We start from the raw sequence: 576,716 nt of genomic DNA on the forward strand, positions 1-576,716 counted from the left end.
CCATGGTAAATTGCCCTTAGTGTCCAAAATTGCCCTTAATGTTGGGTGGGGTTTACTGGGTTATGGGGATAGGGTGGAGGTGTTGACCTTGGGTAGGGTGCTCTTTCCAAGAGCCAGTGCACTCGATGGGCCGAATGGCCTCCTTCTGCACTGTAAATTCTATGTAAATTCTATGAAAATATTAACATCAGCATGATTTGCAGAAAAACAGTGAACAACTCAATTCCATGTGTGTATAATATTTAACAAATAGTTATAAGAACCAACCTTGTAAAATCCCTCAGCGGCCATCTTGTGTGCTTGCTTACTTATCCTAGTGATCCTACAGAATTGTTCCCCAGTGGTTGCTGCTTGAAAGGTCGAAGGCTACTGAACTTCCTTTGATGGCTGTGGAGGACAATTTGCTGCCGATCTGGGTCTTACAGTTCTGACTGCAGACTGCAGCATTTTAGTTTGGGCTGAGGTAGCCTAGCCCAGTTAGCCATGCGGCACTAGCACCAGGAAAGTGGGTGGCAGGGGACAGGCATGCTATTGTCCTGGGACAGAACAGCAGGAGCTTCACCCATGGAATCAAGGCCATTGCACAAGTGAAATTTTCAAAGTGCTACAGCTCTGCACAAAAACAGAGTGCAGGAATGATGTGACACTCAGGAAACAGCACGGCTCCCTGGAGCTATGGTGACAGCTAATGAAGCTTCCAGGATGGCAGTGAGAATTGCCAGATTTGTTGATGGCGGCATCGTTAATGTGTTAATGAGTCATTCAATGTTGGACTGAATGGTCTCCATGCTTTGTGTGAAGCCCAAACAACATTTGGAGATGATCCATTGCACACAAGCTCACAAACAGGGTCGATAAGAGGAGAGAACCTCTAAAATTTTGACAACCTTATTCCAGATCACAATGGATTGTAAAACTACCCGTAACTCAATTCCAGTTGACCAATCCTGCTTCGACTGACCATATGGAAAGCTTGTGTAGAAAATGGAAATGTGGCACTGGGGCTGCTGGAGGTGGTTTTGTGGAGTTGAAGTTCAAGCAAGATTGCTGATGCAATGTCGACAGAGCTTTCATCCCATGTAACCAAGCAATGTCTGATGTGACCATGTGTGATGCCACATCCCTTCCCAACACTGACACCGATCTCTTGGTGAACAAAAATCATTTTGAACATTAGTGTAGCAATAGTCTTTTTAAAGCTTGTAGGAAAGACGATTGAGTACTTTGGTAATTAACTGTGATGGAAAAAGAACCTTAGTTACACTTAGATGATAGCTAAACACCTACATGCATTTATTTTAAGGACTGAAAACTATTATTGATCTGAATTTGACACTCATGAAACATGAACACTGGATTAATATTTGTCAAATTTAAGCTGCAAATGCATTTCAGAATGTATGCATATACATCTTTTACATTTGACTAGCTTTCATCATAACTTGAAAAATTGATTTTTTTCAAAATTAGATCCTTGCAAATGTGCAGTTCACATGATAGAACATATAAATTACTGTGAGCGATCTTGTGTCTCCAGTATCTATTGCTCTCTTATTTGACATGCCACACTGCATTGGTGATGACCATACCTATGTTTGCAACTTTGCAAAGAAAATGTTTTAAATATTTCTTGGGTACAGTGGTATTCTGCAAATGTAGGATTTTAGGGGCTGTGTGTGTGGATAATTTAATTAAGGAGGTGACTGAGTATCTATGGGATTGAGACCATCAAGGGGCTAAGTGTGAAAAACAGACATTTGAAGTGAATAGGGCCAAGTTGGATGTTCTACAAGTAAACACAACAGGCAGAGAAATTTGCATTTGGAGAAAAGTGAGGATTTGGATTTTTAGCTGTTGAGTTTCAAAGGGAGATAAGCAGGAACTTACAATTTAACAAAGGTTATATTAAATAAGGCAAAGTTATTCAATTTTACTTTACCTGAAAGTAGTCGCCGTAACGAGACGTACAAGGTTTTTATAGTCTAGCAAAGATATATTTTAAAGAGGGATACGGACAATTGGAAAAGAGGAAAAAATATAGTTAAAGGGAGGTTGGGAGCTATGCTAAAGGGTGCGGTCGTGTAAGAGCCTGAACTGACTGCTGTGCTGAGACAGCGGTAAAGTGAGCAACCTTCAGCCACCCCAGAGAAGTGTCTGTCTGTTCCAGAAAGAAGAGTTTGGCTAAAAGCTTTAGGTTTCTATTGTCGAATGATAGAGAGAGAGAAGCCCTATGACATATCTTCCCTGCAGCAACAGTGGGCTGTGGTAATATTACTGGGGTGTGTTTTATAGATTAAGGGCTGGATTCTCTGTCGGCCGACACCGGAATCAGAAAACACGATTGGGCGGAGAATTTAGCATCAGCCAAAAATTGAGGTTGATGCCGAATGGCGAACAGAATTACATGCTCCAGTCCTTCGACAGTGGCATGAATGTGTTCTACGCCGCACGGCAGAGTGGACATGCAAATTGCATAATAAAGGCCATTGGCCTATCATTAACGGGCCCAACTCAACATTTCCAGGCCTTCTATGATGATCCGCATCTGCTGGGAAGAATTACTGACAGCGAGGTTCACTTGTGGTGTTTCAATTAGAGACACAGGCACCGTGGCTGCTGAGGTTGCGGGAGGGGGTACAGTATCTAACATCACTATAGTATGCTGGAGTTGTGCCACTGGCCAGGGGGGCATCTTCAAGAGCTTGGGAGAGTAGCGGGGGGGTGACCAGGAGGTTGGTTGTGGGGTCAGGGTAGCCGACCTTGGACCACCATTGCCGCAGCCTGCAAGGCAGCCATGCGGCTGCACATGCTGCTGACTGCCAATTGGGAACCTAGCACCATGGGTCATATGGGTGCCTGCCCCCCTCGGCCATCCCAGTAGGTACCCTCTGGCCATAGCTGACTCATCAACGGGATAGGCATGCTCCAGCACAACCAATGCCATCATTTTGGCTGGGTTGAGGGTCAGCAAGCATTGGAATTGCTCGAGTTCTACTTGGCACCTATGCTGGTCCATTAACGGGACCTGAATCGCTCTGGGACTGGCATCGGTTTTGTCCACGTAGAACTCTCGCGATTCGGTCCCGTCGTCAGCACTTAGTCTCTCAAATGGAGAATTTGCCCCTAAGTTTGTATAGGAATTGTCGCCGAATTGGCTGTTTATTTTTGAGTTTAACCAAGTAAGAATCTGTTGGGGAAGTGTTCTGTAAGACAAATTCTAACTGAGTAAGTGTAATCTTGTGTATTTAATTTTTATTTTGTTTTGCTAATACATTTTTTAATTTACTATTTAAAATCTCCAAAAGTGGAATTTGTGACTCCTGACTTCAATCAATTTTCTCATAATATTCCAATGGAAAATCATTGTTATTGCTTGCCAAGTTTCCCTTTGGTGTTTGGTTAGTACAACAATAACCACCTGCCATATCATAACATATGATGCAACACCAGTTACTTTTAATGGTGGAATGAATTCTAATAATAATAATTAGAATTAAGTCGGCTTATATTAACACTGCAGTGAAGTTACTGTGAAAAGCCCCTAGTCACCACATTCCGGCACCTGTTCGGGGACACTTAGGGAGAATTCAGAATGTCCAAATCACCTAACAAGCACATCTTTCAGGACTTGTGGGAGGAAACCCAAGCAGAGACGGGGAGAACGTGCAGACTCCGCACAGACAGTGACCCAAGCCTGGAATTGAAACTGGGACACTGGCGCTGTGAAGCACCAGTGCTAACCACTGTGCTACCGTGATTATTTGCTGCTCTAAGTATAAATCATGCGATATCTTCAGAAATACATATTGACCTTAAATGTTAATGGTTACTTCACCAGCTGTGAAAGAATGGCAGAGTAAGATTCCCAGGTACCTGAATCAAAAGTGTTAACCCCATGCTAACTTCCAGGGGCTAGTTGAAATTAAATGAAATGAAAATCGCTTATTGTCACAAGTAGGCTTGAAATGAAGTTACTGTGAAAAGCCCCTAGTCGCCACATTCCGGCGCCTGTTCGGGGAGGCTGGTACGGGAATAGTTCATTGAATAGTTGGGGCAATAGTTCATTGAATAGTTGCGGCATCTGTAGAAATGCATCAAGGCTGCCTGCTCTGAAGAAATGATGGAATATTAGAGCAACATCCTGCTCCTCTAGTTGGGGACTGGGAGCTAGAGATGGGAATTCACTGACAAAAATACCTTCCCTCCAAAATCCAGTTTGGGGTCAAGTTTGACTCCTCGGCCATTTGGAATCTTGGGCAGACCTCTAAATGAACTTACATCAGGGGCAAGATTTCCCCACGGACTTCGAGATCCTGAATTTCAGAACAAATAAGACCATAAGACATAGGAGCGGAAGTAAGGCCATTCGGCCCATCGAGTCCACTCCAACATTCAATCATGGCTGATTTCAACTCCATTTACCCGCTCTCTCTCCATAGCCCTTAATTCCTTGAGAAATCAAGAATTTATCAACTTCTGTCTTAAAGACACTCAACGTCCCAACCTCCACTGCCCTCTGTGGCAATGAATTCCACAGACCCACCACTCTCTGGCTGAAGAAATTTCTCCTCATCTCTGTTCTAAAGTGACTCCCTTTTATTCTAAGGCTGTGCCCCCGGGTCCTAGTCTCCCCTGCTAATGGAAACAACTTCCCTACATCCACCCTATCTAAGCCATTCATTATCTTGTAAGTTTCTATTAGATCTCCGCTCAACCTCCTAAACTCCAATGAATATAATCCCAGGATCCTCAGACGTTCATCATATGTTAGGCCTACCATTCCTGGGATCACCCGTGTGAATCTCCGCTGGACCCGCTCCAGTGCCAGTATGTCCTTCCTGAGGTGTGGGGCCCAAAATTGCTCACAGTATTCTAAATGGGGCCTAACTCATGCTTTATAAAGCTTCAGAAGTACATCCCTGCTTTTATATTCCAAGCCTCTTGAGATAAATGACAACATTGCATTTGCTTTCTTAATTACGGACTCAACCTGCAAGTTTACCTTTAGAGAATCCTGGACTAGGACTCCCAAGTCCCTTTGCACTTCAGCATTATGAATTTTGTCACCGTTTAGAAAATAGTCCATGCCTCTATTCTTTTTTCCAAAGTGCAAGTCCTCGCACTTGCCCACGTTGAATTTCATCAGCCATTTCTTGGACCACTCTCCTAAACTGTCTAAATCTCCCCACCTCCTCCATACTACCTGCCCCTCCACCTATCTTTGTATCATCGGCAAACTTAGCCAGAATGCCCCCAGTCCTGTCATCTAGATCGTTAATATATAAAGATAACAGCTGTGGCCCCAACACTGAACCCTGCGGGACACCACTCGTCACCGGTTGCCATTCCGAAAAAGAACCTTTTATCCCAACTCTCTGCCTTCTGCCTGACAGCCAATCGTCAATCCATATTAGTACCTTGCCTCGAATACCATGGGCCCTTATTTTACTCAGCAGTCTCCCGTGAGGCACCTTATCAAAGGCCTTTTGGAAGTCAAGATAGATAACATCCATTGGCTCTCCTTGGCCTAACCTATTTGTTATCTCTTCAAAGAACTCTAACAGGTTTGTCAGGCATGACCTCCCCTTACTAAATCCATGCTGACTTGTCCTAATCCGACCCTGCACTTCCAAGAATTTAGAAATCTCATCCTTAACAATGGATTCTAGAATCTTGCCAACAACCGAGGTTAGGCTAATTGGCCTATAATTTTCCATCTTTTTCCTTGTTCCCTTCTTGAACAGGGGGGTTACAACAGCGATTTTCCAATCCTCTGGGATTTTCCCTGACTCCAGTGACTTTTGAAAGATCATAACTAACGCCTCCACTATTTCTTCAGCTATCTCCTTTAGAACTCTAGGATGTAGCCCATCTGGGCCCGGAGATTTATCAATTTTTAGACCTCTTAGTTTCTCTAGCACTTTCTCCTTTGTGATGGCTACCATATTCAACTCTGCCACCTGACTCTCCTGAATTGTTGGGATATTACTCATGTCTTCTACTGTGAAGACTGACGCAAAGTACTTATTTAGTTCCTCAGCTATTTCCTTGTCTCCCATCACTAGATTACCAGCGTCATTTTGGAGCGGCCCAATGTCTACTTTTGCCTCCCGTTTGTTTTTAATGTATTTAAAGAAATAGAGGTCCCTGAACCCACACTCGCCAGACCAATGGCACTGTTTTCAGAGAGGGTCTCATAATTGGCTGCTCCCTGTTCACTGTCCTATTAAGGACAACGAGTGGGCTTCCAGTGTAGCTGGCCTAGTCACAGGGCTGGCAGTTCTGGAACTTCAGCAGCCCCACCAGGAGATCTAGGAACTTCTGAGGCCAATCTGAGAACATGAGTGCGCCTGGAAATGGAAGAACCATCTGGGCATGAATTTATTCTGTAAATTCAGAAGGGCCAAGCCAGTCGGTTCCTTGTATTGTGGCCTTTACTGTTGATGTTGGGGTTGGAACCTTTGATTCTGATGGAATGCCACCCCACCCCCTACCACCACCTTGCTGCATGGAGGTTGCTTCCATTGAGGTGCTGCTCTCTCTATACAGTGGGGTAACTGCTCTGCTACTGGACTGCCCGCTAAATCACCTCTAATTGTGGACTTCATCATTTAAGTTGACATCTCTTCAGTGAGAAGCTGATACGCATTCTGGCCTGTCTCTGGGCAACTTCTCTGGTGATCTATCCCAACACAGCCCCCTGCTATTTTGCCGATTCCTCCATGCCCTCAAAGCTCACCGTCTGGCTGGGAAAACAATTTCCAGGGTCTCAGACGACATCTTTCCATTGTTCTTAAGCAGGGTGCACTGGGCAGAATTCATATCGTAGCCTGAGATTGATTTGGGTACGTTGCCGGAATTTTCAATAAATTTAGGGAGAGTGGGTGGAATTCCCCGGAAATGAATTTTGACAGCAGGATGTACAGTATGGATACCCAACCAGGTTAGCAGTTTACCAAAGTCAGGCAGTGCACCCTCGTGTGTGCTCTCATCTCACAACCTCCCCACCCCCTCCCCCCCCCCCATCAAAACTTCAAACTGAAGGTCAAATGTTTCCGAATTTATCTTTTTAAAAATAATTTGGTGAAGTTAATAACCAAGATTGAAAATGTGACTGTTTCAAGGCCCTAATCTATCAAATTAATTGGACGTAAGTGCAATAGCTGGCACAGTTATGACACTCAGGCTGAGAATGACTATCTTCCCCTTCCCATGCGGCGTACGATCTCCCCCACTAGGGGCCGGGGAGGGGATCTCTATTCACCTCTGTATAAAAAGTCGACCAATAAAGCACCGACCAAAAAGGAACCCAATAGGGATCTACCAGGCTGTGTACATATTGTGCCATAAATAAAAACTTTGCTTCTTGTATTTTACTCGGTGTGGACTCCCCATGTCCTTATTAAAATATGAAATATGGATAATGGGTTAGGATCCCAGACATGAAACCCAACGATCTGCAATTTGTAAAACTGTAAGGAAAGGCTACTTCTCTCCAGGAGTGATAACAATGGCCAATATGTACCTTTTATGTGAAAACAAACTTTAATTTAAACATAGAATCAATCATATTAGCAACAAAGTAAGAGCTTTACAGTTCAAACAGTCCTCAAAAAAAAGGAAAAAAACTTTAACTTACTCCCTACACCTGCACCTGCAAACATATATATACTTTTTATAAGGATACAAAGGAGTCCATACCGAGTAGTTCAAAGACATTTAGCTTATTTACAATAACTATTTTATACATCACATGGTAGATCCCAACTGGGTCTGCCTGCTGGTGCCTAACTGGCCAGCCTTATATACCCTACAGCGATACATGGTTTAGAGGTCACCCGCCCTTTATACGGGGGGAGCTCATATTCTGCAAGGTTCACGGGGAAGTTAATTGTTCCATCCCTTAAGGTACTTGCGAGCTATAACAATATTCCATTTAAGCAAACCAATATAGTTCAAAACCCACTTATAAACAAAGTTAGCAATCAGGTTTACTTGCTTTTCTCTGTGCAAAAACCTCAGGGAGAACCTTCCAGGAGCCAGCTGAAACCCTGTCTTGTCAAACTAAAATCCTATGGCAAACTGCAAAATTACAGCCAGACCAGGCTCCACCCTTTAATTACATCATAAGGCATTCTTCAGTCTCCTCCCACTAAGATGTCCCATGACCTGTTTATCCAAGACATAAATTATCTACACCCCAGGGATCCTCCAAAATCAAAACAATGTTCTATTAGCCATCTATCTGTAAAGATGTAAATGGTTAAAATCAATGATTAACTCACTTTTATGACCCCTTAATCACAGCTTTAGCAGACATACTGCCTGTATGTATCTTAAGGGACTGGTTTAGCTCAGTTGACTGGACAGCTGGTTTGTGATGCAGAGCAAGGCCAACAGCGCAGGTTCAATCCCTGTACCGGTTAAGGTTGTTCATTAAAGCTTCCTTCTCGACCTTGCCTCTCGCCTGGCCCCTCGCCTGACGTGTGGTGATACCTCAGTTAAACATCCCCACCACCTCAGAGGGGAAAGCAGCCTATTGTCATCTGGGACCACAGTGACTATACTATTTATCTTCAACCAGGGTTTTTAATAACATTACTGCAACAAATATAATATATAACAATTTCCAAAAATTCATCACAAATGTCCAATTCAAGAAGTTTGACACTTAAGCGAAGTATAAATAGGTCTATGTACACATGTGAGGCCGCAAATCAAAGTCCTCTTCTCAGGTAATTATTCATAATTATTTTAAATTATTCACTGTTTCAGGCAGATTTTTACTTTCAGCCATGGAGTGAAACAAGCGGTAGCAGAATGGGTATGCCTTTTTCTTGAAGCTATTGAATTAATTGTGAAGGTTGCTGGTCTTCAGTGGCTGGAACCATTATCGTACAACTAAATGTTATTTTGGAGCAGGGAACATCTTCAATGGTCTGGCATGAGAATTCAATGGAAAGGAACCTCAGGCAAGGTGCACAGTGACCAGTTGATTTATTGAAGCCGGGTTTACACCATGAGCACAAGGGAAAATCTACCCTTCTGAACGAGGGTGAATGGTAATAATTAAAACACATTGTGCAATGCTTATGGAACCATTTGAGGGTATATCTGGAAATCTGTATCAAGAATGACAGGAGCTTCAGCAGGGGTATGTTTGAGTCTTTGCCACTATAAATTTTGAGGATTTATTTTGATTCTTTTCCACCCAATTAACTTTTTTCTCTTCACCTTTACACCACTATTCATTAGATAGGTCAGAAGAAAGCATCGTATATGAGTGCACTAGGCTTCAAATCTTCTTTTCCAATCTAGCTGAAACTTTAGGTATTTTGGATTGATCAAGAAGCAGGCATGTGTCCTATACGGTTGTGAAGCAAGAATCTTGATGGCAATGATAACATTTCTTTCTATTTACCCTTGCTTTCAATTAAAAAAATAAGAAATTGAGTTGTACGTTTTCACCATATCTAATTTTATTGTTCCTATTCATCATTGCCTCAGTCTAATATATAAAGATTCTCTCTACCTGTGATAAATGATACAAAAGTGTAGAATTTAATCTTTAGATTCATCAACTAAATTACCATGAGCAGCTCATTGATATTTTGCATATAATGCAGAACAATACTTGGCCATTTTTATGCAGAACACATCCTAGGTTCATATAGAGTCACTGACCATGACTAATTGAACTCCAGCATCTGATTTCCTGTGTATCAAGCCTAATAGAGTTAAGTTGTGTGCAATTAAGTATCTTGGCAAGAAATATTCAGTTAAAAGCTGGATTTCTGCATACTACAGAAAGAATAAGTGCTTTGCAAATCTTTGTATTCCAACTCATTTCCTATTTTTTTTTAAAAATCAATTGCCATACATTTTGTGTATTGTATCGAGATTGTGCTGCTGCCTCTCAATGGAATTTGCCTCTTGATTTATTGTATTGAATGCAGTGAAGTTGAAGGTGAACATTGGACATGGCATGTGTCTAATTGCACTTAACTGCTATAACAGTGCAGTTTGAGAATCTGTGTGGCAGGTACCTGATGCACTGAAGTGGGTTCCCATTTCCTTGCAATCTTTGCAACGTCTGAGGGTCCAGTGCAGTTTAATGTAGTTGGCTCGATAGAAATGTTGCCAACTGGGTCCTGCTGTATATGCAGGATGTAATCAACACCAGTGGAGCTTAACAGGGGTTGAGCTGACCCAGGATGACAATCTCTTCGAAGTTCATGAGTGCGGTTAGAAATTTGGTGCCTTGGAATTTGAAGATTCGAGACTGTTCTCCACCATCATCACGCTGTGTTGTGGACTGGGGCACTATCTCACATCATGGACTCTAATTTTACAATGATAACGTAAAATTTTCTAAAACTTTTAAAATGTCGTTTAATAGCAATAACATTTTATTTTGTCACAAAGGCCTTTACCAGTAAGTGGCTTCTGCGCTTCGATTCAATAGTCTAGCCTCCAGCTTCAATGTTTAATCAACCCAGGAGTCATTTCCTGCTTCATAAAATCCTGATGAGCACATCAAGTTTCTATTTGTCCTTTTCTTTTGAAAATAAATTGAAATTGGATCAATATCCTGATTCAAACCACAAGTGATAGAAATATCACCCTGAGTAATTATTTGAATGTTATTAGAACAAGGTATTGACACCCTTCAAATTAAAGGGTAGCAGAAGCATGGATATAAATCAGTTAAGGGACAGAAATCAGACTAGTGGTGGGTAGTTGTGTTCCAGTCTGGAAGGAAGTGTGCAGTGTTGGCACCAAGGCTTGGTTTAAGAACCACTGTTCTTTTTGATTTATCTTAATGACCTGGATTTGGATATACAGGGCATGATTTCAAAGTTTGCAAATGAGTCAAAACTCAAAAACGTGGTTTGTTGGCAGTGAAGAGGATGGTCACAGACTTTGGGGACAAAGGCAACATTCAAAATTAACAGTGTGCATAGCATAAATACATAATTGGTTTGAAATAGAGAACAGGTTAGTGGTGCAAGTTTAATTTTTACTGGAAACTGCTTAGAGTTTTGTTTCATTAGAAGGAAATCTCAAGGAATGATTATTCCTAAGTAATGGTAGTTAGCCAAAAAAAAAGGGACCATAGTTGGGTAAATGCACAAATTGATAACCATAATACAAAGCTCTTTTAGGCTTTTCATGTAACCTTGCTTAATCGAAATGTCTGCCAGAATATGAAAGTATGTAGGAATAGAATAGGAGTTACATTAGTGACTCACCATGGTGCAATTAAAGAACAGCTGGGTGGAATAACTATTTTAAATAGCTCATTAACGCACCTTACAGACATCATTGGGTATAAACAATTGATAACGAAAATAATGGAGCCTCTGAAAGTGAGTTGAAGGCTGGAGACGGAGGGCGGGATTCTCTGATCCTGAGGCTAAGTGTTGACGCCGTCGTAAACGCCGTCGCGTTTTACAAGGGCGTCAACAGGCCCCCAGGAGCAGCGATTCTGAGCCCTTCAATAGACCAGCACGGCATTGGAGCGACCCATGCCACTCCAGCTGCCGATACCGGCATCAAATGGGCGCCGCGGGTCTGCGCCTGCACGCTGCGACCGGTGCAAATACGTGCATGCGCACTGCGACCGGCGCAGTTGCACGCATGCGCGTTGGCTTCCCTGTCCATGCCATGGCGTAGGGCTACAGGGGCCGGCGCGGAGCAAAGGAGACCCCAGCCCAAGAGGCCGGCCCACCGATCGGTAGGCCCCAATCGCGGGCCAGACCACAGTGGTGGCCCCCCCCCGGGGTCGGACCCCCCTCCTCCATCCACCAGGCCACCCCTGAAAGGATGCACACCGAGGTCCCCCCGGGTAAGACCACACGCGGACGCTGCCGGCGGGACTCGGATTTTCTTTGCTCCCACTGGGCCCATCCCAGGCGGAGAATCACCGGGGGGGGGGGGCCAGTGCCAATGCCAATGGCACCGATTCTCCGCTCACCGGAGAATCGATAGACCAGAGTCGGGGTGGCGACTCGCACCCGGCCTGGCGATTCTCCGGCCCGGCGTGGGCTGAGAGAATCCTGCCCCCAATATTTCTTGGGAGGATAAAACTGATCAGAGGGAATAGCATGAAATGAGTTAAGAAAATATCATGTAAATGCCTCGTGATCAAGGGAGTGGCTATGTGCAAAGGCTCTCGGAGCTGTCGGCAGGTGGATAACAAAAGAGGAGGCTTTCATCCCATGGTTTAGACAAAGAACTTACTATACTGTTGGTCATTTTATACTAAATATTTATAGGACAATAAGCTCCTATCAATATAACAACTAGGTCTACCCCTGAAGCAAGTATTAAGTAAGAAACTTTGGAAAGCTTCAGTGTAGTTAGGCAGCGGAGATGCATTCTCAAGGATGAAAATTAAATGAAAATGAAAATCACTTATTGTCACAAGTAGGCTTCAAATGAAGTTACTGTGAAAAGCCCCTAGTCGCCATATTCCGGCGCCTGTTCGGGGAGGCTGGTACGGAAATTGAACCGTGCTGCTGGCCTGCCTTGGTCTGCTTTCCAAGCCAGCGATTTAGCCCTGTGCTAAACAGCCCCCCAGTCCAACACGTTAGGTCAGTTTGAGACATTGAGAAGACATGAGGCACAAACAATACTGGCCATTAAGTCTGTTTCTGTCTCCACAGATGTGGCCTGACCTGTTAAATATTTCCAACATTTTCTCCGAACAGCCACAATACTTTGCTTTTGTATTTTTTTCTAAATAACCTATTTGAGTCCAGGTGGTGCAGTAATGCTTCTCTGGGCTTCACATAATCACCCCGTATCCCTGCCGTCCCAGATCCACCCCTCCTGAAGATCGACCGCTCCCTTCCAACTCAGAACAATCGACCTAATTCTCAGAGTTTGACCTGAACTAAGCCTGGCCCCCTGTACATAAGATGTAGAAGCATGGCAGCACAGTGATTAGCACTGTTGCTTCACGCTCCAGGGTTCCAGGTTCGATTCCCAGCTTGGGTCACTGTATGGAGTCTGCACGTTCTCCCTGTGTCGGCTTGGGTTTCCTCCGGGTGCTCCGGTTTCCTCTCACAAGTCCAAAGATGTGCAGGTTAGGTGGATTGGCCTGCTAACTTGCCCTTAGTGTCCAAAGAAAGGTTAGGTAGGGTTACTGGGTAATGAGGATAGGGTGGAGGTGTGGGTTTTATTAGGGTGCTCTTTCCAAGGGCCGGTGCAGACTCAATGGGCCGAATGGCCTCCTTCTGCACTGTAAATCAGTAAATTTAGAGCAGGAGTAGGCAATTTGTTTCAATGAGCCTGCCCTATTATTTGATAAAACCATGGCTGTTCGTACTGTGGCTTTAACTTCACTTTCTTGTCGTTCTCCCATAAGCCTTGATTCCCATGTCTATCACAATTCTGTCCTATTCACCCTTGAACAGATTCAATAACCCAGCCTCCACACATCTCCATGGAAGAGAATTTCAAACACAATGACCCTTTGAAGAAGGAATTCCTCCTCATGTCCATCTGAAATGGGAGATCCGTTATTTTTAAACTCTGCCCCCCCCCCCCACCCCCCCGAGGTATAGATTCCCACTTAATTGGAAAGATCCCCCCCCCAGCACCTAACCTGTCTAGTTCCCTCAGAATCTTATGTTTCAATAAGATCACTCTTACTCTTAAAAACTCCAATAAGTATAGGCCCAACTTGCTCAACGTTTCTCTAGTGTCTTGGAGCTAGCAGGCTCCTGTGGACACGCGGTTTAACCCACAGCCTACCAATCGATGCCGCTGAGGGCCGGTGGCCAATTTGGCCTGGTCCCTCTGATTGGCACTATTTGGCTGCCAGTCACTGAACTTTGCTGGCGGAACCTGTTGAAATCTCCCCACTGTTTTTATTTATCAAACCTGCAGGCAGATCACCGGATTATGCTAGGTCATTTCTGATTAGTAATACGTGCAAGCAGATATACTGTTGCAAGGTACCACACTATTGAATGACTTCTGCCATGTTTCAAGGAATAATGGCTTACAAATTAAACAGTCATCTGTTTTGGGTTGGCTAAACAGCAACTCGTCTGTCCGTGTGTCACGGCCTTGACCAGCTTGGTTACTTTGTGTTGCCTCACTTTACAAGGTTGGTGCTGTAATTTGTCACATTATGCAAATTCCAGAATGAAGTAAAAGAGACAAGGTCAATATAGCACCGGACGTAGGGGCCAATAATTCCAGCACAACAACACTGCTTATGAGGCACTGTTTCCAGATTGGGAGGTAAAACTGCTTATTGCCCCATAATGTAAATCAGCTCATTTACATGTTTAACAGATGTTCTCCGCAAATAGCTCATCATATGTCAACAGCAAGGGGAGAGATATCCAATACCAATTATGCTTAACATTCTGTTGGCGACCCTCCAAGATGTCTCTCTTTTTCTGTTTGCAATTGCGAACAGAATGGTCTCATTCAGCAGGACGATGGGACAAAGAGTCACAAAACAGAGAAATAACAGCAACTTGCCTTTAAATGACACCCTTAAGGTTGTAAAAGACCCCGCTGTCCTTCCTGGGAGCTTTGGCAGATATAATTTAATATAAGCCAAAGAAGAGAAATTATGACCAGTGACCAAAGTCAAAGCACCTTAAAGGAGCAGAAAGAGCTGGAGAGCAGAAGTAATCTGGCAAAGGGATTTAAGGAGCTAAAGGCTCTGCAAGGTGAAGACGTAGCTGCCAATGGTGGGGCAAAGGGAGTTGGAGATGCACAGGTGACCTTGTTGAGAGGAACACTGAAATCTCACAAGTTTGTTGCTCTAAAGTAGGTCCCAGAGATGGGAAAGGTGAGGCCATGAAGAGATTTAATCACGGTGTTGTGGATTTTAAAATTAAGAAAGCAGAGAATGTAATAAATACAAAAGCAGGGGTGACAATGTAAGTTTTGAGAAGCATATAAAAACAAATTGGACATTAGAGGATGTTTCCACTAGTAGGAAAAACTAGAACCCGAGGGCACAGCCTCAGACTGAGGGGATGATTAATGTTCGAAGCTATGAAAAAATTGATTTGAAGTTGACAGATGTTTTCTCAAAAGGTAAGGCAGCCCCAGAATTTTCATGGACTATTTATCCCATGCAGAGAAGTTAATTGGAGAGTCCATTAAAGGGTGCTGAACCTGACTCACTGCTCCAGTGCTAAATGCCGTGTTGCAGGACTTGGGTCTACCTTTAGAGTGCAAGCCCAAGTCAGCCCATTTCATGGTGTTGGAACTGTTTCAATATTTTGGGTGCCCACTCGTGTATTCATGGTGTTGTTGGGGTGCCCCCCACCTCAGGTAGAAAAGAGGAAGTTCGCTGACAGCCTTTCTGTTGGTGACCTAGGCCTATCTATTGAAGCTTTCTTTTTAAGAAAATACAGCCAGGTTTTCAATTTGGCAGCATAGCTTTTGGAATTGATCCCTCTGACATCGATTGCAGTAAAGAAAACCAGACATTAAAAATTGAACGTTCTCCCAGCTCTTTAAAACACCACTCATCAGAGGTGCACGTGATTCTCTTGCATCAATTGTTGCCAACGCACGCGGGATGAGAAATATGTGAGAATAAGCTCGTTCTCGTTTTCAATATTAACAGACTAAGAGACAAGGAGGTGGAAGAATCAAATTCTGCTACAAATTGCACCCCACGTGGAAAATCCTACTTCTTCACTGTTAAGCCCTCAGAATTTCTATACTTCCCACTAGGGAACAGAAAATCCTGTGGCAGGGAATTGAATTTTCCATTTAATTATTGTATACTATGAGGAGAGAAACCCTTGCTAGAATACCGCAAATTTATAATAATATTGTCACTTCAATGATATTTACAGTTAAATGCTGTTTCAATTTGTGCATTGAGAAAACAAGATAATAACATTTTTATACATAAGACTCCTCTGCCCCAGTTGACTGCTCTCTCTGCTATTCAGCTTGTAAAAGGCCTACAATGGCTTGTCACAAATTGAGCAATGAGTATATTCCCCTGAAAGAGAAACAAGTTGTACCAGGCAGTTGTTTTAGCATTGCTGGTGCAGTGCTCTCTGAAGACCACATCCTATCCATGACAATCAACAGGAAGTGAGCTTCACATAAATGTCAGAACTCATACAAGTTTGTGTGCATTGCTGTACTTTCGATGCTCTTTCTTCGTTAAAAGTTGAAGTTAAATAGTTTTTCAGAAATAATTCTGACACAGCAATTAAATGCATTTCTGCATTAATTTAAACCTAGAGACAAATCAAGTTGACAATGGTCAAATGATATCACTGGAATCGCAATGATGGTGTATGCATGGTCAGGTGGCCTTCCGGTTGCGGCTATGCGGAGCTAAGTCGCACATTCGGTGGCTCCCGAAAAAACTGACTTTTGGGCTCTTTTCAGGGCCCCCAACGGAACTTTTTCGACGTTTCCCGGTGTGGGAAGGAGATTATATCAATTCCCCGATAGTATATGGCTTCTACTAGGAGCGGGGCGACTAAAAAAGTGGTGGTGGACCCGAAGAAGGTGCGAGGGAAGAAGGACAAAATGGCGGCGGGCGGAGACCAGGCAGCGTGGATGCAGTGGGCGGAGGAGCAGCAGGAGAGTATCCAGCGCTGCTTCAGAAAGATTAAAGCGGACCTGCTAGAGCCGATGAAGGCTTCTATTGATAAGCTGCTGGAGTCATAGACGGCCCAGGGGGTGGCGATCTGCGAGGCCCGACAAAAGATCTCTGACAACGAGGACGAGATCTTAGGCCTGGCGGTAAAGGTGGAGGCGCATGAGGCGCTCCACAAGAAATGGCAGGAGCGGTTTGAGGAGATGGAGAGTCGGTCGAGGCGGACGAATCTGCGGATTCTGGGCCTCCCGGAGGGGCTGGAGGGGCCGGACGTGGGGGGCCTATGTGGTCACCATGTTGAACTTGCTGATGGGAGCGGGGTCCTTCCAGGGGCCCCTGGAGCTGGAAGGGGCCCATAGGCTGATGGCGAGGAGGCCCAAGGCTAACGAGCCTCCACGGGCGGTGCTGGTGCGGTTTCATCAGTTCGCTGATCAGGAGTGCTCAGGTGGGCCAAAAAGGAGAGCAGCAGCAGGTGGGAGAACGCGGAGGTTCGAATATACCAGGACTGGAGTACGGAGGTGGCGAAGAGGAGGGCCGGGTACAATCGAGCGAAGGCGGTGCTGCACAGGAAGGGGGTGAAGTTTGGCATGCTGCAGCCGGTGCGACTGTGGGTCACCTGCAAGGACCGGCACCATTATTTTGAGTCTCCGGAGGAGGCGTGGGCCTTTTTTCAGGCCGAGAAGTTGGACACAGATTGAGGGTCGGGATGGGCGTTTGGGGACTGCGGTTGATATGTTACTTTTTAAGGGGGGGCCTTTGCTCTTGGTTTCTTTTTCTTTGTGTTTTTCTCTTTCTGGTCGGTGAGGGTGGTTAGGGCGGGTTGGGCACTGTTTGGGTTGGGTTGGTCGGGGGGCTCTTGTAGGGGGGTAAGCAAACGGAACAGAGGTGGATGGCTGGCGGTGAGATGGGGCCCCGCGGGGGAGGGGGAGGCCCGAGTCGGGGGTGAGGGGACTTGGTCTGTAAAAGGAGCTGCGTCAGAGGTGGCGGGGACGGGTAGGTGGAAAGCGCGGGCTTTTTCCCGCGCTGAAGACTGGAGGGGGCAGGGCCGGGGCGGGGAAGCGAGGGTTGTTTCCCGCGCTTAGGATGGAAGGGGGAGGCGGAGAGCCTGTGGATGAGGAACGGAAGAGGAGGGTGTGTCACACAATGGGAGGAGTCAAAGGAGAGGCGGGAGTGGCCGGGGTCAGCAGGAGTCAGCTGACTTGCGGAAGTGCAATGGGGGGAGTAAATCAGCTAGGATGGGTCCTAGCCGGGGGCGGGGGGGGGAGGAAATCAAGTTGCTGCTGCTATGGTCAAGGGGGAGCTGGAGCGAGTGGGGGGGGGTCGAAACGGGGGTCTGCCGCCGTGGGGAACGGGCCGGGCGTGGGGTGCAGGCGCCTGGCTGGCTGAGGAGGGGTTGTGGCTAGTCGGCGGGGGAGGGGGGCGGGTAGCCCCCTGATCCGGCTGATAACCTGGAATGTAAGGGGACTGAATGGGCCGGTTAAGCGGGCCCGCGTGTTCGCGCACCTGAAGGGGCTGAAGGCGGATGTGGTTATGCTCCAGGAGACACACCTGAAGGTGGCAGACCAGGTAAGATTGAGGAAATGGTGGGTAGGTCAGGTGTTTCATTCGGGGCTGGATGCCAAAAATCGAGGGGTGGCGATCTTGGTGGGAAAGAAGGTGTCATTCGAGGCGTCGAGCATTGTGGCAGACAACGGCGGTAGGTACATAATGGTAAGTGGCAAGTTGCAGGGAGAGAGGGTGGTACTGGTCAATGTGCATGCCCCGAATTGGGATGATGCGGGTTTTATGCGGCGTATGGTGGGTCGGATCCCAGACTTGGAAGTGGGGGGCCTGATAATGGGGGGAGACTTTAACACGGTGTTGGATCCGGCTCTGGATCGCTCCAGGTCTAGGATGGGTAGGAAGCCGGCGGCGGCTAGAGTGCTGAGGGGGTTTATGGACCAAATGGGAGGGGTGGACCCTTGGAGATTTGCAAGGCCGGGGGCTAGGGAATTTTAATTCTTCTCACATGTCCATAAGGCTTATTCCCGAATCAACTTTTTTATTTTGAGCAGGGCGCTGATAGCGAGAGTAGAGGATACCGAGTATTCGGCGATAGCCATTTCGGACCACGCCCCGCATTGGGTGGACTTAGAGCTGGGAGAGGAGAGGGACCAGCGCCCGCTGTGGCGCTTGGAGGTGGGGCTGTTGGCGGACGAGGAGGTGAGCGAGCGGGTCCGAGGAAGTATAGAGAGGTACCTGGAGGCCAACGATAACGGGGAGGTCCGGGTGGGGATGGTATGGGAGGCGCTGAAGGCGGTGGTTAGGGGAGAGCTGATCTCCATTAGGGCCCACAAGGAGAGGAGGGAGCGGGGGGAGAGGGAGAGGCTGGTGGGGGAGGTGGTGAGGGTAGACAGTAGGTACGCGGAGGTGCCCGAGGAAGGATTGTTGAGGAAGAGGCGCAGCCTCCAGGCCGAATTCGACCTGGTGACCACCAGGAAGGCGGAGGTGCAGTGGAGGAAGGCCCAGGGGCGATCTACGAGTATGGGGAAAAGGCAAGCTGGATGCTGGCACATCAACTTCGGAAGCGGGACGCAGCTAGGGTGATCGGGAGAGTTAAGGACAGGGGAGGGAATGTGGTGCGGAGTGGGGTTGGCATCAATGGGGTCTTCAGGGACTTTTACGAGGAATTGTACCGATCCGAGCCCCCACGGGAGGAGGGAGGGATGGGCCGCTTCCTGGACCAATTGAGGTTTCCAAAGGTGGAGGAGGGACTGGTGGCGGGAATGGGGGCCCCGCTTGGGCTCGAGGAGCTGACCAAAGGGATAGGAAGCATGCAGGCGGGGAAGACGCCGGGGCCGGACGGTTTCCCGGTCGAGTTCTATAAAAAATATATGGACCTGTTGGGCCCGTTGCTAGTCAGGACCTTCAATGAGGCAAGGGAGGGGGGGGCTTTGCCCCCGACGATGTCCCGGGCACTGATCTCTTTAATCCTGAAGCGGGACAAGGATCCCATGCAATGTGGGTCTTACAGACCGATTTCCTTCCTAAATGTAGATGCCAAGGTGCTGGCGAAGGTCTTAGCCATGAGGATTGAGGACTGTGTGCCGCAGATCATCCATAAAGACCAGACGGGGTTTGTGAAGGGGAGACAGTTGAACGCGGATGTGCGGAGGCTTTTGAACGTTATCATGATGCCGGCGAGGGAGGGGGAGGCGGAGATAGTGGTGGCGATGGACGCTGAGAAAGCCTTCGATAGGGTAGAGTGGGGGTACCTGTGGGAGGTGCTGAAAAGGTTTGGGTTTGGGGAGGGGTTAGTCAGGTGGGTGAGGCTGTTGTATGAGGTCCCGATGGCGAGAGTGGCCACAAACAGGAGGAGGTCAGAGTACTTTCGGTTGCACCGAGGGACGAGGCAGGGGTGTCCCTTGTCCCCCCTGCTCTTCGCACTGGCGATTGAACCCCTGGCTATGGCACTGAGAGAGTCGAGCAACTGGAGGGGGTTGGTGTGGGGTGGGGAGGGTCATAGGGTGTCGCTCTATGCGGACGATTTGCTGCTATATGTGGCGGACCCGGTGGGGGGAATGCCGGAGGTAATGAGGATCCTTAGGGAATTCGGGGATTTCTCGGGGTACAAGCTCAACATGGGAAAGAGCGAGCTGTTTGTGGTTCACCCAGGGGACCAGGAGAGGGGGATTGGCGAGGTCCCACTAAAAAGGGCGGAGAGAAGCTTCAGGTATTTGGGGGTCCAGCTGGCCAGGAGCTGGGGGCCCTTGCATAGGCTTAATTTCACAAGGCTGGTGGAGCAAATGGAGGAGGAGTTCAAGAGGTGGGACACGTTGCCGCTGTCCTTGGCGGGTAGGGTGCAGTCAGTCAAAATGACGGCGCTCCCAAGGTTTTTGTTCCTGTTCCAGTGCCTCCCCGTGTTTATCCCGAAGGCCTTTTTTAGGCGGGTCAACAGGAGTATAATGGGGTTTGTGTGGGCGCGAGGGACTCCGAGGGTGAGAAGGGTGTTCCTGGAGCGGAGTAGAGATAGGGGAGGGCTGGCGCTGCCCAACCTTTATGGGTACTACTAGGCCGCCAATGCGACGATGGTGCGCAAGTGGGTGATGGAGGGGGAGGGGGCTGCATGGAAGAGGCTGGAGACGGTGTCTTGTGTGGGTACGAGTCTGGGGGCGCTGGCAGCGGCGCCACTGCCGTTCCCTCCAAGGAGGTATACCACAAGCCCGGTGGTGGCGGCTGCCCTCAAAATCTGGAGGGGGCACAGGGGGGAAGTTGGGGCCTCGGTGTGGACCCCAATACGGGGGAACCACCGGTTCGTCCCAGGGAGAACAGATTTTCGGGGTGGCACAGGGCAGGGATACGAAGGTTGGGGACCTGTTTGTGGACGGGAAGTTCGTGAGCCTGGGTGAGCTGGAGGAGAAGTACGGGCTCCCTGTACAAGGGGAACACCTTCAGGTACTTACAGGTAAGGGCGTTTGCCAGGCGGCAGGTGGTGGAATTCCTGCCGCTGCTGCCACACACAGTACAGGACAGGCTGCTCTTGGGGGAGTGGGTGGGAGGGGGGAAGATCTCGGAAACTTACCAGGTGATGCAGGAGGAGGAGGAGGCCTCGGTGGTGGAGGTGAAAGGTAAGTGGGAGGAGGAGTTGGGAGAGGAGATTGAGGAAGGGACGTGGGCAGATGCCCTAGGGAGGGTGATCTCTTCCTCTCCGTGTGCGAGGCTCAGCCTCATACAGTTTAAGGTGCTGCACAGGGCACACATGACCGGGGCAAGGATGAGCAGGTTCTTTGGGGGTGAGGATAGGTGTGTTAGGTGCTTAGGGAGCCCAGCAAATCACACCCATATGTTCTGGGCATGCCCAGCGCTGGAGGAATTTTGGAAGGGCGTAGCGAGGACAGTGTCGAGGGTGGTAGGATCCAGGGTCAAACCGGGCTGGGGGCTCACAATATTTGGCGTGGCAGAGGAGCCAGGAGTGCAGGAGGTGAAAGAGGCCGGAATTCTGGCTTTTGCGTCCCTGGTAGCCCGGCGGAGGATTCTTCTTCAGTGGAGGCTCCCAAGCGTGGAATCCTGGATCAACGATATGGCGGGGTTTATTAAGTTGGAGAGGGTGAAATTCGCCTTGAGAGGGTCGGTACAAGGGTTCTTTAGGCGGTTGCAACCGTTCTTAGACTTCCTGGCAGAACGGTAGACATTGGTCAATGGCAGCAGTAACTCGGGGGGTGGGGGGGTTACTTTATTTTTGTTTTTGTTTATTTAGACTAGGGGGTCTGAGGGGATGTATATATTTGCTATGTTTACTTTGTGTAAAGTCGGGGTGTTAATTTATTATTTATGTACAGGGGGAGGGGGGGTATGGAGGGTTGCCTTTCTAGACTGTGTTGGGTTCCTTTTTCATTTTGTTATTGATATTCTATGAAAACCTTAATAAATTTTTTTTTTAAAATGTACGGTCAGGTGAAATTTAATGCCCTTCCCCGAGGGGATGGGGGGTTGGGGTTGGGGGGGGTGGGGGGGGGGGGGTGGGGGGGGGGGGGAGGTTGGGGGGGGGGGGAGGTGGGGGGGGGGGGGTTCGTAATTAACAGGCACTCAGTGCCTGATTGAGGAACCTGGCATTGGAAAGAGGGTGGCCTGCTGAGAGTGGACCCTCACCCGATCCATCTGCACGTCCTAGCCAGCAGCCCACTCCCAATATCCCATTCTGCTCCCACCTGTGGCCTCCATGTTGATCCTGAGACTCTGGAGGGTGCATTGCTGGCCCCCTTCTGGTGGTGTAAGGGAAATGGAAAGCATCTTTGGGGAAGGGTGGGGGAAGGTGGAGGTAATATCCACCCCGAAGGTCCGTGAACTATTTTAAAGTTCAACCAATTGAACTAAAGCAAACAAACTGAGGGACAAATTAGAAGGGGCCGCTCCTGAAAGGGGTACTGCCCTAAACAAAACAAAGGGCAAATAAAACTTTCAAAACTTAAATCAAAGGGTGACTAAAAGGGCCAATAAGGCACCCCAGCCCCTGCGTTGCCGACCAGGCATGGAAGGCCTCGATGGTGCCCGTGGATACTGCATGCTCCCTTTCCAGGGACACCCGGCCGCGAATGGAGCCACGGAAGAGCGGCAGTTGGTCAGATTGTATGACCCCCTCGGTTGCCTGCTGCCTGGACCTGTTGATGGCACGTTTTGCCAGGCCCAGGAGCAGGTTCCGCAGGTCCTTGATGTTTGTGTGTTCTTTTTCATTATTTCATGAGATGTGGCTGTTGCCGGCCTGGCTGAGGTTTATCGCCCTGCTCTTCCGGCGGCATTTGAGAGTTGACCACTTTGTTGTGGATCTGGAGCACATGTAGGCCAGACCAGGTAAGGATCACAAATCTCCTTCTGTAAAAGTAGTGAATCACATGGGTTTTTACAACAATCAGCAATGGTTTCATTAGACTTTTAATTCCAGATTTTTATTCAATTCAAATTTCACCATCTACCACGGTGAGGGATTTGATGTGTTGGGTAGGCTGGTTCGATGTGGACTGCACTCGATGCAGCGTAGCGAGAGACAGACCTCCAACACTTGATAAGATGCAATACGATTTTATTTAACATCTAAACTATTATACATGTTCAACTGTGGGTTGACACTATGCTGACTTGACTGGAGACCTGATACTAGCCTAACCAGACTTACTAGCTACCACATGGTGTTTGCACTGGCCAGCTCACTAACTCTGACTGTCTCGAGAGAGCGGGAAAACTGGTGCCCTCTGGCTTTATAGTGGCCGTGTCCTGTCTGGCGATTGGCTGCTCTGTTCGGTGTGCTTACTGGTCATCCTGTGTGTCAATCACTGCGTGTCTGCGCTCCATTGTATACATAGATGTATATTATGACAGGATGCTGGGTCTCCAGAGCACTATCCTGAGTCTCTGGAATACTAGACCAGTGACAATACCGCCACGTCACTGCCCTCAGTGTGTGGTTGAGTGTGTCTTTATGTGTGTGGCTGCTTGCGTCTATGGGTGTGATTTGGATGTGTGTATGTGTGTGTCTGTCTGTGTGTGCGTGGTTTGGATGCACGGGCGTGCTCCTCCAGCCACGCTGTGCAGGAACAGCAGCTCACCGCGGCATAGCATGGCTAGTGAAAGCCAGGAGACCCCGCTCCCGGGATCTACCTCGCTCGCAACGCCTTGCGAGATTCAACGCAATCTCGCGAGATGTTGCAAGAGGAATCCCACACACAATGGGCAGGATCACTTTTTTGGCAAATCTGCTAATGTGTCCAGGTGGCATTTCTTAAACGTGCGCGATCGGCCCGGGGTTGCTCTGTGTGGGTGCTGGATGGGGGAGGGGCGACCCTCCTATATTGGATTTGGGCTGGGGGAGGAATGCCGGGGATTCTTTGGGGGGCCACGGAGATTGGGACGCCATTCATAAATGGTGCCCTGATCTCTTGCTACATCGGGGAGTTCTGGCGAGCAGAGCTCCCCATTGTAAAATCAGGGCTATGTACATCCTCGGCCCTTTATTCAGCGCAAGTCGTGTTGAATAGTCATGTGTTTCTCGGCTGGCTTGGGGTCTTTGTGATTGTGCCCTTTGTGTCTGTGTGTATCGTTTGGCGTTTGCATGTGTGTGTCTGTGTGCGCGTGTTTGGATGTGTGCGTGGTTATATGTGTGGTTGTGGGTGTCTTTGTGAACGTGTGTGTGTGCGCGTGTCTGTTTGTATTCGTGCTTTGGATGTGTACCCGAATGGTTGTGGATGTGTGTGGTTATGGATGTGTGTGGGTGTGTATGTGTGAGTGTGTGTGGGTGGGTGGTTGTGGGTGTGTTTATATATCTGTGTGTCTCTCTGTGTCCGTGGTTTGGATATGTTTGTTCCTGTGGTTTGATGTGTGTGTGTGCGCATGGCTTGGTTGTGTGGGTGTGAGTGTAGGCATGTGCTTCCTTTGGTTAACCAAATAAACTATATCAACAAACTGAGAGATAAAATAAAATGCAGCTGCTTAAAGGGATATTGTATCAAAGTTAATGAAATCTCAAAGGAAATTTAAAACATCAAGACAAAAATGTGATTGAAAGGGTACGTGTGTGGATGTGTACAGTGGATGTTGGCATGGATCGTCTCAGTAATTGTACCAATGGGCAAATGTTGAGACACAACTCTGTTCTGGTTCTGTTGTACCCCTTAGCATTCATGCATTCACACAAATTTAGCATCAAAATTATAAGGGACATAGATAGGATGGATAGGAAGGAACTTTTCCCCTTAGTGGAGGGGTCAATGACCAGGGGGCACAAATTTCAGGTAAGGGTCAGGAGATTTAGAGGGGATTTGAGGAAAAACTGCCAGGTTGGCACTGCCAAGGGGTGGGGCCTGACGGGGGCCATGAGAGGGGGAGTGAAGGGCTGGTATGAGGAGGGGCGGGGAGGGGTTATGAAGAGTAGGGAGGGTGAACAGAAACCTGAAAGTGGGGCCCTGAAAAGGGGGGGACTGAAAGGGGGAGCCTTAAATGTGGGGACCCTCAGTGATCCCATAGTGGAGTATGCTCATTTGGAGGGAGGGGGGGTGGGGGTGATGCCCCGATGCCGACGAGGATGGATCGGTGTTTTCAGAGAAGCTGCTTGTCTGTTCACATCCCAATCTGAAAACTCAACGCCTGACTGCATCAGCCCCTGGCTCTTCTCGTTAATGACATCATATTATTAAGCTAAACACAATGGGCGAGATTCTCTGTTTGGGAAAGGCTGGATTCTCTGATTCTGCAGCTAAGTCCGCAGGCTCAGCCTGGTCTTATGACCAAAAAGTCGGCGGCGCCTCCGCACTGGGGGGGCGGGTAGCAGCTGCACCGCATATGCACATTATCGGGACGGCATCAGGACGGAATGGGCGGGGCTGCATGTGCATAGCGACGGTCTGTGGCGTCCGCCCCGTACAATATGGCTTCGGTCACGCTCGGGCCTGGCCTGCCGAAAACTGCCATCCTGTAAACCCCCCCCCTCGCCACCCCCGGACCACCCCCACCAGTCCCCCCCCCCGTCCCCCCGACCCCGGCCAGCAGAACAGCTCCCCCCCGCGCCCCCCCCCCCCCCCCCCCCCCCCGGACTGTGGCGGTGCTGGACACAGTCCGCAGCTGCCACGCGAAGTCCTCGGAAACTGTGAGCACACGCGCCCCACGCCATCGGAGACTCGGCCCATCGGGGGCGGAGCATCGGGGGAGGCCTCAGCTGACATCATGAGGCCGTCCCGACTCCTTCAGTACGCTGTTTTTGAGGGGGCGGAGCATCAGAAAAATGGCACCGCCCCCGATTCCAGCATAAAAATGTATTCTCCGGCCAATCGCCGAACGCCATTTCGGCATTGCCGATCGGAGAATCCAACCCCAGGTTCTCCAGCCGGAAAAGAATGCTCCCCCCCTCCCCGCTTTTTAAAAATAAATTTAGAATACCCAATTCATTTTTTTCCAATTAAGGGGCAATTTAGCGTGGCCAATCCACCTACCCTGCACACCTTTGGGTTGTGGGGGTGAAACCCACGCAGACACGGGGAGAATGTGCAAACTCCACACGGACAGTGACCCAGAGCCGGGATCGAACCTGGGACCTCGTTGCCTTGATGCAGCAGTGCTAACCACTGCGCCATGGTGCTTCCCTTGCTACCCCTAACTAAAGAGATTCCCCACAGGGACCCCCGAACTAAAGGGACCCCCCCACAGACCAGCCCCCAAGAAAAGAGAGCCCTGCCTGGAAGCCAGAGAGCAGTCCAGAAAGGGGAATGCAAACAATTACAGTTGTATCCCTCACCTGCACCTTTGTCTCCAAAACATCTGCTGCCTTTCAAACCAGGATTTAAAAATGTATGCCTGCAGCAGTCATACACACACTAACCCAGGCATTTAACCCTTACTGCACCAACTATCATAAAATATATCTGAAATTCCTCCATTCAGAAGGTGTGTAGAAGGGTCACATACACTCAAAACATTAACTGTGTCTCTCTCTCCACAGATGCTGCCAGACCTGCTGAGTTTATCCAGCAATTTTTGTTTTGATTTCAGATTTCCAGCATCCACAGCGTTTTATGTTTATTTGTACTAATCAATTATTTGGTTAACATAAAAGAAAATTACTGCGGATGCTGGAATCTGAAACAAAAACAGACAACACTCGACAATCTCAGCAGGTCTGACAGCCTCTGTGGAGAGAGAAGGGAGCTAACATTTTGAGTCTGGATGACTCTGTCAAAGCAAATTATTTGATTAACATTTCCGGACACTTGCTCTCTCAGAGCATGTCTTATCATTGTGAAAATGGATATCTCTATCTGCCTCTGCAATCTTTGGGTGTCACAATATTGATCTTTAGCGGCTGAGAGATGTGATGCTGGCAGACCTGAGTTATACTGCCAGCTGCACATCACCCTCTATTTAGATAATTACACTTTGGTATCATTGGAAAGATTAACATTTCCCTGGAACAATAATTATTTTATTTTGCAATTTATCAGAGCCGCTGTAAAACTGCACAACCTGAGATTACCTACCTGGTCGATCCCTATTGTTAAAGGTGATCCAGGTGACTTCACAGAAAAATCACACTTCACGATTTGCAAAGCCATTTTTTAATGCAAACTGTGCAGGTAAACTGGACTATTTGCGAGCATGCTAACAATTCATAAATGTTTCTCACACCTCTGAATAGAATTGCAGCTTTAAAGAACTCCAGATGTTTTTCCTCCTGTCTTAGTACATTTCAGTAACTGTTAGTTCAATGCTTTAAAAAAGTTCTAAAGCAGCCTAATGTTTAATTTATAAAACTGGCACAAATGTGGTGTGAGAACAACCGCAGCAACTACGCTGAGACAGCAGCCAATAATTATTCAATAATTATACAAAAATATGTATGTGGTCAGGTGACCCATGACCGCCAGGATTGTTACTGAAAGATTGATATGTGTTTCATGAATATGGTTAAAACCTCAAAATGTGGAAGGTAAATTTAAATCTAGCTGGGCTCTGCAGCTTGCAAAGCTGGAGCAGACTCCTTGATACCAGACAGGAACTGCCTTGCCAGGTGCTAATGGCTACATGACTTCAGGTATGAACCATTGTTGCACCTCCAGTGAACCTGTTTTGTTAGAAGAATGCTACGTAGACTTGGTGGCACCCAGTTCAGTGGGAGGCCAGAGGCAGAGTGCGACAAGGGTAACACTTGTCAGGTGAAGGTTCAAAACCAAATTCTGCGACCTCCAAGTATGGGAAGTAGTCACCTCTTTGGATCTTCCTAATCCCGCCCGATGCTAGTATTGGACACAGGCCACAGAATCTTCGCAAAGGGGCAACCTGGAGCCCCAGTGCTCTTTGCTTTTTGCACCTTCAATGGCATCTGAGAGAACCACCATTGACTTCCAGCTGCGCAGTGCAGCATGTCCAGCTCCTTGTACCTTGTGGTGAGCATCACCGGGCTGACCTAAAGACCAGAACCAGCCCTGGACGAGAAGGGAAGCCCAAATCGACGGCTGCAGATCCTGAAACATCAGCCAACCCTCAAAGACCGAGGAACCGCCTGCTCCAGCCTTATTTTTTTAAAAATATATTTTATTGAAGTTTTTCAAACAAAGCTTTTCCGTTTTTGCAACTTAATAAAGGAATATACATTAAACGTTATTTAAATAATATATTAAACTAACAACAGATAGAAAAAGAGATAAACAAAAAGCAAATATCAACAACTAACTAAGAAAAAACAAGAACACGGATTAATCCTCCCCCCCCCCCCCTCCCCCTCCCCCCTGGGTTGCTGCTGCTGTCTTTTCTGTTTTTCCATTATCGTTCCGCGAGATAGTCAAGGAACAGTTGCCACCGCCTGGTGAACCCCTGAGCCGATCCTCTTAACGCATATTTTATTCGTTCCAGTCTTATGAACCCTGCCATGTCGTATATCCAGGCCTCCACGCCCGGGGGCTTCGCTTCTTTCCACAGAAGTAGAATCCTTCGCCGGGCTACAGGGACGCAAAGGCCAAGACGTCGGCCTCTTTCGCCTCCTGCACTCCCGGTTCTTCTGCAACCCCAAACACAGCCAACCCCCAGCTTGGTTTGACCCGGACCCCCACCACCTTTGAGATCACTCTTGCCACACCCTCCCAGAACTCATGCAGTGCCGGACACGACCAGAACATGTGGGTGTGGTTCGCCGAGCTTCCCGAGCACTCCCACACCTGTCCTCCACCCCAAAAAACCTGCTCAGTCTTGCTCCCGTCATATGCGCTCTGTGTAGAACCTTAAATTGAATCAGGCTAAGCCTGGCACACGAGGACAAGGAATTTACCCTACTTAGGGCATCTGCCCACAGCCCCTCCTCAATCGCTTCCCCCAGCTCCTCTTCCCATTTTCTCTTCAGCTCCTCTATCATCGTCTCCCCCTCGTCTCTCATCTCCCTGTATATTTCGGACACTTTACCTTCTCCAACCCATGCCCCCGAAATCACTCTATCCTGGACCCCTTGCGTCGGGAGCCGCGGAAATTCCCTCACCTGTTGCCTCGTAAATGCCCTCACTTGCATGTATCGGAAAGCATTCCCTGGTGGCAGCTTATATTTTTCTTCCAATGCTCCCAAACTCGCAAACGTCCCGTCCACAAACAGGTCCTTCAGCTTCCTAATTCCTGCTCGCTGGCAACATTGAAATCCCCCATCTATCCTCCCCGGGACGAACCTGTGGTTATTCCTTATCGGGGACCACACCGAGGCACTCGTCACTCCCCTGTGTCGTCTCCACTGCCCCCAGATCTTCAAGGTCGCTACCACCACTGTATTTGTACCTTTTCGGAGAGAACGGTAGTGGCACCGTCGTCAGCGCTTTCAGGCTTGTTCCCTTACAGGACGCCGTCTGCAACCTTTTCCACGCCGCACCTTCTTCTTTCCTCATCTACTGACTGACCGTCGACACATTGGCGGCCCAATAGTAGTCACTCAGACTCGGCAGTGCCAATCCCCCCCTGTCCCTACTGCGCTGCAGGAACCCCCTCTTTACCCTCGGGGTCTTTCCCGCCCACACAAGGAACCTCGGGAGGACCACCATTTTAACCGCCTGTACTCTGCCCGCCAATGACAGGGGCACCATATCCCACCTCTTAAAGTCCTCCTCCGTCTGCTCTACCAATCGCATCAGGTTAAGTTTATGTAGGGTTCCCCAGTTCCTGGCCACCTGAATCCCCAGGTATTGAAAATTCCTTGCTACTCTCCTCAGCGGCAGAGCATCTATCCCCCTGTCCTGTTCCCCGGGGTGCATCACAAAAAGTTAGCTCTTTCCCATATTTAATTTGTATCCCGAGAACTCCCCAAACTCCCTGAGTATCTGCATTACCTCTGGCATCCCCTCTACCGGGTCCGCCACATATAGCAGCAAATCGTCTGCATATAGTGACACTCGATGTTCCTCTCCCCCTCTAAGCACCCCCCTCCACTTCTTAGAGTCCCTCAGCGCTGTGGCCAATGGTTCAATTGCCAACGCGAACAGTAACGGGGACAGGGGGCACCCTTGTCTTGTACCCCTATGTAATCGAAAGTATCCCGATCTTTGCCTATTTGTAACGACACTTGCCACCGGGGCCGCTTACAAGAGTCTAACCCATCTAATGAACCCCTTCCCGAACCCAAATCTCTTCAGCACCTCCCACAAATAGTCCCACTCCACCCTATCAAATGCCTTCTCTGCATCCATCGCCACCACTATCTCTGCCTCCCCCTCCAGTGGGGGCATCATCATCACTCCCTCTTGTTTACCCTCTTGTTTCCCCTTGTGGGCTCTGATGGAAATCAGCTCTCCTCTAACCACCGCCTTCAGCGCTTCCCATACTACTCCCACCTGGACCTCCCCATCGTCATTGACCTCCAGGTATCTTTCGATACATCCCCTCACCCTTCCGCATACCCCCTCGTCTGCCAGTAGTCCCATGTCTAATCGCCAGAGTGGCCGCTGGTCCCTTTCCTCTCCTAGTTCCAGCTCCACCCAATGCGGGGAGTGATCTGAAACGGCTATGGCCGAGTACTCCGTTCCTGCCACTTTCGGGATCAGTGCCCTTCCCAAAACAAAAAAGTCTATCCGGGAATATACCTTGTGGACGTGGGAGAAAAGGAAAACTCTTTACCAATCGGTCTGGCGAATCTCCACGGATCTAACGGGCAGCACGGTAGCATTGTGGGTAGCACAATTGCTTCACAGCTCCAGGGTCCCAGGTTCGACTCCGGCTTGGGTCACTGTCTGTGCGGAGTCTGTACATCCTCCCCGTGTGTGCGTGGGTTTCCTCCGGGTGCTCCGGTTTCCTCCCACAGTCCAAAGATGTGCAGGTTAGGTGGATTGGCCATTCTAAATTGCCCTTAGTGTTGGGTGGGGTTACTGGGTTATGGGGATAGGATGGAAGTGTTGACCTTGGGTAAGGTGCTCTTTCCAAGAGCCGGTGCAGACTCAATGGGCCGAATGGCCTCCTTCTGCACTGTAAATTCTATGATAATCTACTCCCCCCATTTGCTCCATGAATCCCTTAAGCACCTTAGCCGCTGCCGGCCTTCTCGCGGTCCTGGATCTGGACCGGTCCAGCCCTGGGTCAAGCACTGTGTTAAAGTCCCCCCCTCATTAACAAGTTTCCCACCTCCAGGTCCGGGATACGTCCCAGCATTCGCTTCATGAATCCCGCGTCATCCGAGTTCGGGGCATATACGTTCACCAGCACAACCGCCTCACCCTGCAATCTGCCATCACCATCACATACCTGCCCCCACTATCCACCACTATGGTCTTAGCCTCGAACGATACACGTTTCCCCACCAGTATTGCCACCCCTCTGTTTTTCGCGTCCAACCCTGAGTGGAATACCTGTCCCACCCATCCTTCCCTTAGTCTAACCTGATCCGCCAACTTCAGGTGCGTCTCCTGGAGCATAACTACGTCCGCCTTCAGTCTCTTTAAGTGCGCAAACACCCTTGCCCTCTTAATCGGCCCATTTAAACCTCTCACATTCCAAGTGATCAGCCGGGTTGGGGGGCCATTTACCCCCCCCCACCCATCTCCTCACCCAGGTCTCACGCACCCGTCTGTCCCCCAGACGGCGCCCTCCCATCCCGACCACCTCTTCTCGTATCAGCTCCCCCTTACTCTCAGCAGCAGCAACCCAGTTAATCCCCCCCCCCCTTCCCCCCCTCCCCCCCCCCCCCCTAGATCCCCCTCTGGCTTGATTACTCCCCCCATATTGCTTCCGGAAGTCAGCTAACTCTGGCTGACCTCGGCTTCCCCCGTTCATCCTTTGACCTCCCTACGTGTGAGGTTCCCTTCCTTCCTGCGCCCTTTTTCCCGCCATAGTTTCCATAGCGCGGGAAAATACCCGCGCCTTCTTCTCGGCCCCGCCCCTAGTGGCGAAGTTCCCTCATTCCCCTTCCCTGTCCCCTTTTCCACCGCCGCCCACATTTCTTCATGTCCCCCACACCGGGGGGGGGGGGGGGGGGGGGGGGGAGAGAGAGAAATTCCCCATCCAACATTGTTATACATTAGCCCTCCCCTCTCCCCACTTTACATTTCTGTGCTACCACCTCGCTACCCCTCTCCGGGCATCAATTTCTCAAGTCTAGTCCAATTTCTCTTCCTGAATAAATGTCCATGCCTCCTCCGCCGTCTCGAAGTAGTGGTGTTTGCCCTGATGTGTGACCCACAATCTCGCCGGCTGCAGCATCCCAAATTTGACTTTCTTCCTATGGAGCACCGCCTTGGCCCGGTTGAAACTCGCCCTCCTTCTCGCCACCTCCACAGTCCAGTCTTGATACACGCGTATCACCGCGTTCTCCCACTTGCTGCTCCGTGTCTTCTTAGCCCAGCTCAGGACCATCTCCCTGTCCCTGTAGCGATGGAACTTCACCACTATTGCTCTTGGTGTTTCCCCTGCCTTTGGCCTTCTCACGAGGACCCGGTACGCTCCCTCCACTTCCAGGGGGCCCGTTGGGGCCTCAGCTCCCATTAGAGTATGGAGCATCGTACTCACATACGCCCCAGCATCAGCTCCCTCTGTTCCTTCAGGGAGACCTAAAATCCATAGGTTCTTCCTCCTCGAGCTGTTCTCCAGGGCTTCCAGCCTTTCTATGCACCTCTTGTGTAGTGCCTCGTGTGTCTCTATTTTTACCACCAGGCCCTGTATCTCGTCTTCGTTCTCGGCTGCCTTTGCCTTCACTCCACGGAGCTCCATCGCCTGGACCTTTTGTGTTTCCTTTAGTCCCTCGATTGCCAGTAACATCGGCGCCAGCACCTCTTTCTTGAGCTCCTCCACACATCGTCGGAGGAACTCCTGCTGTTCCGGGCCCCATACCATCTGGGCTCCCTCGGCCGCCATCTTGCTTCTCCCTTCTCTTCTCTGCCGCTGCTCCAAAGGATCCTCCGCAATCTGGCCACTACTGTCGCTCCTTTCCATCCACACCTGGGGGCACTCCTTCCTTTGTCACCTCACACTGGGTTTGGCCGCAAAAAATTTCGTTGAAATGGGAGGTGCCGAAACGTGCAGCTTAGCTGGTCATCGCCGCAACCGGAAGTCTTCTGCCCCAGCCTTATTGAATGGTAGCTCGCGCCCATAATGTTTTAAACAAGTATCTTGATGTGAATTTATATAACCAAATATGAATGTACTTAAAAAAAGAAATAGCTGCGACCACATTCCCCACACACAAGCTCTGATCTGTTTATTACCTACCTTGTAAAGCCCTGGCTGGTTAAAGTTATGCTATCCAATGCCATTTTCAGTCAAATTATTCAAATAAATTGCCTCAATGACTCACTCAACTGATGCCAAAGATAAGACTTATTACAACAATGATGATTCCTTAATGAATGGCAGGGTAGACGAGACAGATCATCATGCGCACCTGTTTTTTATTAGTTGTTCAGTACAGAAAAATGACAATTAATCCTTTGGACCATTTGTGTTATTGACAACATCGGAACAGCAAAGGGCATGGTCTCCATCCATTTATATAAAGTTTATTATACAGTCCACCTGTGTATCATATTTGGATGTATGCAAATTTCTGCATTGCCATCTTCATAAATAAGAATAAATTATATATCAAGACTTGGGGTGCATACCAATGAGCGAGTGCCAAGTGAAAAGAGAAATGTGCCAACATAACATTCCTGAGACACATTATCCAATGACATGGTATTATGGTCAACCCTCAGAAAACAAAGGCGCTTACTGAGTTTCCTCAACCAACCTGTTTCACCAGTGTGCTTCCTTGGGATGGCACTGGCATAGTGGTATATAGTGGACCCAGCTTCGATTCCGACCTTGTGGAATTTACACATTCTCCCCGTGTGTGCGTGGGCTTCCTCTGGGTACTCTCATTTTCTCCCACGGTCCAACGATGTGCAGGTTAGGTGGATTGGCCATTCTAAATTTCCCCTAAGTGTACAAAGGTTAGATGGGGTTATGGGGGTGGTGACCCACAGGTTAAATCATCACCACTCAGCTCTCTCTCTTAAAGATTGATTGATATTTAAGGGGAAAGCAGCCTATTGATCTCTGGGACTGCGGCAACTTTCATTTCTTTTCAGGGGGTAAAATCACAGCCGGGTGCCATCCCCACACAGTGCATGTGCCTGACCCCCATTTAGACATAGACATAGAATTTACAGTGCAGAAGGAGGCCATTTGGCCCATCAAGTCTGCACCGGCCCTTGGAAAGAGCACCCCACTTACACCCACACCTCTGCCCCATACCTGTAACCCAGCAACTCCACCCACCCCCTTTGGACACTAAGGGCAATTTAGCTTGGCCAATCCACCTAACCTGCGCATCTTTTGGGACTTGTGAGAGGAAACCGGAGCTCCCGGAGGAAACCCAAGCAGACACAGGGAGAACATGCGGACTCCGGGCACAGACAGTGACCCGAGCCAGGAATCGAACCTGGGACCCTGGAGCTGTGAAGCGATGGTGCTAACCACTGTGCTACCATGTCGAACAATGACCCCGACTACGGTGTTCAGAAGCCAGTGGGGAAAATCCTGCCCAACAAAACTACAAAAATGGTCACCATTTTGCTTCCTTAATATTTTCTCATTAAGCTGAGGAAATAGCCCTAGATGAAGTTTAACTTAATCAGCACTAAAGTTACAAAATTCAGAAGAAAATTGCGACACCTGCTGAAACAGCTGCTTGATGTGTTATTCGAATTCTAAAGACACAAAATCTAGGCTGACTCTCCAGCGCACTACTGAGGAGATGCCATCATTTGATAAGACAAACCTGTCATAATATCCACTCATGTATATAATGAAATGCAGACAGGCAGTGATTGACACACAGGATAACCAATGAACACACACGACACAGAACAACCAATCACCAGACAGGACACCACCACGATAAAGCCCACAGGGCATTAAGACTCTCTCTCTCTCTCACAGGACACAACTACTGAGATAGTTAGAGTGCACAAGCCAGTGAGCACCATCTCCATGTGGTAGAGAGTTAGTCTGGCCAAGCCAGACAGAGGTTATCAGTTAGATTAATAGAGTGTCAACCCACAGCAGATTATGTACAGCAATCAGGAAGTTCAATAAAACAGTGTTGGACCATCTCCTGTGTCAGAAGCCTGTTTCTAGTTTCACTGCATCCAGTTGCAGTCAACGTTGAACCAACTCACTTAACACATCATGGTACCAGGGAGCTATTAATTCTAACGAACCTACCTCAAGTGAATCTGCAACGACCAGCAAGCAGCCATCCAGCGGCATGGAAAAGATCCAGCCCCCTCCGCAACTCCGGATCTCCGGCAACCTCGGCGCCAACTGAAAAATCTTCAAACAGAAGTTCCTCCTGTACATCGAGGCCTCCGACCTCGAGGCACCATCGGATGCCAGAAAGGTCGCGCTGTTCTTGTCGACTACGGGGGATCAAGCCATCCACATTTATAACTCGCTCACATTTGCAGATGGTGAAGACAAGACGAAGTTCAAGACAGTTCTGCTGAAATTCGACAGCCACTGCGACATTGAGGTGAATGAGAGTTTTGAACGGTACATCTTCCAACAGAGGCTTCAGGGTAAGGATGAACCTTTTCAGTCCTTCTTGACCCATCTCCGCATCCTAGCGCAGTCATGTAATTATGACTCGACGACTGATTCCATGATCCGGGATCAGATCATTTTCGGGGTCCAGTCCGACTCCCTGCGGGAGCAGCTCCTCAAAATCAAACAGTTGACTCTCCCCGTCGCCATCGAATCGTGCGTTGTCCATGAGCATGCCAGAAATCGCTACTCCCGCATCAGTGCGGCAGAAACTGCAAAACAGGCCTCTCACGAGGCAGAAAGGATGCAGGCCATCGCAAAAATGCAAGGCCTGAGCATCGAGGAGAGTGGCCGTTTTGCGCGCTTTTCCCGGGTCCCTACGCATGCGCGCCACGACCGGATGGACGATGAGGCCGAAGACCCTAATGTGTATGAGCGAACGTCAGCCGACCGCACTGCGCATGCGCGATGGCGCACAGAACGTGCTGACATCAGCGTCATGACGTGTCCAAATTGTGGCTCTGCCCATTTAAAGCGGCAATGTCCAGCCAAAGGAAGGCGATGTCTACAGTGTGGAAAGCCTGGCCACTACGCGGCCTTCTGCAGGTCCGCTCCACCGAGCAACAGCCAGCGATCCCAGCTGCAGCGCAGACGTGTCCGCTGCGTCCAACAAGGCATGCAGGATTCTGATCCAGACAGCCCAATGGACCCCGATGCTGACTGCCTCGAGTCTCCATATCGGGTGGGCATCATCACCACACGCGAGCTGGTCTCCACCGCGCCTGCCAACCGCCTTTCAATCCTGAGTGTGGATCCTGACGACGAGTGGTGTGCTGTCATCACGGTCAACCAGTCTCGCATCCGATTTAAATTGGACACTGGCGCGTCTGTAAACCTCATATCACAGTCGGACCTCGACAGCATCCAAGACCAACCTAACATTCTTCCACCAGCCTGCCAGCTCCTTGACTACAATAGAAATGCCATAGCTGCCAGTGGATCGTTCAGCTAGGTGTCTCTCACAAGGCAATTAAGGCGACGTTAAGATTAGAAATCGTCCGGCCTGACAAGGCATCCCTGCTCGGTGCTCGCGCATGCAAACTCCTAAATCTGGTCAAGCGAGTCCATGCCATGTCCTCGACACCGGCGCCGGCCTCGCCCAATGTGAATCTCCAGGCTGAGATAGACAACATTCTCACACAATACCACAGTGTGTTTGATGGGATGGGCACGCTCCCATATCGCTACAAGATATTGCTCAAGCCGAATGCCATCCCAGTGATCCATGCACCACGCCGGGTGCCGGTTCCCCTCAAGGATGGTCTGAAAACGCAGCTACGAGAGCTCCAAGACCAGGGCATCATCTCAAAGGTCACGGAACCAACAGACTGGGTCAGCTCCATGGTCTGCGTCAAGAAACCCTCTGGTGAACTCCGCATTTGCATTGATTCCAAAGACCTGAATCGCAATATAATGCGAGAGCATTACCCGATCCCGAAGCGAGAAGAATTAACCTGTGAGATGGCTCATGCCAAATTCTTTACCAAGATGGACGCCTCCCGTGGTTTCTAGCAGATACAGCTGGACGAGTCCAGTCGGAAGCTGTGCACGTTTAACACTCCGTTCGGCAGGTATTGCTACAAGCGCATGCCTTTTGGTATCATCTCAGCTTCTGAAGTATTTCATCGCATAATGGAGCAAATGATGGAGGGCATCGAGGGGGTGCGAGTATATGTGGACGACGTGATCATCTGGTCCACGACGCCCGAGGATCACATTGCTCGCCTCAAACAGGTGTTCCAGAGGATTCATGAAAATGGCCTCCAGCTCAACAGGGCCAAATGCCCATTTGGGCGGTCCGCTATCAATTCTGGGTGACCATATTTCGCTGCAGGGTGTGCAACCTGACGCCGACAAGGTGCTGGCAATCAATGCCATGAAGACACCAGAGGACAAAAAGGTGGTCCTCCGCTTCCTCGGGATGGTAAATTTTCTCAGAAAATACATTCCCAACATGGCATCCCACACCACAGCCCGCCCGGCATCTCGTTAAAAAGTCAACAGTGTTCCAGTGGCTTCCCGCACATCAAGCGGAGTGGCTTGAGCTGAAGGCAAAGCTCACCACATCCCCAGTACTGGCGTTCTTTGACCCAACCAAGGATACCAAGATATCCACAGACGCAAGCCAGGACGGCATTGGGGCGGTGCTCCTCCAGCAAGACGACTCCTCGTCCTGGGCTCCAGTGGCATATGCATCCAGGGCCATGACTCCGACCGAACAACGGTATGCCCAGATCGAAAAGGAATGCTTGGGTCTCCTGACAGGAATAGTCAAATTTCATGACTACATATACGGTCTGCCAAAGTTCACGGTGGAAACAGACCACAGGCCTTTCGTCCACATAATCCAGAAGGATTTAAATGACATGACACATCGGCTGCAGCGAATTCTTCTTCGTCTCCGCCGATATGACTTTGAACTTGTCTACACACCGGGTAAGGAGCTGATCATCGCGGATGCCCTATCCCGATCCATGACCATGCCGTGTGAACCGGGCGACTTCATTCGCCACATCGAGGCACATGTGAAGTTGTGTGCCAGCAACCTCCCAGCCACTGGTGAACGAGTTGTCCAAATACGCGACGAAACTGCCAAAGATCCTCTACTGCAGCGCGTGATGCAATACCTTGCCCATGGCTGGCAAAAGGGGCAGTGCCCCCAGTTCTGCAACGTTAAGGGCGAGTTAACAGTTGTTGAGGGGATCCTTCTTAAACTAGATAGAATCGTCATTCCCCAAAGCATGCAAGCCATGGTGCTCAGACAGGTCCATGAGGGTCACCTTGGGGTCGAGAAATGTCGCTGCAGAGCTCGGCAGGCAGTTTGTTAGCCTGGCATCAGCCAGGACATTGCCAACACAGTCCTCACCTGCACAACATGCCAGAAGTTTCAACCAGCTCAGCCCAAAGGAAACACTGCAACAGCACGAGATCGTGACTTCTCCGTGGTCCAAGGTGGAGATAGACCTCTTTCACGCAAATGGGCATGATTACGTGCTCTTGGGCGACTACTTCCCCAGCTACCCGGAAGTGGTGAAACTGTCGGACCTCACGTCCAAGTCAGTCATCAAAGCCTGCAAAGAGACGTTTGCCAGGTACGGGATACCACTCACAGCAATGAGTGACAACGGTCCATGTTTCTACAACCAAGAATGGTCTTACTTTGCACGATCCTACCACTTCAGACATAACACATCCAGTCCCCATTACCCGCAATCAAACGGGAAGGCCGAAAAAGGGGTCCATATTGTCAAGCGGTTGCTGTGCAAGGCTGCAGACTCAGCCTCGGACTTCAACCTGGCGCTGTTGGCATACAGGGCAACCCCTCTGTCGACTGGTTTGTCTCCGGCGCAGCTGTTCATGAACCGCAACCTACGGGCAGCACGGTAGCATTGTGGATAGCACAATTGCTTCACAGCTCCAGGGTCCCAGGTTTGATTCCGGCTTGGGTCACTGTCTGTGTGGAGTCTGCACATCCTCCCCGTGTGTGCGTGGGTTTCCTCCGGGTGCTCCGGTTTCCTCCCGCAGTCCAAAGATGTGCAGGTTAGGTGGATTGGCCATGGTAAGTTGCCCTTAGTGTCCAAAATTGCCCTTAGTGTTGGGTGGGGTTACTGGGTTATGGGGATAGGGTGGAGGTGTTAACCTTGGGTAGGGTGCTCTTTCCAAGAGCTGGTGCAGACTCGATGGGCCGAATGGCCTCCTTCTGCACTGTAAATTCTACGATGACTGTTCCAGCCATCTCTGTTCCAGACCTTGACCACCTCACGGTGCTGCAGAAAGTGCAGCGATCCAGGGACCAGCAGAAGATCACATATGATGCTCATGCCACGGATCTGCCTGCGCTGGCTCCAGAAGATGTTGTTTGCGTCCAGTTGCCTGAGGGAGGCTGGTCAGCCCAGCTGTTGTCGTCAGACAGGCTGCCCCCAGATCTTTCATTGTTCAAATGGCTGATGGCTACATTCTACAGCGCAACAGGAGGGGGCTGCGCAACGTTCTCTGCCCACCACCTGACCGCACTTCTCCACATGTCATCATGCCTCCTCCAGACATCTCGCAACACGAGGCCACCGATCTGGCAGCGATCCCGCCTGTCCACGAGGCCACCAAAATGGCAGCAATACCGCCTGTCCAGGTGCCGACGTCCCCCCCCTCCACCTCTGAGGTGATCGACAAGAATTCGTCGCCCGCCACAAAGACTGAATTTATAGACTTAAATCTTGTAAATTTTGTTCAGTTTGCTCTGTATCTGCATGATACACACCTTCCCTTGTACATATGTTCATTCATTCACCACTTGTGCATAGTCATGCATGTATATACCGCCTCGTTCTAAAATTTATTTTAGAAAGGGAAGATGTCATAATATCCACTCATGTATATAATGAGATGCAGACAGGCAGTGATTGACACACAGGATAACCAATGAACACACACGACACAGAACAACCGATCAACAGACAGGACACCACCACAGGGCAGCAAGACTCTCTCTCTCACACAGGACACAGCTACTGAGATAGTCAGAGTGCACAAGTCAGTGAGCACCATCTCCGTGTGGTAGAGAGCTAGTCTGGTCAAGTCAGTAGGAGGTTATCAGTTCGATTAATAGAGTGTCAACCCACAGCAGACTATGTACAGCAATCAGCAAGTTCAATAAAACAGTGTTGGACCATCTCCTGTGTCGGAAGCCTGTTTCTAGTTTCACTGCATTCTGTTGCAGTCAAAGTTGAACCAACTCACTTAACACAGCAAAACCCAGACCCTGTGACCCTGTCTGCCCATGGTAAAGAATCCAATGACACCATCTGAGGGAGATCGGGGTCAGTCTCTCTGGTGTCTGGGCCAATATTTACCACTTAAGCATCATAACTAAAAACAATTATCTGGTCATTATCACTTCTGTTTACGGGAGCCTGTTACGCACAAATTGATTGCCGCAATTGCTAAATTACAGCAATGACTGCACTTCAGAGAAATGAGGTCCTAAAAAGTATTATGTAAATGATTTTAACCTGCGTAACATCAAACAGGTTTCCTGCGATGTTAGTAAAGTTACAATGGAGTTCTAGAAGATTGCAAAAAGGCTCAATGGCCTCAAAGTTAGTGATTACTAAAGCATCACACAAATAAAACACAAAACTATCTGCAGAGGGAAACAACAGGGTACTTCTGAATATCCTCTGTGATCAGCGATGGTGAAAATTCAAGTCTTGTTCCTCCAGGGCTAGAATGGAGGCTCCTTAGTGACAAACTCTAAGACAGAGTCTGGGTGATACAATAATGTTTGCTGTCTGATTTAACCATAAATAAATATCATTACATCAATGCCCATAAGCTCTTCCATAATGTACATGTGACTAAATATCAGTGACAGCTTGTAAATCTTCATAATAACACACTGTGTCCATATTATTTCACCTAAATAAATTATTTAATGGTGTTTCCTCTTCTGGAGCATTCTAATGGTGTAAAAAGGAGTTCACACACAGTTCAATGTTCAATATTGAACGGTGTCTCTAACATCTCTACATACAAATCTAGTTCCAACCATTTTCTCCGAAGCTTCAAGGCATTTTACCAGTGCCACATGGGATCCAATTTCCCTAGAGTTGAACATTTTTGACACCAACTCAGTTGCAAATGGAACACGGCCATTTTTTTATTAGAAGCTGCATACTTTTGGCAGTGAGTAAAATATATCTGAATTGCATTTAATCCATAATATCAAAGCATGGCTCCTGTACAAATCAGTCCAACATCAATTTTAAAATGTGAACAGTATGTGTAACTCATTTTAAGGCAGTTAAAAAATAAGGTCCTGGAATACCTCAAGGGTTCTGAGTGTTTCTCGGAGATTCTTATGTGTCCTGTAAGACTAAAAATCTCCACCCGTCCCTTACAAGCATCTGCATATCGTGTTAAATGGTGTCGTGGATCTGGAAGTAAGGCAATCCATTCAAATGCAGATCAGGCTTAGCAATACTGCAAGAGAAAGCTGCCTAAACTGATAATAGTAAGAAGTTTTACAACACCAGGTTAAAGTCCAACAGGTCTGTTTCAAATCACTAGCTTTCGGAGCACTGCTCCTTCCTCAGGTGAATGAAGAGGTAGGTTCCAGAAACATACATATAGACAAAGTCAAAGATGCAAGATGTCTATATATAGGTTTGTCCTACTTTTTGTGTATACGACATACCTAGGCAATTTTCGACATTGCCTGCTGGATGCCATTACACTGGAACAGCTCGATTGGGGCGCAGCAAGTTCTGGAGTACAAGTCTTCAGTCAGGGCCCATAGTCTTTGCGGTATCCAGTACCTCCAGCCATTTCATGATATCACATGGAGTGATCTGAATTGGCTAAAGACTAGCATCAGTAATGCTGGGGACTTCTGGAGGAGGCTGAGGTGGATCATCCACTCGGCAGTTCTGGCTGAAGATTATTGTGAGTGCTTCAGCTGTGCTTTTTGCACTGAAGTGCTGGGTTCCTCCGTCATTGAGGATAGAGATATTTGTGGAGTCCCCCTTTCCAGTGAGTTGTTTAATTGTTCACCGCCATTCACCGCTGTATGTAGCAGGACTGCAGAACGTAGATCTGATCTGTTGACTGTGGAATCACTGACCTCAGTCAAGCATTTGCTTTTTGTAGTCTTTCTGTTATAGCTGCTCCAGGTCGCAACCTCATTTTTTGGTATACCTGGTGCTGCTCCGGGCATGCCCTCCCGCACTCTTCATTGAACCAAGGTTAATCCTCTGGCTTGCTGGTAATGGTAGACTGGGGGATATGCTGGATCATGAAGTTATAGATGATTGGTTGCTGCTGATGGCCCACAGTGTCTCACAATTGCTCAAGCTTTAGTTGCTAAATCTTTCCGACGTCTATCCCATGCAGTACGGTGGTCGTGCCACACAACTTGCGGTATCTTCAATGTGAAGGCGCATCTTCATTGGCACACAGACTGTGCGATGGTCACTCCTACCGATGCTCTCATGGACAGATGCATCTGCAGCAGGCAGGTTGGTGAGGATGAGGTCAAGTATATTTTCCCCTCTTATTGCTTCCCTCAATACCAGCCACAGACCCAGCCTAGCAGCTGTATCCTTTAGGACTGTGGTGGTGCTACTGAGACATTGGAGTCTCCCACCCAGAGTGCATTCGGTTTCCTTGCCACCTTGCGTCCTTCCTCCGAGTGGTGTTCGACATGGAGGACTGAGCGGGATTACCTCGACCGTGTTTGACCTGATGCCATGAGAGTTGATGAGGTCTGGAGTCCATGTTGAGGACTCCCAGCGCAAATCCCTCCCAGATGCATACCACTGTGCCACCACCTTTCCTGGGGCTGTCCTGTTGGTGGGACAGGCCGTAGCCAGGGATGGTGATGGTGGTGTCTGGGATATTGTTTGTAAAGAATGGTTCCGTCGGTATGACGATGTCAGGCTTGACCGGTCTGTGGGACAGCTTTCCCAATTTTGGCACAAGCCCCAGATGTTAGCAAGGAGGGCTTTGCAGGGTTGACAGGGCTGGGTTTATCTTTGTCATTTCCGTTGCCTGGGTCGATGCCAGGTGGTCCTTTGGGCCTCATTTCTTTTTGTGGACTTTGCAATGGATTGATACAGCTGAGCAGCTTGCTAGGCTATTTCAGAGGCCCAGGAAAGGTGGTGGCACTTTGCTGTGGGCTGGAGTCACATGTAGGCCAGACCAGGTGAGGGGGGGGGGGCAGATTTTCTTCCCTAAAGGATATGAGTGAATTTATAGAGGAACCTTACAGCTTTAAGACAGGAAACTTTCTTCCCATTAATTGCAGTGGATTTTGAATCAAGCCCCTGAGGTAATAAAAAAGGCAGTTTGCTAACTCAATACACATCTCGTCATCATCAGTGGTCCCTCAAAAATCAAGGATCCGTCAGGCTTACTGAGTCCTCAGAGGACTAAGGAGCCCTAACGGTGGGGGCATGTTGTTATGTGGGGGAGTGGAGTTCGCTGCATCGGGTTGGTGTCCCTTTCTTCTTCTGCCACTTCTGCCGTTCTGCCTCGCTGACAGGTCACTAGGCCTCGAAGCGGCCTGCGCCTTGGTGGACCAGATGGAGCCATGCCGAGCAGTCCAGAGCGTTCTTCTCCCAGTCAGTGGTGTGGTGTTAATGCCTCTGTGCTATAGGACAGCCTTGAACATATCCTCACACCTTTTCCTTTGACTGCCCTTAGGAGTGTTGGTGATTGGTCACTGTACCCCGCCCTGCCCTTGTTACCAACACAATACCACCTGAGTCAACTGCAGTGTCAGATCAAATAGTGAAAATTGTGAATGACGACAAGTCAAGTTCTTTGAAACACACTTGTTTACTACTTTTGTGGGAAGAGACGGGAGCCCAACACGAGGGTTTACCTACGCAAACAGAATTGCAATAGCTGTCTTGGGGAAAGGTCCACGTTTATGAGCTCTGTGACACGCTGAAAAAGATTTCAGCTCTTGCTTGAATTGCCACACAAAGATTTAATATGTGATGATGCTTGTGTGCTAAGTTTGTATATCTTTCAGATAAACTCAGCCATTTGAATGAGCTGAATGTTGAAATTGCAGGGGAAAAGCAAAAACATTCGGGCTGCCAGAGACAAACTTCAAGGCTTCAGATCAAATTTGGGCCGTTGGCAGGAAAACGTGGCAAGTGGGTTGATTGGGATGTTCAAGCTGCCATCAGCAAATCCTGCTGGGCAAAAACCATACTTAATCCCACACATTTTAAAACACTAAAGAAAAGTTTGAATGTTACTTCCCCTCCATGGCTATGGCAGACTTTGACTGGGTACTTGGTCTATTCAGTTCACTCCCTTCTAAATCATAATTAATTGTCATTAAATGAACAAGGTGAATTCACAGAGCTCAGGATGGATATTACACTGAAACTGAAGTTTGCAGAAATGCCTCTGGACACATTTATGTTGCCAACGGGACAGGAATATCCATCTATTTCAGATTGCGCTGTAGCAGCACTACCGTTACCCACAACCCAGCTGACTTGGGTGTAAAAAAGGAAGGGACTCCTATCAGTGGAACAAGACCTGTGAGTTGCTCTGTCAGTAGTTCCACCCTAGATCAAGAGTGTCTGCTCACTGAGCCAGGCAGGTGTCACATTAACATTGTCAGGAAGATACTTCCTCTATTTATTAACTTTCAAAATTGGAAATGCAGACTTTAAAAACATGAAAACTAAATCTTTAAAGGGAGACACTTTTGATTTGTGTACATTTTCATTAAAAATATCATATTTGACATTTAACTGGTGATAATCTTTTCATTCCAAATTTCTTAGGGCACGATCTATTGGCCTCGTCGTGCCCGACCCAGGCCGCCACAAGGCCAGTAAATCTAGCGGGAGGCCTCTCGTGAGATTTACGACGCTCGTTACGCCTCGTGAGATCAAATGGCCCTCAATGGGCGGGATCCAGATATGCATATTCAAGTGAGTAGTTAGTCTCACTTGAATATGTCTGCGGCGGAGTTACCCAAGGCCTGGGACCTAAGGGCCTCGGGGACCACAGCTAGGCACCATTTAGCATGTTTTTCACAAAAAAAACATGCTCAACATGATCGGGGCTCCCCAGGTGGTCAGGCTCTGGGCAGGGTAGTACCCTGGCACTCCTGATGCCACCTGGGCATCCTGGCACAGCCTGCTAAATGCCTGATTAAAAATGGCATCCCGATCTCTTCCCGCACTGGCATTCCTCGCCGAGGCCAGCAAAAAAAAGAACAGAGCCCTGTTTAATAGCCGGGATGTCCTCGGCGTGGAAAGCGCCGGGAAACACCCCACTAAACACTCCCAAAACAGGACTTCTTTTCTATTAAATTGTGCCCTTAAACTAATAAACACTGTATTAGGAGGTGATTTGACATGGTTTTCGGAGCTTTTAGCGATAAAACACTTTTGCCAGACAGCAGAGGAAATAGATGTGCCTCAAAATTTGTTCCAGTACAAAGGTGACAGATAAAAGGTTGGGCCATTGCATTGACGTACCATTTGATTCGGCAGCAACTACAACATTATTCACAGAGACAACCCACGATGGGCCATCATCAACATTAACAGCTTCGACACTGACCTGACAAGGCAATGACATCTCTTCCGAGGCACAGGTCCCTCACCATTGATGACCTACCTCCCAAATGGGCCTTGCTGAAAATCCACATTTTATCTGCGCCCGAGTCGCCTCCAACTCCTAATTACTTCTTGGGTTACCCACCCAGCTCCTATTCTAGCCTACCCACTGAACCAAACGTCCGAGCAGACATTTTTAAAGAATGTGTTCATGGGGCGAGGAAATCTCCCACCCCTTCACTCCCAACCCAGGGACAAATCTGGGCCTTGCTGTTTCTTGCCTTTTTTTTTTCTAAGTCCAGAAATGTGGGCATAGACTGTCACCTGGTGGTCAAATTGTGTATTACACAGTATTGTGACCTCAAAAGAAAAGATTTGTTCGGTCTGCATTTGTAGCGAGCCTTTTCCAACCACCAGATGCCCCAAAGTTCTTTGCATGCAGTGAAGCCTTTTCAGATGTGAGTACAGTTCCAATTTCGGACACCCTGCTTCTAATTTGTGTCAACAGCAATTAGATAATCTTTTAATGCTGGAAAAGCTGAGACAATCAGGAAAATTTCTAAGTGTCATTTTGGGTGAGTTTAGTGGGTGCTTCTTACAGGCTTTTTTGGGGAGATCCACACTGGTATTTACCCACACTTAGGGCATGATTTACCAGCTGCGTCAACCAGAATCGGGACAGGATGCGGCTGGTAGGTCCCAGGAGGAACGTTCACGGGATTCTAACCAGGATGTTGCGAGACGTCGCAATCTGGATCTCACCACAATGGGCGGGACCCAGACTCGCATAGCAAGAAGAGCTTAAAAGCTCACTTAGCCATGCTGCTGCCAGATCAAATGGCCACCTGGCATCTTACCAGCCTTGCCAAGGAGACCCCAGCCGGGCCCCGTTTAGCACTGATCACCACAAACTGGGACCTGGCAGAGCAGCATTACAGGGGGTATCCCAAGCGATCAGAGGCCCCCGGATGGTCAGTCTCTGAGCAGGCTGGCACTGCTGTTGCCATCTGGATACCTTGGCAGTGCCACCCTGGAAGTGCCACCTGGGTGCTGTCCTGGCAGGGGAACTGGCAGTGCCGAGGTGCCAAGCTGGCGTTTTGCCCATGCCAGGGATCAGGCCCGGGGGTGCCCTGTCAGTATGTGGTGGAGTGCGGGGAGCTCAAGGACCCCCCCCCCCAAGCAGGTGAAAGTGTCCCCGATCTCTAAGTTAGCTTGAAGGTCCCCCATCAATGGGCAATGCCACCACCCGCACACATGCACATTACTCTACCTCCCTCTCCAAGTGAGGACATCCCATTATGTGGTCACTGAGGACCCCCCCCCCCACCGTTTCAGGCCTCCCTCCCCCGTTTTGGGCTCCCCCTTTATTGGATTGGATTGGATTTGTTTATTGTCACGTGTACCGAGGTACAGTGAAAAGTATTTTTCTGCGAGCAGCTCAACAGATCATTAAATACATGGGAAGAAAAGGGAATAAAAGAAAATGCATAATAGGGCAACACAACATATACAATGTAACTACATAAGCACCGGCATCGGATGATGCATACAGGGTGTAGTGTTAATGAGGTCAGTCCATAAGAGGGTCATTTAGGAGTCTGGTGACAGTGGGGAAGAAGCTGTTTTTGAGTCTGTTCGTGCGTGTTCTCAGACTTCTGTATCTCCTGCCCGATGGAAGAAGTTGGAAGAGTGAGTAAGTCGGGTGGGAGGGGTCTTTGATTATGCTGCCCGCTTTCCCCAGGCAGCGGGAGGTGTAGATGGAGTCAATGGATGGGAGGCAGGTTTGTGTGATGGACTGGGCGGTGTTCACGACTCTCTGAAGTTTCTTGCGGTCCTGGCCCGAGCAGTTGCCATGCCAGGCTGTGATGCAGCCCGATAGGATGCTTTCTATGGTGCATCTGTAAAAGTTGGTAAGGGTTAATGTGGACATGCCGAATTTCCTTAGTTTCCTGAGGAAGTATAGACGCTGTTGTGCTTTCTTGGTGGCAGCGTTGACGTGGGTGGACCAGGACAAATTTTTGGAGATGTGCACCCCTAGGAATTTGAAACTGCTAACCATCTCCACCTCGGCCCCGTTGATGCTGACAGGGGTGTGTACAATACTTTGCTTCCTGAAGTCAATTACCAGCTCTTTAGTTTTGCTGGCATTGAGGGGGGGATTGTTGTCGCTGCACCACTCCACTAGGTTCTCTATCTCCCTCCTGTATTCGGACTCGTCGTTATTCAAGATCCGGCCCATTATCGTCGTATCATCAGCAAACTTGTAGATGGAGTTGGAACCAAGTTTTGCCACGCAGTCGTGTGTGTACAGGGAGTAGAGTAGGGGGACAACACTTTTAGGGTTTAGGACCCCAACCCTTCACCCGCCAACCTTCAGGAGGTGCCTTCATATCCACCTGATCCCTTTCCCTTGCCCTGAGAAACCTGCTTCACGCCCCCCCCCCCCTCCCCCCTGTGCCCGATCCCACCTGATTGCCTTCCCTCCCTCGTGATTGCTCGCTGTCTATCCCAAACCTACCTGGCCGCCACTGCTGTCAATGCATTCTCCCAAAATTAAAATCCTCTTGGGGCAGGAGGGAGGGGGAGTTGAAATGGACCCCAAAGAGATGAATAATTCCCGTCAATTCTCCTTTCATAAACCTCGAACAGTAAATTACTTGTCACCACTGGAAACATACAGGTGACCGATAATGCAATGTGAATAAAGTGCAGCCTCTGATAACACTGTCTCTCTGACGCCACCCACTCACCCACCCCACCAAAACAAAAACTGCCCGGAACATAAAATATGGGTTTCACCAGGTTGGAGGGGGTAAAATTAGGCCTGATATTCACTTATTTAGCAATTCTTCACCAGTCAATTCTCGTTCGAAACCTCATGCAGTTTGCAGATTGACAATATCCAATAAAGTGCCAATAAAGATCATGTTCATGGTAATATTCTTGGTACCTCCTGCTGGAGATTTAAATGGCTCAGACGTTGGATGGAAATTTCTCTCGGGACGCAAAGATTTACTGAGCCAGGGACACGATCAAGTGTAATTGTCTGGACGATAATATTCTGCTGCAGAGATGTTGGCTGACTGATGTAGAAGGGGAAACTCTTATTGATTAAAGCGGAAGGCAGCATGGACAACATTTGGAACAATTCGGATTCCAGAGATTAATTTAGTTATGGCTCTTTGGTTGTCTTGACAGAGGGGAGATGCTCCATATCAGAACTGCAGTCTGCTAAGTCACTGGCATTGAGGGACCATAGTTGCACATTCTGTCCCACCGGTGTGGTATTAACATATCTGTAAGAACTGCAAGAGTTAATGAAGTGTTGAGAGTAGCCACCAGAGGGATGCTAAGCCTTGCGGGAGAGTGTGTGCAGGAGTTTGCTGGAGAGGTTCAGAAGTACAAATAGTGTGAGTGAGAGCAGCTCATAGTTTATATCAGTATTAAGATTGACTGTAGATGAGTGTAGTTTAAATGTTAATAATCAACTGCGTATTCTTTAGGAGTACGTGTCGAATCCAAATTAGTAGTGTTAATAAATTTGAGCTTTTTGTAACTTCAAGCTATCTTGTGGCCTTTGTGAACACTACGCCAACCATCCTGAAATAAACAACACAAAGAGCACCACAACAGGCACACCAATTCAGGTTTGCTGTACCTATAAAAGTGGCTCCAGTAATTCTCTCCGATTGTACTCGGAGTGTTTCAATTGCACAACCACATTCTTCACTCGTTCTATTCATCATTACTGTACAACACAAAGTGGCAAGAGTATATTCCCTTATCATGTGCCAATATGCAGCTGTACTCTTCATTATATTCAGTTCTACACTTTCCTCTTTCTTGCACTGAATCCTTCAGCAGACAGCTTCAGGGTTATACCCGTCCATTCAATAAAGGGCAAACATATCTGCATGAATTGCATCAAATTCACAATGTGATGAATATTTTCACACTGCTGTAATTCTTGAAGAGTTTTAGAAATTCTGTTGGATTGTTGCGAGGATATTGTTAAACGGGATTTAACAGAAGTCTGTTCTGTGGCTGTTCATTCATCGCCTGCTGCTCTACTTAATTCTCAAGCTAGGCATCATTCCATTAACTTTTTATATTCATTGTATCGACGACAAAATATTCCTTGTCAGGAAGCCTTGAAAATACCCTGCGTGGTTTACAGCTGATGGTACAAGTTGCAGGTGTGAGCGATGTATCTGAATTGAGAGGTCCCTCTGAATATTTGCATTCCCCCAGTCTGCGAACAATACTCAAAACTGATGCGCAAAAATGTCATAATTTCAAGATGCTTTAATAAAGACACGGGAGTCCACACCGAGTAAAAGTAAGAACAAAGTTATTTACAAACAGTATATTTACACTTCCCGGTAAACCCCTACCTGGGTACTTCTCTCCACCGGCTCTGACTGGCCAATGGGACGGGATACTCCGGTCCTCGATGCCAAAATCACGTTTGCCGATAGGCCGGAGAATACCCATTTACAACCACACTGGAGGCGATGCTCCGCCCCCTCCAAAGCAGTGTACTCACAGGGTACGTCACGCGCCCTATCGATGGCCCTCCTGAGGCCCATCTACCGATGCTCCATCCCCCTCCAAAGCGGTGTACTCACAGGGTACGCCGCACGCCGTATCGATGGCCCTCCTGAGGCCCACCTCCCGATGCTCCGCCCCTGACCGGCCAAGTTTCCGACGCCGTCGCTCGCGTGTGGTCTCATCTGTCGGGAACTCAGCGTGGCGTCTGCGGACTCAGTCCAGCGCCGCCACAGTCGGGGGGGGAGGGCCGATCCGCGGACAGCGGGGACTCTGTCAGGGACTGGGGGCACTATTGGGGGGTGGTCCAGGGCACGCAAGCCGGCCAAAGGGGGTCACTATTTTGCAGGCTGGGTCCGCAAGCAGCTGCCGCCATGTTGCACGGTTTGACTGCTGCAGGTCGCTGCCGTCCGCATGCGTGGCCATGGACCCAGCAATTCTCCGGGCCGTATCGCCAGCGAGAGCTGGGTGCTCTGCACTGCCTTACTGCTGGCCCCCAGCTACACGGAGGATCAGTGGCCGTTTTACACCATGTTTTCTGTCGTAAAACGCCACCGTTCCCACCCGGGCGTGGGGCCATAGCCTCAAAATAGGAAAATCCAGCCCCTTATATACACTGGGTAATTGAGATACCCCCCTCCCACTGGGGAGCTCCTCCTCCCCAAGGAGCACAGGGAACACAGACATTCACAGCTGGCTGGTTCGGCAATGTGCGCCTAGATTGGTGTACACATTACCACACGGGCCAGAATCATCTTCAGCTGAGCCCGGGGATGTTGCAGATTTTGGCAGCTGGCTCTTCACCCGAAAGCCAGAGTCACAGCCATTGGGCTGTGAGGGGTGATGCCCCAAAACGTTCACCTCCATACCTTGTACCTCTTGAAGCAGGAACATCTGCAGTGCCTGCTGAACAGTTAGGGAGACTTTGCCCAAAAGCTTTTTCTGGGTTTCCATATCGTTAATACCGCAGACTAAAGGGTCACGGAGCACATCAGACAAAACAGTTCCACACCCACAAAACCCGGCTATCTCCGGTGGCTGAGATACAAACTCGGTGACGGACTCACCGGTGGACGTCTCTGCCGTATTAAGCCGATATCTTTGAATGATTATCGACAGGATTGGGTTAAAGTGTTGCGCCACAAGCAGCCACAAACTGGCTGTTTGCATATCCGTCGTCACCGGGTACGTGAGACTCTGAATCACTCCGAACATATGCCGTCAACAGTACGACTGTCTGGCATTCATTCTCTGTGATATTGTTGGCCCTGAAGAAATATTGCATTCGTCCAGTCTTCAACAGCGGCATCAAATGCATCTAACGAGCCAAACAGAGGTATGGAAAATCGGGGAGGTGGCTCAGCTGAGTAGGTCACAGTGTCAACAGCAAATCAGTTTACTCCTTGTTGCCAGTTTAATAAGGACACGGGGAGTCCAAACCGAGTAAAAGTAATAACAAAGGTTTATTTACAAACAGTATATTTAAATGCCCCAGTAGACCCCGTACTGGGTACTTCTCTCCTCGGTGCCTTACTGGCCAACCTTATGAACTTTTCATCAATATTTAAGATTCCCCACTCCTAACGGGGAGCTCGTACTCCGTAAGGAGCACGGGGAAAACAAGCATTCCCACATTGTAGACCCCGTACGGGATACTACGGAAGATAAAGTTACTGCGGATGCTGGGATCTGAAACAAAAACAGAAAATACTGGACAATCTCAGCAGGTCTGACACACCTGTGGAGAGAGAAGTGAGCTAATGTTTCAAATCTGGATGACTCTTTGTCAAAGCCGTTCATTTTTATGGACTGAGTTCTACTAGCTACGGAAAGAGGCAAACTATCCAAGTGCTGCCAATCCACTTTAACTTTGGTGACCTGGCTCATAAGATTTGTTCTATGAAGAGTTGCAAGAGAGTGCGTTATAAGAACATAAGAACATAAGAACTAGGAGCAGGAGTAGGCCATCTGGCCCCTCAAGCCTGCTCCGCCATTCAATGAGATCATGGCTGATCTTTTGTGGACTCAGCTCCACTTTCCGGCTCGAACACCATAACCCTTAATCCCTTTATTCTTCAAAAAACTATCTATCTTTATCTTAAAAACATTTAATGAAGGAGCTTCAACTGCTTCACTGGGCAAGGAATTCCATAGATTCACAACCATTTGGGTGAAGAAGTTCCTCCTAAACTCAGTCCTAAATCTAGTTCCCCTTATTTTGAGGCTATGCCCCCCAGTTCTGCTTTCACCCTCCAGTGGAAACAACCTGCCCGCATCTATCCTATCTATTCCCTTCATAATTTTATATGCTTCTATAAGATCCCCCCTCATCCTTCTAAATTCCAACGAGTACAGTCCCAGTCTACTCAACCTCTCCTCGTAATCCAACCCCTTCAACTCTGGGAATAACCTAGTGAATCTCCTCTGCACACCCTCCAGCGTCAGTACGTCCTTTCTCAGGTAAGGAGACCAAAACTGAACACAATACTCCAGGTGTGGCCTCACTAACACCTTATACAGTTGTAGCATAACCTCCCTAGCCTTAAACTCCATCCCTCTAGCAATGAAGGACAAAATTCCATTCGCCTTCTTAATCACCTGTTGCACCCGTAAGCCAACTTTTTGCGACTCATGAACGAGCACACCCAGGTCTCTCTGCACAGCAGCATGTTTTAATATTTTATCATTTAAATAATAATCCCTTTTGCTGTTATTCCTACCAAAATGGATAACCTCACATTTGTCAACATTGTATTCCATTTGCCAGACCCTAGACCATTCACTTAGCCTATCCAAATCCCTCTGCCGACTTCCGGTATCCTCTGCACTTTTTGTTGTGTTCACACCTAAGTAGCAAAAAACCAGCACAAGATATACAAAATGGCAAAGCTCTTTGGGGGGTTTGTTCGGCACTAGAGTTAATTGGGAAACACTTGAGCTCTGTTCAGTGTAAAGTCATGCCAAAAGGGCAGGCAATATCTGAGAACGGGCCCAACTGTGTTCCTGATTTATCAATTTGTCCTCCAATTGGAACCGTACGGCAGCTGTATAAATGCTGCATGCTTCCCACCTTAAAACATATTTACATTTATATCGGGCCTGAGAAATATCTCAAAGCATTTTAATTACAAGAGTTACCTTGAAGCACAGTGGTTTCTAAAGCGCATACACGTGGCAGCCATTTTAAACTTCCAACTGGCAATGAAATGAATGCCTATTTAATGTGCTTATCATTTTATTCTTTGAAGGAGTGATATTGCCCAAGAGATGAAGAGATTCCCGATTCAGCTTCAACTCATCTTCAAGAGGAACAGCCCGAATCTCTCACACCATCAGATCCCACCCCCATACAAACCCTAACACCCCCATGCTGGGACTGGATCACGGGGTTCCCACTTGAGATCAGACTTCCCTTTGGAATCAGGTACCCTCTTCTCTGGGGTTGGATTCCCAACGTCTCTCCCCTCATCGCTGTCAAGAGTTTGGACACCCCTTAGAGAAGGGCTTGGGCAACTCCACTCTCTCTCCCAACTTGGAAAGTGGACCACCCTGAATCAGCCCCACCCCGGGGTTCTGAATCAGACCTTTCAGCTCCAGCAGCCTCTTCATCAGCGCTCCCCATCCGACCTGAAGACAGGCTTGTTACTCAGTCTGGCATCCAGCAGCTGGGAACCTGTCTGTGGCATCATGCACATTGTGGAATTTAAACTCCAAAACATAGAAGGAGGCCTAAACTTCCAGGATTCCTGCACAATAGTGAGAAAAGCCAACCCCATCCCATTTACTGTGATTACCCACAAATTAACAAGTGCTCATTTATCTTCATTACATTGTATTCAAATCAATTACAAAATAAGCATTCAAGAAATCTAACTAAATTCACAAGCCTAAATTGTTAGACGTGTATTGATTTTGAAGTTTCAAAACACCGGCCTGACGTTTTTGGATGGTGGGGTCTACCTCCTGGTCATCCAAAGACTCGGTAAGGAACAATGTCCTGGCTGACTCTTTTGTTTTTGATAGTTAGTCTCTTTGTTGAGCCAGGCTGGTTAATTTATACCACTAATCTTAGTATTAAACCCAAAGACAAGTCATAATCTTCATCTAGAAATTGTATTCCAAAGTTACTAGTACAGGTTTTGAAAAATATGAAAAGACATTTCCACTTCACAGATGTTTGGTTTAACTCTCCAATGTGCAGCTGACCACAGTGTCCAAACTATTGTTTGAGTTAATAATCAGCCATGGTTTAGCCGGATAGCTTGACTGGGACCGCGCAGCAGGAGAATTTATCGTTGATTGGCTGCAGGCGAGACTCCTGCCCCTCACTCGGGAGGAAGGCCTGCTTTAGAGAGCTACCAGCCAATCTGATTGGCTAGCAACTCTCTAGTCCCTGCAGCGACAGCGCTGCAGTGGACAGAAGAGGAACTACACGAAGCTGGAGGACAAGGCAAGTATAAGGGGTCCCAGGACGATTAGAGTGGGGTTTGGTGGCTCGAGAAATACTCTGGATTCTCAGCTGCCTTTGCTCAGGAACATTCACAGGAGTGTCGATAAGACCAATGGGACTCGTTAGATTTCTCTGGGAGGCCTGTCATGCCTCCACCCTGCCGACCAAGTTAGGAAACAGTAAACCCAAACACGCCCTGAAGTGACAGCCCGTCAGCGGCTCGGCAGGTGTGACCCCTGTGGTGGTATGGGGGGCGGGGGGGGGGGGGTCGAATTCTATCCCAAAAAATTGACAGACCTTTGGTGTGGTGGTTCGTCAGACTGTCTACGCATTGCATTCTCAATGGTCAGAACGGCCCTCTCAGCCAATCCATTAGGGCATTAGGGTGGTACAGGGCAGTCCTATGCTGTTAGCTCGATGAAAATCTGGAAGTCGTCCCATGTAAAAGGGGTGCCGTTATCTGATACAATAAACTCTGGCAGTCCATGAATAGTGAACACTTGGCTTCAGGCATCCAGTGACCATCAAAATCATGATCCACATTTGTGTATAGACAGCCACTTGGAGTGGGCATCCACCAAAATGAAAAACATCCCACCCAAGAAACGGCCCGTGTGGTCAACATGGACCCGGGTCCATGGCAACCGGGCCTTTCTCAATGGTGGAGAGTGGGCGATGGGGGCAGCGTCTGACAGAGGTGACATTGCTGTACCATTTCTTCAATGTCTTTATCAATGCCTGGCCACCATGTATAGCTGTGTGCCAGCATCTTTATCTTTGCTTGCCCTGGTGGGCACTAAGCAGCTCCTGTAAGAGAGGTTCCTTCGCTGGTGGCAGAACGAAGACTCATGGGCCTCGCAAGATCACACCATCCTCGCAGGTCAGTTCATCTTGATGGGTTAAATAGGGTCTCAAGTGCTCGGATTTCACATAGTGCCAGCCAGACTGTACCATCCTCTTTACTTTTGACAATATGGGATCCCGCTGGGTCGTTACGAATGTGGCCAGCCATCACTGGCAAAGTGTCTCAGAAATTCAAGGTCAATATGATCTCCCAGGGTACTGGCGGAGGTGGTACATCTTTCAGTAAGGGAGTGGACTCAATACATCTGCATTGGTAATCTGCGTGCCGGTGCTGGAAGGCATAGTTGTAGGCTCAGCACTGCACTCTAGCTGATGCTATTGGTGTATTGGTTTGTCCTCTCTCAAAAGGACTAGTAGCGGTTTCTGGTCATTGACAATATCAAATCAATGTTTGTACACTTATTGGTGGAATTGGCTGGCCGAAAGAAGACAGCGAGTGGTAGTGGATGGAAAATATTCCGCCTGGAGTTCGGTGACAAGCGGGGTCCTGCAGGGATCTGTTCTGGCACCTCTGCTCTTTGTCGTTTTTATAAATAACTTGGATCAGGAAGTGGAAAGGTCAGTAAGTTTGCCGATGACACGAAGATTGGTGGAGTTGCAGATAGTGTTGAGGGTTATTGCAGGTTACAACAGGACATTGCTAGGATGCAGGGCTGGACTGAGAAATGGCAGATGGAGTTCAACCTAGTAATTCATTTTGGAAGTTCGAATTTGAATGTTGAATACAGAGTAAAAGGCAGGATTCTTGGAGTGGATAAACAGAGGGATCGTGGAGTCCACATATATGGATCCCTCAAAGTTGACACCCAGGTTGATAGGGTTGTTAAGAAGGCGTATGGTGTGTTGGCTTTCATTAACAGGGGGATTGAGTTTAAGAGTCGCAAGGTTTTGCTGCAGCTTTATAAAACCCTGGCTAGACCACACTTCGAATATTCTGTCCAGTTCTGGTTGCCTCATTATAGGAAGGATGTGGATGCTTTGGAGAGGGTACAAAGGAGATTTACCAGGATGCTGCCTGGACTGGAGGGCATGTCTTATGAAGAAAGGTTGAGGGAGCTAGGGTTTTTCTCACTGGAGCGAAGAAGGAAGAGAGGTGACTTGATAGAGGTGTACAAGGTGATGAGGGGCATGGATAGAGTGGATAACCAGAGACTTTTCCCCAGGGCGGAAATGGCTGTCATGAGGGGACATCATTTTAAGGTGATTGGAGGAAGGTACAGGGGAGATGTCAGAGATAGGTTCTTTACAGAGAGTGGTGGGTGCGTGGAATGCACTGCCAGCAGAGGTGGTGGAGTCTGAGGACATTTAAGCAACTATTGGACAGGCAAATAGACAGCAGTAAATTGAAGAGGTGTAGGTTAGGTTGATCTTAGATTAGGATAAGTGGTCGACAACATCATGGGCCGAAGGGCCTGTACTGTACTATACTGTTTCTATGCTTCTATGTTATGCACATGTTTGGCATTTGAGGCAGACTACCCCCAGCCCCGAAACCTTCTTCACACCTCCTCCAGGCTAAACAGGTGCTGTTCAGGGGTAGTGCCAGTGACTAAAACGTCGTTGAGGTAGACCATTACCTTGGAAATTCCTTGGAGAAGGTTTTTAATTGTACACTGGAAAATAGAGCTGGCTGACGTGAAACCAAATGGCGATTTTGTGTACTGACAAAGACCCTTATGGGTGTTTATGGTAGCAAATTTCTGAGACTCTTCATCCAATTATAATTGAAGGTATGCATGACTAAAATGTAAATTAGAGCAGGTGAGGCCTCCCGCCAGCTTGGCGTAGAGGTCCTCGATCTGAGTGATCGGCAACCTATCCACCTGGCCCGCCTGATTCATGGTTAATTTGTAGTCCCCACAGATTTTTGTGAAAACAATTCAGCTTGAGAACGGGGACAATATGGGCCTCCCACTCGGAGAACGGAACAATTCTAATTATACCCAGTGCTTCTAATCTGTTAAACTCAGATTTGATTTTTGATACAGGACATAGCGTATTGCTCTGACTCTAAAGAACTTGGGTGTCGAATCAGGATTGACATAGATTTTGGGTTTGAAACCCTTAATCTGTCCTTAAACCTTCTTAGGATATCTTGGAGGACACCATTGGAAATTTAAAACATTTCCAGCCAATTGAGTTTGATTTGCTGTAACCAGTCCCTTCCCATGAGTCTGAGTCTGTGCCCTTCCATGACAACCAGGGGCAGTTGGGCCTCTTGTTCTTTATAAGCCACTGGTGTGTTGGTGGCCCCAAGTATTTTCAAGGTTTCCCCTGTGTAAGTGGAAAGCTTGGCAGTGATGCTGATCAAATTTAAAATTTGAGCTCCATCACGGATATACTCGAAGGTCTGTTCCCCCACAATGGTCAGCGAGGCCTGGGTGTCGAATTCGATTTTCAAACATTTGCCATTCACCTTTAGAATAATTTCAGTTGGGGCCTTCTTGTTCAACTGGTCTGCATTCAAACGGTACATTATATGCTCATCTTCAGAGCTCATCTCCACCATGTTCAGCAGTGCTGTGGACTGCTCCTACTGTTCATTTTTTTTGCATTGGCGCGACACCTACGATTACATTGGAAACACACAAACTCTCGACAATGGCAGGTCTCTTGGGGATGGTCTCCCCCCCCCCCCCCCCCCACCGATCACTGTCCACTTCTGACTTAGGTTGTCGTCCTGCTCCTTTCCTAGTGCTTTGACTCCAGTCCGCTCCCGAGGGCCGTGTCTGATTTTCTGCTGTGCCTGTTGATCCTGCCGTGTATCTCGCAGCCATGCTGCCCTATACTTGATTGATGTCCCCTTCAGTCACACTCTGGAGATCAGTGGGGCTTTTCTCGGCACACTCCATCACCACCTGAACTTTTCTCAATCACTATTTCCAACGTTATGGCAGCATCAGCGAGGAGTATCTTCTGCATGTTGAGATTATGGATCCCACATACCAACCAGTCACGTAGCACATCACTAAGCTCAGGCCCGAACGTGCAGTGCTGATGAAGCTTGACTATGAAGGCTGAGATGGACTCTTCAGGGTCCCTGACCATGGAGTTAAATTCATAACATTGAAGCATAGTCGAGGGCCTCAGGTTAAAATGTTCTTTCGCCAACTTTACTATCTGCTCAAAGGACTTTGAGTCGGGTGCCTCCAGGATGTGAGGTTCCGAATTAGATTGTACGTTTGCCATCCAGAAACGGCCAGACGTATCACCGTCTCCTTGTCTTCCCTTGTGATCCCGTTCGTGGAGCAGAAATAACGGAACCGTTCGATGTACTGACTCCAATCTTCAGCCCCTGGGTCAAGCAGGTCTAGTTTACCAATAATAGACATTTTCACTCATTTTTGATAGCTTTCGAGTCCTTTTGTTCCTTCTTTCTTTTTCAAATGCTCCTTCCTTCCTCCCTCGAATCATGAAGTACTGCAGCCTGTGATCAAACCTTTTAACTCAACGCCGATGTGGTGGCTCGAGAAACACTCTGGAGGTACCCAAGGGTAACAAATGGTTTTATTAATGCAAGGAAAATGCTGGTGCATAACCAGGCACAGAACACAATAGGATGGATCTTAGTTCTCTGGCTCTGGGCTGCACACTGCCTGAGCCCCTGCTCTCAGGGCCCCGCGCAAAGTTGCTATTGGCTGGAATTTGCGTGCCCCTGCGTGATTGGCCGCGAGCTGGTCATGTGCTCTGCCAAACCCACCCCTTTAAAGGGACAGTGCTACCACAGGGGAAATAGCCCCTACGTAGCCATTATTGATCTTTTCTCAACTGGGGCAAGTGCAGGCTTCACATCCACAGTCTTGCCCGCCCCAGCGTTAAATCAGTGTGTAGTCAGGGCAGGTGAGAAGCGAAAGGGAATCCCATTCCTGCAATTTCACACTCTTCTCCTCCCCCCCTCCTCCCCCACCCAGCCTAAAAACCCGCTGGTGGGGAGGTGTAACATTCAGGCCATTAATGTTTGTTGTATGAAGCTATTACTAGAAAGTCCATGATAACTTCGCCCAAATACAAAGACCAGCTCGTACGGGTAACATCGCATCAGCTGCCCGCCCTGAAATTGTTGGCACAAGTTCCAGAGCTTTATCTCACTTGCGTCTCCACTGTTGGGATCTAATCATGTCAATTCCCAAGCAGGTCACTAGATGGAGCACAAGTCATGGTGGAATGGAGGAAATCAACTTTGAAATGTGCTGTATTCGGATTTGTTTTCTAATCAGTGAGTCATATTATCATCAATCTCGACACACTCGTGCTTCTGAGCCCTCTCATCCAGTGATCTCGGGGAAGACCGAGGGAGTGGGAGGTGGGATGGGGAGGTGCCAATAAATAAAAGGAATCGCTTGGAACCAAATGATGCACTGGCAAATTCTCAATATTGCATTTATCGATGCAAGTATAGGCTCATTTGCAATTTGTAGAGATAATTGAGGTTGAACAATGAGAATTCAGAATCTTCATTGTCATGTGAGAGTACTTTAAGAAATGGGTGTTTAAGAAATGTACCTTTAAGAAATGGGTGTTTATTAGTGATGTCAGAGTGTGGGTGGAGCTGGGCTGTCTGTCAGCTTTTTACTTTCATTTTAGGCTGTTTGCGGCAGGGTGTGTTTTAGTTTTGTTTTCCGTGTTGGAGCTGAAGCCAGACAGAGCAGGTGTACTGTTGATCTCTCTGCCATGAAAATACTTTCTCTTGATCATTTGGTGAATTCAGAGTTATAAATGTTTTCAGTAGTGAATGTAAATCTGATGTGCTTCTGTTAAAAGGTGTTTCTTCTGTCTCCTGGAAGTTGTTTGGGAAGTTATTAAGGATTACTTAGTGTTGTATTCTTTGGGGGTTGTATTTGAATTAATGGTTGCTATGATGTTCACTGTATGTTTTAAAAGATTAACTTGAGTTCATAAAATAAACATTGTTTTGCTTTAAAAAATACTTTTCCATTTCTGCTGTACCACACCCGTAGAGTGGGCCGTGTGCTCCTCATACCACAATCTATTAAAAGTTGTGGGTCACGTGAATTTCATGATACACTTTGGGGTTCTCTAAACCCCGGCCCATAAAGAATTGGGGGCTCGAGGGGGATAAAAGTCTATCTATTGGATTAGCTTAGTGAACTTAAAGACAGTGAGGGGTGAGCATATTGTGGTTGCTTTTCAGGTGTGATATTCTAGTTTAAGTGGGGAGTGTGTTGTGGACAATGGCTCTTTCACAGGCTCTGAAGTTTTTGGGGGTGGAGACAATCACACACAGTATCTTACGGACAGTGACTAAAAACAGATGTTAGATTTGGCAAAAACATTGCAGTTAACATTACCTGACAAAATGCGAAAATATGAGGTAATTATGGCAGTGGCTAAGCATTTGAAGTTGCCTGAGATACAGTTTGACTCATTGGAAATGGCAAAAATTCAGTTACAACTTAAACAAATGGAACATGAAAAGAATTAAAGCGGCTTGAATACGAAAGAGAGAGAGAGGAAAAAGAAAGAGAGAGAGAAGAAAGAAGAAAAGAAAGAATAGCCCTAGCAGAACAAAAAGATAGAGAAAGGGAGATACTGATCAGGGGAAAAGATAAAGAGAGAGAGTTTGATCTTCAGAAAATGGCCATGAAACATTAATAATCAGTTAAAATTGGCAGATGTAAAGGAAAACGTACAGTTGGATGATAGTGATGAGGATAGTGAGAAAGAGCATCATAGTCGAAGGCTTGGTGGAAATCTATTTAAATATGTCCAAGCATTGCCAAGGTTTGACGAGAAGGAGGTGGAAGCCTTTTTCATTTCATTTGAGAAGATAACTAAACAAATGAAATGGCCACAGGACATGTGGGTGTTACTGATTCAAACAATGCTGGTAGGTAGGGCTAGTGAAGTGTTTGCATCACTACCGGAGGAGGTATCTGGGACGTATGAGGAGGTGAAAAAATCCATCTTAACTGCATATGAACTAGTGCCTGAAGCCTACAGACAAAGGTTTAGAAATTTAAGGAAAGAATTTGGTTAAACTTGCATGGAGTTTGAAAGGATCAAACAGAGTAATTTTAATAGGTGGATAAGGGCTTTGAAAATAGATCAAACGTATGAAGCTCTCAGAGAAATTATACTTTTGGAGGAGTTTAAAAATTCAATTCCTGATGTTGTGAGAACTCATGTGGAAGAGCAGAGTGTTAAACTGCGAGATTAGCAGCAGAAATGGCAGATAATTATGAATGAATTCATAAATCAAAGCTTGGTTTCCGACATCAGTTTCAGCCTCTGAGGGATAGAAACTGGGGAAATGAGAAATACACAAGTGGTAAAGGTAAAGGTGATCTGATTGGAGACAATAAGGGGAGTGTACCTCAGACTAAAAAATAAATCCAGGAGGGTGGAAGAGACATGAAAAGTTTCAAATGCTTTCACTGTAATAAACTAGGCCATGTAAAGTCACGATGTTGGTGGTTGAAGAAATGCACTGGGAAGGCTGATGTGGTAAAACAGGATAAGACAGTGGGGTTTGTTAAAGTGGAAAAGGAAAGCCCAAGTGCTGCGAAGGAGGTGCAAAAGATTGTACAGCCTGATCAAGAGGTGATTGATAAGAAGGTGCCTGATCTCTTTAAATAATTTATTTGTGTGGGTAAAGTTTACTCATGTGTATCAGGAGGAGCAGGTAAAGAAGCCGCAATTTTAAGAGATAGGGGAGCTGGTCAATCTTTAATGGAAAGAGATGAGGAGTTATGTAGTTTGGGAAGAATGTTGCCAGAAAAGGTGGTAATATGTGGAATTCAGGGTGAGAGGAGTAGTGTTCAATTATATCAGGTAAGGTTGGAAAGTCCAGTGAAGAGTGGTGAAGTATGTGGGAGGGGAGCTAGGTTTCTTGCACTATAACGATTGTTTTTTGCACACTGTTTTATATTATAGTTGTTTATTGTGCCAAAATGTCTTAATAAAATTGTTTATCAAAAAAAAAAAGAGTGGTGAAGTGGTAGTAGGAGTAATAGAGAAACTATCTTGTACAGGAATACAGTTTATCTTTGGTAACGATATAGCTGGATTGCAGGTGGGAGTCATGCCTACTGTGGTTGATAAACCAGTGGAAAATCAGACAACTGAACTGTTGAAGGACGAATATCCTGAGATTTTTCCGGATTGTGCAGTAACAAGGTCGCAAAGTCACAGGTTAAGACAAGAGGAGAAATCAAAGAGTGAAAATGAAGTTGAAGTGCAATTATCAGAAACGAGTTTTAATCAGATGGTTGAAAAAGAACAAGAACAGGTGGAGGATGAGGCGGATATTTTTAGTTCAGGAAAATTGGCGGAGTTACAACAGAAAGATGTAGAAATAAAACGGATGTATCAGAAAGCATACACGGAACTACGCTAGTGGGGGATCTAGTGGGGGGGGGTGGGAGGGGGATTTACTGGGTTGCTGCTGCTGGGGAGAGGGGGGAGCTGGTATGGGGTGGGGTGGGCGGGGGGGCACGGCCTGGGGGGGACACAGCTGCGTGGGAACCGGGTGAGGAGCTGGATAAAAGGGGACGGCTAATCGACAAGGGGAGAGGGGGGGGGGGGGGTAAAGAGCCCCCCAACCCGGCTGATCACGTGGAATGTGAGAGGGCTGAACAGGCCGATAAAGAGGGCACGGGTACTCGCACACCTTAAGAAACTTAAGGCAGATGTGGTTATGTTACAGGAGACACATTTGAAACTAGACCAGGTTAGACTACGCAAAGGATGGGTGGGGCAGGTGTTTCATTCGGGGCTAGATGCGAAAAACAGGGGGGTGGCTATAGTAGTGGGGAAGCGGGTAATGTTTGAGGCAAAGACCATAGTGGCGGATAGTGGGGGCAGATACGTGATGGTGAGTGGCAAATTACAGGGGGAGGCGGTGGTTTTGGTGAACGTATATGCCCCGAACTGGGATGATGCCAATTTTATGAGGCGCATGTTAGGACGTATCCCGGACCTAGAGGTGGGGAACTTGGTAATGGGTGGAGATTTTAACACGGTGCTGGAACCAGGGCTGGACAGATCGAGGTCCAGGACTGGAAGGAGGCCGGCAGCAGCCAAGGTGCTTAAAGACTTTATGGAGCAGATGGGAGGAGTAGACCCATGGAGATTTAGCAGCCCTAGGAGTAAAGAGTTTTCGTTTTTCTCCTATGTCCACAAAGTTTATTCGCGAATAGACTTTTTTGTATTGGGAAGGGCGTTGATCCCGAAGGTGAGGGGGACGGAGTATACGGCTATAGCCATTTCGGATCACGCTCCACATTGGGTGGACTTGGAGATAGGGGAGGAAAAAGAACGGCGTCCACCCTGGAGAATGGACATGGGACTAATGGCGGATGAGGGTGTGTGTCTAAGGGTGAGGGGGTGCATTGAAAAGTACTTGGAACTCAATGATAATGAGGAGGTCCAGGTGGGAGTGGTCTGGGAGGCGCTGAAGGCAGTGGTTACAGGGGAGCTGATATCAATAAGGGCACATAAAGGAAAGCAGGAGAGTAGGGAACGGGAGCGGCTGCTGCAAGAACTTCTGAGGGTGGACAGGCAATATGCGGAGGCACCGGAGGATGGACTGTACAGGGAAAGGCAAAGGCTACACGTAGAATTTGATTTGCTGACAACGGGTACTGCAGAGGCACAGTGGAGGAAGGCACAGGGTGTACAGTACGAATATGGGGAGAAGGCGAGCAGGTTGCTGGCCCACCAATTGAGGAAAAGGGGAGCAGCGAGGGAAACAGGGGGAGTGAGGGATGAGGAGGGGGAGATGGAGCGGGGAGCGGAGAAAGTGAATGGAGTATTCAAGGCATTTTATGAAAGATTATATGAAGCTCAGCCCCCGGATGGGAAGGAGAGAATGATGTGTTTTCTGGACCAGCTGGAATTTCCTAAGGTGGAGGGGCAGGAGAGGGTGGGACTGGGAGCACAGATCGAAATGGGGGAAGTAGTGAAAGGAATTAGGAGCATGCAGACGGGGAAGGCTCCGGGACCGGATGGATTCCCAGTTGAATTTTACAGGAAATATGTGGACTTGCTCGCCCCGCTACTGATGAGAACCTTTAATGAGGCGAGGGAAAGGGGACAGCTGCCCCCGACTATGTCAGAGGCAACGATATCACTTCTCCTAAAGAAGGAAAAAGACCCGCTGCAATGCGGGTCCTATAGACCTTTTTCCCTCCTGAACGTAGACGCTAAGGTTCTGGCCAAGGTAATGGCAATGAGGATAGAGGATTGTGTCCCGGGGGTGGTCCATGAGGACCAAACTGGGTTTGTGAAGGGGAGACAGCTGAATACGAATATACGGAGGCTGCTAGGGGTAATGATGATGCCCCCACCAGAGGGGGAAGCGGAGATAGTGGTGGCGATGGATGCCGAGAAAGCATTTGATAGAGTGGAGTGGGATTATTTGTGGGAGGTGTTGAGGAGATTTGGTTTTGGAGATGAGTATATTAGAAGGGTACAGCTGCTGTATAGGGCCCCGATGGCGAGCGTGGTCACGAATGGACGGGGGTCTGCGTACCTTCGGCTCCATAGAGGGACGAGGCAGGGATGTCCTCTGTCCCCGTTATTGTTTGCACTGGCGATTGAGCCCCTGGCAATAGCATTGAGGGGTTCCAGGAAGTGGAAGGGAGTACTCAGGGGAGGAGAAGAACACCGGGTATCTCTGTATGCGGACAATCTGTTGTTGTATGTGGCGGACCCGGCGGAGGGGATGCCAGAGATAATGCGGATACTTCGGGAGTTTGGAGAATTTTCAGGATATAAACTGAACATGGGGAAAAGTGAGTTGTTTGTGGTGCATCCAGGGGAGCAGAGCAGAGAAATAGAGGACTTACCGCTGAGGAAGGTAACAAGGGACTTTCGCTACTTGGGGATCCAGATAGCCAAGAGTTGGGGTACATTGCATAGATTAAATTTAACGCGGTTGGTGGAACAGATGGAGGAGGACTTCAAGAGATGGGACATGGTATCCCTGTCACTGGCAGGGAGGGTGCAGGCGGTTAAAATGGTGGTCCTCCCGAGATTCCTCTTTGTGTTTCAGTGCCTCCCGGTGGTGATCACGAAGGCGTTTTTCAAAAGGATAGAGAAGAGTATCATGAGTTTTGTGTGGGCCGGGAAGACCCCGAGAGTGAGGAAGGGATTTTTGCAGCGTGGTAGGGAAAGGGGGGGGCTGGCACTACCGAGCCTAAGTGAGTACTACTGGGCCGCCAATATCTCAATGGTATGTAAGTGGATGGGAGAAGAGGAGGGTGCGGCGTGGAAGAGATTGGAGAGGGCGTCCTGCAGGGGGACTAGCCTACAAGCTATGGTGACGGCGCCGTTGCCGTTCTCACCAAAGAAATACACCACAAGCCCGGTGGTGGTGGCTACTCTGAAAATTTGGGGGCAGTGGAGACGGCATAGGGGAAAGACGGGAGCCTCGGTGTGGTCCCCGATAAGAAATAACCATAGGTTTGCTCCGGGGAGAATGGATGGGGGATTTGGAACATGGCAAAGAGCAGGAGTAACACAATTGAGAGATCTGTTTGTAGATGGGACGTTTGCAAGTCTGGGAGCGCTGACCGAAAAATATGGGTTGCCCCAAGGGAATGCATTCCGGTATATGCAACTGAGGGCTTTTGCGAGGCAACAGGTGAGGGAATTCCCACAGCTCCCGACGCAGGAGGTGCAGGACAGAGTGATCTCAAAGACATGGGTGGGGGACGGTAAGGTATCAGACATATATAGGGAAATGAGGGACGAGGGGGAGATCCTGGTAGATGAGCTGAAAGGGAAATGGGAAGAAGAGCTGGGGGAGGAGATTGAGGAAGGGCTGTGGGCTGATGCCCTAAGTAGGGTAAACTCATCGTCCTCGTGTGCCAGGCTAAGCCTGATACAATTTAAGGTGTTACACAGGGCGCATATGACTGGAGCACGGCTCAGCAAATTTTTTGGAGTAGAGGATAGGTGTGCGAGATGCTTGAGAAGCCCAGCGAATCACACCCACATGTTCTGGTCATGTCCGGCACTACAGGGGTTTTGGGTGGGAGTGACAAAGGTGCTTTCGAAGGTAGTGGGGGTCCAGGTCGAACCAAGCTGGGGGTTGGCTCTATTTGGGGTTGCAGAAGAGCCGGGAGTGCAGGAGGCGAGAGAGGCTGATGTTTTGGCCTTTGCGTCCCTAGTAGCCCGGCGCAGGATACTGTTGATGTGGAAGGAAGCCAAGCCCCCGGGTGTGGAGACCTGGATAAATGACATGGCAGGGTTTATAAAGCTGGAACGGATTAAGTTCGTCCTGAGGGGATCGGCTCAAGGGTTCACCAGGCGGTGGCAACCGTTCGTCGAATACCTCACAGAAATTTAGAGGGAATGGAAAAGAAGAAGACAGCAGCAGCAACCCAGGGCCAGGGGGGAGGGGCGGTGGGGGGTTGGGGGGGGGGGGGGTGGAGGAACCAGAAGGACTCTCAGGGAGGTTAGTGTATAAGTATAATATGTATAGGTTGTTGTTATAGGTAATTGTATATTGGACTGTTGAATTGTATTTTTGGAGAGTATTTATTTGGGACAAGGCAGTTGCCATTTAGTTTTGTTTTTTAATTTTGATGTTGTTTATATATTATTTATTTCTTGTTTAAAAAACTGGCCATTGTTATTTATATTGTTATATTACTGTGTAAAGGATACACAATGTACTGTTATGGTTGGCCAAAAATTTTGAATAAAATATATTTTTTTTAAAAAGAAAGCATACACGGAAGAGGAATCTGAGTGTATACCAGAGTGTTGTTACCGTAAAAGTGATGTGTTGATGAGAAAATGGAGACCTTTACATATGCAGGCGCATGAAAAGTGGGCAGAAGTTCATCAAGTAGTATTGCCGGTAGGGTATAGAAAGGAGGTGTTGCGAGTTGCACATGAGGTACCAGTGGGAGGTCATTTGGGAATAAGGAAACCTCAAGCTAAAATCCAGAAACATTTTTATTGACCCAGACTACATAAAGATATAGTTAAATTTTGTCGATCATGTCACACATGTCAAGTGACAGGGAAACCTCAAGCAGTGATAAAACCAGCACCCTTCACACCCATTCCAGCATTTGTGGAACCTTTGACAAGGGTCTTAAAAGGTACTTTGAAAGGGGAGGAGAGAAAAAGGAGGAGGTTTTAATGATTCTAACTGAAAGCGATGAACCAAATCCAGATGACTGTGAATTTGACATACCTCAAATTAAATTGGAAAATGAAGATGTTCTTATAAATTGGGATAAATTGTTGAGTTACCTTCCAGAGGAAAAATGGACTGACCTGAAAGAGTTATTGATATCACATGGAAAGTTTGTGGAGATAAATTTGGAAGTACTAAAATGACTATACATGATGTAGATGTGGGAAAGGCTGTTCCAATCAAACAACATCCATATAGATTTAACCCTTTAAAATTGGCACAGGTTAACAAAGAGATTGAGAGTATGCTTAAAAATGGCATAATTGGAGTGGGATGCAGCCAATGGAGCTCACCCATAGTGATGGTACCAAAACCAGATGGTATCCAATGGTTGTGTGGGCTATGGAAAGGTTAATGCAGTTACAAGTACGGAGTCATATCCTATCCCACATTTGGAGGATTGCATTGAGAAAGTGGAACAATCAACTTTTATTTCCAAACTGGATTTACTTAAAGGTTACTGGCAGGTACCTTTATCCGAAAGGACGAAGGAGGTTTTAGCTTTTGTGACTCCAGGTGGTATATACCAATTCAAAGTTATGCCATTTGGCATGAAAAGCACCCCAGCCACATTTTAACGGTTAACTAACAAAGTTGTTTCAGGATTATCCAATTGTGCGGTATACATCGACCATCTGGTAATTTTCAGCCAGACATGGAAAGAACATTTAAAACATCTGATGGAGTTATTCGATCGACTACAGGAGGCGGGTTTGGTGATAAACCTAGCCAAAAATAATTTGGAAAAGCCCAAGTCACTTTCCTTGGCCATACAATCGGACAGGGTCGAATGGTCACACGGGATGTGAAACCAACAGTTGTTGTGGAGTTTTCGATACCCTCAAGACGAAGGGAAATAATGCGATTTCTTGGCATGAGTGGATATGATCGAACATTTGTGCAAAGGTTTTGTTGCATGATTGCTCCACTGATGGACTCGCTGAAGAAGCGCAACAAATTCCATTGGACAGCGGAGTGTCAACAGGCATTTGACTGCCTGAAAGCTGTGATAACCAATGCTCCTGTGTTGGAGTGTTGCAAGGGACTCTGTGATCAGATTGAACTAAAGTATCTGATTTTAAAGAGATATGCCGAAGCGTAGAGAAATGGACGGATCGTCCAGAGACCTTCTTGTTCAAAGAACTATCAATTGAGACGGATTTCAGTTGGAGGAAGAAGAACAAAAAAAAATGGACTATATTATTATACCTGTTTGCCTGTGTTGTTTTTTGAAACGAAAAAGTATATTTACTGTGTGCATTTCTTAAAGGATAGCGAAAAGGTGAAAAATGAAACCATCTTATAGTTGATGTTTTCTTTTTTTTGGGAGGGGAGGTGTCATGTGAGAGTACCTTGAAGAAATGGGTGTTTACGAAATGTACCTTTAAGAAATGGGTGTTTATTAGTGATGTCAGAGTGTGGGTGGAGCTGGGCTGTCTGTCAGCTTTTTACCTTTGTTTTAGGCTGTTTGCTGCAGGATGTATTTTAGTTTCGTTTTCAGTGTTGGAGCTGAAGCCAGACAGAGCAGGTGTACTGTTGATCTCTCTGCCAGGAAAATACTTTCTCTTGATCATTTGGTGAATTCAGAATTATAAATGTTTTCAGTAATGAATGTAAACCTGATGTGCTTCTGTTAAAAGGTGTTTCTTCTGTCTTCTGGATGTTATTTGGGAAGTTATTAAGGATTACTTAGTGTTGTATTCTTTGGGGGTTGTATTTGAATTAATGGTTGCTAAGATGTTCACTGTATGTTTTAAAAGATTAACTTGAGTTCATAGAATAAACATTGTTTTGCTTTAAAAAATACTTTTCCATTTCTGCTGTACCACACCCATAGAGTGGGCCGTGTGCTCCTCATACCACAATCTATTAAAAGTTGTGGGTCAGGTGAATTCCATGATACATAGAACATAGAACATAGAACGATACAGCGCAGTACAGGCCCTTCGGCCCACGATGTTGCACCGACATGGGAAGTCAAAAAACAAAAGCCATCTAACGTCCACTATGCCATTAGCATCCATATGCTTATCCAATAAACTTTTAAATGCCCTCAATGTTGGCGAGTTCACTACTGTTGCAGGTAGGGCATTCCACGGCCTCACCACTCTTTGCGTAAAGAACCTACCTCTGACCTCTGTCCTATATCTATTATCCCTCAGTTTAAGGCTCTGTCCCCTCGTGCTAGCCATTTCCATCCGCGGGAGAAGGCTCTCACTGTCCACCCTATCTAACCCCCTGATCATTTTGTATGCCTCTATTAAGTCTCCTCTTAACCTTCTTCTCTCCAACGAAAACAACCTCAAGTCCATCAGCCTTTCCTCATAAGATTTTCCCTCCATACCAGGCAACATCCTGGTAAATCTTCTCTGCACCCGCTCCAAAGCTTCCACGTCTACACTTTGGGGTTCTCTAAACCCTGGCCCATAACATCATGTAGATATAAAGATGAACTTTAGGGTTATTTAAACTCAACTGACTCGTAAATATTATTCTCCATTTGGCAAACCACTTGTGAAGTAGGATAAGTTTTACATATTGGTAAAGGTCTTTGGAACGTCCTGGGCAGGATACTCCTTCGGTCATCCTGCCAGAATCGCGAAACATGATTGGGTGGAGAATCGGGTGGCGGGCACCTGGTTCACGCCAAATTGCAATTCCCCTGTGCCTACACATTGGCATCAATATGTTCCACTCCGCACGTACAGTAAACGCCATTGGGTATATAATTAGCGGGCCTGACCTGGTATTCTCCGGGGTCTCGGCAATTCTCCACCTCTGCCCGGGGAATTCCCGACGGCGCTGTTCACTTGCGCTTTTTAAAAATTGTGAAACAGACACTATGGCTGATGAAGGGGAGACAGAGGGGGTACGGAAAGTGTCCAACATCGCCATAGTGTGCTGACAGTTGTGCCGCTGGCCGGGAGGGGCTTCTGCTAGGGCCAGGGGAGAGTAGCAATGGGTGGCCAGGAGGGGAGCTGTGGGGTCATGGTGGGCGGGCACGCAACACCATTGCCGCAGCCGGACTGCCCACTGTGAACATTGCGTCATGGCTCGTGTGGGTGCCCCCCAGAAGACCCCCCTAGATACCCTCTGGTCTGAACCATTCATCAACGGGATTGGCTTGCTCGGCGCAAACAATGCCATCTCGTTGGCTGAGATGAATGTGTGTGGCGAGTGGAGTGCTAATGTGTGGCTGCTGCTTGTCAGCCTCTCGAGTGCCAATCCCCATCCCGGTGAATCAGACACCATTTTCCATTGGAATCGATCGTGATCCAAGTGGTGCCGATGCTAGCCCCTCAATGGTTGGTGAATTGGTCCAGGTGCAGCGCTAGTTTTGCTGCCGTTGAACTCCACTAATCTTGACCCGACGTGAATAGAGTCTCAGGAACGGAGAATCCGGACGCACATTGAAACTCTCTGTGATGATATACCTGTGAATAATATTGTATACACTTAGCAATGCGAGCTCCAACCAGCAGGTGGCGTCAGACATCAGTCATGTGACATCTGTCTTTTGTCAGATGGTTGTAAGACGTACACAAAGACAGTCGCCCATCGTCGTGGTTCCAGGAGAGTCTATGTAACTCAAATAGTAACTTAGTAGGTATAGCATTCTGATTGTTACCTTATTATGTGTAAATCAATAAATCATCATTCTAGTCCCTAGCAGTTCTGTATGAATCATTGCAAAGACAAGGGGTGGTATTCTCCGATCCTCCGCTCAAAATTGCGCTCGGCGCGGGGAGGAGAATTACTCAAAATAGGCTCCCACGCCGGCACGCGATTCTCCGGCGACCGGAGAAACGTCACCAGTCGCGCTTGCACGACCGCGCGGCGCTGGTGGGGGGGGGGGGGGCAGTTGAAAGCGGAAGTTCCACAGCATGGCCTGTTAAATAAAAGTTCTGCAGTAAAACCCGATGCTGACTTTGTAAATGGCCGCCTCCTGCGGACACATTATTCCATGTGCAATGTTTTATTTCACAAGCGAAGTCTTTGCAGATGACACTGACTCCGATGACGAACACTACGATGACCATGAATACGATGAAGAAAGTAAAGACTCGGAGGGTGAGCCAGATGAAGACGACTATGAAACACCAGTGAGGTTGTTTCGTGGGAGTGATGGAAGACTAGATGAAGAAGCCTGTGCAGCGCCGCGCGGGTGGTTTGGCGGGAATGACGAGGTGGTCACAAGGGTCGGACAGTCTGTGCAGGACACCGAGAAGCGTGAAAGCCCTGAGATGGCTCACGCCAAGATGGAAAGTGAGATTACAGTAGCTAACACCTCGGAGGAACAGGACTTGACTGCGAATAAACTAATAAAGGAAGATATAATACCAATCCTGGAGAAACTCGCTCCAGACGCAGATGGTGAATCATCTCAGGCCTCTGAAATGGTTCCGGTCGTCAACTCCACAATGCTCGCAGCCACTTCACCGAAAGATGAGTTAGAGAAGCTAATGGCTGTATCACTATGTAGTTCTGAGATAATGTGGCAAGACCAGGATGAGCCACCACCTGGTTCATCAGGACCAGAGAACATATGCATTGTGATTTTGAGTGCTGAGGAGCCATCACTCGGGGCTCAAACACACGATGTGGGGACAACACCCAACGTTATAGATGTGGCTCCAACCCAGGCACCAGAGTGCGAGTTTCTGCAGCCACTAATTGAAGGCACAGACTTGGTCATGACCACACAGTCCCTCGGAAGCACGCCAACACGAGAAGTCCCAACTGACGATCCAAACACTGCTGCTTCCATGGCGCAGCCCAGCGGCAATATGGAGGTTACCAAACCCAAACGGAACTAGTGGAGCAGTCACAAAAATCAGTCACAGAATTGTTATCAAAGCGAAAATGAGGACGAGACGGAGAGTTGGAGATAGCGTGTGTCTCACTAATGACACCAAGCGAGAAGACATCGATGGTGTGGCCGATAGGCCAGAGAATATACAACGACGCAGCATCAGCAAACAGCATCGCATAAGGATAGGGAAAAAGCTGGTGACGCAGGCGTGGCCAACAAGGACATCTGCCTTCAAGAAGCATCACCTCAAAAATAAGGCACAAAAGACCGGCACTGACACTAGTCTTCAAAAAAGCTGACAAGACCCCAGACGTTCAGCGGGGTGATCCCGTGAGGGAGGGTCAATGAGCTGTGCACAAGGGGGACACACTGAGCAGGTGTATCACGTCAATGGACGCATTAGTTAAACCTGTTTATACATAAGTCACATGTGTAAAATAATGATACCAATCATGTTTGGTAAATAAAGATCAACATCGCCAAAGGAAGGGGGATGTGGTGATATGCCTGTGAATAGTATTGTACACACACTGCAATGCAACCTCAACCAGCAGGTGGCATTAGACATCGATCATGTGACGTCCGGCTTTCGTCAGATGATTGTCAGGCAGACACCAGGACAGTCGCACATAGGAGTGGTTCCAGGAGAGTAACTTAGTCTGCATAGCATTCTGACGAGAATGCCTTACCACGTGTAAATCAATAAACCATCATTCTAGTTAATATGTCACCAGCAGTTCTGTATGAATCATTGCAAAGTGAAGGTCACAGAACACAACACTCTCCTCTCAATTAATAAATACTGGGAAATTTTATTGAATCTGCAGTGAAAATTGTTACTTCTACCTAAAGAACCACCTTTATTCAGAGTTGTCTGCAAGCCATTGTACAGTGAATAGGAAACTCTGAATGAGTGAAGAACATGCTCACATTGGGCGGGTTTGGCGGCATGAGCGGAAAATATCACGAGATGTTTAGACAAGTTTCCCAGCGACATAAATGCAGGACCCGAACAACCCCTCCCATCAGTGGCGGACCACCTTTCACACCATTCAACATCAAGAATCTCATTATAATACATGAGCATATCACTATTGGGGCCATACCCCCCATATCAGAGAAACGGTCCACGGCAACGTGATATCAGAATGGTGCGATGTGCGCCTGGTTTCAAAACCTGCCGAGCAGAACTCCAAGGGCAGCTTGGAGGCGAGTGCACTGAAGCTTGCATAGTGCCCGGTGCAGTGGCTCCGTGCCTTCACGGGGAGAGAGGAAAAGTGGAAGATGGGGGGGATTTGTGGAGGAGAGAGGGGAGTGCGGGAGAATGAGTGTGGTCACAGGCAGGTCTGTAAAGCAGCAAGTGTGGGGCCATGGTGTGGGGCCATGGGCTTTTTTGGAGGGCTGCATAGAGGGAAGGGAAGTTTGGGACATGGGTTTCAGTGTCGTGGGTAGGGGGGGCATGGTTGTGATTTGGGGAGTCAGCACGGGCTGAAACTTCCACCCAATCACAGGGGTTGGGGGGGGGGGGGTTGCTTGTGAAGGTGGGACATGGAAAAGGGTAAGTCGAAAGCAAAACCATGTCCATGATCAGTCTATTCCATTGCAGCTAAGATCATTTAACTTGAGCTCAATTGACTTGCATGGAGTCAGATGTGTCACGCAGTTGTGGTCACTAAAGCAGCATTTATGGGTGAGAATGCCAATGATTGATGCTCAGAATTTAACCCTTTGTGTATTGGCTTCCAAATTCAATGACTGCCATGCTGTGGCTGTATCATTGCCAAATGGGTAAGCTACAATATTCCCTTGCAAGGTGACCATGGAACACCGAGGATAGCGCTGTTAATCCTTGGCTTTGTACTGAAGTGCCTCTTGATTAGTGTCCCCCCATGCCCCCCCCCCCATGGTACAAGCTGAGTGCAAGGCCCTGGCGTGAAGGTGTGAACAATGTCTACACCTGAGATGAAAGGTCAGGATGTAACAGAGTGACCGAAGGTATCGCCACTCAGTCATGTGGTGTGAAGCGGGGGTGCTCTGGGGTCTTGCTCAACCAACTTGCGAACTAGGACTGGGCACCAATATTGTGGCTAGGACAAGTGTCAGTGGGCTTTGAGAGGCAGCTGCAAGTGATGAATAGGCAAAGAGTGGTCCTTTGGAGACAAATGCTAACCGTCAATTCTCTCTCTTTGATGCTGCAGTGAGGATACTGTCGGGAACATACAGTCTGGTGACGTTACTGTCATTCATAGGCAGGAGAGAAGAAAAAGACAACCTCAATGGCAGCACTAGACTCTGCAAAGGCAGGAGCAGAGCTGTCATAAGGCAGGGAGTGGCAGAGACTGCTCCACATGCAGAGGATGTACTCCAGAGAGCTGTCATGTAGGTACCTCGCTAACCCACTGAAGACAATGCTTGACATAACTGCAGATGTCTGAGAACCAGTGTTGCTGATGACTACATATGCCCAGGGAACTGGTTGGTAACATCTGCCATCTGCTGCAAGATTTGGTGGGTACCTGGAGGGCATCCAGTGCCAGTGTCACTGAAAATTACAGCAATGCCCAATTTTTACCCCAGTCTAAACAGTTGACCTCTGCAGGATTTTGCAATCCTCTGCACACAAGTGCACCCAGGAGGCATGGACGCAATGCTCACAAGGCACTCGGCTTCATGAATTTAGACTGGGATCAGGCAAGCCAGGAAGCAAGAACAATAGGATTTGTGCAGCTCTATAGTTTCCCCACAAATGCAGGGTACCATCGACTGTACTCATGTGGCATCAAGCTGCCAACTATGGGAACCACAGAGCTTCCACTCACAGAGTGTTCAGCTGCTCTGTGACCAGACGAAATGCATCCTGTGTACTCAAGTCTTAGGGAGTGTGCATGATTCCTCCATCCTCAGTCACTCTCAGATCCCTGGCATCTTTCAGGGTCCACAGAGGATGTAGAGTTTGCCCCCAAGGGCGACCCACTGAAGATGTGGCTGATGATGCTGTTAGATTCACGAAGGGTGATGAGGACATCCAGCGAGGACACTTCATTATCTTCACATGGTTTCTGTGAGCATTGCTCTTCTATCTGACTGCTGGCAGCCCACGCTCTCTGTGATAAGGCTCCCGCCAATGGGGATGCAGCGGTTGCCTAAAGTCCCTACATTCCAGGAGGATGATGGCAACTTGCAGGGAGGACAGTGCATAGATCCTCGCAGAGCCTTTGTGAATGTCGGACTCCTGTCTGGCTGATGGCAGCTAGCTTGCTCTCAGTGACAAGGGCCCTATCATGGTGAAGCAGCGGCGAATGTTTCACCTCTCCTGTTTTTCCGCCATCTTTGAGGACCACAATGTCACCGGAGACAGTGGCTGATGGTTTTGGGGAGGGGGTGGATGCAGTCACACCTCAAAGGTGCATAAAGCACACAAGGAGAATGATTGAATTCTATAACGCCAGCCCACTACATTCAGGCAGACATTAGAATTCCTTGCGAGGTACAGGCATGACTGCCTTGTTCAGTCATTGTGAAGGGGTGAACCCAATTTGCTGGGAAGGTTGAATGCAGAGCAGGCAGAAAGCCCTGGACTGAGAACCCTGCCTTTATCTTGATTGATAGGAGCACAGCTCATCATAACAAGAAGCCATAGAAAGGGTGAATTTAGTGGGAGTTTATTTACAGAATTGAACAATATGGAGAAGTGATTAAAATCTGTGCCCACGCTGTGCAAATATAACTTCTGAAACTTCCTTACCCTGCTCCTGCATCTTGGTGCTTCCCCAACATCCACAGCAGAGGTGGAGGCAGCCTGTTCTTTGCCACACTCTGTTGTTTGTGATGACCTTGGCGGAAAGATCGATAAATACATAACTCTAATATTAATGATAGTAGCAACCAAAGCTAATGAAGGAACGCCTGAATTTTACAATTATAATAATGTTGTGATTGCTCCTCTGAAGCTGACAGTAACTTCTGAAATCTGCAACTGTGTCGAAAACACAGAAATCCAGCAGTTGCTCTCAGTGCTTCTAAGCTACACTGTATTACCAATCAATCAAATATTCCGGGTATTACCATTGAGCAGAAACTAAACTGGACCAGACATAAGATACTGCGGCTACATGAGCAGATCAAAGGCGTGGCATGTTTTGGCAAGTAACTCACCTCCTGACTCCCCAAAGCCTGTCCAACACGTACACGGCACAAATCAGGAGTGTAATGGAATACTGTCCACTTGCTTGGATGAGTGCAACTCCAATAACACCCAGGGAGCTCAATATCATCCAGGACAAAGAAAACTGCTTGATTGGCACCCCTATCCAACACTTCAAACATCCACTCCCTCCACTACCAGTGCACAGTGGCAGCAGTTTGTACCATCCACAAAATGCACTGCAGCAACTCACCAAGGCTCCTTTGACAGTGTATTCCAAACCTGTCACCTCGACCACCGAGAAGGACAAGGATTACAGATGCATGGAAACACCACCAAGTTTCCATCCAAGTCACACACCATTCTGACACCTAACCTGCACATCTTTGGACTGTGGGACGAAACCAGAGCACCCGGAGGAGACCCACGCAGACACTGTTTGTGCAGACTCCGCACACACAGTGACCCAAGCTGGGAATCGAACCTGGGACCCTGGAGCTGTGAAGCAACAGTGCTAGCCACTGTGCTACTGTACCACCCATATGTTTGCAAGAATGCTTGCCGGTCTTGTGCACATATTTTACAGTGGCTCTTTGCCATTGATCATTGAAATATCTTTGACCAATACTTACTTAGTTGTTCTAAAAGGAGCTTAAAATGTTGTTTGTCATAAATACTCAAATATGAGATGGGGCGTTGGCCATTGGGGGCGGGGCCAAGGGAGAAGCGCGGGCTTGGTTCCCGCGCTATGATAATCATGGCGGGAATAGAGAAGCAGGAAAGAGGGGGCGTCGCACGGTGCGAACCGAGGTCACGGGGGGAAGCCGAGGTCGGCCAGAGTTTGCTGACTTCTGGGAGCAACATGGGGGGAGTAATTACGCTAGCAGGGGATCTAGCGGGGGCGGTGGGAGGGGGGAATTACTGGGTTGCTGCTGCTGGGGAGAGGGGGGAGCTGGTATGGGAGGGGATGGGCGGGGGGGCACCGCCTGGGGGAGATACAGCTGCGTGGGAACCGGGTGAGGAGCTGGAAAAAGGGGATGGCTAATCGACAAGGGGGGTGGGGGGGGGGGGGGTAGGAAGCCCCCCAACCCGGCTGATCACGTGGAACGTGAGAGGGCTGAACGGGCCGATAAAGAGGGCACGGGTACTCGCACACCGGAAGAAACTTAAGGCAGATGTGGTTATGTTACAGGAAACGCACCTGAAACTGATAGACCAGGTTAGGCTACGCAAAGGATGGTTGGGGCAGGTGTTCCATTCGGGGCTAGATGCGAAAAACAGGGGGGTGGCTATATTAGTGGGGAAGCGGGTAATGTTCGAGGCAAAGACTATAGTGGCGGATAACGGGGGCAGATACGTGATGGTGAGTGGCAAACTACAGGGGGAGACGGTGGTTTTGGTAAACGTATATGCCCCGAACTGGGATGATGCCAATTTTATGAGGCGGATGCTAGGACGCATTCCGGACCTAGAGATGGGAAAGCTGATAATGGGGGGAGATTTTAATACGGTGTTGGAACCAGGGCTGGATAGGTCGAAGTCCAGGACTGGAAGGAGGCCGGCAGCAGCCAAGGTACTTAAAGATTTTATGGAGCAGATGGGAGGTGTAGACCCGTGGAGATTTAGCAGACCTAGGAGTAAGGAGTTCTCGTTTTTCTCCTATGTCCATAAAGTCTACTCGCGAATAGACTTTTTTGTGCTGGGAAGGGCGTTGATCCCGAAGGTGAGGGGAACGGAGTATACGGCTATAGCCATTTCGGATCACGCTCCACACTGGGTAGACTTGGAGATAGGGGAGGAAACAGGAGGGCGCCCACAGGAGAATGGACATGGGACTAATGGCAGATGAGGGGGTGTGTCTAAGGGTGAGGGGGTGCATTGAAAAGTACTTGGAACTCAATGATAATGGGGAGGTCCAGGTGGGAGTGGTCTGGGAGGCGTTGAAGGCGGTGGTTAGAGGGGAGCTGATATCAATAAGGGCACATAAAGGGAAGCAGGAGAGTAAGGAACGGGAGCGGTTGCTGCAAGAACTTTTGAGGGTGGACAGACAATATGCGGAAGCACCGGAGGAGGGACTGTACAGGGAAAGGCAAAGGCTAAATGTAGAATTTGACTTGCTGACTACGGGCACTGCAGAGGCACAATGGAGGAAGGCACAGGGTGTACAGTATGAATATGGGGAGAAGGCGAGCAGGTTGCTGGCACACCAATTAAGGAAAAGGGGAGCAGCGAGGGAAATAGGGGGAGTGAGGGATGAGGAAGGAGAGATGGAGCGGGGAGCGGAGAGAGTGAATGGAGTGTTCAAGACGTTTTATAAAAAATTATATGAAGCTCAACCCCCGGATGGGAGGGAGAGAATGATGGGCTTCTTGGATCGGCTGGAATTTCCCAAGGTGGAAGAGCAGGAAAGGGTGGGACTGGGAGCACAGATCGAGGTAGAAGAAGTGGTGAAAGGAATTAGGAGCATGCAGGCGGGAAAGGCCCCGGGACCGGATGGATTCCCAGTCGAATTCTATAGAAAATATGTGGACTTGCTCGCCCCGGTATTGACGAGGACCTTTAATGAGGCAAAGGAAAGGGGACAACTGCCCCCGACTATGTCTGAAGCAACGATATCACTTCTCTTAAAGAAGGAAAAGGACCCGCTACAATGCGGGTCCTATAGACCTATTTCCCTCCTAAATGTAGATGCCAAGATCCTGGCCAAGGTAATGGCAATGAGAATAGAGGAATGTGTCCCGGGGGTGGTCCACGAGGACCAAACTGGGTTTGTGAAAGGGAGACAGCTGAACACGAATATACGGAGGCTGTTAGGCGTAATGATGATGGCCCCACCAGAGGGGGAAACGGAGATAGTAGTGGCGATGGATGCCGAGAAAGCATTTGATAGAGTGGAGTGGGATTATTTGTGGGAGGTGTTGAGGAGATTTGGTTTTGGAGAGGGGTATGTTAGATGGGTGCAGCTGTTGTATAGGGGCCCGATGGCGAGCGTGGTCACGAATGGACGGGGATCTGCATATTTTCGGCTCCATAGAGGGACAAGGCAGGGATGCCCTCTGTCCCCATTATTGTTTGCACTGGCGATTGAGCCCCTGGTGATAGCGTTGAGGGGTTCCAAGAAGTGGAGGGGAGTACTTAGAGGAGGAGAAGAACACCGGGTATCTTTGTATGCGGACGATTTGCTACTATACGTGGCAGACCCGGCGGAGGGGATGCCAGAAATAATGCGGATACTTGGGGAGTTTGGGGATTTTTCAGGGTATAAATTGAACATGGGGAAAAGTGAGTTGTTTGTGGTGCATCCAGGGGAGCAGAGTAGAGAAATAGAGGACCTACCGTTGAGGAAGGTAACAAGGGACTTTCGTTACCTAGGGATCCAGATAGCCAAGAATTGGGGCACATTGCATAAGTTAAATTTAACGCGGTTGGTGGAACAAATGGAGGAGGATTTCAAGAGATGGGATATGGTATCCCTGTCACTGGCAGGGAGGGTGCAGGCGGTTAAGATGGTGGTCCTCCCGAGATTCCCCTTTGTGTTTCAGTGCCTCCCGGTGGTGATCACGAAGGCTTTTTTAAAAAGGATTGAAAAGAGCATCATGGGTTTTGTGTGGGCCGGGAAGACCCCGAGAGTGAGGAAGGGATTCTTACAGCGTAGCAGGGATAGGGGGGGGCTGGCACTACCGAGCCTAAGTGAGTATTATTGGGCCGCTAATATTTCAATGGTGAGTAAGTGGATGGGAGAGGAGGAGGGAGCGGCGTGGAAGAGATTAGAGAGGGCGTCCTGTAGGGGGACTAGCCTACAGGCTATGGTGACAGCCCCATTGCCGTTCTCACCGAGGAACTACACCACAAGCCCGGTGGTGGTGGCTACACTGAAGATTTGGGGACAGTGGAGACGGCATAGGGGAAAGACTGGAGCCTTGGGGGGGTCCCCGATAAGAAACAACCATAGGTTTGCCCCGGGGGGAATGGATGGGGGATATGGAATGTGGCAAAGAGAAGGAATAACGCAACTGAAAGATCTGTTTGTGGATGGGAAGTTCGCGAGTCTGGGAGCGCTGACCGAGAAATATGGGTTGCCCCAAGGGAATGCATTCAGGTATATGCAACTGAGGGCTTTTGCGAGGCAACAGGTGAGGGAATTCCCGCAGCTCCCGACACAAGAGGTGCAGGACAGAGTGATCTCAAAGACATGGGTGGGGGATGGTAAGGTGTCAGATATATATAGGGAAATGAGGGATGAAGGGAAGACTATGGTAGATGAACTAAAAGGGAAATGGGAAGAAGAGCTGGGGGAGGAGATCGAGGAGGGGCTGTGGGCAGATGCCCTAAGCAGGGTAAACTCGTCGTCCTCGTGTGCCAGGCTAAGCCTGATTTAGTTTAAGGTATTACACAGGGCACATATGACTGGAGCACGGCTCAGTAAATTTTTTGGGGTGGAGGATAGGTGTGCGAGGTGCTCGAGAAGCCCAGCGAATCATACCCATATGTTTTGGTCATGCCCGGCACTACAGGGGTTTTGGATGGGGGTGACAAAGGTGCTTTCAAAAGTAGTGGGGGTCCGGGTCGAACCAAGCTGGGGGTTGGCTATATTTGGTGTTGCACAAGAGCCGGGAGTGCAGGAGGCGAGAGAGGCCGATGTTTTGGCCTTTGCGTCCTTAGTAGCCCGGCGCAGGATATTGTTAATGTGGAAAGAAGCCAAGCCCCCGGGGGTGGAGACCTGGATAAATGACATGGCAGGGTTTATAAAGCTAGAGCGGATTAAGTTCGTTCTAAGGGGGTCGGCTCAAGGGTTCACCAGGCGGTGGCAACCGTTCGTCGAATACCTCGCAGAAAGATAGATGGAATGGAAAAAAGAAGGCAGCAGCAGCAGCCCAGGATCGGGGGGGGGGGGGGGGGGGGGGAGGGGAGCGGTGGGGGTGGGGGGGGGGGGGGAACCAGAAGGACTCTCAGGGTTGTTAATATATACTGTATAATATGTATAGGTCGTTGCTACAGATAATTATATATTGGACTGTTAAATTATATTTTTGGAGAGTGTTACTTGTGATAAGGCAGTTGCCAATTAGGGTTAGTTTTCATTTTTGTTATTTATTATTTATTCATTTTTTTTGTTTGTTTATAAAATAGGTCATTGTTATTTGTGTTGTTATAATACTGTGTCAAGGACGCACAATGTACTGTGTTGGTTGACCAAAAATTTTCAATAAAATATTTATTAAAAAAAAAATACTCAAATATAAAGTAAAACAACCTTTAGAATTCTGAGCAACAGTCTCTCTCGTCAATGATCAAACTCACCAGCACAGGTTAAGGTGTGCGTCAATGCTCAAAACCACATGATTGCTTTAGGTGTGGATTCTCTGCTGCCTGCTGTTGGTAGGGGTGTTCCTGATGCAGTGGCGAATCGCACATCGTGCAAAATGCAGCAGTGATCCCGTTCCGATGCTTCAGTCCCCTGCCGGTGGGGGCAACGAGCTACATGGCCTGAGCTAGTGGGAGGGTGCAAATAAGTCATACGAACCCATTTACATCCGACTAACGGGCTGGACACCATTTCTCCATGCCTACTTGATGCTCTGGCCCTCCCAGCCGATATTCACGTGGGCATGGACTGGCTCAAGAATGTTTAAACGTGGCCCTGACGCAGTGGACCTCGCAGTGGGTCAAGGGGGTAAGTATCTAATGTAGGTGCCCCAAAGTCCATTGGAGGGACCTCCCCCCATGATGCAAATCCTACTTACCCATCCCACAGCCCACCATCAGACCCCTGCCAGACCACCCATCAAAACCCCCATCAGAGGCCCTTATCAAAAATCCCTTATCAGAGACCCCATAATCAGAGACTCCCATATCAGAGAACCCTCATATCAGAGGCCCCTATTGGACCACCCCATCAAAGGCACCCATCACCCCCCACATCAGATCCTATATCAGAGACCCCCATCAGACCCTCTTAACCCCCCCATCAGATCCCCCCATCAGAGACCCCCCTTCCAGACCTCTCATCAGATAGCCCCGATATCAGTGACACCCTCATATAATAGACGCCCCCATATCAGAGACCCCCCCCAATATCAGAGACCCCCCCCCCATATCAGAGACCCCTCATATCAGAGACCCCCCATCAGTAACCCCTGCTGGAAGTTAAATAGACCAGGCAGAACAGGTGAAAAGCAGCAGCTGTTACTTCATAGAAAACCTTCAGACCCCCATCAGACCTCACCCCCTCACCTAGCTATGACTGACAGGTTATCACCACATCAAAAGCACCCTCACGCGTGCTTACTGCTGAGAAAAAGAGAAAGTGAAAGCTCTTACCTGCTAGCTGTGTATAAACCTTGTGGTTAGCTTCACAGCAGGTACCCGAGATACATTCCAGCCCGAAGGAAGATCAAAATAAACAATCCAGGCGCCTGGCCGTCACAGAGCTATTACCCCTGTCAATTACAGCCTACTAGAAGCTACTACTGTTAGAAAGCGAATAGAAGCTTCACAGATCAAAGGATCTGAGGGGGTTTAAGTCTTCTGTTGTGTTTTGGTTTTCTATGAAGTAACAGCTGTTGCTTTCTACACTGAGGCAGCAGGTGTAAGGATCAGGTAAGTGAAAAAGCAGTGATTTTTCACAATTTCTGCATGGACTGCTCTATATACTTCCGATAAAATTCCTCCGGGAACCCATCTGGTCCCAGGGCCTTCCCTGCTTGCATGTTCCCAATTCCTTTGATCACCTCATCCACCTCAATCTGCGCCCCCAGATCTGCCACCTCCTGCCCCTCCACCCTCGGGAACTCTAGCTGGTCCAAAAAGTGTATCATTCCCTCTTTCCCCTCCGGGGGTTGGGACTTGTACAGCCTCTCATAGAATGTCTTGAACACCTCGTTCACTTTCCCTGCTCTCTGCTCCATCTTTCCCGTTTCGTCCCTAACTCCTCCAATCTCTCTCGCCGCCCCCCTCTTCCGAAGTTGTTGGGCCAGCAGCCGGCTCACCTTTTCCCCATGTTCATATTGTATCCCCTGTGCCTTCCTCCACTGTGTCTCTGCCTTTCCAGTGGTCAGTAGGTCAAACTCCGTCTGTAATCTTCATCTTTCGCTGTATAGCCCTTCGTCTGGGGCCTCCGCATACTTCCTATCCACCCTCAAAATTTCCCCTACTAATCTCTCTCTTTCTTTACCCTCTTGTTTCCCCTTGTGGGCCCTGATGGAAATCAGCTCTCCTCTAACCACCGCCTTCAGCGCTTCCCATACTACTCCCACTTGGACCTCCCCATCGTCATTGACCTCCAGGTATCTTTCGATACATCCCCTCACCCTTCCGCATACCCCCTCGTCCGCCAGTAGTCCCATGTCTAATCGCCAGAGTGGGCGCTGCTCCCTTTCCTCTCCCAGTTCCAGATCCACCCAATGCGGGGCGTGATCTGACACGGCTATAGCCGAGTACTCCGTTCCTGCCACCCTCGGGATCAGTGCCCTTCCACCCTCGGGATCAGTGCCCTTCCCAAAACAAAAAAGTCTATCCGGGAATATACCTTGTGGATGTGGGAGAAAAAGGAAAACTCTTTACCCATCGGTCTGGCGAATCTCCACGGATCTACTCCCCCCATTTGCTCCATGAACCCCTTAAGCATCTTGGCCGCTGCCGGCCTTCTCCCGGTCCTGGATCTGGACCGGTCCAGCCCTGGGTCAAGCACTGTGTTAAAGTCCCCCCCTCATTAACAAGTTTCCCACCTCCAGGTCCGGGATACGTCCCAGCATTCGCTTCATGAAACCCACGTCATCCCAGTTCGGGGCATATACGTTCACCAGCACAACCGCCTCACCCTGCAATCTGCCACTCACCATCACATACCTGCCCCCACTATCCACCACTATGGTCTTAGCCTCGAACGATACACGTTTCCCCACCAGTATTGCCACCCCTCTGTTTTCCGTGTCCAACCCTGAGTGGAATACCTGTCCCACCCATCCTTTCCTTCGTCTAACCTGATCCGCCAACTTCAGGTGCGTCTCCTGGAGCATAACTACGTTCGCCTTCAGTCTCTTTAAGTGCGCAAACACCCTTGCCCTCTTAATCGGCCCATTTAAACCTCTCACATTCCCGTGATCAGCCGGGTTGGGGGGCCATTTACCCCCCCCCCCTCGTCGACTAGCCATCCCCTTTTTTAAATCATCTCCTCACCCAGGTCTCACGCACCCGTCTGCCCCCCAGATGGCGCCCTCCCGTCCCGACCACCTCGCCTCGTATCAGCTCCCCCTTACTCTCAGCAGCAGCAACCCAGTTAGCCCCCCCCGCCCCCCCCCCCCCTCCCCCCCCAGATCCCCCTCTGGCTTGATTACTCCCCCCATATTGCTTCCGGAAGTCAGCTAACTTTGGCTGACCTCGGCTTCCCCCGTTCATCATTTGTCCTCCCTGCGTGTGAGGCTCCCTTCCTTCCTGCGCCCTTTATTCCCGCCATAGTTTCAATAGCGCGGGAAAATACCCGCGCCTTCCTCTCGGCTCCGCCCCTAATGGCGCAGTTCCTCATTCCCCTTCCCTGTCCCCTTTTCCACCGGCGCCCACATTTCTTCATGTCCCCCACATCGGGGGGAGAAAAAAAAATTCCCCGTCCAACATTATTACACATTAGCCCTCCCCTCTCCCCACTTTATATTTCTGTGCCACCACCTCGCTACCCCTCTCCGGGCATCAATTTCTCAAGTCTAGTCCAATTTCTCTTCCTGAATGAATGTCCATGCCTCCTCCGCCGTCTCGAAGTAGTGGTGTTTGCCCTGATGTGTGTCCCACAATCTCGCCGGCTGCAGCATCCCAAACTTGACTTTCTTCCTATGGAGCACCGCCTTGGCCCGGTTGAAACTCGCCCTCCTTCTCGCCACCTCCGCACTCCAGTCTTGATACACGCGTATCACCGCGTTCTCCCACTTGCTACTCCGTGTCTCCTTAGCCCAGTTCAGGACTGTCTCCCTGTCCCTGTAGCGATGGAACTTCACCACTATTGGTCTTGGTGTTTCCCCTGCCTTTGGTCTTCTCACGAGGACCCAGTACGCTCCCTCCACTTCCAGGGGGCCCGTTGGGGCCTCAGCTCCCATTAGAGTATGGAGCATCGTACTCACATACGCCCCAGCATCCGCTCCCTCTGTTCCTTCGGGGAGACCTAAAATCCGTAGGTTCTTCCTCCTCGAGCTGTTCTCCAGGGCTTCCAGCCTTTCTATGCACCTCTTGTGTAGTGCCTCGTGCGTCTCCGTTTTTACCACCAGGCCCTGTATCTCGTCTTCGTTCTCGGCTGCCTTTGCCTTCACGCCACAGAGCTCCATCGCCTGGACCTTTTGTGTTTCCTTTAGTCCCTCGATTGCCAATAACATCGGCGCCAGCACCTCTTTCTTGAGCTCCTCCACACATCGTCGGAGGAACTCCTGCTGTTCCGGGCCCCATACCATCTGGGCTCCCTCGGTCGCCATCTTGCTTCTCCCTTCTCTTCTCTGCCGCTGCTCCAAAGGATCCTCCGCAATCCGGCCACTACTGTCGCTCCTTTCCATCCACACCCGGGGGGACTCCTTCCTTTGTCACCTCACACTGGGTTTGGCCACAAAAAATTTCCGTTGGGGCTCCCGATAAGAGCCCAAAAGTCCGTTGAAACGGGAGGTGCCGAAACGTGCGGCTTAGCTGGTCATCGCCGCAACCGGAAGTCCTCTCTATCTATCTCTGTCTTAAAGACACTCAGTGATTTGGCCTCCACAGCCTTCTGCGGCAAAAATTTCCACAGATTCACCACCCTCTGGCTGAAGAAATTCCTCCTCATCTCTGTTTTAAAGGATTGTCCCTTTTGTCTGAGATGGTGTCCTCTGGTTCTAGTTTTTCCTACAAGTGGAAACATCCTCTCCACGTCCACTCTATCCAGGCCTCGCAGTATCCTCTAAGTTTTAATAAGATCCCCACTCATCCTTCTAAACTCTAATAAGTACAGATCCAGAGTCCTCAACCGTTCCTCATACGACAAGTTCATCATTCTAGGGATCATTGTTGTGACCCTACTCTTGACCCTTTCCAAGGCCAGCACATCCTTCCTTAGATACGGGGCCCAAAACTGCTCACAATACTCCAAATGGGGTCTGACCAGAGCCTTATAAAGCCTCAGAAGTACTTCCTTGGTCATGTATTATAGCTCTCTCGACATGAATGCTAACATTGCATTTGCCTTCCTAACTGCCGACTGAACTTGCATGTTAATCTTAAGAGAATCGCGAACAAGGACTCCCAAGTCCCTTTATGCTTCTGAGTTCCTAAGCATTTCCCCATTTAGAAATTAGTCTATGCCTCCATTTCTCCTTCCAAAGTGTATAATCTTACACTTTTCCACATTGTATTCCAACTGCCATTTATTTTCCCATTCTCCAGGCTTGTCCAAGTCCTTCTGCAGCCCCCCCTGCTTCCTCAATACTAGCTGTCCCTCTACAGATCTTTGCATCATCTGCAATTTAGCAACAGTGCCTTCAGTTCCGTCTCCCAGATCTTCTAATATGGTGGTGGCGCTGATACATGGGGTCCCTGATGGGGGGTTCTCTGATATGGGGAGGTCTCTAATGTGGGCGGTCTCTGATATGGGGAATGATGGGGGGGCCTGATGGAGGGGGGCTCTGATAGGGGGTCTCCGATGGGGATCTGGTGGGGTTTGTGTGGGAAGGGTTCGGGTCACCCTCATGCGTGCACGTTGTGGGTATGATTTGACTCACTAATTCCTGTGATTGGGGGGAGGGAGGACAGTCCGCCGGACCTCGGTATTGGGCCCCCGTTCAAAATGGCGGCCAGATAGCAGGATTCAGAACAAAATCCCAGGAGCTCCCTCCCATGCGCAGAGCAGGAGCAATTCTACTCTGGCGAGAGAACACAGTCTCCCAAACAAAGAATCTTGCCCTTAAAATTTAAATGAGAACATGTCGGGCGGCATGGTGGGGGACCCGAAAAGAAACCACCCATCCTAGCCTTGTTAGGCGGGTCCTATCTACCATCTTAAGCTGAATTAAGCTGAGCCGTGCACAGAACGTGGAGTATACCCAGTGAAGGGCCTCACACCACACATACTCATCTAAAGTAGGTCCCAGATCCCCCTCTGATTTTACTCACACCTCATAAAGTGGGACTACCTCTGTTGAAATGCTCCCCCAACAGACGCTGCTAGCGATAGGATCCTCTTCAACAAGGAGGGTTGTGGAGCCAAGGAAAAGTCTTTCGGACAAAATCATGTATTTGGGTGTAACAGAACAAGTACGCCCCTGAAAGTTGAAACTTTGTCGATAGCTCCTCCAAACAGGCAAACTGTCCACCCATAAACAAATCCCCCAAACCCCCAATGCCCTTTCCCTCCCAAGACCTGAATGTCGCATCTGGACTCGACGGTAGAAATAGGTGGTTGCCACAGACAGGGGCCAGCAATGAGATGGAGCCCAATTTATAATGTTACCTAAATTGCCTCCATATCCTTAGAGCGGACACCAGCAACGAGTTGAAAAATGCTTCACTGGAGAGAAGGGGAGCGAGGCCGTTGGCAAAGTCCTTGAACACGAGCTCCTACAAGAGCTTGCCTCCATCTGCCCCCATATGGAGCTCTGCTTCCCAATCCACCCCAGCACCTTCTCAATGTTGGCCGTCTAATAGTAAAAGAGCACGTTTGGTAACACTAGACCCCCCCCCCTGTTGACTGCTGGTCCCGCTGAAGGATCTTACCTGGCCAAATGAAGGAGGCCACTAATTTATTAAACCGAGTTAAAAAAAAGTTTTAGGGAGCAAAATAGGAAGACACTGAACAAGAAATAAAAACCTTGGAAGGATATTCATTTTTTTAGTCTGGATCCTGCCCACCAAGGAGAGGGGGGGAGGTTATCCCACTTCTGCAGCCAGATCTCTCACTGCTCACCAGACTAGAGTAATGCAATTATGGAGCAAGGGTCAGTCATGAGCCACCCAGATACCCACATAACAAAAGCTACCTCTGGCAAGACAATAAGGTAATACCGCAGATTGGCTCCCATCCCAGGGAATTGACCGGAAAATATTACCTCTTCTCCAGGTTCAGTTTGTACCCTGAAAATGAGCCAAAGCTCATGAGTTGCTTTATCATTCCATCCATAGAGGAGGCTGGGTCTATAATATTCAGAAGGTCTGGTTTAGCACACTGGGCTAAATCGCTGGCTTTTAAAGCAGACCAAGGCAGGCCAGCAGCATGGTTTAATTCCCGTACCAGCCTCCCCGAACAGGCGCCAGAATGTGGCGACTAGGGGCTTTTCACAGTAACTTCATTGAAGCATACTTGTGACAATAAACAATTTTCATTTCATTTCATTTCAAGTAGGTCATCAGCATATAAGGGTTCCCTACATTCCCATCCCCCTGCCTTATCCCTCTCCATTTACACAAAGATCTCAGCAGTATGGCCAATCTATGATAATGGTTCAATTGGCAACTAAAACAGGAGTGGAGACAGTGGACACCCCTGCCTTGTACCTTAATAAGAAATACCCGAAGCTCGAAGCGTTAGTGCGTACACTGGCCATACCCAAACGCACAAAATGAAAGGTACTTCCACTCTACCCTATCGAATGCCTTCTCAGCATCCATGGTCACAATCACTTCTGGAGAAGGGAAAAGTACAATATTCAACAGCTGCCATATGTTAGCTGATAGTTGCCAAATCTCAACGAAGCCTGTCTGGTCATCTGCAATCACCTCCAGGATAAAGGGTTCCAACACCTTGGCTAGTAGTTTGACATTAATGATCAAATGAGATATGGGTCTATATGATCCACAATCCATGGGGTTCTTGTTCTTCTTCAGAATGAGAGAGATAGAGGCCTGTGAAAGTGTGGCGGATAAGGAACCCCATAACAAGGAATCATTAAACGTGTCCACTATGAATGGTGTCAACTGGCCCGCGAACTTCTTAAACATTCAATGGGAAACCCATCAGGGCTGGGGCTTTACCTGTCTGCACCAATCCAATGCCCATCAGTACTTCCGCAGGACTCTAACTCCTCCCGTCTCTCTCTCTTCACCACTGGGACGGACAACCTATCGAGGAACAACGACATATCCAAACCATTCTCTGGGGGTTCTGACCTAGAGAGAGAGAACTCTGTAAAATGTGGAGCATGATCTCATGATACATGAGACAACATTTTTCATAGCAGTTAGCCCCCACCAATAAACTTACCACAAGTGAAGCAAAAATCCCCCATCATCCCGAAAAACAGAAAAAACATGTTTACCATCACATATCGACAACCATATACAGGATACCCCAACACTCTTCCCAACCCACAGAAGGCAAAGGCCTCACATATCACAGTCAACTAGAACCAAGTCCATTACTTGCTAATGAAGGCGTCCACCTCGTCCGGTGCATCAAAGTAATAATCGCCGGATATACCACCCTAAACCAAACTCCTTTCTTGTATAAGGCGGCCTTAACCTTGTTAAAGGCCACCCGCTTCCTCGCCCATTCAGCTCCAACACCCTGGTTGATCCTAACAAGATTACCCTCCCATTTCCAGTCTCGATGTTCCTTGGCCCACTTCAGGACCCGCTCCTTCTCCTGAAAGCTATGAAAGCAAACAATGACTGCAGCTGGCAGTTCGCTCGGTCGAGGCTTCTGACAAAGTTTCCGACGGGCCCTGTCCAACTCCGGGAGGATGCGAGACCACCCTCCTCCATCATTTTCCCAAACATCTGCAAAAGATATGCAGTGGGATTGGGGCCCTCCATCCCCTCCGGCAACCCCACGACTCTGAGGTTCTGCCGCCTCGAACGATTCTCAAGATCGTCGACTTTGGCCTTCAACCTCTTGTTCTCGTCAGCCACCACCGCCATCTCAGCTTCCAGCGAAGCAAGCTGTTCACTATGCCTCGACAGTGCTTTCTCCACACCCTCTAGCACCTCACCATGCTGCTTCACCGTCTCGGCAGTCTTTTCCAGCCTCAACCGAATGGGACCCAGGTCCTCCTCGATCGACCTTTGCAGACTCTCAGGCATCAATTTCCACTGTTTATCAAAGTGCAAGTTTAATTCCTTTGCCAGCACACTGGAGAGCACATGTGCCATTATCGGGGAGGCTGCCGCAACCAGTGCAGTCTCCGCCATTTTCTCCATGGAGGAACGGCCCGATCCCTGAGAATCGGTCGACAAATTACCTTCTGCTTACCTCCTTTTTTCGGCATTGGTTCAGCACAGGCATCCTGTATCATCAAGAATGACCCCGAAAATCAGGGAAAAAAGACTCAAATCAAGGATCCTGGTGGGAGCCGCTGAGTGAGATTCACCTGCCGCCATTAGAATTCTCAAGATCTATTTTACTGTTGATTCCTTTTGACTAATATAGATATCAGATAGGCATTTGTTTCTCAGATGAAGATTGTGATGATTTTATAACACATTGAAATGCTTCAAATAATGCTCCCTGGTAATATTGTTTATAATATCAAAATGCTATACCTTTGCTCCTGGCATGAATGAATAATTTACTTAGACTATTTAATTTAAAAATTGAACATGAGTTCATTGTATTTAGTCGCAAAAAGGCATTGGAATATTTATAATTTTCATAAGTATACACCATGGTCATTCTTCCCATTAATTCTGATTTGTTTTATGTTACGGGGGCAAGGAAAAGGAAGTAGGACTGGTCCTGGGGATCATTTCCTTTGCCTAAGTGGCCCATGGATGGAAAAGGTTGGAGAATCACTGTCCTGGAGAGATGGGTGGAGAGGGAAAAATGGAGCGAAGGAGCATTTAGGAAGTGTTACATTTCAGCTTCCACATTGTATTCACTTCAGGAATAAACTAAACCCTTTGGATGATTGCGTCTAGTGTTTTCAGAGCAGAAATGTTTTGTAACATATTTTCTTTGTTTGCTCATACTGCAAATTGTTTTCTTCATCATTTTCGCTGTGAATGATACACGGGGCTAATAATAATGACACATCTTTAAAATGTTTGTTCTCGCTCCGCAGGATTTAAACACCTCTTCCCCACACCATGAAGTGACTAACGATTGTTCATTGTCTCCTAACAAATGGTAAATGAAATTAAAAATATTGTTATTTTAAAACTGGATTTGTGTTATAGACAGTGCTGGCAGTTAACAGAAGGCATTCTAATGCTTAATGTGGGGAATTGATTGCTGCTGGATTGAGATGTACTAACATCCCCACCATGTTGTTTTGGAAAAACATTTCTGCCCTTTTCAACACCACAATAGGACCGTTCTTTGCACATAACCTCTTAAAGCAGTGACATTAGTTTTCATAATGCTTCTCCACTGATGCAATTCACTTTTGACAGCATAAATGTTTACACTAAATGACATGATTTCATTTCTAAGTTGCAGTGGGTAACAGCTGGATTCAACCCAACATGCTATTCATTTCCCATGTAATAGACTTCCCTGCAGCATTTTAAAATGATTTCTGAAGTGTCAGATGCATAATGGTGGGAGTGATTTTAGTGTTTTGTTTTGAAGCGTTTTATTCCCATTCATGCCCTACCATCACAATCTTCCAAATGGCCATTAAAAAGATGTTATTCTGGGTTTTATAATGCCAGCGACATAACTTATGTTGCTATTCATGTGGCACTTGATGGTGTCAAGTTTGTCACAGACTTGCTACTTTACAATGGGTACATGTGTCAGATAATGGCTTGTATCTCTGAAGATTAATGTTAGAGGTTGTAACCAAAGTAATTTTCTGGATGAAAATTGTTTGCTTTAGCTGCTACTGCTAATCACCAGCTGATGTCATTGTGTGTCAGTTTGATAAACGAATATTTAATGGCTGACTTCAAGTGTTTGAAAACAATAGATGATAGCTGTAATTCTTCTTCTTGGAAAATGGTGCATTTTATTCACAAAATCTTTTCACATGGATTTAAGTTTGAAACTGATTATTTGAATCAAAATAGAACCTAATTGTGCTCTGTCCTCCTTTGTTAGCTAGCTAATTATTAACAATGCTTTCAAAAGTCAGTCCAGTAGTTAGAGCACTGACTCTGTAAACCAGGGAGTGAGCTGGATCCTTGCTAGGGCCCGGCTTGGCTCAGTTGGGAGCAATTTGCCTCTGACTAGAAAGTCGTGGGTTCATGTCCCACTCCAGGGCCTCAGCACAAAATCTAAGTTGCTACTTCACTCCAGTGCAGTAGTTATCCCACAATCGCTATCAGAAAACTGGTCATTGTCACATTGCTGTTTATGGGAGTTTGATGTGCTCAACCTGTGCACTGTGTTTATTACATTACAACAATTTTTTTTTTCCACTTAAGAGTACCCATTTCATTTTTTCCAATTAAGGGGCAATTTAGCGTGGCCAATCCACCTAACCTGTACATCTTTGGGTTGGGAGGGTGAAACCCACTCAGACACGGGGAGAATGTGTAAACTCCACACGGACAGTGACCCAGGGCCGGGATTCGAACCCGGGTCCTCAGTGCCGCAGTCCCAGTGCCATCCACTACGCCACATGCCACCCCTACATTACATCAATGACTATATTTCAAAAAGTACTTCAATGAGATACCATAAAATAAATGCATATAGTAATAAATCCTTTTCCAATGTTAGAGATGGTGTTTAGATATGTAGGAAATAATAGGATTGAGATTGGTAAAATTTGCAGTCTTGTGGTTTATCATAAACTACTGCCTGAGAATGTTTGATGAGGTTCCACATAAGAGGTCATTGTGCAAAGTTAAAGTGCATGAGATTGGAAGCAATATATTGGCATGGACTGAGAATTGGTTAGCAGGTAGGAAACAAAGAGTAGGAATAAATGTGTCTTTTTCGAATTGGCAGGCAGTGACTAGTGGGGTCCCACAGGGGTCGGTGCTTAGGCCACAGCTTTTCACATTGTGCATCAGTGATTTGGGGATCAGGGAATCAAAAGTAAAATTTCCAAGTTTGCCGATGACACAAAAAATGTGAGTGGTGAGGAGGATGTTAAGTGGCTTCAAGGTGAGCAAGTGGGAAAATATGTGGCAGATGCAGTGTAACGTGAATAAATGTGAAGTTATCCACTTCAGACGGAGAAACAGAATAGCAAAGTATTATTTAGATGGTGATAAATTGGGAAATGTTGACATACAAAGGTGTCCTAGTACTCCAGTTATATAAAGCAAGCATAAATCACACCCCTTCACTCGTTATTTACTATTATATACATATTCAAACCTTTGCATTGTGTTGGAATTTCTCCATCGTCCAGATCTCTGTTGCTCAATTATGGTGGTACTACATCATCGAATCAAAGAATTTCTACAGTGCAGAAGGAGGCCATTCGGTCCATCCAAGAGTCCGCACCTACCCTCTGAAAGAGCACCTTACCTAGGCCCACAACCCACCCTATCCCCGTAACCCAACCTAACCTTTTGGATATTAATGGTAATTTAGCACGGTCAATCCACTTAACCTCACATCTTTTGGACTGTGGGGGGAAACTGGTGCACCCGGAGGAAACCCACGCAGACACGGGGAGCATTGGGGTTTCACCACTCAGGCCATTGAAGCATGATAGGATATGAATGGATCAAAGCTGCAGATAGGTTTTACAGGCTGTCAATCACAGACTGTTACTTAAAAGCTATGAATGGCTTGCAGATAATGGATCTGTGGGAACCAGATGCAGGCACAGCTGCTCTCCTTTGAGGAATGGACACAAGGTTAAGTATTCCAGCTATAATGCTTCCCATTGCCCCCTCTGCACAGCTCTCTAGCTTCCAGATAGGGGTCCCTTTTCTGGGGAAGGCGATTTGTGTGTGGGGTGTCTGTGGAGGGGATTCCTCTAGGCAGAGGGTCCCTGGGAGTGTCTCCCTTTTACAGGGGACCCTCGGGAATTCCTCTTTTACAAAAACTTCTGTTGGGGGTTCCCCTATTACAGGGTCCCTGTGGAGGGGGACATGGTGTGTTCTACTAGAGGAGGCATGGGCAGACAGTGCATTGTTGAGGGGTGGCCCTCGGCTGGGCTTCAATGGCCTCTACCAGCGTGGCCCTGGCGTGGTGGCCCTCGCCATGGGCCAGGGGGCTGACCCATCATGAGGTCCATCACATCAGATTCACGATTGATCCACGACCACGGGATTGCCGGCCACAGGGACCAGAGAGTCGCTGGAGGGCAGAGCATAGGGCGCTTGGCCTGCTAAATAGTTGCAATTGGCTCTTTAAGACCTATTTACATTTATTTACATTCCCCTTGGCGCGCATTGTAGACCTCATTCATGCCGCCAGCAAGGGGGGGGGGGGTCGAAGCACTGCGTTCGGATTGGCACCCGGCGCCAAATCTGATTTTCCCCCAACGCCCGATTCTCCGTCCCATTGGGGAACGCATTGCGGGCATCCCAGGATGGAGAATTCCTCCTGGGAAGTTTAGGCTTGAGACCTGCAGTCACTTGGATATTGCAAAGGAGTAGCAAGGAATGATAACTTTAGAAGCTATCATTGCACAGGTGAGTGACCCTCGCATTGATGCCCACGAATGAGGGAACTTTCTGCCAGGGATAGGTACTGCTGCAAATGCAAGAGAAATAGAACCACAATCAATCCTTCACAGACAGCAACTTCACTGAGATCGGTGCCATCCAAGTCTTTAAAGGTTCTAAAGTTCCACTTACCTTTCTGATAAACATGTGACAATCAGGGAGCACTATGTAAGAGTAAGAGGTCCAGTTGTCGAGTCAGCAGGACGAAGACTCCAAGTAGAAATCGGAAAGAATTATGTGGCAAGCGGTAGCATTTGATATTTTGTTTCTACATTGGTGTTCTTGTACATTTTCATGTTAATCTCATCAGGTCGCTCTTAATTTAATGACGCAGGTTTGAACAAACTTTACCCCAGATATGTTTTTTGACTCATTGATTATTTGTTAGCAGCGGGCTTTACAAAGGGTCACTCATTGCTGGCCATGCCTTCAACTGCCTGGTTTCAGAGCTGTAGAAATCCCTGTAAATCTCTCTGTAAATCCCTTTGCATCATTCTCATCCTTTAAAACCCTCTTTAAAACATACCAAGCTTTGCTCCTCTGATGATTTTTCTTTGGCTTGGTGTCAACTTTTATCTGATTATGCTTCTGTGAAGTACATTGGGAAGTTTTCCCATGTTAAAGATGCTAGATAAATGGCGGCTGCTTTGTAGTCATTGATCAGTGCTTCTGCATCAATCAAACTATGACTAAGATCACTTGTGGCTGTTTGGATTAGTCCTATTGTTTGAAAAAAGAGTTGTGTTGGCATGAGAGGCCCTGACAACTCATTGTTGACAGTATTTGAAGGTTATCACGGAATGGGTACGGTGTAGAAGGAGGACATTTGGCCCATCGTGTCTGCACCGGCTCTCCAAATGAGCATCATGACTTGGTGCCTTTCCCCTGCCTTTTTCCCCCGTACCCCTGTACATTGTTTCTATTTGGCTAATGCCCTCATGAGTGCCTCGACTGAACCGGTCTCCACCACAATTCCAGGCAGTGCATTCCAAACCTGAACCACTCACCCAAGCATAAAATATAGAATCACAAAACAAATTTAAAAGGGAAATAAGGTAGATAAGCATCACCTCCTGGAACATGTTAGGAAGATATTATGGAACAAACAGCATCAGCCTTCTTCTTTCTTTTCATATTGGTGAATATTGAAAGTTGACTTAAAACTTTGACCATGGACGAACCACAAATATTTGATCTCATTAGATATCTTGGACTCAGTTTGGATGACAATCATCAGTAAAGGACATTTTAAATGAATGCATAGGTAATGTTGACTACAGAATTTTGAGTTTTTTATTATTATTGTTGGAAGCTTTCTATTCTTCAGGAAATTCTCTAAACCTTCCACATGGTGGTGCTGTTGAACTTCTTAGAAAGAAAAGGACCAACTTGCTCAATACATTTCAAGATGTATGCAACAGCTGAATAATGATCGTGCAATTTGTTGCTAAACACTAACAAATATTAGCAGTTGAAAGGAATTACTACCATGCCTTGAATGCTGATGTCGACAAGTTACAATCGACCCCGATTTTGTATTTCGCGGAGGTTCTGGAAGGTAATTACAACCGTAACGGGTAAATGCTATTTGATGGAGGAATAAAATTAACAGGCATGTCAAGAATGCTTTAATTCATTGTTTCCATTAGGAAGGTGTGTTGTGAAATTCAACAATTCATGCTAACATTAATTATTCATTCCCCCTTCAGACGAAACAACAAACCACTCGCCAAATCAAACCAATATCGGAAAGAATATCATTCAAAGAAGAAAATCTCTGGGTAAATGGAACAACTTTTAATGTTGGAGGATACATGTGATTATACACGAAACATAAGTCTGCAGTTCAAGATATGGCATTCACCATTTGATTTCATTCCAGCTCACTGTTGTTGCAATAAATTTAACAATCAAATATTTCACATTTATATTTTTAATACTTGAAATAAAAGTATGTACAATACTTTAAATATTGTATATACAAAAATAAAAATAACTACTGGTTTGATTATTTAAAGGAAAATTCCTTAACATTCCAAGTTTTGTCCATTTTAGTTATCAACAAAGAAAGTGTAATATTAAATTACTGCATGACCACATCAGTGCCCAATTTCAGCACGGTTAGCATTCAGAAATTAAGTATTAGCAAGCAGGCTGTGATTATATAGTAGCATTCTCCAGGTAGCTTCATTGAAACAAGAGAAAATTCTTAGTTTACATTCAGGAAATATAGGTACTTATCCACATATTTGCATACATGTGGCATTTAAGGTAATATTCCTTGGCATTCCAGTAGTGTAGTGAAATGATTGGTATTGCTAGGCTCTCCTCTGACTTACAGTAAACTTCCAATCTGAACTATAATATGACTTTCAGTTTTAGACATAATCAATAATTCTGAATGAGGGCACGAGGACTTTTGGATGACTGGTGACATCTTAGTAATTGAGGAAATCAATGCCAGCTTTGACACATTTGGAAGTGGCAATATCAACAGCCATTGCTTTTATCTCAGTATCTCCAAACTGCATTAGTGTTTGAATCTCTCTTCGTGCCGGCAGTGATGGACTATCAGTTCCCGTTAGATCAAGACGAAGAGTGCCACACTTCTTCACACTAGCATCAGTGATGAAGTTAACATTATCATTTTCTGAGCAGTATATATTGATCACTATAACCATTTGTGATGGCTTTGCAGGAGTGTAACTGCGTTTGACAGTCTCTCCGAGAGCCACAGACTGGTCAGCTGTGATGAACTTGTCAAACACATCAGTACACCAGCGCGTGCCATCTTTAACCAGTAGCTTTTCAGTGGGGTGCCTCCCTTCCACAAATCGATTCAACACCCCAACTCCATAGGTCAGTGGCGAACGCCGAACTTTAATGATAGTGGGGTCCAGTCCAAACAACACTGCCCCTTTTAGAATAGTAAGTCCCACGTCATGAGGAATTATGACACGGCACCTGTCAGCAAGATTTGATTGAATAGCCTGCTGAAGTAAAGGTGACTCAGCGAATCCACCCACCAAGAACAGAAACTTCAAACCTGAAACTTCGGGTTTCTGGAAAAGATTAACTGGAGAAAAACACAGCACATCAGAAATATTTTCTTAATAAACACAGATGAGTTCCTCATATCATAAGTACTTCTGCCAATGATGCAGGTGTTGCAAAATGGGGAGATTTCTGCATTCCATTTCAATTTGGCCTTAGGAAGGATGTGCAAACCTAATTTATAAACTAATTTAAGCCAGCCCTGTCTGTGAGAGGATCCTTTTGTCTCTGTCATGGGGATGGTGGGAGTCAAGGGTGATTGACCAGCGTGACACATTTATGTTCAATAAGGATTTGTCAGTTTTGTGTTGCCGTCATTGCCTGGATAATCATTAGGACAAAGATTGCCTTTTGAGGAAAGAATTTTCCCTTTTAAATGTTCATGTATGTGAGGCAACAGAACCAGGAGAACAGACAAATGCATGATCCCTCATGGTTCAACCTGCAAAGGAATGTTTTTGAGGAAGATTTTAAATATTTCAATGTTAAAGCCTCTAAAGTGAAATACTTTCTTTGGCATGAATGACTACTCTGGAGCCTCATTTTAAGTTAAGTTGTGAATTGATATCTGGATATGACATAGTTAACTAAAAGTCCTGTTACCAATGTGTGTGTAGCACTGCATCATGAAAGCAGAGATAGGGTGCTCCCTTCCACAAATCGATTCAACACCCCGACTGCATAGGTCAGTGGTGAGTCCATAACCGATTGGGTCTGTTTGTTGAAATTGTTTATTTTGCTCTGAATACAAGTTATAAGTGTTGAGAGAAGATTGAAACCATCACATCAGATTTTTTTTTTTAATTACCTAGAAATCTGGATAAATACTTGAGAAATCCCAGAATTATACAGTGCAGTAAAGGCCCTTCAGCCCACCGAGTCTACACCGCCACGTAACAGGCACCTGATCTGCCAGTCTTCATCCCATTTGCCAGCACTTGGCCCACAGCATCGAATGTTAAGACGTGCCAAGTGCCCATTCAGGTACTTTTTAAAATATGAGGCAATCCACCTCTACCACTCTCCCAGGCAGTGCATTCCAGACCGTCACTACCTTCTGGGTAAAAACGTTTTTCCTCAATTCCCCCCTGAACCTCCCGCCCCCACCTTGAACTTGTGTCCCCTCATAACCGACCCTTCAACTAAAGGGAGCAGCTGTTCCCTACCCACCCTGTCCATGTCCCTCATAATCTTGTACATCTCGATCAGGTTGCCCCTCGGTCTTCTCTGCTCCAGCAAAAACAACCCACGCCTATCCAACCTCTTTTCATAACTTAAATGTTCCATCCCAGGCAACATCCTGGTGAAACGCCTCTGCACCCCCTCCAGTGCAATCACATCCTTCCTATAACATGGCGACCAGAACTGCACATAATACTCCAGCTGTGGCCTCACCAATGTTCTATAAAACTCCAACACTACTTCCTTGCTTTTGAAATCTACGCCACGATTGATAAAGGCAAGTCCTATATGCCCTTTTTCATCATCCTATTAACCTGCCCTACTGTCTTCAGAATATTTAATGTAATGTCATATTTTGGAATGTCCCACTGGAATGAACAGTGCTTGTTACGTTTTATAGAAATAGGGAATGCTAAAGTGATACATATCTGAAAGTGAAAAACAGGTTAACATTTGGATGGGGCCTTAGAGACATTAGCCTCTTTTTCTTTATAGATGCATATCCAGCATTTGTATACTTTTTAAAAAGCTTTCCTAATAGCAAGAATTTATTACTGTGCATTTTTCCATTTGCATTTCTCACACTGGACCTCTTGGCTTTACGTTGTGTCGTGATGGCCAATGTAGGGCAAGAACCCATCAAACATGCTCAAGGGGTATATAATTAAGTACAATCGTGTTGATTTTTGCAGATTTGTCTCCAAAATTAAGATGCTTTGTGTCTGAGATTTCAATTACAAATGTGATAAAGGAGCTTGAAACACAGACACTTTTACCATGAGATGTTTCCAAAAGCCCAGGACACAAGTCAATCGTTTAGTCGTAAGTTGTGATATTTGCGATGCATTTTCATTGTACTAAATTGGATTATAGGACTTAGTTTACTCTGTAATATTTATAAATAACATGCATTTGTACATTAATTTCTCTTTAAATAAATCAAGTCAATCTTTAATTGCATCTAACAACGTTGCTTTTCCATCTCAACAATGTACTTACGTAGATGTTGGATGATATGGTCAACAGTGGGTTTAAATAGAGCATTCATCGCATCTGGGTTCATTCTTAGCATACCTTGCGATGACCACTTTACAAAATTCACACTGCAGGAAAAATAGGATAACTGTTGAGCTGATGCACAGGCTAAGAACAAGAGCTTCTAAATCCAGCTAACATTTGCAGTGTGTTAATAATTGCTAACTGGAAGAATAACTCTCAAACAAAATGGGTCAGGATTACAGCAGGGTCAGAAGGGGGAGTAGAAATCTCACTGTATTGCTACCCTGACAGGAAGAGGGAAATCCTTCTCTGTGCATCAAATAGTTCTGCCCAGCCTTCACTGTCATGTTAATGTTTTCTCACTTACAAGAGAGAGTGACCCACAACTGTCAGGAATCTCAGGTCGCGGACTATCGCCTTTCCTGAGAAATTTGGCTCGGACCCTTCATGAGGACAAGGCCTTGAAATCCTTGAGCACATCTGGCTAAAACTATTGGAGACAGGGATGCAGACAGGCTAAGTTTTCACAAGTTTATCTGCAGCTCACTTGAATAATCGTTCGAAAATTCGAACGCAATTACACGATACACAATTGGGCAAACGTGGAGCATCTTTTCATTCCTTTTGTCTAGCTATCCCAACACAAAGTGCCAGAGAAGGGGCAGAAAGAAAAAGGTGAGCAGAATGTCATCGCTGCCCAACCAGCAGGATTCTTAGCCATCACCAGCTCAGGAAAGTCCGTTCTAAAAAGATGGAGATCGTGCCAGTGAGAATTCTCTGGATACTGTCTGGGCATGACCGTCTTCCTCCCGGGGGGGCTGTACTTGCCTGCGGGCCCCCAGCGAGTTCCATTCATCAGATCCCCCCCATCTGTCAAAATCGTTCGAAAATTCGAACGCAATTACACGATACACAATTGGGCAAACGTGGAGCATCTTTTCATTCCTTTTGTCTAGCTATCCCAAAACAAAGCACCAGAGAAGGGGCAGAAAGGTGTACATGAGATGTGACAACAGGAAGCATAGAAACATCAAAGTTTATCCCACAGCAGGAGGCCCATGTCTGTGCAAGCTCACTGCTAGAGAAATCCAAAACTGAGTCCACTGTTCCACTTTTGTTTGCTGCTTCAAATACCAAGTGTATTTTATTGGGAACCCCATTGCCACATAGTTAAATGTCATTAGCAGGCCTCCCTGCTGTTTCTCCCCCCCCGCCCCCCCCCCCCCCCCCCCCCCGATGGAAGAAATTCCACAACTGCACAAGTTTTACAACAGCTTTTGACAGATGGGGATCTGATGAGTGGAACTCGCTGGGGGCCCGCAGGCAAGTACAGCCCCCCCCCACCCCCCCCCCCCCCCCCCCCCCCCCCCCCGGAGGAAGACGGTCATGCCCAGACAGTTTCCTGGCACTATCATTGGGGAGATACGGATATGTGTGTGTGAGGAGTGGGGATGTTCCCTTGGGGGGGGGGGGGGGGGGGGGGGTGAGGGGGGGGCAGAGGGGTGATTCTGTGGGGTATTTGTGTTTGTGTTTTTATTGTTGGGGCATCCTTTTTCTGTCAGGGATCGAGGCTGCTGACGAGGGAGGTGGGGGGGGGGGGGCACATTCAGAGCCTGCTCTGCCAACATGAAGACATGGGACCCACCCCTTACATTTTGAGAATGTGGTGTGAAAAGCTAGCGAGGCAGGCTAGACCAGCCATCCGACGAGGCAACACTTTCAAACGCAAAATTCCACCTGGAGACATGAGGACAAATCCCACTGCAGCAGCTGAAAATTCATATTTAGTTTTTATTCCAGTTATTTTAAATAAAATTAATATCAGTAATGGTGACCATGAAACTACTGGATTGTTGTAAAAACCCACCTGTTACAATAATGTTCTTTTGGGAAGATAATCAGATAACTGTATAATAATAATAATCATTTATTGTCACAAGTAGGCTTCAATTAAGTTACTGTGAAAAGCCCCTAGTCGCCACATTCCGGCGCCTGTTTGGGGAGGCCGGTACAGAACAGCTGCTGCCTTGTTCTGCATTACAAGCCAGCTATTTAGCCCCTGTGTGCTAAACCAGTCCCTGTGTGCTAAACCAGTCCCTGTGTGCTAAACAACTCCTGTGTGCTAAACCAGCTCCTGTGTGCTAAACCAGCTCCTGTGTGCTAAACCAGCCCCTGTGTGCTAGACCAGCCCCTGTGTGCTAGACCAGCCCCTGTGTGCTAGACCAGCCCCTGTGTGCTAGACCAGCCCCTGTGTGCTAAACCAGCCCCTGTGTGCTAAACCAGCCCGTGTGCTAAACCAGCCCCTGTGTGCTAAACCAGCCCCTGTGTGCTAAACCAGCCCGTGTTCTAAACCAGCTCCTGTGTGCTAAACCAGCCCCTGTGTGCTAAACCAGCCCGTGTGTGCTAAACCAGCCCCTGTGTGCTAAACCAGCCCCTGTGTGCTAAACCAGCCCCTGTGTGCTAAACCAGCCCCTGTGTGGTAAACCAGCCCCTAAACCAGCCCCTGTGTGCTAAACCAGCCATTGTGTGCTAAACCAGCCCCTGTGTGCTAAACCAGCCCCTGTGTGCTAAACCAGCCCCTGTGTGCTAAACCAGCCCGTGTGCTAAACCAGCCCCTGTGTGTTAAACCAGCCCCTGTGTGCTAAACCAGCCCCTGTGTGCTAAACCAGCCCCTGTGTGCTAAACCAGCCCCTGTGTGCTAAACCAGCTCCTGTGTGCTAAACCAGCCCGTGTGCTAAACCAGCCCCTGTGTGCTAAACCAGCCCCTGTGTGCTAAACCAGCCCCTGTGTGCTAAACCAGCCCCTGTGTGCTAAACCAGCCCGTGTGCTAAACCAGCCCCTGTGTGCTAAACCAGCCCCTGTGTGCTAAACCAGCTCCTGTGTGCTAGACCAGCCCGTGTGCTAAACCAGCCCCTGTGTGCTAAACCAGCTCCTGTGTGCTAAACAACTCCTGTGTGCTAAACCAGCTCCTGTGTGCTAAACCAGCTCCTGTGTGCTAAACCAGCCCCTGTGTGCTAGACCAGCCCCTGTGTGCTAGACCAGCCCCTGTGTGCTAGACCAGCCCCTGTGTGCTAGACCAGCCCCTGTGTGCTAAACCAGCCCCTGTGTGCTAAACCAGCCCGTGTGCTAAACCAGCCCCTGTGTGCTAAACCAGCCCCTGTGTGCTAAACCAGCCCGTGTTCTAAACCAGCTCCTGTGTGCTAAACCAGCCCCTGTGTGCTAAACCAGCCCGTGTGTGCTAAACCAGCCCCTGTGTGCTAAACCAGCCCCTGTGTGCTAAACCAGCCCCTGTGTGCTAAACCAGCCCCTGTGTGGTAAACCAGCCCCTAAACCAGCCCCTGTGTGCTAAACCAGCCATTGTGTGCTAAACCAGCCCCTGTGTGCTAAACCAGCCCCTGTGTGCTAAACCAGCCCCTGTGTGCTAAACCAGCCCGTGTGCTAAACCAGCCCCTGTGTGTTAAACCAGCCCCTGTGTGCTAAACCAGCCCCTGTGTGCTAAACCAGCCCCTGTGTGCTAAACCAGCCCCTGTGTGCTAAACCAGCTCCTGTGTGCTAAACCAGCCCGTGTGCTAAACCAGCCCCTGTGTGCTAAACCAGCCCCTGTGTGCTAAACCAGCCCCTGTGTGCTAAACCAGCCCCTGTGTGCTAAACCAGCCCGTGTGCTAAACCAGCCCCTGTGTGCTAAACCAGCCCCTGTGTGCTAAACCAGCTCCTGTGTGCTAGACCAGCCCGTGTGCTAAACCAGCCCCTGTGTGCTAAACCAGCTCCTGTGTGCTAGACCAGCCCCTGTGTGCTAAACCAGCCCGTGTGCTAAACCAGCCCCTGTGTGCTAAACCAGCCCCTAAACCGGCCCCTGTGTGCTAAACCAGCCCCTGTGTGCTAAACCAGCCCCTGTGTGCTAAACCAGCCCGTGTGCTAAACCAGCCCCTGTGTGCTAAACCAGCCCCTGTGTGCTAAACCAGCCCGTGTGCTAAACCAGCCCCTGTGTGTTAAACCAGCCCCTAAACCAGCCCCTGTGTGCTAAACCAGCCCCTGTGTGCTAAACCAGCCCCTGTGTGCTAGACCAGCCCCTGTGTGCTAAACCAGCCCGTGTGCTAAACCAGCCCCTGTGTGTTAAACCAGCCCCTGTGTGCTAAACCAGCCCCTAAACCAGCCCCTGTGTGCTAAACCAGCCCCTGTGTGCTAAACCAGCCCGTGTGCTAAACCAGCCCCTGTGTGCTAAACCAGCCCGTGTGCTAAACCAGCCCCTGTGTGCTAAACCAGCTCCTGTGTGCTAAACCAGCCCCTGTGTGCTAAACCAGCCCCTGTGTGCTAGACCAGCTCCTGTGTGCTAAACCAGCCCCTGTGTGTTAAACCAGCCCGTGTGTGCTAAACCAGCCCCTGTGTGCTCAACCAGCCCCTGTGTGTTAAACCAGCCCGTGTGCTAAACCAGCCCCTGTGTGCTAAACCAGCCCCTGTGTGCTAAACCAGCCCCTGTGTGTTAAACCAGCCCCTGTGTGCTAAACCAGCCCCTGTGTGCTCAACCAGCCCCTGTGTGTTAAACCAGCCCGTGTGCTAAACCAGCCCCTGTGTGCTAAACCAGCCCCTGTGTGCTAAACCAGCCCCTGTGTGTTAAACCAGCCCCTGTGTGCTAAACCAGCCCCTGTGTGCTAAACCAGCCCCTGTGTGTTAAACCAGCCCCTGTGTGCTAAACCAGCCCCTGTGTTCTAAATCAGCCCCTGTGTGCTAAACCAGCCCCTGTGTGTTAAACCAGCCCCTGTGTGCTAAACCAGCCCCTGTGTGCTAAACCAGCCCCTGTGTGCTAAACCAGCCCCTGTGTGCTAAACCAGCCCCTGTGTGCTAAACCAGCCCCTGTGTGCTAAACCAGCCCCTGTGTGCTAAACCAGCTCCTGTGTGCTAAACCAGCCCCTGTGTGCTAAACCAGCCCCTGTGTGCTAAACCAGCCCCTGTGTGCTAGACCAGCCCCTGTGTGCTAAACCAGCCCCTGTGTGCTAAACCAGCTCCTGTGTGCTAAACCAGCCCCTGTGTGCTAAACCAGCCCCTGTGTGCTAAACCAGCCCCTGTGTGCTAAACCAGCCGCTGTGTGCTAAACCAGCCCCTGTGTGCTAAACCAGCCCATGTGCTAAACCAGCCCCTGTGTGTTAAACCAGCCCCTGTGTGCTAAACCAGCCCCTGTGTGCTAAACCAGCCCCTGTGTGCTAAACCAGCCCCTGTGTGCTAAACCAGCTCCTGTGTGCTAAACCAGCCCCTGTGTGCTAAACCAGCCCCTGTGTGCTAAACCAGCCCCTGTGTGCTAAACCAGCCCCTGTGTGCTAAACCAGCCCCTGTGTGCTAAACCAGCTCCTGTGTGCTAAACCAGCCCCTGTGTGCTAAACCAGCCCCTGTGTGCTAAACCAGCCCGTGTGCTAAGCCAGCCCCTGTGTGCTAAACCAGCCCCTGTGTGCTAAACCAGCCCCTGTGTGCTAAACCAGCCCCTGTGTGCTAAACCAGCTCCTGTGTGCTAAACCAGCCCCTGTGTGCTAAACCAGCCCCTGTGTGCTAAACCAGCCCGTGTGCTAAACCAGCTCCTGTGTGCTAAACCAGCCCCTGTGTGTTAAACCAGCCCCTGTGTGCTAAACCAGCCCGTGTGCTAAACCAGCCCCTGTGTGCTAAACCAGCCCCTGTGTGCTAAACCAGCCCCTGTGTGTTAAACCAGCCCCTGTGTGCTAAACCAGCTCCTGTGTGCTAAACCAGCCCCTGTGTGCTAAACCAGCTCCTGTGTGCTAAACCAGCCCCTGTGTGCTAAACCAGCTCCTGTGTGCTAAACCAGCCCCTGTGTGCTAAACCAGCCCCTGTGTGCTAAACCAGCCCCTGTGTGCTAAACCAGCCCCTGTGTGCTAAACCAGCTCCTGTGTGCTAAACCAGCCCCTGTGTGCTAAACCAGCCCCTGTGTGCTAAACCAGCCCCTGTGTGCTAAACCAGCCGCTGTGTGCTAAACCAGCCCCTGTGTGCTAAACCAGCCCGTGTGCTAAACCAGCCCCTGTGTGTTAAACCAGCCCCTGTGTGCTAAACCAGCCCCTGTGTGCTAAACCAGCCCCTGTGTGCTAAACCAGCCCCTGTGTGCTAAACCAGCCCCTGTGTGCTAAACCAGCTCCTGTGTGCTAAACCAGCCCCTGTGTGCTAAACCAGCCCCTGTGTGCTAAACCAGCCCCTGTGTGCTAAACCAGCCCCTGTGTGCTAAACCAGCCCCTGTGTGCTAAACCAGCTCCTGTGTGCTAAACCAGCCCCTGTGTGCTAAACCAGCCCCTGTGTGCTAAACCAGCCCGTGTACTAAGCCAGCCCCTGTGTGCTAAACCAGCCCCTGTGTGCCAAACCAGCCCCTGTGTGCTAAACCAGCCCCTGTGTGCTAAACCAGCTCCTGTGTGCTAAACCAGCCCCTGTGTGCTAAACCAGCCCGTGTGCTAAACCAGCTCCTGTGTGCTAAACCAGCCCCTGTGTGCTAAACCAGCCCCTGTGTGCTAAACCAGCCCGTGTGCTAAACCAGCCCCTGTGTGCTAAACCAGCCCCTGTGTGCTAAACCAGCCCCTGTGTGTTAAACCAGCCCCTGTGTGCTAAACCAGCTCCTGTGTGCTAAACCAGCCCCTGTGTGCTAAACCAGCTCCTGTGTGCTAAACCAGCCCGTGTGCTAAACCAGCCCCTGTGTGCTAAACCAGCCCCTGTGTGCTAAACCAGCCCCTGTGTGCTAAACCAGCCGCTGTGTGCTAAACCAGCTCCTGTGTGCTAAACCAGCCCCTGTGTGCTAAACCAGCCCCTGGTTATACGATCTGTCCTCTATGGGACTTTGGATACGGAGCAATATGGTTGACTCTTAGCTGCCCTCTGAAATCACTCAGTGTCCACAGAGCAATAAATGCCGACGTTGCCAGCGATGCTCACATTCTAAGTATGAATTATAAACACAATCTCCGCTTCATTTTCTCTGCCCCAATGAGGATAGTCCCAGTACCTCAATTGTCTCTCATCGTGTGAGGTCGAAGAAGAGGCATCATTTACCCATGCCTGAAAGAGGTGGTAAACATTGTATATGCAAATAAGGGGTCCAACACCTGCCTGAGGTGCCCTGCTCCAAGAATGGTGCTTGGACCCAGATAGTTCTTTCACGGGAAGCTTTCAGGAAAACCAGCTGAGAGCAGCAAACTAATCTCAGAGCTCAGGAATCATGGCATCATTAGCTTTCGGAGAACCCTCACGTATCCATTAATTTGCATTTGTCATCTTGCATCACTCTCCAATATTCCTAATAGGGACGACTCAGGTAGCTGGGACGCTCGTATTAACCAACAAACCTGTGCTATACAAATTAAAGCAGAAAGTACTTGTGCTCAGACTACGCACCTGCTTTTTCTGAGGGCGTGCTCCACACTGTGGCCTCTGAACTTTTTATAGTAATCGATGAATGAGAAAGGCAAATTGATATTGAGTGGATTGATTCTCCCAGGAGCAGCAGCCCTTTTACGCGACTCAAATGCTATCATCAAATCTACCCAAGCTGCCGGGCGTTTGATTTTAAACTGTTCAATGAAATCCTCCCCAAATATTTTACAGAGGAGTTTTTCAAATTCAAAGTCCACTCCTATAGAGCCATAGGGACCACCTGGAATTTAAAAAGATGGAAATTAGTTAAAACAATAACAGCTTGCATTATTTCCACTCCTTTAACATAGTAAAATGTCCCAAAGTGATTCATTGCGACATTACCAAACAAAATTGGACACCGTCACATGAGGAGATATTGGGACAAGTGATCAAACATATGAACCAAGAATTTCCATGGAGACGAAAGGGCTCCACCTTAGCCAAAATGGTGCAGGAGCAAAGTCATGGAGGAATTTGAAAATAAAGAGTGAGAATTTTAAAATCAAGACTTTGCTGAACTGGGCGTCATTATAGATCAGCAAGAATAAGGATGCTGAGTAAACAGGACAGTTGATGATTTATTTGTTACGGAGATAAGAATGTCAAGGGCGAGCCCACCATTTATTACCCATCCCTAAGTGTCCTCGAAAAGGTGTTAGGGAGCCATCATCTTGAAATGCTGCAGTCAATCTGGTGCAGCATACCCACTGTGTTGTTAAAAAGGGAGTTCCAGGATTTTGACCCAGTGATAGTGAAGTACTTACTGGCGATATAAATTCATGTCAGGATGATCTGTGACTTGGAGGAGCCAATGTTCCCTTGAATGTTCGGCACTAGTCCTTCATACAGGTTGTGGGTTTGGAAGAAGCTTCAAAGGAGACTGGGTGAGTTGCTGTAGGGCACTTTGTTGATGATACATCAGCTGCCACAGTGCACCAGTGATAGAAGGAGTGATTGTTTAAAGTAGTGGATGAAGTGCTGATCAATCAGGCTGCTTTATCCGAGATGATATTGAGCCCTAGAGTGTTGTTGGAACTGTCCTCATCCTGACAAGTGGAGGGTTTTTCGTCACACTCATGATTTGTGCCTTTGAGGACAGGCTTTGAGGAGGAGAGGCAATGCTGAGTGATGATGTGGTGAACCGTGTCAAATCTTGGGCAGCATAGTCGCACAGTGGTTAGCACTGCTGCTTCACAGCACTAGGAGCCTGGGTTCAATTCTCACCTTGGGTGTCTGTGTGGAGTTTGCATGTTCTCCCCGTGTCTGTGTGGGATTCCTCCGGGTGCTCCGGTTTCCTCCCACAGTCCAAAGATGTACAAGTTAGGTGGATTGGCCATGCTAAATTGCCCCTTAGTGTGCAGGTTAGGAGTGATTACAGGATTGCGAGGACACGGCAGGGGAGAGGGCCTGGGTGGGAGGGTGCACTTTCAGAGGGTTGGTGCGGACCTGATAGACTGAATGGCCTCCTTCTGCACTGTAGGGATTCTATGGATTTTAAAGATTATAGAGAAACCATGAAGGGTGAGTAGGTACAGTTAACGTGGTCATAGTGACATAGGAGGTCATTTCTGACTTTGAAAAATGCCGTTTGGCAAGAATGAAAACCTGGGTTGGAGGGGTTCAAAAATGCTTAATATGACCTAATGATATTGCGCAAGCGTTTAATGTAATGTAATGTAGTTTTATTTATTTTTTATCTGTCGCTTTTATATCTTTCCAGTGTGTGATATAAATGTGCTAAGCACCTGTATGATAACCACCCACCCCTTCAGTCATTTTAAGGTTTTTGATAATAGATAACTCTATTGTTACTATTTTCTAGAAATATGAGGGTCGATTCTCTGACCCGTCGGGGGGTGGTCAGAGAATCCCGCCCCTGGTTAATTTTCATTGTTGGGAAGCATTAACATGAATATATGGGGCTGAATTCTCCATTTGGGAGACTAGGTCCCCACGCCAGCGTGAAAATGGTGGTCTTTTACGCCAGGAAAACTGGCGCAAAACGGCCACCGATTCCCCTTTTTGCTGGGGCTAGCAGGGAGGCAGCATAGAGCTCGCAGCTTTAGCAGCTGATATGGCCCTCAGCATTTCTGGTTCCGTGGCTGCGCATGTGCACAGCAGCGGCTGCGCCATGTTTCATGGCGGACTCAGCCCGCGGACCCGGATCGCAAAAGTAGTGCCCCCCTTCAGCCACTCGCGCACACCGAACCGCCCGCCCATAGTGCCCCCAGCCCTGAATGAAGCCCCCCCTGCCCACGAATCGGCCCTCCCCCCGACTGTGGCGACGCTGGACTGAGACCGAAGCCACCATGCAAGGTTCCTGAACGGTGTGAGCACACGCAACCCACGCCGTTGGGAACTCGGCCGGTCGGGGATGGAGCATCGCGGGGAAGGCCTGATAAGTGGCGCGGCATACTCCTAGAACACGCCGTTTTTCAAAGGGGCAGAGAATCAGAAAACCGACGCCCCTCCCGATTTCGGTGTCAAAACGGATTCTCTGCCCCATCGCCAAACGCGATTTCGGCATCGGGTGGTAGAGAATCCAACCCATGAACTAGGAGCAGGAATAGGCCACCCAGCCCCTCAAGTCCGCTCTGCCATTCAATAAGATCATGACTGCTCTGATTGTAACTGTCTTCTCTCGATATCCTTGCACTCCCTTGTTATTCAAGAATCTATCTAGCTCTACCTTAAAAATATTCAATGACCCTGCTTCCATTGCTTTTTGAGGAAGAGTTTCATAGTCTCACAATTTCAAAAAAAACTTCTCATCTCTTTTTTAAAACAATTTCCAATTAAGGGACAATTTAGCGTGGCCAATTCACCTACCCTGCACATCTTTGGGCTGTGGGGGTGAGACCCACGCAGTCATGGGGAGAATGTGCAAACTCCACTTGGACAGTGGCCCGGGTCCTCGGCACCATGAGGCAGCAGTGCATATTTCCTTAAATAAGGAAATTCCTTATATACTGTACATAGTATTCCAGATATGGTCTCACCAATGTCCAGTACAACTGAAGCATAACCTCCTTACTTTTGTAATAAATTCCCCTCACAATGAACATTCAATGAGCATTCTATTAACTTTCCTAATTACTTTCTGTACTAGCCTTTTGGGATTCATGCAGCCACACACCAGATCCTTCTGAATCTCAGAGCTCTGCAATCTTGCCATTTAGATAATATGCTTTCTTTTTATTCTTCTTGCCAAAATGGACAATTTCATATTGCCCACATTACACTCCATTTGCCAGATGTTTGCCCACTCCCTCAACCTCTCTTTGTCATGTTGTAGTCTCCTTACGTCCTCTTTACAACTTACTTTTCTGCCTATCTTTGTGTTGCCAACAAATATAGCAACCCGTATCATCTGTCCCTTAACACTTCTGAATGAGAGAACTTTATTTTCCAATTTTATCCCCAAAATAGACATCCTGGACTGACTGCATATTCAGCAGATAGCTCGCCAATCAGAAGTGTTTTCTCTATGACACTAATCTGCCTGAGTTCCATTAAAACCAGGAAGGCAGGGCAGGGTGGAGGGGGGTCCAGAATAGGGTGGTGATGCAGTGAATAGAAGCAGCTGGGCCAATTTTTAAAAGTTTCTACTAACTCATCAAAAATAACTTTTTAATAAACATACTCTTATCCATTTTTGGACTGGTTACCAATAGGTCCTGTAAAGACCTCTGGCTAAGATAGTCTATGGGCGGTGTCATTGGACAGGGCTTGCGCAACATGTATTTCTGCCCAGTGGAATTCCAAAGTTGCATCTGATTCTACATGAATACATATTGTGAAGCACATTTAAATGTTGGTTGTTTGGATCCTGGCAAGAATGGTGCAGTAAAAGCAATGCCAGCAAATGTCCAACTGCGCTAGTCCCTTATATAGGCCTGACAGAAGGGATGAAAATTGCCTCTCACAACTGCCTTTGAATGAACAAAATATTTGACAGCTGAATGCAATTTATTTTTGAATTTTTATGAATGAGAACTTTATTTTCCAATTTCATCCCCAAAATTCTTTGTCCTTTCCTGAAGGTGCTGATTCATCCTGAGTGTCAGCAGGCATCCAGTACATTATTCAGCAGGACACCCTTCAGGTGTGAACCTGGCGAGAGTCTAAAAAAGTTTTTTTTCCATGTGTTCCTTACCGTTAAACCTGACACTCTTCTCTAATTCACATAGATCATTTCCTAATAGGGTGACACTATTGAGAACAGTTCAGAGAAAACCCCCCAGTGAAATGTTCTCCTATCTAGTCCAGATACATTGTTGTCAAAAATAGCCTTCTCCACACCATTTAGTATAAGGTCAGAAAACCTAATAAAAACAATGGAGGTAATTTCTACAAGGCATCTTGTGATTGGCTGCCATAACTGTGGCAAAATATCCACAGAAGCCCCGGAGTAACATATGGCCAGGATTTTCCTTAATGATGGGGCCCGCCACAGGAGAATCAGTGACCAGCCATGACTTTTGACAGGACCAGGCATTCCAGACGGTGCAAGGGGCTGGAAAATCCCACACATAGGGCTGGATTCTCTATTTTGGGGACTATGTCCCCATGCCGTCGTAAAAACTGTGGCCTATCTGGCCAGAAAAACGGCCGTGAAAAGGCCCCATATTCATAGCCCTGCAGGGGGCTAGCAGGGGCCCGGTGTGAAACTAGCAGCTTTAGTTGCAGATACGGGCCCCCGCACCTCCGGGTCAGAGGCCGCGCACGCGCATGGCGGCGGCCTCCAGCGGCCGGGGAGCTGGACCTCCCAAATAGTGTACCCGAATGGCCATGCGCCCGACCCGGACCACCCGCCCAAAAATTGCCCCCCTGCCCTCCGATAGGCCCCCCTACCATGGCGGCCACAGACTGAATCCGCAGACACTACGTGAGTATCTCGAACGGCTGGGACCATGTTAGATCCACGCTGTCAGGACTTCAGCCGGTCGGGGACGGAGCAGGTCTCCAGCGATGGCCGCAGTTAGGGGATATGTAGCGCAGCGTACACTCCGGTTACGCTTTTCGGGGCCTGGAGAATCGGAACCGCCACCGGTCCCGATTCCATCCACGGAAATACATAGATACATAGGAGCAGGAGGAGGCCTTTCAGCCCTTCGAGCCTGCTCCGCCATTTATCATGATCATGGCTGATCATCCAACTCTATAGCCTAATCCTGCTTTTTCCCCATAGCCTTTGAGTGCTATATCTCCACCCCGGTGCTGGACGTGATTTTGGCGTCGGGGTGAGGAGAATCCAGCCCATAGTTTTCTGCAGAACCTCCACCAATGCTATGACATCAAATTGGGAGAATTCTCATGGGAATTTAACTTCAAGGACCCAATCTAATATCTTTTAGACCTGTTGATGTCAGCCGCACATGAGCTGCTTTATTCATCCATTAAGCTATCAGAAGATAAAAGGATCAAAAGTACTTCTGTTATTTTACCTGTGTTGTGGTTAGTCAAAGTTTGTCAGCTATTAACATTTCAATACAATATGTGGCATATTACATATTGGCATTTAATACAAAAAGCCTACTTTTACCTGAAGCTTTATAGAGTTCTTTCAGGTGTCCTTCAGGTAGTTTAACTTCATGAACAGTGAGATCTACAGTACCGCCTCCGCAGTCAACCACAATATAACGGTCACCTAATGAAAAAAAGTGCACTTCTAAATGCATTCATAAAGAACGTCCCTGAAACTGCAAATCATATTATCCATATGGATTGTACTAACATTGCTAAGCACAGCTTTCAAAAATAGTCACCTAATGATGCTTATGTTCAGTCCAAACTGAAGTTCAATGTTGAACAGTTAATTGTAATAAAGATTTTTTAACAATCATTGCTCAGAAAGACCACAAACACTCATCATTATGCTCCAAAATCTTTCATAAATTAAATAGTCATATGCCTCAAAAAATCACCGAAAATCATCTGAGTACATATCCTCATACCTCTGAGCCACCTTTATGCATTTGTGAATGATGTCATGACAAATTCCTGCTTAAATTAAGTTTATTTGCAAACTTCCTAAACTAGTAAACGTATTAACACACATACACATATACAGACAAATTTAAATTTCATAGCATTACAATTCAAAATATGTTAGATGTGTGAAGTAATTAAAATAAGCATATTGTCATACTGTATTGAATAATCAAAATTGTGTTTTTGCATTTCCTTCCGTACATACTTTTGCAGAGGCTCTAATACGTTATAAAGTGCAGTTACAGAAAATTCCTTAGCTATCTAAAAAACTGTGAAGCTAATGGAAAAATCTGTGCAAAACGTATATGGATGTATAGTACAGATATTATTAAGAGTATGTTGTATGGTGAACATTTGAAACTCATTTATGCAAGGTTATTGCTGGAAATGTGAACGTGTCCTTTATAAAGCTATTATTGTTAAAGATAAACAACAGAGATGCACTGAGGTAAGGTGCAAAGGTAGCACAGCCATGGCACAGATTGCAGTGAAGTGTTAGCAGCCCTTTGATCGCCTTTTCCTCTCCGATATGTATGCCAACGTCACACACAAACAAAATAGACAGTGTTAACAGGAAATGGAACCATTGCCAGCAACATGAAAATCAGCAAGAGCCAAGAACACCAGGAAAGAAGACACTACCTTGCTCCAATTCTGACCAGATTTCGCCTATGACATTTTCCACCAAAAAGGTGCGACTCTGCCGATTACGTCGTGTGCATTCTTTAGCTAGTTGTTGATAGAGAGAAAATAACTGAGCATAATATAGAAAGAATCAGAAATGATGTCAACTTGCAACAATTCAGTTACTTAAGAAGGGTTTGTTCAGAATTTAAGAGCATTTAATTAATGGAAGAAAGAAACCTGGCTTTGCATAGAATTTTGATTTTAATTCAAGATGCTTCACCATCAGAGAAAAATTTTGAATTGGTGGTAAGTATGATGGAAGGGATGGAATGTGAAAACTGATATTCATAATAAGGCTTTCCAAATACTAATATACAAACACTTAAAGTTTATACAAAATTCCTTTGCCGCTATTTCAATCCAATTTTATCATTTATTTTAAATAGATCAGTACCTCTGTTTTATTAGCGGACTGAGGAATAATGTATAAAATTAATAAAAGTTAGTATCCTAATACTTCAAACATTACTTTCTGGGCTCATACTTTAGTCCACATTTAAGGAAAAAAAATAAAGTTGATGTAAAATTCTAGCAGAAAAATCTGAGATGACAAATTAATTTGTTTTTACTTTATTCCTTGTGTCCTTAATAATTTGGACCACTGCACTCTCGCCTCTGCAAACATAATTTCTAAATATATTAGGTAGAATTTTATTGGAAATTCCACCATCTGAAAACTCCTGGTCATTGTTATGACTTTCTTGTTTCACATATGACCTCATTTTTTTCAAAGGATGAAAAACAAACCCTTTAAATGTTATGGGACGTGCCTTCCGAGAGGTTTTATTTGGTCCAGATCTTTTAGCTGACCGCAAGCTAAATATGTGCAGGTACTCTGGAATCTCCCTGGTTGCAAGAAACAGAAATAACACGAGCAAAGTGTAGCATGCATATATAAAGATGATGATGAAGAAATGTAACTGTGATAGTATGGTTGATACTATCTTCAAGTTAGTCATCTTAAAATGCATTCATTATTTTAACTATTTATCACCAAAAATATCAGGAAATACACTACTTTTATAAAGTGCTTTGGGACACCCTGAAGTACAAGCTGCTTTATTTTTCCATCTTTTTTACTCCAATTGTCACCAGATGAATGCTAACTTATCTTGGGGAAAGATCTTACCTGTACTGGAAACTAGCAGCCCTCTCTATTCCAATCTTTATGATTGAACCTGGACAGATTGTTGGTAGGTTATTTAAGAATTGGGAGGGGAGCATCTCTGTGCATCTAGTCCCATTTTCAACCAATGTCTGCACATCAGCATCCGCACTTTACAACAAGGGTCACTGAATAATAATCAAGAGCTGATAGTAGCTTACCCCTGTCCCTGTGTCAATAACAAGATGATTAACTACAATTGCTCCACTGACCGTACACAATAGGCAACCATGCACAAAGGCATTTCTTCATAAAAAGAAAAACAAGCACATTGCACGCATTATTATTTGGGCTGCGGTTGCTGCCAATGCCGTGCATGTACTGCTGTTAGCATGGATGCCATCTTCATAGGGGCAATGTGCAGCATGGTGCATTCGCAGTCATCACAACCTGGAATTCCAAATATTACAGGACAGTAGCATCAAGTTAGCACCGTTTACTGAAGGAAAGCAGCCTCTTTATAATGTTTGCAATTGCGGCCTCCCTGCAGATTCTGAATCTCCTGCTCTGGAGTCTCTTTTGTCAGAGACAGAGGTCAGGAAACAAGAGCCGTTTTAAATAATCTATATGTGTGGTATAGCTTTGAGTAAGTTTATTTTTGTGTTTCTATGTAGGGAACGGTTGAAACTTTAGTTAGCTCCATGTTAAACAAAGGTGCCTGCATATCTGTGGGTTTTGGTTTCATTTCAAACTGTGCCTGCATTGTAATTACAACATGAAAATGAACAGGGTTAAAGACTAGGCTGTTGCTTAGCAATCAGGGATCCACATTGAAAATCAGAAGAACTTGTGATTCAGTTCTGCAACTGAGAAGCAGTTCTCGCAGAAATTGCCAGCAGAGGCAGGGCAATGGGGGACATGATAAAACTCAAGTCCCAGAAGCTAAAGAACAGATAGTTTTAGAAAGCAGAGAATGAAAGAGATATCCCAGGAAGACTGAAGTCAAAGGGACAGATAACTGGAATCAGCACAAGGTACTGTTCACTGAAGTTAAAGGAAGGTGCAGAGAGAGATTCCCAGTTACAGGCAAAGCTGAAAGATGCAGACATGGTGAAGGTGGCTAGCAAGAAGCCAGATATCTGAAGTAATCCTGACGTTGGTATCAATATAGCCTGTGGAGCAGTTGTGCTATACTGGCATGGCTGGGCACCTGACTGATTGTGGGGACACTTGAATGCATATAGCAATCCGAAGCACAGGAATGCTGAAAGGAGAGATTGAAATCCTGGAAGTGAATCCTTGGTGAAAGCATCCGAGAGAAAGTGCTGTTTGTGGGAAGATTCGAAAGTGTATTTTCCCGGAATGGAGTTTGGAAACACTCTGGTGGAAATCAGCATTGCAGTGAAACCAGTTGACTCACAATGTGATAATCATCTGGGGGGGGGGGGGGCGGGATTTGAAGAGAAATTCACAGTTCTATTGGGTGGCGTCTACCACTTGGTTTCAGAGTGTTGCGTGTCTAACCCCAGTTGACTTGTTGGTTTACATAGACAGTGTACATACTGAGAGCATTAAAAAACCTGGGGCGTCATTCTCCGACCCCCCGCCGGGTCGGAGAATGGCCGTTGGCCGCCGTGAATCCCGCCCCCGCCCCGCCGAAGTCTCCGAAGGGAGAAAAGTCGGCGGGGCGTTAATGGCGCCGCTGCCGCGGAGAATGTCACGGGTCTGCGCAAGGCAGCCGATTTTCGGCCTGCCGATATTCTCCCTTCCGGATGGGCCGAAGTCCCGTCGACGTGATGACCGTTCACGTCGACGTGAATCAAACCTCCTTTTCATCGGCGTGACCCGGTGCTCCAGGCTCACGCCGACAAGCGAGGAGGTGAGTGACGGCCTGGGGGGTTGGCTCTGGGCAGGAAATGGCGTGGCCGCAGACTGATTGCGTGAGGAGAGGTGTGTCTCGGCTTGTGTGTGTGTGTGTGCGGCGGGGGGGGGGGGTGGTTAGAGTAGGCTGGGCTCCGGGGGAGTGCCGGGAGGGGGTCCGTGCCGGGGTGGAGGTTGGGGGTTGGGGGGGTCCGTGCCGGGGTGGAGGTTGGGGGGGGGGTCCGTGCCGGGGTGGAGGTTGGGAGGGGGGGTCCGTGCTGGGGTGGAGGTTGGGGGTTGGGGGGGGTCCGTGCTGGGGTGGAGGTTGGGGAGGGGGTCCGTGCCGGGGTGGAGGTTGGGGGGGGGTCCGTGCTGGGGTGGAGGTTGGGAGTTGGGGAGGGGGTCTGTGCCGGGGTGGAGGTTGGGGGGGGGGTCCGTGCTGGGGTGGAGGTTGGGGAGGGGGTCCGTGCCGGGGTGGAGGTTGGGGGGGGTCCGTACTGGGGTGGGGGTTGGGGGGGGTCCGTGCTGGGGTGGAGGTTGGGGAGGGGGTCCGTGCCAGGGTGGAGGTTGGGGGGGGGGGTCCGTGCTGGGGTGGAGGTTGGGGAGGGGGTCCGTGCCGGAGTAGAGGTTGGGGGGGGTCCGTGCTGGGGTGGAGGTTGGGGGGGGTCCGTGCTGGGGTGGAGGTTGGGGAGGGGGTCCGTGCCAGGGTGGAGGTTGGGGGGGGGGGTCCGTGCTGGGGTGGAGGTTGGGGGTTGGGGAGGGTCCGTGCTGGGGTGGAGGTTGGGGAGGGGGTCCGTGCCGGGGTGGAGGTTGGGGAGGGGGTCCGTGCCGGGGTGGAGGTTGGGGGTTGAGGAGGGGGTCCGTGCCGGGGTGGGTGATGGGAGGGCAAATGAGTTGGTCCACCTGGCCAGGTGCCAGCCTCCAACAGTTGGACCCATGCGGTCCATGCCACCTGGCTGGGGGGAGGACGGGATATGGGCAATGATGACATGTCGTCGTTCCCCTCCCCCCCACCAGGCCGTCATGTTTTCAGACCATCCAGCGATGTTGGCCGCCGTGGTGGCAGCCGCTCATGTCTATGTTGCCCTGGATGAGGAGGAGGAGGAGGAGGAGGAGCGTGCCAGAGAGGCGGCGCAGGCTGCCGCAGAGGGGCAGGCGGCAGCCGCCCAGGCTGGAGGGACACCTGACCGACAGGACGAGGAGGGGGAGGAGGACGTCGCGGCCCCACGGCAACGGAGGCACCCGAGGGCGCCCCGTGTGTACCGGCCCCGGCAGTCATACTAGGACCTCACGGACCGGGAATGCAGGAGGAGACTCCGGATGAGCCGGGAAACCGTGGCACACATCTGCGACCTGCTGGCACACCTGTCACCGCGTGGCACTGGCGGGGGACACCCTCTCCCTGTGTCCGTCAAGGTTACGGTGGCCCTGAACTTTTATGCAACGGGGTCATTCCAGGCACCGAGTGGGGACCTGTCCGGCATATCGCAGACATCGGTGCATCGGTGCATCCGGGCAGTGACAGATGCCCTTTATGCCATGGCGCACCGCTACATCCGCTTACCCGTGGACCGGGCCAGCCAAGATGCCCGGGCCGTGGGCTTCTCTGCCGTTGCCGGGTTCCCCATGGTCCAGGGCGCGATCGATGGGATGCACGTCGCCATGCGGCCACCTGCAGAGAACAGGGCCGTGTTCACTAATAGGAAGGGGACCTATTCAATGAACGTACAGGTGGTCTGCGACCACCGCATGATGATCCTGCACGTCTGTGCCCGTCACCCAGGCAGTGTACACGACTCATTCGTGTTGTCGCGGTCATCCATCCCCGGCATGTACGAGGGACGCCATCCCCGGCTGAGGGGCTGGTTGCTGGGCGACAGGGGCTACCCATTGCGATCGTGGCTGATGACGCCTATACGGAGGCCACGCAATGAGGCGGAGAACCGCTACAATGATGCCCATGTAGCGACAAGGGGTGTGATCGAGAGGTGCTTTGGCGTGCTGAAGATGCGTTTCAGGTGCCTGGACCTCTCTGGGGGCGCCCACCAGTATCGGCCAGATAGGGTCGGCCGCATCATTGTGGTGTGCTGCGTCCTGCACAACATAGCCTAGCAGAGGGGCGATGTGCCGCAGGCAGAGGAGGGCAGAGTGGAGGAGCAGCAGGAAGAGGCCCAGTCCTCCCCAGATGAGGGGGATGGGGGCAATGGTCAGGGCAGACGGGGTAGACACAGGCGGGTGGCTGTCCACCGTTACCGGCTGGCCCAGCGGGCACGGGACAGACTGATAGACGCCCGCTTCACTGACTAGATGGGCGTGGGAATCGGGTAGTATGGCCACAGACCGCACACCATGACAACAGCCGACCACCCACACCCCCCACCCATCCACCCACCCAGCACCCTCACCCCCCTCCCCAACCCCACACACCCCACCCGCATGCACACCACCCCCCCCCCAATTGCCGATCCACCGGCGACACAACGGGCCGGGCTCACCCAGTTGCGGGTGGACGCGTGTCTATCGCAGGCCATGGAGGATGATGACAACCCGCCTCCGATGAGCTCCTGGCTCTACATCGTTGGACTATGTCTGACCCATGGCCACAGTACCACCATCCACCCGGACCATCCCTGCATGCGGCTGTGACACTGCAGCGCACGGTCCCGTCCTCTGCCCGGGGGATGTTGATGGCGGCCCAGGGGGAAGGGGGCAGACTCACCTGGGGCTGAGGTAAGACCACCCGTCACACACACACTTGCGCTCAACGTACATGACACGCCCGCACACTTTGGACAGAGCACAAAGGCAGCTTCGGTAGGTGTAACATTGACTTTAATAACCAAAGGAGTTCATGCACGTGCCCTAGCCCCTAAAACTCATCTGTGCCCTGCACCCGTGCCAACTTACTCAGTGTCTAATTGTTTGGCCTTACGGGCCCTTTGACTACGTCTACGTGGTTCCCCAGATGGTACAGCAGAACTGGAGGTGGACTCCTGTGATTCCTGCCCTCTGACACTGGATCCCTTTGGCGGCCGTTTCCTGGGGCGTCCTGGCCTAGATGGGCCAGGCTGCGGCCCGGGCGACTGGGATGGCGAGCTGCCAGCCTGTCCTGCCCGTTGCCCACCCGATGCACCTGGGACGGAAGGGGGGAGTCCGAGGTGTCGCGGTGTACCGGGACCTCCCCTACAGAGGGAGCCGGGACGGACCACACCACCTCCTCCTCCCTCGGGGTGCCCGATGGACACCAGGCCTCTACATGGGTGGGGGATGCGAACGGACTGGCCATCCGACGCGCCCCCGACATCTGGCGCTGCCAGTCCTGGAGGCCCGTGCTGGTATCGACAGGGGTCTGCAGGTTTGCAGCCATGGAGCCCAGGGGGTTGTCGAACCCTGTCTGTGACAGTGCGACGCCGGCTCGCACATGGCCACTGGCGCCGATGCCCTCAGCGATGGCCTGCTGAGACTGGGCCATGGCCTGCAGAGACTGGGCCATGGCCTGCAGAGACTGGGCTATGGCCTGCTGAGACTGGGCCATGGCCTGCTGAGACTGGGCTATGGCGTTGAGCGCCTCTGCCATCTGGCGCTGGCACTGGCTCATGGCCTCCTGTGAGTGGGCAGCCATTTCCTGGGCCACAGACGCCGCCTGCACGGAAGGCCCCAGGCCTCGCAAACCGTTCCCCATGTCTGACACCGTCGCACCCATTGCCTCCACCGCGGACGCCACCCGTGCGGTGTCAGCCTGGGTGGCACGCATGACCGGGACCACTCCCAGCTCCTGGACGCGGGTGGACTCCTCCACCTGCGACCGCAGCCGCCGCAAGCCACCCGTCACCCTATTCGCTCGTCTCCGTGTCGGTGGTTGCATCAGATCTATGTGTGGGTGTGGTAACTGCAGGAACCCGGGATCCATCTGGGCGGCAGATGTTCGCTTGGCCTGGGCTGCCCTCCGACAGCCCGGTCCCTCTGCTGCTCCTACCTCCACCTGCTGTACCGGGACGGCTGTGTTGTGCGCACCAGTGAGTGTACCAGACGCCTCATCACTAAAGTGCCCAACCGTGGTGAGTGTTTCTGCGATGGTGGAGGGTGTTGGTGACAGCAGTGGCGTTGTGTCGTGCTCTTCGTCCCACTCTGAGTCCATGGCACTTTGGGGTGGGGGTTCGTCTCCACCCATCCACTCTGAGTCACTGTCCGGTATTTCGTCTTCCCGGGTAGGGGTGTCCTGGGTAGTGCTGTCCCGGGTAGTGCTGTCCCGGGTAGTGCTGTCCCGGGTAGGGGTGTCCTGGGTAGTGGTGTCCCGGGTAGGGGTGTCCTGGGTAGTGGTGTCCCGGGTAGGGGTGTCCTGTATAGTGGTGTCCTGGGTAGTGGTGTCCTGGCTCGGATGTGACGGGGGCCTGTGGCTGCCCCCCTCATCGCTGGGTGGTCGCTCCCGCACGTGACGGGGGTGTCGTCTCCCTGTTGCTCCAGGTCTCTCCGTCTCCCGTGGTGTGCGAGGGGCATCCTGCAGGCGTCGCATGCTGGAGGGTGCGGGTCTCTCCGTCTCCTGTGGTCTCCGAGGGGCATCCTGCGGGCGGTGTGCATCTGCGGGGATGGGTGCCTGGACGTTTGGTCCTGCGATACACAATGAAGCATGCATGGTTAGACATCAGGTAGTGATCAGGTGATACGGGGGAGGGGGATATAGGGGAGGGGGGATATGGGGACGGGCTGTTGGTGGCTCACTTGCTCGTGGGGCCCCGACCTCTGCATCAGCAACCTCCCGGTCCTCAGGTCCGCCAGCCAGTTCCAGGGCCCTTTCCTCGTGTACGGTCAGTGGCCTCTCATCAGCTGGCCCTCCTCCAGTCCTCACATGCTCCCTATTGTTGTGTGCGCGCTTCTCCTGTGGGGGGGGGGGGTGGTGGCAGGGGTAAAAGGCAACAGTGTTAGGCAGGTATATGAATGCACGCCATCGGTTGCGCGTGCATTGCAGAGGTTAAGGTTAGGGCTGGATTCACTTGGGGATATGGGGGAGGGGGGATATGGGGGAGGGGGGATATGGGGGAGGGGGATATGGGGGAGGGGGGTATGGGGGATATGGGGGAGGGGGGGATATGGGGGAGGGGGGGATATGGGGGAGGGGGGATATGGGGAGGGGGGATATGGGGGAGGGGGGATATGGGGGAGGGGGGATATGGGGGAGGGGGGATATGGGGGAGGGGGGGTATGGGGGATATGGGGGAGGGGGGATATGGGGAGGGGGGATATGGGGGAGGGGGGATATGGGGGAGGGGGATATGGGGGATGGGGGATATGGGGGAGGGGGGATATGGGGGAGGGGGGATATGGGGGAGGGGGGATATGGGGGAGGGGGGATATGGGGGAGGGGGGATATGGGGGAGGGGGGATATGGGGAGGGGGGATATGGGGGAGGGGGGATATGGGGGAGGGGGATATGGGGGAGGGGGGATATGGGGGAGGGGGGATATGGGGGAGGGGGGATATGGGGAGGGGGGAATATGGGGGAGGGGGATATGGGGGATATGGGGGAGGGGGGATATGGGGAGGGGGGATATGGGTGAGGGGGAATGTGGGGGATATGGGGGAGGGGGATATGGGGGAGGGGGGATATGGGGGAGGGGGGGATATGGGGGAGGGGGGATATGGGGAGGGGGGATATGGGGGAGGGGGGATATGGGGGAGGGGGGATATGGGGGAGGGGGGATATGGGGGAGGCTCACCCTGCCTGCTCGGACGAGGTCGTTCACCTTCTTGTGGCACTGGGTGCCTGTCCGTGGTGTTAGGGCCACAGCGGTGACGGCCTCTGCCACTTCCCTCCACAGACGCCGGCTGTGGCGTGGGGCAACTCTGCGGCCGTGCCCGGGATACAGGGCGTCCCTCCTCTGCTCCACCGCGTCCAGGAGCGCCTCTACATCGCGTGACTCGAACCTCGGGGCTGAGCGACGGCTAGCCATCCAGTCGGGTGTTGCGGTCGGGTGTTCCGGTCGGGTGGGGGGGAGCTGCGCGGCCTTATGAGCCGTCACGCCGTGCAGCGCGTATGACGCTGCACGGCGTGAACCATTGCGCAAGCGCGGATCCCGTCACGTCGCTGCTAGCCCATTTCGGGCCGGAGACTATCGGCCCATTTTTATGACGTGACGCAAGTGGGATTTGCGCCGTTTTTTGCGCCGATCGGCGGACTTTCCGCCGATAACGGAGAATTTCGCCCCTGGGCGGGATTCTCAATTGCCCGACGGCAAAATTATGTTCAGCGATCAGGCGGAGAATGGATTTTCACACCGAAATTGGGGCTGGCACCGGTTTGACGACGGTCCGCCATGCTTCGCTCCCCCCAAACAGGCGTCATCGTGATGCACGCTGCGCGCCTTTTCAATGATGTGGCGCATCATCGGCCGGCCCACCTGCTATGCTCCATAGCTGATGGGCCGAGTTCCCGACGTCACGGGACCCGTGTGGTTCCACTGGTCGGGAACCCGGCATGCCGGTTGCGGACTGTGTCTAGCGCTGCCACACTTGGCTGGCATCTGTGCCGCTGGCCTGGGGGGCTTCTGCTAGGGCTGGGGGGACTGGTGGAGGTGGCCAGGGGGTGGGCTGTGGGATCGCGGATTGGGTTCGTGCACGGCTGGCGCCATGTTGTATGGCATGACCGCTGCAGGTCGCCAGCCGTGTGCCTGCGGGCCTGGGACCCGGCCATTCTCCGGCCGTTTTCGGCGTGGGAGTTTCCGTCGGCATCGGTGCTAGCCCTTCACCGGTGCCGGAATCGGTGAGGGTTTCACGCCGACTTTTCGGTCGTAAAAGACCATACATGCTCCGCTAGCACCGGCACTTAGCCGCTGAAACAGAGAATTCAGCTTCATATATTTTGTAACTTATGTTATCCTTAAAAATCTGTGTACATCTGTGATATAGGTGGGGTGAAGAAATATTGTATTGTAGTCAATCTTTTCATGTTTAATAAATGTTTTGTTAAAAGTTAATTGGCAGTCTTGAGTCTCCGTTCATCCACATCTCGCAGTCGGGGTGCGATGGGAGCATCTATTGAGCCAAGGGTCCATTCTGGGGCCTGACTGTCCATGTGTAACATTAGCTGGGATCATAACACTTCCCCTTAATCCAGGTCTGTCAGTGGCCACATCAGTTGACTTTGCCTCTTCGGGGAATGCCGTTGCGTTGGTGAGTGTTTCTGCTACTCTGTTGCATTTGTTGGGGAGCCATCTGGGTTTGTTCCTTTCCTTGTTCAGTTGGTGAAAGCAGCTCTTTGTGGTCAGCTGTCTGCGGTGAAGGAGCAGCTTCTCTAGTTGCATCGATCTGTCTGTGGTTGTGGCGATAAAAGTTTTTCATTTTCATTGCATCGAGGTGACAACTGCTTTGCACAGGTTACAAGTTGCCAACTGGACTGACTTGTGTTTCATAGGAGGATAGAACCCCTACAGTGCAGGAGGCCACTACTGAGTGTGTTGAGTGTGTGAATGCTTGCACTCTCAACACTGACATGTTGCTGATCCAGTCTGTAGGAGTTGTCACTTGCATTATTACTCCCACATTTACAAGCTCTTCTATTTTGTCTTTCAGGCTGGACTTGAGCTCAGCTGGAACTCTCTGCGGAAGATGCCAAGTTGGTTTCACACTCTTATCTACTTCAAGATGATATTTATTAGCAAAATATCCAAGGCCTGTGAAAACATTGTTGTAGTTTGTCAGGATCTGTTCACCAATTGTCTGCTCCCTAGGCCTGTAGGTCTTCTTTCTTTCCATTGTATTGTGCTCTCACCTGAGCTTTCCCTCTTGGAGTGAGCAACAATCCATCAGATAACCTCAACTTTACCTTTGATTTTCGGGTCACAGTCTTGAGCAGCCTCACACAGGCCTGCGAAACTCATGATGTTGACATGTTTACCGGGAACTTCACAGTAACTTGATGCTCTCCTTCTGCAGTCATCATTCCAATAGTCACAAACCATGGGCGCAATTTAGCCACGCGTTGTGGCTAGCTTCGATCGGGGCACGCTGAGTGAATAGCGGGAAAGGCCAATTCGCTCGACTTGCTCCCAATGGTAAGATTCAGATCTCGTCCTAGGATGGTGAGAATATCGTTAACTCACATTTGCATTCATTTCAATCTCATTAGTTTGGGGATTGCTTCAGATGCCTGGCCTGATGGCTTCTGAGTGCAAGAGAGGAGGTGAGTAGCCATTTCCATTTTCCGGCATGCAACTCAGGGCACTGAAGCTGCTGCCCAAGTACTCGGGGGGGTGGGGGGTTGAGGGGTTGGTGGTGCGGGGGACCCCTCAGGTGGGGCTGAAGCATTCTCGGTCGGGGGTCGCCCCTGGGATGAGAGGATGAGGGGCTTTCCGTTTCTGATGTCTTCAAGCCATCTTTAACTATTGTGGAGACCCATAACAGGGGCAACTACAGCTGCAGCCTGTCTGTCCAACCAAACTCTCCCAGGACAGAGCCTTGCTGCAGCTTCTATCCTGAAATTCAATTTCACTCCCTTTGACTGTGAACAGCCTCTAACTTCACAGCTGAAGGCTATTTAAAATAAGGAATTAGCCTTGTTAGTTGTGATAGCATCTCACCCCCTCAACTCGAGAGTGCCTCCTCAAGGGCACACATGCGATATATTAGAGGATGATTTGTGCATAGCATGTCAAACAAACTTTGCCTAAACAGTGTGCCTGAACTCTAGGAGCGTCAGTGCCATAGAGGCAGCTGCCAACAATCAAACATGAAAGAGCTGGATTTCAGCACCGGGGATCTTCTCACGACCAAAGGATATGTGTATGATCAGGGGAGGGCACCTGAGCAGGGTCTCCCTAATGTTCTCAGCAGAGGTCTGGATCTAGGGGCTCCTGATATGGTCAGGAGTGAGTGTACAGAGCTAGGTTTGCCAGCACAAGTGGCTCATTGGATGACACTATGAGAGAATGCACAACACGCAAGGGTGGGGGAGACTTGGGGGATTTGAGGGTCCCGGGATGTAGGCCCTACCAGATTGTCGGTCTCTCTCCTTCTCCAATTCTTTACAAATGTAACAATATTTGTTGGTCTGAGTCCCGCGGAAGATGAACTTGGCATTGCTAGTGATTGCTGGAGAAGGCAGGAATAACAATGCAGGGGGCTGCTGCATACCCTGAACACCCGGCTACCCTTCAGGCCGAGGAGGAACCCAGAAGGGAGGCCTGGGGCACTCGGAGATCCCTGGTGTCTTCGGAGACCACCCCAGAATGACAGGTTAACTGATGGAGGACAAGGGATTCCCGCAGAGGCCGTGGCTGGTGATGCCGGAGTGGAGGCCTGAGACCGAGGCGGAGACCCATTATAATGAGGCCCATGTTGCCTCCCATGCTGACATTGAGCAGTGCATCAGGCTGCTGAAAATATGCTTCCAATGCTGGACGTTCTGGTGGTGCCTTGCAATACACCCCCCCCAGAGGTCCGCACACTTTTTGGTGGACTGTTGTGCCCTTTGCAACCTGGCACAGCAGCTCAGCAACATGCTGGAGGAGGAGGGACATACGGCCTCATCCGAGGACCAGGAGAAGCTGGAGGACGGGCCCGATGAGGAGCTGGGGTATGGAGGACAGGTGACGGCAAGGATCCAGCATGCCAGGAGGAAAAGGAAGACCTTCATCATCTCCAGATTCTCATAGGACAAAGCTGTGTCCGTCAGCGCAACCCTCCCACAATTCCCCCCCCACCAGCTGACTTACCAGCCTCGCAGGCATCGCCATGCCACCCTGGTCTGCCCGCTGCCCTCGAGATGCACCGGTATCTGGAGGGGGGATTCGGAAGGACTGGAGAACGCCGTCCTCTCCTTGGTGGCAGGCCCCAGGTTGGCCTTTAGCATTTTCTCCTCCATGACGGTGCCCAGAGGGCCCTGAGGACTCTGTGGGATGAAGGGGCAGCTGGAGTGAACTCCGAAGGCAGCGGCATCTGGTGCTGCCTGTCCTAAAGGCTCATCATTGACTACACCAGGTTGTTGACACCCTCAGCGACGCTCCTCAGTGACTGGGCCATGCTCTTGAGTAACACAGTAATGTCCACCTGCATCTGGGACATGTCCCTCATTGACTGGGATATGATGTTGAGGCCCTCAGCCATGGTCCTCACAGACTGAGCCATGCCTAGGACACCATCACACAAGACGCAGACATTGAATTGGATTGGATTTGTTTATTGTCACGTGTACAGAGGTACAGTGAAAAGTATTTTTCTGCGAGCAGCTCAACAGATCATAAAGTACATGGGAAGGAAAGGGAATAAAAGAAAATACATAATAGGGCAACACAAGGTACACAATGTAACTGCATAAACACCGACATTGGATGATGCATACAGGGTGCAGTGTTAATGAGGTCAGTCCATAAGAGGGTCATTTAGGAGTCTGGTAACAGCGGGGAAGAAGCTGTTTTTGAGTCTGTTCGTGCGTGTTCTCAGACTTTTGTATCTCCTGCCCGATGGAAGAAGTTGGAAGAGTGAATAAGCCGGGTGGGAGGGGTATTTGATTATGCTGCCTGCTTTCCCCAGGCAGCGGGAGGTGTACATGGAGTCAATGGATGGATTGTGCTCCAGGCACCATCTCCTGTGCCCAGTCTTTGGGACTCCTCCAATCGGCATTGCAGTTGCTGCAATGTCACTGACACCCCTCCTGAATGTCACGACTCTGGCCTATCATCTGCATCAGCTGTGGAAGAACCTTGTCCAGAGGCTCGGCATCTGACTGGGACCCAGCTGAGTCCTGGCATCCAGCAAACCTCCAACTGCTGTTTCCCTTGGATGTTCCTGCTTCCACCTGATGTCCATCATCAACTGTGTGGTGCTCAATAGATTGTTTTGCAGAACCCTGTCAACTAATGTTGCCCACCGAGTTGTGTGGCTCTGCGCTGATTGAAGATGGGGGTGATTGAAGATGGGATGCCTCGATGGTGGTCTCCTCGGAGCTTTCCTCTGAGGTGGTCTCTTGGGTGGCAGGGGGTAAGTGACTCCCTTGGATGGCCTGCCCTCATCAGATGGAGATCCTGCGAGACAATGGACATGTGGTGAGAGGGAAAGATCATTTGATCTGACATGAACAACTCACTTGAGACAGGTCATCTGGATGAAGGGCAGTGGATCCTCATCTGTGTGGCTCAGCCAACCTCGCTGTAGGGACCTGCTCTCTCTTCAGCCAACTCTGTCATTTCTAGAGCCTGTTCCTCATAGGGAGTGAGGAATGGGATCTCCGGGACCCCCCCCGCCCCCCATTGGCCTTTTACGGCTTATTATGCTATATCTTCTCCTGCAAAGAGGGCATTGCGAGCCGCACATGATTGGGGGGGGGGGGGGGTCAAAGGGATCTATAGCAGGTGGCATGTGAGGGCGTTGCATCTGGTCATGAAGGGGTTAAGAGGTTGTGCTGCTAGGTGCCAGGGTGTGCTGAGGAACAAGCACGTGGATTGGGTGTGGGAGGGTATGAGGTGTCAGCAGCTCGGTGAGGTCATTAGTCTTCTTCCGACATTATACATCGGTCCTCTTTTGCTTGCTGCCTGATCGGACAGCCGCTGCCATGGCATCCCAGGAGGCATTGCTGACGCCGGTGCTGGTCCTCTGACACCCTTGGGGGGGAACAGGGTGGCCCGTTTCTCATCCACAGCAGTGAGATACCTGGCCAAGTCGGCATCAGCAAAGCAAGGAGCAGGTCTGCGTGTTGCCATCCTTCTGTGGTGACTGGGAGTGAGTGGTGAGGGAGTGCTTAAAAGCAGTTCCTGCTTGTTAGCGGCAGAAGCTGAGGCACAAGTCAGGTGAATCAGATGACGAGGGAGCCACTAATAGTGAGAATCGCGTGGTGGCTCGTTTTTGGCATTTAGTGCAGTTGAATACACGCCACAATCTCGCCAATGCGGCCATCGAGAAACTCTCCGCCAATCACGCCCAAAATGACACTTTGACATTTTTACGTTAAATCGCGTATTTTATAGTGCCAACCTAGTCCAGGCTTTTGAGTGCTTTATCAGAATCAATGTCTGACATCTCTCCAGCAACCATTTTAATTCGGCTTGCTTTTCCTTTTCCAACAAGACTCCTGTGTGCAAAGTCATTCAGTTAGAGCACAGCTTTCCCCACACCAGGCATGTTTCCTTTTCATTTGAATGGCGCCCTCTGCATCAATTACATCCAATACTCTGGCTGTGATATTTCTGCTGGCATTTCCACAAATAGTTCTTCCTGTTTTCCATTGCCTTGTGCTTGAAAGGCCTGAAATGCCTCTACGCATAGAGCAAAGCTTCATCAGTCCTTCCACTAATATCCTTTAGCTGATAAATAAGCATTTCAGTGCTTCTGTACATGTCAATAGCTTTCTCATCTTTCAGCAGACATGCTCTTATGGCAGGAACTTGTGTTCCTAAGACAATCCTATTTCTGATCAGATCAGCACGGGCACCATGGTAGCATAAGTGGTTAGCACAGTTGCTTCACAGCTCCAGGGTCCCAGGTTCGATTCCCAACTTGGGTCACTGTCTGTGCGGAGTCTGCATGTTCTCCCCGTGTCTGCGTGGGTTTCCTCCGGGTGCTGTGGTTTCCTCCCACAGTCCAAAGATGTGCAAGTTAGGTGGATTGGCCATGCTAAATTGCCCTTAGGTTAGGTGGGGTTATTGGTTTACGGGGATAGGGTGGAGGTGAGGGCTTAAGTGGGATGCTCTTTCCAAGAACCAGTGCAGACCCAATGGCCTCCTTCTGCACTGTAAATTCGATGAGCTATGATCTATGATCCTTCAGTTGATCAAATTCTCAAGATTCAGCTAGATGTCTCAGTGCCGTTACATACCGATCAAAATTCTCATCTTCTTCCTGAACTTTGGTGTTGAACACATAGTATTCATAAATAACATTAGCAAAGGGTTCACAGTGGGTCATCACGGTCTCCAAAACTTCAAAAGGCTGCTTTTCCTGCTTCTCCGTGAGATGCAGGGTGCAATACAACTAGTAGCACTCCTTCCTCAGCACTGATAACAGAGTTGCTACTCTTATTTTTTTATAGATTTCTAGTACAACTCTGGCAATTTCATAGTTCTGTCATTGAGACTGAAAGAATTTCCAATTCATTCTCAAATCTTCCTTCATCTCTATAGGATCTGTACCAGAATATTCAAACTATACAATGCACCCAGCAGTCAATGCCCTGTTCAAAGTTGCTGAAGTTTTAATTATTATCTGCTGTATCTTGCAGTGGCTGACTCTCTTACAGCTGTCAAAGCCATTGAAATTCTGCTGAACACTCCTGCCACCATCATCCGTGTAGTGGGCACCAGAACTTCTGCCTCAATCCCTTACTCACTGACGAATTATATCAGAGGTCACATGAGTCATAGATCACATGACTATGGCAAGTCACAGTACACAACAGACAACCATGCACCAAAGCATTTCTCCAAATACTCTTGCTTAGACAGGGATAATGAAATGAAAATAATAGAGTGAGTACTTGCTGTTCTGAAGAAAGTACTGTGATGTCACGAGAACATGAGTTTACAATTGACCAACGTTTGACCTCACTTTCAGGTGGAATGAATAAAGCAAAAAATACGAAAATCACAAGTAAGGCAAAATTAAGGAATTGTTAGTCAGTGGGGCTGAATTTAAAAGTGTCCAATACAAAGGTTCATTCATTGACTTTACTCTTTCTGGGGTGTCTTACCCACCTGGACACAGAGTGGAAATTCAGCCACATGCACACAAATCTTTCCAGCTATTGATATGAGCTGTCAGAAAATCATGCTCATTTGTCACTTAATTTTCAACACGTCCCCAGTGGCTAAGGCTATCCCTCTGGAGCATGATGTCTGAAAACTATCTTTGTAACTTTGTTTTAAAATATTATTTTCAAACAAAATCCACAAGCTAACGTGTATACAGTACTCATCACTAAGAATGTTCTAACTCATGGACTTCGTCTTTGAAGTAGGAAACTTTCATTCTGTGTGAACTCCAAAGAAAGAAATTCATGAGCATGAGATTAAAATTTAGCTACCAGGGCAAAATCAGTTGCATCCCTGCAGTCTTCCCCCATAGCTAATTGCAGTGTGACTGACAGTGATGCACGGTCAGCCGTATAACTATAGTCTGCTGACTGCACATTGCACTCCAGAGATACTGGTACGAGAATTCAGGAGCAGATTAACTGCTGTCTTGCTGAAGGGTCAAACACTGAGAATAAGACTGCTCCATTGACTTGCTTCAGTAAATGAACAAGTTAAATTGTTCCTCACATATAATTTGAGTAAATAAATATCTTGAACTAGAGCAATTGTAAAATTGTAATTGTTTTCATGTATTCTTACTCTTCTTCACCAGAACAGTCATCCAAATTGTGTCAGATTTATTGATTACCATTAACATTTCTCGGGCCCTTTATAACACTTTTTCCTGTCTTCTAAAAACAAACTAAAAGCACTGAAAAGGCCTGCTTTTGGTCAGATAACACCCATAGACTATTACATAGAAATTACAACATAGGAACAGCCATTTAGTTCCACCAGTTTAAGTCTCCATTTATCCGCCACATAAACAGTACAAGTTCAATTCTCATTTCCCTTAATACTCCTTCAAACTTTTCTTAAATGTTGATATGGGTTCTGGCTTCAACCACTCGATCTGATAGTATGTTACAAACTGTTTACCTGATCTGATAGTGTGTTAGAAACTTTATACCTTTGTATAAACCTTGTACAAAAACAAAATCATCTCTCAGTGCTAAATCTCTTTAATTATTCTTATACTTATGATGCAAAAGGAAGCAGCGCGTAAACTAGTTCTGGTGAATGAAGCGGGGTAGATACAGTGTGTTGCAGTGGGAGAACAGCAGGTTGTTAGTGATCATTGTATAAGTAGGTTTAAAATATTTATGAAAAGGGCCACAAAAAATACCCAAAGGTAAAAATACCCAACTAGAAGAGAGCTGATTCCAGTGATTTGAGAAGAGATACAACACAGGTAGACCAGAAACAAATATTTGCCAGATAAACAGTAAATGAGCAATGGAAGGCCTTCAGGATGGAAGTAGTATGGATGCAACCCAAGCATATTCCTATGAGGAGGAAAGTTAGGGAATCATAGGTAGAGTTGGCTGAATGACAATGTGATTAACATAAAACAGAAAAAGGTAGATTTACGACAAATGTCCGATATGGAATACAGTCAAATATCAGGCAGAATACTGAGAGAGCAGGGGATATTGCAAAAGGATGTAAGATGGGCAAAGAGGGAATACGAGAAAAGATGTGAGTAACATAGAAAATACCCAAAAATCCTTCAGGAGAATGAGAGGTTATCTTATTGAAACATCGGGCGGCACTCCCCCACAAATAGGCACTGGCGCAGCAGTGTGAAAAGTGGCGAGGAAGCCGCCAGCCCCCAAAGGCAGCTTTTCCTGTTGTATCGTTCCGCTCAAAGCCGAAGAAAATGAAGGGGCGGGTCCCATGACATCACACTGACATCCAGTGGCAGGGAAGTGCAGGAGGGGGAATTATCAGCTGTAGAGGCCTAATAATTACATTTAAGTGTATCTAAATGGGGCTCCTTGTGTTCAACATTGGGGGCGCGATTCTCCACTCCCGCGACTAAGTGCCCAAGCCGCCGTGAACGCCGTCGAGGTTCACGACGGTGCGAAACGGCCCCGATCTCGACCGATTCAGGGCCCGAAAATGGGCTAGGATCGGGGCCGCGGGAAACTCGGGGGGCATGTCGCTAAAGCAGCGTTGTCCGCGTGCGCCGGGCATTGGTGCCGCATAAAAGCAGCAGCACATCATCCGCCGCCTAACTGGCGTCACCCGCACATGCGCGGGGTGGCCGGCGCCAACCCGCGCATGCGTGGTTGCCGTCCTCCCCGAGGCCGCCCCGCAAGAAGATGTTGGATGGATTTTACGGGGCGGCGGAGGAAAGGGCGTCCTCCTTCAGAGAGGCTGGCCCGCCGATCGGTGGGCACCGATCGCGGGCCAGACCCCTTTTGAGTGCAACCCCGGTGAAAGAAACCCCCTCATCCCCCCACAGGCCGCCCCTCCAGCTTTCCCGCGCTGTTCCCGTCGGCAGCGACCAGCTGTGAATGGCGTCGGCGGGAAGCTGTCGTTTTGGGCCAGCCGCTCGGGCCGGAGAATAGCGGGTGTAGCGGAGAATCGCCATTTTGGGTGTACCAGGCGATTCTCCGGCCTGCGCCGCGCAGATCTCGACGGGGCCGTTCCCGCCGCTTGGGTGCATCGCGGGAGGGCGTCGGACCAGCGTCGTGGGGAAAAATGGCGCGCCAGCCAATTCTCCCAACCGGCGCGGGAGCAGAGATTCGCGCCCTGGGTTCCTGTTATGTCATGGACTTTGGGGGGGGGGGGGCAAGAGGAGGGGGTTAGGGGACAATCACTACAGGAAACCCTGATGCCAAAACCGCGTTATGGAATGCCTGCCAGATTTCCCACTTTTGCCGCCGGTCCCGCCCCCCAAAAAAAGGAGAGTAAGATCCTCCCCATAAGATTCTGAGGGGGCTTGCAGGGTAGATGCCGTTATGGGAGAAGTTAGAACTAGGGGGCACCGTTTTGAGAAGGTGTCTCCCATTTGAAACACCCATATTACATGGGTAAAGAAAAGTAAATTAAATAAATATTAAACTGATTAGTTGATTGCTTATTTCCATTGTGAACTGGAAAATGGACGATGCATAACACCAGTTCCCTCAGAAATCACTTCTGTTTCGTTTTTCCTTCTTTCCTACTGGAATTTTGTTGAAACCTATGCTGGTCTTAATCCTTGTGCTGATTCGAGGTGCATGTCCATAGAACGCTACAAAGTGAACAAGGGCTACGGGATCGGGTCAATCCACAAATTGTCAATTTTCTATTGCTGCTTTTGGCTTGTAATAAATGCAAATAATATCTGTACATTAGTGTAAACTCCAGCTTGGTGTCCCATCATTCTCTTGCCTCAGAAAAACACAAACAAGACAAATCTCTAGCATGCAAAATGGGGATGTACAGACCCAGTAGCAGGTTTCATTACATCGCCAGTAAGTGATTCAAATCAATGGCATGCAAAATCTAACATAGTTTTGTAAATACAATATCTGACTTACAAAGAAAGCGTATTAAAAACCTTTTCTTCTATTAACATGGAAGGTCCTGCAGTTGATAGATTTTTAAATTAATTTGATTAATGCAGAACCGCTTGTATCATTGTTTTATATGTGATTAATTTTCAGTGTAAATGTTCAACGCATTGTCAGTGTTTTTTTTTTTAAACAAAATTGACTTCTCAGGCTTTTAATATTGGGCAAAGAAGGCTCTTGAAAATAACCAAAAGAAGTGAAAAGCAATTAATGAAGCATTTTCAGAACACTTTGGCAAACATGACAAAAAAATAGCAAAACATGCAGGGTAACAAAAGCACTTCTCTGCCCAAATTAAAAATACAACAGGATTACTTCTATCAAGGCTGAAAAGAACTGAGTGACATTCCATTGTTCCAACTATTGCAGAAGAATATTAGAAAATTATGCACAAAAGTGAACAAAAAATACTTTTACCAACTTAATATCAAAGAAGAATTGAAACCTTCAAAGGCAGGATTTGAAAATCTATGGGCCAGTGATGCCGGACATTATCTCAGGCTTGTGTCAGTCCCAGGTGGACATTTCAGATTTAGGGGATTCAAGTGCACTTCACACTAGAGGTATAAATTCAAAACAAGTTAGCTTCCCAAATCTTCAGATGCCTAGGCTGCATCATAGCCTAAACTCCACAATTGTTGGTTTTGGTGATCTACCTCCACCAATCACAATTTGCATTCCACTGACAGATGCAGGATCTTCTGCTTCTTGGAGCACCTACCCCTGGCCATGGTTCACACAACCCTTTATGTAAAATCAAGATCTACCATATCTGGTCCCTCACAATTTTCCAGTCATTCCAATGGGAAAAGAGGGGAGGGGTGCATATTGGATTTTTGGGAACATCGCCTTGATGTAAAAGTGTTTTCACATTAGTTGTTAAACATACAATACAATAGCATAAATTACATCAATGACTCGAATGCCACTTGCACGTAACTTCATTGTGATAAAAATCATAGTGGACTATTTTGGATTGTCCCAAAGAGAAAATGTTTTGTTAAACAATTCTTTTGAGAAGGCAATGCTGTTTTAATGACTGAAAATGTTAATAAGCATTCAAGAGGAAATAATGCTTGGAAAATACCTCACAAGATATGTAAACAAATAAATAAATTTACAATAATCCGTAAAAAGATGACATTGCACAGAGCTTCAACCCAAAATATATCTAATATTGCACATTAGAAAATCTCACAGCCCAGCAACATCTTCTGCAAAGTCAATTTTCACCATAGCAACTATGAAACACTTTTATTGGCCTGTTCATACTTTATGTTGTTCAGGTGGTTAGCCAGAGAACTCCTCCTCATTACAATAATTCAAAGTTCAAAAAATGAAACACAACAGTTTGGAAATTCTTGCACTAATTTTGATTATTAAATTTTTGGAGATGATTTCTCATGCTACTTCCATGATATTCCTATTTTCAGGCAGCTAACTAAAATTTGGGCTGGAAGTCCTGCATAGTGGCTCAACTGTAGACCACAGAGCAACAGCTGCAGATTCCCTGAAGTAACTGGGAGCTCCAAATATAAACAGTTCAACAATTAAAATGGCATTGGGAAAACAAAGAGAGTTGTTCACTCACCCATCTGCTGTAAATAACTATTGACTGAATAAAAGCCTTTTTAATTCACCAAGAGCGGCAAACAATCTGCAAAGACTTAGTAGAAAAGGCACATGCTTAAAGAAACTGATAGCTATTTCCTCAGAAACTCCTGCAGCAGCAGGAGTGGGAAGAGATAGCTTAAACATGTGACCCCCCCCCCCCGCCCCCAGTCTCAGATATATCTAACTTACATAAAAATTCCTCACAATGCACAGCACAGAGATGTCTAGCATAATCAGCATCAGAAATAAGTATCGGTTAAATCCTGTTGCATGCCAACTTACTTTGGCTTGATGAAAAGAAGAACTCGATTAAATGTCAGACACATGAAAACATGCACAAGAACCAAGGGGCGAGTACCATTTTAACTCCAGTACCCTACATGCACAGTTTGTAAAAAAGGAAATAAATGTTATGCACTTGACTTTGGCAGGGACACAAATTGACTGGAAAAGGGTGTATTTGAGAAAAAAAGGATTAAACTACAAGACAAAAGTCATTAGGGTGTCATTATTTGTCAGGCGTGGTTTCCCCTTTAAGAAATATTGATCATGACACGCATGAGCTAATCATGATGTATGCAATGGAGCTCATGCCGCAACCAGACCAATCAAATATGCCACTGGCATTTCCATTGGTACTTTGAAACAGTGGTGTACTTACATGGATGGATCTGGGGCAACCTTAAAGCCCACCCCTTCCCACCCCCCAGGTTTTTGAGGATAATTATTCTCTGCTGAATGCCCCACAGCATCTATCCGTAAAGAATGTCTAGCATGTATCTCAATAATTAGGATGGCAAAGCCATCGCAGAGTGTAGCCAAAGAGGATATAGCAAAGGTGCCCGCTATGCAGCCAGGCAATAATTCTACACACCTTCCAAGAAGTGCCATAGGTGCATCATTTCTTAAAGTGGAAAACCATGTTTGCTGAGTAGTGATGCCCAAATCGCCTTGGTTTGCACTTTCATACTCAATTAAACCAATGAAAATGAAACAGGAACTGCTGGCAGCAGTCAGCAGAACAGGCAGCATCAAAGCCATGACAAACAAATCATCAACCCAAAACATTGTTCTGTTTTTCTCTCCAGAGATGTTGCTTGACCTGCTTTCAGAATGTTCTTTTTTTATTTCAATCTTACAGCCTTCAGTGTTTTGCTTTCTCTAAAAGTTAATGTACAAATCTCATGAATAATAAGCATAATTTGGGCATTCATAGTACTGCAGCTAAAATGAATACTGCCCTATCACTGGAATATGGGCCCATGGAGTCACAGTAGTCAGCGATGTATTTCAGACATTGAAGTGCAGACTGCATTATGATTTTCCAATGTGCATTTGGTTGGTGAGATTACCTGCTGCCAGAGCAACCTTTTAAAATTGTCTCCACATGGTTAAATATTGAAACATTGAACTCTGTTGTTTGATATTAAATTTCAAAAGGCTATCTATTGTAATGATACAGGTTTTACCGCAATTAATTGGAATTATTATCATTTTGAAAAACTTTTAGGAACTGAGGAATTTGAAGATGTTTTTTTGCCTTCTCTCCTGAACCAAAATGGGATGCAATTCCATTGGCCTTTATTTTATTTCAATAACTCACTCATTCCTCTTCTATGAGGCCGGATGGTGATTGAAAGCAAGCTATTTAACAGTGGGAGTCTCATCCTGTGCCCACTCTACAGACACACATGCATAGGCATAAGGCACAAACAGACAAGTACACATGTGCACAAAAGTGCATTCGTTCTCAGGCACATATAGATACACACGTGGATTCCAGCAATGGCTAGTGGAGCATGAACTGATGCTCCTTCAGAAGCACAGGAGTGGTGTGGCTCTCATTGTTCAGATTGGCTCAAATAGGATCAGTTAGTTCAGCGGTGTCAAAGGGAATTTGAGGGAACTCTCATTTCTGGAATATTACAATTTTGATTATTTCCATGGATCAGAGACTTTTGTCTTCTATCACAGCCATATAAGATAGAGAAGAAGTGTTCAGTGCATCAGTAATTTATCACAGATACCATGCAGATTGTGTCAAATACACATTGATATAACCTGCATGCCAGATTTGGTGTAATACTAAATATAAAAATAGTTTTAAGTATCAGAAAAATAATTCAAACCTAGACTTTTAGGTGCTGATTGAAAGGTTTTAGTCAGAACTTTTAAAATGGCCCTCAAAAGATTGAGTTGAGTCTTCTTCTACCTGCATTTTAAAACAAGCACCACTTTATTTGGCCTAAAATTGTATGAATTCACAACTTTGGCAAACACCTTCAAGGCATCCAAAGTCAATTCAATGGGGTCCTGCCATCTTCACCATGGAAATAATTTAACAACTTTATCAATTAAAGTTACCGGCTGTTTCCAACCAAAATTGGTATCGAACATTTCAGGACTTAGTGAAATGTCACTAAAGTTTTAATAAAGTCCAATACTCAGAATAATAATTTTCATTGAAGCAGCGTTCAGGGAATTCTTTTGGGTAAGCCAATGCCACAGCACTGATGTGAATACTGCAGCATGCACATGTTAAAAAAAGAGTCATTTGAATATGTAAAAAGGATTCAACATATTTCAGGCTGAAGTCTTAGATTTATGGGCGGTTTTGAAAAGTAGAAAAAATATTTTGCTGGGTGTAAGGAGAATGCTATTTATTATTATCTGGTGTGATATTGCACCATTTCTGATCAAGAAATTGTTTGGTATTTGCTGACTGCAAGTGACAAACAAGCAAAGATACCATGTGTTATTCCAGATGAAAGTGTTTCAGTGGCGCTATAACCATTGGCAGCATCCTTGGCGCTGAGATCAATCATCTGATGGAGGCGGAGTTTCCGACAGTAGATGGAGGCAGCTTCAGGTTCAAGTGCAATTATCAGCTGTTCTGGACAATCAGGAGATGCCAGACCTGCCTGTGTTGTGAATCAAAGAGGAAAATTAGTCCTAAATAAGATGAACCTAGGAACAAGAGCCAGCTATTCGGCCCATCAATCCAGCTCTTCTATTTCATTAGCCACGGTAATTCTACATTTTCAATTCTCCAATGGCCATTACACAACCCTGAGATGGACAGCCTGTGCATGCTTCTCCCTGTCTGAAGCAATGGATTATAAATCACCCTCCATCTCTCTTAATACCTTTATTTCCCAAGCATCAGTCTCACTTTTAAATACATTCATTGACTTTGGATCTCTGCAGTGCCTCTATATTCACACATTGCTTTGCACAAAGAGGTTTTTCCTGGCTTTTACTTGAATTTTAACTGGTTTACCTTGAATTTTGTCATTTTGTCCCTTTGTTCTGGACTCTCCTACTATAGGAGAGAGTTGTCAATTCCCTTCATGCTTTTAACCTTAATCAGATCACCTAATGCCAAAGGAATATTGTTTAGTCTTTGTTACAATCCCCACGAGATCCACTGGGATGATGCAATAAATCTCCCCAAGAGCTTCGTGGAGTACGAGCTCTCCTGCTGGGGGGTGGTGGCCCATCAGCGAGCTAGTTCATTCAGTTCCTTAGAAGCCGGCCCAGGTCGGAGCCGTGCCACAGTGGAGACCCGGCTGGGGCTGTTATTGTAAATACTTTACTTTTGGTAATAAACTATTCTTTTGACTCTCCTTTCTGGACTTCTCCTTGACTACTAAATTGGTGACTAGGATAAAGCAGAACTACTGTCAGCACAGCTGACTATTTGGAGCACAGCCACCTCTCTTCACAAACAAATGAAGTTTGCACCATTTTGAAGCTGCCGCTCTTTGGCAGACTCGATGCAGGTGTTGAGGGTTAGACTCTATACGCGGAGCATATGCGCTTTTCATTTTAAGGTAAACACTATCATTAGGTATGATCGCCAGGCGGTAATTATTCTGACCACCTGTGGGGCACCCACTTTCAGCATCATAAAGAACCTGATGTACCCCGTGCCCCCAGACTCCAAGACATTCGAAGAGATAGTGGTGCTTGTAGCAACCTCTACAATGCCAAGTCATCATTTATCGTACAGCGGTACTGATTTAATATGGCTAGAGTGTCCTCCAGGGGTGTCTTTACCAAGCTTTCGGCATAGTTGTGTAAAAAGGTAGTTTTGTGAAAATAGTCCATCCCTACCTGAGAGCAACAGGATTGCCTTGTATGCGGGGTAAATAATATGCCGACCCAGCGGAAATTGCTGACCGAGCCATTGCTTGACCTATAAAAGGCCATTGTGATCTCCCTCTCACGGGAGAGTGTGGAGAAGGGAGCCCAGGAGCTCCAAGCGATTTCAGGGATGGAGGTAAACAGCGTAGGATGTTGGCCATTCCAATGAACAGTACCCCCGAGGACTGGGACCCTGGAATCCCATCCTGGCCTGAACACCACTGCGACCAGGCCCGTTGGCCAAGGGCGTTACTGCCAGGCGGGAAACCTCCCTGGAATCAATGGAGGATGACCCAAGACAGTACGGCACTTGTGGCCGGCAAAGTCGCAGGGGTAGGAAACCACAGGTTAGTCAGCAAACTTGCCACCCTACCCCGAGGGAGACTCCAGTCCAGCGCCCGGACCCACCACTCAGAACAACCCGTTGACGAGGAGTATATGAAATTGAATTGCATTGCCGCGCCATGAGTTGCCCCCATCAGGATTCCGTCCAGGTGAACAGCCACCCATTAGAGATGGGGTTGGACACAGCGGCTGCAGATTCGGTAAAAGGAATCAGGATTGGAATTTAACAGTTGGGTTTGCGGGACACTGAGGCTAGCAACATATACAAGAGAACACTAGCCATAGTGGGCACAGCGATGACCCCAATTACATACGGGCAGCAGTCCGTTAAGCTCCCATTAATAATAAAGAAGGGCCCTGCACCGGGTCTTGGGGGCCATGTCTAGCTACAACGCCTCCAGTTGGACTGACAACAGATCATCTGGATGGGTACCAGAGGGCTTTACGAAGTATTGAAGAAGTACCCAGAAATCTTTCAGGAAGGCCTGGGCAAAATTACGAGGCCGTAGCCAAAATATATGTGGACCCTGAGACGGAGCCCAAGCACGTTTGGGCCCGCCCAGTCTCCTATGCAGTGCTGGCGAAAATTGAGTATGTACTCAGCTGACTGGAAGGTGTCGGTATCATTTGGCCGGTACAGTTTGCTGATTGGGCAGCGCCGTTAGTGCCAGTGCTAAAGCCTGACAAAACTGTATGCCTGTGCAGAGATTATAAGTTGATTGTCAACAAGCTCTCCCGCCTGGACAGGTACCCAATTCCACGGATAGCAGACCTCTATGCAAAGTTAGCAGGGGGTCTTTCCTTTTCCAAGCTTGACATGACCCACGCTTAGCTACAGCTGGAACTGGATGCCAATTCCAGGCATTACATAACCATTAAAACCCACAGGGACCTCTACAAATACAGGAAATGAAAATGAAAATGAAATGAAAATGAAAATCGCTTATTGTCACAAGTAGGCTTCAAATGAAGTTACTGTGAAAAGCCCCTAGCCGCCACATTCCGGCACCTGTTCGGGGAGGCTGGTACGGGAATTGAACCATGCTGCTGGCCTGCCTTGGTCTGCTTTCAAAGCCAGCGATTTAGCCCTGTGCTAAACCAACCCCTGTGCTAAACCAGGAGACTGCTGTTTGGAGTGTCATCGGTTTGCACAATTTTTCAGCACCTTATGGAGAGTATCCTAAGAGGGCTACTGTATGTGGTGGTCTACTTGGATGACGTCCTGGTCACCGGAGTCATGGAATGGGAGCACCTGAACAACCTGGAGGAAGTCCTCCGTCGGTTTTCCAAGACGGGCATCTGCCTCAAGAGGGAAAAGTGTGCTTTCTATGGAAGTTATGTGGATGGAGTATCATGTGGATTGGATTGGATTTGATTTACTATCACGTGTACCAAGGTACAGTGAAACATTTTGCTCTGCGTGCGGTGCAGATAGATCGTCCCATACATGAAAAAACATAGGACATACATAAATACACAATGTAAATACATAGGCACAGGCATCATGGGAGCAAATGGAGTGTAGTACTACTCTGTGGAGAAGGTGTGTGGAGAGATCAGTTCAGTCCACTCAGGAACCTGGTAACAGCAGGGAAGAAGCTGTTTTTGAACCTGTTAGTCTGTGTTCTCAGACTTTTGTATCTCCTGCCAGATGGAAGAAGTTGGAAGAGAGAATAACCCGGCTGGGAGGGGTCTTTGATTAAGCTGCCTGTTTTCTCAAGGCAGCGGGAGGTGTACACAGAGTCAATGGTTGGAAGGCATTTCGTGTGATGGAGTGGGCTGTGTTCAGTTATAGTTTCTTACGGTCTTGGGCCGAGCAGTTGCCATACCAGGCTGTGATGCAACCAGATAGGATGCTTTCTATGTAGCATCTGTAATAATTGTCAAGCGTCGATGTGAACATGGCAAATTTCCTTAGTTTCCTGAGGAAGTATAGGCGCTGTTGGGCTTTCTTGGTCGTAATGGCAATGTGGGTGGACCAGGACAGATTTTTGGTGATGTGCACACCTAGGAATTTTAAGCTGTCAACCAAATTCGGCATGTCCACATTAACTCTTACCAACTTTTAGAGATGAAAGCATGCTATCCTATCTGGCTGCATCGCTTTAAGGAATTTGGCCGCTGCAGAGCGCAATTATTCCCAGATAGAAAAAGAAGGGCTGGCTGTCATACCCATGGTGAAGAAATTTGATCAGGACATGAATGGGCGTCGATTCACCATTGTGATGGACCACGTGCCATTGGTAGGACTCTATAAAGAGGACAAGGCAATCCTGCCAATAGGGTCCGCCTGGATTCAGTGATGGACCCTGTTGCTAGCAGCGTATAAGTACACCTTTGAGCATCACCCAGGCATGCAGATTGTGAACGTGGACACGTCGAACAGGCTCCCGCAGTCGACACGCCTCTCATCCCCACTGAGTCACCGCCATCCAGATACACGACTGGATGCGAAAAGACTCCGCATTGGTGAAAGTACGGCACATCATCTTACAAGGGGCCAGTAAGGGAAACTGCCCGAAAAACTACTAGCCTTTGATGCCAAAATTCAGGTGCTCAGTGTGGAAGATGCCATCCTTTTTGAGGAGTTCAGGTCGTCGTCCCAAGCCAGGGCAGAGACGCTATGCTTCAGGATCTGCGTAATCTACACCCAGGGATGTCAAAAAATGAAAATGTTGGCCCGCAGCTATGTATGGTGGCCAGGTCTGGATGGTGCGATCGAACGACTGGCCCAATAATGTGCCACATGCCAAGAACAGCAGAAACTCCCGCCAGTCGCCCCACTGCATCCGTGGGAATAGCCAGGTCAGCCTGGGGTGTGCCTACAGGTCGATTTTGCCGGTTCTTTCCAAGGGTCCATGTTTTTACTCGTGGTGGACGCCCATTTCAAGTGGCTGGAATACTATTGGATGTCGACCACCACATCGAAGGCTGCAGTTGAGAAGCTACACCTCTCTTTCAGCACCCATGGCATTCTGGAGATACTGGTCAAAGACAATGGCACCCCCTTCACCAGCGACATGTTCAAGCGGTTTATGAAGACAAACGGGGTGCAGCACATCCACAAGGCCCCGTATCACCCTTCTTTGAACGATTTGGCTGAGCGAGCGGTGCAGACCTTCAAGAGAAGAATGAGGATACAGACCATGGCCTCTGGAGATGTGACCAGCAATATTTTTGTTTAGTTATTGGACCACACTGCATGGCGTGACTGGTGTAGCACCGGCAGAACTGTTGATGGGCAGAAGGCTCAGGACCCGCCTCAGCTTCATATTCCCTGATATTAGTAGGAAAGTACGACGTAGCCAGGACCTGCAGAGGCAAAGTCATGGCTGGTGGACGCAGCCCAGGAGTTTCAAACCAGGGGACACAGTGTACGTCCAAAATTTCGGGGACGGTGGTACACCAGACCTGACCAGTTTCTTATCAGGTGTAGACATGTAAACGAATGATGCGGAAGCACCTTGACCACTTCAGAAGAAAGGGGCCAGTGTTAGGCCACACCCTGCCAGACGATACGTCTTTCAGCCACGTAATCCCGAAACATGTGGGACTGTGGACATCGCCCCATGGGAGCCCCCGGCACCGAGATGTGAGAGGTGACAGACTCCAACTCGGAGATGGAGGCACAGGCATCTGAGGCTTCTGACGGCGACTAGTATTACCACCCTGATGGTCATCGAAGAAACGGCGTTCCACGACACGCTATACACCCCCCGACCCAGCCCCGCAGCCACTGGAAGTGCAGCCACGGGCGAAAAGCTGCAGAGGGTTGCAGATGCCCTCCTGCTTCACCTTCTTCAGAGGGATTTATGGACTTCGGGAGGGAGGGATGTTATAACCCCCATGAGACCCACAGGGACGACCCACTTAATCTTCCCATGAGCATTGTGGAGTTCGAGCTCACCACTGAGAGACGGAATCCCATCAGCAGGCTAATTAACTCACTTCCTTAAAGGTCAGCCCAGGTAGGAGCTGTGCTGCAGAGTAGTCCCGGCTGGGAGGTCCTTTCCCGACTCCTGCCTGACTACTAGGCCGGGATTCTCCCGCAATCGGCGGGGCAGCCCGTACTGGCACCAAAGAGTGGCATGAACCACTGCGGTGTCGGGCCGCCCGGAAGGTGCAGAAGCCTCCGCACTTCCGGGGGCTAGGCCGGCGCTGGAAAGGTTGGCGCCGCGCCAACCGGCGTCGAAGGGCCTCCGCCGGCTGCCGCGAGTTGGCGCATGCGCAGGACTGCCAGCGTGTTCTGGCGCATGTGCACAACCGCTGGCGTGTTTTCTGCACATGCAAAGGGGGTTTCTTCTCCGCGCCGGCCATGGCGGAGCCTTACAGAGGCCGACACGGAGGGAAAGAGTGCCCCCATGGCACAGGCCCGCCTGCAGATCAGTGGGCCCCGATCGCGGGCCAGGCCACCGTGGGGGGCCCCCCCATGGCCGGATCTCCCCGCTCCCCCCCTGAGGACCCTGCTAACCGCCCTCCAAGCCAGGTCCTGCCGGTATGGACCTTGTCTATTTCACACCGGCGGGACTGGCCGAAAACGGGTGGCCGCTCGGCCCATCGGGGCCCGGAGAATTGCCGGGGGGAGCCGCTGCCAACGGCCCCCGACTGGCGCGGCGTGATCCCCGCCCCCGCCCGAAAACTGGTGCCGGAGAATTTGGCTCCAACTACTGGAGAGTTTACCACCTGATCCCCAGTAATTACAGTTTTGCCAGGGATCCTTGACATCACACTTGGTCCATAGAATCCTCACAGTGCAGAAGGAGGGCATTCAATCCATGGAGTCTGCCCTCCTAAAGAGCCCTACCTAGGCCCACTCCCCTGCCATATCCCAACGAATCTCCACATTTTTGGACTGTGGAAGGAAACCGGAGCACCCAGAAGAAACCCATGCAGACACTGGGAGAACGTGCAAACTCCACACAGTCACCCAAAGCCAGAATTGAACTCGGGTCCCTGGCGTTGTCAAGCAACAGTGCTACCCACTGTGCCACCGTGCCGTCGTCCCTTATCAGGAGCAGTCACTTTCATCTCACCTCTTTTTTAAAAAATACGTTTATTGAGACATTTAGAAATAAGCATCAAACAAAACCACAACCAGGATGAAAAAGATAATCAACAGATAACAAACAGGAAAGCACAGCATAATTCAATAAATAGTCAACAACCGTGCCCTGCCCTCCCTACCAACCCCCCCCCCCCCCCCCCCCCCGCCCACCATCTCTGCCTCCACCGTTTCTAGTTAACCCTAATCACCCCCTCCCCCCTTCCCCCTGCTAACTTAACTGTCCATAGAACATAGAACATTACAGCGCAGTACAGGCCCTTCGGACCTCGATGTTGCGCCGACCTGTGAAACCACTCTAAAGCCCATCTACACTATTCCCTTATTCCATATGTTTATCCAATGACCATTTAAATGCCCTTAGTGTTGGCGAGTCCACTACTGTTGCAGGCAGGGCATTCCATGCCCTTACTACTCTCTGAGTAAAGAACCTACCTCTGACATCTGTCCTATATCTATCACCCCTCAATTTAAAGCTATGTCCCCTCGTGCTAGACAACACCATCCAAGGAAAAAGGCTCTCACTGTCCACCCTATCCAATCCTCTGATCATCTTGTATGCCTCAATTAAGTCACCTCTTAACCTTCTTCTCTCTAACGAAAACAGCCTCAAGTCTCTCAGCCTTCCCTCATAAGATCTTCCCTCCAGACCAGGCAACATCCTGGTAAATCTCCTCTGCACCCATCCGTGTTGGATTTGTCCTATTTGAGGACAGGACATACATGGGCAGATTTCCACATTGCTGTGTAGATGCCAGAGTTGTAGCTATACTGGAACAACTTGGCTAAAGGAGCAGCTAGTTCTGGAACACAAGACATCACAAGACTATTGCGGGAATGTTGTCAGGGCTCACAGCTTTTGCACTGTCCAGTGGCTTGCCAATATCATGTGGCGTGAATCGAATTGGCTGAACACTGGCACCTGTGATGCTGGAGACCTTAGGAGGAGGCCAAGATGGATCATCCGCCCGACATTTTTAGCTGAAGATTTTTGTAAATGCTTTAGTCTTGTGTTTTGCACTGAAGTGCTGGGCTTCCCTATTATTGAGGATGGGGATATTTGTGGAGCCTCCTCCTCCTGTTAGTTGTTTAATTGTCCATCACCATTCATGGATGTGGCAGAAATGCAGGACTTAGACCTGATACATTAGTTATGGGATGTTTAGCTATCTATCGCATGTTACTTCCATTGTTTGGCATGCAATTAGTCCTTTGTTCATACCCCATTTTAAGGTATGTCTGGTGGTGCTCCAGGCATGACCTCCTGCACTCTTCATTGAACTAAGGTTGATTCCCCAGCCTGATGGTAACAGTAGAGTGGGCGATTTGCTGGATAATAAAGTCAAAGATTATAATTGTGTACAGTTCTGCTGCTGCTAATGGCCCAAAAAGTGCCTAATGGATGCCCAGTTTTGAGTTAATAGATCTGTTCAAAATCTATCCCATCTAGCATGGTGGTAGTGCCACACTAGACAATGTATGGTATCCTCAATGTGAAAACAGGGGTTCATCTCCACAAGGACTGTGCGGTGGTCACACCTATCAATAATGTCATGGACGGATGAATCTGAGACAGATAACTTGGTGAAGACCGTGGTCAAATATGTTTTTCCCTCTTGCACATTCCCTCACCACCTGCTGCAGATCCAATCTTGCAGCTATGTCCTTTAGGAGTCGGCCTGTTTGATCAGTAGTGGTGTTATGGAGCCACTCATGGTGGACATTAAAGTCCCACACCCAGAGTAGATTCTGTGCCCTAGCCACCCTCCAAGTGCTTCCTTCAAGTGGTATCCAACATGCAGGAGTACTGTTCATCATCTGAGGAGGGAGTGATAGGTGTGTCAATCAGCAGGAGGTTTCCTTGCCCAGGTTTGATCTGATGCGCCATGAAACTTTGTGGGATCCAGAATTGATTTTGAGAACTTCCAAGGCAACTTCCTCCTGACTGTATACCACTGTGCCACTAACCTTGGTGGGGCTTTTCGGTCGGTGGGATATGACATACCCAGGGATGGTGATGTCTGGGGGCATTGTCTGTAAAATATGATTCAGTGAGTATAACTATGTCTGGCCGTTGCTTGACTAGACTATGAAACAGCTCTCCCAATTTCAGCATAAGCCCTGAGTTGTTAACAAGGAGGACTTCTCCAGGCTTGACAGGGCTGTGCTTGCCATTATAGTTTCCGGTGCCTAGGTCGATGCAGGGTTATCCATACAGATTCATTTTTTTTTAGAGTTTGTCGCTGTTTAATACAGCCGGAATGCTTGCTAGGCCACTTCAGAAGGCATTTAAGAGTCAGCCACATTGCCGTGGGTCTGGAGTCATATGTAGGCCAGACCAGGTCAGGACGGCGAATCTCCTTCCTGAAATCTACCATCATATCTGGATTGTCATGTGACAAATCTACCCTTTAAGAAATGGGTGTTTATTACTGCGGTGATGTCAGAGAGTGGGTGGAGCTGGGCTGTCTGTCAGCTTTTTACTTTCATTTTTGAGCAGGCTGCAGGGTGTGTTTTAGTTTTGTTTTCAGTGTTGGAGCTGAAGCCAGACCAAGCAGGTGTACTGTTGATCTCTCTGCCATCAAAAGACTATCTCTTGATCATTTGGTGAATTCAGAATTATAAATGTTCTCAGTAGTGAATGTAAACCTAATGTGCTTCTGTTAAAAGGTGTTTTAACTCTTATGGATGTTCAAAGGAAAGCTTTAAGAATTACTTAGTGTTGTAGTCTTTGGGGGTTGTATTTGAATTAATGGTTGCTAAGATGTCAACTGTATGTTTTAAAAAGGTTAACTTGAGTTCATAGAATAAACATTGTTTTGCTTTAAAAAATACTTTTCCATTGCTGCTGTACCACAACTGTAGAGTGGACCGTGTGCTCCCCATACCACAATCTAGTAAAAGTTGTGGGTCAGGTGAACTCCATGATATACTTTGGGGTTCTCTAAACCCTGGCCCATAACGGATAGGTATAATCTTCGTGCTAAATTTCTCCTATTCATCATTTCACAATGAACAGAAATAATGATTAGTGGTTTAAGCAGGTGTTGATTAAAGTATATACAAATGGAGAAATTAAAAAAACGTATCTGTTCCTTAGATTGTGTAAAATCTGCTCTATCTAATTTAATCTATCTCTGGAGAAAAAGGTCGGCCAAGTTTCATGCCACCTTCTCTCAAAGGTAAATCTGGGAAACCTCACCTCACCTATCTAATATTATACCTTGCATTACTCATTCTGATCAGCTGCCTTCCACACTGTAACATTTGCAATTATACCAGCATGTTGGCACTATTATGGTCTGCGCATCATGCAATCTTTAAGTTCAACCAGTGAAAATACTGGGCATGATTTAGCGGCCTCGTCATGTCCGATTTGGTGTTGGGACGAAGTCGTTGAATCTCACGAGAGGCCATTAGCAAGATTTGTGACACTCTAAACATCTTGTGAGATTCAACTGAGTCTTGCAAGGTGTTGCAGTCTGGCTCCCGCTCTTGCCGGGCAAGATCCAGATCAGCACATTTAAAGGAACCACATGGCTCATTTAAATATACGTTTGCCAGATTTGCCCGGCATCTGGGACCTAACAGCTGCACCTGGGAGGCTACGCCAGGGCGCCATGTAGTATTGGTCTACACAAACGTGGACCAGGCGTTACAGCACCTGGGGGAGTCACCACGCCATTGGAGACCCCCCCCCCGGGTGGTCGAGGACAGGGCAGGATGGCACCCTAGCTCTCCCTCTGGCAGCCATGCACCTTGGCAGTGCCATCCTAGTGCCTGGATGGCATTGCCAGGCTGGCAGGGGCACTGCCAGGATGCCAGGTTACATGAATGCCAGGTTGGCATTGCCAGGGATCGGGTCCAGAGGGATCCGGTTTCCTCCCACAGTCCAAAGGTTTGCAGGTTATGTGGGGTTACGGGATTACGTGGATAGGGTGGAGGATAGGGTGGGCCTAGATACGGTGCTCTATCAGAGGGTTGGGGCAGACTCAATAGGCCAAATGGCCTTTTGCTGCATTGTAGGGATCCTATGCATTTTCTTCAATGAAATGAATTGTAAAAATGCAAGATTTCTGAATGTTCCATCAAGTCTCCGTTGCAAAGAGCACTCTACCTAGGCAGCACGGTAGCATTGTGGATAGCACAATTGCTTCACAGCTCCAGGTTCCCAGGTTCGATTCCGGCTTGGGTCACTGTCTGTGCAGAGTCTGCACATCCTCCCCGTGTGCGTGGGTTTCCTCCGGGTGCTCCGGTTTCCTCCCACAGTCCAAAGATGTGCATGTTAGGTGGATTGGCCATGATAAATTGCCCTTAGTGTCCAAAATTGCCCTTAGTGCTGGGTGGGGTTACTGGGTTATGGGGATAGGGTGGAGGTGTGGACCTTGGGTAGGGTGCTCTTTCCACGAGCCGGTGCAGACTCGATGGGCCAAATGGCCTCCTTCTGCACTGTAAATTCTATGATCTATGAAATAGTTATTACAAAACAAGAGGCAGAATTAGCAGACCTTCAACATTTTAAACAGAAATAACCACAATGACTTTAAAATCCAATAATTTCAAAATGTGTTAATCCTTGAGATAAATCAATATATTATAATATTCGCTTAGCTCTTTATTACGACTTTATAGAATCCCTGCAGTGCAGGAGGCCATTCGGCCCATGAAGTCTCCATTGCAAAGAGCACTCTACCGAGGTAGAGCCCTACCTACGCCCATGCCCCTAACCTATCCCGTAACCCAGTAACCCCACCTAACCTTTGGAACTCTACGGGACAATTTTTTCGTGGCCAATCCACATAACCTGCATAATTTTGGACAGTGGGAGGTAACCGGAGCACCCGGAGGAAACCCATCCAGTCTCGGGGAGAATGCGCAGACTCGACCCAGACAGTCACCCAAGGCTGGAATTGAACCTTGGTCTCTGGCGCTGTGAGGCAGCAGTGCGAACCACTGTGCCACCATACCATTCATGTTGGATAGATACTCACCCTGAATGATCAATAATCACACTCAGATCCATCTTTCTTCCTACTGTGGATAAAGATTTCCATTCATTATTTGCCTATTTTTTCCAATTCACTGCTCTAATGGATTGTCATGAAATAACAAGTTGAATACTTTGTCACTCCGAAATGAACAAGTGCCTGATTTCAAGGTTTGTATTTGAGTGTCTTCCAGCGTATTTTTAAATCCCCTGTTATGTTCTTGGATCGAATGTGGATGAGGGCTGAAGCCAAAATTGAGATTATGGCTCCAGTTTGTCAAACTTCAAGTTGAGGTAACATTTTGTTGTTATCCAACTTATATTGGGGATCAAATTCAATTTGGAATAAATTGAATTAAATGGAGTTCGATCTCTCAAGTATGTACTTTGACCCTTCCTCTTGGAATGTGCAGGTGTGGCACATAATATCAGATTCCATTCCAATGTGGGAGTTCAGGGACGCGGCCGATGCCCCTGACTCCTTCATGTGCGGGAAGTGTGTCCAGCTGCAGCTCCTGTTAGACTGCATGACGGCTCTGGAGCTGCGGATGGACTCACTTTGGAGCATCCGTGATACTGAGGAGGTCGTGGATAGCACGTTCAGTGAGTTGGTCACACCGCAGATTAGGATTGGTGAGGGAGACAGGGAATGGGTGACCAAAAGGCAGAGGAAGAGCAGGAAGGCAGTGCAGGTGTCCCCTGCGGTCATCTCCCTCCAAAACAGGTGTACCGATTTGGATACTGTTGGGGGAGATGACTCACCAGGGGAAGGCAGTAGTAGACAGACTCATGACACCGTGGCTGGCTCTGCTGCACAGAAGGGTGGGAAAAAGACTGGCAGGGCGATAGTCATAGGGGATTCAATCGTAAGGGGAGTAGACAAGCGTTTCTGTGGTCGAAAACGAGACTCCGGAATGGTATGTTGCCTCCCGGGTGCACGGGTCAGGGATGTCTCAGATCGGCTGCAGGACATACTGAAGGGGGAGGGTGAACAGCCAGTTGTCATGGTGCATATAGGCACCAACGACATAGGTAAAAAACGGGATGAGGTCCTACAATCAGAATTTAGCGAGTTAGGGGATAAGTTAAAAAGTAGGACCTCAAAGGTAGTAATCTCAGGATTACTACCAGTGCCACGAGACAGTCAGAGTAGAAATTCAAGAATAGTCAGAATGAATACGTGGCTTGAGAGATGGTGCAGGAGGGAGGGGTTCAGATTTTTGGGACATTGGAACCGGTTCTGGGGGCGGTGGGACCATTACAAATTGGATGGTCTACACCTGGGCAGGACTGGAACCAATGTCCTAGGGGGTGCTTTTGCTAACACTGTTGGGGAGGTTTTAAACTAATGTGGCAGGGGGATGGGAACCAGATTAGGAAGTTAGAGGTCAGTAAAGAGGCAGCAACGAAAGCCAGTAAGGTACTCGATAATAAACTCAATGTGACTAAGGGGAAGAGTAGACAGGGAAGAGATGATGAACGCAAAGGGACAGGTGTTCTGAGGTGCATTTGTTTCAATGCGAGAAGTGTAGCAGGTAAGGCAGATTAATTTAGGGCTTGGATTAGTACCTGGGAATATGATGTTATTGGTATTACTGAGACTTGGTTGAGGGAAGGGCAAGACTGGCAACTAAATATCCCAGGGTATAGATGCTTCAGGAGGGATAGAGAGGGACGTAAATGGAGTGGAGGAGTTGCATTACTGGTCAGAGATGATATCACAGCTGTAATTAAGGAGGGCACAATGGAGGATTCCAGCATTGAGGCAATATGGGTAGAGCTAAGAAATAGGAAGGGCAGTAACATTGTTGGGACTTTACTACAGGCCTCCCAAAAGCGAGCGTGAAGTAGAGGTACAAATATGTAGACAGATTATAGAAAAATGTAGGAGCAATAGGGTGGTCGTGATGGGAGATTTTAACTTCCCCAACATTGAATGGGACTCATGTAGTGTTAGAGGCGTAGATGGTGCAGTATTTCTAAGGAGCATCCAGGAGAGTTTTTTAGAGCAGTATGTAAATAGTCCAACTCGGGAAGGGGCCATACTGGACCTGGTATTGGGGAGTGATCCCGGCCAGGTGGTTGAAGTTTCAATCGGTGATTACTTTGGGAATAGCGATCACAATTCCGTAACTTTTAGAATACTCATGCACAAAGACGAGAGTGGTCCTAAAGGAAGAGTGCTATATTGGGGAAAGGCCAAGTATAACAAAATTCGGCAGTAGCTAGGGAATGTGGATTGGGAGCAGCTGTTTAAGGGTAAATCCACATTTGAAATGTGGGAGTCTTTTAAGGAAAGGTTGATTAGAGTGCAGGACAGACATGTCCCTATGAAAATGAGGGATAGAAATGGCAAGATTAGGGAACTTTGGCTGACGGGTGGAATTGTGAGACTAGCTAAGATGAAAAAGGAAGCATACATAAGACTTAAAACTGATGAAGTGTTGGAGGAATATCGGGATAGTAGGACAAATCTCAAACGCGCAATAAAGAGGGCTAAAAGGGGTCATGAAATATCTTTGGCTAACAGAGTTAAGGAAAATCCCAAAGCCTTTCATTCGTATATAAGGAGCAAGAGGGTAACTAGAGAAAGGATTGGCCCACTCAAAGACAAAAGAGGGAATTTATGAGTGGAGTCAGAGGAAATGGGTGAGATTCTTAATGAGTACTTTGCATCGGTATTCACCAAGGAGAGGGACATGACGGATGTTGAGGCTAGGGATGGATGTTTAAATACGCTAGGTCAAGTCGGCATAAGGAAGGGGGAAGTTTTGGGTATTCTAAAAGGCTATAAGGTGGACAAGTCCCCAGGTCCGGATGGGATCTATCCCAGGTTACCGAGGGAAGCGAGGGATGAAATAGCTGGGGCCTTAACAGATATCTTTGCAGCATCCTTGAGTACGGGTGAGGTCCAGGAGGACTGGAGAATTGCTAATGTTGTCCCTTTGTTTAAGAAGGGTAGCAGGGATAATCCAGGGAATTATAGACCTGTGAGCTTGATGTCAGTGGTAGGCAAACTGTTGGAGAAGATACTGAGGGATAGGATCTATTCACATTTGGAAGAAAATAGACTTATCAGTGATAGGCAGCAAGGTTTTGTGCAGGGAAGGTCATGTCTTACAAACCTAATACAATTCTTTGAGAAAGTGACAAAGTGAATTGATGAGGGAAGGGCTGTAGATGTCATATGCATGGACTTCAGTAAGGCGTTTGATAAAGTTTCCCATGGCAGGTTGATGGAAAAAGTGAAGTCGTATGGGGTTCAGGGGTACTAGCTCGATGGATAAAGAACTGGCTGGGCAACAGGAGACAGAGAGTAGTGGTGGAAGGGAGTGTCTCAAAATGGAGAAAGGTGACTAGTGGTGTTCCACAGGGGTCCGTGCTCAGACCACTGTTTGTGATATACATAAATGATCTGGACGAAGGTACAGGTGGTCTGATTAGCAAGTTTGCAGATGATACTAAGATTGGTGGAGTTACAGATAGCGAGGAGGACTGTCAGAGAATACAGCAAAATATAGATAGATTGGAGAGTTGGGCAGAGAAATGGCAGATGGAGTTCAATCCAGGCAAATGCGAGGTGATGCATTTTGGAAGATCTAATTCAAGAGCGGACTATACAGTCAATGGAAGAGTCCTGGGGAAAATTGATGTACAGAGCGATCTGGGAGTTCAGGTCCAATGTGCCCTGAAGGTGTCAACGCAGGTCGATAGAGTGGTCAAGAAGGCATACAGCATGCTTGCCTTCATCGGACGGGGTATTGAGTACAAGAGTCGGCAGGTCATGTTACAGTTGTATAGGACTTTGGTTAGGCCACATTTGGAATACTGCGTGCAGTTCTGGTCGCCACATTACCAGAAGGATGTGGATGCTTTAGAGAGGGTGCAGAGGAGGTTCACCAGGATGTTGCCTGGTATGGAGGGTGCTAGCTATGAGGAAAGGTTGAGTAGATTAGGATTGTTTTCGTTGGAAAGACGGAGGTTGAGGGGGGACCTGATTGACGTCTACAAAATTATGAGAAGTATGGACAGGGTGGATAGCAACAAGCTTTTTCCAAGAGTGGGGGTGTCAATTACAAAGGGTCACGATTTCAAGGTGAGAGGGGAAAAGTTTAAGGGAGATGTGCGTGGAAAGTTTTTTACGCAGAGGGTGGTGGGTGCCTGGAACGCTTTGCCAGCGGAGGTGGTAGAGGCGGGCACAATAGCATCATTTAAGATGCATCTAGACAGATATATGAACGGGCGGGTAACAGAGGGAAGTAGATCCTTGGAAAATAGAAGACAGGTTTAGATAAAGGATCTGGATCGGCCAGGCTGAGAGGGCCGAAGGGCCTGTTCCTGTGCTGTAATTTTCTTTGTTCTTATCCCAATGAGCGTGCTGTGTTTTTCAGGGGGGTAGAAACCAAGAATAGGCTTGAAGTAGGCATTCTCTTAAAATCAATTGACTGAATTGCTGCTTTAGATTTAGCCTTAGGAAGACGTTTTTTTAAAAACTCAACAAGAGCATTTTAATTCAGAGCAGCACAAAAACAGAAAAAAAAACTTAACCATGCTAAATACTGAATATGTGTAACATGAAACAAACTGCGCAAAAAGGCAATGAGATCCCAATGTGTCAGCAAATCCCTGAAGAGAGATTTTGCTGAATATAAAGATCTCGGAAGTAATGTGCATTATGTTTCCCAGAAACGTGGGACCATACAGCCCGATACGCCACATTGTTCTTTTTTGGTTCTATACTTTGTTACCCACCTATGCTGGTTATGAAACTATTTCTGTAATAAGCCTGAGGTGATATATTTTAATAGCTTAATAAGTCTTATCTCTGCCACATAAATGGTCTGTGAAAAATGAACCCTCCAGGAGTTCTGAATGTTTAACACTCCTTGCGGTTAAAGAAATTGTTTTCCTTGCCAGTTTATTCCACATTATATATATTTAAGGATTAGTCTGATTTAACCGTTGAGAATTGTTCGCATTGATTTTTGCTATCCACTTTCCTGCATGCCTCAGATGCCTGGACAATAAACAAAGATCTGTGGAAGAAAATAGACATTTGAAATGGGGATGCTGAGATGTATACTTAAAATTCCATATACAGACCCATAAAGACACATGATGAGATGCTTGAAATTGCCAAGAGGTAAAAGAACTCTAAAATGTGACACCTGGAAAAGAAAATTTCATCATTTCAGCCATTTGATCAGAGCCGAAAGACTGCAGAGATCTCCTCCAGAGGGAAAAGAAAGAGGTTTCAACTAGGTGTAGTTGGGTGACGGGCATCACAGAGTGGTGCAGATGAGCTACTGTGGATGTGTGAGGATGGTGCAAGATTGTCGGATGTGTAATTGAAAATATGGAAAGATGTGTCATTTGAAACATGGTAGTCTGGCAATATCTGGTCTGAGAGAAACATGAGAGGATACAGGGAAAGATCCCACAAAGGGTTAACAGCAACTGCAAAGAGCAGGATTGTAAAATGCAGATAGCCTTGGTCAAACAGGCTTAGCAAACAAACAAACAGGATTTTTGTATGAAGCTAAAATCAATGGCTCACACCTTCATTGAAATTAACCATCTTAGTAAGCAGCTGGAAAAGTATGGATGAGGGTTTCAATTGAGTTAGGTGATAAATGTAAACCTTTCAAGTTATAACCAAGTGAATTTTTTGCATTACGCTAAAAGCAATGCGTCACACCTTCATTGGAGTAAAATCAGCAGATAGAAAAGAATGAATTTGGTGACAATTCTAGGTGTGAAGCTCTGCCAACATCAGGTAAATTAAAGAAAACTGGAGACTATCAGTCTACGAGAAACATAATTTAAAGCCAAAATCAAAGTCAAAATTATGAGCTGGGGACACAATTGGAAAATAAAACTAGAGAAATGACAGGAATCAAAAGTACACCCCTATTGAAATCAAAGCATTTTGAACATCACAAAGGAAGAATGTAATCAGATCTATGAGCTGAGGTCATACTCAAAATGAATACTTAGTCATGTTATAAAAATTTAGATTAAAGGTACCTTTTACAATCCAAGTGAAATAAAAGTTACTTTACAATAAAATCATAAAAACTTAATAACTGTTAGAAAAATATATAAACCCTGAGAAAGGGGCAGAGAAGCGGAGAAGCAGAGGGGGAAGAAGCAGAGAAGGAACAAGCAGCTCAGAGTCAGCTTACAGTCAGCTCGGTCATGGGACAAAGCAAAGTAGCCGAGGTAAAACAGCTAATACATCTAAGGAAGACCAGAATTTAAAGAGGAGGCAGAGTCAGCTCAGAGATGGCCAGCAGAGCCAGCTCAGTACATGGGAAAGATAGGACATAGCAACCAAGCTCACCAGCGAATACATCTAAAGAAGACCAGATTTTAAAAAGAAGATTGATTGTCAAGTTGGGCCTGAAGGTCCCTTCAACCAACCAGGAGGGTCCAGAAGCAAGATTGTTTTACCTTTCTGTAAAGACAGTGATTGCAGCTTTTAAAAGAAAAAATATAATAATAAAATAACTTTAAATTTTAACCTGAAACAGTGGTTATTCCCAAGTCTACTTTACTTACTTAGCAATGCGGGACCCAGGATCGATACTATTAGTGGTAAGTAGATGAAATCTTCTGTGAAGGTATGGGTTATACCGGGGGATAACTTGAAAACATAGTTTGACCTGAATAGCACCCACCAAAGCCTGCATAGGAGTCAGGGAGTGAGAATCCCTGATCACCATTTAGAATGTTGGCCCTTTTTTGGTATAGGGGGACTTCTAAGAATAGTGGTGAGTTTTCAACAACAGATGCGACAGAAGATGGCCTGGCGGCAGTAGCTACAAGCAGGACAGGGCATCAAACATTTCCCAGGGCTGGCTGACATCCGCAACATCATCTCAGACTTTTCAAATTACACCAATTCTAAATTCTCTCAGTGAATTCACTTCAACAAACTATGATACGCTCTCCACGCTCCCCCATAAAATTAATTACTCCGTTATTGGGGGGTCTTGCCAGTCCATGGCAATCTGTGGAATTTGCAGCTGGGATATCTTGATTAAGAGATGCTTTCTTTTAATGTTATAGCTTGTGTTACAAGCCTTTGTTAATTACATTCAAGATGTGTGAAACATGGAAAGTATTTAAATTATGGGGATAGATTACTTTTCTCTTGGCATTGCTCTTGAGTTTTCCAGTAAAACATTCACAGCGAACAATAACAGGACTCTCATGTTCCTCTTTGAATAATGGCTGAGTGGGCAGTGGGGTTCAATACCCCATCCAAAAACATTAGATGCAGCAAATATAACAGCTGCCTTGGAACAATTCACCCTTTCCTGATATTGCGAATGTATAATTATTAGGCTATCCCACTACATAATGTTAACAATGGCTTGCATTGGACACGCTCATATATCCATTCACATAAAAATGACTTTTTCTCAGTAACTAACTGACCTCTAATATTATTACTAAAGCACAATATTTCTTACAGTACCACAGTTACTTTTATTTTTAGAGTTAAGAAAAGGTTTATAAATCATGCCTATTTTTAATCAAATAAGAGCAGTTATACCCCAGCAACATATTCCCTTCAGAATGTGCTTTGGAGAATCGATTTAGTTTAAACAAAGGGCAGGATTTTGCGTTTGGGAGGCCATGGCGGGATTCTCCGTAGCCCGATGCCAATCGTGTTCGGCGATCAGGCGGAGAATCGCTGAAATCGGGACTGGCACCGGTGTGATGCCAGTCCGCCATGCTCCGCCCCCTCTAAAATGGAGTCATCAGGATGCGCTGCGTGCAATCGCAATGCCATTGGCGACTCATCGGCCGGCCCACCCGCGATGCTCCGCCCCCGATGGACCGAGTTCCCGATGGTGTGGGACATGTGTGGTCCCACAAATCGTGAACCCGGCGTGCCGGCTGCGGACTGTCCAGCGCAACCACATTCGGCTGGGATCGGTGCCGCTGGCCGGGGGGGGGGGCTTCTGCAAGGGCTGGGGGGACTGGTAGGGGGTGGCCAGGGGGTGGGCTGTGAGGTAGCAGATGGCGGGTTGGGTCCGCACAGGGCCGGCGCCATGTTATACAGCGCGACCGCTGCAAGTCGTCAGCCGTGCGCATGCGCGGCTCGGGACCCGGCCATTCTCTGGATGTTTCCGGCGCGGGAGGCGGGGGTTTCACTCAGTGCCGGTGCTAGCCCCTCACCGGTGCCGGAATTGGTGAGGGGTTCACGCCGATTTTACAGTCGTAAAAGACCACACATGCTCCGCTGGCACCGGCACTTAGCCGCTGAAACGGAGAATTCAGCCCCATGTCTTCCCACTGGAGCTGAATTGCCGCTGGTTTGCGCTCATGCTGGGAGCAGCACCCAAGGGTGATTCACTGGCCCTTGCTATGCAGATTTGCGCATGGCGGGAATTGCGTGGGATTCCGTTGTGAATCCCGCTATCAGGCCACCATTTTGAATGGGCAGCCCGATAGCGAGGTCTGGCGGCTGGGTTCCCTTCCCCAATGTAATTCTTGACCCCCACACAATGGGAATTGCTGGGTCACCCCCCCCCCCATCCACAGAATGCACGCATGAGAGTGAGCCAACGCGCCTGCATCAGAGATCGCCCCCCACCAGATACCCCCCATTTCAGAGACCCCGCATATCAGAGACCCCATATAACAGAGAACCCCCCATATCAGGATAATTTTTTAAAAACGCTCCTATCAATCACCCCCGCCTGGAAGCTAAAGAACAGTCCAGACAGAAACAGTAAATAAATTACTGCTTTAAAACTCACCTGTCCCCTACAGCTGCTGCCTCAGGCGGAGAAAGCAGCTGCTGTAACTTCATAGAAAGTGAAAATCACATCCCCAGGTTTTAAACCCCTCAGATCATTTGATCTACAAGGCTTCTATATACGAGATTTAGCGGCCAGAACGGGATTTGTGCCCACGACTAATGGGGCCGCTAGATCGTGGTCATTGTTTGGCGCAACATTAAACATCAAAAGTAAAGCTGAGGTATGAAAAGAAACAACTTGCTAAGCAAACAAATGACGTCAAAGCAGTGAATTGAACATTTTTAAAAATCAGTAATAAGTAAAGATGACCATTAGAGTATGAAAGGGAGAGTATGTGTCCCAACTCACCCCCTGTCTCAGAGTGCTCACTCATTCACCCTCACCCACATTGGGAGTGGGTGAGAGTACATTTTGCTGAGTGGGGGTGAGTGAGAACCCTGAGACTGCGTGTTGGCCGACCTGTGTACTTGCACATGCACCCATACCCTCCCCGCACCCTCACTCTCACCAACACCCCTGTCCCTCACTCTCACCCAGTCTCTTTCCCTCTCACTCTGACCCATCCTCTCTCTCTCACTTTCACCAACACACAGCCCTCTCTCACTCACCCTCCCCGCTCTCTCAATTATCTCCCTTCCTCCAACCCCCACCTCATTTTTCCTCTACTCCTCCCTCTCCCAGTCTCCACTCACTCAGGTGGACCCCATTCAACTTTCCTGGTCCCCTGTTTCGGTTCCCAAGGCCTTCTTCTCACCTGCCTCGAACCCTGCTCCCCACTTTCGCCTACCCTGCTCTCGCTCGCCTCCACCGGGCCTGAACCCTACCTTCCCACTTTTTTCTGTATACCCAATTACAGGGTGGATTCACTGCATTTTCTGCTGATAGGCTCAGAAATGACTGTATCTGCAGCAAATATAGAGAGGAACCTGCCAGTGATTGGATAAACAGCTTTACAGCCTTTTTCAATTATTTAGTTACTTATTTAGATTTTTCCAATTGGCAATTTAGCGTGGCCAATCCACCTACCCTGCCCATCTTTGGGTTGTGGGGGTGAGACACACGAAGACACAGGGAAAATCCTCACAAACTCCATAAGGACAGTGACCGGGATCAACCCCAGGTCCTTGAGGCAGCAAAGCCTTTTTCAATTATAAGTCAGCCGAGTGTCAACAAGTTTACTGGGCCCAGGACTTCCGGTGGCGGCCATGGTGTACGTGGTCGCACATTTGGCAACTGTTTTTTCAGACCTTTTCCCCGTTGTAGGGTGGATGTTTGGTGGAAAAAAGGTGTAGGGGTGGCTGGAGGGAAGTTTGACTCCACTGGTGGGGCTGGTGGATGGAGCCACGGACCAGACATGGGTTGAGAAGAAGGGAGCAGATGTAGCAGGAGAATCTTTGTGCAACACATGTTAAGATGGCGGAGGGTAAAGAGTCTGTCTTGCCTGTCCAATGGTCGACGGACCAATTGGTGGAATTTTTAAATGAAATGTTTAGCCAGCAGAGAGAGGCCCAGGAGGAACTAGCCAAGGCAGTGGAACCGTTGAAAGCGGGAATTGATCATGTGGAGGGTCGGGTTATTCGGAAAGTGGAGGAGGCAGTGGGGGAGCACGAGGAGCAGCTGGCCTCGCTGGCGGCCAAAATAGGTGTGATGCGGGAGATCGAGAAGTGGTTAAAGGAGAAGATGGAGGACTTGGAGTACCTCTCCCGGAAGCAGCATCTAAGAATGAGCAGGTTTTTTGAGGGGGTGGAGGGTAGGTGTGGGTGGTGCGCGTGTCCACGTGTTTTGAGCCTGTCCAAACCTAGAGGGATTTTGGCGGAGGTTTGCTGACAAGATATCGGAGGTGCTGAGCATGAATGTGGTCCCGAGTCCAGAATTGGCAATTTTTGGATTGTCGGAGGACCCGGCAGACCAAGGGGTGAGAGAGGCCGACGTTCTGACCTTTGCCTCCCTGGTCGCCCGGAGACAGATCCTGCTGGGATGGAGGGGCTTGGAGCCGCCAAAACCGTGGGTGACCTCGTGGAATTCGGGGGGGGGGGGGATTTGGGGGGTTAAAAAAAAAAGAGGAGGCAGAGAGTGGGGCGGGGGGGGGGGGGTGCACGGCAGGGAGGGCGGGTGTTGGTTATATATTTGTTACGAGATTTCCTGTTTGTTCTCTTTCTGGCTTTGGTTGTGTTTGCTGTATGTATATAAATACCTGAATAAAAACATTTTTAAAGAAACAAATTTACTGGGCCGCGTTCAGAATGCTCAGGGGCTGCCCCGTGCGCTGGACAAGCCTGGTTTAGATTCATTTCAAAATGGCATTCAAGATGGTTGTGCAAGTTGTTTTTAATGCTCCTTCAATATCAAGAAATACATGATGGCTTTTCAATAGTTTCGATATGTGTTAAATCTTTGGAGATAAAATCATTTCACTGGTAATTTAGCTGCCTTCTTACTGTATGTTGGTATTTAGAGTTCCATCAGTATCCTTGAATATAACTGAAAACATATTTCATAAAATTGAATACACAAATTTATTTCATTATTGGTTGGATTTTGAGCTGGTGAGATCAGAAAGAAATGATTTTTACCATATTTGTTATTGGTACAAAATTAAACAGGGAGAAAATTAGAAGAGCATTAGTATTTTACAGTAATAGCTTACTCTTTGCTCTTTAAAGTGTCTTCTGTTTAGTGTTTACTGTCAATATGAATACATTAAATTGTGCATTTATAGAATCTTGTTCCAAAATTTGAACTAATGTGCAAATAAAAAACATGACCACAATAAAGATCTTCACTTTGTTAATTTTGGAAATATATGCGGAACCCACCTGTACCTGTCAATACACAAGTGCACTGCAACTTCAAATACAAATGCAATATTTCAGTCACCACAAAATTACTGTAGTAGCAATCATTTCTGTAGTAGATTTGTAATAAAAATGTCACTTTTAATTGTAAATTTTAACTTGCTATGGAATCACAGTAATATTCCTTTTGATAGGCATGTAGTCTCTGTAACAATTGCATCTTAAACAGAATCTGTGGGTTATGTGAGCGCCTAATTTCTTACATTTGGTACAGTTGATAAAATTTATTCCACCTATAGTTCAATTCACAGCCGAAATAAGAGTAGTCAAATCTGACAGTGCATATAACTTACCTTGTAGGCTGCCTGCCTCATAAATTGCTTTGCAGGTTGCTTCCATATAGCTGGCACAGTAATGACCCATCTAACATCCGGGTTCCCAAATTGTGAACCAGCCTGGTCACTCAGCTCCTAAAAATAGAACTATGTCAGTGACCGGTTTATTGTTTTATCATTTGAAATTTTACCCAACATCCTAGCTACTTTATGTTATAACATGGGCATATGCATTTCCAGTGTGCTCACACCAAGTCTAATTGAAAAAATATCTCCCATCTGTGAAGGATCATAGAATGTTGAAACTATTACTAATGAGCATTTAGTAACCTCTTCCTGGTTGCATCTGTTTATTGACAGACATGAAACTTTAGAAATTTGAAACCCAGTTATTGCTGTATATTTTTGGATCCATTTCCTTTGGCAAGTGACTGACTCTGCGGAGGATGAACACAGAGACATAGAATTATGAAGATGAAAGAGTAAAAGAATAGGTTTTTGTGATGGTCAATGTGGCTGCTCTGAACTACGCCCTAACAGTAATTGACTTGCCAAAGGGAGCCCCAAAGTCTTTTTAGAACTGAAGATTACTGCAGAAGTTTTTCTTTTGACAAGAGCTATCAAATTTCTTAAAAGTCCAAAGCAGTTTTAAGTGCGACTGGATTCTTTTAGTCTGTAATTATCCTCTGCACTGTTGCTCGCCAAAGGAAATGGATCCCCGCATAGACCACAATAACTGTGTTTCAAGTTTCTTAAGTTGCTTGAATATTAATACACAGGTAGATCCAGAAACACCACTGATTATTATGGTCTGCAGCATCAAGCATTAAAACTATTGTGATCAATTGCAGTACCAAACGATGTCATTACACAGAACAGTCCAGTCACGATGCTTTACAAAGTAGAATACATAGCAGCATAAACTTCAAAATAAAACATGCCCAATGTTCCATCAAGACTGCCTGATGAACATAATATTTTAAAAATGGTGTATAAATTCTTTTCTAACACACCTGTAACGCGTGGTCTTTAAAGAACATTAGAGCACAGGCAAAGATTTCGATAGCCTTGACCTTTTTTCCATTGGCAGCCTCCAGATCTGTTTCAATTGTGAGATTCTAGGTGACAGTGAAAGAAATAAATGCATCACACGATGATAGTTCCATAAAAAGACAATTGCTCAAGCTTTCAGAGTTATACCTCTATCCAGGCACAAACAGTCTACTTCACTTAAAAGCAATTCCTTCTCAAAGTGATCTATTGTCTGTACAATCAAACAGCCACACTGAAATCTTTTTGAGTGCATTTCTTTTTCTGAATAACATCTCACTATAGTTCTCAAGAGAAATTAGGTCCCTGTGGCCTTGCATAAAATGTACCAACCAGTATACCAAGGGTTACATTCAATAATAACTGCACACACAATTGAAAAGGTCCAATGGCATCTTTTTGTCTTGATCAGTTGGAAAGTAACTTACTTGGACACACATGATATAAACCCTTCGCTATTTTAATTCCTTCAAGTTCGTGCTAAGAGAAAAGTGCAAGACCAGTCCTAAAGTATTCTTTAAATAAAGCCAACTGTCAAAAACGGCCAATAGGTAAGCACATATGAATATAAGAAATAAGAGTAGAATTAGGCCTTTTGGTCTTTCGAGTTCGCTGTGACATTCAATAAACTCATGGCTTATCTTCTACCTCAACATTATTTTCCTGTCATATCTGCATCTCAGTTCCCTTTATATCCAGGAAATTGGGATATTGTGTCAGTTCCCATCACATTAAGAAGGACTTGAGGGTCTTTGAATGGGTGCAGAGGAAATATATTCGAATGGTTCCAGGAATGGAATGTACTTAGCTACAAGGTTAGGTTGGAGAAGTTCTCCTTCGAGCACAGGAGATTAGGGAATATTTGATACAGGTACACAAGATTTTCACAAGTTTAGATAAGGTAGACAAAATCTACAGCATTGGATAAGGTGAAAAAGGGAGACTTAGGGTAAATAGCATGGGCTCAGAACAGCAGAAGCCCGAGAGGAGAATTGAATGTCCAAGACGGGAATTTAAAAAGGAAATTAGGAGAGCAAAAAGGAGGCTGGAAAGGTAAAATAAAGGACAATCCTAAGTTGTTTTATATTATCATTATTATAATAATTATGGGTAAAAGGATAACTAAGGAAATAGTAGGGCCCATTAAGGACCACAGTTGTAATTTGTGTGTGGAGCTGGAGGATGTAGGTATTATAATAATAATAATCTTTATTGTCACAAATAGGCTTACATTAACACCGCAATGAAGGTTCTAAATGAATACTTTGTGTTGGTGTTTATGAGTGAGACGGTTGACATGAGTATAGAAGTCAGGGAGATGTACTGTGGTAAAATGAAAGAGATTAACATAGACAGAAAAAGGTTCTGAGTAATCTGGCAGGTTTAAATGTAGATTAATCTCCAGAGCCGGATGAAATATATCCCAGGCTGTTGAGTGAGGCAAGGGAAGAAATAGCAGGGACCACACAAAAGGTGCCGGAGGACTGGAGGATAGCCCATGTGGTACCATTATTCAACAAGGGAGGAAGACATAAACCAGGAAACTACAGGCCAGTCAATCTAACTTCAGTGGTGGGGAAACAATTGGAAGCAATTCTGAGACAGAATGAATCTGCATTTGGAGAGACAGGGATTAATCAAGGATGGTCAGCTCCTTGCCTGCTCCAAAAACCAATTCATAGAACATAGAACATAGAACAATACAGCGCAGTACAGGCCCTTCGGCCCACGATGTTGCACCGAAACAAAAGCCATCCAACCTACACTATGCCATTATCATCCATATGTTTATCCAATAAACTTTTAAATGCCCTCAATGTTGGCGAGTTCACCACTGTAGCAGGTAGGGCATTCCACGGCCTCACTACTCTTTGCGTAAAGAACCTACCTCTGACCTCTGTCCTATATCTATTACCCCTCAGTTTAAAGTTATGTCCCCTCGTGCCAGCCATATCCATCCGCGGGAGAAGGCTCTCACTGTCCACCCTATCCAACCCCCTGATCATTTTGTATGCCTCTATTAAGTCTCCTCTTAACCTTCTTCTCTCCAACGAAAACAACCTCAAGTCCATCAGCCTTTCGTCATAAGATTTTCCCTCCATACCAGGCAACATCCTGGTAAATCTCCTCTGCACCCGCTCCAAAGCCTCCACGTCCTTCCTATAATGCGGTGACCAGAACTGTACGCAATACTCCAAATGCGGCCGTATCAGAGTTCTGTACAGCTGCAACATGACCTCCCGACTCCGGAACTCAATCCCTCTACCAATAAAGGCCAACACTCCATAGGCCTTCTTCACAACCCTATCAACCTGGGTGGCAACTTTCAGGGATCTATGTACATGGACACCTAGATCCCTCTGCTCATCCACACTTTCAAGAACTTTACCATTAGCCAAATATTCCGCATTCCTGTTATTCCTTCCAAAGTGAATCACCTCACACTTCTCTACATTAAACTCCATTTGCCACCTCTCGGCCCAGCTCTGCAGCTTATCTATATCCCTCTGTAATCTGCTACATCCTTCCACACTATCGACAACACCACCGACTTTAGTATCGTCTGCAAATTTACTCACCCACCCTTCTGCGCCTTCCTCTAGGTCATTGATAAAAATGACAAACAGCAACGGCCCCAGAACAGATCCTTGTGGTACTCCACTTGTGACTGTACTCCATTCTGAACATTTCCCATCAACCACCACCCTCTGTCTTCTTTCAGCTAGCCAATTTCTGATCCACATCTCTAAATTACCCTCAATCCCCAGCCTCCGTATTTTTTGCAATAGCCTACCGTGGGGAACCTTATCAAACGCTTTGCTGAAATCCATATACACCACATCAACTGCTCTACCCTCGTCTACCTGTTCAGTCACCTTCTCAAAGAACTCAATAAGGTTTGTGAGGCATGACCTACCCTTCACAAAGCCATGCTGACTATCCCTGATCATATTATTCCTATCTAGATGATTATAAATCTTGTCTCTTATAATCCCCTCCAAGACTTTACCCACTACAGACGTGAGGCTCACCGGCCTATAGTTGCCGGGGTTGTCTCTGCTCCCCTTTTTGAACAAAGGGACCACATTTGCTGTCCTCCAGTCCTCTGGCACTATTCCTGTAGCCAATGATGACATAAAAATCAAAGCCAAAGGTCCAGCAATCTCTTCCATGGCCTCCCATAGAATCCTAGGATAAATCCCATCAGGTCCCGGGGACTTATCTATTTTCAGCCTGTCCAGAATTGCCAACACCTCTTCCCTACGTATCTCAATGCCATCTATTCTATTAGCCTGGGGCTCAGCATTCTCCTCCACAACATTATCTTTTTCCTGAGTGAATACTGACGAAAAATATTCATTTAGTATCTCGCCTATCTCTTCAGACTCCACACACAATTTCCCATCCCTGTCCTTGACTGGTCCTACTCTTTCCCTAGTCATTCGCTTATTCCTGACATACCTATAGAAAGCTTTTGGGTTTTCCTTGATCCTTCCTGCCAAATACTTCTCATGTCCCCTCCTTGCTCGTCTTAGCTCTCTCTTTAGATCCTTCCTCGCTACCTTGTAACTATCCATCGCCCCAACCGAAACTTCACACTTCATCTTCACATAGGCCTCCTTCTTCCTCTTAACAAGAGATTCCACTTCCTTGGTAAACCACGGTTCCCTCGCTCGACGCCTTCCTCCCTGTCTGACCGGTACATACTTATCAAGAACACGCAGTAGCTGATCCTTGAACAAGCCCCACTTATCCAGTGTGCCCAACACTTGCAGCCTACTTCTCCACCTTATCCCCCCCAAGTCACGTCTAATGGCATCATAATTGCCCTTCCCCCAGCTATAACTCTTGCCCTGCGGTGTATACTTATCCCTTTCCATCATTAACGTAAACGTCACCGAATTGTGGTCACTGTCCCCAAAGTGCTCTCCTACCTCCAAATCCAACACCTGGCCTGGTTCATTACCCAAAACCAAATCCAACGTGGCCTCGCCTCTTGTTGGCCTGTCAACATATTGTTTCAGGAAACCCTCCTGCACACACTGTACAAAAAACGACCCATCTATTGTACTCGAACTATATCTTTTCCAGTCAATATTTGGAAAGTTAAAATCTCCCATAATAACTACCCTGTTACTTTCGCTCATATCCAGAATCATCTTCGCCATCCTTTCCTCTACATCCCTAGAACTATTAGGAGGCCTATAAAAAACTCCCAACAGGGTGACCTCTCCTTTCCTGTTTCTAACTTCAGCCCATACTACCTCGGCAGAAGAGTCCCCATCTAGCATCCTCTCCGCCACCGTAATACTGCTCTTGACTAGCAGCGCCACACCTCCCCCTCTTTTGCCTCCTTCTCTGAGCTTACTAAAACACCTAAACCCCGGAACCTGCAACATCCATTCCTGTCCCTGCTCTATCCATGTCTCCGAAATGGCCACAACATCGAAGTCCCAGGTACCAACCCACGCTGCCAGTTCCCCTACCTTGTTTCGTATACTCCTGGCATTGAAGTAGACACACTTCAAACACCTACCTGAACACTGGCCCCCTCCTGCGATGTCAAATCTGTGCTCCTGACCTCTATACTCTCATTCTCCCTTACCCTAAAACTACAATCCAGGTTCCCATGCCCCTGCTGCATTAGTTTAAACCCCCCCAAAGAGCACTAACAAATCTCCCCCCAGGATATTTGTGCCCCTCAGGTTCAGATGTAGACCATCCTGTCTGTAGAGGTCCCACCTTCCCCAGAAAGAGCCCCAGTTATCCAAAAATCTGAATCCCTCCCGCCTGCACCATCCCTGTAGCCACGTGTTTAAATGCTCTCTCTCCTTATTCCTCATCTCACTATCACGTGGCACGGGCAACAACCCAGAGATAACAACTCTGTTTGTTCTAGTTCTGAGCTTCCATCCTAGCTCCCTGAAAGCCTGCCTGACATCCTTGTCCCCTTTCCTACCTATGTCGTTGGTGCCAATGTGGACAACGACTTGGAGCTGCTCCCCCTCCCCCCTAAGGACCCGGAAAACACGATCCGAGACATCACGTGCCCTTGCACCTGGGAGGCAACATACCAAACGTGAGTCTCTCACGCTCCCACAAAATCTCCTATCTGTGCCCCTGACTATAGAGTCCCCAATTACTAATGCTCTGCTCCTCTCCCCCCTTCCCTTCTGAGCAACAGGGACAGACTCCGTGCCAGAGGCCCGTACCCCATGGCTTACCCCTGGTAAGTCCCCCCCCCCACAAGTATCCAAAGCGGTATACTTGTTTCTCAGGGGTACGACCGCAGGGGATCCCTGCACTGACTGTTTTTTCCCAGTCCCTCTTACAGTTACCCACCTATCTCCAATCTTTGGTGTAACTAATTCCCTGAAGCTGCTATCTATGACCCCTTCTGCCTCCCGAATGATCCGAAGTTCTTCCAACTCCAGCTCCAGTTCCCTAACTCGGTCTTGGAGGAGCTGGAGATGGCAGCACTTCCTGCAGGTAAAATCAGCAGGGACACTAACTGCATCCCTCACCTCAAACATCCTGCAGGAGGAACATTGCACTCCCTTCCCTGCCATTCCTCCAACTTTCTACCAAGATCTGGCTAAAAAATAATAATAATATAATAAAATATGGCACTTACCTCAGACCAATGGGTTTTATTATTAGGTTAGAGGAGGAGGGTGGGTGGGAGACACTACACGTGTAGTGTCTCGGGTTTCCTCTCCACCAGAATTTATTGGGGAGGGTCTTCCCAGACGTCCGCGGGTCGACTTCCTGTTCCCGCCTAAAAAACTAATTTAAAATAAAAAAAAGAAAAATTCTCAGCTCCTGCTGAAATTGACTAACCAGCCAGCTGTTCTCACGCCGCCGAAATCGACTGGCCTGCCCCTGCAAAGACAAGTGCTTTTAAAGGTTGACTTACCTCCCAGCAACCTCCTTCCGCAATGCTCCCGCTGAATTGGATTCAATTCAAATTGAATCCAATTCATGGTTCCCACAAGAGAGACATACCAGATCCAGGCATTGCACCTGATCTCACGCTCATCTTAGCTAAAAGGCTGAGAAGTGATATGTCTGACCAACTTGATGGAATTTTTCGAAAAGGTGACCAGGTGTGTAGATGGGGGCCAATGCATTTGACATAGTCTACTTGGACATCAGCCAAGCTTTTGATTAAGTCCCACATGGGAGACCGATAGCAAAGCTAAGAGCCCATGGTATCCAAGAAAATTTGGCAAATTGGATTCAGAATTGGCCGAATGGTGGGAAGCAGAGGGTGATGTTGGAGGGGTGTTTTTCTGACCAGAATCTGTGTCCAGTGGGGCCCCACAGGGATCAGTGTTGGAGCTCTTGCTGTTTGTGGTATATAGGACGGTTGATCAGTAAGTTTGCAGATGATACAATAATTGGTGGGGCGGTAAATAGTGAGGAGGATAGCCTCAGATTACAGAAGAATACAGACAGGCTGGTCGGATGGGCTGAACGGTGGCAAATGGAATTCAGTCCAGTTAAATGTGAGGTGATGCACTTGGGTAGGACAAACAAGGCAAGGGAATACATGATGAACGGCAGGACCCTGGGAAGTGATGAGGATCAGAAGGACCTTGGTGCGTGTGTATACCGGTCCCTGAAGGTAGCAGGCATAAGAAAGCATATGGTGTACTTGCTTTTATTAACCCAGGCATAGAGGGCTGGATTCCCCGTTTGCCGACGACAAAATCGCAAAACGCACTTGGGCGGAGAATAGCTTCCGCCGCCGAAATCAGGGTAGGCGCCTGTTTCATGCCAAATTGGGATGCTCCGGCACACTGAAAATGGCGTAAATGTGTTGCACGCCGCGCGGGGTAAAAGTACAGTAGGCATATCATTAGCGGACCTGACATCCTATGATCCAGGGCCTCCGCGATTCACCGCCTCCGATGGGCCGATTTCCCGACAGCGTCATCAAATTGTGGTTATAAAAATCGTGAACCTGACCCGAACACCCCCCCCAACCGGCAGCCACCCACTGGGGCAACCACCCAGGGCCAAGGCAGCCCCCAGTGAGGTAAGTGCCAGCTAATGATGCCCCTGGCAGCAGGGACGGGCACCAGGACCGGGGGCACCGACAGGGCAGGACACCGGTGGGGCAGGGGTGTGGCAGTGGGGAAGGGGGGAGACATGCGTGGACGGGGCCCACAGTGCCAACCGGGGGCCACTGTGTCGCCCATGGTACCTGGATGGGCACGGGAGTATGCGCCATGATAAATCACCCCCTGCAGACAATGGCATTTGGACAGCAACCCGTGATGCTGCCCGCTGAGGTGATGGTCGCAGTCCTGCGAGATGCCCTGCGGCCCCGTGAGCGGGGGCCTCTCAGAGAGGAGGGGGAAGCTGCAGCAGCAGAGCGGGCTGCAGAGGGGCTGGTGGCGGCTACACAGGCTGGAGGGCCAGCCGCCCAACAGGCCGAGCAGGAGGTGCCAAGGAGGCGTCGCATGACGCCCCGCGTGTACCGGAACTGCATGTCATTCGAGGTCCTGCCGGACCGGGCATGCAGACGCGGAGACTGCGGATGAGCAGAGGGACTGTGAGACACATCTGCCAGATGATGGCACATCTGGCACTGTGCGGTATGGGGGAGTACACCTGTCCGTGATCTCGCAGGCCTCAGTGCACAGGTGCACCCGCGCCATCATGGATGCCCTAAATGCACACGCGGACCAGTACATACAGTTCCATGTGTACCACGCCCACCAAGATGTCCGGGGCAGCGGGGTTCGCTGCCATCTCCGGGATGTCCCCGGTCCAAGGGGTGATCGACGGGATGCATGTCGCCTCACGGGCACCTGTGGATAACAGGCAGGTCTACACCAACAGAAATGGGTTTCACTCCATGAACATACAGCTGGTCTGCGATCATTAGATGCGCTTCATGCACGTCTGCGCCCGATGCCCAGACAGTGTGCACGACTCATTTATCTTGGCACACTTGGTGATCCCCGACATGTTCGAAGGGCACCACCTCCCCGGCTGCGGGATTGGCTGCTGGGCGACAAGGGTTACCCGTTGCAGTCATAGCTGATGACGTCTATCCGGAGGCCACAGACCGACGCGGAGACCCGGTACAATGACGCCCTTACAGCGACCAGGGGTGTGGTTGAACGGTGCTTCGGGCTCCTCAAGATGCGCTTCAGGTGCCTGGACTGTTCTGGAAGGGCCTTCAGTACAAGGCTGAGAGGGTTGCCCGCATCGTGACAGTCTGCTGCATCCTCCACAATATAGCACAGCAGTAGGGCGATGTGCTGGAGGAGGAGAATAAGGAGCAAGGGCATGCCTCTCCGATGAAGAGGATGCGGAGGGAGGGGAACCCTGGACCTGAGGATATGCTGCTCTGACTAACAATAGTTGGAACCTCAAAAAAGTCTAATAGATTTGTCAAAGACGATTTGCCTCTCACAGAAATCCATGCTGGCTATGATCGATCAAACACGTTTGGTGGAATGACAACACTTTGAAGAAAGAGGAAGTCTGGATTAAGCTTGAACAGTACCAAACAGTGCTCAACAGTAAGATTCAATGCGCCAAGCCAAAATACAAAATGGAATTGGCTAGGACAAAAAACTCAGCAAACGTTAGCTGTGTAATAAATAAAAAAGAAAGGATAAACTGGAATACCAATTCTGCAAGTGGGGGATAAGTTACTACTGAATGACAAGGAAAATGCTGAAGCTCTAAGCTCGCAGTTCCAAAGCTTCAAGGAAGGAATCAGGACACCTGAGCTCGAATCTGTAGTACGAGTGCAGCCTTACAAGCCTGATTTTATACATACAACAAAATGTGTTGAGAAATTCTTCCATAACGTTGATACCTTTAAAGATTGTGGGCCTGATGATATCCTTAAACCATACACTTAAAACTGCAGCAAATGAGCTTGCACAAATGTAACACCACCTCTTCCAACAAGCCTGGGCGAGTGCACCCTTGTTGGACGGGGGATGGGGGTGTCCCTGGGGAGTTCATTTGTTTTCACCTTGGGGAGGTGATGCCATTGCTGGGTGGAGCTAAGACATTCAGACATTTTGAAAAAGCTTTGAGTTGAGCTCTGATCTGGCTAACATTGAGTCCACAAGTAAGGTCTTTTGCTCTCACAGTAGGACGGTTAAAACAGATTAATGGTATTTACAGCCATGCACACTTGTCAGAGTTTAAGGGGAAGCTGAAACACACCAGTTTGAAACAGCTTTTTGAAGACACCAAGCCAGAGTCTGCAGGCGTTCTAACAGGAGCCACATCTGTTCTGGAAAGCAAGTATTATTCTGTGCCATTGGAATGTAGAATGGATTTCCTTTCTTGTTGTTTAATTGGAAATAGAGATAGTAATTAAGGGTATTGTACGTACGATATTTAGCACTATTGTTTAAGGGGTAATTGTAAACTATTTTTGGGTGTGATAAAGATTTTAATAGTGTGTTAACAATAAAGTTTTATTTTTAAAATATCAAATCCCTATTTCTTTGTGCAATCACTCCTGGAGCAAAGTATTCTTTCCGCACAATCTTACAAAATAAATTAAAATGTTGGGATTTTGGTCCGGTATCCTAGCCATTGTTGGGGTCTGGTCTGGGATCGTAATACGTCCGAAGAAGTAATGGTTGGGAAGTGGCGTGCCTGAGGCACTGTCCTGAGCCCACATCCATTTCTTCTCTTTATAAATGACATCAAGGATGGAACATCAAACTAGAATAGACTTTTTGCAGATGACTGCCTAATCTACAAGACCATTACTGGCACAGCTGCTGAGGTTAGCTTTCAAGAGGATCTAAATATCTCATGAAATGGGCCTATATACAGGGAATTAAACCCAATGGAGAGAAATGCAACACCCTGCGAATCAGCAATACTCAATCTCCATCAGTAACCAATTACACAATACAGCCCCCCCTTAAAGTTACTAAATAATGACATTACTTACAAATCCACATCTAAAATAATTCAAAGCAGCATCCAAGGAAACTGAGTGTTCAAGTTTGTGAAGTGGAACTACCATCATTCTTCAACTACAGTAAAGGAAGTGCTCGACCAAATACGAGTCATACCACACCTTGCATACAGCATAGCACTTGGGACCCAAATACGGTTGAAATCATTACCCTCATTCAGAAAGTTCAGTGTCAGGCAGCTTGTTTTATTAAAAACAATTGAGATACAATAGTGAGACACCAGTGTCTCCAAGTTGCTCACGTTACTGGGCTGGCACAGGCTCCAGGACTGAAGAAAGGCCCTTAGGTTGACATGCCTCTGTAAAGGTTGAAATGAAATGAAAATCATTTCACAAGTAGGCTTCAAATGAAGTTACTGTGAAAAGCACCTAGTCGCCACATTCCGGCGCCTGTTCGGGGAGGCTGATACGGGAATTGAACCATGCTGCTGGCCTGCCTTGGTCTGCTTTCAAAGCCAGCGATTTAGCCGGTTTGAATGAATAATTAAATATTTCTAAGCAGTACATCAAGCCCAAAAGTAACTGAACTCAAAAGAGTTCACAGCCAACAGCTCCAACTGTACACACTCCAATATACTTCTTTTGCTAACGCTCTACCCCCGCACCCCCCCCCCCCCCCCCCCCGATCGAAGAATAATTAAGGACTAAAACAACCACCCACAGACCTTAATCCTATGCTTTATAAGGACTCATTTAAGAAAAATCTGTTGCATTTTTTAAATTACTGTGACGATTGACTGCACTCATTGTACCTCTCTTGTGAAAATGCTCTAGTGGCAGACTATGGAGTGAAACCTTACCAGTTAGGTGCTGCCTGGAAGGTTTTCTGCTCATCATCTTAACGAAGGCATCCAGTGCCACATCAGAGAACCTGGTTGGCCTTTCTGAACCTCTTGCAGACATTTATGTGGTTACCCTGCTACTTGCAGCCAGAGTGTACCTTCCCTACAAGAGGTGCTGATGACATCATGACATCAGTAAAGCTCGAATTCTGGAGAGCACCAACCCTCAAACAAGTGTAAAGTCCTTCCTGTGTATTCCATTCTTTTCCTTTCCTTTAATTTTGCTGTTATCATTTTTCATCCATGGATGACTAATCTTCCGGTCAAGCAGCAGAGAGGAGTGAAGAATTCAGAAGTTGCAGGAGAGAACACTCTGTTAAGCCCTGCGAGTTTGAAGAGGAGCTTCAGAAATTTTGGCACCAGAGAGAATGATGGGGTGGGCCTCGGTTTGATTGAATGGCTGGTGGCCCACGAATTGGCCAAAAGGCCGTACACTGCCCAGTAATAGGTGGTGATTGGATCCTGCCGGGGCAGAATGATTTTCAGAGACCGCAGGAGCTTAGTTTGAGTCCGAGACACATGAAGACCAGGACCTACTCTCTCTCCTCTGTGATTTTTTTTCCAGAAAGGCTGTGAGTGCTGTATTTCTGAAACTACAGAGACCAGAATGAATCTACAATAAAAACCGTGAACTGAAAGCAAAGCTTGATGATGAGTAAGGTGCTAAAAATCACCATCTGACACAAAAAAATGTTCATTTTACTTATGATTTTGTACTCCTTTCCTCCCCTCTGTGTTTGTCTGTCTTGTGTGTGTGTGTGTGTAATATATATATATATATAGAGAGAGAGAGAGAGAGTGGAGTAAGTTAAAGTGGGGAATTAGGAATTAGATAATAATTAACCAGTTGTATTTGCTGCCTATTTTGTTACAGGTCTTGTTAATTGAGATTACATTTACAAACCTGGTGATTGTAATTATTAAGCAGCAGCCAAGGCCCAACGGCTTCGGGTATTTTCTGAGAATTATTTGTTAAATCTCTTGTGTGTGACTCTGGTCAAGTGGAGCTGGAATTAATCACTCACTAGCGCAGAGTGTCGTAACACAAGCATGCAGGTAATGAATGGAGCAGCCTGCAGTAATCACAAACCAGAATCATGTTAATGAGCTGCCAACACCAATTTCACAGGGTCCCTGCAATGGTCAGTAAACTTCCTGCCCCGACTCATGCTCATTAGGCTCATCTTTGGAACAGAGTGTCATTTGAAATAGATGTTCCTCCCTAATGCTCGTGCCACCCGTTTTGGATGATAGTTCACTGAGGTCGTTGGCTGAAAATTATTACAATTGCCCATGAATGGAGCAGGAAGTGGATGTAGTCATCAGTATAATTAAAGAAGTATGAGATGACTGCACTGTTGCTATGACATCTGAATTATGCAATCTCAATAAAATAAGCAAAACTATACAGCTGTTTCCTGAAATCTTCTGAAGAATATCAAATAAAATGACAAAACATATGTCCATGCCCTGGAAATATCATACTTGGCTTGATCAGTTTTCTCATGTGATCTAAATAAGTGAATAAAAACATTTGAGACTGTAATGCTTTTAACACTGTTTTTGTACAGGGCTGATGTACACTAACCGTTATTTCAAAAGGCTAATGTAGCCTGTTTCTTGTAATGCAAAGCAAAAAATTATACCCCTGATACTTGAATGGATAGCTTTCAATTTCAGTTTGCAGTAATTTGGGAAAATCAGCCAAATAATTGGAACGCCATCTTTGATCTGAAAGGTCATCTCCACCCTAATTATAACTGTGGAAAAGATGAAAGGTCAGCTACCATTATTGAAAGACTTCAGCATAGAACTGGGAGGCTTTCTGTGATGGTAAAAGGTCATTCTTAAATTAGCCAAGAACTCAAGTTTTCCATCGAGTCCAGTTTGCTTCAGAATAACCTAGTGAGAAGGCTTGAATAAAGAGTCCAATTAATCATCATCAAAACATACGCTTTTCTATTTAACTTGAAGCTATTTCACTGAAGATGATTGACTGTGTAGGTGTGTGCATAACATACTGCAGGCTTAATATACATGTAACAACTCCCATAACACAAGTTGCAGGATGTTATTTAGATTTAAAGGGCTATTTGTTGTAAAGCCGAAATTCCAATTGCCACTCTGCATAGGGTCATAAAGCTAGTTATTAATTTGAAATGTTAATGGGTACTTTTGAGTGTGGATCGGGGAATATACTCGGCCCTGGCTAACAGAGATCAGGAAAAATATTCTGTCTGCTTTCCCTGTGGACTGCGGGTGTTACACCTCTAATAATGTGTATGGGGATGATCCTACAACATTTTTGCTTTTTTCCTTGCAGAGGGCAGCACGGTAGCACAGTGGTTAGCATAATTGCTTCACAGCTCCAGGGTCCCAGGTTCGATTCCCCGCTGGGTCACTGTCTGTGCGGAGTCTGCACGTTCTCCCTGTGTGTGCGTGGGTTTCCTCTGGGTGCTCCGGTTTCCTCCCACAGTCCAAAGATGTGTAGGTTAGGTGGATTGGCTATGTTAAATTGCTCTTAGTGTCGTGGGGTTATGGGTGTGGGCTTAAGTGGGGTGCTAATTCCAAGGGCGGCTGCAGACTCGATGGGCTGAATGGCCTCCCTCTGTACTGTAAATTCTATGATACAGCAGCAGAGAAGCATCAAAGTAACTGCAGGAGTGTACATTCATGAAGATTTTTAGTGGGGGATTTTACAGGCACAGAGAGCTCTGATATGAAGCAAGTGAAAGCCTTATTAACATATGTAAAGAGAAGGTGCCATGCTATTTCCAGGCTCCTGAAACACCAAGCCTCCAGCATGCCGAAGGAAATCTGATATGAAGGCATTTCAGACAGACCTGCAGACCACAGACTACTTAAAAGGTTCACATATTTCATAGAATTTACAGTGCAGAAGGAGGCCATTCGGCCCATCGAGTCTGCACCGGCTCTTGGAACGAGCACCCAACCCAAGGTCAATACCTCCACCCTATCCCCATAACCCAGTAACCCCACCCAACACTAAGGACAATTTTGGACACTAAGGGCAATTTATCATGGCCAATCCACCTAACCTGCACATCTTTGGACTGTGGGAGGAAACCGGAGCACCCGGAGGAAACTCACGCACACACGGGGAGGATGTGCAGACTCCGCACAGACAGTGACCCAAGACGGAATCGAACCTGGGACCCTGGAGCTGTGAAGCAATTGTGCTATCCACAATGCTACCGTGCTGCCCCCACTGTATGTGCTTCAGGACTTTTAAAGCTCCTTATTTTATTATTTTATTTCTGCTGTTACTCAGGCTTTCAATTGCATTTGCATTTCTCTTTATTGACTTCAGTGGAATGTCCAATAGGGATTTTCTGAGTTGTGCACACCATTCTCTTTCAATGACTCCCTTCCTCTTGGACCTGTTTTGGAGATGCTCGACAGGTGGGGCTCCTCTTCCAAGGCAGCGGTGCCAGCAGAGTCCCCTGTGGCACCACTATGAAAAGTGAGACCGGAATAGGAGTTCTACCAGGATGTTCTTCCAATGCACCTCAATCGGAACATTCCCTGTTTGACGTGCTGCTGCATGTCAATGGGGCATGACAGCTTGCAAGTAGCATTGTCTGTTTGACCATACCAGCCAAGATGACAGTCCAACCTAACTTACCCAGGAGTGGCCATGTGAACCAGCTTCCAGAATTGGAATATATATAAGCGGCTGGGGGAGCAGGGAGACGAACGAGTGGTGAAGATCAAGGACAAATGGGAAGCGGAGTTGGGAATGGAGATCAATTGGGGAGTCTGGAGTGAGGCACTGCGAAGGGTAAACGGGACCTCCTCTTGTGCAAGGATGAGCCTGATACAGTTTAAGGTGGTGCACAGGTTGCATATGAATGGGTTCTTCCAGGGGGTAGCAGATGAGTGTGAGAGGTGTGGGCGGGGGTCAGCATGTTTTGGGGTTGTGAAAAATTGGGAAGATTCTGGACGGGAGTGTTCGTGGTCTTAGCCAGGATAGTGGAGGAGGGAGTGGACCCGGACCCTTTGGTGGCGATATCTGGGGTTTCAGAGAAGCCGGAGCTCATGGAGAGGAGGAAGGCCGATGTCTTGGCCTTCGCCTCTCTGATTGCACGGCGACAAATTTTGCTGGAGTGGTGGTCAGCATCGCCACCGTGGGTAGCAGCATGTTGGGTGACCTGTACGACTTCCTGCGGTTAGAGAAGTATGAGTTAAGGGGCTGAGCAGGGGAGTTTGAGAAAAGATGGGGGATGTTTGTGACCATTTTGAGGAGCTGTTCGTCGCAGGGGGGTGGGGGTGTGGGTGATGGGGATGGGGGGGGGGGGGGGGGGGAGTGAAAAAGGAGAAACATCTGTACAAACTGTATAGTTGCTTGTTGGGAAGAATGTTTCCCGGGGTGTTTATTTGCTGTAACCTACTTTGATACAAGTTTGAATAAAATGCGTTTTTTTTTTTTAAATGCGAACCAGCTTCCACAGGTCTGGGCCAGCAGCTTGGAGGGTGACACACCAATGCTAGCTGCTAAATGGAGAGCTGCAGCTATAGTGCACAATAAAACACAGTAGCACAGTAATTAGCACTGTTGCTTCATTGCACCACGAACCCAGGTTCAATTCCCAGCTTGCGTCACTGTCTGTGAGGAGTCTGCATGTTCACCTCGTATCTGCGTGGGTTTCCTCCGGGTGCTCCTGTTTCCTCCCACAAGTCAGGAAAGACGTGAAAGACATGCTATTCGGTGAATTGGACATTCTGAATTCTCCCTCAGTGTACCAGAACAGGTGCCGGAATGTGGCGACTAGGGAATTTTCACAATAATTTCATTGCAGTGTTAATGTAAGACTTGTGACACTAATAAAGATTATTATTAAAACTTGCATATGCTCAGGAATAATAAGTCAGGTGTGTGAAGCTTAGTTGCAGATATGCTACCTTGTTGCATGGTGCTTTGGTGCGGCACAAATAGCAACTATCCTTGTGAGCATCTCAGGCAGAATCACCTTGACGTGAAGACTTGAAGAAAAGGCTGGGTGCAGGGTTACACTGTCACATATCGCAAACTCACTTTAGCACCCAAAAGTCCTTTCACTTCATTTTGGCCAGCCAATTCTTAATCCCCGCTCCTTCAGACTTGGGAAATCATAGAATCATAGAATTTACAGTGCAGAAGGAGGCCATTCGGCCCATCGAGTCTGCACCGGCTCTTGGAAAGAGCACCCTACCCAAGGTCAACACCGCCACCCTCTCCCCATAACCCAGTAATCCCATAACCCAGTAAACCCATACCCAGTAACCCCACCCAACACTAAGGGCAATTTTGGACACTAAGGGCAATTTATCATGGCCAATCCACCTAACCTGCACATCTTTGGACTGTGGGAGGAAACCGGAGCACCCGGAGGAAACCCAAGCACACACGGGGAGGATGTGCAGACTCCGCACAGACAGTGACCCAAGCTGGAATCGAACCTGGGACCCTGGAGCTGTGAAGCAATTGTGCTATCCACAAGGCTACCATGCTGCCCCACGAAATGATGTGTGAGAGTGCCTTTAAGGTTTTGCAGAAGCTTTCTGAATCTTTGCCCAACTTCTTTTAATCCATTTTAACTATTCTCATCCCCTTACATTTGTTTTGCACATGAACCTGCCCTCCTAGCAATGGTGCTGAACTTCTAAGTTTGCACCTTCAGCTGTGAAGGACTAACAAAATAAGCTAAAGTATATACTATTTATAAAGGATATTCATATCAGTCTGAGCTAATGGAAACCAAACTGATGCTGACTTGCACATGAAGATGAACATGGGTTTGCAATATTTTGCAATATCTTCTGCTGTCAACTAATCTAATAGCTTCACAGTTTCACTTGATGCATTTTGTATGTTAAATAGGAAGTATCAGTAATATTGTCTCTTTCAATAATATCTGCCAATTTCTAGCAACTGAAGGCAGAGGATGCAGCTGATAATGGGCTGGATATAATGTTGGTGATGGGACTCTCACCCGGTTGGCGAATCATTGGGAGACCCACATTGTTTCCACTGGAGAGGCACAACTAAATTAAGTGCCTATCAAGAGTAGAATGGGGGTCACAAAGAGGGGATTTCCAGACAGGGGGTGAAGGGGAGTTGAAGGTGAGGTCAGAAATCCTCTATTCATGATAGCGGGTCCCTCGATAGGACACTGAGTGCCTGACAAGGGGGACGCAAGCCTTGTCCACTTGATATGCACAAATGAAGGAACAATTTCATGAACAAAGGGGCCATTTAAAGTAATTGTTAGTTTCATTTCTGTGTCATAGAGGCATTTATCATCCAGTAAGAAAGTGTTTGCCTTCAAATGTTTTTTTAATGGGTGGAATTTTCCAATCTGTAAACTAGTGGTAGGTATGATTCCTGCTGGGCAGATTAATCGGCTTGATTTTCTGATTTTAAACTCATTAATTATGCATCAATGAGGAGCGTGTCGGATCTCGTGGTAGGGTGGGCAGGAAGTCACCAATCCCATCATTATCCCATGGGGTTGAAGGCCCTGGTGCTATATTTAAATGTCATCTGCACACATATTCATTCACTGCAGGCCAGATGCGATATTAGTCTGCTTCACCAAGGCCAAAGAATAAAGCCCTCCGCTCCAAGGTTCAGCGAGGTCTCCCTGAGGGTTCTCTTCCAGACCCTCCAGGAAAGGTGACAAGTCCTCTTTCTGCAGAATGGGAGAAGGAGGTCCTCTCACCTGACCAGGCAGCCTGGTCACCATGGAGGTCACCCTGTCTCACCAGGGAGGTCAGCACCCATGGCACACAAAATAGAAGGACTGTCCTCCTGTACAGAATAAGAATGATCTTCTCCACTCTACCAGTGAGTGAAACTTCCACTCATTCGGAACTGCTCTCATCAATAAAGCTCAGAGACAATCCATCCGTCTATATGCAAGACAAGTGGTGTGATTCTCTGCGCTGGGAGACCCGATGTTACCCAATGGGACGGAGAATCGAGCGTTGGGGTAAAATCTGGATTGGCGCCCCAATTGCAAAGCTCCACCCTCTGCGGTGACGGCGGGAACGAGGCCCACGCCATACACCCGTGGGAGCATGTAAATAAATGTAAATGGATCTTAATGACCTATACATCTATTTAGCGGGCACAGCACCGAATGCTCCACCTTCCCGTTATTCTCTGGTCTCCACGGCCAGGCATCATGTGGCCGCGGATCACAGTTGGCCCCTTGGCCCACCGCGAGGCCACCATGCCAGGGCCACGCTGGTAAAGACCATCCGAGGGCCACTCCCTCTCAACAATGCATTGCCTGCTCACACCTCCTCTACTGGATACCCTCCACCCCCCCTCCCCAGAGCCTGGTAATAGGAGTGCCACCTCAGGAATCCCTGTAATAGGAAGGCACCCCCCAGGGTCCCCTGCAAGAGAGGGACTCCCCCCTCCCCCAGGAACCTCTGTAATTGGGGGACCCCCCCATAGAGATCCCTGAATAGGGGATCCCCAGTGACCCGTGTAATAGAGGGTTTCCCCACAGGAACCAACTGCCCAAATGGACACCCCCACAGACTAATCCTCCCCTCCTCCACACAGACACCCCTCAGAAATGAGATCCCTGGGGATTGTAGTAGTGGGACCCCCCCCCCCAGGGATCCCTGTAATAGGGGGGCTCCCACAGGAACCAGTGCCTAAAGGGACACCCCCACAGACCAACCTTCACCCCCCCACCCCCCACATACACACAGACATCATTCCAGAAATGAGACACCCGGGAATTGTAGTAGTGGGACTCCCCCCCGGGGACCCCTGTAATAGGGGGGCCCCCACAGGAATCCCCTACCTAAAGGGACACCCTTCCCGCACAGACCAACCCTCCCCCATACAGACCCCACTCCAGAAATTAGACAGCTGTATGGAAGCTGGAGAGCAGTCCAGGCAGGGGCAGTGAGAGAAATTACAGCTGTAACACATGCCTTTAGGCACCACGTGCCCATTCCTGGAAAGATAGCAGCTGTGACCTGCCTCTGGTTCCCCCACATCCATTATCTACAAGCCATTCATAACTTTCCCACAGACCCACCAGAGTGTGGTCTGTGTTGACAGCTTCTACAAACCATCTGCAGCCTTGATTCATTCATCTCCATTCACAGTTCAGTGGTGTAAGTGGTGAAACCCCAATGTTTGTGAACATTGACTACATCAAAGAGAGGTAAGTGCATTTCAAGCACTAAGTGCATTCCAATCACTCAAGTGTGAGATTTTACTGCACTTGCAGGGGAGTCTCCCTGTCACAGTGATCTCTGTGGGGTCTCCCTATACAGGTGTCCCTGTGTGGGGTCTCCCTATACAGGTGTCCCTGTGTGGGTTCTCCCTATTATAGGGGGCCCTGTGGGGGGGTCTCCTTGTTACTGGGGGCCCAGGAGATCGGGTCGACTCAACCTCGTATTTGGGGATGGGAGGGGCACTCAGGCAATCTGGGGGTGGGGAGCTATCGTGCGATGCAGGGGATGGTGATTTGAGGCTGATTTGAGGTGTGGGGGTGGGGCGAGGCGGCCGGCTGCGGGATCCCGCTATTGGGTCGCCCGCTCAAAATAGTGGAACTCCCCGCTGTGCATAAATTTGGATGGCTTGAATTACTGAATTGCTTACCGGTCTGCGCTCCCAGGGGTTTATAAACCGGTTGCAGTTCAGCTCCGGTGGGAGACCACAGTCTCCCAAATAGAGAATCCAGCCAGGATGTCCCACAACAGAAGGCAGAGAGCCAGGAACAGAGGTTGGACCCCAGAGCCGAGGACACTCTCCTTCCATGAAGAACAGGCGGCTGAGCTCACTGGAGAGGTGAGGGATCATTTGTTTCAGAAAGAAAGAACAGCCTCCCCAACAAGCCAGTCAGGGTCTATCTAGTTTAGATTGGTCACATGTGCACAATAACTGTGAGTGACGTATAATGATGGAGCCTGCCTAGTCAATCAATTACCTCTTCCCTCTAATTCCAGTTACCAGCAAAAAAGGTGGAAGAAGAACTCCAGCAACCGCCTCAACCCCAGCCCCTGAGCACATCAGATGTGTAGGCAGGGCAACAATCAGATGAAGATCTGTCGCTGCGTTCACTTGCACCCTCCACCAGTGCAGATACGCACAGCTTGGTGGGTCATGGGTCTATGATAGGCTCGGGTTCACTATCTGGCAATCACCTCACCGGTACTTGCTCACAGCAGGTGGGGGCAGCGACAGCCAAGATCTCTGGCATTTGAAGGACTATTGGAAACCAGGCCATTGCTGAATTTGGGTCCGATGACAAGCCTCGGGAATGTTGGAGGTGCAGAGACAGGCAGGGGCATTTCAAGCAGAACAATCAGAGACCATCACCAGGGTAGACTGAAGGATTTAGGAGTCCATCCATCTTTTCTCTGGTGTTGTGGCTCCAGCATGGGAGCACATCGATGCCTCCCTGTGAAGACAGCTGCCTCTGAGACCCATGTCCAACAGTTTCTCATAGATTTGCACTCAGACTTACACACCATCACTCTAGCCATGGGTGCGTTTGAGCAGGGGTTAGGTGAGAGGGGTACGGGACAACTCGACCTCCCTCTAGGTGCGCTTGCTCTTCAAGGAGTCAAGGTGGGGCCCTCAGGTATGCATAAGGTGGAGCAGTGCCAGCCAACCCCCCTGGGGACATCTACCCAGGACACTTCAAGGGCGTCCTGCCACTCCAAATGCCCTCTGCCTGTGACACCATTAACTCCAGCAGACTAGGCTGAGGAAGGTGCATCTAGCCCGGAGCAGAGGACCCTTAGAAGGCCGGGACCCCTAACAGGCCTATGGGTCACCAGAGGATACCTGTCAAAGTCATCACAAACAAGGGATAGCAGTTAACAGGCTGCCTCCACCTCTACTGCGGATTTCAGGACAGTACCCAGATGCAGTGGTACAGTTAGAAAAACTAAGATATTTGAATACACAATGGTGGCATAGATGTTCATTTATATATAACCAGCATTATCGCAAATATAGTTTGCATTTATCCCTCTCCAACTCTCAGGTATTCAATGACTAATCGATGTGATGCAAGGTCTCGATTTCATTCAAGCATCCAAAATGAAATCCCTCCCCACACCTGCCAATTAAGTGCCATTTCGTTCCTCAGTTCCATCAACTCTCACTCAATCTCATCGCAGTGAATTGCGTCCAGTTCCACATATACAACATGAATAAAAGCACTTCATATGTGAATTAAAAAACATTTTTTTTTTTTAATTTAGCATACCCAATTCATTTTTTCCCAATTAAGGGGCAATTTAGCGTGGCCAATCCACCTAGCCTGCACATCTTTGGGTTGTGGGGCGAAACCCAATTCTATGATAATTCTACAAACATGCAAACTCCACACAGACAGTGACCCAGAGCCGGGATCGAACCTGGGACCTCGGTGCCGTGAGGCAACAGGGCTAACCCACTGCGCCACCGTGCTGCCCTTCATATGTGAAAATGATGGCTGGACAATACACGTGACCCTTGTGATTAGGCAGACATTATTTGGCCGCATGAGAACTGGTCTTCAAGGTTAGTGATTACCTTGATGCTGTCCCACTGAAGTCTGTAGTTTATGGATGTAACAAGTATTTGTCACGACCAATGTAGACTTTTCTCCCAGATGTACATTCCAATTTAAGTCTTTGGGAAAAGCAGTATTCATTGTTGAGCCATGATAGTCTTTCATGCCTTCCTGCAGCATGTTTCTTTCTCTGCAGTTAAAGCTGAACATTATTTATTTCCAGGTTCCCACTCTTGCCAGGCACGACTGAATGTTTGAAGTAGATTCTACCCGGTGATATTCTAAATGTCTGCTAAAGGGGAATAAGTGTGTGAAGTCAGAGGTGCTCGTCCTCATGAAGCCATCTACTTACCTGTGATGATCTTACTTTGCTCCTGAACGGCTACCTAGTAGAGTTTTATGGAATCCTTTTGCAATGGCACAGTACAAAAATCGATATGGAATTCATTGCATGACTGTGCACTCATTGAATTAAGGTAAATAGAAAGGATTGGCGTTTGTAAGATGGACAGTGTTGAGGACTGTAATGTTATGAAATCAATGCTCTGGCACATCTCCAGAGTGCTCAGCAGAATCTAAGTCATTGACTGCAGTTTCAATACTGACTGGGTCACATCCCTCCTAAATGCAAAGGCAATGCTGGGTGTAGTCTTTCTTAGTAGGCTTCTGATGAATACAGGGTCATGAGTGTTTGTAAATAATCAAACTACAGTCCTACTGAGCCATTGTCTGCGAGGACAATGCCAACATAAATTGCATAATTTGGGTGCAAGCTGTAGGGTAACAGGTCGCTGCATTCTGATGTCCGATGACATGTTGGGATTCAATAGCAAGATGAGACCTCTGCATTTTTCATGCATGAGAGATTTCATTAGGAGAGATGGTGTTGGCCGGATGTAGCTCCCTTTTGAGACGGTCAGGTGCTAACCATTCACCTTGCTAAGCTTCTGTCATGTTGGCATAAGTGCATCCATATGTTTTTTAAATTCATTGACGGGATGTGCGCATCACTGGTTAGACCAATATTTATTGCCCACCATCATCAGAAGGTGGTGGTCAGTTGCCTTCTTGAACCGCTGCAGTCCTTCAGGTGTAGATACACCCACTGTGCTGTTAGGGAGGGAGTTCCAGGATGTTGCCGCAGTGACAGTGAACGAACTGTGATATATTTCCAAGTTGGGTGGTAAGTGACTTGGAGGGGAACCTCCAGGTAGTGGGGTTCCCAGGTATCTGAAGCTCTTGTCCTTCTTGATGGTTGTGGTTGTGGGTTTGGAAGGTGCTGTCTAAGTAAGTGTCCAAGGGCAGCACGGTAGCATTGTGGATAGCACAATTGCTTCACAGCTCCAGGGTCCCAGGTTCGATTCCGGCTTGGGTCACTGTCTGTGCGGAGTCTGCACATCCTCCCCGTGTGTGCGTGGGTTTCCTCCGGTTTCCTCCCACAGTCCAAAGATGTGCAGGTTAGGTGGATTGGCCATGATAAATTGCCCTTAGTGTCCAAAATTGCCCTTAGTGTTGGGTCGGGTTACTGGGTTATGGGGAGAGGGTGGAGGTGTGGGCTTGGGTAGTGTGCTCTTTCCAAGAGCCGGTGCAGACTCGATGGGCCGAATGGCCTCCTTCTGCACTATAAATTCTATGATTCTAACCTTGGTGAGTTACTGCAGTGCATCTTGTAGATGGTCCGTGGTGGAGGGTTTGAATGTTTGTGGAAGGGGCAGCAATCAAGTGGGCCGCTTTGTCCTGGATGCTGTCAAGCTTCTTGAGTGTTGTTGGAGCTGCACTCATCCTGGAAAGTGGAGAGTATTCCATTATACTCCTGGCTTGTGCGTTGTAGATGGTGAGCAGGCTCTGGGGAGGGTAAGGAGGTTGAGTTACTCACCGTAGGATTCCTAGCCTTTGACCTGCCTTGGTAGCCACAGTATTAATGTGGCTAGTCCAGTCCAGTTCTGATCAATGGTAACCCCCAGGATACTGATTGTGGGGGATTCAGCGATGGTAACGCCATTGAAAGTCAAGGGGTGGTGGTTAGATCCTCTCTTGTCGGAGGTGGTCATTGCCTGGCATTTGTGTGGTGCAAATGGAACTTGCCACTTGTCAGCGCAAGCCTGGATATCGTACAGGTCTAGCTGCATTTGAACATGGACTGCTTCATTATCTGAGGAGTTACATATGGTGCTGAACATTGCGCAGTCATCTGCAAATATCCCCACTTCTGACCTTATGGTGGAAGGCAGGTCCTTGATGAAGCAGCTGAAGATGGTTGGGCCTAGGCAATGGTTGGGTCTAGTACAATGGCGTTTCAAGATTTGCAGTCTGCCATTCCCACTGACCTATTGATGCCATGGTTGAAAGAACTGAACTGTGCTTAAGTAGTTGCATTAGTGAAGTGCTGTTCACATCCCACAGTGGCCATATGTTCCCTTGGCTACTGCACGTTCCAATGATGATTCTATCATTAGGCATGAAAGTGAATTTTGCTGCCTCAATGATCATTGTGAGATTGGTGACCTTTCTTAATATGTTGACACTCACAGTGAAGGTTTTTTGTGACCCCTGCATCAAAGTCTGAAGAGAACATTCATCCTGAAAACTTGTCCTCAGATACAACCTCTTCCACGTCCTGCTCATTCGAGTTGAAATCTAGCTCCTTCATATCTTCCTCTGGCAACACATATCCTCTTTGCAGTGCTCAGTTGTCCAGTGTGCATCAAACAATGGTAATGTGGACAGTCTCTGTGGTGAGCATTGGAGAGCCCCACCTGACCGTTCCAAACATTGGAAATGTATATTTAAGAGGCCAGTAGTGCAACATCATATCTCTCCTCAGATGCACCCCGTAGCAGACAAACGGGCATCCTCAGCCATGTCTTCTGTAGGTACTCCCTCATCACCGAGGAGTTAATCCTCTTAAGTACCGAGATCCGCCAAATAGCTCTGACACATGTGACTGACTCAAAGTCTACAAGTCGTGTGACCTCCATGGGTACACAGTACATACATGAATGATCTGCTTTCTGTGACCACAAAGTAGCTGAACATCCCAAAAGTGAAATCCTTTTCCTGAAATGAATCTCGCAGGCTGCTAGAAGGGAGCTATCAAGGCCACATGTTTGCAGTCGGTGGCACTCAGCATTTGCAGGAAGTCTGAGATTACAGCTTCATCCATAATCATGAACTTTACTGAAAAAGGCATCTGTCACTCTCCTTATGCATGTGTGCCGGCCATTGTGAGATTCCATGCGGAGTCCTGAAAGGATCTGCTTGCAAACAAAGTTCAGTGCAGCAGTAACCTTCAAAGTAACTGGCATGAGATCCTCATGGAGAATATGGCAAATATGAGCTACCATACCCCTGACGAGCAAAGACATTTATGAGTTGTGCCTTCTGTAGACCCCTGAATATGTCAAATGTCTTGATGGAATTTGCCTCTCCATGTTAGAATCTGGGACTTCCTGAAGCTCTGCTTCCTCTTGTTCGCCGGCTGATAGTCTTCCCTTAGATTTGCCAATCAGTGATGGGCCCTTCTTCTCCTCATTCTAATCAAAGCAATCAAGACAGCATTGCCTACAGCCTGCATTCTCCTCTCCTGGTGGGATCAGTGAACTGATAGTCCCCCTCCATATTTAAGGCAGGAATGCAGTCTCTTGCCCTCAACTTGCCCTCAGTCTGTACATGACATTCCAAGGTCGCCCCTTGCAAGATGCTATCATCCTGTAGGAAGAAGATGGCTGAGCTTTTCCCTCAGACTTGACTGCACATTCACAATGAGGGTTTTAAATAGGGTCAGAAGACACAAGTTCTAAGATCATCTGACAGGCTTCTTGAGCTTATCTGATAGTTATTGGGATAGACAATAACTATTGATACCAATCCTTGCCCTTATGTCATGACTGCAAGCACAGTGCCTTGAATGCCATGAGCAGTGCACTGGGTACATGGAGGCTTGGAGGGTCCATGCTGCCTCTGCACAGCAGATGTGGTCCTTGATTGTTCGACCCGACATCCATTCTCCCTGGAAGGATCAGGTATTAGTTCAGACCATATGCACACCAGTACATTGTTTCATGGATTCTTGCCCAAATGCCTACCATTAGGAAAAGAGCCAAGATCATTCATTGTGCATTAGGCTCTCAAGTGCAACACTCAGCTGAGCCATGCTCCCCATGGTTTGAGCAAGACATTTATAGGGTGACCCTTCAATCGGCCAAAACTCATATACCACAAAAATGATATTTTTTTAAATACTAAAATAGTAAAATGAGAACTTACACTGGTTGTATGGAGATTCATTTTGAACTTCTCAAAGTAGAGCCATTGTTTAGAATCATTTGGATCCAGATCATGATAAAAGTCCCTGGCAGCATAACCAAAGCTGTGGTACTTTCCGTCTGGTGTCAGCAGGATAGTAGTAGGAGTCTTCTGATTGGATACACCGGGGTCGCCACCTTCCCATCGTCTAATAATGAAAATAGCTCAATGAGATTACAGCTTTAGTTAGAATTACATACAGTATACTTATAGACCATCTCCTGGTATAGCTCCCTGCCAACAGAAGGGTCCTTGTCAGCAAAAAGGTAAATGGTTATCCACAGATTTCAATGAGATTTAACATTCCTGCACTACATGGCCTCCAAATGAAGTTAGGAAAGGTGTGCAGCCAGGATGGCAATCTCATATATCAGGCTATGTAATAACAGCATATTTGCAACAAATGCTGCAAGTGTGCCAGTTTGTTAAATCCATCCTCTCCCCTATAAATGAGATGAATGCATCTTAATATGAACCAATTTGTAATGTGGAAACGATGGGCGGGATTCTCCGATAATCGGTGCAATGGCCAGAACCCGGCGTCAAAAACGGCGCGAATCACTCCGGCGTCGGGCCCCCCGAATTGGCGCAAATTCTCCGGCCCAGAATGGGCTAGCAGCGGCGCGTCGCCATTCGTGATGTCACCCGTCACGGACGCGCTGCGTCATTGACGTCGCACGGCGTGAGTGACGGCGCGCGGCGTTGCAGCACAAAAGACGCCCCCTCCCCCCGCATCGCAGCACAAAAGACGCCCTCTCCCTCCGGAGACCCGTCAAAATGGCCGCCCACCACACAGCGCCGAGGTTCCAGGGGCAGGGCATCGAGGCGCTCCTGGACGCAGTGGAGCAGAGGAGGGAGGCCCTGTACCCCGGACACAGCCGCAGGGTCGCTCAACGCCTCAGCCGGCGCCTGTGGAGGGAGGTGGTGGCAGAGGCCGTCAGCGCGTGGCTGGAACAGCAAGGACAGGCGCCCAGTGCCACAAGGTCAATGACCTTGTTAGGGCAGCCAGGGTGAGTACCCCCCCGACCCCCCCCCCCCCCCCCCCCCCCCACACCCACCTCCGATGTGCAGCACAGCCTGAGGTGCAATTGACAAGGCTGCACTCACCCATGCAGGCTGCAGTGGCAGGATGGGTTGTGAACCTCTGCCAACATACACACAACCGCTGGTCCGCATGTGTATGTCTATCTAACACTGTTGCACATTATCCCTGCCACCCACCCGACCCCCACAGGAGAAGCGCGCACACAACAACCGGGAGCATGAGAGGACCGGAGGTGGTCCACCTGAATTGCGACCACTCACCGTTCATGAAGAGAGGGCCCTGGAACTTGCAGGCGGACCCAAGGTCTGGGAGGTTGCCGATGCAGTGGTCGGGGGCGCACCACCAAGTGAGACCCCTCACAGCCTGTCCCACTTTTCCCCTTCCCCCATATCCCCCTTGCCCCATATCTCCCATACTCCTTTGCCCCATACCCCCCTTCCCCCATATCCCCCTGGTCCCATTTCCCCCTTCCCCCATATCCCCCTGGCCCCATTTCCCCATATCCCCCTTCCCACATATCCCCATCCCCCATAACCCCCTTGCCCCATATCCCCCTTGCCCCATATCTCCCATACTCCTTTGCCCCATATCCCCCTTCCCCCATATCCCCCTGGCCCCATTTCCCCATATCCCCCTTCCCCCATATCCCCCTGGCCCCATTTCCCCATATCCCCCTTCCCACATATCCCCATCCCCAATAACCCCCTTACCCCATATCCCCTTGCCCCATATCCCCCTTGCCCTATATCCCCCTTCCCACATATTCCCCTTCACCCATATCCCCTTGCCCCCATGTCCCCATGTCCCCCTTGCCCCATATCCCCCAGCCCCCATATCCCCCAGCCCCCATATCCCCCTTGACCCATATCCCCCAGCCCCCATATCCCCCTTGCCCCATATCCCCATCCCCAATATCCCCCTTGCCCCATATCGCCCATATCCCCAGCCCCCATATCCCCATCCCCCAGCCCCCATATCCCCCTTGCCCCATATCGCCCATATCCCCCAGCCCCCATATCCCCCTTGCCCATATCCCCCATATCTCCCATACCCCATATCACCCCATCCCCCATAACCCCTTCACCCATATCCCCCATCCCCCTTCCTCCATATCCGCCATCCCCCATATCCCCCTTCCCCCATATCCCCCTTCCCCCATATCCCCCTTCCCCGATATCCCCCTTCCCCATATCCCCCCTTCCCCCATGCCCCATATCCCCCATCCCCCATATCCACCTTGCCCCCGATCCCCGTCTGCGTGTCTAACCATGCATGCTGTATTGTGTATTGCAGGACCAAAGGTCGACCCACCCGTCCCCGCGGATGCTAACCCCCACCAGGACGATCCAGGGCAGCCACGAGCCAGGGACAGACCCAGCCCATCAGGCGTACGACGCCCCCAGGATGATCCAGGGCGGCCACGAGCCAGGGACAGACACGGAGTACCAGGGAGACAACGCCCCAATCTCGTGCGAGTGCGGCGACGCCGGCGGGTCAGACCCAGTGACGAGGGGGGAAGCCACAGGAACAGGCCCCTGTCACAGCCGACCCAGGACACACCTACCAGGACACCCCTACCCAGGACACACCTACCCAGGACACACCTACCCAGGACACACCTACCCAGGACACTGACGCACAGGGGACGAGTGGACAAGAACCTCCACTCCAGGGGACCAGGGACTTTCGGGCAGATGAGGAGCACGACCCTACACCACTGCTGTCTCCTACACCCCCCACCATCGCAGACACTCACCTCGGTTGGGCACTTTAGCGATGAGGCATCTGGGACACTAACTGGTGCGCACAACACAGCCGTCCCGGTACAGCAGGTGGAGGCAGGAGCAACCGAGGCACCGGGCGGTCGGAGGGCATCCCGGCGCGAGCAACCATCCGCCGCCCAGATGGGTCCTGGGTTCCTGGAGTTACCACACCCACCCATAGACCCGATGCAGTCACGGACCAAGGGACGACCGAAAAGGGTGACAGCCGGCTTGCGACAGCTGCAGACGAAGGTGGAGGAGTCCACCCGCGTCCAGGAGCAGGGAGTGGTGCCGGTCATACGTGCCACCCAGGCCAAAACCGCATGGGTGGCGTCCACGGTGGAGGCAATGGGTGCGACGGTGTCAGACATGGGTCGCAGTATGCAAGGCCTGGGGCGTTCCGTGCAGGCGGCGTCCGTGGCCCAGGACATGGCTGCCCTCTCACAGGAAGCCATGAGCCAGAGCCTGCAGCAGATCGCAGAGGCGCTCAATACCGTGGCCCAGTCTCTGCAGGCCATCGCTGAGGGCATCGGCGCCATTGCCCAGCTGGTGGCCGCCATTGCCCAGACAAAGACAGGGATGGCCAACACCCTGAGCTCCATGGCTGGAAACTTGCAGACCCTTTTCGATACCATGGCGGGCCTCCAGGACTGGCAGCGCCAGGTGTCGGAGGGGCGTCGGATGGTCAGTCCGTTCGCATCCCCAACCCGGGGGCCATCGGGCACGCCGAGGGAGGAGGAGGTGCTGAGGCCCGTTCCGGGTCCCCCTGTAGGGGAGGTCCCGGAACATCGCAACACATCGGACTCCCCCCCCACTTCCGTCCCAGGTGTATCTGGTGGGCAAAGGGCAGGACTGGCTGGCAGCTCACCATCCCAGCCGCCCGAGCCGCAGCCTGGCCCATCTAGGGCGGGCCGCCCTAGGTAACGGCCAAAGGGATTCCGAGTCACAGGGCAGGAATCACAGGAGTCCACCTCCAGTTCTGCTGTACCGTCTGGGGAACCACCTAGACGTAGTCAAAGGGCCCGTAAGGCCAAACAATTAGTCACTGAGCAAGTTGGCACGGGTGCAGGGCACAGATTAGTTAGAGGGGCCAGGGCACGTGTATGAACTGTTATTAAAATCACTTACACACCTACAGAAGCTGCCTTTGTGCTCTGTCCGATGCGTGCGGGGGTGTGGTGTGAGGTGAGCACCAGTGGGTGTGTGAGGGGTGATAGAATGTCGGCCTCAGGTGAGTGTGCCCCCCCTCACCCCGGGTCGCCCTCGCCATCCCCCGGGCAGACGACGGGACCGTGCTCTGCAGTGTCACAGCCACATGCAGGGATGGTCCGGGTGGAGGGTGGTACTGTGGCCATGGGTCAGGCATTGTCCAAAGATGTAGAGGCCAGAGCTCTTCGCAGAGCGGGTTGTCATCCATGGCCTGCAATAGACATGCTTCCACCGACGACCGTGTGAGTGTGCCGCAGGTGGATGTGCAATGGAGGGGTGGTATGCATGTGGGTGGTTGGTGGTGGGTGGGTGGGTGGGGGGATGAGGGTGGTTGGTGGTGGGTGGGTGGGTGGGGGGGTTGAGGGTGGTTGGTGGTGGGGGGGTGAGGGTGGTTGGTGGTGGGGGGGTTGAGGGTGGTTGGTGGTGGGTGGGAGGGGGGTGTGGGTGGTTGGTGGTGGGTGGGGGGGGTGAGGGTGGTGAGGGTGGTTGCTGGTGGGTGGGTGGGGGGGTGAGGGTGGTTGGTGGTGGGTGGGTGGGTGGGGTGAGGTGGTAGGCTGGTGCCGTAGTGTGCAGTCTGTGCCCATACTCGGCGATTCCCACGCCCCCCTAGTCAGTGAACCGGGCGGCTATCAGCCTTCCCGTGCCCGCTGGCCCAGCCGGTAACGGTGGCCAGCCACCCAACCATGTCCACCCCGTCTGTGCTGACCATTGCCCCCATCCTCCTCATCTGGGGAGGTCTGCGCCTCGTCTTGCTGTTCCTCCCCTTCCCCCTCCTCTGCCTGCAGCACATCGCCCCTCTGCTGGGCTATGTTGTGCAAGACGCAGCAGACCACAACGATGCGGCCGACCCTATCTGACGGGTACTGGAGGGCCCCTCCAGAGCGGTCCAGGCATCTGAAACGCAAATTTAGAAGCCCAAAGCACCTGTCTATCACACCCCTGGTGGCTGCATGGGCATCGTTGTAGCGGTTCTCCGCGTCAGTGTGTGGCCTCCGTATAGGCGTCATCAGCCACGACCGCAACGGGTAACCCCTGTCGCCAGCAACCAGCCCCTCAGCCAGTCCCTCGAACATGGTGGGGATGAACGATTGTGCCAATAGGAATGAGTCATGTACACTGCCCGGGTGCCAGGCGCAGACGTGCAGGATCATCATGCGGCGGTCGCAGACCACCTGAATGTTCATGGAATAGGTCCCCTTCCTATTCGTGAACACGGCCCTGTTATCCGCAAGTGGCCGCACGGCGACATGAATCCCATCGATCGCGCCCTGTACCAATGGGCATCCCGGCCGCCGCAGCGAAGCCCGCTGCCCAGGCATCCTGGCTGGCCCGGTCCACAGGGGACTGGATGTAGCAGTCCACAATGGCATATAGGGCGTCTGTCACTGTACGGATGCACCGATGCCTGCGAGATGCAGGACAGGTCCCCACTCGGCACCTGGAATGACCCCGTGTCATAAAAGTTCAGGGCCACCGTAACCTTGACGGACACGGGGAGAGGGTGTCCTCCCCCAGTTCCACGCGGTGCCAGGTGTGCCATCAGGTGGCAGATATGGGCGATGGCTTCCTGGCTCATCCAAAGTCTCCTCCTGCATGCCCGGTCCGTGCGGTCCTGGTATGACTAGCGGGGCCGGTACCCAGGGGGCCTCATCGGGCGTCTCTGTCGCCGTGGCACCACCACCTCCTCGTCTTCCTCCTCGTGCTCCTCCTCCTCGTCCAGTCGTTCGGGCGGCCCTCCAGCCTGGGCACCTGCCACCCTGCAGCACACTCCTCGCGGCAGCCTCCGCCGCCTCCCTAACACGCTCCTGCTCACCCAGGGCAACATTTAGAAGTCGGCTCCCGCGACGGCGGCCAAAATCGTTGGGTGATCACCAAACATAACGGTCTGCGGGGGGTGGGGGTGGGGAGGATAGACGACATGTCATCATTGCCCGTATCCCCCCGGCCCGCATCCAGGTGCCATGGGCTGCATGGTCGCGACGGTTGGAAGCTGGCACCTGGCCAGGCGGACAACCTCCCCAACCACCGACCCCCCCACCCCCACCCCCACCCCCCCCGCCCCACCACCATCCCCGGCACTCGCCCCCTCCTCCCCGGCACTCGCCCCCGTCTCCGGCACTCGCCCCCTCCTCCCCAGCACTCGCCTACCCCCCTCCCCGGCACTCGCCTCCTCCTCCCCGGCACTTGTCCCGTTCCGGCACTCGCCCCCTCCTCCCCGGCACTTGCCCCCTCCTCCCCGGCACACCCCCACCCCCCTCCCTGGCACTCGCCCACCCCCCTCCCCGGCACTCGCCCTCTCCTCCCGGGCACCCGCCCCCCTCCTCCCCGACACTCATCCACCCCTCTCACTGGCACTCGTCCACCCCTCTCCCTGGCACTCGCCCCCTCCTCCCCGGCACTCGCCCCCGTCCCCGGCACTCGCCCCCTCCTCCCCGGCACTCGCCCCCGTCCCCGGCACTCGCCCCCTCCTCCCCAGCACTCGCCTACCCCCCTCCCCGGCACTCGCCCCCTCCTCCCGGGCACTCGCCCCCCTCCCCGGCACTCGCCCCCCTCCTCCCCGACACTCATCCACCCCTCTCACTGGCACTCGTCCACCCCTCTCCCTGGCACTCGCCCCCTCCTCCCCGGCACTCGCCCCCGTCCCCGGCACTCGCCCCCTCCTCCCCGGCACTCGCCCCCTCCTCCCCGGCACTCGCCCCCCTCCCCGGCACTCGCCCCCTCCTCCCCGGCACTCGCCCACCCCCCTCCCCGGCACTCGCCCAGCCGCCTCCCCGGCACTCGCTCACCCCCCTCCCCGGCACTCACCCACCCCCCTCCCCGGCACTCACCCCCTCCTCCCCGGCACTCACCCACCCCCCTCCCCGGCACTCGCCCACCCCCCTCCCCGGCACTCACCCCTCCTCCCCAGCACTCGCCCACCCCGCTCCCCGGCACTCGCCCACCCCCCTCCCCGGCACTCGCCCACCCCCCTCCCCGGCACTCGCCCACCCCCCTCCCCGGCACTCGCCCACCCCCCTCCCCGGCACTCGCCCTCTCCTCCACAGCACTCCCCCACCCCTCTCCCCGGCACTACCCCCACCCCCCTCCCCGGCACTACCCCACCCCCCCCTCCCCGGCACTCGCCCCCTCCTCCCCTGCACTCGCCCACCCTCCTCCCCGGCACTCGCCCACCCTCCTCCCGGCACTCCCCCGCCCCCGCCATTCGCCCACCCCCTCCCCGGCTCTCACCCACCCCCCTCCCCGGCACTCGCCCCCTCCTCCCCGGCACTCGTCCCCTCCTCCCCGGCACTCGTCTCCTCCTCCCCGGCACTCGTCCCCTCCTTCCCGGCACTAGCCCACCCCTCTACCTGGCACTCGCCGCCTCCTCCCCAGCACTCATCCACCCCTCTCCCTGGCACTCACCCCCTCCTCCCCGGCTCTCACCCACCCACCTCCCCGGCACTACCCCACCCCCCCCTCCCCGGCACTCGCCCACCCTCCTCCCCGGCACTCGCCCACGCTCCTCCCGGCACTCCCCCCCCCCCCCCCGCCACTCGCCCACCCCCTCCCCGGCTCTCACGCACCCCCCCTCCCCGGCACTCGCCCCCCTCCCCGGCACTCGTCCCCTCCTCCCCGGCACTCGTCCCCTCCTCCCCGGCACTCACCCCCTCCACCCCGGCACTCACCCCCTCCACCCCGGCACTAGCCCACCCCCCTCCCCGGCACTCGCCCTCTCCTCCCGGGCACTCGCCCCCCCTCCACCCCGACACTCATCCACCCCTCTCCCTGGCACTCGCCCCCTCCTCCCCGGCACTCATCCACCCCTCTCCCTGGCACTCGCCCCCTCCTCCCTGGCACTCATCCACCCCTCTTCCTGGCACTCACCCCCTCCTCCCCGGCTCTCACCCACCCCCCTCCCCGGCACTCGCACTCTCCTCCCCGGCACTCGCCCCCTCCTCCCCGGTACTCGCCCACCCCCCTCCCCGGCACTCGCCCACCCCCCTCCCCGGCACTCGCCCAGCCGCCTCCCCGGCACTCGCCCACCCCCCTCCCCGGCACTCACCCACCCCCCTCCCCGGCACTCACCCCCTCCTCCCCGGCACTCACCCACCCCCCTCCCCGGCACTCGCCCACCCCCCTCCCCGGCACTCACCCCTCCTCCCCAGCACTCGCCCACCCCGCTCCCCGGCACTCGCCCACCCCCCTCCACGGCACTCGCCCACCCCCCCTCCCTGGCACTCGCCCACCCCCCTCCCCGGCACTCGCCCAACCCCCTCCCCGGCACTCGCCCACCCCCCTCCCCGGCACTCGCCCTCTCCTCCACAGCACTCCCCCACCCCTCTCCCCGGCACTACCCCCACCCCCCTCCCCGGCACTACCCCACCCCCCCCTCCCCGGCACTCGCCCCCTCCTCCCCGGCACTCGCCCACCCTCCTCCCCGGCACTCGCCCACCCTCCTCCCGGCACTCCCCCCCCCCCCCCCGCCATTCGCCCACCCCCTCCCCGGCTCTCACCCACCCCCCCTCCCCGGCACTCGCCACCTCCTCCCCGGCACTCGTCCCCTCCACCCCGGCACTCGTCTCCTCCTCCCCGGCACTCGTCCCCTCCTTCCCGGCACTAGCCCACCCCTCTACCTGGCACTCGCCGCCTCCTCCCCGGCACTCATCCACCCCTCTCCCTGGCACTCACCCCCTCCTCCCCGGCTCTCACCCACCCACCTCCCCGGCACTACCCCACCCCCCCCCTCCCCGGCACTCGCCCAACCTCCTCCCCGGCACTCGCCCACCCTCCTCCCGGCACTCCCCCCCACCCACCGCCACTCGCCCACCCCCTCCCCGGCTCTCACCCACCCCCCCTCCCCGGCACTCGCCCTCTCCTCTCCAGCACTCGCCCCCCTCCCCGGCACTCGCCCCCTCGTCCCCGGCACTCGTCCCCTCCTCCCCGGCACTCGTCCCCTCCTCCCCGGCACTCGTCCCCTCCTCCCCGGCACTCACCCCCTCCACCCCGGCACTAGCCCACCCCCCTCCCCGGCACTCGCCCTCTCCTCCCGGGCACTCTCCCCCCTCCACCCCGACACTCATCCACCCCTCTCCCTGGCACTCGCCCCCTCCTCCCCGGCACTCATCCACCCCTCTCCCTGGCACTCGCCCCCTCCTCCCTGGCACTCATCCACCCCTCTTCCTGGCACTCACCCCCTCCTCCCCGGCTCTCACCCACCCCCCCTCCCCGGCACTCGCACTCTCCTCCCGGGCACTCGCCCCCCTCCCCGGCACTCGTCCCCTCCTCCCCGGCACTCGTCCCCTCCTCCCCGACACTCATCCACCCGGCTCCCTGGCACTCGCCCCCTCCTCCCCGGCACTCGCCCCCCGTCCCCGGCACTCGCCCCCTCCTCCCCAACACTCGCCTACCCCCCTTCCCGGCACTCGCCTCCTCCTCCCCGGCACTCGCCCCGTCCCGGCACTCCCCCCTCCTCCCCGGCACTCTCCCCCTCCTCCCCGGCACTCCCCCACCCCCCTCCCTGGCACTCGCCCACCCCCCTCCCCGGCACTCGCCTCCTCCTCCCCGGCACTCGCCCTGTCCCGGCACTCGCCCCCTCCTCCCCGGCACTCGCCCACCCCCCTCCCCGGCACTCGCCCACCCCCCTCCCCGGCACTCGCCCACCCCCCTCCCCGGCACTAACCCTCCCCCCTCCCCGGCACTCGTCCCCTCCTCCCCGGCACTCGCCCTCTCCTCCCCAGCACTCGCGCACCCCCCTCCCTGGCACTCGCCCACCCCCTCCCCGGCTCTCACCCACCCCCCCTCCCCGGCACTCGCCCACCCCCCTCCCCGCCACTCGCCCACCCCCTCCCCGCCACTCGCCCACCCCCCTCCCCGCCACTCGCCCACCCCCTCCCCGCCACTCGCCCACCCCCTCCCCGCCACTCGCCCACCCCCTCCCCGCCACTCGCCCACCCCCTCCCTGCCACTCGCCCCCACCCCCTCCCCGGCTCTCACCCACCCCCCTCCCCGGCACTCGCCCTCTCCTCTCCAGCACTCGCCCCCCTTCCCGGCACTCGTCCCCTCCTCCCCGGCACTCGTGCCCTCCTCCCGGGCACTCGCCCTCTCCTCCCGAGCACTCGCCCCCCTCCTCCCCGACACTCATCCACCCCTCTCACTGGCACTCGTCCCCTCTTCCCTGGCACTCGTCCCCTCTTCCCTGGCACTCACCCACTCCTCCCTGGCACTCCCCCCTCCTTCCCGGCACTAGCCCACCCCCCTCCCCGGCACTCGCCCTCTCCTCCCGGGCACTCGCCCCCCTCCTCCCCGACACTCATCCACCCTCTCCCTGGCACTCGCCCCCTCCTCCCCGGCACTCCACCACCCCTCTCCCTGGCACTCGCCCCCTACTCCCCGGCACTCGCCCCCCGTCCCCGGCACTCGCCCCCTCCTCCCCAACACTCGCGTACCCCCCTCCCCGGCACTCGCCTCCTCCTCCCCGGCACTCGCCCCGTCCCGGCACTCCCCCCCCTCCTCCCCGGCACTCTCCCCCTCCTCCCCGGCACTCCCCCACCCCCCTCCCTGGCACTCCCCCACCCCCCTCCCCGGCGCTCGCCCTCTCCTCCCGGGCACTCGCCCCCCCTCCTCCCCGACACTCATCCACCCCTCTCACTGGCACTCGTCCACCCCTCTCCCTGGCACTCGCCCCCTCCTCCCCGGCACTCGCACCCGTCCCCGGCACTCATCCCCTCCTCCCCAGCACTTGCCTTCCACCCTCCCCGGCACTCGCCTCCTCCTCCCCGGCACTCGCCCTGTCCCGGCACTCGCCCCCCTCCTCCCCGGCACTCGCCCCCCTCCTCCCCGGCACTCGCCCACCCCACTCCCCGGAACTCGCCCCCTCCTCCCCGGCACTCGCCCACCCCCCTCCCCGGCACTCGCCCACCCCCCTCCCCGGCACTCGCCCACCCCCCTCCCCGGCACTCACCCTCCCCCCTCCCCGGCACTCGTCCCCTCCTCCCCGGCACTCGCCCTCTCCTCCCCCAGCACTCGCCCACCCCCCCTCCCTGGCACTCGCCCACCCCCCTCCCCGGCACTCCCCCCCACCCCCCTCCCAGGCACTACCCCCACACCCCTCCCCCGGCAATACACCACCCCCCCTCCTCCGGCACTCGCACAACCTCCTCCCCAGCACTCCCCCCCCCGTCACTCGCCCACCCCCCTCCCCGGCTCTCACCCACCCCCCTCCCCGGCACTCGCCCACCCTCCTCCCGGCACTCCCCCCCTCGCCGGCACTCGCCCACCCCCCTCCCCGGCACTCACCCACCCCCCTCCCTGGCACTCACCCACCCCCCTCCCCGGCACTCACCCCCCTCCTCCCCGGCACTCACCCCCTCCTCCCCAGCACTCGCCCACCCCCCTCCCCGGCACCTCGCCCACCCCCCCTCCCTGGCACTCGCCCACCCCCCCTCCCCGGCACTCGCCCACCCCCCTCCCCGGCACTCGCCCTCTCCTCCACAGCACTCCCCCCACCCCTCTCCCCGGCACTACGCCCACCCCCCTCCCCGGCACTACCCCACCCCCCCCCCTCCCCGGCACTCGCCCACCCTCCTCCCTGGCACTCGCCCACCCTCCTCCCGGCACTCCCCCCCCCCGCCACTCGCCCACCCCCTCCCCGGCTCTCACCCACCCCCCTCCCCGCCACTCGCCCACCCCCTCCCCGTCACTCGCCCACCCCCTCCCCGCCACTCGCCCACCCCCTCCCCGCCACTCGCCCACCCCCTCCCCGCCACTCGCCCACCCCCTCCCCGCCACTCGCCCACCATCTCCCCGCCACTCGCCCACCCCCTCTCCGCCACTCGCCCACCCCCTCCGCGGCTCTCACCCCACCCCCCTCCCCGGCACTCGCCCCCCTCCTCCCCGACACTCATCCACCCCTCTCCCTGGCACTCATCCCCTCTTCCCTGGCACTCGTCCCCTCTTCCCTGGCACTCACCCCCTCCTCCCCGGCACTCCCCCCCTCCTTCCCGGCTCTAGCCCACCCCCCCTCCCCGGCACTCGCCCCCTCCTCCCCGCACTCAACCACCCCTCTCCCTGGCACTCGCCCCCCTACTCCCCCGGCACTCGCCCCCGTCCCCGGCACTCGCCCCCTCCTCCCCAACACTCGCCTACCTCCCTCCCCGGCACTCGCCTCCTCCTCCCCGGCACTCGCCCCGTCCTGGCACTCCCCCCCTCCTCCCCGGCACTCTCCCCCCTCCTCCCCGGCACTCCCCCACCCCCCTCCCTGGCACTCGCCCACCCCCCTCCCCGGCACTCGCCCTCTCCTCCCGGGCACTCGCCCCCCTCCTCCCCGACACTCATCCACCCCTCTCACTGGCACTCGTCCACACCCCTCTCCCTGGCACTCGCCCCCTCCTCCCCGGCACTCGCCTACCACCCTCCCCGGCACTCGCCTCCTCCTCCCCGGCACTCGCCCTGTCCCGGCACTCGCCCCTCCTCCCCGGCACTTGCCCCCTCCTCCCCGGCATTCGCCCATCCCACTCCCCGGAACTCGCCCCCTCCTCCCCGGGACTCGCCCACCCCCCTCCCCGGCACTCGCCCACCCCCCTCCCCGGCACTCGCCCACCCCCCTCCCCGGCACTCACCCTCCCCCCTCCCCGGCACTCGTCCCCTCCTCCCCGGCACTCGCCCTCTCCTCCCCAGCACTCGCCCACCCCCCTCCCTGGCACTCGCCCACCCCCTCCCCAGCACTCCCCCACCCCCCTCCCAGGCACTACCCCCACACCCCTCCACGGCACTACACCACCCCCCCCTCCCCGGCACTCGCCCACCTCCTCCCCGGCACTCGCACACCCTCCTCCCCAGCACTCCCCCCCCGTCACTCGCCCAACCCCTCCCCGGCTCTCACCCACCCCCCTCCCCGGCTCTCACCCACCCCCCTCCCCGGCTCTCACTCACCCCCCCTCCCCGGCACTCGCCCACCCTCCTCCCGGCACTCCCCCCTCCCCGGCACTCGCCAAGCCCCCTCCCCGGCACTCATCCACCCCTCTCACTGGCACTCGTCCACCCCTCTCCCCGGCACTCGCCCCCTCCTCCCCAGCACTCGCCTACCACCCTCCCCGCCACTCGCCTCCTCCTCCCCGGCACTCGCCCTGTCCCGGCACTCGCCCCCTCCTCCCCGGCACTCGCCCCCTCCTCCCCGGCATTCGCCCACCCCACTCCCCGGAACTCGCCCCCTCCTCCCCGGCACTCGCCCACCCCCCTCCCCGGCACTCGCCCACCCCCCTCCCCGGCACTCGCCCACCCCCCTCCCCGGCACTCACCCTCCCCCTCCCCGGCACTCGTCCCCTCCTCCCCGGCACTCGCCCCTCTCCTCCCCAGCACTCGCCCACCCCCCTCCCTGGCACTCGCCCACCCCCTCCCCAGCACTCCCCCCACCCCCCTCCCAGGCACTACCCCCACACCCCTCCACGGCACTACACCACCCCCCCTCCCCGGCACTCGCCCACCCTCCTCCCCGGCACTCGCACACCCTCCTCCCCAGCACTCCCCCCCCGTCACTCGCCCACCCCCTCCCCGGCTCTCACCCACCCCCCTCCCCGGCTCTCACCCACCCCCCTCCCCGGCTCTCACCCACCCCCCCTCCCCGGCACTCGCCCACCCTCCTCCCGGCACTCCCCCCTCCCCGGCACTCGCCCAGCCCCCTCCCCGGCACTCACCCACCCCCCCTCCCTGGCACTCACCCACCCCCCTCCCCGGCACTCACCCCCTCCTCCCCGGCACTCACCCCCTCCTCCCCAGCACTCGCCCACCCCCCTCCCCGGCACTCGCCCACCCCCCTCCCTGGCACTCGCCCACCCCCCTCCCCGGCACTCGCCCTCTCCTCCCGGGCACTCGCCCCCCTCCACCCCGACACTCATCCACCCCTCTCCCTGGCACTCGCCCCCTCCTCCCCGGCACTCATCCACCCCTCTTCCTGGCACTCACCCCCTCCTCCCCGGCTCTCACCCACCCCCCTCCCCGGCACTCGCACTCTCCTCCCGGGCACTCGCCCCCCTCCCCGGCACTCGTCCCCTCCTCCCCGGCACTCGTCCCCTCCTCCCCGACACTCATCCACCCGGCTCCCTGGCACTCGCCCCCTCCTCCCCGGCACTCGCCCCCGTCCCCGGCACTCGCCCCCTCCTCCCCAACACTCGCCTACCCCCCCTCCCCGGCACTCGCCTCCTCCTCCCCGGCACTCGCCCAGTCCCGGCACTCCCCCCCTCCTCCCCGGCACTCTCCCCCTCCTCCCCGGCACTCCCCCACCCCCCTCCCTGGCACTCGCCCACCCCCCTCCCCGGCACTCGCCTCCTCCTCCCCGGCACTCGCCCTGTCCCGGCACTCGCCCCCTCCTCCCCGGCACTCGCCCACCCCCCTCCCCGGCACTCGCCCACCCCCCTCCCCGGCACTCGCCCACCCCCCTCCCCGGCACTAACCCTCCCCCCTCCCCGGCACTCGTCCCCTCCTCCCCGGCACTCGCCCTCTCCTCTCCAGCACTCGCCCCCCTCCCCGGCACTCGCCCCCTCCTCCCCGGCACTCGCCCCCTCCTCCCCGGCACTCGCCCACCCCCCTCCCCGGCTCTCACCCACCCACCTCCCCGGCACTACCCCACCCACCCCTCCCCGGCACTCGCCCACCCTCCTCCCGGCACTCCCCCCCCCCCCCCCGCCACTCGCCCACCCCCTCCCCGGCTCTCACCCACCCCCCTCCCCGCCACTCGCCCACCCCCTCCCCGCCACTCGCCCACCCCCTCCCCGCCACTCGCCCACCCCCTCCCCGCCACTCGCCCACCCCCTCCCCGCCACTCGCCCACCCCCCTCCCCGCCACTCGCCCACCCCCTCCCCGCCACTCGCCCACCCCCTCCCCGGCTCTCACCCACCCCCCTCCCCGGCACTCGCCCTCTCCTCTCCAGCACTCGCCCCCCTTCCCGGCACTCGTCCCCTCCTCTACGGCACTCGTGCCCTCCTCCCGGGCACTCGCCCTCTCCTCCCGGGCACTCGCCCCCCTCCTCCCCGACACTCATCCACCCCTCTCACTGGCACTCGTCCCCTCTTCCCTGGCACTCGTCCCCTCTTCCCTGGCACTCACCCCCTCCTCCCCGGCACTCCCCCCTCCTTCCCGGCACTAGCCCACCCCCCTCCCCGGCACTCGCCCTCTCCTCCCGGGCACTCGCCCCCCTCCTCCCCGACACTCATCCACCCCTCTCCCTGGCACTCGCCCCCTCCTCCCCGGCAGTCCACCACCCCTCGCCCTGGCACTCGCCCCCTACTCCCCGGCACTCGCCCCCGTCCCCGGCACTCGCCCCCTCCTCCCCAACACTCGCCTACCCCCCTCCCCGGCACTCGCCTCCTCCTCCCCGGCACTCGCCCGTCCCGGCACTCCCCCCCTCCTCCCCGGCACTCTCCCCCTCCTCCCCGGCACTCCCCCACCCCCCTCCCTGGCACTCGCCCACCCCCCTCCCCGGCGCTCGCCCTCTCCTCCCGGGCACTCGCCCCCCTCCTCCCCGACACTCATCCACCCCTCTCACTGGCACTCGTCCACCCCTCTCCCTGGCACTCGCCCCCTCCTCCCCGGCACTCGCACCCGTCCCCGGCACTCGCCCCCTCCTCCCCAGCACTTGCCTTCCACCCTCCCCGGCACTCGCCTCTTCCTCCCCGGCACTCGCCCTGTCCCGGCACTCGCCCCCTCCTCCCCGGCACTCGCCCCCTCCTCCCCGGCACTCGCCCACCCCACTCCCTGGAACTCGCCCCCTCCTCCCCGGCACTCGCCCACCCCCCTCCCCGGCACTCGCCCACCCCCCTCCACGGCACTACACCACCCCCCCTCCCCGGCACTCGCCCACCCTCCTCCCCGGCACTCGCACACCCTCCTCCCCAGCACTCCCCCCCCGTCACTCGCCCACCCCCTCCCCGGCTCTCACCCACCCCCCTCCCCGGCTCTCACCCACCCCCCTCCCCGGCTCTCACTCACCCCCCTCCCCGGCACTCGCCCACCCTCCTCCCGGCACTCCCCCCTCCCCGGCACTCGCCAAGCCCCCTCCCCGGCACTCATCCACCCCTCTCACTGGCACTCGTCCACCCCTCTCCCCGGCACTCGCCCCCTCCTCCCCAGCACTCGCCTACCACCCTCCCCGCCACTCGCCTCCTCCTCCCCGGCACTCGCCCTGTCCCGGCACTCGCCCCCCTCCTCCCCGGCACTCGCCCCCTCCTCCCCGGCATTCGCCCACCCCACTCCCCGGAACTCGCCCCCTCCTCCCCGGCACTCGCCCACCCCCCTCCCCGGCACTCGCCCACCCCCCTCCCCGGCACTCGCCCACCCCCCTCCCCGGCACTCACCCTCCCCCTCCCCGGCACTCGTCCCCTCCTCCCCGGCACTCGCCCTCTCCTCCCCAGCACTCGCCCACCCCCCTCCCTGGCACTCGCCCACCCCCTCCCCAGCACTCCCCCACCCCCCTCCCAGGCACTACCCCCACACCCCTCCACGGCACTACACCACCCCCCCTCCCCGGCACTCGCCCACCCTCCTCCCCGGCACTCGCACACCCTCCTCCCCAGCACTCCCCCCCCGTCACTCGCCCACCCCCTCCCCGGCTCTCACCCACCCCCCTCCCCGGCTCTCACCCACCCCCCTCCCCGGCTCTCACCCACCCCCCTCCCCGGCACTCGCCCACCCTCCTCCCGGCACTCCCCCCTCCCCGGCACTCGCCCAGCCCCCTCCCCGGCACTCACCCACCCCCCTCCCTGGCACTCACCCACCCCCCTCCCCGGCACTCACCCCCTCCTCCCCGGCACTCACCCCCTCCTCCCCAGCACTCGCCCACCCCCCTCCCCGGCACTCGCCCACCCCCCTCCCTGGCACTCGCCCACCCCCCTCCCCGGCACTCGCCCTCTCCTCCCTGGCACTCGCCCCCCTCCACCCCAGCACTCCCCCACCCCCCTCCCAGGCACTACCCCCACACCCCTCCACGGCACTACACCACCCCCCCTCCCCGGCACTCGCCCACCCTCCTCCCCGGCACTCGCACACCCTCCTCCCCAGCACTCCCCCCCCGTCACTCGCCCACCCCCTCCCCGGCTCTCACCCACCCCCCCTCCCCGGCTCTCACCCACCCCCCTCCCCGGCTCTCACCCACCCCCCTCCCCGGCACTCGCCCACCCTCCTCCCGGCACTCCCCCCTCCCCGGCACTCGCCCAGCCCCCTCCCCGGCACTCACCCACCCCCCTCCCTGGCACTCACCCACCCCCCTCCCCGGCACTCACCCCCTCCTCCCCGGCACTCACCCCCTCCTCCCCAGCACTCGCCCACCCCCCTCCCCGGCACTCGCCCACCCCCCTCCCTGGCACTCGCCCACCCCCCTCCCCGGCACTCGCCCTCTCCTCCCGGGCACTCGCCCCCCTCCACCCCGACACTCATCCACCCCTCTCCCTGGCACTCGCCCCCTCCTCCCCGGCACTCATCCACCCCTCTTCCTGGCACTCACCCCCTCCTCCCCGGCTCTCACCCACCCCCCTCCCCGGCACTCGCACTCTCCTCCCGGGCACTCGCCCCCCTCCCCGGCACTCGTCCCCTCCTCCCCGGCACTCGTCCCCTCCTCCCCGACACTCATCCACCCGGCTCCCTGGCACTCGCCCCCTCCTCCCCGGCACTCGCCCCCGTCCCCGGCACTCGCCCCCTCCTCCCCAACACTCGCCTACCCCCCTCCCCGGCACTCGCCTCCTCCTCCCCGGCACTCGCCCAGTCCCGGCACTCCCCCCCTCCTCCCCGGCACTCTCCCCCTCCTCCCCGGCACTCCCCCACCCCCCTCCCTGGCACTCGCCCACCCCCCTCCCCGGCACTCGCCTCCTCCTCCCCGGCACTCGCCCTGTCCCGGCACTCGCCCCCTCCTCCCCGGCACTCGCCCACCCCCCTCCCCGGCACTCGCCCACCCCCCTCCCCGGCACTCGCCCACCCCCCTCCCCGGCACTAACCCTCCCCCCTCCCCGGCACTCGTCCCCTCCTCCCCGGCACTCGCCCTCTCCTCCCCAGCACTCGCCCACCCCCCTCCCTGGCACTCGCCCACCCCCTCCCCGGCTCTCACCCACCCCCCTCCCCGGCACTCGCCCTCTCCTCTCCAGCACTCGCCCCCCTCCCCGGCACTCGCCCCCTCCTCCCCGGCACTCGCCCCCTCCTCCCCGGCACTCGCCCACCCCCCACCCCGGCTCTCACCCACCCACCTCCCCGGCACTACCCCACCCCCCCCTCCCCGGCACTCGCCCACCCTCCTCCCGGCACTCCCCCCCCCCCCCGCCACTCGCCCACCCCCTCCCCGGCTCTCACCCACCCCCCTCCCCGCCACTCGCCCACCCCCTCCCCGCCACTCGCCCACCCCCTCCCCGCCACTCGCCCACCCCCTCCCCGCCACTCGCCCACCCCCTCCCCGCCACTCGCCCACCCCCCTCCCCGCCACTCGCCCACCCCCTCCCCGCCACTCGCCCACCCCCTCCCCGGCTCTCACCCACCCCCCTCCCCGGCACTCGCCCTCTCCTCTCCAGCACTCGCCCCCCTTCCCGGCACTCGTCCCCTCCTCTACGGCACTCGTGCCCTCCTCCCGGGCACTCGCCCTCTCCTCCCGGGCACTCGCCCCCCTCCTCCCCGACACTCATCCACCCCTCTCACTGGCACTCGTCCCCTCTTCCCTGGCACTCGTCCCCTCTTCCCTGGCACTCACCCCCTCCTCCCCGGCACTCCCCCCTCCTTCCCGGCACTAGCCCACCCCCCTCCCCGGCACTCGCCCTCTCCTCCCGGGCACTCGCCCCCCTCCTCCCCGACACTCATCCACCCCTCTCCCTGGCACTCGCCCCCTCCTCCCCGGCAGTCCACCACCCCTCGCCCTGGCACTCGCCCCCTACTCCCCGGCACTCGCCCCCATCCCCGGCACTCGCCCCCTCCTCCCCAACACTCGCCTACCCCCCTCCCCGGCACTCGCCTCCTCCTCCCCGGCACTCGCCCGTCCCGGCACTCCCCCCCTCCTCCCCGGCACTCTCCCCCTCCTCCCCGGCACTCCCCCACCCCCCTCCCTGGCACTCGCCCACCCCCCTCCCCGGCGCTCGCCCTCTCCTCCCGGGCACTCACCCCCCTCCTCCCCGACACTCATCCACCCCTCTCACTGGCACTCGTCCACCCCTCTCCCTGGCACTCGCCCCCTCCTCCCCGGCACTCGCACCCGTCCCCGGCACTCGCCCCCTCCTCCCCAGCACTTGCCTTCCACCCTCCCCGGCACTCGCCTCCTCCTCCCCGGCACTCGCCCTGTCCCGGCACTCGCCCCCTCCTCCCCGGCACTCGCCCCCTCCTCCCCGGCACTCGCCCACCCCACTCCCTGGAACTCGCCCCCTCCTCCCCGGCACTCGCCCACCCCCCTCCCCGGCACTCGCCCACCCCCCTCCCCGGCACTCGCCCACCCCCCTCCCCGGCACTCACCCTCCCCCTCCCCGGCACTCGTCCCCTCCTCCCCGGCACTCGCCCTCTCCTCCCCAGCACTCGCCCACCCCCCTCCCTGGCACTCGCCCACCCCCTCCCCGGCACTCCCCCACCCCCCTCCCAGGCACTACCCCCACACCCCTCCCCGGCAATACACCACCCCCCCTCCCCGGCACACGCCCACCCTCCTCCCCGGCACTCGCACAACCTCCTCCCCAGCACTCCCCCCCCGTCACTCGCCCACCCCCTCCCCGGCTCTCACCCACCCCCCTCCCCGGCACTCGCCCACCCTCCTCCCGGCACTCCCCCCTCGCCGGCACTCGCCCACCCCCCTCCCCGGCACTCACCCACCCCCCTCCCTGGCACTCACCCACCCCCCTCCCCGGCACTCACCCCCTCCTCCCCGGCACTCACCCCCTCCTCCCCAGCACTCGCCCACCCCCCTCCCCGGCACTCGCCCACCCCCCTCCCTGGCACTCGCCCACCCCCCTCCCCGGCACTCGCCCACCCCCCTCCCCGGCACTCGCCCTCTCCTCCACAGCACTCCCCCACCCCTCTCCCCGGCACTACGACCACCCCCCTCCCCGGCACTACCCCACCCCCCCCCTCCCCGGCACTCGCCCACCCTTCTCCCTGGCACTCGCCCACCCTCCTCCCGGCACTCCCCCCCCCCCGCCACTCGCCCACCCCCTCCCCGGCTCTCACCCACCCCCCTCCCCGCCACTCGCCCACCCCCTCCCCGCCACTCGCCCACCCCCTCCCCGCCACTCGCCCACCCCCTCCCCGCCACTCACCCACCCCCTCCCCGCCACTCGCCCACCCCCTCCCCGCCACTCGCCCACCCCCTCCCCGCCACTCGCCCACCCCCTCCCCGGCTCTCACCCACCCCCCTCCCCGGCACTCGCCCTCTCCTCTCCAGCACTCGCCCCCCTTCCCGGCACTCGCCCACCCCCTCCCCGGCTCTCACCCACCCCCCTCCCCGCCACTCGCCCACCCCCTCCCCGCCACTCGCCCACCCCCTCCCCGCCACTCACCCACCCCCTCCCCGCCACTCGCCCACCCCCTCCCCGCCACTCGCCCACCCCCTCCCCGCCACTCGCCCACCCCCTCCCCGGCTCTCACCCACCCCCCTCCCCGGCACTCGCCCTCTCCTCTCCAGCACTCGCCCCCCTTCCCGGCACTCGCCCCCCTCCTCCCCGACACTCATCCACCCCTCTCCCTGGCACTCATCCCCTCTTCCCTGGCACTCGTCCCCTCTTCCCTGGCACTCACCCCCTCCTCCCCGGCACTCCCCCCTCCTTCCCGGCTCTAGCCCACCCCCCTCCCCGGCACTCGCCCCCTCCTCCCCGGCACTCAACCACCCCTCTCCCTGGCACTCGCCCCCTACTCCCCGGCACTCGCCCCCGTCCCCGGCACTCGCCCCCTCCTCCCCAACACTCGCCTACCCCCCTCCCCGGCACTCGCCTCCTCCTCCCCGGCACTCGCCCCGTCCTGGCACTCCCCCCCTCCTCCCCGGCACTCTCCCCCTCCTCCCCGGCACTCCCCCACCCCCCTCCCTGGCACTCGCCCACCCTCCTCCCCGGCACTCGCACACCCTCCTCCCCAGCACTCCCCCCCCCGTCACTCGCCCACCCCCTCCCCGGCTCTCACCCACCCCCCTCCCCGGCTCTCACCCACCCCCCTCCCCGGCTCTCACCCACCCCCCTCCCCGGCACTCGCCCACCCTCCTCCCGGCACTCCCCCCTCCCCGGCACTCGCCCAGCCCCCTCCCCGGCACTCACCCACCCCCCTCCCTGGCACTCACCCACCCCCCTCCCCGGCACTCACCCCCTCCTCCCCGGCACTCACCCCCTCCTCCCCAGCACTCGCCCACCCCCCTCCCCGGCACTCGCCCACCCCCCTCCCTGGCACTCGCCCACCCCCCTCCCCGGCACTCGCCCTCTCTTCCCGGGCACTCGCCCCCCTCCTCCCCGACACTCATCCACCCCTCTCACTGGCACTCGTCCACCCCTCTCCCTGGCACTCGCCCCCTCCTCCCCGGCACTCGCCCCCGTCCCCGGCACTCGCCCCCTCCTCCCCGGCACTCGCCCCCTCCTCCCCGGCATTCGCCCACCCCACTCCCCGGAACTCGCCCCCTCCTCCCCGGCACTCGCCCACCCCCTCCCCGGCTCTCACCCACCCCCCTCCCCGGCTCTCACCCACCCCCCTCCCCGGCTCTCACCCACCCCCCTCCCCGGCACTCGCCCACCCTCCTCCCGGCACTCCCCCCTCCCCGGCACTCGCCCAGCCCCCTCCCCGGCACTCACCCACCCCCCTCCCTGGCACTCACCCACCCCCCTCCCCGGCACTCACCCCCTCCTCCCCGGCACTCACCCCCTCCTCCCCAGCACTCGCCCACCCCCCTCCCCGGCACTCGCCCACCCACCTCCCTGGCACTCGCCCACCCCCCTCCCCGGCACTCGCCCTCTCCTCCCGGGCACTCGCCCCCCTCCTCCCCGACACTCAACCACCCCTCTCCCCGGCACTACCCCCACCCCCCTCCCCGGCACTACCCCACCCCCCCCCCCTCCCCGGCACTCGCCCACCCTCCTCCCTGGCACTCGCCCACCCTCCTCCCCGGCACTCGCCCACCCTCCTCAAGGCACTCCCCCCCCCCCCGCCACTCGCCCACCCCCTCCCCGGCTCTCACCCACCCCCCTCCCCGGCACTCGCCCTCTCCTCTCCAGCACTCGCCCCCCTCCCCGGCACTCGTCCCCTCCTCCCCGGCACTCGTCTCCTCCTCCCCGGCACTCGTCCCCTCCTTCCCGGCACTAGCCCACCCCCCTCCCCGGCACTCACCCCCTCCTCCCCGGCACTCACCCCCTCCTCCCCAGCACTCGCCCACCCCCCTCCCCGGCACTCGCCCACCCCCCTCCCTGGCACTCGCCCACCCCCCTCCCCGGCATTCGCCCACCCCCCTCCCCGGCACTCGCCGTCTCCTCCACAGCACTCCCCCACCCCTCTCCCCGGCACTACCCCCACCCCCCTCCCTGGCACTACCCCACCCCCCCCCCCTCCCCGGCACTCGCCCACCCTCCTCCCCGGCACTCGCCCACCCTCCTCCCGGCACTCCCCCCCCCCCCCGCCACTCGCCCACCCCCTCCCCGGCTCTCACCCACCCCCCTCCCCGGCACTCGCCCTCTCCTCTCCAGCACTCGCCCCCCTCCCCGGCACTCGTCTCCTCCTCCCCGGCACTCGTCCCCTCCTTCCCGGCACTAGCCCACCCCCCTCCCCGGCACTCGCCCTCTCCTCCCGGGCACTCGCCCCCTCCTCCTCGACACTCATCCACCCCCCTCCCCGGCACTCGCCCTCTCCTCCCGGGCACTCGCCCCCCTCCTCCCCGACACTCATCCACCCCTCTAACTGGCACTCGCCGCCTCCTCCCCGGCACTCATCCACCCCTCTCCCTGGCACTCAACCCCTCCTCCCCGGCTCTCACCCACCCACCTCCCCGGCACTACCCCACCCCCCCCCTCCCCGGCACTCGCCCACCCTCCTCCCCGGCACTCGCCCACCCTCCTCCCGGCACTCCCCCCCCCCCGCCACTCGCCCACCCCCTCCCCGGCTCTCACCCACCCACCCTCCCCGGCACTCGCCCTCTCCTCTCCAGCACTCGCCCCCCTCCCCGGCAATCGCCCCCTCCTCCCCGGCACTCGTCCCCTCCTCCCCGGCACTCACCCCCTCCACCCGGGCACTCACCCCCTCCTTCACCGGCACTAGCCCACCCCCCTCCCCGGCACTCGCCCTCTCCTCCCGGGCACTCGCCCCCCACCACCCCGACACTCATCCACCCCTCTCCCTGGCACTCGCCCCCTCCTCCCCTGCACTCGCCCCCTCCTCCCCGGCACTCGTCCCCTCCTCCCCGGCACTCACCCCCTCCACCCGGGCACTCACCCCCTCCTTCCCGGCACTAGCCCACCCCCCTCCCCGGCACTCGCCCTCTCCTCCCGGGCACTCGCCCCTCTCCACCCCGACACTCATCCACCCCTCTTCCTGGCACTCACCCCCTCCTCCCCGGCTCTCACCCACCCCCCTCCCCGGCACTCGCCCTCTCCTCCCGGGCACTCGCCCCCCTCCTCCCCGACACTCATCCACCCCTCTCCCTGGCACTCGCCCCCGTCCCCGGCACTCGCCCCCTCCTCCCCAACACTCGCCTACCCCCCTCCCCGGCACTCGCCTCCTCCTCCCCGGCACTCGCCCCGTCCCGGCACTCCCCCCCTCCTCCCCGGCACTCTCCCCCTCCTCCCCGGCACTCGCCCCCTCCTCCCCGGCACTCCCCCACCCCTCTCCCCGGCACTACGACCACCCCCCTCCCCGGCACTACCCCACCCCCCCCCCTCCCCGGCACTCGCCCACCCTTCTCCCTGGCACTCGCCCACCCTCCTCCCGGCACTCCCCCCCCCCCGCCACTCGCCCACCCCCTCCCCGGCTCTCACCCACCCCCCTCCCCGCCACTCGCCCACCCCCTCCCCGCCACTCGCCCACCCCCTCCCCGCCACTCGCCCACCCCCTCCCCGCCACTCACCCACCCCCTCCCCGCCACTCGCCCACCCCCTCCCCGCCACTCGCCCACCCCCTCCCCGCCACTCGCCCACCCCCTCCCCGGCTCTCACCCACCCCCCTCCCCGGCACTCGCCCTCTCCTCTCCAGCACTCGCCCCCCTTCCCGGCACTCGCCCCCCTCCTCCCCGACACTCATCCACCCCTCTCCCTGGCACTCATCCCCTCTTCCCTGGCACTCGTCCCCTCTTCCCTGGCACTCACCCCCTCCTCCCCGGCACTCCCCCCTCCTTCCCGGCTCTAGCCCACCCCCCTCCCCGGCACTCGCCCCCTCCTCCCCGGCACTCAACCACCCCTCTCCCTGGCACTCGCCCCCTACTCCCCGGCACTCGCCCCCGTCCCCGGCACTCGCCCCCTCCTCCCCAACACTCGCCTACCCCCCTCCCCGGCACTCGCCTCCTCCTCCCCGGCACTCGCCCCGTCCTGGCACTCCCCCCCTCCTCCCCGGCACTCTCCCCCTCCTCCCCGGCACTCCCCCACCCCCCTCCCTGGCACTCGCCCACCCTCCTCCCCGGCACTCGCACACCCTCCTCCCCAGCACTCCCCCCCCCGTCACTCGCCCACCCCCTCCCCGGCTCTCACCCACCCCCCTCCCCGGCTCTCACCCACCCCCCTCCCCGGCTCTCACCCACCCCCCTCCCCGGCACTCGCCCACCCTCCTCCCGGCACTCCCCCCTCCCCGGCACTCGCCCAGCCCCCTCCCCGGCACTCACCCACCCCCCTCCCTGGCACTCACCCACCCCCCTCCCCGGCACTCACCCCCTCCTCCCCGGCACTCACCCCCTCCTCCCCAGCACTCGCCCACCCCCCTCCCCGGCACTCGCCCACCCACCTCCCTGGCACTCGCCCACCCCCCTCCCCGGCACTCGCCCTCTCCTCCCGGGCACTCGCCCCCCTCCTCCCCGACACTCAACCACCCCTCTCCCCGGCACTACCCCCACCCCCCTCCCCGGCACTACCCCACCCCCCCCCCCTCCCCGGCACTCGCCCACCCTCCTCCCTGGCACTCGCCCACCCTCCTCCCCGGCACTCGCCCACCCTCCTCAAGGCACTCCCCCCCCCCCGCCACTCGCCCACCCCCTCCCCGGCTCTCACCCACCCCCCTCCCCGGCACTCGCCCTCTCCTCTCCAGCACTCGCCCCCCTCCCCGGCACTCGTCCCCTCCTCCCCGGCACTCGTCTCCTCCTCCCCGGCACTCGTCCCCTCCTTCCCGGCACTAGCCCACCCCCCTCCCCGGCACTCACCCCCTCCTCCCCGGCACTCACCCCCTCCTCCCCAGCACTCGCCCACCCCCCTCCCCGGCACTCGCCCACCCCCCTCCCTGGCACTCGCCCACCCCCCTCCCCGGCATTCGCCCACCCCCCTCCCCGGCACTCGCCGTCTCCTCCACAGCACTCCCCCACCCCTCTCCCCGGCACTACCCCCACCCCCCTCCCTGGCACTACCCCACCCCCCCCCCCTCCCCGGCACTCGCCCACCCTCCTCCCCGGCACTCGCCCACCCTCCTCCCGGCACTCCCCCCCCCCCCCGCCACTCGCCCACCCCCTCCCCGGCTCTCACCCACCCCCCTCCCCGGCACTCGCCCTCTCCTCTCCAGCACTCGCCCCCCTCCCCGGCACTCGTCTCCTCCTCCCCGGCACTCGTCCCCTCCTTCCCGGCACTAGCCCACCCCCCTCCCCGGCACTCGCCCTCTCCTCCCGGGCACTCGCCCCCTCCTCCTCGACACTCATCCACCCCCCTCCCCGGCACTCGCCCTCTCCTCCCGGGCACTCGCCCCCCTCCTCCCCGACACTCATCCACCCCTCTAACTGGCACTCGCCGCCTCCTCCCCGGCACTCATCCACCCCTCTCCCTGGCACTCAACCCCTCCTCCCCGGCTCTCACCCACCCACCTCCCCGGCACTACCCCACCCCCCCCCTCCCCGGCACTCGCCCACCCTCCTCCCCGGCACTCGCCCACCCTCCTCCCGGCACTCCCCCCCCCCCCGCCACTCGCCCACCCCCTCCCCGGCTCTCACCCACCCACCCTCCCCGGCACTCGCCCTCTCCTCTCCAGCACTCGCCCCCCTCCCCGGCAATCGCCCCCTCCTCCCCGGCACTCGTCCCCTCCTCCCCGGCACTCACCCCCTCCACCCGGGCACTCACCCCCTCCTTCACCGGCACTAGCCCACCCCCCTCCCCGGCACTCGCCCTCTCCTCCCGGGCACTCGCCCCCCACCACCCCGACACTCATCCACCCCTCTCCCTGGCACTCGCCCCCTCCTCCCCTGCACTCGCCCCCTCCTCCCCGGCACTCGTCCCCTCCTCCCCGGCACTCACCCCCTCCACCCGGGCACTCACCCCCTCCTTCCCGGCACTAGCCCACCCCCCTCCCCGGCACTCGCCCTCTCCTCCCGGGCACTCGCCCCTCTCCACCCCGACACTCATCCACCCCTCTTCCTGGCACTCACCCCCTCCTCCCCGGCTCTCACCCACCCCCCTCCCCGGCACTCGCCCTCTCCTCCCGGGCACTCGCCCCCCTCCTCCCCGACACTCATCCACCCCTCTCCCTGGCACTCGCCCCCGTCCCCGGCACTCGCCCCCTCCTCCCCAACACTCGCCTACCCCCCTCCCCGGCACTCGCCTCCTCCTCCCCGGCACTCGCCCCGTCCCGGCACTCCCCCCCTCCTCCCCGGCACTCTCCCCCTCCTCCCCGGCACTCGCCCCCTCCTCCCCGGCACTCGCCCACCCCCCTCCCCGGAACTCGCCCCCTACTCCCCGGCACTCGCCCACCCCCCTCCCCGGCACTCGCCCACCCCACTCCCCGGCACTCGCCCACCCCCCTCCCCGGCACTCACCCTCCCCCCTCCCCGGCACTCGTCCCCTCCTCCCCGGCACTCGCCCTCTCCTCCCCAGCACTCGCCCACCCCCCTCCCTGGCACTCGCCCACCCCCTCCCCGGCTCTCACCCACACCCCTCCCCGGCACTCGCCCACCCCCTCCCCGGCTCTCACCCACACCCCTCCCCGGCACTCGCCCTCTCCTCTCCAGCACTCGCCCCCCTCCCCGGCACTCGCCCCCTCCTCCCCGGCACTCGTCTCCTCCTCCCCGGCACTCGTCCCCTCCTTCCCGGCACTAGCCCACCCCCCTCCCCGGCACTCGCCCTCTCCTCCCGGGCACTCGCCCCCCTCCTCCCCGACACTCATCCACCCCTCTACCTGGCACTCGCCCCCTCCTCCCCGGCACTCATCCACCCCTCTCCCTGGCACTCACCCCCTCCTCCCCGGCTCTCACCCACCCACCTCCCCGGCACTACCACAACCCCCCTCCCCGGCACTCGCCCACCCTCCTCCCCGGCACTCGCCCACCCTCCTCCCGGCACTCCCCCCCCCCCCCCCGCCACTCGCCCACCCCCTCCCCGGCTCTCACCCACCCCCCTCCCCGGCACTCGCCCTCTCCTCTCCAGCACTCGCCCCCCTTCCCGGCACTCGCCCCCTCCTCCCCGGCACTCGTCCCCTCCTCCCCGGCACTCGTCCCCTCCTCCCCGGCACTCGTCCCCTCCTCCCCGGCACTCGTCCCCTCCTCCCCGGTACTCGTCCCCTCCACACCGGCACTCACCCCCTCCTTCCGGGCACTAGCCCACCCCCCTCCCCGGCACTCGCCCTCTCCTCCCGGGCACTCGCCCCCCTCCACCCCGACACTCATCCACCCCTCTCCCTGGCACTCGCCCCCTCCTCCCCGGCACTCATCCACCCCTCTTCCTGACACTCACCCCCTCCTCCCCGGCTCTCACCCACCCCCCTCCCCGGCACTCGCCCTCTCCTCCCGGGCATTCGCCCCCCTCCTCCCCGACACTCATCCACCCCTCTCCCTGGCACTCGTCCCCTCTTCCCTGGCACTCACCCCCTCCTCCCCGGCACTCGCCCCCTCCTTCCCGGCACTAGCCCACCCCCCTCCCTGGCACTCGCCCTCTCCTCCCGGGCACTCGCCCCCCTCCTCCCCGACACTCATCCACCCCTCTCCCTGGCACTCAACCACCCCTCTCCCTGGCACTCGCCCCCTACTCCCCGGCACTCGCCCCCGTCCCCGGCACTCGCCCCCTCCTCCCCAACACTCGCCTACCCCCCTCCCCGGCACTCGCCTCCTCCTCCCCGGCACTCGCCCCGTCCCGGCACTCCCCCCCTCCTCCCTGGCACTCGCCCACCCCCCTCCCCGGCACTCGCCCTCTCCTCCCGGGCACTCGCCCCCCTCCTCCCCGACACTCATCCACCCCTCTCACCGGCACTCGCCCTGTCCCGGCACTCACCCCCTCCTCCCGGGCACTCGCCCCCCTCCTCCCCGACACTCATCCACCCCTCTCCCTGGCACTCACCCCCTCCTCCCCGGCACTCGCCCCCTCCTCCCCGGCACTCGCCCCCTCCTCCCCGGCACTCGCCCACGCCCCTCCCCGGCACTCGCCCACCCCCCTCCCCGGCACTCGCCCACCCCCCTCCCCGGCACTCGCCCACCCCCCTCCCCGGCACTCGCCCACCCCCCTCCCCGGCACTCGCCCACCCCCCTCCCCGGCACTCACCCTCCCCCCTCCCCGGCACTCGTCCCCTCCTCCCCGGCACTCGCCCTCTCCTCCCCAGCACTCGCCCACCCCCCTCCCTGGCACTCGCCCACCCCCTCCCCAGCACTCCCCCACCCCCCTCCCAGGCACTACCCCCACACCCCTCCCCGGCACTACACCACCCCCCCTCCCCGGCACTCGCCCACCCTCCTCCCCGGCACTCGCACACCCTCCTCCCCAGCACTCCCCCCCCGTCACTCGCCCACCCCCTCCCCGGCTCTCACCCACCCCCCTCCCCGGCACTCGACCATCCCCCTCCCCGGCACTCGCCCTCTCCTCCCCAGCACTCGCCCCCTCCTGCCCGGCACTCGCCCCCTCCTCCCCGGCATTCGCCCCCTCCTCCCCGGCACTCGCCCACCCCCCTCCCTGGCACTCGCCCACCCCCCTCTCCGGCACTCACCCCCTCTTCCCCGGCACTCGCCCCCTCCTTCCCGGCACTCGCCCCCTCCTTCCCGGCACTCGCCCCCTCCTTCCCGGCACTCACCCACCCCCCACCCCGGCACTCGCCTCCTCCTCCCCGGCACTCGCCCACCCCCCTCCCCGGCACTCGCCCACCCTCCTCCCTGGCACTCGCCCCCTCCTCCCCGGCACTCGCCCTCTCCTCCCCGGCACCCGCCCACCACCCTCCCCGGCACTCGCCCCCTCCTCCGTGGCTCTCGTCCCCCCCCCCTTCCCGTCACTCGCCCACCCCCTCCCCGGCACTCGCCCACCCCCCTCCCGGCACTCGCTCCCCCCTCTACAACACCACCTCCCCCTCCACACCCCCTCTCTCCAACATTCCACCACCACCCCCTCCACGCCCCCTCCACACACACCCCCCTCCACACACCCACTCCACCCCCCCACTCCACACACACCCCACTCCACCCCCCCCCATTCCACCCCCCCACTCTACACCCCCCCCACTCCACACCCCCTCCACTCCACACACACCCCCACTCCACACCCCCCCCCCCCCGCTCCACACGCACACACCCCCTCCCCACCAACTGCGGCCGCGCCGTCACTTCTCCTGCGGCCACCCCACGCCGAGACCTACCTCCGCATTGACGCCGTTAAATAGGTGGTTTAAATTACGCCGACGGGTCTTCGGCCCATCCGGCCGGGAGAATTCGGGCGGCCCCGGGGCCCATAGCACCGCGCTGGCCCTCGCCAATCTCCGAGGCGGGCGGCGCGATTCGCGTCAGCGTGATTTTTTGGGGGCCGGAGAATTCGGCAGCCGGCGGTGGCAGGATTCACGCCGACCCCCGGCGATTCTCCGGCCCAGCGGGGGGTCGGACAATCCCGCCCGAGATGTCCACATTGGCTCGCAGCTGGGACAGGATAAAGATTACAAATTGATGTACCACTTATGGGACCGTGGTAGAATTCTGGAACAGGAAACAAGAGGTTTTTATGCAATTCACCTAAATGAGCAAAAGCATCTCAGCAGTCAATTACCATAATTAATTTTAAAGCAGGTAATGAGGTAAATTATTTGTACATTTTAGTTGCCAGTTTCAAAAATGTTCTCTGTGGATTAGTTATTTTATTGGATCATTAATTCTGAGTTTGCATTTGCAAAACAATAGAAGTGCATCTGGGTTAAACGTTTTCATCCATATTTTTGTTTAGGCAGTCAAACGGAGGAATATTTCCCAACACATTTTGAATGAATCCACTGAACCATGTGATTTTACTCTCACGTCAAGGCTGTGTTCTCTGGGCAGAAATAGAAATGTAAAGAGCAGCTTTGGAAACTGCTCATTCTGCTCAATAGGAATAAAAGTAGTAAAGAAGAAGACAGAAAGCCAGAAAAGCTGCATTTATGTAGCACCCTCCGTGTCCCCAAGGTGTCTCAAAGGCCTCTTAGACAAATAAGCACTCTTGAAATTTGGCCACTGTCACGATTTAGGGAAATTTGCACAATTTGACAGTCAATGTGCAGAAATGCAGGTTTAATGGGAAATCTGGAGAAAAATGGATTGATGGTGACGGCAGTTGTGGAATAAATACAAATTACAGATTAGTTTCTGTCCCATCTTTTTTAAATGCTGCCTTCATGTTACTGTAATGACAAATGTTGCACTAAAATCAAGAATAGCCGAGTTGCCACAATAACATCCAATCTCAAAGAGAAAGAAAATGAATTTTTCTTCTTGTGACTCATTTCCCCAAGGTTCCATTCCCACCCTTTCCTGCTTGAACTCTCAATGACCTGATCTTACTCCTTCTTATTGCTGTAGCTCTTTGCTGACCGGTTTGTTTAATATGGGATATGTTTTTAGTGTCTAGCTTACTTCCAATATATCAATGACACAGCTTAAAGTCTCACATGCAGCAGAAATGTGACATGAAAGAGATGGCTGCAGTATACCCAGATGTTTCTAACAGCTGCATCATACTGTCACATTTTGGTTATAGGTTACTTAAATGTAATCTGGATTTTTCTGTCATCTTATTGGCTAACATGCCAAATTTATTGTATGTACCATATTCTTCATTAACCTTCTCCCCTGTATAAAAGGAACACAGATCACAGACGATGATTTAACTTTGTCACTGTGACTCATTCAAGCAACATTTTAGATTATCAAGCACACCCATTTTATCTGCACATGTCTGAATTAAATCTCAGTAGGACCAAATATTAGATGTGAAAAAATGAAACTTCTGGCCAATTGTTTCTAAATAAATGCCCGATTTTGGAAACTAACATCTGGCCCTCACATCTAAACTTACATAAGTATGGAAACAACTGGCTTTTAACATTACAATATCATATAATGGCTCTGAAATTATAAACACTTGATTAATATTTAATGTTGCATTATGAGTTCATGCAAATTGATAGCTGCAGATATACGTAAACATTAAGAAGTAGATTTGAACTTCAGCCGCCAGACAGCAAATATGTGGTAGCGTAATTGGTCACCTTAAAGTTAAGGGGTGTTGGTTGGCAGAATGGGCAAGCAGACAGCCTAGCTTCATTGAAGTGAAACTGGCAAGCTGCCTGACTGACATTCAGAGGCAGTGTTTGTCACTGTGTTTGTGCCATAGAAATTTGCATTCAAATGGCACCTTTAACATAGTAAAGTGCCACAAGGTACTTCACAAGTGGGTTACTAAAACAAAATTTAACACAAAGTCACACAGGAGATAGTAAGACAGGTGGCCAAAAGCGTGAAGAAACTGGAAGGTTTAAAAGGTGCGTTAAAAAAAAATAGGTGGGAGATGGACACATCGGGCTCCATTTAGTGCTTTGCCAGCGGGTGTGAAGGCAAGGGCGGACTCGTTAAATCCAGCAAGCAACTTGCCCACCATCCTCTCGCCAGCCCCTGTCCCACAGTTATACCAGTGGGTTAATTGAGGCCCTTAAATGGACAATTAAGTCCTGGGATGTGATTGCTCAAATCTGCCAGCTTCTCTTGTCTGAGCTGCAGTGAGAATGGGACTGGCAGAGTAATACGGTGCTCCTGGCGTGTATTGAGTGAATGTCTGTCCGGGTGCCGTTTAAATATGGTGCCAGAACGTTTGACTCCACGAATAACGGTGGAGTGGGCAACTTCCTGCCCACCTACCACAAGATGTCTATGTGCTGAGCACCTCGATAATACATAATTAAAGAGCTAAAAAGTGGAAGGTTGTGTGTATTCACCCATTCCGCCGCCCAGCGGGAATCACACCAAACTTCTCACCCACCACCGGACTTAGTCTCCAGAATGGAAAATTCCGCCCCATGTCCACTGTGCAGAGGAAAATTATGACATTTATAGCATAAAGACTACCATTAAAAGATGTCCATGTTGGGAACTATATTGCAGTTGAACCTCTTTTAAGGCAAAAATTAAAGCTACGAAAAAGCTGCAATGAAAATAAACTTGTCACAATAAATCAAACTCACTGTTTTATTACCTTTGATACTGAGTATCTTAGCCTGTGTTTTGGGGGTCATTCTGCAGTTTGGTCAGTTTATAAGTCGAACGACCGCTTCATGATATAAAAACAGAAAATGCGGGGGAAAAACTCAACAGCTCTGTCAGCATCTGTCTTCTCCACCATTTTCTGTTTCCATTTCAGATTCCCAGCACCTGCAGTATTTTGCTTTTACTTTACTGGTTCATGGTGATGGAAGAGGACAAATTCTGATTTTATTACATTAAAATCCAGGAAACATTCCAGAATTTTTACAAGTGATTTGGGTGTAAGATTCAGCAATTTGTGCAGATCATCCTTGCAAAAAGGTCACAATAACCCCAACAAAAGGAGCAAGGACAAAACATCCTGCAGTAAATACCTCAGGAATGCCTCCCAGAAAAATACAATTCTTTTCAGAGTTCTTAACTAGTACATCGTGCACTCCTTATAGACATTACTGAACATCTGAATGCAGTAGAACACAAAGAACTACCCACTTTCTAATGGGAAATAAAGGTCAAACTCATCTCAGGTATAAAGCCAACATCATGATATTTGAAGCCAGCACTAAGAATTAGTCTCATTCCAGCTTGGAAGACAATTTTTGATGTTCCTTCCTACTGTCTGTCTCTGAGTTGACGAAGGTGGGGTCTTGAGCTGAAATATCCGTTTTGCTCACGTTTTGTTCAAGATGTCACATAGGTAAAAAAAGAGTTGAAACTTGGGCCAGAAACAGGTGCCAAAAGAATCATTAATGGGGCTCATTGCCAATTAAAGTGCCCGCTAGTGCTCATTAACAAAGCTGCACTGAGCTTTGGTGGATAGTGCTTTATCAATATCAACACATGTTCTTAAAGCCAACCTGCTGATAAAGAGTACACAAGTTAGCGCTGAGGTTTTCAAGCGCTACTCAAATGTGAAAACACTTTCTTTCGAAATGCATCGGAAGAATTTCTGGGACATTTTATCAAGACTTCACCAACACTATCAATATTTATTTTGAAATTCTCAAAGGATTCCACCTAAAAATAGAGAGTAGTCTACCTGATAGGAGCCACTAGCAGAAAGGGAGTGTTTGATCACCAACTACTCCAGGAGAGAGGGACAGGAGGAGCAGGTTAGATTCCATCCCCTTGCAGGTACAGAACATCCTTCCTCTTCCACGAGGGTCTCTTGTTCCATATCTGAAAACCTGAGAGACCCTCGAATCAGCCCCCGAACCATTCCGAAACAAGTTGACATGTGACACCCCACCCCACACCTTCAGTGAAGTTGGCATGTGGAGCCTATATCTGATACTCCACGAAAATTACATCTAATCTGTGTTGAATCCATTGGGGTATGTTTTAGCACTTCCATAAATTTAAATTCTGGTAATCGGCAACTGGAACCAAATGTGTGCACTAACTCCAAACTTTTAAACCACATGTTCATTTTCATTGCACTCATTTAGCACCTGTTCACCCTTCAAAATAACCTCCATGTGTTGTGCATCATTATTTTATTCACCAACCAAATAAAATCAAACCAAATTAGGGAATCAGTAATGCCGGATCTTCCACTCAGCGTTGTGAACCGCGGGTCATGCTATTTCCTGGCTTTTTGATTCAAGCTCGCCATGTCCTGGCACTCCTGTAGTATTTTCATCTCTCTGAAATGTGGGCAAGCAAGGCTCAGGTCTTCCGCCTCCCTAGGCAGGCCCAAGGCGGTGATGGAAGCATACAAGTGTTGAGACGGGCTGGTGAGAAGGCCCACTTTGGTTCTCTGGGACATCAGCCCAGTCCTCTTCATAGTCCTCACATCATCATCCATCCCCTAAGCCCCCTCATATCCCCGATGTCCTTTCTATGCTCCCACATACTGCACATGCCCCTTCCAAATAAACAAATATGCCTTGAAAAAGTACATTAAGGTAAGAAAAACTTACTACAAATCATAAAAGTGTAAATCAAACAAATCTGACACTCTCCTTCAAGCTGTCTCAACTTTGCCTATAGCACTGAGTCTATTGGTCAGTCTTCAAGCTCAGCCAAGCATTCATAAAGAGGATATCTGGAACTGTAGCCACAGAAGTATTTAGAAAAGAGGGCCAGGCTTCTATTTTTCCAGATTGCCTCATCATCATTGCTTGGCTGAGTTCCAAAAAGGCTAATAGATTCAGCTTAGCAAGGGTCTGTTTCCACAGCTTGAAGGAGAGTGCTAGATTTGTTTGACTGATATTAATAAGATTTTGTTTCTTTAATGCAAATTTTTCAATGCCTCTTTATTTCCCAAGGTTATGAAGCGTTAAGAGGATTTCATCTTTATTCACTGATACTCCGAATGGCTGTGGTTGATTGAGATGTTTATGAGGCTGTAAGATCAGCAGCATTTTACAAATGGGATTTTCAAAATCTCTTTACTTATTGTGTTAGTTTCAGGCGCATTTCAAAGACTTGCCAATGGCCCATTGATTCTATATATAGTGGATACTGGGACAGTAGATATTGAGGACGCATGGAGGCATTTCCTTCTTAAGATGTTAAGCTGCCAAAAGGACATCGAGGGTGGAATCTTACTATATTTTTTCAAAGTGTCGGTTCAAGTCTGGAATTCCTGTGGGGGTGGCACAGTGGCACAGTAGTTAGTACTGCTGCCTCACTGCGCCAGGACCCTGAGTTTGATTCCAACCTTGGGTGACTGTGTGGAGTTTGCACATTCTCTCTGTATCTGTGTGAGTTTTCTCCGGGTGCTCTGGTTTCCTCCCACAGTCCATGAAATGTGCAGGTTAGGTGGATTGGCCATGCAAAATTTCCCCTCAGTGTCCAAAGGAATTACGGGGAAAGGATGGAGTATTGCATGTAGGTAGGGTGCTCTTTCAGAGGGTTGGTGCAAACCCGATGGCCTTCTGCACAGTAGGAATTCTGTGAAAACTGGTGAGAATCCTGCCAACAACAGGAAAACTCACTGAATATTGAGCCTCTTTAACAAAATTAGCTTTTCCCACGTGATTCACACTGCGCTCGTGGTGGCTTTCCTCTCATTCATTCCCTGGGATAACGTAACCTCAGCAATCAGCTCCTTTTAAATGCGTCCACAGCACTAGGGACAAGTCCAGTTGGGGATTTGGCTGCCAGGAAGGCACCACCAAGATTTTCAGAGGAACCTTTCACAAAGCCCCTGAATGGTGCGGAGCAGAGGAGTGACATCCTCGACCCGCGTTCCTGCAGACATCCATCAACCAATGTCACTCATTCTCTTATTTAATGACTCATTCTTTCCCTTAGAGCAGGGGTGGGCAACCTGTGGCCCGGGAGCCATACCCGGCCCATCAGGATTTTGAGTGCGGCTCACGAGACATCTTGTTGACGGTTTCTCACACGAAGATTCATTACGTTCCACTGGTTTCCATTCGCATAGCTTGTTTCCGACTGGTATGGCTGAAGTGATACGCACATAAAGCAGAGGCACCTGAAGTGAAGTGAATGCTGATGGCACACAACATTGACTGTGAGAGCTGTACACTCCCTCTGCGTCAAATCAAGCACAAATATTTATTTTGTTTTTACTATTTGAAGTTGATGATAGTTTCATTAATATAGGAAATATTAAGCACTTTTATTAAACTTACAAAATATTTGGCATATATTAAATTTATTCAATCTTATTCAGGAGTCACAGTTAGTGAACAAGCCCGATTTCAATCTTGTGGCCCACTGAGATGAAGGAGGGCCACTCATGTAGCCCACTTACTAGCCTTAGATGCCCATCGCTGCCTCAGATCATGTTACAGCATTTCTGAGTTAGACATTGTAAAGAAAAGTGATTTGCATATTACAGTTTTCATTTCAAAGATATTGTTTCTAAATATAAAAGAGGAAAGGGCATGTGGCTTAAAAAAAATGTTTCTGTGGCTCTGCGGTGTCTGGTATGTGCAAACACCCATCAACATGCTTGAGGATCCATTTCAGTCAGATGTAATTGCCTTTTTGGAGTGCAGAAACATTGCACGAATATCTTGCTCAATATTTAAATGAGTGGAGTTCCTACTCCTCCTGGAAGTCTTCCATTATCTACCACACTCCTCATTCTCTGAGGTTTAACAGCTATCGTCTAAGAAACAGCTGGAATATCAGCAGTGCCTCTGCATTGCAGTACTTACCTCATTATGTGAATGCACTCAGGGTCCCTGGCGAAGCTGTAAGCATATCCACTAGAAGTAGTGCCAAAATCAATAGCTACCACCACAACAAACGACTGGTGCAAGGATGCAGTTTGTTCAGAGTCTTTCTGTAAGAAGAAACATCTTTGTGAGAAAATCACTTCAAATCAGATGATTTAATCTTTTGTATTGTCAGATGCCGGTCAAGCTTTACTAAAATGTTTTCCCATTATACTAATTACCTTCAAAATAGAATCATTTTATTTTTGGTTATTACTGTAGTTAATGAAGCCCTGAGTCAAAGATTATTCAGCTATCTTTCTATCGCCTGATTTATGAATGTTGGAAGTTAGAGGCAAATTAGAAGCTCCATAAAGGAATAGAGAGAAACCACTCTTCAGGGATTATGGCAGTAATAGAATACTGCCTTTCACAATCATTCAAAGACATTTCCAAACAGGTTCCCTGAATTAGTTTGATGTACTAATGGGTTATCAAAATATTTGTGTGTTAAACAGGAAAGTTAGGCAGGCAATATTTAGGGAGACTGGTACCTATAGACTGCAGCCTGGGAATCGGCACAGCTAGTTATATTGTCAGTTCTTGCTTGCTGTTAACTTGCAGCAATGGGGCTTGTGCATGTGTCCTTGCATTCACATGCAGGGCTCTGATTGATAGTTTCCAAATGCATGTTGAATGCTAACATTAGGTGGCAGCTGATGGGAGTGCCACTTTTCTCTGCACCCTGGAGGGGTTTAAAATTGATCTTAACCATTTCCTGTGAGATCCTCTTGCATTATATTCCAGAAAGCCAGTTGGTAAAGTATAGAACTGGGATGAATCTTTATGCACTCCAATAAGCGTTTATAAACAAAGTTACACATTGCAAGCATGGACAATCCAACAACCATTTTTTCAGTCAGTGTCTCTGTTTTTTGTGTCTCTTTTCGGGGTACAAGTGAATCCATAGTTAATGCCCATTATCTGCAACAATTGAACACCATTAGTATACCATTAAAATCCTGGAGATGGTCTCACACCCCCCCATGGTCACATCAGGTGCAGAACCAGGGGCAGGATTCTCCCCTACCCGGCGGAGCGGAGTGGCGGGAACCTAAAGGAATTCTCCGCACCTTTAGGGGCCAAGCCCTCACCTTGAGGGGCTAGGCCCGCGTCGGAGTGGTTTCCGCTCTGCTGGCTGGCGGGAAAGGCCTTTGGCGCCACGCCAGTCGGCGCCGAAAGGTCTTCGCCGTGAGAACGCATGCGCGGGAGCATCAGCGGCCGCTCACGGCATCCACGAGCATGCACAGGGGAGGGGGTCTCTTCCGCCTCCGCCATAGTGAAGACCATGGCGAAGGCGGAAGGAAAAGAGTGCCCCCACGGCACAGGCCCGCCTGCGGATCGGTGGGCCCCGATCGCGGGCCAGGCCACCGTGGGGGCAGCCCCCGGGGCCAGATCGCCCCGCGCCCCCCCCCAGGACCCCGTAGCCTGCCCGCGCCGCCTTGTCCCACCGTTCAAAAGGAGGTTTAATCCACGCCGGTGGGCGAGGGTTGGCAACGGCGTGTCTTCGGCCCATCGCGGCCCGGAGAATCGCCGGGGATGGGGCTGCCGACCGGCGCGGCGCGATTCCCGCCCCCGCCGAATCTCTGGTGGCGGAGAATTCGGGACACGGCGGGGGCGGGATTCACGCCAGCCCCCGGCGATTCTCCGACCCGGTGGGGGGTCGGAGAATCGCGCCCCAGATCACTAACCTGACTCTTGAGCTACACTGCCAATTTTACAATCCAGTTTGCATTGTCACAAAAGTGCCAACATAACTCAAAATTAATAGTCTCTCTTTTCCAGACTAGAATTTCACACAAGTGGAAGATGGAGCTTTTACTAGGAATGTTATGAGTGAAGCACTGAAGACCAGTTTCATAAGTTTTATAGTGTATAGTAACAATGAGCAGAAACATGATGAACAACTTGTATTTATCTGTGTCTATAACTCAGTAAAGCATCAAAAGGTGCTTCGTAGGAGTATTAACCACATAATATGGCACGGCCACATATGGAGATATTAGGGGAGATGACTATGAGATCGATTGAAGGTAGGTTTTAAAGTGTATCTCAAAGGATGGGAGAGAAGTAGAGAGGTGGGGAGCTTCAGGAAAGGAATTCCAGAGCTTAGGGCCGAGACAACTGGAAGCACCGTTGCCAATGGAGAAATGTTTAAAATCAGGGCTGGTCAAGAGATGAGAATTGAAAGTTTTCTGCTATCTCAGATTGGAGGAGATTACAGAATGAGGCAGGAGGCAAGGCCAATAGAAATTTAAAAATTCATTTTTAAATGAAGCCCGATCTCTCGGCCCCTCCCCCGATGCCACCCTCGGACCCTGTGGCACCAGCAGTGCCAGGGTGCCAGCCTGACCAGAGGCCGACCGCCCAGGGGCGTCCGATAATCTGGGAGATCCCCCAAGTGCCATTCCACCTGGGCCCCATTTGTAGCAGCCGGCTGGAGTCTCCTCGGCGAGGCCGGTAGATGACGGGTGGCCGTTCGATCTGGCATACTCACAGTTAAGTGGGCTTTCCAGCCCTTTTAACGAGATCACGTGAGGCATAGCGACTGTCGGGAATCCCAGGAGAGGTCTCTCCCGGGATCTACCGGCCGCGTTTAGTCCCGATTCCGACAGGATGCAGCTGGTAAATTGCATCCCATATCTCTCTCATTGTAAGCAGAAGGATTAAATGTAGATCAGAATAGACCTATGGAGGAGAACACTATTATTATTATTCACAGGGGAGATCACTTGAAGTTGTGGCTATCGCCCCTTCCCCCTCCCCTCCCAAAACCCACAACCTGCTAAAAATGACGACACTTCAAGTATTTGGCTGTAAAGATTTTTGGTATATTCTGAGAATATGAAGAGTGCTATACAAATGACGTTGTTCCTGTTCCCTCGCAGTGAACCATTTTCTATGGACAAGGTAGAGCTGGATGGCGGGAATCTCCATTCCAGAGACTAAGGGCCGCATTCTCCACTTCAGCGGCTAAGGGCCGGCTGAAACAGGGAATTTGTGGACTTTTTACAACGACAAGATCGGCGCTGAACCCTCGCTGATTCCAGGACCAGTGAGGGGCCAACTCGAAGTTGGCGCTGGGTGAAACCCCCGACTCCCACGGCGGAAACCACCGGAGAATGGCCAGGTCCCTGGTCGCGCATGCGCAGCCCGGTGACAACCTGCAGCGGTCGCGCCGTTCAACATGCCGCCGGCTGTATGCGGACCCGACCCACCAAATAAGGCACCACAGGCCACACCCTGGTCACCCCCCAACCCTGGCGGAAGCAACCCCCCCCCCCCCCCGGCATGGCTCCTGGGCGAGTGTGGCGGCACTGGACACAGTCCTCAGCCACCATGCTGGATTTCCGACCACTCATCAAAGGCGTAGAACAAGGCTTATCCGGGGTGGAGCATCGCGGGAGGACCTTCCGATGACGCCATTTTGGAGGGGGCGGAGACTCAAAAACCGGCGTCAAACCGGCGCCGCTCCTGATTTGGGTGTCGGAAGGGATTCTATGGCACAGATGCTGGCACCAGTCCTGGAGCCATTCAGGATATGCTAATGGGCCAAAACCAGCGCCACATGGAACTAGTGTGATTCCAATACACACCGGTGTGTGAATCGCCAGGGTCGAGATTGGCACTCGGGAGCCTGACAAGCTGCAGCTGCATATAAACATCCTACTCCCCACACGAAGATGCCACCACGAAGAGCGGCCGAGGTTCGCAGATGCAGAGCAGGAGACACAGCTGAATGCCGTGGAGGAGAGGAGAGACATCCTGTTCCCCGAGCTGGGAAGGAGACTGCACCCACAATGTCAACTGGGCCTGTGCGTCGGTGGCAGAGGCCGAGAGCACCATGGGTCCCACCGCCAGGACCCATCAGCAGTGCAGGAAGAAGCTGCACGGCCTCCTCAGGGCGGCCAGGGTCAGTCACCACGACCACCGGGCCCCTGGCACTAATCCTCATCCCACAATCCCCATGCCCTTCACCATCTCCTCCCACCATATGCCCCCACCAGGTGGACTGATAGGCAGCGCCGACAGGCCAACCAGGGTGAGTTGCCACCACCACCATGCCCCTGGCACTAACCGCTGTCCCACACACTCATTGCACCCCTCCTCCTAGAGTGCGATCAGAACGCCACCTGCCAGCAGTCTGCACGCACCCCATCCTGCACTACATGCCAACACCCATACTACCCACTATGCCCGGGTACACTGCACACAAAGGTTACGGACCCTCTGCGTTGCCCACGTCCAAGTGTCTCACACTATCCCACCAAAAGAAGGCAGCAAGGAGAGAGGTCTGCCAGAGCTGCAGCGTCTCACCATCGCAGAGCAGAGGGCATTGGGCCTGGTTGGCAGGGCTGTAGAGCGGGCAGTCGCCGAGGCGGAAGTTGACATTGGAGATGCAAGTCAGCCCCCACTGAATTGTGGCACGTGTGTCACCTCTACCCCCACAACAGTCCTACCTGCAATCTAACCATGCGTTTTGTCTTGCCTGGCGATGAGGCGGGTCCGTCTGGGGTCCCCCGCCTCCAGCCGTATCCCCGCAGCTCAGCTTGGCGGCAAGGTGGGACCTATTGGTGAACCGCGCCCCTCCGCCCCAACCCCGTAACGCCACATGACCAGAGACGTTACCGACTTTTCATCATTGTTGTCACAGGCATCCTCCACCATCCCACAGACACTCACCTCGGTTGGGCATTATAGTGAAGAGGCTGCTGGGACACTATCTGGTGCGCACCACACACATGCAGTGATGCATCAGGTGAGGTAGGCACCACCGACGGGGGGGGTGGGGTGGGTGGGGAAGGGGGGGAGGGACAGTTGAGCGGTCCAGACATAGGGAGTAGGGCAGATTTCTTGCCTTAATGAAGTGGTACAACCGAGTGACTCCTGGGTGACAGACGCTGTCGTGCAGGGCCCGGAGTCGGTCTACCTGTGCGTTGGCATATGTACCTCATGATAGGGTATCTGGAGGTTCGTTGAGTTTGCCGGGGCGATACATAATCTCGTAATTATAGGTGGAGAGCTCGATTCTCCACTGCAAGATTTTATGATTTTTGATCTTGCCCCGCTGTGTGTTGTTGAACATGAAGGCTACCGACCGTTGGTCAGTGAGGAGTGAATCTCCTGCCAGCCAGGTAATGCCTCCAATGCCGCACAGCTTCAATGATAGCTTGGACCTCGTTTTCGACGGATGAGTGCCGAATTTCAGAGGCATGGAGGGTGAGGAAAAAGAATGCCACAGGCCTGCCTGCCTGATTGAGGGTGGCAGCAAGGGCGACGCCTGACGCGTCGCTTTCTACTTGGAAGGGCAGTGTCTCATATACAGCGTGCATTGTGGTCTTGGCAATATCAGCTCTGATCCGGGCAAAGGCCTGTTGGGCCTCGGCCGTCAGGGGAAACTGGGTGGACTGTATGAGTGGGCGGGCCTTGTCCGCATAGTTTGGTACCCACTGAGCGTAGTATGAAAAGAACTCTAGGCAGCGTTTGAGGGCCATGGGGCAGTGGGGGAGTGGGAAATCCATGCGGGGGCGCATGCAGTCAGGATCGGGCCCCAGAACTCCGTTCTGGACCACATAGCCGAGGATGGCTAAGCGGTTCTTGCTGAACACGCACTTCTCCTTGATGTAAGTGAGGTTAGGAGAGTAGCGGTGTGGAGAAATTTAGCAAGGTTGGCATCGTGGTCCTGCTGATCATGACCGCAGGTGGTGACGTTGTCTAGGTACGGAAAGGTGACGTGCAACCCGTACCGGTCAACCATTCGGTCCATCTCCCTTTGGAAGACTGAGACCCCATTTGTGATGCCGAAGGGGATCCTAAGGAAGTGGTAAAGGCGGCCGTCTGCACCGAAGGCGGTGTATGGACGGTCCGATTTACGGATGGGGAGCTGGTGGTAGGCGGATTTCAGGTCTACCGTTGAGAAGACCCGGTACTGCACAATCTGGTCAACCATGTCAGATATGCGTGGGGGGGGTACGCGTTGAGCTGTGAGTACCGGTTGATGATCTGGCTGTAGTCCACGACCATTCGGTGTTTCTCCCCAGTTTTAACTACTACCACTTGAACTCTCCAGGGGCTGTTGCTGGCCTCGATGATGCCTTCCCGAAGCAGCCGCTGGACTTCGGACCTGATGAAGGTCTTGTCCTGGGTGCTGTACCGTCTGCTCCTGGTGGCGACGGGTTTGCAATCTGGAGTTAGATTGGCAAAGAGGGAAGGTGGGTCGACCTTTAGGGTCGCGAGGCCGCACACAGTAAGGAGTGGTAAGGGCCCGCCGAATTTCAGAGTTAGGCTCTGGAGGTTGCACTGGAAGTCCAGGCTGAGGATTAGTGCAGCGCAGAGGTTAGGGAGAACATAGAGGCGGAAGCCGCAGAATTCTACGCCTTGGACCATGAGCGTGACCGTACAGTACCCCCGGATCGCTACGCAATGGGATCCGGAGGCCAGGGAGACTTTTTGGTTGGCGGGGAGTATCGTGAGGGAGCAGCGCCTTACCGTATCCGGGTGTAGGAAGCTTTTGGCGCTCCCGGAGTCCAGCAGGCAGGAGGTTACATGTCCGTCGACTTTCACGCTGGTGGATGCGTTGGTCAGGTTATGTGGATGAGACTGGTCGATTGACATGGAGGAGAATCTTGGTTGGCCATCGGGTAATAGGGCGGCTGGTGAGCCCGGGTCCTAGAACGCTGGTGGTGCCCATGAGCTGAGGGGTAGAGAAGATGGCGGCGCCCAAAGATCTTGAGGGTTACAAAATGGCGGCGCACGTTGCGGGGGTGGAACAAGATGGTGGCGCCCATGGAACGCACGTGTTGCGCGGAGGGGGAGGATGACGGTGCCCACTGGCCGCACGTGGTCTGCCGGGGGGGGGGGGATGACGGCATCCATTGTCCACGACCGAGGGGGGTGGGGGCGTTAGCAGCTACTGAGCGGGCCTGGCACACCGTGGCGAAGTGGCCCTTCTTCCCGCAGGCTTTACAAAGGGCATCGCGGGCCGGGCAGCATTGGCGGGGGTGCTTCTGTTGGGCGCAAAAATAGCAGCGGGGGTGCTTCTGTTGGCCGCAAAAATAGCTTCCGGGGCCTCCAGGGTTCGCTGGCTGGCGTGCAGCGCATGCGTATTGGGTGGGAGCGCCCCCGCTGGGGCGGCTGTCTGTGGGGTCCACGAAGCGTAGGAAGGGGGGCCACGTGGCTGGGGGTGTAGGACTGGACGTTGCGCAGGACGACCATCATGGAGAGTGCTAGCGTTTTAGTCTCTGCGAGGTCACGCGCGGCCCCTTCTAGGAGTCGCTGGCGTATGAGATCTGACCCAATTCCAGTCACAAAAGCGTCCCGCATAAGGAGGTTTGAGTGTTCCGTGGCTGTAACGGCCTGACAGTCACAGTCCCGGACTCGTGGGATTAGGACTTGCCAGAAGTCTTCTATGGACTCACCAGGGAGTTGAGAGCGAGTGGCGAGTGCGTGTCTGGCGAAGAGCGCGTTCGTCTTCTGTGCGTAGTTGTCCTTGAGTAGAGTCATGGCTTCGGCGTAGTTCGGCGCGTCCTGGATTAACGGAAAGACTTTGGAGCTCAACCTGGAATATAAAATCTGAATCTTCTGAGCCTCAGGAACAGGGGTTGGTGCCGCGTATACGCTTCGAAGCAAGCTAGCCAGTGCTGGAAGTCCTTTCTGGGGTCGCTTGAGTGAGGATCCAGCTGCAGGTGATCCGGTTTGATATGGAGGTCCATCCTTAGAAACTGATAGCAATAAATTGAGGCACAATCAATTGGACAAAGACAATAGTTGAATCCAACTGAGGCTTTATTGCTATTAGATGTGTGGCCTCCCAAAGCAGCTGGCGAAATGGCTGCTGGCTGGAGGACACGCATATTTATACCCCGCCTCCTGGGCGGAGCCAGCAGGCAGGGACAACCGGCGAACCTGTAGTACAGGTCCTACCGTACATCACCTAATACAGGTGCAACAGTGGTTTACCACAGTACTAAAGCCTCAATTGTATTCAACTCTTGTCTCTGTGCAATTGATAGTGCATCACAGGGATCACCCAGGCAGACTGTGGGAAGTGCTACCGAGGGCAGGAATCAGACCTAGTCAAACTATGCAGAGCACCAGAGCTCATCGCGGAGCGGCTTGTCATCATCCTCCATCCTATGGACCAGACCCGCTGATACTGCCATCCCAGGGCCAGCACACTGTAGTGAAGCAGGTGGGAAGCACAAAGTGGGGTGCAGCTGCAGGGAGGGGTGGGGGGGAACCTGTGAGCTACCAGTGGCCAGGCCCCCTAGTCGGTGAACCTGGAGGCAATTAGAGCCCCGTGCGGCCTCCTGTGGCTGCCCGAGCCCCACGCTCCGCCCATCCTGGCCCTCCTTTGCATTCTCCTTGTTGGATGCGGCCTGGCATTCAATATCCTCTTGCAACATGTTGTCTCTCCCCTGCACAATGTTGTGGAGGATGCAGCAGGCCACCACGATGTGGAAAGCCCTCCGAGGGCTGTAGTGGAGGTTCCCACCAGAGCGGTCCAGGCACCTGAACCGTATACCAATGCACCGCTCGATTATGCTCCCGGTCGCTGCATGGGCATCTTTTTAATGGTTCTCTATCATCAGTCTGAGACCTCCAGGCGTCATCAGCCACAACTTCAGTGGATAACCCCAATTGCCCAGGAGCCAACCCCTCACCCGGGAAGCGCCTCAAAGGTGTTCGGAACCGTCGAATGTGCCATGATAAAGACATTGTGCACGTTGCCTGGGTATGGGGCGCAGATGTGCATGATGTGCAGCTGGTGGTCACATACCAACTACACATTGAGGGAGTGTAATCCCTTTTGGTCTGTAAAGGGCACCCCCTTATGCGGCGGTGCCCATCGGGGGACATGCGTCCCATCAATCACCCACTGGACCTGGGGCATCCCGACGATGGCAGCGGATCCTGCTGTCTGGGCAGCTTGATGAGCTCGGTCCATATTCAGGCGAATGTGTTGTTCTGCCCAGGCATACATGGCCTCCATTGTGGCATGGATGTACTTGTGCACGGAGGTCTGGGAGATCCCAGACAGGTCGCCACTCGGCGCCTAGAAGGATCCTGGGGCAAAAATGTTCAGGGCGACCGTCACCTTCAAGACAACTGAAAGCGGGTTTGATCCCCCATTGCCCCATGGCTCTCGACGAGCCATGATCTGGCAGATACGCCGTACGGTCTCCCTGGTCAGCTGGAATCTTTGGCAACACACTCGGTGCCGCAGGTCCTGCCGATATACATGAGGCCTAATGCGATGCACTCTTCCCACCTCCTCCTCGGCCTGTTTTGCAGCTGGCTCTTCAGCATCACCGGCTGGCCCCTGCTCCTCTGGGTCGGGTTTGGTTGACAGGGTCCTTCCCGAGCAGCTCCTGCTCATGCAGCATTCATTGCAACCCCTAGGGCTGTGCCGGCCAGGCAGACGGCGACGACTTCTGGTTCGATACCGACATCCATTGTCTGCAGGTGGTAAAGGGCAGAAATGTTAGCATGGTGAGTGCTCCCATGCCCACCCAAGTCCAACCGGCAGCTTGGTGGCCCTGGCCTGCATTGCAGCTCCTGCCCGCGCATGGCTGTGTGGAAATGGTGCCAGGTTGTGGGGGGGTGGGCGCAGTGCCCCACTGACCTGCGCCATGTTTGGTGGCATGCATGTGGGCAGGGCATGGGTGGGAATCGGCCTGGGTGGGGGGGGCACCTGTTGGAACCGTAGCTGCGGTGTTCTGTGGGTCCTTTGTATGGTGCATCGGTTATGCCTACTTGTCTTGGGCCACGAAGGATGGGGGCAGGGGCGCAGTGGGCAGGCAGAGATTGGTGACAGCCGGTGGTCCTGCGGGGTGCGATGGCTGATAATGTCACTGGCGGGATGTCTGCCTGCGAGAGGGGGTGCCAGGGTGGGTGCTGATAACGATTGTGCAGGGGAGCTCCACAGCACCTCTGCTGCCCCAGCAGTGGCACACTGCCTTGGATGGGTGCACTGGGGTGTGCTGATACCTGATGTATCACTGTGCTGGTCCACGTTCATCCTGTTAATGGGTCGGCTGGGTCTGTGGGCTCCTGGGGGGGGGTGATCTGAGTGGTGGAGAGCACCCATACAGCCGGTGGCACTCTGCGCATCTACGGGGGGTCACTGAGGGCACTCAGATGGCTGCCATGCAGGCCGTGGCAATGGTGGTCCGTGTCCGGCCATCCTGGTACCGGGTGGGGGTACCCTGACCCCACGGCCCCTCTCCCAGTCACCCTCCCCCGCTACTCCCCCAGCCCTGGTAGAAGCTGCCCCCAGCCAGTGGCAACAACTGGCAGCCTACGGTTGCATCTTTGGAAATTTAGTTTACCTCCTCTCTCACCCGCATCTGCCACCCTGCCTGTTTCCCGATTTTAAATACCATAATTAGGGCATTATGATCGGCACGGGCTTGGAAGGCCAAAGGGCCTGTTCCTGTGCTGTACTTTTCTTTGCTCTTTGTTCATAAGTGAATCACGTGTCATCACTTCCACCTGGCGGAGGCGGATCATCAAGGTAGGCCGGAGACTACCTTGTCGGTCCCATTAATGATATGCTAACGGCCTTTACAGTACAATTTGCATGCCCACGTCGGCGCTCTATCGAGGCACCGGAGCATAGTATTCCATTGGCTGCCCGTCGATTTTCAGCTGGCGTGTGATTCTCCACCCAATCGTGATTCGTGATTCCAGCGTCGCTGGATGGAGATTCCCATCCGGGGTCTTTGTCCAACATGCTGGAGTCTGCAAAGTCTCTTGTTTTCATAAATACCTGATTTAAATCAAGTCAGTTCACTGCTATAGTACATTCTGATCCAGACTCCCGGAAATCTACCCAGAATTGGATGTGCCATGTTTGTCTGAGATGGGAGCTGAGTCTAAGTTCCAACTTGCTGGCAAATAAACTCCATATCATTGACAAAAGCTTCAAAAATTCAGAATCAGGTTTCAGTATTGTCCAGTTGAATCAAACAGGTCGTCACCACTATAATAAGTTACCAGCTTTAACAATTGATTACATTCTGAATAATAACAATAAAAAGAAATGAATAATAAACATAACAGCTATAAATATACCCAAACTTGGAACAGTTCTACATCATTACATCAAGGCAAACTACCATATAAATGTTCCGATTGTTATTAACTTCATTAACAGCAGCATTATTGACAACTAGTAATTCTGCTCAGATCGAAACCCCAAACAGCAATAACATATCAAAATAAATGTGAACAGTTCGAAGAGAAAGGAAGCATGCTCTTACTGGAGAAATTGAAGGACTAAGTGGGGTGATACCAGGCTCTCCCAGGCTTTTAGCTGGTGATGGATAAGTTGAAGAGACATTTTCTGTAGAGAGGTAAGCATCATTAAATCAAGATTCAATCTTTAAAAATAAATTGCAAAGAAAATACAGGATTACAAAACAAGATTGATGTAAATGACTTTGACCAGTTGAAATTTGAGAAGTAAGCTGTTTTATTCGATTTCATAGAATCCCTACAATGCAGAAAGAGACCATTTGGCCCATCGAGTCCACACCCACTCTTTGAAAGAGCACTCTAACGAGGCCCACGTCCCTCTGTAACCCCATAACCCCCAACTAACTTTTGGACACTAAGGGGCAATTTTGCACGGCCAATCTACCTAACCTGCACATCTTTGGACTGTGGGAGAAAACCGGAGCACCCAGAAGAAACCCACACAGACACGGGAAGAATGTGAAAACTCGGCACCATCACCAAGGTTGGAATTGAACCCGGGTTCCTGGCGCTGTGAATCAGAGGTACTAACCCATGCTGCCCATAAGTTTTATTTATAAGTTAATCTTTTTAAGGTAAATAAATGGAAATGTTTTTTGGCTAAAGGCTCTACAGCTAATTACAAACATATTTATTTTTATGGATATTGATGGGTCTGCTGTAGATTTCCATCATGTTATTATTTGATTTTGTTTTGTACACTATTAGAACAATGTTCTCATTCTTCTGAATTTGAACTCTGATTCAAATTGGGTCCTGGTCTGAATTACATCGAGTAGTTATTAAGAAATATATTCTTTGAAGAAGAAAAAGCAGGTTCACGAAATGACTGTCGCATCAGTGTCACTCTGCTTACCTGGAAGAAGTAGAAAAATGACTTCAAAGTAGAAACATTCAAATTGGACAATTGTAGAAATTAAAATTGGGAGAGATATTGTCATGTGAGAGTACCTTTAAGAAATGGGTGTTTAAGAAATTAACCTTTAAGAAATGGTGATGTCAGAGTGTGGGTGGAGCTCGGCTGTCTGTCAGCTTTTTACTTTTGTTTAAGGCTGTTTGCTGCAGGGTGTGTTTTAGTTTTGTTTTCAGTGTTGGAGCTGAAGCCAGACAGAGCAGGTGTACTATTGTCCTCTCTGGCATGAAAAGACTATCTCTTGATCATTTGGTTAATTCAGAATTATAAATGTTCTCAGTAATGAATGTAAACCCAATGTGCTTCTGTTAAAAGGTGTCCCTTTTGTCTTCTGGATGGTGTTTGGGAAGTTATTAAGGATTACTTAGTGTTGTAGTCTTTGGGGGTTGTATTTGAATTAATAGTTGCTAAGATGTTCACTGTATGTTTTAAAAAGGTTAACTTGAGTTCATAGAATAAACATTGTTTTGCTTTAAAAAATACTTTTCCATTTCTGCTGTGTCACACCTGTAGAGTGGGCCGTGTGCTTCCCACACCACAATCTATTAAAAGCTGTGGATCAGGTGAACTCCATGATACACTTTGGGGTTCTCTAAACCCTAGCCCATAACAATGTATAATGAGTGGCTAAATTGAAATTATTTTACGTTCTTACACAGTCAAAATTACCCCCTGGGTATTGAAAAAGGTATCTGATCCAGAACTACTAGTTATAAAGCAACAATGAGCTCACGATCACTAATTTCCAATAGGTTTTACAACATTTAATGTCATTGCTAGGATCCCAGGAGGCCAGTCCCCAAGTGGATAGTCATAAAATGAAATAAAATGCCACTCTCCTGGTTTTCTGTTATGAGCTGTTATTGCAGCCATAGGCCCAATGTAAATGGAAGCCCATGTTTTGCACTGCATTCAGCTATAGCTGTCCGGAACATTTGAGCTGAGTGCATTGTCGGGGTCAAGGAGTTTGTATCATTTCTATTGACAACTGCTGACAGCAATGGCACAGCACTGCATGGATAGTGCTGACAATATATTATGGAGGTAAAATCACCTTTGCACATCCTTTTCTACGGCGTGAATTTAGCAACAATAAAAGTAAATTGCCAAAAGTAAAAAATAAATCTATTCTTCAACCGTAGAGTTGTTAACCTAGTGAAAGGCTTAAAACTGTGACTAATGGATTAACAACCACAAATGCTTTCTCCATGTGGATATGGTGGGTTCATTTTGATGTCTTTGAAGCTAGAGAAATATAATAGTGGACGTCCTGGCAATTTCCACTTGACTGAGGCCTTCCCAATTAGTACTGTGCTTTGGAATGAAAAGCAGTGTTTTTTTGACGAGCTTTTTGAACATTCCAAGATGCTGTATACATTTACAGCTGTCTCACTGAAAGATATTTTCCTGTTCGTAACAAAGGAACCATTTGTAACTGCAAGTTTTCAAAGGAGGAGAAACTACAATTGTTTACTTCCCAAATGAAAATTGATAGCCGTTTAGTCTAGGTAGGGCATTCGCTCACTCCAAACCCTGCCCCCATGTCTCTTCGTACTTGTGAAAATGTTTCATGCTGATTTTAGGTTTTTTTATGTTTACCGGTAAGCAATATTAAAATTTCAAGTTTAGGCTTTGACTGTAATCAGAAATCTTACATAAAAAAGAATAATCCCTCTCAGATGATCCTGCTGTAAAATGTGCATGTGTAAATGTTGGCCTGTCCTTAGCTGTGAAGTTTTCCCTAGTCAAATAGTTCACTGCCAATGACAGTGCCGGTAAAGGAACACACCTGAAGGAGGACAACTTCGGGGCCATAGTGGATGCTGGCGGCCTCGGCACCAAAGCAAGGAGCCACTGGCTTAGGAGATTGACAAGGGGGGAATCAAAGAAAGGAAAGACCTTTTGAAAAAGTCGAAGCCCTCTGCTGTTGGTTGTTACATGAGATTAAAGATCAGACTGCTTGCTAACAAAGAGTTGGCAACATAAGGCACAGTACTTCACTGCTCGCATAAATGAGAATATTTTGACTTAAATGTCATTTGGATGTATGGCCTGGAATCATCTTTATATGGTATAAATTACATACCATGAATGTTTCACATGTCAACACGTTGAATGCAAAAAACAATCTCAGTAAAAAACATATTTTTTAAATCATACATGAATATAGAAATATCAATTTTAGTGATCCTTACTTAAGAGATCTAAAATAATGAAATGTAATTGTAAAACCAAACTTTTAGATAAACAGTTTATGAACATTCAGAAGTACTAGCACTACAGTAAAAGGGGAAGTACTTTCATTGTAAACTAGACATCCACTGATCTAAAAGAAAACTCATACCAAAGGAACCTGGACATAAGCCTCAACAAGAGCAGTCTGTTCTGATCAAAACTGTTTTAATATTCATCAATGTAGTAACATAACTAGAAAGGGATGCTGACAAAGCTTTGACAAGAGTCACCCATTATCTCTCCGTTATCTCTCCACAGATGTTGTCAGACCGGCTGAGATGTTTCAGCATTTTCTGTTTTGTTGGATTCCAGCATCCGCAGGAATTTGCTTTTATGGAAGGGATGCTGGTGGTAATAAAGCAAGATAGGAAATGGGAGCAAGAAGGTGGCAGCATCTATTCCTTGGGCTGAATTTTGGGAGGGTGTTGGGACCCCGCGTTAGGGTAAAATGTAGGTTTGGAGCCCAGCATTTTTACCACAGGTAGCCTCCTAATTGGTTGCCTGTGGGCTCACTGTCCAATTAAGTGTAGCAGATGGGCTCCTGGTGCTGCTGATCCAATCAGAGATGGTGGCTCTGCAAACACAGCAGCGCCACCAGGAGTGAGGTCACTACTGCAGGTTATGCAGGGTAACCTAGGGAGGTAAGCCGGGTAGGTAAAAAAAAAATGTTAAATCATCGTGCCAAGTGGTGGAGGGCAAACTGCTCCCGGGAGATTATTGGGACTGTGAGTGCTGCCTTCCCTGGTCACAGCCCATTCTTTGGCCTGTGAAACATTGCTTCCTGGCCTGGCACTGGGAGGCTGCCTCCATTTAGCCTCTGCATGGCAGGGGTGGGGACTGGGTTCCTTTCCATTTGTCGTGTTGGGTGTTCCGATACACAAACGAACCAACACGGTTGTAGATGGTACAACTCTGTTTTATTATTCTGTACAATAATAACTATTAACTTCTGGCTGTGGTTCGTACTTCACCAGCTAACCTGTGGACCCAGCCCTAGCACTATCTTAGTGAGGCACACAGCACATGGTGTATGCCTGAGTGGCACGCTGTGAGCTCTGTGCTCTGAGCTATCTCCTGGTGGAATGAGCAGGAACTGTGGTGTTTCCTGTTTTATAGTGCGTGTGCTCTCACTGGTGATTGGCTGTGATGTTGTGTGTGTGTTGGTTGGTCCATCTACCTGTCCATCAGTGTGTGTGTGTGTGATTGCACCATGATATGTTAATGTGGATATCATGATACCATTAACACGTGAAATGGTTCCTAATTGGGCTTTTACATATGGAAATTGTGTTGGGGCATGCAGCTTCTCTGCATCTGGTCCCAGTATGGTAAAATGCCTCATGGTGTGAGGGAGCCGATTTGACACCCTCCTAACCCACCCACCCCAATCATCATGAGTTCACCAGATCGGTGCTTCCCACCCCACATCAGAGTCCAGTAAAATTCTGGCCTTTCAGCCAATTGCTTATCAGATTGCTATCTGCAGTCTGCTTTAGTGAGCAGAGGTACATCTTCCAATTTTGTGCCTTAGCTCATTCAAGCTGCAGACTTGCTTCATAATGCAGCATAATGGCCTGGCACATATAAGGTTAATGTGGGACTGAGTACACTACCACCCACACAATTATGTAAGAGACCACATGCCTCATACCTAGGGTCAGTCTAGAATTACGTAGAGCTGGTGGCAGCTCCGGCTTGAACATTTTACTATATATGTATACATAATTCGAGGGCAGCATGGTGGTGCAGTGAGTAGCACTGCTGTCTCACCGCGCTGAGGTCCCAAATTCGATCCCGGCTCTGCGTAACTGGCTGTGTGGAGTTTGCACACTCTCCCTGTGTTTGCATGGGTTTCGCCCCCACAACTCAAAGATGTGCATGCTAGATGAATTGGCCATGCTAAATTGCCCCTTAATTGGAAAAAATTAATTGGGTACTCTAAATTTATGCTCGGTAGCATTGTGGATAGCACAATTGCTTCACAGCTCCAGGGTCCCAGGTTCGATTCCGGCTTGGGTCACTGTCTGTGCGGAGTCTGCACATCCTCCACGTGTGTGCGTGGGTTTCCTCCGGGTGTTCCGATTTCCTCCCACAGTCCAAAGATGTGCAGGTTAGGTGGGTTGGCCATGATAAATTGCCCTTAGTGTCCAAAATTGCCCTTCGTGTTGGGTGGGGTTACTGGGATAGGGTGGAGGTGTTGACCTTGGGTAGGGTGCTCTTTCGAAGAGCCGGTGCAGACTTGATGGGCCGAATGGCCTCCTTCTGCACTGTAAATTCTATGATAATCTATGAAAATGTATACATAATTCTTATGGTTAATAAATAACTACAGTTAACCTACTTACGACTACGAGGACTTCATTAAGACCTACCAAACATTATTCAACACTCTACAGCATGGCAGCAGCGAATGGAAAAACAAAAAACCTCGCAGAAAATGCAGAGAAAAACTGAAATAGAAAAGCCTGCAGCTGGTTGAGCCTACCAAAGTGAGAAAACCCTTTGTCTTCAAATGAACAGTGGCGCCATCTTGAATTTCAGCAACTTCTTAAAAGCTGCACCTACACTTTAAATGTTTTAACCATGGATCAAAACACCAACTGACGCTTTAGTCTGGACAGATCAGTCTGGATCAACTTTCATGTGTGAAGATGCATTTGATACGAAAAAAACAAAATCGAACGAGAACTCTGGAATGTTGTTCACAGAATGTAAAATACTTGGAATGCTTCAATTCTGAACTTGCAGAAACAAATTCAGCAAAAAAATTGGATCTTCAATTAAAACTTGAACACCTTGGCACAGTGGTTAGCACTGCTGCTTCACAGCTCCAGGGACCTGGGTTCAATTCCAGCCTCGGGTGACTGTGTGGAGTTTGCACTTTCTCTCTGTGTCTACGTGGGTTTCCTCCGGGTGCTCCGGTTTCCTCCCACAGTCCATAGATGTGCAGGTTAGGTGGATTGGCCATACTAAATTGCCCCTTAGTGTCTAAAAGGTTAGGTAGGGTTACTGGGTTACCGGGATAGGGTGGAGGCGTGGGATTAAGCAGGATGCTCTTTCCAAGGGCTGGTGAAGTCTTGATAGGCCGAATGGCCTCCTTTTGTACTGTAAATTCTATGATTCTAAGCATCAGAGGTCTCCAGTAAGCATTGTGCACAATGGCAAGCCTAGGGGACGAGATTGCTGATGAATCAGAACAGTTGCTTGAAAGCAGAATTAGCAACCAAAACTGATGAACTTTGAACAAATCAGAACAACATGAAGAGACACACAATGTGGAAGAGCAAATCCAGAGTTTGAAAACAAAAAAGGTGAATTATACGCGAAGACCTAACAAATTAATTGAGTCTATCATGCCCTAAGGAGTAGTCAGTGACCATGGGTGAAAGATTCCGAAAAGAACTGAATGCCCAGGTAAAGTTGTTAAATTTATATAAGAGTTCCTCACATAACTCTGAAGCTAAAACTTTTTTAAAAATAAATTTAGAGTACCCAATTCATTTTTTCCAATTAAGGGGCAATTCAGCGTGGCCAATCCACCTACCCTGCACATCTTTGGGTTGTGGGGGCGAAACCCACGCAAACACGGGGAGAATGTGCAAACTCCACACGGACAGTGACCCAGAGCCGGAATCGAACCTGGGACCTTGGTGCCGTGAGGCAGCAGGGCTAACCCACTGCGCCACCGTGCCGCCCCTAACTCTGAAACAAAAACAACTCAATCACCAGGGTTACTGTTGAAAGAATCACAGAATCAGAGCTGAATGAAAAGATTGATAAGTTCGATAAACAACTGGAGACGGTGAAAGTGATCAAACATTTGGCTACAATTGTGAAACAAGTAGGATCGAATGTTCCATTGTTGAAATGTGAGCTTCCATATGTGTCGCACTGAGCTACATGAAGAAAGAAGAGGGGAAAATGCTCTGGGGAGTGTTATGTACTAAAGAATGCATTCCTGTTAGTGCAAAGTCACGTGATCTGTAGTGACATCAGCAGAGTGTTTTGCACGGGCTTCAGTTCTCCATCTTGGATTGTATGAGCAACATCTCCTAATAAAACCTCTCATCATGTTTGTAAGAAATCCAGGTGTGTGACACTTCCATACCTTTTATCTTTGCAGCACTGAGGAGGAGCAGTGTTCATTCACTCTGGAAAAGCGGGAGAAATCAACAACTACCTAACACCACAACTGCCGAATCGACAAAAGGCGATTCAGTCCCAAGGAATGGAAACAGAGGATGGAAAGACACCCAGATGCCAGAACCGCCAAGTCAACAGAATTCACCCATAACGACAGCGCCCACCACTACTCCGACAAGTAGTTCAAACAAGATACGGAAAGGTTATAAAGCCTCCAGACCACCGGAACCTATGAACTCAAGAGACTTGAAGAGGAGATGGGATAGTAATAACAATGTAAATACATGGGGTAAACCAAAATAACTTGAAATACATTGGATAATGTCTTGTGGGTTGGTGTGGTGTAAGGGTCTGGCACATATAGGGTTAATGTAGGACTGAGTACAGTACCATACACATAGTCGTGGAAGAAAACACATGACCTGCACCTCGGGTCAGTCCAATGATGGACAGAGCTGTGTACACAAACAAGCATAGAGACAGTTCTCGCTTCAACCCTTTAATGCATGGATGTACATAGTTCCTGTAGGTAATAGATACCTGTGGTTAACCTACTGAACACTACGAGAGCTTCATTAAGACCTACTGAATGATATCCAAGACCCTACAACACAATTATTTAAGCAAATGGCTGGCTCAATCAGGTGGCTTTTCCCCACCTGTTGGTTTGCTTTTTACCTTGTGCATCTATTTGGAATGACAGTGAGGAAAACCTCATGTGCAAAATAGTTTATGCATCTCTGTTTTTGAAAGATTACTAACATAACCCATTGGTCTGAGGTAAGTACCATATTTTATTATATTATTATTATTTTTTATAAAAAATTTAATTTAGTTGTTAGCCAGATCTTGGTAGAAAGTTAGAGGAATGGCAGGGAAGGGAGTGCAATGTTCCTCCTGCAGGATGTTTGAGGTGAGGGATGCAGTTAGTGTCCCTGCTGATTTTACCTGCAGGAAGTGCTGCCATCTCCAGCTCCTCCAAGACCGAGTTAGGGAACTGGAGCTGGAGTTGGAAGAACTTCGGATCATTCGGGAGGCAGAAGGGGTCATAGATAGCAGCTTCAGGGAATTAGTTACACCAAAGATTGGAGATAGGTGGGTAACTGTAAGAGGGACTGGGAAAAAGCAGTCAGTGCAGGGATCCCCTGCGGTCGTTCCCCTGAGAAACAAGTATACCGCTTTGGATACTTGTGGGGGGGGGGGACTTACCAGGGGTAAGCCATGGGGTACGGGCCTCTGGCACGGAGTCTGTCCCTGTTGCTCAGAAGGGAAGGGGGGAGAGGAGCAGAGCATTAGTAATTGGGGACTCTATAGTCAGGGGCACAGATAGGAGATTTTGTGGGAGCGTGAGAGATTCACGTTTGGTATGTTGCCTCCCAGGTGCAAGGGTACGTGATGTCTCGGATCGTGTTTTCCGGGTCCTTAGGGGGAGGGGGAGCAGCCCCAAGTCGTGGTCCACATTGGCACTAACGACATAGGTAGGAAAGGGGACAAGGATGTCAGGCAGGCTTTCAGGGAGCTAGGATGGAAGCTCAGAACTAGAACAAACAGAGTTGTTATCTCTGGGTTGTTGCCCGTGCCACGTGATAGTGAGATGAGGAATAGGGAGAGAGAGCATTTAAACACGTGGCTACAGGGATGGTGCAGGCGGGAGGGATTCAGATTTCTGGATAACTGGGGCTCTTTCTGGGGAAGGTGGGACCTCTACAGACAGGATGGTCTACATCTGAACCTGAGGGGCACAAATATCCTGGGGGGGAGATTTGTTAGTGCTCTTTGGGGGGGTTTAAACTAATGCAGCAGGGGCATGGGAACCTGGATTGTAGTTTTAGGGTAAGGGAGAATGAGAGGATAGAGGTCAGGAGCACAGATTTGACGTCGCAGGAGGGGGCCAGTGTTCAGGTAGGTGGTTTGAAGTGTGTCTACTTCACTGCCAGGAGTATACGAAACAAGGTAGGGGAACTGGCAGCATGGGTTGGTACCTGGGACTTCGATGTTGTGGCCATTTCGGAGACATGGATAGAGCAGGGACAGGAATGGATGTTGCAGGTTCCGGGGTTTAGGTGTTTTAGTAAGCTCAGAGAAGGAGGCAAAAGAGGGGGAGGTGTGGCGCTGCTAGTCAAGAGCAGTATTACGGTGGCGGAGAGGATGCTAGATGGGGACTCTTCTTCCGAGGTAGTATGGGCTGAAGTTAGAAACAGGAAAGGAGAGGTCACCCTGTTGGGAGTTTTTTATAGGCCTCCTAATAGTTCTAGGGATGTAGAGGAAAGGATGGCGAAGATGATTCTGGATAAGAGCGAAAGTAACAGGGTAGTTATTATGGGAGACTTTAACTTTCCAAATATTGACTGGAAAAGATATAGTTCAAGTACAATAGATGGGTCGTTTTTTTGTACAGTGTGTGCAGGAGGGTTTCCTGAAACAATATGTTGTCAGGCCAACAAGAGGCGAGGCCACGTTGGATTTGGTTTTGGGTAATGAACCAGGCCAGGTGTTGGATTTGGAGGTAGGAGAGCACTTTGGGGACAGTGACCACAATTCGGTGACGTTTACGTTAATGATGGAAAGGGATAAATATACACCGCAGGGCAAGAGTTATAGCTGGGGGAAGGGCAATTATGATGCCATTAGACGTGACTTGGGGGGGATAAGGTGGAGAAGTAGGCTGCAAGTGTTGGGCATACTGGATAAGTGGGGCTTGTTCAAGGATCAGCTACTGCGTGTTCTTGATAAGTATGTACCGGTCAGGCAGGGAGGAAGGCGTCGAGTGAGGGAACCGTGGTTTACCAAGGAAGTGGAATCTCTTGTTAAGAGGAAGAAGGAGGCCTATGTGAAGATGAAGTGTGAAGTTTCAGTTGGGGCGCTTGATAGTTACAAGGTAGCGAGGAAGGATCTAAAGAGAGAGCTAAGACGAGCAAGGAGGGGACATGAGAAGTATTTGGCAGGAAGGATCAAGGAAAACCCAAAAGCTTTCTATAGGTATGTCAGGAATAAGCGAATGACTAGGGAAAGAGTAGGACCAGTCAAGGACAGGGATGGGAAATTGTGTGTGGAGTCTGAAGAGATAGGCGAGATACTAAATGAATATTTTTCGTCAGTATTCACTCAGGAAAAAGATAATGTTGTGGAGGAGAATGCTGAGCCCCAGGCTAATAGAATAGATGGCATTGAGGTACGTAGGGAAGAGGTGTTGGCAATTCTGGACAGGCTGAAAATAGATAAGTCCCCGGGACCTGATGGGATTTATCCTAGGATTCTCTGGGAGGCCAGGGAAGAGATTGCTGGACCTTTGGCTTTGATTTTTATGTCATCATTGGCTACAGGAATAGTGCCAGAGGACTGGAGGACAGCAAATGTGGTCCCTTTGTTCAAAAAGGGAAGCAGAGACAACCCCGGCAACTATAGACCGGTGAGCCTCACGTCTGTAGTGGGTAAAGTCTTGGAGGGGATTATAAGAGACAAGATTTATAATCATCTAGATAGGAATAATATGATAAGGGATAGTCAGCATGGCTTTGTGAAGGGTAGGTCATGCCTCACAAACCTTATTGAGTTCTTTGAGAAGGTGACTGAACAGGTAGACGAGGGTAGAGCAGTTGATGTGGTGTATATGGATTTCAGCAAAGCGTTTGATAAGGTTCCCCACGGTAGGCTATTGCAGAAAATACGGAGGCTGGGGATTGAGGGTGATTTAGAGATGTGGATCAGAAATTGGCTAGCTGAAAGAAGACAGAGGGTGGTGGTTGATGGGAAATGTTCAGAATGGAGTACAGTCACAAGTGGAGTACCACAAGGATCTGTTCTGGGGCCGTTGCTGTTTGTCATTTTTATCAATGACCTAGAGGAAGGCGCAGAAGGGTGGGTGAGTAAATTTGCAGACGATACTAAAGTCGGTGGTGTTGTCGATAGTGTGGAAGGATGTAGCAGGTTACAGAGGGATATAGATAAGCTGCAGAGCTGGGCTGAGAGGTGGCAAATGGAGTTTAATGTAGAGAAGTGTGAGGTGATTCACTTTGGAAGGAATAACAGGAATGCGGAATATTTGGCTAATGGTAAAGTTCTTGAAAGTGTGGATGAGCAGAGGGATCTAGGTGTCCATGTACATAGATCCCTGAAAGTTGCCACCCAGGTTGATAGGGTTGTGAAGAAGGCCTATGGAGTGTTGGCCTTTATTGGTAGAGGGATTGAGTTCCGGAGTCGGGAGGTCATGTTGCAGCTGTACAGAACTCTGGTACGGCCGCATTTGGAGTATTGCGTACAGTTCTGGTCACCGCATTATAGGAAGGACGTGGAGGCTTTGGAGCGGGTGCAGAGGAGATTTACCAGGATGTTGCCTGGTATGGAGGGAAAATTCTATGACGAAAGGCTGATGGACTTGAGGTTGTTTTCGTTGGAGAGAAGAAGGTTAAGAGGAGACTTAATAGAGGCATACAAAATGATCAGGGGGTTGGATAGGGTGGACAGTGAGAGCCTTCTCCCGCGGATGGAAATGGCTGGCACGAGGGGACATAGCTTTAAACTGAGGGGTAATAGATATAGGACAGAGGTCAGAGGTAGGTTCTTTACGCAAAGAGTAGTGAGGCTGTGGAATGCCCTACCTGCTACAGTAGTGAACTCGCCAACATTGAGGGCATTTAAAAGTTTATTGGATAAACATATGGATGATAATGGCATAGTGTAGGTTAGATGGCTTTTGTTTCGGTGCAACATCGTGGGCCGAAGGGCCTGTACTGCGCTGTATTGTTCTATGTTCTATGTTCTATATTTCTGCTATTTTTGTTGCTAATGTCCCTTGCAACAAGTTTCTGGAGTTATTTTTTAAACGTTGTCCCAAGTTTGTTGTTAAGGTCCCTGTACCTCACAACAGAAGTGGTATAGGATTAAAGAGGGTATTCCAAAGCGATCAATAGGCACCAGACTATAGCGTGGCACACCCATATGCCAATGACCTAGGAGAAATGCCACATCTTTCAGCAGGGAGCCATTGCTTTGCCATGGATGGCCTTAAGGGTATCTTTCACAATTGTCACTGCCCTCAATTGATATGTCTCTGGCTCATTCCCAACAGCACAGCCATATCAGCTAATTTGTTGTCTATATGACATCAAACGGATGACTGATATCTTAATCAGCATCACCAATACTTGCATCTTCTTTCACACATATTGGAATGACATGACTGCCCAATATTTCACTCTACTGAATTTCCCATTGTACATGATGCCATTGATGACGGTTTTGTGCCAACTTGCATGTTCATAGATATATTTAATTGTTTGACATTGTCATGTGAAAGTACCTTTAAGACATGGATGTTTAAGCAATGTACCTTTAAGAAAACAGTGATGTCAGAGAGTGGGTGGAGCTGAGCTCAGGTCAGCCATTTTGAAGTTTCCGTTTGGAGGAAAATAGCTGGGTGTGTGTCTGTGTTTTGCAGTGAGCTGGATTTGCTGTGATCTCTGTCATGAAAGACTATCTCTGGACCATTTGGGTGATTTAAACTCATAATCGTAAAGCCTTTAACCTGATGTGATTCTATTTAAAGGTGTTAAGTCTCTTGGAAGTTTGAAGGAACATTTTGAGGAATTATTTACTATTGTAATATTTTTGGAGTTATCTTTGAAGTAAGGGGTGTTAAGAGATCCAATGTTTATTTAAGATGTTAAGTTGAGTTCATGGAATAAACATTGTTTTGTGTTTAAAAACTCACGTGTCCATAATTGTAATCGCACACCTAGGGAACAAGCCGTGTGCTAGGAAAAGCAACAAATTCATTAAAGGGGGAGGTTGGTTGAACTCCATGATACATTTTGGGGTTGTGAAAACGCCTCGCCCATAACAACATGCAAAGCGACTGTTTGGCTATATATCATGCAGAGGTATAGATAAACAGGATGCAATGAAAGAGCACTAGGGCTGTACAATAGCTAGGCAGGGCAAGCAACAAAGGTTGATGAGTAATACTTCTGTGTCATGGAATGTGACCTTAGAGTTCCTTCCTCAAAGTCACAAATAATCCAGATTGGACATGTATCACCTTTGTTGTCGCTGAATTAAAATTGTGGAGCGAACAGCATTGTGGGGATACCTCCAGAAAAAGAACAAATATAAAAACAGATCATAAGAGTTTCTACAGGTAGTTAAAAAGGAAACAAGTAAAGGGAACAGCATTGGTTCTCTAGAATGCGAGTCTGGGGAATTAATAATGGAAAATAAGGAATGGCGGGTCCATTGAACAGTTACTTTTCCTGGACTTTTGACCTCGCTCCAGGGGAAGGGAACCAGGAGAATTCGTAGATCTCCAAACTCGACTTCTTTAAATATGGCCGATGGGGTCGGGCGATAATAGGACTTGGGGCTGACGGACCCAGATGGAAGGTGGAATCTTCTACTCTGAAGTCTACGTTCGGTGGCAGGTGCAGAATTTAAATGATTCCCATTGTGCGGCAGTGCAATCTTGCACTGTTCAGCTCATTATGTTTGCATCCATTCTGAACATGACATGCCTCATGTTGGGGCATGCAGGAAGTCGCCCACCCTGTTGTTACCTCATGATATTGAAGGTCCTGTTATCATATTTAAAGGGCACTCATGCATGGCATGATGAGCCCTCTAACATGCCCCAGGCAGTCTGCCTTCCTATCCCAGAGTGTCATAATCGTATCCTGGACAATCACCCACCCGAGCATGGACTAGCTTCCACCTTTCTATGCTCGTGTTTCCCATCCCCTGAGTCCCATCCCTGTCCCACACTTTCCCTCTGGTCCTGCCTCCATGCCCAGCTTTAGTGCACCTTGTGCTACGGTCACTCAATATGAGACTCTGAACAATATGAGACTCTGCTAAGAGTACAGGCACTGGCATGCATGGAATACATGAGGAGCTGCAAATCCTGAACAGTCACACTGTTAATACAGCAGTTGCTGGAATGCACTACTGCTGTGCACAAGCAGCCAACCACATCAATCCTACCTGAAGGCCAACTCAGGACTGTGGAGGATGATGAGGAGGGTGATGGTACTGAGGGTTTCTCAGCACCTCATCTTCTTCCATCTCCCCAGTCATCTGCCACAGCCCTCACCTGCTTTCCAGGTGCCAGTGACCACTGTTGTCATGCAGAGATTCAGGGCCACAGTCTGAAGGAGGTCCCAAGTCTGAAGGGGTGCCAGTACGATAAAGCCTGCCACCGTGGTCTTCATGCTATATAGACTGAGAAGGGAACAGGGAGTGCGTGAGAGCAAAGAGTGGCGTCTCATCTATAATACTAATGGGTTCCCTGTCGTTACATTTTTCACAATGTGAATAGCACATCTGTGCACTTTTATAATATATGTACTTGTGGATGACTCGGCATGCGGCATTGTGGGATCCGGGTTTGAATCCCGCCATGGCAGATGGTGGAATTAAAAAGGCTAATGATGACCATGGAACCTTGCCAATTGACGTAAAATCCCATCTGATTCACTAATGTCCTTTAGGAAAGGAAATCCGCCGTCCTTACCTGATCTGCCTTATATGTGACCCCCAGATCCACAGCAATGTGGTTGACTCTAAAATGACCTCTCAAGGGAAATTAAGGATGACCAATAAATGCTGGCCCTGCCGCAATGCACACATTCCATGAAAGAATTTTAAAAGTGTTTGTACACTACAAACACAAAAAGAATGTGAACATTATTAAGTGTGTTCTGACTTTTGATAATGAAGGTGTCATACTGAGGTCCATCACAAGGTGAAGTCATCAGGAGCAAGGGTGTGGCCAGATTTGTGAGGCATTGGAGGGCTTCTTCCTTCTCTGGTATATCACATAGGCGCTGGGTGCAAGTCATTCATTAACACACAGAGTAATGCATGGGCCTGGATGCAAGTGTCGGATAGATCCTCCAGTGAATATTCCTCTTCTGCACAATGGCAGCATTCCAGGTGGCAGAAGATGTGCTTTATCAGGGAAGCAGACGCTTATGGAAGTGTGGAATGTCGTATGGTGCCCACCTAGAAGCTGGACGATTCAAAGAGCTGTTGCTGCATAGTTGTAACTTACCCAGCACAATATGCCCTAGCTGCATGTATACCGACACCGACGATCATATCAGCATTTATTGGAGGTGATGTTTTAAGTCATAATGGCACTTTCAGCATTGTGGGCATGTTTTTGAATATGCACAAGGTGGCAGCTTTGGTGGCTCATTTACCTGTTCTGGTTTTTATGTGAGGAGGCCAGGTTGTGAAGGAATTATTACCATGTGTGTTTGCAATATGATTTTGATGGTTGCAGCCATTTTAATTTGACTGAGCCAAACTCGTGAATATTGCTTCTCTCCTTTCTCTGCTATGAGCATTGCCCTGGGGAATTATGGCATCAAAGTAAAAGCTCTTTATTTAGAAGCTGTTCTTCAGGGACTGGCTGAGATCAGAGGACCCGATATTAATCAATTTTGCAAAATGTCTGGCAATGAGCCCCTCCCATACAGAGTCAGCCTCAGCTACGTGGCCATGCCTCCCAGCTGCTCTACCGCTAACGATCTCCTCATCCTCCTCTGGTTCAGAATCGTCAGAACAGACAGAGGCTGCCTCCTCATCATCTTCCTCAACATCCTCCTCGGAGTGTGGAGCTCTGCGCATGGCATTATGAAATGAAATGAACATAGCTTATTGTCACAAGTAGGCTTCAATGGAGTTACTGTCGTCACATTCCGCCGCCTGTTCGGCGAGGCTGGTATGGGAATTGAACCGTGCTGCTGGCCTGCCTTGGTCTGCTTTAAAAGTCAGCTATTTAGCCCGTGTGCTAAACCAGCCCCTTCAATACCATCACACAGCACTACTATTCTTGATACCTTGCTAGGGTGCATTACAGGGCTCCATCTGAACAATCAAAAAACCTGAAAGCCAATGCCCCCTCAATTGTACTCCTTGTGATAACATGGCTGCTGAGGTAGTTGTGCTATGCCTCAGTTGCGGGCTCCTAAAGGAAGTAATTAGCCAAGTTCCCATCTCCTAGTAGCCAACCATTGATCTGCAATGGTGGCTGAAATAGTTGAGAGAGTTGGAAACTACTCAGAATGAAGGATGTTTGGCAGCTATCAGGGAGCCTCGCACACGTGAAAAAAACCTTGTTGCAGTTGCAAATTACCTGGACACTGAATGAGTGAAAGGGCTTCCAGTTGATGAATGTGTCCGAATGCAGAGGTGTTGGAGCCTTTCTGGTTACAGGGTGCAATCAATAACACCCTGCACCTGAGGGGGTAGCATGCTGATTGGGCAAGAAACCGTGGCTCACAGTGTCTGAGATGCCAAATTAATATGCTCCTCCACACAAGCAAAACAGGGCATTAGTTATTGTCTAAATGCAGCTTTTGCTATTGACTTGGCATTATGTATTGTAACCAGTGCCCTGCTGTATAGTAGGTCACATGATTATGAGGTGACATCATCAGAGGCACTTGTAAGATTTCCCCCTCTTCCATCATAGACTGTGAGCAAGCAACACCTCTGCAATAAACTCTGGTTAAGTAACCTATGGTGTGGCAACCTGGTTATCCTTTGTCTATACTGTAAGTAAAAGTAAACCCCCACAAACATAACATTTTTATATACCAGACAGGTTATCTGCTGTCCCCTGGAAAGAGCCTGAGATATAAACTTTGAGAGTGCTGGTTACCACTACAGCCACCAGCAGGCATGGGGTTGGCAGAATGTAGTTCTAGTTTTTCTGGACAATGAGATATACATTGGTGACCACTTCATGGCTTAACCTCAGTTGTGTTTGGCACCGATTCTCCATCAAGTTCAACATTCTTCCCGGCACCTGAGTGTAAGAATCAGGAGACGCAAAAAATATTGTCCTACAAGTTCAGCAGCCTCACCTCCTATTCCCTTGGGTTAAAGCCAAACAGTTGGAATTGAGATTTTGCCAAATCTGGGGCAGTTAATGCAAATTTAAAGCAAATTCCAAACGGATCCCTGAACCTCTTCAAAAGGGTATCCTGACTATCCAAACAAGTCCACAAAGTGCAGGTCTGATTTGTGCACCTTGTGCTTCACACACATGTGACACCAAATTGCGCATGGGTGGAGGCAGCTACCTCTGCAAAATCCACAAGCGGGAAACTCGACCAGCTCCCACTCCTATCCCACAAAAATGGTAGGTTCCATGTTCGGGGAGGTTGCAAAAATCCAGAGAATCCCAGAATTGTCAGTCCATCACGTTTGCTCCAGCTCTCCAAATGAATTATGGCTTTGTGCCACTCTCCTGCCTGTTCCTCATAGCCCTGCATATAAATAACCCATCTAACGCCCTCTTGAATGTCTCAATTGAACCTGCCTCCACCACATTTCAGACAGTGCATTCCACACCTGAACCACTCGCTATGTGAAAATGTTTCTCTCACATCGTATTTGCTCCTTTTGCAAATCACCTTAAATCTGTGCCCTCTCCTGCTTAAAAGTTTTACGAACAGTATCGACTCCCTATCGACTCTGGCCTGCCCCCTCATGATTTTGAACATTTCCATCAAATCTCCTATTAACCTTTTCCTCTCCAAGGAAAATAGTCCAACCTCTACAATCTATCCTCATAACAGAAGTTTCTCATCCCTGGAACCATTCTTGTAAACCTCTCCTTCCCTCTCTCCAATGTATGTACATCATTCCAATAATGTGGTGCCGAGAATTATAAATAACATTCCAGCTGAAGTCTAACTAATGTCTTGTACAAGTTCAGCATAACCTCGTTGCGCTTGTATTCTATGCCACTATGGGCATGCATGTTAGCACAGGGCATGCACGGTAGCACAAGTGGATAACACTGTAGCTTCACAGCACCAGGGTCCCAGGTTCGAATCCCCGCTGGGTCACTGTTTGTGCGGAGTCTGCACGTGTCTGCGTGGGTTTCCTCCGGGTGCTCCGGTTTCCTCCCACAGTCCAAAGACGGGCAGGTTAGGTGGATTGGCCATGCTAAATTGCCCTTAGTGTCCAAAAAGATTAGGAGGAACTTCCGGGTGCGGCGATGACCAGCTAAGTCGCACGTTTCGGCAGCTCCCGGTGGAACGGACTTTTGGGCTCTTAATAGGAGCCCCTTAATAGGGGCCCCAACGGCAATTTTAACGGCAAAAAACACTGTGCTGTAATCCAGAAGGGAATCCCCCCTGGACACGGATGGAAAAAAGAGAGGAAGGTGGCCGGATTGCGGTGGATCCTCTAGAGCAGCGGCCAGGAAGGCAGGCACAAAGCAAGATGGCGTCGGAAGGAGGCAGTTTAATATGGGGCCCTGACCAACAAGAGTTCCTGCGGCGCTGCATGGAAGAACTCAAAAAGGAGATGAAGAAGGAGCTGTTGGCCCCGATATTACAAGCGATTGAGGGGCTAAAGGAGGAGCAAAAGACCCAGGGACAGGAGCTTCGGGTCGTGAAGGCAAAGGCTGCTGAGAATGAGGACGACATACAGGGCCTGGTGGTGAAAACGGAGATGCACGAGGCACAACACAAAAGGTGTGTGGAAAGGCTGGAGGTGCTGGAGAATAATGCGAGGAGGAAGAATTTAAGGATTCTTGGTCTTCCCGAAGGTGTAGAAGGGGCGGACGTCGGGGCATATGTGAGCACGATGCTGCACTCGTTAATGGGATCGGAGGCCCCGACGGGTCCGCTGGAGGTGGAGGGAGCCTATCGAGTTATGGCGCGAAGACCGAGGGCTGGAGAAATTCCTCGAGCCATAGTGGTGAGATTTCTCCGATATAAGGACAGAGAGATGGTCCTCAGATGGGCAAAGAAAACTCGGAGCAGTAGGTGGGAGAACACGGTGATCCGCGTATATCAAGATTGGAGTGCGGAGGTGGCGAGAAGGAGGGCAAGCTTTAATCGGGCCAAGGCGGTGCTGCACAAACGGAAGATTAAATTTGGAATGCTGCAACCGGCAAGACTGTGGGTCACACATCAAGGGAAACACCACTACTTCGAAACGGCAGATGAGGCGTGGACATTTATTGTCGAGGAGAAACTGGAGTGAGCGGGCCATAAAAAGAACGTTTGGGACAAAGTGGGGGGGTGAATATGTGGGATGAAGGGGGGGGAAAAGAGAGAAGAGATGACTTCCCAAGTTGTTAATCCTGCGACCCTGTAACTTTTCTCTCTTCCCCATGTCGTGGGGGAGGGAGGATGAGGAGCTGAGGGCGCCGGCCATTGGGGGCGGGGCCAAAAGGGAAGCGCGGGCTTTGTTCCCGCGCTATGGTAATCACGGCGGGAACAGGGAAGCAGGAAGGAGGGGGCCTTGCACAGTGTGAGCCGAGGTCACGGGGGGAGCCGAGGTCGGCCAGAGTTTGCTGACTTCTGGGAGCAACATGGGGGGTGCAATTACGCTAGTTTGGGATCTAGCGGGGGGGGGGGGGGGTTTAACTGGGTTGCTGCTGCTGGGGAGAAGGGGGAGCTGGTATGGGGGGGGGGGGCGGGGCGGGGGGGCACCGCTTGGGGGAGATACGGCTACGTGGGAACCGGGTGAGGAGCTGGATTGGAAAAGGCTAGTCGTCAAGGGGGGAGGGTAAAGAGCCCCCCAACCCGGTTGATCACGTGGAATGTGAGAGGGCTGAATGGGCCGATTAAGAGGGCACGGGTACTCGCACACCTAAAGAAACTTAAGGCAGATATGGTTATGCTTCAGGAGACGCATCTGAAGCTGATAGACCAGGTCAGACTACGCAAAGGGTGGGTGGGGCAGGTGTTTCATTCGGTGCTAGACGCAGAAAACAGGGGGGTGGCCATACTAGTGGGGAAGCGGGTAATGTTTGAGGCAAAGACTATAGTGGCAGATAGTGGGGGCAGATACGTGATGGTGAGTGGCAAATTGCAAGGGGAGGCGGTGGTATTAGTGAACGTGTATGCCCCGAACTGGGATGATGCCAATTTAGGACGAATCCCGGACCTAGAAGTAGGGAAGTTGATAATGGGTGGAGATTTTAATACGGTGCTGGACAGATCGAAGTCCAGGACCGGAAGGAGGCCGGCTGCAGCTAGGGTGCTTAAGGACTTTATGGAGCAGATGGGAGGAGTAGACCCCTGGAGATTTAGTAGACCTAGGAGTAAGGAGTTTTCGTTTTTCTCCTACTGTCCACAAAGTTTATTCACGGATAGACTTTTTTGTTCTGGGAAGGGCACTGATCCCAAAGGTGACGGGGACGGAGTACACGGCTATAGCCATTTTGGATCATGCTCCACATTGGGTGGACCTGGAGATAGGGGAAGAAAAACAACAGCGTCCACCCTGGAGAATGGACATGGGATTATTGGCAGATGAGGGTGTGTGCTTAAGGGTGAGGGGGTGTATTGAAAGGTACTTGGAACTCAACGATAATGGGGAGGTACAGGTGGGAGTGGTCTGGGAGGCGCTGAAGGCAGTGGTTAGAGGGGAGCTGATATCTATTAGGGCACATAAAGGAAAGCAGGTGGGTAGGGAAAGGGAGCGGTTGTTGAAAGAACTTCTGAGGGTGGACAGACAATATGCGGAGGCACTGGAGGAGGGACTGTACAGGGAAAGGCAAAGGTTACATGTAGAATTTGACTTGATGACTACGGGTAAGGCAGAGGCACAATGGAGGAAGGCACAGGGTGTACAGTACAAATACGGGGAGAAGGCGAGCAGGTTGCTGGCCCACCAACTGAGGAAAAGGGGAGCAGCGAGGGAGATAGGGGGGGGGTGAGAGATGAGGAGGGAGAGATGGAGCGGGGAGCGGAGAGAGTAAATGGAGTGTTCAAGGCATTTTATGAAAGATTATATGAAGCTCAGCCCCCGGATGGGAAGGAGAGAATGATGTGCTTTCTGGATCAGCTGGAATTTCCCAAGGTGGAGGAGCAGGAGAGGGTGGGACTGGGAGCACAGATTGAGACGGAGGAAGTGGTGAAAGGGATTGGGAGTATGCAGGCGGGGAAGGCCCCGGGACCAGACGGATTCCCAGTTGAATTCTATAGGAAATTTATGGATTTGCTGGCCCCGCTACTGATGAGAACCTTTAATGAGGCGAGGGAAAGGGGGCAGCTGCCCCCGACTACGTCAGAGGCAACGATATCGCTCCTCCTAAAGAAGGAAAAAGACCCGCTGCAATGCGGGTCCTACAGGCCAATTTCCCTCCTGAATGTGGATGCTAAGATTCTGGCCAAAGTACTGGCAATGAGGATAGAGGATTGTGTTCCGGGGGTGGTTCATGAGGACCAAACTGGGTTTGTGAAGGGGAGACAGCTGAATACAAATATACGGAGGCTGCTAGGGGTAATGATGATGCCCCCACCAGAGGGGGAAGCGGAGATAGTGGTGGCGATGGATGCCGAGAAAGCATTTGATAGAGTGGAGTGGGATTATTTGTGGGAGGTGCTGAGGAGATGTGGTTTTGGGGATGGGTATATCAGGTGGGTACAGTTGCTGTATAGGGCCCCGATGGCGAGCGTGGTCACGAATGGACGGGGGTCTGACTATTTTCGGCTCCATAGAGGGATGAGGCAGGGATGTCCTCTGTCCCCGTTATTGTTTGCACTGGCGATTGAACCCCTGGCCATAGCATTGAGGGGTTCCAGGAAGTGGAGGGGAGTACTCAGGGGGGGAGAAGAACACCGGGTATCTCTGTATGCGGATGATTTGTTGCTATACGTGGCGGACCCGGCGGAGGGGATGCCAGAGATAATGCGGATACTTGGGGAGTTTGGGGATTTTTCAGGGTACAAACTGAACATGGGGAAAAGTGAGGTGTTTGTGGTGCATCCAGGGGAGCAGAGCGGAGAGATAGAGGATTTACCGTTGAGGAAGGTAACAAGGGACTTCCGGTACTTGGGGATCCAGATAGCCAAGAATTGGGGTACATTACACAGGCTTAATTTAACGCGGTTGATGGAACAGATGGAGGAGGACTTTAAGAGATGGGACACGGTGTCCCTGTCACTGGCAGGTAGGGTGCAGGCGGTTAAAATGGTGGTCCTCCCGAGATTCCTTTTTGTGTTTCAGTGCCTCCCGGTGGTGATCACGAAGGCTTTTTTCAAAAGAATCGAGAAGAGTATTATGAGTTGTGTGTGGGCTGGGAAGACCCCGAGAGTGAGGAGGGGATTCTTGCAGCGTAGTAGGGACAGGGGGGGGGCTGGCACTACCGAGCCTAAGTGAGTACTACTGGGCCGCCAATGTTTCAATGGTGTGTAAGTGGATGGGAGAAGGGGAGGGAGCAGCGTGGAAGAGATTGGAGAGGGCGACCTGCAGGGGGACTAGCCTACAAGCAATGGTGACGGCACCGTTGCCGTTCTCACCAATGAAATACACCACAAGCCCGGTGGTGGTGGCTACATTGAAAATTTGGGGGCAGTGGAGACGGCATGGGGGAAGGACGGGAGCTTTGGTGCGGTCCCCGATAAGAAACAATCATAGGTTCGTCCCGGGGAGAATGGATGGGGGATTTGGAGCATGGCAAAGAGCTGGGGTAGTACAACTGAGAGATCTGTTTGTAGATGGGACGTTTGCGAGTCTGGGAGCGCTGACGGAAAAATATGGGTTGCCCCAAGGGAATGCATTTCGGTACATGCAATTGAGGGCTTTCGCGAGGAAACAGGTGAGGGAATTCCCGCAGCTCCCGACGCAGGAGGTGCAGGATAGAGTGATCTCAGAGACATGGGTGGGGGATGGTAGGGTGTCGGACATATACAGGGAAATGAGGGACGAGGGGGAGATCATGGTGGATGAGCTGAAAGGGAAGTGGGAAGGGGAGCTGGGGGAGGAGATTGAGGAGGGGCTGTGGGCTGATGCCCTACGTAGGGTAAACTCATCATCCTCGTGTCCCAGGTTAAGCCTGATACAATTTAAGGTGTTACACAGGGCGCATATGACAGGAGCACGGCTCAGTAAATTTTTTGGGGTAGAGGATAGGTGTGCGAGATGCTCGAGAGGCCCAGCGAACCACACCCACATGTTCTGGTCATGTCCAGCACTACAGGGGTTCTGGGTGGGGGTGGCAAGGGTGCTTTCGAAGGGGGTGGGGGTCCGGGTCGAACCAAGCTGGGGGTTGGCTATATTTGGGGTTGCAGAAGAGCCGGGAGTGCAGGAGGCGAGAGAGGCTGACGTGTTGGCCTTTGCGTCCTTGTAGCCCGGCGCAGGATATTGTTAATGTGGAAGGAAGCCAAACCCCCGGGTGTGGAGACCTGGATAAACGACATGGCAGGGTTTATAAAGTTAGAACGGATTAGGTTTGTGTTAAGGGGTTCGGCTCAGGGGTTCACCAGGCGGTGGCAACCGTTCGTCGATTACCTCACAGAAAGTTAGAGGGAATGGAAAAGAAGTAGACAACAGCAGCAACCCAGGGGGGAGGGGGGGGGGGGAGGAATCGAACGGACTCTCAGAGATGTTATTGTATATGTATAATATGTATAGGTAGTTGTTATAGGTAATTGTATATTGGATTGCTGGATTGTATTTTTGGAGAGTATTTATTTTGGACAAGGCAGTTGCCATTCAGTTTTGTTTTTGTTTTTGTCTGTATATTATTTATCTATTTGTTTAAAACTGGCCACTGTTATTTATATTGCTTTACTGTTTTGTAAAAGAAACACTACGTACTGTTATGTTTGGCCAAAAATCTTGAATAAAGTATTTTTTTTTTAAAAAAGGTTAGGAGTTATTGGGTTACGGGGATAGGGTGGAAGTGAGGGCTTAAGTGGGTTGGTGCAGACTCGATGTGCCGAAATGACTTCCTTCTGTACTGTATGTTCTATGTTCTATTAATAGAGCCTAGGATATTATATGCTTTATTAACTGCTCTCTCCACCAGTCCTGCCACCTTTAATGATTTATGCATATATACACCCAGGTCCCTCTGCTTCTGCACACCGTTTAGAGTTGTATCTCTTATTTTATATTATTTCTCCATATTCCTTATACCAAAATTAATCACATTTCTCTGCATTGAACTTCATCCACCATTTATCTGCCCATTCCAACTTGTTTATGTCCCTTTGAAGTTCGACACGGCCCTCTTCCCACTATACAATGCTTACAAGTTTTGCATCATCTACAAACTTTGAAACCCCTGCACGCCAAGATCATTAACATGTTGTTAGCCCTTCTTCACACACTTCTCTTTGGGAATAGTGGCGGAAGTGGTGGCAGGAATCCCGTGCTGATTATCAGACCGTAGAACCGTGTTATGAACACACCTTCCGCGGTTAACAAGTCCTGCCGTTGGACTTAAGCCCAGAGCTTCTGGTCCAGGTGTAGGGGTGCTACCACTGTACCATAAAACCTGCTATGAAAGAGAGCGAGGAACATAAAACAATTGCAATCAGCATGGAAAGTGTACTGAGAAAAATGATTGGAACTAAAGGCTGGCAAACGCCCATGTCCTGATGGATTTCATCCTAGGGGCAGTAAATGAGTGGCTGCTGAGATAGTGGAAGAATTTTTTATATTTTTTCAAGATTCCCTAGAATCTGAAAATGTCCCAGTAGATTGGAATTTAGCAAATCCAAGTTCTCTATTCAAGAAAGCAGGAGACCGAAAGCAAGTAACTACAGGCCAGTTAGCCCAACATCCGTCATAGGGAAAAATGTCAGATTCGATTTATTCAGGAAGTTATGGCAGGGCACATGAGGTCAACATGGTTTTATGGAAGGGTAATAATGTTTGACTAATTTATTAATGTGCTTTGAGGGAGTTAATAACCAAGGTAGATAAAGAGGAACTTGTAGATGTGGTGTATTTGGATTTTCAGAAGGCATTTGATAAGGTGCCACATCAGAGATTACTACACAAAATATGAGCTCAGGTGACATATTAACATGGATAGAGAATTGGTTAGCTGACAGAGATTAGGGATAAGTAGGTCATTTTCAGATTGGAAAGATGCAACAAGTGGAGTGCCACGGGGATGAGTGCTGGGTCTTCAAATGTTGACAATGGGCACAATTCTCCCAAAAAACTTTCTAAGTGAGGGTGGATTATGATCTGGACCACCTCATCCCACCCACTAGGAATCGCATTGTGTTTCCCGTCGGGTGGGTTGGCGTGATCCAAATCACAATCCACCCACATTTAGAAAGTTGTTTGGAGGGGGGCGAGTTTTGCACGCACTGAGAGGAACAAGGCCTAAACACGCCGGCAAGCCCTACTTCACAGAGATCGGGGCGCCACTTTTAAAGGGCACCCTGATCTCAAAGTGTCAGTAAAGATCACACGCCCCCTCCCAACCACTGACATTGGGGATTCAGTGCCCCTCCACCACCACCACCACCATTGCCAGCATCAGGGCCCCTCCCCATCACCATCCTCACCGGTATCAGTCCTCTCCCCAGTGAAACATATATGATCCTGTAGGAACCTGACAGGCTGAATGTTAAAAGGATGCTTTCCCCCTTGTGTGAGAGACTTGAACCAGGGAGCATAGTGTAAAAAACATGGGGGTGAGAACTTAATTTTTCTCAGAGGATCTTTAGCCTGTGGAATTTTCTTCTCTTCTCTTGACTGTCAAGGGAGTCAAAGGATATAGGTAGTGTCAGGAAAGTAGAGGCCACAATCTGATTAACCATTATCTTATAAATGGAGGAACAGATTTGAGGTATGTAACTGCCTACTCATAGTCCTAATTTGTATGTTTGTATGTAGGCACCGCCGCCACCTAGGGATGAACTTAATGTCGTTCAGTAATGTCCATGCCCAAGGTGGAATTAAAAATAGCTTGTGTCTTGGGGAGAGAAATCAGATTATCATGGATTGACTTCTTTTAAGCCTTTTTGACATCTGTAGTGTGGCAATGCTTAGAATTCACACTCTCTAGAAATTTATACACATTCGGATATACCTTCTCTTTTAATAGTAGATTAAACCAACTTGGTTCATTTAAAGCCTGTTGAGGCCAATTAAAAGAGGCTGACTGGAATTTTCTCATTGGCCTCCAAGTGCCGGCAGGCAGTAGGAGTCAGTTGAACTGCTTGCAGGTGACTTTCCAGTGGCAGACCAGGAGAGTTATTGTTCCAGGTAGGCATGTAGAGGCCTTCCCTGCTAGCCAGGATGCAGCAGCACAAACATTTCACCATATTCATATAAGTTGGAATGAGTCCGAAATAGATCGAGATATACAAGTTAAAAATTCCATTGGAATACATTCCATTATAATTGTGCCAATTCTTATAGAACAGTACAGAATGTGACTTGTCCTTGATCCAAGAACGTAAAATACTTTTCTGTGCTGCAAATGTTGGAATAATATACAACCTTTTCTCATTGATGTCAATTATACGTTTATCTAGAAGCCCCTGAATTAAAAATTCAGGGTCCATCATCAAGGTCTTATCAAATATCTTTGCAGCTCGTTAAGTATACCTGACCAACAGTGTTTTTTATTTTGATACGGGACGAGATACAGTGAGTATAGTCTCCTATTACAAATTTACATTTCTGGCACAGTGGAGATATGGCAGGATCCATATTGTGACTTAAGCTTGGTGTGTTCTCCTTATTTGAACAGCATGCCTTTCCCAAGGCGTCTGGAAAAATTGGGGCTGGTGACCATTTCCGTTCGGGGACAGTTTCGAGGCCAAATTCCTGTCCCGCATCACATGCATTGCTGAAGAATAGCACAAAGGTGTAAATGTAGAAACCTATAAATGAACAGGTAGGTAGATTTGTAACATAAAATGTATAAATATCGCGACGCTATACAGTATACAGCATGCTACTCTGCTGCTCTCATCAACATATGCTTCTGGAGCCACTTGTACTATCAACAAAAATCCCAGAACATCTGCACTATCAATGTCAATCCCAGAAACACCTGAGTTTGTAGTCACAATCGCATGGGGTTAGCACTGTTGCAGCACAGCGCCAAGTTCCTGGTTTCGATTCCCGGTTTGGGTCACCGTCTGTGCGGAGTCTGCACGCTCTCCCCGTGTCTGCGAGGGTTTCCTCCAGGGTGATCCGGTTTCCTCCCACAATCCCAAAAGACGTGCTTGTTAGGTGAATTGGACATTCTGAATTCTCAGTGTGCCCGAACAAGCCCTGGGGTGTGGCAACTGGAGGATTTTCATAGTAACGCCATTGCAGTTTTAATGTCAGCCAACTTGTGACACTAATAAAGATTATAATTATTAGAAACACCTGTGCTATCAGCGTCATTCCCAGAAACACCTGTGCTATCAGCATCAATCCCAGAAACGCCTGTGCTATCAGTGTCAATCCCAGAAACACCTGTGCTATCAGCGTCAATCCCAGAAACACCTGTGCTATCACCGTCAATCCCAGAAACACCTGTGCTATCAGCGTCAATCCCAGATGAACCAGTGCTATCAGCATCAATCCCAGATACACCTGTGCTATCAGCGTCATTCCCAGAAACACCTGTGCTATCAGCATCAATCCCAGAAACGCCTGTGCTATCAGTGTCAATCCCAGAAACACCTGTGCTATCAGCGTCAATCCCAGAAACACCTGTGCTATCACCGTCAATCCCAGAAACACCTGTGCTATCAGCGTCAATCCCAGATGAACCAGTGCTATCAGCATCAATCCCAGATACACCTGTGCTATCAGCGTCAATCCCAGAAACACCTGTGCTATCAGCGTCAATCCCAGAAAACGGAGTTATCAACCTTAATTCCAGAAACACCTGCACTATCAGTGCCAGCCCCACAAACACCTGTGCTATCAGCATCAATCCCAGAAACACAAGTGCTGTCAGCGTCAGCCCTAGATGCACCTGCTAACATCAATCCTAGAAACCTCTGTGCATACAACATCAATCTCAGTAGCACTTGTGCTATCACATCAATCCCCAAAACACCTGTGCTACCACATCAATCCCAGAAACACCTGTGCTATCACATAAATCCCAGAAACACTTGTGCTACCACATCAATCCCAGAACCAGCTGTGCTACCACATCAATCCCAGAACCAGCTGTGCTATCAAAATCAATCCCAGAAACACCTGTGCTATCAACATCAATACCAGAAACACCTGTGCTACTACATCAATCCCAGAAACACCTGTCTATAAACTTCAATCCCAGAAGCATCTGTGCTACCACATCAATCCCAGAAACAGCTGTGCTACTACATCAATCTCAGAAACACCTGTGCTATCACATAAATCCCAGAAACACTTGTGCTATCAACATCAATCCCAGAGACACCTGTGCTATCAACATCAATCCCAGAGAGACATGTGCTACCACATCAATTCCAGAAGCACCTGTGCTATCAATATCAATCCCAGAAACACCTGTGCTATCAGCATCAATCCCAGAAACACCTGTGCTATCAGCGTCAATCCCAGAAACACCTGTGCTATCAGCATCAATCCCATAAAACGGAGCTACCAACCTTAATTCCAGAAACACCTGCGCTATCAGTGCCAGCCCCACAAACACCTGTGCTATCACATCAATCCCAGAAACACAAGTGCTGTCAGTGCCAGCCCTAGGTGCAACTTCTAACAACATCAATCCTAGAAACCCCTGTGCAAACAACAATCTCAGTAGCACTTGTGCTACCACATAAAACCCAGAAACACCTGTGCTATCAACATCAATCCCAGAAACACCTGTGCTACTACATCAATCCCAGAAACACCTGTTCTATCAACATCAATCCCAGAGACACATGCGCTACCACATCAATCCCAGAAGCACCTGTCTATAAACTTCAATCCCGGAAGCATCTGTGCTACCACATCAATCCCAGAAACAGCTGTGCTATCAACATCAATCCCAGAAACACCTGTGCTATCAACATCAATCCCAGAGAGACATGTGCTACCACATCAATCCCAGAAACACCTGTCTATCAACATCAATCCCAGAAACACCTGTGCTATCAACATCAATCCCAGAAACATCTGTGCTACTACATCAATCCCAGAAACACCTGTGCTATCAACATCTATCCCAGAGAGACATGTGCTACCACATCAATCCAGAAGCACCTGTCTATCAACATCAATCCCAGAGACACATGTGCTATCAGTGCCAGCCCTGGAAACACCTGCGCTATTAGCCTCAATTCCAGAAACAACTGTGCTAACATCAATCCCAGAAACACCTGTGCAATCAACATCAATTCCAGAGACACATGTGCTACCACATCAATCCCAGAAACACCTGTGCTATCAGCATCAATCCCAGAAACACCTGTGCTATCAGCGTCAATCCCAGAAACACCTGTGCTATCAGCGTCAATCCCATAAAACGGAGCTACCAACCTTAATTCCAGAAACACCTGCGCTATCAGTGCCAGCCCCACAAACACCTGTGCTATCACATCAATCCCAGAAACACAAGTGCTGTCAGTGCCAGCCCTAGGTGCAACTTCTAACAACATCAATCCTAGAAACCCCTGTGCAAACAACAATCTCAGTAGCACTTGTGCAACCACATAAATCCCAGAAACACCTGTGCTATCAACATCAATCCCAGAAACACCTGTGCTACTACATCAATCCCAGAAACACCTGTTCTATCAACATCAATCCCAGAGACACATGCGCTACCACATCAATCCCAGAAGCACCTGTCTATAAACTTCAATCCCAGAAGCATCTGTGCTACATCAATCCCAGAAACAGCTGTGCTGTCAACATCAATCCCAGAAACACCTGTGCTATCAACATCTATCCCAGAGAGACATGTGCTACCACATCAATCCAGAAGCACCTGTCTATCAACATCAATCCCAGAGACACATGTGCTATCAGTGCCAGCCCTGGAAACACCTGCGCTATTAGCCTCAATTCCAGAAACAACTGTGCTAACATCAATCCCAGAAACACCTGTGCAATCAACATCAATTCCAGAGACACATGTGCTACCACATCAATCTCAAAAGCACCTGTGCTATCAGTACCAGCCCTAGAAACACCTGTGCTTTTAGCCTCAATTCCAGAAACACCTGTGCTAACATTAATCCCAGAAACACCTGTGCAATCAACGCCAATCCCAGAAACACCTGTGCTATCAACATCAATCCCAGAAACAGCGTTCTATCAACAACAACCCCAGAAACACCTGTGCTATCAGCCTCAATCCCAGAAGCACCTCTGCTAACAACATCAATCCCAGAAGCAGCTCTGCTAACAACATCAATCCCAGAAGCACCTCTGCTAACAACATCAATCCCAGAAGCACCTCTACTAACAACATCAATCCCAGAAGCACCTCTGCTAACAACATCAATCCCAGAAACTCCTGTACCATCAACATCAATCCCAGAAACACCTGTGCTATCAACATCAATCCCAGAGAGACATGTGCTAATATCAACCCCAGAAACACCTGCGTTATCAACACCAATCCCAGAAATACCTGTCTATCAACATCTATCCTTGAAACACCTGTTCTATCAACATCAACCCCAGAAATACCTGTGTTATCAGCCTCAATCACAGAAACACCTGAGCTATCAGCGTCATTCCCAGTGCCACGAACCATGCTGATGTTAAATACGAGGGTATCCCAAAACCCAGAAGGATAACTTGGAACCCCAGGTCGCAGTGGTGTATGTGTTCTTTTTCTGGTATAATGTGAGGAACAGTCCTGTTGTTGTGTAAACAATTAATAAAGAATATTTATTAACCTGAAACAAAAACACACACGACAAGAAGGACTATAATACACCATGACACATAAGTATATTGATGACTATACATATAACCGGTCCCCAAATCTACATTACCTGAACTCTGAGACACCCCTTTTCCTAAACAACATCCAATATTAAGTAACTTTATGAGCTAAATCGAGCAGGTTAAGGTGGCCAGTCTGGGATATATTCTTGACGTTTAGCAAAGGAGGAGAATGGCCAATTCTTTCAGGTGGTATGGCCGGAATTCTCTGGCCATTGGGATTCTATTTTGTTGCTGGCAGCGTACCACTGCCCACAAGTTTCTCAGCGGTATGGGGTAGCATTATTCTCGCTGTCAGCGAACAGCACGCCCCTGGAAAACACGCATCTAGGGGAAATCGAAGAATCCCACCCTATATCTGAAACTTGCTGCTGTTCTGATGTTAGCTGCCTCTCTCTCTTTTTTTAGTTAGTTACACCGTTTCTTTCCCTTTGATGTTATTCACCCTGTAGAGCTGGTTTTTGGTAAGTACATGTCCATTTCCTGATATCTCCACTTTGAAGTTACCACACCTAAAGCCCCATTAGCATACAATCACAGAATCATAGAATCTACAGTGCAGAAGGAGGCCATTCGGCCCATTGAGTCTGCACCGGCCCTTGGAAAGAGCATCCTACTTAAGCCCACACCTCCACCCTATCCCCGTAACCACACCTAATGTTTTTGGGCACTAACATGGCCAATCCACCTAACCTGCAATCTCTGGACTGTGAGAGGAAACCGGAGCACCGGAGTAAACCCATGCAGACACGGGGAGAACATGCAGACTCCGCACGGATAGTGACCCAAGCCGGGAATCGAACCTGGGACCCCAGAGCTGTGGAGCAACAGTGTTAACCACTGTGCTACCATGCCGCCCATTGTTTTCTTGAATCATATATGTGAAATATTTGTTTTCTACTGTTAGACAAATTCAAGTCATTTCTCCAAACGTCTGTTTCTAATCAACTCCGCTTTATTTTGTCTCTTCTTAATTTTTCTTTAAAAATGAAACATCTTAATTTGAAAGACAATTTAATTTCTCAACCATTACAAAGATATCAGTCACATGCATTAATATAGTTCACCCTAGACTATTTACACCAAATATTCCCAAAGCATCTTCTATGTTGTTATCTCTCCCAGTCACACAAATGATATTTAATTTGAACAGTTCCAGTAACAAACTCCATCAAAATAACCGGGGGTTTCAACCTCAAACTTTCTCTAGGATATTTAGGAGATTTACTTTAGGGGAATAAATATAAATATCTCTGCTGGATTAATGGCAACGTAAATCTCAAAATGAGGGCAGCATGGTGGCATAGTGGGTTAACCCTGCTGCCTCACGGCGCCGAGGTCCCAGGTTCAATCCCGGCTCTGGGTCGCTGTCCATGTGGAGTTTGCACATTCCCCCATGTTTGCGTGGGCTTCGCCCTCACAACCCAAAGATATGCAAGCTAGGTGGAGTGGCCACACTAAATTGCCCCTTAATTGGAAAAAATGAATTTGGTACTCTAAATTTTAAAGAAAGGACAAAAAAAGTAAATCTCAAAATGTTGCAATGCCAATACCAAACTTAAATTCTCTTTTTCAGTTGTAGAATGCTTCTGTTGGTGAGGATTTAATTTCCTTGAGAAATACCCACAGGCTTCTCAAGTCCAAATTCATCTTCCTGTAGCAACCCAGCTCCTACACCAATGTCACTTGTACTCACAGCAAGTTTAAACTGTTTGTCATGATTTGGTGCATCTAACATTGGCACTTTTGTCAACACTGTTCTCAAATGTTGTAATGCAGTTTGACAATCCTCCGCCCAGTTACAGTTCTCATTCTTCTTCAAAAGTTCTGGTGTTGGTTCTACTACACTGCTAAAGTTCGGCACAAACTTGTGACAAAATCCACTAATTCCCAGAAAACATAAAATCTTGTTGTAGTTTCTGGAAAATCCCAAATGGCCTATATTTTCATATCTCGTGCGGCCCGTGTCCTAAATATTAAATTGGAGCTTTAGCAAATTTATGTTTTGCTAAATCCAAGATGCGATTAGCCTCTTTTAAGCGTTTAAGCGGTATTTGCAGAAATTCTTCCCAACTTCGATAAAATACCACTAAATCGTCAATGTACACTGCACAGTGACTTCGACCTTGAATATGGTTAGTCATTAGTCTCTGAAATGTTGTGTATGTGTTCTTCATCCCGAACTGCATAACGTTAAATTGATAAAAGTCCATTTGGTGTCATGAATGCTGATGTTTCCTTTGCCCACTCGACAACTGTACTTGCCAATAGCCCTTTAGCAAGTCTATTTTTGTGATGAATGTACACCGTTCAACTCTTTCAACCATGGTATAGGATGACAAAATTCACTTTCCTATCGTGCACAAAAAGTCATTGTATTCCATCTGGCTTCGGCACCACTACAATAGGGGAGCTCCAATCACTAAACCTCAATTCAATAATGTCATTTTGGAACATAAATTCGATTTCCTTCTGTACTTGTGATAACTTTGCTTTCACAAATGCCGAAGTATTTCTCAAGGAAATTAAATCATCACCAACAGAAGTATTCTACAACTGAAAAAGAGAATTTAAGTTTGGTATTGGCATTGCAAAATATAGGATTTAACCAATATGGATAAACTATTTCCCCCACATCTACATCTTGCATCGCTATCTCCGCTCTACTTAATTTATTTCCAGAAAAATTGCAGTAACTCATCCAATTCGCCTTGCCTCTTATCTGGAAGATAACTTAAACCAGTTTTGTAAATTTTTCAGTACTCCTTCATTACAGAAATGAATTAGAGGGAAGTCACTGTCAGAATTTAACCATCCTTCTTCCCCCTGCTTAATTACTATCAAGATCTCATGCTATTCCTGATCTTCTCTAACCCAATACCTGTTAAGGATGTTAATGTGACATATTCTGTGAGGGAGCGCCACCGATTTTTTTCCACGGAAAACGCCACAGATCCTCCGCACCTTGCCTCAGAAACGGAGAATCTGGCCCGAAGTGTTGGTGCCAAAGCAGAATCCATGCACTTTTATGACAGAAAAACCGGTGCCGCACCTGGATCGATTCCACTCCACTGAGTGGCTTGCACCGGTGCCGCGTGGAACACAATCTATTGCAATGAAAAATGGTGCGGGATTCGCCAGGTTCATGATCGATACTTGAGAGGCTGACAAGCTGCAGCCGCACATACACGTTACAATCCCCACACACCATCACAGCCAACAATATGGCACCAGTTGTGCTGGAGCGTGCCCATACAGCTGATGGTTCAACTGGGGCCAGAGGGCACCCAGGGGTCTGCCCTGGGGGGATATCTATACAACACATGGCACTAGGTTCAAAGTGGGCTATTAGCGCTGAACGCAGCTGCATGACTGTCTTTCCCGCTGCGTCAAAGGTGTTCCATGACCATTCAACCCGACGCCACAGCCCACCGTCTGGCCACCCTCGATTACTCCCCCGGCAGCGGCACAACTGTCAGCAAACAGTTGGACACCTTCCATACGCCCTCTTTCCCTCAACAGCCGCCACGCCGGTTTCACAATTTTTAAAAGCACAAGTGAACCACGCCGCTGGGAACGCGGCCCATCGGAGGCGGAGTATTGCGGAGGCCCCGGAGAATACCGGGTTGGGCCCACTAATAATATGCAAATAGTGTCCACTGTACGTGCATTCCAGAACGCATTGACACCGCTGTTGAGGTACTGGGGCATTGCGATTTGGCGTCAAATTGGCACCTGCCGCGATTTTGGCGTCGGAACCGATTCTCCGCCCAATCGCCTTTCCCAATTTCGCCGTCGGCTAACGGAGAATCCCACTCTCGCTCTCTCTCCTTTTTCCTTCCTGCCATTGCTGACTTCTGCATTTCCAAATCTCTTTTAAAACATCTCTTTTTTTCTCTTTCTTCCTTTGTTTTCCTTGTCCCGCATTTCAAGTTCAAGTTTTCTATTTATTTCTCCTTTTCCTTTTCTTTCTCCTGCATTTCTAATTTCTTTGTTTCTAGCTGTAATTGAATTTTATCTAATTCAATTTCCTCACTTTTCAAAATACTTGGTCTGTCTGACAATTCTTGCACATTTAAATGCGTTGCTATTTCTTCAATTACCTCAGCTTTCATAGTCCCTGTCGGCAATCCAAATTGTAACGTTTTTGACTATTCCATCAATTTAGTTTTAGATGCACTTTTCAAACTTTCCAAGGTTAAGGGCGTGATTTAACTAAAGGGAAACAAAGTCCCATAGTGAGTGCGTTTAGCTATGTGATTCCTGGCGCTCACAGCCCGGAGAAACACACAGCTATAAAACGCCACTCACGTCAGATAAGGGGCCTCAGTGGGGAATGCCGAGGTCACACATAGCCCGTTTTCTGAACTTAGGGCTCCGCTCACCGGCATCCCGCTCTCCAAGACCCCCAATGTGACCCCCAAAACCCCAACACACTACGGGAGGGTCCACAGCCCCCCTGCACGCCCCAAACAACTGTGCAGGGCACACCTGGCTCAATTGCCAGCGCAAAGAAAATGCCAGCTTGGTGCCATGACCATGCCAACCTGGCACCCTGGCAGTGCCACCTGTGCACATAGGCAGTGCCAGGTTGTTGCCAGGCTGGCAGTGCCATGGTGCCAGGCTGGTCATGCCAGGGTGTCTGGGGGCACCAGCAGTGTCAGGGTACCACGCTGCCTAAAGGGCATGCACCTGGAGCCCATCGTGGGGAGACCCCCACAAATGCCATTCCATCTGGTCCCCATTTCTGGAGGCCAGTACTGAACAACGCTCGCCCGAGGTCTCCGAGGCAAAGGAGATAGATCCCAACAACTCAGATAATTCAGGAATCTGCACATTAAAGTGAGACTAGCTGTCTCGCTTTAATCACAAACCTTCTCACTTGGTTCCATGTTTTCCTCACTCTCGTTATGTTTAAAAAGTCACAAATTCCCTTAACCTAAGGAATTATGCTTTTTAAAATCCCAGCCAAGAACCCCCAATTTCTGTTACGAACCACGCTGGTGAGGGTACAACCCAGTGAGGAACATTCCAGTCATTGTGTAAACAATTATTAAAGAGTATTGTTATATTTCAGCAAAGGAGGAGGCTGCTTTTTTCAAGAGAATATATCTGCAATTGCTGCAGTTCTGATTTTAGCTGTTCCTCTCTTTCCTTAGTTAATGTTCTACAGTTAGGCTGTTTCTTTCCCTCAGTTGCTATTCACCTTGTGGAGTTGACTATAGGCAGGGTGTGTCCATTTCCTTATTTCTCCACTTTGAAGATATCCCTTCTATAGCCCCGTTATTTTCTCCAGCCACATATGCTAAATACTTGTTTTCCACTGATAGGTGAATTTGCACCTCATAATTTCTCCAGACGTCTACCTCTAACCAGCTCCCTGTTTTACTTTGGTTTTTTAAATATTAATTTTCCCCAATTCTTAACACCAGAAACATCTGTGCTACCAGTGCCAATCCCAGAAATACCTGAGCTATCAGCGCCAATCCCAGAAACACCAGAGCTATCAGTGCCAATCCCATAAATACCTACGCTATCAGTGCCAATCCCAGAAACACCTGTGCTATTAGTGCCAATCCCAGAAATACCTGAGCTATCAGTGCCAATCACAGAAACACTGTGCTATCAGTGCCAATCCCAGAAATACCTGAGCTATCAGCGCCAATCCCAGAAACACCTAAGCTATCAGCGCCAATCCAGAAACACCTGAGCTATCAATGCCAATCCCAGAAATACCTGAGCTATCAGTGCCAATCCCAGAAATACCTGAGCTATCAGCGCCAATCCCAGAAATACCTGAGCTATCAGCGCCAATCCCAGAAACACCTGAGCTATCAGTGCCAATCCCAGAAATACCTGAGCTATCAGCGCCAATCCCAGAAACACCTAAGCTATCAGCGCCAATCCAGAAACACCTGAGCTATCAATGCCAATCCCAGAAATACCTGAGCTATCAGTGCCAATCCCAGAAATACCTGAGCTATCAGCGCCAATCCCAGAAATACCTGAGCTATCAGCGCCAATCCCAGAAACACCTAAGCTATCAGCACCTATCCCAGAAATACCTGAGCTATCAATGCCAATCCCAGAAATACCTGAGCTATCAGTGCCAATCCCAGAAATACCTGAGCTATCAGCGCCAATCCCAGAAACACCTGAGCTATCAGTGCCAATCCCAGAAACACCTGAGCTATCAGCGCCAGTCCCAGAAATACCTGAGCTATCAGTGCCAATCCCAGAAACACCTGAGCTATCAGCGCCAATCCCAGAAATACCTGAGCTATCAGTGCCAATCCCAGAAACACCTGAGCTATCAGCGCCAATCCCAGAAATACCTGAGCTACCAGTGCCAATCCCAGAAATACCTGAGCTATCAGTGCCAATCCCAGAAACACCTGAGCTATCAGTGCCAATCCCAGAAATACCTGAGCTATCAGCGCCAATCCCAGAAACACCTGGGCTATCAGCACCAATCCCAGAAACATCTGAGCTATCAGCGCCAGTCCCAGAAATACCTGAGCTACCAGTGCCAATCCCAGAAATACCTGAGCTATCAGTGCCAATCCCAGAAACACCTGAGCTATCCGTGCCAATCCCAGAAATACCTGAGCTATCAGCGCCAATCCCAGAAACACCTGAGCTATCAGTGCCAATCCCAGAAATACCTGAGCTATCAGTGCCAATCCCAGAAACACCTGAGCTATCAGCGCCAATCCCAGAAATACCTGAGCTACCAGTGCCAATCCCAGAAATACCTGAGCTATCAGTGCCAATCCCAGAAACACCTGAGCTATCAGTGCCAATCCCAGAAATACCTGAGCTATCAGCGCTAATCCCAGAAACACCTGGGCTATCAGCACCAATCCCAGAAACACCTACGCTATCAGTGCCAATCCCAGAAACACCTGTGCTCTCAGTGATAATCCCCAGAAATGCCTGTGTTTTTAGTTTCAATGCCTTCATATTACTTGAGCATCAACATTGCCGTTCTAAATTACCAGATGATAGGAATCAGCCCACACCATTCCTGTTTGGAACAGAGTGCATCTGAGTTTAGGTGAGTGGCTGAGTTTGGGTGAGTGGCGAGAGAGGGCTGTGTTCGGGTTTATCCTTGAGGTTCTATATTTTTTAAAAATTATTTAAATTAATTAACTAATTGATTATGGCTGGACAGGTGATGTGCTGTTGCTGTATGATGATGGAACTGGTGGATCCCATTGAGACCGTCAGTGACCACATCTGCAGCAAGTGTTGGATGCTCGAGGAACTTCAGCTCAGAATTGATGAGCTGGAGACTGAGCTGCGCACACTGCGGCACATCAGGGAGGGGGAAAATTACCTGGATGCTTTGTTTCAGGAGGCAGTCACACCCGGTAGAATAAGTACTGTTAATTCGGACAGTGGTCAGGTTCAGAGTGGTGTGACTGCAAGGGAGGCAGGTAGGGGGATCCTGAGTTTAGGAGTTGAGGAGCCTCAGCCCTTGACCTTGTCCAACAGGTATGAGGTACTTGCTCCCTGTGTGGATGAGGAAGAGGGCTGTAGGGTGGATGTGTTGACTGACCACTGCACCGTGGTACAGGAAGCCATTCAAGAGGGGGGAGCAAAAAGACAAGTGGTAGTTGTAGGGGATTCTATAATTAGGGGGATTGATGGCATCCTTTGTAAGCCAGATCGAGAGTCCCGCATGGTATGTTGCCTGCCCGGTGCCAGGGTGAGGGACATCTCTGATCGGCTTGAAAGGATTTTGGAGAGGGAGGGGAAGGATCCAGTTGTGGTGGTCCACGTTGGGACTAACAACATAGGTAAGACTAGGAAAGAGGACCTGTTTGGGGATTATCAAACACTAGGGACTAAATTAAAGAACAGGTCCTCCAGGGTTATAATCTCTGGATTACTACCCGAGCCAAGTGCCAATTGGCATAGGGTTGAGAAAATTAGAGAAGTTAACACGTGGCTAAAGGAGTGGTGCGGGAAAGAGGGATTCCATTTCATGGGGCATTGGCATCAGTACTGGGGCAGGAGGAACCTGTACCGTTGGGACGGTCTTCACCTGAACCATTCTGGGACCAGTGTTCTAGCGAATAGGATAAATAGGTTGGTCACACGGACTTTAAATTAGCAAGTTGGGGGGAAGGGAAGTGTAAAGTTATGGACAGTATAATAGTTAATGGAGATCAAGGCAGCAGGTTACGTGACAGGTTATTATGTAGAGATATGGGTTCAAAGACAAGGAAAATTAGGAGAAAGGGTAAGAGGAAAAATAAATTGCGAAAAGTTACTGATCAAGGTGTTAGGATTCATAACAAAGACATAAAAAACAGCATAAATATGTACTTTACCTGAATGCTCGTAGTATACGAAATCAGGTAAATGAGTTGATGGCGCAAATCATCGTGAATGACTATGATTTAGTGGCCATTACTGAAACATGGTTAAAAGATGGTCACGACTGGGAGTTAAATATCCAAGGGTATCAGACTATACGAAAGGATAGAATGGACGGTAAGGGCGATGGTGTAGCTTTGTTGTTTAAGGATGGCATCCGGGCAATAGTAAGGGATGATATTGGTGCTATGGAGGACAAGGTTGAATCAATTTGGGTGGAAATCAGGAATAGTAAGGCGAAAAGGTCACTGATAGGAGTAGTCTATAGGCCACCAAATAGTAACAGGATGGTAGGGCAGGCAATAAGCAAAGAAATAACGGATGCATGTAGAAATGGTACAGCGGTTATCATGGGAGATTTTAATCTGCATATCGATTGGTTTAACCAGGTTTGTAAAGGCAGCCTTGAGGAGGAGTTTATAGAATGTGCCCGGGATATTTTCCTGGAACAGTATGTAATGGAACCTACAAGGGAACAAGCGGTCCTAGATCTGGTCCTGTGTAATGAGGCAGGATTGATTAATGATCTCATAGTTTGGTATCCTCTTGGAAGGAGCGACCACAATATGGTGGAATTTAAAATACAGTTGGAGGATGACAAGGTAAAATCAAACATTAGTGTTTTGTGCTTAAACAAAGGCGATTACAATGGGATGAGAGAAGAACTAGCTAAGGTAGACTGGGAGCAAAGACTTCATGGTGAAGCAGTTGAGGAACAGTGGAGAACCTTCCGAGCGATCTTTCACAGTGTTCAGGAAAGGTTCATACCGGCAAAAAAGAAAGACGGTAGAAAGGGGAAAAATTGACCGTGGATATCTAAGGAGGTGAGGGAGAGTATCAAATTGAAGGAAAAAACATACAAAGTGGCAAAAATTAGTGGGAGACTAGAGGACTGGGAAGTCTTTAGGGGACAACAGAAAGCTACTAAAAAAGCCATAAAGAAGAGTAAGGTAGACTATGAAAGTAAACAGGCTCAGAACATAAAAGCAGATAGTAAAAGCTTCTACAAATATATAAGACAAAAAAGAGTGACTATTGGTCCTTTGGAAGATGAGAAGGGAGATTTAATAATAGGAGACGGGGAAATGGCTGAGGAGCTAAACAGGTTTTTTGGGTCAGTCTTCACAGTGGAGGACACAAATAACATGCCAGTGACTGATGGAAATAAAGGTATGATAGGTGAGGACCTTGAGATGATTGTAATCACTAAGTAGGCAGTATTGGGCAAGCTAATGGGGCTAAAGGTAGACAAGTCTCCTGGCCCTGATGGGATGCATCCCAGAGTGTTAAAAGAGATGGCTAGGGAAATTGTAAACGCACTAGTGATAATTTATCAAAATTCACTAGACTTTGGGGTGGTCCCAGAGGATTGGAAAGTAGCAAACGTGACACCACTGTTTAAAAAAGGAGGTCGGCAGAAAGCGGGTAATTATAGGCCGGTAAGCTTAACTTCGGTTGTAGGGAAAATGCTGGAATCTATCATTAAGGAGGAAATAGCGGGGCACCTGGAGGGAAATTGTCCCATTGGGCAGACGCAGCATGGGTTCACAAAGGGTAGGTCGTGTCTGACTAATTTGGTAGAATCTTTTGAGGACGTTACCAGTGCAGTAGATAACGGGGAGCCAATGGATGTGGGAAATCTGGATTTCCAGAAAGCTTTTGACAAGGTGCCACACAAAAGGTTGCTGCATAAACTAAAGATGCATGGCATTGAGGGTAAAGTGGTAGCATGGGTCTAAGTTTGCAGACGACACTAAGATGAGTGTTAAAGCAAAAAGTGCAGAGGATACCGGAAGTCTGCAGAAGGATTTGGATAGGTTAGGTGAATGGGCTAGGGTCTGGCAGATGGAATTCAATGTTGCCAAGTGTGAGGCAAGACATTTTGGGAAGAATAACAGCAGAATGGATCATTATTTAAACAGTAAGATGTTAAAACATGCTGCTGTGCAGAGGGACCTGGGTATGCTGGTGCACGAGTCGCAAAAGGTTGGTGTGCAGGTGCAACAGGTGATTAAGAAGGCTAATCGAGTTTTGTCTTTCATTGCTAGAGGGATGGAGTTCAAGACTAGGGAGGTTATGCTGCAATTGTATAGGGTGTTGGTGAGGCTGCATCTGGAGTATTGTGTTCAGTTTTGGTCTCCTTACCTGAGAAAGGACATATTGGCACTGGAGGGAGTGCAGAGGCGATTCACTAGGTTGATCCCAGAGTTGAGGGGATTAGATTATGACGAGAGGTTGAGTAGACTGGGACTGTACTCATTGGCATTTAGAAGGATGCGGGGGGGATCTTATTGAAACATATAAAATTATGAAGGGAATAGATAGGATAGATGCGGGCAGGTTGTTTCCACTGGTCGCGGAAAGCAGAACTAGGGGGCATAGCCTCAAAATAAGGGGAAGTAGATTTAGGACGGAGTGTAGGAGGAACTTCTTCACCCAAAGGGTTGTGAATCTCTGGAATTCCTTTCCCAGTGAAGCAGTTGAGGCTCCTTCTTTCAACGTTTTTAAGAAAAAGATAGATACCTTTCTAAAGAATAAAGGGATTCGGGGGTATGGTGTACAGGCCGGAGAGTGGAGCTGAGTCCACAAAGATCAGCCATGATCTCATTAAATGGCGGAGCAGGCTCGAGGGGCCAGATGGCCTACTCCTGTTCCTAGTTCTTATGTTCTTAGGTTTCCACTTGGACTTTGTTCCCACCTGCAGCTCCCATTTCACCTAAGTGTTCCATTCTTGGCCTTATGATTCCTATTGCAGAACTTTCTAGAAATAGCACAATATTACAATATTAGTTGTAATTAGTGACAATTCACATCGAAGCAATAACAACATTCTGTTTTGGACTGATCTAAGGTAAAAAGCTCTTGCTTGACATTCAGTTTCGAGGATGTGCTGACATTGACATTTGAGGCCTCTGTAGATCAAAAGCTTCCAGACTAAAAGTCAATTAACTGAATTAAGACTGTAGTCATATTTTTATGGGTTTCCAATTAACCACATTTAAAAAATCACAAAAGGACAGAATATTGCATAGAAAGCTTAGCTTTTCTAAAATGCATTCTGTTTTGTCTTCTGAACAGTTCCACAAATTTCAGTTATTTTTCCAAAAAGGTGTTTTGTTAATTTATTTCTTTGAGATTCTGTTGCACTTTAATGACTATCACACTTCATACATCAATCATGAATAGGAAATTAAAAACTAATTACTTGAAATACAAGCAATCAGTTAATACTTTTTTGTTTTTTAAAAGAATGTTAACTAACTGGCCAAAATAAAAAATCTATTTCAACATTATCCTTTTGATCACAAATAGCAATTATTTTTATTTCAATGCAATCAATGAAGATTGCTTTTTAGTAGCACGAGCAAGCTGTGAAATTACTTTCTATTCATTGGGTGTATTTTTAATTAACTAAATAAAATCCTGTAAAATTGTTATGAATAATTTGATTAAAAAGCTCTTGTAGATTCTAAAAACATCGCTTATAATTGATGAGAAAATAAACCCACAGACTTTTTTCTGTCACAGCAAGGACAAATGCTCAAGATGAAATTATTCCGGAAAACATATTAAGGAATATTAAATCAAGGAATTTCATTCGCATAATAGTTTTAAGGTAGTGCATACTATATGGCTCAAGTTCTCTTATTGTACACATCCTTTCATTCCGGTATGATTGTGTCCAGTTAGCACTGCATGAGACTGGAGATCAATTAACAAATTTGGGCTTGTGAAGATGTCAACTGAGAACAAAGTTTCTTTGCAGCTGCTCATGCTCCATTGCTATAACTTTTCAAGACATGACTCTCATTTACACATATAAATGGGGTCTCCCCTATTCTTTACATATGGCACCAGCGGGGGCCAGCTTGGAGGAAATTCTGGACCCAGCTCATGTGAATTGATAGAATTTGCTTTTGAGAAGGTTAGTGCGCTATCTGCTGGGTCAATTGTCCGTTACAAACAACGGTGATGACATTTCCAAGTAATTACTTGGCTGAGAAATGTTGTAGGATGTCCTGAGGAACATGAAAACAGTTGGATAAAATGCAAATTCACTTCTTAGTTAGTTAGGAGGGAAAATCATATCGCGAAGGCTGAAAGCATAGCCTCACCCTATTATGAAGCAACGTGTGGTATTGCTAACTTTGTAGAATGATACAGGTATCTGCATATTGCCAGTACAAGCATTACTCTGCTGACTATATCAATGAAAAACAGAAGTACTCTGTACGGACCAACTGGCTTGCAAATATGGGTGAGTTTGAATTCTCCCTATGTCCACTATAACTACTGTGGAAAATTCACATAAACCATGGAGAAATGGTGAAAATGTAATCGAGAACGTTACTTACAAAGAACAAATAAAGAACAATACAGCACAGGAACAGGCCCTTCGGCCCTCCAAGCCTGTGCCGATCACGTTTCCTATCTAGACCAACCGCCTGTCTCCTTCTATACCCCGTCTGTTCATGTGACTATCCAGATAAGTCTTAAAGGTCGCTAATGTATCTGCCTCAACCACCTCACTTGGCAGTGCATGCCAAGCCACCACCACCCTCTGTGTAAAAATCTTCTCCCACTCATCTCCAATGAACCTTTTCCCCCCTCACCTTGAACTTGTGCACCCTTGTAATTGTCATTTCCGCCCTGGGAGAAAGCCTCCAACTGTTCACCCCATCTATACCCCTAATAATTTTATAAACTTCTATCAGGTCGCCCCCTCAGCCTCCATCTAGGGAGAACAATCCCAGTTTATTCAATCTCTCCCGCTAGCTAATACCCTCCATACCAGGCCACATCCTGGTAAACCTTTTCTGTACTCACTCCAAAGCCTCCACGTCCTTCTGGTAGTGCGGTGACCAGAATTGGACACAGTATTCCAAATGTGGCCTAACCAACATTCTATATAATTGTAACATAATTTTTGAGCTTTTATACTCAATACCCCGTCCTATGAAGGCAAGCATCCCATATGCTTTCTTTACCACCATTTCCACCTGTGCGCCACTTTTAAGGATCTGTGGACGCCCAGATCTCTGTGTGTCTCTATGCTCCTGATGGTTCTGCCATTTATTTTATAGCTCCCACCTGAACTGGATCTACCAAAATGCATCACCTTACATTTGTCCAGGTTAAATTTCATCTGCCGACTTCCGGGTGCGGCGATGACCAGCTGAGTCGCACGTTTCGGTAGCTCCCGGTGAAACGGACTTTTGGGCTCTTGATAGGAGCCCCAACGGCAATTTTGACGGCTAAAAACACTGTGCGGTAAACCAGAAGGGAATCCCCCCTGGATACGGATGAAAAAAGGAGGAGAAAGTGGCCGGATTGCAGTGGATCCTTTAGAACAGCGCCAAGGAAGGCAAGCAAAAACCAAGATGGCGTCGGAAGGTGGCAGTTTAACATGGGGCCCTGAACAACAAGAGTTCTTGAAATGCTGTGTGGAAGAGATCAAAAAGGAAATGAAGAAAGAGCTGTTGGCCCCGATACTACAGGCGATCGAAGGGCTAAAGGAGGAGCAAAAGACCCAGGAGCGGGAGCTTCGGGTCGTGAAGGCAAAGGCAGCCGAGAATGAGGACGACATACAGGGCCTGGTGGTGAAGACGGAGACGCATGAGGCACATCAGAAACGATGTGTGGAAAGGTTGGATGCACTGGAGAACAACGCAAGGAGGAACAACCTGAGGATTCTTGGTCTTCCTGAAGGTGCGGAGGGAGCGGACGTCGGGCATATGTGAGCACGATGCTGCACTCGTTAATGGGAGCGGAGGCCCCGGCGGGTCCGTTGGAGGTGGAGGGAGCATACCGAGTGATGGCGCGAGGACCGAGAGCAGGAGAAATTCCCAGAGCCATAGTGGTGAGATTCCTCCGTTTTAAGGATAGAGAAATGGTCCTTAGATGGGCAAAGAAAACTCTGAGCAGTAAATGGGAGAACGCGGTGATCCGCGTTTATCAAGACTGGAGTGCGGAGGTGGCGAGAAGGAGGGCGAGCTTTAATCGGGCCAAGGCGGTGCTTCATAAAAAGAAGATAAAATTTGGAATGCTGCAACCGGCAAGACTGTGGGTCACATATCGAGGGAGGCACCACTACTTTGAGACGGCGGATGAAGCGTGGACTTTTATTATGGAAGAAAAATTGGAATGAGCGGGTTATTAAAAAGAACGTTTGAACAAAGTGGTGGGGCGAATGTGGGGGGCGAAGAGGGGGGTTAAAAAGGGGGGAAAGAGGAGTTTTATGTACTAATCCTGCGATGTGGTAACTTTTCTCTCTTCCACAGGTGGTGATGGGGGGAGGAGGGGTGGTGGGGGAGATGGGGCGTTGGCCATTGGGGGCGGGGCCAAGGGAGAAGCGCGGGCTTGGTTCCCGCGCTATGATAATCATGGCGGGAATAGAGAAGCAGGAAGGAGGGGGCGTCGCACGGTGCGAGCCGAGGTCACGGGGGGAAGCCGAGGTCGGCCAGAGTTTGCTGACTTCTGGGAGCAACATGGGGGGAGTAATTACGCTAGCGGGGGATCTAGCGGGGGGGGGGGGTGGGAGGGGGGAATTACTGGGCTGCTGCTGCTGGGGAGAGGGGGGAGCTGGTATGGGAGGGGATGGGCGGGGGGGGGGGGGCACCGCCTGGGGGAGATACAGCTGCGTGGGAACCGGGTGAGGAGCTGGAAAAAGGGGATGGCTAATCGACAAGGGGGGGGTGGTAGGAAGCCCCCCAACCCGGCTGATCACGTGGAACGTGAGAGGGCTGAACGGGACGATAAAGAGGGCACGGGTACTTGCACACCTTAAGAAACTTAAGGCAGATGTGGTTATGTTACAGGAAACGCACCTGAAACTGATAGACCAGGTTAGGCTACGCAAAGGATGGGTGGGGCAGGTGTTCCATTCGGGGCTAGATGCGAAAAACAGGGGGGTGGCTATATTAGTGGGGAAGCGGGTAATGTTCGAGGCAAAGACTATAGTGGCGGATAACGGGGGCAGATACGTGATGGTGAGTGGCAAACTACAGGGGGAAGACGGTGGTTTTGGTAAACGTATATGCCCCGAACTGGGATGATGCCAATTTTATGAGGCGGATGCTAGGACGCATTCCGGACCTAGAGATGGGAAAGCTGATAATGGGGGGAGATTTTAATACGGTGTTGGAACCAGGGCTGGATAGGTCGAAGTCCAGGACTGGAAGGAGGCCGGCAGCAGCCAAGATACTTAAAGATTTTATGGAGCAGATGGGAGGTGTAGACCCGTGGAGATTTAGCAGACCTAGGAGTAAGGAGTTCTCGTTTTTCTCCTATGTCCATAAAGTCTACTCGCGAATAGACTTTTTTGTGCTGGGAAGGGCGTTGATCCCGAAGGTGAGGGGAACGGAGTATACGGCTATAGCCATTTCGGATCACGCTCCACACTGGGTAGACTTGGAGATAGGGGAGGAAACAGGAGGGCGCCCACCCTGGAGAATGGACATGGGACTAATGGCAGATGAGGGGGTGTGTCTAAGGGTGAGGGGGTGCATTGAAAAGTACTTGGAACTCAATGATAATGGGGAGGTCCAGGTGGGAGTGGTCTGGGAGGCGTTGAAGGCGGTGGTTAGAGGGGAGCTGATATCAATAAGGGCACATAAAGGGAAGCAGGAGAGTAAGGAACGGGAGCGGTTGCTGCAAGAACTTTTGAGGGTGGACAGACAATATGCGGAAGCACCGGAGGAGGGACTGTACAGGGAAAGGCAAAGGCTACATGTAGAATTTGACTTGCTGACTACGGGCACTGCAGAGGCACAATGGAGGAAGGCACAGGGTGTACAGTACGAATATGGGGAGAAGGCGAGCAGGTTGCTGGCACACCAATTGAGGAAAAGGGGAGCAGCGAGGGAAATAGGGGGAGTGAGGGATGAGGAAGGAGAGATGGAGCGGGGAGCGGAGAGAGTGAATGGAGTGTTCAAGACATTTTATAAAAAATATGAAGCGCAACCCCCGGATGGGAGGGAGAGAATGATGGGCTTTTTGGATCGGCTGGAATTTCCCAAGGTGGAAGAGCAGGAAAGGGTGGGACTGGGAGCACAGATCGAGGTAGAAGAAGTGGTGAAAGGAATTAGGAGCATGCAGGCGGGAAAGGCCCCGGGACCGGATGGATTCCCAGTCGAATTCTATAGAAAATATGTGGACTTGCTCGCCCCGGTATTGACGAGGACCTTTAATGAGGCAAAGGAAAGGGGACAACTGCCCCCGACTATGTCTGAAGCAACGATATCGCTTCTCTTAAAATAGGAAAAGGACCCGCTACAATGCGGGTCCTATAGACCTATTTCCCTCCTAAATGTAGATGCCAAGATCCTGGCCAAGGTAATGGCAATGAGAATAGAGGAATGTGTCCCGGGGTGGTCCACGAGGACCAAACTGGGTTTGTGAAGGGGAGACAGCTGAACACGAATATACGGAGGTTGTTAGGGGTAATGATGATGGCCCCACCAGAGGGGGAAACGGAGATAGTAGTGGCGATGGATGCCGAGAAAGCATTTGATAGAGTGGAGTGGGATTATTTGTGGGAGGTGTTGAGGAGATTTGGTTTTGGAGAGGGGTATGTTAGATGGGTGCAGCTGTTGTATAGGGCCCCGATGGCGAGCGTGGTCACGAATGGACGGGGATCTGCATATTTTCGGCTCCATAGAGGGACAAGGCAAGGATGTCCCCATTATTGTTTGCGCTGGCGATTGAGCCCCTGGCGATAGCGTTGAGGGGTTCCAAGAAGTGGAGGGGAGTACTTAGAGGAGGAGAAGAACACCGGGTATCTTTGTATGCGGACGATTTGCTACTATACGTGGCAGACCCGGCGGAGGGGATGCCAGAAATAATGTGGATACTTGGGGAGTTTGGGGATTTTTCAGGGTATAAATTGAACATGGGGAAAAGTGAGTTGTTTGTGGTGCATCCAGGGGAGCAGAGTAGAGAAATAGAGGACCTACCGTTGAGGAAGGTAACAAGGGACTTTCGTTACCTGGGGATCCAGATAGCCAAGAATTGGGGCACATTGCATAGGTTAAATTTAACGCGGTTGGTGGAACAAATGGAGGAGGATTTCAAGAGATGGGATATGGTATCCCTGTCACTGGCAGGGAGGGTGCAGGCGGTTAAGATGGTGGTCCTCCCGAGATTCCTCTTTGTGTTTCAGTGCCTCCCGGTGGTGATCACGAAGGCTTTTTTTTAAAAAAGGATTGAAAAGAGCATCATGGGTTTTGTGTGGGCCGGGAAGACCCCGAGAGTGAGGAAGGGATTCTTACAGCGTAGCAGGGATAGGGGGGGGCTGGCACTACCGAGCCTAAGTGAGTATTATTGGGCCGCTAATATTTCAATGGTGAGTAAGTGGATGGGAGAGGAGGAGGGAGCGGCGTGGAAAAGATTAGAGAGGGCGTCCTGTAGGGGGACTAGCCTACAGGCTATGGTGACAGCCCCATTGCCGTTCTCACCGAGGAACTACACCACAAGCCCGGTGGTGGTGGCTACACTGAAGATTTGGGGACAGTGGAGACGGCATAGGGGAAAGACTGGAGCCTTGGGGGGTCCCCGATAAGAAACACCCATAGGTTTGCCCCGGGGGGAATGGATGGGGGATATGGAATGTGGCAAAGAGCAGGAATAACGCAACTGAAAGATCTGTTTGTGGATGGGAAGTTCGCGAGTCTGGGAGCGCTGACCGAGAAATATGGGTTGCCCCAAGGGAATGCATTCAAGTATATGCAACTGAGGGCTTTTGCGAGGCAACAGGTGAGGGAATTCCCGCAGCTCCCGACACAAGAGGTGCAGGACAGAGTGATCTCAAAGACATGGGTGGGGGATGGTAAGGTGTCAGATATATATAGGGAAATGAGGGACGAAGGGGAGACTATGGTAGAAGAACTAAAAGGGAAATGGGAAGAAGAGCTGGGGGAGGAGATCGAGGAGGGGCTGTGGGCAGATGCCCTAAGCAGGGTAAACTCGTCGTCCTCGTGTGCCAGGCTAAGCCTGATTCAGTTTAAGGTATTACACAGGGCGCATATGACTGGAGCACGGCTCAGTACATTTTTTGGGGTGGAGGATAGGTGTGCGAGGTGCTCGAGAAGCCCAGCGAATCATACCCATATGTTTTGGTCATCCCCGGCACTACAGGGGTTTTGGATGGGGGTGACAAAGGTGCTTTCAAAAGTAGTGGGGGTCCGGGTCGAACCAAGCTGGGGGTTGGCTATATTTGGTGTTGCACAAGAGCCGGGAGTGCAGGAGGCGAGAGAGGCCGATGTTTTGGCCTTTGCGTCCCTAGTAGCCCGGCGCAGGATATTGTTAATGTGGAAAGAAGCCAAGCCCCCGGGGGTGGAGACCTGGATAAATGACATGGCAGGGTTTATAAAGCTAGAGCGGATTAAGTTCGTTCTAAGGGGGTCGGCTCAAGGGTTCACCAGGCGGTGGCAACCGTTCGTCGATAACCTCGCAGAAAGATAGATGGAATGGAAAAAAGAAGGCAGCAGCAGCAGCCCAGGATCGGGGGGGGGGGGGGGGAGGAACCAGAAGGACTCTCAGGGTTGTTAATATATACTGTATAATATGTATAGGTCGTTGCTACAGATAATTATATATTGGACTGTTAAATTATATTTTTGGAGAGTGTTACTTGTGATAAGGCAGTTGCCAATTAGGGTTAGTTTTCATTTTTGTTATTTATTATTTAATCATTTTTTTGTTTTTTTTTTGCTTATAAAATAGGTCATTGTTATTTGTGTTGTTATAATATTGTGTAAAGGATGCACAATGTACTGTGTTGGTTGACCAAAAATTTTAAATAAAATATTTGTAAAAAAAAAAAATTTCATCTGCCATTTCTCTGCCCAATTTTACAGCCTATCTACATCCTGTTGTATTCTCTGACAATCTTCATCACTGTCTGCAACTCCTGCAATCTTAGCATCATTCGCAAACTTGCTAATCAGACCCGCTACGTTTTCTTCCAAGTCGTTTATATATATATCACAAAGAGCAGAGGTCCCAGAACTGGTCCCTGCGGAACACCACTAGTTACAGACCTCTATTCGGAAAAACACCCTTCCACTGCTATCCTCTATCTTCTATGGCCAAGCCAGTTCTAAATCCATCCAGCTAGTTCACCCCGACCCCATTTGATCTAATCTTTTGCACCAGCCTGCCATGAGGGACCTTATCAAACGCTTTACTAAAGTCCATGTAGACAACATCCACAGCCCTTCCCTCGTCAATCATTTTTGTCACCTCATCAAAAAATTCAATCAAATTAGTCAGACATAACCTCCCTTGTACAAAACCATGCTAACTGTCGCTAATAAGACCATTCACTTCCAAATGTGCATAGATCCTATCTCTGAGAATTTTTTCCAACAATTTCATTATCACTGACGTCAAGCTCACTGGCTAAAATTACCCGGATTATACTTGCAACCCTTCTTAAATAACAGTACAATATCCTCCAATCCTTTGGGATCTCACCTGTGGCCAATGAGGACACAAATATTTCTGTCAGAAGCCCAGCGATTTCATCTCTTGCCTCCCTCAGTAATCTGGGATAAATGCCATTTGGCCCTGGGGTTTTGTCTACCTTAATTCTTTTTAACACACCTAACACTTCCTCCTTCATAATAAAGTTTACATTAGTTTTAGTTCACCTCTTTAGAATTAGTTTACATTTCTTAGCATTCAAGTGTCCCCATATGACAGAAACGTTAATATTTTATTTTAAAAGCTCAAGCAAAGTAATCAGAGTTTGACACTGTGGCACAAGTTGGCATTATGAATTGAACTGAATTTAGGAATATTAAGGACTTGACAAGAGACAGGACTTAGTAATACTAATGCAAGTCACTATTTCAATACATTCATGATATAGCATACAATAGTTATAATTTTTTCCAACGTCAAGAAACTAATAGTCACAATCATCCTCATGTTCATTTAATTCGATGACAGTGCTCATGAAAAAGATAGCTTTAAAAAAAAACACACCTCTATTTTGTTTGAGAGGTTAAAGAGAGCTATTTACTGACTGATACAGTCCACAATAAAAGTCATGGTCATTGGTACTTCACTTTATAGACTATGATCTGACTTTATCATGACTGTAGAAAAAAATGCAGCTTTCGATATTCACACATTCACTCCCTCCAAAAGATTTCAATGCTGCACTTTCATTCATTAATGTGTTAGAAAACATAAACGGCACTTACTTTTGCAAGTAAGCGACTTGGTGGCATGTAATCGCAGGCGCAGGGCAGGAGACTTGTGTTTTGTAAATATTGCCAAAATAATTTTTCAAAGACTATCTTTGTCCCCTTTCATTCATTGCCTTTTAACAGTGCCAGCGTATTACACTTTCAATTGGTCCAGTTCAAGGTTCCACTTTCTGCTTGGTATGCTGCTGGTATCAGATTTCTGTCTTCCATTGCAATTGATGTAGAACATTGACTCAAATGCAAGAAAGACTAGCCAGCATCGTTAGCAAAAGGTCACTTAATTAAAAATATACCTGCGATAATGGCAGACAGAAACACCAGGTCACAATTATGTTAGATGAAAATTTTCAGTCATTTCATTGGGAAAGCTAAATTTAGCAGTTTGATTTGGTTCCACATCCAATGAAAGTTTACTTATTTGAATTTAGCAGATCTCTGAATGAGGACTGGTTTACTCTCCCATCAGGATATAATTACATTCCAACTGTTGTGCCTGCTATACCATAGGTGCAGCTTGAAACCAGTGAAGCACAAGCTGACACCACAGCACAGTAGGATTCCCTAGAGGCAGGAAACACACTAAGCTGTGACTCAGAGTATGATTGGGCCTATGCACTCAATTTAAAAACCACTTAGCACTAACACTTCACTTGTATTGTGAGTGCACCACAGAGATGTAGTTGCATCTCCAGAAGGGGAACTGGAAACTTGATCAGAACTTGGTTCTACTGGAATTCCAGACACGAGGCTTCAAAACGCTTGGATGAAGAGGGGTGGGAAAGGGGGGGGGGGGGGGGGGAGGTGAATATTCCACCCACCCACTCCCAGCACCAGGGAGGTTTGCTTAGGAATCGCCCAAGCAATTCACACAGGATTGCACCTCATCGGCCCTATCAACTCACCGCAAATGGGAACAACTCTGTTACGAGCCATCCTTAAAGTCTAAGATGCCTCAAGAAAATAATATTTGACCCTGGGGATATCACTTACCTTAAAGAGCCAGTGGTGTGTGTGGTGATATGCCTGCAAGCAATACTGTAGATGGATGGTGGTTCGACCTCCAACCAGCAGGTGGCAGTACAGATCCACCGTGCAGTCTCCAGATAGGGGTCATGTGACAAGGCACTCAGATATAAGTGCGTGCAAATCCGGTGATTGGCAGTCATGCCTAGGTGTAGTTCCAGGGGAGTACAAAAAATCTCCACGATAACTTGCTGTGTAACAGATCGGTATCTTACCATGTGTGATTCAATAAAGATCCTGGTTTGGACAAATCACAAGTCATTTGGTAGATTCCTTGCTAGACATCGAACACCAAACACAATAGCGCGATTCTCCGGAAAGATTTCTAAGTGTGGTAGAGAATCAGAACTACCGCGAGCTTCCCGGTGCTCAGCCCAACGAGTCCGACAATGCTATTCAACGTTAAATGGTCCACTTAAAGAGGCCCCATGGACTTCTCATTGCAAATGAAGGCTCGACAGCTAATTCGCCAGAACCGCACTCACCAACCCCCCACTAACAAGGTCGAGCAGCACTTAAACAGCTTTTGTACAGCCAATCCCAGTCAGCTTGCAACCATGGCGCCGAGAAGACCGGCCCCAAGATTCGGCGATTCGGACCGAGCCAGGCGGTGAAGGGCAGGAAGGATGTCCTGTTCCCCCGAGAGTCCCGGAGAGTGAGCTCCAGGGCAGCCAGTGCTGCCTGGGATGAGGTGGCGGTGGCTATTAGCTCTGGGAGCGTGACCAGGAGGACTGGCCTCCAGTGCCATAAAAAGGTCAACAACCTACACCAGGCAGCACGGGTGAATAGACACCAATGCCCCCCAACCACCCCAAAACCTTTACTCCCCCACATGAGCACCCCCCCCCCACAACTCTCCATGCAGTCCACAAACCTCCATTCACCACCCCCTCCTCTCCCTTCAAACCCCCACCACCCTCCCCCCCACCACCGTGAAGCACGAGTGTGGCTAATGATGCCCTCTCTGTGTCTCCGCAGGAGAAGCTCTCGCACAACCATCAGGAGAGGATCCGGACTGGCAGGAGGGTGCCGGACTTGAGAATCCTCGCCACCTTCAGGGAATGGGCACTGGAGTTGACTGGGGTGGCCGAGGACAGAGCAGTCACCAATGCGGAGGTTGGCGGAAGCCGCACAGATGTGGAACCACCAGGCCCCACCCAGAGGAGTTACTGCCTTACTGACTGATCCAACCCACCCACTGACCACATGGTCCACTCTCCCACAGGTCCTCCAGCCGGCGGCACCTGCCCATCCTGGTGGTCCCCTCTCCAACCTCCTATGAGAACACCTCGGAGGAGAGCTCGGAGGACGGCGCGATTGATGCGCCACAGCTGTCATCCCCACCCTCCATCAGTGCAGATACACACACCTCGGAGGGAGACGTTTGTCAGGCTTCTGGGGCAAAATCTGATGAGCACCTCACAGCTGCTGATGCACATTAGGTGGAGGCAGGAACCCCCAGGCGAGACAGCAGTCAGAGGGCTGCTGAAATCCAGGACCCAGTTGGATCCCAGCCTGATGCTGAGCCTCTGGTGCAGGTTTACCAAAGCTGATGGAGATGTTAGGGTGCAGTCAGGACACTCAGAGGGAGACGTCAGCAGGTCCATAGCCATTTGGAAGAGTCCCGGAGGCTACGGGCGTAGGAGATGTCACTGGCAATGAGTGGCACCAAGGCCAACACTGCCAGGGTGGAGAGCCTGGTGCACGACATCAGCACCATGAGTGAAGGTGTTCAAGGTGTCGCCCAGTCGGTGGCGGCCATGACTGGGATTCTCAGCAAAATGTCAGACTCGCTGGGGGATGTCACCCAGTACCAGGTTGACCTTGATGAGGTTCTGCAGGGCATGTTCTGCTCTCAGATGGGAATGGTCGAGGAGCTGAGGAGCTGGCCCCAGTCACAGGTGGGCATTGCTGAGTCACTGCAGAGCACGGTCCAATTACTGAGGAGCATCACTGAGGGCGTCGACACCATGGTGCAGACACTGGGGAGTCGCCAGGGCTGGCAGTGCCAGATGATGCAGCGGCAGGTGGGCTCAATCCAGGTGAACCCCAGGGCCCTATGGGCACCCACCGGGAGGCGGGGGCACTGCGTGCCAGCCCGGACCCATCCCATGGAGTGGCGACGGTGGCCATCCGCTCCCCCGAGTTCCACCCATCTGATGAGGCCGTGTCTCGAGGTCAACACGTGGGACAGGGTGGCACGGCTTTGCATGTGCCGTCGACAAGTGCACCGGGGCCCTCCGGTCCCAAAGCCCCCAGAGGACACCCGCTAGGTAAGGGGCTGACTGCCTCCACCTCAGATGTGCATCCTGGGGAGACACCTAGACGTAGCGGTAGAGCTAGGAAGGCCAAGCACCTTGAGGATCACTGGCGGAGGGGTGAGGGGGTGTTGGGGAGAGTGGGGCGGCACCATCGGGAGTGGGGAATTGTATGACACCTGTGACACATTAAAAATACTTGAGCACAACAGTATGACGCCTCTGTCACTTTCTTCCACAATGGGGGCTGACCTCCGAACCCTTGGCCCATCTCTATGGTGGCATGGTAACATAGTGGTTAGCACTGTTGCTTCACAGCTCCAGGGTCCCAAGTTCAATTCCCGGCTTGCTTCACAGCTCCAGGGTCCCAAGTTCAATTCCCGGCTTGGGTCACTGTCTGTGCGCAGTCTGCACGTTCTCCCCGTGTCTGTGTGGGTTTCCGCGGGTGCTCCGGTTTCCTCCCAAAGTCCAAAGATGTGCAGGTTAGGTGGATTGGCCATGATAAATTGCCCTCAGTGTCCAAACCGGTTGGGTGGGGTTACTGGGTTATGGGGATAGGGTGGAGGTGTGGCCTTAGGTAGGGTGCTGTTTCCAGGGACCGGTGCAGACTCAATGGGCCGAATGGCTTCCTTCTTCACTGTAAATTATATGTTTCCCCAGGCATCTCCTTCTCCCGTACCACCCACCCACCCTCCAGCTTTGAACATGTCCCCGAAGCTTTGTCCCATCCCTTGGGTGTTCGTATGTTGGCTGCTGCATGTGTGGTGTTGCCTCCCACAGTGTTCAAGCACAGTGTCTATGCATCAAGATGGGATTGGGATGCTAGGCAATGACTCCCACAAGTTACATAGCCTGCCCACCCACGGGAATCCACTTTGGTTGTGTGAAGTTCTCACTTAACGACAATTGCAATTCCCTATTAGCAATAGCCTTCAGTCATATGGCCAGAGGCCTTGGCTGTCTGTGGGGGTTATGGGTAGTTGGTGGGGCAGACGGACAGAGGCTAGGGTTGTACATGACCTTGAATGTCCCCAGCTCCAAAAGGTCCCACCCCCCCAGTGCCTCCTCAAAGATTCTCAATCTGTTTAGTCCTCCGTGCTCTAAAGCTACATCTAGGTGTGTCCCTAAGATGCCCATCAGCAGAGGGGCAGCCTGCCGCTTACCGCGTTGAGCCCAATTTAATTCAAGGTGTTACACAGGTTGCATTTGACTGGGGCAAGGATGAGAATGTTTTGCCCAAATTTTGAGGACAGATGTGATCCCTGTGCTCTTGTCCTGTAGGTCACAAGCATCCATTCCTCAGCCAAATTGATTTCCTTGCCAGCTACCTTTCAAAATCAGTCAATGAAGAAAATCACATTAGCTGCAGATTGGACATATTGGGCGGGATTCTCTAATAATGGGGCAATGTTCCCACTCCAGTGTCAAAATGCGGGCGATTCACTCTGGACTTTCTTCAAGAAAGTCCAGAGTGATTCTCCTACCTGAAGGGCCCTAGCAGGGCCCCGGAGTACTCCTCGCAACTCTGGCTGCCGATACAGGGCCCTGTACTTCCGGTCGGGAGTCCGCGCATGCCCCTCCGAGATCGCGCACGCCCACGGATCGGTGGCCCCTGATCGCTAGCCTGGTCGCAGACTGAGTCCGCAGCCGCCGCCGACCGTTCCTGACAGGCAAAACGTGGTTAGAACCACGCCGTCGGGAACTCGGTCAGTTTTCTTCGGTGAATCGCGGGGGGGGGGGGGGGGGGCTCTGTCAATGGCCCCCTGCCCGTGCAGGTTAATCTCTTTGTTAACCTGTGCCAATTTTAAAGGGTTAAGTCTATATGGATGTTGTTTGATTGGAACAGCCTTTCCCACATCTACATCATGTATAGTCATTTTAGTACTTCCCAATTTATCTCCACAAACTTGCCCATGTGATATCAATAACTCTTTCAGGTCATTTCGTTTTTCCTCTGGAAGGTAACTCAACAATTTATCCCAATTTTTAAGAACATCCTCGTTTTCCAATTTAATTTGAGGTATGTCAAATTCAGTCATCTGGATTTGGTTCGTCACTTTGGGTTAGAATCATTAAAACCTCCTCCTTTTTCTCTCCTTCCCTTTCAAAGTACCTTTTAAACATATTCACATGACACACTCGGTGAGTCTTCCTTCTACCTGGTGTTTTTACCACATAATTCACCTCACTTAATTTCCTTTCAATCTGATAAGGTCCACAAAACCTTGCTTTCAAAGGTTCACCTACCATTAATCACAACACTAAAACTTTATCTCCACTGGCAAAACTACGAACTTTGGATTTCTTATGGGCTACCCATTTCATCACATTTTGTGCAACTTTTAAATGTTGTCTAGCCAATTCACCTGCTCTATTTAATCGGTCCCTGAAATTTGACATGTAATCCAATAATGTAATTTCCAATTTCTCACTCACCAATTTTTCCTTAATCAATTTAAGTGGTCCTCTTACCTCATGACCAAAAATTAGTTCAAAAGGACTGAATTTGATTGACTCATTAGGTGCATCCCTAATTGCAAACAGTACGAATGGAATTCCTTTCTCCCAATCCTCTGGATTATCATGACAATAAGCGCTCAACATTGTCTTTAATGTCTGATGCCACCTTTCTAATGCTCCCTGCGATTCTGGATGGTACGCAGTTGATATAAATTGTTTTATTCCTAAGCCACCCATAACTTCTTTGAATAACCTGGAGGTAAAATCTGATCCTTGATCTGATTGTATTTCTGTGGGTAGTCCGTATCTAGTAAAGAATTTAAGTAACTCCTTCACAATCTTTTTAGCTGTATTATTACGTACTGGAATGGCCTCTGGAAACCTAGTAGACACATCCATTATCGTCAAAAGGTATTGATTCCGAGACTTCCGGTGGCGGCTATGGAGGAGTAAGTCGCACATTTGGTGGCTCCCGCTCTGCTCGGACCTTTGGACCTTTCCCCCGTTTTTCTACCGGACTTGAATTGTAAAACGGATGTTAGTGGCAATTGTTTACTGAATTCCCACTTCGGTGCATGGAGAGAAGGACTAGAAGTGTTCGTAAGGGCAGAAACAAAAAGACAGAGAAGGCTTGGGCTGTAGCTGCAACATAATACAGCATGGCGGAGGTTCGGACCTCGGGCTTGTCGACCCAGCAGTCTATGGAGCAGCTGATGCAAGTCATTCAGGAAGGCTTTGCTACGCAGAAACGGGACTGCTTGGACCCAATAAAAGAGTCGATTGAGTGGTTGGAGCATAGATTGGACGCCCAAGATCGGGCGATCCAGAAGGTGGAGAAGGCGCTGGCTGAGTAGGAGGAACATCAGACTGCGGTGGAGCTGGAGGTGGGGATGCTGATGAACCAGCAGAAGAAGCTCCTGGAGAAGGTGGAGGACCTTGAAAATAGGTCCCGCCGGTAGAATCTAAGAATCGTCGGGCTCCCAGAGGGTCCGAAGGAACGGACGCTGGGGCATATATTGCAGACATGTTTGTGAAGCTGCTGGGGGATGGGGCATTCTCCTGGCCCTTGTTGGTGGATACCAGGACCTGAGTGTAGAGGTGGACAGGAGGAGAGCAGGCTTCAACCAGATTAGGTTGATCCTTTTTAAGAAAAAGGTGAAGTTTGGACTTTTATACCCAGCCCGTCTCTGGGTCACGCATGAGGATCAGCACTTCTACTTCGAGTCGCCTGAGGACGCGTTGGACTTTGCGAAAAAGAAAGGGCTGGTGAAGGACTGAGAACTTTTGAACTTGGCTGCAACGTTCATGGTTTTTTTTTCTTTTTTCTTTTTGTTTCTCTGTTTTTGTAAAAGGTTACTCATTTTGCATTTTATGGAAGATGTTTGTGATGCCGTTTGCATTGATTTAGAACTAGCTGTAGAGCTGAGTGAGTTAAGGTTTTCATTTGCACTGCTGGGGGATGGAGGTGTGCTTGTTTTTGGTCTTGGTGTTTTTTCTGTTGGGCAATCGTGTGGGGATTGTTTGATGCTGGAATTTGTTTGTATGAGCGGGGGGGGGGGGTGAGGGAACAATAGGTGGGAGACTATCTGGCGCTGGGGATGGGGGCCACCAAGCTAGCTGGGCAAGCTAGCTCTCGGAAGCGCAGTGGGGGGGGTGCATATGTTTGGTTTAGTAAAGGGGTTGGGTTACAGAGTGTTGTTATTAGGGAGGAGAGGGGGAAGAATGTTCTGCTGACGAGGGAGGGACTTGAGCTGAGGGACAGAGAGGAGGTTAGGGGCGGGGTCTGCCTGGGGATGGACCAGTGGAGGTGTGGAGCATGGGCTGGAGGCGGGCCTAAAAAAGGGGATGGCTGATCGGCAGAGGGGGGCGGCAATGAGCCTGGAATGTTCGGGGGTTAAATGGGCCGGTCAAAAGGGCACGTGTGTTCACGCATCTTAGGGGATTGAAGGCGGACGTGGTAATGTTGCAGGAGACGCACCTTAGAGTAACGGCCCAGGTTAGACTGAGGACAGGCTGGGTCAGTCAGGTCTTTCACTTGGGATTAGATTCAAAGACTAGAGGGGTCGCGATCCTGATCAATAAGCGGGTGCTGTTTGAGGCGGGTAGAATAGTCTCGGACGTGGAAGGTCCGTACATTATGGTCAGTGGGAAGCTACAGAGGGAGCAGGCAGCCAAATTGGGACGATGTGGAGTTTATAAAGAGGATGCTGGGGAAGATACCGGACCTGGACTCGCACAGGTTGGTCATGGGAGGGGACTTCAACACAGTTATGGACCCTGGTTTAGACCGGTCAAGCTCGAAAACGGGCAGGGTGCCAGCAATGGCAAAGGAACTAAGATGGTTCATGGAGCTGATTGGGGGCGGGGGGGGGGGGGGTGAATCCGAGGGCGAAGGAGTTCTCCTTCTACTCACACGTGCACAAAGTGTACTCTCTAATTGATTTCTTTATTTTGAGCAGGGCCTTACTGGCAGGGCTGGTGGACATGGGGTATTCGGTGATCACAATCTCAGACCTGCTCTGTACTGGGTTGACCTGCAAATTAGTGAAGATAATAATCAGCGCCCGCACTGGAGGTTGGATGTGGGACTTTTGGCGGATGAAGGGGTGTGCGAGCGGCTGAGGAAATGTATTCAGAGCTACCTGCAGGTCAATGACATGGGGGAAATTTCAGCAGCGGTGGTCTGGGAAGCACTGAAGGCGGTGGTCAGGGGGGAGCTGATTTTGATCCAGGCCCACAGGGAGAAGGTGGACAGGGCAGAGACGGACCGACTGGTAAAGGAGATACTACAGATTGATAGGAGGCATGCAGAGACCCCAGAGGCAGGGCTTCTAAGGTTACAGGCAGAGTTTAGCTTGCTGACCACAGGGAGGGTGGTGGAGCAGCTGAGAAAAGCAATGGGGGCGATCTACGAACATGGAGAGAAGGCCAGCAGAATGCTTGCACAGCAGCTTAGGAAGAGGGAGGCAGCTAGGAAGATAGGGAAAGTAAAGGACGGAGATGGGTAACTGGTTGGTGATTCAGTAGGGGTAAATAAGGCGTTTAGGGATTTCTATAGCAGGCTGTGCAGGTCGGAACCCCCTGCGGGGTCGGAAGGGATGAGGCACTTCTTGGAGGGGCTGAATTTCCCAAAGGTGGACGGGGAGCGGGTAGAATGAAATGAAAAATGAAAATGAAAATCGCTTATTGTCACAAGTAGGCTTCAAATGAAGTTACTGTGAAAAGCCCCTAGTCGCCACATTCCGGCGCCTGTTCGGGGAGGCTGGTACGGGAATTGAACCATGCTGCTGGCCTGCCTTGGTCTGCTTTCAAAGCCAGCGATTTAGCCCTGTGCTAAACCAGCCCTGTGCTTAACCAGAAAGGCTGGGGGCTCCGATCGGGTTGGAAGAGATAGTCGAAGGTCTGAAGGCCATGCAGTCGGGTAAAGCCCCGGGGCCGGACGGGTATCCAGTGCAGTTCTATAAAAGGTTCTCTTGGATATTGGGGCCGGTGTTGATGAGGATGTTCAATGAGGCAAGGGAAAGAGGGGTGCTGCCTCCGACAATGTCACAGGCAATGATTTTGCTGATTCTTAAGCGGGACATGAACCCGGAGCTGTGTGGGTCGTACAGGCCGATATCACTGTTTGCCAAGTTGCTGGCCAAAATCTTGTCCTCCAGGATTGAGGATTATGTTCCGGACGTTATAGGGGAGGACCAGGCCGTTGGTGGCCAATGTAAGAAGGCTGTTAAATGTGATCATGATGCCCCCGGAAGGTAGGGAGGTGGAGGTAGTGATCGCAAGTGATGTAGAAAAGGCTTTTGATCGGATTCGGGCGGGGCTTTATCGACTGGGTCAGGTTGCTGTATAAGGCTCCTGTGGCAAGTGTACGGACGAATAGGACTACATCGGACTATTTTAGACTGCACTGGGGGACGACAGGGATGCCCCCTCTCCCCACTGTTGTTTGCGCTGGCTATAGAGCCGTTGCCAATTGCTCAGAGAGCCTCGAGAGGCTGGAGAGGACTGGTCCGGGGAAACTAATTAACATGTGGAGCACAGGGTTTTGCTCTATGCGGATGGCCTGCTTCTGTACATTTTGGACCCAATAGAGGGGATGGAAGAAATCTGAGGGCTTTAGGGGAATTTGGCCAGTTTTCGGGGTATAAGCGTAATATGGGAAAGAGTGAGATGTTTGTGGTCCAGGCGAGGGGGCAGGAGAGGCGACTGGGAGAGCTGCCGTCTAGGTTAGTGAAGGGAAGCTTTAGGTACCTAGGTATCCAAGTAGTGCGAGAATGGGACCAGCTGCATAAATTGAATCTGGCCCGGCTGGTGGACCAAATGAAGGACGATTTTCGGAGATGGGATGCGCTTCCGTTGTCTCTGGCTCGGAGGGTGCAAACGGTGAAGAGCGGTCCTCCCGAGATTCCTATTTGTATTTCGGTGTCTCCCCATTTTTATTCCGCGGTCCTTTTTAAGCGGGTCAACAAAGTGATCATGGGCTTTGTCTGGGCGGGCAAGACCCCGCAGGTAAGGAAGGTAATGGTTGAGCGGAGTCAGGGAAAGGGCGGGCTGGCGCTGCCAAATTTTAGCAACTATTACTGGGCGGCTAAAATAGCCATGATCAGGAAGTGGGTGGTGGGGGAGGGGGCTGCATGGGAGCGCATGGAGGCGGCTTCTTGGAATGGCACCAGTTTGAGGGCGTTGGTAACTGCGCCTCTGCCGCTCCCGCCAGCACAGTACTCTACCAGTCCAGTGGTGTTGGCGGCCCTGAGAGTTTGGGGCCAGTTTGGGGCATGTGGGAGCAGTGGGAGCATCGGTCTGGGCCCCAATCTGTGATAATCCCCGGGGAGCATGGACAGTGGGTTCCGGTTATGGCGGAGAGCGGGGATTGAGAGGATGGGGGACATGTTCATCGAGGGGAGCTTTCCGAGTATGAGGGTGTTGAGAGGAAAAGTTTGGGTTGGCGAGGGGAAACAAATTCAGGTATCTGCAGGTGTGGGACTTCCTACGTAAACAGGTGTCAACCTTCCTGCTCCTACCACTAAGGAGGTTTCAGCACAGGGTAGTTTCCAGAGGGTGGGTAGGAGAAGGGAGCGTCTCGGACATTTACAAGGAACCTATGGGGTCAGAGGAGACGCAGACCGAGGAGCTGAAGCGCAAGTGGGAGGAGGAGCTGGGAGGTGAGATAGAGGATGGTTTATGGGCAGACGCGTTGAGTAGAGTCAACGCGTCCGCAATATGTGCCAGGCTCAGCCTGATACAATTTAAGGTTGTTCACCGGGCTCACATGACAGTGGCCCGGATGAGCAGATTCTTTGGGGTGGAGGACAGGTGCGCAAAATGTGCGGGAGGACCGGCGAAAGATGTCCACATGTTTTGCACATGTCCAAAGCATACGGGATTTTGGCAGGGGTTTGTGGACGTCATGTCCACGGTGTTAAAAACAAGGGTGGCGCTGAGTCCAGAGGTGGCGATTTTTGGGGTGTCGGAAGACCCGGGAATCCAGGAGAAAGAGGCAGACGTTCTGGCCTTTGCTTCCCTGGCCCAGAGACGGATACTATTAGCTTGGAGGGACTCAAAGCCCCCGAAGTTGGAGACCTAGCTATCGGACATGGTTAGCTTTCTCTGTTTGGAGAAAATCAAGTTCGCCTTGAGAGGGTCACTGTTAGGATTCGCCCGGAGGTGGCAACCGTTCGTCGACTTCTTTGCGGGCGATTAATCGTCAGCAGACGGGGGGGGGGGGGGGGGGGGAGTAGATTAGATTAGAGTAGGGGGTCAATAAGGGTGGGACCTGCATGAGAGGTAAGTGGCTTTTGTACTATGTTTATGGTTTCATGTATATTGTTTATTTTGTTGTTGTTACTATACCGAAAATACCTCAATAAAATGTTTATTAAAAAAAAAGATATGCAATCAATTAGGACCCTTGTAAAAGGTTCCTCAAATGCTGGAATGGGTATAAGGGCGCTGGTTTTATTACTGCTTGAGGTTTCCCTATCACTTGACATGTGTGACATGATTCACAAAATGTAACTACATTTTTATGGCCAATAAAAATGATTCTGGATTTTAGCTTGAATTTTCCTTATTCCCAAATGATCTCCCAGTGGTACCTCATGTGCAATTCGCAACACCTCCTTTCTATACCCTACCAGCAATACTACTTGATGAACTTCTGCCCACTTTTCATCCACCTGCATGTGTAAAGGTCTCCATTTTCTCATCAAGACATTACTTTTACGGTAATAACATTCTGGTATACACACAGATTCCTCTTCAGTGTATGCTTTCTGATATATCTGTTTTATTTCTGCATCTTTTTGTGGTAACTCTGCCAATTTTCCTGAACTAAAAATATCCGCCTCATCCTCCACCTGTTCTTGTTCTTTTTCAACCATCTGATCAAAAATCGTTTCTGATAATTGCACTTTAACGTTATCTTCACTCTTTGATTTCTTCTCGTGTCTTAACCTGTGACTTTGAGACCTTGTTACTACACAATCCGGAAAAATACCTGGATATTTGTCCTTCAACACTTCAGTTGTCTGATTTTCCACTGGCTTATCAACCACCATAGGCATCACTCCCACCTGCGATGCAGCTATATCATTACACAAGATAAACTGTATTCCTGGACAAGATAGTTTCTCTATTACTCCTACTACCACTTTACCACTCTTCACTGAACTTTCCAACCTTACCTTATATAATTGAACACTACTCCTCTCACCCTAAATTCCACAAATTACCACCTTTTCTGGCAACCTTCTTCCCAAACTTCATAACTCCTCATTTCTTACCATTAAAGATTGACCACTCCCGTATCTCTTAAAATTGTGACTTCTTTACCTGCTCCTCCTGATACACGAGTAAACTTTACCCACACAAGTAAATTCTTTAAAGACATCTGGCACCTTCGTATCCATCACCTCTTGATCAGGCTGTACTATCTTTTGCACCTCCTTCGCTTCACTTGGACTTTCCTTTACCACTTTAACAAACACCACTGTCTCATCCTGTTTTACCACATCAGCCTTCCCAGTGCTTTTCTTCAACCACCAACACTGTGACTTTACATGGCCTAGTTTATTAGTGAAAACATTTGAAACTTTTCATTTCTTTTCAACCCTCCTGGATTTCTTTTTTAATCTGAGGTGCACTTTCCTTATTATCTCCCATCAGATCACCTTTGCCGCTACCACGTGAGTATTTCTCATGTCCCCAGTTTCTATCCCTCACAGGCTGAAACTGATGTTGGAAACCAAACTTTAATTTATGAACTAATTCATAATCATCTGCCATTTCTGCTGCTAGTCTCGCAGTTTTAACCCTCTGTTCTTCCACATGAGTTCTCACTACATCAGGAATTGTATTTTTGAACTCCTCCAAAAGTATAATTTCTCTGAGAGCTTCAAAGGTTTGGTCTATTTTCAAAGCCCTTATCCACCTATCAAAATTACTCTGAGCCTTTCAAACTCCATGTATGTTTGACCAAATTCTTTCCTTAAATTTCTAAACCTTTGTCTGTAGACTTCAGGCACCAGTTCATATGCACCTAAGATAGATTTTTTTCACCTCCTCATACGTCCCAGATACCTCCTCCGGTAGTGATGCGAACACTTCACTAGCCCTACCTACCATCTTTGTTTGAATCAGTAAAACCCACATGTCCTGTGGCCATTTCATTAGTTTAGCCACCTTCTCAAATGAAATGAAAAAGGCTTCTACATCCTTCTCATCAAACCTTGGCAATGCTTGGACATATTTAAATAGATTCCCACCAAGCCTTCGACTTTGATGATCTTTCTCACTATCCTCATCACTATCATCCAACTGTACATTTCCCTTTACGTCTGCCAATTTTAACTGACTGTCATGTTTCATGGCCATTTTCTGAAGTTCAAACTCTCTCTCTTTATCTTTTTCCCTGATCTGTATCTCCCTTTCTCTTTTTGTTCTGCTACGGCTACTCTTTCTTTTCTCCTTTCTTCTCTCTCCTTTTCTTTTTCCTCTCTCTCTCTTTCTTTTTCCTCTTTATCTCTTTCTCTCTCCTCTCTATCTCTTTCTCTCTCTCTTTCTTTTTCCTCTCTATCTCTTTCGTATTCAAGCTGCTTTAATTCTTTCTCATGTTCCATTTGTTTAAGTTGTAACTGAATTTTTGCCGTTTCCAATGAGTCAAACCGTATCTCAGGCAACTTTAAATGCTTAGCCACCACCATAATTACCTCAACTTTTCGAATTTTGTCAGGTAATGTTAACTGCAATGTTTTTGCCAAATCTATCGGTCTGCTTTTCGTCTCTGTCCGTAAGGTACTGCGTGTGACCGTCTCCACCCCCAAAAACTTCAGAGCCACTGAAAGAGCCATTGTCCACAACACTCCCCACTTAAACTAAAATACCACACCTGAAAAGCAACCACAATATGCACACCCCTCGCTGTCTTTAAGTTTACTAAGCCAATCCAATAGATAAGACTTTTATCCCGGACGAGCCTGCAATTTGTTATGGGCCAGGTTTTAGAGAACCCCAAAGTGTATCATGGAGTTCCCCTGACACACAACTTTTAATAGATTGTGATATGGGGAGCACACGGCCCACTCTGCAGGTGGGGTAAACAAAATGGAATTTATTTTTATTTTTAAAGCAAAACAATGTTTATTCTATGAACTCAAGTTAAATTTTTTTAAACATACAGTGAACACCTTAGCAACCATTAATTCAAATACAACCCCCCAAAGAATACAGCACTAAGTAATGCTTAATAACTTTCCAAACAACATCCAGAAGACAGAAGAAACACCTTTCAACAGAAGCACATTAGGTTTACATTCACTGCTGAGAACATTTAGAATTCTGAATTCACCAAATGATCAAGAGATAGTCTTTTGATAGCAGAGAGATCAACAGTACACCTGCTCTGTCTGGCTTCAGCTCCAACACTGAAAACGAAACTAAAGCACACCCTGCAGCCTGCTCAAAAACTAAAGTAAAAATCTGACAGACAGCCCAGCTCCACCTACTCTCTGACATCAGTGCAGTAATAAACACCCATTTCTTAAAGGTACTCTCACTACAGATATTTATATACATACCCATTGATGAACACTCATTTCTTAAAGGTACTCTCACATGGCACAAAGAATTTAGTAATTGTTTTGTTCAATCTGCATATCAGCAGCCAATTTTGATTGAGATTATAAAAATGTTGTCGGTGCTGAAACTGGGAATAGATCTATTCTTGATTCTTCATCAATTTTGCCACATCTGCCGAGGGGAAAATTTTTCATTTCTGAAGCAAAGAGTAGGTTTCATGGCACATTTCTTGCTGGTTGGACTGGCATGAAATTTCCACCAATTCCATTCTCTGAAACTCACTAGCTGTGCACAGATGATTTTCACTGAATCACATGACAGGTTGGGAACTAATTCGTCCTCCCACCATTACCTAACGTGGTTGAAGATGCCACATTTCAACGTCACCCAAGCACACACATTTCACTCTCTCCGACCCAGATGCCTTCTGGATATGCCTGTCATCAAAAAGAAGAAAGCTGTACCCTTTTTCTGCCCTGGAACGCCCTCCACCCAAGGTCATTATAAGATAAAACAGGGATGACCTTTACCCCCAAGGATGGCTTGAAGAAGCATACTAGCCTCATCTCTCAAGCCATGGAAACCATCGCAAGCCAGGTCAGTGCAACAGCAGCCAGCAAACTGTTGAATGCAGGGCGAAGGTGAATAATTTCTTCCATTCTGCTAGGGGAAGACAACCTTTAACTCCCTCCCTCACACTCTCATCATGTACTCAAAGGACAACACTCCTCAGGGATCTCTCATAACATTAGCGGGGAACAAATATAAGCACTGGCTGTCTTCAAAGATTTGTTCACATCACCACCATCTCATCAATCTGCTGCTTACACTCCATCCTCAGCCCTTGCTGGGGAGAACTCCCGACACAGAAGAGCCTGTATATTTCCCAACCTCTGCTCCATCCCTTCTTATAGAATCATAGCATATACAGTGCAGAAGGAGGCCATTTGGCCCATCGAGTCTGCACCGGCCTTTGGAAAGAAAGTTAACATTTTCTGGGAAAATAGGAAATTTTGGAACTTCACACTGGGTTACAGTTAATTGCTACCAGAGCAGACTTGAAGCAATATGCAAATTATGTTTGCTCTTCAGTCTTCCCACAGGGGTTATAACAGCCTGAATGGTGGCGAGTTGGTAAAATTAGTTGACCAGTTCCCTGTTCCCAAGCCACTAGTCTAGAAGGTATCATTAGGCTGAGCTAATTGAGCATAATCCCTTCTTTGAAGGTTAGTCCCAAAAAAATGCTCTGTCCATTTCAACTCTGATAAACATACATTATTATGAATATGTTCAATGGCTCGAAGTGGAAGATATTGACTTAGTGCAAAATAAGTTGCATGTGGTGAAAAGATACTACTGTTGACTAAATAATTAAAACAGACTTGTGGCTTTTTCTTTAGATTACAAGGGAAACTTGAGATCGAGAGGATTGAGCTCTTTTCCATGACCATCGTATCAGGACTGGGCACTGCCCTAATAAGACTAGTTAAACCTGACCTCAAAACATTTAGATTCCGCAGTGCTGTGGTTTCTAATACCCTTAGTCATTCTTAGTTGTAGCTCTTCTCCTGAGAACAAGGCAGACATCAGAATTCAATTTAATTTGTTCCTGTTGACTTGCTAATCTTGTTATCTGTCAATAATGTGTTAAAGGAACCAGAAAGGCAAACATTCTGACCGTTTCAGCAAACACTGCAAATATTGAAGGTTAGAAGCTAATTGCCTGTTTTCCTTTTCCAAATTCAATTGTTTGAAGATAGCCTTCATGACAGCTATTAATTTCCTTATAGGCTCGAATGTAAACATACCATGGGTCTGTTATTTAGAAGGCCAATCATGAACTTGCCTTTGGCACACAGATTCTATACAACTAGTAGATAACATTACTAAACTCAAGCTGAAGCTACTGCAAAACAGATCAGGGGAAGTCAGTGGCATATTGTAATGTCACTGTATTGAAATCCAGAAGCCCGGGCTAATGCTGCAGAGACAAAAGTTCAACCCAGTCATGATACCTTGTGGAATTTAAATTCAATTAATGAAATCTGGAATTGAATAATGAGATTGTCATTGATTGTCGTAAAAACCCGTCTGATTCACTAATGTCCTTGAGGAAAGGAGATCTCTCATCCTTGCCTGGTCTGACCAATATGTGACTCTGGATCCACAGCAATGCGGCTGACTCTTAACAACCCTCTGAAATGGCTGAACAAGCCACTCAGTTCAAGGGCAATCAGGAATGGGCAATAAATGCTGGCCTTGGCTGGAATCTTGTGACAAATGAAGACTTTGTTCAAGTTCTTTTTTAAGAAAGAAAGTTAGGCAGAAATTAGACAGAAAAAAATTGCTGTCTCCAATAATTGGGTGCCTAACTAATGTTGCCAACTCTGGCTGGACATATTCTGGGAGATGTTGTTACATAATGTTAAGGGCCAGGGTTTAGAGAACCCCAAAGTGTATCATGGAGTACACCTGATCCACAACTTTTAATAGATTGTGGTATGGGGATCACTACTACAAGTGTGGTACTTCAGTAATGGACAAGTAATTTTTTAAACAGCAAAACAATGTTTATTCTATGAACTCAAGTTAACCTTTCTAAAACAAACAGTGAACATCTTAGCAACCAGTAAATCAAATACACCCCCCAAAGAATACAACACTAAGTAATCTGTAAACTGTCCTTTTAACACCCAGAAGACTTAACAAATCTTTAAACAGAAGCACATCAAGGTTTACATTCACTACTGAGAACATTTATAATTCTGAATTCACCAAATGGTCCAAAGAAAAAAGAACAAAGAAAAGTACAGCACAGGAACAGGCCCTTCGGCCCTCCAAGCCTGTGCCGACCATGCTGCCCATCTAGAGTCTTCTACACTTCCTGGGTCCATATCCCTCTATTCCCATCCTATTCATGTATTTGTCAAGATGCCCCTTAAATGTCACTATCGTCCCTGCTTCCACCAGTTCCTCCGGCGGCGGGTTCCAGGCACCCACTACCCTCTGTGTAAAAAACTAGCCTTGTACATCTACTCTAAACCTAGCCCCCAGCACCTTAAACCTATGCCCCCTAGTAATTGACCCCTCTACCCTGGGGAAAAGCCTCTGACTATCCATTCTGTCTATGCCCCTCATAATGTTGTAGACCTCTATCAGGTCGCCCCTCAACCTGTCGTTCCAGTGAGAACAAACCGAGTTTATTCAACCGCTCCTCATAGCTAATGCCCTCCATACCAGGCAACATCCTGGTAAATCTCTTCTGCACCCTCTCTAAAGCCTCCACATCCTTCTGGTAGTGTGGCGACCAGAATTGTACACTATACTGCAAGTGTGGCCTAACTAAGGTTCTATACAGCTGCAACATGACTTGCCAATTCTTATACTCAATGCCCCGGCCAATGAAGGCAAGCATGCTGTCTGCCTTCTTGACTACCTTCTCCACCTGTGTTGCCCCTTTCAGTGACCTGTGGACCTGTACACCTAGATCTTTCTGACTTTCAATACTCTTGAGCGTTCACTGTATATGGGGCTGTTTAGCACAGGGTTAAATTGCTGGCTTTGAAAGCAGACTGAGGCAGGCCAGCAGCCCGGTTCAATTCCCGTAACAGCCTCCCCGAACAGGCGCCGGAATGTGGCAACTAGGGGCTTTTCACAGTAACTTCGTTTGAAGCCTATTTGTGACAATAAGCGAATTTCATTTTCATTTCATTATATTCCCTACCAGCATTAGACCTTCCAAAATGCATTACCTCACATTTGTCTGGATTAAACTCCATCTGCCATCTCTCCGCCCAAGTCTCCAAACGATCTAAATCCTGCTGTATCCTCTGACAGTCCTCATCGCTATCCGCAATTCCACCAACCTTTGTGTCGTCTGCAAACTTACTAATCAGACCAGTTACATTTTCCTCCAAATCATTTATATATACTACGAACAGCAAAGGGCCAAGCACTGATCCCTGCGGAACACCACGAATCACAGCCCTCCAATTAGAAAAGCACCCTTCCATTACTACTCTCTGCCTTCTATGACCTAGCCCGTTCTGTATCCATCTTGCCAGCTCACCCCTGATCCCGTGTGACTTCACCTTTTGTACCAGTCTACCATGAGGGATTTTGTCAAAGGCCTTACTGAAGTCCATATAGACAACATTCACTATCCAGAGATAGTCTTTCATGGCAGAGAGCTCAACGGTACAGCTGCTTTGTCTGACTTCAGCTGTAACACACTGAAAAACGAAACCAAAAAGACAGACACACCCAAGCTTTTCTCAAAGTGAAACTAAAAAGCAGAATCAGAGCTCAGCTCCACCCACACTCTGACATCACTACAGTAACATGAGCAGCCAAACATTTCTTAAAGCGACATTCTCATGACAATAACTTCCTACTTTCAATGCCCCCTCCCCAAACTCCTATTCGTTGCTCAAGATGTCAGTCATCATGGAGTCTTCCTTTTACATGAGTAGGAATGTTATGGAGGTGATGAGGGTCTTGGCTGGTAGCTGCAGAACCGGCGAGAGACCTACATTGCCTTCTCCTGGGAAGGCTCACCAATATTGCGTGGCATTTGAGAGATCATTGGGATCAGTGAGGAAGTCCCGCCCAACGGGAGCTGCCAATCTGAGGCCAGCATCTCTTTTGTTCAGCAGGGCAAATTGGGAGGCAGTGGCTGCTGCAGGAATGACGACTACCCAAAGCCTGGATCTTCGTTGGAGCCCTGGATTCAGGTGAGTGATGGCAGGCGAGTTGCGGCTGTGAGAGGAGCAGCAGGAGAGTGTGGTGGTGGTGGTTGGGGGGGGGGGGGGGGGGGGGTGGCTCCCAGCACACCCACCCCCCAACCTTCCAAATGCTGGATTCCTCGTTCAGACACTGAGTGGCTTTGAACAAGGAACACCCATAGAAGCCCACAAGCAGCCTGCACATGTTGACTCATTTTGTTTCCAGTGTCATAATAGGCCAGCTGCTGCTGGTTTAATATCAGCATTGGCAGGATGAGTCTCTTATTTGAGCGTTAATTACCTATTTAAGTATGTGGGACGGGAAGGCCGTCCACAGGCTTAGATCTGATCCATTGATCACCGAGCTTTATCTTAACATGCTGCTTCCACTGGATGGCACAATAATAATAATCTTTATTATTGTCACAAGTAGGCTTACATTAATACTGCAATGAAGTTACTCTGTAAATCCCCAAGTTGCCACACTCCGGCGCCTGTTCGGGTACACGGAGGGAGAATTCAGAATGTCCAATTCACCTAACAAGCACTTCTTTCCGGACTTGTGGGAGGAAACCGGAGCGCACGGAGGAAACCCATGCAGACACGGGGAGAACGTACAGACTCCGCACAGACAGTGACCCAAGCAGGAATTGAACCCGGGATCCTGGCGCTGTGAAGCAACAGTACTAACCACTGTGCTATAGCTTCACCAGGTTGAAACTCATTTTTAAGCATGCTTGGTTCTCCTCTTGGCATGTCCACATGCATGCACTCTTCATTGGGCCAGGGCTAATCCCGTGATTTGACGGTAATGGTGGAGTGGCGGATAAGCCAGGCCATGAAGTTACAGATTATGGTGGTATACAATTGCCTTATAGTTGCCCAGTTTTTGATCTGCTAGATGTTTGAAATATATTCAATTTTGCACAGTGGTGATGCTGCAAAACATGGAGGATATCATCAATGTTCAGCCAGGGTTTCGTCTCCAAAAGGACTCTGCGGTGGCCACTCCTACCAGTACTCTCATAGAGAGATGCATCTGCAACAGGTAGATTGGTGAGGGAGAGGCCAAGTACCTCGCCACCTGCCACAGAATCCAGTCTGGCAGCTATTTGTCCTTTAGGACTCAGTCAACTCAATCAGTGGTGCCACTCTTGATGGTGGACATTGAAGTCCCATACCCAGAGTACATACTGTGCCCTAGCCACTTACAGTGCTTCCTCCATATGATGTTTAACATAGATACTGATTCATCAGCTTGGGAGGGTGGTAGGTGGTAACCAGCAGGAGGTTTCCTTGCCCACATTTGACCTGATGCCATAAGAATTCTCTCTCGACTGTATGGCACTGTTCCACCACCTCTGGTGGATCTATCCTGCCGGTGGGTCAGGACATACCCAAGGATGATGATGGTTGTATCTGAGACATTACCTGTAAGGTATGATCCCATGAGTATGACTACGACAGGCTGTTGCTCGATTGGTCTGTGGGACAGCTCTCCTAATTTTGACACAAACCCCCAGATGTTGGTGTTGGAGGAAGGCGTTTGTTGTTGTAATTTCTGGTGCCGAGGTCATAATTTCTGGTTGAGGGGCAGCACGATGGCGCATTGGGTTAGCCCTGCTGCCTCACGGCATCGAGGTTCCAGGTTCGATCCCGGCACAATCTCCCCGTATTTGCGTGGGTTTTGCCTCCACAACCCAAAGATGTGCAGGGTAGGTGGATTGGCCACGCTAAATTGCACCTTATTTGGAAAAGATGAATTGGGTACTCTAAATTTATATTAAATAAAACATTTCTGATTGATACAACTGATGGCTTGCTCGGCCATTTCAGAGGAAATTTAAGAGTCAACCACACTGCTGTTGGTCAGGAGTCACATGTAGGCCACACCATGCAAGAACAGCAGATTTCATAGAATCATAGAATTCACAGTGCAGAAGGAGGCCATTTGGCCCATCGGGTCTGCACCGGCTCTCGGAAAGAGCACCCTACCCAAGCCCACATCTTCACCCTATCCCCATAACCCAGTAACCCACCCAACACTAAGGGCAATTTTGGACACTAAGTGCAATTTATCATGGCCAATCCACCTAAACTGCACATCTTTGGACTGTGGAAGGAAACCAGAGCACCTGGAGGAAACCCACGCACACACGGGGTGGACGTGCAGACTCCGCACAGACAGTGACCCAAGTCGGGAATTGAACCGGAGACCCTGGAGCTGTGAAGCAGTTGTGCTAACCACTATGCTACCGTGCTTCCCTCAAGTACATTAGTGAACCAGATTTGTTTTTACAACAATTGACAATTGTTTCATGATCACTATCACGGCGATCAGCTATTAATTCCAGATTTACTCGCCGATTTTAAATTCTACTTGCTGCCAAGGTGGGCGGCACTGTGGCACAGTGGTTAGCACTACTGCCTCACAGCTGCAGGAAGCCGGGTTCAATTCCAGCCTTGGGTGACCACCTGTGTGGAGTTTGCACTTTCTCCCCGTGTTTGCGTGGGTGTCCTCCAGGTGCTCCAGTTTCCTCCCAAAGTCCAAAGATGTGCCGGTTAGGTGGATTGACAATGCTAAATTGCCCTTAGTGTCCAAAAAAAAAGGTTAGGTGGGGTTTCTGTGTTACGGGGATAGGGTGAAGGTATGTACTTAAATAGGATAGGGCCGAGTGGCCTCCTTCTGCACTGTAAATTCTATGATTATATGATTCGCACCCGTCCCCAGAGCAATAGCCTGAGTTTATGGATTGCTAGTCCAGTGACTATATCATTACCCTACCATCTCCCATAATAATCCGACAACTGCCTGCCGACTCCTCCACCATCATCTTTGCTCACTTCAAAGCATTCAATAGCTGTGACCGTGCCCTGAAATGCCATTTTAACTCAAAGGCTGCATGGAACCAATTCTGATAGATAGACTTGGCAGCAGCTAATTGGCCCAAAAAGGCCATTAAATGTCGCTTTAATAGACTTTTCTCAAGACACGTTGTGGGTCAGGAGCAACATGGGTATTCTTGCTCATTCCTGGTTTTTGTGGCTCCATTACATCAACCATAAAAGATTATCAAATGTTTCGCTGTGTCCCTTTGCCAACAACAGCAGCAGCAACTTGCATGTTAGTGTGAGGCCAGCTGTCTAATATGCAGGTGTGCAAAATAGTGGTGGTATTCAGATCATGACTTCCTGCGGGATAGTATTACATCTCATGAGGTGTGGTGAGCTGGGAGATCCCGCCTTGCGGGCGCAATGCGGCCTCTAGATCTCGCCCAATATCTCCTTCTGTGGATGTGTCAGATTTTGTTTGCTGATGCTCCTGCATAGCATCTGGCAATGTATTACTACATTAAAGACACTATTTTATTGCAAGTTGTTGGGATCCATCCTATTTGCCTCAGCGACCTTGGGAGAGCACCATTCAGTGCTGGTCTCCACAAATGGGGACCAGACAGAACGGCACTCGTGGAGGTTTTTTTAATAGACAGTTCAATTGACAAATTGGGGCTAGGACGAAACAGTGTGCTCTTGCAAAGGAGAAACTTAGAGAGGAGTGAGAATTTCCACAACAATTATTCCATAGTTCTGACGAAAGATCAGTAGAAATCAGGCAAAATGGTGGAACGGCCATTATTAGCCACTTACACACATTTTGCAAGCGTTCAGCTGATCAGGAAAACTCCGGTGGAAATTACAGACAATGGTATTTTAAAGTTGCTCACAAGCTGCACGGAGGATGAAGAATAATACAGTAGTAGAGAAAATGCACACATACTTTTCTGTGGGGGGGATTTTCACTGGCTCCATCACATGGAAATTGGGAAGAGCCTCCATCCCCATTTCCACTTCTGACCTGGCTAATACCGCCCTGGAGTAGTGTCCCACAGGCTGGCCGCAAAGCCTGCCTGTTTCATATAGCTCTCCTTTTTCAAACGCAGATATAGAGTTCCCTGATGTACATTCTGGGAGACAAGTCGACGGACGATATGCTGTGCACACTCTGTGTCAAAGGATTAGGAGCTAAAAAACGCTAAGTTTAAAGTGAATTGCCTCCGGGCTCCACAGGAAAAACATGGGCCATTGGCCCCTAATGTTTCCTCTTCTCCATGATCAGCTTCCTGGACCTATTTGCTATTGTCAGATTGGCCTCTGAGCCATCTGATATTGTCTGTTGAGGGGTTCCTCTGTAACACCCAGATTGCAGGCTATAATGTGGTTAAAACACTTATGGGAGATATGCCAGCTAGAAGAGTAAAGAACTCACTCCTAAAGTTTGGAAAATACCCAAGTAATCTGGAAAGTTACTTGAAAGTCTTCTCCCTCATGAGGCCAAATTTACCCAGAGAAGAACAGGCCGACTGATCAGGAAAACAAGTTGACAATAATTCATGATCCCAAAGCCCCACAAAGGCACAATCCCAAAAGCCCAATACTGCTTCCCAGCCAAAACCCAGAGATCATTACCAGTTGACCATACACTGCCAAATTTGCTCTGTGTTCAGCCTGTGCATACCTGTGCTAATCCTCGTGTGCCGATATCTGTTTCAAATGTGCCAAAATGCTTTGCAAACTACATTTTAAAGATTCTCTGTTCATTAGTGCAGTAATAATAATACAGCTGCAATGCTGGTCAGATATCTTACTTATAAATCATGAACAATTATCAAAGCAGTTCTCAAGTATAACAGCAGCATTTCTTTTGTATTCAAATGCACATTGAATGAATCTATGCCCGAGGGAAAATTCATATGTCGTGAAATGTTCAAAACAAAGTTTATATTCATTACTTTGATCTACTTGAGACTGGTCATGATAAAAGCATTCACTCGGATGCCAAATTCTGCCCGTTCCTCGTAACTTTTCCAAGGCAGCATTTTATTAATATGATCTCCTACAACACATTTCCAAATTGCTATAATTTTTTGTTGTTTCATAATAACTGTAATGCCAACTAAAGTGGTTTATACTGACAGGAGAAGAAGTATTTTAATTAATTTGTACATAACCTTGATTTGACAAGCTTTTTGCTGCTCTCCCAGACCTGAATCTAATTAATTTGCATTTTTCCTACGACTCTTATATCGAATTCCATTTGTGTCAACCTTCCTCCCCTGCATTCCTTTTTGCATTAACATGAGCAAATTAGTTAAATCATGCTGCCACTCAACATTCCACGATGTTTACTGTTGTTTTCGAATTTCATTCCACAATTCCTTTGGCTTACAATAAGGATCAAAATGCTGCGGGCTGAGAAGTATGAGAAGAATGGCTGCGGCCAGTGGGAGGAGGCTTGTATGGCGGATAACCGCTATGATAGGCCAGCTACTCCAAATGGTCTGTTTTTGTGCCGTAGACTCAACACAAATCAAATTCTGGTTTTATTACATGGCATTCTGCTATTTGCTTGGATTTTTACTGTTATTTTGGAATCATTTTACATTCCAGAAAAAATCCAAACTTGTGGTACTGGTTACTGTTGTGCACCATTTCCGCCCCATTCATCATTTTGCTACAGACATTGATAAACAGAAGCTTATAATCCCTATAATACATTTTCAAAGGAAAACAAATGTTCTGAAAGATAGAGTCAAGATTTTCTAATTCCTGTAATGTACAAGCTTAAAAATATCATAATTGAAGTTGCAAAGTTTCAGTCGCGTTGCATCCCCTGTCTTAGTGTTGCTAAAAAAGACTTTGCTTCTCTTTGGCAACTTATCATTGCTTACTGAGAATCTAAACAAAGCTGAGTACATCACAAGTAACAACAAATTGCATTTATATAACATACTTAACTGAGTAAAACATCGCAGCATGCTTCATAGGAGCATTATCAGATAACAAATTGACACAAGAACATGACAAAAAGTTGGTCAAAGTTATAAGCTTTAAGGAGCATCTTAGAGGAGGAGGAGAGAGATTGACATCTGAGCAATTTAGGGAGGGAATTCCAGAATTTAGGGCCCAGGCAGCTGAAGGCATGACTTTCAATGCGATGTGATGAGGTAGAAGACATCATTGGAGGACATGACAAGCTCTGGAGATAAAAATAGTGAACGAAAATGTAAACAGCTTTGCACGCAATCATTTTAAGAAGGGAGTGGTATAATCCAGTAATGATGTACTCAAGTCTCGTCAAACCCAGATCTGCAGATTTATAATCCTTTGCAACCTTTGTGCATAACAGGAGCCCATTGTACATGTGATAAAGGATGTGCTACACCAACAGGCAATTAAAATTGCAGGGTAAAAGGTTTTTGTCTGCTTCTTTCAGGAATGATCAAATAAGCAGGAGGAGGTAGTATTTGCAAGGCAGCAGTAACAAGCACTTTCCCAACAAGTTAATGAGCCAACAATGGCTGCATGGTGGCAAAATGAGTTATTCAATCACCATTCAAAGGTAGCCATTTTAGTGAAGAATTGTTTCGCTGATCCCAAGAAGACAAATTACCAAAAGAGCTGATTCCATTCTGCTAATTAATACTGGGCCAAAAAATTTGTAACCTTAAGAGAAAATAGAGTTAAAGAATCTTATTTTCTCTGAGAAATGTATTCACTTTCATAAAACTGAATGACCCTCCCATCTTACCCTGATGTGAGTACAAACCCTTGTGGTTGAAAAAATTTAAATGTAGTGAATGGGTTTTTATCAATGAGTGTTTTTCTTCAATGGTGAATTCATTAATAGACAATTAGCACTTTATTTTATTTCTTCTCAGCACGGATTCTGAGGTCTGCCAGGGTGGATACTGGATGAGCTGGCATGGAGGATGTAAGGGCAAAGGATGGTTGGTGGAGGCAAGGGTTAGCATGAACTGGCACTAAGTTAACATAGGGGCTACAAGGTGTAATAGGAGTGTTGGTAGAGGGGATTGGCTTTGCGGATATGAGAAGCCATGGGGGTGGGCGGGCTGCAAATGTTAGCATGAGGAGTGAGTGGATGTGAGGGCTAGAGGCTGTCTGTTGTGTTATTGTTTCTTTTTGCAGCTAGGACAAAGTGCCAGATCGCTGAGGCCAGCTGAGACCAGTCTGTACCCAGCAGCCCCTTTGTTGCCCTTGAATTGTTTCCAGGGGCAGTGCATACAATTCCTGTTCCAGCCCATTTGTGTATTATAGCTGAAAAGTCTTGGACAGCAAACTTTCCCCATTAGGCCTCAGAGGTGCCTGTCCCAAGCTATAGTGTGTCCCTCATCATGTAGTCCTGTATCTTTGAATGTGCCAGTCTGCAACTTAGTTGAGGACAACTCTTTGTACTGAAGACAAGCAAGGTTTGAGCAGAAAAAACACCATCTTTCCGGTTGACTGTCCTCCAGCAATAATTGATGTTTCTCTCGGTGTGCGTCCCTGGGAACAGCCATATGCATCACAGAGCTTCTCAGGATGAACCTCAACAAAGAAACACCATCTTTCTCCAGACCTTCTGTAGCGCACAATGACTTACGAGAGAGACGAGAAGTGATGAAGTCGATTCAGGCTGTATTAAGCGAGACTTGTCCCCAGCAGTTCAGCAACAGAATGAAGCGGCGGGGAGAAGCTCGGGTTCTTATACTCCGCCTTCAGGGCGGAGCCAGGAGTCAGCAGCCAACCAGGACCCGGGATCTGTCAGCCAATAGCATCACGGCTTCACAGTCCCACATGACCCCTAATACATACCACCACATTCACCCCTTGTTAAAAAGGAACCCGGCGGGGTGGTGGTTCGCATGGTGGTAGGGGTTTACAAGGCTGGCCCTGGAAGGAAATTTTCAGACATGTTACTACAGTTTTAGCCCTACACTGGGCTATGTACAAGTTTGTGAAAACTATTTACAATATTAGCAAGAAAAAAAATGTTTTTGTTACAATACAACAACATTCTTGGTGTCACGCGGATGCCACGAGTCGAGCGGGCGGTCTGGTCTTCCTCGTCGATCGCCTCAGCCCGGTGGTGGTGCAGGTGCTTGTTCAGGCGTTGTCGTCTCCGGGAGCGTTTCGGTGTTTGTTCCTGTTTCACTCCTGGGCGGGCACGGGGGGGGAGGACTGATCCCCCTAGGAAGGGGGCGGTCGCGGGGTGCGCCAGTGGCAGGGAGGGGATGATCGGTGTCGGGGGGTGTGTGTGTCGCCGGCGGGCGCCAGGTCCCGCAGGGAGACCGTGTCCTGTCGGCCGTCGGGGTACGCCACGTAGGCATACTGCGGGTTCGCGTGGAGAAGGTGAACCCTCTCGACCAACGGGTCCGATTTGTGCGCCCGCACATGTTTCCGGAGCAAGATGGGTCCTGGGGCCGCCAGCCAGGTCGGCAGCGACGTTCCGGAGGAGGACTTCCTGGGGAAGACAAGGAGGTGCTCATGAGGCGTTTGGTTAGTGGTGGTACACAGCAGCGACCGGATGGAGTGGAGAGCATTCGGGAGGACCTCCTGCCACCGGGAAACTGGGAGATTCCTGGACCGTAGGGCCAGCAAGACAGTCTTCCAGACCGTGCCGTTCTCCCTCTCTACTTGCCCGTTCCCCCGGGGGTTGTAGCTGGTCGTCCTGCTCGAGGCTATGCCCTTGCTGAGCAGGAACTGGTGCAGCTCGTCACTCATGAATATGGATATACGCGGGGCAACCGAACAGTGTGAATATGGTGCCAAGGGCTTTAATGACTGTGGCCACTGTCATGTCGGGGCAGGGGATGGCAAAGGGGAAACGAGAGTACTCGTCCACCACGTTCAGGAAGTATGCGTTGCGGTCAGTGGTGGGGAGGGGCCCTTTGAAATCCAAACTGAGGCATTCAAAGGGGCGGGAAGCCTTGATCAGGTGCGCGCTATCCGGCCTGAAAAAGTGCGGTTTGCACTCTGCGCAGATGTGGCAGTTCCTGGTGACTGTACGGACCTCCTCCACAGAGTAGGGGAGGTTGCGGGACTTTATGAAATGGTAGAATCGAGTGACCCCCGGGTGGCAGAGGTCCTCGTGGAGGGTTTGGAGGCGGTCTACCTGTTGGCACATGGGCCGCGGGACAGGGCATCGGACGGCTCGTTCAGCTTTCCGGGACGGTACAAGATCTCATAGTTGAAGGTGGAGAGCTCGATCCTCCAAGATCTCATAGTTGAAGGTGGAGAGCTCGATCCTCCACCTTAAGATCTTGTCATTTTTAATTTTGCCCCGCTGTGCATTATCGAACATGAAGGCTACCGACCGTTGGTCGGTGAGGAGAGTGAATCTCCTGCCGGCCAGGTAATGCCTCCAATGTCGCACAGCTTCCACTATGGCTTGGACTTCCTTTTCCACTGAGGAGTGGCGGATTTCTGAGGCGTGGAGGGTCCGGGAGAAAAAGGCCACGGGTCTGCCCGCTTGGTTAAGGGTGGCCGCCAGAGCTACGTCGGATGCGTCGCTCTCGACCTGGAAGGGGAGGGACTCGTCGATGGCGCGCATCGTGGCCTTTGCGATATCCGCTTTGATGCGGCTGAAGGCCTGGTGAGCCTCTGTCGACAGGGGGAAGGTAGTGGACTGTATTAGTGGGCGGGCCTTGTCTGCATACTGGGGGACCCACTGGGCGTAATATGAAAAGAAACCCAGGCAACGTTTCAGGGCTTTGGAGCAGTGGGGGAGGGGAAATTCCATAAGGGGGCGCGTGCGTTCGGGGTCGGGGCCTATTATCCCATTGCGCACTACGTATCCCAGGATGGCCAACCGGTTTGTGCTAAAAACGCACTTTTCCTCGTTGTATGTGAGGTTCAGGGCGTTAGCGATCTGGAGGAATTTTTGGAGGTTGGCGTCGTGGTCCTGCTGATCGTGGCCGCAGATGGTTACGTTGTTGAGATACGGGAACGTGGCCTGCAACCCGTGCTGGTCAACCATTCGGTCCATCTCCCGTTGGAAGACCGAGACCCCATTTGTGACACCAAATGGGACCCTTAGGAAGTGGTATAGACGCCCGTCTGCCTCGAAGGCTGTGTACTTGCGGTCACCTGGGCGGATGGGGAGCTGGTGGTAGGCGGACTTGAGGTCCACGGTGGAGAAAACCTTATTCTGGGCAATCCGATTTACCATGTCGGATATGCGGGGGAGAGGGTACGCATCTAGCTGTGTGTACCTGTTGATGGTCTGACTATAGTCTACGACCATCCATTGCTTCTCCCCGGTCTTTAGTACTACCACCTGGGCTCCCCAGGGACTATTGCTGGCCTGGATTATGCCTTCCTTCAGCAACCGCTGGACTTCAGACCGAATAAATATCCGGTCCTGGGCGTTGTACCGTCTGCTCCTAGTGGCGACGGGTTTGCAATCCGGGGTGAGGTTTGCAAACAAGGACGGCGGTTCAAACTTGAGAGTTGCGAGGCAGCAGATAGTGAGTGGGGGTATTGGGCCGCCGAATTGAAATGTTAGACTCTGCAGGTTACACTGGAAATCTAATCCCAGTAATGTGGGCGCGCAGAGTTGGGGAAGGACGTAGAGCCTGTAGTTCTTAAACTCCCTCCCTTGCACCGTTAGGTTCGCGACGCAGAACCCTTTGATCTCTACCGAGTGGGATCCTGCAGCTAGGGAAATCTTTTGCGTGCTTGGATGGATGGTCAGAAAACAGCGTCTTACCGTGTCTGGGTGAATAAAACTTTCAGTGCTCCCGGAGTCGATCAGGCATGGTGTCTCGTGTCCGTTGATCAGCACCGTTGTTGTCGTCGTCTGGAGCGTCCGGGGCCGTGATTGATCCAGTGTCACCGAAGCCAGTCGTGGTAGTAGTGTCGCGGCGTCTTCTTTGGACCCCGTGGAGCCGTCGATGCTGGGGTCCTTTGTTGTCAACCAAGATGGCGGCATCCATGGATCGCACGCGGCCGGGGGTGGACAAAATGGCCGCCCCCATGGATCGCACGTGGTCGGGGGTGGACAAAATGGCCGCCCCCCTGAATCGCACGTGGCTGGGGGGTCACACGATGGCGGCGCCAATCCTCCCCTCGTGGTGCCCGGGACCCAAAATGGCGGCCCCCGTAGGTCGCACATGGGGCGCTGGGGGGGGGGGGGGGGGGTTGGGGAGCGTTTGGGATATGTTGGGCTCGTTCTTCTCTGGGGATTGCGGCGACCCCCCGGGACCGGCACACTGCCGCGTAATGGCCCTTCTTGCCGCAGCTTTTACAAATAGCTGCGCGGGCCGGGCAGCGCTGCCGGGGGTGTTTCGCTTGCCTGCAGAAATAGCAGCGGGCCCCCCCGGGATGGTCTGGCGTTTTAACCGCGCAAGCCTGCGAGGGGGGGTTTGTCACGACGGGGGTCCACGGAGCCCAAGGGGCTGCCGCGCGGTCGGGACCGTAGGCGCGGGCGTTTTGCGAGGCCACATCTAGGGAAGCTGCAAGGGCCCGTGCCTCTGAGAGTCCTAGCGACTCTCTTTCTAAAAGTCTTTGGCGGATTTGGGGAGAGTTCATACCTGCCACAAAAGCATCGCGAATTAGCATGTCCGTGTGTTCGATCGCGTTCACCGGCGGGCAGCTGCAGCCCCGTCCCAAAATTAGCAGTGCGGCGTAGAATTCTTCTAGCGATTCTCCGGGACTTTGCCGTCTCGTTGCGAGTTGGTGGCGCGCGTAGACCTGGTTAACGGGCCGAACGTAGATGCCCTTCAGTAATGCGAGCGCCGTCGGGAAATCCTGTGCGTCTTCTATGAGAGGGTAAATTTCCGGGCTTACCCTCAAATGCAGGACCTGCATTTTCTGGTCTTCTGTGATCCGGCCGGGGGCCGTTCGGAGGTAGCCTTCAAAACATGCTTGCCAGTTTTTAAATACTGCTGCCGAGTTCGCTGCGTGGGGGCTGAGCCGCAGGCATTCCGGGGCGATCCGGAGCTCCATAGTCTTTTAAGCTCGTTTAATAAATTGTAGCGCACAATGACTTACGAGAGAGACGAGAAGTGATGAAGTCGATTCAGGCTGTATTAAGCGAGACTTGTCCCCAGCAGTTCAGCAACAGAATGAAGCGGCGGGGAGAAGCTCGGGTTCTTAAACTCCGCCTTCAGGGCGCAGCCAGGAGTCAGCAGCCAACCAGGACCCGGGATCTGTCAGCCAATAGCATCACGGCTTCACAGTCCCACATGACCCCTAATACATACCACCACACCTTCTTTGCAAAATCAAATCACAGGAAGTAAATAATGGTCTCTACCCCATCACAACCTTGTTGAGGGCATTGCGTGAAGGACGAGACTCCGGGCTTGTAAGAAGTATCTGACGGGGAGGGCCTTTCTCAACAGCAGGCAAACTAGGTTTTGATGCTTGTTTGAAAGTTTTGGTGGAGGCATTCCATCAAATGACTTTGAAAGTATGCTCAGGGATCTGGATGATAGGACCTACCATCTTCTTTTCCCACAGGGCATCGAGGATGTTACCTGCAGACCACTGCCTGCTGGACTTGTGGTCAGAAGTGTTTTTCTGGGTAAACTTTTCAAAGTGTTATAAGACCCCCGATGTTGGCACGTCCAGAACCGGGGGTTACAGCCCCAGAATAAGGGGTAAACCATTCTGGACTGAGATGAGAAAGAACTTCTTCTTTTGAACTTGTGGAATTCTCTACCACAGAAAGCTGTTGGGGCCAGTTAATTGGATATATGCAAGAGGGAGCTGGACGTGGCCCTTGCGGCTAAAGGAATCAAGGGATATGGAGAGAAAGCGGGAGTGGGACACTGGATTTGCATGATCAGCCATGATAATATTGAATGGTGGTTCAGGCTCAAAAGGCCGAATGGCCTACTCTTACATCTATTTTCTATGTCAGTGAAATGCCACAGTCCAACCACTTTGAGCATTTCATAGTAGCATCACCAGACTCATCATTTGCAACACCGAGGACAGGTGGAAACCTCAGCATGTAGTGACACTTGTGTTTGTTTCTTGAGGATATACGCAGTTTGATGCAGCTGCACACAAAAGGTGGCCATCAGAATGTGGGTGATAGTGGGCTAATTTGTTCTGCTTTATCTAGGGAATTGTGCATCATGGGCGTCATTCTCCGACCCCCCGCCGGGTCGGAGAATGGCCGTTGGCCGCCGTGAATCCCGCCCCCGCCCCCGCCGAAGTCTCCGCTCCCGGAGATTGGGCGGGGGCGGGAATCCGGCCGCGCCGGTTGGCGGGACCCCCCGCTGGATTCTCCGGCCCGGTTGGGCCGAAGTCCCGCCCAGGAATTGCCTGTCCCGCCGACGTAAATCAAACCTGGTATTTACCGGCGGGACCAGGCGGCGTGGGCGGGCTCCGGGGTCCTGGGGGGGGGGGGCACGGGGCGATCTGACCCCGGGGGTGCCCCCACGGTGGCCTGGCCCGCGATCGGGGCCCACCGATCCGCGGGCGGGCCTGTGCCGTGGGGGCACTCTTTCCCTTCCGCCTCCGCTACGGCCTCCACCATGGCGGAGGCGGAAGAGACTCTCCCCACTGCGCATGCGCGGGAAACTGACAGCGGCCGCTGACGCTCCCGCGCATGCGCTGGGAAACTGACAGCGGCCGCTGACGCTCCCGCGCATGCGCCGCATTTCCGCGCCAGCTGGCGGGGCAACAAACGCCATTTCCGCCAGCTGGCGGGGCGGAAATCCCTCCGGCGTCGGCCTAGCCCCTCAATGTTGGGGCTAGGCCGCCAAAGATGCGGAGACTTCCGCACCTTTGGGCTGGCGCGATGCCCGTCTGATTGGCGCCGGCTTTGGCGCCAGTCGGCGGGCATCCCGCCGTTGGGGGAGAATTTCGCCCCATGTCTCTGCTAACATGGTCCATTTGTAATGTGCTGATAAAGCAGAAGATGGCTTAGGTGATCACCACAGCTCAAAATTGAGGAATGGACCAGACCTGCATCAAGTACAGCAACAGCAAGAGTGCTTCACACCTGATGACCAGGTTCGTACCCAGAATGGAAAGGCTCCCACATGCTCACTTTTTGTTTAACCATAGCTATTCACTCCATCCAGTTTCTTTGTTTTAAATTCATTTATGGGATGGGAGCATCGCTGGCTAGGCCAGTATTTATTGCTCATCCCTAATTACTCTTTAGAAGGTGGTGGTGAACATCCTTCTTGAACTATTGCAGTCCCTGTGGTGTAGGTTGTTAGGAAAATAAAGATAGTTTTAAGGGATTTATACTTCTATTAGTAAACATCAGAAATAATGTATAGTTTTAAGTGGGTTTAATGTAATGTTTTAGTGTCTGGAAGTGTAAAACCTATATCTAGATTCATTCTGGACAAAGGTGTTTGTATGTGCGGGGATGAGTGGGGTTTGGTTAACTTCCAACTGCATTTCACTTGTGCTTAGAGAGGAAAGTGTGAAGCGTAAAGAATAAATAAAAGACATAAGCACATGGAGGTTATTAGCAACTGGAGATCATTGTGAGGATAAAAAGGACTTTTAAGTTTTAGCTTAATTTGTTGGCAGTTGGAGACAGGATCTCGGGGAGTGAATATCTCTCAATTCTGCCAGAAGAAAGGTTGGACAGGACGGTAGCTGCAAAGAGGCAGTCTTCCTAAAGTACAAGTTACAGTCCAGCCAACCAGGGAATTGGGACAGAAAGAGTGTTTAAGATGACTGGAATTAAGTGAACAGAGCCTACGGTATTGTTCAGAAGAATTAAAGGAAGACTAAACAAAGTGGTCTAGATTAAAGAGACAATCACAGAAATAAGATTTAAAATGGCACGGCAGACTTCACAGGGAGATAATAATAATAACAACCTTTTATGGTCACAAGTATGAAGTTACTGTGAAAAGCCCGTAATGTTTGATGTCATTTTAATACAGCCTGGGAATCGAGAGTTAAAGCAATTGTGAGCAGTTTGCACAGCAGTCAAGACAAAGAAGGCCTAAAGAGGTTGGTATAAAATCCTGGACTGGATTCACTGTTAAAAGTGGAGCAGAAACCTTGTTTAAAATAGTCATTTGTAAGACCTGGACTGGCTTTCATAATGTAAACCGCTAAGGGAAAGCATTATTACGAGAGAAGACTTTAAAGCATGTTTCTGGGAGTTTGGAAACTCTCACAATGATCATCATCTGGTGGGATTGTGAGGAGAAATCCACAGACACCAACTTGGGTTCAGAGCGGAGTGCGTGTATTTGACCACAATCATCTTGTGTGCTTAAAAGGGACTTTTTGTGTTAATGAGGCTATTGTAGGTTAAGATGTACTTTGTAATGCATGGTAATCTTTAAATCTCTGTGAATTTGTTAAGATAAGGGGAGAGTAAAGGAGCATTGTATTATAATGCACACAATTTTTTCAAGTATATTAAATGTTTTTCCTTGTCGTTAAAACTCATCAGCAGTTCTGTGACTCTGTTCTCCACTTTATTAAAAGTAAAATATCTTTTAAGCCAGGGTTTCATTCTGGGATTGTCCCGCCTGGTTATAACATCAACTGGGATTGTATAAAGGTGCACCCTCAGTGCATGCCTTGCAGCACCTTCAGGCAGTTTGACCTGATAATGAAGGGGTTAAAAGATAAGGCAGTCCTGTTCCCAAACTACATGACTTCACTGTTGCAGTGATTTACCTTGGCTCCTGAGGTAATTCTGAACTGGTCTTAGATGTTCATTAGTTTGTACACAGACAGCAGATCGGAGCAGAAAACAGGGACGGGATCTATGTACAAAGAAGCTTTAACCTGTGTGCCTCCACTGTCTGCGATTGTCACTCCTCTCATGTCTCAATCCTTCCTGATGGATTCAACAAAAGGCTCTATGAAACACATCAGCAGGACAGGGGAGAGAGAGTAACCCTGCCTGACTCCAGATTTAATTAGAAAGGTTTCAGATTCCCACCCATCGATTGAATCTGTGCTACTGATGTTTGTGGAGAGCACCTGCATCCAATTGTGGATTCCCCAAACCCCATTTTGGAGAGCACATCAATCATATAGGTGTGTGATATAAAGGCATTCTCCTGATCTTAGCTGATGAGGCAGGTGTCCATACCCCTCTCCAACACATAAGCAATTATATTACTGAGTAATGCAAGGCTATTAGAGATCTTTCTGCTGGGTACTGCGCAGATCTGGTCAGGGTGGATCAGCAACTCCAGTTGCCTCTGGGCAGGCAGGATCAACAGGTCTTGTCCATGGGATGGAGGATGATGACAACTCGCTGTGAGATGAGCTCTGATGCTCCTCATCGTTTGACAACGTCGGATTCCTGCCTTCACGATCACATTGCACTGTCTGACCGGATGATCCCTGCATGTGTGATGGCCATTCAATCTCACAGGTCCATATATTCTTTGGGAAGGAATGGGGGGGGGGGGGATTATGGAGGTGGTGAGCAGTGCTGTGTAAGTTGTCCTGCAAGGCAGCCTCACACTTTTGACCTTGTTCCCTGCAGCCTCTGAGGATCCAATTGTCCTGGGGGCCCTGCTCTGTGCCATCATCCAACACCCATACCACCAACCTCCCACACCTCTTCCACTCAGCATATCTTCTACACCCAGCCCAACCCGTCCTTCACACCTTTCAGACAGAGGATTGAGGCAGGTCTGAATATTAGTGAAAAGGTGTTTAATATAATGTATTAAATTCTGATCGTCACACTAACAGAAGGATGTGGAGGCTTTGGAGAGGGTGCAGAGGACGTGTACCATGATGTTGCCTGGTTCGGAGGGTTAGCAATGTGAAGAGGTTGAATAGACTCGGACTGTTTTCATTAGAAAGACAGAGGTTGTGGGGTTACCTGATAGAGGTCTACAAGATTATGAGGGGCATGGATAGAGTGGACGGGCAGGCATTCTTTCCCACGGTGGAGGGGTCAATCACCAGGGGCATAGATTTAAGGTCCATAGGGCAAAGTTTAGAGCCAGGTTTTTTAGGCAGAGCGTGGTTAGTGCCTGGAACGCGTTGCCAGCGAAGGTTGTGGAAGCATTTGCATGAACAGCGTTCAAAAGGCATCTTGACAAATACATGGATAGGATGGGTATAGAGGGAAATGGCATAAGGAACTGCTGAGGGTTTTGGCAAAGGTTGGTATCATGACCGGTACAGGCTTGGAGGGCCGAAAGGCCTGGTCCTGTGCTGTATTGTTCTAATGTTCTAATGACTATATATATTATTGTGAGCTGACCTCCTACCTCTAACCTATGTGCTGCACCCATGCCAACTTAATTGGTGCCTAACTTCCTCATTTTACGTGGCCTACCATTCCTTCTAGTTGTGACCCCAGACGGCACATCAGATATGGAGGCAGATTGCTATGTATCTCGCCCTCTGGCCTGAGGTGTCTTTGGCGGCCATCCTCTCAAGGGCCTGTAGCTGGATGGACCACCCTGCCCATGTCCATGAGATGTGCCAGGGTCAAGTGGGGGAGTGGGGATTCAAAGGCCTGAGGTGTTTCAGCACCTCTCCCATGGGATGCATGAGCACGGGCTCCATCACCTCCTCCTTCATTGGAGTGATCGATGGCCCCCGGGCTACTCCATGGAGACTGGAGTGAGCTCTGGAGGCTCCACCGTCACCTGGCACTGCTGGTCCTGGAGGCCCGCTCTCGTCACAACCAGGGTCTTAATGTTCAGCCATGGAGCACAGAAACTGGGCCATGTCACTCAGCAAGTGAGTCATGTTCCTTTGTGCCTGGCCCCGGTCAGTCAGCACCTGGCCAATAATCTCAACGCACTCAGCCATGACCCTTTGTGACTGGGCCAAGCTCTGGGGCGCCACAGCAATGTCCATGTGGGCCTATGACAGGGCTCCCCTGTCCTGAGCCTCAACAATCAACGGCAGATTGCCTCAAGCCTTGGCCGTCTTGACCAAGGCTTCCACCGCAGATGCCACCCGTTCAGTGTTGGCCTTGGTACCACGCATTGCCGGTACTGACTCCAGTGCCTGAAAGCAGTTTGACTCTTCCAACTGCAGCTGTAGGCGCTGGAAAGTTGCTGACAGTTCAGGCTCTGTGCCTGAATCTCCATTGATAGGATCATTCCAGAAGCGCAAGCCTTGTCCGTATTACAGCTGGGCAGCTGGTTCCTGGGATCAGGCAGCCCCGCAACTGTCCGATCCCTCGGGTGTTACTTCCATCTGATGTGGTGCAGGAAATATGACATGTGCATCAGAAAGTGACCCAGGAGCCTCTCCACTAAAATACCGACTGAGGTGATAGTATCTGCGTTGATGGAGGGTGAAGGTGAAATCAATGATGAGAAGTTGGGGTTATCCCCAGACTGGTCCTCCAGGGTATGCTGGGATTGTGTCTGGGGGAGAGATATCCCAACTGGGCCGGCGTGGATTGTTAATGATCCTAGAAGACAAAAGATAAGACACATGGTGAGATCTTGGAAGAGGGGTGACGCACTTGCTATAAAGGACATAATTTTACATTAGGGTCTCACTTGGTCGTCGCATGCTGACCTCTGATTCGGAGATGGCCCTTTCCTGAACCTGCCATCGCCTTCTGGTTGGTGGGGGTGAGAGCCTGGAGGTCCAGGATTTCCCTCCGGTCTTCTCCTGCCCCCATTAGTTATGGGCCGTCTTTTCCTAGGAGACACATAAAAGGACATGGTTAGATGCATGGATGTAAGTTGCATGGGAGGTCTGTAGTTGGTGGCATGTGTGTGGAAGGCACCTAGCCAAAGAGGGCAATAAAGGCATTGGGGTTTGGTGCAGGGGGAGAAGTAAGGGAGATGCAGAAAGGTCGGTTTTGATTGGCCTCTAGAGTGGTGGGGGATGATATGAAGAGCGAGGAATGGAAGTGATGAGAGGGGAACAGAAGTGGTGATTCACATAAGCTGCCCTAAAGAGTTCATCTTCTTGCGACACTGCGTGCCAGTCCACCTGGTGAGGCTCACAGCACTGACCATCTTGGCTACCTCCACCTAGGCCCGGTTAACGTTGGCAGGCGGTAGCCTCCTGCCCACCCTGGGGAACAGGAAACTGGATTCTCCGCCGGCGGGATGCTCCGTTTTGCCGGAAGCCCGGGGGTTTCGGACGGCGTGGGGCAACCCCACAATGGGAAACCCCATTGACTGGCTGGCGTAACGGAGCATCCCACCGGCAGAATGAAACAGAAATGTGGTGCAGCAGAGCGGAGAATCTATCCCAGGGTGTCCCATCTCTCCTCCACTGCATCCAACACCCATGTTCCCAAATCGGGGGGGGGGGGCTGCTCTTCTCTGGGCCATCGTCTTGTCTGGAATGAGAGTGCGTGGGAGTGGAGTGCTTATAAGCAGCTCCAGCTTGTTAAGCTCTCCAGCGTGAATTCCAGCCCCTTGTTCCGCACTGTAACTAATCACTGTTTGTCGATGTACCATTTGTCAATGTACTCTGTTGATTATTCTTTTTGTCTCCGCCGCAGAAAAATACTTTTCACTGTACTTCGGTACATACGACAATAAATCAAATCAAATCAGTGAATCTGATGTCGGCGGGAATGAGAATTGCTCTAGATTCACATGGGTAGTGTGCTGCCCCATTAGCATGTCCTGAATTGCTCCAGAAATAGCGCCTCCAACAGGAATGGGAACGTGAACTGCATGCAATTCAGTCCCGGCATCAACTCTTTATCTCCAAAATGGAAAATTTCACCCACAGTCTATTGGCCAGGTATGAACAATGATAATGAAGTCATTAGCAAGATGTACGAGGCATGTCAAGAGCATATGCCATGCCAGGTCAACACAAAGAACCAATGATTCTACATTAGATTCATGCCCATACTTCATCCAAAATCGCAACCAACCTTTTTCATGCCCATGGCACTGACTTCATCTCCATCATTGACTACTTTACCAAGTTCCCCATTATTCAACAAAATTGCACAATATGTCAAGCACAACTGTCGTACACACTCCAAGTACTATTTTTATTTGGTGTGTCTAGAGAGATTATTACGGATAACCATCCACAATTTATTGGCAAGTAATTTCAGGGTATATGTATGAGAAATGGAATATTGAGCACACTGCTTCTTCTCCTCATTACCCTAGATCTAACAGCCTAGCTGAACGAATAATTTGAACGGTGCAATCCCTAATTTCCAAATGTAGACAGATCAAGCAGATTTACACGTTGCAATGTTACACCTTTAAGTGCAACTATTCCATCACCAGCAGAGTCCATGTTTGTCAGCACACCAATTTACCTATTCTAATCCATTCTACTCTCAGAAACTAGAGAGCAACTTTTAAAACTACAATTCAAGATGACCAATGTACAGAATAAAAATACAGCAACAGAATTGTCAGGTTTACAGTTGCGACAATAAGTTCACATCCAGGATCCCACAGAAGGTACATAGCAACCAAAGAATTTGTTCAGAATCAAAAGGTCTCAAGAAGTTATTACGCATAAAGGCACAGCAGTGAAACATAACCAAGGACACATCAGATCCATTCCAGATCCTGAATACCATGAAATTCTATTGCATCCAGGATGCGATCCATAATGCAACCAGGAACAAGAGACAAGAATGACATTCCCACAGATCCAATAAGTAATTAAATAAACTGGATGTATTAGTACCCCTATGTTTTAGAGATTCACATTCACCAGTCTTATACATAAAATATAATAGTAACTAAACAAACATACATTGTAAACGGTTAAACTTCATTGGAAGGCAGGAAAATATTGTTAAAAAGGGAAATTTTATAAAATACCTTTACAGGATTGCAGCCTGCCATCATTTTAAGGGAAATGTGTCATGTGATCCAGTCTCAGTTTCACCTCTGCCTGGAGCAGAATACAAACACACAGCTCTGGGGTTCTGATGTCTTGAAGTTTTTTTTTTAATTCATTTGCTGGATGTGGGTGTTGCAGGCTAAGTCAGCATTTATTGCCCATCATTAATTGCCCTTGAGAAGCTGGTGGTGAGTTGGCTTCTTGGACTGCTGCAGTCCATGTGGTGTAGGTACCCCATAATGTTGTTAACAAGGGAGTTCCAGGATTTTGACCCAGCAACAGTGTAGGAACGGTAATATATTTCCCAAGTCTGGATGGTGGAGGGACTTGGAGGGAAACTTCCAGGCAGTGATGTTCCTATGTATCTGATGACCTTGTCCTTCTAGTTGGTAATGATTATGAGTTTGGAAGGTGCTATCTAAAGAGCCTTGGTGAGTTTCTACAGTGCATCTTGTCCTTGCCCCTCTCACCTTAAACCTATGCCCCCTAGTAATTGACCCCTCTACCCTGGGGAAAAGCCTCTGACTATCCACTCTGTCTACACCCCTCATAATTTTGTAGACCTCTATCAGGTCGCCCCTCAACCTCCGTCGTTCCAGTGAGAACAAACCGAGTTTATTCAACCGCTCCTCATAGCTAATGCCCTCCATACCAGGCAACATTCTGGTAAATCTCTTCTGCACCCTCTCTAAAGCCTCCACATCCTTCTGGTAGTGTGGCGACCAGAATTGAACACTATACTCCAAGTGTGGCCTAACTAAGGTTCTCTACAGCTGCAACATGACTTATCAATTCTTATACTCAATGCCCCGGCCAACGAAGGCAAGCATGCCGTATGCCTTCTTGACTACCTTCTCCACCTGTGTTGCCCACACGGCGAGACCTGAGAGGTGTGTCTGCGGGGGCCGTCCTGGAGGGGAGGTGCGGGATCCGAACCCGGGGGGGGGGGGCCTCCACGGTGGCCTGGCCCGCAATCGGGGCCTACCGATCGGCGGGCGGGCTCCTGTAGGGCTCTGCCATATTGCCCGGGGGCTGGCGCAGAGACGGGAAACCATGCACATGCGCGGAATCACTCGGCCATTCCACACATGCGCGCAAACACGACGGCTGGTCCGCGAATGGCAGAAACACGCCGGCTGTAGCGTGCATGCGCAAACTCACGCCGGCCGTTTCATGCCGGGTGGAGCTGCGGGGACCACTCCGGCGCCGACCTAGCCCCCTATGAAGAGGAGCATTCCTGATTATCCGGGACCATTGACGCAAGAATGCTTGGCGCCACTTTTCACGCCGGCGTCAGAACTTGGCCGCGGGATTGGAGAATCCCAGTCATTGACTCCCGGTCTCAAGGAGATAAATTAAGCATTCTCTATCCGACAATTTATATGAATGTTGTCCACCGCTCCACATATCAACCGCGTGTCTGCCTTTTTTGCAGTTCAAGATTCACTTCTGGGAACTTCCACAGATTAAACTGACTGCAGAGAGAAAGGTTATTTTCAGCTCCCTAGCCTTAAATCTGAGATGTAAACCTTCAGAGGCCTGATATGGAGAGAGTTCCTTAACCAGCTCCTGGCTGTTCTTGAGGTCTGAATGGAAATGAAAGACAAAATGGAGCTTGCCTTCTCACCAGCCTTTCTTCCAGAAGGTTCTGAATGGCTCCACCAATCGCAGATGAGAACAGGATATGTCCTACAACTGCAGAGGCATCGATTGGCTGCTTGCCAAGTCCATCAAAATAACATCACAGGCTACAGAGCATCAAGGGGAGTCCTGAGTCAGTACATTAGACCAGGGGTGTTTTCAGTTTGACCAAAGTCGGCAGTTTAAAGCAAAACCTGCAATGTTGCTGGATAGGGATTAAAAAGAAAAACACTAAACAGACAAGGGTTCAGCCAGTTCCTTACATTGTAGACCGATTTCAGTTCAGTTTCTGGTCAATATTAACCCCCAGGATGTTGATATACATTAGGCGTGATCTAACGGCCTCGTCGGGCCCGACTTGGGACACGATGAGGTTGGTAAATCTCGCGAGAGGCCTCTCGTGAGATTCACAGTGCCCGTTTCACCTCACGAGATCTCACAATGGGCCGGATCCAGATTTACATATTTAAGTAAGCTTAACTGCACATTTAAATATGTTTGCACGGAACCCAATGGTCTCGCCTCGGAGTAGTTGACGTTTAGCACTGGTTTCCACAAATGAGGACCAGGCATATCAGCATTTGTGGGAGGTCTGCCAGGCAAACCGGGGCCCCCAGGTAGTTGGGCTCTGGGCAGGGTGGTACACTGGCACACTCGATGCCACCTGGGTACAATGGAACTGCCAGCCTGGCAGGGTCACCAAGGTACCCTGGCAGTGCCACTCTGGCAATGCCAGGGTGCCCATGTGGCACAGCCAACCTGGCAGGAGCCCCGATCTCTTCCTGCATTGCGAGCTCAGCCTAAGTGTGTTCCTCGCCGAGGCCTGAAAATGAAGCAGAGTCCCGTTTAAAAGCGGGATTGTTCTTAGAACATAGAACATTACTGCACAGTATAGGCCCTTCGGCCCTCGATGTTGCACCGACCTGTGAAACCACTCTAAAGCCCATCTACACTATTCCCTTGTCGTCCATATGTCTATCCAATGACCATTTGAATGCCCTTAGTGTTGGCGAGTCCACTACTGTTGCAGGCAGGGCATTCCACGCCCTTACTACTCTCTGAGTAAAGAACCTACCTCTGACATCTGTCTTATATCTATCTCCCCTCAATTTAAAGCTATGTCCCCTCGTGCTAGACATCACCATCCGAGGAAAAAGGCTCTCACTGTCCACCCTATCCAATCCTCTGATCATCTTGTATGCCTCAATTAAGTCACCTCTTAACCTTCTTCTCTCTAACGAAAACAGCCTCAAGTCCCTCAGCCTTTCCTCATAAGATCTTCCCTCCATACCAGGCAACATTCTGGTAAATCTCCTCTGCACCCTTTCCAATGCTTCCACATCCTTCCTATAATGCGGCGACCAGAATTGCATGCAATACTCCAAATACTCATCCACATGGCCAAGAATCTCACCATTAGCCCAGTACTCTGTCTTCCTGTTATTCCTTCCAAAATTAATCACCTCACACTTTTCTGCATTAAACTCCATTTGCCACACCTCAGCCCAGCACTGCAGCTTATCTATGTCCCTCTGTAACTTGTAACATCCTTCCGCACTGTCCACAACTCAACCAACTTTAGTGTCATCTGCAAATTTACTCACCCATCCTTCTACGCCCTCCTCCAGGTCATTTATAAAAATGACAAACAGCAGTGGCCCCAAAGCAGATCCTTGTGGTACACCACTAGTAACTGGACTCCAGTCTGAACATTTCCCATCAAACACCACCCTTTGTCTTCTTCCAGCTAGCCAATTTCTGATCCAAACTGCTAAATCACCCTGAATCCCATGCCTCCGTATTTTCTGCAGTAGCCTACCGTGGGGAACCTTATCAAACGCTTTACTGAAATCTATATACACATCAACTGCTTTACCCTCATCCAACTGTTTGGTCACCATCTCAAAGGTTTGTGAGGCACGATCTACCCTTCACAAAACCGTGTTGACTATCTCTAATCAAATTATTCCTTTCCAGATGATTATACATCCTATCTTTTATAAACCCTTTCCAAGATTTTGCCCACAATAGAAGTAAGGCTCACTGATCTATAGTTACCGGGGTTGTCTCTACTCCCCTTCTTGAACAAGAGGACAACATTTGCTATCCTCCAGTCTTCTGGCACGATTCCTGTAGACAAAGATGACTTAAAGGCCAAAGCCAAAGGCTCAGCAATTTCCTCCCTAGCTTCCCAGAGGATCCTAGGATAAATCCCATCCGCCCCAGGGGACTTATCTATTTTCACACTTTCCAGAATTGCTAACACCTCCTCCTTATGAACCTCAAGCCCTTCTAGTCTAGTAGCCTGAATCTCAGTATTCTCCTCGACAACATTGTCTTTTTCCTGTGTGAATACTGACGAAAAATATTCATTTAGCACCTCTCCTATCTCCTCGGACTCCACGCACAACTTCCCACTACTGTCCTTGACTGGCTCTACTCTTACCCTAGTCATTAGTTTATTCCTGACATATCTATAGACAGCTTTAGGGTTATCCTTCATCCTACCTGTCAAAGACTTCTCATGTCCCCTCCTGGCTCTTCTTAGCTCTCTCTTTAGGTCCTTCCTAGCTAACTTGTAACTCTCAAGCGCCCTAACTGAACCTTCATGTCTTATCTTTACATAAGCCTCCTTCTTCCTCTTGACAAGTGTTTCGACTACTTTAGTAAACCACGGTTCCCTTGCTCGACCACTTACTCCCTGCCAGACAGGTACATACTTATCAAGGACACGCAGTAGCTGTTCCTTGAACAAGCTCCACATTTCCATTGTGCCCATTCCCTGCAGTTTTCCTCTCCATCCGATGCATCCTAAGTCTTGCCTCACCGCATCATAATTGCCTTTCCCCCAGATATAACTCTTGCCATGCGGTATATACCTATCCCTTTCCATCACTAAAGTAAATGTAATGGAATTGTGGTCACTATCACCAAAGTGCTCACCTACCTCCAAATCTAACACCTGTCCTGGTTCATTACCCAGTACCAAATCCAATATGGCCTCGCCTCACGTTGGCCTATCTACATACTGTGTCAGGAAACCCTCCTGCACACATTGGACAAAAACAGACCCATCTAAAGTACTCGAACTATAGCTTTTCCAGTCAATATTTGGAAAGTTAAAGTCCCCCATAACAACTACCCTGTTGCTTTCACTCCTATCCAGAATCATCTTTGCAATCCTTTCCTCTGCATCTCAAAACTTTTCAGAGGCCTATAGAAAACCCCTAACAGGGTGACCTCTCCTTTCCTGTTTCTAACCTCAGCCCATACTACCTCAGTAGACGAGTCCTCATCAAACGTCCTTTCTGCCACCGTAATACTGTCCTTGACTAACAATGCCACCCCTCCCCCTCTTTTACCACCTTCCCTGAGCATCCTGAAATATCTAAACCCCGGCACCTGCAACAACCATTCCTGTCCCTGCTCTATCCATGTCTCCGAAATGGCCACAACATCGAAGTCCCAGGTACCAACCCATGCTGCAAGTTCACCAACCTTATTCCGTATGCTCCTGGCATTGAAGAAGACACACTTTAAACCACCTTCCTGCCTGCCGGTACACTCCTGCAACTTTAAAACCTTACTCATAACCTCACTACTCTCAACCTCCTGTATACTGGAGCTACAATTCAGGTTCCCAAGCCCCTGCTGAACAAGTTTAAACCCTCCCGAAGAGCATTAACAAATTTCCCCCCCAGGATATTGGTACCCCTCTGGTCCAGGTGTAGACAATCCTGTTTGTAGAGGTCCCACCGACCCCAGAATGAGCCCCAATTATCCAGAAATCTGAAACCCTCCCTCCTGCACCATCCCTGTAGCCACGTGTTCAACTCCTCACTCTCCCTATTCCTCATCTCGCTATCACGTGACACGGGTAACAACCCAGAGATAATAACTCTGTTTGTCCTAGATCTAAGTTTCCACCCTAGCTCCCTGAATTCCTGCCTTACATCCCTATTCCTTTTCCTACCTATGTCGTTGGTACCTATGTGGACCACGACTTGGGGCTGCTCCCCCTCCCCCTTAAGGATCCCGAAAACACGATCCGAGACATAACGCACCCTGGCACCTGGGAGGCAATACACCAATCGCGAGTCTCTCTCGTTCCCGCAGAATCTCCTATCTATCCCCCAAACTATGGAGTCTCCAATGACTAATGCTCTACTCCTCTCCCCCTTCCCTTCTGAGCAACAGGGACAGACTCCGTGCCAGAAACCTGTACCCCATGGCTTACCCCTGGTACGTCCCCCCCCCCCGTCCCCCCAACAGTATCCAAAGCGGTATCCTTGTTACTAAGGGGAACAACCACAGGGGATCCCTGTACTGACAGCTTCCTCCAGCCCCTCTCACCATCACCCATCTATCTTTATTCTTCAGAGTAACTACATCCCTGAAGCTTCTATCTATAACCACCTCTGTCTCCCGAATGATCCGAAGTTCATCCAGCTCCAGCTCCAGTTCCCTAACGTTGTTTCTGAGGAGCTGGAGATGGGTGGACTTCCCACAGATGAAATCAGCAGGGACACTGACGGCGTCCCTCACCTCAAACATTCTGCAGGAGGAACATTGCACTACCTTCCCTGCCATCCCCTCTAGATAAAAAAAAAGACAACGAAAGATAGAGCTTGCCTGTTATTCACTCCCCTTCTCAGCAAGCACTCACTCAGCAACCTCTGCGCCCTGCACAAAAACACCAGCTAATGAACTTATTGTTTTGCTGTAATGTCACTCCTGAATTGTTTTTTAATTTCAGCCTGCTGCCCAGAAGTGTCCCTCTCAGCTCCCGCTCTTTTCAAATCTCCGCTCTGACTCTCAGCTCCCGCTCTTTTCAAATCTCCGCTCTGACTCTCAGCTCCCGCTCTTTTTAAATCTCCGCTCCGACTCTCAGCTCCCGCGCTTTTATATCATTAAGACACATGACCGACCCCACCCTTTGACCATCCCTCCACCTTTGCCTATCAGTGAAAGTTCAGAAAATAATTTGATTTCCCTGTTATCCCACTGTATGAGCACTGACCAACTGTCAGATTATAAAACGATTGGTCGGTAAAGTGCACAATCAAATGATGAAAGTGGCGGTTGGAAATCTGGGTACTGGTTATCACCCCTAGATCAGGTGTGCAGAGGAGAGAATTCCCAGCTCTGTAAACTCAACCTTTAAAATGGCCACCTAGGAGGTCTCATTTTCAGTTAGATGGGGGTGTGAGCTGAAAACAGGCAGAGCTGAAATAAGTCCACAGAGGCAGAAGTCTCTTCACCACTTTCTTTTTATTAACAAAACCAACAGCAGTACAAACATGTCCATTCAGCCTGCTGACTACACCGGGAATGCAGAGGATATACAAAGAAGAGGTCTCCTGATTGGGCGTCTAAGCAGGGAACTCGTATTCCAATTGGCCAATCTCAAAGTCATTACAGGGCGGACAAGCGTCAAAGGGATGAGGTGTTGGAAGTTGGTGCCATCCGGGGATGGCTAACTTGGGCGCATATATAAAGTGCCCCAATGGAGTTGTTGCTCCAAGTGTAACTTACTGAATGCTAGGACAGCACAGCGCAGTGGCTGGCACTGCTGCCTCACGGCACCGAGGTCCCAGGTTCGATCCCGGCTCTGGGTCACTGTCCGCGTGGAGTTTGCACATTTTCCCCGTGTTGCGTGGGTTTCGCCCCCATAACCCAAAGATGTGCAGGGTAGGTGGATTGGCCACCCTAAATTGTCCCTTAATTGGAAAAAATGAATTGGGTAGTCTAGATTTTTTTCTTTAAACTTAATGAGTGCAGCGCACCAGCGCCTTGTAAGAGGGTGAGTTGTCAGGTGAATGTCAAAACTGTAAATGTTGTCCAACTGTTAGATTATCCTATAATGGATGGCCCATCAAGGGCTTTTCCTATGGGTGAATTATCATTGATACTTCCTAACCAAAAAGTGCTGAACTGAGAGTCATGGAAATGTTGTTTTGCCATCACTACTTGATACAGAGAATATGGGCGGGATTCACCCCTACCCGGCGGGGCGGGGGGGTCCCGGTGGGACGGAGTGGCGTGAACCACTCCGGCGTCGGGCCGCCCCAAAGGTGCGGAATCCTCCGCACCTTCAGGGGCTAGGCCCGCCCCGGAGTGGTTTGCGCCCCGCCGGCCGGCGGGAAAGGGGCTTTTGCGGCACTGGATCCATAATCTCTGATGGTTTCTGGTGGTGCTCACCGTTGACACGATCTGAACCCATGCCTTGTTGGTCATAATAGGCGCCGAACGGCCTCCGCCGGCTGGCGCGAATTGGCGCAAGCGCGGGAGCGCCAGTGCGTGCTGACATCATCCCCGTGCATGCGCAGAGGGCTTCGCTTCCGCACCGGGAATGGCGGACCGGCACAGCCTCCGGTGCGGAAGGATAGAATGTCCCCACGGCACAGGCCCGCCCGTGGATCGGTGGGCCCTGATCGCCAGCCAGGCCACCGTGGGGGCACCTCCCGGGGCCAGATCCTCCCGCGCGCCCCCAAGAACCACGGAGCACGCCCGCACCGCCAGGTCCCGCCGGTAAGGGACCTACTCCAATTTAAGCCGGCGGGACTGGCAACAGACGGGCGGGACTTCGGCCCATCGCGGGACGGAGAATTCGGGCAGCCCCGGCAGCCATTGAGTCGCGCCGGACCCTGCCATTCTCCAAGGCGGGTGGCGCGACTCACGCCGGGCCAATTTTTGGGGGGCCGGAGAATTAGGAGGACGGCGGGGGCGGGATTCACGCCGACCCCCGGCGATTTTCCGACCCAGCTGGGGGTCGGAGAATCCCGCCCTATGTATTTATTTAATAAGCTGGCTAGGCTCAGTAGATGAATGAACAACACGGTCATGCTCATTAGCCCATCCACTTGTCCTATTGCCACTGACCTCGTCCCTCACAACTGCACAGTGTCATGGTACAACAGTCTGAAATAAGACAGGCAGTAGAGTTGTCAGTTGTCACTAAGCACAGCCTGTCATCTTGGAGTTACAGTCGTAGCACAGCACCAAGCGAATGTGCGGAGTCCTTCTCTCAACCACACCATTAAGAGTTTTCATAGATGAGATTATGCATATAAATTGCAAGCGAATTGAAGCGATATATTCTATGGGGTTCATGAGCCTTCTCAACTTACATTTTCATTAATTAATTCATCCATTTTCTTTCTAGAACCTGGTAGCAGAGGTACAAAGGGGAAAAGACATCATCTACCGCCTATTATGACCAACAAGGCATGGGTTCAGATCTTGTCAACGGTGAGCACCACCAGAGACCAGAGATTATGGATCCAGTGCTGCAAAAGATTCAGTGATCTGTTGTGCTCTGGCAAGGCTGAGTAGGTTGGCTCACATCTGCATGCTGCAGATAAAATATGAGATCTGGCACATACAAGCCTCAATGCTGAAGCAGAGGAATGCTGAAGCAGAGGAATGCGTAAGCAGCTTATATGACCACACACAAAACAGATGTGAATAGGCAGTATGATGCACAGACTTCCAGCATCCTCACTATTTTGCTTTCTTTTATACTGCCAATTTCATTTTATTAACCAAAACAATTTAGTTTAAAGTCCTTTCTACAGCCTTAGTCATACAACATGACAAGACACTGATCCCAGTGCAGTTCAGGTGTCGACTATCCCAACAGTACAGATCCCTCTTTTCCCAATTCTGGTGCTAGTGCCCACAAATTGAAACCCATTTCTCCCACATCAATCTTTGAGAAAACATTCAACTCTCTGATATTATTTACCCTATGCCAATTTGCACGTGGCTCAGGTAATAATCCAGAGATTATCCCCTTTGTGTTTCTGCTTATACTCCCTCAATGAACCTCTTTCTTAGTCCTGCCTGTCATTGGTACCCACGTGCATCATGCCAACTGGACCTTCTCCTCGCATTGCAAGTTTCTCTCTCACCCAGAGATGCTATCCTTAAATCTGGCACCGCGCAGGCAACACAGCCTTCAGGACTCACGTTCTTAGCTGCAAAGAACAAGTACTCATCTAATTATACTGTCCCCTACTACAATTACATTCCTTTTTATTCCCACAACTTGGATGGCTCCCTGAACTATCAGTCACTCTACCTCCCTGTAGCCCTTGCTCTCATCCACATAAACTGCAAGAACCTCGGATACGTTGGGCAATTGCAGCGGCTGGGGCTCCTCTAATGCTACCTTCTAGGCCCACATAACTGCCTCACTCACAGTCACACCCTCCTGTCCCTGACCACAGAACAAAATCAGAAATACCTAGCCTTCGAGGTGTGAATGTTTCCTGGAGCAGGTAAATTTCCCCCTCCCTGATGCATTACAGTGTTTGAAACTTGGACTCCAGCTCATTAACTCTGAGCCGAAGTTCCTCAAGCAGCAGACACTGCAGATATGGTTGTCATGGGTCACACTGGTGCTCACCAGCTTCCATGCAATAGAATGAATTGGTGGACAGAGGAAATGGTAAAGTGATTTGGGGACAGGGAGGTAAATGTGATGAAGCCTAGTTACTCATTTTCATAGTAAATGTTAACGTGGATTGGTTGGGCCAAATGTTGTGTGTATGTTGTGCATATATCTGTGTTTCTCCAAATATATGCCGTGTTCACCGTTCATGGTACATGCCTATTAAAAAGAATCAAGAAGATGCATCTTCCTTCTGAACATCTGTCAGAAGAAAATATTACTCCACCTTTAAATTATTTCCTCCTTTTTATTACATTCCTCTTTTAATGGCTTGAATACCAAGTAGGAAGCTACTCCTATGGTCAAGTCCATTTATTGATTTTCAGTATAGTTTCAAACTCACAAAGATATCTGAATTCAGCTGCATTCACTAAATGCCATTGATTTTTAATAATTGAGAAATGCTTTTAAGCAAATTCATGTCCTAAAATGTGAGCAGATGACAAATACATTAGTTAGGATTGATGCCAGCATCTGTTACATTCCTCTAATTGAACATTTGGATTAAATGGATTGTGATTGATTTTTTTTACCATTAGAAAATGGACCATAACATTCTGTGATGGATTTGATTGCTCCAAGAGTCAAAGAGATATGTACAGCAGAGTATAATTAATCACCGTCTCCTGCCAGCCTTACCAGTGCTTTGTGATAGCTTTTTCCTTCACTGAAAAGGGTGGTGTAATAGAATGCTGACTTCGTCACAGCTGCACACAGCAGCACTCCACAGTCTGCTCTCTCCTGGCCATCACATGCAAGATGCCGGATGCAAGAATTGGCGAACATCATTAGCTGAAGGTCATCAACCTCAATGGGAGTCAAGGTTGGGGTTTAAACTTGTGTTTGAATGAGATGCGAATACCAGCTGCTACCTCTGACACCACATTTTCTTAAAATATTATAAGCAGGAAATGACTTTCTACAATATTTACTGCGACAACATAAATGGACGGACACCTCTGTGAAAATGATCAGAGAGGTGAATTTGATAGAAATATGTTTAGCATTCATGCAATCATATCGGCAAACGTAAGTTTTAAAGCTCCATTCCATACACCCACCTTGCCTCACCCACCATTTCTGAACGTGAACACATATACTACCTACAATTTTCCAGCTGTTAGTGATCATTAAATCCTGGCTAGCGCATGTCTGAATTTCTGGTATGTCCGGTTGGCAGGCAAGGACTCACACCAATAGCATGGACTGATAAAATCACTAGTACAATGTATGTGTGTTACAAATGTGTACATTTCAGAAAAATGTTGAATTCTGATTATCTTAAATCAATAACTCAAACCCAGGCTGTTAACCACAAAATACTGCAAGCCAAAGCCTACTGCTTGAATACTTTGAATTATTCTGAACACTGATTTCTCTTGAGGAGTTATTTCCATTGCATACAGCTCCTTCAGTTTGTTTTCATGCTTTTTTTCATCTGAAGTTATTTGGTTGTTCCATTGATTCTGATTTGTGAACAGGTAAAAATTCTTCTGGCAATCAATTGAAAACAAAAAACAAATGCATTTAAATATAATAATGTTTGTCAGCCGGCCTCAAAGTGTTACAGTTTTTCATGATTAATTTTAATAGGCCGATGTTTTCCCTGGTGTTTATAGCACTGGATAATAGAATGTTCTTTCTGCATTGGATCTGCAATAGGTGATATTTCCATTCTCAACACATTCAAAACAAGTGCTTTGAGTTAGTGCTGAGATTGCTGAATTAGCTCTGTATCAGGGGAATACAATGATCTCAGAACTGTGATGTTCATGACTGACGACCCCCATTAACCACTAGTAGAAGGTGACCTTTGTAGCAAATCTGCATTTGAATTCTGCTGACAATTATCAGTAGCTTTCTGAAAGTACCGACTACTCTTTATGGTACAGTTTCATGGACCTCAGGGACTCTCCTCGTACCTCAATCAATTGACCATTCTTCATGAGTGAAGTCACATAATGAGCGCCAACAGTCTATTTGTCTGGCAGGGGCATCACAGCTGAGCCGGATCCAATCTTTACCTGATGGCCATTCATGGCTTAGGAGAAAAAACCTGTCTGATTTTTTTTCTCCTCATAATGAAGTCTTCTAAGGTCAAAATATTGGTGTGTTTCTAAGTGCAGGGTGAGCAAAATGTGCTGTTGCGGACTAATTACACCAATGAATAGACATGAAAGCCCATTAAGTTCAGCATCAATGTTCCTTCTATTTTGTTTTTGGTTGTGTGTGACTATTCAATTAGGTGTATGGGCCATTTAAATCTTTTCGCAAGGTAACCTAAAGAGGCCAATTTGGGCTCAACTGCACAGGAACTTCAGTACGGCTGCGCTGCTGTACAGCTTAGAGGGATCCTTGTTCAGAGTACTAGTCTTAATGTAAATGAGCATTATATTTAGCATAAGCTGCACTAAAAATGCACCCATCAAAAGCCAAGTATATTTTTAGCTTAACTTTAAACTGGGCGAAATTTTACACAAAAAAAGAATCCTGTTTTGGACGCGTATAGTGGGGTGTTTCAAGGCGCCTGTTGTGCCGAAAATGACCCTTCTATCAAACAAGACCTTTTTTTTTTAAATTAAGGGGCAATTTAGCCTGGTCAATCCACCTACCCGACACATTTTTGGATTGTTGTGGGCGAGACCCACCCAGACAAGGGGAGAATGTGCAGAATTCCACGTGGACAGTGACCCGGGGCCAAGATCGAACCCGGATCCGTGGTGCCATGAGGCAGCAATACTAATTAATATGCCACCATGCCACCCCTGGGACTTTTGGGGGGGTCTTGGTGAGGAATGCTCCACTGAGACGGCACTTACTTCACTGACAAACTGAGCTGTCCTGATCTTTCGATCCCCCTTGAACGCCACACCATGGCCTCCGGAGCCCCAACATACCTGTTAGGGGGTCCTCAAGCCCTCCCTCACCTTATCTCATAAGGACAAGGCCTGATCCCTGGCATGGGCAACCTGGTACCTGGGCACCTTGGTATTGCCATCCTGGCATGCTGGCAGTGCTCGTCAGCCTGGCAGCGCCACTCAGAAACCCTGGCACTGCCTCGTGGTGCATTAATTAGTATTGCTGCCAAGGTGCCCAGGTGGAAAGAGTGCCAGGGTACTACCCTGCCCAGAACCAGACCACCCGGGGCCTCTAATAGCCAAGAAGACCCCCCCAGGTGTCGTTATGCCTTGTCCACGTTTGTGTGGCCCTGTGCTAAACGCCACTATGGTGAGGTCTCCCAGGCACGGCCGTTCGTTCCCAGGCCTCAGGAGAATCGGGCGCTCACAGTATGTTCACCTGGGTCTCGTTAGATCTCACGAGGCATTCCGAGCGTCACAAATCACGAGGGAATTAACCGCCTTGTCGTGTCACCAAGTCGGCCATTCGATCGCGCCCACAGTGTGCTGTCACTTGCAAGGTTATGCCAACCAATAGATGACTGAGCCATTCTCTGCCATAATGTGTTCATTATTTAAAATTGCCTCCATTCAGGCTGAACCAGAGTGCAATACTCTGGGATTGCAATATACTGACTTGGAATTTCTTGGAATCTTTTTGGCTTTAGAGTGACATTGCTCCATTTTCTTGGAGAAAATTTGCATAAGTGACTAAAGCAAGTTTTATGCCGAAACTAATTTTTTTGTTCAGTTGCAGTGTTCCGAGTTACATTTGACAAAATCCTACTCAGCTGATTAGCATAGCTCCACTCTCACGTCAAAGACCAGAGAACTCATGAATGCCTAAAATGCCAAGGCGGGCTAGTTAAAAGGCTCATTCCAGTTATATGGAACTTCATCCCAGTTGTATTCTTAAATACTAGGCCCTCTCACCCTCACGCCCCCTCATTCCCCAACCATTTGTCACACCCTATCCATTCCAACTCATGCCAACCCATGCCTCTCCACTGATGTCCATGGCCTCTTATAGTCCTGTGCAAAATTTGTGCAAACCCATGCTACCCACCCACCTTTTCTCTTACACCCTCCATGCCAACTCATGCAGTATCCACCATGAGCAAACTTCAAGAGCCATACTGACATAAAATAAAGTCCTAAGTATTACATACTTTACCATATAAAATGTACAAATTTATAATTACCCATTCAATATATCTAAATCCCCTCAAGTGCTTGATCCACCTCAAAAACAAACATTTGTATTCATAATCCAACATCAAACATTTTAATAACCTCTTGGAGCTATCAACCAAACTGTGAAGTAACATCTCTCCACTGTGAGAATGACCAGTTCTGGATGCAGTCAAGCAGTAATAATGATATAATGAGAGCACTTAGAGTCAATAAATATCTATTGAAACTACAAGCACAGATTTATTTCAACTCTTAAAGACAAACTGGCTATTTTTTAAAAAATATAGCTTAAAGGGTTAACCATTTCAATCACTTGACAGTACCACAGACCTCGGGCGGGATTTAATGAGCAAAAAACAAAGCCCTGGTTTGGGCGCAAATAGTGGGGTCTTTCTCGGCTTCGGCAGCCCCAAAAACTTCCCCGCTATCAAACAGGTGGGGGGTTTTCAGGCCTCGGTCGGTAAGGCTCTGGGAAGGCCATACCTACCTCATTTCCTGCACGGAGCCGTCAGTGCAGGAAAAGATCAAGATACCATTTTTAAATGCCGCCACAATCTCTCAATCCCCCTCGGACAACACACTGTGGCCTATGGACTCCCCTCACTGCCTCAACATATGTCTTGGGGCTCTTAGAGCCCCTCCCTCAGCCTACCTGTTAAGGGCAGGGCACCCCCAGACCCGATTCCTGGCACCGGGGCACCTTGGCACTGCCAGAGTGCATGGATAGCAATGCCTGGGTGGCAGCAACCAGGTGCCTGACTGCCAGAGTGCCTTGCTGGCAGTGCCAAGGTGCCTGGGTGGCAGCAACAAGGTGCCCAGGTGACAATGGGAATGCCAGGGTACTACCCTAACCAGAGCCCAACCTTTGTGTGGACCAGTGCTTTATGGTGCCAGTGCAACGTCTCCCAAGTACAGACGTTCATTCCCAGGCCTTGGGAGAATCGGGCGGCAACATATTTAAATGGTCCTAATGGTTTCCTGAAGTATGTTAATCTCATTAGATCTCACGAGGTGTTCCAAACGCTGCAAATCTCGTGAGATTTAAAGGCCTCGTCACGTCACCAAGTCGGGTGCGACAGGCCACTAGATTGCACCCCATATCTGATCGTGACCAGTATTTACATCTACCCATAAAAAGTCATAACTCAAACATAGCAGGATAATGCCCTCTCTCCAATAAAAATGGAGTCTGCTTGAACTCGGCAATGGTGCCGAACTCATGTTTCCCCATTTGCGAGTCACACCCTGCTCCCATTCCCCTACTGGACAAATAGATCTGTTGGAAATGTGACAAATCTTCTAGATCAGTGTTCCCTGGGACATTTTTAGATAAGTCATGGAGTTTCCACGACACCGTGAAAATCTAGGCCTCAGATTTCTGCAGAAGCATTATTACTGTACTGACACTATAGTATTGTGAAATCTTACTCACACAGTAACAGAATAGATAGTGTCAGCTGCATTTTGTCCATTCATTGTGTTACAAATCCACAAAGCTAGTCAGATAACAAAACCACTGCAATATCAACTAATATATAATTCAAAGTAAGCAATTGGCCTTCTTAATACTTTAAAATGAAGTGTAAAATTAACTAAAAGAGACTATTACTATATAGTACTATAATTATGTAGCTATTTTTTCCAAAGGAAGAACTTACTTTGAAGTTTTACAGGAAAAGCAAATTAAAAAGTACAAAGTTATTTTTGCTCATTGTCCACTCTATTTTATCTTTCTGAATATCTGTTATGATTTCATCTTCCTTTACCAATAGTCAACATGATGCATTGTTTTGTGATCTCTGGGGTGCAAGCCAGGCCATCAAAGTCAGTGAACAGCTCCTCCTTGAGTGCAGCTACATTCTTTTGAGAGGCCCGGAGGTGGAAGGCAAGCTGTCTAGACATTGATGTAAAACAGCATCAAGTATCTCTGGAGTCTGAACATGTTTGAGAAAGCCTTCTTATAGGCACAATCTAATGTGGATGCGCATTAATGATATCACAACTGCAAAGGTGCTTTACAGGCCCTGGGTAACTAAGAAGCCAAAGTTTAAAATATTCACTTGGGACTTCCTGAACATATTTTCAAGTGATTAGTGATGAATTTCCTTCTGACATTGAACCACTTCATATTCCGCAGCAGCTTTAATCGTGTAATTCAGGATACCAACATCATTTAGCATCAACAGTTAAAAATATGCCCACAAGAAATCTCATCGCATGTGGTTTCCTAAATTTCAGTCAGTTTTATTTAACTCATTTTATAGTAACCTTGATTGCAATCATTATCACCGCTATCACTTGCATTAATTGAGAGGTCAGCAATTCTGAAATCATAAGGCAGCTACAGATAAAAAATTTCCAAAGGGAAAGAAATTTCCAACTCTGATTATTGAGATTAAAGTCTGTCGTAGCAAAATTGATTTGTTCTCAACTGGGACTGAGAATTAGAAGTACACAGTAAGTCGCTCAGGGAAGAACAAGTGAAACAGATTATGCTAGGTTTCTTCACCTGGAACAAATCAGTTTGTTGTAATTTTATGCTGCATTGAGTCCCACAAGTCCCCACGTGACGATTACAATGGCTGAGCTCTGCAGTGAAGCCAGAGAGACTTAACAGGATATTGCATCCAGTCAGGAATCCTACAGATAGAACAATCTAGCAGTGAATGAAAAAGACAGCGAGCACTGTTCTGATCCTGACAGGGTTACCAGCCACTGCAGCATGGATTTACACTGACAACAGTAAAATCTCGCCTACCTGCAGTCTGGCATTCAGTCACAGACTCCTTCTCAGACATTGTAGTGAATCCAGTCAAAATCTGCAGTGTTTAAAATCTTTTAACCATTAGGCGAGCAGGATCTTTAGCTCACTGTGCAGCCTCTGCCATTGAATAACTGCAATCTGACTGAATTGCAGCGTGTCTTTGAACTACTAAAACAAGCTTCTCCTTTCTCCCCCTCTCTGTTCAAATGTCTTCTATACTGATGGTTCAGTAAAGCCCCAATCTTTGACCCCCACGCCCACTATGCTAAAAAGACTTTTCTAGTTGAAATTAGCCCAAACATAGGGGAAGAAATGAGCTGCTTGCACTCTTACTCCTCATGCTTCTGCAGAACTCCGCCTCCCTAATGCGCTCATACAGTGTCAGCACGAGCAGGAAAGGGCTTCCCATGCTGCAGTCTGACAGGATGGACCACAGTGAGGGAAACAATTAACATCCCTCAGTAAATGTGGACGATAGACTAGATTATTTTGTAATCTTTTGGATTTCATTATTTAGCATTCTACTTATCAATCTTAATTCACTTACCCCTTGAAATGTGTATAGCAACAGTTTTAAGCATCAGATGATTTTAATTGCAGGAATATCTTGTCGCAAGACCTAGTTATAATGGTTTAACTTTTTTTTTAAATTTCCAATTAAGGGACAATTTAGCATAGCTAATCCACCTACCCTGTACATCTTTGGGTTGTTGGGGTGAGACCCAAGCAGAGAGGTGAAGAATGTGCAAACACCACACGGACAGTGTCCCGGTGCCGGAATTAAACCCAGGTCCTCGGCGCCATGAGGCAGCAGTGCTAATCATCGCACCACCGTGCTGCCCTTAATAATGACCTTAACTTAATTAATTGAATCATGCCTTTAGTCTTTTTTAATAAATTTAGAGTACCGAATTATTTTTTTCCAATTAAGGGGCAATTTAGTGTGACCAATCCACCTACCCTGCACACCTTTGGGTTGTGGGGACGAAACCCATGCAGACACGGGGATAATGTGCAAACTCCACACGGACAGTGACCCGGGGCCGGGATCGAACCCGGGTCCTTGGTGCCATGAGGCAGCAGTGCTAACGACTGCGCCACCATGCCACCTCTATCCAGAAGTTCCGAAAGACGTGCTTGTTAGGTAAATTGGACATTTTGAATTCTCCCTCAGTGTACCCAAACAGTGCCGGAGTGTGGTCACCAGGGGATTTTCACAGTAACTTCACTGCAGTGTTAATGTAAGCCTACTTGTGCCACTAATAAAGATTATTATCATTATGCCTTTAGCTTTGCATATACTGTGCAGGAACAATTATTTCATATATTTAAAAAGAGCAGAAACATTTCAAATCCAGAGACGAGGTAAAACAACACTATTGTATACACAGCTGTATCAAGTCTGGTTGGCCTTTTGTTAATACCCCTACCCCTTCCTGCACTACAACTTATTCAGTTAACACTCATTTTATTTTCCAGCAAGTTCTATTTGTAATTCATTCCACAAGGTTCATGAAAATAGCAAGAAGCTGCTTTTACTCTGCTCTGGGTGTAACCACTAAAAGTCAGATTATATTGAAAGTTCAAACACTGATCCAGAATAACGTCAATGGACTCAATATTTAAAAGTCTAAACTCATCTGAATTTGGATGCTTCATGCTTCTCATAGCTCAGGTGGCAGGTACACTGCTCAGTGTTACACACAGAGCCCAGTCCAGCAATGCCTATGGTTGAAAATACTTCCCAAAACTCTCTAAGCCTTCACCCCTCCCTTTCTCTGCAACCTCATCCAGCTCTATAACCATCTCAATTTTCTACGTTCCTCCAATTCTGATCTCTTGTGCATCCCCAGTTGTTACCACTCCACCAACAGGCAGCCCTGCCTTCAGTTTCCGAGGTCATAAACTCCATAATTCCCTTCCTGAACTTTGCTGCCTCTTTAACTTACTCGCATCCTTTAAGATGCTCCGTAAAACCTAACTGTCTCAATCAGCTGGATCTTTTGAGAGTCAGGCGACATTTAAAATGAGAAGATGGAACCCCATTCCCTGTATCCTCAATTTTCACTGGCATAGGGGAAGGGTGCAGGTAGTGAGCCCATACCCGGTATTCCTGACCTGGCTGGCTCTAATGCGGAAGTAGGCATATCCCCCAGCATTCCCTCCTCCCTACAAACACCCACCTTAATTCCCAAGGAATTTAGTCAGACGCTCAAGGACTTGTGGTTCACATTCCCTCAGGAATCATGATCCGTGGATGTGAAAAAGTTTTAAAGATAACTTCAAAAGATCTTACCCATACCCCCCAATGGCAACTCATTCCCCCATCTAACCCCAATGACCTGTCATACCCTCCATATCAAATCACATCACTTCCATGCCCATTCACCCAGTATAAACTCTGTACAGAACCAATTAATACAACGGTAACAATGGAATGAGTGGAAATGCTAAAAAAGCAGCCATTCATGAATTTCTTAAAATGAATGCTGCTGTAACTACCCTGTCAAAGTGTAAAGTATAATTGACAGAAATTATAAGCACCTGATCCTCTTTAAACATTCACCCATTGATAAAACAGAACTAAGAAAAAAAATGCTTGAGCTGTCAAACAAGCAATATTTTCTCTTCTGTGCACCAGTTTCAACAAAGTAATGGAAACCTGGGCTCTCAGCCAAACTTCATTACCTCAGGGCAATGAGAGACCCACTCTCCATCAGCGCAACTGCACACACCTCGGTGGGAAATCTTAGTGGCCAGGCTTCTGGGGCACAAACTGGTGAGCACCACACTGCTGATTATGTACATCAGGTGGTGGCAGGAAGCCCCAGGCAAGATACCAGTTGGAGGTCTGCTGGGTCCCAGCCTGATGCTGAGCTTGTGGTAGTGGTCATCCCGAAGCAGATGAAGATGTTAGGGTATGGCCTGGGCATTCAGAGGGAGATGTCAGCGTCACTCCAGCAGATCCATAGCCGCTTGGAGAAGTCCCAGAGGCTATGGGCGCAGGAGATGTCACCAGCAATGCATCCCCCCCCCCCCCGCCTGCCCTGGACAGTGCCAACACAGTCCCAGAACTCTGGAGTGATGTGGCACAGACCATGGGAGGATGGGAAATGGGGGGGGGGGGGAGGAGCGGGCGGCGGGGGGCGGTGATGACGGATCACGTCTCATGTGAAGTGGGCATGTATGAGGGCCTCCCTGGCCCTCCGGGCTTGCTGGACCCTCACCTCTGCCTCCTGTCCTACAGCCTCCAGCTGGTCCGCAGATTCCTCCCTGACCTCGTAGCCTCGTCCTCTAGCCCCTGCTGGTCCGGCGCCATCTCATCATCCTTGTCCTCACCCTCGACCTCCTCTCGGAGGTGGCCACACGTTCCTCACCAGCAACCTTCAGCTCTTTGCCCTGCTGCTGTGTGAGGTGGGGAGGCACAGCAGACCACCACAAAGCGGGTGACCCTCTGGGCGGTGTATTGGAATGCACCACCGGAGCGGTCGAGGCATCGGAACGGCATCTTGAGGAGTGCGATGCATCGCTCAATCACAGCCGTGTGGTCACATGGGCCTTGTTGCACCGGGTTTCCGCTTCAGCCTCCGGCCTCTGTAATGGCATCATTATCCATGTCCCCAGCAGGTACCCCATATCCCCCAAGAGCCAGCCGCCCATCCTGGGGTGCACCTTGAAGAGACTGGGAATAACCGACTGTGCCAGGATGTAGCTATCGTGGACATTATCTTCATTCTGGCAGTCGCTCACAAGCTGTATGCCGTCAGGGAGTGGAACCCCTTTCTGTTAACATAGGGCAACCCCAGGTGGCCCATTGAGTGCAGGGTTAGTGCGTGGCATCTATTACCCCCTGGACCTGGAGCACCCCGCGATGGGGGAGAAACCTGCTGTACGGGGATCTTCCTGGGCTTGGTCCATTTCAAAGATGATGTTGTTCTCCGCCCAGCTATACAGGGCATCTGTGACCTGTCGGATGAACCTGGGTTCTGTGACCAGTGAGATGCCACACAGGTTCCCGCTGGAGCCCTGGAATGACCCTGAGGTGTAGAAATTCAGGGCTGCGGTGACCTTGACGGCCACCGGGAGCAGGTGTCGCCCTCTTCCATGTGATTCCAAGTCCACGAGGACATGGCACAGGTGCCACATCGTCTCATTGTTCAGGCAGAGCCTCCTGTAGCATACGCTGTCCGTCATCTGTCCAAATGACCAGTGAAGCCTGTATACCCTGGTCACGGGACACCCCCTCTCGGTTCCTCCCTGGCCTCATGGTTGGCCGGGTCCTCAGGGTGTGGAGCAGGAACCGGCACATGAGCCCCTGCCTCGAGCATCTGCAGACGCTGCTGCTGCTGTCTACGGCGTCTGGCCGCCCGGACTACCTGCAACACCACTAGGGCAGGTTCTGGGTCCAAAATTCCTGCCATAACATTCAATATCTGTAAGGCATTGGGAGGGGGTGTTAGACTGACAAACAGCGGTTGCCACCATTCTGCCTCACAGACCACCCGAACCCTCATTTCCCCCATTGATCCCCCTGCCACACGCCAACCCCACCCCCACCCTGAACTCCCTGCCATGCATCCCGGCTGCAACGCGCCCCACTCACCGGGCCACAGACACTGTACCACCCGCACCCGCTCATAACGTCACCTGGACCGGGCTCCAATCCCCTCCCGGTGGCACACCCACCCTACGGCCATGGATATGTCCCCGGCACTGTGTCCCATCCTCTGGGTGTTCGAATGTTGGCTGCTGCGTGTGTAGTGTTGCCTCCTGCAGTGTTCCGGCACAGTGTCCAGGCATCATGGTTTGATTGGGATTCTAGGCAATCTCAATCATGCTACATGGCCTGCCCACTGATGGATATCCACTTGGGTTGTGTGAGGTGCTTACTTAACCACGATTGCCAAGGGCGGCACGGTGGCCTAGTGGTTAGCATTGCTGCCTACGGCGCTGAGGACCCGGGTTCAATACCGGCCCCGGGTCACTGTCTGTGTGGAGTTTGCACATTCTCCCCGTGTGTGCATGGGTTTCACCCTCACAACCCAAAGGTGTGCAGATTAGGTGGATTGGCCACGCTAAATTGCCCGTTGATTTGAAAAAAATTATTAAATACCCTAGAAAAAAACTTTATAACCTCGATTGCCAATTCCCTATTAGCAATAGCCTCAGGCGCATGGCCAGAAGCTTCGGCAGTCGGTGGGGGTTATGGGTGGTCTGTGGAGCAGACAGGCAGGGACAAGGGTTGCCCTCGGAATGGGTATACACAATCCAGGGGTTGGCATGGTGGTGCCGTGAGTGGTTGCCCCCCCCTCCCCCGGCACCTTCCTCCCACTTTCCCATGGCGGTCCACCCCAGCCAAGGGTCCTCCATCCCCCTGCCAAGAACTGGGGTGGCAAGCCCAGCGCTCCCAGCGCCTGTGAGCAAAGATGGCTACTCACCTCCTCAGCTCCCCACAGAAGCCCTTCCACCAGGTTCATGATTTTCAGGAGTACTAATCGGCGCCAGCGTGACCGCTTACTGGGGAGGTCGATGAATGATGGGAGTGACGTCAATTACGACGAGACAAGAGTAGAATGTAATTGAGGCTTTATTACACAGAGATGTGTGGCCTCCTACAGCAGCTTACGAAATGGCTGCTGTTCGGAGAGCACACACATTTATACTCCGCCTCGGGTGGAGCCAGCAGGCAGGGATCTACCCCCGTACCTGTAGTACAGGGGCCTTACCGTAATACCCATATATACAATATAATACAACAGTGGTGACTACCACATTCACCCCCTGTTAAAAATGAGTCCAGCGGGGGGGGGGGGGGGGGGTGGAAAACTATATACATACAGATTGGTTTTAAAATTACAGAGAAGGTTACAAATTTAGACGATCGGGCGCCTTGATCTGTCGTTGAGAGTGCCGCAGTGCTGGTAGCGGCTCAGGCGTCGGCTTAGGCTTCGGTGACTCCGGGAGCATGTCGAGATCCTCTTCCTCCCCGGGTGGGAGCAAGAGGAGGACGGATTGTCCTGGAGCGGGGGCTGCGGTGGGGTGCGCCGGGGGAGGGGAGGGTGGTGCCAGGGCAGGGGGGTGGGGGGGGGACCCAGCTGGTGTCAGAACCCTGAGGGAGACTGTGTCTTGGCGGCCGTCGAGGTAGGATACGTAGGCGTACTGCGGGTTCACATGGAGTAGCTGTACTCTCTCAACCAACGGGTCCGCCTTATGGATCCGCACGTGCTTGCGGAGGAGAATGGGTCCTGGAGCTGCCAGCCACGTTGGGAGTGAAACCCCGGAGGTGAACTTCCTGGGGAAGGCAAAGAGACGTTCATGGGGGGTTTCGTTGGTCGCGGTGCACAGGAGCGACCGAATGGAGTGAAGTGATTCGGGGAGGACCTCCTGCCAGCGGGAGGCCGGGAGATTTCTGGACCATAGGGCCAGCTGGACGGCCCTCCAGACCGTCCCATTCTCCCGCTCCACCTGCCCGTTTCCCCGGGGGTTGTTGCTCGAGGCAATGCCCCTGTTGAGCAGGTACTTGGGCAGCTCCTCGCTCATAAATGAGGATTCCCGGTCGCTGTGGACGTAGGCGGGGAAACCAAACAGAGCAAACATGGTGTTGAGGGCTTTGATGACGGTGGCAGAGGTCATATCGGGGCATGTGACGGTGAAGGAGAATCGGGAATACTCGTCGACCACATTAAGAAATTACGTGTTGCGGTTGGTGGAGGGGGGGGCCCTTTGAAGTCCACGCTGAGGCATGCAAAGGGGCGGGAGGCCTTCACCAGGTGCGCTCGGTCTGGCCGGTAGAAGTGCGGTTTACACTCCGTGCAGACCTGGCAGTCTCTGGTGATAGTCCTGACTTCCTCGATGGAGTAGGGCAGGTTGTGGGCCTTAATGAAGTGGTAAAAGCGGGTGACCCCCGGGTGACAGAGATTGTCGTGCAGGGTCCGGAGTCGGTCCGCTTGTGCGCTGGCACATGTACCTCGGGACAGGACATCGGGGGGCTCGTTGAGCTTCCCGGGGCGATGCAAAATCTCGTGATTGTAGGTGGAGAGCTCGATCCTCCACCTCAAGATTTTATCATTTTTGATCTTACCCCGCTGTGTGTTAAACATGAAGGCGACCGCCCGTTGGTCAGTGAGAAGAATGAATCTCCTGCCGGCCAGGTAATACCTCCAATGTCGCACAGCTTCAACGGTCGCTTGGGCCTCCTTTTCGACGGAGGAGTGCCAAATTTCAGAGGCATGGAGGGTGCGGGAAAAGAATGCCACGGGCCTGCCTGCCTGTTTGAGGGTGGCGGCCAGAGTGAAGTCTGATGCATCGCTCTCTACTTGGAAGGGGAGCGTCTCTTAGACCGCGTGCATCGTGGCCTTGATACGGTTGAAGGCCTGGTGAGCCTCGGCCGTCAGTAGGAAAGTGGTGGATTGAATGATTGGGCGGGCCTTGTCCGCATAGTTTGGGACCCACTGGTCGTAATACGAAAAGAAGCCCAGGCATCGTTTGAGGGCCTTGGGGCAGTGGGGGAAGGGGAGTTCCATGAGGGGGCGCATGCGATCGGGGTCGGGCCCCAGCACTCCGTTCTGGACCACATAGCCGAGGATGGCTAATCGGTTCATGCTGAACACATACTTCTCCTTGTTGTAAGTTAGGTTGAGGAGTGTGGCGGTGTGGAGAAATTTGGAAAGGTTAGCGCCGTGGTCCTGCTGGTCATGGCCGCAGATGGTTACGTTGTCCAGTACGGGAAAGTGGCCCGCAGCCCGTACCGGTCAACCATTCGGTCCATCTCCCGTTGGAAGACCGAGACCCCGTTGGTGACGCCGAAGGGAACCCTAAGGAAATGGTAAAGGAGGCCGTCTGCTTCAAACACTGTGTTTGGGCGGTCCGCCTTATGGATGGGGAGCTGCTGGTAGGCAGATTTCAGGTCCACTGTCGAGAAGACCCGATACTGTGCAATCTGATTGACCATATCAGATATGCATGGGAGAGGGTACGCGTCGAGCTGCGTGTACCGATTGATGATCTGACTGTAGTCAACGACCATCCTGTTTTTCTCCCCGGTTTTCACCACGACACTTGGACTCTCAAGGGGCTGCTGCTGGCCTCGATGATACCTTCCCGCAGCAGCCGCTGGACCTCAGACCTGATGAAGGTCCTGTCCTGGGCACTGTACCGTCTGCTCCTGGTGGCGACGGGTTTGCAATCCAGGGTGAGGTTTGCAAACAGGGAAGGCGGGTCGACCTTAAGGGTCGCGAGGCCGCAAACAGTAAGGGGTGGTAGGGGCCCACCAAATTTCAGGGTTAGGCTCTGGAGGTTGCACTGGAAGTCCAGGCTGAGTAGCAAGGCAGCGCAGAGGTTAGAGCCGGAAGCCGCTGAACTCTACGCCCTGGACTGTGAGGGTGGCGATGCAGTAACCCCGGACCGCCACGGAGTGGGATCCGGAGGCCAGGGAGATTCCTTGGTTAGCGGGGTGTACCGCGAGGGAGCAGCGCCTTACCGTATCAGGGTGGATGAAGCTCTCAGTACTCCCGGAGTCCAGAAGGCAGGATATCTCGTGCCCGTCGACCTTCACCTTTGTCGAAGCGGTCGCGAGGTTGTGCGGTCGTGACTGGTCGATCGTGACTGAGGCGAGACGCAGCTGGTCGTCGGCGGTTGCTGGCGATGAGCGGCCCGATGAGGTGCCCGACGGGCAGGGGTCCTGAGGCGGGCAAGATGGCGGCGCCCACGGGCCGCACATGTCCTGGGGCAGGCAAGATGGCGGCGCCCTCGGGCTGCATGTGTTGTAAGTGGAGCAAGATGGCGGTGCCCATGGGCCGCACGTGGTCTGAGGAGAGGAAGATGGCGGCGCCCACTGGCCGCACGTGGGGGGTTCCGGGACAATAGCGGTGATTGAGCGGGTCTGGCACACTGCAGCAAAATGTCCCTTCTTGCCACAGGCCTTGCAGCGCGCGCTCCGCGCCGGGCAGCGCTGCCGGGGCTGTTTTGTCTGTCTGCAGAAGTAGCACTTGGGTCCCCCAGGGTTGGTTGGCTGCCGCGCGGCGCAGGCGTGGGGTTGGCTGAGGGCAGTTGCTGATGGGGTCCACGATGGGGTGGCTGCTGGCGGGGTCCATGATGCACAGGGGGGGTGGGCCGTGCGGCCGGAGGCATAAGCCTATATGTTGCGTGAGGCGACCGTGAGAGCTAGTTTTTTGGTCGCCGCAAGGTCAAGCATGGCCCCTTCTAAGAGGCGCTGACGGATGTAGTCAGATCCTATGCCCGTAACGAACGCGTCTCTCATTAGCAGGTTCGAATGTTCAGTGGCCGAAACAGCCTGGCATTCACAGTCTCTCACCAGGGCGAGCAGGACACGCCAGAAATCTTCCACAGACTCACCGGGAATTGGTGCTGCGTGAATAGGAGGTGCCTGGCGTAGATCTTGTTGATCTGCTGAGCGTAATTCTCCTTCAGTAGCACGCCATGGCCTCTGCGTAGGTAGGCGCGTCCTGGACGAGGGGAAAAACATTGGAGCTCAGCCGCGTGTACAGAATCTGGAGCTTCTGAGATTGGGTCTGGCGCAGACCCGATGTATGCTTCAAAGCAAGCTAGCCAATGTTGGAAGTCTTTTTTGGCATTGCCTGCTTGAGGATGCAGCTGCAGGCGATCCGGCTTGATGCTGAGGTCCATCTCTGAAAAATCTCTGTGTAATAAATTGATGCACTATCAATTACGACGAGACGAGAGTAGAATGTAATCGAGGCTTTATTACACAGAGATGTGTGGCCTCCTACAGCAGCTTACGAAATGGCTGCTGTTTGGAGTGCACACACATTTATACTCCGCCTCCTGGGCAGAGCCAGCAGGCGGGGATCTACCCCCTTACCTGTAGTACAGGGGCCTTACCGTAATACCCATATCTACAATATAACACAACAGTGGTGACTACCACAGGTATGGTGTTGGATATGGGGTGGCTCTCGTTAATTGCATGGAAATGGGGCTTAAGTGGCGGTGATTGGTTTCTTGCTCGCTACGGCTAGATACTGATTTTGCCTATGGGAGCGGGACAGTTGATTTGCAAACTGTTTGGTGCCTGGTGCAAATCCCGTTTTCTGCCTCTCCCGCTATTCACCAGCCTCGTTTCGCTCGAGCGAGAGCGCAAGTTGGCCAGAGAATCGCACCCAATGTTCCTTTTGCCTGCAGAAAACAGCACTCTGCATATGAATATATGTGGTTCTGAAGTATAAGGTAGGTAATTGTGAGCTTGTTCACTTGGACAGGAAGAATAGAAAAACAGTATCCTATTTAAAAGGAGAGGGATAAAAATTATTTGAAAACAGGTGGGTGACAGAGGCAGGAAGGGATCTGTAAAATCACAGGAGACAGCACAAGATCAGGTCCTAATGTTAGGATGTCAGGACACAATTTCACTTGTGGTGGATTGTAAGTCAAGTGAGGACCCCAATTGTTGTTTCGAAATGAACTATTAAGATAACCGAGCAGTTATTTAACAGCAATTTTATGAGCCTCTCAGAATTTTGAAAGTATCGCACAGGCAACATGGAGGTCAGACCCTAAACAGCATTTAAAGGGAGGCAATATGGTGGGAGCTGTTGGTGTTGCTGCACCCAGCAGCCATACACTGATATATTTTCATTAAATTGAAAGAAGGAGAAGGCAACTGTGGCGATATGCCTGTACACATTAAGGCACATAGTTATCCATTAATGTATATAGTTATTGATACGACCTCCAACCAGCTGGTGGCAATAGAGATCTACTATGTGACTCGAGCCATCCAACAGTTGGTAGTAAGTAATTCAAGAGGATAGTCGCACTAGAAGTAGCTCCAGGAGAATTCACTGAATTCATTTAATTTGTTAACGTTTGTATCATAGTTCGTTAGTTATCTTTCCACCTGTTCATTCTGTTAATAAAGTAGCTTTCTAGTCAAGGAACTAGATATTCTGTGTGCATGTGTACTACGGCCACAACACAGAACCTAACATGGTACCAAGAGTGTAGAACAATTGAAGATTACAACGGAGAAGACGGGATGAAACAGGCTGAAGAAAGGAAAGAGAATTCTTCCACCTATCGGGCAACTGGAACTCAATGCACGGAAAGACTCTGAAGTTAGAGATGGAACTCTGAAGGCACCCCACCAGCTTCACGTCACCGGTAATGTAGATGAGAATTGGCGTGGTTTTATGCAACAATTCAGACTCTATGTTGTAGCTCTTGGCCTGCAGGCACAGCCTGACGAGAGGCATATTGCGTTGCTGCTCACGGTAGCAGGTTCTCAAGCACTAGAAGTTTATCATTCTTTCGCGTTCGACAGCAAAGAGGAAAGCAAGAGCTTCGATGAAGTAATAAGGTACTTTAATCGGCATTGCTCTCCGAAGAAAAATGAAACGTTTCAACGTTACCCAGAAGGCAGGTGAATCTTTTTCTAGTTTTTAACCGACTTGCGGTTGAAGGCACAGTCGTGCAATTTTAGTATGTTAAAGTTGTCGATGATCCGCTATCAGATAGTGTTCGGGATATCGAATGATAAAGTACGTGAGAGGCTATTGAGGGAAGAAGAGCTTCAATTAGAAAATGCTATCAAGATTTGTCATGCAAGCGAACTAGCTGCACAGCAGATTTGTACGCTCAACCTCAAATATTTTGGCGCCAATCTGGAAGAATGCACAGCATTATGAGCACTGTGATGCAGTTGAATAAGCAATGTGATCTCAGTGCGGGCAGCCATTTCAAGTGGTCGACCAGATCTGTCATTTATGCCAGCAATGTGGCAATCGACATGGGCCATGGCAATGTCCAGAATTTGGGAAGGTGTGTTCTAAGTGTGGCAGAACTTTGCGAAGCAATCCTTTTGCACGTTCAGCAGTGGACCAAACAGGATCAGTCAATGCGATTATGAGATGCCCAATGAAGACCTGTTTTTCATTGATCTGATTTTGACTAAGGACACAATGAGTCTAAATATACAGAGTGAAGAAGTCTTACTGACCAGTTGCACAATAGTGATGGTGATGCTGATACCATCGAAGGCAGATGGGCAATTCCAGTGATGCTGAATGCCGCATTGATCAAATGCAAGCTCGACACGAGAGCGAGGGCCAACCTTCGCAGTTTGTCCATTTTGAACGGGCTGCGAGTTAAATCGAAAGTCGTCAATCAAATGAGACTACTGAAAGACTACAATGGGAATGAGATTGCGACACTGGGAGAATGTGAACTCAAAGCATGGGTACAGAACAGAAGTCACATCATACCAATTTGCATTATAGACACGGAACTTGAGTCCATCATAGGTGCAGCCACATGTGAGGCCCTAAACCTAATTGAGCGGCTGTACATTCCAGACAGCGCAGCAACGGAGGATCATTGCGACTGCCAACGAGATATAATGGCGCAGTTATCCGATGAGATACAAGGGAAAGTCAAATTGGAGGAAGATAAACCAGGTGAAGAGATGGAGGAGCCAAAGGGAATTCCAGAATTCTGGTTAACAGTCTTCAAAAATGTGGATTTGGCCAGTGACATGATACAGGAGCATGATGAGCCTACCTTAAAGCATCTACAATATGTAAACGTAAAATTTTCAAAGCCGGGACAGCCAATGAGCTTTACTCTGGAGTTTAGGTTTGGGCCAAATGAGTATTTTGCAAATGAGGGAGTGACAACAACATACCAGATGGAGTCGCAGCCTGACGAGTTAGGCTTTGTCTTCTTTGCTGAACCAGAAATCACGGGGTGCACAGGGTGCCAGGTCAACTGTAAGAAAGGAAAAAAAGGTTACATAGAAAACCATTAAAGTGAAGCAGAGGCATAGGGTCGGGGCACTGGTAGATCAGTTACGTAAACTGTACCAAATGACTCTTTCTTCCATTTCTTTAGTCCTCCTGAAGTTCCAGAGCATGGAGAGCGGGATGAAGGTTCTGCAGCAAGACTCGCTACTGACTTTGAAATTGGTCACTGCTTGCATGAACACGTCATTCCACGAGCAATGTCATACTTCACAGGAGAAGCCATTGCAGACGATGATGATGATTACGAGGATTATAATTATGACGACAACAATTACAATGAAGAAAGTAAAGAATCAAATGATGAGCCAGAAGAGGAAGAATATGAAAAGCTATTCAGTTGGTTTGATAGTAGTGACGGGGTGGTCACAAGGAGCACCCATTCTGCGTAGGACAACCATAAGTGTGAAAGCTCTGAGATGGCGTGTGCTGAAAGTGAGATTGATTGATTTATTGTCACATGTACCGAAGTACAGTGAAAAGTATTTTATGCGGCCAAGGGAATTTACACAGTACGGACATAGAAGACAAAAAGAAGACAAAAAGAATAATCAACAGAGTACATTGACAAATGGTACATCAACAAATAGTAATTGGTTATAGTGCGGAACAAGGGCCAGACAAAGCAAATACATGAGCAAGAGCAGCATTGGACATCGTGAATATTGTTCTTACAGGGAACAGATCAGTCCGAGGAGTCTCATAGCTGTGGGGAAGAAGCTATTCCTATGTCTGGATCTTCCGACTTCTGTATCTTCTGCCTGATGGAAGGGTCTGCAAGAGGGCAAAGCCTGGGTGGGAGGGGTCTTTGACAATGCTGGCTACCTTCCTGAGGCAGCGGGAGGTGTAGACAGAATCAATGGGAGGGTGGAAAACTTGTGAGATTGCAACAGCAGATCAATCAGATGAGAACTAATCAACTGTGAACAGACTGGTAACTGAAGAAATACATTTTGGAGAAATTGGCTCCAGAGACAATGAATCATCCCATGCCACGGAATGGTTCCGGCAGTGGGTTGCCCAATACTCGAGGCCAGTCCACCAAATGACTTGCAGGAAGAACAGAGGGGTACACCTTCATCCAGTTCTCCAATGAAATACGAAGCATGTATCGTTACATCAGATGAGGATGAGCCACTAATTGAGGCTAAAACATAAAGTGAAGAAGTAAAGCCTAATGATTAGGACATTGATCCAGCTAAGATACCGGAATGTGAGGATTTGCAGATAATTCCTGAAGTCGCAGGCTTGCCTGCAACTGCGAAAGCACTCAAAAGTATGCCGACAGTGAATGCCTCACTGGTTGAGGGGCATGCAGCTCAGTGTTTGAGCGCAAGCACCATGGGCCAACCAAAACACCTCAATCCAGCAAAGGCACCAGAATCAACTATTGTAGCAGAAGAGGGGGGGGTGGGGCTTAGATGTGATAGTTTTTCAGTCACAACATTAGATACAATAAGCATTATGAAAGAGGAAGTACTGGAGGGACTGACATCTTTGAAAGTGAATAAATCACCAGGACCGAATGGATTGTATTCCAGGCTGTTAAATGAAGCCAGGAAGGAAATAATAGATGCTCTCAGGATCTTTTTCCAATCCTCACTAGATACAGGCTAGATACTAGAGGATTGGGGGTCATGTTATTCTCTAAGTCTGAATAAAGATTGTAGACTTCCAGTTAACACAAATACTTTATTCAGTAGGTTCGTTCCGTTTCCAGAGCTTAACTAGATATAATACAGTCAAGAGGTATGACCAGTGAAGCTAAGGTAAAACTGTCTCTGTCTGCTGCTGCTCACTAGCCTTGTGCTTCTGAAAGAGACGGATCCTGCTTTGGGCTGGACCCTTTATACCCGTCTCTGATGCCCTCTAGTGATGCTGTGGCTGTTACATCTGTCTGCAGTCCCTGGTGTATGTGCAGATGTATGTACAGATGTACAGATCACTACATCCCCCCTTTTATTGGACATGTTTTCTAGACTGGCCTCAAGAAAATTGTACATAACAAGTGGTGAGAATAGGCAATTCTGCACACTGTGAAAATGATATAAGTAATACAGAAACAATTAACTGTGTTGTGAGTCCATCGTGTGAAATGTCCATATTCGTCTTGTGCGTGTGTTGAAGTGTTGTCACAAATCTCACCGGTTGGGTGCCTTAAGGCTTCTGCTGGAGAGTCTTAACGGTGGTAGTAGATGATGGTTTGATGTCATCAAGAGTAGTATTTGCCGTTGTGTGGCAAGGAACGTCCTGTGGACAAATGGGCTCGGTCAAGTCCAGTGTGGGAAACACTGGCACTGTAGGTCGAATCCCGAATAGATCCCGGTGGTTACGGCAAAAAAGTACTCCCGCAGACGATTTGACAATGTAGGACCTATTGTCAGTGGATTGAGTGGGATTGCATGTTGATCGTAGTATAGTTTTTGTTTGGAGCACAGTGCCCGCATGTCGTCGAGAACCGGTGCGTTGCCAGGGTCTTGGAATTGCTTTGCCGGTAGGGTTGTCCGGATGTCTCTACCGAAGAGCATTTGCGCTGCCGACAGTCCTCAGCTCAATGGGGTTGCTCGGTACGATAACAGAGCTAGGTTGATGTCGGAACGTGACTCGGCTGATGAGCCGTTTAACGATGTGGACACCTTTTTCCCCTGTTCCATTTGATTGCGGGTAGCGATTCTGTGTCGCACCATTGTCTGACCTCGACGTTTTCTTGTGTTTGTGGTATTGATTCTGTATGTCATCGTTCGTGAAAGCTGTTTTGCTTGTTTGTTCTGGAGCAGATGTGAATTTGTGAGATTCTTTATCATGCCATGGCATGTTTGTACTCTTGTCATTGTTTCGCAGTGTGCTGTGGCATTGTCCTTCACGTGCAGAGTTGTATCATGTTGTACAGGTCGTTGTTTCATTGTCGTTGTTTCTGTCGTTTCTGTCTTTGTTATTTTCGTTGCCGTTCTTGATGTTGTCATTCTTGTTGTTCTTTTTGCCGGGCTTTTTGATTCAGTTTTCGTTGTTTTTGTTGTTGCTGTTGTTGTTCTTGTTTCTGCTGTGCTTCTTGCGGTTTTTGGTGTTCTTGTTGCGCTCAATGAGTGTGCCATGTGGATGATTTGAGTCTTTGTCACAGTTATTGGTGTCAGTGTCCTTTGTGGTCTCTGCTACATTGAGCGTATCTTCTTGAGAATTGTGAGAATGATCTGATGTTGCATTGATGTTGGTGACATCAGTCATTTGTGGTGGATTTGATTCCTATTCTTTGCTTACTTGGTACTCCTCTTCTAGAGTCATTTCTGGTTTACTTGAATCATCATTGATTTCTAGGAGCTCCTCTTTTGGAGTCATTTCAGGTTCACTTGAATTATCAAGAACAAACAAAGAACAAAGAAATGTACAGCACAGGAACAGGCCCTTCGGCCCTCCAAGCCCATGCCGACCATGCTGCCCGACTAAACTACAATCTTCTACACTTCCTGGGTCCGTATCCCTCTATTCCCATCCTATTCATGTATTTGTCAAGATGCCCCTTAAATGTCACTATCATCCCTGCTTCCACCACCTCCTCCGGTAGCGAGTTCCAGGCACCCACTACCCTCTGTGTAAAAAACGTGCCTCGTACATCTACTCTAAACCTTGCCCCTCTCACCTTAAAACTATGCCCCCTAGTAATTGACCCCTCTACCCTGGGGAAAAGCCTCTGACTATTCACTCTGTCTATACCCCTCATAATTTTGTAGACCTCTATCAGGTCGCCCCTCAACCTCCGTCGTTCCAGTGAGAACAAACTGAGTTTATTCAACCGCTCCTCATAGCTAATGCCCTCCATACCAGGCAACATATCATTGAGTTCTTGGTGCTCCTCTATTGGAGTCATTTCAGGGTCACTTGAATTATCATTGATTTCTTGGTACTCCTCTTTTGGAGTCATTTCAGGTTCATTTGAATCATCTGTGATCTCTTTGTGCTCCTTTTCTGGAGTCAAAATCTTCACGATTTCATTTTGTTGTGGGTTGTGGTGCTCCTTTTCTGGAATCAAAATCTTCAGGATTTCTATTGACGTGGTCTCCCTGGACTCTTGGTGCTCCTCTTCTGGAGTCAAAATCTTTAAGATTTCAATTGACGTGGTCTCTCTGGACTCATGGGTGGCCGTCCTCTGATTATTGAGTGCTTCTGTGCAGACGAGCTGAGATATGTCAGTCTCGCTGTGATCCCGCACATCCTGTATGGGAATTGTGATTTCTTCATCACTTGTCTCACATACAGTAGGTAGACATTCAGTGTCTTCTTCTGGTGGCTCAAATAAGCTTGATAGATCTTCATGGTCTTGCACATGCATGGCGTTCACTATGGAGTATTTACTTGCTTCCATTTTTGAGTCTGTCACCGAGATGTCTATGGAGGCTTGCATCACTCTCTTTGTGGAGGCTTGCGTCGCTCTCTTTGTGAAGTCCTTCATCGCTCTCTCTGTGGACTCCTTCATCGCTCTCTCTGTGTCCTTAGAGAGAGGGAGAGTCTTAATGCCTTATTGTGGTGTTGTCCTGCCTGGTGATTGGTTGTTATGTGTTGTGTGTGTTCATTGGTTATCCTGTGTGTCAATCACTGCCTGTCTGCATCTCATTATAAACATGAGTGGATATTATGACATCTCCCCTTTTTGAAGAAAATTTTGGAACGTTTATATACATGCATGATTATATACAAGTGGTGAGTGAATGAACATATGTACATGGGAAAGTGCCTATCGTGCAGATACAGAGCAAACTGAACAAAATTTACAAGATTTAAGTCTATATATTCAGTCTTTGTGGCGGACAAATTCTTGTCGATCGCCTCAGAGGTGGAGGGGGGGGGGCGCCGGCACTTGGACAGGCGGGATTGCTGCCATGTCGGTGGCCTCATGGAGAGGCGGGATCGCTGCCAGATCGGTGGCCTCGTGTTGCGAGATGTCCGGAGGAGGCATGGTGACATGCGGAGAAGTGCGGCCAGGCCGTGGGCAGGGAACGTTTGGTAGCACCCTCCTGTTGCACCGTAGAATGGAGCCATCAGCCATTTGGACAACGAAGGACCTGGGGCACCCTGCCTGACGACAATAGCTGGGGCTGACCAACCTCCCTCAGGCAACTGGACACGAACATCATCGTCTGGAGCCAGCGCAGGTAGACCCTTGGCATGAGCATCATACGGAATCTTCTGCTGGTCCCTGGATCACTGCACTTTCTGCAGCACCATGAGGCGGTCAAGGTCTGGAACATGGATGGCTGGCACAGTCGTCCTCAGGTTGCGGTTCATGAGCAGCTACGCCGGAGACAAACCACTCGATAGACGGGTTGCCCTGTATGCCAACAGTGCCAGGTTGAAGTCCGAGGCTGAGTCTGCAGCCTTGCTTAGCAACCATTGACAATATGGACCCATTTTTCGGCCTTCCCGTTTGATTGTGGGTAATGGCGACTGGATGTGATGTGACTGAAGTGGTAGGATCGTGCAAAGTCAGACCACTCTTGGCTGTAGAAACATGGGCCGTTGTCACTCATTACTGAGTGGTATCCCATGCCTGGAAAACGTCTCTTTGCAGGCTTTAATCACTGACTTGGACGTGAGGTCCGACAGTTTCACCACTTCCGGGTAGCTGGAGAAGTAGTCGACCAAGAGCACGTAATCATGCCCTTGGACCACGGAGAAGTCACGATCTCGTGCTGTTGCAGTGTTTCCTCTGGGCTGAGCTGGTTGAAACTTCTGGCATGTTGTGCAGGTGAGGACTGTGTTGGCAATGTCCTGGCTGATGCCAGGCCAGTAGTCTGCCTGCCGAGCTCTGCGTCGACATTTTCCGACACCGAGGTGACCCTCATGGATCTGTCTGAGCACCATGGCTTGCATGCTTTGGGGAATGACGATTCTATCTAGTTTAAGAAGGATCCCCTCAACAACCGTTAACTCGTCTTTAACGTTGAAAAACTGGGGGCACTGCCCCTTTTACCAGCCATGGGCAAGGTGTTGCATCACGCGCTGCAGTAGACGATCTTTGGCAGTTTCTTCGCGTATCTGGACAACTCGTTCATCAGTGGCTGGGAGGTTGCTGGCATACAACTGCACCTGTGCCTCAATGTGGCGAATGAAGTCGCCCAGTTCACACGGCATGGTCATGGATCGGGATAGGGCATCCGCGACGATCAGCTCCTTGCCCGGTGTATAGACGAATTCAAAGTCATATCAGTGGAGACGAAGAAGAATTCGCTGCAGCCGAGGTGTCATGTCATTTAAATCCTTCTGGATTATGTGGACTAAAGGCCTGTGGTCTGTTTCCACCGTGAACTTCGGCAGACCGTATACGTAGTCATGAAACTTGACTATTCCTGACAGGAGACCGAGACACTCCTTTTCTGGGCATACTGTTGTTCCGTCGGAGTCATGGCGCTGGATGCATATGCCACTGGAGCCCAGGACGAGGAGTCGTCTCTCTGGAGGAGCACCGCCCCAATGCCGTCCTGGCTTGCGTCTGTGGATATCTTGGTATCCTTGGTTGGGTCAAAGAATGCCAGTACTGGGGCTGTGGTGAGCTTTGCCTTCAGCTCAAGCCACTCCGTTTGATGTGCGGGAAGCCACTGGAACACTGTTGACTTTTTAACGAGATGCCGGAGGGCCGTGGTGTGGGATGCCATGTTGGGAATGAATTTTCCGAGAAAATGTACCATCCCGAGGAAGCGGAGGACCACCTTTTTGTCCTCTGGTGTCTTCATGGCATTGATTGCCAGCACCTTGTCGGCGTCAGGTTACACACCTTGCTGTCAAATGTGGTCACCTAAAAACTTGATAGCGGACCGCCCAAACGAGCATTTGGCCCTGTTGAGCTGGAGACCATTTTCTTGAATCCTCTGGAAAACCTGTTTGAGGTGAGCAATGTGATCCTCGGGCATCGTGGGTCAGATGATCACGTCATCCACATGGACTCGCCCTCCCTCGATGCCCTCCATCATTTGCTCCATTATGCGATGAAATACTTCGGAAGCTGAGATGATACCAAAAGGCATGCGCTTGTAGCAATACCTGCCGAACGGAGTGTGAAAAGTGCACAGCTTCCGACTGGACCCATCCAGCTGAATTTGCCAGAAGCCATGGGAGCCATCCAGCTTGGTAAAGAATTTGGCGTGAGCCATCTCACAGGTCAATTCTTCACGTTTCAGGATCGGGTAATGCTCTCGCATGATGTTGCAATTTAGGTCTTTGGGATTAATGCAAATGCAGAGTTTGCCAGAGGGTTTCTTGACGCAGACCATGGAGCTGACCCAGTCTGTTTATTCAGTGACCTTTGAGATGATGCCCTGGTCTTGGAGCTCTCGGAGCTGCGTTGAGAGGAGCCGTAACCCGGCGTGGTGCATGGATGACTGGGGTGGCATTCGGCTTGAGCAATATCTTGTAGCGATATGGGAGTGTGCCCATCCCATCAAACACACTGTGGTATTGTGTGAGAATGTTGTCTATCTCAGCCTGGAGATTCGCGTTGGGCGAGGCCATCGCCGTTGTCGAGGACATGGCATGAACTCGCTGTACCAGATTTAGGAGTTTGCAGGCACGAGCACCGAGCAGGGATGCCTTGTCAAACCGGACGATCTTGAATCTCAACGTCGCCTTGACTTCCTTGTGAGAGACACCTAGCTGACATGACCCACTGGCAGCTAGGGCAATACCATGTAGTCAAGGAGCTGGCAGGCTGGTGGAAGAATGCTAGGTTGGTGTCGGATGCCGTCGAGGTCCGACTGTGATATGAGGTTCGCAGACGCGCCAGTGTCCAATTTAAATCGGATGCGAGATTGGTTGACCGTGATGACGGCACACCACTCGCCGTCAGGATCCACACTGAGGATCGAAAGGTGGTTGGCAGGCATGGTAGAGGCCCACTCGCGTGTGGTGATGATGTCCATCCGATATGGAGACTCGAAACAGTCAGCATCGGGGTCCGTTGGGCTGTCTGGATCAGAATCCTGCATGCCTTGTTGTACGCAGCGGACACGTCTGCGCTGCAGCTGGGATTGGTGGCTGTTGTTCGGTGGAGCGGACCTGCAGAAAGGCGCATAGTGGCCAGGCTTTCCACAATGTAGACATTGCCTGCCTTTGGCTGGACATTGCCGCTTTAAATGGGCGGAGCCACAATTCAGAAACGTCATGACACTGACGTCAGCACGTTCTGTGCGCCACCGCGCATGCGCAGTGCGGTCGGCCGACGTTCGCGCATGCGCAGTGCGGTCGGCTGACGTTCGCGCATGCGCCTCAGGGTCTTCAGCCTCATCGTCCACCCGGTCGTGGCGTGCATGCGTGGGGACCCGAGAAAAGCGCGCGAAGTGGCCACTCTCCTCGATGCTCAGGCCTTGCATTTTCGCTATGGCCTGCACCCTTTCTGCTTTGTGGGAGGCCTGTTTTTCCGTTTCTGCCGCCCTGATGCGGGAGTAGCGATTTCTGCCATGCTCATGGACAACGCACGTTTCAATGGCGACGGAGAGGGTCAACTGTTTGATTTTGAGGAGCTGCTCCCGCAGGGAGTCGGACTGGACCCCGAAAACGATCTGATCCCGGATCATAGCGTCAGTCGTCAAGTCATAATTACATGACTGCGCTAGTATGCGGAGATGGGTCAAGAAGGACTGAAAAGGTTCATCCTTACCCTAAAGCCTCTGTTGGAAGATGTACCGTTCAAAGCTCTCATTCACCTCAATGTCGCAGTGGCTGTCGAATTTCAGCAGAACTGTCTTGAACTTTGCCTTGTCTTCGCCATCGGCAAACATAAGTGAGTTATAGATGTGGATGGCGTGATCCCCCGCAGTCGACAGGAGCAGTGCAACCTTTCTGGCATCCGATGCTGCCTCAAGGTCAGAGGCCTCAATGTACAGGAGGAACCTTTGTTTAAAAGACTTTCCAGTTGGCGCCGAGTTTTCCAGAGATCCGGAATTGCGAAGGAGGCTGGATTCTTTCCATGCCGCTGGATGGCTGCTTGCTGGTCGTTGCAGATGCACTCGAGGTAGGTTTGTTAGGGTTAATAGCACTCTGGTACCATGATGTGTTAAGTAAGTTGGTTCAACGTTGGCTGCAACTGGATGCTGTGAAACTAGAAACAGGCTTCTGACACAGGAGATGGTCCAACACTGTTTTATTGAACTTGCTGATTGCTGTACATAGTCTGCTGTGGGTTGACACTCTATTAATCTAACTGATAACCTCCTACTGGCTTGACCAGACTAACTCTCTACCACATGGAGATGGTGCTCACTGACTTGTGCACTCTAACTATCTCAGTAGTTGTGTCCTGTGAGAGAGAGAGAGTCTTAATGCCCTGCGGGCTTTATCGTGGTGGTGTCCTGTTTGTTGATTGGTTGTTATGTGTCGTGTGTGTTCATTGGTTATCCTGTGTGTCAATCACTGCCTGTCTGCATCTCATTATATACATGAGTGGATATTATGACACCTCCCACAAGGGATGCCTGCGTAAGAGATGGCTGCTGATCCAAGATGAAACTCTCAGACTGAGGCAGAGGAACACTATAACATAAATCACACTGCGACTAGAATGACCTTTGAGCAATCCATTGGTTTCGTCAGGATGAGATTCAGGTTCCTGGACCAATCCGGTAGCGCTCAGCCCTAGCAAGGGTCTACTGATTTTGCTGCACTTTATACAACATGGCATTGGAGTGGGAGGGGCTCTGTTTTTTTTTAATGGGTTCATTGGATGTGGGTGTCATTGGCTGGGCCAGCATTTATTGCCCACCTCTGAGAGAATTTAAGAGTCAACCACAGTGCTGTGGATCTGGAATCACATGTTGGTGTTGCTCTCTTTAGTTGGCTCTGAATATGGCGGTCAATATGGTCGCCTTCCTTAGTTCTAATTACATTATTTATTTACACACACAGTTAATATCTACTCATGCACAAATACTACAGACTAAACTATCAATACTACTCAAACCTATACTTAGCTTCGGGCGCCCACTCAGTCAGAGGAACAATGGGCGTTGTTCGGATCTGAGGCTGCTGGGGTCGAAGTGGTGAAGGGGAAACAACTACGGTCGTCCGTCTGGTAGCGAGCGTTGACCTTGGGCTTACTTGCTTCTGGTGCAGCTGGTGGACGTGTCTCTCCGCTGTGAGAGACAAGTCAGAGGGAGCGAACTCTCTCTTGGGGGCTCCTTCTTTTACCCAAAGGGGCTTCGCGCTCTTTTGAGCGGGCCTTGAACTTGACCCCAATCAATTGGGCAATTTCTCGATCATTCCTATTGATTTCATCCAATAAAGGGGTGGGTGCCCTGATGGCTGGGCGTGTCTTAGGTGGCCGTTGGCCTGCTTTGTTTTGGTCTCCTCTGGTGCCGGGGTGTCTGCCTTAGTATCTGTTACTCAAATGTTACTCTTTTGTTCCCTGAGATGGGCCATTAATTTTGGTCTTGTCTGGGAGCTGCGGCTCCAATATACAGACAAGCTCTGAACCTGCTTGTTTTCTCAGCATTGTCCATTTTCCCTGCAATCTTTGCAAAGTGTCCATTTTGTAATTGGGAAGTGGTCATCCCAGATGGCTACACTCCCTCCTTGTGATCCTCAGTGTGAAGCGTGAAGGATCACATTACCACGTCATCTTTGTTCTCTGACCTATTTGGGCACCCATAAGCACTTCACAGGCTTTTCACTGCTCTGTCCTATGAATTGCAACTGTATCTAAGTTATTTTATATACATACATCATTATAAAACTCTACGGGGCTCTATGACATTCAGGCATGGATTACAAAATAAAAAACTGGACCTCTAACTATCCTAAATAAATTATCTTCACTTAAACAATCAAAAATAATCTGCAACATTTTAAACTGTACAAATAGCAGCAACACAGGTCTCTCTGGCTTGGCAGTCAAGCACATAGTTTTACATTTCTTTATTTAATGAACAAAACACACAAAAAAAACGGATGCACTTTAATTCACTTAAAGGGGTTGGGGGGTTTGTTCGAGTCCGAAGATAGGGGATCTAAATGTGTATACCGGAGTGCGGTTGCGGGAGGCTCTCCTCCACCATTTTCTGAGTCTAAGTGTCTGCACGACACTGCAAAGTATCGCCAGTACTAAGAGTGCTTCTATGATGTAAGATAGTGAATACCAGGTGATAAACATGTCACACCAGGTCGGTGTATCGGTAACTGTCTCAGGAATCATTCACGGCCTGTGTGGTAGGGGTCAGGGGGGTAGCGTCCGCGCACAACTGAAGGGATCCCGCTAAGATCCAGATGAACATGAAGGTTGGCTTCATCTTTCCGTCTTTCTGTCTTCTTCTTTTTCTTCCTCTGTGGTTCCTGAGGTTCCGGAGTTCTATGGACACAAGCATAATATCTGTTATTATCTTGCTTAAGATCGCGTGTGTCTGTCTGTCTGTCCTTTGTTGCCAATTACCCATTATAATTGGCCACCATCTGTGCCTCCCTCATTTTTTTTAAAAACCGAATATTTGGACAAGACATCCTTGAAAAATGCTGACACAGTGCAAGCCGTCACGCAGCCTGTGCGATCTACCATCCTAGTGTTTGAGGATGTAAATAGCATACGGAAGCAACCTAAGGGTCGCCAGAAACAAACAAAAGAGTTTTGAACTAAAAATGCCAAAATGGGGTGCGTATGGGCCGCGGCGGGTAAGAATGGGTGGAATCCCCGGGTAGGACGGTGATCAGTGCTGTTTGTGCTCTACCCAAGCGTAGCTGACCAGAGGGGGATCCTCAGGCAGGGCGGGGACCAGTGCCGTTTCTCCACTGCCTGAGCGACCGGCAAGAACGGGTAAGAATGTGGTCATCGTGGGGGCTGCCTCTCGTGATCACCTTCAAATCAGGAGAGTAGTTATGATTGGTTGTCTGCCGACAAACTAGTTCCTCTGAACGGTTGTCTGTCGACAAACTTGTTCCATTAACTGCCAGTGGGCGTTAAAAGAGTGGTGGCTTGGGGCCATGAAAACTTTTAAATTCACAAACAATATTTAACATGTACATTAAACGAACAAACATACGACAAATATGATGCAGGTTCCATCAGAAAGGACACCGTATCTCTCCATCGGTTCCTTTTTACCATCATGTGGACACCTCATTGCTCAGTAGCGAACAGGGTCGCAAAGGGATTCGTTTGGTGGGAGTCAGACTCGAGAACATAGAACATAGAACATTACAGCGCAGTACAGGCCCTTCAGCTCTCGATGTTGCGCCGACCTGTGAAACCACTCTAAAGCCCATCTACAGTATTGCCTTATCGTCCATATGTCTATCCAATGACCATTTGAATGCCCTTAGTGTTGGCGAGTCCACTACTGTTGCAGGCAGGGCATTCCACGCCCTTACTATTCTCTGAGTAAAGAACCTACCTCTGACATCTGTCTTATATCTATCTCCCCTCAATTTAAAGCTATGTCCCCTCGTGCTAGACATCACCATCCGAGGAAAAAAGCTCTCACTGTCCACCCTATGCAATCCTCTGATCATCTTGTATGCCTCAATTAAGTCACCTCTTAACCTTCTTCTCTCTAACGAAAACAGCCTCAAGTCCCTCAGCCTTTCCTCATAAAATCTTCCCTCCATACCAGGCAACATCCTGGTAAATCTCCTCTGCACCCTTTCCAATGCTTCCACATCCTTCCTATAATGCGGCGACCAGAATTGCACGCCAATACTCCAAATGCGGCCGCACCAGAGTTTTGTACAGCTGCAACATGACCTCATGGCTCCGAAACTCAATCCCTCTACCAATAAAAGCTAACACACCGTACGCCTTCTTAACAAACCTCTCAACCTGGGTGGCAACTTTCAGGGATCTATGTACATGGACACCGAGATCTCTCTGCTCATCCACACTGCCAAGAATCTTACCATTAGCCCAGTACTCTGTCTTCCTGTTATTCCTTCCAAAATGAAATACCTCACACTTTTCTGCATTAAACTCCATTTGCCACCTCCCAGCCCAGCTCTGCAGCTTATCTATGTCCCTCTGTAACTTGTAAGATCCTTCGGCACTGTCCACAACTCAACCAACTTTAGTGTCATCTGCAAATTTACTCACCCATCCTTCTACGCCCTCCTCCAGGTCATTTATAAAAATGACAAACAGCAGTGGCCCCAAAACAGATCCTTGTGGTACACCACTAGTAACTGGACTCCAGTCTGAACATTTCCCATCAACCACCACCCTTTGTCTTCTTCCAGCTAGCCAATTTCTGATCCAAACTGCTAAATCACCCTGAATCCCATGCCTCCGTATTTTCTGCAGTAGCCTACCGTGGAGAACCTTATCAAACGCTTTACTGAAATCCATATACACCACATCAACTGCTTTACCCTCATCCACCTGTTTGGTCACCTTCTCAAAGAACTCTATGTCATCTTCTTCTCCCGGCTGCCATACTCTTGACTGGAGTAGTTAGGCTAAAGCTGCTTGGGGCGAATTGGGGTCCATCTCATCATTCCGGATGGCCTGAACGAATTGTCTCGGTGCCAGAATCGTGTGTCGAGGTTGGAGCTACTAGGTTTTAATCCGTAATCGTCGGGCGGTGGGTCTGGGTCAGGGGCGTTGATGTACGTGATTTCGAAGGGGTCGCTGGAATCATGCTCAGATTCGCTGGGATTGGGGCTTGGTGCAGGGATATAATCATAACGTGGTGTGCTGTGACTGTCGTCATTGCTATCGCTATCACTGTCGCTGTTGCTGCTGGTTGAAGGAAGGGAGAGGCGGAGTCGTGCCTCTGGGGGTGGAGTTGAAGATGTGTCTGAGGAAGGGCTAGACTGGCTGGGGGAGGGTAGGAATGCGTCATCTGTGGCCAGTGCGTGCTCGTTTGCTGCTGCGAGAGAGATGTGGTGTGCATGGTTGTTCTGCGAGCCATAAGCCTCAAGCTGGTTTCTGTGAAACCATGCAGAATTGCCATTGGGATATGTGATCTTGTATACAGAGGGGCTGACTTTGTCAGAGGTGGAGTACGGTCCGGGAAATTTGGGGGAAAGGAATGAACTGGGGTTGTATAGGGAAAGCATCACTTGCTGCCCTACTACAAACTCGGTGGCGTGTATCATTTTATCGAAACAAGCCTTGCTTTGTTTCCTCCTTGTCCCAAGTCTCACAGCTGCTGCAAGCTGGACTGCCTTTGTATCCTCAATAAGCTGCTGTACAGCATTTTCATACGTGAGGGCGGTGACTACGGGGCTGGCCAAATCCAGTCCTAATAAATACTCTGTCCCTTTCATGGGGCATCCAGTCATGAGGGTGTGGGGGGTGTATCCTGTGGACGTGGATACCGTGTTTCATAAGAATATTAAAGCAAATGGGAGAACTGAATCCCAGGTGCTGTTGTTCTGTTGCACCATTTTCCTGAGAGTGGCTTTTAGAGTTCTGTTCATCCTCTCTACAATGCCGCTTGACTGGGGATGGTATGCTATGTGAAACTTCTGCCTAATTCCGAAAATTGTGAGGACATTCTTCATTACTCGTCCTGTAAAATGGGAGCCTTGATCGGACTCTGTACTGCGTGGGAGGCCCCATCTTGTGAAGATGTGCAGTGTTAGGATTTTAGCTGTTGTTCTGGCCATATTCGTTCTGGATGGAAAAGCTTCCACCCATTTTTGGAAGGTGTCGATGACCATCAACACATACTTAAACCATTTCTGCAGGGGGGTATGGGTCCTGTATAATCTATCGACAAATTCGTCCAGGGGCCATTAACGGGGCGGGTGCTGGCATATCTGTCCGGATTGTTCTGGGCACAGATCAAGCAATTTTCAATGTAATGGGTTACATCGGCTTTTAAATCAGGCCACCAGCAGAGAGGTCTGAGGTGGGTTAGGGTGGGTTCAATGCCTTGGTGTCCATGATTGTCATGGAACTGACAAATAATCTGGTTCCTGTCCTGATTGGGAACTACATAAATCACACCGTCATGTGTGGTTATTGCGTTCTTAAACTTATCGTACGGGGCTGGAAAGGATCCTTTTAAAACTTCCCTGAGCTTTTCATCTTCCTTTTGGGCTTTCGCTATATCCTGAATGTTGGTCTGTGAGACCTGAACCACATGTACTGGGGTGCTCTCGGGGGGGTTGCAAAAGTAACCATGTCTGGAACCTGCCTTCGCTAGGGCGTCTGCTTTAACGTTACCGGGGGGGAATAACGGTGATGACTGCGAACCTTAATGATACCATATTTCCTATCTTTAGCTGTCTCTAGGATATGCCGGAGTAATGGGGCTGAGGGTAGGGGCTTTCCGTCTGCGGAAATGAATCCTCTAGTTTCCCACAGCGGTAGGAATTCTGTTAAACTATTGCAGACATATAAACTGTCCGAATATATGTCTGCTGGGGTCAGAAACGAGTCAGGGTGATCAACAATGTAAGCTATGGCTGCCAGTTCTGCTGCCTGCGAGCCTAGATGTCCTGGCAACTTTAATGAAATCTCTTCAAGGGCGCGTCCCTGCGCGTCATCTACATAAATGCCGCAACCGGTGATTCTCTTTCCATTCAAAACTGTGGAGGAGCCATCCACATAAATATTCAGGGGTGCGCTCGTGTCTGTGGGCTGAGGTCTCTGGGGTGTATTACCTGCTTTCCTAGGAACTGACTTAGGTATAAATGGGCCTGAATTATGGTTTGTGATGATGATCTCACACTCATGTGGGGTACCTGCATATTGCAAATTGTCGGCTAGGAAAGTGTAGGTCTTGATTCTTTTAACTGCAATGTCCCGTCCCTGTAAAAGAAGGGCCCAACGGGCTGCGCAGATTTGGCTGACTGTGCCATCTTTAAGTCGACCGTCTAATAATAGCTGTTTTGGGGTGTGTTCAGTGAGAATGATGATAGGGTTGAGTCCTGTAATGTAAGCAAAGTACTGTACTGCCAAAAAAACTGCGAGCAGGTGCCTTTCACAGGCAGAAAGTCCTTGCTCGACAGGATCTAACACGCGTGAGGCGTATGCCACGGGGCCTAATCGGTCATGGCGTTCCTGGAGGAGCACAGGTCGGTGCTTGCTACTTCGATTACTTACGGGGAAAGTGGATCTGGAACCTGTAATGCGGGGGCTCTCTTTAAAGCATCCATGGCATCCGTGTGCTGTGGAAGCCATTCCCAAGGTGCCTGTTTCTTGAGAAGGTTGGATGGGGCGCTGCTTTTGTGGCGAAACCACCAATGTGGTCTCTGCAGTAGCCAACCAGTCCTAGAAATGACCGGAGGGCTGAGACATTATGGGGAAGGGGTAATTTGACGATGGAGTCAATTCTCTTTTGCTCAATCTCGCATTTACCATGAGTGATTACTGTACCCAAGTAAATCACTTTTTCCTGCAAAATCTGGGCCTTCTTGGGGTTGACTTTACATCTGTTTTAGGAGTCCTAGGAGTTCCGCGAGAAGCGAAATGTGCTTTCCCTTTGTGTCTGTCTGTAGTAGCAAGTCATCTACATACTGGACCAGACAATCGGGTCAGGAACATTTTGCTAATCCATTTGCCAGCTGTCGGTGGAAAATGGAGGGGGAGTTGTGGAAGCCTTGTGGAAGGCACGTCCACGTGTATTGTTGTCCCTGGAATGTAAAGGCAAATTTGTATTGGCACACTTTATCCAATGGAATGGACCAAAAGCCGTTGCTAATGTCCAAAACCGAAAAACATTTTGACTGGAGTCCCTGTTTGAGCATTGTCTCGGGACTTGTGGCTACGGTGGGGGCTGCTACTGGGGTTACTTTGTTCAGTTCCCGGTAATCAATGGTCAGTCGCCATGATCCATCGGGTTTCCTGACGGGCCAAATTGGTGCATTATTCGTGGAGGCTACTGATCGGAGTACGCCTTGAGATTACTCTGGAGATCTCTCCCTCTGCTTCTTGGGGAAAACCGTACTGCTTTTGGGGTCTGGGGTCGGGACTTGTAATGTTCACTAAGCCAGCTATCTTGCCACAGCCATGCTTGTGCTGTGCAAATGCTGCTTTGTGTTGCTGCAGGACTTCCCTAACCTGTTTGTCCTGACTAATGGCTCGAGGGTCGAACCCGAAGTCTCCTACTGCGCTGATTCTGTTTGCATATTCTCCAACTGTGAGCATGGCTTGGGCTCGTGCTGCCTTTGCCATTCTCCACACACATTTATTTACCGGATCAAATGAGAGGTTGTGGGAGTTCATAAAGTCGATTCCTAGGATGTGTTCAGCTGTCTGGGGTAGATCGACCAAAACTACGGGGTGTTTAGTCGTAATGTTCCCTATTTGTATCGCTACAGGGGCTGTGATGTGTCCTTGTTGTAAATGACCTGTAAAGTCGCTGAGTGGGTTGGTGTCTGTTGTGGGCCACGTGTCTTGTTGAAACATCGTGGAGGAATTGAGCATGGTGTGGACCCTCCTGTGTCCCAAATAAATTATACGGGGTGACCCCGGACTTTGCCTGCTACTACCGGTCTACCGGACTTGTCCCAAAGGGTGTCACAGACCCAAGTTGGGGAGCCCGAACAACGTCAGTCGGTGCCGTACATGTCTGCGTTCTCTGAAGGGGTGCTAACACTAGGGATTGGCTTTGCCCTATTCTTATTTAGGGTGCCTGTCTGTTAGTTTCTCTGCTGCCTTTGGGGCGCGTTGCACTCTCGTGCATAGTGTCCTAATTGTCCACAATTGTAGCATTCCTGGGATTTAGGCTGCGGTGGGCTGTTCCTGCCCTCATTTACCCATGCGGGGTTCTGGTGCGTCCTAACTGGATGCATGTCGGCCTGCTCTTTCTCTGGTTTTACAAATGAGGGTTTGCCTTGGACGGATTGTTCCCAAAAGCGGGACAATCTTTTCAAAACCCATTTCTCGTTGTGGGCCTCGTCTGAGGGGTCGTAATTTGCACAAGTTCTCTGTCCTGCCTCTGTCGCATGAGAGACTAGGATTCAAGTCCATTTGGCCATATTATCCGCGGGCAAATGGGCGCGGGCTAACTCTCCAAATACTGCTGTGAAATGTATCCACAAGCTTCCAGCAAACGCTGTGGGGTGCACTGATTTCTTTTGCCTACACTTGTTTAGGCCTTCTACGGGGTCTCCTCTGTTATAGCCGATCGCATCCAGGATCGCTGTGTGCATTTCTTGGAGTGTGCCTCCTCCTACATTCTGTGGGTCGGGAAGGGCTGCACGACTGAAGGGTCAAAGCTTAAAACTGTGAGCTTCACTTGCTCCTTTTCGTCCAGGCCGTACATGGTAGCCTGCTGTTTAACTCTAGGGAAAAACTGGTGGGGGTCTGATGTGGGAAGGAACGGTGTAATATTTCCACATGCGTCCCGTAATTGGGTCATGGTTAACGGGGGTTGGATATAGGAAATCTGCGTTTCCTTCTGCTGCGGCTCTGCGGTGTGTGGTTACAGGGTTCATAGGGGTGTGTTCTGCCTGTTCAGTCGGGGGGTGGGGTGCTTTCCTTTTCTGGTGTTTTTCTTACGTACATGTCCCATGTACGTATCTGTGGGCAGTTTCATTTAACTCTTGCCAATCGGGGCCGTTTTCCTGGTCTAATTGGGGTCCAAACGTACTTTGAAACCCATTCTGGGCAGAAAACAGAGATTTCAATTCTGCAATTTGCTTCCGGCACTTTGCGTGATCTACGGCGCTCTGCCTTTGTTCCGTCGTGGAAGTGTGGAGTGCTCGTAGGGCTGCTTTTAATCATTGCACTGTTTCTGCAATTGCTCTACCTGTTGCTCGGTTTCTTGTCTTACCAAGACCGCGCGTTGCGTGTCCTGGTAGGCCTTATCGTACTGGGTCTGAAAACTACTCAAATGGGAGAAACAAGACCGATGTGCCCACTTGGCATCATCCACCTCTCTGTCCCTCGCTGCTAACTGTTCTCTTAACTCCTTATTCTCCTTCTCAAATTCGCTCACATCTACCCTCACTATTTCTGTCTCTCTCCTCAATCTCTCTATGGAGCGTCCTAACGACCTCCTACTTGCCTCTCAATTGTGCCAAGCAGGATACGATTGCCATCGGCTTGTGAGCTTTCCCTAAGCTCTTCTTATGAATCTCTGACAGGTTCTCCCACCAAGTATGTCCTATACTCCCGGGACCTGTTTCATCATTGGCGCAGAATTCACTCCTCCATCCTTTCCCTTTGAGATATTTTCTGATCTCTTCTTCCCATACGGGGCACTGACCTACTCTACTGGTCGCTGCGACCTCAAATTCCTGGGGGTTCATAAGGCGTTCCATTGCCTTCATTGCCATTTTCTCTATCTCTGGGTTCTCTACTGAATTTGGAACAGGGAGTGATAAAGTGGTGATGTAAACATGGGTACGGCTTACGCTATTTTCCGGCCTACAAAACTTCCGACAGTTTTACGCAACAAAATCTCTCAGGTTTACCTTATACATTAACACACTTCCGAATCTCAGAGGTTTGATCAGTATCATTCTCACACTTGTGGTTTTTCTGTTTCCAGTTGGATTCCAATTCATATTTGGGTTCTCTCGGAGTGACTAGGCCACTTCTAGGTTGAGTCCCACCAGAGTCGCCAGTAAATGTTGCTCTTTTTAGTTGGCTCTGAATATGGCGGTCAATATGGTCGCCTTCCTTAATTCTAATTACGTTTTGCTCTAGAATCGCCAGGTATCTTTCAATACAGCCACAAGGTTCAAAACCGAATACTGATCAAAGACTCGGTACACCAGTTAGTTAGTTCAAAGTCAATGCTTATTTATTTACACACACAGTTAATATCTACTCATGCACAAATACTACAGACTAAACTATCACTACTGCTCAAACCTATACTTAGCTTCGGGCGCCCACTCAGTCAGAGGAACAATGGCTGTTGTTCGGATCTGAGGCTGCTGGGGTCGAAGTGGTGAAGGGGAAACAGCTGCGGTCGTCCATCTGGTAGCGAGCGTTGACCTTGGGCTTACTTGCTTCTGGTGCAGCTGGTGGACGGGTCTCTCCGCTGTGAGAGCCAAGTCCAAGGGAACGATTCTCTCTTGGGGGCTCCTTCTTATACCCAAAGGGGCTTCGCGCTCTTTTGGGCAGGCCTTGAACTTGACCCCAATCATTTCTCGATCATTCCTATTGATTTCATCCAATAAAGGGGTGGGTTCCCTGATGGCTGGGCGTGTCCTAGGTGGCCATTGGCCTGCTTTGTTTCGGTCTCCTCTGGCGCCGGGGTGTCTGCCTTAGTATCTGTTACTCAAATGTTACTCTTTTGTTCCCGGAGATGGGCCATTAGTATGCTAATGGGCCTACAGTTTTGGTCTTGGCTGGGAGCTGCGGCTCCAATATACAGACAAGCTCTGAACCTGCTTGTTTTCTCAGCATTGTCCATTTTCCCTGCAATCCATTTTGTAATCGGGAAATGGCCATCCCAGATGGCTACATAGGCCAAACCAGACAGGGATGACAGGTTTCCTTCTCTAAAGGACATTGTGAACCAGACGGGTTTTTATGACAATCGAAAATGGTTTTGTGATTATCATTTGACTTTTAATTCCAGATTTTTATTAAATTCAAGTTTTAACATCTGCTCTGACAGGAGTCAACCCCAGTCCCCCAGAGCAGGATCCCTGTATCACTAGTCCAGTGACAATACCACAAAGCCACTGCCTTCTCTTATGTTTGCTGAAGACATAGTGGAGCATGAGACATCTTCAGATGAGGAAGACAAAAAAGAAAGCCAAAGAAGAACAAAACCATTCAGACAGACATGGGAGGCTGCTTGGAGTGCACTAAGATCTGGGTGCAAGGAAACACTTATATTCATGTGTTCCTCCTGATCCTTGCCACTTCAACCCTACAGCCAAACAAAGATTCACACTCCAAACACACAAAAGCCCATATCCCCTCATCTACTAGCGTCTGTTGTTTCTGCAATGCGTAAATGATGAGCACACATGCAATGCTTGCCCCCAGCCCATGGATCAATACATGGTACTGTTGAAATGATGGACAGCTACCATCATTGCATGGAGATGTTCAGAAACCAAATTAAACATTTATTCCAGTTATTGTCACACACTGGCAGATAATCATTACTTATTGAGCATCTGTGAGGCTTTCAAATATATCTAAAGGAATCTATTAAATCTCTTATGTGTTCTCCTATGTGGGGCTTCCTCTTCACTATCAGCTGTGAAGGAGATGTTGACCTTGCTACCGCATGGCTTGCAATGACTGTGGCTGCCATCTTCAAGCTGAGTACTACCGAGAAGATATTGGACCTTCCTCTGCCGTTGGGGCTATTTGATACATTGGTGTCACTGGCAGAGAGGCTGAGGAATGAATGTTCATAACACCGAGAGAGGAGAATTTTGTGGTGTCATCTCTTCAGCTATTAACTAGAAGTTCTAATTCCTTTTGAAAAGTTATTAGTCTCTCGGGAGATTGTAACACGGGCTTGTGGTATTGGACCACTTTGGACCTCCCTTTCACAGTTCGGCATTGCCAGGCTCGAATCTCCTGACAGCGATGCATCCATTCCTTTCCCAGGAGATGCTCTCTGCCCATAGGCACCAACCCTTCCATTGGAAAAATGGTAATGTAACGCCCTTATTCAAAAAGGGTAGAATGTAGGAAATTACAGACAAGTTAGTTTAACATCTGTTGTTGGGATATTGTTAGAATCCATTATTAAGGAAGTATTATCAGGACATTTGAAAAGTCAAAACTCAATCCATTAGGGTCAGCATGGTTTTATGAAAGGGAAATCATGTTTGACAAAATTGATAAAGTTCTTTGCAGATGTAACAAGCTAAGTGGATAATGGGGATCTTGTACATGTAGTATATCTGGATTTCCGGAAGGCGTTTGAGAAGGTGCTGCACAAAGGATTAATACACAAGGTTAGATCACATGAGGTTAGGGACAACTTATTAGCTTGGATAGAAGACTGGCTGACACTCAGAAGACAAAGAGTTGGGTTAAATTGGTCTTTTTCTGGATGGTAAGATGTAACTAGAGGGATGCCACAGGATTAGGTCCTTGGGTCCCAACTATTTACAATCTATATTAATGACTTGGATAAAGGGATAGAAGTTTCTATAGTCAAATTTTCAGATGACACTCTAATAGGTGGGATAGTAAGTGGCAATGAGGAAATAAGAACCTTACAAATGGATATAGATAGATTACGTGAGTGGGCCAAAATGTGGCAGATGGAGTTTAAAGTAGATAAGTCATCCATTGTGGTTAGAAAAATGGAAAGGCAACTTATTATCTAAATGGGGAGAGACTTCAGGATGCTGCGGTGCAGAGGGGTCTGGGTGACCTTGTGCATGAGTCGCAGGAAATGATCATGCAGGTACAGCAGGTAATAAAGAAAGCAAATGGAATGTTGGCATTTATAGCTAAAGGAATAGAGTATAAAAGGAAGTGTTGTTGGAACTGTACACGGACGGCATTGGTGATACCGCACCTGGTGTATTGTGCACAGTTTTGGTCCCCATATTTGAGGAAAGATGTAGTGGCATTGGCGGAAGTTCAGAGGAGGTTCACTAGATTGATTCCAGAGATGAGGGGTTTGTCTTATGAAGGGAGATTGAACAGTTTAGGCCTATACTCTTCAGAGTTTAGAAGATCAAATTGAGGTATATAAGATGATAAGATGTATGGATAAAGTAGACATGGAGCAGATGATTCCTCTTGTGGGGCATACTAGAATGAGAGGTCACAGTCTCAGGATAAGGGGTAGCAAATAAATTTAAAACAGAGCGGAGGAGAAACTACTTGGCGAGTGGCACGGTAGCACAGTGGTTAGCACTGTTGCTTCACAGCACCAGGGACCCGGGATCGAATCTCGGCTTGGGTCACTGTCTGTGTTGAGTCTGCTCGTTCTCCCCGTGCCTGCGTGGGTTTCCTCTGGGTGCTCCGGTTTCCTCCCACAAGTCCCAAAGACGTGCTGTTAGGTGAATTGGGCATTCTGAATTCTCCCTCCGTGTACCCAAACAGGCACCGGAGTGTGGCTACTAGAGGCTTTTCACAGTAACTTTATTGCAGTGTTAATGTAAGCCTACTTGTGACACTAATAAAGATTATTATTATTACTTCTCCCAAAGGGTCGTGAATTTATGGAATTCGCTACCACAGAGTGCGAGGGATACTGGGACAATGGGTAAATTTAAGGAGGAGTTAGACAGATTTCTAATTAGTAATGGGTTGAAGGTTGTGGAGAACGGGCAGGACGGTGGAGTTGAGGCCATGATGATCATCCATGATCATATTGAACGGTGGAGCAGGCTCGAGAAATTGCCTACTCCTGTTCCCAGTTCTTATATTGTAAGAAACAACTATTCTGTCTAATTCCACATTCCAGCTCTTGATCTGTAGCCCTGTAGGTAACAATACCTCAAGCACAAATCTGGTGTTCTTGATTTATAAGGGGGTTTCTTGATTAATAAGAGGATCAGGGGTTATGGGGAGAAGGCATGAGAATGGGGATGAGGAACATATCAGCCATGATCGAATGTTGGGCTGACTCGATGGGCCGAATGGCCTAATTCTGCTCCTATATCTCATGGTCTTAACCTCCAACAGGATCAGTTCACAAGAGAAGCAAAATACTATAAAAGAAGGTATTACCAACATGGTTTAGGATTTCCTTCTGCACCTGGACTAGGGAAAAATATAGTTGATTGAAAAGTGTGAGCATCCACACAAGAAAATAAGGTATTTTTTCACCTTCATGCAGATGAACGTCACTGGAATGAGAAAACTGGGGTATGCTAAGAAATTGAATAAGTACAGCTGATCCCTGACTAGACAGATGAATTATTTATGATCTCTGCAGCAAAAGTAAAGCAATCATTTTTTGCAGCAAGTCAGGCAGTGGTCAGTAAAATACCAGTTTAGAGCTCATGCTTCATGTTTTAGAGATTCATTTTGCTGACCAAAGCACGGTCATATATTTTTAAAACTAAATTAATTGAATTGATAGATACAAACATATCCTGATATTCCTGCTCAGGAGATTTGAAATATGCATTCATTGTCTTTATTGGTAGAGCTCAATTTCCCCTTGAAACTTATCTGAGCTGACACATACAATGTACTTGCATAAAATAAATTGTCCTGCAACCTTGAAGCATAAAATGAATTAAATGAGCAAAAAGGTCCTGGTTGGATTTGTACCAGCCCTTTAGTTTTTCAGTATTGCTTAGCTTCATAATGGATTTCCTTTTCATAAAACTGCATGAGGTGTTGAAATTAGTGTGAGTTACACAAGGAGTCTTGAAAGCACTGCAGGTTACAGTCAGTATAAATGGAAATAGACTTGGCTCTGCAATTTATGTGTTATGATGCAGCAAAAACTGTGACATTGACATGTGTAGGTGGAGGTCGCATGTTGGGTGGCTCTTGCCAGAGTTCTCGTTTTTTGGCCCGGGGGAACTTTTATATAAGCTGCCTTCAGTAAAGTGGGAATTAGAAGATGTTGAAATCCCAAAAAGACAATACGGCACAAAGAGGGACGAGCACTAGTCCTCCTCCGGGCCTGAGTTCAGTCGGAGCTCTGTGTGAGCAAGCTGGCCCGGTGGGGCTGCGGCCATTACGGTGGACACGCTGGCCAAGGTGATGGTGGTGGAATTCGATGGCAGTTTGCCAAGCATTTTGAGCAGCATGGGAAGGAGATGATGGGAACGCTCAAACAGCTAGTGGAGGATAGGCTGGCCTTGATGAAGGAGGCTCTTGGGAAGATGTCACAGATGGTACGGGAACATGGTGAGGTGTTTGTCATGATATCCAGATCAGCATGTCATGGTGCAATCACACACACACTGATGGACAGGCATTTGGACCAACCAGCACACACACATCGCAGCCAATCACTAGTAAGAGCACACGCACTATAAAAGGGGGAACACGAGAGTTCCCGCTCATTCTGGTAGGAGACAGCTCGGGGCACAGAGCTTGCAGCGTGACACTCAGACATAGACCATGTGCTGAGTGCCTCACCAACATTAGTGATCGGGCTAGGTCCATAGGTTAGCTGGTAGCGAACATACCAAAGTCTATAGTTAGTTGCATCTGTTAGTTAACATAATAAAATCAAGTTGTACCATCTACAGCCGTGTTGGCTCATTTGTGTATCAGGCCACCCAACACGACAGTGTTAAAGGTGGTGGAGGAGGCATTGCCGAGGCAAAGTGATCAGCTCGCCTCGACGGGAGAGGAGCTGCAGAAGGTGAGGAAAGTAATAAAGGGATGAGCGCCAAAGTGGAGGACCTGGAGAACAGATCACGGCAGCAGAATCTTCGGATTGTGGGACTGCCTGAGGGGCTGGAGGGCCCGAGGCCAACAGAATACCTTTTGGGGATGTTGACCAAGTTGTTGGGAGAGGAGGTGAACACCTCCCTCTTTAAGCTAGATAGGGCCCAAGAGTTGTGATAGTCTGTTTTCACAGCTATCAGATGAAATATAGAAAATAGGAGCAGGAGGAGGCCATCGGGCCCTACGAGCCTGCTCCACCATTTATTATGATCATGGCTGATCATCCAAATAAATATCCTAATCCCGCAATCTCCTCATATCCTTTGATTCGCTTTGCTCTAAGTGCTATATCTAACTGCTTCTTGAAAACAGAAAAAGGTCTTGAGATGGGTCAAGCAGAATCGGGAGGGGAGGTGGGAAGGCAGTGGCATTTGTATATACCAGTACGTCATGGTAGAGCTGGCAAGTAGGGAGAGGACCTTTAACAGGGCAAAGGCAGCACTTTACAGGAGTCATGTGCGGTTTGGGGGTGGGCTACGTAGCAAAGCTGAGAGTTACGTATTACTCCAAGGACGTTTTCTTGAAGACGACAGAGGAGGAGGGCACATTCGTGAGGACTGAAGGACTGGGACTGAACTGAGTTTGGACTGTGATTTCTTATGCTGTGGTTGGGAAGGGATGGTGGAATAATGGGTTGGTTTTCCCCCTATGTTTGTGTGATGAACGGATACTGTATTACTGTACCCTTATCATCATGTAAGGTGATGCCCCCTTTAAGACCGGGCTTGGAACCCTGGGGGACTCCGCCTCCGCCCCTGGGGGTCGTATATAAGGGGCTGCCTTGTGGGCGGCACCCAGTTAGCACCCGTCTCGGCACCAGGCTAGTTCTTAGCTTATTTACCGTTTTACTCTCTAAGCATCGTTATTGAGGGTACAACAATTTAATAAGCTAAACTACATCAGGATGGACGCAGGCCTAAAACCAGAGAAGCTCAACCTGGAAGCACGGTCAACGGAGGCAAAAGAAATCTTTAAATACTGGCTCCGATGTTTCAAAGCCTACCTGGACTCCTCAGAGACCCCCATCCTGGGGCCACGCAAGCTGCGCCTACTCCACGCCCGGGTGAGTCACAGAATCTCCGCCACGCTCGAAAAGGCGACTGCTAATGAAGAGGTGGTCGAGTTACTCCGCAAGCGGTTCGTCAAACCCATCAACAAGGTACACGCCAGGCACCTGCTCTCTACCTGCCGGCAGCGCTCGGGGGAATTGCTAGACGAAAAAACTCACCGTGCTTGCCAGGGACTGTGACCATCAGGATGTGACAGGGGAAACCCATAAGAACCTGCACATCAGAGACGCGTTCGTGTCCAGCATCCGCTCGACCTACATCCGGCAGCGGCTACTCAAAAACGGGGCAAAAGACCTCCAGGACACGCTAACGCTCGCCTCCTCGCTGGAGGTGGCCCGACATAATTTGGGCACGTACCCCGCGGACTCTGCGAGCCCCCCTCGGACTTCCTCAGACTCAGCCACATTACGGGCCTGCGCCGCGACCCGCTCATCCTGGGGGCACACCGTGCTACTTCTGCGGGCAGGGCCAGCACCCACGCCCACGCTGCCCAGCCCGCTCCGCGATCTGCAGCGACTGCGGGAAGGGGTATTTTGCGAGGAGCTGCCTGGCCAGGCCCAGGAGCCAGAAAAACAAAGAACAGCCGGCCCGAAAATCAAGCTCTCAGGCCCGCAGGCCTCGCAATGCGGCTGCGCACCGACCCGACACGCCCCTTTCTGACGCATCATCTGCCTCGTGCGAATCATGGGAGCAGGTATCTTGTCGGCGGCCATCTTCTCGACTCGACACGTGTGACTGACGGTGGCGGCCATTTTACGAGTCCGACTCGGCTGAGGACTCGGACTACCCGCGAGTGGGAGCGATCACCCTCGACCAAACTCGGCCAAAACATCTGCAAAACTCGATAATGAAGGTCCAAGTCAACGGGCACGACACTTCATGCCTCTTCGACTCCGGGAGCACAGAGTGCTTTATTCGTCCAGAAATGGTAAGGCGCTGCTCCTTGCGCACCCATCCCGTGTTCCAAACCATAGCCCTCGCATCCGGGTCCCACTCGGTACAAATCAAGGGGGAATGTATTGCGGATCTCTCGATCCAGGGCGCCGAATACACCCGTTTCAAACTTTATATCCTCCCCCACCTCTGCATCCCCCTACTGCTCGGACTGGATATCCAGTGCAGCCACCGAAGCCTGACACTGAAGTTCGGCGGACCTTTGCCCCCCCCCTTCACGGTATGCAGCCTTGCGACACTGAAAGTTGCACCCCCCTCGCTATTCCCGGTCCTCAAATGGTGCTTGGGGCTCTTCTCCTATTACGCCCAGTGGGTCCCCAAATATGCGGACAAAGCCCGCCCACTCATAAAGACCACAATATTTCCCCCGTCGGCTGAGGCTCGATTGGCCGTCAACCGCATCAAGGCCGATATCACCAAGGCTGCTATGCGCGCGGTGGACAAAACTATCCCCTTCCAGGTAGAGAGCGATGCGTCAGACTGCTACCCTCAACCAGGCAGGCAGACCAGTAGCGTTCTTCTCCCGGACCCTCATCGCCTCCGAGATTCGACACTCCGCAGTCGAGAAGGAGGCACAAGCCATTGTGGAGGCTGTACGGCACTGGAGGCACTACCTAGCCGGTAGGAGGTTCACCCTCATCACCGATCGCCTTTATGTTCGATAACGCACAACGGGACAAAATAAAAACGATAAAATTTTGAGGTGGAGGATCGAACTCTCCACCTACACGTACGATATCAAGTATCTTCTAGGGGAGCTCAACGAGCCCCCAGATGCCCTGTCCCGCGGCACGTGCGCCAACGTGCAGGAGGGCCTGCAAGCCATCCACAATTACCTCTGCCACCCAGGGGTTACCCGGCTCGTCTACTTTATCAAGTCCTGCAACCTACCTTACTCAGCCAAGGAATTCAAGGCCATGACCAGGGCCTGCCAGATCTGTGCGGAGTGCAAACCGCACTTCTACCGGCCAGACAAGGCTCGGCTCGTGAAGGCCTCGGGGCCCTTTGAGCGACTAAGCGTGGACTTCAAGGGGCCCCTCCCGTCCACCAACCGCAATGCCTAGTTCCTCACCATTATCGATGAGTTCTCCCGCTTCCCATTCGCCATTCCCTACCCCGACATGACCTCTGCCACCGTGATAAAGGCACTGCACAGCATCTTCACCCTGTTCGGTTTCCCCGCTTATATCCACAGCGACCGGGGTACATCATTCATGAGCGATGAACTGCGTCAGTATCTGCTCAGCAAAGGCATCGCCTCGAGCAGAACGACCAGTTATAACCCGCGCGGAAAGGGGCAGGTGGAGAGGGAGAACACAACAGTTTGGAAGGCTGTCCTTCTGGCCCTACGGTCGAGGCGTCACCCAACTACCCGCTGGCAGGATGTCCTACCCGACACCCTACACTCCATTAAGTCGCTCCTCTGCACGGCCACGAATGAGTCCTCACAACCGATTGTTTGTCTTCCCCAGGAAGTCCACCTCCGGGGTCTTGCTTCCACCTTGGCTGACGGCTCCGGGACCTGTTCTTCTTCGGAGGCACACGAGGAGCCATAAAACAGACCCACTGGTCGGGAAGGTCCGATTACTACACACAAACCCCAGTTACGTCTACGTTGTGTACCCCGACGGCAGGCAAGATACGGTTTCCCTCCGGGATCTGGCACCCGCTGGTTTCCCCACTACAGACGCCCCCTCCCTTGCAGCTCCCCTGCAGGACCCGGCACCCACTACAACACCCACCTCCCGGCCCCACTCCCCGTTGGTGGGCACCTACCGCGCGCGCCCCCTAGCGGCCCCCCTCTACACACCCTGCCGGCGCCGGCACTGCTACCCCCAGCCCCAACTATTCCCCCTGTGCCCCGATCCCCTACCCCGAACCGGACCAGGGCTCTGACCACCATGCTCCCGGACGTACCCTCAACTAAGACGTCCGTGTCCGCCGCACCACCGCCTGAGCTGAGGAGGTCGGTAAGGACGATCAGGCCACCGAGACGAATGGACTTATGATGGCACTTCACCCCCGCCGGACTTTTTTAAAACAGGGGGTGAATGTGATGAACGGTTACTGTATTACTGTACCCTTATCATCATGTAAGGTGATGCCCCCTTTCAGACCGGGCTTGGAAGACTGGGGGACTCCGCCTCTGGCTCCGCCCCTAGGTGTCGTATATAAGGGGCCGCCTTGTGGGCGGCACCCAGTTAGCACCCGGCTCGGCACCAGGCTAATTCTTAGCTTATTAAAGCCTTCTTTACCGTTTTACTCTCCAAGCGTCGTTATTGAGGGTACAACAGTTTGGTTGTTTAGAAAGGCTGGATGTGGGGGGGGAGGTGGGATTCTCTGCTGGTTTTTGCGTTAGGTATGTGGGGCGAAGGACTCTGGTAGGGGACAACTCGCTAGCAAACTTAGGTTGGCTAGTGAACGGGAGGAGGTGGGGGGCGGGGAGCTGCGGCCAGCCAAAGCTGTGTGGACAGGTTTTGACGGGCCTAGGAGGTGAATGGTGGGGGGCAGGGGAGTATGCAGAGAGGAGAAGTTTTGAGACAACATGGTGGGGGGGTTTCTGGGATGGGGAGGGGGAGGTGTAGTTTGTTGACGGTGACTAAGGGCGGGGCTTTGTCTCATCTATGGGATGGGGCTGGAGGCCTTTTTGGGAGGGTGGTTGATGCACGATCAATTGCACAAAGACTAAAGTTGGGTATAACTGTGGCTTTATTACAGTCAGATGCGTGGCCTCCTGCTGCAGCTGGCGAAATGGCAGGGCACTGGAGGTCATGCATATTTATACTGTTCTCCGTGGGCGGAGCCAGACGGCAGGAGCTATCGGCGAACCTGTAGTGCAGGTCCTACCTTACATCTCCTATTACAGTGGTTCACCACATTCACCCCCTGTTAAAAATGAGTCCAGCGGGGATGACGTGAAACTATATACAATTAGTGCAATTATGTACAGTGGTAGGGAAAGAAAAGTCCATATTGACGGTCCGGAGTCCGTCAAAGGTTCAGCCGGTCCAGTGCTTTGGTGCTTCGTTGGGAGCGGCGTAACGGTGGTGGCGAAGTCGGTGCTGGCGGTGGTGGAGGTGGCACCGATGGCGGTGGTGGCGGTGCTGATGCTGGCCAGTCATCGGGGAACTCCGGGAGTGTGCAGAAGTCCTCTTCGTCCTCTTGTGCGGAAAAGGGGAGGGGTGGTCTGGTGGGGTCAATATTGGTGGCGCGGTGGGACGTTGGGGCATTGGTGGGGGGTGTGGGGGGGTGTTGGGGTGGAACCTGATGGTGCCAGGTCCCTGAGTGAGACAGTATCTTGGCGGCCATCAGGGAACTCAACGTAGGCATATTGAGGGTTGGCGTGGAGCAGGTGAACCCTGTCCACCAAGGGGTCCGCCTTGTGGAGTCGGACATGCCTATGGAGAAGGACCGGTCCTGGAGCAGCGAGCCAAGTCGGGAGTGACACCCCGAATGTGGACTTCCTGGGGAAGGTAAAAACACGTTCATGGGGTGTATTATTAGTGGCGGTGCATAATAGTGACCGGATGGAGTGCAGAGCGTCAGGGAGGATCTCCTGTCAGCGAGAGGCTGGGAGGTTCCTGGACCATAGGGCCAGCTGGATGGCCCTCCAAACCGTCCCATTCTCCCGTTCTACTTGCCCGTTTCCCCGGGGGTTGTAGCTGGTCGTCCTGCTGGAGGCTATCCCCCTGCTGAGCAGGAACTGACACAGCTCATTGCTCATGAATGAGGATCCCCTGTCACTGTGGATATAGGTGGGGAAACCAAACAGAGCGAAGATGGTGCTGAGGGCCTTGATGGTGCTGAGGGCCTGGTGGCAGACGTCATATCGGGGCATGGGATGGCGAAGGGGAATCTGGAGTACTCATCGACCACACTGAGAATGTACGTGTTACGGTCGGTGGAGGGGAGGGGCCCTTTGAAATCCACGCTGAGGCGTTCAAAGGGGTGGGAAGCCTTCACCAGGCACACACGGCCCAGCCAGTAGACGTGCGGCTTGCACTCCGCACAGACCTAGCAGTCCCTGGTGACTGTTCTTACTTCCTCGACGGAGTAGGGCAGATTGCGAGCTTCGACCAGATGGTACAATCGAGTGACCCCCGGGTGACAAAGGCTGTCGTGTCGGGCCCGGAATTGGTCCACTTGTGCGCTGGCACATGTACCTCGGGAGAGGGCGTCTGGGTTTACCGGGGTGATACAAGATCTCGTAATTATAGGTGGAGAACTCGATTCTCCACCGCAAGATTTTATCATTTTTGATCTTGCCCCGCTGTGTGTTATCGAACATGAAGGCTACCGACCGTTGGTCCGTAAGCAGAGTGAATCTCTTACCGGCCAGGTAATGCCTCCAATGCCGCACAGCTTCAACGATAACGGAGAAGTCCGTTTTGGAATAAATAGCCAAGAATGGCTAACCGGGTCGTGCTGAACACACACTTCTCTTTATTGTAGGTCAGGGTGAGAAGAGTGGCAGTGCAGAGGAATTTATCGAGGTTGGCAACATGGTCTTGCTGGTCATGGCCGCAGATGGTGACATTATCTAAGTACGGAAAGGTGGCCCGCAAACCGTACTGGTCGACCATTCGGTCCATTTCTCTTTGGAAGACCGAGACCCCATTTGTGACACCGAAAGGGACCCTAAGGAAGTGGTAAGGCGACTGTCCGCCTCAAAGGCAGTGTATGGCCGGTCCGACTTTCGGATTGGGAGCTGGTGGTAGGCGGATTTCAGGTCAATTGTTGAGAATACCCGGTACGGCGCAATCTGATTGACCATATCAGATATGCGTGGGAGGGGGTACGCGACGAGCTGCGTGTACCGATTGATGGTCTGGCTGTAGTCCACGACCATCCTGTGTTTCTCCCCAGTTTTAACCACTACCACTTGAGCTCTCCAGGGGCTGTTGCTGGCCTCGATAATACTCTCCTTCAGCAGCCGCTGGACTTCAGACCTGATGAAGGTCTTGTCCTGGGTGCTGTACCGTCTGCTCCTAGTGGCAATGGGCTTGCAATCCCCAGTTAGATTGGCAAAAAGGGAGGGAGGGATCGACCTTGAGGGTCGCGAGGCCGCAAACGGTAAGGCGGGGGTAACGGCCCGCCGAATTTGAGGGTGAGGCTCTGGAAGTTGCACTGGAAGTCCAGGCCCAACAGGAGTGCAGCGCAGAGATTAGGAAAGACATAGAGGCGGAAGTTACTAAATTCTACGCCCTGGACCGTGAGGGTGACTGTGCAAAAGCCTCGGATCAGGACGGAGTGGGATCCGGAGGCTAGGGAGATCCTTTGATTGGTCGGGTGGACCATGAGGGAGCAGCGCCTTACCGTATCTGGGTGAACGAAGCTTTCGGTGCTCCCGGAGTCCAGCAGGCACGAGGTCGTGTGGCCATTGATTTTAACTGTCGTCGATGCGGTGGCCAGATTGTGTGGGCGAGATTGGCCCAGCATCATCGAAGCGAGCTGCGGGTATCCATCAGATGCTTCGGGTGACGAGCGTATGCGGTTCCGATGTCGTGATGTCCGGAGACCCTGTGGGGGACAAGATGGCGGCGTCCATGGTGCGCACATTGCGGGGTCGGGACAAGATGGCCCATGTGGCCAAAGGGGGACAGGATGGCGGCGCCCATTGGTCGCACATGGACCCGGGAGGAGAAGATGGTGACTCCCATTGTGCGCCTGGCATGGGGAAGGGAGCAATAGCGGGCACGATCGCAGCGACTGCGCGAGCCTGGCACACCGCCGCGAAGTGGCCCTTTTTACTGCAGGCTTTACTAACTGCAGTGCGGGCCGGGCAGTGTTGGCGGGGGTGCTTCTGCTGACCGCAGAAGTAGCAGCGGGGATCAGCGTGCGGCGCAGGCGTATTGGGAAGGCAGGGCCCCGGCTGAGGAGGTTGTCGGCGTGGTCCAGGAGGGGTAGGAAAGAGTAGAAGGGTGGGCAGCGCGGCAGGAGAGATACGATTGTACGTTACGGGATGCGACCCTCATTGAGAGCGCCAAGGGTTTTGTCTCCGCCAGTTCGAGCGTGGCCCCTTCCAGTAATCTTTCTCGGATGTGGTCCGACGCAATCCCCATCACGAAAGCATCGCGCATGAGGAGATTCACGTGTTCAGCGGCCATAACAGCCTGACAGTCCCGGAAATGTGGATTAGGGTCCTCCAGAAGTTTTCGATGGACTCACCAGGTAGTTGCGAGTGGGTGGCGAGTACATGCCTGGCGAAGAGCGTGTTCGACTTCTGTGCGTAGTGTTCCTTAAGGAGTTCCATTGCTTTTGTGTAATTCGTGGCGTCTTGGATCAATGGGAACACGCTGGAGCTCAGTCTGGAGTACAGGACGTTTATCTTCTGAGCCTCCGTTGGCGCGGGGTCCGCCGCGTTGATGTCAGCCTCAAAACATGCTAGCCAGTGAGTAAAGTCTTTTCTGGCGTCGGGCGAGTGCGGATCCAGCTGCAGGCGATCGGGCTTAATTCTGATATCCATTCTGTGGAAAATCTGACTGTAATAAATTGATGCACGATCAATTGCACAAAGACTAAAATTGGGTACAACTGTGGCTTTATTACAGTCAGATGCGAGGCCTCCTGCTGCAGCTGGCGAAATGGCAGGGCACTGGAGTTCATGCATATTTATACAGTTCACCGGCGAACCTGTAATGCCGGTCCTACCTTACATCTCCTATTACAGAGGTTCACCACAGTGGTCAACCCAGGAAGTTGGCGGGGGGGGGTATGGCGGTTAAGAGATGGAGGGGGCAGTGAGAGACCCCCAGTCCAAATGGTAATGTGAAACTTATGGGGGTTGGGTGGACCGGTGAAGAGGGCGAGAGTCTTTTCACATTTAAAGAGCTTGAGAGCTGATGTGGTGCAGCTGCAGGGGACCCATGAGGGTGAAGTACCAGGTTAGGCTTCTGAAGGGTTGGGTGAGTCAAATGTTTCACTAAACCTTTGATAGCAGGGCCCAGGCGTAGTGGTACTGGTGGGTAAGAGAGTTAGGTTTCCAATGGAGAGGTTGGTGGGGGAATCAGGAGGGGCAGATACATTATATTAACAGACATTCTGGAGGGGAGTTTGGTGGTGTTGGTTAGCGTGTATGCCCTGAATTTGGGTGATGTAGGGTTTATAAAGAGGATGTGGTGGTTGTGGTAGTACCAGGTATTGCGTACCTAAGAGGCTGATGACCATTAGTTGGACCCAGGAGTCTACCATTGGCTGTTGTACGTAGCTCCGCCCTGACAGGCGGAGTATAAGAAACGGTGCCATCCCAGCAGCCTTCACTTTCTGTATCGAAGCTGCTGGGGAAAGAGTTCTAGTAGATTAAAGCCTTCAGTTATGAAATCACTTCGCCTTCAGTGTAATTGATTGCGCATCAGTGGTCATCTTGAGCCTGTACACACATCAGATAATTTTAGATGGGGATTCGAACACAGTGTTGATGGATTGATCCTAGCCGTGCTTGCTGAGGGAGTAGGTGTTGTTGGCAGCATTTATGAAGGTGATGGGGGGGAGCGGATCTGTGGCATTTCTTGCATCCAAGGGTATAGAGAATTCCTTTTTCTTGCCAGTGCATATGGTACATTCGAGGATTGATTCTTTATTGTGGGGAAATAGGGGGTGAGGAAAGCGGAATACTCGACGATCGTTATTTCAGATCATGCTCTGTTCTTGGTAGGTGTGGTCGTGGAGAAGGGGTCTGCACGGAGACTGCCGTGCAGGCTGGATGTCGGGATGTGGTAGGTGTGGTCATGGAGAAGGGGTCTGCACGGAGACTGCCGTGCAGGCTGGATGTCGGGTTGTGGTAGGTGTGGCCGTGGAGAAGGGATCTGCACGGAGACTGCCGTGCAGGCTGGATGTCGGGTTGTGGTAGGTGTGGCCGTGGAGAAGGGATCTGCACGGAGACTGCCGTGCAGGCTGGATGTCGGGTTGTGGTAGGTGTGGCCGTGGAGAAGGGGTTTGCACGGAGACTGCCGTGCAGGCTGGATGTCGGGTTGTGGTAGGTGTGGTCATGGAGAAGGGGTCTGCACGGAGATTGCCGTGCAGACTGGATGTCGGGTTGTGGTGGGTGTGGTCATGGAGAAGGGGTCTGCACGGAGACTGCCGTGCAGGCTGGATGTCGGGTTGTGGTAGGTGTGGTCGTGGAGAAGGGGTCTGCACGGAGACTGCCGTGCAGGCTGGATGTCGGGTTGTGGTAGGTGTGGTCATGGAGAAGGGGTCTGCACGGAGACTGCCGTGCAGGCTGGATGTCGGGTTGTGGTAGGTGTGGTCATGGAGAAGGGGTCTGCACGGAGACTGCCGTGCAGGCTGGATGTCGGGTTGTGGTAGGTGTGGTCGTGGAGAAGGGGTCTGCACGGAGACTGCCGTGCAGGCTGGATGTCGGGTTGTGGTGGGTGTGGTCATGGAGAAGGGGTCTGCACGGAGACTGCCGTGCAGACTGGATGTCGGGTTGTGGTGGGTGTGGTCATGGAGAAGGGGTCTGCACGGAGACTGCCGTGCAGGCTGGATGTCGGGTTGTGGTAGGTGTGGTCGTGGAGAAGGGAACTGCACGGAGACTGCCGTGCAGGCTGGATGTCGGGTTGTGGTAGGTGTGGTCGTGGAGAAGGGAACTGCACGGAGACTGCTGTGCAGGCTGGATGTCTGCACGGAGACTGCTGTGCAGGCTGGATGTCGGGTTGCTTGCGGAAATTAGTTTTCGTGTGAGGATGGCAAAAAGTGATTGATGATTCAGTGGGTTAAATAAAAATGGGGAGGTCTCACTATTGGTGGTTTGGGAGGAGCTGAAGGCGATGGTAAGGGGCCAGATCATCTCATTTAAGGTGCAGGTGGATCGGGATGCAAGAGAGGAGCGGTTGCTAGACAAAATTTTGGATGTGGATGGAAAGTATACAGAAGATTCTATTCCGGAACATTTGACCAGTAGAAAGGAACTGCAGATGCAGTTTGACTGTTTGTCTACAGGGAAAGCGATACGTCTGGTGAGGCAGGTGAAGAGTGTGGTATACGAGTATGGGGAAAAGGTCAGTTGCTAGCTGCCGGGACAGCTCCGCTGGAAGGCGACCTCCGGGGAGATTGTTCAGGTTCAGTATGGCGTGAGGGGGCTGGTGTCTGCACCAGTGCAGCTGACTAGGGCATTTAAGGAGTTTTCTAAGAGGTTGTATAGGTAGGTTCACCCGAGGGATGAGTCGGTAATGAGGGAGTTTCTGGAGGGCCTGGAGTGTCCTGCAGTGTGAGAGGAAGATAGGGCAGAGTTGGAGGAGCCTGTGGGATTGAGGAGGTTCAGATGGTGGTAGGCAAGATGCAAGTGGGTAAAGCACCGGGGCCAGATGAGTTCCTGTGGAGTTTTATAAGATGTTTTTAAATAAGCGGACGCCACTGGTGGGGGAGATATTTGAGGATGCAGTGGAGGGGCACTTCCAGAGATGATGGAATAGGCATTTATTTAGCTGTTGTTAAATAGGATAAGGACCCAGTGGAGTGTGGGTCATATGTTGAATACAGATGCCAAGATTCTTGCCAAAGTGTTCATGCTTATGTTAGAGGTGCCTTCTGCAGGTGGTTGGGCTGGATCAGACAGGACTTCTCAAGGGGAGGCAGTTCTCCTCATATGTGCACCGCTTGTTAAATATGGTGCTCTCCCTATCATAAGGGAGGAAGCAGGAGGTGGTGGCGGCCCTGGATGCGGAGAATGCGTTTGATCGAGTACAGTGGAGTTCTTTGTTTGCGGTGTTGGAGCGGTTTGGGATTGGGACGCGTTTGTGGCATGGGTCTCAAATTGTTGTTTCAGAAACCGAGTGTATGTACAAATGAGGTGAACTCAGGATATTTTCAGCTGCACAGGGGAACGAGGCAGGGCTGTCCTGTGTCCCCCCTTTTGTTTGTGCTGCCGAACAAGCCCTTGGCCATTGCACGGAGAAGCTCGGATAAGTGGAGGGGGATAGTGAGGGTGGGGAAGATGGTGGTAGAGCACAGGGTGGCTCTGTATGCTGATAATCTTTTGTTGTATATTTCTTTTGTTGTTATAAGCGAGTTGGGGCTTTTTCGAGGTACAAATTGAATTTGGTGAAGAGCGAGTGATTTTTCGTCTCCCCAGCAGGGATGGAAGCTGGTTTGGAGGGATTGCTGTTTTGTGTGGCGACTACTCACTTCAGGTATCTGGAAGTGCTGGTGGCTCGGGATTGGGCCCGGCTCCGTCAATTGAATTTTACGAGCCTGGTGGGCAAGGTCAAGGCGGATTTGTTGAGGTGGGACAGCGTCTCCCTATCATTGACAGGCCGGGTGCAGGTGGTAAAGATTAATGTTTTGCTGCGGTTTTTGTTTTCATTCCAGCGTTTTTTATGGAGGTGGAACAGTTGATTTCTTCATTTTCTGGGCAGGTAAAGTAGCAAGGATTCGGAAGATGGTGATTTAGAGAGGGCGACAGTCAGGGGGCGTGGTTCTGCCAAATCTGCTGTATTACCATTGGGCGGCGAATGCTGAGAAAGTGCGAGGTTATAGTAGGGAGCAGGAGGCAATGCGGGAAAGGATGGAGGCAGGTTCTTGTAGGGGGTCGATGTAGCGGGCGTGTGAAAGACGGCGCTTCCGTTTGCCCTGGGGAAATAGTTGGATAGTCCAGTGATGGTGGCCACGCTGAAGATATGGAGGCAATTTTAGCAACATTTAAAGTTGGGGCGAGGTCGAGGCTGATGTAAATCCGAGAGAATCATATGTTTGAGCTGTCGACATTGGACGCTAGGCTCGGGGTTGGGAGGAGTGGGGTTGGTGAAAATGGAGGACTTATTCTTGGAACGAGAGTTTACGAGCTTGGGGAGTTAACAGAGAATTTGGGGATATCACAGGGCGGGGGTGGAGGTCTTTGGTTGTATGTAGGTGCGGGATTTTGCAAGGGAGGTCTTCCCGACGTTTCTGGTGACACCGCCCTCCTAATTGTTGGAGGGGGTGCAGTCAGTGATGGGGTTTGTGGGGGGGGAATCATCTTAACGATTTATGGGAGGATTCTGGAGGACGATACGGTGTCGTTGGAGGGGGTTAAGGCCAAATGGGAGTAGGAGCTGGTGGGGAGGGTGACGGGGGGGGGGGGGGGTGGAGGAGAGGTTACGGTGTGAGGTATTGCGGAGGGTGAATGCCTCTACTTTGTGTGCAAGACTGGGGTTAATACAGTTAAAGGTGATGCACAGGGCCACCTGACAAGGTAAAGGGTCAGCCGGTTGTTTGAGAGAATACTCGCAAGCGATATGAAAGAGATCCGGACAACCATGTACTTATGTTCTGGTCTTGCCCGAAGTTGGAGAAATTATGGAGGTCTCTTTTCAGCACCATGTTGGTGGTCTTGCACCTGGACTTGGTGCCTCGTCCTCTGGAGGCCATATTTGGTATTTCGGACCTGCTGGAGCTGCAGATGGGGGCGGGGGCAGATGTTTTAGCCTTAGCCTCACTAATTGCTCACAGGTGGGTCCTGTCAGGGTGGAGGTCAGTGTGGCTGGGGGTCCTGATGGAATTCCTGTATCTTGAGACGGTGAAGTTGACCTTGAGGAGGACAATTGAGGGGTTCCATAAGAGATGGGCTCTACTTATTCTTCACTTTAGAAAGTTGGTTACCACTTGGTTACCAGCTGCTGAGGGGTGAGGTGTTGGGAGGGGGTTTGGGATGGGGGTGGTGTTCTTCGAGTTATATGTAGGTTGGTTGGTAGAGTGGGGTGGGTGGTTTCTGTTATTCTTTTTGTTTTGTGTTGTTTTGTTTCATGTATAAAATGTTAAAATGTTAAAAACTGAATTAAAATATTTTCCAAATAAAACCTGTGATCTTATATTACGCTACATTAATGTCCCAATCGCAAATGATCAGAAAATCACTGATTTAACTGCTCTATTCAAGAAAGGAAGGCGAGAGAAAGCAGGAAACTATAGGCCAGTTAGCCTAACATCCGTCGTAGGGAAAATGTTTGAATCCATTGTTCTGAACCATAGAAACATAGAAAATAGGTACAGGGGTAGGCTATTCAGCCCTTCAAGCCTACAGGACAGTTCATAGATTTTCATAGAATTCACAGTGCATAGGAGGCCATTTGGCCCATTGGGTCTGCACCGGCTCTTGGAAAGAGCACCCCACTAAGCCCACACCTCCCCTATCCCCATAACCCAGTAACCCCTAAACTTTCTGGACACTACGGGCAATTTAGCATGGCCAGTCCACCTAACCTGCACATTTGTGGACTGCTTCACCAACACTGGCCCAATGAGTTACAGCCTCTCTCCCCCCACCCCCTCCACTCCCATTCACTAGCTACTCCTGCTTGCTAGTGAGGTAGCCCCACACCCAGGATCCCCCTCCAAAAAGCCAAGCACAAACATGAGCCTAATCCCTCCTTGCCCGCTCTACCCACCCCAGTGCCCAACCCTGGCATTCTAACTATTCCCCCTCTTCCCCTCCCAGTACCCTATAAAACACCTCTTTTACAACTCCAACATCCATGAAAGAATATGAAGAAGAAACATTAAAACATTGTAATAAAACATCCTCAACTAGCCCCCCCCCCCCCCCCCAACGACCCATCTCTCACAAACAAAGTCCACATCCGCCCTCTGCAGATTGATCCCAGTCCCCTCTCTGATGAAGGCCTCTGCCTGCACTGGTGTATCAAAGAAATGATCCTTCAAGTCCATCGTTACTCTCAATTGTGCCGGGTACACCACCCCGAACCGCAATCATTTGCTGTAAAATACCGCCTTTGCCTTGTTGAAGGCCGCATGCCTCTTTGCAGCTCAATCCTAATGTCCTGGTAGATACCCACTGTGTGCCCATCCCAGTCAATTATCATAGAATTTACAGTGCAGAAGGAGGCCATTCAGCCCATCAAGTCTGCACCGGCTTTTGGAAAGAGCACCCTACCCAAGCCCATATCTCCACCCTATCCCCATAACCCAGTAACCCTACCCAACACTAAGGGCAATTTTGGACACTAAGGGCAATTTATCATGGCCAATCCACCTAACTTGCACATCTTTGGACTGTGGGAGGAAACTGGAGCACCCGGAGAAAACCCACGCACACACGGGGAGGATGTGCAGCCTCCGCACAGACAGTGACCCAAGCCGGGAATCGAACCTGGGACCCTGGAGCTGTGAAGCAATTGTGCTAACCACTATGCTACCGTGCTGCCCAATTATGGTTCTTCTTTTCATGCTCCAGGACCCACTCCTTCCATTGGAAAGTGGGTAATCACCACCTGCCGTGGCTTGATCGGCCGTGGCTCCTGCCGGAGTGCCCGATGGGCTCTATCCACCTCGTCTCCTCCCACCAGCCGGGAGAACATCTCTGAGAAGTACTCGTTGGCCTCGAGCCATCCACTGTTTCCAGCAGCGCTACCATCCTGAGGTACAAGCGCCAGATTCTCTAGTTTTGCCCTCAGGCCATTGTTATTCTCCGCCATGAGCAACAACTCTGCTTACAATGAGGCGAACCGCCCCTCATGTTGCGCCAAGGCCTCCTCCACACTCTTCAACGTCTCGCCTTGCTCTTTCACAGCCTTCGAGGTCTTACCCAGCTGCTCTCGGATTGGGCCCAATGCCTCCTCGATAGTGGCTTTAAAGGATTCCTTCATCTCTTTACAGTGTCGCTCAAACTGCTCAGCCATCTGCTTTCTGAATTTTTCCAGTTCCTGCATCGTCACCACTGCTAGTGTATCCGCTGTAATGGGCCATCTTCACCCCTTCAGATTCCTTCGGTGGACTACCAACCTGGGTTTTCTTCCCAACGGGCTTTTTCGTTGAGACATAACTCCGAATGGCCTACCCCTATTTCTTATGATGCCAGCCTAGCAGCGATGTGCACTTAATGTAAAATTACAATGCAGTTGATAGGCTTAATATTTCCAATAATTATCATATCGATGCTCTTGCCATCCTGAAGATTGGTACGGCATGCAGACTCTATAAAAAGTCACATAAATAGTGGGTTCATAATATTTACGATCTGTTTACACTTTCAATTGTAGCCAGACCAGGGATAAAAGAAAAATCAGAGGACCATGAAACTGAAAATTATGGATGCATGCTGTTCCATATGTTTCTTTGAAAGTCTGTACATTGAGATAAAGCCAAGTGCAGAATATTCTTTGCACTTACCTCATGGCAAAGATTTTCTTTCAGTATCTTTTTTGCAGCGTGTGACTTTTTTGTGCAGCATGTGCCTTTTCACTGTCATTGACAAAATGACAATACAGGCAAATTAAAATCACTGTCTCTGCCATCATTTCAAATTCTATGTCTGTGTCTCGATTAGACAGAAACAACTAAAAAGAATTCTGTGCTTTCCTAATTAAAATGTCTTTTAATCTTCACCCAGTTTCAGGGACAGGAGCTCTATATGGCTCGCATACATTGTAGTAAGGCACTTTTGAAGACTTAACTGTACTTTATTCATTACAATTGTTTTCTGCTTTATTGTACTGTTCTGTGTTTTATATTCAGAAACAAGATGATGTCTCGGAAAGTTAGGAAGAGAGGAAATCATAGAATTTACAGTGCAGAAGGAGGCCATTCGACCCATCGAGTCTGCACCACCCTTGGAAAGAGCACCCTACTTAAGCCCACGCCTCCACCCTATCCCGGTAACCCAGTTACCCCACCTAACCTTTTTGGACACTATGGGGCAATTTAGCATGACCAATCCACCTAACATGCACATCTTTGGACTGTGGGAGGAAACCGGAGCACCCAGAGGAAACTCACGCAAACACGGGGAGAACTTCACACAGTCACCCGAGGCTGGAATTGAACCCAGGTCCCTGGAGCTGTGAGGCAGCAGTGCTAACCACTGTGCCACCACTCTGCAAAAATCGGTGGATGACTATTTCTAGGCTATTCTTGAGTATTCCCAGAGGTTGTGTCAAGATAGATGGTTGCAGAGCGTTGCTGAATCCTTGCCTGGACAATGGTATATGGTTCAACAAGAACTAAATTAAAGAAGATAAGATAAAGTCTTACATTTTTAAAAAAACAATTCATGTTTAACATTCAAAATGAACTATCATTAGCGGTCAAACATTAATAAAACCAACAAGGGGCGGTCATTGGTCCAAGAATCATGTTCAGTATCGGAAATGTGGAAATTTGAGGAAGTCTACTTGTGTCATTTATAAAGGCCACTGGTTACATTGTTGCACACATCGTTCATTATTTAATTAAATATATTGTTCATGAGGCATAGACATCGAACTTGTGCTATTGAATGAACGTTACTCCATATATAGATTTCCCAATCTCGGTAGTGTTGTCATGGGCAGGGACCAAGCACAATTTAGAGGTTTTGTGCAAGGGTGGTGGAAAATTGCAGATTAATAGAAGCCTGGGAACGATGTCTAGAAAGGAAATGGGAAAATAATTATCGAATAATGTTTTGAATTTTGTAATTAAGGAAACATTTTGATCCCACTTCCTGTTTGTAAGAAGAGATTCAAATTCATACTTTCCTCAGACACATCTCCAGGAGTTCTATGAATGCTTTCCAACACTGATTCCATATCACACAATGAGTACATTTGGAAAATGTATTTGAGTTGTACAGTGATATCATCAGCAGATCATTGTTTTTTGGTGAAGTTATTTTTCTGTCAGTTTCCATTGATCACACATTCTTACAGCTGAGAAGTCCAATACCATCCCAGAGTCGGTTGCAAGAGCAGTCAGAGTGACCACGGCTCTGGTTTTCCTTATCTCATTTTGGAGAAAAATCATTGCTTCCTACGATGACAATGTTGAATTGGCCACTCATGATTTGATGAATCGGAGGTGGAATTGTAACCCATGATGCTACTTCATAGTGCTGTCGAATTCTATCCAATCAAGCACGAGACTTATGGGGTTGGAGCAATCAGTCAGTCTCCTGTGAGTCTCGCCGAATACGACCTTGTCCGCTAAGGAGGTGGGGAGCCCAAGGACATTCATGATTGATTTATATAAAGACGGCCAGGGCAGACCTGGCAGGAATCTGCTGTATATTGTGAATATAATTGCTTTGCAATAAACCTAGTTTTCATTTTAACCATTTGATTTGATTTGGACTCATTTGCGGCCTACAAAAGATACTCATCTGTTCAGCATTTCTATTGCTGATGGAGCTGCCACAGATATGTTCTAACCGACAATAATAGACCAGCTTGTGTAAAAAAAATAGTTTGACTTATGTGCCTATCTGAAAGAAAAATATGTTACCCACAGGTTAGAAATGTATCTTAAACAATAGAAGGAATATTGCCTTTGTTCAATTAATCATTCAGGCTGGAATTGCACATTTAAAAATAAAGGACAGACACTGAGAAATGATGTAATTGTTTCTGAGTTGCGAAGCCTGCAATTTGGATGTAATAAAATCACAAATACACTCTGTTGAATATGTATTATCAGCAAAATAAGCTTAGTTAAGGTGAATAACTTTCCTAATAACCCTGCTAAATCTTGTTGCTAACATTTTGGGAAGGAATTTATATTGAAGGATTTTTGTCTGTAGCTAATGTACAATAATGAATACTTTTTGATTAATATACATTACATGAATGCACTTACCATAATTCATGTCATTGTCTCCTCCTATCAAATATCTAATAAAAGTGGAACCACGGCACTGACAAATTGCGACTGTTAAAATGGCAAGTTAAAATGCTGCACTCGTACAGAGAAATGTTAATAAGATGAAGCAAGGAAAGCGGTGCAAGAGAAAGTAGAAATGATTTGATGCAGACCATGATTGCAAACAATGTACTGTGAAATAGAATTACCATACTAAACTACCCTGTCTCAATCCATATAGCTCTGATATTTAACAATTATCTCATGATCAAAGTTGATCAGATGGTAAACATTGCCAGTAGAAACCTTATATAAAGTACAAGAAAATTGATTATTAGTTTTGAGCATGCTCTAAAAGACAAAGAGCTCGAAAAGACTGGTGTGGTTTGCATGATGATGATGGCAGATTATTTTCAGGGGAAGATCATTGAAGGCTTAACTTTGCGATAGTTGGCAAAATTATTGGTAATTAAATAGGCCAATTCTTGATCTACAAGATATTGAACAGGTGGGGCACAAGAGCTCTTGGTTTGGAGGGGTTTGGTATAAGTAGATTCCTTCTGTTGGCTATGCCTAATTTCAGCAGACTTGCATAGGTTTGTTTCAAACTTGTAAGTTGTGCTCCAGTGGTCTCCATTGCCAGCCTCTTGCATCCACACCAACTGTTCAGTCTCAGCCAAACAGAGGTGTCTTTTCAAATATCCAATTTTTGTGTTTTTTGAAGAAAATAGACAAACAGGTGGGACACAGAATAAAAGGATGAGAGACGTGGCCCAAGGAGAACTGCTGGTCTTTGGTTTGTGAGGTGCATCTTAGTTTTGCTTACTGGAGCATAGTTCATCATAAGGGCTGCTTTTGGAATATTAGACTCCTCCATGTGTGACACATGTCCTGTCCAGCACAATCATAGAATTTACAGTGCAGAAGGAGGCCATTCGGCCCATTGAGTCAGCACCGACCCTTACAAAAAGCACCCTCCTCAAGCCCACATCTCTACCCTATCCCTGTAACCCAGTAACCCCCACTTAAACTTTTTGGGCACTAAGGACAATTCAGTATGGCCAATCCACCTAACCTGTGTATCTTTGGACTGTGGGAGGAAACCGGAGCACCCGGAGGAAACCCACGCAGACATGGGGAGAACATGCAGACTCCGCACAGACAATGACCCAAGCCGGGAATCGAACCTGGGACCCTGGAGCTGTGATGCAACCGTGCTAACCACTGTGCTACCATGCTGCCCACTATGCTACCGTGCTGCCCAATGATGTCAGAGAATTCATTCAACGCTGGGCAGATTAGCTCTGTTAAAGACTTGTTGTTTGTGAAGTAGTCCTGCCATCTAATGTTCATGATGAATCAAAGACAGCATTAGTTGAAGTGTTCCAGTAGTTGCATTTGTTTTCTGCACAGAAATGATTGGCCGCCATTCAGTGACCTCTTTGCGCCCAGCGCAGATCAGGGTCTACAGAGTGAATAGCAGGAGAGGGCAAAATCAAGATTCGCACTGGGCGCGAACCATTTTGCAATTCACCTGGACCACTCCCGAGTTCCAGGTCTCGCCCAAAAATGGCCAGAATATCATTAATCCTAATTTGTATGCATTTCAATCTCATTAACGAGACTATAGTCAAATGCAGCGGCCTCCCGGGAATTATCTGACTCCCCAGTGGGAAGTCGCGAGGGCGTCATTTAGTACTCCTTCTCAAAAATGTGAAGCTGGTGCAATGGCTGTTGAGAGAACGTAAGGAGGTGAGTAGCCATTTCCATTTTCCGGCAAGGAGCTTAAGAGCACCTGAGCTTAAGGGTTGGGGGACCCTTCAGGAGGATTGGGCTTGGTCGGGGGGAGCTGAAGCATTCCAAGTCCGGGGTCAAGCCTGGGCCAGATGCTGACGTGCCTTGCGTCAGTGAGGCCTTCAAGCCAGCTTTAAATATTTTGGATACCCAGTACAGGGGCAACCACAGCTTCAACCTGTATGCTCTACCCAACTCTTCCAGGACAGAGCCCTGCTGCAGCTTCTCCCCTGAAAGTCAATTTCACTCCCTTTGACTGTGAGCAGCCTCTAGCTTCACAGCTGAAGGCTCTTTCAAATGAAGAATTCGCACATCACGTGCCTCAACACTCACGTGCCTTCTCGGAGGCTCAGGCACCATGTCTGAGACGATGATTAGCGCATTGATTGTCCAGCAAACTTTGATGCTGAACAGTGTGGCTGTATTCTACGAGCATCAGCACCATAGAGGCAACTGCCAACAATCAAACAGTAAAGATCAGGGCTTCACCACTGAAGTTCCTCTCATGGCTAAAACAGATGAGCGGAGGGCAGCTGAGCCTGGCCTCTCTAATGTTCCCGGCAGACATCTGGGATCCAGAATGCAGGGACTTGTGATGTGGATGGGGATGAGTGTGCGGAGCAAGGTTTGCCAGCACAATTTGCTCGCTGGATGGCACCCAGACTGAAGTCATGTTAAGGGTGGGGTAGGCTTGGGTGATTTGAGGGTTCAGTGATGAAAGCGCTAACTGATTGTCGGTCTCTCTCCTTCTCCAATTCCGCTCAGATATAACAATGTTTGCTGGAGCTGATCCCATGGAGGCTATCCTTGTGTTGCTTGTGGCAGCCTGAGACGGGCAGACGCCACAGAAGGCAGCAGCCACAATGCAAGCTGGAGATGGCACACTGTGAACAGGCGGACACCCACTCCTGGTGCCTACAAAGTTAATTGCAGCCCAAAGCTTTGACGCCCCATGCTTCAAACGGAGACCTGTGTGGCATGTCGCAGTCATCAGCCCACAGGTGCATCTGGAAGGTGACGGATGGTCTGAGTGCCCGGACTGCAGGATTTGCTGCCATCGCCGGGATGCCCCAGGTCGAGGGAGCGATCGATGGCACGCATGTCGCCCTGCGTACAATGGGGCACCAGGGAGTGCCCTATATTAACAGGAAGGGGTTCCACTCCCTAAATGTTCAGATCGTGTGTGACCACCACCTCGGAATCATGCATGTGTGTGCCCACTACTCTGGAAGCACGCATGACAGCTATATCCTGGGGCACTCGGAGATCCTCGGTGTCTTCGAAGACTACCCCAGGATGATGAGTTGGCTCCTAGGAGAAAAGGCATACCCGCTGAGTTCATGGCTGATGATGTCGGTGCAGAGGCCTTAGACCGAGGTGGAGAACCGTCGTAATGAGGCCCACAATGCCACCCATGCTGTTGCTGAGCGGTGCAAGGGGTTGCTCAAGATGCAGATCTGATGCCTTGATAACTCTTGCAGTACATCCCCCAAAGGGTCATCTGCTTTGTGGTAGTTGGCTGTGCCTCAACAATCTGCATAGCAGCGGGGCGACATGCTGGAGGAGGAGGAGGAGCAGGAGGGGCATGCAGCCTCATCAGAGAGGATGAGGAGGATGAAGCGGTCCAGGAGGGGCCGGGGGATGAACCTGAAGAGGAGCCGGAGGATGGAGGACAGGCAGAAGCATGAGCCCAACTTGGCCGGGAGGACCAGAGAGGCCATCATCATCTCCAGATTCTCCTAGCATGAGGCTACGTCTGTCAGCTCAATCCCCTCCCCCATTCCAGCGCTGATCTGAGAGGTGGCAAATGGAGTTTAATGCAGAAAAGTGTGAGGTGACTTCAGGTTGCGGCTATGCGGAGCTAAGTCGCACATTCGGCGGCTCCCGCAAAAACTGACTTTTGGGCTCTTTTCAGGGCCCCCAAAGGCACTTTTTCGACGTTGCCCGGTGTGGGAAGGAGTCGATAACAGCTCCCCGTCAGTATATGGCTTCAACTAGGAGCGGGGTGACAAAAAAGGTGGTGGTGGACCCGAAGAAGGTCCGAGGGAAGAAGGACAAAATGGCGGCGGGCGGAGGCCAGGCAGCGCGAATGCAGTGGGCGGAGGAGCAGCAGGAGGGTATCCAGCGCTGCTTCAGAGAGATTAAAACGGACCTGCTAGAGCCGATGAAGGTTTCTATTGATAAGCTGCTGGAGACACAGACGGCCCAGGGGGTGGCGATTCGCGAGGCTCGACAAAAGATCTCTGACAATGAGGATGAGATCTAGGCCTGGCGGTAAACGTGGAGGCACACGAGGCGCGACAAAGGAAATAGCAGGAGCAGTTTGAGGAGATGGCGAATCGGTCGAGGCGGAAGAATCTGCGGAATCTGGGCCTCCCGGAGGGGCTGGAGGGGCCGGACGTGGGGGCCTATGTGGTCACCATGTTGAACTCGCTGATGGGAGCGGGGTCCTTTCAGGGGCCCCATAGAGTGATGGCGAGGAGGCCCAAGGCTAACGAGCCTCCACGGGCGGTGCTGGTGAGGTTCCATTGGTTTGTCGATCGGGAGTGTGTGCTCAGGTGGGCCAAGAAGGAGAGGAGCAGCAGGTGGGAGAACGCGGAGGTTCGAATATACCAGGACTGGAGTGCGGAGGTGGCGAAGAGGAGGGCCGGGTACAATCGAGCGAAGGCGGTGCGGCACAGGAAGGGGGTGAAGTTTGGCATGTTGCAGCCGGCGCGACTGTGGGTTACCTACAAGGACCGGCACCATTACTTTGAGTCTCTGGAGGAGGCGTGGGCCTTTGTTCAGACTGAGAAGTTGGACACAGATTGAGGGTCGGGATGGGCGATTGGGGACTGTTGTTGATATGTTATATTTATTTTTTTTTTTCGAGGGGTGGGCCTTTGTATTGCTCCGGGTTTCTTTTTCTCTATGTTTTTCTCTTTTGGGTCGGTGAGGGTGGCTGGGGCGGGTTGGGCACTGTTTTGGTTGGGTTGGTCGGGGGGGGCTCTTGGAGGGGGGTAGGTAAATGGACCAGGGCGGGTGCACGGCGGTGAGATGGGGCCTCGCGGGGGAGGGGGAGACCCGAGTCGGGGGTGAGGGGACCGGGGCCAGTAATAGGAGCTGCGTCAGAGGTGGTGGGGCCTGGTAGGTGGAAAGCGAGGGCTTTTTCCCGCACTGGAGACTGGAGGGGGTAGGGCCGGGGCGGGGAAGCGAGGGTGGTTCCCCGCGCTTAGAATGGAAGGGGGAGGGGGAGAGCCTATGGATGGGGAACGGGGAGGAGGGTGTGACACACAATGGGAGGAGTCGAAGGAGAGGCGGGAGTGGCTGGGGTCAGCAGGAGCCAGCTGACTTGCGGAAGTGCAATGGGGGGAGTAAATCAGCTGGGATGGGTCCTAGCCGGGGGGGGGGGGGGGGGGGGGGGGGGGGGTTGCGTGGGGGAGAATCGAGTTGCTGCTGCTATGGCCAAGAGGAGCTGGAGCGAGTGGGGGGGGGGGTCGAGACGGGGGTATGCCGCTGTGGGGAATGGGCCGGGTGTGGGGTGCAGGCGCGTGGGTGGCCGAGGAGGGGTCATGGCTAGTTGGCGGGGGAGGGGGGGGCGGGTAGCCCCCTGATCCGGCTGATAACCTGGAATGTAAGGGGACTGAATGGGCCGGTTAAGCGGGCCCGTGTGTTCGCGCACCTGAAGGGGCTCAAGGCGGATGTGGTTATGCTTCAGGAGACACACCTGAAGGTTTATAGACCAGGTAAGATATATTTTTTAAAAATATATATTTATTAAAGTTTTTTAACACAATTTTTCTCCCTTACAAACAATAACCGCCCCCCCCCCACCGCCTCGTAACAAAACAAAACGAGAAATCGCGGAGAGCAAGATATATACATGGCAAAATGATATATTTACACAGCTTTGTACACTGGCCCTCACCCGTACGTGCCAGTTTCCCCAACCCTTCATGTTATCTCTTGCTCATCCACCCTCCCAGGCAGTCCCCCCTTCCCCCCCTCCCCCTCCACTCCCAGGACGTCCCCTCCACCTCCCCCCCCCCCCTCCCCCCCCCAAGGTTGCTGTTGCTGCTGACCGACCTTCCTCTAACGCTCTGTAGACCAGGTAAGATTGAGGAAATGGTGGGTAGGTCAGGTGTTTCATTCGGGGCTGGATGCCTAAAATCGCGGGGTGGCGATCTTGGTGGGAAAGAAGGTGTCATTCGAGGCGTCGAGCATTGTGGCAGATAATGGCGGTAGGTACATAATGGTAAGTGGTAAGTTGCAGGGAGGGAGGGTGGTACTGGTCAATGTGTATGCCCCAAACTGGGACGATGCGGATTTTATGCGGCGTATGTTGGGTCGGATCCCAGACTTGGAAGTGGGGGGCCTGATAATGGGGGGAGACTTTTAACACGGTGCTGAATCCGGCAGTGGATCACTCCAGGCCTAGGACGGGTAGGAAGCCGGCGGCTACAGTGCTGAGAGGGTTTATGGACCAGATGGGAGGGGTGGACCCTTGGAGATTTGCAAGGCCAGGGGCTAGGGAATTTTCATTCTTCTCACATGTCCATCAGGCTTATTCCCGAATCGACTTTTTCATTTTTAGGGCGCAGATAGCGAGAGTAGAGGATACTGAGTATTGGGCAATAGCCATTTCGGACCACGCCCCGCATTGGGTGGACTTGGAGATGGGGGAGGAGAGGGACCAGCGCCCGCTGTGGCGCTTGGAGGTGGGGCTGTTGGCGGACGAGGAGGTGAGCGAGCGGCTCCGAGGAAGTATAGAGAGGTACTTGGAGACCAATGACAACGGGGAGGTCCAAGTGGGGATGGTATGGGAGGCACTGAAGGCGGTGGTGAGGGGAGAGCTGATCTCCATTAGGGCCCACAAGGAGCAGAGGGAGCGGGGGGAGAGGGAGAGGCTGGTGGGAGAGATGGTGAGGATAGACAGGAGGTATGCGGAGGAGCCCGAGGAAGGATTGTTGAGGAAGAGGCGTAGCCTCCAGGCCGAATTCGACCTGGTGACCACCAGGAAGGCGGAGGTGCAGTGGAGGAAGGCCCAGGGGGCGATTTACAAGTAATTGGGAAAAGGCAAGCCGGATGCTGGCGCATCAGCTTCGGAAGCGGGACGCAGCAAGGGAGATCGGGGGAGTTAAGGACAGGGGAGGGAGTGTGGTGCGGAGTGGGGTTGGCATCAATGGGGTCTTCAGGGACTTTTGCGAGGAACTGTACCGATCCGAGCCCCCACGGGAGGAGGGAGGGATGGACCGCTTCCTGGACCAATTGAGGTTTCCAAAGGTGGAAGAGGGACTGGTGGCGGGATTGGGGGCCCCGATTGGGCTGGAGGAGCTGATCAAAGGGATAGGAAGCATGCAGGCGGGGAAGGCACCGGGGCCGGACAGTTTCCTGGTCGAATTCTATAAAAAATATCTGGACCTGTTGGGCCCGCTGTTAGTCAGGACCTTTAATGAGCCAAGGGAGGGGGGGGCTTTGCCCCCGACGATGTCCCGGGCACTGATCTCCTTGATCCTGAAGCGGGACAAGGATCCCCTGCAATGTGGGTCTTACAGACCGATTTCCTTGCTAAATGTAGATGCCAAGGTGCTGGCGAAGGTCTTAGCCACGAGGATTGAGGACTGTGTGCCGCAGATCATCCATAAAGACCAGACGGGGTTTGTGAAGGGGAGACAGTTGAACGCGAATGTGCGGAGGCATTTGAACGTTATCATGATGCCGGCGAGGGAGGGGGAGGCGGAGATAGTGGTGGCGATGGACGCTGAGAAAGCCTTCGATAGGGTAGAGTGGGGGTACATGTGGGAGGTGCTGAAGAGGTTTGGGTTTAGGGAGGGGTTTGTCAGGTGGGTCCCGATGGCGAGTGTGGCCACAAACAGGAGGAGGTCCGAGTACTTTCGGTTGCACCAAGGGACGAGACGGGGTGTCCCTTGTCCCCCCTGCTCTTCGCACTGGCAATTGAACCCCTGGCTATGGCACTGAGGGAGACAAGGAACTGGAGGGGGTTGGTGCGGGGTGGGGAGGAGCATAAGGTGTCACTTTATGTGGACGACCTGCTGCTGTATGTGGCGGACCCGTTGGGAGGAATGCCAGAGGTAATGAGGATTCTGAGGGAATTCGGGGACTTTACAGGGAACAAGCTCAACATGGGGAAGAGCGAGCTGTTCGTAGTTCATCCAGGGGACCAGGAGAGGGGGATTGGCGAGCTCCCACTAAAAAGGGCGGAGAGGAGTTTCAGGTATTTGGGGGTCCAGGTGGCCAGGAGCTGGGGGGCCCGCATAGGCTTAATTTTACAAGGCTGGTGGAGCAAATGGAGGGGGAGTTCAAGAGGTGGGACACGTTGCCACTGTCCTTGGCGGGTAGGGTGCAGTCAATCAAAATGACGGTGCTCCCGAGGTTTTCGTTCCTGTTCCAGTGCCTCCCCGTGTTTATCCCGAAGGCTTTTTTTAGGCGGGTTAACAGGAGTATAATAGGGTTTGTGTGGGTGCGAGGGACTCCGAGGGTGAGAAGGGTGTTCCTGGAGCGGAGTAGAGATAGGGGGGGACTGGCGCTGCCCAACCTTTGTGGGTACTACTGGGCCGCCAATGCGAGAATGGTGCGCAAGTGGGTGATGGAGTGGAAAGATGCGAGGCTCCCAAACGTGGAATCCTGGATCAGTGATATGGCAGGGTTCGTTAAATTGGAGTGGGTGAAATTCGCCTTGAGAGGGTCGGTGTAAGGGTTCTTTAGGCGGTGGCAACCGTTCTTAGACTTTCTGGCAGAATGATAGACATTGGTCAATGGCAGTAGCAGCTCGGGGTTTACTTTATTACTGTTTTTTGTTATTTACACTGAAGGGTCTGAGGGGGTGTATATATCTGTTGTGTTAAGTCGGGGTGTTAATGTTAATTTATTATTTGTGTATGGGGGGGGTATCTAATCTTTTCTAGATTGTGTTTTGTACTTAACCCTGTTGGGTTCTTTTTTTTTTTCTCATTTTGTTATTGATATTTTATGAAAACCTTTAATTAAAAATTTTTTTTTAAAAGTGTGAGATGATTCATTTTGGAAGGAATAACAGGAAGACAGTGTACTGGGCTAATGGTAAGATTCTTGTCAGTGTGGATGAGCAGAGAGATCTCGGTGTCCATGTACATAGATCCCTGAAAGTTGCCACCCAGGTTGAGAGGGTTGTTAAGGCTTACGATGTGTTAGCTTTTATTGGTAGAGGGATTGAGTTTCGGAGCCATGAGGTCATGTTACAGCTGTACAAAACTCTGGTGCAGCCGCATTTGGAGTATTGCATGCAATTCTGGTCGCCGCATTATAGGAAGGATGTGGAAGCATTGGAAAGGATGCAGAGGAGATTTACCAGAATGTTGCCTGGTATGGAGGTAAGATCTTATGAGGAAAGGCTGTGGGACTTGAGGCTGTTTTCGTTAGAGAGAAGAAGGTTAAGAGGTGACTTAATTGAGGCATACAAGATGATCAGAGGATTGGATAGGATGGACAGTGAGAGCCTTTTTCCTCGGATGGTGATGTCTAGCACGAGGGGACATAGCTTTAAATTGAGGGAAGATAGATATAAGACAGATGTCAGAGGTAGGTTCTTTACTCAAAGAGTAATAAGGGCGTGGAATGCACTGCCTGCAACAGTAGTGGACTCGCCAACATTAAGGGCATTTAAATGGTCATTGGATAAACATATGGATGATAATGGAATAGTGTAGATGGGCTTTAGAGTGGTTTCACAGGTCGGCGCAACATCGAGGGCCGAAGGGCCTGTACTGCGCAGTAATGTTCTATGTTCTAGTGGGATACCACAGGGATCTGTGCTGGGACCCCAAATGTTCACATTATATATTAATGATTTGGACGATGGAACTAAATGTATTATCTCCAAATGTATTGGCCTCCTCCTGCTTCTATTTTCTATGTTTTATGTTTCTATGCACATCAGAGGTGGAGGTAGCCTGCTGCTTTCCATGCCCTGTGGCCTTTGATGTCCTTCGCAGACATCCTCTGGAGGGCCTGGAGCCGGGGGCCCCAGCCAACTTAGCAGTGTCACTGGTGTCGTTGTGCCACCCTGTTCTGACCACTGCCCTTAAGATGCAATGGTGTTAAGAGGGGGGAATTCGGAACAAATGGGGAGCTCCATAGTCTCCTTGGTGGCAGGCCGGGGCTTGGCCTCCAGCGCTTCCGCCTCCCTGACATTGCTTGTAGTGCCCTCGGGGACTCCATGGGATGGAGGGGCAGCTGGAGTGAGCGCCTGAGGCCTCTGAGTCATCTGGTGCTGCCAGTCCATGAGACCACCCACGCCCTCAGAGACATTCCTCAGTGACTGGGCCACGCTCTGTCGTACCTCGGCAATCTCCACCTGCATCTATGACACATCCCTCAGTGACTGGGACATGATGTCGAGGCCTTTCGCTATGATCATCATAGACTGAGCCATGACTTGGACACCATCACTCAAGACAGAGACATTGTGCTCCAGCCTTTCCACTGCAGTCGTCACGATAGCAGTGCTGACCTCGGTGCCATGCATTGTTGTCGGCAGCATCTCCTGCGCCTGCAGTCTTTGGGACTTTTCCAATTGGCTTTGCAGTCACTGAAATGCCGCTGACACTCCCTCATGTATCTCATGGCTGTGTCATAGAATTCATAGAATTTACAGTGCAGAAGGAGGCCATTCGGCCCATCGAGTCTGCACCAGCTCTTGGAAAGAGCACCCTACCCAAGGTCAACACCTCCACCCTATCCCCATAACCCACTAACCCCACCCAACACTAAGGGCAATTTTGGACACTAAGGGCAATTTATCATGGCCAATCCACCTAACCTGCACATCTTTGGACTGTGGGAGGAAACCGGAGCACCCGGAGGAAACCCACGCACACACGGGGAGGATGTGCAGACTCCGCACAGACAGTGACCCAAGCCGGAATCGAACCTGGGACCCTGGAGCTGTGAAGCAATTGTGCTATCCACAATGCTACCGTGCTGTCCTATTGTCTGCATCAGCTCTGGGAGAACTTTGTCCAGAGGCTCGGCATCTGACTGGGATCCAGCTGTGTCCTGGGATCCAGCAGGCCTCTGACTGCTGTCTCCGTTGGATGTTCCTGCCTTGACCTGATGTGCATCAGCAACTGTGTGGTGCTCACCAGATTGTGCTCCAGAAGCCTGTCCACTAATGTCGCCCACCGAGGTGTGTGTCTTTGCACCAATGGAAGGTGTGGATGAAAGCTGTGACACCTTGCCAGTAGTCTATTCGGAGCTCTCCTCTGTGGTGGTCGCTTGGGTGGCGGTGGTGGGGGAGGGGGGGGGGGGGGGGCGGGGTGGGGGGGGGGTTGATTCGACATGGCCTGACCTCATCAGGTGGAGATCCTGCGAGACAATGGACATGTGGTCAGTGAGAGGGAAGGATCACTTTGCCTGACATGAACTACTCACTTGAAATGGGTCATCTGGGTGGAGGAGCAGGTGATCCTCACCTCTTTGGTGACTGCTGTTGGTGACTGCTCTCTTCTTGGGAAACCCCGTGATTCCCAGGGGCATGCCTCATAGGAGGTGAGGACTTGAATCTCTGGCACTGCACTCACATCTTACCTTTTCCCGTGGCTATCTTCTCCTGCAGAGACAAAGAGACTGCATTGTGAGCCACATGCTTGATGCATCAGGGAGGTCTATAGCGAAGACTTCCGGTGATGGCGGGCGGGAGGCGGCCGCACAATGGAGGGCTCCCGGTCGGCAACGGCATTTTCGGGGCTTTCAGCCCGGTCCCAGGGTCCGCGGAGGCGACAGAAGAAGGGAGAAGGCACGGAGGAGGCACAGTGGAGACACAGGAGGAAAAAAGGAACAAAGAAAAATGTCGAGGGTGAGCAAAAAAACGGCCGGAAAAAAAACAGCTGGAGGTCCGTCGGGGAGTGGAAAGGTCACCGCGGGGTCACCAGGAAAAATGGAGGCTGGAGCATCAGGGAAGGCCACACTGCTTACGGCTGAAGAAATAACTAAGGTGATGGCTGCGGAATTTGAAAAGCAGTTGGCGCAGATTGCGAAATGCGTGGAGACGGTGAGGAAGGAGATGAGGGAGGTTTTGAGTGTGCTGGTGGAGGAGGCGGTTTCCCCGGTGAGGACGGAGGTGGCGAGCGCAGTGGCGGAGGTGCAAGAGAAAGGGGAGGCGCTGAAGGAGGTGGAGGAGACGTTATTGCAGCACGGTGATAAACTTGCCTCGATGGGGAAAGAGATGCGGAAGGTGATGGATACTAACAAGGATCTGCGAGGAAAAATGGAAGACCTGGAAAACAGATCCAGGCGACAGAATTAGAGGATTGTGGGGCTGCCCGAAGGAGTTGAAGGACCGAAGTCGACTGAGTACTTTGCCGCAATGCTGGCAAAATTATTGGGGGAGGATCCCTCCCGATATGAACTGGATCGGGCTCATCGGTCGTGGAGGCCTATACCAAAAGCGAGTGAGCCGCCAAGGGCAGTGACTCTGTGCTTCCGTAGGTACAGGGTCAAGGAGAAGGTCCTGAGCTGGGCCAAGCAGAAGCGGGTGGTGCAGTGGGCTGGAGCTGGTATACGTGTCTACCAGGACTTTACGGTGGAGCTGGCAAGGAGGCGGGCTGCCTTCAATCAGGTGAAGAGGGCACTGTACATTAGCAAGGTGCGGTGCGGCATTGTATATCCAGCGAAGCTGAGGGTGATTTACAAGCTCAGGGATTTTTATTTTGGAACGGCGGAAGCAGCGGAGGAGTTTGCGAAAGCAGAAGGACTGTTGTTGAACTGACAAATTGAGGAATGGCCATGTGCCGATGTAACCTCATGACTGTATTTTCTTCTTTTTTGTATCACTGCGCGCGGGTGTAGAGATTAAAGGAGCCAATGTGGTATATATTTGGACAAGGGAAGGGACGGGAGTTTCACTCGAAATGAGAGTTCTTTGGGGTGTAGGTGGATATGCGGGGTTTGTGTGCTAAAAGGGGATCTTTGGGCTTTCCTAGGGCCGGGCAAATGGGAAAAGGACCCGGGCGGGGGCCTCCACGCTGGCCGGTTTAAGCCGGCCAGTGAATGGGAGTGAGGTGAGGGGAGGGGCTGCGGCCATCGGAGCCTGGCAGAACAGGGTCCGAGTGGTCTAGCCGGGGTGGAAAGTTGGCAGCGCACTCCCCGGCAATTCTCCGGGCCCCGATGGACCGAGCGGCCGTCCGTTTTTGGCGGGAGCTGGCATGTAAGTCGGCTGGGGAGGGCGCGGGGAGATCCGACCCCGGGGGGAGGGGCACACAATGGCCTGGCCCGCGATCGGGGCCCACCGATCTGCAGGCGGGCTTGTGCCATGGGGGTACTCCTTCCTTCCGCGCCGGCCCCAGTAGGGCTCCGCCATGGCCGGCGTGGAGAAGAGAACCCCCTTGCATGCACCAAAACACGCCGGCGGTTCCGCGCATGCGTGAGATCACGCCGGCCCTTTGGCGCATGCGTGAACTCGCGCCATCCCTTCGGCAACGGCTGGAGCGGCGCCAACCCCTCCGACATCCACCTAGCCCCCGGAGGTGCAGAGAATTCCGCACGTTCGGGTGCTGTTGACGCTGGAGTGGTTGGCGCCTGTTTTCCCGCCGGCGTGGGGTCTTAGTCCCCGGAAAGGAGAATCCCGGCCCTTTAATTTTAAAAAAATCCCAGGGCAATTCACAAAGGATAAAGGCAGATAAAAGGTGTGATCTAAAAAATAAGTTTCCAAACTACTTTTGAAGATGGCAAGATAATTTTAAAATAGTTAATAACACCATTGAAATAACACAGAAATAAACCGCATGTGAGCACTTTATGTATTCATACATTACTCTTCCTCTAACCTTTGTCTTTTACTTATTCTATATATCTTTTGTCCTAGTTTGCATTTCAGATTTTGTGTGCAAAAATTAAAAGCAACAATCATCTCATAACCACCACAGGAAAGTAATTTGTAAAAAGCTTTGCCTTATCACATTTATTTCACCTTTTCGCAGTCTTTTGGCAGCATAGTTTTACTAGTCTTTTTGAATAACAAACAATGTCTGGTTGTGAGCTGCAAAGAAATGTGTTTTTTATTGAAGATTGCAGGAACAGAGTTACAAAACCCAAAGACCAAAGTCAGAAAGAATGGTGATGTAAAAAGAAACAATCCCTTTCCTTAGTTCTGAAATATTTTAGCTCAAATCAAGCATGTTTTAAGATTCAATAATTTGGGATGTCTTAGATTTTTCTCAAAATATAATTTTGCTTCAAGTGAATTTTTGGGATGATCAGAGTTATAAGCTTCAATGTTGTGAATGGCATCAAAGATTTCCAGGTCAGATACAAAATAGTTTAGATAAAGAGTAGTATATACGAAAATAGGAGAAGGAAAACCGTATTTGACTGAATTAGCCCTCGTTTTCATCGGCCAATATAATTAATTAGAGCAACATCCAGGTATAAGTATTTTTGATTCTACTACTTTACGAGAATTAGCTGCAGTATAGGGACCAAAAATGAGCAATTCTACACAGAAACACAACATACTGAAATAAGCTTTGTTTAACTACAGCATAAACTAGAATCAATGGCTCCTTTACTCTGTAATATATTATATATTTTTCCTACACTCATAATCTGAACCAGCCACCACATTCTGTTGCAAATATAATTCTTAAATTGCAATTGCATATTTATTAATTAAATATTTTAAACAAAATTGCTTTCTTAAAGCTTTTTAAAAAAAACTGAAATGATCACTATTTAAGTGACTTGATATGAACCTTGTCTTCACAGCACACATAGGGCAGAATTAAATGTTCTCCCACTAAGAGGCTGTGCAGGGGGGTATAATGAGACAGGCAGGCAAAGGGTAGAAAGCCTATTGCTTTATAACACCTCCAATTAAATCCAGAGAAGGAGTGGTCGGAAATGACCTTCCCAGCTGGAAGTCATTCGGGCCCTTATGTGACCACTTGAGGGCCACCGACTGGTCCATAGTTCCCACCCACCACTGGTATTCAAATAGTGGCAGGTAGGGGCTATGCCATCTAGGGAAACCACTAGGTAAACACAGGCAGGCATTACTGCAGTCTGCTGGGGTTCGTCCTTCTGGAGTCACTGTGGTGCAGCTGCAAGACTGAGGCTTATGTGGATAGCATGTTTAAAGAGGTGGTCACACCACAACAGAGAGGGAATGGATGACCATTAGATTTTCTAAGAGAAACAGGCAGGTAATGGAAGAATCTCCTGAGGCTATCTCGTTCCCTAACGGCTTACCATTTTAGATTATGATGAGATGATTCCTCAGAGGACTGCAACAAGGGCCAGGTTCGTGGCACCGCAGCTGCACAGGAAGGCAGGAGGAAGAGTGAAAATGGTTGTAGGTGATTCCATAGTTAGGCGAGCAGACAGGTGTTTAATTGGCCATAGTCATGACTCCAGAATGATAACATATACAGGATGGCCTTCCTTGTGCCAGGGTCAAGAATATCACAGAGTGGCTGGAGTACATCCCTTTGGGGGAGGGAGAACAGACAGAGGTCATGGTCCACATTACATAGGCAGGATTTAGATTTAGATTTACTGTCACGTGTACTGAGGTACAGTGAAAAGTACAGTCCAGGCAGATTGTTCCATGCATGAAAACATAGGACATACGATAAATACACAATGTAAATACACAGACAAAGACATCGGGTTAAGCATGACAACAGTAGAGAAGCTGCATAGCGAGATCAGTTCAGTCCATACAAAATCGTTTAGATAAAGAGTAGCATATAGGAAAATAGGAGAAGGAAAACCTTATTTGACTGAATTAGCCCTCGTTTTCATCGGCCAATATAATTAATTAGAGCAACATCCAGGTATAAGTATATTTGATTCTACTACTTTACGAGAATTAGCTGCAGTATAGGGGCCAAAAATGAGCAATTCTACACAGAAACACAACATACTGAAATAAGCTTTGTTTAACTACAGCATAAATTGAATCAATGGCTCCTTTACTCTGTAATATATTATATATTGTTCCTACACTCATAATCTGAACCAGCCACCACATTCTGTTGCAAATATAATTCTTAAATTACAATTGCATACTTCAGGAGTCTGGTAACAATGGGGTAGAAGCTGTTTTTGAATCTGTTGGTGTGTGTTCTCAGACTTTTGTACCTTCAACCCGATGGAAGACGATGGAACAGAGAATAACCCAGGTGGGAGGAGTCTTTGATTATGCTGCCCACTTTCCCAAGGCAGCGGGAGATGTAGACAGAGTCAATGGATGGGAGGCGGGTTCACGTGATGGACAGTGCTGTGTTCACGACTCTGTTGTTTCTTACGATCTTGGGCCGAGCAGTTGCCCTACCAAGCTGTGATGCAGCTAGATAGGATGCTTTCTATCGTGCATCTGTAAAAATAGGTAAAAGTCAATGTACACATCCTTACTTTCCTGAGGAAGTTTCGGCGCTGTTGTGCTTTCTTGGTTATAGCATCAACATGACGAGAAATGGGATGAGGTCCTGAAAACAATTTTAGACAGGTAGAAAGGGAATTATAAAGGAGGACCTCAAGAGCAGTAATCTCAGGATCACTCCTAGTGCCATGTGCTAATGAGCATATAAATAGGAAGACTTAGCTTCAACACGTGGCTGGAGAAATGTGACAATGATAAAGAAATGAAGTAGGAGGGAGGGCTTTAGATTTCGGAGCATCAGGGGAGGGTTTAAACTAGATTAGGAGGAAGATGGGTATCTGAGGGGAAGTTCTGAGTGGAGAGGAGAAAAACTGGCAGTGAGAAGGAGAAAATGGATATATCAGCGAATATATCACGTTAAATCGAATGCTTGGAGAGTTTGACAGAATTATAGTAGACAATTGTAAGTCAGAGTATAATAATAATAATCTTTATTGTCACAAGTAGGCTTACATTAACACTGCAATTAAGTTACTGAGAAAAGCCCGAGTCGCCACATTCCGGCGCCCGTTCGGGTACACAGAGGGAGAATTTAGAATGTCCAAATTACCTAATAAGCATGTATTTTGGGACTTGTGGGAGGAAACCGGAGCAACCGGAGGAAACCCACGCAGACACAGGGAGAACGTGCAGACTCCGCACAGACAGTGACCCAAGCCGGGAATCGAACCTGGGACCCTGGCACTGTGAAGCAACAATGCTAACCAATGTTCTACCCTACTACCCTTAAGGGGGGAAATAAAAACGCCTAAATCCGAGTTAATATGCATGTGTGTGAATGCAGAGTGTGGTTAATAAGACTGGTGAACTACAGGCATAGGTTGATAAATAGAATTATGATATTATTATTATTATAGAGATCTGCCTCAAAGAAGGACAAGACAGTGTATTTAATATTTCTGGGCAGCAGGGGCTGGTTTAGCACACAGCTAAATCGCTGGCTTTGAAAGCAGACCAAGGCAGGCCAGCAGCACGGTTCAATTCCTGTACCAGCCGCCCCGAACAGGCGCCGGAATGTGGCGACTAGGGGCTTTTCACAGTAACTTCATTTGAAGCCTACTTGTGATAATAAGTGATTTTCATTTCATTTTCATTTAGGAGAGACAGAAAAGGAAGAGTCGTCCAGAAGCATGTAGACCATTTACGAGGACAAGAGTTGCCTCAGCAGCCAATACTGTCACCTGAAAGCATGTTGCCAGCAGGAAAAGTTGTTGACTATCCAAGCAGTGAAGTACCGAGCCAGCCTCTGACAGGTGAGTCTGTCATCCCCATGGAAACAGTGAAGCTGAGTTACCAGTACCTGAAGAGATGCCGGGTATAGTGATTTCTGCAGGAAGCACCCCCCACAGAGGAATCACACTGTTGCACTGGAATCCAAAGCCACCTGAAAGGCTCAATTTATAATGGACTGATGGCATATGATTAAAATTTTTGGGGACAAAGTAACTTAATTCTTGTCGAATTATAAAATAACTTAGAGAGGGAGGGATGTGGTGTTTGCCCCCTCGAAGGGGCGATCTGGCAAGAGGGACATGTGGTCTGGGTACCCAATCAGGGACCAGGGTGGGGATCACCCTAGCATGCGCTGCTTTCTGTTTCAGTTCGATCCTGGAAGCTGACTCACAGCCACGAGGCTCACAGCCTCTGCATTGTAGCTATGTGTCAATAAACGTTGTTGTTGTTATTTACCTAACTGGTGAACAACAAATATTACACAAAATAATTGTCAGAAACTGATTTGAGGAAAAGTTTTTTTCACCCAGACATGGAAATGAACATCTTGAGAGGGTGGTGGAGGCAGGATCAATCAAAGTTTGCAAAAGGGAATTGGATTGCTATCTGAAAAGAACGAATGTGCAAGGTTACAGGGGATAACGCTGGGGAGTGGGACTCTTTCAGAGAGTCAGCGTGGACTTGATGGGCTGAATGGCCTCCTTCTGCACTGAAATGATTTGTTGATTCTCGGGCAGCCTGCAAATTCTGAGAATTCTGGGGGTAGTAAAATGCACCATATAATACCAAGTCTTTTCTTTTAGTTCAGTGAGTTCGATTTGATTTAAAGAGGGACCTGCCAGCAGCATTGGAGGGACCTGCTGAAAGATACTCCACTGCTCAACCACTCTCCTCCATTGCCAGGACCTGCCAATTAACTGCATTCCAGGACTCCAGCAATGATTCTCCTCTTGTGGGCCTTCTGTAGTACTGGCAGTGGTCATTATTCCTGGTGACACTGCTGGTACTGGGTAGCTGCCAATGTCTGATTGATGAGTAGCTCCCAGAGGAGGAAATTCCCCCTGCAGGAGGCAAAGAACCCGTTAATAACCAGATAACTGCCTGATGGGGATCAGTGCATCAAATTTTTGTAGTTCATCAGTTCAAACGCAAACTCTGTAAATTTATGAGCACCATAATCCCAGTGAAAATGTGTGGGATGTGATCACAGAAAAATATATTGTTGCCCTCCAATGCTGATTCATTGGTATTTGCAGGAATAGTAGAAGAGCAGTTTACAAGGGTCGAGCAAATGTCTATGATGGCAAGCACATAGTGCGCATAAATTGCTAAAACCTCCAGTGCCCAGACACCACCTGTGTCCATCCAGATATTTGATGCCATTTTCCTGCATAAAAGGAATAATACAAGAAACTCTGGGATTTTTTTTCACCCACATTTTTATGTTTTCAGGCCAATTCTTTAGTCATGGAGCTTCCACACTCACAACCACCCTGCTTTATCTTACTCTGTATCAGCCTCCAATCTTGTGTTGGGTCATGAGAGGTTGGAGAAGCAGATTCTTCCAGCACTATAGATTCCCTGTCCCCTGCCCTGCTGCCCCTCCGACATGATTGGCTTTTGAATAGGAGACCATCCCTTACATGACCAACCGCAATTTCCAAAATACCTGTTGTACATGACCCACATGGGAATCTAGGAGAATTTCTACGGAAATTTAGTTGCATACTTTTTACAACTGCAATCATTAAGTTTAAATCAAAAATCACTTGCTGAACTAAAAGAAAAGGCTTGGCATTATATAGGGCGTTTTACTACCTCCAGAATTCTCAAAGCCCTTTGCAGCCAATGATGTATGGTTTTTGAAGTGTAGTCATTGTTATAATGCAGAAAATACAGTAGTCAGATTTACATACAACAAACTCCCAGAAACAGCATTGTGATAACAGCCATATAACCTATTTCTGTAATGTGGATTGAGGTATAAACATTGGCCAGGACGCTGTCCGCCTTCAAAAAGCTTACATCATTGATTATGCATGAACTATTCTCTCACATTTTTTATTTTCTTTCTATGGCATTCTCGAGCTTTTTCTCCCTCTTGTGGTATAGTTTGCCCTGTTAGATTAAATATTCTATAATTACATGACACGAGATTAAAGCTACAAGATTCTAGTGAGATTAGATGACTTCAAAGTATTACAAGATTAGTTTAGATATTTTGGTTAATCTCACATGTTGTCAAACATCTAACTGGCCTTCAAACACAGACAGGCAGTTTTTGCAGAGTCACAAAAATTCTGCAGACCTTTGAAAATGGTGGTACCTGGATCCGGAAGTTCTCCTTCCGTTTCCCCTTCCAGTACTGGAAAGGGCTAAGTTTCAAAACCCACAATATTCTCAGCCAGGGGTTGAGTTCACAGATTTATTGAGTTTCAAGGTGCTATTAGAGGATTAGGAACAGTAGTTTGTTTTTAAAATAAATTAACCACTTGAGATTTAAACACTTTGATGTTTTCATGAATGGAAGTTTTTTCTTTTATTTTCATAATATTTAATTAAGGTATTTGAAAATTTTTACAACAGTAACATAAACAATGACATCAACATGGTAAAATAAACATTCCCCCCCCGCCCAGCCCAATCTTCACGCACCTCAACCATAGAACAACAATCCTCACGCCCTACCCTTGGAATATTTAATCTACTGACATTTTAATTTTCCCCGAGAAAGTCGAATAACGGCTGCCACCTCCAGGTGAATCTTAACATTGACCCTCTTAAGGCGAACTTTATTTTCTCGAGACTGAGAAACCCATGTCACTAACCTAGGTCTCTACACTCGGGGGCTTCGAGTCTCTCCACATTAACAAGATCTGTCTCCGGGCTACCAGGGAGGCAAAGGCCAAGATGTTGGCCTCTTTCGCCCCCTGAACTCCCAGCTCTTCCAACACTCCAAAGATCGCTACCTCCGGACTCGGCACCACCCGTGTTTTTAGCACCGTGGACATTGCCTTGAATGTTTTTTCACTATCAAGTCTACATAGAATCATAGAATCATAGAATTTACAGCGCAGAAGGAGGCCATTCGGCCCATCGAGTCTGCACCAGCTCTTGGAAAGAGCACCCTACCCAAGCCCACACCCCACCCTATCCCCATAACCCAGTAACCCCACCCAATACTAAGGGCAATTTTGGACACTAAGGGCAATTTAGCATGGCCAATCCACCTAACCTGCACATCTTTGGACTGTGGGAGGAAACCGGAGCACCCAGAGGAAACCCACGCACACACGGGGAGAACGTGCAGACTCCTCACAGGCAGTGACCCAAGCCCGGAATCGAACCTGGGACCCTGGAGCTGTGAAGCAATTGTGCAAACCACTATGCTACCGTGCTGCCCTCAATGCTGCCCTCATCATGAGAGTTGCATTATATTTTTTAAAGGGTAGCTTATGTCATCTCCATATGTCTCTTGAAGTCTGCCCATGGTGGATACTGGGTGAGGGGCTATGTGGTTGGCATGGATGGTATATGGGTGGGTGGGTGGAGGTGTGAGAGGTGAGGACTAGAAGGCCTAAATTCTTATGAAACAACTGGGAGTCCCAGGGAACTGAAGTGGGCCTTCTAATAAACTCATTTTGGCACTTGCCTGTCCTGTGGCCCATACGCTCTGCTTCTGGGGTCTGCGGGCCTGACTATATTCTGCACCCGCTCCTCTATCCCCCACACCTAAGAAGAAAAAGCTTGCAATTCAGGGTACTTTTTACAGAGGTGGGAAATAGTGACAATAATAATTAATATTATTTCCCGATTCAAGCTACATATCTCGGTCGCCAAAATCCAGTCCTTAATGTACTCATAACACACTCCTGTAGGCACTATGTTATGTTGATGTGAATCTATTTAGCTAAATCAAATAAATATCAAACAGCTTCCCAGCAACATAAAAATAGTTGAAACAGAAATGTCGTATAGGTGTGTTGTGTTTGTAATGTGAACGTCACCGATTGAAAAGTTCTACGCTATAACATATTATAAGACCCCTAAACTTTTGGAAAAAATATTAATCTGTACTGGTTTGATATTTCAATGGAAATACTTGTTGATTAATGAGGCTTTATTCTGCTTGGCATCCTTGATTGCAATATACACATACAGCTTTCAAAATGCATATTCAACAATAATTATTGATATGTTTATAACAGTAAATTCAAGATGACACAACAATGGTAAATACTTGTGTTAAGTAGGTGGTTTGTCAGAAAGACAGGGGCGGGATTCTCCGACACCCCGCCGGGTCGGTGAATCGCAGGGGGGCGGCATGAATCCCGCCATCGCCGGCTGCCGAATTCTCCGGCGCCGGAGATTTGGTGGGGGCGGGAATCGCACCACACCGGTCGGTGGCCGCTCACAGCGCCCCCCCCCGGCGATTCTCCAGCCTGCGATGGGCCGAGTGGCCGCCCGTTTTTTTTTGCCGGTCCTGCCGGCATAAATTAGAGTAGGTCCTTACCGGCAGGACCTGGCGGCGCGGGCGGCCGCCGGGGTTCTCGGGGGGGGGGGGGGGCAGGGGAAGGGGGGATCTGGCGCCGGGTGCTGTTCCCATGGTGTCCTGGCCCGCGATTGGGGCCCACGGATCCGCGGGCGGGCTTGCGCCGTGGGGGCACTATATTCCTCCGCGTCGGCTGCTATTCCTCTGCGATGGCCGACGCGGAGATGAACACCCCCCCCTGCGCATGCGCTGGGATGATGCCAGCACACGCTGGCGCTCCCGCGCATGCGCCAACTCGTGCCGGCCGGCGGAGGCCCTTCAGCGCTGGTTGGCGTGGCGCCAAGCCCCTTCCCCACCGGCTGGCGCGGCGCAAACTACTCCGGCGCCGGCCTAGCCCCTGAAGGTGCAGAGGATTCCGCACCTTTGGGGCGGCCTGACACCGGAGTGGTTCACACCACTCTTCGGCGCTGGGACCCCCCGCCCCGCCGGATAGGAGAGAATCCCGCCCATGATGTATGGCAATTATGATGAATGTCAAAACTGTTATATATTCTATTTTACACCTGTTGAAGTAATGTTTTGATAAGCCTTGGTTAAGGTATATATTTGTGTATACATATATATATGTTTGGCATATATTTGTTGCAGTAATATTATTAAAGAACCTAGGTTAAAAACCACGGCTTTGTCAAAGGGAGGTCATGTCTGACAAATCTGTTAGAGTTCTTTGAGGAGGTAACAAAGAAGTTAGACAAAGGAGAACGAGTGGACGTGATTTATTTAGATTTCCAGAAGGCCTTTGACAAGATGCTGCATAGGAGACTGTTAAATAAGTTAAGAGCCCATGGTGTTAAGGGTAAGATCCTGGGATGGATAGAGGATTGACTGACTGGCAGAAGGCAGAGAGTGGGGATAAATGGGTCTTTTTCAGGATGGCAGCCGGTGACTAGTGGTGTGCCTCAGGGGCTGTGCTGGGACCACAACTTTTTACAATATACATGAATGATCTGGAAGAAGGAACTGAAGGCACTGTTGCTAAGTTTGCAGATGATACAAAGATCTGTAGAGGGACAGGTAGTATTCATTAAGAGGGCTGCAGAAGGATTTGGACAAGATAGGAGAGTGGGCAATGGAGTGGCAAATGAAATACAATGTGGAAAAGTGTTTAGGTTATGCAATTTGGAAGGAGGAATTTAGGCATAGACTATTTTCTAAATGGGAAATGCTTAGGAAATCAGAAGCACAAAGGGGCTTGGGAGTCCTTGTTCACAATTCTCTTAAGGTTAACATGCAGGTTCAGTCGGCAGTTAGGAAGGCAAATGAAATGTTAGCATTCATGTCAAGAGGGCTAGAATACAAGACCAGGGATGTACTTCTGAGGTTATATAGACTCTGGTCAGACCCCATTTGGAGTACTGTGAGCAGTTGTGGGCCCCGTATCTAAGGAAGGATGTGCTGGCCTTGGAAAAGGTCCAGAGGAGGTTCACAAGAATGATCCCTGGAATGAAGAACTTGTCGTATGAGAAACGGTTGAGGACTCTGGGTAGGTACTCATTGGAGTTTAGAAGGATGAGGAGGGATCTTATTGAAACTTACAGGATACTGAGAGGCCTAGATAGGGTGGACGTGGAGAGGATGTTTCCACTTGTAGGAAAAACTAGAACCAGAGGACACCATCTCAGACTAGAGGGACGATCCTTTAAAACATAGATAAGGAGGAATTTCTTCAGCCAGAGGGTGGTGAATCTGTGGAACTCTTTGCCGCAGAAGGCTGTGGAGGCCAAATCACTGAGTGTCTTTAAGACAGAGATAGATAGGTTCTTGATTAATAAGGGGATCAGGGGTTATGGGGGGAAGGCAGGAGAATGGGGATGAGCAAATATCAGCCATGATTGAACGGCGGAGCAGACTCGATGGGCCAAGTGGCCTAATTCTGCTCCTATGTCTTATGGTCTTATGGTCTAAGGTACCAAGACTGTGTGTTTGCTAAAGCTCTAAATAAATAGTTGTAAAAGCTGAGGTAATGATTGACTCCAACCACTTAGTTACAGATAAAGGGTTAGAGGTATTGTGTTTTGAATGCTGAAGATTCTCTGAAGTGTTGATAATTAATGAGGGACTGGTGTTTAGTCCTAGCGAAGCAGGCCATGGAACTTTGTGGTATACAAATGATGTAACTAATGGGAGGAGCCAGGTCTGTCTGTAGTTCTGCAGTTTGATATAGGCTTTGATTCTGACAAGACAGAACTGTACTGGATCTGCTCCAAAAGTCTCTACAAAGCTAAGCAAGTAAAACTATTTTGTTAACTTTATTTATAAGAGGCATTTGTACGTATTGGGTTGCTTAATTGGAGTTAGTAGTAGGTATAGATAGTAAATTTGAGTTTTCCCTTTTGTTTAAGAACTGATTTACTGATAATTGTAATGTTATTTCATTGATAATAATGTGTTAATTGTGTGTTTAAATTAAAGTTTGTTTTAACATTCAATATACCTATTGGTCAGAGTCATCATTCCTTGGCTGAAGTATCCTGTCCTCACAGTTTTTCAAATTAAAATTATTTTTGAGGGGTTCTCTTCCAAAATTCTAACAAATAGGGGTGTGGTTCGGTATCCTAACACAATAGTCATGAAGGGACCTTTTGTAGGTATTCTCGAAGGCCTTGGCAACAGCACAAAAAAGCAGACATTTTCTTTCAGTTCAAATAGCTCACTAACTGCCTTCCTCCTTTCGCTCTATTAGGCCCATGTTTCTCCCCCCACAGTCTGGCACTGCTCCCTGACAGAGGTTGGAGGGAACATAATATTCATAAAAATGACCAGGTTCAAGGGGGCATCTAGGGGTTATTACGATCCCAGATCAGGCTCCAACAGTTGCTAGGATACCAGACAATATTTCATTTAAATTTGTAAGACTATGAGGAAAGGATACTTCAAGAAAGGAATTACGCCACACACAAATAGGGATAGGTTATATTAAAACAAACTTTATTACCAACACAGTATTACATTAGCAGCGTACAAGTACATGGCTTACAATGACCCGTTAAACAATGCTTAACAATGAAATAAGATGCTCCTAACTGCTTTATTTTATCTCCATTTAGCAAAACCCATTTCAGATCAACATCCACTTTTAAAGGCAGTTTCTTTTAAAAGACTGATTGGGGAGAGAGAGAAATCTGGGCCAGGATTCTCTGAGCCTCCACGCTGAAATGGCGCTCGGCGCGGGGGCTGAGAATGGGGCCTCAGACCCGCGATCGGATCCGACGCCGGGACACGATTGTCAGGCGACCAGCGAATCGGCGCCAGTCACGCACATGCGGTCAATGCGCCGCCGGTCGAGGGCCGTTGAAAGAGGCCCCTCCACGATTCTCTGCAGTCAAACGGCAGAGTTTCCGCCGGTGTGGTTCACGTATGGTTCTACCCGGCGGGAACACGGTGTGGCAGCTGCGGTGGCCGTCCAGGTGGGGGGCGGGGAAATCAGTCTCCGGGGGGGGGGGGGGCCTCCATGATGTCCAGGCCCGCGATCGGGGCCACCGATCGGCAGACACGCGCGATCTGTGGGGGCTTACCATCTTCCGCGCCGGCCCACCATGTTGTACGCCACCGGCGCGCAAGCAGCCGACGCGTGCATGCGCGGAACTGCGGCGATCAGTGCAGGGCCGCGTACGACAGCTGGAGCAGCGCGGAGCACTCCAGCGCCATGTTGGCCCCCTGTGGGCTACAGAATTGCTGGGCCAAGAGGCCCATTGACGCCGGCGTGAAACACTTCGCTGTTTACGCCGGTGTCAACACTTAGTCACGATTTTAGAGATCCCAGCCTTGATCAGGAAATAGCCTGCAGGTCCTTGTCTGGGTCAAACAAATGTTTAACCTGGTAACCTTTTGAGAAACTGCTGTCTTGTTCACAGAAAAATTCTAAACTGTTCAGAGAGAAGCTGCTGGTCTGTTCACAACCCAATGTTTAACTAAACTCCAAACCGAGATTCAACACAGGCTTTATTCTCCGATTCTGAGACTAAGTGTTGACGCCAGTGTGGGAACGGTGGCCTTTTACGACCGAACAAACGGTGCAAAAAGGCCGCAGATCCCCCGTCTGGTGGGGGGGTTAGCAGGCATGCAGCTTAGAGCACCTGGCTCGAGCTGCCGATACGGTCAGAGAATTGCCGGATCCATGGCCTCCACGCCTAGATCCCAACAAAAAATAGCTAGGGAGACCTGCCCCATTGTGAACTCAGCTGGAAAATCGATTTCCGCGCCAACGTGGATTCTCTGGCCAATCGCCGAACGCGATTTCAGTCGGAGACCAGAGAATCCCGCCCAATGTCTCTAATTATCTAATCCTCAGGGAACCTCTTTTATATTAACAAAATTCTATTAGCCCTTTTATGATGCTTTAATTATCGCTTTTCTAGCCACAAAGCCTGCTTGTCTTTCAAACCAGGACTTTTAAAAAACATTACTGCAGCAGTCACATAATCACCCAGGCTTTTAACCCTTACTGCAGCCCTTACAATACATATAATACAATCTACCTGAAATTCGTACATTCATCACAGGGTCTGGAAGAATTCAGGCTGACTGGGGATCAGAAAGCCTCAACCAATATGCAAATAATTTGGAATTTCTGCAATCATCTAAATTATTTTTTCAATGATCAAACTTCCATTACTTGACCCATCGACCAAAGAAATCCTGAAAAGGAATGAGATATAATTCCTTGTACAGATAAGTAATCCTCTACGTAAGAGCAGTAGCAGGTCATAAAGGGTCAGATGCAGCAGGAATCAATGCAACAAGGGATTGGAACAGAGGAGTAAAGAAATTATTGCTTGCAAGCTAGGAGTGTTCTCAATTTATTTTTCAGCTCAAAGTACCTGAAAAATATCTCGCCTTTCATTAGTGAAGCAGAGACATTTTTCAACCCTGCTTATACATAGTGTTCACTTGTTGCCAAGAATGTTACAATTATGAATCATTTATTTGAGAGGTTGCACAGTTAACAGCACGCTCTGTCAATGACCTGTCCTTAGCTATGTGCTTGAAGTACAATCTGTTCAGTCTATTCCTTCCAGACGCCCATTGGAACAGGAAAATTGCAGCTCTTAGGCATTTTGACTGAGTCATATGTCATAACATACTCTGCTGAAGTTATTTGCCAGATAGGTAGCATCTGCATTATATCTTTTCATTGGTAAAAAATATAATCGCACATGATTTGAAAAGAAATGTTTTGTTTTACTTACAAGCACCAGTAGCAGGGAGCTTAGCTGAATGGCTCTGTGCCATACTGACTGTATATAATTACTGAGCCATTGGAAAAACATTTAGAGTGTTTTTATATTATATATAATCAATAGAAACCAATACTATATCATGTTTTCTGAGGTAAACTAGTTCACCGAGGAGTGAAGAGTCAGAGGTGGCTTTCCCCTGGAGGATGGAACCATTATGGGCTGTCCTGCTGTTGTGCTATTTTAATGCAGGAGCTAACCTGCATGAAAATTCAACACACACAAGAATGCAATGCAAGGATATCAAGCATTTATACGTAAATGCCATCTATAACATATTGTACCCTTTCTGCCCAACAGCCATCTTAATTAAGATTCTGTCCTGGAGGTCTATGATGGGTGTTCCAGGACTTCAACCTGCGTTTGTAATTCTGTTTTCAATCTTTTGGGTGTCAATCTATTCTTAGGACCATAAAACCAGAGAATTCCCACAATGCAGAAGGAGGCTATTTGGCCCATCGAGTCTGCATCGACCCTCTGAAACTACAGTTCGCCTACCGCTGCAACAGGTCCACAGCAGACGCCATCTCCATGGCCCTGCACTCTACCCTGGAACACCTAGATAACAAAGACAACTATGTCAGACTCTTATTTATCGAATACAGCTCAGCCTTCAACACCATCATTCCTATGAAACTCATCTCCTTGGCCTCGGCTCCTCCCTCTGCGACTGGATCCTGAACTTTCTAGTCAATCAGACGCAATCAGTAAAGATAGGCAACAACACCTCCTCCACGATCATCCTCAACACTGGTGCCCCACAAGGCTGTGTCCTCAGCCCCCTACTATACTCCTTATACACCTATGACTGTGTGGCCAAATTCCCCTCCAACTCGATTTTCAAATTTGCTGATGACACCACCGTAGTGGGTCGGATTTCAAACAATGACGAGACACAGTACAGGAATGAGATAGAGAATCTGGTGAACCGGTGCGACGACAATAACCTCTCCCTCAATATCAACAAAACGAAGGAGATTGTCATCGACTTCAGAAAGCGTAGTGGAGTACATGCCTCTGTCTATATCAATGGGAACGAACTAGAAAGGGTTGAGAGCTTCAAGTTTTTAGGTGTACAGATTACCAACAGCCTGTCCTGATCCCCCCATGCCGACACTATAGTTAAGAAAGCCCACCAACGACTCTACTTTCTCAGAAGACTAAGGAAATTTGGCATGTCACCTACGACCCTCACCAACTTCTACAGATGCACCATAGAAAGCATTCTTTCTGGTTGTATCACAGCTTGGTATGGAGTCTGCTCTGCCCAAGACCGCAGGAAACTACAAAAGGTCATGATTGTAGCCCAGTCCACCACGCAAACCAGCCTCCCATCCATTGACTCTATCTATAATTCCCGCTGCCTCAGAAAGGCAGCCAGCATAATTAAGGACCCCACTCACCCCGGACATACTCTCTTCCACCTTCTTCCGTCAGGAAAAAGATACCAAAGTTTGAGGTCACATACCAACCCACTCAATATCAGCTTCTTCCCTACTGCCATCAGACTTTTCATAGATTATCATAGAATTTACAGTGCAGAAGGAGGCCATTCGGCCCATCGAGTCTGCACCGGCTCTTGGAAAGAGCACCCTACCCAAGGTCAACACCTCCACCCTATCCCCATAACCCAGTAACTCCACCCAACACTAAGGGCAATTTTGGACACTAAGGGCAATTTTATCATGGCCAATCCACCTAACCTGCACATCTTTGGACTGTGGGAGGAAACCGGAGCACCCGGGGGAAACCCACGCACACATGAGGAGGATGTGCAGACTCCCCACAGACAGTGACCCAAGCCAGAATCGAACCTGGGACCCTGGAGCTGTGAAGCAATTGTGCTATCCACAATGCTACCGTGCAGCCCGTGCTGCCTTTTGAATGGACCTACCTCGTATTAAGTTGATCTTTTCTCTACACTTTGCTATAACTGTAACATTATATTCTGCAGTCTCTCCTTCCTTCCCTATGTACCGTATGCATTGTTTGTGCAGCATGCAAGAAACAATACTTTTCACTGTATACTAATACATGTGACAATAATAAATCAAATCAAATCTTTAGACTGTGGGAGGAAACCGGAGCAGACACGGGGAGAACATGCAAACTCCACACAGTCACCAAAGGCCGGAATTTAACTCAGGTCCCTGGCGCTGTCAGGCAGCAGTGCTGACCACTGTGCCATCATACTGTCCTGGCATGGTTGATGACTTGACAGACATCGAGAGATATATTTGCTAATTAGTGCTGTTCCCACATGGTTGTTAAATAAATTTTGGAACAATGTCTGTAAGAAACTGTATCCCTTGATGAAACACGGTGGGATTCTCTTATCCTGAGGCTAAGTGTTGATGCCGTCACAAACGGCGTCGCATTTCTCAACGATGTCAACATGGCCTCAGGATCAGCGATTCTGACCCCTACAGAGGACCGATCCTGGCATCAGATGGGTGCCGCGGGTCTGCGCATGCTCAGTGGGGCCAGCACCAACGTGCTCACGCTCAGTGGGACCGGCGCGATTGCGCACATGCGCGGTGGCTCCCTTCTCTGCGTTGGCCCCAATGCAACATGGCGTAGGGCTACAGGGGCCGGCGCGGAACTAAAGAGGCCCCCAGCCCAAGAGGCCGGCCTGCCGATTGGTAGGCCCCGATCGCGGGCCAGGCCACAGAGGAGGCCCCCCACCCCCCAGGGTCAGACCACCCCCTTCCCCGCCACCAGGCCACCTCCGGATCCATTAACGCCACCCCCGGATCCATTAACGCCGAAGTCCCGCTGGGTAAGACCAGGTGTGAACGGCGCCGGAGGGCACATTTTTTTTTGTCGCACCAACCGCGCCGGCGCCGATTCTCCGCTCTCCGGAGAATCGGCGGACTTTTGTCAGGGCGTCGTCGCGCGTTTCGCGCCCATCCGGCGATTCTCCGGCCCGGCCTGGGCTGAAAGAATCCCGCCCACAGTACTTGACTGTATTGTATGTGTCTGTTTTTTGTAGTATTAACCCACTTGTGCTTAAAAAAAAACTCCAGCATATGTTGGGAATTTTGATTGTTTTATGGTTGAATTATCTCTAAATGCAGTGTTTCAAAACATTTTGAATTTGCACAAGTTTAAGGAAAATCTCCAGTTTACAGGGATTGCTGATGTGTATTAGAGTCAGGGTGGCTAATTTGTGAATTGTGGGAATTTACAGTCTATTGTAAACCTATGCAAGACAGCCATGTCAAGCCTATTAACCAGGATAGGAAACATTGGCCCAAAGTTTCCAATCAGCATCGGAATGCCAATGTCCGATGCTAATCTGACAGAAAACTAACCACTTGCCTGCATACATTACAGTCAGAAGTCTAACAACACCAGGTTAAAGTCCAACAGGTTTGTTTCAAATCACTAGCTTTCGGAGCACAGCTCCTTCCTCAGCATCATCAGGTTCACCCGAGGAAGGAGCTGTGCTCTGAAAGCTAGTGATTCAAAAAAAACCTGTTGGACTTTAACCTGGTATTGTAAGACTTCTTACTGTGCTCACCCCAGTCCAACGCCGGCATCTCCACATCCTGTATACATTAAACAGGCCTTGACTTCCAATCCGGGATACAGAAGAACTGACTGAGCGTAGGAATCCTTGCAAAGAGATCGGCGCAGAAACCATACCTCCTTTTTTACAGCATTAGATGCCATAATGTAAGTTTAAATATCTAGCGTGAATGTTTGTGATGGGTGATGGATGAATGTTAATGAATGGGTGAATAGAGGAATGAGTAAATGGATAAGGTGGCAAGGTGAGTGGGTGGGTGACGTAAGTGGGTAGTTGGGTAATGTTGCAGGTGGGTGATTTGGTAAATGGTGACAGAGCAGCAGGTGGGAGAGGTGGTCTGTGGATAGTACGGCAGGTGGGTGAGATGGTAGGTTGACAGGTGAGATTCTACCAACCTCCACTATACCTTCAGTGGGAGATCAGCGGAAGTTCCTTGGAAACAGTTACTGGTTACAATGGATCTCTGCAAAGAACTACAATCCTCAGAGAGATGCCAATCATCAGCGATTTTAAATATTAGATTTTCCTTTGCTGTAGCATTTATTTCTTGACAGTTTTAGTCAATGAAGTCATAAAACATGGCAATACTGCATTAGCCTCAAATCCTTCAGTTAAAAAAAACACGGGCTGGATTCTCCGATTTGGAGACTATGTCCCCACGCCGGTGTGAAAACGGTGGTCTTTCACGCCAGGAAAACTGGCGCAAAACGGCCACCATTTCTCCGTTTGTCTGGGGGCTCGCAGGGAGGCAGTGTAGAATTTGCAGCTCTAACTGCCGATATTGCCCTGAGCATTTCTGGTTCCGTGGCCGTGCATGCACACGGCGGAGGCCTGCAGCGGCTGCTCGTGCTCCATGGCGGACTCAGCCCACGGACCCGTACCGCAAAAGTAGTGTCCCCCTTCGGCCGCTCGTGCACCCCGGACCGCCCGCCCACAATGCCCCCAGCCCCTAATGAAGCCTCCCCTGCCCGCGTATCGGCCCACCCCCGACTGTGGCAGCGCCGGACTGAGTCCGCAGCCGCCGTGCAAGGTTCCCGGATGGTGTGAGCACACGTAACCCACACCGTTGAGAACTCGGCTGGTCGGGGATGGAACATCACGGGACGGGCCTCTGACGCTTTTCAGGGGGCGGAGAATACAAAAACCGGCGCCGCTCCCGATATTGGTGCCAAACCGGATTCTCCGCCCCGTCGCCGAACAGGAATTCAGCGTCGGGGAGCAGAGAATCCAGCCCCAGATTTCTCTTCCAGAAATAATGTTGTACCATTCTCCTTGAACACCTGCTTGCAGCCCCTTTTTCCAGATTTAAATAATATCAAAGGGAATGGCTCACACTTTCACTGCTTTCTTCCATTTCCACACCAAACTTGACAAATTCATTACAAGCTCATTACAAACCTCTAAACATTAGTGGACGAGAAACACAGCAGTGCCTCTGAGCCAAATGCCTATTTGAAGAGGATATTTTATTTGCCACATCTACAGATTGGTTTTACTTCGCCTATTTCGCTGTTTGTCAATTTGGGGGTTCTGTCAATACCTTTATTGCCCTGTTTAGCCAACTCTGCAAAAAGTTCAGTTCTAGACTGGGGACAGAGATTTCACCATGGGGATCCCTCTATTCTTATGTTACACTCAATTTCTTTAGAGTGAGGTAGCTCAGAAAATTCTTTTTGTTTTCAACATGTAATGATCCCCCGACTAAAACGTACAAACCAGGAAGATCTTCAGGAAAATATGCTTTCTCTAAGAGGCTATTGAGGAGAAAAATTAACTGTTTAGTGAAGACCTCCATGAGAAGAACAACATTGTCTGAGCGTGCCAAAGTCACACTGCTTTAAATTTCTGCACCTGGATTCTTCCTACAGCAGTCTAGGCAATCTTTTCCACATGAATTTGGCCTTAGTTCACAGTTGCGGGGAGAAGATCACTGTCGCTGGGTCGGATCTTACCATATTTTGTCAAAGTGTCAGACTCTGACTGAAAACCGTTGTGTAGCTCTCTGGCCACAGCAACCCCCCCCCCAAACCTACATGTTAGGAACCCCTCACAAGCATCTGAGGCTCCACACCCCGCCCCTCTACCACAGCACAAATGACGGGGAATCGTGTTTCCAGTTTCTTCTCAGATTTTCGGCTCGTGTCTACGATTCCGCAGACTGCTAATACAAACTCACAATGGCCCCCACTTTCTTCAAGCAGACTACATGGTTGACATCTTGCTAATGGAACCAGAGAAACAGAGGGCTGGATTTTCATGGTCCCAATTGGAACTAAACGGACGCGGCTTCGAAGAAAATGGTTGATGTATGTCCAGCAGTCCTGTCTTGGGCAATGTTCACCAGTGCCTGAATGTGGCAGGCCATGAACCTGGTCTGTCCTGCGTAAAGAGATAATTAGGGGGTGACACATAGGACCAGTTTAGCGCCTTTGTAATTTTGGTGAAGTCAAATGGGATTTGGAAAGTCTTTGCAGTCATGCTTGCTAGGTGGAAATGCAAATGTTAGCGGAGGCAACTGTGGTGAATGTATTGTATCAATAATCCACCATTGTATCTGTGCTATGCTGTTGCCCTTGTATTTGTATCTGTGCTATGCTGTTGCCCTTGTATTTGTATCTGTGCTATGCTGTTGCCCTTGTGGGCTCCACCTATGGGCCATTGTGTGGCATTATCCATAAGGGAACATGTTGGGGCCTGTATGGGCTCCACCCATGGCTCATCCCCATGAAGGGAGGTATAAAGAGCAGTTGACCTGTAGGCGGTTCTCAGTGTTAGATCAGTCGCAGGCAGGCACTGTTCTAGTTGATTAAAGCCACAGTTTATTTCTACTCTTGTTTCGAGTGAATTGATGGTCGCATCAGCAACCCAGAAGCCATCTACTTTGTGGCTCAAAGTCAACAAATCTTTCCCTGAAAGGTTACTGTTTCTTCACAGAGGAAGAGGAAGAAGAGGGCTTGATACACAACTGCCATCAAAAGGGCAACAGGACAGTGTGCCAATCTCTGCAAATCAACCAGCTAACACAAGAGATGCAGCAGGAAATGAGTCCTGCACCTTCATATGTATAGGCTATTGAGGCAGCATAGACAGCATGCAATGTGAGGAAGTGTTCACGGGCTGCAGGAGGGCACATCAGAGAAGGCACAACCACCGACAAGACCACCTGGAGCTGAGAATATTCTGCAATGGGACGAATCTACCTTGACATGACTAAGTGGCAGTGCAGAAGCAGATTCGGACTCACCAGGAAAATGGTGAGAGACATCTGTGCCCGCGTCAGTAAGGAGCTGACACCTTGCACCATCTAGAGACAGGCACTGCCAATAGCAGTCAGGGTGACGGTGGCCCTGAATTTCTTCACATCAGGATTCTTCCAGGGCTTAGCTGTGGGCTAGGTGGCATCTCACAGTCAGTTGCGCATCGGTGCATCACCTCAGTTAGAGATGCCCTCTTTGCGAAAGCAGGTGACTATATCAAGTTCACCACTGATAAAGCCTCCTAAGTTCAGAGGACAAGAGTATTCACCACCATCTCTGGATTCCTCCAATGCATAGTATAATTAACTGCGGCAATGGTCTCAGTCTTGCTCCAGTGGTTTCCCAATATTTAATTGCAAGAAATTTCTGCTCATTCGATACTGAATGTCAGGTAAACAGTCTGACAATTTACAGACAGATTGGAAAGGTTGAAGTGATGGAGAGGTAAAGCTGGGTGTTATCAGTGAACATATGCAAACTGCTACACTGTTTTTGGTGATATTACCGAGGCATAGAATTTAGGTAAGAAGTTGGAAAAGGCCAAGAATAACTTCTTGCGGGAAATCAGAAGTAACAGTGTGGGAACAGAAAGAAAAGCCATTGCAGGGATTCTTTGATTATGATTAAATGGAAACCGGGTGTGTCCTGTGTCACCCATCTGTATGATGGTGGAGGAGCTTGGAGAAAGATGTTGTGACCAACTGTGCCAAAGGCAATAGGCAGAAGGACAAAGGTGGATTGTTTACTTTTATCACAGTTGCAGAGGATGTCATTTTTGACTTTGATAAGAGTCATTTCAACACCGTGATACGGATGAAACCTGATTGGATGGATTCAAACATTGAATTATGTAAAGGATGGGCACTTATTTGTGCAGTTTGGGTCTCCCGACCTAAGAAAGAGTACACTTGCCATAGAGGTGCAGCGGAGGTTCACTCGGCTGATGCAGAGATTGGCGGGACTGTCCTATCAGAAGAGATTGGTTCGACTGGGCATGTACTCACTAGAGTTTAGAAGGATTAGAGGAGATTTGATTAAAATTTTAATAAGGACGGGGGAGTTCACACTGAGTAAAAATAAAAGAAAGCTTTATTTACAAACGTTATACATATACTTCCCGAGAGATCCAGACTGGGTTCCTGCTCGGCCCATGCCTCACTGGCCGACCTTATATACACTGGGTAATTGAGATACCCCATGCCTAGTGTGGGAGTTCATACTCCGCAAGGAGCACAGGGAAGACAAGCATTCTCAACCCTTAGGTCCCATGCGGGATATTATAGAAATATATAAATTTCTAACAGGGCTGGACAGACAAGATGCAGAGAGTATGTTTCCCTGGTTGGGGAATCTAGAACCAGCGGGCACAGTATCAGGATACAGGTTCGACCATTTAGAACTGAGATAAGGAAACATTTATTCTTTCACATTCTAAACCTCAAAAGGATGTGGAGGCTAAGTCACTGAACGTATTCAAGAAAGAGAGGTTTTCGTTTGGATTTTAATAGCATCAAGGGGTGTGATCCTAAGATCAAGAATCTGCCATGATCATATTGAATGGAGGAGCAGGCTCAAAGAGCTGAATGGTCTACTCCACTTTAGTTTCTATGTTTATTCGGGAGGTACCCCAATGTTCAAGGTCTTTAGAGAGGAATGGGAGATTGGAGATGGAGCGATAGTTTGTAAGGATGAAGGGATCATGTTTTTCTGAGGAGGGGGGATGCTGACATCATATCAGGGAGAGGTGGATAATTCCTAAGAAAGAAAATTATTAACAATATAAGCTAACATGGCAGTCCGGAAAGGAAATTGGGTGGTTAAAAGGGTGTAGGTTGAAAAAGGAAGTGTATCTTATGGACAAGTCAAGCACAAAGACCGCATAATGGGAGATGAGAAAATAGAGAAAGATGCAAAAGATGGGGTGGTGGTGGGGTGTGGGGTTGAGTGCCTTAGAGGAAGTTTAGGGAAGGGAGTGTGATGAATGTAGGAATTTTTAATGTAGATTGCATTATATGTATCTGTTGCAGGAATGTTATTAAAAGCCTGGGTTAAGGTATATCTATATACATATATCTGTTGCAGTAATAGTTTTCAGAAATCCTTGTTTAACATGCAGGCAGGCGGTGTGTTTGCAAAAGGTGCAATTAAGATGTCACAAAATGAGATGACCATTCATTCCAACCACGTACTTGTTTACAAAGAGATGCCTAATCTAACTTTGATTGCTGGAGATTCCCTGGAGAGATAATTTGAGACATTGTGTTTAGACTTAGGTAAACAGGTCAAGGGATCTAAGTGGGATAAAGATGATGTAATTAATGGGAGAAGTCAGGTCTGCCTATAGTTTTGCAATTTGATTTAGGTTTGGCAGTCTGCTAGGAGTTTTTAAGTTGAGCAGCAGTTTTGCCAAATTCTGTCAGGTTGAGCAGGAGTCTGACAAAGACAGCATGATTTCCAGGTTGTGCCTGAAAGGGTTGATCTCTAATTTTCTGAAAGGAAATCTCGACACAAGAGTACTGCAAGTATCCCTGTGTTTGCTAATTTTATTTATCAGTGGCTTTTGACCTGTAGTGGGCTTTTCTCAATTGGAGGTCGAGAAGATATTAGTTAGTAGTTAAAGGGTTTCCTTTTATTTTAAGAATTGTTTAACTGCTAATTGAAAGCTATTTTATGTGATGTGGTTACTCCTCTATTAATAATAAAGTTTGTTTTAATATAAATGATCCCTATTTGTCAGTGGAATCACTCCTCGCGGTTTACAAATTGAAAAATTGTTGGGGTTTCTCGTCTGGTTTCCTGGTATATATTGGAATGTGGTCCAGGACCTTAACAGGAAGGAAATAGATTGGATTGTCTCAATCTTCAGACTAATGTGCAGGATTTCAGGGATAAGGCAGGAGAATGTGACTAAATTCATTGCTTAATATTGCCTCTGTACAGAATAATTTCTAATCTATAGACAAAAGATAATTGTTGGGGTTTCTCGTTACTGTTGTATATAAGTACAAAAGCTACAACCGAAGTAAACCGTAGCATACAGGAGTTAATGGAAGGGAATGGTGGGTGAGAACGAAACCTTGGTAAAACACATATATATGAATAGAAAATATACAATTAAGGAGCACTGAAGTTTTAAATATTATTTCCTAGCTGCAAGAAACAAAATTATTGTGTCTATGTTAAAGTTGAAGAGGATGTGATTGCTGGAGAACATCAGTCCTGAATTGTTGCACAAAGGAATAATGGAACTGCACCATTTTCATTGAAATCACCATGAAATCAGGTGCTCATTCACAGCAGAAGTAATCATAGGGATAGACTTAAAGCCAACAACCCTAATAATGATGAGATAGAAATAGTTTCCAAAATAAGATTTCCTTGGGTGATTTGATCTGAGATCTACAATTGAAATTGATTTAGCAATCACAATATTGCTGCATGGTTCATAACAGCTTCAATGACCCCAAATTTTTCATAAAATGGTGCGATGTAAGTAGCATAATTTCTTACAATTTTTGGTCTGCAGTAGCATATTTGATTGTATCCACAAAATAAAACAAGTTAAAGGTTGTATTTTTCTATTCACTATATAGCTTCATTTCATGCATTTTAAATTCAGCACTGATTTTCTTTGGGGCATGGAGGGGGCTGAAGCTTTTATACAGCAGCAGATGCTTTTATGCCAAGTGCAATACCATGCAACACAATGGATGGCTGTCCTAATATATCTCCGAAAGCAGATTACTGGAAAACTATTGGATTTCTTTGAAAACAGCATGGTAGCACAGTGGTTATCACAGTTGCTTCACAGCTCCAGGGTTCCAGGTTCGATTCCCGGCTTGGGTCACTGTCTGTGCGGAGTCTGCATGTTCTCCCCGTGTCTGCGTCAGTTTCCTCCGGGTGCTCCAGTTTCCTCCCACAGTCCAAAGCTGTAGGTTAGGTGGATTGGCCATGATAAATTGCCCTTAGAGTCCAAAAAGGTTAGGTGGGGTTAAGGGGATAGGTTAGAAGTGTGGGCTTAAATGGGGTGTTCTTTCCAAGAGTCAGTGCAGACCTGGTGGGCTGAATGGCCTCCTTCTGCACTGTAAATTCTATGATCCTATGAAGTCAAGTAAGACTTTTTTGAAAATGTTATGAAAAACAAGAATTTATCTGTTGAGACCAACTGGCTGCTGCTTGCAAAGACAACTTTGACTTGCATCGCCTTAGTTTTAACCTCTGAATTTTATTGAAGAAAGTCTGTTTCAACAAAATGAAATGTAATTGACTATTTATGTAGCAAATAGAATGTTCTGTGAACTTTGGGTAGAATTTTGCCTTTTGGAGCAGGATCCTGACATCGAAGCATTTGGAGTAATGTTCCCACATCGTGTGGGAGACAGTCAGCTGGCAGTGATTTTCCCCGAATTGCCCAATTGGTGCGGGCAGGTACAAGGTTGGAGAGCCAATAGGAGACCCTCCAGCATGGAAGGAGCCTGCAGAGATTCATCCCCTCTGCAACCTTTAATAGTTCCAACTTAAAATATGGCCTCAGCAGAACCCCTCCTCAGGGCGAGCCTGTTGTGGCCAGTTTGTGACCAGGCAGGTGGGGAGGGCCTCGACACTTGCCTGGGCCACTGGCTCCCCCATCTGCTGCTGTGAGGCCTCTAGACAATACGCATTAGTAGGCTATCAACTCTGTTAAATGGTGTACCTTCTACCTGTGAATAGTTAGTCTTTCCTTCATCAAGGACAATGGCCCAGTGGATGGTAATGGTGTCGGCACATCAGCCAAGTTGTCACACTCACCTATCTCCGCAGGAAAAATTGATTTCCCTTATAATGATAATATAGAAAAACACATACATTGATTTTCTTCAGAAAACAACAGCTTAACACCAAGCTCTTCCAAAAATTCTGTATATTTTGTTGGTTGATAATAAAAATATTTATATTTCCACTTTTAGCATATGTCCTTCTTTCCACCTCTTTGTAAATCTGCCTTCCAGGAGTTGAATTCTTCTCCCACAGTGGATTAGTGTTAGGTCTGAACTTTTGGCTGGTCAAATGACTGTGGAGAACCACATGAGCTTTCTTCTCAAGGTTCTGATTATTGAACAAGGGCAAACTGAAGGTCAAAATGCCTACCGTTATTACATCACTGATGCGGAAAGCAAACTGAGTACTGGCGCAACAGCAGGAATGACAACTGCGTCGTAAACCTTATAATGAGATTAGTGGAAATTGTAGCTGCATAATAATAGAAGGGAAACGTGTCCTGTTCATGAAACTGAGGGTGTTGTAATGAGGGACTTGGGTCACTATATGCATTCCGTCAAATTCTCCTTGCAACTGTGGAAATTCCTCCCAATGTGTTGAATCAAATGGCTCATTTAATTTGCGAATCAGGAAGCAGGACTAATCCTGTTATTGCAACCCCGCTTCTGTCACCAGGCTGCAGGGTAACAGGATTTTCTGGCAGTCATGGCCTTAATTAGCCTCAGGGCAGATTTGCCTTCTTCAGTAGTAGGCCCCTGGTGGAATTGGAGGCAGGTTGACATCAGGGCTGATCGGATATAAGGTCTGCCTTGTTCATGATCTTTAAATCCCACTGTGCAAACCCCGCTGTGTCGGGAAAATTCCAGGCAGGCCTGAAACAGGATTTGCACTGGGCACCAAACAGTTCCCGATATTCCTGGCCCTCCCAGCAGATGTAATCAGCCTAACACCCAGTGAGGGCATGAACCAGATTACCATTCATTTAAATGGATTTTAAATATTCAAAATCGACTTAATGCAGAATCTTCCTGGGACGTGCAATGTTCCCACCCACCGGCGTGACTTGGCACCAGCAGGAATCACTACTGGTCTCCACCAATAGAGACCAGACATGATAACCACGCCTGCGAAAGTCGCAGGACCTGAAGGGAGCGGTGCATATAGGGCAACCCGTTTGGAGGACACTGCTGCCCCACGGTCAGCGATCTATGTTCGGAGGAATGGCGGGAGAGATCGGACCAGCGATCTATTTTTGGGGAGGTGATCAGGGAGCGATCTATGTTCGGGGTGTGGGGGCAGAGGTGGGTGGGAGTTTAGGCCGGCAATCTATGTTTGGGGAGGGAGCATGCCATCAATGAAAGAAGGGGATGGTGGTCCTGATATCCATGGGCTGGGGGAAGTGGTGACTTTAATTTCACTCTGAGTTCTGGGCACCCTATCTCTGTAAAGCTGGACTGGTCAGCATGTTTGGCCAGATCCCTCACAATGATATGCAAAACACGCCCCTCCTCCTTCAAAAAAAGGCAACGTGTAGGAGGATTTTGTCAGGCGATCTGCCTGTTTTTCTGGGAGGAACACGCTGAGTTTCTGACTGACCCTGACACTTTGCCATTGTTGGGAAAATTCTGGCCACTGTCTTCGATTCCCATCACAAACTCTGTTCCCAAACCACCAAATGCATCCCTCTCCCTGGCAACTCTCTGAGGCTGAACCAGACTGTTGCAACCTTGTTACATCTGATGCCAAGATGAGTTTCCAATTACATATCCATAGAATTAGTCACAGAATCATTGTGGCCATCAGAAAATATTGTTATTTCCACCTTCATAACATTGTCTGACACTGTCCCTGTCTCAGCTCACCAGCAGCTGAAACCTTCATCCATGCCTTTGTTACCTCTGGGCTTGCATGTTCCAAAACACTCATACATTGACCCTTGAGGTCATCAAAATCTCAGCATCTATGTAATAACTTGCACCAAATTCCGTCACCATTGATCTGCATTGTTTTCCAGTTAAGCAACAGCTTGATTTTGAATTTTTCAGATCCCTCCATAACCCTACCCTTCCTTATCTTTATTATCTTCTCTAGTCCTGCACCTCTTTGAGGTATCCGCACTTCTCAAAATATGCTCCCTATCCTCAGTTTTAATTGCTCCGCCATTGGCCAGCATGGTAGCACAAGTGGATAGCACTGTGGCTTCACAGCGCCAGGGTCCCAGGTTTGATTCCCCGCTGGGTCACTGTCTGTGCGGAGTCTGCACGTTCTCCCCTTGTCTGCGTGGGTTTTCTCCGGGTGCTCCGGTTTCCTCCCACAGTCCAAAGACGTTCAGGTTAGGTGGATTGGCCATGATAAATTGCCCTTAGTGACCAAAAAGTTAGGAGGGGTTATTGGGTTACGGGGATAGGGTGGAAGTGAGTGCTTAAGTGGGTCGGTGCAGACTCGATGGGCCGAATGGCCTCCTTCTGCAGTCTATGTTCTATGGCGATCATATCTTCAGCTGCCAAATCCCTAAGCAGTGTTAATGTAAGCCTACCTGTTGACAATAATAAATATTAACTCTGGAATTTCTTCCCTGAACCTCTCCATCATTCTTTCCTCCTTTAGGACATTCCTTAAAACCTACCACTTTGACAAGGTTTTTGGTCGTCTGCCCTAGTATCTCTTGTAACATTTTGTCGATAATGTTCTTACGAAGCACTGAGGAATATTTTGTATATTAGAGATGTGTATATAAATCAAAGTTGTTGTTGCTGAATGCTTAGCACAGGCACATGACATTACTTTGCTATTTTAATTAAACTGATAACTTTAAAAAAAGAGGTTTTTGCCTCTGTCAAGGTGTCCAATTTAACACATTCGATTAAGCATCTTCATGCTAATATCGCAAACAGTTTTGTTTTGGTACTTAGACTCAGAAACCTTTCTCTAAGCTAGATCACATTTCATTTGAATGCCTACAGTCTGTTGTAAAAAGCCGGACACCTGCAGAGATTTAAATCGCAGATAAGTCTGATTAAAGTCATTCAATTCAATTTGCAGCTGCTTTCAAGCAAGCATTCCCTTCTCGTCAATTAGATTTGATAATCGAATAATGTTATTGATCTTGTCTGCAGTTCACTTTTAATTTATAAAAGTTAAGGGGCACTACTTTTACATGTGACATCGGGCTGCATATTACAGGGAATGGTTTGGCAGTGGTGGGGGAGGAGGAGCAGATGGCACATTCCAGCCAATCCCAGAAGAACCAATAGTGCATTCGTGGGAGTTGCTGAGACTGTAACCAGGAACAAAAAGAAGGCCCAATGAATCCTGGAGCAAGCTAAGTCCGAGTTTTTGGCAGCGAGGGTTCGGCCAGTTTATAAAGGCAACTGGCTGGTTGGCGGTGGTTGGTTTTGGTGAGGAGGCGGGTAAATAAAAGGATGGTTTCCTAGCAGGGCTGCCCCCGAAATGCAAAGGGCACCCGCGAAGATAGTATACTCGCTTCCTTCTCAACCGTTTAAAAAGTTTTTAAAAAACAACCTGCGCACTCTCGCTTCACTGCCCACACCAACCCTGTGACAGTGTAGCTAATGTATTATCGAAGTCAATTGGTTTGTTAACACATTCAATTGACCCTTTATTATTTATTTAAATATGCTGTCGAATTTGGCACCAGCCCACCTTCTGTTATGGAGTTGAGATCTGGGATGGGTGGGAGGCCACCCACTCTATTTTACATACCCCCATCCCCGCTGTAAACACGCCAACCTGGGTACGTAAACTTGAGTCCACCATTTGTAAACATATTGTTACAATGTAAATCATGTAGAAATACATCACTGTTGTTTGATTATGGCATTATTGCTTTAAAAATAATGGATGGCACAATCATTCCATGCTGGTGTTTGTGCTCCACTTGAACATCGAAGCTTTGTTGCACACCTTTCTTGCAGGTGGGTGTATTCGTCAAAGGAGAGCAAAAGACATTCAGAATTCCAGCCATAATTCTCTTCTTCAGGGATTTCAACAGAGGTCAACAGCCATGGGTACAATAATTAATCCTGAGCCACCATCACAGTGATCTTCCTTCAGACAAATGTCAGCATTGTTGACTGTTGTCTAATTAAGACATTATGCTACTTCATAGATAATGGACATAGGCATGAATAATTATCATTCTATGGCCAGATACAACCTGAATATTGAGAGTGCACTCCTTCTGGCTAGGGGTTTGAAAAGCCCAGAAATGTGCCATCTTCAACACATTGCACTTGAGGGAACCCTGCCATTGGATTAAAACATTTCATCCTATTACATGTACCCTCTTTCCACAGGGAAAATGATGAAACATCGCTTCTTGAAAATGTGCTTGTTTGATGCACGTGTGTGTACAGATTGCTGGTGTAATGGATGTCCTGAAGTGGCTTGGAAACTTATTGCTTTGTTAATCATCAATACTCTTGCAAGAGTGGTCACTTTTCTGGCTGTTGTCTGCTGGTCACTTTTCAGCAGATGATACAACTGTGCGACAGCCAATCCTCTGAAGCGAAGACAGTAAAGGGTTCATCTTCCCTATGATAACCATAAATTGGTTACATAAAGTTAGGCAATTGCTTCCAACCTGCGGCATTGTCATCAAAGCTTCTGTGAGACTACTGGAGCTGAGGAAAACTGGAGATAAAATGCCTAAATTATATCTCATATGATTCTGCACCTTCAGCAGAGGAGCAGGGAAAATGGCAAAATGAACCAAAACATATCTGTGGACATCTTGTGAAGACCAGATCAGGCTCATAGTGATGAACCTCAAGAGTTAAGAAAAGTTAACAAAGGAATAAATATATTTGCACCATTTATGTATTTTAGTTCACTTTGAAACGCAAGCAAACTACTTAGCTGATGGAATTTTAACACAAACAAAACATAAAGACATTAATCATGTTTAACATGACCTTGTGTTTGATACAGAGAACTAAATGTTTGTGGAACAGTGCACTCTGTTGGTTCTTTTATATATTACGAAGTCTTACAACACCAGGTTAAAGTCCAACAGGTTTGTATCGATGTCACTAGCCTTCGGAGCGCTGCTCCTTCCGCAGGTGAATGAAGAGGTATCCAAATCACATACCTCTTCATTCACCTGAGGAAGGAGCAGCGCTCCGAAGGCTAGTCACATCGATACAAACCTGTTGGACTTTAACCTGGTGTTGTAAGACTTCGTACTGTGCTCACCCCAGTCCAACGCCGGCATCTCCACATCTTTTATATATCACAGAGTTCAGGTGACCCAATGTTGGAGTAAAACATCTGTTTAAAAAAAAACAAAATATTACTAATAATTTAATTGCATTTTAAATTTTTGGTTGGTGTGGGGTTGTTTAATTTGCCCTCTCTTCTGTGAATGTGAACAGTCAATTTTTAAAAATGTGTTCAGAGCAATGAGAGCCAAAAAGTCCAAAGACCCAGATTTTGTGCCAAATATCTTCTAAGATACATAGGCCTGGATTTTTTGAGTCACGCTGATTTTGGAGGCGTTGCAAGGGCAACTGGGACCCAATTCCAGGATTTCTGTCCTAATTCCAGTTTCCAACAATTTCCATTGTGCGTGCAATAAGGGCGCACTCCCAACTTAATGGCACCATTAGGCGGTCTCCTACCCTACCAAATTTTTGTGGAGACCAGCCGGCCTATCAAGTACTTGTGGCTCACAGTTCCTCAGAGGAGTTGTGAACCATAGTCTGGATTCAGGAAACGTTTGGCAGGTAAATTTAAATGGTTTGACCCATGCCACCGTACATCTTCCATACCTTCATGCCCATGCCCTGTCAATGCCACATCATAGCCCCTATGCACTTTCCATGCACTTGCAGCCTCCATAACCATTCATCAAGTATGCACCATGTACCATACAAACGCTAGCCAATGTTAGAAATTCCTATGAAATCTCACCAAATCAAAATGCCAAAATCTCCTTTGAAAAAAAATTTGTTCTTGCAACCATAGAAAACTGTCAATAAGGCCGAGCCATTTATAGTATCAATAACAGAAGGTTTGCCCATTTCACAACTTTATTATTTAATCTTTCTTGCCCTCCATCCTATCACAGACATTGGGCGCAATTCACCCAAACAATGACTACCATTTTGGTGGGTTTTGCAGGATGTTTCCCGCTGGCTCTTTGGGGGAGATTCAGACATGGATTCACAGAATCACGGAATCACAGAATAATACAGCATTATGGGTGCCACGGTAGCACAGCGGTTAGCACAGTTGCTTCACAGCTCCAGGGTCCCAGGTTCGATTCTGGCTGCGTCACTGTCTGTGTGGTGTCTGCACGTTCTCCTCGTGAGTTTCCTCTGGGTGCTCCGGTTTCTCCCATAGTCCAAAGATGTGCAGGTTAGGTGGATTGGCCATGCTAAATTGCCCCTTAGTGTTCATTAGGTTAGGTGGGGTAACTGGTTATGAGGATAGGGTGGAGGTGTGGGCTTAAGTAGGGTGCTCTTTCCAAGGGCCGGTGCAGACTCGATGGGCCGAATGGCCACTGTAAATTCTATGATTCTAACTGATGGTTGAAAGACTCCCAACGTGTCAGATGTTGATTTACCCTCAAACAGCCGCCCCCAATCTACATTCGTCAGTTTCTGCCTAATATGGTTGTAATTAGCTTTCCCCCAATTTAGCACCTTCACCCAGACTACTTTTATCCTTATCCACAAGTACCTTGAAACGTGCAGAATTTGATCACTAGTTCCAAAATGCTTCCCTACTGAAACTTCGATCACCTGGCCAGGCTCATTCCCCAATACCAGCTCCAGTACGGCTACTTCCCTAGTTAGACTATCTACATATTGTTTCAAGAAACCCTACTGGATGCTCCTTATAAATTCTGCCCCATCCAAGCCTCTTGCAAAAGTGAGTCCCAGTCGGTATAGGTGAAGGTAAAATCACCCACCACATTAACCCTATTGTTTTTACACCTTTCTAAAATCTGTCTACATATCTGCTCCTTTAAGTCCCGCTGGCTGTTGGGAGGCTTGTTGTAAACCGTCAAAATTGTGATTCCTTCCTATTCCTGAGCTCTACCCATATTGCCTTTTTTGCATAAGCCCTCCAATGTGTCCTCCCTCAATACTGCTGTGATATTCTCCTGAACCAATAATGCAACTCCCCTGCCCTTTTACATCCCCCTCTATCCTGCCTGAAGCATCCACATCCTGGAACGTGTAGCTGCCAAACCTGTCCCTCAACCAAGTCTCTGTAATAACAATATCATAGTTCCAAGTTCAAGCTCAAGGTTTATCTGCCTTACCTGTTATACTTCTCGCGTTGAAACAAATGCACTTCAGACCACCAGTCCCACTGTGTTCAGCAACTTCTCATGCCTGCTCTTCCTCTTAGTCTTACTGGTCTTAGTCTCGAGCTCTCCCTCAATTACTTCACCTGCTGACCTACTGCTCTGGTTCCCACCTCCCGCCACACTAGTTTAAACCCTCCCGAATGACGCCAGCAAACCTCCCGGCCAAGATACCAGTGCCCCTCCAGTTTAGGTGCAATCCATCCTTCTTTTACAGGTCCTTCCTGCCCCAGAATAATCTAGATGTCTGAAACACTCCCTCCTACACCCGCTCTTTAGTCACGTGTTTAGCTACGCTATCTTCCTATTCCTAGCCTCACTGGCACATGGCACAGGGAGTAATCCCGAGATTACAACTCTAGGTGTCATGTTTTTTAACTTATTACGTAACTCCATGAACTAACCCTGCAGGACCTCGTCACTCTTCCTGCCTATGTTATCAGTACCAATGTGTATCATGACCTCTGACTGTTCACCCTCCCCCTTCCAAATGCCCCGTGTGCATTCAGAGACATCCTTGAGCCTGACACCAGGGAGGCAACATACCATCTTGGAGTCTCTTTCACGGCCACAGAAGTGCCAATCTGTGCCCCTGACTATACCTAACCCTAACCCCTATAACTATTGCTCTTCTGCGCTTTGACCCTCCCTGCTGAACAACAAAGCCAGCTGTGGTGCCACTGCTCTGGCTGCTGCTGTTGTTTTCCACTGATGGCCATCCCCCCAAATAGTATCCAAAATGGTATGCTTGTTAGAGACCAGGACCAGGAAGATTGCCGTACAATGTAGGAAGAAGACCAATGACTTCCACCAAGCTGCAAGGGTAAATAACCCCCGGGCCTGGCACACAGCGACAAAATGCCCCTTTTTCCCACACCCTTTACAGAGGGCCGAGTGCGCCGGGCAGCGCATCCGGGGGTGTTTCCCCTGCTCGCAAAAGTAGCAGCGGGGCCCCCCCGGGTGATCTGCTGCTCCTGAACTTTCTAACCCACAGGCCACAATCAGTAAGGATAGGCAACAACACCTCGTCCATGATCATCCTCAACACCGGTGCCCCACAAGGCTGTGTCCTCAGCCCCCTACTATACTCCTTATACACCTATGACTGTGTGGCCAAATTCCCCTCCAACTCGATTTTCAAATTTGCTGATGACACCACCGTAGTGGGTCGGATTTCAAACAATGACGAGACAGAATACAGGAATGAGATAGAGAATCTGGTGAACTGGTGCGACAATAATCTCTCCCTCAATGTCAACAAAACAAAGGAGATTGTCATCGACTTCAGGAAGCGTAGTGGAGAACATGCCTCTGTCTACATCAATGGGAACGAACTAGAAAGGGTCGAGAGCTTCAAGTTTCTATGTGTCCAGATCACCAACAACCTGTCCTGGTCCCCCCATGCCGAGACTATAGTTAAGAAAGCCCACCAACGGCTCTACTTTCTTAGAAGGCTGAAGAAATTTGGCATGTCACCTACGACACTCACTAACTTCTACAGATGCACCAGTGAAAGCATTCTTTCTGGTTGTATCACAGCCTGGTATGGATCCTACTCTGCCCAAGACCGCAGGAAATTACAAAAGGTCATGAATGTAGCCCAATCCATCACGCAAACCAGCCTCCCATCCATCGAATCTGTCTACAATTCCCACTGCCTCAGCATAATTAAGGACCCCACGCACCCCGGGCATACTCTCTCCCACCTTCTTCCGTCAGGAAAAAGATACCAAAGTTTGAGGTCACGTACCAACCGACTCAAGAACAGCTTCTTCCCTACTGCCATCTGACTTTTGAATGTACCTACCTCGTATTTAGTTGATCTTTTCACTACACCTTGCTATAACTGTAACATTATATTCTGCAGTCTCTCCTTCCTTCCCTATGTATCACCCCGGACTGTAAGCCTGTCGCCACTAGGAGCAGACAATACAGTGCTCGGGACAAGGCCTTTATCAGGTCGGAGGTCTAGCGACTCCTGCGGGAAGGTATCATAGAGGCCAGTACTAGCCCCTGGAGAGCCCAAGTGGTGGTCGTCAAAACTGGGGAGAAGCACCGGATGGTCATCGACTACAGTCAGACCATCAGCCGGTACACGCATCTTGATGCGTACCCTCTCCCACGCATATCTGACATGGTCAATCAGATTGCGCAGTACCGAGTCTTCTCCACTACTGACTTGAAGTCCGTGTACCACCAGCTCCCTTTCCGCTCTGAGGACCGCCAGCACACTGTCTTTGAGGCAGATGGCCGCTTCTACCACTTCCTCAGGCTCCCCTTTGGCGTCACCAATGGGGTCTTGGTCTTCCAATGGGAGATGGACCGAATGGTTGACCGGGGGGGGGGGGGGCGTGCTGTCTCCTGAACCAGCAACAATATAGTTTTTATCTGCATGCCCTGATGATACCCGCCTAATAGTGATGCTTTATCCAACGCCACGCCCCCCCCCCCCCCCCAGGACAAGACAGCTCACAACCAGCGTGAGCGCATGAGAACCGGAGGGGGTTCTCCTGTCCTGCACCCCCTAACTGTTCACGAGCAGAGGGCCCTGGACCTCGTTGTGGGATCCGCCACCCGGGAGGTCGCGCCATGCCAGGTCGGAGGCGCAGAAGCAAGTGAGAGAACCCTGCATGTCCTCCCCACCCCAACCCAACCCGTCATCGCCCCCCTCACACTCTGGCCACTGCACCCTCGATCCCCCCCCCCCATACTGTGCACCCACCACCACCACCATACACCCGGGCCACCATGTCTAACGAACCCCGAATCTTTATGTTCCCCAGGGCCACCCGCCGAGCGTCCAGGAACGTCTCGCCCAGGAAACAGCGGAACATCGGCAACCGCAACTGCACCCAGGGCCGCACGCCAGAGGTTGGCAGTCGGTCGGACAGGAGGGCAGACCTCACAGTCTGGGACGCAGGACCGGGGCGCTCAGACCACCGAGACAGACAATAGTGAGGGGCACAGGGTGGACATTCATCTCGAAGCGCACATCACGGCCACACACCCGCTGGATTTACCTGGAGGTCAAGACGACATGGCTCGCATGGAGCTTGCGCCGGGCCATGAGGGGGACCAGTACACACCAGACTTCCTGACGGACGATGACCTCGAGCTTGCGGCACTGCTGTCTCCCACACCATCCACCATCACAGAGACACTCACCTCGGTTGGGCGAGTATAAGCGATGAGGCTCCCGGGTCACTATCTGGTGCGCACCCCACAGCCGAGCTGGTACAGCAGGTGGAGTTTGGAGCAACCGAGGGGTTGGACCGTCTGAGGGCAGCCCAGGCCCAGCAACCAGCTGCCACCCAGACGGTTCCCGGGTTCCTGGATGTAATTGACCCACCCGGACACCCGATGCATGTGGACACCCAGGGACTGAATAACCGGATGAGGGCCATCTTCCAGGACCTGCACACGCAGTTGGAGGAGTCTATCCGCGTCCAGGAGCAGGGAGTGGTGACGCTCATCGCAGCCACCCAGGCCGACACCGCACGGGTGACGTCCGCGGTGGAGGCAATGGGTGAAAGGGTTTCGGCCATGGGTCAGGTTCTGCAAAGCGTTGGGCTTAACGTGCACGCGGCATCCATGGCCCAGGAGAGGGCTGCCCTCTCACAGGTAGCCATGCGCCAGAGCCAACAGGACATTGCCGCCGCTCTCGGGGACTTGGCTGAGTCTCACCATGCCATGGCCCGGTCCCAGCAAGCGATGGCACAGTCCCAGCAGTCGGTCGCGGAGAGCATTGACCGCCTGGCGCACGTGATGGATGGCGTTGCACACTCACAGGTCGAGATCGCACAGTCCTTGGCAGGAATGTGGCACTCCCTGGGCTCCGTCTCGGCGAACATTCGGACCGTGGTCAATAACGCTGCAGGCCACCAGGACTGGCAGTGCCAGGTGTCGGTGGCGACGGGGCATGTCTCCGAGCGCAACTCCGTCCCACAGTGAGGCCCGGGGGCCACCGGGCTCCCCGAGGGAGGAGGAGGTTCTGGGGCCCGTCCCGGTAGCTCCATCAAGGGACGTCCCGTTACACTCGTCCTCTCCCCGTTCCGTCCTTGGCGCATTTGGTGGGGAGCGGGCAGGTCAGGGTGGCACAACGCCATCCAGCACGCCCGCCGAGCAGCCTGGCCCATCGAAGCCGGGCCGCCCCAGGAAACGTGTGCCGACGGGGAGCCATGTCGAAGGGCGTGATTCTCAGCAGTCCAACTCCACTCCTGCTGTACCATCTGGGAACACACCTAGACATAGAGGTAGGGCCCGTAAGGCAAAGACGTTAGGCACTTAAGAAGTTGGCACGAGTGCAGGGCACAGTCTAGTTGTAGTGGGTCGGGCACCTATGTTAACCACACGAATAAACTCACTGTTGAATTTGACTTGTAAGACTGTGTGCTATGTCCGGTGCCAGGGGGCTCGTGAGGGTGCCCGAGTGGCGTAGTGGTATACGAGCGGTTCAAGGTCTGTTCCGGATGTGCTGACCCTTTCCCTCCTGCCTCCCATAATCGGACACCGTCGTCCTCGGTACACCGACGCCAGCCACCCCACGAGCATGTGGTGAAATATCCGTCACGAAGGCTGTGACCACCCGAGTTCATGCTTCAGCTTTAGCCAAGAGTCAGACCTTGGCTGGCGAATCTGAGCACACAGCTCATCGCAGAGCGGGCCGTCATCATTCAACATGGCACTGATCACACCCGCTTACCCAATCATCAATGTTGTGCAATTCCGTAGTGCCGCAGTGGTAAGGTGATGTGGAATTGGTGCCGTGAACGCGGTGCGGGGGGGGTGGTGGTGGTGGGTGCTGTGTGGTGCCAGTGTACAAGAGTGATGGTGAAAGTGGCAGTGTTCAGCGAATCCCACCCCCACAGTGCGTGAACCGTGCGGCCACCAACGCGTCGCGTGCCCGCTGTCCGCGTCGGTGCCGTCGCGCAGCCTCCCTCCGACTCCTCCACCAGGTCATCTCCCATCTGCATGGCAATGTTGTGCAGCGCACAGCACACCACAACCATGCGACCGACACTGTCGGGGTGGTAGTGCAGGGCCCCTCCTGATCGGTCCAGGCATCTGAAACGCATCTTCAGCAGGCCGAAGCACCGCTCCACCACACCCCTGATTGCTGCATGTGCCTCGTTGTATAGGCTCTCCGCATTGGTGTGAATCCTCCGTATTCGCGTCATCAGCCATGACCTCAACGGATAGCCCTTGTCGCCCAGCAACCAGCCCCTCAGCCGGGGGGGGGGGGGGGGGGGGGGGGGCATCCATCGAACATTGCGGGGATGAACGACTGTGCCAGAATGTAGGCGTCATGCACACTGCTGGGGTACTTTGCACACACATGCATGATCTTCATGTGGGGGTCGCACACCACCTGAATGTTCATGGAGTATACGCCCTTTCTGTTCATGAACATAGAACATAGAAAATACAGCACCGAACAGGCCCTTCGGCCCACGATGTTGTGCCGAACCTTTGTCCTAGATTAATCATAGATTATCATTGAATTTACAGTGCAGAAGGAGGCCATTCGGCCCCCCGAGTCTGCACCGGCTCTTGGAAAGAGCACCCCACCCAAATTCAACACCTCCACCCAACACCAAGGGCAATTTTGGACACTAAGGGCAATTTATCATGGCCAATCCACCTACCCTGCACATCTTTGGACTGTGGGAGGCACCCGGAGGAAACCCACGCAGACACGGGAAGGACGTGCAGACTCCGCACAGACAGTGACCCAAGCCGGAATCGAACCTGGGACCCTGGAGCTGTGAAGCAATTGTGCTATCCACAATGCTACCGTGCTGCCCTTAAAAACAAATAAATCTACACTATATAATTTTACCGTAATCCATGTACCTATCCAATAGCTGCTTGAAGGTCCCTAATGTTTCCGATTCAACTACTTCCACAGGCAGTGCATTCCATGCCCCCACTACTCTCTGGGTAAAGAACCTACCTCTGATATCCCTCCTATATCTTCCACCTTTCACCTTAAATTTATGTCCCCTTGTAATGGTTTGTTCCACCAGGGGAAAAAGTCTCTGACTGTCTACTCTATCTATTCCCCTGATCATCTTATAAACCTCTATCAAGTCGCCCCTCGTCCTTCTCCGTTCTAATGAGAAAAGGCCTAGCACCCTCAACCTTTCCTCGTAAGACCTACTCTCCATTCCAGGTAACATCCTGGTAAATCTTCTTTGCACCTTTTCCAAAGCTTCCACATCCTTCCTAAAATGAGGTGACCAGAACTGTACACAGTACTCCAAATGTGGCCTTACCAAAGTTTTGTACAGCTGCATCATCACCTCACGGCTCTTAAATTCAATCCCTCTGTTAATGAACGCGAGCACACCATAGGCCTTCTTCACAGCTCTATCCTCTTGAGTGGCAACTTTCAAAGATGTATGAACATAGACCCCAAGATCTCTCTGCTCCTCCACATTGCCAAGAACTCTACCGTTAACCCTGTATTCCGCATTCATATTTGTCCTTCCAAAATGGACAACCTCACACTTTTCAGGGTTAAACTCCATCTGCCACTTCTCAGCCCAGCTCTGCATCCTATCTATTTCTCTTTGCAGCCGACAACAGCCCTCCTTACTATCCACAACTCCACCAATCTTCGTATCGTCTGCAAATTTACTGACCCACCCTTCAACTCCCTCATCCAAGTCATTAATGAAAATCACAAACAGCAGAGGACCCAGAACTGATCCCTGCGGTACGCCACTGGTAACTGGGATCCAGGCTGAATATTTGCCATCCACCACCACTCTCTGACTTCTATCAGTCAGCCAGTTCGTTATCCAACTGGCCAAATTTCCCACTATCCCATGCCTCCTTACTTTCTGCAGAAGCCTACCATGGGGAACCTTATCAAATGCCTTACTAAAATCCATGTACACTACATCCACTGCTTTACCTTCATCCACATGCTTGGTCACCTCCTCAAAGAATTCAATAAGATTTGTAGGGCAAGACCTACCCCTCACAAATCCGTGCTGACTATCCCTAATCAAGCAGTGTCTTTCCAGATGCTCAGAAATCCTATCCTTCAGTACCCTTTCCATTACTTTGCCTACCACCGAAGTAAGACTAACTGGCCTGTAATTCCCAGGGTTATCCCTAGTCCCTTTTTTGAACAGGGGCACGACATTCGCCACTCTCCAATCCCCTGGTACCACCCCTGTTGACAGTGAGGACGAAAAGATCATTGCCAACGGCTCTGCAATTTCATCTCTTGTTTCCCATAGAATCCTTGGATATATCCCGTCAGGCCCGGGGGACTTGTCTATCCTCAAGTTTTTCAAAATGCCCAACACATCTTCCTTCCTAACAAGTATTTCCTCGAGCTTACCAGTCTGTTTCACACTGTCCTCTCCAACAATATCGCCCCTCTCATTTGTAAATACAGAAGAAAAGTACTCGTTCAAGACCTCTCCTATCTCTTCAGACTCAATACACAATCTCCCGCTACTGTCCTTGATCGGACCTACCCTCGCTCTAGTCATTCTCATATTTCTCACATATGTGTAAAAGGCCTTGGGGTTTTCCTTGATCCTACCCGCCAAAGATTGTTCATGCCCTCTCTTAGCTCTCCTAATCCCTTTCTTCAGTTCCCTCCTGGCTATCTTGTATCCCTCCAATGCCCTGTCTGAACCTTGTTTCCTCAGCCTTACATAAGTCTCCTTTTTCCTCTTAACAAGACATTCAACCTCTCTTGTCAACCATGGTTCCCTCACTCGACCATCTCGTCCCTGCCTAACAGGGACATACATATCAAGGACACGTAGTACCTGTTCCTTGAACAAGTTCCACATTTCACTTGTGTCCTTCCCTGACAGCCTATGTTCTCAACTTATGCACTTCAATTCTTGTCTGACAACATCGTATTTACCCTTCCCCCAATTGTAAACCTTGCCCTGTTGCACGCACCTATCCCTCTCCATTACTAAAGTGAAAGTCACAGAATTGTGGTCACTATCTCCAAAATGCTCCCCCACTAACAAATCTATCACTTGCCCTGGTTCATTACCAAGTACTAAATCCAATATTGCCCCTCCTCTGGTCGGACAATCTACATACTGTGTTAGAAAAGTTTCCTGGACACACTGCACAAACACCACCCCATCCAAACTATTTGATCTAAAGAGTTTCCACTCAATGTTTGGGAAGTTAAAGTCACCCATGACTACTACCCCGTGACTTCTGCACCTTTCCAAAATCTGTTTCCCAATCTGTTCCTCCACATCTCTGCTACTATTGGGGGGCCTATAGAAAACTCCTAACAAGGTGACTGCTCCTTTCCTATTTCTGACTTCAACCCATACTACCTCATGAGGGTGATACTCCTCGAACTGCCTTTCTGCAGCTGTTACACTATCTCTAATTAACAATGCCACGCCCCCACCTCTTTTACCACCCTCCCTAATCTTATTGAAACATCTATAACCAGGGACCTCCAACAACCATTTCTGCCCCTCTTCTATCCAAGTTTCCGTGATGGCCACCACATCGTAGTCCCAAGTACCGATCCATGCCTTAAGTTCACCCACCTTATTCCTGATGCTTCTTGCGTTGAAGTATACACACTTCAACCCATCTCCGTGCCTGCAAGTACTCTCCTTTGTCAGTGTTCGCTTCCCCACTGCCTCATTACACGCTTTGGCGTCCTGAATATCGGCTACCTTAGTTGCTGGACTACAAATCCGGTTCCCATTCCCCTGCCAAATTAGTTTAAACCCTCCCGAAGAGTACTAGAAAACCTCCCTCCCAGGATATTGGTGCCCCTCTGGTTCAGATGCAACCCGTCCTGCTTGTACAGGTCCCACCTTCCCCAGAATGCGCTCCAATTATCCAAATACCTGAAGCCCTCCCTCCTACACCATTCCTGCAGCCACGTGTTCAACTGCACTCTCTCCCTATTCCTAGCCTCGCTATCACGTGGCACCGGCAACAAACCAGAGATGACAACTCTGTCTGTCCTGGCTTTTAACTTCCAGCCTAACTCCCTAAACTTGTTTATTACCTCCACACCCCTTTTCCTACCTATGTCGTTGGTACCAATGTGCACCACGACTTCTGGCTGCTCGCCCTCCCCCTTAAGGATCCTGAAGACACGATCCGAGACATCCCTGACCCTGGCACCCGGGAGGCAACATACCTTCCGGGAGTCTCGCTCGCGACCACAGAATCTCCTATCTATTCCCCTAACCATTGAATCTCCTACAACTATTGCTTTTCTATTCTCCCCCCTTCCCTTCTGAGCCCCAGAGCCAGACTCAGTGCCAGAGACCTGGCCGCTAGGGCCTTCGCCCGGTAGGTCATCCCCCCCAACAGCACCCAAAACGGTATACTTGTTTTGAAGGGGAATGGCCACGAGGGATCCCTGCACTGTCTGCCTGTTTGTTTTTTTCCCCCTGACGGTAACCCAGCTATTCTTGTCCTGTACCTTGGGTGTGGTTACCTCCCTGTAACTCTTCTCAATCACCCCCTCTGCCTCCCGGATGATCCAAAGTTCATTCATCTTCAGCTCCAGTTCCCTAACACGGTCTTTGAGGAGCTGAAGTTGGGTGCACTTCCCGCAGGTATAGTCAGCGGGGACACCGGTGGTATCGCTCACCACCCACATCCTACAGGAGGAGCATGCAACTGGCCTAGCCTCCATCCCCTCTTACCTGACAGAATATAGCTGCCCTGTGGACTAACTAGATCTCCGCCCTCCGACTCTGCTCCCAGTTAGCTACACTTTCTGTAAACTCCTGGCTCTCTTCTCACTCTTTGCGGAAATGTCGGAAACAAAATGAAAGCAGCACCTTACTCCCTCTTCACCTAACTCCCTCGGTCACCAAACTCTTACTATAGCACTCAAAATGCACCAAATTCAGCACTCAGTGCAAACCCTGTTTGAACACTTCCCTGTTGTCTGCAGGTGGGCGCATGGGGACGTGCACACCATCGATGACACCCTGGACCATCGGTATCCCGGCCACCTTGGCGAATCCACGTGCCCGTGCTTCCTGCTGTGCTCGGTCCTCGGGGAATTGAATGTACCTGTCCGCGATGGCATACAGGGCGTTGGTGACGGCCCTGATGCACCTGTGGACCGATGCCTGTGATATCCCGGATAGGTCTCCGCTCGGCGCCTGGAAGGAACCGGTCGCATAAACGTTTAGGGCCACCGTCACCTTGATGGAGACTGGTATCGCGTGTCCTCCTCCCATTCCACGTGGTGCGAGGTGCGCCACGAGCTGGCATATATGTGCGACCGTCTCCCTGCTGAACCGTTGTCTCCTCCTGCAGGTGATGTCCGTTAGGGCCTCGAACGACATTCTGCCACGGTACACCCTCGGCCTTGCTGGACGCCTTTGGTGCCCTGGCATCACCATCAGTGGATCCTCCTGCTCAACCTGCTCCTCCTCCTCCTGCTCCCCCCCAAGCACTTCCTCTGCATTCCTCGCTGTCTGGCGGTCAATGTTCCCCTCGGCATCCCCCTGTACATTCGGGTCCTGAGCACCTGCGGCCTGCGCGGCGACGACGGGCCACTCCGCGGCCATCCCCTCTGCTGCACCGGCAACCACTGCATCTGCAGCCACTGTGGGCCATCTGACTCTACGCTGCCAGATGGCAAACTCCAGAGCTGCGGCTCCAACCACGGCAGTGAACATCGCTGTCTGGCTGGCATACATGATGACCTGCAGGAGGGTGGTGGGGGGCAGAAAAACGACATGTTACACCAAGGTTCTTCCACACCTCGCCAGCCGGGTTGCATGGGATACCTGTGTGCCCCGGTGGGATGGTCGCGCTGCAGATACGCACCCAGCCTAACATCTGGTCACTGTCTGCGTCCAACGGTCAGTTCACACCGTACTCCTCACCAGTGTGCCACTCGCCTGTGCCCATCAGCCACACGGCAACCTGCGGCCGTGTCCTCGTCACCGTCCTGCCATATCAGGGTGGCTGACATGTGGCATCCGCGGATGGATGATGCCATCCACACTTTCCCTCACCCCCCCCCCCACCTGCACGCAGCTCCCTCATCCCCCCTACCCCCTGCACACTCTCCCTCACCCCCCCTCCCACCTGCACGCCGCTCCCTCATCCCCCCCTCCCACCTGCACACTCTCCCTCATCCGCCCCTCCCACCTGCACACTCTCCCTCATCCCCCTCCCACCTGCACACTCTCCCACCCACCCCCCCCTTTGGCCGCAGCCTTCTCGGGTAAGCCGACCCGGTCTCAAGGAGCTGCGGAACAGTCCGCTCACCTCCTCCCTGCTCCGCGTCAGCCAGCACGACTGGCTGACGACTTTAAATAGCAGGTGTGAACGGCGACAGCGTGAACTGGGGTCACGCCGTCGGGACTTTGGCCCATCCGGCCCTGAGAATAGCGGGGGTGGCGGAGAATCGCCATTTTGGGTGTCTCGGGCGATTCTCCGGCCTGCGCAGCGCGGAACTCGACGGGGCCGTTCTCGCCGCTTGGGAGAATCGCGGGAGGGCATCGGACCTGCGTCGCAGGAAATTTTGGCGACCCAGGCGATTCTCCCAACCGGCGCGGGAGCGGAGAATCGCGCCCAGGGTTATGTCCTGGAAGTTTTTGGTAGAACAGACAGGCATCAACGATAGTTGCCCTGTTATGAGTATCCACAATAAGGCCTCACGGACGAAATGCCCCTCGGACTCCCCTCCCTCCTGCCCCTGGTGCATCTGGTGGACAACAGGCAAAACAGGACTGCACCACGCCACCTGGGACATCCAAAGAGCAGCCGATCCCATCCAGGCCTGGCCGCCCCAGTAGACAAGCGCCAACGGTGACCCTAGGCGCAGGGCAGGAGTCACACCAATCCGCCTCCACTCCTGCTGTACCGTCTGGGGAACCACCTAGGCGTAGTGTTAGAATCCATAAGGCCAGAAAGTTAGACACAAGTTAAGTTGGCATGGGTGCAGGGCACAGTTTAGTTATAGGGGCTAGGGCACAACTGTACATACCTCTTTGCATTAAACACTTGTTATCACCGTTCAAACCTGCCTCTGTCCTCAGTCTGATGGGTGTGGGGGGGTGGCGGTCAGTGATGGCCACTGGGGGTGAGGGGTGGTGGTGGACGAGTGAGGTGGTGGATGGAACGTGCAGCACCCCCCCTTACCCGCCACCTCCCCGTTCCTCCCCACCATCCCCATCACTCCGACCCCAGCTATTCGACATGACCGTGTGATAGACTGGCCAGCACGCATGCAGTGTTCACCCTGGTGGGAGGTGCTATTGTGGGCATGAGTCAGACATTGTCTAACAATGTGGAGGCATGGAGCTCTTCGCAGAGCGGGCTGTCATCATCCTCCATCTCATGGACCAGTCCCGATGTCACTGCCAACCCAGTGACCCCAGCTCGTTGTGCCACAGGTATCTATAATGGAGGGCTGTGTGCATGCGGGTGGTTCGGTGGTGTGGGAGGTGAGGGTGGTTGGTGGTGTGGGATGTGAGGCTGTCAGCTGGTGTGGGATGTGACGGTGTCAGGTGGTGTGGGATGTGACGGTGTCAGGTGGTGAGGGGGTATGGTATTGTGGTGTCCGTGCCCCTGTCGAGCAACCCTCCCCCAGTTGGTGAAACGTGCGTCGACTAAAGCATCCCGTGCTTGCTGCCCTGCCGATAGCGTTGTGCAGCCTCCCATGCCTGACCAGCCCCCATGTCCTGCTCATTGTCTCCCTCCCCCTCATCCTCCTCGTCTGCCCTTGCTCCTCATCCTCCTCCAGCACATCACCCCTCTGATGTGCTATAATGCGGAGGACGCAGCAGACAACAACGATGCGGCCGACCCTCCTAGCCTCGTACTGGAGTGCCCTTCCAGAGCGGTCCAGGAACCTGAAGCGCATCTTTAGCATCCCGAAGCAGCTCTCCACCACACCCTTGGCTGCACAATGGGCATTATTGTAGCGGTTCTCCACGTCACTCTGTGGACTCCGTGTAGACATCATCAGCCACGACCGCAACGGGTAACCCCTGTCACCCAGTAACCAGCCCCGCAGCCGGGGGGGCATCCCTCTAACATGCCGGGAATCACAAATTGCGCCAACACCAACGAGTCACGCACACTGCCTGGGTATTGGGCACAGATGTGCAAGATCTTCATCTGGTAGTCACAGACCACCTGAATGTTCATGGAGTGGTACCCCTTCCTGTTCGTGAACAGCGGCCTGTTATCCACAGGTGGCTGTAGGGCGACGTGCACCCCATCGATTAACCCCACTGCCCGGGCATCCTGGTGGGCATAATCCGCAGGGAACTGGATGTACAGGGCGTCAGTGACGGCATGGATGCACCTGTGCGCCAATGTCTGGGAGATGCCGGCCAGGTACCCACTCGGCGACTGGAACAACCCTGTGGCATAAAGGTTCAGGGCGACCGTCACCTTGACGGCCATCGGGAGTGGGCGTCCTCCCCCACTCCCCTGCGGTGCCAGGTGTGCCATCATGTGGCAGCTGAGTCCAACAATCTCCCAGCTCATCCGCAGTCTCCTCCTGCATGCCCGGTCCGGGAGCTACTCAAATGACATGCGGCGCCGGTATACGCGGGGCCACATCCAGCGCCTCCTTGGCACCACATCCACCTCCTCCTCCTCCTCCCCATCTTGTTCCTCCTCCTCCACCTCAGCCTGTCAGGCGGGCGGCTCTCCAGCCTGAGCGGCCGCCACCTGCCCCTCTGCAGCCCACTCTCTGCTGCAGCCTCTGCCTCCTCTCTGCGTCGCCTCCGCTGCAAGGCTGCATGCAGGGCAACGGCGCCCGCCACAGTGGCCAACGTCGCTGGGTGGTTACTAAACCTGATACTCTGAAGGGGATGAGGGGAAAACATATTATCATGGCGCATACACCCTCGCACAACCAGGTACCATGGGCTACATGGTCGCCCCGGTTGGCATTCGCGTGCCCCAGCCATGCTTGCCCCCACCCACCCCGTTGGTGCTTCTGGCGCCCATCCCTGCTGTAGGGCCACCTTTTCATGGCACTGCCCTCACTGGGGGCTACCATCAGTGTGGCCCTGAGTGTTCCCCCCCCTGGTGGATGTTGCTGGGTGAGTGGGGTGGCCGGGGAGTGGGTGGCACCCACCCATATGGCAGTTAACCCTTCGTTCAGCCAGTGCCCGGGTGAGTGATCTACAAGACAGCCGCTGTAATGGCGCTAGGTGCATGGGCACCACCCTGTCATGTTGGGGGCTCCCCAACTGCTCGGCCTGCCCCCCCCCCCCACCGAGAAAGCACAGCCTGTGTCCATTACGGGGGCCCGCAGTCCCCACCACGCCAAATCCTACCTCCTTTCAGGGCCGCCTCAGCCAGCACGCCGGTATCACGTTTTTTATAAATGGTTAGAACAACGCCGTTGGGAAATCAGCCCATCCGGGCCGCAGAATCGCTGGGGCCCTGAAGAATCTGTCGTCGGGGCAGATATTGCGATTCTCCGAGCCACGCAGCCAGCGGCGTGATTTCGTCAGGTTGGGGGTCCAGAGAGTCCGAAATCGGGGCTAAACCAGCGTCAAACCCGATTTCAGCGTCGGAGCCGATTCTCTGGCCGATCGCGTTTTGCAATTTCACCACAATGTCTCGAAGAATCCAGCCCCTGATCTCTTGAGCATTATTGATTTTAATTGTTCCACCATCGGTGGCCCTGTCTTCAGTTGCCCCACACTGGAGTTCCTTCCCTACATTTCTTTGCCTTTCTCCTTGGCTTTTCTCCTTTAAGACAATCTTCAAAAAGTACCTCTTTGACAAAATGTTTGGTCATCTGAGCTAATATCTCATTATGCGGCTCGGTTATAACACTCACAGGAGGTGCTTTGGGATTAAAAGTGTTCTGTAAAGTTGTTAGTGATGTACAATGGGGCCAACAGAGTATCGCTTTAGCCAGTGCAATTGAGAAATAAACAGAAGAACGACTAAGAAGGAGGATGAATTAGAATGCATGAATTGAATGCGAAATCAGATACAGAAATATAAATAAAAAAGAAAAGAAGCATCAAGCGGAACTTTACTGCCCTTCCTGCATATGGGATTTTCTGGTTCCACCAAATTTACTGCCATTTGAACATTCACCACATTTATGGTCTCGCCCTTGTAGTGATCTCTATATCAATATACATGATCAATATATGTAATGCTAGTACAGTCAATTGAACACTAGAGGTCTCACTATCAGGACCTATACAAATAGTTTTCCCGCTCTTTTTGTTAGCAGTGTGTATCAGGAGCACAGAGAGAACAGACATCGTAAAGCTCGAGAGAGAAGTTATTAGTTATCAAAGCATTGTCTTGTATAATTTAATCAGTTATCTCTACAATTGTTTCTTTATTTTACTGGTTGAGTATTAAGTAAATATATAATATTTATCTATATCACTCAATAAATTAATTTATCTTTACAAGAAGACTACTGCTTATTTCAACAACTCGGCTGGTTCAAAAGAGTAATATATGTATTACGTAAGGTAATATAACAGCCCCCATGCAACAGGGCAGCAAAACTCTGCCCATCATTAAAAGGGTACGTGCTGTAAAATACTAGACATGACTGTCTGTGTTTAGTTCAATAGCTAATTCATGTGTAAATACAGCAACTTTATGAAATTCACAGGGTGGATAGTGTGCGATGCTGTTTCCACAAAGCTAATGACAAAGCAGTGTAAATAATTCAATAACCTGTGGTGATTCACAATTCATGGCAATCTCTTTCTCACCACACGTTGCTAGCCAATTTTTTACATTAATACCATCTGTTCATTATTTTTCAACAAACTCCAGTTCCATATTTTTATTTAGTTGATCAGAATTTTTCTCTCAATTAATTTCCATAGAATCCCTACAGTACAGAAGCAGGCCATTTGGCTCATCGAGTCCATGCCATCCCTCTGAAAGAGCACCCTATCGGCCCACTTTCCCGTCCTATTCTGGTAATCCCACCTAACCTGCACATCTTTGGGCACTAAGGGGTAATTTTGCATGGCCAATCCACCTAGCCTGCACATTTTTGGATTGTGGGAAGAAACTGGAGCACCTGAAGGAAACCCACGTAGACAGGAGGAGAACATGCAAAGATTTTATGAGGCAAAGATTCTTCTCATTAACTCTGCACATCAGTATCTTTGTTTGACTTCATGTGGATGTAACTGTCATGGCCATATTTTGTGCTCATCCTTAACGATTCTGAGAAGATGCTGGTGGGTATTCTTCTTGAACTGTTTCCACATTGGTGTTAAGAATACTGACCCAGTGATATGAGAAAGCGAAAGGTCTGTAATTGCAATCTTCTGTTTCAGCACAGAGCTTTATGAGACGTGAGGAAAAACTGGAAATAAAGCTAGGACACTTTAGCCCTGATTCTCCAATGTGCATTCACAATTAATGAGGCTCTGTGCTAGCGGCAGCACTTTGCAATTTCAGTCCATTCTAAAAGATATCAATATTCATAAATTAACAGTGGTGACACCCTTTCAAATTAGTAAATTGAAATCCATGCTCCAAATTGTTTATTTCATTATTCTTGGCATAGCTCTTCAATGTTCTTTGTCATAATCTGACATCTGTGACTTTTGCACTTCAAGAATGAAGCTATGTGATCTCATCCTACGAATGCTTAATAAGTTTATTTTATTATGAACCCTTCTGATGTTCAATGCAAGGGCATCCCAAATCCCAGAAGGGAAACTTGGAGCACCAGTTCTGAACAGTTTCTTTTTGCTATTTAGAAAGAAAAGTAAGAAAAAAGATGAGGAAAGGGGTCAGTCATGTTGTAGATATTCAAAGAACAAATTATTTATTAAACTTCAAAACACAACAAGAAAGGCAACAGTAAAGAATAGTATTTATGATTAACTACAATGATGATTACCCAGACAGTATACTTGAATTAGCCACACAGCCCACACAATCTACTCTATCTACTTTGCTTATCTCCAAGAGTATACCTTCCCCAAACCAACATCCCATAGGTTTTAACACTATTAGCCAAATCCAGAAAATGATTACCACACAAAACGAGTAGCTTTCTTTTGGGAACCGCTCTTCTAGTTTAGAGGAGAATTTCTGAGATCTAACACAGACAGCTTCTTCTGCTTTCTGCCCAATAGCTTGACTCTCTCTGAGAAAAAAATAAACTCTGGACGGCACGGTGGCACAGTGGTCAGAACTGCTGCCTCACAGCTCAGGGACCCGGGTTCAATTCTGGCCTCGGGTGACTGTCGGGGTGGGGTTTGCACTTTCTCCCCGTGTCTGTGTGGGTTTCCTGTGGGTGCTCTGGTTTCCTCCCACAGTCCAAATATGTGCAGGTTAGGTGGATTGGCCATGCTAAATTGCCCCTTAGTCTCCAAAACGGTGAGGTGGGGTTACTAGGTTACAGGGATAGGGTGGAGGTATGAGATTAAGTAGGGTGCTCTTTCCAAGAGCTCATGAGACTCGGTGGGACAAATGGCCTCCTTCTGCACTGTACGTTCTCTGATTCTATGATTCTATCTAAAGACTGGTCTTTGCTATGACCTAGACCACTTCACTGCTAGACTCCACTTTGCTAAACAAAGTGTTTGTTCCACCATGCTACTAGTCCAATCTGCATCTCACAAGCCCTCAATGCAGCTAAATGCCTATCAGCTTTCTTTTTTATGAGGGCAGCACAGTAGGGCAGTGGTTAGCACTGGGACTGCGACACTGAGGACCCGGGTTCGAAACCCGGTCCTGGGTCACTGTCCGTGTGGCGTTTGCACATTCTCCCCGTGTCTGCGTGGGTTTCACCCCCACAACCCAAAGATGTGCAGGTTAGGTGGATTGGCCATGCTAAATTGCCCCTTAATTGGAAAAAAATAATAATTGAGTACTCTAAATTTACATGAAAAAAACTTTCTTTTTTATCAAGCTTTTTACTTTTCATTTCATTCCAACTTCCTAACAATATCAAATATTCTATTATTTTAGTTTAGGCTGTGACCTGTTTATTTTAAAGGACTTTTGTGATGACCATGTAGAGTCCAACATGATAAGTCTCCTGGGCTGGATGGAATTTAAGCCAGAATACTGAGGGAAGCAAGGGAGGAAATTGCTTGGGCCTTGGCTGATATCTTTGTATCCTTATTGACTACAGGTGAGATCCCAGAGGACTGGGGAATAGCTTATGTGGTACCACCGTTTAAGAAAGGTAGCAGGGATAATCCTGGAAACTATAGGCCGGTGAGCCTCACATCGGTAGCAGGTAAATTATTGGAGAGAATTGTCAGAGACAGGATTTATACCCATTTGGAAACAAATGGAATCATCAGCGATAGACAGCATGGTTTTGTGAACGAGAAGTCGTGCCTCACTAACTTGATCGAGCTTTTTGTGGAGGTGACAACGAAGATTGATGAGGGGAGGGCAGTGGATGTTGTTTTCATGGATTTCAGTAAAGCCTTTGACAAGGTGCTTCATGGCAGACTGGTACAAAAGGTGAAGTCACACGGGAGCAGAGGTGAGGTGGTAAGATGGATACAGAACTGGCTCGGTCACAGAAGGCAAAGGGTAGTAGTAGAAGGGTGTTTTTCTGAATGGAAGGTTGTGACTAGTGGTGTTCCACATGGATCTGTGCTGGGGCCACTGTTGTGTGTAGTATACATAAACGATTTGGAGGAAAGTGTAGCTGGTCTGATTAGTAAGTTTGGGGATGACACCAAGGTTGGTGGAGTGGCAGAGAGTGTTGAGGATTGTCAGGGGTTACAGCAGGGCATAGATAGGTTGGAGACTTGGGCAGAGAAATGGTAAATGGAGTTTAATCCAGACAAATGTGAGGTAATGCATTTTGATAAGTCTAACATAGAGGGGAAATATACCGTAAATGGCAAAACTCTTAGGAATATAGAAAGTCAGAGAGATCTGGGCGTGCAGGTCCACAGATCTTTGAAAGTGGCAACACAAGTGGACAAGGTAGTCAAAAAACCACACGAATTCTTGCCTTCATTGAACGGGACATCGGGTATAAAAACTGGCAAAGTCATGCTACAGTTGAATAGAACCTTGGTAAGGCCACACTTGGAATATTGCACACAATTCTGGTCACCACAGTACCAGAAGGATGTGGAGGCTTTGGAGAGGGTGCAATGAAGGTTTGCCAGGATGTTGCCGGGTGTCAGCTATGCGGAGAGGTTGAACAGACTCGGACTGCTTTCCTTAGAAAGACGGAGGTTGAGGGGTGACCTGATAGAGGTCTACAAGATTATGAGGGGCATGGATAGAGTGGATGGGCAAGTATCATTCCCAGGGTGGAGGGGTCAGTCACTAGGGGACATATGTTTAAGGTCCGAGGGGCAAAGTTTAGAGGAAATGTGTGAGACAGGTTTTTTACGCAGAGGGTGGTGAGTGGCTGGAACGCGTTGCCAGGGGAGGTTGTGGAAGCAGATACATTAATAGCATTCAAAAGGCAAATACATGGAAAGGATGGGTACAGAGAGATACGGCACAAGGATGTGCTAAGGGTTTTGGCCAAGTTTAGTATCATGGCCGGTACAGGCTTGGAGGGCTGAAGGGCCTGTTCCTGTGCTGTATGGTTCTTTGTTCTTTGTTCTATGAAGCTACACCTTTATTCCCAACTACCTACATTTTCTGAAATCTGAGAAGCCCCGAGTTCTCAAAAAACATCCAATACGATATAACTCTATGAGCTAAATTCACAGATAATTACAATGCGCCGGTTATTTATCCATGTTTTGGAAAATTGTCTTCAGTTTCAGAGAAGGCAAAACCTTCTTGGTTCAAGTATTGGATTTTAACCGGCTGCTCTTTTAGCAATAATCTATTTTCAGGGGAGACTGTTTTTTGCAGCTAGGCCTGACTGTGATGGTATCTTCTGCTACTGTGTCCCTTTCTCCAGTTATTGTGCTATGGATAAATCATTCTTTCCCATTGATGTTACCCATCTTGTGGTCCCGGCGATTTAATATATAAATTCCAATTCCCCTTATCTTTCTACTTTGAAATTATTTCTTCTATACCCCATTGTTTTCCCCGCATCACATAGGTAAATACTTACTTTTCTTACTGGTATGTTACATCATGTATCAAAGCCTCCTTTAGACAGCTGCCCTGAATAATCCTTCCCGCCAATGACATGCAAAATAGCTCTAATAGGTCCGACCCGGTCAGGGCGGGAAACCAGACTGGGCCGTCGAGAAGCCAGCTATGGGTGGCGGGGCGGTCATTGAGATTCACGACTGGTTTGCCACCCGGCGTGAATCCCAATTTCGCACTGCTTCAGGATTCTCTGCCCGATTGGGATTCCCAATCTTCAAGGCAGAGAACGGAGAATCCCAGCCAAAGCCTCTTTTTCAATTGTAGAATACTTCTGTTGATGAGGATTTAATTTCCTTGAGAAATACCCCACAGGCTTCTTAATTCCTAGTTCATCTGCCTGTAACAACACAGTCTCCACACCAATGTAGCTGGTATACACAGGCAGTTTAACCTGTTTGTCATAATTTGGTGCGGCTAACACTGGCGCTGTTGTCAGCACAGTTTTTAAATGTTGGAATGCATTTTGGCAGCCCGTACAGATAAATTTCTTGTTCTCCTTCAAGAGTTCTGTTAGTGGTGCTGCCACACTGCTAAAGTTCGGTACAAACTTACGATAAAATCCATTCATTCCCAGAATTCTTAAAATCTCTTTTCTTGTTGGAGCTTCTGGAAAACACCAAAATGGCCTGCACATTTTCATCTCGTGGAGCCATCTAACCATGTCCCATGACATGTCCTAAATATGAAATTTGAGCTTTAGCAAATTCATTTTTTGCCAAATTCATGATATGACTAGCCTATTTTAACCATTCAAACAGTTCTTTTAGGTGTTGCAGATGTTTTTCCCAACTTCCACTAAACACCAAGTCATCAATGTGCACCACACAGTGATGCAGTCCTTGAATAACTTTTCTCGTTAATCTCCGAAATGTTGTTGGTGCATTCTTCATCCCAAACGCCATAACTTTACATTGATTGAGTCCATTTGGCATCACGAATGTTGGAGCTTCCTTTGCCCTCTCAGACAAAGGTACCTGTCAATGTCCCTTCCGTAAGTCTATTTTTGTGATGAAGTCAGACTGTTCAACTCTTCCAATGCAACCATCAATCCCTCCTGGTGATGACATTCACTTTCCTCTAGTCCACACAGTCTTTGTGTTCCATCTGGCTTTAACACCATTAGGATAGGGGTGCTCCAATCAATAGAACTCAATTCAATAATATAATTTTGGAGCATATATTCAATTTTCTTCTGTACTTATGATAGTTTTTCTGGATTTAATCTATATGGATGTTGCTTTATTGGAATTGTTACTCCCACATCTACATCATGCATCGGTATCTCCATTTTACCTCATTTATTTCCCCAAATACATTTATAGGGGCTGTTTAGCACAGGGCTAAATCGCTGGCTTTGAAAGCAGACCAAGGCAAGCCAGCAGCACGGTTCAATTTCCGTAACAGCCTCCCCGAACAGGCGCCGGAAATGTGGCGACTAGGGGCTTTTCATAGTAACTTCATTTGAAGCCTACTTGTGACAATAAGCGATTTTCATTATAAGGTTGCAGCAACTCTTCCAATTCACCTCGGCTCTTACCTGGAAGATAGCTTAACCAGTTATTTAAATTTTCCAGTGCTTCCTCGCTCCCAAATAAATTAGAGGAAAGTCACTCTCAGAATTTAACCCGTCCTCTTCTCCCTGCTTCAGTATTATCAAGACCTTGTAATTGCTCTCATCGCCTCTATCCCAATACCTCTTAAGGATGTTAGTATGACATAATCTGTGAGATTTCCACCTATCTGGTGCATGGTAATGTACTTCATTCAGTTTTCTGTCAATCTGATATGGTCCACTAAATCTAGTTTTCAATGGATCGTCTAACACGTGTAATAACATTTGCACTTTCATCCCTGCTTCAAAACTATGAGTCCATACTCTCCTATCAGCCATTGCTTTCATCCCTTGCTATGCTATCTCTAAATGATTCCGTGCCACCTTACAAGCGCCATTCAGTCTTTCGCTGAAATTCAATATGTAGTCAAAAAGTGTAGTTTCTAACTTATTACTAAATAACCTTTCTTGGATTAATTTCAGTGGTCCTCTAACTTCATGTCCATAAACCAATTCAAAAGGACTAACTCTTGTAGAATCATTTTGTTCATCCCTAATGACAAATAATATGAATGGAATCCCTTTGTCCCAATCATGAGGGTAATCTTGACTAAACACTCTCATCATCAAAGTTTGATATTACCTCTCTAATGCCCCCTGTGGTTCTGGATGATATGCCAATTATCGAATTCCAACAGTGCAGAAGCACGCCATTCAGTCCATCGAGTCTGCACCAACCCTCCTCCCTCCCCCTCCCTGTAACCCCACCTAACCTGCACATCTTTGGACACGGAGCGGCAAGTTTGTTTAGCATGGGCAATCCACCTAACCTGCATATCTTTGGACTGTGGGAGGAAACTAGAGCATCTAGAGGAAACCCATGCAGACACGGAGAGAACATGCAAACTCCACACAGTTGCCCAAGGCCAGAATTGAACCCAGGTCCCTGTCTCTGTGAAGCAGCAGTGCTAACACTGTGCCACCGTGCCACCCCATTGATTTATATTTTTTTACTTCCAGGCTACTGATGACCTCTTTAAATAATCCTGACATGAAATTGGACCCTTTATTTGATTGTATGTCTTTTGCTAAGCCATATATAGTAAGGAACTTGGTTAATTCCTCTACCACTCTCTCGGCTGTAATGTTTCTTAACTGTAAGACTTCTGGAAATATAATGGATACGTCCAGAATAAGTATTGATTTCTACTTCATGTTTTCGAAAGTGGTCCAACACACTCGATTAGAACTCTTGTAAAATTGTCTTTGAAAATTGGAAAAGGGATCAAAAGTGCTTTACTGCAGCTTGTGGTTTCCGTATTACTTGACATGTGTGACATTTTCGACAAAATTTAACTCCATCTTTATGTGGTCCCAGCCAGTAAAACTTTTGCTTGTGTTTTCTTTATTTCCAGATGTCTAATGGAATTTCATGAGCTCTTCTTGGAATTTCTTTCCTATACTCAGAAGGTAATGCAATTTTGATGTAATTCTACCCATTTTTCATCTGCACTATATGTGTGGGATGCCATTTTCTCATTAATATGTGATCCTTTACATATGTCATGTGAGAGTACCTTTAAGAAATGGGTGTTTACGAAATGTACCTTTAAGAAATGGGTGTTTATCAGTGATGTCAGAGTGTGGGTGGAGCTGGGCTGTCTGTCAGCTTTTTACTTTCATTTTAGGCTGTTGCAGGGTATGTTTTAGTTTTGTTTTCAGTGTTGGAGGTGAAGCCAGACCAAGCAGGTGTACTGCTATTCTCTCTGCCATCAAAAGACTATCTCTTGATCATTTGGTGAATTCAGAATTATAAATGTTTTCAGTCGTGACTTTAACCTGATGTGCTTCTGTTAAAGGTTTTGTTTATAAGTCGTATGGATGTTAAAAGGAAAGCTTAAAGGATTACTTAGTGTTGTAGTCTTTGGGGGTTGTATTTGAATTAATGGTTGCTAAGATGTTCACTGTATGTTTTTTAAAAGTTAACTTGAGTTCATAGAATAAACATTGTTTTGCTTGAAAAAAATACTTTTCCATTTCTGCTGTACCACACCTGTAGAGTGGGCCGTGTGCTCCCCATACCACAATTTATTAAAAGTTGTGGGTCAGGCGAACTCCATGATACACTTTGGGGTTCTCTAAACCTTGGCCCATAACAGATAATAACATTCAGGAATGCATTGAGTCTCCAATTCCAAATAAGCCGTTAAATCTTATGTGCCTGTGATCTCATCACCACACAATCAGGAAACATCCTAGGATGGTCCATTTACAATTCTTCTGAAACTTGATTTTCTACTGGCTGTTCGACCACAGCAGGCAGCTTTATAATTCTCTCGAATGAAGTGAATCCTTGCAAAGGGCAATGTTCTACCACTCCAACAACCACTTCTCCCAACTTCAAGCTATTCCTTAAGTTCACTTTCACCTGAGGAATATATTGTGTGTCTCAGTGAATACTGCTAACCAGAACCTGGGGCGAAATTCTCTGGAAACGGCGCGATGTCCGCCGACTAGCGCCCAAAATGGCGCAAATCAGACGGGCATCGCGCCGCCCCAAAGGTGCGGAATGCTCCGCATCTTTGGGGGCCGAGCCCCAACCTTAAGGGGCTAGGTCGGCGCCGGACGAGTTTCCGCCCCGCCAGCTGGCTGAAAAGGCCTTTGGTGCCCAGCCAGCTGGCGCGGAAATGACATCTCCGGGCAGCGCATGCGCAGGAGCGTCAGCGGCCGCTGACGGCATTCCCGCGCATGCGCAGTGGAGGGAGTCTCTTCCGCCTCCGCCATGGTGGAGACCGTGGTGGAGGCGGAAGGGAAAGAGTGCCCCCACGGCACAGGCCCGCCCGCGGATCGGTGGGCCCCGATCGTGGGCCAGGCCACCGTGAGGGCACCCCCCGGAGCCAGATCGCCCCGCGCCCCCCCCAGGATCCCAGAGCCCGCCCGCGCTGCCTTGTCCCGCCGGTAAGGTAGGTGGTTTAATTTACGCCAGCGGGACAGGCATTTTAGCGGCGGGACTTCGGCCCATCCGGGCCGGAGAATCGAGCGGGGGGGCCCACCAACCGGCGCGGCGCGATACCCGCCCCCGCCGAATCACAGGTGCCGGAGACTTCGGCAACCGGCGGGGGCGGGATTCACGCCAGCCCCCGGCGATTCTCCGACCCGGCGGGGGGGGTCGGAGAATCTCACCCCTGTTCCTTTAATATCCCTGCTGAACAACAAATATCTTTATCCCACAACATTAGAGACTGACTCACCCCTGTATCTCTTAAACTTAATCTTTCCCCATTCCATTTTGTACAAATTTAAAAACTTTCCTTTCACATACAAAATCCTTTATCACATCAGCCACCTGCTGTTCACTCTGACCCTGTACAAGTTGTGCACATATTTTCACCCCAATTGTTTGTTCTTCTCTGTGTACAAACCCTACAAGCTTCTCTTGTTCTCCAGTTTCTGATTTAATTTTTCCTTTCTTAAGACTTATAACTACGGCCGGCTTGCCATTTACCTTTCAGCATAATGAATTTGAATGGCACAATTTATCACAATGAAAGCATCTAACTTTCCTTGTATCCATCATTCACTTAATTTCCCCCAATTCTTAACAGTTTCTCAACTTCTGGTGCCTACAGGCACTTCCGTGCCCCTAGTGTAAACATCAGGACAGGTTTTCACTTTTTAAAACCAGTAGTGGTTCACGCCGGTATGGCATCATGCTGCTGGGGGGGGGGCGGGGGGGGGGGGGGGCAGATGTGTCATGGGTGGATGCTACAATGTTTAGTCCAGTAATTACATCAATTATTAAACTATATGGTAATCAGGTTCCATCACTGGAAGGCGAGGGCGGGGAAGATCTCAAACTGAGATTTCGCCAGTGCAAATGTCATTTATGGCCATTTTGGAGATTTAGCGGGATTTGCGCCCATGGTTACTGGGTCTGCTAGATTGTGCCATGGGCCAAACTCACTGGAGAATGTTAAGCCTTGTCCATTCAACTCTACATGCCCTTTTAATAGCATGATAAACATTAATTACTGCAAAACAACTGTTGAAGATTCTTCAAAAAATTATTTTACTTTACATTTCCTTTGTACCTTGCTTGCCTCTCTCTTTATCCAATCTTTCTTTCCCTCCACTTATTTCACATTTTGTATTGAATTTATTATTCTAACCTGTCATTTCCTATTTCAGATCCTGCAATGTATGATGACACCTTGGATTCACCCGAATGCCCTCCTAAATCACAGGGATGGGGACATTTGAACAATTGGGGAAGATAACCTGCAATTATGTTTGTTGAATTATGTTGTTGGGTCTCATGCTTGCTAAGTAGAAGAGGGACAATGAGAGTATTTTAAAAAATTAGTAGCATTAAATATTTTGACTAAATTGAAAATCAGGGGCGTCATTCTCCGACCCCCCCCCAGCGGGTCGGAGAATGGCCGTTGGCCGCCATGAATCCCGCCCCCTCCGGTTGCCGATGTCTCCGGTACCGGATATTCGGCGGGGGCGGGAATCAGGCCGTGCCAGTTGGCGGGCCCCCCCGCTCGAGTCTCCGGCCCGGATGGGCCGAAGTCCCGCCGAGAAATTGCCTGACCCGCCGGCGTAAATTAGAGTACCTATTTACCGGCGGGACAAGGCGGCGTGGGCGGGCTCCGGGGTGCTGGGGAGGGCGCGGGGCGATCTCGCCCCGGGGGATGCCCCCACGGTGGCCTGGCCCGCAATCGGGGCCCACCGATCCGCGGGCGGGCCTGTGCCGTGGGGGCACTCTTTCCCTTCCGCCTCCGCCACGGTCTCCACCATGGCGGAGGCGGAAGAGACTCTCCCCACTGCGCATGCGCGGGAAACTGTCAGCGGCCGCTGACGCTCCCGCGCATGCACCGCCCCGACGTGTCATTTCCGCGCCAGCTGGCGGGGCAACAAACGCCGTTTCCGCCAGCTGGCGGGGCGGAAATCCCTCCAGCGTCGGCCTAGCCCCTCAATGTTGGGGCTCGGCCCCCAAAGATGCGGAGCGGCGCGATGCCCGTCTGATTGGCGCCGTTTTGGGCACCAGTCGGCGGACATCGCGCCGTTTGGGGAGAATTTCGCCCCAGACTTTTTTTAATGTAGTCATAGAAACTGGAATTTTCGGCCTTCTTTGATGGCGAGCTTGGAAGCAGGAAGGGCATTTAATTAAGTGGGATGGTGACACACCTGAACCCTGCCACCTTCCCACCTCCACCAAAAGTAGTTTCTGGATGGGAAGACCCATGGTCGACCTTCCTGCTCGCCGCCAACTGAGGCCCTTAAAAGTGGTCAATTAATTACCATTTAAGAGCTTCATCCTGCCACTTCTGGTATTAACTCAGTGGAAGGAGGATTTGTCACCTCGCAGTGTGCACGGCAGCTAAAATCACGTGGTCAGCTTGTCACCTGCAGGGGTTGGGTGGGTCCCTCGATCAAAGACGCGTAGTGCTAGATTGAGGGACTGGACATCGGGAAGGGACAGGTGTCACTGAGAGCGCCTCCTGGCTTTGCTGTTGGTCCCCCTACACCCCTCTCCCCACAACCCCCACCCTACAAAATCCCCTCCCTCTCATATTACTTACCTGTGGCCTAGTTCGTTCTGCGATCTGGGACTCTGACGCCTGCCTTCCAACAGCGGTGAAAGCCTCCCCAGTGGAATTTCTGAGCACAAGAGCTGCCAGCCTCTGATTGGCTAGCAGCTCTTGATAGGTGAGTCTTCCACCACTGGGTTCTTGATTCCAGGGTAAGGCTTGCCGCAGGCCACAGTACTGCCTGTTTGTTGTGTGGTTCTGCAGGCCTTCCTGAAAAGAGGCAGCAGGTCTCATGCCAACTCTCCAGCCCAAGCTTCCGCCCTCATCCACTGACTGCAGATTTGTTGAAAAGCATCTATTATAGACGACATTGAGTAAATTTGCACGGAAAATAAAAAGAAAATAAGAAAATTTGAACCTATGCAGTTAAGCAGACTCATGTTCATGGAATACATTAAAAAAAACATACCCCATCAAAGAAGGGTGGCACGGTGGCACAGTGTTTGGCACTGTTGCTTTACAGCTCCAGGGTCCCAGGTTCGATTCCCGGCTTGGGTGGCTATCTGTGCGGAGTCTGCACGTTCTCTCAGTGTCTGCGTGGGTTTCTTCCGGGTGCTCCGGTTTCCTCCCACAGTCCAAAGGTGTGTAGGTTAGGTGGATCGGCCATGCTAAATTCCGCTTGCCGCCCAAAAAGGTTAGGTGGGAATACTGGGTTACATGGATAGGGTGAAGGTATGGGCTTATTAAGTAGGGCGCTCTTTCCAAGGGCCGGTGCAGACTCGATGGGCTGAATGGCCTCTTTCTGCACTGTAAATTGTATGATTCAATGATTCTATGAAGCTTTTAAGCGACTGATTTTGATCTGCATGGTTAATCACATAGATTTGGTGATGACTAATTTTCCCACATTCTGGCTGCAATAACAAATTTGAAGCTTGCCTGTAGCTCTGGATCATTAAAAAGCTCTGATTCTGCAGTGTCCTCGTATCCAAACCGGTTCAATGTAGTGAACATCTGCTACGAAACTGGTTCCACCTGTGGTACCATTCCTGCTGATACCAAAGGTGATCCTGAGGTCCCTTGGGTGGCACGGTAGCACAGTGGTTAGCACTGGTGCTTCACAGTGCCAGGGACCCGGGTTTGATTCCTGGCTTGAGTCACTGTCTGTGTGGAGTCTGTACGTTCTCCCCATGGCTGTGTGGGTTTCCTCTGGGTGCTCCAGTTTCCTCCCACAAAGTCTCAAAAGAAGTGCTTGTTAGGTGAATTGTAATTTCTGAATTCTCCCTCAGTGTACCCAAACAGGCGCCTGACTGTGGCAACTAAGGGATTTTCACAGTGGCTTCATTGCCGCAGTATTGTAAGCCTACTTATAATAATCTTTATAATAATCTTTATTGTCACAAGTAGGCTTACATTAACACTGCAATGAAGTAACTGTGAAAAGCCCCTAGTCGCCACACGCCAGCGCCTGTTCGGGTACTCGCAGGGAGAATTCAGAATGTCCAAATTACCTAATAGCACGTCTTTTGGGACTTGTGGGAGGAAACCAGAGCATCCGGAGGAAACCCACACAGACACAGGGAGAACGTGCAGACTTGTGACACTAATAAAGACTATTATTATTATTCAAATGTCCTTTACACAGCAATAAATATCTAGTATATACTGTTATGCACAGTTTCAATAAAGTGGAGTTACACTCTGTGACATGTCAAAAATGTATTGTTTGACAAAGCTTTTCTTTATTTTTTCCTCATCAATTTTCTTTGGCAATTTATTCCCCACCTCTTCCTCTGTTTTGGAAGCACTGATTTGTTCTTTAGGTACAGGTTCACAGTGTGGGGAGGTGGCCTCCACATGGCAGACCGGAAAGCTAGCACTCTAGGAAGACTTTAAGGCTACCATCTACCTGGTTACAACCAAGGCTGCAAGCTGCCTTAGAGAGCGGTTTCCCTCTACAATTGTGGGCCAGCAGCTTTGGCCATTTTTGTATTTCAAAGGTTTTATAACCTTTCAAAGTTGGTCATCGGTGATAATTATTTAGTGTGATCGGTGATTGGGGGATTCCCATTAAAGAACATGGATTCCCATTAAAGAACATGGTAATCAATTGAGTGTTGAAGTTCTCACCATGGAGCTCACTTGACCTCTAGGTGCAGCTTTCGTCAAGGTCAACGGCGATTGCTTCACCGCTAACTGCAAAATCCAGCCATTACATCAAGACAATATTGTGCACGTTATAATATAAAATAAGACAGAAAGGAACATTTTTTTAAACTCTTCTTTGCAGGTGATGTGATATTTTGACCGAGTTTAAATTATTTAGCAGCTGAAAAATACAGACTGGCAAAAATATTTATCAAAATCAAATGTGCACATTGTTAAAATGGGGTGGATAGTTTAGTATAGTAAAAGATGCCCACATCCTGAACATTACACATTGATTGAAAAAGAGAGCGTTACGAAAGCAGATGGATAAAGCATTTAAGACCAACACAATTTTTATACAACTTATCTATTCTGGGGATAGATGAGAAATACAGTAGGGAGGTTGTAAGTTAGGGGAGTAAATTGTCAGACAATAAATCTGTAGATTTATGCTTCAAGTACCCCAGCGAATAGAAATCTGTGATGGAAAAATTATGAATCTAGTAGCATTATAAGAACACTGGGGAGCAGTGATAAAATTGATCTGGAATTGTTTGAGAATATCATGAGGATTTCTTTGGAACATATAATGACAAATGAGGAATGTCAAGGCTGGAAGTTGCACACTTTTACTTTTAAATTTTTGTCACTCATTCTTCAGCAACAAACACTCTAAGGTTAGCCATGCAATGGGCAAGACGCAAATGAAATATTCCTTTGTACTGCTGCAACAAGGTATATTAACCCTACCATCAGAAATGCTTCCCACTGCCTCACTGTGAATTTTTTCTTCACTTCCCTACTACCGAATTTCCTTATTTAGCTCCCTTTGAGTGGGAATGACAGTTTAGTGTTAGTACCAAGCTATGGGAATTTTTTGATAGGGCATTCAAATAAATGGCCTGAGCAAGGAGAATCAAGGGGGGAATGGGCGAAATTCTCCCCCAACGGCGGGATGCCCGCCGACTAGCGCCAGAGCCGGCACCAATCAGACGGGCATCGCGCCGGCCCAAAGGTGCGGAAGGCTCCACATCTTTGGCGGCCTAGCCCCAACATTGAGGGGCTAGGCCGACGCCGGAGGGATTTCCGCCCCGCCAGCTGGCGGAAATGGCGTTTGTTGCCCCGCCAGCTGGCGCGGAAATGCAGCGCATGCGCGGGAGCGTCAGCGGCCGCTGTCAGTTTCCCAGCGCATGCGCGGGAGCGTCAGCGGCCGCTGTCAGTTTCCCGCGCATGCGCAGTGGGGAGAGTCTCTTCCGCCTCCGCCATGGTGGAGGCCGTAGCGGAGGCGGAAGGGAAAGAGTGCCCCCACGGCACAGGCCCGCCCGTGGATCGGTGGGCCCCGATCGCGGGCCACGCCACCGTGGGGGCACCCCCCGGGGTCAGATCGCCCTACGCCCCCCCCCCAGGACCCCGGAGCCCGCCCACGCCGCCTGGTCCCGCCGGTAAATACCAGGTTTGATTTACGTCGGCGGGACAGGCAATTACTGGGCGGGACTTCGGCTCATCCGGGCCGGAGAATCCAGCGGGGGGTCCCGCCAACCGGCGCGGCCGGATTCCCGCCCCCGCCCAATCTCCGGGAGCGGAGACTTCGGCGGGGGCAGGGGCGGGATTCACGGCGGCCAACGGCCATTCTCCGACCCGGCGGGGGGTCGGAGAATGACGCCCCACTGTTTCCTTGCATCATTTGGCATACAAATAGTAATGTGTAAAGGCTTTCAATTGAGCTGTGTCCTGTGTGTGTGCCCTGTTGGAGAATGCTTATGTGTAGTAAGCAAAGAACTATAGATCTGTGTGAGTGTTCAGAAGGGGACAGCAATAAATGCACAATAGGTTGATAGGCAACACTTTGCAGTTATGAAGATCCAGGAGGCCAAGTAGTCGAGTAAATGCTAGTTTATTCACGGTCAAAGGAAACGGCCACTAGGGCGGCATGCACACAATAAGTCCCAGTTGGGACTATCCGAGTGCAGGTCCCTGTCCAGGCCGGCTTTTATATAGTCTAATGATGAGCCCCAGCTGGGCGGGCCTCCACCCACTAGCGGGGAAGTTCATAATCCATGAATCCCAAGTGGACACCCGCTCGGAAGAACCATCTGAGGAACTCCTCAAACTTGTCCAAGTGTTCCTTCTCAGTGACCCCCGTAATGAGCACGTCATCCAGGTATACCGCCACATTGGGTAGCCCCCTCCATTACCCTCTGGAAAATCGCAAATGTGGGTGGCACTCCCGAAAGGGAGCCAAGTATACTAGTATAAGACAGGTACCTGTGGGTATTGATGCTCACGTACTTTCAAGATATTTTGTCTCGCTCCAGTTGGACATGCGCGTGCCTCATATCCAGTTTCATGAACGAATGGCTCCCTGCTCGCTTTGCATACATATCTTCCACACATAGCATGGGATACTAGTGCAGGCGGGAGGCCTCATTCACAGTCATTTTATAACCATCGCAGAGGCAAACTGACTTTCTCCACTGGTTTCAGCACTGAGATCACTGGCTCTGCAATTTGGACAGGGCATATGATGCCCAAGCCCTCTAAGTGCCGTTACTCAGCTTTGTGAGCAAGGCATAGATGCCTTATCGTGTTCTGAAGTATTTGGACTGGATCTCCTAGTTCGACGTAAAACTTCCGGGTATTTCCCGAGGACATGTATAGGTTGCCGGTGCCCATCTGGAAAATATGCTGCCAGTCCAGACAAAGTGTTCACTGCCAATCACAGCCCAATCACTATTAACAGCAGTCTGACTGTCTGCTGCCATAGGTAACCTAGGTCACAGTGGTTCCTATAATGTTCTGCAGTTCCCCAGTATATATCGTCAACCTGGCCTTGGTATTGCGCAAGCTCAAAGGCAGGATTCCTGCGCGAAGCTGAAAGAAGCTCTGCTGACCGATGTTGGAGATGGCAGTCCCTGTGTTGATCTCCATTACCAGGGTGCCGTTGATTTGAAGTCTAATCCGAATCAGTGCCACTTTAGGGGTCGTGGTGCAAATCAGCTGCATCAGGTTATCCTTCCCAGGCTGGGCCACACGTAAGGCCCTGGCTCGAGGCGGCCTTATCGTCTGCCCAGGGCAGCGCGTTCTTTTCCGATTCTACCGGCCTCAATTGTTGTGCGCACTGCAACCATAGGCCTGACAATGCTGCTGGTGCACCCTGTCATCCTCTGGGGTGGTATCATGCTGGTCTGTGATGGCCCTTGACCATTGAGTCCAGAAGCGACGTTGTGTACTTGGTTGCTGCTTTGTTGGCGATCTGGTCCTGCGAGCTCAGCCCTGGGGCGCTGCACTCCTGTACAGAGGTTGTCCAACACTATGTACGCTGAGGTCAACGGAACCCTGGAGTTTCTGATAGCCCTTCTCAGTGTTCTCACAGGACAGGGTTAGCTCGTTGGCTCTTTTCAAGTCCAGGGTTAGTTCTGCCAACGACTTCCTCTGAGTTGCCACGTTGTTAATCCCGCACACCAAATAGTCCCTTAACATCTTAGAGAGGGATGAAGTGAACTCACGATGCTCTGCCAGCCTTCGGAGTCATGTCAGAAAGTCTGTTACTGACTCCCCCAGAGTCCGCATAGCAGTGTTAAATTGGTGCTGTTGTATAATCATGGACGGTTTGGGGTCAAAATGATTGGTTAACAACTCCACCAGTTCATCAAAGGACTTTGAATCCAGGTATGTTAGGCTTTTAATTATGCTGAAGGTTGGGGCCCTACAGGCAGATTACCTTCCATCGGTCCTCTCCACAGATGTTGTTCGCCTGGAAGGAATACCGCATTCACTCAGGGTATTGGGCCCAATCTGCCAGGCCTCTTATTTCCTGAAGAGCGGCTTTTTCAAACTCTATTGAACACGTTGCTGTGCGGCCACATTCCGATGCGGCTGGGACATCCAGAATCGTAATTGCTGCTTTTACCTTGTCGCCAACATGAAGACCCATGAGGCTCAAATATTTAACTAAATTGGTTGTTTATTTAAGGTCAAAGGAAATGGCCACTATGATGGCGTACAGACACAATGGGTGGGATTCTCCGCCCCGCCGCGTCACATTTCTGCCCCGATCGGCCGGCGGAATTTTCCGTTACGCCAGCCAGTCAATGGGGTTTCCCACTGTGGGGAAGCCCCATGCCGTCGGAAACCCCGGGCACCGGCAAAATGGAGAATCACCCTGGAGGAGAATCCCGGCCAATAAGTCCCAGTCGGGATTACCCGAATACCAGTCCCTGTCCGGGCCAGCTTTTATAGTCTAACAATGAGCCACAAATGGCGGGCCTCGGCCCAATAGCAGGAAAGCTCATATTCCACGAGGCCCAGAGGGAGTATCGTAAGTGTTATTACAGCAGTATACCTATTTGAGCTATCAAATGGAAAAATGTCATTGTTGTGTAACCTTACCTTTTGGTGTGCCACCTTCTGCATCCATTTCTGGATCCTACACATATAAATACAAACTGTCGATCTTGACCTCCATCCCCTGTCAGACAAACCATTACTGCCATCTAGTGAGTGGTCCTGAAGCACTAGACAGTGAAACGAGATTCTGACCAATCTCATGCAGCAGAAATTCTACTTTTCCAAGCATCGAACAAGGGACTTAGGCACTGCAGAAATTTGTCACATGCACGCATATTCCATTGCCTACTGCCACATCTATTTTATATTAACTATTTTTCCATTTACTATTGAAACAATTTTTTTCCCTGCACACAGGCACTTAGTTTTAAATGTACTTGTGGAATATGGTGCTTTACTGTCAGGCGGTAAAGTGGAGTTCCCCCAGTGCCACCACCCCCTCTTTCCTCTCCACCCCCCACCCAGCCCACCAACACATGTGAGCAGGAGCAAATGCTGGAGATGAGGACAGCAAAGGAGAGTTCACATAGGAGGTCACTGGACACTCCTAAGCTCTGTACAGTTGCTGAGGGATCATGAATGAAAAGGGTATTTGTGAGGCAGCAATGGGAAAAGTATGTGCTGCTCTCAGAATTTACAGAGGCATTGTAACCCTTACAGAGAGAATGGAGGAGTCCAACCCTAGCAGTAATGACATAATGTCTCTGGCATTGTGCTGATGACCACCTCCATCGAAAGAATGGCAACCTGCATGAGGTACCAGATGCAGTTCGCCATCGAGTGTATGCTGGCACACATCAATGGCCTTGATACTTTGGCTATCAGTTTGCAGAGGGTTGAACGCCACACTGATGTGCAGAAAAGTGGTCGCCAGCTCTCTGTGAGCAGGAAAGTGCAGGGTCATGTGAGGGAAGAAGGGGACGCTTCTCAAGGCCTTGCCATTTCTCATCCCTCGCCCCCACCCTCCTTCAGACATGCTGTCTCCTGCCCCTGCACATGTAAGTGATGCAGTCTTTGATGTGCCCTCACAGACTCTAAAATGCAAAGCACATCCACCATGGGCATCTAATTTGTCATAGCAAGGAAATGAGAAACCTGTCTCTAGCTCTGCTGAGGTCACAGGGGTAGCACTATGCAGAAATGATAGGAAACGGAAGAGGAAGACTTCAACATTGCATGACACTTAGAAGTTTGTAACTATGTAAATGTTAATTAATCTGTGAAATAAAACTTTCTTCCTTTGCAATATGTCATACCCACTTGATTGCAGCATCTCAATTCCCAAATGTATAAAAAGCTTCCTCTGAATGGCACGCCCAGAGTGCATTCAACGCAAGCCATGTGCTTCATATGGAGTGACATATGACTGTGGAAATGCTTTGTGCTTAGGGTGTGGAAGGCCCAGAGTCAACGTGCATACAAAGGGCAGCCTAGGAAAGCATGGCATCTGTGAATTGGGATACAAACTTCTGGGCTGCAGATTATGAGACCCTGCAGATGTCCCCAGCTGATGCCTGAAAGGAGCCGGAATCAAAGACATTCAGGGATGTGGTGATCTTGACAACCACTGAAAGCACATGTGCGCCTGGCTTCCTGGAAGGAGGTCTTGTTTCAAGAGGCAAATGAAAAAGTGTGAACAGGAACATTGGTTTCCCCCTCTGCTTTCATTTTACAGGGTTTTAACCCCCTAAACACAGACAAGCCCACCCATCCCCCTGACGCATAAAATTCTGCCTATTTTCTTTTATGGCTCTTATTTCTTCTGTAGGTTTGTTCCAATGACGTGAATATGCACCAACTTTAAAATAATCTATTAAATTTGTAACTATTTCAAAGTTCCTCCCTGAAATGATGTGAATTGTATTAACGGAATTGGCTACCATGGCACTAAGTGAAAGCATTTCATTCTTCATTTAGATAATCTAAGACACTATTTGGGTTTCTATTAACATTTTAAATCCTCTGATAAACATTTAAAAGGTATTTTCTACTTGAGTGCTGCAGGAAAATTGATTTGCAATTCTATGCCATAGGTTTGGCACTTGAGTCTTTTTCTGAGGGAGGGGGATAGAAGAGAGTGTCAAGATAATTATTTGCATTATTTATTTATTTTTTCTTCAGGTCTAGCTATCTAACGAGCCAGTCTGTGGCCACAAAAGAGTCAGTTAATCTGCTCTGTAAAGTAAAAATGGGAAAACATGTCATTTGAAACATGGAAATCTGGCAAAACATGACCTGAGGGTACATGGGCAAATGTAGGGAAAAATCCCATGAAGGGTTAACAGCAACAGCAGAAGAAGGTTTTGAAATGCAGGTAGCCTTTATCAAACAGGCGTTAAGAAAACAGTTTGTGACTGCTCAAGCTGTAAAACTGATGCCTGTCTTTCAAGTAAAAGCAGATTGAACTTTTAGTTACATGAAAAGAAACAATATTTTTCACCTTCTTTGAAGTTAATTATTTTAGTAAGCAGCTAAAAAAGAATTGCCAGGATCTTCAGTTGAATTGAGTGACAAATGTTTAGGTGTGAAATCCTGCTGATACGAGTTGAATATGGGAAGCCGGAGATGACGTGTCCACAAGAGCACAAGTTAACCCCAAATCGGAATCAGAGTTCTGACAAGCTAAGGGCACTATTTGGTAATAAAGCAACTTTAGAAGTGACAGGAACCAGATGTAACACCCCTCTAGGATCAAAACACTTTTGAACATTACAAGGGAAAAATGTAATCAGAGTTCAATGAGCTAAAGTCATGCTCAACATGAATACATAGTCGTGTTGGACGTAATTAAGATTAAAGGTACCTTGAACAATCAAGAGCAAAACAAAGTTTCTTGACGATAATGTTATATAAACTTAATAACTGCTAGAAGGGAAATATAAACCCTAAATCGGTAACAGCCAGCAGTCAGCTGTCATAGCTGCCCTCGGTCATGGGAAGGATAGAACACAGAAACTGAGCAGAACAGCGAATCCATCAAGAGAAAACCAAAAGATAAAGAAGAGAGATTATCAAGGTAGACCTGAAGGTCTTTTCAACCAACCAGGAGAATCTAGAAGCAAGATCTTTTTACTTTTCTGTAAAGACAGTGATTGCATCTTTTAAAAGAAAAAATATAATAATAAAATAACTTAAAGTTTTAACCTGAAACATTGGTTATTACAAAGTCTACTTTACTTATTTAGCAACGCGGGACCCAGGATCGATGCTCCTAAGTGGTAAGTAGATGAAATCTTCTATGAAGATATGGGTTATACCGGGGGATAGCTTGAAAATATAGATTGACCCGAATAGCACCCACCTAAGTCTCCATAGGAGTCAGGGAATGAGAATCCCTGTTCACCATTGAGAATGTCTTATTGACCCTTTTTGGTATAGGGGGAATTCTAAGAATAGTGTTGAGTTTTTTACTTCAGCTCTCCATTTGCAACAAATATGACTGTCTCTTTAACACTAAGAGGTTTCTGACAACATCCCAAAAATGTCACTGTGATTCTCCTCTCCAACCCCTCCCCCACATTAGGTGAAATCTCAGTACATCTTTCAGGTTGCAGTGTTTTGCATCTCTGAATTGTTTTGCCGCAGGTTATTTAATTCTATTATACTAAGTATCAATCAGGGTAAAAGTTAATCCTGTTAGATAATGCACAGTGACTGTCTATGAAATAAATGGAGGGGCACTTTCTTATTTGTTTTCCAAAGCTGTGCAGTAAAACTTCCTCAAAACCATTGCACAGCAACTGAACATATATCAGAATATTTCCCCTAATTATGTCCAATTAACAAGCAACACATTATTTGGCTACACATTATCATGCACTTAAAATTCAATTGCCCTGTGCAATATTTTGATTTGCATTTGTTTTTGTTTTGCAATTATGAATATGATGATTAGCAATAATTATGTCTACTGTGACCTCATCCTGAACATTGCATTAGCATTTTGGTTCTGATGTAACCAATGCAAATTAGTCATTTAACTACTGATTAGCAATAAAATTGTGTGTTGGAACTGGTGGTGGAGGGAGAGTTGGTGGTGGTGGGGTGTGGGGAAGTGGTGTGTTTTTTACGACCGGGATGGGAGGAGTGCACAGTGCATGTTGCCCCACTACCCCACAGGTCGCACCATTAGTTTAAAAGTATAATTCACTCACCAGAACGGGCAATTATTTACCTTTGTTGCAATTAGACTCAGAATAAAAGAGACTTCAACCAGGCTTCTTTCAATAAACTCAGAATGATTGAATTATTCTAAAACAAAACTTCCTTTGTTAAAACAAGTTGCAAGAACTGATACACACACAATTATATCTTGAAAGTATAACTATCTATCCCTTTTTAAAAATATCTGAGCACACAAATGTGCAATTGCACACACAAACAAACAAATAAGGGACAAACAGATAGGGTCTCTGCAGAGATGGGCCTTGGAGGATAGGCTTTATAAGATGAAGAATAAAGCTCTGTAGCCATCTGGGATGGCCACTTACAATAAGAAATATGGACGGTCGCAAAGCATAAAGGGAAATGTGGACAATGTAGGATTCAGGCAGGCTCAGAGCCTGAATGTATATCTGTGAGCGAAGAATCCAGACAGCATCGAAAAAACCCCAACCGATTATCATTTTGATGGCCCATCTCCGTAAGACAAAAGACTGATACTTGAGTAACCGATACAATCCCAGACATTTCGGCACCACTCCCTGTACTCAGGAAGCATCGACAGCAGGGTCAACGACCGCTTAAGACACGCCCAGCCATCAAGGCACCCACCCCTTTATTGGCTCAAATCGAATACAGTGATCAAGAACTAGAACTACCCAATTAATGGGGTCCAAACCAAAGGACCGCCCAAAAGAGCGCGAAACTCCCCAAGGATAAAGAGAGACACCGCCATGCGTTCAATCTCTCTTGGACCTGGCGCTCCGGCAACGTCCACCTCCAAGTGCAGCACCACCAGAAGCAAGTTCAAGTTTAACGCCCGCTACCAGGCGGATGAGCCTGGCTGAGCAGCAGTTACTTCTCCAGACCCAGTAGATCCAGAATCAAGCAAAGGCCACTGTTCCGCTGGCCTAAGCCGGGTGCCTGAAGTTAAGTACAGGTTGTCATATTTAATAGGTGTCGTTTAACTAATAGTGTTTATGTTGCATGATTAATCTTGTGTGTAAATAAAGTACAATTGATCTTGAACTAACCAACTAGTGTTTGTTTCTTTGATCGATATCCGGTTGAACCTTGTGGTGGTATCATTGGATACCTGCCGATTCTGAGCAATATAATATTGATATCTAAAGAAAGAAGGGCAACCTTGTTAATTGCCATATTTATAGCAGGTAGAAAAGGCAGCAGCCCACAGGGCTTTGTTGCTGTCAACCTGGAGCCCTCTCATGTGAAGAAGGGCCTCTGTCGCAGTAGATGTATGGAGGTTCTCATCAATGGAGCTTTGGCATGCAGGAGAATATAGAGCTGGATCAATTCTTCTGGCCTTGGGCAATTGTCTGTGTGTGGAGTTTGCACATTCTCCCCATGTCTGCATGGCTTTCCTCCGGATGCTCCAGTTTCCCCCCACCGTCCAAAGATGTTCAGGTTAGGTGGATTAGCCATTCTAAATTGCTCCTGAGTGTCCAAATGTTAGGTGGGGTTACGGGGGTAGGCTGGGGCCGTGGGCTTAGGCAGGGTGCTTTATCAGAGGGTCGGTACAAACTTTAAGAGCTGAATGCACTGTAGGGATTCTATGATTCATTGAAATTCAGCATTTAAGCTGGGTTTTCTGAAAAACTATACAAATAAATGTGAAAGGGTATGGATGTGTTTGTTGGATAAAGTTTGATTTTGATTTCTGTCAAATATTACTTTGACAATCCCTAACTTACCTCAATAATCAATGTTTCCCACTACACATTGTTTGAGTTGCCAATGAAAAGTTTCAGTTACTCTCCAAGTCTTCTGCGTTCTAGCAGGCCTTAGCCTTTGGCTATTGCCAACTCCAGTTGTTCCCGACTGTTTGTCTGCGAGGGTACTGCAAGTGGTCCGTGGAAGGAAAAAAAGATGGGCTGGCTAGATGGATACAGAACTAGTTTGGTTATAGAAGAGAGGGTAGTGGTGGAAGAATGGAGATCTTTAGCTAGTGGTGTTCCACAGGGATCAGTGCTGGGACCTTGTGTTTGTAGTATGTATAAATGATCTGGAGGAAATTGTGGGTGGTCTGATTAGTAAATTTGCGGATTCATATCATAGATATGAATTATATTCATATAATATAATGGATTAGAAGATTGACGGAGTTGCTGATAGTGCCGAGGATTGTCAGAGGATGCAACAGGATATAGATAGATTGGAGACTTGGGCACAGGAAAGGCAGATGGAGTTTAATCGGACAAATGTGAGGTGATGCATTTTGTAGGATCAAATCTAAATATGAATTATACTGTAAATGACAGAACCCTTAGGAACATTAACATGCAACGGGATCTGGGCATGCAGGTCCACAGTTCCCTAAAAGCGGCAACACAGGTGGCCAAGGTGATTAAGAAGGTACATGGCATGCTTGCTTTCATCAGCTGGGGCATTGAGCACTGGAGTTGGGAAATCATGTTGCAGCTATATAAAACCTTGGTTAGGCCGCATTTGGAGTACTGCGTGCAGTTCTCGTCACCACATTATCAGAAGGACGTATAAGCTTTGGAGAGAATGCAAAGAAGGTTCGCCAGGATGTTGCCTGGTCTCGAGAGTGTTGGCTGTGAGGAGAGGTTGAATAAACTAGGATTGTTTTCACTGGAAAGACAGAGGCTAAGGGGAGACCTGATAGAGGACTACAAAATTATGAGAGGCATAGACAGGGTGGATAGTCAGAGGCTTTTTCCAAGGGTGGAAGTGTCAATTACAAGGGGGCACAGGTTCAAGATGAGAGGGGGAAAGTTTAAGGGAGATGGAGATGTGCGGGTAAGTTTTTCACACAGAGAGTGGTGTGTGCCTGGAACGCGCTGTCAGAGGATGTGGTAGAAGCAATCTCATTAGCAACATTTAAGAGGCATCTGGATGGATACATGAATAGGGAGGAAATAGGGATTTATGGACCTAGTAAGGACAGAAGGTTTTTTTTTTAGTTAGGGCATCATGATTGGCTCAGGCTTGGAGGGCCGAAGGGCCTGCTCCTGTGCTATACTTTTCTTTGATCTTTGTTCTCTTCTTTGTATGTCACATACTATTACTTGCCGAACTATTTTTGCAATTATTGTCGGTATTATATTAATCCCTGCAATTAAATTGGGTGGCCAGAGGCAGACTTTCAATGAAAGTCTGTAGCGCGTGGCCCTAGCCAATGGGATGGGGGGCATATGGAGAGGTGACTGTTGTGGAGGGAACAACATGGGAACACCAATCAGAGCCTTGGTCGCTCTAAATTTGCTGATAGGTTCAAGAAATACAAATGAGCCTATCAACAGGTAATACAGTACAACATCGGGTTCTGATTGGTGAACTCCCCTTTAGGGCGGGAGAACAGTTTGCCAGACATTGAGAGGTGATGGAGCAATTCAGACACGGTTCTCCTGAATTGGTGAGAGGTTTCTGAACTTTCATTGAATAAAGGTGCAATGCAGCGGCCAGGTTCCTGACATTCGGTCTGGCGGGCAGCCAGTGGCAAAAGAGAGGTTGCCAGGCTAACATCAGGGTGGCAAGCCTGCAAAGCCTTCATCAAAGTGAGGTGGAGGCACTAGTCAATGGCTGTCAAGAGGAGCAGCAGGGTGACTCTCGATCTCCAGGCTTAGGGCCGAGGAGGGCTGGTGGGCAACCAACCAAAATGAACAGAGGTCACCAGGCCCGATAGCCAGCAGCAGCAGGCAGTCAGCCTGGTCGCCGAGGCTTGAGGCCCGGACACCTGAGTGAGAGCCAGGGGGTGAGCAGTGCAGCAGTCAGGGGGCATGGTAAGCGCCGGCTTCATGCCTCGGGGAATTAAGGAGCAGCAGCCAGCAATGTTTTTGTGAGTGTGCATCATAAACTATTAGAAATATCTGCATTTTTAATATCTGTCTTGATATATTATATAACTTCAATTTCCATTACCCATAAGCCATGCAAAAAGTGATATTTAAAACAGCTTGTGTACAGTGGTCCGCGAAAACATTTGATGATGATCAGTGTTCTCCATAAAGGAAAATATTTGGAACCACTGGTCTACTTCGTTCTGCCTAGATGCCTAAATTTCCACTTTATCCCAGATTTCTCGATTTCTCCTAATCATTATGTGGGGTAGGATTCTCCTTTTGGCAGACAAGTGTTGACGCCGGTACTGAATTGCATACAGTTCACATTCCCATTGGGGGGTTCAAATCAGGACGGCTTCCCAATACATTCCTGTATTTGCAGACGTTTCTCAGAGGAAGGACCTCTGCATATTGGCGGGCACGCAATTTAAATAATTAATACCCTTGTTGGGGGCGATTTTGAGAAACAAGCAGCCTCCTGCCAGGTGTGGAGCCACCAGCTTCATGGACAAGGTCTCCCAGCAGTAATCTAGGGGGACATTGAAGGGGCTGCATGAAGGAAAGGTCACACCTGTGTTTGGTATTCGTTGTCTCACAAGGAATCTACCAAAATAATTGTGACTTGTCCAAACCAGGATCTTTATTAAATCACAAGTGGTAAGATAATGATCTGTTACAGAGCAAGTTATCAAGGAGTTTCTTTGTACTCCACTGGAACTACCCCGATGCACAACCGTCCTCATGTACATCTTATAACCATCTACTGATCACCGAATGTGCCCGCACTTATATCTGAGTGCCTTGTCACATGACCACTGTCATGAGACCGCATGGTGGATCTGTAGCGCCCGCCATCTGCTGGTTGGAGGTCGTACCACCAGCTATCTACAATATTGCTTACAGGCATATCACCACAACACCCACAACCCTGACACTCCCTGCTGGATGGCTTTCCCCACCATTCTGCAGATCCTCCTGTCATGATATGCACTCATGCACATAATGAGATACAGACAGGCAGTGACAGACACCCAGTACAGCCAATCAAGACACAGGACAGAACACAACCAATCACCAGGCAGAACACTAGAGGGGGGTTTCTCACACTAGAGGGAGGTATTTCACTGTAAAAGACACAAGGCATCAGCACTCTGCCTCTTTCCACTGGTGACAACTGTAGTGACAGTCAGGGTGTATATATCAGTTAGCACCTTCTACACGTGGATCAGAGCTAGTCTTGTCTAGTTAGTTATAGTTAGCACACTTAGATTAGTAGAGTGTCAACTCACAGCAAGCTGTGTGCACTGCTCCAGACGTTCAATAAAACGTATTGAACTAACGTCTAAGTTTAGTGTCTACTTTACAGTACAACTGCATCCAGTTGCAGTCTGTGTTACCCCAGGGTGAATAACACGACGCCTCCCACCCTTGACCAGCCAATATTTAAAAATGATACTGGCTCTTCCAAGGGCCTCCATTTTGAGGCTCTCTTGCATCCTTCAAGCTGCCTCAGCTGCACCAACCTCTGCTTCTGAAGGCTGCCTAGGCTTCAGATCTGCCAATCTGTAATTGGGTCGGCAACATCTACATCCCACCTGCCACTTTCGATAGGAAGTCGAGCTCGGAGGCAGCTAATTAGGAGGCTACCTTCAGGAATATTACTGAGTTGGTCCACATCGCAGCAATTATGAGCTTTAAATCCCTTTTAACTCCCCATGGAACATGGGCACCTTGGCACTGCCCAGCTGGCACTTTGGCACTTCCACCCTGGCACTTCCAAGATGCCCAGATGGCACTGCCAAGCTGAAAGGAGCACTGCCTGGGTGCCAGAATGGCAGTGCAGGGGTGTCCAGGCGCCAGGGTGGTATCCATGTGTGTGGGGGGTGACATTGCCCAAGGGTGGGCGGGTGTGGGGTACCCTTAAGCTCACTTAGGTTAGCACTGCTGCCGAACAGCGCCAGAGATCCGAGTTCAATTCCGGCCTTGGGTGACTGTGTGGAGTTTGCTCTTTCTCCCGTGCCTGTGTGAGTTTCGTCCGGGTGCTCTGGTTTCCTCCCACAATGTAAAGATGTGCAGGTTAGGTGGATTGGCCATGCTAAATTGCTCCTAGGTGGGGTTACGGAGATAGGATGGGGAATTAGGCTTAGGTAGGGTGCTTTTTCAGAGGGTCGGTGCAGACTCAATGGACTGAATGGCCTCCTTCTGCACTGTAGAGATTCTATGATTCTATGAGACACAAACACTCAAATATTGGCCTATACCTAGTCGACAGCATTATGATACAGTAACAATGAAAACTATGGTAGACATCATGAGATCTAAGAGACATCATGTTCACTGGAGTACACAGTCGTCCTATGTTGGCTATAATTCATTCATCCTAGCCTACTAAGTCTGGTGAAGCAGAGCTAAGACACTGAGTTTAGGTCATGCCCCTGACATCCGTCAAACCAAAGTCTCGCAAGCCTTACATTTGTTGTATGATAAGAGTCAGGAATCTGCTAATGTCAAAGTTGCCCACATTGATATTTCCTCCTTTCAGGAGTGCCATACAGTTTTACGCTCATCTAACAAGACCAGACTCCTTAACTGCCTTCCATTTCACACACATGGCTAGTGAGATATCCATTATGTAAGCAAGCAGGTTGACCAGACAAATATTTCCTCAGGAAGTGCAATTTACTGCCAAATAAGACTGCCAATATATGGCTGAAGTTTGTAAGATAGCTGCTATCTTGGATGCTGCTGCTGATGATAATGTGATAATCGCAGTCCCTTGGCAGAAGAAAAGTTAAAGAATCTGTAAATGTATTGTTGAAATCAGCAGCACTCCATGTCCAGATTCATCGAACACACTACTTAGCCACATTTGTGAAGCACCGTGCTATTCAAAAGACCATTGACAGTGGAACCACTGGCAGCATGAGACAATCTTCCACAGCCATAAGACTCGGTATAAAAGTCAAGAGTTCATCCCAGGTTGATGGTTTTCTGCCTTAACATTTTGTTGGTGAACCCAGTTCTCTCTGTCCAGAGACCATCACAACCTTGCCTTCAAAGGCCTGGTTGTGGAGAACTTGGCATCAATGTACTTGCATGCACTCCATTGATGTGGAACAATGATGTCTTAATTCGATCAGCCAACATCTTAATACTAATTGATGAACCTATGCTTCTGGATGTCATGCTTCCCTCAGCCCATGAAGTGCGAGGTAAGCCCATGTACTTCATGTTCAAGGTGAACAACAATCAGGTCAGGGGATTTCAGATAATGCAGACCTCATGAAATTTGCAGTTGATTGTCTTCTCTTCCTTCAGAACAAAATGTACCAAGCCACCCAATACTTGAGGCTGCATTTTATGTCCTGATGCCAGATTTATTTTTGGTTTGGGGGGGGGGGGGAGTCAATTATGGTGGGTACCCACCCCACCACCTTACTATCAACCCTCGAGGTCACCCCAAAGTATGGGGGATAAGTGGGCAGGAAAACTGCTGGCAGCTCATGCCCATATTTAAATAGACAATCAAGGGTCAATTAGGCTTGATACCAAACCAATTGGCCCTAATAATGCACTGCCCATGCCATAAAATGCGGCAGCCCAATTTTTAAAATTATACTAAGTGCAAGAAGGAAAACGCTAATTCTATCTTTGGGGGCTGCCCTTTGCAAATCGGTGGATGGCTCTCCAAGGAAGAACCTCCCATTTTTCCTCAGTGTCTGCCCCTAAAGTTATCATCTGTCTAACAATATAGCTATCCATAAGACCTGGGAGCCGAATTAGGCCACTCGGCCCATTGAGTCTGCTCCACCATTCAATCATGGCTGATATTTTTCTCATGCCCATTCTCCTGCCTTCTCCCCATAACCCCTGGTCCCCTTATTGATTAAAAACCTATCTATCTCTGTTTTAAAGACACTCTGATTTGGCCTCCACAGCCTTCTGCAGCAAAGAGTTCCACAGATTCACCACCCTCTTGCTGAAGAAATCCCTCCTCATCTCTGTTTTAAAGGATTGTCCCTTTAGTCTGAGATTGTGTCCTCTGCTTCTAGTTTTTCCTACATGTGGAAACACCCTCTCCACATCCACTCTATCCAGGCCATACAGTATCTTGTAAGTTTCAATTAGATCCCCCGTCTACCTTCTAAACTCTAACGAATACAGACCCAGAGTCCTCAACCGTTCCCCATACGACAAGCTCTTCATTCCAGGGATCATTCTTGTAAACCTCCTCTGGAGCCTTTCCAAGGCCAGCACATTCTTCCGTAGATACGAGGCCCAAAACTGCTCACAATACTCCAAATGGGGTCTGACCAGAGCCTTATATAGCCTCAGAATTACATCCCTAGTCTTGTATTCTAGCCCTCTCGACATGAATGCTAACATTGCATTTGCCTTCCTAACTGCCGACTGAACCTGCAAGTTAACCTTAAGAGAATTGTGAACAAGGACTCTAAAGTCCCTTTGTGTTTCTGATTTCCTAAGCATTTTCACATTTAGAAAATAGTCTATGCCTCCATTTCTCCTTCCAAAGTGCATAACCTCACACTTTTCTACATTGAATTCTATCTGCCGCTTCTTTGCCCACTCTCCTAGCCTATCGAAGTACTTCTGCAGCCCGCCTGCTTCCTCAATACTACCTGACCCTCTACAGATCTTTGTATCATCTGCAAACTTAGCAACAGTGCCTCCAGTTCCCTCCTCCAGATCATTAATGTGTATTGTGAAAAGTTGTGGTCCTAGCACCGACCCCTGAGGTACACCACTAGTCACCAGCTGCCATCCTGAAAAAGACCCATTTATCCCCAATCTCTGCCTTCTGCCAGTCTGCAAATCCTCTATCCAGAGTCATCCAGACACAAAACGTGAGCCCCTTTCTCTCTCCACAGATGCTGTCAGGCCTGCTGAGATTGTCCAGTATTTTCTGTTTTTGTAAACTATTCAGGGATGTATTTGGCTTTTGAATGCATTGCAAGCTAGCCCATACCATGTGGCCACCCTCTCTAACTGTTCTGTATTGGAGAAGGTTTCTGACATGAGATATTCCACTGGAGCTTACTGATGCTTTTGAAAGTCTTTTCTCAGTGTGCCTCATACACAACCCCCTTGGAAGCTATTACTGCTGGACATCAATAAAATGAAAGAATGAGTGGACAGATGATCTCTGCACAAGTTTGCAAATGGCACAATCTGCTCTTTCATCAATTAAAATGATTATCCTTCCTCATCTAGATGATCAACTCTTGGTTGTCGCAAACGGTGCTGTTAAGAAGCATGGCATTGCATCCACTGTGTATGTAACCTGATGCAACAGGCTCAAGCTTGCTTTTTTTTTCATTGCCAAAGTGTGTGGTTGTCAAGTTACCTGGTTGCCTTGTGAAATTGAAGCTCTGTCAATTGTAGATTCCATCAAGCAATTCTGCCTATATATTGTGCGGTCCAACCATTGTCCATGTGTCCTCACAGACAGCAAACCTTGTGTGCAGGCCTCTGAGAAACTGTGCAGGGGAGGATTTGTGATTGAAGTTGAGAGATCAAAGAAACCCAACAAGAACAATAGGGAACTGGAGGGTGGGCTTCTACGCCATGAAACACATTGCTTATATGCCATGAAACAGGTTACAAATTTGGAAATGTCTGTCACCATTGTACTATTCAACTCGCACCTTTGCTGTCAAGGTCTTTGAGTTAGAGAATTATGGACCGATTCACAGATTTGCCTGTCCATCAACAACAGGGTTATTGGAACTCAACGTCAACACCACCAGGTCAATCACCCATGTTTCAACCAGGTGATGAAGGAATCCCTTTTACTCACCTCTCTCCAGTTGGTAGTAACAGTGTTTTTCGAAATTTAGAAGGATAAATGTGCTAATTCATCTGGCACGGTGGCACGGTGGTTAGCACAGTTGCCTCATGGCGCCAGGGACCCAGGTTCAATTCCGGCCTCGGGTGACTGTCTGTGTGGAGTTTCCACTTTTTGCTCGTGTCTGCGTGGGTTTCTTCCGGGTGCTCCGGTTTCCTCCCACAATCCAAAGATGTCCAAGGTTAGGTGAATTGGCCGTGATAAATTGCTCCTTAGTGTCCAAAAGGTTAGTTTGGGCTATAGGGATAGGGTGAGGGTGTGAGCCTAAGTAAGGCTCTTTCCAAGGGTCGTGCAAGCTTGATGGGCCAACTGGCCTCCTTCTGCACTGTAGGAATTTTATGATTCTATGAGTTCAGTATCTGTACTTAACTGTTTACATCCTGATTGCAAAGAGCTCAGTCAGACTGGCTTTCTTGAGTTCAAACACGTAAGGGTTTCATTTTTATTATGCTAAAAATCCAACCTGGTAACGATATTAAAAATATTTTAAACAGTAAACACATATCCTGAATTTCGTAAACACACACAAGCCAAAAAAAACAAGTTACAAGTACAGGAGGTTAATGTTTGGTCTAATTAGGATTCAATGATAAAAGGCAAAGATGTAAAGGGTTCACTGATTATGAGTCCTTCACTATTATTTGTGACTGAGGCATTTTTAAATCAGAAGTCCTTGTTTTTTTTTCCAACAAAGACTGCTTTAGAATTTGAATCTAGAATTTCTCTCTGACTGTACAATATAAGCAGATGGGGCAAGGTCAAATTTAATTGAAAGAGAGAGAGAGACAAGCAGCTTTGTTGCTACCTTCAGATATTTCTTCTCTCGACTGGCCTTAGCAAGTGCGGTTTTGTATTAAAAGACATTTCAAAATGGTAATACCAATCACATGATTTCTCCCTCCATAATGATTGAGTGTTCCACAGAAGGTAATTGATTAACTCATGTTTGGATAGACCTTGGCTATAGTGTTATGGCATAGGTGATTACTTTTTGAATGTTCAAGTCATCGCATCTGATTGATTCATTCTTCCATGTAATGTGAACATATCAACACTTCTATTATAGCCATTGTCTCTACAGACTCCTTTTCTCCAGCCTGATGGAATGGAATGAGTACTATATTTATGATGTAAATGGTGACAGCCATTTTAAGTTCCAGTCCATATTTGTAGTTAGCCTTGATATCAGCGAGTGTGAAATTTCACAGGAGGACCGCTTGAATGTGTCCTAATTGTAATCCACATTGTAAACTTCCAGAAACTTTGAGGCGGCACGGTGGCACAGTGGTTAGTACTGCTGCCTCACAGCTCCAAGGACCCGGGTTCAATTCCAGCCTCGGATGACTGCCTGTGTGGAGTTTGCACTTTCTCCCTGTGTCTGTGTGGGTTTCCTCCGGGTTACAGGGATAGGGTGGAGGCGTGGGCTTAAGTAGGGTGTTCTTTCCAAGGGCCGGTGCAGACTCGAAAGGCCGAATGGCCTCCTTCTGCACTGTAAATTCTATGATTCTATGAAACTTGACCAACTTGCAGATGCAAACATGTCATGTGACCTGTGCTAGCCAGTGTCTTTATTTTAACATTGAAACTGCTTTTTAGAAGAAGTTTCATATGTGAGTCCAGCAGATGAAATTTAAATTTAATATTTGGCATCAACACACCTCCATTACACCCATGTGGTCAAAGATCCTTAGAAGTGTAACTAACACATAGAACATAGAACATAGAACATTACAGCGCAGTACAGGCCCTTCGGCCCTCGATGTTGCGCCGACCTGTGAAACCACTCTAAAGCCCATCTACACTATTCCCTTATCATCCATATGTCTATCTAATGACCATTTGAATGCCCTTAGAGTTGGCGAGTTCACTACTGTTGCAGGCAGGGCATTCCACGCCCTTACTACTCTCTGAGTAAAGAACCTACCTCTGACATCTGTCTTTTATCTATCTCCCCTCAATTTAAAGCTTTGTCCCCTCGTGCTAGACATCACCATCCAAGGAAAAAGGCTCTCACTGCCCACCCAATCCAATCCTCTGATCATCTTGTATGCCTCAATTAAGTCACCTTTTAACCTTCTTCTCTCTAACGAATACAGCCTCAAGTCCCTCAGCCTTTCCTCATAAGATCTTCCCTCCATACCAGGCAACATTGTGCTTTATCACGTCAAGATATCTGAATCCGACAAGGTCCCTTCCTTTTGTACTGGCTCTGTGATCTGCTCCACTTCTGCATATAACTATCAGCCATTGTGAACATTCCCCACTTGTACCTTTTCCAGCAAACCCTAACATAGCAGGTGTGCGATCTACATCTGCCACTGATCCAATTCTGTCAACTATGGAGTTAACCGCACAAACTCCATGGTCTATGATGCGTCCCCTGGTCCTGTCTCAATCAATGACAGATCCCTGAGCTGTCCCTGATGTAGAGACAGTGATACCTGATCTAGAACCATGGTCTTTATTTCTTAGTGAAGTCTTGCAGCCTCCAGCCCAGGCCCCTGATCAACTCGCACCAACTTTTAGTACACCTATCCAAACATCCATATGAACCAGTCCTGTTCCCTCAGTGCCTGCTTTGAGATGCTCAATTTATCAAACATGGTTCCGAAAACATCTGGCAGATTTTATACTTTAAGGTTAATGCTAATATTTGGAGGCAGAAAAAACCCCAATGACTGGAGGTAGTCCACCCCTGTGAAATGTACTTGTTGCCCAGTATGCATACCATTTCTTGACATTCCTAAGCTTGTGTTTGGATGGCTTTTCGCAAAGACATTTTGTTTCTTCTGGGCGGCACGGTGGTGCAGTGGTTAGCACTGTTGCCTCATGATGCCAAGGACCCGGGTTCGGTCCTGGCCCCGGGTCACTGTCTGTGTGGAGTTTACACATTCTCCCCATGTCTGCATGGGTCTCACCCCCACAACCCAAAGACGTGTAGGTTAGGTGGATTGGCCATGCTAAATTGTCCCTTAATTGAAAAAAAAATTGGGTACTTTAAATTTTTTTTTTTTAAACTATGTCCTTTTGAGAGTTCATTTTGAGGTGATAAAGCTGGAAAATGTATTTTGGCTTTATTAACTAATATAAGAAGACTATCCAGTGGCAATCGCGAACGGAGCGGCCGCAGCAAAGAGGCTCCCGCAGATCCACAAAATCGTGGCTTTTTACGGGGGTTTTCCCGGTGGGTTTTTTAAAAAAAAAATTAAAATCCCACAAAATCGGCCCTGCCTCCCTCACCCTGCTCAGGCGCCAAAGCTCCGTTCCACAAAGCAAGGTGAATGAGGGTGAGAAAGGCGGACAGGAGGGCGAGACAAGGGCTAGCAAAAGGAAGGTAAAACAGGACCAGAGCAGGGCAAGTACTGGGAGGGGGGCCACCGTGCTAGCGAGGAGGGCTAACACGAGAGGGCAGGAAGAAAGGAGGGCCGCGGCGCGCTTCTCAGGAGAGAGGGAGCGCCTGGCACAAAGAGAGGGGTGGAACAGGGCAGAAGGGGAAGAACACAGGGGGGGGGGGAACATAGGAACAGGGACTATGGGGGGGCGGGGGGGAGAGGAGTCGGGGGAGAGAGCGCAGAACAAAAGAGAAGCAAAGAGAAGGGTGAGGTAGATAAGCAGCACGAACACAGGCCTCGGCGGGCATGAAGCAGGGCGAGGAACCAAGATGGCACCACAAACAGCCACTTGGGAGGGCTTCAGGGCGAAGGGAGACCCTGGAGTGCAGGGGCGCAGCCACGTGGCGTACAGATTACTCGCGGCCATGTTGGGTGCCCCCTGGACAAAAGGAAACCCCGGAGCCCTGGGGCCCGACCTCATGGCGAGAGCGGCCATTTTGGACGGCCCCCTAACGAAGGGAAACCCCAGAGTGCAGAGGCGCGTCCACCAGGTAAGTGTGGGTGATCCCGCAGGACTGGGGGGTCAATTGTTACCTGGAACATAAGGGGACTCAACAGCCCGGTGAAAAGATCCAGAATCTTCACCCACCTAAGAAGCCTAAAAGCAGACATAATCTACCTACAAGAGACGTACCTGAGGGAGAAGGACCGACTGCTGGTAAGAAAGGGCAGGGTGGGACAGACATACCACTCATGCTACGGGACAAGGGCTAGGGGGGTAGCAATATTAATTAGCAAGAGGCCGAGGTTTGCAGAAACCAAGACAGTTACGGACCCAGGGGGCGGTACATCATGGTCAGCGGTGTCCTGGAAGGAGCACCAGTCGTACTGGTAAATGTGTACACTCCTAACTGGGGTGACACAGAATTCATAAAGAAGACCATGGCAGAAATCCCCGACCTTGACACACACCGACTGATCATGGGGGGCGACTTCAACTGCGTACAGGACCCACTGACCGACCGATCAAACCCCAGAGCAGGGAAAAAGACTGGCATGGCTAGGGAACTAGGAGCATATGGGGGCGGTGGACCCATGGAGGTTCCTGCACCCGGGAGAGAAGGAATTTTCATACTTCTCACACAAGTACGCAAGGTATACCCCCATATCCTTTGCAGTGGGGAAATCGGTGCTTCCAGGGATCAGGAGAATGGAGTACTCCGTGATCGTTATCTCTGACCACGTTCCACACTATATGGATGTGAGGTTGGAGACAGGCCGTGCCCAGCGCCCCATATGGAGGCTGGACACGGACCTCCTGGCCGACAAGGCCTTCTGTCAGAAAACATCGCGGGCCATAGACGACTACGTTAGTAACAACCAGAACGGGGAGGTCTCACCCTCCAAATTCTGGGAGGCACTGAAGGCCGTGATTAGAGGAGAGATCATAGCCTACAAGGCAAGCAGAGATAGGGAAGAGAGGGTGGCAGGCAACAACTGATGGACTCCATCCTGGTAGTCGACAGAAAATACTCCGAGGCCCCGACCGTAGAGCTGCTGGCGGAGAGAAAAAAGCTGCAAATGGAATTTAACCTGTTATCCACTAGGAAAGCAGTGTACCAACTCCGCCAGGCATGGGGGACCTTCGACGAACACTGAGACAAGGCTGGCCGCATATTGGCTCGCCAGCTGAGAAAGCAGGCAGCCACAAGTGAAATAGCGCAGGTAAAGGATAGCAGAGACAGACTGGTAACAGAACCAAAGGAGGTCAATCGGGCATTTGAGACGTTCTACCGGGGACTGTACGCCTCCGACCCCCCCAACTGGGGCGCGGGGATGAAACAGTTCCTAGACGGACTGGAACTACCAGTTGTGGGGGAAGACAGACGGGGGGAGCTGGAAGCACCAATAGACCTGGGAGAAATCATGGAGAGCATCAGCTCCATGCAGGCGGGGAAGGCACCGGGACCCAACGGGTTCCCGGCAGACTTCTACAAAAGATTTGCACCAGTCCTGGCCCCACACCTAAGGGACATGTTCACGGACTCACTGGCAAGACGCACCTTGCCCCCCACGCTAGCGCAAGCCACAATTTCACTGATACCCAAAAAAGATAAGGACCTGACGGAATGCGGATCATACAGACCCATTTCACTGCTGAATGTGGATGCGAAAATACTCGCAAGGGTCCTGGTCAAAAGGCTGGAGGGCTGTGCACCAGAGGTGTTCGCAGAGGACCAAACGGGCTTTGGCAAGGGTAGGCAGCTCAGCGGACATCAGGTGGCTGCTGAACCTAATAATGACCCCCTCTGGGGAGAGAACACCAGAGGTGATCGTCTCCCTGGACGCAGAAAAGGCATTTGACAGAGTCGAATGGAAATACCTCCTCGATGTACTGGAATGGTTTGGGCTAGGAGCGGGGTTTACCGTCTGGGTGAGGCTCCTGTACAACGCTTCCAAAGCGAGCATCCGTACTAACACCACCAGCTCTGAATACTTCCAGCTGCAGAGAGGAACAAGACAGGGCTGCCCCCTGTCCCCACTCTTGTTCGCTCTAGCAATCGAACCCTTGGCGATTGCCCTGTCGGACGCGTAAAGCTGGAAGGGAATCCGGAGAGGAGACAGAGAGCACAGAGTCTCACTCTATGCAGATGACCTGCTCCTCTATATCTCGAAGCCACACGAGGGACTGAAGGCAATACTGCAAATACTGAAAGAGTTTGGAACCTTCTCGGGCTACAAACTTAACCTGGGCAAAAGCAAGGCATTCCCAGTGAACCCAAACGGGGGAGGGAGAGAGCTGGAGGGGCTCCCATTCAAAACAGCCCAGAACCGATTCCGTTACCTGGGGATCCAGATAGCCAGAGACCTGACACAGATCCACAAGTGGAACCTGACCAGCCTGGTGGAGGAAGTAAGAAGAGACCTTCAAAGGTAGGACTCACTCCCACTCTCTCTGGCGGGGAGAGTGCAGACGATCAAGATGAACGTACTGCCAAGGTTCCTCATCCTGTTTAGGTCCATTCTGATCTTCATCCCCAAGGCCTTTTTCCAAAATGTAGACAGTCTAATCATGGTGTTTGTGTGGGGGGGGGTTAAGAACCCGAGAATTCCCAAACAGACACTGCAAAGAAGGACAATCAAAGGGGGCTTGGCCTTACCAAACCTACAATACTACCACTGGGCAGCAACGGCAGAAAGAGTGAGGGGATGGGTACAAGAACCCGACAAAGATTGGGTACAAATGGAGGAGGCATCCTGTAAGGGAACAACCCTCCGGGCCCTGGCCACAGCAGCACTCCCATCCTCCTCAACAAGATACACAACGAGCCCAGTGGTAGCGTCCACGCTGAGAACGTGGACCCAGCTGAGACAACACTTCGGGATAGCCAAAATGTCCCCCATGGCTCCCATATGCGGCAATCACAGATTCCCCCCAGCCATGCTGGTTACCACCTTCAAAAGATGGAGGCGGGACGAGGGCACATTGACGGTCGGGGACTCTACGTAGGGCACAGGCAGGCGACACTAGACAAACTGACAAGGAAGTGGAGGCTAGCAAAAGGACAGGAAATGAGACTCCTCCAAATAAAACACTTACTCCGCAAAGAGACAGGAGGGTACCCCAGGGCCCCAGAAACCACACTAGTAGAGGACCTGATAGGCACAAGCTAGGGGTGGCTATGTGGGAAAATATACGGACAGCTACTGGGCAGAGCCCGGACTCCACTGGACGAGACCAGACAAAAATGGGAGGCCGAATTGGGGACAGAGGTAGGATGGGGACTCTGGAGAGAAGCACTGAGCAGGGTGAACTCCACCTCCTCCTGCGCAAGGCTAAGCCTAATGCAGCTCAAAGTGGTGCACAGAGCGCACCTGACCAAAACCCGAATGAGCAGGTTCCTCCCGGAGGTGGAGGACAAATGTGAGCAGTGCCAGAGGGGCCCGGCCAACCGCACCTACATGTTTTGGGCTTGCCCCAAGCTTGCTGGGTTCTGGACAGCCTTCTCCGAGGCAATGTCCAATGTTGTGGGGGTGAGGGTGAAGTCATGCCCAATAGTGGCAATCTTCAGGGTATCGGAGCAGCCAGAGCTACACATGGGGAAGGGGGCCAACGCCCTCGCTTTCACTTCCCTAATCGCACACCGGAGAATCCTGCTCTGCTGGCGATCGGCAGCACCACCCACAGCAGTAGACTGGCTCACAGACCTTTCGGAATTTCTCCACCTGGAGAAGATTAAGTACGCCACCCGAGGGTCAGAGGAAGGTTTTCTGGATACTTGGGGGCAGTTTGTCGGTCTGTTCCAAAACCTGTTCGAGGCCAGCAATGAGGAGTAACCTAATAATAATTTTTTTTAAACACCAAATAGATGAGGTACCAAAAGACTGCAAGATGAAGGGGGGGGGGGGGCTGCGGGGAAGGAATTCTATAGACAGGCAAGAAAAAAATAAATAGGTCACACCATTATATGTTACAGATCTCTGGTGGCAGGGAGTCCCCTCCTAGTGGGCGCAGCTATTTTTTATTGCTTATTGTATTGTTCATTTTTGTGACTGGCTTAAATATCGTTGTTTTCACCTAAACACTGTTGATATTGTGATCCCGTTTATGTGGCAACCTGAAGGTCAACACAACCCATTGGCAGAGGAATAACAGAAACAATAGTCACTCACCATGTATTAATGTTATACGTGTCGAAAGCTAAACTGGCATTTAACAGGCATAGCTCATGAAAGGTATTATCATCTAGTTCTAGAGTGCACATATTGTATTATTAAACACTCCAACAAATGTGCAACAATTGATTTATACATGGAGCTAAAACTTGTAAAAAAAAAACAACGGAAGGTAGAGTACATTTTTCAACAACATAACAATGACAATTAATCTTGCTCACTGCTACTTCATTCTGAAGGTCATAGACAATTGGACTGCCACATCCAGACATTCATGGGTGTGGGACAAGGATGCCCAGTGCCAGCCACTGACTAAAGCATTACAGTTATTAGGGTGGATTCTCCACTGCTTGACGCCGGCATCGAGATTCCCGATCGGGCAGAGAATGGATCGTCCCCTGAGAAACACGATTGGCGTCGGGCATCAAACCTGTTGCAATGCTCCAATCCCCCACCGGCAGCAGCAGTGAGCGACCCGCCCCACGCTGGCTGCACCGTGCAAAACCACAATTTACAGGTATTTAAATCTGACTAACAGGCTGGAAGCTCGATTCTCCACCACCCTGTTATGCTCCACCTCTCACAGCCAGGTATCACGCGGCCCAGGCCCCTGGCCATTGAGAGAGAGCCAGGAGGTAAACAAACATTTGAAATGTTTCGAGTGTGACGATTGGAAGATGTTAGGGAAATTGGATTGTAATCATCTTTATTAGTGTCACAAGTAGACTTACATTAGCACTGCAATGAAATTACTGTGAAAAGCCCCTGGTCGCCACATTCCGGTGCCTGTTCAGGTGCACAGAGGGAGAATTCAAAATGTCCAAATACCTAACAGCACGTCTTTCAGGACTTGTGGGAGGAAACTGGAATACAGACACAGGGAGAACATGAGGCTCCACAGACAGAGACCCAAGCTGTGAAGCAACAGTGCTAACCACTATGCTATCACAAATGTAGTGAACATTTAAGGTTAAAAATAATTCTGTTCTGCAGTGATCATGGTTTTAAAAAGGATTTTGTATTGCTTCGAGGGAATAGCAGGTGAAATTAACAAAGGATGTGTTTTTCAATCTAGGCAAATGACTGTGCTTTGACTGGGAGATCCCTGGGGAGTTAATGTGCTTTTGCAGCCTGCAGAGAGAATTTGTGTGTTTTAGCTTAGGGAGATGAGGTCATTACTTTGTGGAGCCAAGGAATACAGAGAGATATTTAAGAAGCTATGGAGGGAGGCAGTTTGGAGAAAGCTGTAGAGACTAGGTTTTAGAGACATTTTGAGAAGCTGTAAAAGGCGGCAGTTTGGAGAAAGCTGTGGAGAGAGACTGGGTTTTGGAGAAAAGGTTTTTGGAAGTGAAGTCTGATGAATGAAATGAAATGAAAATCGCTTATTGTCACGAGTAGGCTTCAATGAAGTTACTGTGAAAAGCCCCTAGTCGCCACATTCCGGCGCCTATTCGGGGAGGCTGGTACGGGAATCGAACCGTGCTGCTGGCCTGCCTTGGTCTGCATTAAATGCCAGCGATTTAGCCCAGTGTGCTAAACCAGCCCCTTCTGGCAACTGTCATGATATTCAGGTAAACATCATGGTGCAAACATACTGATGGACAGATCAACAGACCAATCAATACACACACAACACCACAGCCAATCTCAGGCAAGAGCATACACACTATAAAACGGGGAACACAACACTTCCCGTCCATTCCAGCAGGAGACAGCTCAGGGCAAGGAGCTCACAGCAAGCGACTCAGACATTCACCATGTGCTGAGTGCTTCTCCAAGATAGTGTTAGGGCTGGGTCCACAGATTCAAGGGTAATGAACGAACCACAGTAACCAGTTTATCATTGTAAATATTGTCAGTAATAAAACTGAGTTGTACCATCCGCAACCATGTTGGTTCGTCTATGGAGCAGAGAACACAACATGACAGCAACACTTGTCTTTTTTAGACCATAGATAAAGGCAGTTTTCTTTCCGAGTAGGATAGGGAAAAAAGGCCAATCAACCTTTTGGAAAATAATGCAATTCACTGTTGGAAAATAGTGCAACCACTTCTTTTAAGACCGTCGGATGTAGGCCATCTGGCCCTCGGCACTTGGTGGTCTTTTGATCTACGACTTTACCCAGCACCTTTTCTCTAATGATAGTGATTGTTTTAAATTCATCCCTTCCATTCACCACTTCATTTTGCGGTTTCTTTGGGGAGTTTTCTAACTCTTCTACAATGAAGACAGACACAAAATACTTGTTCACCACTTCTGTCATTTCCTTGTTTTCCATTATCAATTCCTCAGACTCACTCTCTGTAGGACCAACACTAATCTTTTCCTATTTAATTACTTGTGGAAACTCTTCCTATCTGTTCTTATATTACTTTCTCTCATACTTTATTGTATCTCTATTTTTTTTAGTCCTTCTTTGCTGGTTCTTAAATCTGACTAATCTTCTGACCAACCACAACTCTTTGCAAGTTACCACAGTGTTTTTCTTTTCAATTTGATGCTCCCCTTAACTTCAACCGTAGATAGAATAAAATCATAGAATCACTACAATGCAGAAAGAGGCCATTCGGCCCATCAGGTCCCCACCGGCCCTTGGAAAGAGCAACCTACTTAAGCCCACGCCTCCACCTTATCCCCGTAACCCAACCTAAACTTTTGGACACTAAGGGGCAATTTAGCGTGGTCAATCCATCTAATCTGCACATCTTTGGACTGTGGGAGGAAACCGGAGCACCCGGAGGAAACCCATGCAGACACGGGGCGAAAGTGAAAACTCCAGACAGACTGTCCCCCTATTCTGGAAATGACGCCAGGTCCCTGGAGCTGTGAGGCAGTAGTGCTAACCATTGTGCCACCGTGCCACACATACATCATTCTCAAAAGTGTCTTGCATTCTCATTGGGATAAATCTCTGCTGCGAGTTATTTAAAAGTCTACCACTGCATCTCTACTGGCAGAGATTTTAAAAGAGCTGGTGCTGAGAGTCAGAGCAGTGATTTAAAAATTGCATGAGCTGAGAGCCAGAGTGGGGATTTAAAAAAGAGGAAGCTGCGAATCAGAGCAAGATTTATAAAGAGCAGGAGCTGAGAGTCAGAGTAGAGAGTTAAAAAGGGTGGTAGCTGCGAATCAGAGCAAGATTTAAAAAGAGCAGGAACTGAGAGTCAGAGTGGAGATTTAAAAAGAGCGGGAGCTGAGTGTCAGGGCGGAGATTTAAAAAGAGCGGGAGCTGAGAGTCAGAGTGGAGATTATAAAAGAGCAGAGGCTAAGAGTCAGAGTAGAGAATTTAAAAAGCGAGAGCTGAGAGTCAAAGTGGAGATTTAAAAAGAGCGGGAGCTGAGAGTCAGAGCAGAAATTTAAACAGACCGGGTGCTGCGAATCACAGCAAGATTTAAAAAGAGCGGGAGCTGAGAGTCAGAGCAAGATTTAAAACGAGCGGGAGCTGAGAGTCAGATTGGAGATTTAAAAAGAGCGGGAGCTGAGAGTCAGATTGGAGATTTAAAAAGAGCGGGAGCTGAGAGTCAGGGCGGAGATTTAAAAAGAGCGGGAGCTGAGAGTCAGAGTGGAGGTTTTAAAAGAGCGGGAGCTGAGAGTCAGAGCAAGATTTAAAAAGAGCGGGAGCTGAGAGTCAGAGCAAGATTTAAAAAGAGCGGGAGCTGAGAGTCAGAGCAAGATTTAAAAAGAGCGGGACCTGAGAGTCAGAGCAAGATTTAAAAAGAGCAGGACCTGAGGGTCAGAGCAAGATTTAAAAAGAGCGGGAGCTGAGAGTCAGAGCAAGATTTAAAAAGAGCGGGAGCTGAGAGTCAGAGCAGAGATTTAAAAAGAGCGGGAGCTGCGAGTCAGAGCAAGATTTAAAAAGAACAGGAGCTGAGAGTCAAAGCAAGATTTAAAAAGAGCAGGAGCTGGGAGTCAGGGCCGAGATTTCGAAAGAGCGGGAGCTGAGAGTCAGAGCAAGATTTAAAAAGAGCGGGAGCTGAGAGTTAGAGCAAGATTTAGAAAGAGCGGGAGCTGAGAGTCAGTGCAGAGATTTTAAAAGAGCGGGAGCTGAGAGTCAGAGAAAGATTTAAAAAGAGCGGGAGCTGAGAGTCAGTGCAAGATTTAAAAAGAGCGGGAGCTGAGAGTCAGAGCAAGATTTAAAAAGAGCGGGAGCCGAGAGTCAAAGCAAGATTTAAAAAGAGCGGGAGCTGAGAGTCAGAGCAAGATTTAAAAAGAACGGGAGCTGAGAGTCAGAGCAAGATTTAAAAAGAGCAGGAGCTGGGAGTCAGGGCGGAGATTTCGAAAGAGCGGGAGCTGAGAGTCAGAGCAAGATTTAAAAAGAGTGGGAGCTGAGAGTCAGAGCAAGATTTAAAAAGAGCGGGAGCTGAGAGTCAGAGCAAGATTTAAAAAGAGCGGGAGCTGAGAGTCAGAGCAAGATTTAAAAAGAGCGGGTGCTGAGAGTCAGAGCAGAGATTTAAAAAGAGCGAGAGCTGAGAGTCGGAAAAAGATTTTAAAAGAGCGGGAGCTGAGAGTCAGAGCAAGATTTAAAAAGAGCGGGAGCTGACAGTCAGAGCAAGAGGATGGAGTTCGATTTGGACAGTATAAGGGGGTCCACCAGTTCCAGTTCATGAGTAATGTAGAAAAGAATTGGCATGTGTTTAAGCAGCAATTTGGATTCTATATTGTAGCCCTAGGCCTGCAGGCACAGCCTGATGACAGGCTTATTGCGTTGCTGCTCACGGCAGCAGGTCCTCAAGCAGCAGAACAGCCTATGACAGCAAAGAGCAGAACAAGAGCAACGATGAAGCATTAATGTACTTCGATCGGTATTGCTCGATGAAAAATAAGGAAGCATGTAAGGTGACATGGTTAGTACGTGTACCCAGAAAGAAGTGCTTCAATCAAACAACCATATTAAGATGTGCCTTACGAGTGAGATGGCTGCACAGCAAAACAGTGCACATTGCTCAAATAATTTTGGCGCCAACTCAGAGGAAGAAGCCAGAGCTATTAGTGCTGTGACGCACGGCATGAAGATATGTGCGGGCGGCCATTTTAAGCGCCCGACAGGAGCCGCCGTCGCCATCTTGTGCCAAAACTGTTACACTCAGCATGGCCCATGACATTGTCCAGCCTTTGGAAAAGTTTGTTCCAGGTGCAGCCGTGTTGGGCATTTTGCAAAACAGTGCTTTGCGCTTCCTTCAATGGACAATATAAGATCAGTAAATGTAGTTGATGAGATGAATTCCGACGAACAGTTCATCGATCTCATTGCAACCACGGACCAGAAGAAGATGAAAGTACAATTTTTTTAAAAAACGAAGCTAGTAAGAACCCTCCGGAAGCCATCAAAACCAGATGGAAATTGGTAATGTTACTGAATAATTCATCATTACAATGTGACTTTGACTCTAAAACAAGAGCCAACCTCCTCAGTCGGTCTGCTTTGCACAAGCTCAATGCGCAGCTGAAAGTTGCTGATCAGCCAGGGCTGCCAGTGTACTTTGGAATAAGAACAATGGAGACTTTCAGTGCATGTGAACTCCGTACACATCATGGGCTGTTTAGCACAGGGCTAAATCGCTGGCTTTGAAAGGAGATCAAGGCGGGCCAGCAGCACGGTTCAATTCCCGTAACAGCCTCCCCGAACAGGCGCCGGAATGTGGCGACTAGGGGCTTTTCACAGTAACTTCATTGAAGCCTACTTGTGACAATAAGCGATTTTCATTTCATTTCATTTCATGAGGTACAAGTTACTGTTTCATATTGTACATATGAACATTGAGTCCATCCTAGGAGCAGATTCATGTGAATCCCTATATTTAGTTGAGCGACTGTGTGTCCGAGAAGATGGCTGGCCAGCTGAATACTACAGATCCCTAGGAGATATTAGAGCGTGCATGGTTCATAAGGATTCGGAAGAAATCCAGGTGGAGGATGACAAATCAGACGAGGAGATGGAACAGCCAGCGAGCATTCCACAATTCTGGTTAACAGCCTTCAAGAGTGTGCATGTGCTCAGTGGCATGATACAGGAGCATGACAAGCCTGAATTAAAGCATCTGCAAGATATGAATGTTAAATGGACAGAGCAAGAGAAGCTGTGGAGCTTCATTCTGGAGTTTCCGTTCGAGCCCAATGAATATTTCACAAATGAAATGATCACAAAATTTAATCGGTTGGATTCATGGCCACTTATATCATTCTTTGATGAACCAGAAATCACGGGGTGCACAGGCTGCAAGGTTGACTGGAGGGAGGGCAAAAATGTAACGGTGAAAACAATTCAAATGAAACCGAAGCACAAAGGTCGAAGCACTCGCAGAACAGTTATGAAAACTGTACCAATTGAATCGTTCTTTAATTTCTTCAGTCCTCCTGAAATTCCACAGTGTGGAATGTTAAGCAAATGTTAGGCAGCCAAACTCAAGGCTGACTTTGAACTTGGCGGCCTACTGTGTGAACACATTAATTCCGTGTGCAATGTTATATTTTAGAGAGGAAATCATTGCAGACGATGCTGGATCCTATGATGACTGCTACGAATATATGTTTGAAGATTTCAATGAAGATTTCAAAGAAGATGCAAACAGCCATGGCATGGAAGGTGAGGCAGATGAAGACCAGTATGAATTGCTTGTAGATCTTTTTCGCAGGAGCAAAGATAGGCTCAACGAAAAGGCTCAAGAAGCGCTACTCCGGTGGTTTGGACAGAATGACAAGGTGGTCAAGAGGGACGCACAGATTGCATTGGATACTGAGAAGAGCGGAAGCTCGGAGCACTCAAAATTAGAAGTTGCAATCAAAGCTGCTGATACCACGGAGGACCAGCAACTGACCAAGCCAGAAACAGAAGAAATCATCCCAATATTAGAGGAACTGGTTCCAGAGGTATATGGTGACTCATTCCAGGTCTTTGAAACAATTCCTGTAGTCTATTCCCAGATCATCGAGAACACTGAGGATGAGTGGGAAGACATTGATGATGCAGACGATGACAGCAACTCTGATGTTGGAGAGTTTGACGCCTCCCAAGACTGAAACAGTGGAGATTCTGGAGGACACTGACAATGAATGGGAAGACATTGATGATGAATACGACGACATTAACTCAGATGTTGAAGTGATTGGCAACTCCGGCAGTGGAAGAGCTGATGACAATCTTGCTATACAGCTCAACGCATCACTCGCGCATTCTTGAATTTGCCCAAGATGACCCAATGTCTGGATCATCATGACCATAGAGCATCGTACTCTCTAGTGAAGAAGAGCAATTGAGCAATGCTCCAGCAAGCCAAGAAGGAGTGGCACCAGTTTCCGTAATAATAACCTCCACCCATGCACCAGAAAGCAAAGCGCTCCAACATTCCGTTGAGGCCGCTTAAGTGGGCGTGGTCACTCAACCCTGTGTGGGCGCATCGGCCTCTCAGGATTCATCTGAAACTCCAAAGTCCTCTGAACACAGGGTGAGGACCATCACAGAACCAAGCCTAAACACAAACACACGAGGGGTCGTCATTCCATTCTCAGAACAAAAAGGAGAAAGGGTAGAAGACTGGGAGAGCAAACAAACCAGAAACAGTAACAAAGAGAAGCAGCAAACAGTTTTGTGACAGGAAGTGCAAAAGAAAGAGGCTGCTGATGCAAGCGTAGCAATCACGGACACAGGCCATCCAAAGGCACAGACTAAAGAGGAGAAGAAGCAACAGGCCAGCATGTAACCCAGTCTTCTAAAAGGCTGGTGTCATGTGAGAGTACCTTTAAGACATGGATGTTTAAGCAATGTACCTTTAATAAAACAGTGATGTCGGAGAGTGGGTGGAGCTGAGGTCAGGTCAGTCATTTTGCAGTTTAGTTTTGAAGTTTTGCAGTTGGAAAAGGAGCTTCTGTGTGTCTGTGTGTTTCCAGAGAGCTGCAGGAAGAAAGCAAGGTGCTGGAGCTGAAGTCAACCAAGCTAATATATCTTTGCCATTCTACAGAAAATATATATATTCTTTAACCTGATGTGATTCTGTTTAAAGATGTTAAGTCTCTTGGAAGTTTGAAGGAACATTTTAAGGAATTATTTACTGTTGCAATATTTTCTAAGTTATCTTCGAAGTAAGGGGTGTTAAGAGATCCAATGTTTATGTAAGATGTTAAGTTGAGTTCATGGAATAAACATTGTTTTGTGTTTAAAAACCCTTGTGTCCATAATTGAAATACCACACCTAGGGAACAAGCCATGTGCTAGGAAAAGCAACAAATACATTAAAGGGTGAGGTTGGTTGAACTCCATGATACATTTTGGGGTTCTGAAAACGCCTCATCCATAACACTGGCAACAGTCCACATTATCACAGAGGTGATCCTGTGAGGGAGGCACAATCACCTGTGCAAAAGAGACGGACACTGGCCAGGCTTAGCATGTTTATGGATACCCTAGTTAAACATATTCACATTGTTAGACATATCATGAATGTACAAAGTTAAAAGGTCAATGTTAGTTGTGAACAAATATTAATGTTTTCTGAGGAAGGGGGATGTGGTGATATGCCTGAAAGCAATATCATAGATGGCAGGTGGTGCGACCTCCGACCAGCAGGTAGCAGTACAGACACAGCATGCGGTCTCAAGACAGTGGTCATGTGACAAGGCACTCCAATATATGTGAGGGGACATCCGTCCATCAGCAGACTGTTGTACAAGTGAACAGTCGTGCTAGGTGTAGTTCCAGAGGAGTACAAAGAAACTCCAGATAACTTGCTCTATAACAGATTGGTACCTTACCACGTGTGATTCAATAAAGATCCTGGTTTCGTCAGGTCAAGTCGTTTGGTAGATTCCTTGCTGGACATCGAACACCAAACACATTACCTATTACACTCCTAGCAATAAAGTAAAGACCATCCAGCCTTTTCTTACTATCTTGACATTCAACATAGCTGAACTCACTCTGACTTGCTTCCTTTACTATAGCATGATGTGTCTAATTTACTAATACTCTGTGTGCCCACCCCCTGGCAAACTAGTTAAAACTCCTGACAACAGCACTAGCAAACCTACCTGGAAGGATGTTGGTCCCAATGTGGTTCAGTTGCAGACCTCCCCTCTTGTACATGTCCCACCTTCCCTAGAAATGGTCACAGTGATCGAAGAATCCAAAACTCTCCCTCCTGTACCAACTGTTGAACCATGCATTCAGCTGCCCTATTTTCCTATTTCAACATTTGCTAGCACGTGGCACTGGGAGTAAAGGAAGCAATGCCTAGCACCCTGAATTCTTGATGCAAGACCTCATCCTGCATTCTACCTATATCATTGGTACCAACATGTACCACAAGATCTGACATTTCACCCTCCACCTTTAGGATGCCCAGCAGCTGTTCAGAGATATCACTGACCCTGGCACCAGAGGATGACAAAAACCTCCTGGAGTCACGTCTTTGGTCACAGAAATGCCTGTCTCCTCCCCTGACTAATGAATCCCTATTACTATTGCTCTTCCTTTCTTCTTCCTCTCCCCCACCCCATACAGTCAAGCCGCTTTTGGTGACAGAAGCCTGGATCTGACTGCACTCCTCTGAGGTACCAGTGCCCTCATCAGCTTCCAAAATGGAATACAGGTTTGTGAGCGGGACCCCAGGGGACTCCTGCACTACCTGCCTGTTCTTCCTGGACTGCCTGGTGGTCACCCATTTCGTTTTTCCTCTTGTTCCTTGAGCTGCTGTGTGGCCACCTCCCTCAGCATGCTATCCATGTAACACAAACCTCGCGAATGTGCCAGTGTCTCCAGCCACTGCTCAAGCTCTGAAACCTGGAACTCCGGATTCTGCAGCTGACAGCATTTCCCACACATGTGATCTTCTAGAATACTGGTGGGATCCAAGACTCCCCACATGTGGCAGGCCACACATTCCACTTGGTGTCCTCACTTTAAAAGTACAAGATTTAAAAAGAGCCGGAGCTGAGAGTTGGAAAAGATTTAAGAAGAGCGGCAGTGGAGAGACACCGCTACTCGGCAGTGGGCTGAGTTTGAAAAACAATCCAGGAGTGACGTCAGAGGAAAACGATAAGTACATTGGCTGGTAAGTAACTGCTAATTTGCATTACCGATTCTAAATTGCTTTCAGATTAAAGGTATAAAGAGAAATATTTTACAGATTTGAAAGACTAAACACCAGCTGGAAATTTTAAAAAACAGATTAAAGACTAATTAAATAAAATAGAGAAGAAGGGCCAGGTGATGTGTTGTTCCTGCATGATGTGGGAGTTGGTGGACACCATTGTGGTTCTGAGTGAACACATCTGTAGCAAGTGTTCGTTGCTTAGGTCCCCAAACAGAGCTTGCACTGTGGGGCACAGACTAAGCCAGGAAATATTGTAAGAAGGTACAACAATAATCATTGGTGACTTTAATATACATATAGACTAGATTAATCAAATTAGCAAGGTTAGCCTCAACAGAGAGTTAACTGAATGAGTTAGCGATTGTTAGCGATACGCCACCGTGCCGCCATCTCTGTTTGGGTTTCTAATTCCACATTCCCATCTACCCCTAAAACCTTTGATTCCCTTGCCCAACAAGAATCTATCAACCGCCACTTTACAAATATTCAATGATCCTGCCTCCACTGCCTTTTGAGGGAGAGAGTTCAAAAGTCGTTCAACCTTTCGAGAGAAAGAAATTCTCCTCATCTCTGTCCTATAAGGACAACCCGTAATTTTAAACAGTTCCCCCTTTCTGGACTCAGCCACAGGAGGAAATATACTTTCCACATCCATTTTGTCAAGACCGTTCAGGATCTTATATACTTCAGTCAACTCACCCCTCACTCCAGTGAAAAAAACCTCCAATCTGATTATCAGAGATAGGGGCGGGATTCTCCGACCCCCCGCCAGGTCGGAGAATCTCCGGGGGGGGGCGGCGCGAATCTCGCCCTGCCGCTCCGGTGTCGGCTGCCGTATTCTCCGGCGCCGGTTTTCGGGAGGGGTCGGAGTTTACGCCGCGCCGGTCGGGGCCGTTGGCAGCAGCACCCCCAGAAATTCTCTGGGCCCCGATGGGTGGAGCGCCCGTCGTTTCCTGGTCAGTCCTGCCGGCGTGAAATGGACATGGTCCCACACAGCGGGACCTGGCTTCTAGGCTGGCGGGGGGTCCCCACAGAGGCCTGGCCCGCGATCGGGGCCCACCGATCTGCTGGCGGGCCTGTGTCATGGGGGCACTCTTTCGTTCCGTGCTGGCCTCTGTAGGGCTCCTCCATGGCTGGCACAGAGAAGAACCCCCCTCCGCATGCGCAGAAACACGCCGGCCAGTCTGCACATGCGCGGAACCACGCAGGCGGTTCTGCGCATGCGCCAACTCACACAGGCACTTCGCCGCCGGTTGGTGCGGCACCAACCCCTCCGCCGCCGGCCTAGCCCCTGGAAGTGTGGAGGAGTCCGTACCTTCCGGTCGGCCCGACGCCGGAGTGGTTCGCGCCGCTCTTGGCGGCGGCTTCGGGCCATCCGACCAGTTGCGGGAGAATCCCGCCCATAGAATTTACAGTCCAGAAAGAGGCCATTTGGCCCATCTAGTCTGAACCGGCCCTTGAAAAGAGCACCCTATCCATGGCCACACCCCACCTTATCCCGTAACCCAGTAACCCTGTCTGTCAAACCTTTCCTCAGCATAGAATCTGCTCATTCTAGGTATCAATCTAGTAATCCTCCTCTGAACCATCTCGATTGCATTTACATCATTCCTTAAATAAGGAGGCCAAAACTGCACACAGTATTTGAGATGTGGGGTGGATTCCCCATTGCCCGATGCCAATATCAGGATTCCCAATCGGGTGGAGAATGGAGCATCTGTGATGCTCCGTTTCCCCACAAAGGCTTCAGCATGATACCCACCTGTGGCGGGCCCCACTCCCACCTACAATGCAATTCCGCACCCCCCCCCCCACCCCACCCCACCCCTCCACCCCACCCCCCCACCCCACTGACAAGACTCCGATCAGATGCTACCATCAGAGACCCCTATCAGTCACCCCTGCCTGAAAGTTGAAGAGCAGTCCAGGCAGTAGAATGATAAATCATTGCATTTTCACTTACCCTTCCCTAACATCTGCTGCCTGAGACTAAAGAGTTTAAAGCAGCAGCTGTTACAAGTGTCAGAGGCTTCCTCAAAAGCCAAGAACACTTCAAAGGGCTTCAAATCCATGACAGCATTTGAAATGCAAATCTTCCATTTACTTTCAAACAACTATACATTTCATTAGCCAGTGATTGACAGTTTTATTACTCCAGAGACAAGTGCAGATTGTTTACCTAACTTTCCCTTCACGCTTGAATGCATCCCAAGTGCCTTGCGTTGATGCTGACCACAACTTAAGCACTCCTGCTATTAGTGACAGTTTGTCACCACTGAAAAGCAGCTAAGTGCTTTCACTTCCTCTTTCACAGCAGAAAGCACTGATGGAAGTTTTGATCGGGAGGTCTCTGATGGGGTTCTCTGGTAGGGGTGTCTGATGGGGGTCTCTGTTGGGGGTCTCTGTTGGGGGTCTCTGCTGGGGGTCTCTGCTGGGATCTCTGCTGGGGGCCGGAGGTGAGGGGGTGTTGAGTCAACCTCATGCGTGCGTGTGGGGGAGGTAACTCATTATTCCATTGTGGGGGTGAGGATGCCCCTACTCATCATTGGGGGGGGACAGGATTTGCATTGTAGAGGGGAGTGGGGCCCACCTCCAGACCTCGACATCAGGCCACCCATTAAAATTTGCGGCCCGATACCGGGATTCTGATGGCATCCGGCGTGCTCTCCCCATGCATAAATTAGCATGGTGAAGGTGAGAGACTTGCACCTGGATGGTGCTGTTATGGGCCAGGGTTTAGAGAACCACAAAGTGTACCATAGCGTTCACCTGACCCACAACTTTTATTAGATTGTGGTATGGGGAGGACACGGCCCACTCTACAAGTGTGGTACAGCAGAAATGGAAAAGTATTTTTTAAAGCAAAAGAATGTTTATTCTATGAACTCAAGTTAACCTTTTTAAAACATACAGTGAACATCTTAGTAACCATCAATTCAAATACAACCACTAAAGAATACAACACTAAGTAATCCTTAATAACTTCCCAAACAACAACCAGAAGACAAAAGACACTCTTTTTAACAGCAGCGCATTAGGTTTACATTCACTACTGGGAACATTTATAATTCTGAATTCACCAAATGATCAAGAGATAGTCTTTTCATGGCAGAGAGATCAACAGTACACCTGCTCTGTCTGGCTTCAGCTCCAACACTGAAAACGAACCTAAAACACAACCTGCAGCAAACAGCCTAAAACAAAAGTAAAAAGCTGACAGACAGCCCAGCTCCACCCACACTCTGACATCACTGATAAACACCCATTTCTTAAAGGTACATTTCTTAAACACCGATTTCTTAAAGGTACTCTCACATGACAGTGCTCCTACCGCCAGCGGAGACCAGTAGTGATTCTCCGCTAACAGGAGCACCTAGGCTCCAGGACGGAAAATCCAGGCTAATGTTAAACCAATGCCCTATACGACTGAAGCATACTTTTATACTTGTTTCCTCTCTTAATAAAGGATGGAATTCTATTAGCTTTCATGGGCAGCAAGGTAGCACAGTGGTTAGCACACTTGCTTAGCAGCTCCAGGATCTCAGGTTCGATTCCGGCTTGGGTGACTGTCTGTGCGGAGTCTGCCCATTCTCCTCGTGTCTGCGTGAGTTTCCTCTGGGTGATCCAGTTTCCCCCACAGTCCAATGATGTACAGGATAGGTCGATTGGCCATGCTAAATTGCCCCTTAGTGTTCATACGGTTAGGTGGGGTTACTGGTTAAGAGGATAGGGTGGAGGTGTGGGCTTAAGTAGGGTGCTCTTTCCAAGGGCGGATGCAGACTTGATGGGCCAAATGGCCTCCTTCTGCACTGTAAATTCTATGATTCTTAATTACCTGCTGTACCTGCATACTGACGTTTTGCGACTCATGCCGAGAATACCTAGAGCCCTCTGCAGCTTGGAATGCTGTAGTTGTTCTCTGTTTAAGTTTCACTCTGCTTTTTTATTCTTCCTGCCAAAGTGAATAGTTCTGTGTTTTCCCATATTATATTCCATCTGCCAAGTTTTGCCCACTCACTCAACCGATCTATATCCATCTGCAACCTACTTATGCCCTCTTCACAAAATGCTAGTGATATTGGGTGATCTGCAAATGTATCTGCCATGCCTTCACCTCCACCATCTAAGTCGTTGATATAACTTGTAAAACCTTGAGGCCCAGCACAGGCCCCTGTGGGACTCAACTCATCGCATCCTGCCAATCAGAAAAAGAAACATTTGTGCATACTCTCTTATTTCTGCCAGCCAGCCAATCTTCTATCCATGCTAATATGGTACCTCCTACACTATGAACTATTATTTTCTGCAATAATATTTGACATGGTATCTCATTAAATGCCTTCTGAAAATCCAAGTTCAGTACATCTACAGGCTCCCTTTTATCCACAGTGCATGTTACTCCTTCAAAGAACTCCAATAAATTGATTTCATGAAACCATACTGACTCTTCTGATTACCTTATATTTTTCTAACTACCCAGCTATACTTTAACCTCCTTAATGATCAATTTTAGCACCTTCTCCATGACAGGCTAACTGCCTATAGTTTCCTGTATTCTGCCTCCCTCCCTTCTTCAATAGAGTGATCAGATTTCCTACTTTTCAGTCTGATGGAAACTTCCCAGAATCTAGTAATTTTGGAAAATTAACACCAACATTTCATTACGATCCCAGTTTAAACAGCAGCTAGGATGCTGGACCAAACCCCACAATATTTTAGTTTAGTTGTAAGACTGTGCAGAGAGAATGATGTGTTTGAAGAGTGTTTGCATGAAGAAACAGTTATTTTTTAAAACAACAATTTATTATGAATACAATATTCACTTTCTTAACTTCACACTTGAAAAGAACAGCTTACAGTTACTCCTTAAACACTACTATTCAATTTCTCATTAAACGACAAGAAAAGAAACATACAGCTCTCAATCTATAGTGTGGATGAATTGTGGACTCAGCTTCAGGCAGATCAGAATTCAACTAATCTCTCCAAAAGCTGCCTCTCTAAAGCTTTTCAAAGTGTCTCTCTGCATTCTTTGGCTCATCCCAGCAGTGACCTCATCTCTGCAAGCTGAAAAACAAATTACCTTTGCAGACTGAAAAGCGCATTAGCTCCCCAGGGACCTTCCCAGTCAAACCACAGTCCATTAGTCCAGATTGAAAAAAGCATTCCTTTGTCAATTTCACTTTCTGGCTGCTAAAAGTACCCAGGCACTGCAAAACAGAATTGTTTATTAAACAAAACATGACCACTGCAGTCAGATACACTATAACCCCAGGCTTTTAAACCTTAAGTTTCCTCAGAATCCAATATTTTTTATTTTATAAATTTAGAATACCCAGGTTTTTTTTCCCAATTAAGGGGCAATTTAGCATGGCCAATCCACCTAACCTGTGTATCTTTGGGTTGTGGGGGTGAAACCTCTGCAGACATGGGGAGAATGTGCAAACTCCACACGGACAGTGACCCAGGGCTGGGATTCGAACCCAGGTCCCCAGTGCCGTAGTCCCAGTGCGTCACATGCCGCCCACTAGAATCCAATATTCTTAAAGTCTTCCAGTCAACACAGATTTACTACCTCATTAGCCATATCTTTTTTTAAAATATTTTTATTGAGGTTTTTTAACAACACAATTTTTTCCCCTTACAAACAATAACACCCCCCCCCCCCGTAACAAAATAACGCAAATTCTCCCTGAGCAAGATATATACAAGGCAAGATGGTATATTTACATAGCTTTATACACAGGCTCTTGGCCGCGCGTACCGTTTCCCCCCACCCTCCATGCTATCTCCCGCTCGTCCATCCCCTCAGACAGTCTCTCGTCCCCCCCCCCCCCCCCCCCCCAGGGTTGCTGCTGCTGCTGATCGACCTTCTTCTAACGCTCCGCGAGATAATCTAGGAACGGTTGCCACCGCCTGTAAAACCTCTGTGCAGACCCTCTCAAAGCAAACTTAATTCTCTCCAATTTTATGAACCCCGCCATGTCATTAATCCAGGTCTCCAGGCTAGGGGGCTTCGCCTCCTTCCACAATAGCAAGAGCCTTCGCCGGGCTACTAGGGACGCAAAGGCCAGAATTCCGGCCTCTTTCGCCTCCTGCACTCCCGGCTCATCCACTACTCCAAATATTGCTAGTCCCCAGCTTGGCTTGACCCGGACTTTCACCACCTGGGATATTACTCCCGCCACTCCTCTCCAGAACCCCTCCAATGCCGGGCATGACCAAAACATATGGACATGGTTCGCCGGGCTCCCTGAACATCTTTCACATCTATCCTCTACCCCAAAGAACCTACTCAGCCTCGCCCTCGTCAAATGCGCTCTGTGAACCACCTTAAATTGTACCAGACACTTCCGGGTGCGGCGATGACCAGCTAAGTCGCACGTTTCGGCAGCTCCCGGTGGAACGGACTTTTGGGCTCTTAATAGGAGCCCCAACGGCAATTTTAACGGCTAAAAACACTGTGCGGTAAACCAGAAGGGAATCCCCCCTGGACACGGATGGAAAAAGGAGAGGAAAGTGGCCGGATTGTGGTGGATCCTCTAGAGCAGCGGCCAGGAAGGCAGGCACAAAGCAAGATGGCGTCGGAAGGAGGCAGTTTAATATGGGGCCCTGACCAACAAGGGTTCCTGCGGCGTTGCGTGGAAGAACTTAAAAAGGAGATGAAGAAGGAGCTGCTGGCCCGATATTACAGGCGATTGAAGGGCTAAAGGAGGAGCAAAAGACCCAGGAGCAGGAGCTTCGGGTCGTGAAGGCAAAGGCTGCTGAGAATGAGGACGACATACAGGGCCTGGTGGAAAAGACAGAGATGCACGAGGCACAACACAAAAGGTGTGTGGAAAGGCTGGAGGTGCTGGAGAATAATGCGAGGAGGAAGAATTTAAGGATTCTTGGTCTTCCCGAAGGTGCAGAAGGGGCGGACGTCGGGGCATATGTGAGCACGATGCTGCACTCGTTAATGGGATCGGAGGCCCCGATGGGCCGTTGGAGGTGGAGGGAGCCTATCCAGTTATGGCGCGAAGACCGAGGGCTGGAGAAATTCCTCGAGCCATAGTGGTGAGATTTCACCGATATAAGGACAGAGAGATGGTCCTCAGATGGGCAAAGAAAACTCGGAGCAGTAGGTGGGAGAACACGGTGATCCGCGTATATCAAGATTGGAGTGCGGAGGTGGCGAGAAGGAGGGCAAGCTTTAATCGGGCCAAGGCGGTGCTGCACAAAAGGAAGGTTAAATTTGGAATGCTGCAGCCGGCAAGACTGTGGGTCACACATCAAGGGAAACACCACTACTTTGAAACGGCAGAAGAGGCGTGGACATTTATTGTCGAGGAGAAACTGGAATAAGCGGGCTAGAAAAAGAACGTTTGGGACAAAGTGGTGGGGCGAATATGTGGGGTGAAGAGGGGAAAAAGGGGGAAGAGATGATTTCCCAAGTTGTCAATCCTGCGACCCTGTAACTTTTCTCTCTTCCCCATGTCGTGGGGGAGGGGGGGAAGGAGGATGATGAGCTGGGGGTGCCGGCCATTGGGGGCGGGGCCAAATGGGAAGCGCGGGCTTTGTTCCCGCGCTATGGTAAGCATGGCGGGAACAGGGAAGCAGGAAGGAGGGGGCCTCGCACAGTGGGAGCCGAGGTCACGGGGGGAAGCCGAGGTCGGCCAGAGTTTGCTGACTTCTGGGAGCAACATGGGGGGTGCAATTACGCTAGTGAGGGATCTAGCGGGGGTGGGGGGGGGGGTGGGGGGGGGGGTTAACTGGGTTGCTGCTGCTGGGGAGAAGGGGGAGCTGGTATGGGGTGGGGTGGTCGGGGCAGGAGGGCGCCGTTGGGGGGAGATACGGCTACGTGGGAACCGGGTGAGGAGCTGGATTGAAAAAGTAGATGGCTGGTCTACAAGGTGGGGGGTAAAGAGCCCCCCAACCCGGCTGATCACGTGGAATGTGAGAGGGCTGAACGGGCCGATAAAGAGGGCACGGGTACTCGCATACCTAAAGAAACTTAAGGCAGATGTGGTTATGCTGCAGGAGACGCATCTGAAACTGATAGACCAGGTCAGACTACGCAAAGGATGGGTGGGGCAGGTGTTTCATTCGGGGCTAGACGCAAAAAACAGGGGGGTGGCTATACTAGTGGGGAAGCGGGTAATGTTTGAGGCAAAGACCATAGTGGCGGATAGTGGGGGCAGATACGTGATGGTGAGTGGCAAATTGCAAGGGGAGGCGGTGGTCTTAGTGAACGTATATGCCCCGAACTGGGATGACGCCAACTTTATGAGGCGTATGTTAGGACGTATCCCGGACCTAGAGGTGGGGAAGTTGGTAATGGGTGGAGATTTTAACACGGTGCTGGACCCAGGGCTGGACAGATCGAGGTCCAGGACCGGAAGGAGGCCGGCTGCAGCTAGGGTGCTTAAGGACTTTATGGAGCAGATGGGAGGAGTAGACCCCTGGAGATTTAGTAGACCTAGGAGTAAGGAGTTTTCGTTTTTCTCCTATGTCCACAAAGTTTATTCGCGGATAGACTTTTTTGTTTTGGGAAGGGCACTGATCCCGAAGGTGACGGGGACGGAGTACACGGCTATAGCTATTTCGGATCACGCTCCACATTGGGTGGACCTGGAGATAGGGGAGGAAAAAGAACAGCGTACACCCTGGAGAATGGACATGGGATTATTGGCAGATGAGGGGGGGTGTTTAAGGGTGAGGGGGTGTATTGAAAGGTACTTGGAACTCAATGATAATGGGGAGGTTCAGGTGGGAGTGGTCTGGGAGGCGCAGAAGGCAGTGGTTAGAGGGGAGCTGATATCTATTAGGGCACATAAAGGAAAGCAGGTGGGTAGGGAAAGGGAGCGGTTGTTGAAAGAACTTCTGAGGGTGGACAGACAATATGCGGAGGCACCGGAGGAGGGACTGTACAGGGAAAGGCAAAGGCTACATGTAGAATTTGACTTGTTTACTACGGGTAATGTAGAGGCACAATGGAGGAAGGCACAGGGTGTACAGTACGAATATGGGGAGAAGGCGAGCAGGTTGCTGGCCCACCAATTGAGGAAAACGGGAGCAGCGAGGGAGATAGGGGGGGTGAGAGATGAGGAGGGAGAGATGGAGCGGGGAGCGGAGAGAGTGAATGGAGTGTTCAAGGCATTTTATGAAAGATTATATGAAGCTCAGCCCCCGGATGGGAAGGAGAGAATGATGTGCTTTCTGGATCAGCTGGAATTTCCTAAGGTGGAGGAGCAGGAGAGGGCGGGACTGGGAGCACAGATTGAGACGGAGGAAGTAGTGAAAGGGATTGGGAGCATGCAGGCGGGGTAGGCCCCGGGACCAGACGGATTCCCAGTTGAATTCTATAGGAAATATATGGACTTGCTGGCCCCGCTACTGATGAGAACCTTTAATGAGGCGAGGGAAAGGGGGCAGATGCCCCCGACTATGTCAGAGGCAACGATATCGCTCCTCCTAAAGAAGGAAAAAGACCCGCTGCAATGCGGGTCCTATAGGCCTATTTCCCTCCTGAATGTGGACGCTGAGATTCTGGCCAAGGTAATGGCAACGAGGATAGAGGATTGTGTCCCGGGGGTGGTTCATGAGGACCAAACTGGGTTTGTGAAGGGGAGACAGCTGAATACAAATATACGAAGGCTGCTAGGGGTAATGATGATGCCCCCACCAGAGGGGGAAGCGGAGATAGTGGTGGCGATGGATGCCGAGAAAGCATTTGATAGAGTGGAGTGGGATTATTTGTGGGAGGTGCTGAGGAGATTTGGCTTTGGAGATGGGTATATCAGATGGGTACAGTTGCTGTATAGGGCCCCGATGGCGAGCGTGGTCACGAATGGACGGGGGTCTGATTATTTTCGGCTCCATAGAGGGACAAGGCAGGGATGTCCTCTGTCCCCGTTATTGTTTGCACTGGCGATTGAGCCCCTGGCCATAGCATTGAGGGGTTCCAGGAAGTGGAGGGGAGTACTCAGGGGAGGAGAAGAACACCGGGTATCTCTGTATGCGGATGATTTGTTGCTATATGTGGCAGACCCGGCGGAGGGGATGCCAGAGATAATGCGGATACTTGGGGAGTTTGGGGATTTTTCAGAGTATAAATTGAACATGGGGAAAAGTGAGTTGTTTGTGGTGCATCCAGGGGAGCAGAGCAGAGAAACAGAGGATTTACCGTTGAGGAAGGTAACAAGGGACTTTCGGTATTTGGGGATCCAGATAGCCAAGAATTGGGGTACATTACATAGGCTTAATTTAACGCGGTTGGTGGAACAGATGGAGGAGGACTTTAAGAGATGGGACATGGTGTCCCTGTCACTGGCAGGGAGGGTGCAGGCGGTTAAAATGATGGTCCTCCCGAGATTCCTTTTTGTGTTTCAGTGCCTCCCGGTGGTGGTCACGAAGGCTTTTTTCAAAAGAATCGAGAAGAGTATTATGAGTTTTGTGTGGGCCGGGAAGACCCCAAGAGTGAGGAGGGGATTTTTGCAGCGTAGTTGGGACAGGGGGGGGATGGCACTACCGAGCCTAAGTGAGTACTACTGGGCCGCCAATATTTCAACGGTGTGTAAGTGGATGGGAGAAGAGGAGGGAGCGGCGTGGAAGAGATTGGAGAGGGCGTCCTGCAGTGGGACTAGCCTACAAGCTATGGTGACGGCGCCACTGCCGTTCTCACCGAAGAAATACACCACCAGCCCGGTGGTGATGGCTACATTCAAAATTTGGGGGCAGTGGAGACGGCATAGGGGAAAGACGGAAGCCTCGGTGCGGTCCCCGATAAGAAATAACCATAGGTTTGTTCCGGGGAGAATGGATGGAGGATTTGGAGCATGGCAAAGAGCAGGGGTAGCACAATTGAGAGATCTGTTCGTAGATGGGACGTTTACGAGTCTGGGAGCGCTGACGGAAAAATATGGGTTGCCCCAAGGGAATGCATTACGGTATATGCAACTGAGGGCTTTTGCGAGGCAACAGGTGAGTGAATTCCCGCAGCTCCCGACGCAGGAGGTGCAGGACAGAGTGATCTCAGAGACATGGGTGGGGGATGGTAAGGTGTCGGACATATATATGGAAATGAGGGACGAGGGGGAGATCATGGTAGATGAGCTGAAAGGGAAATGGGAAGAAGAGCTGGGGGAGGAGATTGAGGAGGGGCTGTGGGCTGATGCCCTACGTAGGGTAAACTCATCGTTCTCGTGTGCCAGGCTAAGCCTGATACAATTTAAGGTGTTACACAGGGCGCATATGACTGGAGCACGGCTCAGTAAATTTTTTGGGGTAGAGGATAGGTGTGCGAGATGCTCGAGAGGCCCAGCGAATCACACCCACATGTTCTGGTCATGCCCGGCACTACAGGGGTTTTGGGTGGGGGTGGCAAAGGTGCTTTCGAAGGTGGTGGGGGTCCAAGTCGAACCAAGCTGGGGGTTGGCTATATTTGGGGTTGCAGAAGAGCCGGGAGTGCAGGAGGCGAGAGAGGCTGATGTTTTGGCCTTTGCGTCCCTAGTAGCCCGGTGCAGGATATTGTTAATGTGGAAGGAAGCCAAACCCCCGGGTGTGGAGACCTGGATAAACGACATGGCAGGGTTTATAAAGTTAGAACAGATTAAGTTCGTATTCAGGGGTTCGGCTCAAGGGTTCACCAGGCGGTGGCAACCGTTCGTCGACTACCTCACAGAAAGATAGAGGGAATAGAAAAGAAGAAGACAACAGCAGCAACCCAGGGGGGAGGGGGAGGGGGTGGAGGAATCGGACAGACTCTCAGGGATGTTATTGTATATGTATAGGCACTTGTTTTAGGTAATGTATATTGGGCTGTTGGATTGTATCTTTGGAGAGTATTTATTCTTGACCAGGCAGTTGCCATTTAGTTCGGTTTTTGTTTCTGTTCATATATTATTTATTTATTTGTTTAAAACTGGCCACTGTTATTTATATTGCTTTATTGTTGTTTAAAAGAAACACTACGTACTGTTATGTTTGGCCAAAACATCTTGAATAAAATATATATTTTTTTAAAAATTGTATCAGACTGAGCCTGGCACACGAGGAAGAGGTATTAACCCTACCCAGGGCGTCGGCCCATAGCCCTTCCTCAATCTCCTCCCCCAGCTCCTCCTCCCATTTACCTTTCAGTTCTTCTACTAGCGCTTCCCCCTCTTCTTTCATCTCTTGGTATATTTCCGATACCTTGCCCTCCCCGACCCATACCCCCGAGATCACCCTATCTTGAACTTCTTGTGCCGGGAGCAACGGAAATTCCCTCACCTGTCGCCTCACAAAAGCCCTCACTTGCATATATCTAAAGGCATTTCCCGGGGGTAACTCAAATTTCTCCTCCAGTGCCCCTAGACTCGCAAATGTCCCGTCAATGAACAGGTCCCCCATTCTTCTTATCCCCGCCCGATGCCAGCCTTCGAACCCCCCGTCCATCTTCCCCGGGACTAACCGGTGGTTACCCCTGATCAGGGACCACACCGATGCTCCCATTGCACCCGTGTCTTCTCCACTGGCCCCAGATCTTTAATGTTGCCGCCACCACCGGGCTTGTGGTGTATTTTGTCGGCGAGAGTGGCAGCGGTGCCGTTACCAATGCCCCCAGGCTCGTTCCTTTGCAGGACGCCATCTCCATCCTCTTCCATGCCGCCCCCTCTCCCTCCATAACCCACTTACGGATCATCGCCACATTTGCTGCCCAGTAGTAACTCTCTAGGTTTGGCAAAGCCAACCCTCCTCGGTCCCTGCTGCGTTCTAAGAACCCTCTCCTAACCCTCGGGGTCTTATTTGCCCACACATACCCCATAATACTCCTACCTACTCTCTTGAAAAAGCCCTTGGTGATCACGATGGGGAGGCACTGAAACACGAACAAAAACCTCGGAAGGACCACCATTTTGACCGACTGCACCCTACCCGCCAACGAGAGCGGGAGCATGTCCCATCTTTTAAAATCCTCCTCCATTTGCTCCACCACCCTCGTCAAATTCAATTTATGTAGGGCCCCCCAACTTCTGGCTATCTGGATCCCCAGATACCGAAAACTCCTCTCCGCCCTCCTCAGCGGCAGGTCCCCTATCCCTCTTTCTTGGTCCCCTGCCTGTAATACAAAAAGCTCACTCTTCTCTACATTAAGCTTGTAGCCCGAAAACTCTCCAAACTCCTTCAGAGTCTGCATGACCTCCACCATCCCCTCCATTGCGTCTGCCACGTATAGCAGCAGGTCATCCGCATATAGCGATACCCGATGCTCCTCTCCCTCGCGGACTATCCCCTCCATTTCTGAGACTCCCTAAGTGATATGGCCAAGGATTCGATCGCCAATGCAAACAACAGGGGGGACAGGGGGCACCCCTGTCTCGTCCCTCGGTACAGCCGAAAGTACTCTGACCTCCGCCGGTTTGTCACTACGCTCGCCACCGGGGCGCTGTAAAGGAGCTTAACCCATCTAATAAACCCTCCCCCGAACACAAACCTGCGCAATACCTCCCAGAGGTACTCCCACTCTACTCGGTCAAAGGCTTTTTCCGCCACTATCTCCGCCTCTCCCTCCTCCGATGTCATCGTTATCACGTTTAAGAGCCGCCGCACATTGGTATTTAACTGCCTGCCCTTTACGAATCCCGTTTGGTCCTCGTGAATCACCCCCGGGACACAGTCCTCAATCCTAGTGGCCAGTACCTTCGCCAATAGCTTAGCATCCACATTGAGTAGCGAAATCGTCCTGTACAATCCACATTGCAGTGGATCCTTGTCTTGCTTTAGGATCAGGGAGATTGTCGCCTCCGACATTGTCTGGGGCAGGGTCCCCTCCTCTCTTGCCTCGTTGAAGGTCCTCACTAGTAGCGGGGCCAGCAGGTCCACATATTTTCTGTAGAATTCCACCGGGAACCCGTCCGGCCCCGGGGCCTTCCCCGCCTGCATGCTCCCCAAACCCTTACTCAACTCCTCCAGCCCAATTGGTGCCCCCAAACCAACCGCCTCCTGCTCCTCCACCCTCGGGAACACCAGCTGGTCCAGGAATCGCCTCATCCCCCCTTCCCCCCCTAGGGGTTGGGATTTGTACAGCTCTTCATAAAAGTCCTTAAATACCTTATTTATTTTTGTTGCACTTCGTACCGTGGCTCCCCTTCCATCTTTGATTCCCCCTATTTCCCTCGCTGCCGCCCTCTTACGGAGCTGGTGCGCCAGCATCCGACTAGCCTTTTCCCCGTACTCGTAAGTCGCCCCTTGTGCCTTCCTCCACTGTGCCTCCGCCTTGCCCGTGGTCAGCAGGTCAAACTCCGTCTGGAGCCGTCGCCTTTCCCCAAGTAATCTTTCCTCCGGGGCCTCTGCGTATCTCCTGTCCACCCGCAAGATCTCCCCCACTAACTCTCCCTTTCCATTCCCTCTATCTTCTCCCTATGAGCCCTGATGGAGATCAGCTCTCCCCTGATCACCGCCTTCAACGCCTCCCATACCACCCCCACTCGCACCTCCCCGTTGTTGTTGGCCTCCAAGTACCTTTCAATACACCCCCTCACCTTCCCACACACCACCTCATCGGCCAGCAGTCCCACATCCAGCCGCCACAGCGGGCGTTGGTCCCTCTCCTCTCCCAGCTCCAGTTCCACCCAGTGCGGGGCATGGTCCGAAACGGCTATGGCCGAATACTCCGTCCCCCCCACTCTCGGGATGAGCGCCCTGCCCAGAACAAAGAAATCTATCCGGGAGTAAGCCTTATGCATGTGGGAGAAAAAAGAAAATTCCCTGGCCTGCGGTCTTGCAAACCTCCATGGGTCCACTCCCCCCATCTGATCCATAAACCCCCTAAGTACCTTGGCCGCCGCCGGCCTCCTTCCTGTCCTTGATCTGGAGCGGTCCAGTGCTGGGTCCAGCACCGTATTGAAGTCCCCTCCCATTATTAGTCCTCCTATCTCCAGGTCCGGAATGCGCCCCAACATGCGTTCGGGGCGTATACATTTACCAACACCACCCACGTCCCTTGCAACCTACCGCTCACCATCACATATCTCCCTCCATTATCAGCTACGATAGTCTTGGCCTCAAATGACACATGCTTTCCCACCAGAATTGCCACCCCTCTATTTTTTGTGTCCAATCCCGAGTGAAATACCTGTCCTACCCATCCCTTTCTTAACCTGGCCTGGTCCGCCACCTTCAGGTGTGTCTCTTGGAGCATTGCCACATCTGCCTTCAGTCCCTTCAAGTGCGCGAACACTCAAGCCCGCTTCACCGGCCCATTCAGGCCCCTCACGTTCCACGTTATCAGCCGGATTGGAGGGACTCTCAACCACCCTCCCCCCTCCCCCCGTCTCCCTCACTCTCCAGTCCCCCAGCTGGGGGACCCCGTCCCAGCCACCTCTTCTGTGTTCCGTTCTCTTTCGGTGCAGCAGCAACCCTTTCCCCCCCCCCCTTCCCCACCTCCCTCCTCTCCCCCCCTTCCCCCCCCTCCCGCTAGATCCCCGTCTCGCTTTTTTGCTCCCCCCATATCCCTCCCGTAAGTCAGCTGACACCTGCTGACCCCGGCTTCCCCCGCCATCCCTTTAACCCCCCCGTGTGGGACTCTCCCAATCAATGTACATTCGTTTGTCCCCTTCCCGCCCTTTTTATTTATTTTTTTTGCCGCGCGCGGGAAAAACCCCGCGCTTCCCAAAGCCTGCCCCGCCCCCCATGGCGCTGCTCCTGTCATGGCCTTGTCCCTCTCCCCCAGCCCATATATCCTTTCCTGCGCGTGGTTGACCCCCTATGTACAACAAACATCATACTTCACCCCTCAAACACCCCCCTCCCACACAAACCCTCAATTAGAGTCCAATTTTTCAGCTAATATAAAGGTCCACGCCTCTTCGGGCGTTTTGAAGTAGTGGTGTTGGCCATTATGTGTAACCCACAGTCGCGCTGGCTGCAGCATTCCAAATTTCACCCCTTTCCGGTGCAGCACCGCTTTGGCCCGGTTGAAACCCGCTCTCCGCTTAGCGACCTCCACGCTCCAGTCCGGGTATATTCTGATCTCCGCATTGTCCCACTTGCTGCTCCGTTCCTTCTTGGCCCATTTCAGGACCCTCTCTCTGTCCGTAAACCGGTGAAATCTCGCCACCATTGCCCTTGGCGGCTCTTTTGCATTGGGCTTCCTCGCTAGCACTCGGTGCGCCCCATCCAGCTCCAGGAATCTCGGGGGGGCCTCCACACCCATCAGCGTCCCGATCATTGTGCCCACATATGCCGCGGCATCGGCCCCCTCCATTCCTTCTGGGAGACCCAGGATCCTCAAGTTGTTTCTCTTTGATCTGTTCTCCAGGTCTTCGAGTCTTCCCGCCCACGTCCTGTGCAGCGCCTCGTGCCGCTCCACTCTCTCCGCCAGGCCCACGAGCTCGTCGCCGTTCTCACTCACTTTTTCCTGGATCTCCTGAATCTTCACCTCTTGGGCTTTCTGGGTTGCTCCAAGTTTTTCCACCATTGCCAGTATAGGCGCCACCATCTCCTTACGCAGCTCCTCGAAGCAGCACTTGATGAACTCTTTCATCTCCTCTCTATCTGTGGGCGCCGCCATTTTGTTTTTTTCTTCTTTCTTCTCCCGCTGCTCCAGGGCCGCTTTCCTTGCCGTTTCACTGCGGGTCCGGTCCATGCAGGGCTGTAGGGGGATTCCTCCGTTCTTCCCCACGGGTTGTTTTTTTTTTTACAGGTCCGTTGGGGCTCCGTTAGCGGGCCCAAAAGTCCGTTTCTGCGGGAGCTGCTGACTCGCGCGGCTTAGCTCCGCATCGCCGCGACCCGGAAGTCATTAGCCATATCTTTTAAGACACTAGGATGAAGTCCGTCAGAACCTAGAGACTTTTTAACCCGCAACGTCATCAGTTTGCTCATTACAGCTTCACTAGTGGTTGCCATTTCACCAAGTTCCTCTTTCCCTTCCACATCCTGATTTATAGCTATTACTGCAATATTTTTGGAATCGTCTCTCGTGAAGACATAAGCAAAATATTGCTCATTTTGCCCGGCCTTTCCTTATTATCTACTATTAACTCCACATTCTCACTCTCTGGAGGATCAACACTCACTTTACTTACTCTTTTCCTTTTTAAATATCTGTCAAAACGCTTGCTATCCATTTTTACATATCTAGCTATTCCTCTTATACTCTAATTCCTTTCTCATGATTAATCTTTTACTCATTCTATGTTCTTTATATTCTGACCAATCATCTGACCACCTTTGTGCAGTTGTTTGTTTTTCCTTAAGTTTGATGTTCTCCTTAACCTCTTTAGTTATCCACAAATTAGATTTTTTTCTTTACAGTAGGAATATACTTAGTCTGAATATTCTGAAATATCCCCTTAAATTTCTGCTTGTTTCTCTGCTGTTCTAGTACCGCTGGTTCATTTCAGATAGCTCAGCTTTCATGCCAACATAGTTGCCCTTACTTAAGTTCAAAATGCCAGTTTTAGACCCACTCTTCTCCCTTTTAAACAATGTAGAATTCAGTCATATTATGGCCGCTGCTACCTCGGGGTACCTTTAATCTGAGGACATTCATTAGTCTTTTCACATTAAAAATATCAAGTCTAATTTAACCTGCTCTCTGGTTGGTTCCTAAACACGCTGCTCTAAGAAATTATTTGTTGCAACACCCTGGGCTAATGAGCGGTCAATTCCAGCCCCACTTGATTCAGAGTCCCAACACAATTGAAATTAAATATTAATTCTTAGAAAATACCCCTAGTCTTTGTATTTGGCTGCCCAATAACTACAGTCACCAGGTATGTAAATTGAAACACAATTAATGTTTATTAATAAAAATGGCGATAAGTAAATGGGCAGCTAATACAACTGGTTAACTATTATCCAGTTCCTAACCTCACCCCCCCCCCACCTCTTTAACATACCCCACCTTCTACACACATGCAAGACAGACAAACACAGAGGGGTGAAAAAATGAATAATACGCAAAGTAAAAAAATAAGTCTCTGTTTCAGATGGACATCTTCCGAGTTAAATTAGTTTAGTCCAGGCCTTCAGTTGGATGTTCTTGCTTTCAGTCTGTAACGGTTTTCATTGTAGATTCATCTCAAAGATTTCAAGACCCCTCTGCAGATTCGGAAACAACAGGCAGGAAGCATTTTTGGAGAAAGAGAACATTCATAGCTTCTTCTCTCGGCATCCAGGAGCATTGTCCCTGGGTTCTCTGAAAACAGTCCACCTTAATAGGACCCAATTATTGTCTGTCACTGGACAGAATATGGTCTTTGGCCAGCCAACCAATCGAACAAAATTAATCCCTCTGATCTCTTGGGAGCCAAAAAGTCTGAGTTCTTCTGTTCAAAAGCTAAATCATCATAGTACAGTGTAGTATTTTTTAAACTTTTGATTTACAGGTCCACAGATCTTTGAAAGTGGCAACACAAGTGGACAAGGTAGTCAAGAAAGCATATGGAATGCGTGCCTTCATTGGATAGGGCATCGAGTATAAAAACTAGCAAGTCATGCTACAGTTGTATAGAACTTTGGTAAGGCTGCACTTGGAATATTGCGCAGAATTCTGGTTGCCACACTAACGGAAGGATGTGGAGGCTTTGGTGAGGGTGCAGAGAAGGTTTACCAGGATGTTGCCTAGTCTGGAGGGTATTAGCTATGCGGAGAGGTTGAACAGACTCGGACTGTTTTCATTAGAATGACAGATTGAGAGGCGACCTGGTAGAGGTCTACAAGATTGTGAGAGGCATGGAGAGTGGATGGGCAGGCACTCTTTCCCAGGATGGAGGGGTAAGTCACCAGGGGGCATAGATTTAAGGTCGATGGGGCAAAGTTTAGAGGAGATACGCAAGGCAGGTTTTTTACACAGAGGGTGCTGAGTGCCTGGCACGCGCTGCCAGGGGAGGTTGTGGAAGCAGATACATTAATGGCATTCAAAGGGCATCTTGACAAATACATGGATAGGATGGGTATTGTAGCCACCTGAGTTGCCACTTCCCAACTTAAAATGGAGAACCACAAAGGCTGAAGGGAAATTCAGCCAACACAGGCAAAGACTAGCAAGTGCAGAAATCATGTATATTGAAGCCTGTAAGGAACCAGACAGCACTGAAACCAGCAGCCATCTACATAGTAATGCAGCAGCCATCAACATAGTAATGAGCGATTCCAAGGCACAATCGCAACAGTTAAGGTGAATAAAGCCAAGCCAGACTCCTCGGCGCCAGTAGGAGCCAAGACAAAGGGAGGCCAACGGACAATTAGGGACCGCACAACGATCAGGGAACAACTCCAGTATTGGAGAAATCGATCCAGAAATGCACGCAGCGATCCTAGACGCGATCGGCTACAACAGAGGTGACCCAGTAGAAGGCCTGAATAAGTGCGGGCAGAAAAAGACAGAACACCCCACAGCATTTGCTGGACGCCTGTGGATCCATTTCACAGCAGTTTTCGGCAATTTAGAACGCGCCCATTTGTCCCAAGACGGTATGGCCAAATGGACCCACACCTTTATCTCCCATGCCACAGAGGCAGGACAAAACACCTGTTCGAATTATGACCCCTCAGAGAAAGCCCACAATGAGAAATGGGTTTTAAAAAGATTTTCCCGCGCCTGGGAGTAGTCTGTACAAAACAAACCCGCAGTTAGGAAACCCGAGGAACAGCAGGCAGAAGCAGACATCCAAGCGGTGAAAACGCACCAGAACCCCGCATGGGTGAATGAAGGCAGGAACAGCCCCCCACAAAAGCCACAGGAGTGTTACAACTGTGGACAGTTAGGACACTTTGCACGAGAATGCAATGCCCCACGAAAGTCACAGAGAGCCCAGCAGGCAGGCACTCTGAATAAGAATAGGACAGAACCCATACATAGTGTGAGCACCCGTTCAGACCAGACGGACCTGAACGGAACGGACTGACGATGTTCGGGCTCCCCCAGTTGGGTCTGCGGATAGGTCTGGCCGACGAGTAGCTGCAGCAAAGAGACAGGGACAGCACATCGAATTTCTCTGGGACACAGGAGGGTCCCGCACCACAATCAATTCCTCCACTATATTCCAGAAAGACATGTGGCCCACTACAGCCACCATCACCCTCAGCGGCTTCACAGGCCACTCACAGCAGGGATACATCACAGCCACTGTACCCATTCAGATTGGCAATATAGCGACAAAGCACCCCATAGTTTTAGTCGATCTACCCCACACAGCAGAACACATTTTGGGAATTGATTTTATGAATTCCCACAACCTGTCTTTGATCCAGTTAACCAATGTGTTTGGAGAATGGCAAAATCCGCAAGAGCCCCCGCAACGCTTACAATAGGAGAATATGCAAACAAGATTAGCGCAGTCGGCGAATTCTGGTTTGACCCGACCACAATTAGCACAGACAAGCAGGTTAGGGCAGTTCTGCAGAAGCACAGGACAGCATTCGCGACCCACAAACACGACTGTGGCCGGATGACTGGTTCCGTTCAAATCACAAGACCTGACCCTAGACCCCAAAAGTAATATGGATTTCCCCAAAAGGCAAAGGGAGAAATCGCAAAAGTTATCGACAGCTTATTAATGCCCCGATTTGGCCAGTGAGAAAGCCCGATGGATCATGGCGACTAACCATCGATTACCGGGAACTCATCAAAGTCACCCCCGCAGCAGCCCCCACGGTAGCCACAAGTCCCGAGACCATGCTCAAACAGGGACTCAACTCACAATACTTTACGGTTTTGGACGTCAGTAAGGATTCTGGTCCATTCCATTGGCAAAAGTGTGTCAATACAAATTTGCCTTCACTTTTAAAAATCAGCAGTACACGTGGACATGCCTTCCACAAGGATTCCACAACTCCCCCTCCATTTTCCACCGACAGCTGGCAAATGGATTATCAAAATTTTCTCGCCCCGAATGTCTGGTCCAGTATGTGGATGACCTATTACTGCAGACAGACAGCAAGGCAGAGAACATCGAGCTTCTGGCCGAACTCCTGGAACTCCTGCAGAAAATTGGTTGTAAAGTAAACCCCAAAAAGGCCCAGATTTTGGAAAACAAAGTGATATATTTGGGTACGGTTATCACACACGGTAAACGTGAGATCGAGCACAAAAGAATTGACTCAATTGCCAAATTGCCCCTTCCCCAGAATGTTTCAGCCCTCCGGTCGTTTTTAGGACTAGTTGGCTACTGCCGAAACCACATAGACGGTTTCGCCAGCAAGCCAGCACCCCTCTCGGAACTCCTAAAGAAAGGCGCCCCTTGGGAATGGCTTCCACAGCATACGGATGCTGTGGATGCTTTGAAAAGAGCCCTAATTGCAGCCCCCACACTACAAGTTCCAGACCCACTTTCCCCTTACGCTATAGAGATAGCTAGCACCGACCGCATCCTTTCGGCCGGGCTCCTCCAGGAACGGCACGAACAGTTAAGACCCGTGGCTTACGCCTCCAGACTTTTAGATCCTGTGGAGCAGGGATTTTCGGCTTGTGAAAAGCACCTGCTCGCAGTTTTCTGGGCAGTTCAGTATTTTTCCTACATAACCGGACTAAACCCCATCACAATCCTCACAGAACACACCCCCACCCAACTTTTACTTGACGGACGACTCAAGGACAGTACAGTCAGCCACATTAGAGCAGCTAGATGGACCCTTCTTTTGCAGGGACGGAACATCACTGTAAAAAGGACCAAGACCCACACTTTCTTAGCCTATAACCTTCAGTACCCAGGCACCCCCCACGAATGTGAAATCATGTCACCGCACCACAACTCGGGCAGCACGGTAGCATTGTGGATAGCACAATTGCTTCACAGCTCCAGGGTCCCAGGTTTGATTCCGGCTTGGGTCACTGTCTGTGCGGAGTCTGCACATCCTCCCCGTGTGTGCGTGGGTTTCCTCTGGGTGCTCCGGTTTCCTCCCACAGTCCAAAGATGTGCGGGTTAGGTGGATTTGCCATGATAAATTGCCCTTAGTGTCCAAAATTGCCCTTAGTGTTGGGTGGGGTTGCTGGGTTATGGGGATAGGGTGGAGGTGTTGACCTTGGGTAGGGTGCTCTTTCCAAGAGCCGGTGCGGACTCGATGGGCCGAATGGCCTCCTTCTGCACTGTAAATTCTATGAAACACAGGCCCCTCTATGGCAAAAACACACCCCAGAGCCCCCAGCCCACAGACACATGTGCACCTTTGCGAATATATGTGGATGGTTCTTCCACAGTCTTAGAAGGGAAGCGCATTACAGGATGCGGCATATATGTTGAGGACGCGCAAGGACGCGCCCTCGAGGAAATATCAATAAAACTGCCAGGCCACTTAGGCGCACAGGCAGCAGAGCTCGCGGCCATCGCGTATATAGTGGAACACCCAGATTCGTTCCCCAGCCCAGCAGACATATACCCGGACAGCATCTATGTCTGCAATAGCCTTACAGAATTCCTACCCCTGTGGAAAGCAAGAGGATTTGTTTCCGCAGATGGAAAACCCCTCCCTTCAGCCCCATTGTCCGCCACATTTTAGAGAAGGCACAGAACAGAACATTTGGAATCATTAAAGTTCGCAGTCACCACCGTTCCTCCCCACCTGGAAATGTAAAAGCTGACGCAGTGGCTAAAGCAGGTTCCAGGCACGGATATTTTTGGACACCCCCGAAAACGCCCCACTGAATGTAGTTCAGGTCTCGCAGACTAATATCGAGGACTTAGTGCAGGCCCAGAAGCAGGATAACAATCTCAGGGAGATTTTAAAAGGAAAATTTACAGCACCCTATGATAGATTTTAAAATGCACTGACCACACATGACGGTGTGGTGTTAAAAGACACCCTTTATGTGGTTCCTGAACAGGACAGGAATCAACTTATTTGTTTATTCCATGACAGTCATGGACATCAGGGAATTGATCCCACGACAGCCCACCTCAGGCAGCTCTGTTGGTGGCCAAGTTTAAAAGAAAATGTAACGCACTACGTTGAGATTTGCCTTATCTGTGCCCAGAACAATCCGGACAGGTACGCAAAGAAAGCTCAACTTAGCCACACCCGCCCCATTAACGGCCCCTGGACTAACCTCCAGATCGATTTTATAGGACCATTGCCCCCTTGCCGGAATGGTTACAAATACAAGTATTAGTTGTCATAGACACTTTTACGAAATGGGTAGAGGCATTCCCATCCAGAACGAACACGGCAAAGACCACCGCAAAGATCTTAACCCACCATATCTTTACAAGATGGGGACTCCCCCGCAGCATTGAATCCGACCAAGGTTCCCATTTTACGGGACGTGTCATGAAGAACGTCCTCACGATATTTGGCATTACCCAAAAATTCCACATCGCATACCACCCCCAGTCAAGTGGTATCGTGGAGCGCATGAACCGGACCCTAAAATCAACCCTCCGAAAGATGGTCCAACAGATCAACACCACTTGGGATTCAGTCCTCCCTTTTGCGTTGATGTTTTTGAGAAATACTGTCTCAACATCCACAGGTTACACCCCACACACTCTCATGACCGGACGCCCCATGAAAGGCACAGAATTTTAATTAGGATTGGACTTGACCAGCCCCGAAGTGACGGCCCTCACACACAAGAACGCAGTAAAGCAGTTAGTGGAAAATGTAAAAACGGCTCAGCTAGCAGCCGCAGTAAGATTAGGTACACGGAAGAAACAGAGCAAGGCCTGTTTCGACAAGACAGTGCATGCGACTGAGTTTGAGGTAGGACAGCAGGTCATGCTCTCAATTTACAACCCCAGCACATTCCTATCACCGAAGTATTCGAGTCCGTACTCCATTGCAGACAAAGTAAGCCCCTCCGTCTATAAAATTAAGTACCCCAACTGAAAGACTGCGTGGTTCCATATTAACCAGCTTAAGGCATAGGGCCCACAGTCCAACCACGCACACCACGTCATGCTCTACGCAGCAGACCACACCCTGCCCACAGCCAACGTATCCCTACCCTCCCCCAACACGCCCACCACATCCACGGACTCGCCCTCGACTCCACCCCCGACCTCTAGACTCCGCCCCGCTACGCCCACAGACAGCAGCAGCAGCGACAGCGACTGTGACTCAGACAATAGCCACAGCACACCTCCCTACTATCCCCAGGCAACAGGACCCACACCCAGCGAATCTGACCACGATTCAAGTGATCCCTTCCTCATCACATTCCTCAACAAACCCCACCAAACACTACCGCCCTACGATGACGATTCCGTCCCCACAGAACTAGACACCACCTTTTGTCACCGAGATAACTCATACAGGCTAGTCCGCAACGACGAGATAGACCCCAAATCGCACCATGCAGCCTTTTCAGCCCTTATACATGCGGGAGAGGATGACGACTTTGAGTCTGACTCCCAAAGTGAGAACCCCTCATTGCCTATTTGTCGGCCAAAACCTATGAGAACTTGCCAGCACGCTTATCGGCAGAAACCGCTGAGAGCTTGCCAGACCTCCGTTCATAACTGCTCTTCTGGTTCGAAGGTAGAACCAATACGGCTACCCCCCACGATGACTACACTTTTTGCACGTTCTTGTTGGTTGCTCAGGCAGTGGAGAAACTGCATTGGTCTCTGCCCTTCCTGAGGACCCCCCTCTGGTCAGCTACGTTCGGGTAGAGCACACACGGCATTGGTCGCCGTCCTACCCGGGGATTCTATCCAATTCTTACCCATCGCGGCCCATACGCATCTCATTTCGGCATTCATGGTTCAAAAAGTTTTGTTTTGTTTTCCGGCAACCCTTAGGTTGCCATCCTTATGCTATTTACATCCTCAAACATTTGGATGGTAAATCGCACAGCCTGCGAGACGGCTCGCACTGTTTCAGTATTTTAAGCGAGTCTTGTCCTGAATATTCAGTTTTTAAAAATTTTAAAATGAGGGAGTCACACATTGTGACAAATTGTAAAGGGAGAATTGGCACTGAAGGACAGACATACTAACAGACGAGATATTAACCAAGATAGTAACAGACACTATGCTTGATCCCACAGAACCCCAGAAGCTCCAGGAAAAGAGACAAAACGGAAAGGAAGAGAAGAGAAGAGAAAGAAGAAGACAACAATTAAGACAGCATACGTGTTTTTCGTTATTGCAATTTGTACCCGGTTGCGCGTGAACGCGAACCCCCTGACCCCAAGCCCCCCCCCCCCCTCCCCCCCCAGCCATCAATGATTCACTTCCCCATAGCACACAGAACCCCGAGATAGTCTCCGATACACCATCATGGTGTGATAAGCTCATAACATGGTACTCCCTTTCCTACGTAGTCGAATCCCTATTAGTGTTGGCGATACTCTGCAGCATCGTTCAGACTCCCCGCATGAGGAAATGGAGAAGGAGAGCCTACCGCACTCGCACCCCGGTATACAGGATAAGATCCGCTATGTTCAGTTATCCCCAGGACCCCGAACCCCTCGATCTATAATAAAGGACATTTGTTTGCCTTCTTCTGTAAATAAAGAAGTGGAAATATTGTACACCCCTGTGCTCGACTGCCAAGCCAGGAAAAATGTAAATGCTGCTTTCATTTTGTATTGTTAGGAAGTTAGTATGATTGAATGTTGAGTGAGTGTTGTGTATTGAGGACAGTTAGAGGTACCTTTTTTTATTTTGTAATGCATGTCCCTGTTTTGACATAGCGCCAGTTAGAATGTTAGTTAAAAATGTTCTTGCATAGTTATGGTCAGTGTAGAGGCCATACAAGAGTGCTCGCCGGGTCAGGGAATGAAGACAACGCAGTTATGTGATCCTTCACGCTTCGCGTTAGGATCACAAGGAGGGTGTGTAGCCACCTGAGTTGGCCACTTCCCGACTTAAAATGAAGAACCGCAAAGGCTGAAGGGAAATTCAGCCAACACTGGCAAAGACTAGCAAGTGCAGAAATCATGTATATTGAAACCTGTAAGGAACCAGACAGCACTGAAACCAGCAGCCGTCTACATAGTAATGCAGCAGCCATCTACATAGTAATGAGCGATTCCAAGGCACAATCGCAACAGTTAAGGTGAATAAAGCCAAGCCAGACTCCTCGGCGCCAGCAGGAGCCAAGACAAAGGGAGGCCAACGGACATTTAGGGACCGCCCAACGATCAGGGAACAACTCCAGTATTGGAGAAACCGATCCAAGTGATCAGAAAGTAGTCCAATCACTTGGAACCAGGTACGGGGTCCGCCCTGAAGGGCGGGAAGCCCCTGGGGACTATAAAGTAAAGCTCCCAAGTTCAAATCGTCCTTCTTTGGCCGGGTCACTCAGCAACTTGAACCAACCCTTGACAGTGACCTGCCTCGCTGCCATCAACCAAGTAAGTCTCAAGTCAACGCTCGCTACGAGATAGGCGCTCCTAGCTACAAGTCCATACCAGTTTTTGAATTCTGCAGACTCAGGACCTGAACGAAAGGCCATTTGTTCCCCTGACCTGGTGGGCCAGGCCGAAGCTAAGTATAGGCCTTTTAGTGATAGGAATAGCCTAGAAAGTAGAGTTTATGCATGAGTAGTGATTTACTGTGTATAATAAATGTGTTTTGATTTGAATCTTACTAATTGGTGTGTTGAGTTATTGATCATTACTTGAACCTCGTGGCGGTATCATAAAGATACCTGGCGACTCTAGAGCAAAGGTTAAACAAACAGAGCAAATTACGAATTGAGAGCCAACCAAAAGTTAGCAACAGTATAGAGGGATAGGGCACCAGGAAGTGCTGAGGGTCTTGGCCAAAGGTGGTATCATGACTGGTACAGGCGTGGAAGGCCAAAGGGCCTGTTCCTGTGCTGTATTGTTCTTTATTCTTTCTTTCTCGACTTAAAGGTATACGTCCATGAAAGATCAATGGGTACAAAATTATAATGACAAAGTAAAAGAAATGTGAAAGGAGGGAATCAACAGGAAAGGCCCTTACATACCTCAAAAGCACTCAATGAATTCCAGGCTAATACTACAAATCTGATTTTCTGTTTATAAGCAGATTAAAATCACCCACGGTTATTGCCACCCCTTTATCTTACGCAATCAATGTTTCTTCTTGTACACTTTGTCCTACATTGTGGTTACTGTTAAGGTGACTGTAGACAACTCTTATTTCCTCTACGATTTGTCATTTCCACCATGTGGTATTATCAGGTATTGCAGCACCCGAGAGGCTGACGTTCCATTGGTCAAGCTTGGGGTTTACCAGTGACTGTATAGTATGTAGCCCCGCCCAGATAGAGAACATAGAACATAGAACAATACAGCGCAGTACAGGCCCTTCGGCCCACGATGTTGCACCGAAACAAAAGCCATCTAACCTACACTATGCCATTATCATCCATATGTTTATCCAATAAACTTTTAAATGCCCTCAATGTTGGCAAGTTCACTACTGTAGCAGGTAGGGCATTCCACGGCCTCACTACTCTTTGCGTAAAGAACCTCCCTCTGACCTCTGTCCTATATCTATTACCCCTCAGTTTAAAGTTATGTCCCCTCGTGCCAGCCATATCCATCCGCGGGAGAAGGCTCTCACTGTCCACCCTATCCAACCCCCTGATCATTTTGTATGCCTCTATTAAGTCTCCCCTTAACCTTCTTCTCTCCAACGAAAACAACCTCAAGTCCATCAGCCTTTCCTCATAAGATTTTCCCTCCATACCAGGCAACATCCTGGTAAATCTCCTCTGCACCCGCTCCAAAGCCTCCACGTCCTTCCTATAATGCGGTGACCAGAACTGTACGCAATACTCCAAATGCGGCCGTACCAGAGTTCTGTACAGCTGCAACATGACCTCCCGACACCGGAACTCAATCCCTCTACCAATAAAGGCCAACACTCCATAGGCCTTCTTCACAACCCTATCAACCTGGGTGGCAACTTTCAGGGATCTATGTACATGGACACCTAGATCCCTCTGCTCATCCACACTTTCAAGAACTTTACCATTAGCCAAATATTCCGCATTCCTGTTATTCCTTCCAAAGTGAATCACCTCACACTTCTCTACATTAAACTCCATTTGCCACCTCTCAGCCCAGCTCTGCAGCTTATCTATATCCCTCTGTAACCTGCTACATCCTTCCACACTATCGACAACACCACCGACTTTAGTATCGTCTGCAAATTTACTCACCCACCCTTCTGCGCCTTCCTCTAGGTCATTGATAAAAATGACAAACAGCAACGGCCCCAGAACAGATCCTTGTGGTACTCCACTTGTGACTGTACTCCATTCTGAACATTTCCCATCAACCACCACCCTCTGTCTTCTTTCAGCTAGCCAATTTCTGATCCACATCTCTAAATCACCCTCAATCCCCAGCCTCCGTATTTTTTGCAATAGCCTACCGTGGGGAACCTTATCAAACGCTTTGCTGAAATCCATATACACCACATCAACTGCTCTACCCTCGTCTACCTGTTCAGTCACCTTCTCAAAGAACTCAATAAGGTTTGTGAGGCATGACCTACCTTTCACAAAGCCATGCTGACTATCCCTGATCATATTATTCCTATCTGGATGATTATAAATCTTGTCTCTTATAATCCCCTCCAAGACTTTACCCACTACAGACGTGAGGCTCACCGGTCTATAGTTGCCGGGGTTGTCTCTGCTCCCCTTTTTGAACAAAGGGACCACATTTGCTGTCCTCCAGTCCTCTGGCACTATTCCTGTAGCCAATGATGACATAAAAATCAAAGCCAAAGGTCCAGCAATCTCTTCCCTGGCCTCCCAGAGAATCCTAGGATAAATCCCATCAGGTCCCGGGGACTTATCTATTTTCAGCCTGTCCAGAATTGCCAACACCTCTTCCCTACGTACCTCAATGCCATCTATTCTATTAGCCTGGGGCTCAGCATTCTCCTCCACAACATTATCTTTTTCCTGAGTGAATACTGACGAAAAATATTCATTTAGTATCTCGCCTATCTCTTCAGACTCCACACACAATTTCCCATCCCTGTCCTTGACTGGTCCTACTCTTTCCCTAGTCATTCGCTTATTCCTGACATACCTATAGAAAGCTTTTGGGTTTTCCTTGATCCTTCCTGCCAAATACTTCTCATGTCCCCTCCTTGCTCGTCTTAGCTCTCTCTTTAGATCCTTCCTCGCTACCTTGTAACTATCAAGCGCCCCAACTGAAACTTCACACTTCATCTTCACATAGGCCTCCTTCTTCCTCTTAACAAGAGATTCCACTTCCTTGGTAAACCACGGTTCCCTCGCTCGACGCCTTCCTCCCTGTCTGACCGGTACATACTTATCAAGAACACGCAGTAGCTGATCCTTGAACAAGCCCCACTTATCCAGTGTGCCCAACACTTGCAGCCTACTTCTCCACCTTATCCCCCCCAAGTCACGTCTAATGGCATCATAATTGCCCTTCCCCCAGCTATAACTCTTGCCCTGCGGTGTATACTTATCCCTTTCCATCATTAACGTAAACGTCACCGAATTGTGGTCACTGTCCCCAAAGTGCTCTCCTACCTCCAAATCCAACACCTGGCCTGGTTCATTACCCAAAACCAAATCCAACGTGGCCTCGCCTCTTGTTGGCCTGTCAACATATTGTTTCAGGAAACCCTCCTGCACACACTGTACAAAAAACGACCCATCTATTGTACTCAAACTACATCTTTTCCAGTCAATATTTGGAAAGTTAAAGTCTCCCATAATAACTACCCTGTTACTTTCGCTCATATCCAGAATCATCTTCGCCATCCTTTCCTCTACATCCCTAGAACTATTAGGAGGCCTATAAAAAACTCCCAACAGGGTGACCTCTCCTTTACTGTTTCTAACTTCAGCCCATACTACCTCGGAAGAAGAGTCCCCATCTAGCATCCTCTCCGCCACCGTAATACTGCTCTTGACTAGCAGCGCCACACCTCCCCCTCTTTTGCCTCCTTCTCTGAGCTTACTAAAACACCTAAATCCCGGAACCTGCAACATCCATTCCTGTCCCTGCTCTGTCCATGTCTCCGAAATGGCCACAACATCGAAGTCCCAGGTACCAACCCATGCTGCCAGTTCCCCTACCTTGTTTCGTATACTCCTGGCATTGAAGTAGACACACTTCAAACCACCTACCTGAACACTGGCCCCCTCCTGCGACGTCAAATCTGTGCTCCTGACCTCTATACTCTCATTCTCCCTTACCCTAAAACTACAATCCAGGTTCCCATGCCCCTGCTGCATTAGTTTAAACCCCCCCAAAGAGCACTAACAAATCTCCCCCCCAGGATATTTGTGCCCCTCAGGTTCAGATGTAGACCATCCTGTCTGTAGAGGTCCCACCTTCCCCAGAAAGAGCCCCAGTTATCCAGAAATCTGAATCCCTCCCGCCTGCACCATCCCTGTAGCCACGTGTTTAAATGCTCTCTCTCCCTATTCCTCATCTCACTATCACGTGGCACGGGCAACAACCCAGAGATAACAACTCTGTTTGTTCTCGTTCTGAGCTTCCATCCTAGCTCCCTGAAAGCCTGCCTGACATCCTTGTCCCCTTTCCTACCTATGTCGTTAGTGCCAATGTGGACCACGACTTGGGGCTGCTCCCCCTCCCCCCTAAGGACCCGGAAAACACGATCCGAGACATCACGTACCCTTGCACCTGGGAGGCAACATACCAAACGTGAGTCTCTCACGCTCCCACAAAATCTCCTATCTGTGCCCCTGACTATCGAGTCCCCAATTACTAATGCTCTGCTCCTCTCCCCCCTTCCCTTCTGAGCAACAGGGACAGACTCCGTGCCAGAGGCCCGTACCCCATGGCTTACCCCTGGTAAGTCGTCCCCCCCACAAGTATCCAAAGCGGTATACTTGTTTCTCAGGGGAACGACCGCAGGGGATCCCTGCACTGACTGCTTCTTCCCAGTCCCTCTTACAGTTACCCACCTATCTCCAATCTTTGGTGTAACTAATTCCCTGAAGCTGCTATCTATGACCCCTTCTGCCTCCCGAATGATCCGAAGTTCTTCCAACTCCAGCTCCAGTTCCCTAACTCGGTCTTGGAGGAGCTGGAGATGGCAGCACTTCCTGCAGGTAAAATCAGCAGGGACACTAACTGCATCCCTCACCTCAAACATCCTGCAGGAGGAACATTGCACTCCCTTCCCTGCCATTCCTCTAACTTTCTACCAAGATCTGGCTAACAACTAAATTAAATTTTTATAAAAAATAATAATATAATAAAATATGGTACTTACCTCACACCAATGGGTTTTATTATTAGGTTAGAGGAGGAGGGCGGGTGGGAGACACTACACGTGTAGTGTCTCGGGTTTCCTCTCCACCAGAATTTATTGGTGAGGGTCTTCCCAGACGTCCGCGGGTGGACTTCCTGTTCCCGCCTAAAAAACTAATTTAAAAAAAAAGAAAAATTCTCAGCTCCTGCTGAAATTGACTAACCAGCCAGCTCCACTCCCGCCGAAATCGACTGGCCTGCCCCTGCAAAGACAAGTGTTTTTAAAGGACAGACTTACCTCCCAGCAGCCACCTCCGCACTGCTCCCGCTGAAACTGACTCACCAGCTGTTCTCACGCCGAAATCGACTGGCCTGCCCCTGCAAAGACAAGTGCTTTTAAAGGTTGACTTACCTCTCAGCAACCTCCTTCCGCAATGCTCCCGCTGAAACTGACTCACCAGCTGTTCTCACGCCGAAATCGACTGGCCTGCCCATGCAAAGACAAGTGCTTTTAAAGGTTGACTTACCTCCCAGCAACCTCCTTCCGCAATGCTCCCGCTGAAACTGACTCACCTGCTGTTCTCCCGCCGAAATCGACTGGCCTGCCCCTGCAAAGACAAGTGCTTTTAAAGGTTGACTTACCTCCCAGCAACCTCCTTCCGCAATGCTCCCGCTGAAACTGACTCACCAGCTGTTCTCACGCCGAAATCGACTGGCCTGCCCCTGCAAAGACAAGTGCTTTTAAAGGTTGACTTACCTCTCAGCAACCTCCTTCCGCAATGCTCCCGCTGAAACTGACTCACCTGCTATTCTCACGCCGAAATCGACTGGATAGGTGGGGTATAAGAGTCAGTGCTGTTCCAGCAGCCCTCATTCTGTACCTGAGCTGCTGGGGAACAGTTCTAGTCTATTAAAGCCTTCAGTTATGCTTTAACCTCGTCTTTGCAGTAATTGATCGTGCATCAATTGAATAGACTGCACTTAAGCAGAGAAGATTGATCTCCGAATCAAGCCAGAGTGTCTGCACGCGGCAAACTCAGCGGTGATTTTCAAACACTGGTTGGCGTGTTTCAAAGGCTACCTTGAGACAGCTGAAGGCACACCCACGGGGAGCAGAAGCTGCATCTCCTGCACTCAAGGGTAAGCCCTGGGAGCTACACCCTCATCTAAGAGGTGGAAGACTTTGATGCAGCAATCAAGCTTTTGAGGACATTATATCCGCCCTGTAAACCAGGTCTACGCACGTCACCTGCTTGCAATGAGACGGCAAAACCCCGGAGAGTCATTGGAGGAGTTCTACCGCGCGCTGCTGGTGCTGGGCAGAAGCTGTGGCTGCCCGCAGGTTTCGGCGAGCGACCACACGAAGCTCCTAGTCCGGGATGCATTTGTAGCAGGTATGAGCTCCTCAGAGATCCGCCAGCGTCTTTTAGAGAAAGACACCCTGGGGCTTAGAGAGGCACGGGCCCTGGCAGGGTCCTTGGACGTTGCCTCCAGGATCGCACAATCCTATGTGCCCGACCGCGCCGCGGCCCCCTGGGCCGCATGGAATCCCGCAGCGGCAGCCCCACAGACCTTCCCCCTGTCCCAGCAGGCCTGCGCTGTAAGGCGGCCGAACTCCGATGGGCCCCGCTGTTTCTTCTGCGGGCAAGAAAAGCACCCCCCGCCAGCGCTGCCCGGCCCGCACATCCACCTGCAAAGGGTGCGGCAAGAAGGGCCATTTTGTGGGGGTCTCCAGCGGCGACTCCAGGCTGCCACAACGAACTTCCCCTCGGGTCCCAGGCGGCCAGCAGTCACCGCCACCCCCATATCCTAGGGCCACATGCGGCCCACGGGCACCGCCATCTTGTTCCCCGGACGCCGCGCTGGACGGATGGGAGCCACCATTTTGTCCATCTCCGACCACCACGTGCGACCCATGGGAGACGCCATCTTGGATGGGGCCCCAGGACCCCAGCCCGGCCGATTATACAGTGCCCGATCAAAATTCACAGCTACTGCGTCTGGCCTCGGTGACACTGGACCAAACTCGACATCGAACACTCTCAACAGCAACGACGACGGTCTTCATCAACGGCCACGAGACGTCCTGCCTGATCGACTCTGGGAGCACGGAGAACGCTGTTCACTTTTTACCCACCCTGCAAATCAAAGAATCTCCCTGGCCTCCGGTTCCCACTCAGTGGAGATAAAGGGGTTCTGCCTAGCAAACCTCACAGTCCAAGGAAGGAAATTCAACAATTTCTGCATTTATGTCCTTCCGCACCTCTGCGCGGCTACACTCCTGGGATTGGACTTCCAATGTAACCTGCAGAGTCTGACCTTCAAATTCAGCGGCCCTACACCCCCACTTACTGTCTGCAGCCTCGCGACCCTTAGGTCGACCCGCCTTCCCTGTTTGCGAACCTCACCCCGGATTGCCCAAACCTGTCGCCACCAGGAGCAGACGGTACAGTGCACAGGATCGGACTATCATTAGGTCGGAGGTCCAGAGGCTACTAAGGGAAAGGGTCATTGAAGCTAGCAACAGTCCCTGGAGAGCCCAGGTAATGGTGGTAAAGACCGGGGAGAAACATAGGGTGGTCATTGACTACAGCCAGACCATCAACAGGTTTACGCAGCTGAACGCGTACCCTCTCCCCCGCATATCCGACCTGGTAAACAGGATCGCGCATTATAAGGTCTTCTATACGGTGGACCTCAAGTCCGCCTATCACCAGCTACCCCTCCGCACGAGCGACCGCAAATACACTGCCTTCGAGGCAGATGAGTGGCTCTATCATATTTTAAGGGTTCCCTTCGGTGTCACTAAAGGGGTATCGGTCTTCCAACGCGAGATGGACCGAATGGTTGACCAGTACGGCTTGCATGCAACGTTTCCGTATCTCGATAACGTCACCACCTGCGGCCATGAGCAGCAGGACCACGACAGCAACCTCTGAAAATTTCTCCAGACCGCTAAAATCCTTAACTTAACGTACAATAAGGATAAATGCGTATTTAGCACCGACTGTCTAGCCATTCTCGGCTACGTAGTGTGAAATTGAGTTATAGGCCCCGACCCTGAACGCATGCGTCCCCTCATGGAGTTCCCCCTCCCTCACTGCCCCAAGGCCCTGAAGCGCTGCCTCGGTTTTTTTAGTTACTATGCCCAGTGGGTCCCTAACTACGCAGATAAAGCCCGTCCCCTGATCCAGTCCACAACCTTCCCCCTGTCGATGGAGGCCCGCCAGGCCTTCAGCCGCATCAAAGTAGACATTGCAACGACCACGATGTATGCCATCAACGAGTCCCTCCCCTTCCAGGTCGAGAGCGATGCGTCCAACGTAGTTCTGGCGGCCACCCTCAACAAAGCGGGCAGACCCGTGGCCTTCTTCTCCTGTACCCTCCATGCTTCCGAAATCCGCCACTCCTCAGTCGAAAAGGAGGCCCAAGTCATAGTAGAAGCTATGCGACACTGGAGGTATTACCTGGCCGGCAGGAGATTCACTCTCCTCACTGACCAACGGTCGGTGGCGTTCATGTTCGATAATGCACAGCGGGGCAAGATAAAAAACGACAAGATCTTGCGGTGGAGGATCGAACTCTCCACCTACAACTACGAGATCTTGTATCGTCCCGGGAAGCTAAACGAGCCTCCTGACGCCCTGTCCTGTGGCACATGTGCCACAGCACAAGTGGACCGCCTCCGAGCCCTCCACGAGGACCTCTGCCACCCCGGGGTCACTCGTTTTTTCCACTTTGTTAAGACCCGCAACCTGCCCTACTCCATCGAGGACGTCAGGACAGCCACCAGGGACTGCCAAATCTGCGCGGAGTGCAAACTGCACTTCTACCGACCAGAGAGGGCGCACCTGATAAAGGCTTCCCGTCCCTTTGAACGCCTCAGCATGGACTTCAAAGGCCCCCTCCCCTCCACTGACCGCAACACGTATTTCCTGAACGTGATTAATGAGTACTCCCGGTTCCCCTTCTCCATCCCCTGCCCCGACATGACCGCCACCACCGTCATCAAGGCCCTCCATGGTATCTTTGCACTGTTCGGTTTCCCCGCGTACATACACAGTGATAGGGGGTCCTCCTTTATGAGCGACGAACTGCGTCAATTCCTGCTCAGCAAGGGCATCGCTTCAAGCAGGACGACTAGTTACAACCCCCGGGGAAACGGGCAGGTAGAGAGGGAGAACGGAACGGTCTGGAAGACCGTCCTACTGGCACTATGGTCCAGGAACCTCCCAGTCTCCCGCTGGCAAGAAATCCTCCAGGAAGCCCTCCACTCCATCCGGTCATTGCTCTGTAAGACCACCAATCAGACACCTCATGAACGTCTCCTTGTCTGCCTCAGGAAGCCCTCCTCCGGGACCATGCTCCCGACCTGGCTAGCGACACCCGGACCCATCCTGCTCCGAAAACACGTGTGGGTGCACAAGTCGGACCCGTTGGTCGAGAGGGTCCATCTGCTGCACGCTAACCCCCAATACGCCTACGTGGCGTTCCCTGACGGCCGACAAGATACGGTCTCCCTATGGAACCTGGCGCCTGCCGGAACCCCATGCGCACCCCAACCACCCCCACCCCCTCCTCCGCAGCACCTCACAGGAGGGTCAGTCCTCCCGCCGCTCCTGCTTGGGCCCTCCCACCCACCGACGCCCCCTCCAGGCACCCCCCTGCCAGGTCAACCGCTCTCCCCATCAGCGCCGTCTAGGGGTGACAAAGCTGCCATGGAGGCCAAAGCCACGCTCCCGGAGTCGCAGACGCATGGACCCAAACTGGAATCACCACCGAGGCCCAGACGATCCCAGAGGACGGCCAGGGCACCTGACCGACTGATTGCTTCATCTTAACCGATCTGTAACTGTAAATAATAAACACTGACTGTATATATCTGCCATGTCTGTAAATATCCCATAAACACTGTAAGGTGGTATCACAGTACCTCCATATCTGATCATACTATGCTGAATACAGTTGTAGCTGCTGGCCACCACCCCCGCCAGACTCTTTTTTTAACAGGGGGTGAATGTGGTATTATCAGATATTGCAGCACCCGAGAGGCTGAAGTTCCATTGGTCAAACCTGGGGGTTTACCATTGGCTGTATAGTATGTAGCCCCGCCCAGATAGGCGGGGTATAAGAGTCGGTGCCATCCCAGCAGCCCTCATTCTGTACCTGAGCTGCTGGGGAACAGTTCTAGTCTATTAAAGCCTTCAGTTATGCTTTAACCTCGTCTTTGCAGTAATTGATCGTGCATCACACCCAAGCTGATTCCACCCAATCTCCTGAAACAAACTTAGCTCTGACAATTACATCAGTGCCATCCTTGATTAACAGTGCTACCCCTCCACCTTTACCTAACTTGTTATTCTTCTTGCAGATCATATACCCCTCAATATTCAAGACCCACACCTTGTCACCCTGCAGCCAGCTCTCTGTGATAGCTATTGGATCATTTTGATTTACTTCAATGTGCGCTATCAATTCATTTACTTTATGATGGATGTTCCACCCGTTCAGATAAACAGCCTTTAGTTTTGTCATTTTGTTACCTCTGTAACATATAGTGTTGACTGTTGGTGAATTCTTAAGTTTCTTCCCTCTGTCCCTTCCTGCCATTCCTTGATCCTCATTTTCCGTATTACTATTTTGCTCTCCTGTCTTGATTTTATCCTTTGATTTACTAATTCTACCTAGCTTGATCATTCCCCCTTTATTTAGTTTAAAGCCCATTCTACTTCCCGTTATGCGATTCACTAGAACAGTGGCCTCAGTGTTGCAGTCCCCACTTTTATTTTTAAGGCTGCAGGAATCTCGAACTTATTGAAAAGCTGCAAAGCTGGGGCTCCTCAACTTCAATCTTCTCCATCTCCTTATCTGCCTCACATGCAATAGCTTTTTCCTGTCCCTGACCATTTACCAAATAAGACCACCACCTGAAATAAAATGTCCACACAACATTCCCCATGCCTGACGTGTTGCCGTGTCCGCAGCTCGGCCTCCAGCTCAATGACTCTGAGCTGAAGGTTCTTGAGCTGCGACATTTATTGCAGACATGTTTTCCTTGGATCACACTGATGTACAGGAGCTTCCACATTCTGTAGACACAACACATCATCCACCCTGACATATTTATTATGCATTAATTAATTTGTTATTCTTAATTAATGTATAATTAATAAATCCTATTAACTAATAGCTTTGCTATGATTAGGAAATCTTTAGTACAATTACTATGAATTACCTGAATTTTGAAAGGTAAATTAAAAATTGTTTACCAACCAATCACTTTCCTGTTACATACAGATAGCATTTTGTATTTTTTTAAAAGGAGACCAAAACTAATTTCTGGATTGGGCCCCAAAATGGTCAGTTCTTGTTAATTATGTTCATATGTATTTAAATATAAAGATCCTTGAAACAATGGCACTCCAGTTCCTTATGTTTAAGTTGTAACATCATTAGACTTAATTGAAGGATTTACAATAAAGATGTATTAGAGACCAAATAATATTTGCTATTATATATATTACATGCATTATACATATTTTAAGTATCTAAAATACAAAGCATTTTACAACAGGCAAACTACATTTTGATTGCATTTTCGGCAAGAACTATGGTATCATACTATTTTATACTGCGATATGTACATATTTAAATATCTTAGGGTATATATTCTGCTTCATGTTAAATGGCAATGGAATTAACATTTTAATGGTTAATAAGTACAATGCTAAAGTAAGTTTTCTATGTAATCTACCTGATATTTCATTTCTATTGTAATTGTACTGTAGATTATTAATACAAAATGTGCTAAATAATAGCATGCCTGCAATTCATTTTAACAAATTCCACACTAAATGCTGCTGTTACTTCAATGATATGGCATTAAAATAATATTTGTTACTGATGTGACTTTTTTCGTGTTACTTGATTTGCTGTCAATAAACGTCCTTGGCTTCAACAAAGCTGTAGGAAATGAACTCTTTGTGGTGCTCTGGGTTCACCACTCTTTCAATAACTACTTACATCGTATAATTGTCAGTTTTCCCATTTCTACTGCACTATATTAGCAAGCCATATTTTTTGCAATTGACAGCTGATCTTAATATTTTATTCTCCGTAATTTGTACTTGATAACAGCTGTACAAAAAGCTTTGCCTTTTGCCCGTTTCCCTTTTAGCTTGATTCTTGTCTCCTTAGTTAAATACAGCTTCTCGCAGGGTCTGTTTCTCATTCATTTTACTCGTCAAAGAAGATTTGAATTTACGAATTGCCTTTAATTTCCTCAGGGTGTACCAAAGCATTTTGCAGCCAATGAAGTGCATTGCCTCTGGTTTGCACTCTATGCCTCTATTTATAGAGCCCAGGATCCCAAATGCCCTTTTACCAACTTTCTCAAACTGCCCTGCCAACTGTAACAAATTGTGCACACATACCCCAATGTCTCTTAGTTTCTGGAACTCCTTCAGAATGTGTTCAATTGCAGCAGCGTAATAGAAGACCTTGATGTGCAGATCCAGCTCATTAAAGGTGGCAGAAGGGTAGGTAACGCTATAAAAAGGTAAAGGAAATCCTTAGTTTTGCATCTACAAAAATGAAATACAAAAGCAAGGGGTTATGTTGACCTAGCAAAAGACCATAGTTAGGCCACAATTGGACTATAGTGTGCAGTTTTTGGCACCCTATTATAGAGAGGATCTAAAAGCAATGGAAAGAAATGCAGCTTTGATTCACCACTCTGTCACCAGGGATGAGCGATTTATGGTACAAAGAAACGCTTGCGAAATTGAACTTCTTTTTACTAAGGACTAGTTGCCAAGATTATAAGGTAAATAATTTTTTTAATGTTTCCACTGGTCAATGGTACTAAAAGAGCGCAAAATGTAGGATAATCACACACAAGAAAGCAAAGTTAACAAAACATTATTTATACACAGAGAGGTTAGCATATAAAATACTTTGCCCAGTTCTTTGATGAAGCATAATTTATAATTTATTGAAAAGAGAATTAAAGTATATTAAAGGTTCAAGGGAATAAAAAGATGAATGGGATTGATCTAGAAGTCTCATGTAGCCAAAATACTGGCACAAATTTACTGGGTTCAGATGCCTGGTTCTGCTCTTGAACACTCTATGATTCACTCGTTTACATTTTATGGATAGTCTAATTGGAAAAAAACAATAATGATCACTGAGATGCATGTTTTTCACAACACATGACAAAGTTTCCTTCGGCAGCAGATGTGTAATAGTAATTGGAGAGAAATCTGAATTTGGCAAGGATGTGAGAGTTCTTCTATGAGATAATCACACACATGATCTTCACATAGGCTGCAGTACAATTATAACCAGTGTAAAGTCATCTATTGAAAAAATATTAAACAAAAGGCTACCTTTATATTCTTAATATTACTCAAGAGACCGCATAACAATTAATTCTGAAATAATATTAAATATTCCAACCACATTATAACCAGAATAATTGAAACTCTGAGCAACTATTTAAGTATGAATTTGTGTGTTTAAATGTGAATATATAGAGCTCTGCCTTTGCTCGAATGTTGCTGAGCTGGCAACTTAACTGGGTGATGTCAATGTGCACCAGTCTAAAGTAGATATCTGTCTCAAATTGGTACTTAACAGAAAAAGTAGCATAAAGCAAGAGTATTATAGACTTCTTTGTTTAAATTGCATATTTCTATTCGGAAATTTACCACACAAATTATAATTCACGAAGCCACTTGTATTTCGGTATTCAAATAAATAAAATATTTTTTTAATTACCAAAATGTGAGAGTTCCAAAATCATGCATTTAGTTCCTTGGGTCGTCACTCCTCAATCTTAATGGATGGCGATTGTCAAGAATTGTGAATACAAATGATTACATTTTTGAAGCAGCCTTTTTCAGAACTTTAACGTGATGTGCATTGGTTTGCAAGAAATCACACAAACAGAATTAACTGCTCCAACACTTTCCGGGGTCGCTATTTCTGCCAAGTGTTCGTATCAAATCCCTTCGTTGCAAATAGGTCCTTCATTTACCCGGTAACAATATTTTCGGGATAGTTTATATATCACTCCAGGCTGTGGTAAACGATGGAACAATAGACGATGGGATTGAGCATCTTTAATTGAACAGAAAACTCGATTCCAAAATAAAAAGCCTAAAGCGTTATTCTCAGCATCTTTACATTTTCGGAGGTTTTAAAAAAATGATATATTGGATGAAATCAGATGCCGAGATAGATCATTAAAACTAGTTACATTTTTAAAAGTAACTTATTACCTAAATAAAAATATATTCATCGCAGAAAATGTTGCTAGCGAACCTGATATTATTACATTAAAAACGGAATTTGGTTAGAATTCTTCCAACTTCGAGTGCAGGGTAGCAGAGGGCGTATATGTAACTATCGATCTCAATTAACCTGACTGGACGGTGCGGGCACTGGGTTTAATTTTAATCAATCCACCAGTGGGATAATGTACAACTCTTGAAGAGTCGTCGTAAAAGCTTATTGTTTTATTTTTCAATCGCCCTGATTTGCAGCACATACTCTTCGCTTATGGTTACAATCTCAATATATATTTTCTATTCCTTCTCGAATCTATGTTATCACCGCTTACGAAGATGTTTCTTGGATTAAAATTCTGCAAACGACTGTCGGTTATTCTCAAAATTAACTGTGTTCTGGTGCGATTATTTATTTCAAATGTCTTGAACATGAGGTGCCAAGAAAGCAAAAAACATTATCTTCTCCAATATTGCAGGGATACTAGTTGGAATGGACCATTTGGAAACTGTGGCCAAAGACATTCATTTTATTCTAAATTTCTCGGATCTTAGATTCCTCCTAAACCAGAATGCAACATAATGCAACGTGTCTGCAACAGTTGCTGTTGAAAAACGTTGTCTGTTTAGTTCCTCAATAGATGGAAATATTGAACTTCATAAATCAAGAGCAAAATGCATGTAAATTGATTGAATTATTTTCAGAGTTCCCACTAAGTTTACCTACAAGTAACCTGTTGGCTCTTTGTCTTTCTGATATTGTATTCATATGTTTACAGGCGCTGCACTTTTTTTGGAGAGGAAGGGATTAGAGCATACTACTATTTTATTTTTCCTGAGTTTACAGCTTTCAGATTAACGTTTGACGTTTTTCGTTATTGATCCCGTATGACCTTAATTTTGCGCAAAGTTATATAAACTGTAGCATTTCACAGAAGATAGCTGCAGCTAAAATACTCAGAAGTTTTGTCATGTTTGTATATATTAAGTGATCATTCCATATGTGTCTGTGTACGTGTGTTTACGGACGGTCCATTCGTTTAGCGCAAGTTCACTTGGAGCAAGATTCACCCACTCCACAATCGCGTCAACTGACCTTATGCGCACACAGTCCCGTATGAAATTGTAACCGCCTACTGCTGTGTAAGTAAACAGATATACTTAATCTTGAATTACTTGGTTGGAATTTACTTATTCATTTGAAGCACATATCGTTCGTTAAACTTTGATAGTATCTATTAGAAATTCTGAAAACCGTTTAAGGTTTTTGATGCATGTTTCATTGTGTCCACTTATTGCAGACCAAGTTGAGGTTTAAAGAAAGCCTTTAAAAAGTAGTGCGTCCTCACTTTGGTATAACTAAATGGGGGAGGGGGGAGACAGCACACGCTTTATTTTAGGGTTAGCTTTGCGTCAATATCCTAGAAATTAACAAGAAATAGATTATATTTGGAACTTTCTGTCCTTGTAGCCACGCATATATATATGATGGGCAGGGGATATATTTGGTAAAGGAAATTACAAGGTGAGTGATCTTGAGGGATTTGATACAAATTAGATATGGATTCGTTTGTCTCAACAGAATTGAATATAGGAAATGTATCCAGACACTGACCACTGGGTAAAAACAGGCAATATTTAAATAGAACCGTCGATGCAAGAATTATGTGGCCGGCGAGAGATGGAGCGATATTAAAGAGACCCTTAGTATCATGATACTAAAAAAGTATATTGAAAAGTTTGTTTTCTTTCTATGTACACTCACTGTGTCTTTTGTACTATTAGAATGCTACGATCTTTACTACATTAAGGAGCGTGTCGTTTAATTTCACAATCTTGATTTATACAATTCTAATTTACAAATTGGAATTGAAAAATCAGTGGCACCGGGAACTATAATTTCAGAAAGGCGTGTGGTGCAAGGAGTACAAAGGATAATTTATTATTGTTAGAACTATACTCATGAATAGACGGCAGCACGTGAATGAAATCCAGCCATGAACAATTACCGCAGAATTTACTGCATTCTGAAAATGTCACAGTTTAGACCTGGCACACTTATTTCCGGATTAGCAACAGAACAAGTTGCAGACAGCTAAATCTCCATTTGCAAAAAAGCCCCGGTAGTTATGTTTAAAGTGTAATCTATTTCTCTTACATAAAATCAGTGAATTCATCCAGTTCTGTTGATTACAATCGTGTTTCATCTATTTTGGCGTTTGTACAAAATCTCGTTGCTGGCATTGTTTGCGAGTTCCCCCTCCTTCCATTTTATTCTTTTTTTTAAATTCACCAGTATCCCTTTAATGTTCTGTTAAACTTCACTGTGAATTGCATCGGCGCCCATCATAAAATCTGAAATTCCAATTTTTGATAAATAACATGCTGTAGAAAAGTAAAAAGGCGCGTTTTAATGATCTAAGGAGTGCCGAATTACAGTAACTAAGGGAGCAAGGTGACACAATATAATTGTTCTGACAAGTTATTTTAGTCTGAGTAAAGATGTAATGTTGAAGAAATGTACATCTATAGGATTAGGCCCCGAGTTACTCCAAGGCTAACTTCCTTTATCAGAATCGAAATCTGATATTATTTTCTATTGTTTTAATATGGATCAGGTATACTTCGTTCCGACGTTAAAGACGAGCTCGTTTGAAGAGTGGCTGTACATATTGGTATATTATTTGGCTGCTTTGTGGTATACTCCTTAGCATTGCATTTATTTAAGAACATTTAAGCGAAGGGCTTTAATTAGTCCCGTGCTCTGATATTTCTCATAGTATATCACACGTCTACGTGTGGCCGAAAAAATATCTGGCAGAGTAACTTGTGACATTCCCTATGTTTTATTCATTTTATACTATCATAAATCTGTTTTTAACTGAAATCGAAACCATTTTCCTATGAGAATGCGTTTGCATGATCTTTGGACTAACATCTCTGATCTGGTCTCAGTACAAAGCCACGTGAATGGTTAATCCCCCCCCCCTCCCTCCCTCTCCCCCCCCCCCCCCCCCCCCCCCGCCCCCCTCTCTCCCCGTCCCCCCCTCTCCCCCTCCCCCCCTCCTCCCGCCTCCCCCTTTCTCCCTCCCCCTCCCCCTTTCTCCCTCCCCCTCTTCCCCTTTCTCCCTCCCCCTCCCTCTCCCTCCCCCCCATCTCCTCTACCCCGTCCTCCCGCCCCAATAGATTACTTAGAACTTGTGTGTGGGTATACTAGATTTCAAATAAGCTATTGCAGGGTTATACTAGTGAAAAATTAGGTTAGTACGGGCTTGCAAATTACAAATATGAAAATTATTGATCCGTAGATGCCTTTCAATAGTTTGAAAAAGGTTAAAATAACCTTTAATTTTGGCCGTGAAGAGCACCCTCCCCCCCTCCCTCTCTCTCCCTCCCCCCTCTCCTCTCTCCCTCCCCTCTCTCCTTCTCCCTCCCTCCCCCCTCTCCTTCTCCCTCTCCCCCCTCCTCCCCCTTCCCGCCCCTCCTCCCCTCTCCTCTCCCCCCTCCCCTCTCCCCCCTCCACCCCCCCTCCCCTCTCCCCCCTCCACCCTCCCCTCTCCCCCCTCCACCCTCCCCTCTCCCCTCCCCCTCTCCCCCCTCCCCCACCCCCCTCTCCCCTCTCCCCTCCCTGCCCCCCTCTCCCCTCCCCTCTCCTCTCCCCTCTCCCCCTCCTCCTCCCTCTCTCCCCCCTCCTCCTCCCTCTCCCCTCCCCCTCTTCCCCCCTTCTCCCCTCCCCCTCTCCCCTACGCCCCTCCCCTCTCTCCCCTCTCCCCTTCCCCCTCTCCCCTCCCCCTCTCCCCACCCTCTCCCCCTCCCTCCTCCTCCCCTCCCCTCCCCACTCCCCTCTCCCTCCCCCTCCTCTCCCTCCCCCCCACCCCCTCCCTCACCCCCCTCCCCACCCCCCTCCCCACCCCCCCCACCCCCTCCCCCTCCCTCCTCCCCCCCTCTCCCCCCTCCTCCCCCCTCCCTCCCCCCATCCCCCCTCCCCCCTCTTCCCCCCTCCCCTCCCCCCTCCCTCCCCCCATCCCCCCTCCCCCCTCTCCCCCTCTCCCCCCCATCCCCCTCTCTCCCCCCCCATCTGACAGAGCACCCTACCTGGGCCCATTCCCCCGCCTCATCCCAACAATCCCTTAACCTAACCTACACATCGTTTTTGAACACTAAGTGTCAATTTAGCATGGCCAATCCACCTAACCAGCACATCTTTGGACTGAGAGGAATCAGGAGGAAACCGAATGTGCAAATTCCGCACAGTGACACAAGACCGGAATTGAACCTGGGCCCCTGGTGCCGTGAGGCAGCAGTACCACTGATGGACAACAAATAACCAATGGAAGTTTAAAAAAAGTATCTCACGGTGCCATCAATCTATCAGTGTCACTTTATATATAATTTACTTCAATATATTACAATTGTGTTAATTATATGAATGCTCTACATAGTCAAGGGTTAATCAAGAGTTCGGAAAATGTAGCGATGCAAATAATGAAATTTATTTTAATGTTCCAGTTTTTACCCCTGCTACAACATTTTTTTCTATCATGTTTACGTAAAGTCGATTGAATCTTTTCCAACACTTCCTAGAAGTCATGCTTAATCCTGCAATTTAGGAGAAGTGCTTAAACAGGACGTAAAGCTGAATATGTTTGAAAGATGAAGTCAAAATGATATTTATTTTAATGGCACCGTCCCACAATTAAAATAAAACAATTCTGCCGTGTCATCAATTATAAGGATATCAATGTGGTATTTTTTGTTATTTTAGGCTGCAAGTTAAAACGTGCCCGTCACGTTATCAAGATGGTACATTCAGCTTCATATATTACAAACCACAATCATAAGCTGTATGCTCATATACATTTATACATCTTACACATTTAAATGTAAGCATACTTTATGCTATTTGGTCATGCAGCCTTTAAATCACCTTGGCCACATTGATTTGAGATACTCCTGTCCGCTCCGGTATTTTAAGGCAACCTTATTTATTGTAAATAGATTAGTACGTCTTGTAATGGAATATCAATACATTTGATCGTTAATGGTGGCAATAATGTGTGTCGCGAGCATAGCATTCTGAGCATCTCTACAACCTACACAATGAGTATACTTGAAAGGCATATTCACGAATGAATCAAGTCCAGCCATGAACAATTACCACAGAATTTACTGTATCCTGGAAATGTCACAGTTTGAACCTGGCAATTTATTTCCGGATTAGCAACAGAACACGATGATGCATTCAGCTTCATAATATTACAACCCGCAATCATACATTTACAAATCTTACACATATAAATGTATGCACACTTTATGCTATTTGATCATGCTGACTTTACATCATGTTGGCCACATTGATTTGAATCAATGCTTTAAAGAATCACAAGCTTTAAATAAAATAAAAATCCATATTATTTTAAGACTTACTGCGAATCTCAAATTAGAGATTCGCAGTAAGTCTTAAATTTACTCAGACTTAGCTCCCAATTATCGCTAGTTTAGATTGAATTCCGACAAAGATGGTGAGTAAAGATTCGCACATATCTATTCCATAGAAATACAGCATGTTTCATTATACTATATAATTAATCTTTTTAGAATATCTCCTATTTAAGAGCTACGCAATAATGGATAGTTTGGTGAATTTCCGCGAGTTTGCACCGAAATTTGAGCAGCTCCTAAGTAGTTTAAAGATAAATCTGATGTTTGGGCTCAACTTGACTCCTGGAGGAAGCAGTGCGAGATCCCCAGAAGGGACAGTTCTCACATCATTGCTATTTGACACCTGGGAGTTGTAATTCCAATGTGGTGTGTGACGGTTATCTAAAATATGAAGCAGAACACTTGGAACCGGATCTCCTCGGCCTTTAGTTAACTGTAGCTAATTGTTAAGACCATATAGACCCTAACTCATATTAACTAAACATTTAAAAATCCACTCCCCTGGCTAAATAATGGGTATTCAAGCTAAGCAGTGATTTGAACTGACTGCAGCTTTAATGGCGAGCTAAACTAAATTCACTTCGACTCTGCACAATGTGAACTTTTGAAAGTTGGATATGAATAATTACAGGGAGCAGCATTCAAAATTAATTTCTCAATAATATAAACGAAATGAGCAGCAAGTGAGCATCAGAAGCATTAGTTCAGCTTTGTCTCGATAAATTGCAAAAATGAACCATTTGGTATTCGCAAAACGAGCGCATATCTCCCTAATTATCCGCATATTTAAATTTTTTAAATAGCAGAATTCAAAAAAGATGAAATTCAGAAGCATTTTTTCCAGAAACAATGTCACTGCAGAATAATTTAAATGGTAAATTATTTCGAATAAGAGATCACATGAGAGTGCCCGTAACTCGAAAATCGTGAAAAGTTACTGCAATGTTAATGTGATTTGTTTTTGCTGTGACACACAAAGGGTTAACTATAATGGCTGTAAGAGATAACAAACTAGACTGCTGATTTGGCATTGCAATTATTGACCTTGACATTAGTCGAAATAGCAATGGAAGGACTTGAAATGGTGTTAAAAGGAATGAACCCCAAGAACTACAAGCTCGCAATACCCTATTCAGAAAACACCTGGCTGCAAGTTTGAAAACATGACCGAGACAACCTTTCCATTGTGGCCAATTGAATCTGTCAATTCTCAGCTCATCACTAACCTCATCTGGAGGCCAATTGGGTGTGAGAGGAGCCGTAATTAGGTAGAAATGGTACTTGTGGTTTCTTGTGCCTATGACCCATCACGACCTTTCCAAGAGCATTTAAGATCATTAGTTAAATAATTAAAATGTACGTATATATAGATGACCGTGCAGCATGTCTGTAAGAGATTTGCCAGTAGTACCTCTAATCTACATAGTATTGCGTGATAATGTGCTACCTCTGTTGGCTATCTGTGTTGTACGCCTATAATTTTATATTCAGAGACAATTAAAAGAGTTTCAAGTATTAGCTTCCCTCCTTCAGAAGTCAGGCATTGTCTAAAAGATCGGTTTACATTCGAACCCTTTACATTTACAAATTACAATATGGAGCACACCTATATCCATCGATCAGGAAAAGCCCCTCAACAGGCAATCATTAATAGAATATTAATGACAATGTAAATTTCCTATAAAGATATATGTTTTTTAATTTAATATTACTTTACAATTGCATATTTTATTAAATGCTAATATGTATAGTTTAAGATAATGACACATATAATAAATTAACAATATTTTGTTGGATTAAGGGGTTTAATTATCAAAGTAAGACTGGTCCTGTCAGGGAGTGTCACTCTACTCCACAGACGGTCGAGTCCTGACTCTGGGTGTACGCTGCCAATGTAGGCTTGGTACGAGACTGAAATTACTTCACAATGATGAGACACTGACAGTGCAAATGTGGTTTCAGACATACATCAATGCGAAAGTAGAACAGACCAGGATCTAATTCCCCACCACTCAAATCATCAGATGCAAAGGCGCATTTATCCTCCAAATAGCTAGCTACTTCTGAATCACTCCTGACTTAATTTCTGCTTTGGAGAGGAAATTTTCACTGTAAATTACTCCTCCCAGATCCAATATTCCCACAATGCCGGTGAAATCGTGTTTAACCCTTTTGACTTTCTCATCTCAAAACATCAGATTTCGCGTAACTGACTTAAGTACAGTGAGACATATTAAAGCAAGCCTGGTTAATTTGGCAATATAACATAATGTGAATTGGTCTGGCAGTGAGTTATTAAAGGCCCATCTGGTTCTGAGACAAGGAGACCAAGAACGGGTTCCAGCCAAGAGAAACTGCGGCCTCTGCCTGGCTGGATTTTGTAATACTTGCCTCGGTGAGAGTTGTGTGCCTGCATAGTGGGCACGGCTCCTTCCCAACAGTTTAAACATGTTTAAAAAGTGTGTCTCTACTTTAATATTAAGATTCCACTTCCCCTCAGATAAAATGCATCCTAAAACTTAATGCCGTGCGTGCGATGGAAACTGTGGACTCCGCCTGCAATCCCACACTTTAGCCCAAACTGCAAACATTAATCTGTTTTAGCACTTGTGGCAATTGGAGCTCCCGCTTGGGCACGGAACCGCCCACCAAACTGCTGGCATTTCACTTGCAGTCTGCCAGGGCGAACTGTACTGAGATTTATTGTTTTTTTTTAAATCGGCTTTATTGCCTCAGCAAGGCGGCTACTCCTTCAGTGCTACGCTAAAATGGATGTATAAATGTACTGCAAAACCACTTGGTAATACTCTCACACCGGATGTACAGGATCCACAGCCTACTTGGAAGCCGCGTTTTAAACGTGCACAGGAGGTATCACGGCCTCTCGCGAACTCTATAAACTTACTTTTCACCTTTCATTTGAGGAGTGCTGCTTGGATCAGTTATAGCGCCAGATTTCTTATAACATGAACACATCAGATCTCCGTTTATGCTCAATGTTCTTTTCTGACTGCGTTCACTTGCGACCAAGAAGTACAGAGTGTAACTCTGGTCGGCCTTATGGTCACACAACTACAGTGCATGCTGTTCCCGAGCCAGTGCCTGTAATCTAATAGCAGTTTAAAGATTTCACTTCTTTGATTTGAATCGCATTTTGTCCTTCCCTGGAGATGGGCTCCCCCTTTACTCTCCAGTTACACTCCCTAACTGCTGCACCGAGAGCTTTTAGGCTGGAATGTTCCAGAATTAGCCCGAGACTAAAAGAAAAACTAGCTGAAAGTTGTCAGAAATTGAACCAAAATTGAGGCCTACATTGGCCTGAACCTTGATGGGAGGTGGCCGTTTTGACCTCTTCCAATCACATGTCTGCAGTGTAGTTGTGTGGTATTGCCGAGAATCTTTCCAGCTGTGTTAAGTATTGAAAAGCTGTTGCTTCCCGCAGTGCCTTGGCACATTTTCTACTAGTGCCCCCACTGTGGCCACAATGACAATGAGGGAGATTTACGCCTATTAACTGCTAGGGGCAGACACCAGTACAGCCTTAAAGTCCTTGCATCATTGTTTGGAGCTGCTCACTGCAGCCCCTATATTCCCTTAATGAGATGAAGTCTTTCTTCCAGAGATTTAAGTTGATCGCTTTGGTTACGTGTGATTGCTCGAGTGATCAGATAATAATTGCCTGTAAATCCTTCATCCAATAACCACTCCGAGTCTGAAAATGTCACAGTAATTCAAAAGCACTTAGTAAGAATTTAAGGAAGGAGCTTCAAGCAGCTTCCCACTCCCACCTAAGTGCACATTTTTCGTCTCCGAACAGTTTCCAAGTCAGTTTTAGAAGTAACTATGGCATTTTGTGCAACACTGCATCACATACACGTGTCGTGTGAGTCTAGAATACGATTTTGTTATTATTTTGCGGAGCTGGCGCCTCTTCAATATTCAAAATCATCTCTTTGGAAATCTATAGGCTGTCCCAGGAAACCTACATCTGGCATCATTTGCAATAGTTCAGAGCAGCGCACAGTAACTGAAAAAACACTTTCTAATATGCGGCATGTGAACTGGCCCAGAGATAACCGTTTTACTGCTTCCGTCTCTTATATCAATGCGATATCAGAGATAGTACTAACACGGACCATGGGGTGGCAGTATAGTTGTTATACGGCCGTTCAAATGGTCAGATTACATCTGTCTGCATCCCACCGCCGCCGTTACTTAATTTACTTCTATTAGATTTAGCATAGATTAAATATGGCAAGGAATAAAATACATCAAACAATTGTGACTGCATCAGTATCAATTAGATATTTTGAATGAACAAAGGCCTTCACTATTATACAACGGGTTAATTGAGTGAAAGACGGAGTGTTAGTAAACATAAATAACTTACATTTATATAGCGCCACTCACCCAAAGCGCTTACAACCAATGAAACATTTATGGTTTGTATATTTCTTTGCAGAGGTCCACCAATTGGATTTATCCATATCCCAGCTTAATTCTGCTTCACTCCCCACAATCTAAAGTTGCTGAATTCTAAATTTCTGAAAAATTCCCAATTTGTGTGATTTACATTTCTGAATTCAAATTATTGAATAATTTTACTTTTAGTGCCAAGTGACGTCAATTATTCGTAGATTGCCCTTTTCTATGGCAGGCACTTCAAATTTTCATGACGAATGATTGAATTTTCGCTAGTGGGAGGATTAAAGGGTCAGTTTTCATATACGAGGCTTTTAAACTGCATTTTGTGTTTCTTCTTCCTTTTATTATTGTCACAAGTAAGCTTCCATTAGCACTGCAATGAAATACATTTAATGTTTTGACGCCGAATTCGTTTGTAACAATGTATGAACATGTTTTGGTCACCACTGTGACCCATTGCATGCATGTCATACTATTAGCTTCCATTTGCTTAACAACATAACATAACTGTATACAGACCAATTCGTTTATTTTTGTAAACCAAATAACCCAATTAGCCTCGTTGAAGGCGTAGATGTGTGTTGTGTTTATTTACCTTTCGTGCTGTCAGTCAATCACATGGGCCTGACTATAAAGCCAAATCTGTTCCCAAACTGGAGCTGAAGTGCCCCCGGTTATACCCACGTGGTTGAACACCAACTCGATACAGTAAAGCATAAAACTCTTTAATGAACGACAACTTCAGCAATGAAATAGAAATGAGCGCCGCCAAGAAGAGGTTACTTTGAAAGAAAACGTATAAAAGATGTAACGGTACGCACGTTCAAGACCACTAAAGATTGCATGGGGAAAATGACATAACATCACTGTGAAAAATCCGCTATCCGCTAATTCCTTCTAATAAGGACATGATTTGACTTAGTCATCATAAACTAGTGGAAACTGACCAGTCGTTCTATGAAATTCTCAAAAGCATTGCAAAACAGTTGAACCCCTTATATTAAATAATTAAATATATAGATGCTGATACTTCATTGAATCATAGAATTTACAGTGCAGAAGGAGGCCATTCGAGTCTGCAACGGTCCTTAGAAAGAGCACCCCACTTAAACCCACACTTCGAACCTATCCCCGTTACCCAGTAACCCCACCTATCCTTTTTGGACACTAAGGGCAATTTAGCATGGTCAATCCACCTAACCTGCACATATTTGGACTATGGGAGGATCACCCGGAGGAAACCCATGCAGACATAGGGAGAACATGCAGACTCCACACACTCAGTGATCCCAACCGGGAATCGAACCTGGGACCCTGGAGCTGTGAAGCACTGTGCTACCGTGCTGCCCCGTGCTTTCAGTCATAGTAAATCAATGGACCCATTAGCGGTCAGTTACGATACTCATTTTCAATGTAGATTAAATTATTCAGTAATAACCCTTTTAACACATTAGTCAGAGATGTAAATAGCAAAGGAAAATGGCAAACATCCTAATGTAATCATTTCAATAAACCCTACCAAAGTGCCTTTATATACTGGAGTAAATTTTGACTAATTGTTTCATGTTTGGAGTCCATACTTAGATCATTTTGGTTCTTTACTAACCCGTATTGCTTTATCAAATGTTGCATGCAGACTCCTTAAAATGCCTCCAATATTTGTTATATTCAGCTTTTATAACTCGAGTAAAAGCCTGCACATGTCTTTGTGATATTACGTGTGTGTTTTTTTAATGGTTAACCTCCGATAACCAAACCTTTTAAAAGGCCAAAAAGCCTTTCGGTCCGACTTCCCTTGGACGAAATTTCTGAGGAGCCATATCAATTCGACTTACAGAAATGCTAAATGTGTTCTTATAAATCATGATGGCCATGATGTGAAATTGCAAAATTATGACATAAAGACATCTGGTGGTTGACACAAACAATTAATTATGTACTAAAGCAGTTCCATTTATTGCCATGATGAAGATATTCTACTTTCTTTTGGCGCTGTTCATTGTGTCATTACTTTGGATAAATGAGTCAATTATTTTGTAGGTTCCAAAGCGCCGTGAAACATTCGGAAGTAAATATAGGAGATCATTTCCTCTCTTGCCTATGGAGGGATTTAAGATTTGGCAATACGTAGGTCCAATGGAAATATTCGCCCATACGCCTCTACCGCAGAGGATTGATTCTCTTCGTCGTAGAGACACTCTCGACATCTATTACTTCCAAGGGTCTTCTTTTTTCGATTTCACATCCTTCAGAAACATTTGCAATTGAAATTAATAACGAATAAATCAAACTCGTGACCTTTCTGTAACGACTGAAACAAATTAAACGATGATCAATAATGTTTACTTTGAAAATAAAGACGACGAAAAAAAGTGAATTTCGACGTTTCAACGCAAATGGTTCGTGTTGTTGTGCCTATTTATTTCTTCGACCATAGGACTGTTGCAAATTCCGTCGCAGAAATATTATACCTGCTAGCTCACCAAAACATTCATGGGAATCTTGACCAACAAATATCCCTCATAACATTTTTTCAGACGCTAGATTTGCTTGCTATATTTAATTATTTAATGGGAGTGGGAAACGATAGTGCGAATAGATGTCGGCTCTGGATCCACACAAATAGCCTGAGAAAAAAACAATGGATTGAAAACAGGACTCTGTTCAGACGAATAACTCCAGCACTTGAATCCTAACTCAAGCACGTGGTCGAACTCCAGTAACTATTTTTAAAAATGCAAGATAAAATGTAACAGCAATGAAGTTGCCAAATAATGGTCGCAGACACCAAGTCTTCCAATAAAACCAGTACTTTGAGAACACAGACTTTCTTTGCTGGTATTCAGGAGCTACCAATAATTGCACAATATGTTTTATCGTCCTCCTCAATTGGTTTCATGTAAATCGTTATTTGTATATAAGAAATGTATTTCTCCTCCGTTACAGTAGCTTCCCCTTCTTTTTTAGGAATTGACAACTTAAAAATAAAATCACAAGTGAAATAGCACATCTGTGGCTGGCACTGGCTTTAACAAAAATACGAAATTTTCCATTAATATCAGTGTTTCAGAATTTCCATTGATTGCATCGCGTGCGATAATATTTCACAAAGACTCAAAATATTAATAACATGATTATGTACAAAATTATCAACTAGGTGCCATTAAACAAAAAAAAACTAAATCCGGTTTATTAAAAAGATCAACAACAAATGCTCAGAAGAGATACATAGCCATTCTGTACAGTGGTGCAGTTTGGAAAACCGCAAGACGCAAAACGCAAGCATATTTTATTAGACAGGATGACTCAACTTTTCCACAAGTTTTTTTAAACAGGACAATGTTTGCCTGTACATTATCATGTCACCCTTCCTTAATAATCGACCCTGCATGGCTACCAGCACAAAAAACCGGTTAGACCAAGCGCTTCGACTGAAGCCTCCGAACAAAAGGACACTGGACACGAAAGCAATTGTCAAACGCACAGAAGGCAAGAATTCACCTGTCCAGCCCTCTGGCAATCACTTCCACGCGCAGTAAATTACAAACATCAGCTGCTTTATGATTAAAACCTGGGTTTTCTTTCAGTATTTTGATAAGGATTAATCTTTATATATTTACCCGGTCTCAAACAAGCAACTCACCTGCCTTTGCTGCTGCACACACCAGATAAAAGAGACAATTCTTTGTGGTTTTGGCCAACAGCTGCTCTCTAACGAAACATGCTTCCCCAGATACCCAGCCGTTCAAGAATATGATGAAGCCAATGTTACATAATATCTTGATATTGAAATATTCAATTTTATTTCCTCTGCACTGGTTCCATTCATTCAAACAATACGTTGTTGCATTACTATCAGCATTTTAAATAAATATGTAGGAAATAAGGTTACGGCATTAAACTTTATTTCATTTAAATTATATCGTACACGGGCCAATACAAGCATTGTTTAGTACTCACTGGGTGGCAAAAGTATTCGCTCTACGGCAATTTATGTGAACACAAGTTTCAACTAAAAATAAATAGATTGAAGACATCTTCGTGTTATGTATCAGTGAGTAGTCACGATTATTGCAACGGGTCTCAATCCTGGTATTTTGGCGTTACCTTTACCGTGACCAAGTGACTAAGGATTGATTATGCAGACTGGTTGCGAGCAGTTAAACTGACCACACCCTTTTACTTATTTCATATGATATTTTATCTTATAGTCTGGTTGCAGTAATCGACACTGTTCCATGTGAGACATTAGTGATGCACTTTAGACATGTCCACATCAAAACTTAGGACCTACGTGTAATAATAGGGCTGTGGTGGGTACTGGACCTAAAAGCTCAGACTGTACTAGGCGAGTTTAGTGGAATTTCCACCATTCTTTACAAAGTTAATTTTCACTCATCTGTCGATAAAACAGCGTGACACACGACAAACAAAAATGCAACCAAATTAATATTTTGTTACGAGGAGACAAATCCAAATCGATGTTGAGTGGTTCATACTATTTGATGCAATGATTCCCAACTGGAGGTCTTTGAATCCCTTAACATAAAGTAATGCCACCCGCCGTACAATCAGATGCTGAATTCTCACTATGTGCCATTTGGTAATTAATGCGAAATACATTCATAAATATAATTAATAAACATAATTAAGCACATACAGAAAGGCAAAATTCAGCTAACATGCATATGCATTAATTATAAGCAGGCAGATTGTAATGTTCATTATTACAGGCGATTTTAGAGCTCTTTTCAAATCAATTGCAAAGGCTGTTTTTGTATTGACTATTTCTGGTGGGATCTACCACTTGTGAAATTACAAACCTATCATGCTCATTAGGAAAAACATAGCTCCAACTCTAATAAATGTGTATTTGCACATCATTCTCGTGCTGGCATTTAAGGTGCACGAAACTCAACAACCATGAAGCAATTTTTGCGGAATGTAATCGAGCCAGCCATTCACTGATCTTGGAATTTGCTGAAAAGTCTCAAAATGACAAGCCAGTTTCTCTACAGATGGTGCAACGGTGTTCGTGACAATGATATGGGAATGAAGTCTGCTTTCAGATAAGAAATGCATTCTATTAGCCTCAAACATGGCCCAGAATAAGGGGTTAAAAGTTCAAGGCATGTCCCATGTGATCAGGGTCATAAACTTTGGATCACACAGCGGAAGAAATGCAACACTGCACAAGTGAATGCCTTTATTGTTTCAGGTGCTTGCATCAATATAGTTTTAACGTTCAATTTTAATCCGCCGTCCATTATATCATATGATATACTGAGTTTCACAATTAGAAATTTAGAACCTGCAGTGTCGACAATATAAACAGGGATTTAAAAGCGGCGTTCAGGCGGCATTAATAATGTAGACTCCATTAATTTCTAATTGTTAGATGGTGCTAGTGATAATGTTGAACCGAAATATTCTTGTCTGTCAAATAATTGATCGAATATCGCCGATGGTGGTATTATGAAACATCATTGTGAAATGTGAGACTGGGAAGAATACTGATGGCACTATAGATACACATGTACTGGATTTAAGGCCGCCATATCTGTGGTTTCTACCCCCTTTAACGGAATATACCTATCGACGCCAATTACTTATGAATCCACAAAAGGTGGATTTCACCTTTAAGATCACGCAACTGAAACATTTTGGGTGAAATTTCCGTTGCCATTCATTGTAGAAAATAAAACATGCAAATCATGAAGTCGAGCCAGAGAGTGCAATCGAGACAGCCATTCTGGGTTCTGAGAATTTTCTGAAAACCTATTATAGTGATTACGGAAGAAATAGTTGTTGACGATGTTACAGTCAAGGCGAAGCAGTGTAATCAGTGTTAGGTTCATTGTTTGTACATTTGCCTTCTTTCAGGATTCACGACGCGCTTCTCACAAAAGTACCACATTTATCTCAGAATGCTGTCGTCACATAATAATTAGACTTACAAAAGAATACGACGGGAGTAGGCTATTTTAATTTTAAAATAGGCGTGTGGGGAATGCTCTCGGAAAGCTCAGAATAATTAGAAAATCGGATCTAAATGTAAGTTCTGCGAGTACACGCCCGGAAATGACACCAAAGCCATGGATCAATTCTGGCCCAAATGTGAAATAATGGGCGGGCATCTCCGCCCACCGATGCCTGAATCGGGAAACACAATCACGCCTCAGCCAAAAATCGTGGCCCGCGCAAGGCACCAAACAGAACACCATGCTCCAGTCCCTCCACAGCAGCATGAATGTGTCCTATGCCGCATGGCGTGAACATGCAAGTTGTACAGTAAACGCCATTGGCATATCATTAACTTGCCCACCATGGTATTCTCCGTGCCTCCAGTGATGCTTCTCCTCCACCAGGAGGAATTACCTATAATCTTCCAGTTATAAACTTGTGGTATGTAAAATCAGGAAACAGGCACTGTTGCTGCTGAGGGTGCGGGAGCGGGTACAGTGTCCAACAGCGCAGTGTGCTGACAGTTGTGCCACTGACCGGGGCATCTTTCAGGGCCGGGGGAGGTAGTGGGGGGCAGCTACGAGACGGGTCATTGGGTCGGGGTGGCCGGTCACAGACCACCATTGCCGTGGCCTGCAAGGCAACCATGCGGCTGCGCATGCACTGAATGCATACTGGGAACTTAGTGCTATGAGTGGTATGGATGCCCCCCCAGGCCACCTCCCTAGGTACCCTCTGGCCCCATGCTCATGAACTGGATGGACATGCTCCAGTGCAACCAGTACCACCTTTGTGGTTTGGATAATGGTGTATGGGGAGTGCAGTACTTATATGCAGCTTCTGCTAGTTAGACTCTCCAGTGCCAATCCTGACCCCGTTGTATCACATGCTGGCATGCATTGGAATTGCACTAGTTACACGTGGCGCCAGTGCTAGCCCACTAAGGGGTCCTGAATCACTTTTGTCAACGTGGAACACTCGCGGTTAAGTCCCGGCGCCAGCACTTAATAATAGTTCTCTCAAACGGAGAATCCCGACCAATGTTTTTCAGTGGGAAAGAATGGAAAAGGGGGTAGAACTGATAACTATTCTGCTTACTTGGATTTACAGAAGACATTTGTCAAAGTTCCACATCTAAGAATTTCAAAGAAAGTTGAGGTCCAGGTTGATGAATTAATGGGAATTTCGCTAACTGGGCGGAAAGTTAGTCGGCAGCAATAAATAGAAGATAATTATAAATCGAAAGATTTTGTGCAGTATCTGTCGTGACTCCCCAGATGGTCTGTTCTGGCATTTCTGTTGCTTATACAATTTGTTCAGTAATATTATGGGTTTGAGAGTGATACCAAACTACTTGCCAGGCGAATGAGATATAACATTCAGAATTAGGCAACTTTTTTCAATTAGTTCGGAAATCATCGATATAAAGAACCTCTGGAGAGAGAAACGGTTAACACTTTGAGTGGAATATGACTTAACTGTTTCTCTCGCCACAGATACTGCCAGAGCTGCTGTTTTTATCTCCTCGCGCTTTGTTTTTATTTCAGATTTCCAGCAACTGCAGTGTTTTGCTTTAATATTAATTTAAAGGGTTTTCTGTCCAAGCGATTAAGAAATAATTACAGGTAAAATTTCTGATTGATATCGGATGCACAATCTCTCCCCACAGGATAAGATCCCATCGAGAGTTTAGGATGCAGGTTGGCAAGGGCCATTTGGAACCAATCTTGTTAGAATTTAGTCAACTAAATCCATGCAGACTTACAGCAAAGAGCACTTTGAGCTACTTGCTACTCATCATGCTAGGATCATTCTAACCACAAGACATTAGTTTGCAGAGATCTAAGAAATGTTCCAGAACCAATGGTGATGCTACCCTGCCAAGTTTCATGGCTGGTTAGTTGTCAACAATACCGGGGAAACTGCAGAGGTGGCTACTTAAGGTAATCAATGTCAAGTCTGTCAGAGAGGGTTGATTTACCTCCAGTGTTCCAACAACAGCATTGTAATTGGAACCATTCCCTCCACCTCAACATTTCTTCTCCTTCCAATGTCACCTCCTTATGCAATCACAGTGGGTGTAACAGTTGCCACTTTAACTCCTCGATCCTCACAAACCAAGGTCCAAAACACTTTAATTTCTTTAAATTTAGTCTATGTATATTCAATATTCATAATGCCATCTCCTCTACATTTGGCAGACTAAATGCAGACTGGGTGACCGCTTTACAGAACACCTTCACTCAGTCTACAAGCATGACCCGAGCTATCCTGTCACTTATCATTTCATTTCACTACCTTTTTAGATGCTCATATCCCTGTCCTTGGCCTGCCATGTTCCAGTGAAACCCAACATAAACTGAGGAACAGCACCTAATCTTCAAGTTATAAACTTTGCAGCCTTTTGGACACAACATTAAGTTCAACTGCAGAACGTTGACAGCTTCCACACACCCCAGCTGTCAGCATTGTTCCATTCATCTTCCATCAAAGATTGAATAACTCTCACCATAATGTTTATAAACAATAAGCTTTGATTGACAGCTCATGGACCACTCCAAACAGAGTTAAGTGCTGTCAGTTTCTAGCTGACCACTTCAAAATCACTCAACTGTGAAGGGAGGTAATTGGAAAGTACTTAATTCTGTTTGAAGTAGTCCATGAGTTGTCAATCAAAGCTTGTTGTTTATAAACATTGATTAGATCACTGCAGAGTTACTCAACCATGAAGGAAGATTTTTTTAAAAAGTATTTTATTAAGGTTTTGCAGAATCTTTCATAATAAAACAGTAGTAACAATAATAACAAAACAAACTAGAGTGAACATTAACATAGTGCAAAAAGAGAATATACAGCTTGCATTAAAGACACAGGCTGCTTGCCTTAAATCTGTTGAGCTGCTCGCAGAAAAATACTTTTCACTATACCTTGGTACACGTCACAATCAACAAAATCCAATAACATGGCCATTAACCATCCATGGATCAGAAATGTAACGGCAAAAATAAAAGAATGGGGAAAGAAGGGAATAAACAGTGGTGGAGCAATTCAAAATCAGGTTGCTCAGGAGGCCAGAATTACAGGATTGCAGATAACTCAGAAAGTTCTGGGTTACATCAGATTATGGAGATAAGGTTGGAATTCCCACCTCTAAAATGGCTCCAGAACAGCTATTCTACCCCTGGGTGAAAGAGGAACCCATAAGAGAGCATGCCAAAGATCTTAGCAGATCTTGGCATTGCCTATTTTTCAGATTAAAGATAAAAATAAATATTTTACAGATTAGAAAGACTAAAAAAATCAGATGGATATTAAAAAAAAACAAATGAAAAACTAGTTAAATAAAATAGAGGTGCATGACCTTGCAATGTGTTGTACCCGTGTGGTGTGGGAGATGGTGGACCCCATTGTGGTTCCTAATGAACACATCTGTAGCAAATGTTAGTTGTTTGAGCAACTTTGGCTCAGAGTTGATGAGCTGGAATCAGAGCTTTTGGTGCTATGACACATCAGGGAGGGAGAGAGGTATCTGGATGCTTTGTTTCAAGAGGTAGTCACACCCCTTAGATAACTCCTGGAATTTGGCTAGTGGTCAGGGAGAGGAGGATGTGACTTTACGTGAAGTAGATAGAGGGATCCAGGAGATGGAGTTGCAGGAGCCTCAGCCCTTGTCCTTGACCAACAGGTTTGAGATTCTTGCTCCCTGTGCGGGTCCAGTTGTATGGAAAATTAGAGAAATGAAATTAAAGGCGAGGTAGAAGTGCAGGTTAATGATGAGGACTTTAAACTAGGTAAAGGGAAGGGCTCAGGAGAGGTTAGTAACATTTCTAGAACAAGTAATAGAACAGAGAGTATTGAAGGTGGCAGGAATCTAACTTCAGGCACAGCAAATAAGTGGACAACTATGAGAAGAGGAGCGGTCGACGCAGGACTGAGGTTGTTGCACCTAAATGCGCGCAGTATACGAAACAAGGTAAATGAGCTTGTAGCGCACATTGAAATTGATGTTGCAGGTAACACAGAGATGTGACTGCAAGGGGACTGGAATCTAAATATCCAAGGATATGTGTCCTATTGAAAGATTGAAAGGACAGGCAGGTGGGCAGAAGGGGTGACGTTGCCTTGCACGCGAGAAATGAATTTTAATTGATAGCAAGAAGTAATATAGGATTGGAAGGCGTAGAACCCTGTGTGGGAGGAGTTGAGAAATCGCAAATAAAGAAGACCCTGATGGAAGTTATGTACAGGCCCCCTAGCAGCAGTCAGAATGTAGGGCAGAAAATAAATCAGCAGATATAAGAAAGGCAATAATAAAAAATCATGGGGAACTTCAATATGCAGGTAGACTGGGAAAATCAGGTTGGCAAGAATGGACATTGGAAAATGATGCTGGAGAAATAGTAATGGGGAACATAGAAATGGCAGAGGAACTGAAGAGGTACTTGCATCAGTCTTCACGGTGGAAGACACCAGTGGCACACCAGAACTTCAAGAGAGTCAGAGGGTAGAGGTGAGTGTAATGGCCATGACTAAGGAGAAGTTGTTCGAAAAGCTGTGTGGTAAACCACTGTTGCACCTATATTAGGTGATGTATGGTTGGACCTGTACTACAGGTACGATGGGTAGTCCCTGCCTGCTGGCTCTGCCCAGTAGACGGAGTATAAATATGTGTGTCCTCCATGCAGCAGCCATTTTGCCAGCTGCTGTGGGAGGCCATACATCTTAGAGCAATAAGGCCTCAGTTGTATTCAACTCTCGTCTTTGTGCAATTGATCGTGCATCAATTTATTGCTCTAAGATTTTCAGAATATGAACCTCCGTATCAAGCCGGATCGCCTGCAGCTGGATCCGCAATCAAGTGACGCCAAAAAAGACTTTCAGCACTGGCTAGCTTGTTTCGAGGCGTACATCAGCTCGGCGCCAAGCCCTGTCGGGAGGCTCAGAAAATACAGATACTGTACTCGAGGTTGAGCTCCAACGTCGTTCCGCTGATCCAGGACGCGCCAAACTAGACCGAAGCCATGACGCTACTCAAAGAAAATTATGCCCAAAAGACGAACACGCTCTTCGGCAGACACGTACCCGCCACTCGTTTTTGTTACGGGGATTGGGTCGGACCTCATACGCCAGCGACTTCTAGAGGGGGCCACGCTCGATCTCACAGAAATAAAGAAGCTAGCGCTCTCAATGGTGGTCGCCTCGCGCAATATCTAGGCTTACACCCCCAGCCGCGCAGCCCATACCCAGCCAATACACCTGCGCCACGCACCAGCCGCCGAACCCCGGGGGTCCCCGATGTTACTTTTGCGGCCAGCAGATACACCCCCGCCAACGCTGCCCGGTCCGTGCTGCCCTTTGTAAGGCTTGCGGTAAGAAGGGGCACTTCGCCGCAGTGTGCCAGGCCCGCGCAGTCGCCGCTATCACTCCCACCCACCTCATTTACGGACAATGGGCGCCGCCATCTTCACCTCCCCGGACTACGTGCGGCCAGTGGGCGCCACCATCTTCTCCCCCTCAGACCAAGTGCGGCCAGTGGGCACCGCCATTTTGTCCTCCCCAATATCGTCAGGCTCCGCCATCTTGACTCCCCACGGCACATGGGCACCACCAGTGTTCCAGGCCCCGTGACCCCCGGGCACCCCATCATCCGACACCAGCAACGACCAAGTACAACTCGCCTCAGTGCCCATCGACCAGTCTCGTCCGCACAACCTGGCTACCGCATCGACCAGCGTTAAAATCGATGGACACGTGACCTCTTGCCTGCTGGATTCCGGGAGCACCGAAAACTTCATCCACCCGGATACGGTAAGGCGCTGCTCCCTCGTGGTACACCCCGCCAATCAAAGAATCTCCCTGGCCTCCGGATCGCATTCCGTTGCGATGCGGGGGTACAGTACGGTCACACTCACGGTCCAGGGCGTAGAATTCAGCGGCTTCCGCCTCTCCGTCCTCCCTAATCTCTGAGCTGCCCTACTACTCGTCCTGGACTTCCAGTGTAACCTCCAGAGCCTAACCCTGAAATTCGGCAGGCCCCTACCGCCCCTTACTGTGTGCGGCCTCGCGATCCTAAAGGTCGATCCACCTTCACTCTTCGTAAATCTAACCCCGGATTGCAAACCCATCGCCACCAGGAGCAGACGGTACAGCTCCCAGGACAGGACCTTCATCAGGTCAGAGGTCCAGCAGCTGCTGCGGGAAGGCATCACCGAGGCCAGCAACAGCCCCTGGA

The 576,716-nt window shown here is 49.1% G+C and overlaps 1 protein-coding gene across 4 annotated transcripts; it reads right to left on the reverse strand.

The window, feature by feature from the left end:
• Positions 1-97,030: 97,030 nt before the first annotated feature.
• On the reverse strand, positions 97,031-346,360 carry hspa12a (heat shock protein 12A). 4 transcript variants are annotated; one of them, XM_072479471.1, is made up of 13 exons: positions 345,983-346,359; positions 264,117-264,323; positions 237,434-237,516; positions 226,110-226,237; positions 189,380-189,566; positions 163,724-163,828; positions 162,729-162,845; positions 139,013-139,184; positions 114,521-114,607; positions 113,430-113,534; positions 107,864-108,122; positions 100,490-100,593; positions 97,031-98,330 (listed from the first exon to the last, which is right to left on the reverse strand). In XM_072479471.1, exons 4-13 carry the CDS (start codon positions 226,112-226,114, stop codon positions 97,693-97,695), a joined length of 1,779 nt encoding a protein of 592 aa, XP_072335572.1. In that variant the 5' UTR covers positions 226,115-226,237; positions 237,434-237,516; positions 264,117-264,323; positions 345,983-346,359; the 3' UTR covers positions 97,031-97,692. The 4 variants fall into 4 exon arrangements, with proteins under 4 accessions (XP_072335572.1, XP_072335569.1, XP_072335570.1 ...); XM_072479468.1 differs by lacking the exon at positions 264,117-264,323 and having other exon boundaries at positions 345,983-346,360; XM_072479469.1 differs by lacking the exon at positions 264,117-264,323 and having other exon boundaries at positions 139,055-139,184.
• Positions 346,361-576,716: the final 230,356 nt, after the last annotated feature.

Source organism: Scyliorhinus torazame, chromosome 16 (assembly GCF_047496885.1).
Source record: "Scyliorhinus torazame isolate Kashiwa2021f chromosome 16, sScyTor2.1, whole genome shotgun sequence".
NCBI classification, from domain to species: Eukaryota; Metazoa; Chordata; class Chondrichthyes; order Carcharhiniformes; family Scyliorhinidae; genus Scyliorhinus; species Scyliorhinus torazame.

Excerpts from the sequence above, each read along its gene's own strand:
- hspa12a (XM_072479468.1), bottom strand. The coding sequence starts at position 346,022 with ATGTCTGAGAAGGAGTCTGTGACTGAATGCCAGACTGCAG. Across the intron at positions 189,567-226,109 it reads GAGTGCATTCACATAATGAG|ACGATGGGAAGGTGGCGACC; the intron begins GTAAGTACTGCA and ends TTTCATTATTAG. Across the intron at positions 100,594-107,863 it reads CACGCCCTCAGAAAAAGCAG|TGTGAATTTTGTAAAGTGGT; the intron begins GTGCGTAGTCTG and ends TTTTTCCTGCAG.